Below are 510,674 nucleotides of genomic sequence, written 5' to 3'. Positions count from 1 at the left end.
AGGTTTCCACTCGTCAACATATCGTCATCCCTGTCAGTTTCCTTAAAAAAATTGAAATGGCAATAGTTTGTTATTATTTGAATACTTTTGTTCTACTAATAATCACGGTTTTACGCAGTGTATGAGCATTTTAAATCGAATTCTACCCCTTAGGGTTACGAGACGTAATTGCTGTAAACAACATCTGGATTCCAGTAACGGAATCAAATAAATCTCAGTGTTTTATTGCGCAATGTTTGACGGTCATTCCTTTGCGTTTCGTATAATTTTTGATCCAACAACATTGATAAAAATTAAAACTTGTTTGTCTAATTAGTCAGAATGTATCCCGCATCCACAATGCAACTTTGTTTTCATTAAAATACGCATTCCCCTGTGACTTATCACTCTCTGGTCTCTGTCACGTATAATTGGTATTAAACAGACGCTCGAAAAAAAACGACAATCTATTAATACCACTAATATGTTATCTTATTTCTATATATAAAATATAATAACACACAAAGTACGTTTGAAAAATTCAAATTTAATTACTATATTAATATTACCATTATTGGCGTTACGATTTAGTTATTATAGTTACGTTCAATGGCCCTAACAAGAGTAACAATCGCCATCGTAAATTTGTGTAGCGGGCGTAAAGTATACCAAAAATCTCATACTAATTTTGACATAATTGAAGATGACGATACGTAGGCGATTGTCACAATTATTCATCAGCCTACAGGCCAGTGTCGAATTGCAGTTGTTGAAAAATATATACATAGCTATGCTTAAGTTTCATAACTATAGCTACAGTAAGTTGTTCCAATTATACTGATCGCAGTCCAGCGACTCGCTGACTGTGCACCCCCGCCCCGCCAACACCGTTCCCTTACCCCCTGCCCCTACCGCACTTCAAATATAACGAGGTTATAAATTATTGAAGAGGTGTCGCAACAAATATTATATTACAAGCTAAATATCAATTTCAGTTGCTAGTTGCGTAAGTAATTCTTTAATTTCAATTGTTTTTTTAACTTTAAGAAGTTCTTCATATTACGTGAGCTTGAGTTTGGACATACATACATCTCATATAGTGTAAGGCTGTATTTCTATTCTTTCTCCAATGTCAATATATATTAGAATTATTCTTTTTAGTTATAATCTATCGGCTTATCTGAATCTGGAGCCATTATAGGTCTTTTCAAAAAATAGTGAAAAATTATAACCTAAAATTTAATATTACGAACATCTTGCATTATGTACTAGTAGAATATTGTCCTATACGAAAGTTAACTAGACATGTGTAAGAAAACGCAGTTGACACACAATCGTAAAGTAAACATGGATGTCGGAGACAAGTCACAACAGCATGAATGTTTATTGCGCAGGCGCACTTCACACCAATAGCTTTGTCTTCGCTTCCTTTTGTGCCACGTCCGGGAGGAATTGTTTCTATCCCATTGTTCGCCGGCCACTGATAAACTAACAGGATCAAGTGTCGCTATTTAATATGTTTTAAAAGATTTGCCGCCGCACTCCTCGTTTAGTGGTGTCTAATGGAATGTAAAGTAATACGAAAAATGACCATGTTTGTTAAAATCTGAAACTGTTATAAAGCCTTTACATGAGTAGACATATCACTAAATGTAACCTTGAGTTTTCACTGCTGAAGCACTTATGAAAAACAAATCATCTGCCTTAATCTCTAGAAAAAAAAAAACATATATCAGTTCCTTTATTAATGGCTAAAAAAACTATGAACAAAGTGTATAAAATGCTTCTAGAAAATAATTTTTATTTTGTGCAGTTTCTATTAATGCAGAGGACCAGACGGTGAAAATTGAAATTTTGTCTGTCTTTATGTGCATACGACACGCAAACTCTACATCTCCGACTTGGTAACTAAAACGGAGGTTTGAAGTTTGAGACATTCTTATTAGTTATGACAGTACGAAATTAACCCTTTCGCTATAATGTTCATGAGGTTAATAATCATAGTTGACACACACAAGACCACAAGAGGAACCTAGGTAACTGTATCGTAGAGTAATGGTTGCCTGAGCTGAGGCTTGCATTTAATTGAATTCGAATTGGGGGTCTGTGCGAATATTGATGTACCACTAAACCTCCGACATTACAGACCATAAAAATTAACGATATAGTCACAGGTGGGCACAGTTAATCGAAAAGTTAACTTCGTTAATCGTTAATTCGTTAATTAAAAAATTAACTTCGTTAATCGTTAAAGCGTTAAATTCTCGAAAATTTAACGCAAGTTAAAGTTAATCGTTAACAGTTAATCATACCAAAATTATACATACTAATTTCACACTTATGTGGCGACACTTGTTTAAAATAGTAATTTGACTATACATTTATAGAATGTACACATTAGTATTAGAGACAAATATGAATGCATTATAGTATATTTCATTACGAGTGCGGAAAGCCTGACATTGCAAAGAGCTCCAACAAAAGTCAAAAGTTGACAGTTGGAACAAGTTGTAATGACAGTTTCGCACGTGTACTAAACAACTATTTTTGATACAGTTCCGAAAAAATGAAGCAATTTAATAGAATAATAAAAACATAATAAACTCAACTAACTAAAATGTTTGGAAAATGGCGCCAACCGTAAAAAATACAAACAGAGATTTTTTTGTTTTCTTCACCCATTCTGGGTAGACAATGGGAACTGTCCAAACAACTAAGTCTTCAGTAGATTATTTTTATTGATATGAAATGAAAATGAAATTTAATGAGATGAAATAAAATGAAAACTAACCTAATTCATTGAATCAAATCATTAAATCTGATATTGTAACAAATTAGAAGCTTCTTTTTAGAAATATTTGCATGAATCATAAAAACTTCAATGATTTTTTTTTGTAAAAACTTCGTGGTTGGTTATTCTTTTTAACAGACATTATTTTGACAGTTGAGAAAGACAAGTTTAGAAAAGCTAAAGAAAAAGCACGAGTAAAAAAGTGTTTTAATACAGTTGCTCAAAAAGTGGCGTATTGCAGGGATGAAGAGCGTTCGGAATGTGGGCTATTACATACTCGTGCTTTTATATACTCGTAATGAAATATACTACTTCGAACCTTCTTTTGATTTTGTCCTGTTGGTCACGTCTTTCCCGGACGTTCTGATGCATCATACTTGCACGCGAACTTCACATATATCAACTATCAACTCGTTCGTTCACCATTTGAGTCGCCGACAGTCGCCCAACATAGCTGAACTTACGAGCGTGGCGTGGCACGTAATTTAAACAAAATAACAGCACGTCTCAAAGTTTCTAATTTAACGATTAACGGACTTTTATTAACGGAAGTTGAGTTTAACGGAAGTTAACAAAAGCGTTAACACTTTTTGAAGTTAACTTAAAAGTTAATCCGTTAAGCAAAATGTTTACTTCGTTAATTAACGATTAACGGATTAACGAGTTAATGCCCAGCTCTGGATATAGTATATTATATATATACGCGAAATGTACAGCTACTGAGTTATTTAATGAAATGAAGAGATCAGAATTCAAAAGTAGTCCATCGACTACGGGTAAAAGTTTTGATTGCTTATTGATTGCATTTTACACGCATCATAATAAAAAACTATTTTGCCCTATAGTAACAAAGCGTGTCGATTCGTTATGGACGTCATAGATAATAGTTACAAATCGTCGCTACATAAGTTGGTTCATTGGCAAGCGATGGTCAGCGCGAGCGGTATGGTGCCGTCTAATTGCGGCCTCACGTTAACGAGACGGTGTCCTCAATAACTATGGTCGATGTCCTCGCCACGCACCACCCCTAAGGATGCTCGTTTCCTTATGGCTGATTACGGCTCGCAGAGTAAAAAAGTACAATCATAGTGCTCTCCGGCGCGGAACGCACTGTCCTCATTTGAATACAAACGCAATGCGCTTGCGCACACACCCTTAGCTCAGCACGGAGACGCTAATTACCGATCTAAACACGACCGTATACGTGGACCGTTGAGTACAAATCGGCGTGGAGGCGGCCCCTACGTGCCCTCTTTTCAAAGTCAAAAGAAGAGGGATTCCCGCGCGCTAGAACGGGAGGGCGCTATGCCGGAGGAGGACGGAGGACGTTAAGGGCATTCACCCCGTACCCCGTGGGTTGCGACTAGCGGAGCTACAAATGATGTACAAGCACATAGATGCCTTTCTCTATTTAGGTGCGCACGAGTTTCGAAATAGTGGCCGTGGTACTTTTTGTTGGGAAGTGGATCCTGTTTGGGTTGCGTCAGAGCACGCCGATAAGTTTGGCTCTCGAGCTCGCGCCGAGAATGTCCACCGCAGGTGTGTTACCTCCGGCGCCGCGCCGTACCGAAAACCTTTACCAATTATTACCATTTTGATTTTACAAGAATTGCCATCGAAATAAGGAAGTAATTAGATTCGCATACTGAAATGGGGAAGACTACTTGCTATCGTGTCAGAGCATTACAATTTGAACAACTTCCAATCGGTCAACAATTATATTAACGTCGTGAATCAATTTAAAGGATTGTTTGTTCTTTGCATGCTCTTTTTGACATGTATTTTACTTTTACTACCCAAAAAATGGTTCAATAATCTATTCAACGACCGACGTAGCTTATGAGATTTTTAGGCATTTAGACCGCGCTTCGTAGACCACAAGCTTATCGTATATGAATCTATCCCATATACCTATAAGTACACGTTGAATGAGAAAGTCATTAGTTTCATAATTATATGTAAAAGTTACAAACATCTATAAATTATGGTAGTACATAATTTATAGATATTAAATACATTCAATAACATTAAGTTAGACACATTACTACATATTAAAGTTTAAATTACAACCTTAAGTAACCTAAACACACCTGACGTACTCGGATACTCGAAATAAGCAAGAATAATAATCTTACTCTAATATTAATTAATTAATCTTATTAATATTATAAATGCCAATATTTAGATGGATAGATAAATGGATGGATGGACGGATGGATGGATGTTTGTTTGAAGGTGTCTTCGGGCTCAACGGATCTTGATGAAATTTGGAACAGATATAGAATGTAGTCTGGAAGAACACTTAGGCTACTTATTACGTTTTTTTTTTTATTCCGTGCGGACGGAGTCGCGGGCGACAGCTAGTCTTGTATATAAATTCGGTAAGCTGAAAGTTATATATATCTGCTTAAAATTATTAGTATACCTAAATGAATTCGTATTCGTAGTATCGTATTTAATATGTTTATAGTCAATGAACATGCAACACCTTATTGCTTAGTTTCTTGATTTTGTAATTACTGTATTTTACACTGTTCTGTAGCTTTTAAAGTTTAATTAATATTAAGTTATATGCATTTTAAAATAGCATTCGAAAGCCTAAACCCTCCTTTCGTAATTTACAATAAGATCTCTAAGGTCACAAATATTTTACAAGAATTTTTAAATATATAATAGATGGTGTTGATGATTTCTTCGGCATTGCGCCACTTTTTTTCAACAACAAAGTTTATTGCGTTTAGATATTATGTCTGACGTAGTAACAATAGTAGTATGTTTTACTTATAAAAATGTGTATTAATTATTAGACATATATACTTGTATAAAACTTACTAAATATTGAATAATTGTACTGTAATTGTACTTTGAATTAACTAGCACTCTGAAATTATTACTTCAGATGTTAATGAAAACTAGTGTATTTTATGAAGTGTCGACTAGTTGGCTTTCCGTGGTAGTTTTCCATGAGTAATATCGATCGGCGCAGATAAAGTGGGGGGTTGGGGTGGGGGGCGGCCAGGGGGTGTCTGTCGATATGCCGATAGCGCCCGCATAGTGCAGCGATAGGGGGTAGTGACGCCATATTCCACCCAAATTGTATGCTTAATTTGAACCCGACTATTGTTTACATGTAAAAACTACCTTAGGCATAAACATATTGTACTATTGGCTACAGAAATGGATTTTATAACTGTATTTCTAATAGCCATATGCGTACATTATAGTGTATTTGTTAAAAAAGCTTGCGTACGAATAATAGAAAGGTGTATTTTCACAAAACCCACTCTGTTTACATTCAGAAAACGATGCAAAACATTAAGACATACCTAGACGGCTTCAGATAAAAAAGGAATAAAAAAGAAGATAGACTAGAAGATTATTACCTAAATATATATAAAAAAAAAAAACGGAAACTCAAAGTTGAAATGCATTCGTATCTGTACAATTAATTTTCAAATTGCAGGAAAAGTCTTTCCTCCTTTCTATAATATGAAAATGACAGCTACAGTTTTATTGTAAAACCACTATAATTTAAATACAATTACACTTTACGAGGTTATTAGAAAGAAAATGTATTTTACAATCACAGACCCATTACGATATCCTCTTTTCCAAGGTAACCCATTGCTAACAGACTATTTTCAATTAATAATAAAGCAGACCAACATTAAATTTAAAGTTAAAATAGAGTCACGATGAGACATTTGCAGTTTATTTACCTAATTTATTTCAAAGTCCCAAAAGAAATTGAAATTACTTAAAGCAGAGCTAACCCCTGAAATTATTTTTAATAGTCAATCTGTTTTTGTGTTTTCAGGAAATAACAAACAATAAAATCCTTTCCATTAAAGAACAGGTGTGTTTTAATTTAAAAGTTAAAAAGCATCTATACAAGGACTATATTATGGATCTAGTACAGGAGTTAAATAATTTTAACTTTATAATTATAGTTATAGTGAACATGTAGTGTAGGAATAACACGTGTTTGCTACTCATATTATACCTACTTGTCATTTTTTTCGTAGTGCATAATGATCTTTGTACCCAAAGTATTGCATCGCATGCCATTAGTTCGCCATCCCTGTACTAGTATATGGAAGATTTTCTCAGGAATTGTACATTTGTGTACCTCATAAAGATAACTATACCTAACCGGATGTCATCTTACGTAACGTCTAAGTTACAACTTAACTTCATAACCATAAATTATTATTACCGATTTGCGACGAGCTAAGTTGTAATTACCTATTATGACATTGTTTACTGTACGAGTACAAAAACATAATTGAAGATGCTATTATTGAAAACTTTAATAAAAGTTAACGCTCATAAAAAACATTGTTCAAAATGCATGTATTCAATACTAGTTGTCACCCGCGACTCCGTCCGCGCGGATTTAAAAAAAGCTAAATAAGTAGCCTATGTGTTCTTACAGACTATGTTCTACATACGTGTCTTTCGTCATGATCTGTTAAGCCGTTTCGGAGATACCTTCAAACAAACATCCATCCTTCCATCCATCTAAACATTCGCATTTATAATATTAGTATGATTATTATTTAAAAAAATGGCTTTTAACTTCAAGTAATCCAGTTTTAAATTCATATTTATTACATTTTATTACATTGCGGGTTAAAGGAGGTAAACAAATAAATTAAACCTTGATTACCAATCAATGTACGTTAATTTTAGAAAATTATTCGTTGTCAAATCGTCTTTTATATTGACCATCATTGTTATATCCTACCTGTCGACATTTTTAATTTCAAAGGGTGTATTGTTATAATACAATTAGTATTCACACATTGTACTCACTTCACTTTATCCGATGAGATACGAATGATCGAATCAAAGTACGAAAGCACTCTTTAGTAGTGGTTTTATATTATTTTACTATTCAATCTTTTCCTTGAGGCTTCAAGGTTCCTAACGGCTATAGCTTTAAAACATAGTACTTTTACTTTGGCATGAAATAACCATGTTGTAGTCAATGAAAAACAACTCAGAGAGGATTTTGCTTTGACCACTTTGAGTGTCTAATTTAGAATAGTAAAAATCCATGCCTGCTGGAAAATTTCTTCCCCAGAGCTACGTAATATAAAAGCTTTGAACATGGACATGTAAGCCATGTACACAAGCTTCATAAGAAAGCTGATTATGAAAGTGCATTTGCAATTACGCGAAAGACTAATAAAGTTGCGTTCACTAAGGACCGTCGGCCGACACCAGGCGTCGCCTTATTTGTAGCAGACACCGTTCGACTCCGCGCTACGTATTTGAGGTCTCACATACTTCAAATAGTTATGAAGCAATCAAATATTGGAAGTTTTCTAAGAATCTTTATCAACCGAAATGAATTAATTAGTATGGAAATGTTATTAATGTGACTTCCGTAAGTAAATATATATTAGTCTTCTGATATAATTAACTAACAAACGGTTTAGAATTAGAGTTAGTCAAGTTTACGTTGAAGAGAATCTTTCAAGGTCTTGTCCAAAAACTCCAAAAAGGAGGATGAACAAAAGATGGACAAAAGGTAAAAAAGAGCCACCCGGTCATCCCCCTTTGGACGTCTGAGAAAAGGAACAAAAAGTGCCACCTCCCGCCGTTCCCAGGCATGCGTTTGCGTCCCCTTCCCTCTGAGGGACGAGTCGGTCTCGTGGGAGAGAATACTTGGTGAGTGATTTTATTATATGTATTAAATTAGTTGTGTCCTTTTAGAACATATGCCTACATTCGTCAGGAATTCAAAAAAATATCTTGCTAATGATTTCATATCAAATTCAGAATTTTACTGATCTTGGTAATATGTTTTATCTCGCTAAGCATATAATTTATACGAATTTATACCTTAATCGATTACTAAAAAAAAGCTCGCTTATATTTTTCAACAAATATGAAATTTTCATCTAAGACTCCAAAAGGAGGATGAACAAAAAATACGCAACGCCACTTTATTAGTCTTTCGCGTAATTTAAATTCGAAATAATGGTTATGAATATTTCACCACGCTTAACTAAAATTATCGGAGTCAGCATCGAAGGCTAACTAAAAAACGAATAAGGGTAACAAACCCCTCGGTTTTTATTCAAGTTAAACAAGTTTTCTCGCAGTAAGCACGACGAACATATGTAACTTTGTTACAGGTGTATACACTTAACAAAAATGTAAATATAGAGTGTGAGTACATCCCTCCTCTTATAATATTTTACATATTGATGTCTTTTTTTAATGGCGAGGAAATTAGTAAAAATTAGGCGCTCGCCAATGTTTATATTCTGTCATAAATAGATTATTAAAAAATCATTGATTTGACTGATTGTCCGTTGTTAATCCGTTCCCCGGCGAGACAGTGATGAGTATGCGTGAAATTTAAATAAGGCTACATATTAATTACAACTGTTTAACATTTTAATTTAATAAAGTCGAGGTTAGACAACGCGTTCGTCATTCTCCGCGGGCATTAGACCGCGGCAGAGTTATGAATGAACGCACTCCCCATGTCGACCGCGCGGTCACGTGACATGTCGTGACTGTATGACGTGGCAACCACAGAACCATTAACATTTAGAACGGTGTTAAACGGTTCGTTAACACTGGGCCTATCAATTTTAATTTTAAAAACAAAGTATGAGTGATTCCAAGTCAAATTATCAGTATACGGATTAGATGAGTCGTAAATTTGAAAGAAAGTGTTGTATGTTTTTCCCACCTCTCTTTATATCCGAACTCGATACTAAATAATTGGTACTCGTCAAAACATTTTTTTTCGTAACACATTTTTACCCTTTACTTAACTACAGAGGTACATTTTTAACTAATATCAAGAAACCTTACCAAATATATTTTATATAACATTCAGTTTTAAAATAGTCACGCCCTGAGGGTGCTTTCTAATTATCCATTATCCGTTAAAAGGCGATCAACGGAGTTGAACGACGGTTAACTATAGTTAAAAAATTCTTCCAGGGGTGATAGACCCCAGGGCCGGTGAACCATAGTTGAATACTTTCGGTAAGAAAAAGTTACCCCACTTTGTCACTTCTAGTAACGATAATCGGTGGGCAGTAAGCGTGGAAACCACGAACACTTGTCGTTTGACACCGAGAGATAAGCGGGGGAGTGTGGGGGGCGCTTCAGTTTACAGGTTATTACACCGGGCCCCAAGGGGAGAATTACCACGACGATAAGCCACGGCATATGCCTGGATTTCGGCAGAATAACTTTTAGAGATTACCAGTTGGATATCACTAATATCTAGTTTTGTTTGTTTTTTTTTTCATTATTTATAAAAAGCTTTTTAAATTTATTTTCGCACACTAAAAATTTTAATTGAAAAACATTGTGAATATAGTTATTTCTTTTCGTAAGTTATAAAGAAATGTTATTTGATAATTTCAAGGGGAAATATTCAAGAGAACTAAAAAAAGTAAAAACTAAAGTAAATAAATCAAACATATACTACTCTATGGTAAGTAAATATTTGAAACTATTAAATATCTTATATATCTTACTTATATTATAAAAGCGAAAGTTTAGATGGATGGATGGATGTATGTTTCTTTGAAGGTATCTCCGGAACGGCTGAACAGATCTTGATGAAATTTGGCGCAGATATAGAACATAGTCTGGAAGAACACATATGCTACTTATTAATTTTTATTTAATTCCTTACGAACGGAATTGTGAGCGACTGCTATTTATAATACAAAATACCGCAAAGAAATGTCGCTTATAGCCCCAGGGTTGGTCTGGTCGCACTTTAAATCATCAAAAGCGCGATCTCATTTAAAAATTAATAGACTCTCAAATTGCTTACTTTCACCAAATTAACATTCAAAAGAGCAATAATTAGATAGTTGTTTTTTTTTTCATTGTTGAGATAATGTGATCATTATTCGCTAGTTTTTGTTACAAAAGAGAATAACGGAGTTGAATGATGGGTTGATGGGTATATAATGTTACATTTGGATTCTTTAATACACGAAAAAGATGAAATGATAATCTAATGAAAGTCGGTGGTGACCATGACACTTTTAATATATAGTTCCTATACTCGTACAAGTCAGTAATACGCTTTACGCTGGATATTAGTTGCGATATAAATATTTGCTAAGCAGCATGGCCGACAGACAACTTTATAAGCTCTGATTATTCATGTATATATATATACAACTAATTGAATTTAAATGTCCGTATGTAATATCAGAAAAATGTCATATTTCGTGAACATTATGTATTCGAGTTGCGTATAATGAAAAATCAATTTAAAAATGTTTGTCTGTAAGCAAGTCTGCGTTTGTTCCAGGTTATCTCCGAAAAGCTTCTACCAATTTTGATAGGACTCTAACTGGAAGGTCTCTACCTTAATATATAAAATAAATAAATAAGTTTAGTTTTTTTTTTCTTTTTTTAATACCGAACCGACGAAGTTGCGGTTTACTGCTAGTATTGTATATGAGGCATTGTTGAAATCCATTTATAATTAATCTGGACTTGAGTAAATCGCTCTTTAATGCCACATCAACCTTTTGAATAAGGATTGATGTTTAAAATATGTTACATAACAAACTACATCTAACAATATATAACGCAAATAACAAGAAACACACCTAAAAGCTCGGCGACCTCCCAATCCGGTAATAATAATGAAGTAAAAGCCCGAGCCGAAGCTCCTGAGGAAGCCCTCGAGCCTAGTTACTCTTAAAACGAGGTTTAGGCTAAGCGCCATCTGCGCCCGGCCACCTCAAGCCCGGCGAAACTGTAAACGCCTCTTCAAGACAAACAGTGACTGCTCAGTCACAAAAAAAACACACACGTAAGCACGTGCACATACATTTAACATAACCTAACTTTTTGAGTTTTATAACAGTTATATATATTAGGAATTAAACAAATACAATAATCACAGAACGATACAAGGTGTCGTGTTTGCATGTGTACTAGTCCATAATAAACACATGGAAGATTGAAAGTTAATATTAATTAATAAGAAAGTTCGATTTTAGAACATCGATTTGAAATCGATTGTGGTGGTAAAAGATATTACGTTACTAGTACGTAATTCTACGGTCCGCCTACTCTGCCTCCCTTACTTTTATAGTTTCGTATCAGGCAATATTTTAATGGACAAACGACAATCATAGTCACTTTCTAATTGTCATTTACGCAAACAACTTCTTGACAATGATTGAATTTAAATCACGTAATCTTATTACATTTCCTTCATTTCATTTTTATTGTGGTTTAGAGTTTTTATAGGATAATTATCTAATACTTTTATGAATTAGAAAATTTATAATAAGTCAAAGAATGGCGCATATCAACCGTTACTTTAATTAAAGTCCTGAAATATAATAAATATAAAAAAACTCCAATAGTAAAACACAAACTTGTAGTGTGGGGGTAACTGCTTAAGTCCTCTAAAGTATTGGTAGATTACTTATGTATTACATGTTATCTTAGAATTACCTAAAAGTTTAAAATATTACAGTTTAATTTTTGTAAAATATTAATCAAATCGTTTCACACGAAAGTCACCCGCTTAAAACTTTTAATTAAAACAATTTACATATTCCGATGTTTAACCATCAAACGCTCATATTTGAATAAATTGTCATTAATAAAAACAATCCACCCCCATGTAATTCACCCTTGGATACTATTAAGTGGTTGAAATGCTTTTATACACGTGTGATACATAAAAAAAGCTTTTACTGCTTAGTGATAGAGTTTAAAATCGCTTGTATTGGTTATATTTGTGTGTACGAATGCGATGATTGTTTCGTAATGCATTAAATTCAGTTCAATTTGCTACGGCGCAGCTCCTGCGGTATGCGGGTGGGGTGCAGTTCTTATGTTTTACTGTTCTCGTCTCGCTCCGGCTTGCCCGCCACCCGATCGTTTTAGACGGCGAAGGGTGCATTTTTATTTTTTTAAGAGCATAAGTTATTTTAAGAGCAAGGGCCTTAGTGCTTTTGAGTTTTTAATTTGAATATACAGTATAATGCCTATAATGTTTTGTTACAATTACTACACTGTACTGTTACTGTAGGATCGAGATTCGATTTCAAAATATTTATTAAAATCTCAATCGTATATTATTATATTTTAGAATGTGTAGTCGGCAGCAAATCTACGATTATGAATGTTAGAGTGTCGTAACTATTTTCCAACTTTTCGTGTAGTAATTTTCCTTTCAAAATTTTTTGTTGTATAAATTCTATTTATTGAAATAATGCTTATGCATTATTTAGTATTAATTTTTCCAAATTTTGAAAATGATATAGTTTTAAATAGCTTACGTGTTAAAATGTCAGTCATAGCATACATGTTAACAAAATTATCAGACTCAGCGTTGTTTTGCATACTGTGACGCACAACACAACAATCGCTTCAGTTGTCAGGCCTTAATATTGTACATGTCAGGACACACCAATCTTACTAATATTATAAATGTGAATGTTTGTATGAAGGTATCTCCAGAACAGCTGAACTAATCTTGATGAAATTTGACACAGCCATAGAACATAATTTGGAAGAACACTACTAATAGGCTACTTATTTTTTCTTTTAGTTTCGTGTGGACGGAGTCGTGGGCAAAAGCTAGTGTTGTATAATAATTTAATACTATCTTTTGGGACTCCCTGGTGTATCCTTTTGTTATTTGTTTTAATAATAAAGAAGTAAATTATGTTACTTAATACTAAATAGGTTATAATGAACAGTAATAAGAATGAGAACATTTATATATTTATTTTTAATAATATGGACTCCTAGAAAGAAATCTAAGTCATTCAAATAAAATTTTGTTGGATTCGAATCCCCACTTCACGGACCACACCGCAGTTACGCATTCGCCTCTACTTTAAAACAACATTTACTAAACTAAATCTTAATATGCACATTAAACTATAAATAACGTTAAAAAACAATCAAGCAATGTTTCAGTTAATAATTAGGTTCAAAAGGTGTCAGTTAAAATAACGCAATATTATACATGTAAAAACTAAGAACTTATTCAAAGAAAATTTTATCGCTTCGCATTTCTATTTTCTACGATCCTTGTTAACTTTTTTTTTAATAATGAATATTTAAAAAGTTACGAAGCATATCGTTTAAAAGTCAGGTGAACATCCTGTGTGAGGATGTGATTTGTGTTGCCACCCCATATTTAGATGGTCGGTAGAAACATTTATACCGTTTGTATTCATAATTGGGGTTGAGTATGGGGCAGCGTTACGGCCTGCTGGTGTCATGGCCCACGCTCCGATACACTCCACCGTGTTTTTGGGGGAGACAGAAATTACTTCATAGACTGGGAGGCGTAAATAAAAAAATGTTCCAAAATCACGTTTTACTGTTCGTACAATATAAAATGTAATGTTATTATTTGAAGTGGAAATTAAAGTAAAAATATGACTTATACTAAGGTCTTGTATCAATAATTAGATTGACCCATAATAAGTTTACTTAATAATCGAAAGGGTACAATTTAAGCATTCAACACTTCATTGTTTAAGTTTAACATAATTTACGTGCACTTACATTTGGAGTCGCACGTATAGTGTAACAAAAAAAAAAAACAAAGAACAATAAAACTAATGTCCACTCGAGTACCTGCGCAGCGCCCTCTTAAGTTAGAAGGTATTTCAAAACAAAGAAATACGAATGGAGTCCTTGCCCTCGGAGCCCTCGCCGGTAACACAAAGGGCTGTGATTGCAATTGAGCCGGGGGAGGGGCAGGGTGCGCAGGGGAGAGGCGGGGTGAATGACCCGCGCCGGGGTGGCCGCCCCCTGCGCTCGCGCACGCTTGGCCGCCGCTCTAACCTAAGACGTGTAAGTATTTATAAAACTTCTTACGCCTCGATGCCAAGGGAAATCATACATTTTTTGTTCGCTGAAAAACTCGACCGAGGATACTTGCAGTTTCTTGTAGACTTTTTTAAAGGGCATTGTAATGTCTAGCCGATTATCAAGCCGGAGGAATTGAGTATTTTAAGAAATTATGAAGTACGCGCTATAGACAAGTTTAAAAGAAAGGAATTATCTAAATCGGATCATTATGTTAACTAACCTATTCTTCATTATTAATGTAACATCTAATGTCAATCTCTATTGGAATTGGGACGTAATGATTTTTTAACAAAACACTTATCACATGACCAATTACTCAACAGTACTCGGTTTCTTCTTAAACGATAGCATTAGACTTTCCAGGAAAGTATGTTTCCTTTTTGTCATCGATTCTATAACAATCTCTATACTGTTTATGTACATGTTTAGTGTAAGGGTATGTGCGATAGTAATTGTCATTAGGTTGCAGTGATTTCTTTGGTGGCGCGACCCCCACCTGTTGCGTGCCCCCTCCGGAAGCGAAGAATTTGCATTACAATCAAATAGAGCCCTCGCTAGCGCGCTTCCTGTGGACCCCGCCCGCGCCCCGACGAGTGTCGCACCGACCCCGATTGTGATCTCACTGATAAACGCCAGTATCCGCTCCATTTTCACTTCAATGGGAAATTTACGACTCGTAAAATAATAGTTCTAAGTTTTTTTAGCTTTTCAGCTATTAATATTTGATTGCTGAGAATGAAAAGCTTGAACTTTGTTAAAAACTCTGTCGGTGTTACGTAAACGTGTTCAATGCCACTATGATGGTTAGGTGAGTCCTTTTAAACTTCAAAGTGATTCACACACTTCATTGAACGTGTTAATTTCATGACTGCCATGAGGATGAGGTAAATTTCGAAGAGTGTCATCGTTCGTAGGTCTTAAGGGGAGGGCTGAAGAGGTCTAGATACTCTACAATGTGTTGTTATATAATATATTATTATATATGCGGATTTAAACAAAACGTTATTTTTAATAGTTATGTACTTACGATAGAAACAAAATATGAAATATTGTGATAATTTTTTTAATAATAGTGAAGTCTTAAATAAGATGTCACTTTTGCAGAGGTGCACGTTTCTAAAATAATTGATTGTAGATAAAAGCAAAGGCGATCTAAGAAATAATAGCGGATCGAGATGATCGTCGTGTAGCACCGTGAGCGTCTCGGAGAGGGCTTATCTCGCGACGGAGACCCGCCGTGACCTTCCGATATTGTAGGACGCACCGCCGCCGCCGCCGCCGCCCCTCTAGTCCTGCGCAAGCGCAACACTCGAACGTCACACCGAGTCGGCCATTTTGAAAATGACATTTTCCTTACAATATTGTTGTTTGTTAATTTTATTACGATATACGTAATATGTTAGCTTTGAATATCAATTGCACGAACATTATTTATTAATGTTATTATTTCAATTAAATGAAATTGTAATAGCAACTTAAAAAATTACTCAATGATTCGCTTTTGACAGAACAATTAATAAATAGATTTTTAGAGTAGGAAGATAATGATTTCCCTCGTACCCCAAAAGAAAAAATTATGGATTTATACAATATTTCAACAAATGAACACCACAAAACGTAGAAGAAGTAATAACTCCAATACTTGACTCATTTTATTTTGGTTTCCGATGATCATTTTTAAATATCTGGAGTCAAGGCGAGCGAGGTTTTTTGCTTAACCATAACTTATTTGCAGATAGAGCAACGGTAATAGACTTTATAAGGAAAAATATAATGAAACATTTTTCATAACCGTAGAATTCCACTAAAGTGACACTTTATCAAAGAGTCGAGATAATAAAAGGGATGATAGGATTTAAGAGAAGTGTCACGGCAGTGAAATTCTATGGCAACATTTGACTTTGAACGTAATAACATGAAGAAACTTGTGCTTGTTAACTTATCATTGCCTACACTTTGTAAGTTTTAGTATATATTAGTTTGAAGAGATACTAAACTATTGAACAGTTATTACCTACTTGCCATTTCAAGACAAAGGGCTTCTGAAGTTATTCATTGTAGTACTGTTAACTAACACAGTTAAACAGGAAATGATCTTACAGTCTATGTGAATCTGTACGGTTTTTTTTAAATGAAAACTGTTAACTTAGATTTTGTTACTTTTTTAACGTAAAAGTAGTTACGTTCGTCGCGAACTTACAGGGTAAGCAGAGGTTACGGACTTCAATTTAGCATTGTTCTGTCACACCTTGGGTTAGGGAAAGTTGTCTTTCTTTTGTATGTCTGGTGGACATAGGGATATTTTAGTGCATTAAAATTTTATTTCTACTTATTTTGAGTATAAAATAAATTATTTCAAGTAAGTCAAAGGTTAGATCTATTAAATAAAGGCCACATAATAAAAAACATCTAGTATTCAGACCCTGATTGCATGAAAAATTTATCTAATTTAGGTAGGTTATTTATATTAGGTAATTTATGTATAGTCGTTTAAAATATACAAAAACTAAATGGTCATACACAACACAGACAGTCTTCGAATTATTTAATAACATAGTGAAATAATTGAGAGCATTATTTAAGATGACAAGGACGTGAAGGAAGGTGGCTAGTTACTCAACACGTGACATACTTGTACTAGTGTAAACAAATGTACTATGTCCATGTAGATTTCCCCGTATGTCTCGCTTGGGGCGCGCAGGGTGCGGGGCGTGGGGCGGTGGGGTAGCGGGGAGGTGCAGAGGGCGCGGCGCTCGCCGCTCACCCACCGGGGCCTCTCGATCTACGCCCGCGCCCCGCGCCCGCGCACTCCACTGCCCGCACTAATGACGCTCTCGTCAGGGCAGCTCAGTGGGGGAAGCTCATCTAAGCCAATCATGAAAAAAAAATCGCATAGTTACACCAACAAAGTACCAACGCAGTGTGATACGACCAAAATGAAGCCCTTTCTCTAATTAAACATTCCTAAATTTAATATGAATGACGCTATAACCACTCGTGAAGTAGGAAAGATAACGGTGCAAAGAATGATGAGTGCGCCTTTCGGATGCACACGGCGCGGCGCACGTGTGGGAAGCGTTTGCGCAAGGCTACTCCGGAGACATGGTTGTGGTCGGTCGCGAGTACCTACCGTGGAGAAGAGAAAGGTGAAATATAAGCAAGTCATGCGACAGGGCCCAAAATTTGAAATATTTCCGTTTTACAACAAATTGTTCTCTATGAAAAATGTTTTAAATAACAGCACCGAGAACAATAAATGAAAAATGAAATCATTCCTTTTAATGCGCAATTTCAAGTTTATACGCAATTAATAACCCTCAAATACTAGGTATCGAAGTACCTTATATATAATACCTACCTATCCAGTTACAAGTTTGATTTTAAATTGTATACCATGAATAAATTCAATACGGAATAAAGGTTATGTATAACATGTATTTGTTATGCAAAAATATTAGGGATGATAAAAGTAGTTTTAGAGTGAAGGTCACTATTATCATACAATGGCGCTGTGTGGCGCGGAGCGGTGGCTGCGTGGCGAAGCGCCGGCGACTCGGCGTTGACAAAATTGTTACGTAACATATTGTACAACATCTTATCAACTTAATTCTAACAATAGTATCAGCACGATTTACATTTTAATCGCAATTCTTATTATAGAATACAATTATGGCAAACTTTTTGTAAATACTGTACTAAAATATTTATAGAAATGTTTTTTGAACGTTGTAAAACAATATGCATTATACGAATTGTTTTATTATGTTTTATAAACCACGATGAATATATGATTTCAAGGTTGTGACTGTAATAAATGTGTAAAAGTAATACTAATTTAAATTAATGTTAGGCTCTTCCGCTGTACATGGACGTTTTATCCCAAAATCTAAATTATAAAAATCACTGACACGCGTGTCGCGGCGTGTCGTTGACCTCACGTGGAACCACCCTAATTTCATATTCACTGTCTCGCTTTAACGCCGCAGCGATTACTATTGCTTCACCGCTCGCACTGGCCATTCTCACGTGCGCGGGCGCCGCACTACACCGCGCGCCGCCTATTCAAAACTTCTATCCTTTTCTATGAAAATGAAAAAAGTACATGTTTACTTTTAATATTTTGCACATACTCGAAATTTATTAAAACAGCATTACAAATAATAACGATGACAGTTCAGATTAAAGTGCTGGCAGTTTTAAATTATATTCCTTTTTACGCAAACAATTTTAATTTCATTATCTACGCTGAAATTTTATTTTAATTCTGTTACCAACAAGATTGATAAGCAATTTAATTAATTACCGGGCTGTTTTATTTTTAAAATACTCCTAGAACATTTACGAAATAGGTCAAATACACTTTAATGCATTTTATGCATTATTATATTTAATATACAAATAAATATACGTGGGAAACATGTAACCCTCATTCTTAGATAAAATAATAGGACGATTTTTTTAAGTGTGCTTAGATTTCATCTTAGCGACATCTTTTCACGGTGACAGTTTAATTTTAGGCTTTAAAGTAATTAACGTGATACCGCTACTTTAAGATAAAAATTACTCGCTTAATTTCCTGTTTACGTTAACTTCTAAACGATAGAGAACTATAAAAAATATTATTTAGAGCAATGCTACTTTTTTATTACTGAAATGATCTATTGAAATTCTACTCTCTTAGTTAATAGTTTTAAAGTTTGTTTTATGTTCATAAAATAAGTTTTTATAGATTTGCCCGATTAAAAGAATTGCGACCGCCAATTTATCGGTTAAAACAATGAAGTTGTTCAATGAATGAAGGTTCTAACAAGGATATAGGGTTAAACACTAGTTATTAAAAACATTAGTATTATTAATGTATAAATAAATTACTTTTTACAGTACATATCTGACCTCCATCAAATTTGAATTAGGTACACGTGTACCTACTAGTTTAACTTCGTTAATTTTACATCCACCGTCGTGTTCAAATAAAGCGAGGATTTGCTATGTACAAAGTTAGTTAACATAATGTAGGTAGGCGTCGCTACTCAAGGTCTGCTGATGCCGCAGATTAACTACAGCCGTGTTAGAGACAACTAGAGACGACAATTGTATTATACTCTGTGCTCGACACGTACGTTATGATTTATCCCTTTGATGAACTAGTCGGATCATAAAACAACTATAAAATGATACTAAAACCATATTGGAAACTTTACTTACAGATGCGCGTAGATAAGCGAATCGTAAAATAGTTGAGCTGTGTGTTGCTCGTGTGAAAGTTGGTTATAATTTAGAATCGGATAAAGGAGGCGTTTCGAAAAAGCGCAAAAGAAGGTTATGTTCAAAGTAATTATTATACTTATGCTAGACTTTTTACGTGTGTTTTTATTTCTTCTAATTTTAAAGTCTTTTGTTGTATGGATAAATATTTAAAAAGATGTAGTGTCGATAGTTTCCTTTGATTTGTGTACCTTTATGGTTGGTAAGTGGGAGCCATGTTGGGCTGCGGCGTTGGCCTTGCCGCGTGGGAGCCGCGCTAGAAATCGGCCCCGTGCTTACGCAATCCCAACCACTCGGCCATGCTCCACGGACCTTTGAGATATTTGATTCACAAACAACCTGGAGATATCCTCGCTTGTTCAACAAACAGTCATTATAAATTCTCGTCACTTTTAAAACAATAAATAACTTATACACTCTCGAATAACTAAAACATACGACGTGTTTCATAAAATAAATAAATGAAAACGTAACGTATTGTAACATTTTTCTAAATTAATTAAATAACCAAGCGAGTTAAAGGCTTTTTTTATTTATCATTTCATTGTTTGTTAATTACCAAAATAAAAATATAGATAAGATAAGATAGAAAATTCGAATCTACGACCCTCATAATGTTAATCGAATGAGCCACTAAACCAACATAGATTCATAAATATTACTATATCTGTGAGTAAACCAATCTGTGTATATACAATCATATATTAGATTTAAATATAATTAAGTATACTGTGCGTTTTGTATTTTAATGAGATGCGTAATCTCACTACTCTTACTAATATTATAAATGCGAATGTTTAGATGGATGGATGTTTGTTTGAAGGTATCTCAGGAACGGGTCAACGGATCTTGCTAAAATTTGGCACAGATACAGAACATAGTCTGGAAGAACACATATGCTATCTTTTTTTTTTAATTCCGCGCGGATGGCATCGCGGGCGACAGCTAGTATCGATTTGACTAGACTAAAAATGCCAGATACAAGAGATCTGGTCCTTCGATACTATGGTATTTTATTAATTTGTCTACAATTCAACGTTACGAGTTATTAAAAATTTATTTTATAATTATCATTGATTTGCTTTCTTAAGGATGAATTGACCGCGGAGATGTTTTTATTTGCGTTTATTCGTCACTTTCACTCAAATTGTAGTACACTTAATGCAAAAATAAAGACTTTAGTGAACATAACCTAGATCTTTTGAAGAATGATATCTGCTAAATACTTATCAATGGCTTAAGAAATGGTATTTACATTAAGAATTTCTACAGTATAGCTGTATGATCTGTTCTAACATAATTAGTTTTTTTTGTTTATTTCCGATCAATTTTAAATAAAAATAAATATTAATACACTGATTTCAAAAATTGCTAATACAAAACGATAAAATTAACTAGTCGTTAGTAGTTTTTTAATATTTTTTATTTTTCATTTGATGGCGTCTGGATTTCTAGTATTTCTAGTATAATGGAACGCAGCTTAATGAATATGCATCATTAATTAAATACTGTGAAATTAAAAAAATCTGGAATAATGAGTTGTACCTTTGCTTCATTTCATTGAAAAAAAAAATTCAGTCGAAGCGAACAGGCGATGTTTGAACGTAATTGATTTGCCGCCGTACCTTGGTTTTCGTGAGATAGAATTTGTTATGAGCCGCGCAATAACGGGACGGCGCGCATCTCTAACGGATGCCTCCGCCGCGCTTTGCCGCGCTTTTACCGCGTCCTATTGACAGGTGTCCCTGATTACGATTGCGATCAGATAAACTAACAGACATGACATATCACATGATACTATAAAAAAACATCGACTGATATTGTGCAACATCCTTTGAAGAATATTCAATAAGTATTTAAACATTAAATAATGCACTAATTTAATATATTACGCCATTATAGACGATGCAAATCAAAATGTAATTATGTAAAAAATCATTTAAAATGAATTCTAAACGATTAAGGAGTGAATGTATTTTTTTATTGTAATGATCGTAATTTTAAACGATACAAATGAATGTTATAATAATAAAAGATTAATGATATTGAGAAGGGTCACTTCGCGACTCGACTTTTACCTACGGACTATTCTCGGAACTGGGAGTCGTTTGTGGCAAAAACCCTAACTTCGCACATCCCTCTACGCTATATCAAATCTAATAAAATTTTGTCTCCAAGCGTAAAACTTATAGCATTGTAATTAGCTAAAAGTGCACCTTGAATTGGTTTATTTTTTAAAACAGCAGAAGTCTAGCTGCTTAACTACAGAATAAAATTACATTATGCTATGCAACAAATAATAGAAAAAAATCAATAAAATTTCTCTAGTTTTTCTCCTTTATACACTCCTTTATATACGTATACGATGTACGATTATTAAAGTTTGATAAGATAAAAATATTATGCGATTACGTAATTAACTCCAACGATAAAGTAAATTTTTTGCTATTGTTCAATTTTAAAGTCAAAACTTTCTTTCGTGCAAAATAAAAAAATAGGCTTTGAAACATTATAATAATAAAATATCTATGTGTCTATACATTGAAAGGGAATAAATTGCGATGTGGTACTGAATATAAAAATAGAATTGTGCAGTTCAAAAAGAAGAAGATACATCAGGAAATATGCGACGGAGACAACATAAATCGTAAAAAAACGTTAGAAAGGAGAGAAAGAAGGACGCGCTCTGAGTGCTACTATCGTACCGTCTCGCCTCGGGACACATTTCTCTGATATTGCGGAGACTATTGCGTGGTGTAAGATGTCTAACAGTACACGGCGAAAATTGACCGTCCGAATCGAGTCAATGAACCGAAACCAGAGACCGTTAGTCGCACCGAATCGAATCTAGCAGGACGGGCCCTTCCATCTACACCTACACCCAATGCACCCAACATTTTTTTGACATCGTCTATGTGTGTTGCAGCATCACAAAGTAGGCTAGTCCAAGTGATGTCTATTACAAAAATAGCTCCTATGACCGGCGATTCAAAGCTCATTCAACTCATTCGATTTCATATTGATTTCTAAAATTTTATTGAAAATAAATTAAAGTTGAATAATTTCTTCTATGGTAATTTTACCGACACTAATAATTTTTGCATCATTTAATATAAGCGACGCGTTTATTACATGCACTTTCCTTTTTTAACAAAAATAATATGTTCATACATATTATAAACACTTCGAATTCATAATAATTCCTTCATTTACATAAACAAGCATAGTTTATAAGCTGCATTGTGGAGCGAGGCAAGAAAAAAGAAAAAGTATAGCGAAATACGAGGAAATACTTTCAATGGTATGTCAAAGAGAACGCCGCAGACTGCCAGCTATCCTCCGCGCAAAAGAAAATAATAATCAACGAGTGATGTTTCTCCCATCCCATCTTCATTGAGAACGTTGACGTACACACGGCGATGTTAGAAAGCTGAAGGATTTCTTTTTGTTCGCAGCTTTTACCACTTGTATAGTTTTAACAGTTACCGGCAACCGTTCGTTGGCGCCGTTACCGCGTATCTGCTTATTCATTGGTCTCAAAAACCCGCCAAATTTAGAGTTAATCTTTACTATTTTACTTTTATCTCTGTCCTATAAACTTCGTTCATTTAATTATAAAAGTTAATTTTAACTCATAAACCAATCAGTAGCTCTAGATTTTAAAAAAAAGGAAGTTAAAGTTAAAAATCATCTTTCTACTAGCTCTGTACTTTTATACGATCTATTATGTCCTTTACACCGGAACACAGTGCGCATTTTTACAGCTCGTTTGCAAAAAACATGATATTTTATACCGACGCGACGTCCAACTGTAAAGCTAGGTAAAAAAACATTATGCCAAAAACTAATAATAAAATAAACAAACCACTATTCTTTTATAATTTTCCTGATGAACAAGTGCTTCTGGCAGTAAAGTGGAAAGGTGAGATATTATATTACAAGAGTAGTTGTTAGTTAGGGGTTTCATTTTTGTATATATACGACGTATTTCAAATTACCTACAGAAAAATACCTTTCTCTATGTTCATTTTAAAATATGATAGACATTTTACATCTGTCATAAGTTGTTATAATTTTTTGTTACAATTTTTAAACTGAAAAAAAAAATCAAACTTTACCCTGATGATTTTTAGGCCACGTTTGTTATTAAGGGGAAAGTACGTTGGCAAGCTTTTATGTGCCAACAGCGGCGCGCTGTAAACTAGGTCAGCTCACTGTAAGGACTTCAGCTAACACTGGCACGATGACCTAGGTCAGGTCACTGCTGAATTATACTCCCGACTACTGCCTAGCTGCCTACGGATCGATACTGACACCTTTATTTACGTCGCTCTACCAACATTTATACTGGAATTATAACTATCTTATTTCATTTGTTGATACATTCTACGGTGACTTCTTTTGTTTAACATGCCTTTGGGGTTTGACAGGGTTATGTGAGACTGTAATTCGTAGACGCCGCCCTACGATGCGACAGAGCCCTGGGCGGTTGCCCTACCGCGACTTTCCCTAACGCCGGCATTTGGGCAAACAATATTAGTAATTATGTAAATTAAAGGGAAGAAAACTTCCTATTCTCTAAATAAAATGTACTTATTCAGGTTATTCTATGTTATTATACAGGTTATTCTATGAAAACTGCTGACTACGTATTGACTTAAGTACTTAGTCATTTTTTGTTACAATTATTTTGGTAAGGAATATGAAAACTGCTTAAGTTACAAGTTAAAAGATATAGGTAAAAACCTCTGTATCTTAATTATTGTGTTACTGTTCGGAAGTCAGTTTAACTGATGACATTTAGAAACGATAGTACCTTCCAGCATAAGTACTAGAGATAAAGATCTTTCAAGGTAACGTGCGAACACCGTGCTTGCTTTTTCCAAGATAAAATCCTTGTTACATTAAAATACTTTGATTCTAAAATGCGTTACTTCTATTTTATTTTTTCTGTTTTCACTCTTGTAGCCTTCGTCTTGTAAGAGGAAATGGAAAAGTATTTATACGTAGAGTCATTTTATATATTTTTTCTCATACAGTTTCAATTATTTGGTTTCTTTATTGCTCTGGATATTAATATAGGATTACAAAGATTCTATAATTTTCATGTGATTGGAAAAATCTCTGTTAATCGAAAAAACAGTGTTACTGCGTGGTTTAGTACCTATAAAACTCTTATCAGCGTCGGTAACGTGCCCTTATCAAAGATCCGACGATCCATTCTAAAGATTATATTCGCAAGTTATGGAAAATGGAAAAATTTATGTCTTGGCAGCCATTTTAATATAGCTAGCATGTACTTTTCATAACACATTTTATTTGAAAAAGAATGATGATTTTAAAAAGAATCTTTCGATCAATTCTTCTTCGATTCAAATTGCAATGGGTGGTTTAAAGTCCTTTCTAGTGTACGGTATATAATGTTTGGTAAAATATGTGAGACTAGCTGTCGCCCGCGACTCCGTCCGCGCGCCGCAAAAAAAAACTTAATAGCGGTATGAATTTTTTCTCGCCTTTTAAACCTTCCTTCCTAGACCTCCACGAACATTTCAAGAATAAGATGAGATAAATCCGTTCAGCCGTTCTCGAATTTTAGTGAGACTAACGAACAGCAATTCATTTTTATATATGTATATAGATAAATTTTTGTGCGATAGTGTCTGATAAGCAATAGATGATTTGTCGTCATCTGAAATCTTTCTTCGCGTTAGAGGGTGCGGCATTTTAAAAGTCTGAAGAGATAAGTAAATCTAATACAAAATATTATATATCAATAAAGGTAGATCCACAGTCATTTTTATGAAAAGTATACGCCTTCTAAACAATATGAATACTAAATATACCGATCAAATTGGTGATACTAAGAGCACTTGAAACAAACGAACAAGTATGCGTAGAGGCAAGAGAGATGGGACCTCACCAAATGGAAATCCGTAATCTCTGTCTAACTCTTTGGTATGCGCTGATTTTGAAAAAATAAATAATGATTGTTATAACAGGATCTGAGGACATGTATGCAAAGTCGTATCAGTTCGGATAAACATTACAATTTATGCCACAGGACATTTGCGGGGAAAGGAAGTTGCGCAAAAACCGCGCGGTCTTGGAATGCCATCCATTAAGACTGTGTAGATGGAATTTACGTAGTGCACTGTTTAAACGATTTTCAGAGGTAAATCTGGTTTCAAACATTTTTATTGAAAATAAAGCTAAACATATCTCGGTTTTTTGCTTGTTTTATTTATATCTTAGAAATAAATATTTATGACAAAGTGGGATTACAAGAAGGTACATTTTTTCATTGTAAATAACTATTTCAGAGAATGGGGTACACCTTAGTTACATGTAATTACTAAGGGTTTCCCTACGATAGACTTTGAGTGCGGTAATAAATAAGGATTAGCAAAATTATCTGTTTCTAACTTCATATGTTGCTTGGGGGACTCTTTGTTCTGTTAATTTTATCGTATTTTGCTATAATTCCATAAATAATAGAAAGGAATGCCTTATCAGCACTTCTTCGGTTGCATATGACTAATTTACTTGCTAAATTAGGATAATAAGTTAATTAACCGTTTCTTTAATTTGTAATTATGTAGAGATATTTAGTTAAATTATATTTCTTTTTATGCTATTATCATAATGAATAGAAAATTATGAAATCATTTTTGGAGAACGAAATTAATGAGCGTTTGAATTGAAAAGTTCCTTTTTGTTCACTTCACAGATATTGATGTGATTTACAATTAGAAATTTCGAATCTTGAAGATTCAGACTTGCCCTCGGACAGTGCTACTAAGAATTTTTAAGTCCGTTTGTCAAATGACTTTGATTATGAATCATATCTGTTGATTAACCGAAGTATTTTCAGTGATATATCAACAGAGAAAAATGAGCTAGCTATTCAAGTTAAACGTTTATTTGATATTTATGTGCAAAATGAATATTGACAAAATTTTATTAAAACAAATCTGAAAATGCTCGATAACCATGAAAGCATAGCGCATTGGTCTGGAATTCTTTGTTTTTCACCCTAAGCGTAAAGCATAGGTTATCCCAGGCTAATGGTGCTCGGCGCGTTTTCCATGATTCACTTGTGAAACTTTCTAACCCTGTGCCGGAGTGCGGCGGCAGGGAGGGGCGCGCGGGTGCCAGAGCGAGGGTACCGACCTCATTGCCCATTGCCACTCCTCCCGCCGAGGCGGCAGGCCATTTTTATTAAAAACACTTCCGTGTAACATCGCGCACCGATTTTTTTTCGTCCTTCATTCGCTCCTCAAAACTTTTGGACTTTGAAAGTTTTTTTTTTTTAAAGATATTGGTGAAAAATAAATTTTATTTATCCATTCAAGGCCAGACTTTAGATGTTTTGTTTTTTGTGTGGTTTTTTTAGTGAATAATTTTGATGATTTAGAAAAAAAAGAAATATAAGTGCATCTTGCGGACTATTTTCCTTGCGGAGTCGTGCGCATTCGGCTGCGAAAAGTGGCGGAGTTCGTATATCTCCGGCGAGGCGCGAGAAGCGGGCAGGGCGCAGCCACCCCGAGCGCAACAGAGACGGAGCACATGCTGACATGGCGACAACACCGATGGATTAATGTTTTTCACGTGGAAAACTCAACCCTTCAACGATTATTTAAAAGGTAGGCTTAGGCCAAGGATAAAAACTCTTTTTCACGGATGACTTAACTGAGCTTGTGTTCCTCATTAGACGTGTCGCATAGGGATGCTGCAGCGGAAAAGCATTAGATTGTAAAGACGTGTTCTCAAAGTCATAAATCAAAATCTAAATATTGTTATCGGGTTCTGTAATTATTTTATCATATAGGTACCTACAATTTCTGAAATTACTGGCACCCGTATAGCAAATGCCGCTCGACTCATGAAGTCACATTTATCTCATATCGAATTATGTTTCTCGAACGTATTAGACAGATATAAACACACATAATAATGTGAGTCATTCGGATAATAGTTTACACGGGTGCGATCTAACTATACGTCGACGAATGCGAATCAATATATTTTAATAAATCAATATTGGAACATGCACCCTGCGCTGAATATATCCGCTGCCGCCATTTCGATGATGACGGCGTATTTTTTGTGCGAGATATTCGAGTCTCGGCGAGGTGGCGAGGTGGCGCGGTGGCGCGGTGGAGCGAGGAGCGAGGAGCGAGCGAGGCGCGGGCGCGAGGCGGCGTATGGCGTATGGCGGTGCGGGGTTGCGCCGCGGCCCGCGCCCGTCGCCCGTCAGTCGTCGGGTGAGCGGGGTGCGACGTAAACGCGGACTCGGACTATGGCGGAAGGGCTGTTCCTCGCTCCCATAAAAGGGTCGAGTTGATTGTTGTGCAGTACGTGTGGTACGTTATAATGTTTGTGCAGTGATATAATTATTCTCAAACCGTCGTTATCACCACGTATCGGCCGAATTAATGCGGATAACGTAGGTAATAATGCCATTGTGATGACGTAATGTAACGCGCTCGACTGGGTGCGTAGTAATAATTCGAGCGCTCGTTTATGCCGCGATAACGTTTGTGGTCAGCACCTGTGGATGTGAAGCGAGATTTTAATGTTTTTATATATGATAAATATGTTTCACCGTTCTAATAGGAATCTTATAGGAATTTATATAAGCGATGCTGTGTAATTATATGTAATCAAACGTTTTATTATTAGTACAAAAAAGTGTTGGAGCGCGGAGTGCAGCTCGATATTTGCGCAGGGTTTATTTGCATATAGATACTTTGGCTTACACGTAGAATGTTTTCCTACTGCAGTGCGCTCCGCGATGCACAGACTCGCCACCCGCCGCTAGAGGCGCCCTCGATTTTTTAACCTTGATTGAATCTACTAGGTATCTACGTACCGGATCATTCATAACAAACCAGTTAAAGTCATAATAGTCTTTTACTATACCTTTAAATAAAACAAACAGTTTTTTTGAAATATCATGACAAAAAATTGAAATTATTTTCAACAGACTTGAAGCTTCCGCATATTTTACATAATAATTCCTTAAGGGAATGTCAGACGTTGATGTTTATTCAACAAGATACTGATATTAGTTATGAAGTTAGATTTTTCTTATTTTTTGATATTCCAATTAACTTTTTCACAATTAGATATCAACAATATTAAGTCAAAGCAATATGAAAATAAATGTAATTGCCAATCATATGTACATAATATTATATTTTCAAGGGAACTCACTGATGAAACAAATATTTTTTTATTCAGAGAATATGGCTGAGGCATCCGCGCGTTGATATTTTATTTCATACGTGGTTCGGATTCGTAGATTATTAATATCTGTAAATCAATCGTCATTTGTTATTTAAATATGTATTTTATCCTGTTGCAGGTTCCCCTGCGCCTGTCAAACAAAATGCACTAACACTACGAAACATGCAATTTTAAAAATGGCTTCTAAGTAAACATTATCCATTGTTAAAGTTTTGTTATATTGTTCATGGAACAAGAGAGAATACTTATGTATACATCATTGATATTGTTAAACCATTAGATTTTAAGCCTGAACTGGTGGAAATCATATCTTGGAAAGGATAGTAAAAAACAAAGATGGCTACACAAAGATTCTGCTTGCGATGGAACAACCACCAGTCGAACATGCTGTCGGTGTTCGACCAGTTGCTGCACGCGGAGACCTTCACCGACGTCACGCTGGCGGTCGACGGCCAGCTGCTCAAAGCACACAAGATGGTCCTCTCCGCCTGCAGCCCATACTTCCAAGCTCTCTTCGTAAACCATCAAGAGAAACATCCCATCGTCATATTGAAGGACGTTCCTTACTCGGATATGAAGAGTTTATTAGATTTTATGTACCGCGGAGAGGTTAGCGTCGATCAGGAACGTCTGACGGCCTTTCTGAAGGTGGCCGAAAGCCTGAGGATAAAGGGCCTGACCGAGGTGAACGAAGAGAAGTGCGACATTCCCGCGCTCACCAACTCGCTGATCCAGCAGCAGAGCGGCGGCAACGCGCACACGCCGCCACCGCAGCTACACAGAATACATCCGTACATGCATCAGAAGCGGCCGGCGGCCGGCATGCCCACTGGCGGCGCGCCCCCCAACCTCTTAATGCCTTTATTGGGCAACGCCCTAATGCAACCGAAAAGGAAACGAGGTCGGCCGAGAAAGCTGAGCGGTAGTTCTAGCGATGCGCTGAACACGGCGGCCAGCCCGCCCGGTGAGTTCGTGCCGGAGTCGGCGTCGCACGCGCCCGCGCACCGGGACCGCGCCGGTGACCAGTTGATCAGAGGCTCACCGGAGATGCTCGAGGTCAAGATGTCTATGGAAGGGTTCGGCGCCGAGGAGGGCGCCACGTCGTGCGGTGAGGAGGCGGGCGAGGCACTTATGATCGACGAGGGCGACGACGCCCACTCCAACGAGGCCCCCACCTCCGGCAAGGACTCCGAATCTGCAGGTACGTGTTTTTCACTCATAATCGTACTAGCTCATATCAGGTTTCTGTTATCCTAGTAGTTACATTTTTTTATTTAAAAATGCAAAATTTAAATAAATGATTTTTTTTTAACAAATAGTAAATACAAAGAAAAGAAAAGTAGGAGCCCCGTGAATATTTTAATTTCGCTTGTCTTTTGTAAATACGTTATAATTTTCCTTTCCATTGACCTAACACCGTTTTTTGATTTTGTATAAAACGTTTAAAAACATAAGAGAAAAGCTAATGGGATATAAGCTTTGATGTTAGGATTTATATTAAGTGATAAAGTGAAGTGTATTATTGACTACCTATTTATTTATTTAAAGTTTATTTTGAAGGGGTAAGTGATAATCTATCAAATTATTATTGACGTATTCGTTCTCGATAAATGCTTATTTCTTCTACGAGTCATCAGTTTAACTATTGCTTGCTTTTCTGCTTTCGGGGAGAGCTATTAGAGGAATGGCCAGGGGCGATTTCGGTGTGGTAATGGTTTGGATAACATAATTTCACTCTATTAACTTCTTAAACATATATATAATACACAAGAAACGGGAAAACGAACAAGGCTTATTCCCAATAGCTTTCCTTCATTCAAAGCATAATTGGAAATATTCTAGTTTACGAACATCCTAATTTTATTTTTGTCCGCGCACGTAACCTCACCCACTATTATATTTCCAAAAAATCATTACATTAAATACGATTTACTAGCGATTTCATTGAGGAGATAAGAAATTAAGTTATACCATTTCAGATATTGAGAAAACAAAAGAGGAGTCGTTAAACCACAATCCGACGAACGGACCGACCCTTAAAGTAGAAAATGGATCCATAAAGCAAGAGCCAGTCTCAGAGTCCGCCGACGAATATAACGAGCCCATCGAATACAAATACAATCCGGAAAGAAGCCGCGAAAACTCAAACTCGCAGGAAGGTCCCATAAAAGACATTGAAGACAAAACCAGACAAGGTCGTAATCTAAAGCCAAAGAATAGTAAAAAACTGCTACCCCAAATGTCCAAATTTAGAGCTCGAAACTTATTCAGTCAGCTCTCCGGTCTCTCCAATTTAAATCCGGCACTTAATAGTTTCGATAAATTTCCTCCCGAAACGGTATTGATGCCAGCATTGGCGACACAGTTGTTCGCGGCTGAACTTGAACAGGGCAACCTGAACTTGCCAGCTAACGAAATATCCGATTTGTCGCAAACCAATTGGGAACATCGCATTTTCCCTTCCCCCATTAGGAAAAATAACATAGGTAACGTGGGCAGCTATCACGAGGAGACTAATGAATCCGTAAGGGACTATTGCATTAAAGAAGGTGAAAATGTTTTCCGTTGCAAAATTTGCGCGAGGGTGTACACCCACATCAGTAACTTCTGCCGGCACTACGTCACTTCCCACAAGAAGGACGTCAAAGTGTTTCCTTGCCCTATTTGCTTCAAAGAGTTCACTCGCAAGGACAATATGATCGCGCACCTGAAAATAATACACAAAAATCAACCGAACGCCCACGAACAAATGGCGAAACAGGAGTCTTAATTCCAAACAAACTTATAATCGGCTACTTAAATTCTTTTGGAAGTAAAACAGATCTGATTTACGAAGTAGGATTGTTTTTAAGTAATAGAATTCGATTTAAGTATAGCAGCTATAGTAGATTGCAATTGATTAGGCGTTCGAGCTCTAAATTTCACGAATGTATCAATAAGTTTTGTTGATATTTTATGGATATATCGTTTGTTGTTATATTTATGTATTTATATTTATTTACGTTTGTTCCATTTGTTTCTTTGAGTGCTTGACCTTGGGCGATGTTTACGACGAATTCTATATGATTTACTTGTTATTTTGCACTCACTTGTTACTTAATTTTATTACTTACAAAAATTTCAGGGTACAAATATACTTACTCATGGTGATTTTAAAGAGCGTAGTCTGTTCGGATTACATGCAATTCTCATTGAACTGAATTAGTTAGTATAGGATTAGGTGTTACTTTACGAGTATACCAATGGCGCGGCCTTTTTGTAAAACTTAACTTAATATTATAATAATACGTACTAATTATTTTTTTTAGCACGTTGCAGATATCCTAATGAAGAGGCTAAACAATTTACAAAAAGGTTGTTGTTGGTACAGTATGCCAGCGCCATTACGTAGTGGCGTGGAATGCATTTTCATTTAACTTGCCTTATTCGTGATCTTAGATGTTAATATAATAACTTCTCCGAAGTAAAACTCAACACGGGCTATGATAATTTCTAGGTTTTTTTTTGTTAAGATTAATTTAAAATATTTTATCAATGTTAATATACTTGAATATAGGTAATTACGAAATACAATCGTAAACATATTTATATGGTTACAACAAACTTATATTAATCATTAAAAATCTCAGTAAATATGAAATAGTAGTTTAGAGTCAGTTCCTCATTGTACTTTGACAGTTTTACAGCTCTGAATAAGCTAAAAATATTTAACTAATCCACTACTCATCAGATTGATGGTTAAAACATATATTTATTCATAGAAAATCTATATATTAAATCTGAGTTTCTGTCTAAGACAATATAATAAAGAAAATATATTAGAAAAATTCACAGTATAAGGGACAAAGAGATATAAACTATAAAAGATTCTATTTAATTTTATTTTCTTCTTTTTTAGTAAAAATACATATTTTTCCGGGGATAAAATCGAGAGAGATATAAATGAAATATTGTAAATATATGATAATGGTACCACATTGTGTTGTCATGTGATCGAGGGAGGTGCTTTGAAAATTGTCTTATTACTGGAACCATGAGATGATTTGTAAATTCTATTTTATTAGTAAACAAAACACCTTAATAGTAAGGATATGTACTTATAAATGTTTTATTTATAGCAAATGTAGTCTTCCATTTCTAATATTTATAGTCTCACGTTATCAAATATGAAAAATAATATCAGTTAGATCCTTGTTATGACAAAGTTCTATTTCGATTAGTAAAACATATGTTGATCCAAAATATAAATGTTTCCAACATACATAGGTAGAGTCCAGGGAACGCTTGCCTATTAGTGTGCCTTTACTTGTAATAAAATAAGTTAAATCACTATAACTACTAGTTGACTAAGAAATTCAAAGAATATTATGTATAATTATTTATTTTCATTATTCAGAGTTTACAAATCTACTTTAAGATGCTTCCTTAGGAATATAGTAACCTTTAGACCCGCGTAGTTACATTTAAAAAAAAGGATATACGTAAGAATATCATCTCATGTTTCCCTTTTTCTTGGAAATTCGAGACGAACTTAAAATTAACTACAAAAAAAAATTTATAAGATTTGAAGGCAATCAAGGCCGAATAATCAAAATGAAGACTGTAAAAATCATTATAAAAAAAACGAATTTATTGTACCTACCTTTCATAAACTTTATACGAAATTTATCTGGAAATTCGTTGGGTACTTAAAAATGGAGGGAAAATATATTTAATTTAGAGTTGAGGCTATGAAAGGGAACGAGGATAATAATAGTCAATTTAGCCAGTGCCTAAGCCTACGTTTTAGGTAATTTAACACCTTTTAATGATTCTTTTATTCCGATACAAATTGATGTATCCGTTGTTCCTTTAATTTGTAGATAATGGCTATAACAATTTATTTATAATATTACAGAGTTATATAATAATTTTAATAAAACAAACAACATTATTTATTATTGTTAAAAGCTATATCATCGATTGGTGCTAAATTAAACTTAAGAAAAATGTCACATTTGATGTGACATTAAAAAATATATTGTCCCTAATATATATAACATATATTATATATTGTTTGTTGAATTATTTTAAATAAATATCTAAGTTTCCATTTCTTTAGAGGCAATGTACGAGATGGAAATTTATTTGCAGTTCAAACTTACAAAGCTATAAAACTGGTAAATCCATATGTAAAATACAGATTAAATATATAATATATAGCAGATTCATCATATGTAGAATATATAATATTGTTGGCTCTTCACAGATATTTATTTATTGTTTATAGTTAGTGAATTACACATTTTCAGTGTTACTATTATCAGAACTTCTTAACTATTTAAATAAATAATAAATATATATTTTTTTCTTCAAGATATGTCTATATGACAGTGCTTAGAGAGGTGTTTAATATTAATTTGTGAATCGTTATTCGATTTCTCTACTCTCAATAAGTAATTAGAAATGTAGTGCTAAAAAATTTGACAAAGGGTTTTAGAATTTAAAAAAAGATCTTTAGATGCTCTTAATTGTAGATACAATAGTATATTAATTTGTTAAGCAATTCGAGAACTAAATGGGGCCAATTTTGTGCCCGAGTTGATAAAATTTATTGCATAATTATTGTATTAAAAGAATCGTTTCTATCATCAATGTGTGACCGGAAAATATTTTGATAATAAATAAAAGCAATACCGTGAGGGAAATATTTAAATCTTATATAAAATTTCAAATTGGAAAAATGTATTTAAGTGGACCAATTGCCCTTAAATCAGTTAAAGTGATGCAGAGACATGAAAAAATATTTTTCAAAATATTTTCTGAGCACTAGAATCCAAAACAGTTTGTACTAAAAAGTTATTTAAAATGAACTGCCTTAGCTAATCTGACTTAAATCTTGCCGTTAATTATATCAGAAATCAAATGTAATAAAAGAAAATAAAACGGGCAGTAAATTTTAAATAATTTGTAGGAAAATCGGCTCAGTGCCTCGATGTAGTTTAAATATTATTAATACATTGATATTTTACCTCTCATAAGTGAATCGCAAATGAAATAGTTCTATTAAAATTATTTATCTTCACATAAAAATGGACGATAATATTACATTTATAGTCTTTAGCCAAATGTTGAATCCATATTATATTTATTTGTTGGTTACGCACTTAGCCAATAGAAAACGCAAAAGTAATAACATAGGTAAAACGGAAAATAGTATGGTTACATGACATAGAAATATTTGTTCATGAAAAATTCATTTGTATACAATAAGGTGTTAATTACTATTTTTAGAATCTTTAAAGAGAATAATAAAAGTTAAAACAAAAATAGACAATCTTTTGAATTCATGTTTGTATCATATTATGTTATGTTTCAATTTGTTACTATTTTATTTTTTACCTCTTTTTTTTTGTTTTGTATCTTATAACGTCATGATGCCGTCGTATTTTCGAATGTGAGCCAAAAACAACAATTAATTTTATGACTTAATAGTTTTTGTTTTTTGAAGATATATTTTCAGCATTGTCGTAGCAATAAAATTGTCTATGTCATATTTACGTTCGTCAAAATTTTCGTTTGAAATATGCATTTGAATGCACATTTACCGTGATTCATTCCGTTGACGAAACAGCTGTACAAAACATATTTTAAATAATAAATTTTTGTACTTGTGTTTCGGCAATGTAAACCCAAGGTTGAGATGAGTAACCCAAACCTACTTACATCGAATTGTCACATTTGATTTCAATGTTCAAAGGTGGTTAAATAAATGTCACTGGTGATAAAAGCAACGACGATGCTATTTTGATTTTATAAAAAAAAAATATTATAATATAACATAAATTTTAATTCGTTAAAGTAGCAAAGTAACAACACGGGTTATTAGTAAAGATTAGAATAAGTATTTATAATATAATTTAGACTTAAATTGTGTTGTTAACAATGGAGTGTATTTTCTAAAGTGTAGAAAATGTGTAGTCAGGAAGCGAGGACTGATCAGGTAGGTAAGAGGCTACCCACGTGTCGTAGCGGTGTGGTTAGAGCTAGATTATGTTTAACAATATGCTTTCTATGTTGCTCAAAATGACGCTATGCGAGAACAAAGTATTTTTGGTTCAGTACAAATTATTGCTTTTGTGATTTTTATTTTACTATTAAAGATTTTTTTTCTTTGTTACGATCTGTAGATTATGAGGCTTTATATCTTTTAAATTCTTGTTAATTGTTTTGATTTCTGTTTTTTTCCTCTATATACTTATGATATGTTTACTTTTAAATCTCTTGTTATGTTTTATCTATGATTCGAAATGCAGCTACAATTTTTATATCAATTTTCAACTTAACAACCCACCTTTTGTGATCTTAAGAAGCTAAGAGAGCTGAAGCGTTATTTTTAATCACGTACCTACAACAGGTACTACCGAACTTGCCGAAATAGTTCCAAATGCAATCACTTGAGTCCTATTATTTAACATAGTTAGAAACTTCTTTTTTGTTACATTTTTTTTTAATTTATTATTTAGCATTACGATTATTTTTAAATAGTTTAATTAAGACGTTTGACTTTGCAGCAGTTTGACATATTCTAAATATACATTTGTTTAATGTTCACTGCCTAGATTTGTATAATTTAGATTGCACATCAGAACATGCAATGTTTCTTTATTTCAATTCGATATTTTGTTTCCTTAGTTTTATATATTTTATTTTAGGATTCATTGCATGGATGAATTTGTTTCTCAGCATCAATGAAATTGTTTTTTTTTTCTGTATAAAGTGAATGTTCTTGGTGCTATTTGTCACATACTTTATGTATGTAACTCGTATGTATAAAACGGTTGGTCCATGTCGGCCGGGCGACAGGTTCATCCATGAAGTAGTTCCATCATTATTTCCTTCTTTACAATTGGTGTAGTAAATTTCCTCATTCACTTTGAACAAATAAATATTATTATTATATTTTCGTCTTTTGTTTTTTTTTTACCCACAATTGTCTACTTAGATTAAATTTGATTTAGTTTAAAGTAGATGGCCGAATGTACGTATAACTTAAAAAGCTATTTATGTTAAAGTTACTTAAAAAAGCTAATTAATAAAGCATTTCTTAAATGATTTCAGGACGTGGCACTCCCGATCTCGACAGTAAAGATTTGAAGTACGCACAGTCGCCATTACACGACGGACATGGAAAGATAAGGGTAAATCCAGCAACACAGCACGCATCGACGTCCACAGAATACCAGAACGATTCAATAAACAACAATACGTTACAAACGGGCGGCAGCCAGATGCAACGGCCGGTGGCAAGGAGAAGGTTACGGAGGAGAGCGAATTCAGCTTCCAATGATCCCGCAGAACAGCTCACAGAAATGTCCGTCCGAGGTCTCAATTTGTTTCGATACGCATCAGTAAACGAAGGGGTGTATCAGTGCATTGAATGCGCCAAAGAGAACATCCAGAAGACGTTCAAAAACAAGTATTCATTCCAACGGCACGCGTTTCTTTATCACGAGGGGCAACAGCGGAAAGTTTTCCCATGCCCTGTGTGTTGTAAGGAGTTCTCGAGGCCTGATAAGATGAAAAACCATATGAAGACGACGCACGATTGCTACGTTCCTAAGGATTGTGTGTATCCATCGAACGCATTCTTTATGATGCCAGGGATAGAGGGGCAGTTGCCGCCCGGGATTAAGCTGGAGGCCATCGGATCCGCCTCTCCCCGAGGCTCGACGCCCTCACATTCGTCTCCCGATCCTACGCAAGTTTGAAATTAGCATTTCAAAAATGCCACCTTTCCACGTTCAAATCTGAGAGGTCCTATTTGAAGTGCCTTTATGTCATAAAAAGTTATTTTTATAAAGAGCAGTGACATCTTCGGAAAATATTCTATTGTAATATTTACATGTACAGTGTAGTATGATATATTTACACAAGTATTTAATCTTCTTTCCAAGATGAGTTTTTAGGTGGAGAGGATTACTTCGCAGATGTCAGAGCTCACGATATAAAAATCAGTATATATAGATGTTTTAAAGACTATTTTCCTTCTAATAAGTTTTCTATATAGATTTAAGAAATTCGTGAATTTGATAGACATAATATTTGTTCTATTTTTGGAGTAAAATTTTGTACGTACACATTTAATCGTACGCGACATACTATATTTCCAATGATACTGTTATGCATTTAAAATCTAATATCTGTTACATAGAGTTCATAATGTTAAACTTTTTTTTGAAGAGTATGGTTGTGCAAATATTAGACAATAAATATACGATACAATAATGGAGGCCAGTTATGCAGTTATTGCAACGTTAGAAATTTAATGTTTATATTAAAAGAAAGGGACTTTAGTAATAGGTGTTTTCAATGTTCAAAAGTGCCTTCCATTTATACAATTTTATAAATTAGTTATTTTTGAGTCTCAAGACATTTTATTAATTCAGTAAACTTTTTAATAACGGACCAAAAATTTGCAATAATTTAAAAAACAACGAAATATTTGTTCGATAACATCCCTTTGTGGCTTTTTTTCCATCTCCAATTTTTTCGAGCTATCCGTGAGTAGTTACACCGTAACAGTTTTAAACAAAACATGTTGCCATCTCTCTTATTCTTTTGGAAAATGAAGAGATTATGTTTTTGTATAGATGTCTGTAGTAGAAACCCACGATAATAACACTCCGACCAAAGACTTTAACTCTCGTCTTTGCATTCTAAATCGGGAACTGAAGAACACTACCCTCAATATATAATGGTCGTATGTTTTAAATATTAAGATTGTGTTTGTTGCGATAAAATTTCAATTGCACACCTATAACAAATAAGTATAGTTATAATATGTTAAATTTTAACCGTCTGTTCTAATTAAAGACTTTAACTTAGATTTTTAAATATACGATTTATTAGTGAGTCTGTTAAAATGTGTACCTATATACTTTATATATAAAAAGATGTTATACATTAGATATATCAAAATGGTTACGTAAAATATAATAGTGCCATAGCACATTTATTCGTATAAATGAATGTTTCCAACAATAAATCTACATAATATAGTATAGTTTTAAAAATGTCATAGCGCAAGCTAAGACAGAGAAACGACAATCAGCAGTTCTTCCATTGATAAGGGATATAATGTTTGTTAGTTAGTTAATGTTAACTAAACTCCGTGTTAGTTTTAAGTTATCGTTCGAAGTTAACAAATCTCCATTTAGGAGTAAGTTTGAAACAGTTAAAAAAATTTAATTGGCGAGCAATTTATTTAGTGTTGAAATATAATTATCTACTTAAAAATATAATTGGTTGTATAATTCGAATTAATTTACGTGTTTGAAGTTTAAACGCACAATTTAAGGTCTTCGTTAAGTTTTCTATAAGATCGATAGGTTTGAGTTTTGTACATAATGTAAGGGTGTAATACTTGAATTATTTTAGTTTTAATATCGCCATTAAGGTATTAACAATTGCAGTGTGATTTATTTAGATATATACGGCGCCAGTCTGTCGCACAAATTTTACATTTCGTAAATAAACCTCTTATTGTACACGAAGATACGTTAGTAATTTTTCATTTCGTTTTTTTTATTTTCGGTATTTTTATCTGTATTCAATCGATGAAACAGCTGTGAATTTGTTTATTTTCTCTTCTTTTTTTTTGTAGTATTTTATTTTGTGATATTAGTGCTAACTAAGTTAGCTTTTCATATGTTCATTGTTATATCATTATAATTATTTCTTTTCCTTTCTAACCACACGCTGCAAGGCAGCTTATTTAAAAATTATAGACTTTATATATTTGAAAAGAATTCACATGAGTATTATAGAATACTAGCTGTCGCCCGCGACTCCGTCCGCGCGCAGTTAAAAAAAACTTAATAGGGGTATGAAATATAGATAGTAGCCGATTCTTAGACCTACTGAATACGCATATAAAAATTGGTAAAAATCGGTAAAGCAGTTTCGGAGGAGTACGGTAACTAATATTATATAAAAGATAAAAAAAAATTTCGGCTCTAACTAAACATACAGTTTCTTTATATATGCAACTTTAATATATATTTAGAACACCTTTTTTTATTAGACTTCAAAAACATTTTTTTTTACAATTTTAAAGTATTTTACTGAAATTAACGAGTTAAATATTTCGTATATTCCTCTTTTAAATAAATTTTATCGGTCAATAAGCGTCGCTTTATTTTGATTTAAATTATATAAATTTTATAACATACGTTACAAGATATAGTACATAATATTATTGTGGATGTATATTTTCTATACTAAACATATAATTAAACAGATTTAATTCAATAATCCTTCACAATTAAGCAAGTATGTGCAATGTTTTATTTAACTGTTGTTTATTTTTCTATATTCTATAATAAATATAATAGATAACTAAAAGTAAATACAGATCAAATGATATTTATGCTATAATGCCCTTTTTACATTATTCCAGCCCAGCTATCGAATCCAGCGCTGAATTACAACTGGATAATTGCAAACCCACATGGTGCTTGTCAGTTTGGTTTTGATTTTTTCAATTGTAATCCATCGCTGGATTCGATCTCTGGACTGGAATAATGTAAACTGGGAAAAAAGCTTCACATTTAGTTCGTTTTACCGTCGGTTTCCATTGCCGAAACAAATATAAAAACAAAATTGTTAAATTTGAGACAATGAAACGTTTTTACTTAAATTCTTCGGCAATGGGAATCCACGTTTAGTTTTTTTTTTAATCTTTTTTTTTTTGTTAATGTTTTAAGTAGCTTTTCATTATATTCCCTTATAATTTTTTTTTCAATTTAAAGCATACCTTTACAAACGTTTATCTTCAATGTAATAAAATATGATCAAGTAATATAAAATAATGTGTAAAGAAAAAAATAAATATAGTAATATGTATTTTTTATTTCATTCATGTTTCTTTTTTTTTATTGAGTACATACACATCTATTGAACTTTACATTTTTTTTATTTTCAGAAATTATAAGCTCGTCGAATAAGTAACAATTATTAACAAATTTCTTTCTATCTAGCACGTTTTAATGGTTTATTACTCTTGTAATCTTTTGTTCGTAACAAACAGTAAAAAAAGCTTTAACATTTGATGTAAACTAAACTACGAAAAAGATTATTTTTTATGTAACAAAAAAATTAAGTAGATATATAAGGGAACGAACTTTACCAGCGTATTAAATATTAATAAAGAAACGTGTACACTGCAAATAATAATTCTTATAAAATAAAAAAATTAAACACTAAATTTTTTGTTGTTTATTCACCTGGAATAAAGAAGTTTTTCGCATTTTTTCGGTAACATAAAATGATCTGGAATTAAAGAGGAGTCTGTTCGAACAAGCTGGTCAATGAAAAATGGCGACTTAATTATTTCAACAATTTAACGACAGTTGTAATTACGTTTGTTCTATTTACATTTTTGAAAAAATAAAGAATATTTCGAAACCGAATTTGACATTAGTGACCGTAGCACGAATATTTTTGACAATCATCTTCGTACCTTCAATTATTTCAAAATCAGTATGAGATTATTAGTTTAATTTACGCCCGATAGGGCGATGTATAAATTTTAATACAAATTTTGTCGATTACGATACAACGGAGATTGTCACAAATTTTCGTGCTAGGCCCACGGATATCAAACGCCTCAATCTCCGTGGAGATAAATAAATGTGCAGTAATTTTTTTTTATATTTTAATTTCAATTTTGTAATTATTTACCAAACAATTTTTTTACAAATTAAAAAAAATACTTAAAAAAAGATAGTTTTAAAAAAGCTTTACTAATAAATACTTCTCTGGAATTTTACATACGATAATAAAATCAAACCAAATAAATGTTGACTATTTCAAGGAGACCGAGAGAGGAAAAGGTAAAACGATAGTTCCGTTTTTCACATTCTTTGAATCATAATAGTATTTTAAATTGCAGTATATCACTACACATATGAAGATGATGGTGAAGGTAATAGTGTGCCAGTTATCACTTTGGAGGTCCTTTCTAATTACACACAAACAGATCCTACCCACGAGTATCCCGAACAACATGATCTAATGTTAAACGAAGTACAAACGAACGAATCACAAGACGCTACATGTATGCAATATAATGATAATTCCTGTAGTCAAATGGAGTCAGCTATAATAGACAATGAGAACAAAGACCAAGATCATGGAAACAGTTCTAAAGTGAGGACGGATCTTCTGGAGTACATGACAAGGAATGATGGCAGTGTATTATGCAAGTTGTGTGGGGAAATCTTACAAAGTAGAACGCATTGGTATAGGCATAAATACAAAGCACACGCTATGCCGCCGCTGAATCCAGCACCGCTATTTCAATGTGAACAGTGTCTTGTATTCTTCAAAAGTAGAAAAGGTTTGTAGCTGTTTATATGTTCCGAATATTGCTTTACTATGTCACGTGAGGTTACGAAATGATACGTTAACTATTTTTTTCACCTGAGCTTAGATAAAATCAAAATGGAGTTTAGTAATCATAGCTTGTTATTTCAGGTTACATTGGTCACCTAGCCAGCAGACATAGTGAAGTTCTAGCTGACTCAAGTCCGGTTTTGACTAACTCACAAGCAGAAGCACTCGCGAAACAAGCACAAACCCAGACGGAGATGCGAGACGATACGGATCCAGAACTAGCTATACCCAAGACGAGTGTGCCCAATTATCAGTCCATAGTCAAACAAGCGACAAAAACATTAGAGACAAAACGACATTATAGAAATACTAAAGGTACTTCATTTTTTTTTACTATCAAATCGATTGCTTGTTAAGTGATTATTAGTATACACCAAAATTAAGAAATTCTTGAAAATCGATCCAACGGCGAGACTAATAACATTTCAGTATAATTGTATAGAAAGACTTTAAATTGTGTACAAACACAATCAGGGTAGTCTACAAAGACTACCCTGATTTTTGGCTGCCGAAACACCTGCATAAAAATATCTGTTTCCAAAGATAAGAGGGATGACTAAGACTTAACGTAGATAATTAATGTTATTATAGTCTGTAATGTACTCGTTTTATTATTGACAACTTCAACTTTGACACCTGTCAGGGCAACGTAGTGATGTAAAAAGGCAATTGAAAATTAAAGATTATAATGAAAATATTTAAATTTTAATATTTCAATAGTGTTGTATTGAGGTGTTTTGTATTTGTTTTTTTTAATGATAAATCTCACATATTTCAGATCAGGAAAATCAAGCAGATTGGGAAGAGCGACGTACCCGAGAGGAGAAACTCGTCGCCGATATTATAGATCGTGTGCGGAGGGAGTGCGAGGCGCAGGGCTCCGGGGGGCCGGCGCGGCGCGGCTACACGCGGCGCACCACCGTCATGCACACGTAACGTCCATAAAGCGACATGTCAATATAAAAGTTAACTCAAAAGTTCCTCTAAATTGTCTACACAAAACTTTGAAGCCTTACAAGGCTACTAATGCTCATCGTTCGTGCCAAATCTTTTTGTATATTTACGTGCCATTTCAGTGAAATAAGGTGCCAAGTAATACATTTTTATTATAATCTACGTATTAGTATAAGAAATTGTAAATATTTATATATTACTGTTAATTAGCGGTATTTGACGTTCTCAATACTTTTTTAAAAATGTCGTTTCGTTAGATTGGTGAAAATTTTTGATGATATTTTACGCTCACATTCTTTAAGATGTTGTTGTTTTGTTTATTTATTTTTATATTTAAATTATACAGTAGTTAAATTTAACTATTATTTAATAATATTGTTGTGAAAACAATTTTTTTTCTAAGCTCTTGACACTATTTTATTAAACGTCCCGAGCTAAATAAGTTATATTTAAGTACACAAGAACAACTATTTCAGACACGATGAGTTTTTTTTCATTATTTGTTAGTACCTATATTTTAAGTGCAATATAAACCTTTAATTCTAGTCTATATTATAATGTTGTTAATTTTTTCTTTTTTTTAAAGTACGATTTTTAAAATGTACATTAAGTTCTTCCATAATTAATTAAATCTGTGTGCCAATGACGTATCATGATAGTATCGTGGTAGTGCAATTTTGTGCTTTTATTTAAATAATTTTAAACTAATTATAAAACTAAATCATATATTTTTCGTTTTAGCCGTCTTAACACAATAACATGTTACTCCTTTTATATCTGCAATATCCAGTCACTACTACTAATTTTCTCCAACAATTACCGTTGTTGTAAAATATGTAATGGATTAATGCGAATGCAATTTGCGATAATGATCCACAATAGTCAGTAATTATTTTGTAAACGAATAAATTAAACGTGAATGTGCACAATTAAAAATGTATGGTAAACAAATTAAAATTGTACAATTTTGGTCCTGTTATATTCGAAACAAGCTTTTACATATTCGTGATATATTAATACGAAAATAAAATTTGCTATTATTGAATCAAAGGATAAAAACATCATAAAGAACAAAAATATTTTTTTATTTCCGAGTAAGTTTAATGTTAATAAAAAATAATTGATCGTAAGCGGCTGATCAAAATTATTCTGTCCTACGAAAATCTACATAGATATAAGAATGAATTGTGAGACTGGTATTACATATTCAATATTGTTGAATATGTAATTTAATTTAGGTATATTTATGTTATACATTTTATTATTTTTCGTATGTATGTTTATAAATCTAAGAACGCCCATTTACAATAGTCAGATGTTTTATTTAATTTTAATAGTTAATTGTTCCGCGTAATAAATATTATATGTGTAATATATTATCTGTGTATCAAGAGACGCTGGAAAAAAATAAATAAAAAGATAACGATTTATCATGATTTTTCAATTTATCACAAATTTATTATTTCATTGAGTTTGTTTCTTCGTGAGAGATCTTTGTTTCTTCAGGCTTTCTGTTATTCATATTTTTAGACCAATGTTTACTGTTTTTGGGCTTGTTAACTACAACTGGACCCCATTACATGTAAATTATTTTATTTCGAACGATCATTTAAATTCACAAAAGCTTCGTTTAAAATCTTTCTGAATCTCTATATCTTCTTATGTTAAAAATATGTAAAAGGAAAATATACAGTCATACAGATGAATTAAGATTCTACTCCATTTTGAAGTTGTAAAATAAATAATTTGTACAACACTAGTGTAATTGTCAAGTTCAAATAATAGTCTAATCTAATGTCATTTGTCAAACAAGTAAACAATATTTGTACTTTTGAATATTTAAGTAATTTATCGTCCCGCACTTATTAAATTGTGATGAAAAGGAAGGAAAAGCACTATCAATTCTAGAGTTAAAGATGCCACAATTATTTCAAGTATTAAGATGTTATAAATGTTTAGTTTTTCAAGTGAGTTCACATTCCAAACTGTAACATTTTAACTAGTTTGCTTTATTTAAATAACTTAATTCAATAAAGTAACATTAATTTATTATTTTGGAAGACGAGTCGAGGCCAGTATTAAATGACATTAAATCAAAAAAAGATAAACGGGTTCAGTCATAGAAATGCATCATTCTTCATGCTAGAATGTTGATAAAAAGTGTATTTTTTTAGTCTACCGAATGTTTCAGATACACCAAACAAAGAAGTCAAATAAATGGCAATGCAAAATGTGTGGTGAGAAACAATCAATTAAACGTCACTATGGAATTGGTAACGGAAAAGAATGTAGACTCCATGTACAGAAATTAAACGGTTTAAGAGGAGAAATAGAAGATGAAAAATTAAATAGTCTACATTCAAATGATGATTACTCAAATTCTGAAGAAGAGAATGTCGAAAGTAACTTATTTCAAAATGAATTAAAGACTGAAAGTAAATGGTCTACATACATAGAAAAAGAGGAAGAACATCAGGTAAATGAACCCATGTATCTAGATAACGATGAGCTTTGCTTAGATATTCCTAGTAAAGAAATGAAATCCGTTAAGAGGAAAAAAGTTATTCCTGCAAATAAAGAAAATTTTAAAAAAAGTTTTAAAGCTCCTTACAAAAATGAATCTGAAGAAACACCAATGGCCTTTGCCCAAAAGTTAATTGAACCTATAAAAAATGCTGTAGATAATAAATCAAATATGACAGCTGTAAACAAGTTAAGTAATCCACACAAAGCAGTATCTAGTTTTATACAGCAAAATTTTGAGAAAAATAAAATTCAAATAAATTCCAAATGGGCACAGTTTGTTGAAAAGGAAAATGATTTTGAAGAAAATGAATGTCCACCTCAAAACAGTTCTTTAACAGATACAACTAAACTTTTTCAATTGTGTGATGATACTGATCTTGATGATGTGCTAAATATTTAGCTGTGTAATTGAACATTAGGCATTAAAAATATTAAGAAATAAAGAAATTAAATATCTAACAAATATATCCATGAGACTTCCTATATATTTTTTTTATTTAAAAGACAAATATGCATAATTATTTTTGTTAAAACCAATAAATAATAACCAACAGATAAGTTGCAACAATAAGGAATAAAACTCGGGGTGGGGGGAGAAAAAAATCCACACAAGACAAAATGCTGTGCATTATGTTTTTTGGCCTACATTTGGTGAGATTGCAATACACTTTCCTGTCCATGTGGTTCATTTGTTTAATTTTTTCCTTACAATTAATTCCTGCTGTAGCTGTTTTTTTTTTACAAATGGCAAACAAGCAAGCTTAAGTGGCCGCTGCCCATAGACATCTGAAATTGCAAATGTGTTGTCTACCTTTAATCAATGGTGGAGGGGACACACTGAAAGAGAATTTTATCCTTTCCTATGAGTCCTGTCCTCTGTCAAATCAACTGCCATCCATTCCTTACAAGGGAAGGGAAAGAGGACTAAAATTAGGCCACCAATACCTGTTCAGTTCTACCTGATCCATGTGTCATACCTTTTGTGCACATTTGTACTATTTAATATTTTCCTTAATATTAATAAAACTCGGGTAATTATCACAATGGCAACAGTTTAATATCACTTCTTTATTTCTAATAGACAAAGATAGGTACAGACAGATATTTTATTTTCATTACAATTTTTTAATACATTTTTCTGTTATTAATTTTACCACACTTTATTTGCATCAAAACTTTGATACATTTCCGTTTAAATAAAAATATAATAAATCGGAAACTTATAAAGTATTACTTCGGTATATTTTTACTATAAACATTTAGCAAATCTTTGTGGTTTGTACAGTTCCATATTACTTAAGCATTTAGATAATACTTCAGGCAGTGATTTAACTTCTTACATTTATATAAATCTAAAATTATAGGCCTCTAAATGGTACCCATTTAATAATAACAGTATCTACTTTCAATACAATAAAGTTAGGCACGGGAGAATAAGTAACTATAAAAGTTTAGAGCCTAGTTCTCTATGGAAAAGTCAATACGAACGCTGAAGAATAATTGAAAAACTATTAGAACAGGAAGCCCTACTAGATTCGATGTAAAGTTTTTATAACCTCTACTAAATATTTGTCGTTTTTTTTAAAACATTTTGATGTTTTCACATCAAATACGACAGTGTATAGTTAATAATTAAATTACGATACCGGCTACAGGGTTCGAAACCCTCAGATAATGTAAAATCAATGTGACAATCACATAATTCACTATAAACAGACTAGAACATCATCATATGACGGCGACGATGCAGCTCTCTCGCTCTTGCATATCGACGACCATACCCGCTCCATCGCCAGGCCCTGGTAACATACACATTGGTAAAAATAATTAATTAAAAAAAAATTAAAAACAAAAGTGTTTTCGACTTAAATAAGTAGATAAATATCTCGAAAGACTCAAATTACCTTTTTCGTTACATTAATGTATTTAACCAGTTAACCAAATATTTAGAAGATACAAACAGAATTTCAAAGTAAATTATCAAATATATTGTGAGTGAGTGAAAATTTTACCTTTCATTATATCCTACAGGTTCACCCCTATAGAGATGTTGATCATCGAATCGTCTGTTTATTTCTTCGCTACTTCCTAAAATAAATAATATTTCTATTATATATAAGAAATACGTGTTCGTAGGCACTACATTATACTTAATAGATGTTAGTTGTTTTTCATGATAGCATTATTAATGTTGTAACGGACATGTTAAAGTTACAATTTCAAAACTTCCGTTCTTAGCTACGTGTAATAACAGTATAATAAATGATTACCTAAAGGGTTTGAGTGGGAAAATCTTCTACAAGACGGTCCCCTACAAGTGAGAAGCTGCTGCAACTGATTGTGGAAATAATCCTTTTCAGATTGTGTCAGATATTTCACTCTATTCTGAGTCTCGAAAGGATCTGGAATAAAGAAAAAAAAATTAAATCTTTAATGTTTATAATCATCATATCAAGAATATTGACTCATGTTTTGTGTTTGAAGATTCTCTTACTCCTTTGCCTTAGTATTAACGTAAAATAAATAAACTTACCAATACGTAAGTTGTAGTAAGTAACAAGTCCAGTAACAAATTCGCAGTAGAGAAGATTGTGCGTGGCGTTAATGGTTCTCACGCAGTTATATGTATTGTTTGAAGAGCTCATGCAGAAACAGAACGGTCCCGAGGTCCAAAGCGGTGCAGTCCTCCAATGATCGTTGTCGTGTCTGAAGCAATTCATTCGTTCCGATTCACAGAGCCTCTCCAGTTCCGCCTACAAGTAGTAATAGTGAAACAATCATAAAATAATTAATCACACAAAATTTTGAATTGCATCAGATTAATGCTATAGTATTTTTAAAGCCAAAAAAATGGGACTACAAAATGTAATTGGAAAAGTTTTAACTTAAAGTTGTTAAATTATTTATCTTTACTTGTGACGGGTGGAAATTACCTTCTTCTTAGCTTTCCTTAGTTTCTTACGCAATCTCTGTTCTTTTAACTTCCTTCGTTCCTCTCGTGCTTTTTGAGCTGCTTCCAGATAAGCGTGTCCCGGACCTTTTGGTTTCCTAAATAATATTTTACTTTAATTAAACATTTCCCTAAATATATAGTGAATAGATTGTGATCAAGTAAACATACCGATTCTCTTCACAGTAACAAACATGTTTATCTTCGTTTTCAATAAACAAGGGATGGAGTCTTCTTTGGAATATGTCTGTTGGTTTACTAAAAACGCCCAAATCAGATCCAGCTTGGTTAGGATTCCTTTGCTCGTATTCGGAAGCATCGAATCTCGTCGGTCCTAAACTGGGAGACGAGGTTGCATCATATTTTACTGTAGGTTTGCTTGTAGACGTCGATGGAATAGTTGACATACTGTCAAAACTAAAGAGATTCGTGAATTTTGGGGTTGTTGAAATTTTATCGAGAGTATCATATATATGTGAAGAATCTGGAGTACGGACAGATGAACCAACGTCTATAATATATTCATCTATTTTTTGTTTAGCTGTAGAAGTAAATATTGGTTTAAAATATTCAGTTGTAGTTACTTCGTCTAATATTGTAGGAAGACTATGTAAAGTTGCTTGATCGTCTACTCTATTTTGGTCAAAGTAATTATTTTCTATGATAATTGTTGTGATCTGAGGTTTCGGTAATTCTGTATTATTTGCTTCTGCTCCGTCATCTGACATATTTAATTCATACCGTAAGGTCGTCGCTTCCGTACTGGTTGGTTCATTCTTCTGTTGAGAACTGAATATATTTTGTTTTGTTACAGCATTAACAGTTGACACTATATAGTCATTAGATTGCTTAATTTTTTTGTCTAGTGTGTTATTTCTATGTTTAAATTTCATTCTATGGAGTTTCGTTTTCCTTAATTGATCTTTAGATGTTGTTTCATGCGTAGTGTTTCTACTACGCAAATGATGATTTTGATTAGCATAAGGTGTAACAACTGTTTGCAAGTCAATCATTGGTTTGCTCGTTTTTAAATGTCTTTTTATCTCTTTTAAGTCCTCAAGCTTTGTCCGCAGTTGTCTTATTTGATCTTCAAGGCTAAGCCTGTTCGTATGCCAAGCTTTTAAGTCATTATATATTATTTGTGAGCAATTCACAGTTCCGTCTTTTTCTATTTTACATTCTAAAGATGTTTCATTAGGCTCTAAGACATCGTTCTTTTGTTTATGCTTATTATGATTTAAATGTTGAGCTTTTCGTTTAATTCTCTTATGATCTACATTTTCTTTGGTATGTTCATAAGCTTTAATATAGGCCTCCGTTTGCTTGATTAGTTCATCTACTTTGTCCTTAATGCTTTTATTTTCTACTTCATTAAATGGCTCATTCAGAAACCTCAAATGCCCAATACTGGGATTTTCCTCTAAAATACTTTCAACAGTGTTTGGTTCAAAGACATCATTATCAATTGATCTACGATTGCGCGTTGCATTTTCTTTTTGATTGTCACTCGGTCTTCGTAAGATTGTTCCATCTGTTTCGAGTCTAGTATAAACGAGACCACTTGGAGTAAAACATGCGCATTTCTTTGTGCTCATTTTCGGCTGAGGAGTGTTTATTTCGGACTGGAACATATGATAAGATATATAAGATAACGAAAACATAAAGAGATATTAAAAAATAAACATTATATTGATATGCGTAAAGGACTTACCTCGTATTTACACTTATGCCTTCGCCAGCGTCCATTAACAAGGACACATTTCCACTTACGACCCTCTGAACAAGGCGCGCGAAGCTCGGCTTTGGAACATTCTGCTGCGAGTCGCGCTGCCTTGCCACTCGCTATGCTTGCAGCCGATTCTGTAGTATGAATAAAATTTGGTAACGATAATTTTTGATGTCGCTAAACAATCCAAAAGAATATATTACTAGGTTAGTAGCATGGAAGGCTTCGCAATATAATTGTAACTTACGTTCATAAAGTTTTGATCCTGGTGTCAGAAAATCAAGCTGATTGGAAGCGGTACCTTCTTCTGCGTCGAGTGCTTTCTCCAGATTTGCTTCTAGTATTGGATTGTGACTCTCATTGGTAAGTAATGGTTCTGATAATTTTTTGGTCGCATCACTTGAATCTGTACTCTCCTGAAAAATAACGTTTTCTAAATTAATTATTTTATGTTACAAAGGACAAACCCTTAATAGACCATTGTATATAATACCTATGTGTCCGTCAAAAAAATATTTCAAACAGCAAAAAGTAAAACTTACATTGTCGTCATCATCATCGTCGAGTTCCAAAAAGTCGTCATCATCAGACTCATCATCAAAGTCCCCGCTCTCGGAGGAGACCTCCAACGCTCGAGGTGTAGTTACCTTCTCGTTCAACTCCCGGCTGTACCAGTGAGCGCGTCTCTCCTCCGACAAGTGAGCTTGAGTCTCACGGCGACCCGAACTAAGATAATTGGTAACTATTACTAAGCTGTACAACTGATGATTTCATTTAGTTCAAATTGTCAATCATTCATTGGTGCGTTCCATGTGAAAGCGCGATGAATCGCTTAGTCGCTGTTAACGACTTAGTGGCCTTTATTGTGCTGAATACGACATAATACCGCCCTTTCCCAGTCTAGTTCAGTTCCAAGTATCAAAAATATGTCAGCCAGTCCAATAACTTACATTTATGATAAATCTACTCTAAGCGATTATTTGAGTAACCATGAAAAGTGGAGTGACCTTTCGACAAGGAACGTGTCTGGCCAGTGCGCGGCGGCCTGGCGTCTACGACGCGGCTGTAGCAGCGGCAGCAGCGAGCGGCCGTCCATGTGCGGCGGCGGTGTCACACCCCCCATGTCCAGGAACGTTGGCGCCAAGTCGATGTTTAAAATTATATCGTCCACACTACAAGAAATTGGAAACATGAATGGTGTGTGAGGGAGAAATATATTTGGCATTATAGTATACTCGTATATCGCTAAAAGTTCGTAATAAACGCACGAAAGTGATAGTAGACTAGGTTGAATCTACTCGAATAATAATATTTATGACATCGTCTTACTTTATCTAGGTCTAAATCTAGCTTATTAGATAAACTTATTTTTATTTCACATTTTACAAGCTGAGAGAACATAAAAATAAAACTAATATCGAGCGAATGCGAGAAGCGGAATGTTATTTTAATAACTAGCTGTGTTTATGAAAGTTCCGAGCTAGTGTAACGTTTCTCCGGTAACGTATTTTTAACAGAGTAATGTTACAACTGTGTCTACATATCTCAAAAAAACTATGCGTTTGATGAGTATCACAATAAAAAACTGATTATAATCACTAATTGAAATGCTATTTAATACTTTATTTATTTTTATATAATATAAAGTTGATAACAAATCACCAGAGCTGGGCATTAACTCGTTAATCCGTTAATCGTTAATTAACGAAGTTAACATTTTGCTTAACGGATTAACTTTTAAGTTAACTTCAAAAAGTGTTAACGCTTTTGTTAACTTCCGTTAAACTCAACTTCCGTTAATAAAAGTCCGTTAATCGTTAAATTAGAAACTTGGAGACGTGCTGTCATTTTGTTAAAATTACGCGCCACGCCACACTCGTAAGTTCAACTACGAGTTCAACACGCAGACGTTGGGTGACTGTCGGCGACTCGAATGGTGAACGAACGAGTTGATAATTGATGTATGTGAAGTTCGCGTGCAAGTGTGATGCATCAGAGCGTCCGGGAAAGACGTGACCAACAGGACAAAATAAAAAGAAGGTTCGAAATAGTATATTTCATTACGAGTATATAAAAGCAAGAGTATGTAATAGCCCACATTCTGAACGCTCTTCGTCCCTGCAATACGCCACTTTTGAGCAACTGTTTTAAAACACTTTTTTACTCATGCTTTTTCTTTAGCTTTTTCAAACTCGTGCGTTCTCTTTCACAACTGTCAAAATAATGTATTTTAAAAAGAAAAAACCAACCACGAAGTTTTTACAAAAAAAATAATTGAAGTTTTTATGATTCATGCAAATATTTCTAAAAAGAAGCTCCTAATTTGTTACAATATCAGATTTAATAAATAATTTGATTCAATCAATTAGGTTAGGTTCCATTTTATTTCATCTCATTAAATTTCATTTTCATTTCATATCAATAAAAACAATCTACTAAAGACTTGGCTGTTTGGGCATAGTTCCCTTTGCCTACCCAGAATGAGTGAAGAAAACAAAAAAAATCTCTGTTTATATTCTTTTACGGTTGGCGCCATTTTTCAAACATTTTAGTTAGTTGAGTTTATTGTGTTTTTATTATTCTATTAAATTGCTTCATTTTTTCGCAACTGTATTAAAAATAGTTGTTTAGTACACGTGCGGAACTGTCAGTACAACTTGTTCCAACTGTCAACTGTCGGACCTCTTTGCAATGACAGGCTTTCCGCACTCGTAATGAAATATACTATAATGCATTCATACTTGTCTCTAATACTAATGTGTACATTCTATAAATGTAGAGTCAAATTACTTTTTTAAACAAGTGACGCCACAATAAGTGTGAAATTAGTATGTATAATTTTGGTATGGTTAACTGTTAACGATTAACTTTAACTTGCGTTAAATTTTCGAGAATTTAACGCTTTAACGATTAACGAAGTTAATTTTTTAATTAACGATTAACGAAGTTAACTTTTCGATTAACTGTGCCCACCTGTGCAAATCACTATGAATATCATGAAATGGGTATCTACATTATATTTTAAATAAGGAATTAATAACCAAAACAAGTGAGTCAAGATGTATATAAATAGTTAAATAAGTATACTTACACAGTGCCGGGCTCCACACCAGGTCCTCGTACCAGGAAGGGCACACGGATATCGAACTCGAAGGGAAAGCTCTTGCCTTTAACAAGACCGAATTGACCGAGATGATAGCCGTGGTCAGATGTGTACACCAAATATGTATTGTCCAGTTCACCCAACGCCTTCAACTCTTGATATACTCTCTCGACCGCCTAAAAATATAACTTGTTAATAAATAATTGTGAATAAAATTAGATAAAAACATTTTTAATCTTGGTTAAACATTTCACAAGTTAAGTCAATATTTACTAATGTTTCTTCTTGACATTAAATTCAAGTTTCATTAGGTTAACGATTTTGACAATTCCTAACCATAATTTTTCACGGCCCAAACACTTGTAATTTCTAATTTAACCTACACAACTTAATGTCTCCGTGTGCGGCAGATAATGGTGCAAGTATATATCTTAAATTACCATATCTACGCTCTGAAGAGTCTGCAACCTCTTTGTCATCAGAAGGTCGGTGAACTGTCGATGTATGGGCTTCATCTTTTCTGTGACTCGCAGGATCCATTGCTTGTCCGGATTCGGTGCCATATCATACGTGGGTGTGCTGTAAGAAAATATAAAACAATTAGAATTATATTTTTAAAATAGTTTTGTTTGTGTCTCTCTTACTTAGGATCGGCATACCTAATACAGTAATTATTATGACAAAAAGCACATAAACAGAACTATAAATAATTTGCCTTAAAAATCTATTCCATATGTATAAGTTTAAATACGTAAAAAAACTCTTATCTAAATACGAAATAATTTTTATTTTGTTATCCTAAAAAACTTTCACAAGAGCGTTTATTGCATAGTCGTTTTAAATAACATATTTAAATATACGCATACTATGTTTTTTATATCGCATTACTCGTTTGTCGGCGCAGGACCTCCGGGACAGGTTTCGACCACACAGCGCGGGTTGAATATTTAACGTCCGGTCCAGCGTTCGATGCCAGTCGGCGCCGCTCCGCTGCAAGTCTCAACGAATAAATACATGCAAAATGTTCAAATATAAATATATTTTAAAGACTGAATCGAATAAGATTTAAGCAATGTGGTTTTTTGTGTGGTTTAAAATCTCCATCCATTATTTTGGGATCACCCACAGCTTATAGTAAAAAAATACTAATGAATGGCATATATAAACTCACAAGAATATGTAAAAATTGACGGCTCGTTGTTGCTCGAAATATCGATGGAAGATAAAGAAATGTTCGTTAACAGCAAATGATTTCATTTGTAAAAACGAATTTCGGAAAGTCATTACAACAAACTGGATATCGAATCCCAATCAACAGATTACAAGGCGAACGTGATTTTGACAAGCGTTGTATTAATCGCTTGGAAAGTTGCAACCTTCAAAGGTCGTCGCAAACGAGTCGAGTGAGATGCTCCGCCGGGTTCCCGACATGCCGCCACTAACAAACGCCGCAGGAAAAAGTTAACATTTGCCCAAATGTATATCAATCGACCAACATAATACAGACCTAAAACAGTTACTTTCTTCTGTTATATTGTTCAGATTGCTTATTAGTAATGTTGATTGTATTTATTTTATCTAAATGACAATTATTTGTTTCTTTTTCTTTTACCATCATCATGACTTGAGAATTTTTTGCTAAGAAATGTGTTCTTTTTGCGGAGTCGACCCTATGACTTTATGGTCTGATGTACGTAGGTTATCGGTTCTTCAATCGAAGCACTTAAACGTCGATCCAATTATATATCGATTAAAGAAAACATGATCGAATAAGGCAAACGCAAAGGCGCCGCGTCAACATAGATTCGATCATTAACGCATGTCCAACTCAACGTCTGGTTCATTTGCATCGGCGGAGCTTTTATCCTTCGGCAATTAAGCGGCTCTGTCCGGTTCCACGATTTATGCAGCTCCTCAAGTTGTCGGTAATGCTTGTGGATATACTAGTGACTTGACCAGAATTCTTACATGTAGAAAATATTTTATGGCGTATTTCTTAAATCTCCTTTAATCATTATCATTATATTTGAGAAAATTTAAGCCTCTTCGTTCAGTAGGTATTAAAATCAAGTATGTACAGAGGGCTTGGAGATACCGTTTTCATGTTATGCGCTTATTTGTATAACAACAACCGAGCTCCGTATATGACAAGACAATTCATTTTTTTGCGTTATCTACATTTTATTTTGGCGTTGCTTTTAAGAGCCGCCGCCTTTACATCGGTAAACAGCCTTTTAGGTTGGCTAATGATTATGTAGGTTGTAATTTAAAGTGCTAATTTTATACTAATTGTATTGCAGTGGAGAACACATATGATATACCAAAGACACAGTAAACCAGACAGTTTTTGCACCTGTATTACAAGACTGAGAATTGTCTTAGAAATCAATCTTTAGATCGTTTTCTTGTGAAGCAAATTTTAAACACAAGAAGTCGGTTAAAAGGAATAACTTTAAGATAACCATTATAAAAAACCGCATAAATTTCTATTCGCAATAGGAAAGCTATATTTAGCTGTTTAGTGGAATGATGTAATTATTTAAGCATTCAAAGATAAACCGCATTCGATACTTGATTAAACAAAAACCCGTAGATATTTAATTCTAATCAACATATTTGCTTTTTTATATGCAACATTCCATGTTATGTATCTATTTGATGTTTTTAATAGACACTTCATAAAGATTATCATTTATTTGACAAGTCCATATAAAAATATTGCAAATCAGAAATTATCGTAGTAACTATTAACGTAAATAATAATTCTAAATTCTTCAATTCAATTATTCTTTGGTTAATATGACAAATTCTCTTACTTCATTAATGATAAAAGAATAACATGGTTATTTTTTTATACTAAAACTAGCTGTCGCCCGCGACTCCGTGCCCGCGGATTAAAAGAAAACTTAATTAGTAGCCTATGTGTTCTTCCAGACTATTTTCTACATCTGTGCCAAATTTTATCAATATCCATTTAGCCGTTCCGGAGATACCTTTGCCATCAGAAATCTACTATATAGGCTATATTTTTGACTAGAAATAGTCTTTTATATCCGTGAGGATAAAGTCGCGGGCAAAAGCTGGTTACAAATATAATTAAAATCACTACTTCATTATTTGTAATGGAAACATAGGATGATGGCTTGTGATTGTGTATAATTTTGGACTTTTCGTACAAAAAAAAAATATCGTGTTATACAATATATATGTAACGAGAGTCGCTTTTCAACTGTATTAAATCCCTCTAAATATTCCAACAAAAACTCTAATTGCTGCGGCATTTTTGCGAGTGGTCGGCCATCTTACTTCTCTTTAAATATTTAAGGAGTTGTCCGGGTTTTCGGAGACCGTCAACACACGGGTAAAAACTGACCAATCACTTTGCTAAAAACATGTTTTTGTAATAAAGTACGGGAAAGTGCTCGCAGAAAAACTATACTAACAATAATAAAAATAGTAATTGTTATAACTAACGAAGTTATTATTTATTCTATTATAAATATTCTTGCTACTTGTACGGAACCATTTTACTTGAGTTACCTTTGAAACGACCTTGTTTTTTTCGTTTCGCTACACCGAAAACTCATGTACGCTTACAGTCAACGTTGCCCTGAATTATTTTACCTCAATACCGGCGACCGAGGTTGATTTATGATTCATAAGAATGTTTAGACTCAACCATTCAGTGCTGCTTTAATGGCTATTGTTACTGTTATAGTTACCAGTTATTTTAGAAAATTAATTTCAACTGAATTTGACTGAACTGCGTAATTCTCAGTGAGCAAGTCGTCGAGTAACTAAGACCTTATCAAGAAAAATAATCGATGAAAGCTTTTATGAATTAAATTAAATAATAACAAAGAAAAGAAAGTCAATAGTTTTTATAGAAACAGTTAGTCAAACTTCTAAACCTTTTTAACGGATTTATAACGGATTACATTTTGTAATTTGGTACGAAAAGAAGTACAGAATTTAGAAGCTTTATGTAATCTAGGATATAGAAATTGATCTTAAAGAGTTATATATATAATATAACGATCCCTTATTATATATATAAATATAGTATATGTTTAATCATATTCATAGTGTTCGTGCAGTTCCAAACCGAATTATGGCTGACAGCGTCTGTCGGAGACACCAGTGCGCTTTTACTGTGACATTAGCATAACACGGGATTGCTTCGTGAACGTTCTCGTATTCCTCAAATTGTGAAATTTAATATTCTATTACGTCTACAATAGATGCGCTCCGGAGTGCATTCTGCAATATCAAGCCACAGATGCGAAAAGTACCCAGCTGTCATACATCTTGGTACTTGTAATCGTTGAATTTAGTTTAATGTTTAAAGTTGGCTACACACTCTTAATTTTAACAGCTCAGCTTTAACTGAAGAGTCCGACTGTTCAGTTAAAACTATTATAAGTGAAACGATTTGACTGTTTTTTTTCTTAGATTGCATTAAATACGCGACAAAAGTACTGAACTGATTTGAAAATTCTAGTCATTATTGGGAAGCTACACTTTCCCGAGATGACATAGGTAGGACAATTACATTTATCGGTAGTTTTTTTTTAATTCCGCGCGTAAGAAGTCGCGGGCAACTGCTAGGTCAACTTCAGTTTGTTCGTACACCCCGGCCAATACTCCGAGGACCCCAGCGAATCTACATGCATGATCAGGAATCACAGGACTCTTTCCCAATAGCTTTTTAAATTCCAAATTTAAACGAAATTTTGTTGACATAAACTTCAAGATAAAGTTAACTGAAAGTTTAGTATATTAATCTAGAATTGCTAATTTTAAAGCTTAGAACGGAATGTATATTGTGCAATGTTTAATCAATTTCGTGCACATTTTCTTGCTGGACGCGTGAGCAAAAACTAAATAAGATCTTTTTGAGATAATCTTTGCCTCTTACGGTATATAATTAAATGAACCGTTTTAAATTAGGTACCATATCACATATTCATTTATCATTTGGTATTCATTGTTTATTTTTAATGAAAATAAAAATGTGACCTACGAATTTATAGATTGGTCACATTTATGGAAATATTAGCTTTTGCACGCGACTTCATCCGCGTGAAAGTAAAAAAAGTTACGAAAACTAAAAGAAAGGTTATGTGTTCTTTCAGATAGTGTTTAACATCTATACAAAATTTATTCAAGATTCTTATAGTTCTGGAGAGAAGAAAGATGACATAACATATTAAGAAGGATTAAGGATTAAGGAAGATAGGGATAAGGAGAGGTTTAAATACTTACTGATGGGTTGTCACATTGAAGAAGAGATGCGAGTACTGCGGCGCGGAGTCCTCGGGGCCGTGGGGCGCAGGGAACGACATAACCAGCAACACCGGCTTGCGAGAGAATCGGCGCTTTGACGCCCGCAGGAACGCTATCGAGTCATTTGCTATCAGATCCGGATAGTAATCCTGCAACAAATACCTACAGTTTTAAATAAAATTCATTGTACGAGACAAAACTATACTACAGTAGGTATCTATTTAAAGGATGTTCAATCTCGTAGAATTGATCACCCTCGCCATTTCTGTCAATAAAAAAGAATGTAGTTTTGCGAGGACAACATTTTTCTCCACACCTAAAGCTATCGTTAAAAGTCATATTGAAGAAATATAACTAAAACTATCTGAACAGACGTATATATTTTAAACAATGACATACCCTGTGATAATCGTCTCCATGTTTGATCTTCTTTCCGTTCATGTTGACGCTGTAGTTATAATACTTGGAGTTCATGATGAGGCCGCCCCACTCGCGCCATCCGGGCGGGATGTACGACCCGTTGTACTTGTTCAAGTACTTCCCGAAGTAGCCTGGATAAAGGGAAAAATACATATAATATATAGAAATTAACACCATCTGATATTGTTGATAATTTCACACGGTAAGGTTGAAATACACAATCTATAGACGATGCACGTTTTATCTATCCTTTTGAAATAAGTAAGCCACCTGATGTTGGGTAACTTACTGCCATTCTCAGATTCGTTAAATGGACACTAAGGATATCCCTTAGCTGTCTCAGTATGAGATATCTACACTAAGGGACTGTTAAAGACAATTAAGTTAAGAAGTTATATTTAAAATAATACACTTTCGATTATGACGTAAAGTATAATATAATTTAATCATATTATGTACTTGAATTTTTTTAAATTAATGTGATGAAAAAATTTGCGGCGTCAAAAATGTTACTGAAATATGAGAGACAATAGATCCGAAATTTTTATTTAGGTGTCATTAATGCAAATGCAGGAAGATTTTTAATTTTCGAGAGACATGTCTACGTCAGCCAGATGCCGTGGAGTAGACAAGGAGATTGTCGCAAGGGTTGCCACACATAATTGTCAAAGTAAAAATTTAAATTTGTTTTGATCTTTCTTCCTATGAATATAGTAATAGAAAAACTACAAGGAAGTAAAAAACGAAGTATCACGCATATAATCTTTATATGTTAATATATCAAAGGCATTTATTATGTTTTAGTTCACTGTATCGGTTATAATATTAAGAACAACGGCTGAGATATATACGTACGTGTACGTAATATTACGTATAATTTTCTGCGATCAATGTATCTGTCACGTAAAGTTATCACAGCCCTACGCCAGTCTCCTTGTGGATTCCTCGGGGAGTTTACGAGCACAATCTCAAGCCGGGGACCGAACGAGCGGAGTAAATTTCAGCACACTTCAATTAAAACTGTCACATCAAATGCAGCCCTCGGCAACTTTTACAAAATAAGAATAATAACTTTGGTAACATCAATTCAAACACTTATTTCATTAAATTATACAAGCTCTGGACCATCTTACTAATATTATAAATGAGAATGTTTAGATGGATGGATGTTTGTTTGAAGGTATCTCCGGAACAGCGCAAAGGATGTTGAAGCAATTTGGCACAGATGTACAAACTGTGTAGAACATAGTCTGGAAGAACACATACTTATTACGTTTGTTTTTTTATTTAATCATATATGGAATGTAACGATAATTCGTTAGGTTATGTTTTTTTGAAATACATTTAGGATTCGAATTTTTACGTCATGTTAATGGCACAAGAAGGGCAGAGCAATGGGAAATAATGATAAGTATTTTACGTAAAGAATTTTGATGTTTGCAATTAAAATCTTTTGTTATTTTTAGCCGACTTCAAAAAGAAGGAGGTTATCAATTCGACTGAATTTTTGTTTGCATTGTTGTTTAACTTACTCAGAATACTGAGCTGAAATATGAATACAAACCGCATTTACGTGAACGTAATTTAAACAAAGAAGGTAAAAAGGTAAGCAACTTAGGTTTCCTGGACTTGGACCAAATCCGAGCTTATGACCGCGGCAAGACTAGTTGAAGTGAGTGGGGTTTGAAGTGGCCAGACGTTAAAAACGAGTCTGAAAAGCTGCTAAAAAGAAAGTTTGCACCTTCCAACCAGTTTTTTTTAGATTTTTCACGTACGTAGACGTTTACATTTTATGTTTAACAAATCTTAAAGAAGGTATAAATTATGAATTAACTAAGAATAATCCATACTAATATTAGCAAAAGAAAAAGATTTGATTATTTATTTGTTTGCAGTGAATAAGGCTCCTAAACTAATGAATCGATTTGAAAAATTATTTCAATATTGGAATGCTACACTATTCCCGGGTGACATTTAACGCCAGATGTAACAACTGGCATAGTTGTGTATAACACAGTAATATATAAACAGGATCTTTGCAAATAAATTCGCAATCGATTGCAAACATAATGCATACTGTTACAAGGAACTTGTCATGCATCCGCAAACGATAACATTATCTGAAAACTGCATAGGCGAGTCGTTCTTAGAATAAGCGATAGTACTGTTCTTTAAGTATAACATCTAGTCTTTGTACATTTATTTAGATTATAAAAAAACAGTTTGTCATAAGGAAACGACAAGAAACAATACTCCGCGATATAACGCTGCATTAACTCCTAACTGATCGTCGTTGACGCAACATAGGCTACAGATTAATTTTATATTTGTTTGTTAAATCGTTTGTCGCTTACTTAGAAAAACGTATATAAAATTGATGTAATTCCATTCATTTTCGAAGAGAAAAACGGTAATCGTTCTTTCAAAGTACGCTTTGGTTGCTAGAGGTTCTAATTGCTCATTGGTAGAAAGTCGATAGTCAATATTTCTTTGAACGTGATGGAATGCTAACCTGTCCATATTACTAGCGATGAGACCACACTAATGTTAGATTATAAGTACTCTAGCGAACCCAGCAAAGAATATCAACTATGTTTTATATATAAACTAGCTATGTGTTCCTCTAGACTATGTTCTACATCTGTGCCAAATTTCATCATAAAACTAGATAAATCTCGACACACAAACAAACATACGACACGATATCTTCGTAGATAATCATTATATTGTGTTTATGAGTTTAAACTTTCACGATTTGAACTCATATTTATGACAGACATAATGGTGTTAACCTCAAATAAGGCAAGTACATTCAGATTAAATGTCCGGAATCGCGAGTCGTGATCTCGAGTAAAGTTGGCGCAATGTTGTCTATGTATAGAGAAAATTTATCAACCAAAATTATCATCTAAATTGGTCAAAGTAACCGCGTATTCCGTAACTAATGTGTCAAAACATTGTTGTAATTTCTGTTTTTTTTTCTTAAATATAATGATGACACATGTGTCAAAACATTATTGTAATTTCTGTCTTTTTTTATATAATGATGAAGAGGGGGTAAGGTGCGTTAATATTCTTGTTACATTATAGCTTTAATAATATGAAGGACACTTCAGATAATTTAGTTTCATCACTTTTAGTTCTGTATTTCTCGTCTTCAAAGTATTACGAATTTGGATGCACATTTTGATAGCATTAAGAAAAGGCATTTACGTCATACCAAATTGACACAGAGCAGCTGGGTTAAATCATGTCCTAGATACTGGCCAGTACAATAAACGTGACTGTTTCCGTGAAATTAATTCCAGTATAATCGCAATCAGAGCAACTGTCAGCGATAAGAATTAGCGGAATATGTTAATTTAGTTTGTTGAACGTTTGTGTTGCGAACATGTTCCAAGAAAACGCACTGATAGACATCGGCATCTCGAAAAGGCGTGTAAATCTGTCTATTTCCAGTTAATATATATTTTCTTGACCTTTATCAGCTCCAAACTAACAGTATCGTTACAATTTCAAATACTATAATAATTTTAAGTTGAAGAGTTTTGTTGAATGCAGACAAATATATTTTAAAGAAATATGGATCACTTTTTTAAAGTCACTCACAATCGAATCTTAGCTCTCTACAAGACGAGTAAAAATTTAATGTAATATTTTTTGCCTCACAAATCAAAGCCGATTTTTTAATTACGAGGCCATCAAAGTCAACAAAACGAAAGATTCAAATTAAATAATTTATTAAGAGATAATAATTATCAAAATGAACGATAAAACGGGGATTTAGATGCTATTAATTGTTCGGTATTCAAGTTGTGCCGCTTACAAATCTTAACGGGTCGGTCTTGTTTCATTTCAAGTTTCAACCGTCTCGAGTTTAATGCCTTCGTAAATATAAGCCCGCGAAACGTCCTAACAAAGTTACGTCCGTCTAAATCAATATGATTACACGCCGGAGTAATTATGTTCAAACTTAATCCGTTAATCCGGCCATGTTTTAGACTAGCGCCTGTGGATTTTCAGTTATAATAAATCGTTCTTAAAATTTTACTCTAACACTAACGGTAGCCCGTCGCCTTCGTCGGCGCAGAATAAACAAAAACTAGTCTTTAATATTCCCACATACATCAACTATCTTCCAGTGAAATTCCTCTCAAAATCAGTCCACACGTTACGGAGATAACCCGAAACAAACGTGCATTTCTGGATTTTCCTTATAAACAATGCAAATAGATCATGTACGCGAAATTGATTTTTTTTTTCGATATTACATACAGACACGCCGATTTTATTATTGGCATAATTAGATGCCAAGTTCTGTTCCACAGAATGAAGAAGGAGATATATGTATGAAAATAAGTTGTAAGTAAAGAAAAGGTAAGCAAAAAGTATGTCATTTTGGCTTCACGGTTATGAAAAACTTATTTTATAATTAAATTAACTACGTATTTAATTCCGTAGCATTGCCATGGACATTATTAATATGCATGCTCAACATGCGATGCTTAGTTGACGTTAAGTTAGTTTAGCCGGTGTCAACTATCTAATCTGTAAAATGCTGTCAACAGGCGTTATCAAGTGTCAGACGTGTTTAGCGAGCCCAATATAATGTCTACATGCCGTCGATTACGGACACAATGCCTTAATGAAGTCAACCATCCGATATGACATGGAAATGATTTGACCTAATTCGTGTTAATTCACGTTAGAATTATTACTACAATATTGGTCATAATAAATTGGCATACTCGTAGAAATATATAGAAAGTTTACAAAGCAAAGTTTACAGGTGACTAGATAAAGTGACAGAGATTACTTATGTCTTAGATTTTCCTGGATAACACTACCTGTATTAACCTTATAAATATCTACGTGTTGTCGGTTATGTACGAGTACGTAATGTCGCATTGTAATTTTGACACAAATTAGTTGATAAAGTTTATCTAGAATGTTCCCAATCAACATTTCGCACATTAAAGCTTAACCACTGCTTCCTCTTTGCTTAACAAAGCTTAAGTTAAATTAGAACTGATTAAAAATATATTTTCTAATCTATATATATAAAAGAAAGTTGTGTTAGTTACACCATTTATAACTCAAGAACGGCTGAATCGATTTGACTGAAAATTGGTGGGCAGATAGCTTAGAACCAGGAATAGGACATAGGATAATTTTTACCCCGTTTTCTATTTTTTATTCCGCGCGGACAGAGTCGCGGGTAAAAGCTAGTGTGTTATAAATAACTTTCAGATTTAAACTATAATTATAAAGTTCATATGAACTTGCGTTTATTTTCCGCCAACAATTTCAAATGTGTTCTTCACAGCATTTTAATTTTCATAAGTAAACACTAATCTAATATGTATGCTATCTCATTTTATCTTCCCAAAACACAATATTTATTTAGTCATGGGAAGTGTGGGGCGTAATCATTTATGTAAATTAATAGGTGTTGTCAGAAGTACGGAACCCCACTCGCTCATTCATATAATACGTGTCAAAAGTGATAAATGCGCATAGTTTACCGCGACCCGTGAATATTTATCATTTTATAGAGTTACACGGGAAATGTAATGAATAAGAAACACAACTCTAAACTGAGAAAGTACAAAGACTACTAAAATATATGCTGTGAGGAATGATGAATGAAATATTTCAATTTAAAAGTACAAAAATAAAATAATAAATAATAAAAATAACCAAAAGTGAACAAGAGTACATCTTTAGACCACATCACATTTTAACTTTAGTTGGTCAAGAAATAGTTTTACTATGAGTATTTAGCCACAACGGTGTTCTATCTTATGTTTTTTCTACTAAATCTAAAGCTTGTTTAATTTAGAATCAAATGCATGTTATCGGTGTTTGTTTTTATAAATGTAAACTAGATGGCGGATCTCTAATGTTGTGAGTCCCTATGGTAGTCACACGGGGTCGAGTTCGCTGGAATTTCATTTGGTGACAGCTCGCTTAATCTGACTATAGCTGCTGACAGAGGACGGTTAGTTAGTCGCTCGTGAATTTTGCCTTGATATAATCCGATTTACGAACATTAAGCCCGCATTCGCACGGGCGCTTTTTTATCGAGCGTTAAACAAGCGCTGAAATAGTAATTCCATGTACTTGTTTATACGGCATCACTTTTAAGACGTGACGCTTTTTTATTACACAGTGTTGCATTTTGAGTGCTGGGCGAGTCAAACAAGAGTGATTTTAAAACTTTCTTCACTCGGGAGCCGCCAACGCCGAGTTTTAACGAGACGTTAAAAAAGCGCCCGTGTAAATTAGGGCTTAGTTATAAAATTACCACACGATCTATTGTTTTACGACGTTTTTTGAAATACATATTTAACACTAATAATGTCTTTTATTATTATCTCTTATTCATTTGTCAAAATGGTAATAGTATATCTTTATTGTATTGTAATTCAATTCTTGAAAGAATGATGTCATTGAATAAGTACTAAAACCTTTTAAGCATTAAAAAATCAATCAAGGATGTATTTTTTCGTATAAAATACTTAGAATTAAAATAAATATATTACGATGTTAAATCTTGGAAATTCCTAATGTATTTTATTAAATTATTTCTCGTTTTGTATGTTTTGTACCGCAAACCACAAAGGAAAACTTAATAAATTATATTTTTCGCAAACACGTACCTCAAAGTCCGACAAAGAGTCAATGTGTCTTGTCGTAAGAGGAAATGCTTTGTCGCCTATAATTGGATGTCCAATCCATCAATCATACAAAACATAGCATTGTTGTATTCAGTCACGTTGTACAAGAAAGGGACAAATATTATTTATTATTATTATTATTATAGATTGGAATGGACGGGTCCCTCGCATAATGTTGCTCGTTTTTTGAGCAAAATTGCTTTTTAAGATTTTCAAACTCAGACATCTATATCTTCCTGAAATCTAAATTGAAATAAATATATTCTTTAACTTAACATTAATAATTAGATTCTTTGTAGGTAGCGCTCACATAATTATCTCTTCTGAAAAATTACATTTTTGCCTTACAACTATATAGTTACTACGTAGGTACATACTCGTATAACTATACCGTGACAGAAGGAAAATATGAAAATTTTTAATGTGTGTATTGAAGATGGCGGAATGGCTAGAACACAATAGCCGCTATTAGCATTGCTCGTTGATATATAGGTCGGTGATTAAACATTTGAACGCTTCCATTCGTCGCGCTTGTTGTTTACGAGTATGCGTGGGACAATAATAGATTTAAAATACTTAACCAATACACGACAATTGTATACATATGATAATAATGTATTTTTAATGACGTACTAAACAAATAATAATAGTAATTTAAAAGCAAACAGGACTAAAACGATATTAAATTAATCCAACTTACTTTAATAAGATGAACTTATTTTTTAGGTCTCTAGATAGAATGAATAACAAAATGTATCGAGGATGCGTAGATGCGTTAATAATATTAATTATGCTCATAAATAACAAATGAAAACTATTATAAATGTTGGAATATAAAATAACAAATAATCACAAACAGGCCTATTAAACATAACAAAACGGATTAACAGGTCCGACTTAATGCATATCCAAAACCGGCTTTTCCATGGAAAGTCTAACAATGTTATGAATGGTCGATGTCCATTCACTAAGTAGTATGAATGGCTGAGGCGATGCCACGTGCCTCGCCCACGTTAACACTGCAGAAGTGCCGATTTGTTCTATAGTGCTTCTGCTTATGTCACAAGATGTGAGCGATGCCTCATCATTGACAACTTTTTAAATTATTTACTATCAATTGGATTGAGATGGCAATTACTATTAGGTTTTTCGGGTAACTTATACAAACAGTAATAATTATACTTTAAGCCATTTAGTGTCGAAGAAGCTGTACCAAACCAATTTCTCCTATCATTCTGTTCTTTACAGGTCAGTGGGAATTGACGGTTATGTTTTGTTAGGATGAGTTTTGTTACAAATAACTATTAAGAGAATTTAATGAGAGGTAAGGGACGTACTCTAAGCTTTTCTTCTTTCCCTTGACATAGGACTCTTTAAACGATAATAATAAAGATATATATTTGTTCTTACTAATTTCGGTAGCTTGTTTTATTTTCATCTGATACCCGCTTTAATGATTTAACTTAGAGACAGCTTAATTTGTAATTTAAGGTGTAAGTTGTAAACGCTAGCGGGGCTCGGTGTTGTGTGGGCGACGACGAGGCGGTCTCTCGGCTCTAATGCTCATTTGATTCTATTGAATAATGATTGGGAAATATTTGATGAGACAATCGAAATTTAATAAGTAATAAATCTAGTTTAATAATTAAGATTTTAATTATCGTAATCTGTCATATGTAACCAAGACAGATATTTATTTAATTTATAAGAGGCTGTACCTAATTTATTTATATAATTAATCGTTTATTTATTGTTTATGTTGTTATTTTATTGTTATTAGATGTGATTTATTTGAATTGTGACTTGTATATTCTGACGGTCTCCTTTTGTACGTAAATAACACAACTAAAAAATTCATAAATGTTTTACAATTTTATTTAGAAACACATTCGCTATAACTACATATCGCAATCAAATAACCACCAACACAAATATTTTAATGAATATTTTATTGATTGAAATGTATGTTTGAAACCTACACGATACAGCTACGTAGGCGTAAGGAATCGATTGATACCCAATAGCCCTATAAAAGTAGTTTATAAATTTTCACATTTTGTTCGTATCAAATAACGTAATAAACTGTACAACACTTTTACTTGCATAACAAGTTTTTTTTAGAGAAATTTGAATTTATGAAACAAGAGAAAAAATCTCTTTTTTATCTCGGTGTAGTGAAGCTCGAGAATTGCATTGCACTAAATGTAGATGCCGCTGAAAAGAAAACTTGACCCAAAATTCTAATTTCTTTCTGTCAAAGCTACTACAAAAATTTGACACAGTTGAAGACTCTACTGGCATAATAAAGTGAAGTGTTTTTCGCATGAATTATGTTCGTCAAAAAATACCAACATTTTTACCGAAAATAACAAACTGTTCTAGTTTTTTTTTGTCAGTATACAAATGACTTTTTTTGGGAATACTTATGCAATTATAAGTTAGGATGAATACCATGAAAATGGTCTCAATTTCGTTCAGCAGTTTATTGTATTTAATTCTTAATTTATGCCTTGTACCAAACGTTAGTATAACAGAAACAAAATACTATTGCTTGTGCAATAGTATTGTTACTATAATAAAAAAAGATACTTTTATCAACGTGGTAATTAAAGCGTTAACTAATGAATAAAATTTATGAATAGGATGGTAGTTACCCGCTCCGAGGCCGAAGGAGTTCAAGTGAAGGACGGCACGCCTATTGACAGCTTCATTAGGAATACAAAGGCGCGCACTGGCCATTCATAAAAATGATCCCTCGGAGCGCAAAAATAATTAACTTATAGTTTTAATTTGCGATAAGCATTTTTTTTTTTTATTAATATTATCTGTAGCATTTCGTGATTTGTATTTTTTGCCAGTATTTTTTTAGGTCAAATGAAAACTAAACAAAGATTTTCTTTTGAAAGATACAATTTAGATAAAAATATTTTGATTTTTTTCCGATGTTTTTATAACTAACCGGAATATTTTTGTTATATCAACAAAACATAACTTGCTAATGACATGATGTGTTATTCCGGCCATAATTTACAGAGCACATTTCGGGAACTGCTTTAGCTCTGACTAACCTCTAAGCTATGACTACCAAATGTATTAATATATTATACGGATTCTTTTTAAACTAATTAAAAATTAACTCTTCCCGTCATATAACACATTATTATACTTCAAAAAAAGCATGGTCGACTTTAAGCATAAGCGATTTTTTGGAAAAATTGTACAAAGTAAAAAAATATAAAGTTTTTTACGAAAACACGTATAACGAGAAAGTATTAAGAAAATGAATAAGCTTATTTCTATAACATATTACAGTAGAACTTTCATTTTACAGTCAAAGTTCAATATTTATCTAATAAGAATTACGAATGTCATTATTTAAAAGCTTAACCACTGAGCTTTAACACATACAAATAATATATTACATATTAAACCGTGTTATCTTAATATATGTAAATGAATAGTGCCGACTGTTTCACAAGTTTCATTCATTAAGAACGAATGAATGGGACACACCAGTCCGCCCACTCGCCGAACAACTGGATACTGTCCGATTCTATAGCTAGGCCGACAAAATGTCTGTACATCAATTAATTGTTATCACCATATGGCGGGCTATTGATAAGTATTATAGTATGTTTAAAGATAAAACTGGTTAAGAGTGAAAATAACTCTCATGATTGTTATCATCCTGTATATTTTAGACTATCAATTCTAAATGTGGAGAAATAGAGTGAGTTTGTGGATAATTAACATACATAAGTGCGGATACTTACATTATAAATATTAATAATATTAGATAATTAATTTTATTAAACAATTGTTTTTTCATGTAATACTTAGATCTTCATAGCATCTGGACAAGTAATAAAAAATATAATGCTAAGATAAATACATTATATAATGAGTTTCTCGCTTTTGGAGGTGGTCCGTCGTGGTCGGACAATGACTCTCGCTTATTCACAATCGACTATATATTACTAATCTGGTAATATTTACAATATTTATATACTTCACTGAGCATATTTTAGTAAGTGTATCAATAAATATCCCTTGCATAAATACTTATACTTCTTTATCTACTTATTTATTACGTCTAAATACGTTTGTCATTCCATTTATCGTTTGAGTATCTATAAAATACTCGTAAAGCATGTTCAAAACATTCTTATAAATATCACAAGTGATAAATGAAGATTTAACCGTGTTAAAAGTGTTGGTACTTTCATAGAATAGGAATTAATGAGTTCAATCCGATGTTGAATCATTACGAAAACATGAAATTAAGATATAAAAAATGAATCTATTTTGGTGTTAAAACAATATCTTAAACTTATTAAAAAACTAACTTTTACCCGCAACTCCGTCCGCGCGGAATAAAAAATAGAAAACGGGGTATAAATTATCCTATGTCCGTTTCCTGGTTCTAAGCTACCTGCCCACCAATTTTCAGTAAAATCGATTCAGCCGTTCTTGAGTTATAAATAGTGTAACTAACACGACTTTCTTTTATATATATAGACTAGCTTTTACCCGCGACTCCGTCCGCGCGGAATAAAAAATAGAATACGGGGTAAAAATTATCCTATGTCCGTTTCCTGGTTCTAAGCTACCTGCTCACCAATTTTCCAGTCAAATCGATTCAGCCGTTCTTGAGTTATAAATAGTGTAACTAACACGACTTTCTTTTATATATATAGATACTAGCTTTTACCCTCGACTCCGTCCGCGCGGAGTAAAAAATAGAATACGGGGTAAAAATTATCCTATGTCCGTTTCCTGGTTCTAAGCTACCTGCTCACCAATTTTCCAGTCAAATCGATTCAGCCGTTCTTGAGTTATAAATAGTGTAACTAACACGACTTTCTTTTATATATATAGATACTAGCTTTTACCCTCGACTCCGTCCGCGCGGGATAAAAAATAGAAAACGGGGTAAAAATTATCCTATGTCCGTTTCCTGGTTCTAAGCTACCTGCTCACCAATTTTCCAGTCAAATCGATTCAGCCGTTCTTGAGTTATAAATAGTGTAACTAACACGACTTTCTTTTATATATATAGATACTAGCTTTTACCCTCGACTCCGTCCGCGCGGGATAAAAAATAGAAAACGGGGTAAAAATTATCCTATGTCCGTTTCCTGGTTCTAAGCTATCTGCCCACCAATTTTCAGTCAAATCGATTCAGCCGTTCTTGAGTTATAAATAGTGTAACTAACACGACTTTCTTTTATATATATAGATAGAAGTACTACTATACATACTATGGTAAAACAATACATATTTTAAAGTTACGTTACAAGTTCGACTGCGCAAGTGATTTCAAATATGTATTAAAAATAATGGCATAAGTATAATGAAGTTCGTCCAACTTGTCAACAAACTAGACGAATTTGAAAATTAAATGAGGCATCTAATTAACTACTTCACAAGTCTATAAAAATTAGTGTATATCCGGTTTGTAAGCAGGACATCCACACGGATAAACATTAAAAGCAGTAATTGTTAAAATAAGCGCGACACGAAATAACCCAGAGATAAATCTTTGGATAACGGAATAATTAATTAGGAACTAGATAATAATACTCGATTAGTTCACCAAAATAGTCCGTTTTTTATTTACATTTTTATACTTCGCTAAGTGACGTATGGTAGTTTTCTTTATATATGGCCAGTGTTTTTATTTCTTCTTTAGTAGTCTAATCCATATTAAATTAAAGCATAATGCCGAAGCAGACATTATATTCTAAGTAAATCTCTAACCATGTAGTCTATGAGAACTCATTTGGTACATAGTCTATGCTCACAGTAAAATGTGTCTCATAATAGCCATGATTGTATGTAACAGGCGACTTCTCATTAAGTAGTCGGAAATGTTGTTAAAAGGATGAAAGACATTAATCTTTGACGCGCCCTTCCGCCTCCTTAATTAACCGGCTCGCTACAACAGCACTGGGCCGTAGAAATTACATTCGTCATCTCTAAAATAGAACATTCTCTTCTGCTTTTTGTACGAAATGCAATCTTACTAATATAATGCATATGTTTAGATGTTTGGATGTATGTTTGTTAGAAGGTATGTTCACAAGGGCTCAACGGATCTCGATAAAATTTGACATAAATGTAGAAAATAGTCCAGAAGAACACATAGGCTACTAATGAAGTTTTTTTCCTTCAATTCCGCGCAGATGTAGTCACGCCAGCCGCGACAGCCAGTATTGAGATATTTTGACATTTTAGAAAGTATAGATAACCTTATTTAATAACCATCTAAATAAAATCTTGTTGAATATTTTTGATAAAAAAATATTATATCTATTACATCGAAATAATGACAGTGAGTACATTAAAATGGCACTCTTGACAGATTGCATTTTATTTGTGTTACAACTATTTGCTTAGGAGCCCTCGATTTGACATTACAAAGTAACTTTACACATTAGTAGCAATGCCTACACATCTTCCAAGTCAAACATAATGATAGAATTGTCAACTCTTACTTGTGCGACATGCGCCCACGACCTTTAAGGTAGGGCCGACCTCAAAGTTTACGCTCACTACGCAATGTTCTTACGAAATATCTCGTAAAAGTTCCGTTTAACACTTATAACATAGGACAGGTTCCGTGAAATTCTTTAAAAATTAACATTTAAGATGACACGAGACACGATAAACAGAGAAAGACACTTCTATTCAACACATCCAAATCACCTAAATTCGTCTAACATCGTAAAAGCTAAGAAGTAATCACGACATAATATTCGGTATTCATAAAAATCCTAGCAGTCTCAATAATACTAGGATAAATATTCGTTCCCAAAACACGTTTTTCGATATAAATATGATATCTATGTCCTGAGAAGTTTGACACTGGCTGCATCCAAATTTCGAAGGATGCGATCACATTTCGTATGCATTACTTTGTTTAGAGGGGAATAGCATACTATAGGAATAGTTTTCTTGCATAAGAAATTATCTAGAGCCACTTTTCATATTTACTGCTTTATTAAAATATTTATATGTTGAATTGGAAAGCTTGAACTAGTTTCTTCACGACAGAAAGGCAGGATCATGTCCATTGTATTTTCTACATATGTTTTCTGACGTATGCTTTCTTTTTATTTAAGAAAGCATTTAATTATTCCTAACGACAATGTTTTTTATTCAAAAAGCAACTGATTATAGTAAAGTAAAACATAATTTTATAAATATACATTATATTCTGTTTTCAAATGTGACGTAATGTGGATAAGCTCCTCACAAGATGAAAAATTATTCAAGGTTGCAGGACACTACTAGATAAGAGTCAAGAAGTAGACGTCACAGGAAATCTCTGATATTGAACCTATGATAAGGGAACGTACCCATACTACGTGACCCGTTTAGGGGGGGGGGGGGGCGGAGTCTTTAAAATACTACGGTGGGGTATGGGTATGTTCCCTAAGTTAGAGTATTTTAAATTGTTATTGCGCAATACGTCTGCACTTATACGAGTACAAGTATAGATATAAATAAATTAAATAATGGCTACATTGTCATTCTACAACCACAATGTAATCAACGTCGAGGCGTCGCGTTGTGAAGATGCAAAACGAGTTTAAGGGTCCATTCACACGAACAGATTGCGTTAAATTCTCATTTACAATGGCGACCAGTTATACAGAGAAGCATTAATATAAATTGAAAGTCGCTTAATGGTCATACGGTAAATTTTAATAATTCTGCAAGTTAAACGGTCACTGACAACTGGTTTGTTCGGATTACACTTTATAATGTGAATCGGGAATTAAATAGATAGTACCGATGTATATGACGTATTTGTATGTTACATACTTTCGAATTACGGATAACACGAATAGTGAACTTGTAATAAGATTAACCTTCCGTTTAGAAAGCTCTTTTAAATAAGTTATATTGAAAGCAAAAATCTTTTTTTATAAGCACCTTTGTAGCATTATTAAACTAAAAACGTAAGTCTTTAAAAGATTTTTGAATATTTAGTAGGATCTTATTTCTAAATGTTTATTTTAAAGATTTACCCACGTGTAAATACAAGTCTAGATTGTAAAAGACATTAGACTAGATGTCAGACACCGACAAGGACTAAGGCACTAGACTTTATGTTGGCGCAAGATTGCATTCTCCTTTATTTACTTTTACAGCAGTATTTTAATTTATTCACATATGTCGTAACTTACGTAAGTCCTTTAATAACCCTTGATTATAATTATTATATTAAAAAATATGTTATTATATTTTTGGATTATATTACAAGCATAGACGAAAAGAGTAAAAGGTAATCCAAAACTATATCAATTGTTACTACAAATGTAACATAAAATATGTTAATTTATAGTTCTACAAAGTTGTATTTCATGATTAAATAAATTGATAAGATAATTTAGAATTCACCATGGCAATGAACAATAACAGAGCTATCTGTTTTGTATCAAATAACACAACAGAGAATCATAAAGTAAACATGGAGCGCTAATCTAAAATAAATTTTATTTATAATCTATGTACTTTCGTTGATCGCGCGTCTGCACCGAGCAGACTGCGCGGCGGCGACGCCCACGCGCTTCTGCCTCTATAATATATTTATGATATCCTACTTTATTGTTATGTCCCCTTTGAATGCTGTTTATACGCCATTTAGCCGCTTATTCGATAATAATTTAAAAAAAGAAACAGAATCTGTTGTAGTATGTTACCAAACTTTTTGCTCAACCACTTTTTGTAAAAAAACTTACAGAAACCACAAACATTTTCTGAATATTTTTTTAGATATTAATAGACTTAAAAAAGTTATTTTAAATTTATACCAATTAAATTATCAAGTAAATAAAAAATATTTTTTTTTAAACACCAAAGAAGTAGACAACTTGTTCTTAATATTAATTTTAATACATGTCAATTTGCAACTCTATTTACTAAAATTTTACCCAGATATTATCTATACATCTTTATCTACAGAAAAAAAAACATATTTCGCATTGAGACATACTGAGAGCGAGAGAAACCAATTTTTAAAATTTCTGTATATACGTCGATTACGATTTTGACGGGACTTAGACGGGAAGGTAGCTGATGCACTCGGGGATATTATGGGCTACTGTTTCTTTTTAACTCTGCGCTAACGAACTCGCAAGATATCGTTAGTATTTTAGAAATAAGCGTCGCAGATTTACATACACTGCAATGTTTATTTAACGACTACTATTGTACGAAACGAATGTCCGGAGGCTCTCTGCATGCAGACATTTTTATGCAAGGATTTATGAATGCTGTGCAAAGTTCAACATCATAAAGTACACACTTAATTATGAATGTTTACCAAACTAACAATGCAACGTTCCGTTTTCGTGTCAAGTACTAAAGGAATGACTTGAGGATACTTAACCAGTTATTCTTGGGGTTACTTTTAAAGTTGACTCTTAAATATCCGGAATTAAGTAACGAGTTATTAGTTTTCTAATAATTTGTATGATTTCAATATGTTTGTTAAGTATGCAAACATAAATAAAACACTAATATAGCGTTTAATAAGACAACGAGGAAAACATTTAACAAAAACTATTAAAGAATAAAAAAACCTGTTTGCTGGATTCTTCGACCTACACATTTCCCGTTCGAAGGGAAACTGCAATCAGTATGATGAGTCCGTAAAAGGAATTAACACGATCTATCCCGGACTATCCCGGTCCTGTGGGCGAGCCGCCTACGTGCCACGCGGAAGGGAAAGCGAACGACTAATTTATGATAGCGCGTCCAGAACATAAATTTACAACGCAAATGAACACTTAGTGGGGCGTTGATAAATCGGGGCCGCGTGCTCCGCGCCTCGAAGGGATCGAATAAAATCGAAGGCAGAACTAAAGCTAGTTCAATATAGCTGATAGCGTCTAGGATGTTGTTTTTTTAAGAACAAGAAGTAAGAAACATTATGGATATAGTTATTTCATACCTGCTATTGCCACAAGCTTACATTGTATTGCACACTTGGTATGATAGTAATTAAGAAATCATTCAAAAAACAATTATTTCTTTACCTTTTTACGTTTTTTTAAAGACGGTATCCATTCTGATATTACATACGCAGTGGGTCAATTGACTGACATAAGAGCAAGTGAGGAAACAATTTTTGTACAACGACCTCACTCAATGCGACCGGACAAATCACGACACCGCATTCGCACGTCGCGTCTCCCGGATGGTCACCAGTTACCGACCAATCGTCTCCCCAAATACCCGCAAGGACAGTTCCATCTACACCTCTGAGCTGGGCTGAGACGAAATCACCGTCGTCCGGTAGCCCACGTGCGCCCACTCTTCGCATCACGACGATATTTAGAACAAATCTTGCGCGCCATTTGCACCAATCTACTTCTGTCAACTATGTCATTTTATTGACTTATAGCCGTTTACGTTATGCGGATGGAGGTGACGGGAAGAACTTTATAGGGCTTATTAAATAGATGAAGTTTTATCTCGTCTCGAACGAAGCATAGACAAAGTCAATTTATTTTTAATCATGTCGATGTAGACAATAAAGTTGCAGCGAGAGTTTTTAAACTTTATTAAATTGTACAATAGAGATTAAAAGTTTACCGCTTTGTAAAGGAAGTAAAATATGAACTAATTTGTGATAAGTTTTAATGATGTGCAATCATAGATATTTCAAAGTTTAACTTTTAATTATGGACCAATGAAATAGAAACAAAATTCTAAAACTGCTTTTTGGTATATATACTACGAATATATATCATCATCAGCTACGTCCCCACTGAGGGGCTCGGAGCCTACCCCAAGTTAGGGGTGACTAGGTCATAGTCATCACGAATATATATGTCATATACAAATAGCATACAAGAGCCGAGCTATCATGAGTGAAAGCTGATAGTTCTCTATCAATAAAGCAAGTCTAATAAAGAACTAGGAAATAAAACTGAAGCTGTTATGTAAGTAATTTTATTCTACGTCGAAGTTATATCATATTTATGAACCATCAGAAGCGGTATCCCTTTAGATCAAGACGATGCATTTCATAACCCTCACACAATGCCCGGAGACGGGGTACCGAAGCTGAACGCTAGCCGATTGTGAGTCAGGCGGCATTCCTGACCTTATTGCGTCATTAAACCCGGTATCCGACGGATAAGCGTTCAACGCTCCTCGTCCAAGGTATCTTCCATACATACATACATACATACATGCGGTCGACGCGCGCTATAAAACCAACATGACTAAAATCTTAGAATAGATTATGACAACATTGAATCGGACGAAAAGGAAACGTCAAATGAGTTGTTCTTATTTCAGTCTTTATTATTTTAAAACTGCGCACTTTGGGACTTACCGTGGGTTTCTGAGACCTAAAGTTTTATATATAACATATTGTCATCCCGGTCATTATCTTTGACAAAACAGGAACAACATTATGTTTTAAACGGAGATTTTAGTCTCAGAAACCCACGGTTAGCCATAAATTTCTACTGCCAAATCTATCTATATATATAAAAGAAAGTCGTGTTAGTTACACTATTTATAACTCAAGATCAGTCGAACTGATTTAGCTGAAAATTGATGGGGAGGTAGCTTAGAACTAGGAGACGGACATAGGAACTTTTTTTATCTTGTGTGCATTTTTTTATTCCGCGCGGACAGAGTCGCGGGTAAAAGCTAGTTATAAATAATATTGTTATCACTGTTTTTTCATACATCGCGAGATGGCGATATCATTTTGTAAGACAGTGGAAACTGACTGAAAATTCTTACGAAATTAGAATTATTAGAGAAGCGTACACAACGCCGTTGATAGAATTAACAGTCTATTAAAATGTTTTCCGCGAAATTGATGACACAATGAAGCATGCAGCGAATGCAGAATAAATAATACAGACCTGACATGTTACGGAATACGCACATAAATTTATTATCCTAAGTATTGTTTGTATTTATACTGCCTTCCTATCCTATCCTATTCCTTGATCTATTTTATATTTTTTGATCATGATATCAAAATATATTTGAATCTTTTTTGATACTAATAATATTTAACTTTATTGATTTTATCTAAGTAAAAAATTGGTGGTCATGAAATTTAACAAAACTATTTACATATTTACATTCTATTTATCACAAGTCTTCATAGACAACAGCTAGTGTTGTATACATATATTAATGTCAGTTCTAATTTTTTTCATCGTCTACATTCTCTTAGTGCCATGTCCATTGAAAGAATTATTCAATAACAAGGAGTGTTGTCTGGTAGGTATTCCACGAACGTTACTAAAAGCGGGTATCGTAGTGCATTCTCAGGTGTTAAATATCGCCTTACCGTGCCTTATTGATGCCATGTTTATTAACACTATCACGAAGCTATCACTTCGATGTAGCCATTTAATATGCTATATCAAATTCCATCATCATCTTTTGTTTTGTCTTGAAATTCCTTTTAAATGTACTTAGAGAATATTTGTTATTTGACTTTAAGAGAACCTATAACCCAGCTAAACTAACTTCATATTACATCAATCATATTTAAGTGAATTCTTTGAAAAAAAATCATATCCCTTCAGTAGTTTCGAGACCTATTCAAAGTAACCAAGAAAACAATCAAATCTTAGCTCTTTATAATATTTATATAGATATGACTTCTACAGTTAATAGAATAATAAATAACTACTCGTTTTTCGTTTATTTCAGCTTGTTACTTAGGTGCTGTTGTGAGATACTTTTGCTCATTGACATTGAATAAAATTCTTAAAAAAATATATGAAATTAATTCACGACTAAAAATTAATGTGCATTTATTTATCCAATATTCGTATTCGTCAATCTCACCGATTAGATCTGACACACATTGACAAACTGTCTAGCGGAGAGGAATGTGTAAATAACCAATTGCTTTTTCAAATGTTAATGCTACCGGACCAACTGGACGGGTATTTATATTCTGCGACGTTGCGACCTGCAGTAACTGTCACTTCTAACCGGACCGCTTACGCGAATTAATCTTTCTAATATTATAAAAGCAAATGTTTGGATGTAGGGATGTTTGTTACAAGATATCTCCAGAACGGCTTAACGGATCTCGCTGAAATTTGGCCTAGATGTAGAACATAGTCGGGAAGAACACATCGGTTACTTATTAAGTTTTTTTTTTTAAATTTCGCGCGAAGAGTGTCGTGGACGACAGCTAGTTCATTATAATCGCTAAATAATGAGCGGGGAAATCGATGTTTTCTAATGCCTGTCATCTCTTTATTCCGTTATACAGTTCTAAAGAAATAAAAATGATAACAAATATATAACTTAAAACTTCACAATGAGCTTGTAATAACGTTGATGACGATAATTTATTTTGTGATACATAAATAATGCATTAATTCTATTTAACAAACAAAACATTTCAAAAATGATAATAGTCAAGAAAAAATAATGAACACGATCACAATATCTCACAACCACTTGATAAACCACGTTTGAACCGTCAACAGCCATTCCGTTATTGTTTAAATACTGTAATCAAACTTACCAGTACGGTATCCAGCGTTCGAGAGGTAGGTGGCGAAGGTGTTGGTCTCGTGTGTTGCCTGCCACATCGGCGACGAGCAGTTGTCGTTGTTCGTGTACACGTTGTGGTTGTGAATGTACACGCCCGTCAGTAGAGAACTCCTACGAAAATATTAAGATAACACTTAGTAACTATGCAAACAATCATTAAATTTGGATCCATGAAACAAAACAGACGCAGAGGATCGTTGTCACCAAATATCAGTAAGTTTACTTTTTCACTGATTGATTTACCTTGATGGGCAACACATAGGTGTAGTTGTATAAGCATGTCGAAACTCAGCTCCAGCACTTCTTATAGCTTTCATAGTCCGCGGCATGAAATTTAGACTGCCCAATTCTACATCTTGATCATCGGTTAATATCAAAATGATATTTGGTTTCTTCTCCCTCGGCTGGGGATACGGTATATATCCATTGTTTTGCCATTTATTAGTTATTTTCGCCTTCATCCTTGTTGTATTCTCTTTAACTGGAATAGGATGAGATCTATCCGGTTTACTTTGATTCAGTATTTTTCTTCTTTCGGTTGTGATTCTTTCCATGCTGCTTTTATTCCAATGTTTTTCTGGTCTTCGGGGCTTGTCTACATTCCTCAAGTTGTAAGGGTCTGTTCGGTTGAATACAGAGTATTCTTCAGAAGAATGCGCTTCTGAGCCTTTTCGTCTTTCGCGTCGTATTTCATGCTCCCGTTCCCAAAATCTTCGTCTGTCGCCGCGATATCTAGAGCTATTTCTGTGTCTTAAGTATCGTCTCTCTGGTATATCTGTCAAGGTACCATTAAAGGTAGTTCTATTACGATTGTTATCTTTGTTTCTCAGTTCCTTTGCTCTTATAGAGTCTTCGTCTTCAAACGAATCTCTCTTCGCTGCGGTCAGTAAGATGTTCCACGTAAGAAGGAATGGAATTATCTTTAAATTCATTGTTATGTATTTGTACTGGTACGTCACTTTAGATCTTAGTCAGTTTAAAGTAAGTGTTGAGTTTTACAAACAATATATTTATGTCGTGTCTGTTTGTAGCAGCAGCAGCAGCATCCTGCCGAGTCGAAGCGCCATTTTGTATGTCACCTGTAACAAAATATATATATTTTAAAAACCTTAAACAATCTAATAAAGGTTTTACCAATAATTTTACATTAACAGAAATGTTAATAACAATAAAAAAGAACTTTATACATTTGTTACCTCAATTAATTCTAATAACCATAATAGCATTTGAAATCCCTAAAACTTTCTAAAATTCCAACAATGTAAAATCAACGCCCCCATTTCGTATAACCGCAAACAATTAAACCCTGGGAGCATTTCTGTCGGAAATTTCCCTAATTTTATTTACGACTTTCCTTTAAATTGGTCAAGCGGAAACGCTTTTAAGCATTTAACGTTCCTTAACATGCCTAAAAGCATAAAGTGGTGATGTTTTCAGATTTACTAATACTGTTTTGGTCATAACGAGAAAATATTTATAGTAACTTAAAATAAACCGGATGTTTACCGAAACATAACACGTCAGCAACTTGAATATGCTACTCGGTTAGAACCAATCTAGATTCGTACAATCAGTAATGCACTTCGTACAAAAGGCAACGTCAGATCTTCGAAACCAGGCGAGTTACGTAATACGATGTTATCGAGGTTCGTATACAGCGCGTGTCGCTGACATTTATTTCTGTCATTGCCAAAGACAGTCGCTCCTGTTTGTCAAGATCGTCTTGAGAATAGTCACTGCAGTTTCCAAGATGGCGGAGCAAATCTGACAGTTGACATGTAGTATCTTTGACCTGTAGAAACCGAATAAACGACTCGCGTCGACGTCAACGTTGTGTGCACGGAGCGCGCGCAGCGAGATTTTCGTGACGCAACCATACAATATTAGTATTAACGATGTATATTGCCATGTGTACAAAGGATTTAAGGTTAACTGCTCCCTTATAACCCTCAGCGGAAAAATACTGTTCGAACGACATTTCGCTTTTCAAAATCGGCGCAGCAGAACCAATAAGAAGTCAAAATGTAATGGATAAACATATAAACATATACAACTAAACATATTTAACGCTTAAAATATTACCAACATTAATAATATAAAAACAATAATTATTTAGAATAAAGTAAAAACTGTTCGAATATATATAGTATATATTGAATATACTACTTAATAGACTTTTAATGTCTTATAAAAAGTATATTCAAAACTACCTAACTTAACCAATTTGTAAATAGGTTTGACATATTCTATAAAGTTTAATATGTCCAGAAATTAGAACAATCTTCAAAATTATGTCCGTTTCAAAGAGTGACGGCAGATCAAAGACAACTTAAAATCCTACCGCTATATAGGTGATGACAGTTATTTAAATTTCAGATTCGTTTCAAAACTTATTTCTTCTTTTAACACATTCCTACTGCCTTATGGATATTAAAAAAGATGTTTACTTTATTTAATTTCCATCCTCCAATAAACATTGTTTAGTTTTAGTTTAAAGTCTGCATAAGACTTTAGCAAGAATCGTAAGCTTGTAAGTACTAGAAATATTTTTGTTAACACTATCAAACTAAATAATAGAGAAGCGATTAATATAAATACTATCCTTGAAAAAAATCTATGAAGTAAACTAACTCATTATACTACGAGTATAAAAAATAAAGCATTCGCAGCCGAGCTCGACAATACTAAAATCAATTGGGGTTTAAATTAAGGATCATTGATTTTATGTACGTGCAATATTCTAAAGTGACTGTACTCGTACAATGCGAGTTCCACTGATCTTGATTTATGTACGGACTACATGCGGTCCTGTTATTGATAGGGGTCGAATGACGATCAATAAACCCCGTAGAATTGTGAAACTGACTACTACCCTAAGTACTAATGAACCTAATAACTTATAGACATGTTAAAGAGAAACTTTCCGTATTAAAAGATTAAATGAATCAATTCAGAAAGAAAACTTGAAAACATAAAAAATAATACCGTTTATTTAGTTTGATTTTTTATTATTCAAGCAATAGTAAATAAAACTGTTCACAGAAATAAGTTCCTTAGGTTGAGAATTTTTAATTGTACTCCAACAAACTATTAGTGCATAAAATCGAATGTTGTTTACTTTTCGGTATTAACTTTGTTTTCGCAGAGAAAGCACGCCGGTTTCTATTTACAATAGCTCATTCATAACAACTCCCGAACAATACCACAGTTCTGTTTTTGTTTAAACCAAAACACGTATTGACTTTTAACATTGTTTACAGTAAAAGTATGCCCATAATAAGGAACGTAAATATATTATAAGGGAAGGTAAATATTGATGGTATAGTTTTAGATATTTATTGCAAATAAGGAGTATTTCCCTTTGGGCCAACTGGCCTAATGTGATACATCTCGCTTTGGGCCGATTTGGTCCATAGAATAAAAAAAATCTGTGATTCTATGGATTCAATCGGTCCAATGAGAATATAAAATCCCATTGGTCCTATGTATTCTATGGATTCAACAGTCTCAAAAATCGGGTAAAAAAACTTTAAAATGTCTCTTGAATCCTTTATTTTGCCAATTGATAATTAGAAATAATTAACCGATTTTAGATTAACATTTTAACTACCTAAAGAAAAAAAGGTCTTGTGGCAATTATTTTTAATCCCATAAAATAAGGTAACAATTAAATTATTAGACAGGTCTGTGAGTCAGAGATTTTATTTTCGGTAACGTAAAGGCGTAATAATACTTAAATATTTATATATAACCACCTTGAAGAAACATCGATGTCTGTTAAATGTCTAAGAAAAATGTACAAACTCTCCATCAGCACGGCTAATAAACAAGCTTCAAACTAAAACAAGCTTTGCTTTCTTTTTCACCATCTATCGCTACAATTTTAATGAACCTTTATAAATTAGAAGTTAATCACCCATTTCGCGAAGTTTCACCGACAGCGGGCGGAAGCTTTATGTAAATTTCCTTAATGGTTCCCGGCTACAAAACTTTATTCGCCTTTAAATTACGAATCGGCAAAGGGAAACTGATCGATCGAACTGTGGTACAATTACTTTAAGATTACGCAAACCTTCTCTTAGTTTACATATCTTTTCCTTTATAGTATGTCTCACTCGCGTTACAAAATGTTTGGATGTTTCCCATTGGACCGATTGATCGGTAGGCCGATTGGGTCAACGAGGAACACCCAAATGTTATGGAAAGAAAAAATTTAAGGATAACCCTTTGAAAAATATAAGTCAGGCTGTTCTTACAGTGAATGTTTCATCATATACCCCATTACATAAAGTATATATGTGCGAAGTTTGCAAAACACAGAGTATTTCAACTGGTTCAAACATCTGTAGTATTTGTTTACGTGTCTATCTCGTTAAAACAATGCATTCTGTTCGCGGAAAACGTAGTTTAGCTTTTAACATATATAGCATGTTGCATGGGATGATTTTAATAGTTTATGAGTTTATTATAACTAAAAATAATCAGGTCTTCCCTTTTTATTTCATCAATATAAATAAAATTACAACGTAAATAATATTTTGTACGTGATATAAAAAGTAAGATTAACCTCCGTAGTCTGGGAAAAGTTTGTAAGAAGACGAATTAAAAATATTAAACGAGCGCACGAATTTGTGAGTCACGTACAACTTCTTAAAACTCGTCGTCGAAGTAAATCACATCCTTAATTCCGTCTTCATTTCCTCTTTTAAGTGCACTTGTTAAGCTTGCGTTAAAGATTTTGCAGATAAAAAAAGAGTTTTAAGAAATACTATAAAGTAATAAATTATTCATACTGCGAGTTGATGTGGACCAGTTAATGTTATTTGGTTAGATTTTAGTTTTGATTATTCTAGTTTATTCTCAGAAAATTGGCAAGAATAATAGCAATATGCGCCAATCAGATAAATTTAAAATAGACCTTATGTTATACAGACGGTTTGAAATACGAACATCTTGTAGTATTTATTTTACTTCGAGTTATGTGACGAGATGTATGACGAAGTGGTAGTAGGGACCAAAATATTAGCTTTATTTGGTATAAATCACGATTTACTATTTTTCCTAATAGTCGACTAGTTACATATTTTCCTTAATTATTTTGAAATAATTTAAGTTACTAATAAGTTTAATTACGAATATCTAAGCGAATAATATGCAGTTTAATAAACAAAAATTATTACTTTTTGCTTTATACAATTGAGATCTCTAACGATTTATTAATAAATCCATTTTAAATGTCATTCCCATTTATTAGTAAGTACTATTTGTTCACGAATGCAACTCGAAATGTTCTAAATGATTAAGAACGAGTAGGTAGTTCCTTAGTTTATCGTTGGCCATTCTAACGTCGGTCGGGAGCAATCAATTCGACTTCCGACTGATTGCGACTGATGTCGGAGCGAAGACCGCATTTGTTGGTGTCCCTAGCTCGCACGGGTAACTCGGCAAATTTGAACTGGTCTATAAACTCTACTGCAATTTAAATAAACTTTAGAGCACCTTCAACATGCATTATTTCACTTTAAGGACGCTTTTTACCGGATCCCATAATAAAGGTAAACACAGTAATAGTAGGAAAGAAATTATTTATGTACGACATATTCATACGACTCACTGCGGGCGACAATTTGAAAAATATAGCAGTCCTATAAATTATTTTCCTTTAAAAATGTCTAGAATTTAAATAAAGAATCATTTAAGGATAATACAAACACAACGATTTCGAATGCAAGACATTGTTTCGAAGAAATAAACAGATTCGTTCCCAGTTAAATCACTTTATTACTTAGAAGAGCGATACAAGTTTCCTCGAAAGTAATGAATACATTACTTGCACATTGGATTGCAAAACAACAAAGACGGGGACAGGTTTATTAAGTCGAAGGATTAGCTAAACCAGTGGTAAGTACGCAATAAGCCGTATCGCAGGAATAGGTACGCGACCTTGCGATAATCCCTTAAGCTACACTGGAAATTCCAATGAATTTAAATCGAAACATTCTTGGAATGAACCTAAGAAAGAACATGTTTATCCACAGCCGTTTTAAAAAAAATATTATTAAAATACGAAATTTGTATTGCAAAATAATTATTTTTCTGTCATGAATTTTCAAACAAATCATCGTAAAAAGTTTACGCATAATTAAATAAAACAATTAATGTACTTTAAAACTGTATTCTCCAGCAATAAATATCTTTGTTTTTTTATTTCTTTAGTAAAAATAATAATTAAAGAACTGTGCAACAAAATAGAAAGAAGTTCGTCTGCCAGTCACTTAAGGCCCGTTAACGATTATAGCCGTATCAAGTTACAATTGGTCACATGTCGGAGCTAAATTGTGTCGTTAGCAACTTAGTAACTGTTACTTGAATTGATCAACCACAACTTTAGATTACTTATTTAACTTAGGTTTTTACTTTAGCAGCTAAATATATATTTAGCTGATAATGTGGCTGTCTTTACTAAATAAATATACCCTACGTAATTAGTAATCATTAATTTCTATTTTCCATTCTTTTTGTTATATTTTCATTTTTCCAACAATGCCACATAAAACAAGGCTGCAATTAAAAGATAATTAATTGCATCGAGAGTAGCATCGTGCACAAAACCACAAATCATTGGGTTTAGAGAACAAATTGCGAGCACGCTGCCCGCTCAGCGGCAGGGCTGTACAAACGCGCAGCGTCCACGCGATTCCTTCATTTAACGCGCGTCATCGCGCAAAACGTTATAAAGCGAACCAATCTACTCTTGTTACAATACGCTGCTGCATTCGCGTAAAACGAGATACGTATACATCTTCCTATAATTATAACAAGAGTGATTTTTTGTTTATTAGCAGCATTTTTTATAAATAGGCTGATTCTTAATGATGTGTGAAATTTCGGGAAATTTCATGTTGTTTTTAAGCAAAGAACAAAATATTTTACGTAAACTTGAAACCGAACCTAAGCTCGTATATGTACTTAAATTTCTCCGCCACTTCCCAATACTACTAAATTGATTCTAAAAACATTTCTCAAAGTGAAAAACTAGTGATTCAGAGCAACAAAGCTCTCTAAAATTGAAATCCAATTCGTTGCTAGCGTTCAATGTGGAGCCGCACTAAATGTAGTGAATTGCTTTCATTGCAGTATGCATGTATTGAAGCTGACATAAGCTTTTTGCAGCAAAGTACAGCATTGGCAGTTTGACTAACGATCGAACTTTAAGTTCAAAGTAACGCTAAGTGCTTGAATTTATTTTTACATTAGCATTATGAAATTTTACTTATATTGTAAATGCGAAAGTTTAGATGGATGGATGGATGGATGTTTATTTGAAGGTATCTCCGGAATCGAAAGAACGGATCTTGATGAAATTTGGCACAGATGTAGAAAATAGTCTGGAAGAACACATATTTTACTTATTAAGTTTTTTTTAATTCCGCGCGGACGGAGTCGCGGGCAACAGCTAGTATTTTATATTTGTTTTAACACATTTTGTAATTTTCTTTTAACCACAAAAAATATTTACAGAGATGACCAGAAGTAAAGGGAAATAAAGTGAAATCGCACAAATATGCGAAAATGTTCAGCAAAATAAATAATAACACTGCACATAAAATGTAAACATAAAACAAATTAGACCAGACGTTGAATTTAGAGGCATTAAACTAATGGCATCTATTTGAGGCGTTTCCCACGGAGATCGTGGCCCATGTGGCGCCGAGGACATCTATCGCAATTTATTTTATTTTGCCAACAATAATAAATACACGGCGAATTGATATAAAGGATTCAAACTTTTGAGAAGCTCGTCGTTAGCGCTCGCTGCGCAGTTTGCAAGTACGTGCCTGTTACCACTGCGGGTTTTATTTTTATGACGGAACAAATGCCATAGAGACGTGACACTTAAGACGTAAGAGGAGCAGTCAGACGTGAGACAACCAATATGTAAGGCTCAGGGTAATAGGTGAATTTAAGATGAGGCTATCCTAACTAAAACTTTTTTGTTCCCCCACCGAACTAGTGGAAGAAAACATGATAGGGATATACCCCGCCTCGCAACCCTTTACAAGACCAATACCTAAAGTTGCGCAGCGTCTTGTACGATATACCTAACCGCTATAAAGTTTGCATGAAACTATATCTAGAGGTAACGTCACGCCCAGACTAAACATTCAACTACTGAGAAGCGCTCTTGCGATCCTTTTAGATTCGCAGATACAAACTTTTGTAAACAGCACGTTTCACGATTCGGATTTGTTTTTGTGATAAAATTATAAACAAATGTAAAATATATGTGAGTTAAAAAAACATAATTAAAAACTAACCTCCAAATTATGAAATTTTACGAAAAATATTATTTGAGGCACTACAGCCTCGGTTGGGTCAGTACATTTCTCCACCTCGGTCTATTTTGGGCTTTTTATTTCTAGCTTTAAACGCGATATTTTAATCTAGCAACCGTTAACGGATTTTTTATTCTTTCCGAATTACTTAAGTCAATGTAAAAAATATAAATTGCCCAACATAATTGAAAGAAAGGCATAAAAACAAGTGTAATTACAATTACCTTTCTATAACATTTAATGTCAAATCATTTAAAAAACAAAGCTATATTTATGTGACAAAAAAAATGTTTTATTACAAAATAAAAACAAATAAATTACAAGCAATTTTTAACATGGTTGTATAAATTAATCAATGTCTCGACTTAATTAACTTATGTGGATAGACATCGCTTCGTTACGCATTAGTTCAACTTCTAAGCGTCGTAATTTATTTCTTAGCTATCTCGGTAGAATTACATTTTATTTACAACGATAATATTTAAAATCATTCATCTGGTATTAATCTAAATGTCCGTGTAATTCTACATGTTAATACTTACTTGAATAATCTATTGTTGTAATAAAAAGAATAGATTTATCAATTTCCTTACTTACGTCTTGTCTCATTTAGTTCTTAATGTTATCTAATTAATATTGTTAAAAGAAATAAGAGATGTAACTCTTTTCTTGGCATGTGTTGAAAATGTTTCTGCATAGATTGTACCAAGAACAAAGTAGTATATGTAAGTAAGTATAAATGGTAAAGGCAGGTTAAAAGCCTTACCTATAAAAGTAGTGCATTAGTGTTAAGAGCTACGGTGATTGTTTCTGATAGAGTTATCGGTACTGACTTTCATGGCCCCACTTTAAAATCACTTTACTTAACCTAAAAACTTTGTCAAATAAACATTTCCAAAAGAATTTTTTAAATGACTTAAAATATCTAGTGAAAGATATGAATAATTTGAAAAATAATAGAAGTGAAGTGAAATATTGACTTGTAAGATTATCATAAACGAAAATATTTCCTATCAAATACTAACAACGTTGATTCAAACGCTAGAAATCTTAAACAGAAAAAATAAAGACAACCAATAGATTAACTGTTATTAAAAATTAAAGTGTTGACTGACAATTTATTTTTTTATCGACAAAGTAAACTTTCGTTTAGAAACATCTATCTTTTAATCCAATTCCCTTTTCGTTCGCACACAAACCACAACAATAGTTGGCAATCAGCCGAATCCGGCGACAATCTACCGTTTTCTATTTTAGTACTCTATTGTATTGCAGACATGCACTAATAAACAATCTTGTTCCCATCTGTCTGTCCCATTTGCACTTTACACTTCCCGATTACACCAACATCGGTATAATCTCTCGGAATAGCTACAAAGCAATTAGCAATTTCATGTTTCGCGTATAGTATGTGAAGCATTGTACAGTACAATTATTGCCTATTTAAGTTTAAGCGAATGAAGAGACAGAAACTTGATAGGATGTGAAACTGATTCGTATCATGAGTTTTCACTCAATATCACTTGTATGAAACATAAATGTTTCCTTCTCTATGGTTTTTATAAATTATAATAAAAATGAAAAACAATTAAAGCATTCTAATGACTTTTAATAGAACGTATCAATAAAATTGAATATTTTAATTCATTAATTGAAATAATAATCTCCAGAAAGTATCTCCAGAACGGCTAAAAGGACCTCAATGAAATTTGGCATAGATATAGATCATATCGTCGATCGTCTGGAAGAACACATAGGCTACTTATTAAGTTTTTTTTTTAATATCGCGCGGACAACCCATATCAAGAAATCCATTTATTTTCACCACTGAAATGTCATTTTTTATACTTGACCTTTAAATGAAGACAAAAAACAGCCACAATCGGGGGCAATAATCAGACCCGAGTAACGGTTCTTTTATATTACTTCAAAGTGAAAAAAATAATTGCAATACTCAACAATTTAAAAAGTTAAAGCGTAATGTTACAATATTACAGTAGTACTTAGACAAAATAAACAAAAGTACACTTAGATTTTTTACATTTTAATAACCTTAAACTTATCATCTTATTGTCTTTAAATGCAATATTGTAACTGATTCAATGAAAGTTACAAAATACCCGAGAATGAACAAAAACTGCAACTGCGAAGCTCTTAATTTCCCATGTGGATGATTCGTTAGAAATTAATCCTCGAGAGAAAGAGAATAACGACACAATCAAGAGAAAAGAGTACAGTATTAATAAAGTATATTTGTAAATATAATCGTGAGTGGTAATGGTTTACACAAACCTTCGCTTAGCATTGGTTTATCATACACAATAGTACTTTGTAGATGTTTTAAATATATAATAACTAGCTGTCGCCCGCGACTCCGTCCGCGCGCAGTTAAAAAATGTGGGGGGGGGGGGGTTATGAAAAATAGATGGCCGATTCTGAGACCTACTGAATATGCTCACAAAATTTCATGAGAATCGGTCAAGCCGTTTCGGAGGAGTACGGGAACGAAAACTGTGACACGAGAATTTTATATATTAGATAAGTCACAACACATAAATAGGGAACTAATTCATTTGTAAAACTCTCCGTAGAAAAGGTCACCATCAGATATCTGAAATAATATTTATGTATATAATTTAAAGGCGTATCTTTTCTATTTGTATTCGTATATATTCTACGTATACATCTCTACCAACAACTATATTATTACGAGTATATATATAAATATAGAGTACAATATACAAAGCAACAAACATGAAAGCGACGCAGCGCCTGAGGCGGTGTGCAATATTCAAGCAAATCTCACTGCATCCTCTGCACCTGCATATAATAACTGAGGTAAACGCTTCATTAAATAATCAGGAATAACGTGTAGTCTTACTCCTTCTAATTATTTTAAACGAAAGGAAACGACAGTAATAACTTGTTCAAGTAAAGGAAATGTATAAACAATGATTTTCTACCGTAGCTACTGAAATGGAAGTTAATAGATTCTAGAGTCCATTGATTGAAAATTGTCAGGGTTGTATTAGGGAAATGGCGACTTGGTGAATGGTTCTTCATTAAATCTATCTTATGGCTGCATGGATAAAAAATAAGATATGTTGCATTCTTTAATTAATTTCGAAAGCAAAAAGTTTAAAGTGACCAAAATTAATTTGGTGTTTCTTTGACTAAACCTTCGTGACTGTGCTACGTATCTTTTTAAAGTGACTATTTCTGGCCAACCCCATTTCACGAAACTTAATGAGTAGTAGTTCGCAGTTCTTGGTTCGTACGACCAGGCTACGGTACGTTGTTTCTAATGTACTACGATTAGCTTGTTACTCCGTTCCATGCCGTTGAGTTTTAGTCGTCTTACACGAGTGGCAGCAACATCATCCGTGTAATTCTAACAATTTTATATCGTTCGTGTAATATTGTTTTCACTGACGAGAAGATTTCATTTTAAATGATTTCGTTCAATTTATTCTTACATATTTCATGGTCTGTTTTAATAATGACGTAAAATCAATGTAACCTAATTTTTACACGTATAAAATAAATCAGTATAAGTACTTTTTTCTTGTGAATAACAATGATAAATGAATACGAGTAGAAATTATCACAAATTATGCGCTCAATAACGTATTCAAAATGGCGATGTTAGCACAGCTGTTCTGAGCAACAACTTATTTCCCCGTAATGGCTGATTGAAGACTTCTATATGTAAAAACAATAAAAATATATCAACTGTTAGTATTATATAATTCTATAGAAATGACCGTATCGGTAAGTTACCGAGCGAAAATAAACAGCTATAGTAAATTTTTCCCAGTTAAGAATTTCAATAGAATCTTTAAAAGAATTTAAAGTAGTAGATATGTTACATCTTGCCTTTTGTGTTGTCACTGTGTGCCGTTTTAGGTATTCGCACATAGGTAAAGAACCGCAAACGCGTCTTGTCGTTGCCATTTTAAAACGCTAAATAGAACTTTAAAATAATCTCTCCATCTTGCGCACACCGTATACGTATATCCTATGATTTTTAAATTAGCAACAACAATCCGAATGCGCGAAGAAACATGTAAATTAACTCTGCATGAATTGTTAACACAAATGAATAATTGATAGAAAACTAAGAGCGATCACGATAACTACATATTTCAGTGTTACAAAGAGCGAATACAATTTAAGCCCGAACGAGACTTGCGTCTGACAGCGACGACGATATCCAACGCAATTTGATATTCCTAAAACCAACAGTGCGAACACATTTCGCATGGAAAGGAAAACCGTTGTTTGGAAACCCTTCAAGGTTCCCCAAGGGTAGACGTGCGTTTAATATTTTGTCGACATTGCCAACCAAATATTTAATACTACTTTCTCTTTTTAGTATTTCGAAAATATAGTAGAAAGATATAAAGTAAGTGCATCATCCAATGAACTAAGGCAACTATATCTAATCTATTTAGTGTTTCTATAAAAAAAATACTATCTCGCTTTGTATTTCTCTGAGGCGATTCTATTTAATTGAAATGAGTACTCTATTTATTTCATTATTCATTCGCACTTAAAAAGTGCTCCGTAAGGAAATATATATAAAGTTGCATGATATTCCCACTGAAACAAGAAATTTCAAATGTTAAAATAATTAAAATGGCTTTGAATCCCGTCGTAGGGAATTCTTAGGCGCTTGGCTCCTCGACTATTTTATTACGTCTATAACTTGTGCTTGCGGAATTTACTGGAAATTAATTTAGCTTTAGAAGCAGACGTTTTCAAGCATTACCATTTGTTTTCGTATTATCATATAAAACCTTATGAGTATTTACTAACTTCGTAGGCATATTTAACAGAAGATACCTATTGCAAAAAATAACTATAAAAATCATAACCAGTTTCAAATGTGGTATCTTATACCTTATCTGAAAAAGTCATATTTTATTTGTATGAATAATACCCTCAATATTAATCTCGTTTAGCAAAACATAGAAAATGTAAGGTTATAGTTATGACTGATTCGTTCCATTTTACGTAAAATAGTCAAAGAGATAGGATCAAAGAGAATTAACTTACCTATTAAAGGAGCGTGTTTATAAACTCGACTTATTTGCATAATGGTCCGTAACCCGGAAGCGAGGCGAGTTAATGTATTAACACCATAAAGTTGTAGACCTTTCGGCCACAATGTAGCAAATCCTTAGTTGAAATTTTTTCAAAGTTTTTAAGGCACCTTTAATTCTAAGTGCATAGGAATATCGCCTCTCTATCTTGATTTCCATTTAGAGTAAAATGGAGTAGATGAAAATCTGATAACGATTCCTATCACTATTTACCGTAGTAGAGTTGAGGCAAGTTTTTATGTCGAGTTAGTAGTAAATGCTGACAAAAATCTTTCTCTCTATATATTTACTCTACGAAGCGAAGCGTGTGACGCGTTCGTTCTTTTTCCACAAGCTCGAGCGCGAACGAGAGCTATGAATGGAAAGCTCGGCTCGATTGTAAATACCCTAGCTTTGAATCTCGAACTTTTGAATTTATGAAAAGATTTGCGAATGCATCCACGTTGGAGAGGAACATTAATAAAGCTCGCGTTGGAATGCATCTGGGATGACCTGATGCTAAATTAAATATTTTTGAAGTTATATTTCTTTAGGAGTTCAAGAGAAAAAGATGGGAGTGAAAATTCTGATATAACCGGAACACGCACACTACCAGTCGGAAGATTTACGCTATGAGCATAGTTAATTTAAGTAGTTTAATATTTTATTACATTATACTGAAGTCGGTTAATACATCATTTAGGCAATGAGTTCAACGAGTCTTACTAATATTATAAATGAGAAAGTTTAGATGGATGTTTGTTAGAAGGTATTTTCGGAACGGTTCAACGAATCTTAATGAAATTTGACACAGATGTAGAAAATAGTCTAGAAGTACACATAGGCTACTTGTTAAGTTGTTTTTTAATTCCGCGCGAACAGAGTCGCGGGCGACAGCTAGTTGTTAAGAAAAGTAAATAGAAATAGAATGTAAATGCATTCCATATGTAATTCCTTTTTAACGATTAATATGTATACGTACATAAGTATGTATTATCATTTTCTATGGCTTCTAGTTTTTCTTCTTAGAATTTTTTTGTGTTTACATATAAGTTGTACATATTAGCCATTTACAAAGAAGCAATATAAAGGCTCGACGTTTAATATCGCATATTTGTGAGATTGTATGGCACATAATATTAAATATTGGTCATATTATAAGATATTTGAAACGTACGAAAAATGAGATTCTTTGGAATATCGTAGTCGTGACTGAAAGATAGAATTAGAACTGTGAGGGGAAAAATAGTGATTAATGAAAAGAAAAGAAAACATTTGACGGAGAAGGTATTACTATTTTGTAATATTTCATTTTAGTTACTAGCTGAACCCGGGATTTTTTTGTAATAGCACTCAAAAGATAGTACAAGCAGAAAGTTTCTTAAACTTGTTTTTTTTTTATTTTACTAGCAAAATTATGCTCTGGTGTCCTAAGAACGTCCTGACATAAGTTTAATCAAATTGTCTCCCCCTATAATATTGATTTTATAGGTATATAGCTGATTTATACAATACTGCACGAGTATTGTTTTCATTCTTTCTCTAATATTTAACAAAATATAAACACGACGACGACAGAGAGTGTTCACGAATACGGAGACTTCTATAAAATAACACAATTTAATATTTAAAAACTGACTTTAAATCCAGGCTCCCAAGTCGCATAACGAGCGTACAGAAAAACCTTTTTAGGTCAGTGTTGCAAAAAAAGCTGTAGAGACAAACTCCTATCTGGGATTGTTTTAAAATATAACTGCATTGAATATTAATTAATGGAAGAAATTGATCTCTTTACTTCTAATTCAACTATTTTATAGTGTTAGCAATATTTTTTAAACAAATCTATAGATGAAATCACGTATTTTTATAGAAGTCCCAAGTACATTTTCGTATAGAATTAAATTATTACTTAATAAATAGAACAGACACGGTCACCACAATCAGATTCCTTTAAGGGTTTACCAGCAACCTTAGAGTAAAGTCTCTGAGTGCGATGATATATATATAAATAAATATAAAAATTGAAAGATTTAAGGCGTGTTCACACAGTTGCTCACAACGCGCGGTTTGTTTGTTCACACTTCAGCAGGAGCGAGGATTTATGCCAAGCTGCAGCTTTTGTCCTGAGACACACATTTATATTTGTTAACGTTGAGAATTCACACTAGTTTCAACATATTTGCTTTATTATTCTACCAGATTTTTACATTATGTAAAATATTCTCTTATTAGCCCGTTTTCCTTGTCCAGCGATTCGGTCGAGTTGCTTCAATTTTCAAAACGTAATTTCTAGCTCTGTACAATAATTTATAATCCAAAAACTAAGTATAGACGCTGTATTAGCAATTATTATAAGTCAGAGCGTAAGCATTAACAAAAATGATTGAATTACACGCAAACATTTCCCAGAAATCAAATGCCGTTTAAAACAATAACCTCATCACCAAGCTCGCCAGTAATTCAATTTATCATCTTATACCGTGGGTATGGGACAATTTCTCCTAACATTTTCACTATCAACATATGCAATAAAAAGCCAATAGCATTGTCTTTCTATCTCATCCCATTGTTATCATTTTTCATTATAGAATCTAATTTTAATGAAATCGGATTCAATTGTTTATAGTTCACTTAACCTCATCTTTTAAAGAGTTTATTCTCCACAAAGTTCCAACTTGTATTTAATAAAACATTATATAATCTGTAGCTTACCTTCTTGATTCATTGCAAAAGCTAATATCAAGAGGAAAGACCAGTCTATATGTAATACCAAGTTTTAGCAATCAAGTCCAGAAACTAATAAAAAAATATCTAGTATACAAGCGTGCGGGTGCATAAAAATATTCGATCCTGGAATCCCTTCTTGTTATGTTATGCCACACAAATGTATTTCGCGACAGCAGATGTAATATGAAATGAAAAGAAATTATATCCATCAGAACTGTAGGGTATAAATGACCCCCTTATTAGTAAATGGTACTTTTTCAACAGTATACATAAAAGGTTAAGTTTACTCGCATCTCGTTTAAGAGATGTTGGAGCGAGTACATCGGTTTTCCATTACTCTAGATGGATCTAACGTTCTCCAAGAATTGAGTGCAGACAGGAGAAACGGCTATAACTTTGCAATTAATGACACGTGCGACAATTTTGAACAAAGTAATTTTTGAGAAAAATTTTAGAGATCAGTGAAATTAGTAATTTAAAGAATTAAGGCCATTAATAAATTCTTTTCATAAAACATATCGTTATCCCTCTCATTATCTTTGTCAAAAGAGAGATAACAACATGTTTTAAACGGGTATTTTCGATAGTGTTCTTTACCACTAGGTGGCGCTCAGTGACAACTTTTGTGAAGAAAACTAGTCTATACAAATCAAATCTTTGTTTCGACCTCCTCTGACTGGTATGTGATACGCTGGACAATCTCATTAATAGTACTGATTTATGAATTATGTTTTAAGAATCAGATTAATAATAATAAATGTGTTAATAACGATGTATTAATAGAATAGTATTTAAACACAAAGAAAGGAAGTTGAAAATAGATAACTACTAAATAGTACGGAACCCTAATCTGAAGCGTGTCCGATACGGTCTTGACCACTGTAATGCATGTACGACGGCTCAGCAATTTACGATGTCGGGAAAGGTTTTTTCTAAAAAGATATTCCCCGTGCAGGCGCATGCTAGTCAAGCGTTAAAATTTTACCATACGAGCAGAAAATCGTGTTACATTTTTCAAATTACAACATTATTTAATGTAGTTAGACAAACTTATTGAAATTGTTAATAATAGATATCTACTTAGAACTACTTATCAAGACCTATATGAGCACAAAAAAAAAGTAAATACATGACTGTTGATATAAACATAATTAATTTTTAAGTATTTAATCTGTACTTTGTGGCTTTTTTATTCTCATTTTATATTTAGACTAACTGTCGCCAGCGACTCCGTCCGCATGGATTTAAAAAAAAACATAGTAAGTAGCCTATGTGTTCTTCCAGAATATGATCTACATCTATGCCAAATTTCATCGAGATCCGTTAAGCCATTCTGGAGATACCTCCAAACAAACATCTATCCATCCATCCATCTAAATCTAAACATTCGCATTTATAATATTAGTAAGAAGTAAGATTTTTATTCACATTGTTTACACTGACTTTGGTTTATAACTTTGTTTTTTTAACTTTGTCTTCCTCAACTTAGTTTAGTTATTTGTGACTATGTAAATGGTTTTAAAATAATAAAAAAGGGATCTAATGATAACGACATACGAAGTTATCACAATTGATACTTCGTCAATGTTACAAAACAAAACACCTATATATCTTAAAATTAATCGGCCGTAAACAATCATTTGCTTGATAATAATAAATGTAAAATGAAATAATCATTTACCTGCAAGGGTAAAAAAATATAATTTATTTAAGTTTTTTGCCTTGCTTATTAATTAATACGTTCCAAATCCCATTCCCATCCAACAAATTCCTAATTACAACTTCGAGATACTAATATGCAGAATTTATTTAATGTTACTTATATATACTTCTAGAATTTTCATAAAGATAGTCTGTTTTTATCCCATATCGAGACAATCTTACAAGACTTGATTGCTCTAGATTGCTATGATTACAACAAAAACATATTTGTTGTAACAAGAAAATAAATGTGCGTGATTAAGTCGCTAGATGAGGAATGCAGAACCGACTCGTGTGAGTACGAGCGGTGGTCCAACTATATCAACTTTTATTTTATTCTTTTTATATCTATCGGATTAAAATTTTTAACAAATATCACAAGTTCAACAACTATAAAAGTGGGTGACATAGTCATAAACAACAACTACTTTTAAAAAGCTAATAATATTTTAAAATATAAAAAAGTGTCATAAAATTTTAGTTTAATTCCACTTTTCCACCACACAGATTAAAAAATGTAATGATTTATTAATAAGGTATGAAATAAATTATAATTCCGCAGTGAAAATTATCGACATAAAAAATCTACTAGTCTTCTAGTTATTTAAAAAAAAAAACAAAAAAATGGGACCCACCTGCAAGCACTTCCTTTCGATTAAAATATTTTTCATCAAAATCGGACCACCAGGGGCGGAGTTTCGCGGTAACACACATAAAAAAAAAAAAAAAAAAAAAATACAGTCGAATTGATAACCTCCTTCTTTTTGAAGTCGGCTAAAAAAGTAGAACTAACTTCAACTAGTTGGAGTTTTTAATTATGAAATGTCCTGTTGCCTGTTCATCAGTTTATTATTGTCGTAAACGTTGTTGGACCGTATAACTTGGCCATCATTTTTGTTTCCCTTAAACAGCACGCGTTCATATGGTCACGTCATATTGATTATTCGTTTCATCATAATCGACATCTTATCATTTTATTTATGTTATTAATAACAAATTACATCACCTTCTTAGTATGTGATGTGGCTAAAGTATTCAGAATAGCATTTGCATTAATTACAATATTTGCTATGACTTTTGGTCCTTGCTAATCTTTGTTGAATTTTTATATTTATTTTTGTTTTTTTCTCTGTATTCATTATTAGGTTTATTGTAATAAAATACAAAATTGCATTCATTACATTGCATAATACAAACGGTTTGATAAATGTTTTTGCAGTAATTTTCTTTCACGATTAATTACTATAAGGTAAAAAGGGCGCTTTATAATTTGATTTGGATCAAAGTTTCAAGGGTAATTCGCATTTAATATTACGTCGCGATGTCCTATTACGTAGCTGCTACAAGAACAGCCATCATACCATAAACGCGGTCATTTTTGTTGTAGGGATGTGACTGTAGTTGAAGTATCTTACACTGCCCTATTTGGAGGGTCAAGTCGCCGCTAGCCTTATTCGTATGCAGTCGAATATACACCGACTTTGTTGTTAGATAAAAAAAATGATGATCTCTGACAATATCCCGATCGGTACGTAGAAGTGTAGGTACGTGACAACGCTCCAAGATTATTGGTTTTATACATATAAGTATGGGAGAATGCTAGATAAATATGCAGCACATATTGAACGAATTAAAATATATTTCTCCATATAATTGTCATCCAATAATATCTCATTTCTTGCTTACACTTATTTCTAATCTTTCAAACTTTTCGTAGAAGATCGTGGTAATTTATGGCTAAAAATTTAAAGCAACACAACTATTTAATTGTTATTAAAACGCAAGTAGTAATTCATTCGTATGCTCCAATGAGATACTCGCAATTTATTGATACAGTATGATCGCGTCATCTGTAAATAACTGAAGAATTATTTCGCAGTCACGTTTCGAGGCGGGAGCAATAAATTTCGTTGTTAGCGAACTACGTAGTTCCCTTTACAATGTTGTCTGTATAGCTTATTTTGCTTAAATTTAGTTAACAAAACCGTATTTATTGGGAAAAAATGATGGCTTTAATGGTGTAGTAAATGGTCAAATGTCATTAAAAATATATTTAAATATCATAAGAATGTGTTAAAGTGCCAACTAAGATTAAGTATATTAAGTATTAAGTTACAACAAAGTTTAATTCAATAAAAAGTTTTTTTCTTTCAATCAGTTGGCAACAGATGTTTTAACATTCGTTCAATAAAGTTATCTTCTAAGCAGTAAAAAAGTAGAGAGATTAAAAGTATAACAGTTTTCTTTATACTAATAGAATATTCCTTGCCTTATATAACAGACACTAATGTTTTGTTCCCTTTTTATTTCTCTATACGCCACACAAGTCGCCCTTAACAATTTTTGTTTCTTTTTGACACGCTCGCTGAAGGGTAGGGAGTCATATTCCTTTTTCTAATCCGAGAACTGAGAACTGTATGCATCTTCACTTTTGATCACCTTTTAATATTTTATCTCACCAAGATGACTCATAGTATTCAGCACAAGTTTACATTTTATGTTACAACTCAGCTTTACATAAATTGGAAAAAACATCTTCCGTATGTGCTTTTACATTTGTTGCTTCTCGGTTATTTGTCAATAATTTTCATAAAAAATGTATTTAATTTAGGCTTAAAAACTACATATATAGCTAGAAGTAGTTCATAAATTTTATAAAAAAAATATTAGAGTATAGAAAATTTTGATTAATTATGGTGTTAATTATCTAAGCGGTAAACGAAAAGGTCTTTTTAGGCGAGTCTTTTTATCAACGATCTTGTTAGCAAAGACAGAGAAGACAAAAAAAAAATAGCTATAAAATACTCAGTAATTAAAATTAAACGATCTCTCACGTACGTAATTAAATGATTACAAGTGGTATAGACAAGTTTGCTAGGGATGTGCTCTTTATTTCTGCTGCGAACTGTACATCCCTAACTTACTGGCCTCTTGCTAACCTAGGTATGAAATAATAACTTAATTATTGGTAATTTATGGAGCCAAGAATAATATAAGAAGGTAACAAATAATACAATTAAGTAAAAGCACAAAAATACATATTTATACTATCGCATTAAATAAAAAGATAAAAAAGAAAAAAAATCAATCTATGGCACTCAGACGGCTTGCGCCTCGAGACACAAAAAAACTAACTACTTACTCATCATGGCGCCAAAAGTTCTAGACGGGGCTGTAAAAAGAATCCATTGTTTCCTAACAATCAAAGACGCATTGAAATAATATAATTGTCTGTTGTCGCTTCGATTTATTTAACGTGACACAAGAATGAATGGAAGACAAAGAATGCTGCTCATTCATGAACGCCTTAAGTTCTTCTTTGTGAGATATCGCCGCATTAAAGATGGCCGCCCAAAATTAACACTTTTAAGGTAAGCCCGACCAACAGTATAAGTAAATGCGTGTAATAATATCTCTTGTTAAAAATAAATTAATTTAATTAATAACATTTTAGTGTTGCCTAATATGTATGATTCATATGCCACAGAAAAAATAAATTACAAAATTGACTACTGTAAAATATACTAAAGCCAAACTGTTATGGAAAAATATGAATTTCACACAAAACAATGTTAACAGCTTATGGATTAATATATGTAATTTTATGAAATAAAATTTACAAAGATAAATTTAGCTAAGTTTTGCGATGCCATAACTCGTTTATCATATTCCAACTAATCATATAACGCTAAATGTGTTTAAAAATTCATTATTGACTTAACATGTCTTTTGTCAAAAAAGGACGGTCTAAAATGTCATTGCCTCCAACGCTACAGTTATGATGCTATTCAACAAATATAAACTGTCTGCATTGAAAATGTTATTTTAAGTCCCATCCTAGTTAGCTATTTCGCCTAGCCTAATATTTATTCGCAATGTACGTCCGTTAACTATATTCAGAAAAGTCAAATGTTTAATTTAGAGGGAATTTCAATTATGTTAATTTTAAGTGCTAATAGTTTACACTGACGCACTAATTTAAAGCAAATTAACGTCTGCATTTTAGGTTATAAAGTTACGTAATCACTCTTGCATTTTTAATACGTAATATTTAAATTTATAATATTTTAACACGCATGGAGTTTGCCATTAAGGGTTAAACTTAATAATTTGTTTACAAAGAAGCAAAGACAATAACTGAATATTATTCTGTTCCACATAGCAGAACCCAACTGTACTGAATACTAACTTTTATTTAAACTACATTTACAGGATTATGTCGACCATGATAGGCAATTTAAAGTGGGCCAAAACGAACATAAATTGATACATTTTACTCGTAACGATTTATTTAGTGATAGTCAGCTAAGGTCTATTACATTAGGCCATCTTTAAATGAAGAATTTAGAGCACGTTCCAAAGTTTGATTTTATAAATAGAGACCAAATTACTTTGAACTGTTGTCTAAATTAATATGATTTATATTTACTTGTGTTTAACGAAGATCCTAGTAACTTCTGCTACTTTCCTAAATAATTTATCTCAGTTAATAACAAGCATACGGACGTCATATTTATAATATAACACAGTGAAGCTATTCCCAAAGTGGGTTAATAATATGTTGCACGGTCGAATGCGTCTCACGTGACGATAGCGCTCTTGCTCGCACCACTTAACACATCTGCAATATACGTATATATACAATATTTCAGACATTTTTAAACATTTACAAATACAGCGAAAATATTGAAAATTATAACTAATTTATAGAACCATTAAGCACGACTGTACTCTTAAGAAAGTCCAATGAAGTATACTAATTGAATCTCACCTCATTTCACACTTTAGAACCGACCAAGACAGGCTTTAGACGGTGGTCACAATAGAACAAACATACATATTGTCTACGCATCACTCGTGACTAGCTTCAGGGATCATATACGGACATCCTATTCGCCGGCGCGCAACGATGTTGATGCATTAAGACCACTACGGGGCGCCACTACTTCTATCACTTAACGACTACCATTCTTAACACTTAACGTTGTTTAGTCATTACAAAATTGTTAAAATTTAATTACACGCAAATAAGCTATCCGAAGAAGTTTCATTTCAAATCCAAACATAAATTTGGACCTTCATCGCCGGAGGCATCAAAAGGAATCGTCGCGACCAGCATAAATCGGACGCTCGATACCAGCATCATCATCATCATCACCAGGCCTTGCATCAAACGGTCAGGTCAGTCATTCTTTCTAATCCTTCATATTTCCTAGTATTCAGTGCTTCATTTGTGTTAATAATATGTGTGTGATCATTAAATCGTAAAGCAATTTAGATAATAACAAGTCGCATTATTATCGGTTACCCTCAATATATGTTAAAGTACGTTGTAAGTATTTGCCTCTGTCTTCCATAAACTCATAATGGCTAAGAATAGCGATGATATCGTTAGGGAATTAAACAAAAAAAGGGGAATTGTTCGGGGTAAATTAACACTATTCATAAAATATGTAGATTCTGTAGAAAGGTCGTTCAGTGAATTAGTTGCGATGGAATTAGAAACTCGTTTGCAAAAGGCCGAGTCCTTGTTGCAGCAATATTCAGACATTCAGGATGAAATCGACTTAAAAACTCCAGAAAGTCTGATGGAAAAAGAGTCACTTGAGAGGGAATCTTTTGAAAGCCAGTATTACGCTTACGTTGCTAAATCTAAATGCCTTATAAATTCAAATAGTGTTCAAAATGTGCCCAAAGTTTCTACTAATGTAAAATTACCCATTATCTCATTACCTTCCTTTGACGGGTCATATGATCAGTGGTTGGAGTACCGCGATACTTATCTTTCTCTTATCCACAATTCTACAGAAATAGACAACGTACAAAAATTCCACTATCTACGGTCATCTCTCTCTGGTAGTGCATTATTGGTAATTAAATCATTGGCACTCTCGTCTGAGAACTACAACGTAGCATGGGAGTTATTGGAAAATAGATATAATAACAATCGTTTACTCGTGCAAAACCACGTAAAGGCTTTGTTTTCTATTACGTCACTCAATAAAGAATCATCTGCTCACATTAGAAAATTAATAGATAACGTACTTAAAAATATGCGTTCCCTTAAAAACCTCGGTGAACCAACCGAGTATTGGGACACTTTAATAATTTATTTAATGACATCTAAACTTGATCCATCAACCGAGAGAGAATGGGAGACACATAAAAGTACAATTATTCATAGCCAAACCCCACCTACCAATCGATTATCGCTCGATGATTTAATTACTTTTCTTAAATATAGGGCTGACGTATTAGAAACTATTAATTTAGCACACAGTAAATCGATAAATACATCTGAGGGTAGTGCGAAAAAATCACACAGCTTAGTATCGACACAAGATAAACAACATAATTATAATAATAGTGTTAAGTCTAAACGTTCTCGTAATTGCATTATGTGTCACGCTAATCACCCGTTATATTCTTGTGATTCATTTTTGAATTTATCTATAAAGGATAGAATAAAATTCATTGATGAAAATAAATTGTGTCGTAATTGTTTACGCGCGAACCATTCAATTAATGAATGTTGGTTCGGTCCTTGTAGGTTATGCAATAAGAAACATAACAGTTTAATTCACGACTCTAATGACGGTGCGCAAACATCAGCAACTGTTGTGTATGATTCGCGAGAAACGCCACAGGACGCAACTAGTTATAAATCCAAAAACACAACAACATTACATTCTGCTTCACACACAACGCATCAAAGTACAACTCATTCATTATTAGAGACTGTACTGCTATCCACAGCTTTAGTGGAGGTTGCAGATAAGAATAATCGTTTCCACACTACACGCGCTTTATTAGATAATGGTAGTCAACATTGCTTTATTGCAGAGCCTTTATGTAAAAAACTTAATCTTAATTTAATACAGTCCTCTGTTCAAGTGTCCGGAGTAGGTAACTCTGTCACTAATTCCACACAGTCATGTGAAATCAACTTGAGATCTAAGACTTCCCAATATAATACGCGCCTTAATTGTCTAGTTTTGTCTCAGATCACAGCTAAATTGCCATCTTTAGGTTCAAAATCACTCATAAATATCCCTGACAATATACAGTTAGCGGATCCCGATTTTTATTCGCCGTCAGAAATTGAAATACTAATCGGAGCGGATAAATTCTGGGAATTATTAAACGACGGCTTAATTAGACTAAGTAGTGGTCCATATCTGCAGAACACTAAGTTGGGTTGGCTAATCTCTGGTTCGTTGTTACATGTAAAAACTTCACGCATTAATCGAGTTCAATGTAATTATTCGCAAGGACTAGAAAAACAACTTAGGCAATTCTGGGAATTGGAAGAACTAGTTCCACAACAAAAATACACAAAAGACGAATCCTTATGCGAAACACTGTTTGTGCAAAGTACATATCGCGACAGTACGGGACGGTTTTTTGTGCGCATTCCATTAGCGGAGCCTAGTGACACACTGGGTGATACTTATGCACTCGCATTAAATAGATTTCTCGCATTAGAACGAAAATTAGATAGGTGCTCGCCTGAATACAAAACATTATATTGCGATTTTATGAATGAATATTTAAGTTTAGGACACATGAGTCGAGTCTCTCAGTATTCGTCGCCATATTATTTCCTACCGCATCACGGCGTTTTACGAGAGCAAAGTAGTACCACTAAACTTAGGGTGGTTTTCGATGGAAGCGCAAAATCCACATCGGGAAAATCGCTTAATGATATTCAGTTTATTGGTCCTAGTTTACACAATGACGTTTTCTCAATATTATTACGTTTTCGTCAATTTAGATTTGTTGCATGCGCTGATGTCGAAAAAATGTATCGACAAATTAATATTCAACCCGATCAAAGAAATCTACAATTAATTCTGTGGCGTGAAAATAAATTGGACGATCTCGGTGTATACCAACTTAATACCGTGACGTACGGTACCGCGTCCGCTCCTTATCTAAGCATTCGATGCATCAAACAGCTGGCGTCCGAGTGCAACGATGACGTAATACAGCAGATAATAGACGAAGATTTTTTTGTAGACGATTTGATAACAGGACATGATAACAAACAAGTTTTATTAGACATTTGTACCAAAGTTAGTGACGTTTTAAAATCAGGTTGCTTTCATTTGAGAAAATGGATGTTTAATTCAGAAAATTCAGACACAGCGCAAACAAAAGAACTATTGTTAGGTGAGAATTGTTTAACTAAAACTTTAGGTATTGGTTGGCAAAATAATTTAGATTTATTATATTTCACTACAAAGATCGAAAATAACGTGACTCATGTCACTAAGCGCGTTATTTTATCTGTTATTTCTCAGGTTTACGATCCTTTAGGATTGTTAGCACCTTCAATTATAATCGCAAAAATACTTTTACAAAAATTGTGGCTTTGTAAATTAAGTTGGGATGAGCCGGTACCTAACAATATTCTGTTAATATGGCAACGTTTTATTCATACGCTTCAATATTTACAAAATATAAAAATTCCTCGCCATGTAAGAGGATTAGATGTAACATACACAGATTTACATATATTCACGGATGCGTCACAAGATGCATACGGTGCATGCGCATACATTAGCACGTATAGCGACAATATACCGGTGACAGTAAGACTGCTTTGTGCGAAGAGTAAGGTAGCACCAATTAAACCAGTTACTATCCCGCGACTTGAGTTATGCGGCGCTTTAGTTGGCGCCAAATTATACCAAAAAATAAGCAAGTCATTAAGATTGACATTTGACAATATATACTTTTGGTCTGACTCAACTATTGTCATAAATTGGATTAAAATTTCACCTAATTTATTAAAACCGTTCGTTCAAAACAGAGTAGTACAGATTAATGAGTTGACTGGTGAATTGCCGTGGTTACATGTTGCTGGTAAAGACAACCCGGCTGACCTTTTATCACGTGGAGTCACGCTTGATGTACTCCAACATTCGGATATTTGGTGGCACGGGCCAGCATTTTTAACTGATAATAAATCAAATTTTACTCGCAATAACAACGAAATTATTGATTTACAAAATTTACCAGAAATAAAATCAAACATTAATTCATTATTTACACAATCAAGTGAGACTAGTATTTTTAATTTTGAACGTTTTTCTAATTTTAGTCGAATGAGACGTGCCGCAGCTTATTTGTTACGATTCATTCATAATTCGCGCCTTAGTGATGAGTCACAGCGTAACTTCGGCCCGCTCACGTCTGATGAATTAAATAAAGCAACTTTAGTTTTGGTTCGCATAACACAACAGATGTCGTTTCCGGATATTATCAATGCGTTAGATAAAAACTTAGAAATTAAGTCTATGAGAAACATATCTAGTCTTAATCCATTTCTAGATTCCGATCGCATTATTAGAGTAGGAGGTAGATTAGTGAACTCGGAAACATTTTCTTATAATAAAAAACATCCGGCTCGAAGGACCAAATTTATGTTTGGATTTGAAATGAAACTTCTTCGGATAGCTTATTTGCGTGTAATTAAATTTTTTTTTTTTTTTTTTTTTTTTTTTTTTTTTTTTTTTTTTTGATAGCTTATTTGCGTGTAATTAAATTTTAACAATTTTGTATTGTGTCCGATATTGTTATGTTCTAAACACACATTTACTCGCCTGTTATTTGAATTTGAACATAAACGTCTACTCCATGCTGGTCCTCAGTTGCTTTTGGCTACTGTAAGGGATAATTGGTGGCCACTCAAGGGTCGTGACTTAGCCAAGCAGACAGTGCATAAGTGCGTTACATGTACTCGTCAGAGAGGAAAAGCCTTATCAATAAAAATGGGTAACTTACCAATCGAAAGATTAGAGCCGGGGTATCCATTTATACGTTGCGGTGTGGATTACGCAGGACCTATGGTCATATTGAATCGTAAGGGAAGAGGTTCGAAACTCGAAAAATGCTATATTTGTCTATTTATATGTTTCACAACTCGGGCAGTGCACTTAGAGTTAGTTACGAGTCTTAGCTCTGAGGCGTACTTAATGGCTTTAAAAAGGTTCTTATCTCGTCGTGGTAAACCTGCGCAGATCTTCTCAGATAACGGAAAAACATTTGTAGGCGCATCAAAGGAATTTTCAAATTTTTTAACTTTATGTGAAAAAGATATTTTAAATTTCGCTTCAAATGAAAACATTAAGTTTAGTTTTATTCCTCCCTATTCACCACACTTTGGTGGTTTATGGGAGGCAGGGGTCAAGTCGGTCAAATACCATCTTCGACGTGTAGGGAATGTAAACCTTATTTATGAGGAATTTTCTACATTATTAACACAAATTGAAGCCATCCTAAACTCCAGACCCATGTATCCCATGTCTTCTGACCCAAACGACCTACTTCCTCTCACACCAGCCCATTTCCTGATTGGCCGACCGCTCGTTGCACCTGCAAGCGAAGATCTCACAGCTGCAAACACTTCACGCCTGGTCCGATACGAGCGCATCGAGCAACTACGTCAGAACTTCTGGAAACGCTGGTCGCAGGAGTACATTGCTGAGCTCCAGACTAGGACTAAATGGCAGAACAACACCGACACCATAGTACCCAACACTTTGGTACTCATCAAAGATGAAAATGCGCCACCACTCAAATGGCGCCTTGGACGAGTCATACGCACTTTCCCTGGAAAGGATGGACTGGCACGCATAGCTGACATTCGAACAGCTAACGGAGTGATACAAAGATCGTACCCCAGGATATGTCCACTTTTTAAGGAGGAGTATGAATCATAACTTCTCATTCTTCTTCTTTCATCATCGTTGGAGGCATTTGCTCCAAGGCGGGGGGCATGTCTACGCATCACTCGTGACTAGCTTCAGGGATCATATACGGACATCCTATTCGCCGGCGCGCAACGATGTTGATGCATTAAGACCACTACGGGGCGCCACTACTTCTATCACTTAACGACTACCATTCTTAACACTTAACGTTGTTTAGTCATTACAAAATTGTTAAAATTTAATTACACGCAAATAAGCTATCCGAAGAAGTTTCATTTCAAATCCAAACACATATCTAAATATAAGCTAAAAATAACAAACAGTAATATAGTTACATGTATGTATCTTAAGGGAATATGTTAGGAATATTAGGAAAACTCACCCTAAACTAAACTATGTTGGCGAGCACGACGGAATGTCCACATCGTATGTGAGTATAAATATTTCAAACCGTGAAACATGCATTCTGTACGATATCCATCGTAACGCGAGATCCAAACATTGTCTGATTTAGGATGCTTAAAGGTAAAGTGTAATGAAAAATAAGCTTTGTTCTCTGCGACGTAACGTTTAAAATTAACTTTGTTTATAACAGGTTTAGTGCCGGTTGATGGCAATGGGGAGCGCCGGCAGTGGTCCGTGTCGAAGGCTATTGTCATTCAATCGGACTATTGTGGTCTTTGTTGCACTGGCTGGTCCCGCAGCGGCGGTCATTCTACATGGGGAGAGGGCACTTCAATGTATTACTGTTATGGTATTTATGTTGCCATCGGGAAGGGAATGAAAATTATGTTAAAGTTAATTAACTCTTGTAATAGGTTAGAGTGCGATGATTGTATTTTTCGTAATTACTACGACAGTTATCTATATTAATAAAAATAAAATATTTATGAGTTTGTATGTAACAGGTAAACTTGAAAACTAAACGACCGATTTAAAAAAAATCTTTTACCATTAGAAAGCAACATTATCACTGAGTAACAGAGGTCAGATGTAAACATGATCGATTATCACATTGATCTCGTCTGAAAGAACCACCCATGAGATTTGTTTATCTTTCGCGATTTCATCAGACTTCTAGAACATGTAAGGCATAATAATAAGTATTCATATACACGTGTAAACGAAGCTTAAAACTCATTACATCAGCCAAACACGTTTCTCGAAAACGACGAGGGATTTCATTTAGGAACACATCAGAGAACCCGCCGGCGATGTATCGTGACCACTCCATCTCGCCAAAAGATTTATATGGAGATTGGTTATAGCTCAAAGCGTAATCGACCTATGATTATGTTTCCATCGACCTTAAGATCCCTTTATAAAATGCAATTAACATTTTGATCGCAATAATAAAATAGTAGATACGAAAACACACATTTAAAAAAGGTCTACAAGCGAGAATTATGTGGTTAACTTGATTAAAAATACTTATATAACAGTCTTGAATTAGATGCAAATCCGCTACCAAATTGATCCTATCTAAAAGTAGTTCCTAACTAATACTTAAACTTAACCAAAGTGTGTATGTAGATATAGCTATTAGCTTCTACTGTCGAACCACTTGTATCTTATCTTATATATAAAATTCTCGTGTCTCGGTGTTTGTGGTTAAACTCCTCCGAAACGGCTTGACCGATTCTCATGAAATTTTGTGAGCATATTTAGTAGGTCTGAGAATCGGCCAACATCTATTTTTCATACCCCTATTAAGTTTTTTTTTACTGCGCGCGGACGGAGTCGCGGGCGACAGCTAGTAAGAATATATAATTTTATCTCTCATTCAGTTAGAAAGAACGGAGATAACAAGGTTTACATCAGTAGAATTTCAGGTTAATAGGGAATTACAGGTTAATTCAACAGGAGTAAAATCTTCACTTATATAAAAGTGAGTTGATAAAGACGCATGTATAAACTTTTCTCACACTCAAGCAAAAACTACTGAACAACTCTGTAACTTTGTCTTTGAAACGTTAACTTTATTTGTGGTTTGCATAAATGATTACATAGTAAAGTTACGAAGAAGAGAATGTCTTTAGCGTAGCGCTGTTAAAATCAATGAAACGGTGAGAAATATGCGAAAAGTTTTACACATTATGATTTAATGTTCCCAATTTCACGAGAACCAGCAAGTATTTTAATTATTTTTTTTATAAGAGAAGAGGGCAAACGGACAACGGACTTAATACTTCATTCTTTGTGAATGCTTTAAAAAATCTATGTCAGTTATCCAACAGTGTTCCAATTGCCAAATTTAGACATCTGTAATTTGATACTGAACACATATAGGCCACCTTAGGCTTAAATTTAATAAATACTTCTACGTACATCTTGTTGATTATGTAAAGCTTAAGTGAAGGGACAAGAAGTGCTTGTTACCGTGGGTTTCTGAGAAGAAATCTTCCATTTAAAACATATTTTATCTCTGTATTGTCAAAGATAGTGGACAGGGATGACGACATATTTTATACATGGATTTCGGTCTCAGAAACCCACGGTTATTCGTGTATAAAATGCATGTTTATCAACTATTTCAAGGAAAAGCAATACTGTCAACACTTAAATTCGTGTCAAATATCACATGTGTATGTATGAAACACTCGACCATTCCGTAACTGCATTATTTATGTCATAGTAATCGAAGGACACTAGCAAAATAACTTTACCATTAAAGTCGTATAAACGCTGTTGTTTTATGATGCTATTCTTTTATTCATCAGTTAAAGGAACACAGGGCCAACACTACAATAGAGTATTTAGTCGTTACCTCCCATAATGCGTCTAGTATGCATTAATTCAGTAATTTTATCTACCGTTCCATACTAGGAGCCTTCCATAGTAAAGTTAATTTTATCGTATTTAATTTAACTTCTGCTAACTTGTAGTAAACATAAAATGTTTTAAGGTAAAGCTATATATATATCTTTAATATGTTTAATTTTGGATCGTAAATTCTAAGAAAAATAGAATAACACTTCACAATTCACTGCACAGTTCTGTTGTGGATATCAAATACCAGTTCATATACAACTCTAACGACAACAAGGAATCCTTCCAATACAATTCGTATTAGATCAAGATAATCCAATCTCGGCCTGTTAATCCCCTCCCCTACCCTACCCTGTTTTAATCTTTCCCCTTTAGTTGTCAGTACATCGCATTGCAGTAAACATCAGCATAAAAAATCTACGCTTGTAAATATGTTATTAGTTATGTTTTTTCATTAAAATATTGAATTTTAAATTAGTTAATTAAATTGGCATTGCAAATACGTAATAATCGAGATATTTGAGAGCAAAATTCACTATTAATTGTATGGAAATATAAACGGTGAATATATTACTATGAAGAAATTATAAATAGACATTAGAAATGAAGATATCTGCTTGGCGATTCAATATGAATACTACATACAACACGATCGAAGTGGAACGTAAGAAAAAACCAAATCAATTCCACAGAAGGAAAGTAATTAACAGAGAAATGACTCAAACATGAAACTGTATTAATTAAATCTAGTAAAAGTTTAAGAAAATAAGAATACTCTTACGTTAAAAATAGAAACATTTATTAGGCGTCATATGATGAAATGGCCAATTTTAATATCTGTCCATGACATATACGTTCCGTCTAATGAGCGACTCTTTTTAATACTTTTACACTTATCATTATGCAAGCCTTCATTAAAATCAACATCCAATCAATAACAGTCAGCAATCAACTCCGAACTAACTCTAGAACTTTGACCCGGCCGCTTGCAGTAGGAAAGCTTTTTAGTTGATTGCGCAGGTTAAACGCACACAATTTATAGTCCACTTCATTTTAATGTCAATGTTATAAAACTTTTAGATACGTCAGTCTCGTAAAACACAAATATATAGTTTTAAAAGGGCTCTCCGACGTAGCCGAGTGCAACTCAAATACGGCTGCATCGCCTCACAAACATGGAGTGAGGCAACGTTTATCGACTATCATACAGAAGATATCGAGTTTAAATGTATCGTGAAATATTTGTGTGATTTATACCGATACATCACTAATAGCAGAAAAAGGAAATGTAGTCTTAGTGTATTGAGATATTCATGACATTGCAATACTAACGACACAATATTTTACCGCACAGATTTGATAAATATACTTAATATTATAAAGAGGTAAGATTTTTATTTTTGTTTGTAACACATAAACTCAAAAACTACTGAACCGATTTCAAAAATTCTTTTGTCATTAGAAAGCTACGTTATCACTGAGTAACATAGGCTATATTTATTACTAGATATTATTATTTTTTATTTCCGCGCGGACAGTCACGGGCAAAAACTAGTGTTAAATATTTTAAATTTTTTATGTAAGTCAAAGATTTTATAAGATTGTATATCATCGGACGAATATAGAAACACGAAACAAGTTTTGTAACATCCCTGAAGCATGGTTGAAGACAGGGTTGCGTAAAGTGTGGGTCGATGACCTTAGCAACAAAGGTTGCAGCGTTAGATGTACAATTTTCTCATTCAAATTCTCACCACATCTTAGAAGATTGCAAGTACAAACGCTGAAAGTGTCCACTGAAGCAGAGGTACATTTTAGATGTAAAGTTGGGGTTCCTTCTTGCAGTTGTCTATTTGTGAACACAACTAGCCTTGCCTTTTATGAATTTCTCATTATATCTTTGTTATATTGTTGAGTTTTTTATATACTACAAGCTTCTACCCGCGACTTCGTCCGCGCGGAATGAAAAATAGTAAACGGGGTTAAAATTATCCTATGTCCGTTTCCTGGTTCTAAGCTACCTGCCCACCAATTTTCAGTCAAATCGATTCAGCCGTTCTTGAGTTATAAATAGTGTAACTAACACGACTTTATTTTATATATATAAGATAAGAATTAAGCAGTTCAAGCGAGAGCTAAAAAGAAAGAAATTCTATGATGTTTTATTTGACTATTGAATCTGAAAGTTTCTTAATATTTAAATGTTAAAACTAATTCATCCGAATGTATTCATTCATTACTCCATTGAGATTGAATTACCGATAAGCCATTTAATTCAACACGAACTCGCTTTCACTCCGTGCAGGATTATCAAAATAAATTAAGTTTTCCGAAAAGTAAAAAAAAAATATTATTATAATATTGTCCCTAAACAGCATAAAAAGACGTAAATACGAAATGAAAAATGTGAACTTACTTAAATACAATATTAGAATATTATAAAAAAATCGCAACATAAATGTCGTGACAATTTCTTTTTTAAGTTGTACACTATGTATGTTATTTCACATAGAAAATATAAGTTAAAACGATCAAAGACTTTTATTACTTCAAGGAATTTAAAAATAAATGTTGGAACGCTGCAAATAAGTGAGCAAAGGTCTCATTGAATAAGTTGCAGGTATGTAATTTACTTAATTAAGTAATCCCCGAGTACGGTGTGGTCCACACCGGCAGACTCCGAGGCGACACTTCGTCGTATACGATGTTCAATTATTTATAATAGATAGGTACTTTCAAATTAATTTGTAGACAGTTAATTCAGCATTAAAACTAATCAATTTAAAAATAATTCTATTAAATGTAATTGTTATTAAAAATATCAGCATTATTATTATAATAATAGTAAACTAATCACGGAAATTGAAATTATCTTTTCAAATTACTGAAGAGTGATATAAAAGAATTACGATAAATTGCTTAAACGTAATGGTGATTTCCATTAATAAATTTATTTTTTCATTTCGACCTCATTACAAGAAATAAGCGACCTTTTATAAGCCGTCCTTGAGAAAAATGGCATATTTAATAAAATAGTGCGGGTACTTTAATTAAATAGACCTAAAATTGCAATGTCGCTATTTATTCGTTAACAAATGTTTATTAGATTTAATAACAACAGTACGAATGATAAAATCTGTTTCATTTTTTATTAATTGAATTACACGTTTATTTTGTGACAAGTGTTTAAGTTATAACACAGGTGCGAGTAAATGATTATAGTAAGAAACATAACATTACTTAATTTAGAACGTTCATAGATATATATGAAGTCGTTAAAAATACTCACCGTTAATAAAGGTGCAACAGGATCTTGCATGCACTCAACACAAGCTTTCCTCAAAATCAGTCACAAAATAGAAAAAAAAAACTCATAGGACAATAATAATTAAAAAAGACACTAATTTGTATTGAGAGTTCACCTATAGATAGGTTTTAAACAAAACTAAAACAAAGATTAAAACAATTTAACGTACGCAAAGTTTTTGACGTTTGAACTTTAGCAAAAACGACAGGAACGCACGACGCGTGTAATCCCTGCCAATGACGGCGCGAGACTGTTCGCAAGGCAAGAACTGCCATCTCTTGCCTCTTGGGGAGCTTTCGGAGCTCTCGAGGCGAGGATCCGTCCGTCCCTCTCGCGCAACCGGTCACCTGCCGGATAAAAAAAAATTATAGAAGCCTCACATTTCGCCGAAATATGAACCAAACCAAACAGCACTTTATAAACGGTCAGGTACGCGGCAACTTCGTTTACCTTGCCCATTGACATTCCTGTGGGATAGCGGGGGATTAAGCTACTTTATGGATAGCGAATGTTGTTTCTTGCTTCGGGCGATTATGAATTAACGCTCGCACGCCGCTAGCTGTAATTTGGATACATTACCTATCATTCAGTGTATCGTAAATTACCATAGAATGGTGAGAGCGTGCTGACCTACAACATTGATAGAGTTCGGACGCGTTATATTCTTTAGCGAGGACGCGTTAACTAGATGTATAAACAAGGAGAGGATCTTAGTGGTCACCAGATAACAAAGCCAGCATCTGTGAACGTGCTTGCATCCAATTTATCTAGTTTTTCCTGCGTTTTATCTCCTTTTTGAATATGTAAGACAAATATTTGATGTAACCATAAAAATGTGAGGCAAATCCTTCACAATATCTGTGCGTTTCTTACTGCTGAAAATGTTTTTAGAACATATTTTCATCCTTCTTACTCAATTTGAAGAAGACAAAGAGATAAAAACTAGCGATGATGTACTACCTTCTTACAAGTGCATATTACATTTAAAATGAAATCATTTTTTGCCTTTTATTTTAAAATGTCAACCTATATCAGCTATTACTATGTAAAACCTATTATTATAAATGTAAATTATAATTTCTTGTAAACCTCGACCCAATACTTTGTAGTCTACGGACGTAATGATTGATCGTCATCATAAAGGTGTAAACAAAAACATTTTAAAAGTTATTTCACTCAACTAAGGAAGATAATGTTAATTCAACATTATTTTTGTAAGATAAGAGAGCGACGCACCACCATTTATGACTATTTATCTTAAAAATGTTTTAGAGTTATGTGCTTTAGAGCAAAATATTAAATTCTAAAATTTTCAAACCGTAATTAATGTAAGGGGTTTATTATCAATATTTCTGCTATAATGTATTATTTTACTAACAATCTTTTGTCAATTAGTTTAGTTAAAATGATAATTTATCAATAAATGCTGTATTGTAAGAGATTTCGCAAGGTCGAATCGTCACTAGTAGACACGGCAAAGCACTCAGCAAAACCCGAAGCGAAGCTAAGCTTAAAATAGTTGAAGAGCCCGCACCCGCAAACCGCACCTCTCTTAAATCCTATTAAAGGCAGCGCATCTATTCATAGACATGACAAAAAGTAACCCCAATGTACAAGAAGTTTACATTATAACAGTATTCTCAGTCGACGTCGTAGTCAATATACATACCCACCAAGAGAAGTTATGCCCGTATTCACGGTTGATTAGGACTTAGTTATGATGACTCAGTGAAAAGACAATGAGGACTTCACAAACGTCTTGTATTTATTTGCAGTAAAAACTTCGGATAAATATACATAGGATTTTCGAAAAACATACATTTGGAGATCGAACTCGGACCTGTAGATTGCAAGTGTAGTTCTTAACTACTGAGCCACTGACATGACGTGTCAATATTCTCAGTGCCAATAGTTTATTTTGACAGTTTCGTGCATGATATCATCTTTTACCAGAACTACGATCGGATAAATACACAAAGTATCCAAATTATGACTTGACACTATTTTGTTACGATCACATTTAAAGCACTTAAACTACAATGTATCCAATGAGGTCATGTTAATTGGAACTTTGACAAATCAATCAGGTATAAATATTTGTGTATAGACAATTTACATATTTTTCAGTTAATACTGCTGTAAATTTGAACAAAAATTCTGTACAACCCCAAATTTCTTGCCATCGCAACTTTTGGGAGTCGTAGTTTCACATGTGGTAGAAATCATCTGTCAGAAAAACAGAGTTCACATTTACATCGCAACATATTGTGCGAATAAATGGACAGTGTATACTCAATGTGCCACTGAACTTTACCATAAACAAACAAATAAATTCAATATAATCAAGTCCACACTATGGATAGGGGTCATGGTTTGTTGGCTGCAAGTGAAAGCACAAAGCGCGGTGCGACTGCCGACCACCCAGACCAAACCAGCTCCCGACTTCTCGACCTGTTTGCTCCTTGAAAATCGCACACACATTTTTGGTATTTTCATTTCAATTGAAAAGACCTTCCAATGCTTTTTAATATAATAGATTTTTTTTTAATAATTTAATGTTAAGTTTTTGTAAATACTCGAAATAATCACCTTCCTCGTATTAGCCAAAACATCAGACAATTCCTATGTTTTTTTTTTATCAAGCGGGATATTAAATATAATTTTAAAGCAGAATAAGCGCCACTCAAAAATGTCTACGGACTAATAATCAGTTCTTTTCACTTAACGGCAACTCTTTAACCATTACAAGAAATGACCTCTGACCCCAACGTTGTAACCACTTAACATCTCAGTAACGACAGCTGTCAAGGGTTATTTTTACTCAAGCACGTAAAGGGGGTCACCCGCTAAAGTAAATTAACGTTTAAATAAATCAACGATTTAAGATAAGGCAATACTATCTTACTTCTTACTAATATTATAAATGCGAATGTTTAGATGGATTGAAGTTTGTTTGAAGGTACCTCCGGAACGGCTCAACTGATCTTGATGAAATTTGGCACAGATGCAGAACATAGTCTGGAAGAATCCATTGGCTACTTATTACGTTTTTTTTTAAATTCCGCACGGACGGAGTCGCGGGCGGCAGTTAGTAAAAGTAGTTAAAACGATTGGTATGTAATCAAATTTAATTAAGTAAAACAAAAAAGCATGCTCTAGTGATGTGAGTACGGCCAGTTTCTCAGACAACGAACTCGCCGAGTGGGTCAAGGATTTACGAAGACCATCCCCATTGTTTGCTTGAATACAACGGGTTTTGAGCTATAAATGTAAAGCACTGCTCCGTCTTTACCTGTAAATATTGTCTAAGGTCAAACACGACCACACGACCTGTTTAATGAATGAAAAAAGACGGAATAAAGTATAAAACAAATAAGGTCCCTTACTTCCGGAGGTTTTTTGTTTTATTATTATTTTTATCTGTATGAAAACTTTTTTAAATTCCTTTTAAAAATAAACAAATGTCAAACGCTAATTGTCAAAATATATCTTATCGTTTTTAAAATATTTATCAAATATACTCAAATCAAGGCAAGACGTGAATCAAATGTTAATTTAAATACATCGACGATAAATCAAAGACAATATGACAGGTAATACTTTTAAAATTGTATTTATATCCACCGGTAATTATTTCAAAGCTCAATAGGTTCTCTACAGTTCCCTAATTATGGCAAAGACGATTTTTCTTTCCTCTATCAATCAGCAGCTTATTTAAAATCACCATATGTAGTTTAAGATAACGGATGCCGCGATTTTCCGCATGTCTGTTCACTTTTACATAAAGAGTATCTGTATAAGTTTAAGGGACTCATATAAGTCGCGCCTATGGTTGATTGAAATTTAAATCTATTTTCAAATATTAAACTATCCTTCAACACGCTGGCTAAGCATTGTCGACGCCAGCTCATTATTTAGTCAAAATATTCCATCGATATCGGAATGTGATTTCACCTACTAGTATATAGTTCTAACAAACGAGAGTCAGTAATCGAGTGGCGGTATGAGGGCTCCTAGTTCAAAGATTCAGATGACCTTTCATTGCACGATAACATTCGTTTAATTATTTAACGATAATAGGATGTAATTAATCACTTATTTGACAGCGACAGCCTCGTCAAGTCAAGAGCAAGCTGTCGTGCTCGACATCGGAGCAATGATCGACCTGGCCATCGGCACACCAGAGGTAAACATATTTTATAGTTACACTTGGAAACAGGAAAAATTTTCTATGTGTAGTTTTAGTTTCGAATTTCAAAACAAATTACATGAATATTCTATTTAGTATAATAATTAATTACTAGTTAAAAGTAAACACGCTTAAAAAGTAAAATATTGAAATAGATTGGAATGTTATGAGCTTTTAAGTAGTTATCCAGACAATTTATAAGTCAAAGTAGGAAGCTAAACTACTAAGTAATATAGAAAACAAAACTTCAATACAATATGTGTTTAGAGCAAAGTAATTAGGCCATTAGGTCACTATTGTATTGTTTAATTTAACAATTTAGTACCTTTTTACTAGTTGAGTGAAAAAATTACACTATGTTAATAATTTGAATAACTTTTTATCAATATCATTCCCGGAATTCTTTCAATTATTTAAACTTTTTTAATGAGAGAGAGAGAGAGAGAGAGAGAGAGAGGATACCACTCAACGAGATTCAATGTCAACATGGACCACTTAAAATTATCGTATTGACAATTCGTTGACTTAAGTAAATCGAAGCTCAAAATTATAGACAGTATTTACTTGCTTACTTACTTTCATTTAGTTCTAATTTTAAAGCAAAGTTAATATACAATTGCTACTGCTCGATATAAAGGTGCTTACTGCTAGCCCATTCTACGTAGATCGAAACAAAATTAATATTTAAAAAGAGGTAAGTAGTATTTTCGTAAATAAGAGAAATCTAATTTTAGGTTGGTGTCGTAGACTTCGGTATGCTACAAATAGTGCTACACTGCTTGGCACAACAGATACGTATGCAAGACAAGCACGTCGAACTGCGAGGGGATTCAGATATGCTGCCCGTTGGGAGGGACTATGTACGCACGGTGTCCATCACAGAATATGCCGTGGACACTGAAGGGAACAAGGTACTTCAAGCTAAACTCTTTAATTAATGATGACTGCGACTGACTGACTGACCAGCCTAGTCTAGGCTAGGTCTATGGCGGTAATAGTAATTGGTTTTTTTTCGTTCTTATTCGTTCTTATTATCAGTATTTATTGACTTATCAATGTGGATCTATAGCGTAATAATCTTAGCATATGGAAGTAGTTTGTACATCTATTTTAATATTTTTCTATTCACTAGGGTGGGGGCTGCAGCCACTTCTTTATTCTTCCTTCCGACGCCCATACCTTTACCTAATATTACCTTGGATACCTTTAACCATTGATTTGATAAATTAATTTATTATTTTGTCAATATGCCTAACAACGAACTTGTAAATTTTATTCACTATAAATGTATTTCTCCTAAAAGCTTAATATTTCATTTCAGACACAAGAGATTGATCCGCGTGCAGGTGAGCCCCACAAAAAGCAACATATAAAAACAATATATTTAGGCTTTAGGATACGGAGGGGCCGTATCCTAAAGCCTAAATATATTTTTAACCTATAACCCTATAACCTAAATATATATTTTTCTTCTTTCCTTCATTTGTATTTAGACTTATTATAAAACTTTTATTTTCAGCTCCATCACCTGATATACCAAAAACTGAAAGTATCTTCTTAGGTGTGTAATAATTCTTTAAGCGTTAAATATCTTCCTTTCTTTGGATTTCGGTGCGTTTTCTGAGGACCCAGAATCTGTTGTACTCGATATTGGGTTCTGAGAAGGTTTTAGCCAAATTTCATATAACTGTCTTACGGAGAAGCCAGAGTAAATTTTGAAGATTTCTCATCTCGGTAAAATACCTATAGCATAATAATTTTCTGGAGAAAGTCACCTATTACACATATGTTTAGTAACTAGCGTTTGACTTGTTGCGTCGTACAAAAGATTACTTTGCTACCGGACTTGAGGAACCTTCATTTTATAATTTTTAACTTTTCAGTTACGAAAGTTTTTATCAAATTAACATTTGACTATTAATATTTTTCTTTTCCAGTGGAACGCTTGAAAAAATCCGAAGTCGGTAAGATTTCTTTTCCATAATTAAATAGAAAAAGGTATTAAACGAACAACAAGAATTTAATAGGAAATAAATGTTCTAACTTTTAACTTTTTAACCTTTTTGTTTATTAAGATTAATGTGTACGCATGTGTCGTGTCACTTTAGAGTTGTTAAACAATATGTTTGCAATGGATTGACAACAGTAATAAAATATAATATTATTGATTATTTTATTACATTTCAGCGGATCGATCGAAGAAAGTTGAACAAGCACAGGGTAAACGATTTAATTATTATTTAACTATTAGTTTTTAATTTTTCAATTGCAATCTGGACGCACCACCAATATTAACTCACAACCAAATGTCAAGACAAAACCCTCCTAATAAAGTCAAAACCCATTTTCAGAATAGTATATTATAATCATATAATGTAATGTTACCAGTGGTGGGACCGTCATTATCTCGCAAATTAAAACCCGAGGAGCCACCAGAGCCACCTGTCGAAGAACAAGCGCCGCCAGAGCCAGCCCCGCCGCAGGAACCGCCAGCTCCAGTACGCAGCCAGCCTGCCTCCATAGAGCGCCTATCACTTGTCACTCTCAGCAAGTTCAATGTACTCGAAAATACCGTAGAAGATCTCAAAAATCGAGTCTACGGCAGCATGCCGAAAAACGAAGAAATCTTGGAAGAAGTTCGGTGCGGACACTTTAAACTTAAATGAACATAAATATGTAGATTTAGAAACATATGTGTCATAACTAGCAAAGTAAAACTTGTAAATTTATTAACATCTTCGGATTTTTCACATCCTTTTTACTTAAGTATTAAGTAATAACCAAGTACAAATCTAGCAGACCTATGCTTTTTAATTGATTATGTATGTTCAGTTTTTAAAAACTTAATTATTTAATGTTCTGTGGCACTGTATATTTTTGTTACTTCAAATTCGAATTGGAGCTAAATAACAAGCATTTTCTAGATCTCAAACAAACCTTAAAGCCATAACGGACATGTGGACATCACTTAATGTGTCTTCGCGGCTCGAAGCCGCCGAGGCCGGCATCGCCAAGCTCAGCTCTCTCGTGGAAGATCTCATCGCTGACTCTAACGCCCTACAGGAAGCTTTGAAAGAACGAAAGTATGTGTATTAAGATAGACTATTAAAAAGTTTTATAACTTTCTCAATAGTATTTTCTTGTCAGAATGAATACTAAAAGTCATTCTTTTAATTTAATTTTTAGACTCAGTGCAGAAAGCCCACCACCCCAGCCAAGTCCCCCGGTTGCAGAGCCCCCGCCACCGCCGCCGCCCCCCGCGCCTATTCCCACGCCCGATCCAGCTCCCACTCCTGAACCAGTCTCAGTACCTGAAACTGCAACTAGTGCTCCCGGCTCCGCTGGCGTTTCCACAGCTGGCTCGGCAACCGTAACACCACCTGCTTTCCCTAGGGTGGGCTCTATTTCGCCGCAAATCAACGAATTACGTGCAATGATACAGCAAGTAAAAACTGATCTTGATAATATGGCTAAAGAGTTTGTTGAAGCAATGGCAGATTTGCGTCCGGGTACGAATATATATTTTAGTTAATATCTTGGGCTAATGACCTAATTTCTTTCTAGGTGTGAGAGTCTACTCAAAGTCAAACATTTTTAATTTCAGAGCATCCTGTCACAATGCCGCCGTCGTTGCCTGTACTGCCGCCAGCGCCTATAGAAGTGGCACCACCACCAGGTAATTTATTTTTATATTAAAAATATGTCTATCTCATACTGGATCGAAGGGCAAGCGGTAATACTTTTAAATTATTTACTACAAAACACTTCATTGGTTTCTTAGTCATTAAAGAAGAGATGGGAATTCCGCTTGCTGAACTCTTGGGCAAGATATGTTTAGTGGAGGCTAAATTGAAGGAATGCTGTGAATCAGTCAAGAAACAAGAAGGGATTATTAGTGATCACGTAAATACATATTTAATTTAACTACTTAGAATATACATAACAAATTGTGTTCACTACTCGTAGTTAAAGATGGAAGAAGCAAAACAAACTTGCTCTTAAATATTCATATAGTAGCGTAGTACTATTAAGTAAAACCAAATTATGAGAATACCAAAAAATTGTGAAATTAGTCCCCACTATGTTCTGTAACGAGGTCAGATCAGATAAAAAATATGCTTAACTTGGCTAACGACACACAACAAGAACATCTCTAAAGATTTATTTTGCTGTGAGTATTTTAGATAAATATAGTATGGAATGTAATTGGAGATTGTTGATTCCACAAGGAGGTACGGAATAGGAAATTGCGCGAAAATCTTATAATTGTGGAATGCTAACCAACCGGCGGACCCACCCGGTTAGGCCGACTCGTGTTATGCCTACTTTTTAATTGAAGTATAAATTAATTATTGCTTCTATATATCAGAAATTTATCATGATTATTTATTTAGTTGGATTTTGGTAGCATTTTATGCTTAACCAATTTAGGTTTCGCATGAAACTTAGTGATCGTAGTTAACCGAATAGTACTGGAATTGGATCTTAATGTTTTTCTTTGTTGTTAGATAAATTCATTCCAAGATCAAATAGAGCATCTATCGAGACAAGTAGCAGGGATGCAGGAATCAACAGGAAGTAAGGTGCCATTGGAAAATGCGCCTGACCTGCAAGGTGAATGAATCATCTTAGAAATTTATTATTATTTATATTTAGAAATACTTCCATGTAATACTGAAATTGTAGAAGGAGGCTGGCGCGTAGCGGATCACCAAATGTTAGTTGGTCTGACGCACATAGACTTCTGTCACACCAAACTAACTACAGGGGCAGTTTTTAGTATTTTTTATTTATTTTTAAAGCTACTCGGTAATTGTAATTATCTACCAAAGTTTTATGACATATTTTGTACTTATAGGGTTAATGAAGTTGTACCAGACCGTACAAGACATGAAGGAAGAACTGAAGCTTGTGCACGAAACGGCTCTGCATTTGGCCTCCGAAAAAGAAGACCGGCAGGACCGTATAAACGTATTTTTCTATATTTAATACAATCTCAATTTTTTACTTTCTTAATAACAATTATTGTCCTATGATCAAATTCCCAGTTATTGCTTCTAGTATACTATGTACTTCTTTCGAACTACTTATCTATGTTGCGAATTGTTTTACCTAATTTGGATATGGGTGTGTTTGTAGTGCGTAGTCTTAAAATGTCTTATTTATGAAGTGAGTTTGTCAGCATTTGCTTATTTACCACGAATACTCAAAGAAATAAGAATAAAGGGTACTAGTTAAAATTTATAAAACAAATACAGGCAATAATCGAACAAATAGAAGTACTTAAGACGATAAAGTTAGACCGTGACGACATGACGGAAGCGATGGCGGAGAAGGCGGACCTGCGGCTGCTTGCGCGCAAGGTGTCGCACGACCAATTCGAGCTGGCTTGTGATGACCTGTCCAGAGGTCTGGACCACGCTCTCGGGAAACTTAATATGCAGGTTTGTAGGAAATTCAAATATTTGTAAAGAAAACATCTTTCGTCACAAAGAATTTAAGTACTTCTAACAGAAAGCACAAGCGAGAAAAACTACTCAAATCTGACATTGTATCAAGATTTATATCTGACATTTAAGCCACATATATTTAGATACCAATATTTTCAGGAAGCGCTGTGGCAACAAGCGCTCGACGATATCCAACGCGAAATAGAAATGAAACTGGATAAAATGGAACTGTCACCTGTGAAAGAGTTCTTCAACACAAAGCTGAAGCAGCTACAAGACAATCTGAAGCAGATCGCGTCGTTGCGCCGGTCCGTAGAAGCGGCTGGTGCTAAGAAAAAACTCATGAGGTTAAGCACTTACGTTAGAATTTCCTTAGTAGCTATAATTTCTTACCGATTTTCATGCACAAAACATTTGATTTAGCACTTCGTTTTGCACTTGCTTCCAACGTACCAAATATAATGTAGAATATAATAATTTTCCTTTTTAAGAAAGTAAGTAAAAGTAACACAAGAGAATAAGCAGTAATTAGAGTAATTTTGTATTGTTTTCAGAGATTTGAACTGCATATCGTGTGATGCTAAGGTAGTCATGCCAATGGAGGGTGAATCAAATATACCAATGTCTAGACCTTTACCGGCTAACCTCTCCATGAAGCCTTACCTTAGTTATGAATTAGGTAAACTGTCTAGATTTTATAAAACTGATAAGCATTAGTAATAGCGTACTCGGTGAAATGATAAGTACTGACATTTCCACTCGGTTCAATAAGGCGCGAGTGTGACGACGCAACGAATTCCAACAGACAATATGAAAATCCGTCGCATGCCATTCGTTCAGTGCGAGATATTTAGACAAGCGCAAATATCTTTTCATTTTCTTTACATCTCCATACGAGGTGAAATAAATTGTTTGATTTTAAAAACAATGAGAATGAGTATAAAATCCATAATCGGCGAATTTTGTAAAGAAAAATAGCTACAAAATATACTACAAATATGAAGGATTAAGAGGGACGCAGAACTTCACAGAAAAGTGCGGTTATACCCGTTTATAATATTCTATAAAATTATTTTTCTATTCAAGATGCTATACGAAAGGCTCAGGCTAGCAATCTTCAGCAGCGCAACCTCCACGACTGGGAACAGATTGATAAACAAGCGCATACACCAAAGGCGCCGCAAAAAGTGCGGTTAGTTTCAAAATCAATTATTAACAAAAATCTATAATCGTGCTATGTGAATTGCAAAATTTTTATACATATAAGACCTAGCCCTAGCCTAGAGTTGACAATTCTGCCTTTAAGACTATGAATGAAATGAGTTACGAAATATGTCGGAAAATAATAACATTACCCCTCTTAATCTCAATCTTGAATATATTTGACCCTCCCCATAAATCACCGGCTGGCGACGACCTTATAATCCATCGAATGAGTACTTAATAATCCCCGTCAGAACGAGCCAAAAACAGGACGCCAACTATTTTTTCTTGAAGCTTTCATTACTAATAGGTCCGATGTGGACAAGCACACTTGCAACCGCTACTGCGGCGGCTCGCACACGACGACAACACCGGCGCAGCGCGTGGCGAGAGTCGGCCACTTCGTGAAGCAGTGGGGACCTGATGTTTTGCCCCTGTCCTCCACTGTGGGCCAGGGAGAGGACGGCAGGGTAAAGAACTTAAGTACAATACCTGAGAACTTCTTCCGTTACCTATTATAAAGCTATAGATGGAAAAATCAAAAGCTTTTTTGCAGATATTGTATATTTAGTACGCATCATAAAATAAACTTAAGCAATAAAGTTTAACTTTTTCAGATGTACAAAATGAGCACACCTGAAGGACAATCCAACGTAGGTATGTAAAAAAATTTTCTTAGCAGATGACAAACATTGCTTATTGTAATGGACGGACAGAGGAATATGCAGGAAAGAAATATCCCTTTCCTATTAAATCTCCACCCTAGTTAAAATTACTTTATGGAGAGGATTATTCTTGCTCTATTAATCTCAATTTTGATTTACAAAGATGGTACTGCGGATCCGACTTGTACACCAAAGATGTTAGCGAAGAAAGGCGAACCAAAGATGCCTGAAAAACGACCCATCGTTGTAAGTGCGGTAAGTATAATCTATACCTTACTACTCCAAGGATATATTCAAAAATTATCGCAGTTTTTTCGAGGATAATAAAAGGGATAACAATACATTATTAAATAAATTGTTTGAAACATAGATAAAATATTAGATGCATACTTTAAAACAAGATCTAACGTAAAATGTGACATCGGCGTTACGTAGTGTTAGCTGTTGTGTAATTCTTTTTTTTTTCAGGAGTGTCGATGCCTAGAAGAAGGAGGAGGTACAAGTAAATAGGTAACTATTACTTAAAAGGGTTAATACATTATTAATGTCTAATAAATTAAAAATAACATTTACAATTCACAGATCGCGTGTCGAAGAATTGTAGGTAGTTATATAATTTTTCTGTTTAACTTTGTAACACCATTTTGCTTTATTATATGTTTCTTTAAATAAATTATTGTAGTGTAAATAAAACAATCTTTTATTTTTCCTTTGATTTATTTGGTAAATCAATTACCGTACAGAGTTACCTTAATCATTAAGTATCACTTAGTCGTTTTAAGGCTAAAATAACAAAAATCGTCTTTTACATTCAAGTACACAGATGACAGAAAAAAACAATCATATACTTAAAATAATCGTATTTAATATTTACATAATGTAATCGAATTAAGTAATGATGTTGTCAACTTCGCTTAAAATCTGGTTTTTTTTATTAACTTTAATAATAGTACATAATACATTATTCCCGATAATACGGAATCTACAAGAAAATAGGTAAATTAACGTTTAATTTGAGAATCAAAAACTTTGAAAAGATAAATAAAATTATGCTTTTGAGACTCACAATGAAGTTTATTCATCTTGCAACACTATTTTGACACTATCTCTTGTGACGTCATCAGACGTCTCATGTTATTGTGCATAGTAGTCGAGTTAAACATCAAAATAAGCTCTCACATTTTACCTATTTCATAGAGGTTATGTTAGGGCGAAATATATCATGAAACCGACCAAATTCAAAACTGGTCACTATACACTTAGTGCCCGAATGACTTATGGATAATTTTCACTGTTTTAATGTTTACATAATAAAGTTAACTTCTGATTAATTGCTGACATTATAGCTGCATTTAAAAGAAAATACAGTCAAATTGACAACCTCCTTCATTTTGAAGTCGGCTAAAAATACCGAAAGAAAGATAATTTTTGAAACTGAAAAATGATCGGGTATTAATTATAATATAAATGGAATTAAATGTACAATGTAAGTGTGGCAGTGTTAGCGATGTCTGCCGCGGGCTCCGTAGTGGTTGCCAGGTCCGTCGCGACTGTAGCGGCGCTCCTTGCGGTCGCGACTGCCCCGAGACCGGTCTCGCCGCTCCCTGTCCCGCGACCTCTCTTTATCTCGCGACGAGTCATGGCTTCTGCAAGATAATACTTTGCAAATTTATATAAAAATACATTTCTTACATTTTACGTGATACTTTTTACTTAGTAAACCATTATACGGCCGAACCCAATAAATGATAAGGTGGCAAAAGAGCAAACGGTCACCTGGATTCGTCGAAATAGCGAGGCGACCGTTGCCCATAGACCGCAAATGCAAATACGTTGCCTTGGACATTTCCCCTTCCTATGCGCCCCCTCTTCCTCCAAATCCACTTCCCCATCTCATACTTTCCTAATAAGAAAATATTACTTTCCTTTGTTTGTACTTTACACTCAATAAGGGCGCTGCACAAATTTTAGTACAAATTTTGTCGATAATGATACTATGGCGATTTTAACAAATATTCGTGTTTTCGTACAAAGTAATAAGATTTTTGGATCGCAATTTGTATTTAAGTCGATGATTTATAAAAATATATTGTTGTTGTACCTGGTCTCGCCTGCGGACTTGCTGTCCCTGGACTTGCGGCGTGTGCCGACGGCTGCGGGGCGAGAGCGCGGCGAGCGGGAGCGCGACCTGCGCCGCCGCGGAGAACCCTCGCGCTCACTGTTTAAATTGAAATCATCAAATCTGGAAATTAAACGACAAACTTGTAAATTACTTGATAAAGAGATATTTATCGACAGCAGCTTAGGTTGGGCCTTTTAAAAATATATCATGAACTGCGGTAAATCTTAATAATATTAGGTCCTTACATATGAAATTGGCGTTTTGTATGGGAGGAACAAAAAGTCGAATATTTTTTAATATAATATATTTAATTAATCAAAGTATGAACCATTGTTTTCTATGCACTTTTGCCATCTCATAGGTAGTTCATTGATCCCTTTACTAAAAAAACCAGTCGGACGGGAATCAATAAAATCTTTGAAGGCGATTTGGACTGCCCCATCGGAGTTGAATTTTTTCCCTTGCAAGAAGTTATCCAAATTTCGAAAAAAATGGTAATCTGTTGGAGCAAGGTCCGGGGAGTACGGAGGATGTCTTAGACTTTCCAATTGAAGCTCTTCTAATTTAGAAGCCGTCTGTTGCGCAGTGAGTGGTCTAGCGTTGTCGTGAAGCAGCAGTGGCGTGGAGCGATTGACCAGCCTAGGTTGTTTAGCCGCTAGCTTTTCCATCATGGTTTGCAATTGCTGACAATAGACATCAGCCGTAATAGTCTGGCCAGATTGGAGAGAACTGTAATGAACAATACCGGCACTAGTCCACCAAACGCTTACAAGTAACTTTTTTGGGGTTAATTTTCGCTTGGGGCAGGATTTGGCTGGCTGGCCAGGATCCAACCATTGCGCTGAGCGCTTCCGATTATCGTAAAGAACCCATTTTTCATCACAGGTAATGATTCGGTTTGAAATACCTTCATTATTGTGCCGGTTTACTAATGTAACGCAACAGTCGACGCGCGTTTGCCGGTTTGCTTCAGTCAATTCGTGAGGTACCCACCTTTCAAGCTTTTTAATCTTCCCAATTTGCTTCAAGTGAATTAAAACAGTTTTATCACTAACATCGCAGCCTGCAGCTAACTCGGACGTGGTTTGCGATGGATCCGCTTCCACAATAGCCTTCAACTCTTCATTATCAACTTGAGTCTCAGGCCGTCCACGGGGCTTGTTCTGCAGATCGAAATTTCCAGAACGAAAACGTTGGAACCAAAAACGAACTGTGTTTTCTTTTGCAACACGACCGCCATACACATCATTCACCCTTCGAGTCGTTTCCGCAGCACTAGTGCCACGGCGGAACTCGTACTCGTAAATATTGCGATATTTTAAGTTTTCCATTTTGTAAAATGAGTGACGCAAACAGAAAAAAACAGAAGAAAAAAAACAAATGAATGACGGTCATCGAACCACAAATACATGAGTCTATAGCTGTACAAATTTGAATTTGGAATTCCTTACCAAAGAGGAGAAATTCGTGATTAAAGTGGCCAGTACGAAAAACGCCAATTTCATATGTAAGGACCTAATATTATAAATGAGAATGTTTAGATGGATGGATGTTTGTTTGAAGATATCTCTACAACGGCTCAAAGGATCTTGATGAAATTTGGCATAAATGTAGATCATAGTCTGGAAGAACACATAGGCTACTTATTAAGTTTTTTTTTTTAATTCCACGCGAACGAAATCGTGGGCGACATCTAGTGTCAAATAAAATTAACAGCTTTGTAAAAAAACTATCAGTACTTTTTTATTAAAAAAAACATACTTATTTTTAGGCGTTGTGGAACTATGACTAGAACTGGAACTCGAAGTTGAGCTCGTTGATGAGGAGGAACTGCGAGATCTATAAGTATAACAAAACTTAATATAATAACAAAATATTAAATTAAGTAATACTGCTATTGAAAATATATACCTTCTCTTGCTACTACTACTTTTAACATCGGGTGTACTACATTTGCCGTTTTTTTCTACCTGCTCTGAACTCTCCTTCGAGTTATCATCTTCTTTGGCTTTTTCTGAATTTTCTGAAAAGGAAAATATTCCAAATTAATTAAATATTTCAGCATAATTATTAAATTAAAAATATACAATATAAATTTAATTGTTGTCAAACTAAACGCAATGCTAACCCAGGTTAGTGGAGTTGCCCTGTTCCCCATCACTGCCCCAAAGATCATACTTAGAAAGATCGGCTTCGTCTCCCGATTCCTCTTCGTCGTCCTGCTCCGCCTCGCCTTGTGACGAGCTCGCCTTACCCTGAAGCAATACATATAAATAAACAACAACAATATTTCACAATTACTAAATCAAAAAGCTGCTATACAAACCTTCTTCCGTCTTTTTTTCTTTCCCTCAGTAGATTTTTTAATATAACTCTCGGAGGGTTTAACTGCCAATTTTAACCTATTCAACAATATCGGTTTGGGAAGTGCAAAACTTTTAAAATTCCCTATCACAGGTGTGTCTTCATTAGCAAGAGGCGTTTGTTCCTGAGATTTATCATCATCAAGTAAGTTTAAATTTATATTCAGCTTTTTAGGTACAGTTGGAGGTAAGATTGGTCCGGGATCAAAAATATCACTTAAAAAAGGCGTGTCTCCTGTACTACCATCTAATTTTTCCAACTGTCTCTCTATACTACCATCCCTATTTGATTCCTTCTCCCATTCCTCATCATTGGTCAAGTTAATAGTTTCTACATGCTGCACATCAACTAAGTTGCTTTGCTCTGAGCCTGTTTCATTTTGTTTGTTAGTGTTACCAGAAGATTGTAAATTTTGCAAATTTTGTAACGCCATAAGCAATGTATTAGTATTTATGTTTGACAAAATGTTAGTAAAGTCTACTAGACCAATTTTTGGCTCGATCGGCAAACAAGTCTGTGGTTCATTGGTAACTATAGATTGTACACTAGATTCTTGTGTTTGAGATTTCTCAGATTTATCATGAAAAGTATTGTCGTGATTAGAACTATTTATATCAGGATTACAAATATTGATACTGGTAGGAACATTTTGTTGAGTATTTGGCTGTATAGTTATTGATTCTAACACTTTCACACGTTTTGATGGACTTATTGTTTTAGTTGAATCTTGTTGTGGAGCTTTAATAACTTCAGCAGGTATTTTTATTACTTCATTTCCTAATATCACTGGTTTAGGATCTATCTTCAAGGCTTTCGTATGATTTGATCTTACAACTTGTGATTGCTGGCTAAAACTAGTATTACAATCCTTATTTTTATCATGTTCTTTTAATAGAGTTTGCTTTTGTATGTTATTTATATCTACTACATGTTCCTTGCCTTTCTGAATATCTTTGAATAGATCCAATAAGATGTCACGCTTGTCTGTGATAAAATCTACATTTGCTTTGTTTAAAGTCCCACTTGTCTGAACTTCTACAGGTTGATCTACATCTGATGTGTACAACATTCTAGACATGGGACTGTGAACTGCTATAGAACCAATATTTGGTGGTGAAGGTATCCGTGCTATGGTTGAATGTGCATTAACAGAGTCAGTATTTTTGTAGAGAGCATCATCATCTTCATCCCACTCAGTCTCATACATTTTATGAACATTAGCATATTTCTCTAAATCATTATCTCTTTCAGGACTATTTGTTTGATCACCTGTATTGAAAATATCCATTATGCTTCGATTTTTTGTTGCAGAATTAGATTGTACAAGATCAAAAATTCGCGCAGTATTCTCAGGTGGTATATCCAATTTAGGCACAGAATTTATTGGCTTATCAAACGGTGTGTAGTGATCTGTTGAGGAAAAATTATCAAATTCATCTTTTGTAAAATCCTCTACTCGAGTATTTCTCGGAGTTGTAACATAATTGACAGATTCTGTGTAAAATTTCTCTTCTATAGGTTTTTGTATGTGTCTTGGTGTTGAAACAGCAACGGAAGTTATTGTTGAGGTTTTATTATTTGCAAGAGATGCACAATTTCCTTTGGCCCAGTACCCTTTCTTTTTAACATTGTCTTTGAATTCTTGATAGTTACGTTTAGCTGTAGAGCCTAACCTAGTGGGCACATATTCACTTGAGCACCCATCGGTATCTAATACAATGCTATCTTGTGTTTTAGCATTCATATTATGCAAAATGGGTGTGTAAATATTTCCAGTGACTAATGGAGATTGTTCTGTTGGCTTCACTGTACTGTATCCTGAAAAGACTCTGTTGATTTCATTTGGTACATAATCATTGACTTTTGTAATAGGTGTAGAGCCCCTCTTGACTTTGTGTCTGATTTTTCGGCCATCTTCATATACTCTAGACAAAAAATCACCATCATCGCTGTTATATGAAATCGAGTCTGAATCAGATTCATGAATGGATGATTTTACTTGTTTCATTTTACGAGGTCTGCTTTTTGCACTTTTAGAGCCCATATTTTCAGAATCTGTGTCAGGATAATTTGAGTCTTGGCTGTCACAAGAACTAGAACGATTTCTTCGATGCGTGGAAGCTGAATGACTCCTTGCTTGAGATTCTCTTTCTTCTGTACTTATAGATCCACCTGTTCTTGCATTATCCACTCCACTAAGAATCACAGTTTCAACACTTAAACTTCTTGCCCGCAAAGGTTTACTGATAGTTTCCATAATTTTCACACCTTCATCATCACTGTCACTTCCAATGAGAATCTCATCGGGGTTGGGTAGGATCTGAACATTTTTCTTTTTAGTTAAAAGGTCATTTGTTACAATTGCATTTTTAGTTATAATTTTTTCACTTGTTTCATTCTTAGGCATCTCCAAATGAGAATCCACTAAACAACCTGTTAATAAAAGTCTCTGTCGCCATGCAAAAATTGTTTTGAAATCAGGTGCAGGTTTGTCATACAAAGATTCAAATTTAGTTGTACTTATTTTGCAATTGTTATACACAATAGCAAATGCTGCAGCTCTGACTCTTTCCTCAACTGTATAAGTCACCTGAAAATCTTCAGCCGGGGTTGACCCGGTGAATTTATAAACAAAGTCATTGTTTGTTGATGACACTCTGTTTTCCATGACTGGATTGTATGGCTTAATAATTGGGGATTCATTATTTTTCTTTGATCCTGTCTCATAACCCGATGATCCCGTGTAATCTCTATCACCAATACTTGACATTCTCTTTCGTGGACTATTCGCATTAGCCTTAAAACTGGGCATTGTATGCTCCTGTCTGTGATAACCTGTTTGATTTGGCAGTTGATTTCTACGAAATGCAACTTTGCTAAGAGGAGGCAGATCACATACTGAGCTATCACTTAGACTACCATTGACTTTTTCTCTTCCTCTATTTTGGTGGAATATATTATTTGATGCTGGCACTTGCAATACATGATCCATCTTAATTTCCTTCTGCAGCACAGTGGGTGGCAACTTTTTGTTTACCGGTCCTTCAGTGATGCCAACCTGAAGGCAGGAAAAATTATCTCCACTTTAATAACTATGTGCTTCAAAAATTATTTCACTTATAACAAAAACATCATTCTTCTTAGCTTCAAAATCCACAATTTGCTTCATTATGTAAATGTTAATCAAAATAACTCCTGCAAATCTAGATCTGTGCTTCCAGACCAAATGCCGAGAATAAAAACAATTGAAGCACTGCATCGTTTTTTCATACTCTACAATCATGTGTTAAGTTGTTTACATGTAATTAAAAAGTTACTAAAGAAGTAAACATACCTTATCATGTGTATCCGATTTGCGCTTGCGTTTCTTTCTTCCAAACTCATCATATTCGTCGTCAGAGGAGGACTCTCGTCGCCGGTACTCAACAACGCCGCGCTCATTGTAACCTCCGCCGTAGCCGGTGCGTGCTTCTACCTGAAATTAAAACGCTCCTGTTGAATCGAAATTCTAAAATATTTTTTTCAAAGTTGAATAAATATATCAAACAACTTACTTCACCAAATTTCGGCGCATTACAAACATTACAAGTTTGTCGCCGGGCCCAATTAACATTCGCGCATTTATTACATTGCCAATCATCGGCATTAAATAAACCTCTTGATTTTTCTGCAGCAGATTTTCCTATCTCGGTACCGAGCTTCTTTTTACAAGGTTTCCCTCCATCTGGTCTTTCCTTGTTGCAACGATAGCATGATACTCGGCGGGCGAAATTGATATTTCCGCAATTTGGATCGCTACAAATCCAGTCTCCGTCGTTCATTATGAAACTTTACCTCTTTTCTACACATTAATCATAATTTATAGACAAAATGTCACATTACTTTGTAAATACCGCAAATCACACCGCTCGAAAATGTAAATAAAAGTCAAAAGTGAAGGATTGATACTTGCAAAGAAAATTAAACTCTCTTTTGCAAGAAAAGTAATCAAGATCAAGCCCCTTGCCAGCCATGACATGACGCAGTAGAGACATAGCCATAGCTTATCCGGTTTTGGTTTGTACATTCATAGACAAGCTATAAATAGCGTCCGGTTCAAAAGTTTTCAAAATTTGTTTGGTGTTTTATACTTTTTAGGAAGTATTTAACACCTAGGTAATTAAAAATAGTATTCAATTGCTAATTCTTTCAGCGATTGATATCATTACAGTGCAGAAGTACCGAAGAGATATAAGAGAGGCAATGGCAGGACCAAACTTAATAGAAAAGCATAATATATCCCTGTCACTCTAAGTAGCGGGCGTGAGTGTCTTGAAATAAATAAAAGAAGATTTACACGATAAATAATAAAGAGGAATTGTTATTGTATTTCTCAAAAGAGGTTTTTTAGGCAAAACAATGTAATCGATACATCCCGTTATGTTTTTTGTTTGGGGGTCGTAATTTATTTCGTAGAAATAAAATTGTTTCATACTTTTTCATAGTAACAGGTATGTTCACATTCACGATTTTTATAATAATCACATTAAAAAAATGGTAAGATTTACATTACACACAACACAGAATACAAATTTTCGTATTCTAGACCTAGACATTTAAAATTTTCAAACCTTAAGCTAACCTATCCGGTGTTTTTTTCTTTTATGATGTTTCAAACCTAACCGAACCTAAGCAGTTTTTTACGGTGTTTTATCAATTCGCTTTTGTAAAGTAATACCCTAGGACCGAGTATATAACTATTCTTTATCTGAGGTATTACCCAATTACTGTAAGAGCCAAAACCATCAAATTTCTTTCTTTTTATTTTTTGTCTGTTAAAACCTTGGATTTTAATTTAAAGTTTGACTTCTATAATTGGTTTTGAATAATTAAATAAAAATAAAAAGAAACAATTTTATTTGTGTCATAATTCAAAAGTAATAATCATGAAATTTTAAATTCTAAGTCCTATTCGAAGAACCTTCAAAAATCGAAAAGATTCATAACCGATTTTAGTTGACCCATCCCTAATGAATTGTCAAACTAATCATCGTAAAATCAAACAGACAACCACAAACGCCACAAACTTAGGACAAACTATAAACAAAAACCAAAACCAAAAAAGTCAAAATTGTAAATATTTTGTTCAATCGTTTTGACACGTAGCTTGTTTCCAAGTTTGCAATGTTTGAAGTTAAAAATAGAGTGAAATAGTTCCTCTTGCAATTTGTTTATAATCGTAATTTCGTCGTGTTAACGTAACTAAAAATATGGCTGAGAACGTTAATATAGATCTTTCGGGAGAAATTAATGCCACTACTGAAAAGAAAGGTTTACAAAAGTATGTGAATGAAGTAGAATTGTAAGTTGTACTAACAATATTAATTATTTTCGAAGCATGTAATGTATTTAGAGTTAATGTATGTCGGTCTAGAATAGTGTAATAGTTCATATAACTATTCCAAAGAACGATTTATATTTTTTAAAATTCACATCTTATCCTACTAATATTATAAATGCGAATGTTTAGATGGATGGATGAAAGAATGTTTGTCAGAATGTATCTCCAGAAAGGCTGCATGGCTGGATGGATCTCTCTTATATTTAGCATAGATGTAGAAAACACTTCTTCTATCCGAGTATATCTTATTACTACAGACTACTGCAACATGTCCGAAGTGGTGCTGCTCCGGCCCTGGTGCTAGGTCTTCTGTCTAGTAGACGACCATGGACACAATTTATTGCCACTGAAAATTTTAAGGTAAACAATGTATAAAAATTATTATTTTTTTATGTTTTATCAAAATATTAACAATTTTTCTTTATGTCTATTGTTACTTAAAAATAGTGTGTGATTAGTTAATATTTATAGTAATATGTCCATATTTGCAAAGTTGCTTGTAATTTATTTACCCCATAATAAGCAATATGACTTTTAAAGAGTTCTTTTTTCAGACTCCTGCTTCAATCCCTCGGCTTACAAGACGTTTTTACAGAAATATTGAATATTTCCAAGCCAATTATTTGGTGGTATTCCTCGGACTATTTGCATATTGCCTGTTAGTATATTATAGAGAGTATATTTATATGTTAAGGTTTTTTTTTATAGATTTGTTTTAATTATTATCAATAAATTATAGGATTACTTCACCACTGCTTCTGATTGCAATGGTTGCCAGCTTTTTTGGATATAGAAAATTAACATCTGGCCCAAACACATGGAAGGTATGTTGTATAATTTAAAATTTTAGTTGCTTGTTACATTGTAAAGTCAATAAAATTACATCTTTTTGATTGGAACATATTGAACATACAGATTGGAAATTGGGAATTAACGAAAACTCAGCAATATGCTGTGTACGCTGCTGCATCAATGGCCTTGTGTTGGCTCGCCGGGGCTGGAGCTGTTCTGTTTTGGGTCTTAGGTGAGTTTTAATATAACAATCTACAACTGAAGTATGGAGTATATTTATTAGGCTAGTACATTCGATTCAGATACAGTAGGATAATCATGGAATAGAGAATACGGAAGTTTCCAGTAGTTTGTGACGCCTTTCTTCTACAAGGACCAATAACTTCTAATTGCGAAAATGTTTAAAAATAAATTTCCAGGAGCTACAGTCACCGTAGTGGCTCTACACGCAAGTTTCTTCGATGCGGAGAGCCTTCCCCCTACAGATGAGCAGTTCCCGATGATTGAGCAAGTTTGACAGGACCACTTGCCACTGTTTTTGCCACCACCTGGTCGCATAATACCACTCAATCAACCATTGTTGAGTTGAATCTATTAGTGCAATTTTTTATTAATTTATTTTATGTCATATATGCACAAGCTTTGTAAACAGCTTGTAGTTATAAATATGAGAAAATCTTTTTTTTTTTTTAAATTAACTAGTTTTGGAACAGTCCTGCCTTAGAGGTTTTGGATTAAAAAGGAAACTGCTCCACCAAGGTCAATAAATAAACTTTACTTGTAAGTATAATAGAATTGTAGTTATTATGAAAATAAGTAAATTATTGAATTATATAATGCTATATGTTATATAATTTTAGAATAGAGTAATTATTATCCATGAATATATGTCTAATATTTGATTATACATAGCTTCCTAGGTTTTATCGTTATATATATTTCTCTTATATATATATATATATATTTACCATATATGTATTTATATATACATATATATATATATATAATATAATACTTAAAAGTTAACATGTGTTTAAAAAAAATGAAAAGCATGCAAAACTACAGGTAAAACTAAAGCCATAAATATATTCTGGTAAATTTAAGTTTACTTGTTATGTAGTATTTGAAACTATTTGTAGTCAATATGGATAAATGTTTTAATAATTTTATATTGTAAAAAATTATTGAATAAAATCTAATTCAATTATACCTGTTTTTGTTGATTTCCAAAACTTCTGATTAGAATTCAAGTAGGATGTTTAACAGATTAGTTTTATAATTTTTTGATCTGCCACCACAGGTTTCTAAATTTTAGACATAATCAAAACAATAACATTAAATATTAATGTATTTATTTAAGTGTAACTTATATAAAATAGAAAATATTATTCAACTTTACATAATATTCTTTATAAATTTACGTACAAAAAGGACATAAATTGCATTCATCTCCGGCACTTTAAATAAAAAATATATAATATATTTCATAGAATTAATACATAGTCCAAGGTTAAATTGTCAAAACATTCGTATTTTTTAAAATACTTTAAAAAAAACTTGGTTTACTAATCAGTCCCAGTGTCATATTTGTAATTTTTTTGTCGTGAAATTGTTCTAATTTTTATAAATCTTTTATTTCTAAAATTCAGTCTAAGAACAAACCAAAGCAATTTTTTTTTAATAAATTTGATTTAACTGTCATGCTGCAAAATATTAACCAAATTTTAAATATTAAGTAAATATCTATACAATAGTATTTCAATCATAAATAATGATGTATTTCCATAATATTTAATATTAAAAATATAATGCTATGTCTGGGACTCACATAAAATATTCTGTTTTAAATTAAAATCTTAATATTTTCAACAGTTATAAAGCAATATGATGCTTTAAAATAATTTTTTTATATTTTTACAGCACATCCCTGGAAGACTAAACATGTATACAATTATTTGTTATTTAAACTGAGACACAGCTTTACATATCTGGATGGTTACCTTCTTATTGATGGTTTCTGAGACCAAAATGACTGTATAAAACAAACAGCACAATATGTTTTATACACGGATTATAGTCTCAGAAACCAATAATTAGTGGTTTATCATTGTTTTAAAATACACAGATTATGTCATTAAATTGAGATAAAAATGTTGCTACTTTATAGAATTAAAAAAATTAATCACTTTAGAACATTAGTATCCGAAAATAGCCGTTTTTGATTGGAATTTCTAGGTATGTGATATTCTTAACTAACCCTGAGTCTGCCTAAAATTAATTTTCAGTCACGTTCACTGTCAACATTCAGTGAATATTCTTAACATATGCTGGCAAAATAAGGCACAGCAAGATAACATATATAAAGGCACATGTTTCAATATTGAAGAACACCATTTGTAAGGAACTAAAGTAATGAAAAAGTCAATATCTTCTGTCAACAGGAATCCTTACATATGTTGGATCTAAAGCACAAAGATACATTGTCTCAGCATATATCAATTTTAGTATCTTTACATATATCATCTCAATTACCATACAATATTTACTATGGCCATTTTAAAATAAAATTTACGTAAGATTAGTATAAAGCATAAAATCACAACTAAACTCCTTTATTAATTCTACTCAACTCCATATCAGCTACAAGTAAGATCTCATCCCACTTGTGTGATGGTGTATGTGGAGGTGTGGTTACACCCAGTTTGCTTTCACTACTTGGAGTGGTGAATTCCAACTTTCGTTTCGACCTTCCCGCATACACATGGCAAGGAGTTAATTTCTGATGTGTATCTAGAGCTGTGAGGGGTGTTATTGGTGATGGTGTTTTGATTGTATCATCAAGTCTATTAACCTTATACCTTCCAACATATTTGAATACTGGCTTCTTTAGTATTAAATTACCGGAAACTTTTTCAATGAGACCAATTGATATAAATACATTAGCAATATCGTAGAGCCTTCGCACTTTAGACTTGTGTTGACGGTCCAGCTGCTCTGGCGAGAGATCAGATTTATTTTTATTTGAAGTATCTATTAGTACCTTCACAGCCATCTCTAAATTTATTAGAGTATTCTGTAAAGAAAATATATTATTTGTTAATTATACTAATTCTTACTAAAATTAGGTGAATAAAATAATGAAGCTCTTTAAAAATATTCACACTTACTGGTGGTTCTACTAAAAATAACATTAAGAATCTTTTGGCCAGTATTCCCAGTGTTTTGTGTTTAGGTGGTGGAGGCTTGGGAGCTCTTCCTCTCAAAGCCTCAGATAAGCGTAAATTTTCCCCTTGTTTCTTAAGAATTTTTAAAAAGGAACTAAGTCCAGACTCCCCATGCCACAAATATGTATTTTTCTTCTCATGGACTGCATACTTCATTGCCTCTAAAATATTTATTATGTCATACATTCTGCGTTTTTCAACTCCTAACCTGGCCGCAGTGCTGTCTAATTGAATTTTCATTGTTCCATTACATTGAAGAGGGAATAGGTTAAGAAATCTACAAAGATAAGAGATACAATTAGAAATTAATAATAAGGGCAGTTACAATGGAATTAAGTAATTCTAAAACGATTTTTTTCAGCTCATGATATGTAATCTTACTTGTCGCATAATATTTGCAAGGATTTTTCTTTTCGTTGTACTGCACTGGGTGGCGGCGTGGGGTACTGTAGTGCAACGTTGGTTAACAATTTGAGGTTAGCAGTAGGAGACACATAACTGGCGTTCGTAACTTCTGTAAGTGCGCATCGCTTCGGAGTTAAAGTTATGTATTCATTTTCATACATTCTGCAGACATTATGCAAAAATCTAGTGACTTAAATATTCGCGTACTTTTTGACAGATCCAACACAAATCTCGTAGGTTAACATTTAAAATAATAATAAGGGACGTAAAATGTCAAATTACTATTTCAATTACTTTAAACATGTTGATTTAACTATAATAATCAATAATAAAGATTAACTTAACAACTTAACATCGATAAACAACTTTGACAACAAGAAAACGCGCGCGAACCGGCACGAGTAAACTTTAGTCTATGATTGTAGAATAGGCTGTCCGCCGGACAGTGTCCGTGTCCGGTACGGTACTGGAACAATGTACTAGCATAAAATACCAGGCCATAAAATCTCCAAAAAAATATAACTTAGCATTTTGTTTAACTTAACCCATTTATCAGGCAAAAGAACTTTTGACTGATTTATATAAGAGGTACGCATGTTTATTACATTTTCACCATCACTAATTCAGCTGACATTAAGGTGCAATTAATTTGTCTATGGATTAGAAAGAAAAAGTCAAAAGATTTCGCGTTGGGAGTGGGAAATTGAGATAAAACTAAATATATTTACGTTAACATATTATACCTAGTTATATTGTAATGATTTTCATTTTGTTTGTTCTTGGAAGTTTATACTTTCCCTGTGTTACAAGATCAGAATACTCTAATCATACATTTAAAAGTAAGTAAGGTAAAACTTTACAATAGCGAATCATGAATATGTGTTTCTGATTTCATTTAGAAACTTGAACGAAATATTTCTTTAATTGTCATAACATTATATTTTTTACAGATACAATTGTTTGTCGTTCTTGTGGTAATAATATTACTAGTACCGAAGCAATAACATCTAAGCGTAGTTCAGAATCTAGTCATTCATTTGAGGATTCTGTTTTTAATAGAGATAATGTTTTAATTCAGCTATTGTCAAAAGATAACTTTGAATTCCACGTCATAACCACTTTAAAAGCTACGTGTGAAGATTTCGGAGAGGTAAATATAAAAATGTTTTTTCTTCCACCTTATCTTTTGCTCCACTTAGGAAATTTAATAATCCTTTCCTGAAACATATATATATTTTATTTCATAAAGTTATTAATAAATTAAAATGTTAATATAAATGATATGAAATAAATGAAATGTAAAAATAAATAATTAATGAATATTCAAATAAACTAAAGCTGCTTAGTTATTGGTATATATTTAATGATGTAACTTTAGGGTTGTAGTGGTTGAGATTTGAAAGTAGGATAAGTTAATCAATATCACCATCCAATTTAATTTTAGTGGCAAGAAGAGGAGTTGTGGTATCCTGGATATCAGTGGAAGCCTTGTATTTGCCCCGAGTGTGGTACATTTGTTGGTTGGGTCTTTAAGAGCTCTGATATAGTATTATTCAAACCGAGAACATTCTATGTTCTTATTATGTCCAGCCTAATAAGTGATACTTGTAAATATTGATAATTTTCTTATTAGGGTGTTGGATGCTGTCATGAACCAATTGTGTTGTTTTTGGGAAAATATCAATTTATTGTTAACATCAGCTAAGCTTATTTGTGTTTGTCTTGAGCAGTGATTATTAAACTTATTTCTTTTACCGCCCCCTTTGAAAATCAATTATTTTTCAGCGCCCCCCATTTGTTATTCACTCCTAAAACTTAAAAATCACAATTTCATTAATTAATTTCAATGCCTCCCATTTTTTTTTGGCCCCTTAACGCCCCTCTCTAGGTTTCAAACGCCCCCAAGGGCGTTACCGCCCACTTTCAAAAAAACTGGTCTTGAGTATAATTTAAGGAGCATTTCATCATTATATTTGACAATGCTTAAATACTTGTGAATTATTTAGGTTTTTAAATATTTGTGTACAGCTGTGTTTTTAAGTCTTTATGTATTTTAGGATGTTTGTATTGTTCTCTGTAGGGGAATATGAACATTTAATTCAACATGTCTAATATTCTACATTTTTTTTTCAGTTATTGATTCTTTAATAGTCTACCCCAAAATATAGTCATGGCTAATGATCTTTCTGTTGAAGACAAAGATTTTTTAGCACAATGCGAAGAGGAATTTAAAGACCGTTTTACAGAGTTAGATGAAGATTATATGAAAGTATTTAATGCGGAACAGTCAAAACCTCCAATAATGGAGAATTGGAGACCAGCACAAAACCGACGATTTAATAATAGACGATTTCATCCATATGACAGTTCTAATAGGAATAGAAACAATCATGATCGTGGTTACCAGGACAGAGGTAGGAATGATTATTCTAGAGGGTATCAAGATAGAAGCTATGAGGACAGGGGTTATGAAGATAGAAGATATGGACGAGGATACTCCAATTCTGATAATAGGAATAGAGATCATTATCAACCGAGAAGAGGCAGGTTTTAAGTAGCCTCGTACTTATTAAGTTATATGAATGAATTTCAACCATTCAACCAACCAACCAACTGAATGTAAATTTGAAATCTTTGCACGGGTATTACAACAGTGAAAACACACCATTAAATGACGACTGCTGCATTTATTGTTTGTTTTTTAATAAGTAACGGGACTGATGTTAAATAATAAAACATTTTCTCAAAAGAATATATTCTCAGTTATTATGGCTTGATTTATATTTTAACAACTTATAAGTTACACAATAGAATCACCAGTAAATTAATACAGCTACAGAATCTTAAATCAAAATTTTAACAGAATAAATAATTATATATATCTTTCATTGCTACTCAACAATATTTTTTTTAACAATAATTATGCCGATATTTTTTTTTATATATCGTAAACCTAATTTTTGATACTAATACATTTTTAATGAAACAACAACATTTATAAGTAATAATTTGCATGGACTGAAGTTCGCGTTTAATACGGTTAATGAAATTTATATAGTAACAGCATAGTTAATTGCACAGTTCATTTTTACTACCATCAACTTTGAAAACTAAATATGTAGCAACATTCCACAATCACATAGATTTAAAAGCAACCGTGAAGATGAATTTTGTATCTCAGAGCATTGACAAATCACGGCTGTTAAATTAAAATTGAGTGTTGCACAGCGCAATATGAATCTACATATATTTAAACACACAAGTAATACCTTCAAGTTCTACTTCGAACCGTTGCTTAAATTCATTGTATATTCGATGATCATTCTACATCCTCCAGCACCAAGCTACAAGCGGCCGCTGAACTGCGGCCATCTTACACAGCTAAATAAATAATTTCGACCAGAAAGTCTGAGTAAAATGCTAAGTGATACAACTAAGCACAATGGCGGTTACATTCATTAAGCTCTAACACTATGTATAATCATTTACTATAATTATATCGGCTACTATTTCTGTACGAAGAAACGTTACATCAAAATATTTATATAAATTTATTCTCCTCACGATGTAAAATCAAAATTACTCCGGTAACTAATGTTAAATCGTTATAACGCTTTCTATATAGCAAAATGCAACCATATTGTAATCAAATCACAGTGAAAATAACATAAATTATGCTCACACTAACATAACACAAGAAACTCACAACGACAACTAAATATAATTATATATTTCTTGTTATAGCGTCATCGGTTACGACATATTTAATATGTAAATTGAATCTACGTCTCTAGAAATTCATAGTCCGCCATTCCTCAGACAGGACGTGGCAATGCAATCTATGCTTTCTAAAAACGATCGATCTCTTAGTAAATCTCTACACTACATTATACAATGATATCAATTGTTACAAATATGTTCTTAGTATTCTTAACAACGCACAATATAAATCGTATGAATTGACACATAGTTAGTTGGGAACGTCGCGTGCATGCGGCGTGTGGGCACGTGGGCGCGTGGGCGCGTGGGCGCTGGGCGCTCGGGGGCGTGGCCGAGGGCGTGGCCTGCGCCCACAACTAACATACGAACGACAATTGACTAGGAATAATGCACTTGCTCCGGGTCGCGCCCGCTCCGAACGCGCCTACATTCGGAGAGAATCAAAACATTGGTCGAGTTTCAGTACGTTTGACTAGAAAAGCGCGTGGTCTCGATGTCGCGTCGCCGACGAGATGCCGATACTGTATTGTAGGACTCGTCGGTGCTAAAGTTCGATATGATCGACTTGTAAAAGTGTCGAGTCTCGGTAGCAAATGTTCATAAGATAGTGTAAAGCTAGTATCTCGAAGCGAGCGCGGGCGGGGGGAGACGCGGCGCTCAGATGAAGGTCCAGCACTCCATGATCTTGACGATGAAGTCCTCGCGCGTGGTGAGCGGCTCGTTGCCGTATGTGGTGCAGCGCTGGGTGCGGCCCAGGTACAGGTCGCCGTCCAGCCAGATGCCGAACTTGCCGCTGCACAACACAACACATATTAGCTATAACTTACTATTCATACTACACTACATTGTACTGGCTTTGAAAGAAAGATAAATAGGCGAAAGAGAGAAAAAGTCCATTACAATTTTTTTTAATTAATTCACTTAACATTTATGACTTGTTCAAACATACGAATATTAATTATAATAATTATTAATAGGACAACTACAATTTAAAGCGAAAGTTGAACAAAAAGTTAACATTTTATAACCGTGTTAAGCTATTTGATATGAAAATTTTCATTGATTCTTGGTATTATGTGAATATATTTTACATAAAAGAACCAGTTTTATAAGTCGCCTTGAATCAGGATGTCACCAGGTAAAAGGCTCATTACTATTGATGACTTAACTGACAAATACTATATCTATGAACAACTTTTGCAACCTGAGTATATAAGAAAATAAATAAAAAATCTTAAGCACTCTTTCGTTACAATAAACATTTTAGCTTTGCTATGTTTGTCATCAAAGTTGGAAAGGTGTAATGCAGGGTAGGATACTCACTCTCCTGCCCCGATGGAGATGTTGTCGTTGCTGCCGCGGATGAAGTACATGTTGTCTCCCGTCCAGCCCCAGTACTTGAACTTGGTCTTCGCGGGAGCCACTTGATCTGCAACAAATATTCAAAAAAAACATTGTCAAATAAAATTAGAAATTTGAAATGGTTATTGTTTGCACCGCACAAAAAACTGTTATACTAATTTGGTTGAACTTTGGGATAGACATAGTTTGACAAATGGTAAAAAAGGACGGTTTATTGAGCAATCAATTAATAAGAAAGGGTAAAATATATATATGTCATTTAACTTTTCAATACAAATCTCTTAAAGATCCGTTGAGCCTGTCCGGTAATACCTTCAAACAAACATCCATCCATCCATCTAAACATTCTCATTTATAATATTAGTAAGATAGATAAAAGAATCCTTGAATAATTCAATACTACTTGAAGTAATTCTACACAACCGAAGAACGGGAACTAGATATTTAATATTATTAGAGCCGAGGTAATTGTGTGGTTGAGTACATGCCTCAAGTTTCACATAGTTCTCATAGGGCATTGTAGTTATATTTAACTTTGAAGATATAGAGTATAATTTGTACACATTGTTTGAGAAAATGTCAACCTACATTTATTGAGGAACTTTTAACATTTGGAGCAAGTATATTCTTTTATATAGGACAGAATATTTACGTCCTGATTTTTACTCCTTTCTCTTTTTAACTTACCTTCCTTCTCATCCTTTTTAACTTCATCCTTTGGATCCTTGTCCTTGACTTCTTCAGGTGCGGGATGCGAGTGCCGCCTTGTCTCCTCGCGCACGCGCTGGAACGAGAACAGCAGAGACTCGCCCGTGCCGTAGAAATGCTCGGAGGGCCGCAGAGCACATGACGTTAGCGCACCGAATACCTAAAATAAAATAACGATTTTCAGAAAACCACACTTTACATCAGATGGGATCGTGGTTAAGCTCTACTTTATTGTAAAAAAAAATTAGAGACCTTATTTTTCGCTAGCGTTCTACAATGGGTACATGCAACAATATTTATAACCACGTAATAGCCCTTATCGCGTATGAGACTGTAGTTTGGTTAATCTTATAAAGGTCGGCGAGGCACCAAGTAGTTAAAGTAACTGTCTACCTATTTTTAGCAACTCGTATTTAAGGTAAGGCATGATGTACCAGGATAAAATTGTCATAACTTTAAAGTCGATTAACAAATAAGATGTCAATACGAATATTTTAAAAGACTATTGTGAAACTGAAAAACGAGTTGTATAACCTACTTGTTGATAATGAAGCCATAAAATGATTTATGTACAACAACTCGCCGATAAACAACTATCGCGTTTAACATCGTATTTTCTCTTCGACGCCTTTCAAAAATCCTTGACTGTCGATGTGCTCAAAATACTAAAGTCGAATGTTTCTTGAATATTAAATAATTTAATTATGTATATAGAAAACAACTGTGTTCTACAAAAAAAAAAAAAAAAAACGAAAACGTAGCAAATTCCAATACATGTCATCAACAGTTTTTACTACATCATGTTGAATTATTTATTGTAGAGTCGAGTTTCATTAAAAACAATTACGAGTCTAGGCGCCTAAGTATTTTATTTATTTGTTTTGTAAGTCGCTTATGATTTATTACGTATAGTGTATTATTTATAAGCTGGAATAATTACCTACAGGTTATTGCAAAGAAAACTTTATAAATATTAGCTATAGCTTCGAAAATTTTAATATCTATACCACTTTTTATACAATAATCATTGAGTTAAAAAAAATGTTATGAGATGCTGCAAAACAAATCTTCAAAAAGAGATCTTTGTTATATGGTTTTATTAACGTTCGTTCAATTCATTGAATCATCTATCTAGATAAAGACAAAGAAAATATTTTGTTTTTAAGTGGAATAAAAAGTTCAAGACCTGTTAAAATACAAACTTATTCTATTTACTGTATCATTAAAAATGTATAAAGACTTCGATTCAGTTATAAACCAAATGACATTTAATAAAACCCGATATGTTTTATTTGTTTATACTTTATCGTTATTAAATACTTGGTTATTGAAGTGTTTATTTATTGATATCAACTATAATAGAATATTAATATTGGACTCAAAACAAATTTATATATAGTTTAACACCTTCAAGAGAAACAGTAAACAATTGTGACTGTAATTGTGAAAATTTGATATTTTACGGAACGAAAGTGTTTAACCCACCGGGAGGGATGTTACCCGATGGGGTAAAATAAAATTGAAAGTACACAAGTTCAAGAACTAATTCAAGAACAATAACTAAAACAGTATACTCACGTTATTGTCTGTGTCCTGAATGACGAGCAGCACGGGGCTATCGACGCGCTGCATCTTGCGGTACATGGAAGCAAGCGAGAAGCCGTGCTGGCTGGTGCTGAACGCCAGCGACCACATGTATCCCTGTGCGCGCGCCGGCAGCACACTGCACAACTTCTCCCTACACAAATCACATTAATCGTAAACAAATTCTGCTCACAATTGTACTTAAGTTAACTCCACATTTGTACAAACTCTTATATTACAAGTTAGTACCCTTATTTTTCCCACATTTTTTAAAAAGGAAAGGATGAGTAGGGGAAATGGATTTGACAGAGGACGGGGACGTACAGAAAAAATATCCACTTTCGGTTCGTCTTCCTCCGTGGATTGAAGGTATATAGGTCGTTTTGCTATTTTCACGAATTTAGGTGGCAGCTTGTTCGTTTGCCACCTTATGGTATAAAAAATAAAATAAGTCCTCTTTAGTGAATGGATTTAGGTTCTATTTTGTGGTTAACACTTAACTCTGATTGCTGAAACTTGTCAAATGTCCTGATTTTTAAAACAACTAAACATAAAAATTAAATAGACAACAAAAAGTCTAATGTTTTATTAATCTATGCTAATGTAATATAATTTGTAAATTTCCATATTCAGAGCTGCGTGTCTTTACGTACCTACTGTTCTTTTCATAATATAATACTTAGACAAAGGTTATAAGCGTAAAATAACATGTTTATGTTATTTAGTGAGTAGTGCGTACATTCCAACCATTCATTATATACATCATTCACACATTAAAAAACTAAATAAATAAAGGCACAGTGCAATTCTGCCAGTATTCATAGTATTCAAATTACCTAATTTATAGCGATTTTTTATTATATAACTTATAAATCAATGTAAATTAAAAGATTAATTTATAAATAATAGATTACTAATCTGTGTCAGGGACATAACAAAACTGGTTGTGTTGTTTATAGAATGGAGTAAACCCCACCGTAAGTTCATTCGGATTTATATCAATTTAATCTTAGGGTTAAATATTTTTTAAACAAAATTTTTGATACAGTTTGAAATCGTCCTTAGAACTTATTTTTGCTATGATAAATAAAATTACCGACAACGTATTTTTATGGGACTTAATTTTCCAGTAAATCAATAAAAAAAATTGAAACATGTCAAAAATGACAGATCTAATCAAAAGAAACATATATAAATTCAGTAGTTTTACAAATAAATTATTGTTGTATTTACCTGTGCTCCATGGTAAATATCTCTGAGACTCCGATGAGATCTGGTGGCGAGAACTCCATGTCGACGGAGGCGCCCGACGAGTACAGCGCGCGGCGCAGTTCATCGCTCATCGACAACACCTACGCAGACATATAACATTTTTTTTCTTTTCTAACGCAAAACAACGAGAAAACGGCCAGCACTAACATAAATTAACATGTTTTTAGCGATTCTGTTAAAGGAAAAAGCTTCAACAAATTGAGCTGACGCATGAGTGACGACGGGAATTTAAATATTTTTTATTGTTAGTAACTGTTGAGTTTTCATCACTGAAACGTCTGTACAATCTATATTGTTATATTTGTTATATCCAAATAAAAGAAAGGGATGGTAATATATTTTTGTACAAGCGTTTTTGCTTCAGAAACCCTCACCAAAATGACAGTATTTAACTTTTCACAGCTAGACGAAATTTGATTTTTCTAAGAAATTCTTAAGAATGACTATAATGTTACAAGATAGAAATGAAAGCGTCTGATAAATCATGTAGATAATTTCAAGTTTCCAAACATATCTAGCGTTAAAAGTATTACAAGTTCATGAAGAATTTGTTAAACTTAATCTTACTTGTTAATGCAATATCATGCTTAGACAAAACTTAATGAATATGAGGTCGAATTTGAATCATGAAAAGCATCACTATACTTAATGGTGAGTTTAAAGGACATGGTTTTGAGAGCTTAGCGCGATTTTGTGACAAGCGCCATCGTATCGTCATCGACAAAATTTGTATTAAATTTAGGGCGCTGTACATCAACAAAACCTCATACAGTTTGATATAATTAACGATGATGATACGAAGACGATTGTCACAAATATTCGTGATAGGTCCACAGAACTATGTGATGAAATATGGAATCGAAAAGATGCAACGAGATGATTGCATTCCCGGACACTACAGTTCACATTTAACATCCGCTGCTATGCGTGCTGTGTGCACTAAAACTAATAACCATTGTGAAACTATTATTAGCATACACTTACAGGAAGAATAAAATGAGTTTAATTTGACCCTTAATCATAGTTTTAAGATTATTGAATGTGTTTATGAATTCCTGGTAGTTCACATAGAAACATAGACATAAATATCTTAAAATATAATTTGTTTAAGTCTGCTAACGGAAAGTAATGGCTAACAGTGGCCACTTAACTAACATATAGCAATTGCTCATTACACAGACAATACTGTTAGTGTTCCCACTGCAATGACGTTAACAGGCCAGAAGTCATTCCATCGTTAAAATCAAGTAAATTAGGAAACGTTTCCATCAATTGGTGGCTCATTAATTCTTAAATTATTATCCCTCACCTCGTGTATAGAATGTATGGTTGCTCTCCTACAAATAGAATGTATGGTTCCGCGTCTTCGCACCACTGCTGCGTTGAATATAAACATTTCTGCCTTTCGTATTTTCACCATGATTCGCGCTGCCAGTTTGCGGATGTAGCGCAACATTTTGTTTCAATAAGTCTCACTACACGTTTCTCGATGTTACGATAGTTTTCGTTTAGATTTCGAGCAGTTTATTATCAAACTAATAAATGCAGTGACAGCCTAAGGCTGAATTCCGATAAGGGCCATTTCTACAAAGTTTTTATGTGGAACTATTTCCAGAAAATTTTGTGTCCGAACTGACAGAGTGCGTCATTTGTCATGGAATCCACGAAGTTGACTGATTCTTGTTCGGTCAGTTGGTTTTATGTGAACTTGCCATTATCTCGGTATCGCTTATCGTAATGCAATTACCAACATATAGAGCCATTCCAGGATTAAGGTGAGGATTATTTAAAATTTATGAGCCAAGTGGGTAATAAATATCTTGATAATATAAAAACTTACGAACGCGACGTAGAACTATGTAAAGTGGAAAAGTCTCATTTTTATGTACACTTATAATAAAAGAGATTTTTTGCATCACCAAGTTTTTATAGCTAGTTTCCTAATATCGAGTGGAAATCTTGCGGTGGCAGTATTAACCCTTTACTACAACGCCAAAGGAAATTGTAGACGACAACGCAATTCTGTTCTACACAGATCCATGACACTATCAAACTAAAATTAATAGGTTTCTATTATTACTCCTAATAAAGGAATACCTGAAGTTATAGAAAGTAAATAATAAGCACGCAAAAGAAACATTTGTTGCTGTATAATGGGACATAAAACGATTAGTTCTTTTGTTTAACCGTGCACTGATAACACCCACGTTCCCAGCCCCAACGACAATAACCAGCACGTATTAACAAAGCATCGATAGCTTATCTAACTTATCTACAAGTTTTTAATCAACACTCCTTACCGATGAATCCCTTTCATTTGTTCAGTGAACTTTATCTCAATTGTTTTGTCCACCAGAAAACAATTACGTACAATAATACTGAGACCCAGTGGGAAAAAGTGAAACTGCAGTAGCCGTATTATAATGTATGATTATTTTATATGCCAAGTATATTTTCAGACAGTATTAAACGCCACAACAACCCAATCTCGTTTTTTTATTAGTTAAATACAATATAAAAAAGTTTGATTTTTTACTTAATATTATGGTAAGTTTTTTTAAGAAACACATCGTATTTATGAAAAAGGTAGTTAAAGTTGTAAGTAAAGTGTGTTAATCAATAAATGGTAAAATGGTACATCAATCAAATGCTTAAATGATTAAGATTTAAGGAAAGATTCAGAAATAAAAATTTCCATCACCTTAACTAATAAATTTGATTTATGCAATATTTAATTAAACAACATAACATATAGCATACCCACACACTGCTTAACATAAACGTGATTGGATTAAATAGATGTTTAAGCATAATCAGCCACGTGGCGTGGACGTAATGCAAATGTGCAGAATTTCAATTCCAAATTTATAATCAACGAAATAATTCTCATACAATTGTTTTCATAAAAAATAATAGAATTAAAGACTTTACTGATAAAGTATTAAAAATTGACAAAAATATCCTGGCTTCTTCAAATAATGATTCATTAATTTTTGTCCTTGAATTGTATTCTGTCAATTTTAAAACGTGATTTAACTTGTAGAAATAAGTATAAAATTACAATGAGAAAGTCGAATATCCGACCACCGGTTGCACGGTTCGAATTGTATACGTAACTGTTAATAAACATGATTGGAAGCTATTAAAACATTGTAGGCAAGTTTTTAAACAAAGCACGGTTGAAAAAAAAAACGAAGAAAAACTGTTTCCATGAAATGAAATATTTCAAATCAAATCCATATGTGTGAGATCACATCATACAAGAATATTTTATCAATTTCCTGAACCGTCTGATGTATTTATTGAATTGACAGCATTATGAGTGCAGCCGGCACCCTAATTACAATAATTACAGGGTTACACTTCAGAAAAATATCGAGGGTCAATCGCCTTACTATTTATAGACTGTGTTCCGTGGTCCACTTTCATGCGTACTTTGTCGCGCTGTCTATTGAACGGATGGATGATCAAGACATTTTTTTTAAATATTTGAATTTAACTATTCTTTTCGATCGTTAATTTAAAAATATAATCGACTTAAGAACGATAATATTTGTGTTACGGTAGAGCGGACTTCTGCTACACAATTCATTATAGCAATGAACTTTGTTATAAAAACTCTTGCTTTATTAAATTATAATAAAAACACATGTATTCACACGATGTCTCTGGAACAGATATAATAAGATAACCCTTTAAATATTTAGATATGTAAATATCATTGGAAATAACAAACAGATAACGACAATGCGCAGGATCTTGCATTTCAAATTTGAACGCAGCGTTGTTGTTGCTAATCTTTTGATGGAGTTTGCTATAATTAGTACTCTTCAAGGCCATACATTGTATGTGTGATATATTGCATATCAGTATCAAGTCCAATAATTCAAGTTATTATTACTGGGCTTAACAGACATTTATCACGGCCACGTGGACTAAAAAAAAATTGGGAGCAGCAATTAAAACGTATAAATTACCGTTCATTGAGCGATGACGTCACGATTAAAACATTAAAAAGCAGCACCGTGACTACAGAAAGCGACCTCACCTTATCATTGTCGAAAGTTGAAGACCTCTCGGGGGAGGGAGGGCTGAGTCGCACCATTTCTATCCATTTCATAGTCTGCATTTGTACGACAGGTTTTGGCACATTTAACGATACAAACACGTGCGCGAGATAACGCCGCTCATAGAAATCACACACGCGAGACCGTTCGCGTTTGCCAATATATAGTTTTTTTTCTTAATTATTAATAGACGCTTATGCTGTTACGTGTATCCGACACGGCTTAGCAGCGAAGACTGCGACGAGCGTTTGCTTATAAACAAGAGTCGTTTGTATACGTAGGCGACGGCGAGCTGCAGTCCGGTTTATTAATACAGCCGAAATGCATTAATCGCGGAAACGTGCGTCGTGATCCGGCGGCTGAGCACTCTATTGTAGGTTTTTGGAAAAAAGCAATGCGCAGACGCTAGTACACCTCGCCAACGTTGCTACGCTACTGGAGGTGAAAGAAACGTACGAAGGAATGCTTCAGCCCCACCACATCACACCAGTCATTCTTGCGACAAAAACTCCCAACTTGTTATTATAGATCACTTTGTATATTCACCATTATACCTGACCATGCGGATTATGAATTTATTAAAATTATTGTAAAAAAACCGTTTTTTTGTAGCAATACATACCTATAATATTATTAATAATTTTTTAAGTATAGTTAGTGTATCTGGCTAAATGATTTTTAAAATGATTGAAAAAAAAAGAGTCGACGGCATTGAAATTAAGCAGCTACGTGCAAGCACGCACGAAGGCGACGTTACGTATCCGGTATAGAGGTGCACATTAGTAACGAAACTACAAAAAACATTGTAATATTTTCAAAAAAGTGTATATCAAATCAGTCTATTATGACGTAACTCTATTGAGATAGTTTTACAATTGAAATTCCCTATGCCGTCAACAAGCTTACTTCTTTTCCACCGTCGTCCCAAGCACATCTTTAACCACATAGTTCATCTTGTAGGAAGAGATATGGAGAGCACATTCCACATAGAGTCCAGAAGATACGGAAAAAACTATAGATCAAGAAAATTGACATAAAAATTTCCGTATATTATGAAATCGATAGATTATTTCATTCAATATGAATTACGTGAAACTTTAATGACAACTATTATGAAGTAATGATTTCAACACGTATTACGTCACTGCATGATAAATCTGTAGTAATTATTAAGTAATTATTACCAGAAAAAAAATAAACTATCTCAGGTTATAAGGACCATTAATAACCTGAGATTGGAATATGTTAGTATCAACAACCACCATTCAGAAAAAGGTACAAGAAATGCCGTCAAAAAGAAAACTGCTTAAAAACCTGATAAATACAAAAAAGAAAAAAGACAACAAAGAGCATACCTGTTAAAAAAGATCGAACGTAAAATGAGTTTACTTTATTCCGATGTTACGTTTGTGGACAGGCGATCTGTGGCATCAGAAGCAAGTGTGATACTGGTGCACATATACGTCGACATAGGTATGTATCTGGTGTTAAAAGCAATTAGGAATATTACCATGCGGCTAAACGAGATGATTACGAAGCGTTGCCGTTATATTTTAATTGAAATGCCTCACTGACGAACACACGACGGTTGTTTGGAGGTCCAAATTACTAAGTCATATATGAAAAGTACAAATATTAAATTTTAGCATTGAAATTTATTATTTACTCAGATGTCGAAACAATTCTGGTAAACAAAAAGTAATGTGATTGAATGTGAATGGTTATAAAGGTAGAGGAAGACCAAAGAAAGTATGAATGGATTGTATAAAAGAAGGGGATGAATTCAGATACATGACTGCTGATAAAGATGTATGTAGGAGCAGTATATACTGTGCCGACCCTCCATAGGGATAAGGACAGGTTAATGATGAGATGTCGATTCTCAAACCTAATGCACTCTATATACTGAATAGTCGAAATATATCACTATTTAAATTCATTATTCATAACATAAGAAAAAATATATTTTCAAGCTAAGTAACTTGAACAATAATTAAATATAACCTTTTTTATTTAATTGTCACTTATAAGTGGCAATTATGTTCCCTATGTTATAACATAATGTTTGTTTTAAAAGCCTACTTTATTAAAAACACTAGCTTTTTCCCGCGACTCCGTCCGCGCAGAATAAAAAAAAAAAAGAAAACGGGGTAAAAATTATCCTATGTCCTATTCCTGGTTCTAAGCTACCTGCCCACCAATTTTCAGTCAAATCGATTCAGCCGTTCTTGAGTTATAAATGGTGTAACTAACACAACTTTCTTTTATATATATAGATATAAAGATATAGATTACTTAAGAAACCAACAGAAAAAAAACAAAATTTATGACATTCAAAATACTGGATCAAAACAAGTTCAGTCTCCATAAAATGTAAAAGTATTTAAGAGACCAAAAAGCCCGTTACCCGATCACACTAGTTTCAATAAGATTAATTCAGTACGAGATGTATTCACTTGTAACCGGATCCTGTTTAATTAATCTATGCATTTGAATAAAGCAATATAAGCACTTGAAACGCGACGTTGCGTCGAGGTAATGTCTAGAGTTACCACTAGGTCACAGGTCATTGCAGCTAAACATCTATCTTCATATAATGCGGAGGAGTTTGTTTATCACGTTAATCTCAGGTGCTAGCAAACCGATCTAGAATTTTCGTTTTAATAACCTACCCAATTATTACGGAAGGTTAAGTTTATTAAATAAATCTTCGGAGCCGAGCAGAATGATAACGACATCGAGTAAGCGTGTGGCTTTGATGGTAAGGAATAAACTAAAAAAATATCTTACTAATATTATAAATGCGAATGTTTAGATGGATGTATGTTTGTTACTAGTTATCTCTAGAACGGCTGCATTGATCTCGATGAAATTTGGTATATACGTAGAACACAGTCTGGAGGAACACATATGCTACTAATTAAGTTTTTTTTAAGTTAAGTTAAGGACGTAGTCGCAGCCGACGTCTAGTTTGAAATAAATAAAACAACTTGGTTTCTAAAATTAAACATCACAATTGAAATCAATTCACAAATGAATTATTCTAGAACAATGTAAATACAAAATCACAAAAACAAATATGGTAGTTCTCGCGATTCTAGTAAAATCTAAAACAAGGTTGTTGTACCCATGAATCTAGACGGTAATTGCAGACAATAATATTATGCCGTTTCACATTAATTGCAGAAGCATTATGCTTTTTTTAGATGTTGTTAAAAATACGAGTGTTTTTACATAGAATCTTTATTTTTATCCTCGATTATTTACGTTAACGATTTACATTGTGTAGAGATAAAAGCTTTTATCAATGTATTTTGGCAATATCATCTAATTTGACTTACAGTTCCAGGTCTGTTTTAAAAATACCCATCACTGATTTCATTAATAACCATTTCAGAAAACTATCATTATCAGTTGCATCGACATCCCCGTTATAAATTTATAAGATACTAGCTGTCGCCCGTGACTCCATCCACGAGGAATTAAAAAAAAAACATAATAAGTAGCCTATGTGTTCTTCCAGACTATGATCTACATATATGCCAAATTTCATCAAGATCCATTGAGCCGTTCTGGGGATACCTTCAAACAAACATCCATCCATCCATCTAAACATTCGCATTTATAATATTAGTAAGATAAAATTAAGAAGAGAAAAACAACGCTTCAATTTCAGTGTCAAGAACAACAACAAGTAGAGTGGTAATAATTAATTGTGTACAATTGCATTTATCTAAGAGGTCAAGTCGTGCTGGAATTGATGTTTTGAATGAAGTGATGTCACATATGTACATTCATACACCTCTGCGTTAATATATGCGCATCATTAGTTTATTAGTTTAAAGTCAGTTCTAAAACATTTTACCTAGTAGTTTTTCATCATTGCAACTTGACGGAATTGAACCTAGCTACAATACTTAGGATACTTGCAACGGCAAATATTCACTTCGATTTCTTTTACAAGCTTTTGTAGATATTTCAAACTGATCTTGTCTTAGAATTTACTACTCGTACAGAAAGAATTTATGGTTCTGCTTATCTCACTAGAATAGTTCTGACTTAGCAAAATGCCATCCCATATGTAAAGATCATCGAAGATTCTATATTTTGGGATCGTAGATGGCACGGTATAAAATGTATCATACAAATTGCATGTCATATGTGGGGAGAATACAGGATATTATGAAAAAGCGATGAGTCTTATCCACAAAGAGCTGACGTTAATAAGTCCTGATTAGGTAATTGCAGGCATCTATTTGCTCCATTCTGTTAGTGCATTGCACAATAGCTCACACAACTGTATCACTGGGAAGGCATCAGTTAACTTCAAGTAAAATGCAAACTGAATTCTGACAAGTAGATTATACACTAATTATGTATAATGTTTCAACAAAATGTATGTTATTTGTCTTCTATTTCGGAACTTGGCACATTATATTATTTTGTTTTGCCAAATTATGATGTAATACTTCAATCCTACGATATAATTTAGGTGATCTTCCGTTGATCAAAAAATAAATAAGTGTATTAAACCGGTTTCGGCTTTAAACGTCGTTATGTTACAAGGCGAATAGATGGAGTAACGACTGTGGATTTTTTCCTATTAGAAACCAATAAAACCTCTGTAGTTTATTTAATATGTCATAAATCTGCTTTCGAGTATAATTTGCCAATGCTGTAATATGAGACATTACTAATTAAATTGCGCAGCAAAGCAAAAATTTATATTCAGGTAACATGTTTCTGTAATATTTAACCAAGTTAAAATTTCCTCTTTAATATGAAAGCATTATTCACAAACAAATAATTTAATCGTGGTAATCTTCTATTGGATATAAGATCGGAGTCTCAAGTATTAATTAGTTAAATTTTCATACATCTAACTAATATAAATGCGAATGTTTAGATAGATGGATGTTTGTTTGAAGGTATCTCCATAACGGCTCAACGGATTTTGATGAAATTTGGAGCACATGTAGAACATAGTCTGGAAGAACACATATGCTTCTTTTAAAGTTTTATTTAGAGCGATATTAAGAGTAAATATCAGTGAGCAGATAGTGGATTCAATGCAGCGTGAATGTGACTAAAATAAAAAAGGCTACTTGTATGAAGGTTGCAAGATATTTGTTTGTTTACCCGCAGTCGAGTACTAAACCTGTTTTATTTATACGTCATTTGATTATGAACACTGCACAAAAATGTTTAAAGTCATTCACATCGAGTTTAACGTTTTTCCTTATTTACAATTTGTTGTAATAGTATTAGTATAACAATCAATGTATATAAAAATGCTAAATAATTTAGAGTTTGAATGTAATATAAAATTGTCTAGAGATCATGTCTACATATATATTGTCCATTTACCTACTGTTATTTATAAACATTTTGATAGTCCTTGATAAACATAGTTATTTTCTTTGTATATACATAATAATAAAATTGATGTCTGTTTGTGTCGAAAAAAAACCACATTTCTTACACATGATGTATTTACGTAGCTGATAATGCAAAACCAATTTTTAAAATATTTTGTCTGTGTTTGCAGCATTTGTTCTGGGTAATCTCCGGTTATGTCGGAAAGGTAACTAATGCACGCGGGCATATTATAGGTAACTTTTTTCTGTGTCCATGAATTCGCGGACGATCGCTTGTTTGAAATCAAAATGTCATACATAGGTAAAACTTGGGGGCATCCTTAGTGCCATGCTAACGACTTTCAAAACAAATTCATTAATACATACGTCATACTTGATGTCCTTTTAGAATCTAATGAACTGACCAATATGTTTGTATTATAAATTAAATATTAGCCTGTTTATATTCTGATGTAAACGTGTCAATACCATAAGAGATATGGTTAGGAACGGACTACCTAATTAGGTGTTGCAAACATAATAAACGCGAGTTGACATAGACAACGATTTATAATCGTGATTTCTTTGGTTAGTAGGAAAACATGCTACCCGAGTACCTTACGGTACATTTAAAATCAAGGATTAACAACTTTATCAATTTCATCAGGTAAATGTAGTGAAAATTGTAGTAATTTACACACAATCGATTATTCCACGGCCAGGTCGTAAGACGCTTCATAGGAAAAACTTGGTGATAATTCAGTTTTTATGTAAACAAATTATTGTCAATCATCTCTTATATTATTATTTTATATTTTAGATACTTTTAAAGTCGTTATGATCACTATATTGTATTCATTTGTCACTTAACTCTACCTATCTATTTCAAGTTAACAGATGCCTCTTTATTAGAGATATCAAAATTGTTTTACTACCGTATAATGTTCCGGTTGGGTTGTTCTTAACAAGCATATAAGGTAGTTATTGTGAAACATTCTAACAGGAGATGCGACAAGGTAACTGCAGTGTTCCGACAAACACTATTGTTCCTCATCCATTGTGTACTCGACCTCATTTAACACCGTAACATAGATTTAACACAAAGCATTCACGCCTAATCAAATACTTTTATTTAAAACCTTTTTAAGAGTCAATTATTTAAAATGTTATCATTTTTTTAACCATTATGAAGATCAAAAAGTGGTTAGCAACTTGGTATATTAATTATTCAAGCCACTAATAATGAATCATAAAAAAAACAATCATGACAATATAAGTGTTTTTTAAATATTACGATAAGGAAAATGTATTTAGTCATAAGGGTAGCATAACACATTTAAAACACAAAAGATGGTAGAGGTATCTGAGGAGCATAACTATCCTGATATGTCACAGAATCCATATAAATATTAGCAGATGAACTAGGTTACTCAATCATTGTAAAAAAATAATCATCGTATAAGTCTCTCCTCTACATAAAAGTTCAAAAGCCTCCGTAGGCCTTTCATGTGGTAAATTTCCTCAGTGTTGTCTACACTACTATTTTTACAAAAAAAATAATAATTGGATTTCAATTTGTTTAAGATAAATATAATAGTAAAATATGTTTATTTTACTTTCAATTTTTATACACGACATTTTCCTGACTTTAGGATTTTACATAATACTGGTAAACATTTACGTCAAGCACAATGATGACATTTTAAAATTCATCTTAGGATTAAACGGCAAAATTTTATGAAAAGGTCAATCTAGAGGTAACATGTCTATGGTGAATAGTATTATTTTTTATTTATGTATTATCTTTTTATAGAGCAATATTTTAAAAACCAATCTACGGTATCAGGGTATCTTATCGTGCATTTAATTTACATAACTATTTAGCGTTCAATAAAACGCCTCTACCAAGATCCGATGCTGCATTTTACATAAGGATAAACATTGACAATGACACTACAAAATATTGAGCGACTAATAGAAAACATTCAATAGGATATGAAATGAAAAAAACAGTGCACATTTCATTTCACTAGAGTGCGGTACGCGCTAAATTGAACGATCAAACGGCAAACAGATTCGGATAAAATTATACTTCAATATATATTATATTTATTAAATAAGTAATAAAATACATAAGTTATTGTTTTTAGATGTATCCGAATCATATTTGTCGTAAGTACGTACGCGTGCACGCAAATGCGTGACGCACAGTACCTCCGGGCGCGGCTCCTCGCCGAGCGAGTCACCCAACGCCTCCGCCTGGCTCTTCATTATCGAATATATTTTCACGTAGGGCGCCTTCAGCAGCTATGCGCAATCCCATCATCAATTAGTATATCAAAGTTCATACTATATAGTGTCGATTGTAGAGTATAAAATGTTTATTTTCAATATCAACGTAAAAAAAAACATGAGCGATAAAATGTTTGTTTGCTATCAACGTAATAAAACTTTATAAGTAATTATTGTTGGTTTAATTTGTTTGTAACGAAAACGTTGTATGTTACAAATATAAAAAGAAATATCGTGCTTTTCTTTGTCCAACTAAAATGTCAAAAAATATAAAATATGGTAACATTGATGTATCTGTCAAAGAGTGAAAGAAATAGTAAACTGTGACGTAGTATGACGTTTCATGTGTACTGTAATGTGGTACATTCAAGATGCGCTGTCGACACGGTGTTAGATAAAGCATTATTAATTAGAAAAACTGTGTTTAAAGTTATATGAAGAAACGACTCACCTCCCACGATTCCCTAGTAATGTCCGACACATCACCGGAGCTGCCGGTACGTTCTCCCTGCGGGTAAAAATAACTACTTGAAAACGCAGTACTGTTTAAATTAAAACATAATTTAAAATATCTCAGTACCGTAGATTTATCTTGAGTGATGGTGACGTGATAATTATCTTTGAAGAGACAGCGACCGTCAACAATGGGCTCGCGTTGATTTGTAAACAATTACATAACTACCAACTAATTGAGACATTTTTCATTTTATTATTAATTTTAATCTTTTGAACTTAACTTGTTTATTTTTATAGTTCCTTTGTCTATTTCAAATCAGTGGAAATATTTTTTATATTCTTAATATTTACTTAGTTTTACCGACATTCTTCCCTTTACCAATAATTAGTCAATGGCGCTCAAAAGGGACAGAATTATTAATATACACAAAAAGTATTAATAATCATATCAATATTATAAATGCGAATGTTTAGATGGATGGATGGATGGATAGATGAATGTTTGTTTGGAGGTATCTCCAGGACGACTGTAAGGATCTCGAAGAAATTTAGCATAGAGTGAGAGCGTAATCTAGAAGAATACATAGGCTACTCATTTTACGCGACTATACGCGATTTATACGCGGGCGAGAGCTAGTCTAGATACAATTGAAGAAGTATGAAGCGTACCTTAACTCCAGGCTTGGTATCCTCGTCATCCCACTCGGTATCGCTGTCGATGAGCTCGTAGCCCTGCGCAGTGACGTCACCCAGCGGCCCGTAGCGGCTCGGCACCCAGTGTGTCAGGAACTTGTACAGATCGTCCACCCTGATTTGTAACATGCATCTTTATTATATACGTACAGAGAAACAGAGAGAGAGAGAGAGAAACATCTCACTTGTATTCAGTAAAACCCTTATCCTACTAAACGACTAACTAGCTACAGGTTAATTTAGGGTCCTCTCTATTTCCTTACTAAGTTCCACACGCAGAGACTTTTAATGATCACTTAAACAATGTCTTTGTATAGATTTAAAAAATGATTGTATGACAGTAAGAGTAATTGATATTGACCTGTTCCTGGGGATGCCGAACCAGTATTCGGGCTTCATGCGCTTGCGGCCATATGACATGAGCTGTGTGGAGCGCGGCAGCGGGCGGCCCGCGGGCTTGCCCATGCGCAGCCGCAGGTACAGCGGGGGGTCGTCGCTGGCGCGCGCCGGTCGCGGAATCAATTCTGCAAGGAAACCATACATCTGTACTAAGATGTAAGAATTGTACCTAGAATTTACGGTCTTCTATCTCCGATGTCTATCTTTTACGATTCTCTTTCTCTACCTTCTTTACCTTTACTCTTCAATTAATTTGTCGAGAAGAATTAGTACTTTTTCCGATAGTAAATGACACAAAGTTAAAAATCTGAAAACGCAATAATTCAATAAATTAGGCACTATAACAACAAAAAATTAAAAATACTAACTGTCAAATGAAGCGAAGAGATCAGGCATGTCGTCCACAGACACCATGCTGCGATAATCGAGTCTCGGCTGAGTGGAGCCGCTGGACGACGTCGATTTGGTGTGAGAACGGCCAAAGCCTCCCAGTGAACTACGTCTGAATAAATATCACATACATATTAACATATATATAGACAATAACTGCATTAAATATATAAAAATTATCAAAACAAATATAGAATTTCTAAATATTAGAAACATTAAGAATCCAGTTTGCTGTACCTGTGAAAAAATTAGACAACTTATTAAGCCTGCAACGTGTTATAAAAGATTCACTCAGTGACAAAAGGAGAACATCAACGACATGCTATATGCCGCTAAACAACGGCTTACATTAACAAGGTGCCAATAAGATGATAATGATGGGTGAATGATAGGACAAAGGAAGCGTCCAGTATTCCTAAAGTGTTTAGAAGTGAAATGAACTAGCGCCTCGCTATAACGACTACAACCTTATGAAGTAACAAAACTAACTTTTCAATATCGAGAAGAAATATAACGTAACAAAAATATGCTAGAAAAGTATAGAATATTCTGGAAGTAATTGCACGTATCAACATACTTTAATCATATTGCGAGGGTGTGTTGTAATAAAGAGTATTAAATAAATGACATTACAGAATAATAGATAAGATATTTTTAGATCGATATCATCTAAATTGATACATTTGTTTAAATGAACACGAATTTATTGATAAAATTAATATTCATTCGATAAATTATTGGCAATGAATAATCCGCGTTATCTGAGAAAAGAAAAAATAGTGTTTAGAGCCAAGTCTTACTTCGTTACAATAATACATTTTATTTTAAAGTTTTCAAGCAAGGCGTGTCGTATAGCGGTGCGCTAGAGGGCGAGAGCGTAGACAATGACTATAACACAAACATCAGACTAAATCCTCATCCTAACACAATACAACATGCAAACTGTTATAATTATTCACAAAAATAAGCTCAACAGTTAAATTCTGGATGTAAATCTAAAATTGAAACGCTTCAGAAACAGTACAATAACAGACACGATTAGTGGAAAGAATTAAATACAGAAAGTGGTAACGGAATAGGCAAATATATTGGACCGCAACGCTATTTTACATCATCTACTAAATTGATTAAGTAAAAATAATATTAATTTAATGTAGAATTAAATTAATTCCACATTGATTTGTAAATTTTCAAAAAGTTTATACTTAACCAAATTAGAATAAATGATGATTATAATAAAATCTAGCTGAAAAACAGATTTTGTATCTAAAATAAACTAGACTAGATTTTAACGCGCCGAATTTGTACAAGGAAAAATTTTGAAATAGCATAGCTGTGAGGAAAAGCTTTACAAGATTCAGCGCGGAAATAGACTCTTACGATACAAAGTTACATCAAGAGATGTAATTTTCGTCGAATGAGTCAATATATAAGTTACGGTCCAATTTAGGGGTCGTTAGGCAACAATACAGGTATCGCACATCGAGTTGTCAGCGGAGCTCTCACGTACCCCGGGGCGTCGTGCGGGGCCTCCTCCGACGGGGTCTTACTCAGGAACAAACCAGTACCGAACTCAACCAGGTTCATTGGAGAACTAACAATGAACGCAGTGGAGTTTCATTATTACGTCCATTCCGGTTAGCATCCACGGTAGCAAGGGAACAAATTTAGGAATTTTTTAATAATTAATTTTTGATACATCCAGGGTGCTTGCAAATCCAATTTTATACAAATATTAGTATAAGTAGTTCAATTAATAAATATTAATAAAATTATCATGCTACGGTGAATACTGGTTTAGGTTAACCATGCAACAAGAGTTAGTGTTGCCATTAATTAAATTGGTGTTTTGTAAAACTAAATGTTGACATATAAAAAAATACATAAATTACAAATTTTATTTGAAATATTTATAGAACATAGATAACAAAATATTGATACTGACAAAGTTGCTAAGTTTATATAAATATTTATGTTGTGTATTTACATAAAGTTCACAGTTTGTTTATGATAACTGAATGTTAGTGACACGAATATTGTGTTGACCGAGATCATGAGAATTGCCACCTAATAAAATACAATTTTTATTAATATATTAAGATTTAAAAATTTAATAAACATTGTTAAATCTTAACCTTGTTGTCAACGAGACAATATATTACAATAAATGTTATCTTAATTGTGTATTAAACTGACGAATTACTGTAACAAACAATGTAATCTCTATTATTTCAAAGAAAATAAGAAGGATTACAATATATTTTTGTAAAAGTGTTTTAGTAGTGGAAATTGACTTTAATATGAGTAATTTTGACGTTTTAGAGTGGCATACTTATGACTCTCCTATTCTTGTTATTATGTTATTCTATACACATATAACACGGCTCAGAGTAACTAACCGTGGATTTCTGAGACCAAAATCTTTGTATAAACATATGTCATTATTATAGATAACAATAAGTTTTAACTCACAGTTAATATAGCTAAGATCGCAAGTTAATATTGTAAAATATTGCCAGGTCAGAATTGATAATGTTAAATGTACCTATAAAGTTTGTCTAGAATGCGATTAGGTTATGATAAGAGTTGTCGATCGTAAAGTTGTTTGTGTACAAATGACACTTTAGATCTAGTCCGAGAGTTCAAGAACTGATACGATAATCCGTCTTAATGAGGTAAACACTTCTGCTACTTCCTAATTGCAATATTAATTATAGATTTGTGGAAAATTTTATTTAATGATAATTACATCTATTGAACATTATTGTTGACTTTTAAGTTAAGTATAACTGATAGTGAACACGTGATGTTAGGTCACGTGATATTAAACCACATTTCTTCCTGTTAAACGACATATGAAAAATACTAGTCAGAAATATTAAAATGAGTCAAGTCTTTTACAAAACATAACTCATGAAACTATAATCCGGGTATAGTCGGTTTAAAATTACTGGTCTTGTATCTATTACTTTTTTTAAAAGATAAATTTTTCTTAAATGTAAAAAGGCAAAGGTAAACATACCTGTTAAAGACTTTAGAGAAGACGCTAGTGTTGTGACTGTCGGCGGAGGTGGGCAGCGAGTCGGCGTGCGAGCCCGGCGCCGCGCCCCCCGCACCCCCCGCACCCGTCGCGCCCGTCGGGCCCTCGCCCGTCAGACCCTCCACCCATGACAAGGGATACGAGAGCCTCTTCAACATCTAACACAAATTACTTGATTAAACAATTAAGATAAAAAATGCTTTCTCAGCACATTACATTTCGTCTAAGAATGTAATTTATTAAATAAAAAATCATTGTAGAACAAACAGGAACTAACACGCTCAGTTATTAATTTAAAACTTACTCGAGAAACCCTTTGGTATATTCCATACAAATATACTAAGTGTGACAGTAATCTAAGATTGGGGGAAGATGATGTATATATGCGAAGTATACCCTAGTTATTTATAAATTTCCACGTACTTTATTCTTCTTATCGGGTTTTCCAATATCCTCCTTCTGGTTGCCATCGAGGGAGAAAGAGACGGCGGCGGGTTTTCGCGGCGCGCGCTCGTTCTCTCCGAGTGGAGGTGCGGAGAGCGGGGGCTCGGCGCGCGGCAAGCACACCGGCGGCACCCACTCCGCAGACAGCACTATGTCCGCGTCACTGTACACCTGTACCATACAAATATTTTATTATTCAATTCATATAATAACATATTAAAATAAGACCTCCTCAGTAATAGTAATAACAATTAAAAAAAAGTATCACCATTTTCCATGAAACATAAAATAAATATTAAAAACAAATATAAAAAAAAATATGCTAAACATATAGAAAAAAACACGGAACAAAAGTAACAAAATAGACGAATTTTCGAAGTGTTGAAAGACCAGATAGATACGCAAGAAACATTTTAGACGATGTTATAAAACCTTTTTACTAGAAAACCAACATAAAACTGCAAGACTAGAGCTTCCGACTTCACCATTAAAAGGCCATGTATAACCTCCTTCAACCACCTCCTCACCTCTTCATGAGAGGTGCACGAATGCACCTCGACATCGTAATCTGTATAGAAATGTTCCAGAAACTTCTTCTCCTGTTTGTGGTCGAACATCGTCATATCGGACTCTGCGATCTCCATGATAGTGTCAATGGCATGGTGGTAGTGATCGTGATGGTCTACGTGATAGCAGTCCTCATAGTCTGACAGTGATGATACCGAATGGCTATCCTAAAATGTATTCATGAGATTTTTGCTTCAAATATTCTGTTCTTTATAGCAATATACGAAGAAATTAATTACTTATTTCAGCTTCTAAATCTATCACAACCCTTAACACTTCTGTCCGTTTCCCTACACGTTTTAAATTCACGCTCTTTAATTGAGATATTTTAATGTTATTTATCTTACTAATATTATAAATGCGAACATTTAGATCAGTGATTGTCAAACTTATTTCTTTCACCGCCCCCTTTGAAAATCGATTATATTTCAGAGCGCCCCTAATTTTTATTCAGCCCTAAAACTTAAAAACCACAATTTCATTACTTTAATTAATTCAATGCCCCCATTTTTTGGGCCTCTTATCGCCCCCTCCTAGGTTTCAAACGCCTCCAAGGGGGCGTTATCGCCCACTTTGGGAAACACTGATTTAGATTGATGGATGGATGGATAGATGGATATTTGTCAGAAGATATCTCCAGAAAAACTACAGGGATCTCGACGAAATTTGGCATAGACGTAGAACATAGTCTAGAACATATAGGTTACTCTTTAAGTTTGTTTTTAATTCCAGGCGGTCGGAGTCGCGGGCAACAGCTAGTGTTAAATAACGACTAATTTGACGTGTATGGTTGATTATTGGTCGTTTAACATGAGGCGAGCCGCTCGCTCGTTTGAATCTTTTGTCATACCTTCTTAGAGTTGACAGGAGTGACGTGCAGCAGCGGGTCGCGGATGTCGATGCCGGAGTCGTGGTAGGACAGCTTGACAAGGTGGCGAGCGGCGTCACGCGGAGCCTCCTCTTCTCCTCCCTCTCCGCCCTCACCCACCTCCCCCACCTCCCCTGCCACACTCCCCGCGCGCTCCACCCCCGCGGCCACATCCAAGCTCTCTTCCTTCACCTGCTCCGCGTTAGATGACACCTTCACAAAAATTCAATATAAATTTTATAAACTGCAAACAAATAAAAATCTATACCTTACTAATATCATAAATTCGAAAGTGTGTGATGTTCGAAGTGGATGGATGGATGGATAGATTTGTTAGAAGGTGTCTTCGGTACGGCTCGACGGATCTTGATGAAATTTGGCACATATGTACTTTTTAAGGTCTTTCTTTAGTCAATAAAAAAAAACTTACTTCACTTCCTTGATCAATCGACATTCGGTCTTTGGTCGGAATAGCCCAGTGATGGTCCAACAAGGATTTCCGCCTCTCTTCAGTCGTTTGTTGCTAAAAAGAAAACAATCACAGAATGTATAATCAATTTTCAACAACAACAAAGAGGGTTGTCATCATGGCGACCGTTTTCATAGCATAATAAAACAATTCAGTGAGTTCTGGATAAAAACCTGAAGTGCGGTTGGAGTGACGAGGTCCCTCTCGAAGGCCTTGGGGAATGCAGCGCCCCCGCGGTCCTCGACTGAGCCGGGCCGCTCCTCCCCCTCGCCCGTCTCACCACCCTCACCCCCCGCAGCCTGCAGCTCCGGGAAAGTCTCGTCCTGTGTAACATATTGTGTTAATATCTCGCATTCTTTTTTTTTGCTACAGAAGTCTTAGGTACATTAAATCATACTCACTTTGACTAGAAGTGAGTCTTTGCCGGGTGAATGTTCCGATTTATTCATGTAGTAAATTTCAGCTTGCTCCGCTCTGTCAAATAAACAAATAGTTAAATTCAGGTAGCATAGAAAAATAGAGGTAGTAAATTAGTTACTGTAATCTTATTCCATTGAGTAAAGATATCAGTTAAGTAAAGTATAGTTTAAAATGTATTTCAACGTTAGCTTTTGCCCGAAACTTAATAAGTAGCATATGTGTTCTTCCAGACTATGTTCTACATCAGTGCCAATTTTCATCAAGATCCGTTCAGCTGTTCCGGAGATACCTTCAAACAATCATCCATCCATCCATCTAAACTTTCGCATTTAAGTAAGATTAAAATGAAGTCGCAATAGAAAATGCTATTGGTTAATTAAGATTCTTATAATTACCTTTATCGTAGCCATGAAAATTAAATTCGTTAAGGTATTTTTTACTGGCTATTTAAGTTAACTTAAAATATATGAAATTACACAGTTAGATATTTACTTGTTATTAACTTACAAAATCTTACCAATATAAATGCGAATGTTTAAATGGATGGATGGATGGATGTTTGTTTGTATGTATCTCCGGAACGACTGCATGAACCTAAATTAAATTTGGCATAGACGTTGATCATTGTCTGGAGGAACACATAGACTACTTATTAAGTTTCTTTTTAATTCCGAGCAAACGGAGTTGCGGGCGACAGCTAGTGGTATTATAAATTAGTAATGTGTGAATAAAAATATTTATATTTGTAGCCATCAAATCAAAATAATATTGTGTTGTTCGAGCAGTTACAAAACACGATAACCACACAATAAAAACAAGTCACCATTCAACGAAGCAAACAAACATACTCATAATGAATGGCTTACACAAGCGTATGGGAATTTTATGGTTTTACAATTCAATAGCCGACTCACGGCTTATTTATGTAACTTTTATGAATAATACCAACATGAACAACTTCAAATATTTTGAAAGAAAGCGTTGATTTTTTTAATTTCATGTGCATAGTTGTTACTAACTGCATTTGCTTGATCTAGTTAAGTAATCGTAAAAACGAAGATTTTAGATAATTTACAAGTGAATACATAAAATATACTAGAACTTTTGAACTCAGAGTTATTAATCGGTCAATAATAAGGAAAGAAGAAGTCACTAAAACAGAACTCTGAGAATCATCTTAGACAAGAACATAGAAAATAAACTAATATTATAAATATGAATGTTTGGATGGATGGATCTTTGTTAGAAGATATCTCCAGAACGGCTGTATATATATCGCTGGAATTTGGCATAGATGTGGAACATGGTCTGGAAGAAGACAATGAGTTTTTTTAAGTTCCCCACAGACGGATCCTTAGTTAGTTTTAAATAATTTAATAAATAAAATAATATTTAATACAAACGGTAGATACTTGTGCGCGTTGTGGTCAGGTCCGTGAGTGCGCATGTGCGCGATGTCATAGAAGATGGCGGCGTTGACGACGTACTCCATGGGCGCGATGACACCGTACGACTCCGGCCCGTGCTCCATCACCAGCGTGTCCGACACGTTCGGGTCGAACATCACCGCGTTAGGAGTCACTAACAGTACTCCCGACACCACGCCCTGGATAGATATTATTGCACATATGTAAAAGATAGAAAAAATGACTATATCAGGGGTATTAACGTGCCATTTCCCTAAAAAAAATAATTTGGATGTGTAAATACAATTCAATTGCTGGTTAATGGCTTTCCTTTTGTGTATTGGGTCAGTGCTGTGTATTGGATGTGGTATATTTTACGTATTTTACCTGTCCATCCGTAATGTGACGGACATTGATCTTGAGGAAGCGCTGCGGGGCGTTGCTGCTTGCAGGAGCCTCAGGCGACCCCGGCCGCAGGCTGTCTAGGATCTCTGGAACATTATCAAAATTGCATTACTGTCAATATCAATGAATCATAAATCTATCAAAGAGAAGTGAAAAAACTAGGCTATCTGCCTTTCAGAAACGTACACCCGCATATAAACATTCCATTATCTTTTCATTTTAAGGGAAAAATCTATTGTATCTCGACTTTTCTACACCTAAAACTAATAGAAATACAGAAAATGGTATTAAACATCAGGTGATTTTTTTCAGCATAAAATTTATGTCGCAAAATTGTATGTTTCTTATTTTATTTTCTATGACGTATATGAATGCGCGTGCTTCAGTTATTGTACTGACGTAAAATTCACAGCTGATTTGAAGTAATGTAAACTAAAAATAATAACAGTCATGTAGAAAATAGATTAATACAAAAACTATGAAATTATTAAATTAGATTACAGAGCTGCATAATTCCTATGTGCAGGTTGAAGTAAAGGTAAATACCATGAACAGCTGCACGACTCGGTGATAACGAGGTTTCCATTACCACGGTGCGATAACGTGCCGGTAATAAAAATGCGAAAACTTTACACCACCATTAAGGCGAGTTACGCACACTGAACCACATTTTACATGTAATGAACCAATTTAAACGCCGGCGAAGATCGTAAACCACTTCTTGACACTAAAATGGTACATTAAAGAGCATTTAAAAAGGCAACTCATCACTTAGCCTTGTAAAGGTCGAACCAGTTTAAAAAGTTGTGAATAAAGAGTTAAAAATCACCTTTTTCCTGTGCTGGTTCGCTGGGAGCGCCCTGCGTGGACTCGGACGTGGTATCCCCGCTCTCCGACGGCCCGTCCGACTCCTTGTCGCCATCTGAACATACAAACACGACATTGTCACATTTCTCACCCACATATTATACTTAATACAAAAGATATATATCGAGAGATTCGCAACAAACCGTGATACCAACGCTTGAGGAATTCAAAACTAAACATTGTCGACCAGCTGAGTGCGAGTGGCTCGCGCCGCACACTTATCTCTGCTGATAAACCATATCCATGTCTGTTATGATGCTCGCGCCGCTGTAGAAATTATTCCTATTCAGTCGCAGCACTGAATGTAGGACAATTTGGACGGCAATTTAAAATAGAAACTCGGCGCAATGCACGGCTATGGGCGGCGCGACCGCATTTACCCGCTGCCCGTCTCGACTGCTTTTGTAACTTTTGTTTGCCGAGCAAACAGTAGAAAAAAAATAATTTCAAGACTACGTCACACGTTAACAACATCAAGGCTGAATGTTATTGTTTTGTTTCACGAGCGGACAATTGTGAATAGATCGAATCTGCTGTTATCAATATTCGATTATAGGATTTTTTTGTCGTAATTAAATCGAGTTGAACAAGTTGAATGGATTAGAATGGTGGACTTATTGATCATTAAATAATTAAATTTTCTCGAATCACTGTTCACTACAACTATTTTCCCACTAGAAGGAAAAAAAACTGTAATTCAATTGCGTCTTTACAAACACTTTATCATACTAACTTTGTTTGATAACAATAACGTATTATCAAAAAAAAACATACGAGATATTTCGAGTTGATTCTCTTTATTTCTGTGAACTAATCTGATAAAAAATATTTAATAATGTCCTAATATCTCGCTACTGATCTAGTTAAAGTAAAAAATATGTCCACACACACACAGTCCACAATCACACAATGTCATCTACGTAATCATTATCAAGCTAGTAAGCAGATCTTTTAAACGCAAATGAAATCAAGCATCAGAATTCTACTGTTTTTCGAATACGATAAAACGTAATAACAATCTTTTGTCTTTATTAAAGTGTCTTTAACGTATGGGAAGTAATGCACCTGACACTAACCAATGTGGAGACCGCATTAATAGAATAAATATAATATCGATCGTTCTAAAAGGAACACTTGTTTGAAGTGCTGTTACAACGTTTAGAACGAAGGTCGTCTTTCGCAACCAATTTCTTATTCAATTCCTCTCAAATACTAAACAGTTAGAGTGTCTCAACTTATTACGATACAGTACAAAGACTAAGATACTGACCAACTTTTTTACTATACCAAAGAGATTTGAATAATAAAAAAGCGTAGACCTACTTTTTATACCAACAACTTGGGATGGAAGGACATTAAAAGAGTTTTAAAATAAGATTCTTCTTGCCCAGGCAAAGCTTGTTTCAGAGAAACATGCAAATGAACTAAAAAACAAACAATGAAACTTTGTACAATAAACCCGACAAGTTGTACAAGAATGGGGACGACCGTCCTCCGGTTTGAGAAATGTTTCGTATTTATCAAATTTACAATTAATATTCTAATTATTTGAATAGCACTGGCTTTAAATTAAGGATTCTGGACTGGTGCGAGTTGTGGAAGCGAATATATGTGATAGTATTTATAACCTTCAAGCTGTCGCTCGCGACTCCGTTTGCGAGTCGTTAAAAAAACCGTATTAAGTATATGTGTCTTTCAGACCATGTTCTATATGTGTGCCAAATTTCATCAATATCAGTTTAGCCGTTCTTGAGATATCTTCAAACAAACATCCCTGTAGCATTTAACTAACTGTGGATATCTGAGATGAAAAACTCTGTATGAAACATATCGTCATCCCTGTACCTTTGACAAAACAGAGATAATATGTTTTAAACGAAGATTTTGATCTCAGAAGCCTGCAGTAAATCTCCGTCACCTTTACGATTACGTTTAACTTCACATAAAGAAAAAAAGACTCCATTAAGTCAATCCTAAAGTAATAAATTATCTTCGTTACCCCACACAGTTATACCTCCTTTGTCCACTATAAGCATTAGTTTCTACTGATCAAAAATTTGTACAAAATTTTTTTTCATCTCCTTATCATCATCACCCTGGTCTTATCCCACTCATGCTGTGTCGACGTCTTTTCTCATTTTCTTCAAAAAAATAACGTGGTTAACAATATATTTTTGTAGCTGTGATTTCGCAGAAATAACTAATGGTGAACGAAACAAATGTAAACTTCAAATTTCAGAATTTTTGGCATTATCAAGACGAATCCTTGATGTTAATGTTATTGCTATTTACGAGAGAAAAATATTTATTTGTTTATATACCTAGTCCATCACATAATTAAAATTATTATGGTATAATTAGGCGTGAACTATTTTGAATGGAAATCATTTATATGTAGGTACTCCATTTATTAGCAAGCTTCGCATACAAAATTCTCGTGTTCGTAATTCATGATTTCAATGTCAATTCGCTCTGGCTGCAAATCGTTGAGCCGTTACGGAAATACCTTCAAAAAAAACATCCATCCATCCATTAAAATTTTCGCTTTTATAATGTTAGTAAGATGAAAATCGGGTCAGTACACCATTAGAAAGAGAGTAGCCGTTGGCTAGAGTATGGCGTTTCACTTATATCTTTATTCAAATTCCCCACCCCATACAAAAAAGACCCACAGGTACATACAGTATGTGTTCTGATTATTATTGGTTTTGAGATCCCCAAATATCAGAGGCTAATATGTTGGAGAGTTTTAGGCTTTCTTTTTGCAAATATGTCGTCGTCTATCATGTCATAGGTCACGTGTAAGTATCGTAGTACTGACCTTTCCTCTTGTCGGGCACGAGCAGTGTCTGCCCGGGGAAGATGAACTGCGTGGCGAGCCGGTTCAGCTTAGTTAGCTCCGACGGCGTCGTATCGAACCGCGCCGCCAGCGACGTCAGCGTGTCACGGTCGCGAACCTACATACAAATACAAAACATTAAGTTCTATAAATTAATCATATGTTTCTATCTGCTTCTTACCGTGGGTTTCTGAGACAAAAATCGCCGTTTAAAACACATACTTGTCTTTGTTTTGTATATGATAATGACAGAGATTATGGCCTACGAAACCAACTGTCAGTGCCATAAAATGTAGCTGGATTTAACATCTACCTAATTAACCCATGTATTTTTTTGCCAAAGTTCTTTTCTATACATAAAAATCTTGTAATGTCGCATCAGCAAATGCAGTGGATAGTTAACTTGCAGTACTGCCTATTTTCCTCAGCCTATCCTAGAGGGCGCTCTAAGTTACCATCAAACAACTCTATGGATGGCAGTTATTGATCAAATTAACTCTTTTCACTTTAACAATCAGAAGTAAAATACTTATTATAAATAAATGTTGTATTTTCTTTCAAGAAACTAGTAAAAATATGTATTTTGCCAGATATAAAATACTATATTATGCATAAAAGGCTTCATTTCTCAACACTTTGTTTATATTATATTAACTTTGTCTTTGTTCCAAACAAGTGACGTTATATTTTCCTTTGGTATTTATGCAACGTCACGGCTCTCACGATCACGTAGCGATACAAAACACGCGATGTCAAAATCCTTATGAAGATAAATAGCAAAGGTGAGGTTAAATATATTATGCAGATATATGTCTTCAATTATCTTTTTTATTCGTATTTTTTAACATAACTTGGTCATTAGATATTATGTAATAGATATACTTATGAAGAAGATATTTTTACACAAAAACTATGTTCTGCTGAAACTGTTTTAGTTTTTGTATAAGAAAGAAAAGCTTCCCGGTCTTTGGAAGTGTAATCTCACAGTGGCGTGAATTACTCCTGTATATTATACTATAAATGGGCGACTACTAGATGGTAGGGATGAGTTAAAAACTAATAATAGTAATCATTATCATTATTGTATCAGTCCACTGCTGAATATAGTGCTTCTTTAATCGATATTCAGTTTTAACTGAACAGTCAAACTGGGTGTGTAAATAAAATTTCAATTGTCAGTTGAAATGTAAAATATGTTTTGTCTACACACGCTACAGTTTTAGCTAAAAAGTTCGCCTGTTCAGTTCAAACTGAACATCTATAAAGGGCTTTAGGTACATAGATAGCACTTGAACAAAAAAAACCTTGTGATATTTTCCTAGCCAGTTAACTAGTGCGTTTGTATGGGTGCGTGTGAAATCTTATAATCGCAGTCTGTTGTCAGCGTTTTGCTCTCACTACTTTTACAATTTAATCAAATTACATGCATATGCAATCGACATCTATGTTATGACGATATCATTTTGTTATATACTTTAACTTTTTGATCAATTGTGTAATTAGAATTTATTGTGGCCAGTGTTAAAGACGTTCAAATGAGGCTGTAGGATATAATTATGTACCAATAATTTTAACTGAGGGTATGTGAGCTCTGACGTTTTAATTGACTTCGAAAATGGAGGTTACGGCCCTAGGGTGTTTATAAAATTACTTTGACGCGATAATTTTTATATCGTCGGTTTTGTTTTTTCTTAATACAAGGTCACGACTACGAAACATCCCTATAAATAGGTTCATTAGGAAACAAGCCAAGTTTGATGTAAGGAACTGCGTATTACGAAAAAATTGTGGCATAATAAACTAAAATAAATTGTTTTTTATATCCTTAGATTAAAAGATCAGGTGCAAATTTTGAAAGAATAGTGTTGATGATTATCCCCACCTAATAAAGATTCCTATCAAGGCACGATGTTATAGTAAAAAATAAATGTACAAATAGTAGTAATTATTAATTACCGTGTAAGTCATAGTCTTGATAGGGGGTGGAGGGGGAAGCCTCTTGGTTTGCTCGTCCTCGTCTGAAACAATAAAAAAAAAAACAAATAATAAATATATCACAGGTTAACATATAAGAGCAAGAATACGTTTAACAAAATCAAGGCAATGCATAAAAACTTATCAATAATGACATTTCTTTGTAGACGCATTCTTTGAATACGTGATGGGATCGAACAATATAAAATGCAGAAATAAATAAAACTTAAAAAATGCTCAAATTGCAAATAAGCTTGCATAATTTTATAAAATTTTGCCGATATAATCGTTTTCAAAATATCTCGCAATGTTGTGACCTTAATAAATAACAAGATTGCCACTAGTGACAAAATGTGCTAAAACGTTGCCTGCAACTTGTGTGCGGTTTTTATTAACGGCTTCTTTCTAGATATATCTAGTACACAGATTATAATATTACTTATATATTAGACTGTTAATGTACTGTATCACATGGTACTGCATTTTTGGTAAACTCTCTCTCTATCTCTGACTAGCTCGTATCCCAATGTGGTGGTGGGGTCGACTTTCGTAATCAGTTTCTTCCACTTCGCTCTGTCCTCGACATCTTCGTATGAGACTTGGCACTCATTCATGTCTTCTAGCACTACATTTTTCCATCTAGTTTTGGGATTTTTTAAACAATTCGAATGTTATTGGAAAAATAAATATCCAGAAAAAAATATGTTCAAACTGTCATAGTAAAGTACGACGCACAATAAGACAAACACAATTTATTCCAAGTTCCCTGCAAACGAAGTCTTTTGCATACATTTTAATTCTCTTTCATTCCGCAAGTGGAAAAGTTCAAGGTGAAAAGCTCATCTCGAAAAATAAAGTTATTAGGTCACAGCCTCGGGTTGGCGGAGACAGACTTTTTAATGACATAATACACAAATTATTGCCGCCATACACGAACTGCTTAAACCTTCTTCGAAGTGATATCATGGTCGGGTGTTCGTAAGTTAATATTTGTGATAGAAGTACTGCAATTTGCGGTCAAAGCTAAAACTTAAAGGCAATAAATACTCTTACCGATTGAATTAACAGTACCTACTGATTGTAACTGTCCGTGTATTTTATGCTTTACTGATTAAATCCGGAAACATTCAGAAGTGTGTTGTCATGTCAGGAGTCCAGACGTTGTATTTCCCACTCGATCGTAAACGGAACCATGAAACTATCGCTAGAGAGAGAGCTCGTAAATGACGGCATTATTGTTTATATTTATTACCTTACCACTATATTGTTATTAAACCTATAATCATAAACATTATGAGCGACATTAAACTTTCTAAATATAATAATAGCCAAGTAGAGCACACTTGCAGAATATTGCTACGTTTCTTTATTGAACAACATTGAAAATTGAAATGAGAAATTTCAAAACTCTAACTAATAAAGCTAATTACATATAGTTATATTTTCACATATTGTAAAAATATCTACGCTTTGTTTAATAAGAATAATTTGTATAGGACGCTGTTATAACCAACTGGTTGCTGTAGCCATTAAGTTAAAAAAAAATTAGAACAAAATAAATAAAATTTACTAGCGGACATTAAATTCATGTAACGTTCAAAAACTAAATAATATTTCTTGGAAGCTTCCCTATACTGGTTAACATAAATTTTGTACCTCAAAAACTTTTAGCATATTATTACAATTTAATTCAAAGCAAATATTGATGTTATGATTTTCATACATCCAATAACATTATTTACGACATGACGTTTGAGTCAATATTTTCGTTTTACATTCGCGACACCAAGGACGGACGATGGCGATCATGAATAGCAAATAGCATGACTCGGAAACCTTTCATTAATTTATTCAGAAACTCGTTCTAATACGATTATCATTTTTCATAACCAAATAATAATTGAACAGTCATAAACAGCTGAGAAATTCAACCACTATAAACTGATCGCTCGTGATCTTATTAAATAATTGATTTACCTGATAGCCTACCATATTTTTTAAATCATGTCCAAAGTACTAAACGATGAGATTACAGTTTCCATCATAAAAATGTAAAATGATAATATTGATGACAGTCACTTGTTTTTCTTAGGCTAATTATTATTACTTACAGATTTATTTACGCAAAGTGTTATTATAGAAAAGATGACAACGCTATCAATTCAGTATAGGCTCTTTCTAATTTCTTTACGAATAACAGTACTAAAGGACTTCTTATTTAAGCGTTTAACTCTTAATTAAGAGTGCGAGATAAGAATTTTATGAAGACATTTATAATGTTTCTGATATACTTATTTATAATTTAAACAAACAGTACAGACCATCATTCATCGTTATTTTGATTCCGAAGCAATTTATTGGTTGTCGACGAGCGTAATAAATCATAGTAGGTCGGTATGAAAATAATTAAAAGGCAAGTCCGCGGGACCGCTCTCTGGAGACAGCGTAAACAAACACTGTAGTTTTATAGCTGTAGTATTAATTATAGCTCGCGTTACAGCCGGATACTGCTTTATAACTGGCATGTTTATTTGGCATTTGGCAGCCAGCCCTCGGGACCCGGGGCCGATTTGCTGCTAACGCGACGATAACGACACGGAAGCGATGCCTCTACGACATTTATAAATATCGATTTACTATAACTCGGTGTATGTGTTTCGATAACACACCGTTTTATTATCTACTATTTCAGGCACCCGGTATAAATTAAAATATTGCCGTAGTCAAAAAATCACTAACTGATTGTAACCTACATTAATAAAAGTAGAAAGATGTGACAGAACTCTTTATTTACTTGTAATGTTATGTACTTTGTAAATGCAACGCTACTGACCTCTATGAACAGCGTCGAACCTGCCCTCCACCTTGGAGCGGAGCGCTTCCAAGTCAAAAGGGGCCGCAAACCCATGGTCCACGGAGCGACTCTTCGACCTGTAATGTATATAGGTCATTGATTAGCATTACAAAATATAAATAAATAACGGTTAGGTATAAGTACACGTAGAAACAAAGGGAGCAGACTTAAAATATTATCAAAAACTATATTTTTACTAATATTTGTTCAAAGAGCATCAGTAGGCATAGGTCCAACTAGAGAGTGTTTAACATGTTGGGATACAAACACATAAGGTTACGATGCACTTGGGATTCGAACCCCGACTATTAGATTAATTTTGTGCGTTTATGTTTTATCAAAATAAATTATCTCTACCCGATTTTTTATAATTTAAATGAAAACAATTCATCGCTATGTTTTTTTTCCATACAAATAAGCTTATCGATAGGATCTTTATGTTGAAATACAGTAAATGGACAAAGTTCTAGTAAATTCCTGCTGCTCTGAATTACATTTGCGAAGTTTTATAGAAAAATTGAAAGAAAGAAAAAAGAGAAATTGCTGATTCTATATCCCTTTTGAATATTCAGCTATCTTTTTAAAAGATAGCAGTTCAGATAAAGTAAACAAATCGACTTTCCTTATTATTTACCTTTTTGCGATTGAGAATAATTATTTGTGAATGCGTCTGTTTGTTTTTAAACTGATTTAGTTTGAAATAACCTCAGCCATACTTTTTGGTATAGTGGCATTTCATAGGTAATAAATTAACGCTGAAATAAGCTGTCAACAAGTGTGTAAAGAGAAAACAGTCGGCGATCGTATCTCGATCACAGATGACGTTAGGCGGGGTATTTCAGTGTCACTGTACTGATAATTGCCTGTCCACTAAAAACAAATTCCCTAAATAAAATACAGATGGAATCGCCCAGATGAAATTCGATCAGGAAAATATCAAGATGTCACAAGAAATTATGGATGCATAAAGTTCTTAAATAGAACGTGTAGAATAAACTTTATTACAGTAAATACTGATTTGCGTTAAATATTTTCCAGGAAGTAAATGGAAAATCAATTTTCCTTTGTGGTTTCTTGGGAAAACTCATAAAATATATAAAATCAGAAGTGTTGCTTGTTTTATATAATTAATAGTTAAAAAGGTATGGTATGTAGTAAATAAGCTAGGTCTCTACGCAATCTAACCACACGAAAAACAAACATAAATTAAGTACATAATAAATCAAAGGACTAGCAATGAGAATATGTTTAAAGTGATGATGGGTGACTTTGGGTTGCTAATTGTAGCAGATAATTGAATGAGATTTGTGTGAAATACCTCTTATAGCTTTGGTCGATGCTCTCGGCGCTCCTGGACAGCTGCTGCGAAGCGCGTCTAGACCTGCATGCAACAGACAACGAGCTAGATACAGGCAATGCATGCAAACAACTAAACTATGTACTTACTCAGACTTTCGTTGCACGCTAATTAAAAGCGCTAAAACATTAAATCAAAAACAAAGTAATGAATGATTTGTTTACTACTTCAAGCTATCAACAAATGTCTGAATAAGCTGGAATATGTGAGTTTTCGCATCGGTTACTTAAAACATAAATTAACTAGTTTTTTTTAAATAGATAAATGCGAAAACTCTCATAAATAATATAGCCGTTAAAACATACAGCTACGTGCAAATAATAATATCAAAATTAATATTAAATGTCATCGGTTCGTGCGATGGGTCAATACAAGGGTTGACTACAGGCGCGGGACGAACGAGATATAAAGATAGAGTGAACGTTCATACCCAGAAAAACTTTCACGCGGAGGATTGTGCTTCGTTCTTCTTGTGAATAATGATGTTAATTTGAATACTACGTTTCCAAGAAGTGAAACACGACCTCCGCAATAAACACGCGTACCGTAACACTGAATAATGGCACATAACTTTAAGTGCACGCTTTACTAATTACTCGAGCAGGCGAGCCCATTGAAATTTCTCTGAGTGTTGGCTTTTTCTCTTTCTATTGAATTTTATTTATTTCAATCTTAACATTAAATGTCATATAGATTTACTACGACTAATGAAAAATATGTGTGCGTAAATAAAATAGATCCTTTTATAATTTGAAAGCAAAATAAATCAACAGTCTTGGGGAGATAACGCATAGCAACAAAAGGCTGTTTTGAAATTAACCTGAGTGTGTGAGAATTAACAAAAGAAAAGAATGGTCGTTATAGTTTCTCACTGATAGCTGAGTACAATTAGACCAAATAAACGAAAACAAATACAATAAGAATCGCGAAAGAATTGTAATTATATTAACTAAAAAATGGGATATCTATATCAAGAAAAATCAAACGTCTATAAAGTCCTTGAATAACGTAGAAATAATAACCCAGGTGCCAATGTATACTGTACTTTAACGACGACAATAATGTGTCATCACAGAACTTTACAATTACACAGTCAATCATTAAGTTTATACATAAGTCCACAATGAAAGAAATTTTCTATAGAAACTTAGTATCCCTACTTTTGATTTTAATTTTCATTGTAAGAAAAATAACTATAGAATGTTTCATAAACTTATAAAATTATCTATCAAGTTGTAGCGAAGCTAAAGAACTCATTTATCATTTTGTAACGTTGGCGGAGAAAAACAAATGTGTTTGCACAATAACTGTCACATCTTGGAGCGATCTAATTTACGTGGACCGCGCCATTGTCTAGCAGTTATTTGCACTGGATAAAATTAACGTCACAGAGTGATGGATTGGATCTACATGGCTCTTAGAATCAACGAAGTTTCGTCCTAAAAATGTCGGTCAAATGTCTTCAGAATTAAGGAATCGTATTGTTATATTCACTGAGATTACAATTTATCTTTTATCGTAAAATCCTTTTTTTTTCTAATACGTAGGTACTAAATAAATAGCAATCAAAAACTTGAAATGAACACATAACCAAATAAAACCAAATTGATCGAATAATGTTCAAGTTCAAACGATTGGGGTTAAGTTCGTATGTCACGCAGACAGGTCCCCTCGGGAACAGGATTTGATTAAACCAGTATAATTTGATCTCCGGCGCAGCTCTACCGCTTACATTCATGAGGAGCTTTATGAATGTGTAAGTTAAGTGAAGCCGGTTAGGCTTATCACTGAGGACGGGAACGTCCTTGACACTTGCCGGCAACTCGACACAATTGTGTTTTAGCATTCACTAACATGTCTCCATTATGAACGTTATTATACTCGATTATACTTAAAAGCCTAACGTTAAAATTACAAAATAAATTAACTGCTGTACTCAGATAGTAAATTCTTCATACTAAATCTACACTAAGTTCCGTAGTTGTGACGATAATTGACCAAGTCTTTGAATTATTTCATTTTTATTAGGCACGTGTCGTAAGGATAATTCGCCTCTGAACACAAAAATATATTTAAAAGATTAGTCACCAGGAGGAGTACACGGACAATACATTAAATGTCGTACTGATGGTTACTGAACATAGGTACGTTGTAATTAACTACTACTTATAAGGAACATAAATAATGACATTACATTAGCACTTTATAGTTTTTAATTTAACATCAACACACAATATTGGACGTATTGACTAGTCACTAACCTACGTCAACACATTATCTATAGAATAAATAAATAGAAGAGGCGCGTCGTATAATTAATAGACAATTGCCAACATGTTTGTTTAAGTCAAGTTGGCATTCATACAAATGTCGGGCCATAAAAATATTAAATTAACAAATGATGGCTTAACTTTAAAGTAGGTACTCTAATAAACCATGTTACTAATATTATAAATGTGAAAGTTTAGAATTTAGATGGATGTATGGATATTTGTTAGAAGGTATCTCCAGAACGGTTTAACGGATTTCGGTGAAATTTGGTATAGATGTAGAGCACAGTCTGGAAGAACACAAAGGCTACCAATTAAGTTTTTTTTTATTCAGCGCAGACAGAGTCGCAGATGACAGCTAGTAATCTTACAAAAATTTGATACCCTAACATATCTTGTCACATGACACTAGTGGGAATTAATACCATGGAACTAACGAATAAGTCGTCAGTAAAGCCAAACACATTCCTAACTATTTTACAATTTCGACCACCCAAGTAGTAAACAAACGTATAATATTTCAGTCAACGACATCATTAGCTTATATTGTTGACAGGATATCAAATACTGAAACCTCTAAAGTATCTCCTACCTAAGCAGTTGTTGATAGTAAACTTGTATGCTTTTGCGTCACATTTTAACTGCTTCCTTATGTTTCAGCTGTCAATATGACTCTTATATACAACTAGCTGTCGCCCGCGACTCCGTCCGCACGCAGTTAAAAAATGGGGTTATGAAAAATAGATGTTGGCCGATTCTCAGACCTACTGAATATGCTTACAAAATTTCATGAGAATCGGTCGAGCCGTTTCGGAGGAGTATGGCAACGAAAACTGTGACACGAGAATTTTATATATTAGATTCCTTAATTGATTATTACATCCTATCGATAGTGTTACATCGCCTGAGTTCATAACAGTGACCACTAAATCCTAGTCCATACCTATAGTAGAAAAGTGCACTAAATTACTGAAGGACTACCATCACCTTAGAGATATATGATTTCTACACAAGTTTATTGTTCACAGTTAATGCATAACAATTAAATAAACGATCTATAATCGTTGCATTAGATTCGTATTAGTTACACGCAATATTGTGTAATGTAAACAATTAACTCATTATTGCCTCTACGATTACTTAAATAATGAACGCTATTCGGAATCATCCCGCGTGGGACCAGTTAAAAACATGCAAAATTACTATTAGGTTTCGAGTAAAGAGGCCACGGTCACATCAAACTATACTTATCTAATTCATAATAAGAAAACAAACGAAAATAGTAAATAAGATAAATAAATATTGTCATATATTTTGAGGTAAATTTCTAGTAATTTTAAAGTGAATTAGAAAGAAATTCTATCTAAAAATGTACAATTACACAAACAACTGTTAACTAATTCCATTAAGGCTTTGAACCCAAATAGTTTCAGTTTTATGATTGCACAAACTAAATCAATCGAATATAAAATGCATTGAGCCACCATAGTTGCGATGTATTAGAGCAATTCAAATTGCATTAGGACAAAAGAGGCCAGTACACAATAGTATAAGTCTATCCAACAACAAAAAGACAATACAACCACTTTTAAATAGCACATTATTTTCTTTAAAGTGTCGTACTGGCTTTTATATTGTAGGGATCTCGCAGACCTAATGGACAATCATCGTTTGTCTACATTTCAAATTACAAACATTGATATTGATAAACACCGAAATAATTAATTCATTGATAATGGAGCGGACACTATTCAGAGATAAGATGGGAGGAAGTATACGAATATGGTATTATTCAACTCGAGGTCATCGGACCGCGTTTATTGCGAACACGTAGGTAGTCACGCAGGCAGCGAGCACGCACGTAGGACGCGGCTAGCGTTGCGCCATTACTCAGCTGATAAATCAACCTGAAGGGCTAGCCGTGCAATGTGTCGCTGTAAACTAGGCTACTGACGTCACCCTTAGACACCTTAGCCTTTGTCTAAATGTAGATTTTTTTGTTTACTACATAATCGTAAATAAAATATTATATTATTTTTATCTACAATTAAAATAAGTCATATGTTCACAAGTATTTATATGAAAACATGATAAATACTTTTATTAAAAAAAAAAACAAAATTGTAATATCGATTGTTAAATTTGTGATCGCAGACAGCGACACTTGTAGCCGATTTGTAAGAAGGAATAAAACAGACCTCGATTTAGAAGTGAGCTCTGAACGAGTAAAAGTGACCGTGTAGCTGTACCGGTGTTGTAAATCATTGTAAACCGTGTTGATAATCATTGGCGTAACGTGCACTCGGTGCCGCAATATTGAATTACTCACATGTTATGACACAGATTTACTGCCACTATAAATTCTCAAAAAGAATCTTATCTTTGTAGCGATCATTAAATGACAGCTTTTTGATAGTATTGAGACAATGTACTGCGGCCAGTAGGACAGTCAGCTGACAGATAAATATGAAGGCCGAAAAAAAAGAACAAATTAGATACACTTGGTGTTTTCTATTCCTTTGAAGTGACTACACATTATTGCTACAAATACAAGTCTGGTCTATCTTTTGATCTAGAAACGATTCCGATAGTATTCGCCGCGAAAGTTAATAATAAACAAAAATAGTTTGCTATTTCTTTTAAAGGTGTAGTCTTATACAAAAAATGCGTTACATTTTTTTATAATCTTAAAAACAAGTTCACGCACTAAATAAATTAATTGCGTCATGTTATCGTAATAACAGACAGTAAATCACAGACGTTGTCTGTTATACAGAGCATATCCGCGACGTCTTTTTTTACTGTATATAATCACGCACACAGACCGCTGATCTAAAGTTTTTTTAAACAGTGCTATTTTGTATAATTTTTGTGTTATTTGCCGTGTTTCGTTTATATTTGCATTCATAAATCGGTTTTATTATTTCAACAAACGAAATAAATCAAAGGAGCAATTCTTTTATCATTACTAGGATATACTTAGCTTATTATGAAATAATGATTAAAAACAAAAATTGTACTATTTTTATCCGCGATAGACACAAGTCATTGTTAATGTTACAGTTATTAATCAACCAATCAGTCAATTAGGCATTTAACTACTTTTTATAATGTTACTATTCTGTTATTTAAACTGTACCACTAAGACGAAAAAGTCCTGGCTCCTATAATGCGGGTCTAGAACCTAGTTTAGGAACCAGGCGTACTATTACTATGTAATTTAACCATACTTTTGATGCCTACTAAACGATTTTTAATTTATTTATTGTTACAATTATAGTTCTTTGCATACTAAAATTGCACTTGCACTACTATTTCGGCATAAACACAATGTATAATTTTTCAACGCGGGCGACGCTACCAGTGTTAAATGCTAGTTAACCCTAATGACCATACTGGCCTTCTACCCGCGGAGGAGCACGCAGACAAAGAAACGAACGATCCAGGGTCCATAATAAGGTGTTAGCACATAAAGGTGCTATTTATATGACTCCATTGTGTTCGAGTTTTACTGCCGCTAACTGTACATTAAAATTACTGCCGTATGTCATTTACATGTATGTAAACATAAACATATAACGTAGCATAAAAATTATTATCATACCTTTTAGAGTAAATTCTTGAAAAAAAAAAAGTATAATATTTCAGCTGTGGAGGCTCACGGTTAGAATCTGCTTTATTTTAACGTTAGGAACCGGTTGTATATTTACTTTTACTATATTGTAGTAATATTAAATCAGTAATATTTTAACCTTTGCAAATGTATTAAAAGATTTCACATGTTGACGTCACATGTGTTTACATCTGAGAAATTTCTCACATGATAATTATAAACAACTCTTTGATAATGAATTAAATACGAGTAGCAACTAAATTAAACAAACATATTTAAAACCTTAAACAACACTACACACATATAAATTATAAGTACTTATAACTTTATCTTTAACTATCTAATGATCACATACGCAACGTAACTGGTAAATTATAACTTGCCAGATTTCAAGTACCTAACGATTCTGTTTCCTAGTAGTTAACACCCTAGTTTAAAACACCGCAGTTCCAGGCTTCGATTTTCAAAAAGGCGTATTTAGTTTATTTATTTGTTATGCTTTGTAATCGAATCTACTTTGGTATAAGGTTATTTAAATTAAAACACATCTGGTCAAAATATTTGCTTTACAAATTGTTGGCTACTTCTTGAAAGGAATCAGTTGCCAAATGTAGTACGGAAGTATACCGGTAAGCGATTATCGATCGATGCCGAAACAACGTTGACTTTAATTATTTGATGCATTATTTATAACTCCCACTATCGTCCTCAAGGTTTTTGGTACAGCGTCTGTGAAAATAAATGCGTAATTTTGTTACGTGGCTCTCATTTTATAAACTTAAAAAAACATTGTATCAAAATTATTCTTTTTAGCTTAATACAACACAGTTGTTATCGACTCTAAGTTTAACAGCAGTTACCCACTAACTTATGGTCAAAATTAATATGTTTCGATAAATATTATTATTGATCTGCCTTGTACGTGTATAATTGTGCGCGGTTAATTGCTGCCTCAGCAATTAATTTAGCGTCGGCCGTAAACGAGCACAATTGATGCCGCATGGAGGAAATGAACGTCTATCCCATCATAACCTAACAACCTAACATTCGTGTAGAAAGGACACTCAAGATCAAATAAGTACTCACTTCTTTGACCTTCAATGTCCGTATTAATTTTGAACTTATTAGCCGACTTCAAAAAGAAGGAGGTTATCAATTCGACTGTATTTTTTTTATGTGTGTTACCGCGAAACTCCGCCCCTGGTGGTCCGATTTTGATAAAAAATATTTTAATCGAAAGGAAGTGCTTGCAGATGGGTCCCATTTTTTTTAAATAACTAGAAGACTAGTAGGTTTTGAATTTAGCTTCAAAATTTGTTGCGATAATTAGGGACAATTTTTTTAAATTCTAAATTATCCCAAGTAAATACGGATGAGTTGAATACAATGCGAAGTTTGAAGCACTGCCTTTATCATATTAGCCTGTTTGAGGAACAGTTGAACTTTGCTATTAAAATTTGTTACACTGATGCATGACTATAAAATACATCTGTCTAACTTCGATTACTCGTACCCACCTATTTACAATTCAAATATAAAACATATAGTGCATATTTAAATTTTAAATGGCACTAGCAAGGACACATGAATAAGAACACGGCTGGATGCATTTATTAAATAAAACTGTTGAATCATTTAATAAGAGTTCAATACTCTCAATGACATTCAAATAAAAAAAAAGTTCCAAATGGTCCAAGAATCTTCCTATACGAAACTATTACCAAACAGAAATAACTATCTAAATAATTAAATGAGCATTTATAGATCAACATAAGATTCAACAAAATAGTAATAAATATATAAGTTTATGCCATGAGTACGCAATTAGAATGTTGATATACTGTGCACGCCCTTAAAGGATATTGCAACACTCGTTTAAAAAAATGAAACGCAAGAGTTAATCACTAATGTTAAATAGCTCGCCACAGATAACATACTAAATATGGTGTGTTCTTGCGAGCTCTAACGCGTTATAAAAATAATTACAACAAAAAAGGCAGAGTGGCGCAAAGGCATTAGTTTAAAAAAAAGATAAAACATGTCTGACTGTTGCTATGACCACATGCTATCATTTAACAACTAAAACAATACCGAATAAACTCAAAAGCGATGTATCAAAAACAATTAAAACAATATTATGAATAAAAACCGTATATAACAACACGTTGCCGTATTGGAATATCACAATACCGATTAAGACTTATATTATTTTTGTACAGCCAAAGATAGGCCAGGTAACGTCTGGACAAGAGTTATAAATAAAGCCAGCTCGCAGGGCATCTTAAAAGACTAACTGTTAAGAATGAAAAATCATTTTCTTGAGATCGCCAACTACATAAGAGATACAAATTATTATTTCGAAAGACCGTCCTCATCCTATACAGTCGAGAAGTATGTAATATTTAAACACGAAGAAGAGAAAATATTAATCTAAAAACTGCATTGTGGCAAAAATTGAGGCAGATAAGGTATTAGTATCTGCCACTAAAGCAAATCAGTGTCAGTTCAAATCAATATCTTGTCAAATAAGAAAATTTAGGTCAAGGATGGTAATTTTATTGGTAATAGAATAAAAAATTATTCATACATTTCACTAGTCTAAGCACCCCTGGCTTACAAAAAGAAGTACGGTCGGAGGCGTACGAGCTTAATAAAAAGTGGCTTGGGTTGTGCGTGCACCTCGCGACTTACGGCCCGCAAGCAGTGCGTGAATGTCGGCGACCTTGCGCGCTCCACTCCACGCCGCGCGCGACACATTTGGGTCACTGTACACCTATTAATCGGAAGGATACTTCCTAATAAACAAGTGCAACCATTTCCTATTATAAGCTTATCTCTTTAACGACCACCGCTATTTGTAAATACAATTAAATTAATTGAATTCATATGAAACCGGTTTTTCGTGTCTTGTATTTTAACAGTAACATAACTCAGTCGGTTATTTTAATACTCATTCATTTATTTATATGAAGGACTGTTAATATATTTTTTTTATATAGTAATGCGACAATTTGCACACGTATTGAATAGAAAAGTGAAAGGAGATAGAGAAGAACACGATGTATGCTCTTAAGATATGATGACATGTGGATAGACTTGAAATCCAGATTGTTTGATATTCCCTCGACGTCTAGTATATAATGTCATTCATGTAGGCATTGAATGACTTTTCTCAAAACATATAATTTCCTTGTTTAATAGCCACTGCAACGATCACTCTTGTATCCTACACACGTTATAAGAACAGAACACTACTGGCATATTGTTATTAATTATAGAATCTTTGATAATGCTGTGAAGAATTACTAACACTTCGTACATACATACATGACGTACATTACATTTGGTACTAACAACCACCACTTTCGATAGTTGCTACCTAAGAGGTGAGTTTTCTATCCTTTGCGATGGAAAAATCTTCCATTTTTAGGGACAGCGGTTTCCTGATTTGTTAAGATTACGACAGAAGTTTGAAAAAATCCCTGGTGGTACATACGGATATACGTAATACGGATGCACTCGCTTTGATCTTTTTGGCCGGTGTTTATATAACACACGTTATATACATATTACTCGAAAATCGTTCTATTTTTATTTTTAAAACACACTCAGTTGTTGTTACACAATACTAATCTGCCTAATTATAATCATTGCTAACTAAACAATTATAAACTAAAATGATAAAACAAATGCACTAGCAGTTAATTTACTCTGCAAGGAAAATTATGATGAAAATTTCATTAAAATCTGTTTAGTTATTTGCGGGTCTTTGTGCGGCGGAGCAGAGGATGGTTTATGAAAAGTTAGACAACGTCTTCCGCCGCCATTGCTAAATTAATTGTTTATACTCGAGTTTCTATTCACGTTTGAAATTGCTTCCAAAAAAGAATAATTATCACACATTTCAATCATAGCAAGATTAATTGACTGCGAAATATGAAAAATGGATATGCTAAATTAAATGAGCAAATGCAGTTTGCAACTACGCTGTAAGCAGGAGAACCTGAGCGGAATCTGTATATTTTCTCGTGAAATCCACATGGGGTCATCAAACTAGTTAGTCGTCTTAAATCAGACATTAAATATAAAGAACCGTGTTGAAAACATTCATGAGAAATAATGATCGTGAATATAACATTAACTATAGTAAATAAACCAGACGCTAAAGAGAATACATGATATAAACAAATATTAAACGTGTCTATTTTATTTTATTGTTAACGTAATTACGCCTGCTTTTCATAAACAACGAACAAAGATATCATGAAATAAATTTCTGTTCGTTCAATATGCGAGGCAATAATATTATATGATTATTTTATATGCGTAAGTAAACTACAAAGAAATATAATTTTTGAATGAGACCAGCTGTCAAATTTCACTATGTATAGGTATAACATGATAAATTTTATATTTCACTAGCGATCGCCCGTGACTTTGTCAGCGCGAGATATAAAAAGTAGCATATAACATGCCTGTGAAAATCGTTTCGGAGAATACTCGGAACAAACGCGGCTGCGGACAGACAAACAGGCAAAAATTTTATAAAGGCATATTTCAAGTACATGATGAAATACTAAATATTTCATCGTGTACTTGAAATATGCCTTTTTTCCATATAACATACAGAAACTCCAATTTTATTAACTGGAACATTATGTGAAATACAAATAACTCTTACTTTCAAGCACAACATTCTTACACTTTTATGACATTTTCCATGGAAAATTGAAATTTTCTATAGGAAACGAACCATGATTTCCTCAATCTTGTGTCTTTTCAACCTTATTAAATTTTCAATACGTGGAAAATGGAAAATCTCCAAAGTATTAGCAAACGCCAGCGAAGGGGGTGCCTCTATTACGGAACAATAGAGGCTTCGGGCTAAGCGGCATTTACAACAGATTTATAACATCGATTTTTTCCCTTTAACGGCGGCCATTTTGCCTGCATATTTATCGAGCACACACCTTCGTACTTGCATAACTTGAAGCATAAGCGGCTCCATAATCGCCTACTTTTTAACAAATTTACAGGAAATACTTTGATGTAAATATCCGGTATTAAGTAAATACTTAGAACTCTTAGATTAGGTAAGTAATATTGGTCAAATATGGCCAAAAACATTTCCTATAACGTATATAGTCTTTAAACGGAATTATATACGTCACTGGTCCTTTCAGACCTATAAGCCCATATGCTCAGGCATTTTTTTAACGCGCGCTAAAAAAGCGCTCCCATAGAATAAATGCATTTTCATGAATCTGTTCATACGGCAGCGCTATAAAAAAACGACACTGCATTACGCATATTAGTGTATTATTTTGATCACTAAACAAAGGAAACAAGAGTTATTTTAAAACGTTCATCGCTCGAGAACCGCCAACGCCGAGTTTTAACGGAGCGTTAAAAAAGCGCCCGTGCTAGTGCGCTGAAAGAAAAATTTAACTAGCGGTCGCCCGCGACTTCGTCATCGCAGAAATAATAAAAATGTGTAACTTAAAAACAAATTTAAGGAGAACATGGTATAAAAATGTCATTTTACAAAGATTTTCATGGTTCCTTATTGATAATGTATTCTTTTAAATGCTACTTATAAGAATTTTGAATAAACAACTAGGTACGTAATTACATCGTTAATTAACTTAAGCTTTGATTGTCTCTTCTATTCATTTGGACATAAGAACAATCACAAAATATAACATACTAGGACACACGATTTATTTTTAAAATAGCAAATAGTGCGCGCGAAATATAATATTCCATCTTACGTTCAAAATACTAACTAACAAGACATGTGTGAGATGCAAACGTTGTTTACACACAACATTTTGCGATAGCTGACGATGATTTGCACCAGACATAACACGTACTGACTGGCCTGTAGCCAAATCTAAACACAAAAATGTTTTTATTGACATAAACAAAAGTAATATTTGGCACACCCCTGAGACATACATAACTTTCACGTCTTCATCTATTAATCAAAAATTCGTCGAAATGTATGAATTAAAATTTTAATAATTAAAACAAATTTATAAATTTTATGTTCATGTCAAAATTTTTATATATGCAATAAATATATTTAGTGTTAATAATGACTAGAGTGCTACAGAATTCTAAACATTATTTTATAACACCCTGTAAACATTCTAATACACGATTTTTAATAGTTATCGATTATCCTCAAAGGCGCGGCACTATTTTTGTAACAGGTCACGTGAAACAAAGCACTTTAATAGGAAAACAAACTTGTAGTGTTTCGAATCAAAGGAAATCGTGAATAAATAATTGGAGTACATTTTGTTAATCAAAAAAATGTAGATAGCGTTGATTTAAAATTTCATGTGCTCCAATCATTCGATAAAGACAAGAAATACAAGATAAAAATTATAAGCTCTAAATACAACTATTAAAAACAATGTTTTGTTTCCGTTTAAGCAAAGTTGTAACTTTCCAAAATGTCAAAGTCGTACACCAGCAATAAAAATAAACATTTCTGAATTAAAAACAACAAAGTCATTGGATTTAATTATACTACATATATAAACGAAACATTGTTTGTAACCAGGTTTAGTTTTATACTTAAATTCGGACATGTTACAGAGGAAAAGAGGTGGGTACTATGGCAGTGACGTGAAGCCTCAATCAATATCCCCACTTCATTTACCAAAAATTTAAAAGAATTAGCTGTCGCCTGCGACTCAGTCCGCGCGGAATTAAAAGAAAACTTAATAAGTAGCCTATGTGTTTTTCCAGACTATATTCTACATCAGTGCCAAATTTCATCAAGATCCGTTGAGCTATTCCAGAGATACCTTCAAACAATCATCCATCCATCTAAACATTCGCATTTATAATATTTGTAAGATAAAGAAAGGTCGAAATTCACCATCTTTATAATAAAGACGATTTCGTATACAAAAACTCAGCTCAGACTTTTTGCTGTTTACTGACAAAAATGTGAACATTGACACTAGCGAAACAACATGACTTCATATGCTGTCGGAATATAAACAATATGTGTCGATATCGGCCAGACGGCTGTGCGTGGGAGAGCGGTCTTGCAGCTACATTGTGTACAAAATATTTTCTACAGCCAACAATCACTATTAAAATAAGATTTACTATTAACCATTTGAATAATGATGTAACTATAAACTTTATAATTTATGGTCTATTAATCTGATACTGGCACAAGTCCTAACATATTCTAGCTTTAGCTATGATAGTTTAATTATGATAATTTAATATTTTAGTGGTAACAAATCTAATGGAAAAAGAAACAAACAAAAAACTATCAGATAAAGTTTCTCGTAAGAAGATACAAGTCCAAACGAACAGTAGGTCTTTTAATAGATTACTGACATCTACTGTATCTATATGTAAATCTTATTAATATTAAAAATGTGAAAGTTTAAATGGATGGATGTTTCTTTGAAGGTATCTCTGGAACAGTTGAAAGGATCCATGGAATTTGGCACAGATTTAGAAGATAGTCTGGAAGAACACATAGGCTACTTATTAAGTTTCTTCTTAATTTCGCGCGATAATTCATTAAATTATATGCAAGCATAGCATTTAACAATCTTGATTGACGTTTGTCAATGAAAATAAATAAATAGAAGAGGAAGAATTTGCTTGTGTCTAAGCAGACAATTAGATTGTAATACTAAACTTATCCAGTGTAGTTGGTTTTCTACCGCTTGTTGTAAAACTTTACGGATATCATTTAGATTCATTGTAAGACCTGACCTTGGTCAAAATGTCACCATTGAGGTGCGCCTTTTATTTTATGTAAGTTTGTTAAAAAGAAAACTGCACTATTTTATATTTAGTTCTTAAAAATTATAACATACTTGAAGTTTGAATTAAATGTAACTAATCACTGGCATTATATTTTCCCAGCTGACACCATTACAGCCGAGCCTTGTGTTGAAAACACAATAACGGTAAGAAAATGTTCATTAAAATTTTAATCACTTAAAAGAGCTTTAAATGAGATTCGTGGATATCATTATAAATATAATTCCAAAGCAGAGCATAAGGTAAGTGGTCTGTGGCACAAAGAAACAAAGGTGAACGTACGATTGCGGAAACTGACGCAAAGGCCAAGCGAGATGATGAAACCACCTGCGCTTGCGCCCCGTGACGCGCCGCCTTTCTGATACCTACAGGATGTCACAATGTAATAGATCTGTGTATACAGTTGTCAGTACGACTAAATTAGAAACATAAAACGATAACCGGATTATCCAGTTAATGTTACAAATCATTTTCATGGCTTTGTTACTGATTAATATACCAACTTGTTTTAAAATGTCGAATAATTTCTATGTTAATACGAGCCTATTGTTTTTAGAAGTCTTAATTGAAATATGTACTTAAGTTTACAAATAGGTAAGTAAGACACCTAACAGACTAAAAGCTTATTGACTTATTATAATCACCTTCTTGAATCGGAAGACAATTTACATATAACATAGTAAACGTTTGTATGTATTTATATATTTTAGCGGAACTGGCTACGAGTGGGCAGAAGGTCTATGCTAATAAAGCTGCGTGTCTTGATATAATAATGCACGAATGTGTTTCCTACTTTATGTAAACATTTCGTAATTTAAATATACAACGAACTGTGATTCATTCGGCATTTTATTGCGAATCTAAAAAAATGCTTTAAAATAACCTTACAAAATGTCTATATACTTATATAAGAAATACTATGTATTGTAAATATAACGCGATAAAAAGGAAACATTACTTTATCTTTACATTATATATTTTAAACATTTTTTTCTGGAATATGACACGATATATTTGACTAAAATTTACATGTAATGCACTGAATTGATTGTAATCAATTTGGTAGCAATCAGATATTATATATTAGATATATTATTGCCACGATATTTGATAGTTAAGTAAAAAATATACAGCAGAAATAACAAAAGAAAAAAAAATCGTAATTTCTTGTGAAGACACGATTACTCATCTCAGTAATCCTGTAAAAAGAGATATCAAACCGATCAAGGTGAAAATGTTTTGTTCACATAAAACAAATAAAAAAGACGTTAAAATGCTGTACACGGTCGATCAGCGATGATCCAAAGAAATCGTGAACCGCTAAAACTTCTATTGAAAGTACAAATAATAAATGATTAGCAGTAATATACAGAGTTAAGTATTCGCGGTACCAAACACTTTGGTATCAAATATAACAGATTTTTTTTTAATGTGGAAAGTTTTATACAAAAAATACGTTATATTTTACCATGACTTATGATTTTAGAACATTTTTATATAATTTTGCAATTATAGTGGGCTTAGCACAAATATTTGAGACAATCGCCTTCGTATCATTAGTGTCAATGATGTCAAAGTTAGTATGAGTTTTTTGGGGGAACTTTACACCCGATAGGGCGCTGCAAATTTAATACGAATTTTGTCGATAACGATACAATGGCGATTGAAACAAATATTCATGCTAGTCCCACTGAAGTATGAACATTCTGTGTTTAAAGTTTTAAAGGTAACACCGCAAAGGACGACGTCTTTATTGTTTTGCTGAGTAAGCAACAACATCCTGGTATGATTAACTTGAACCTGAATCATTATATTTACTGATAAATAAACATTTTAATTATAACACTAAGGAATACAAAGTATGCTCTTCTCATTTGTAGAGTTTAGGGCGAATTTTACAAAAATAAGGAAACGTTTTTACTATAACGCGCTTTGCAAAATTATGGTTATAAAGGGTATAGATTGAAACTGTAGTAAAATAATTCCATAGGATAACCAAACCCGGACATGATTTAAAAGGTATACCTTTTATCTCATCGAAAGGATTACACGAATACAAAAGGAATATGCTCGTAAATCCATCAATAATATGCCTCCGATTTTTCTCTCGAATTCGATGGTTCTTTACGAAGATGATCTTGCCCAATCATAATGAGCAATTACCATGACGTAAGTACCATTACCAGAGCGTCGGTGGCTCAGGGGTTAAGCACTTGACTTGCAATCTGCAGGTCCAGGGTTCGAATCCCGCCATGTACCAATGTGTTTTTCGATTTTCGATTTACATATGTACATTTATCCGACGTTCTTACGGTGAAGGAAAACATCGTGATGCAACCTGCACATATCTGAGAAGAAATTCAATGATATGTGTGAAGTCAACTAACCCGCACTTGGCCAGCGTGGTTGACTATGGCCTAGTCACCCCTAACTTGGGGTAGGCTCCGAGCCCCTCAGTGGGGACGTATAGTGAGCTGATGATGATGATGAAGTACCATTCGTTGGTAGATAAGTTATCGTTTTGGTCGAGATACGTTCACTTCTTGTTCTTGTATAAAAAGCGAGTCACATCTAATATACTTCATATTGATTAGAGTAATAAGTTCATTGACAATTAACAAATATGAAATGCAGTTGAAAATAAAAGCCGAACTTGTGCAATCTGCGTAATTTTTTCTTTAATCAAACACCCATTCTTGTACTGTGGACGACTTTATGGACGGTTAACAAATCAAATATGAAAAATTACTATAGATTTTTTGTTTTATTAACAAGGGCGGTTACGGTAATACCCAATATTTGGAAAGTACACACAGTGAGAATAATAATGATTAAATGCCTTTCTCTGTCAAATTGTGCGAAGAAAATAAGTGATAACTTACAAGACGCATGTTGGTGAACGAATAGAAAAAAATTATACTGTTAAAAAAAATTGACAACTCTACTGAAAATTTAAAATTAATAAAACATTTTTAAAGTAAGACTTTGTTTATCCACACGAATACAGAATACTTATTATCATGAACATTGTAGAAGTGACCGGAAGATATAAAACATAACCTTAACATATCCTGGATAAGGATACCAGTGTCCGTATTGCAATAATTGTAAAGTTTACTCGTAATTTAAAAACAAAAATAACTCAGATAAGGAACGATTCCGCGCATAAATCTTGATAGCATCTGTGACAGATTACTCTTAAAAAGTCATAAATATATCCGTCCAGTATAAATTATTTACAATGGGTTGAACAAACTGACAGAGGACCTCGGCACATGGAATTTTTCGCCACTCCACTTTTATATATAACTCTAAAGTAAGTATTCTATAAACATTGTGATAAGGATCGCAATACAAACTACACTCGAGTGTTTTATGTGAATATGAATTTATAATCCAATATAACAGCAAGAGATACAAAGTACATAATATAATGCTCATATATAAAATTAAAAACACTTTTACATAATCATTTGTAATATATATATAACTAGAGGCTGTATATACGATCATTACGATGATTAAACTTATTTTTGAGACGGACTTAATTCCCTAAATTAGAAAGCAATCTATTGATCGTCGAGTCATATTCACATAGCAACCTACATAATATGGAGAAAGTTAAGTTTATATTAAGACATTTATAGTCAATTGTTATTTCATAACATAGCACAGATAATTAAATCTATTACTGAAACATTATAAAAATGTCAACAAACATGAGTTTATAAACGAGAGCAAATCGTTACGAATGCTACCAACCCTGACAAAGTACGCACAGTTAACTATTAACAATCGCACTTGGGCCACTGGGTCAAGGAGGTCATGTCATGGTGCTCTGTACATACATTTTCATTGCAATCCCATACGCGCACGCCGATAGGTATTCGAACGATTCCTTACGAGATGTATCTAATGTAGCGAAGTAGTTTTTTATTCATGAATTACGTTCTGCTTGTATTATGTACGCAAGTAATAACGCGCAGCTTGATTAATATGTGACGACTGTTTTTTTCTGTTTTAAGATAAGAACATTGAGAATTTAGTTATAAAACAACACAACGACCTTTTTTAACACATCAATGTGTTAGTATAGAAAACAAGTAATATAAGGTTATAATATTTTTATACCTTTGTTTTAGCATGTTATCGGGCACGAAGACATTCCACCAGGAGGGTCTCTTCTGTCGCATGTAAACAGGTGGGTCGATCTCGTCATCGGTATCGTTGCCGCCCGATTTCCGTCGCTTTTTACGTTCGAGCTGTAGCTTTGCGGCCCACGAGCGCCGTCTGCCTTTGTCACTGTGTCCGAAGCCGTCGCCGACGGGCACGGCCAGGGACGCTCGCCGTGGTACCTCGGGCGGCGGCCCGTCGAACTCGTTGAATTTCCTGTATCGCTCGGCAAACGTAGCCTCGGAAGCCCGCCGGCCATTGGACGCGGGCTTCGATGGTTTGCTTTGGATAGGATCGTAGAAGGCTTCATCGTCGTCGGTGTCCGGAGTATAGGCCTCGTCGCTGTAACGGCGTGGCGTCTCATCGGCAGCCTCCTGCAGGCTGGCGAGTGCGAGGCTTTGCCGGCGCGGGTGGGGTCGCGCGTTGCGGGGCACGCGGCCCACGCGCGCCTGCAACCGTGCCAGCGCCAGAGGCACCGGCGGCTCCGTCAGCGTCGGCTCTCCACCACTCATCGTTTAACTAATCGGCACTTGCACTTTCGACACTAACACTGCACTCACGGGGAGCGCCTATTAAAGTCACCACAACTATTTCCAAACATTTTTCGAAAGTGTACAAATATATTTTGATTGTTCTTCAGATTGACCTTCACTTTCCTTAAAACATTTTATACGAATTCAATAATAGAAAAAGCTATCGCGTAAAGCATTTGTGTAGCAAACCCGATAAGTCTGTTGGTTTACATTAGCATAAGTAGTCATCGTAATGATAACGAATAGCAGTTCATTATATACTTCAACAGTATATGGGTAAAGAAGATGGATTGAACACATTTGTCACAAATGTGTAAGAGATATGACAGTATCACAATAAACCTCCCGCCGGCAAACCTCAACGTTTGCTACTGAAAAGAATATATTACATAAGTATTAATCTAAGCTAATCCATCATTGTACTGCGAAGCTGTCATAACATAAAGTATATATAGAATTAGATTATCTGGTTGACATTTATTATTATCGCAGCATAATCGCATTTTAGCCCAGCTCATAAAATGCAAGTGACTCAGACTGACTCAAATTTTGTAAGTTAAGGTCAGTTTAGTTATTTTGTCACAGAAGTTATTACAAAATGATATTTTACTCAACCAAAATAGTTTTGTTACTCACAATATTAACCCTAATACGGCAAAAAACTAAAATAAATTTTATACTTAGGCTGCTATTTTGATATATCATAATAAGCTGACGAATCACGAGACAATATGTAATATTGGATAAGAAAGAAAGATTACTTAATACTTATAATACATACTAGCTTTTGGCCGAGACTCCGTTCGCGCGGAATTAAAAAAAACTTAATAAGTAGCCTATGTGTTCTGCCAGACTATCTTCTACATCTATGCCAAATTTTATAAAGATCTGGGCAGCCGTTCCGAAGATACCTTCAAACAAACATCCATCCATCCAAACATTCGCATTTATAATATTAGTAAGATAATTTCGTATATTAAGTATCGTGAATATGTTTTAATTAAATATTACACAAAACAAAAGAGTTACATTTGTAAAAGCTTAATATAACTTAGCGATAGAAGAGGTAATCACTATGGGAAATCCAATGAATCTACGAAGAAACGAGAAAGTTCAAAATTAATCTCATATTCTTAGCAATCCTACGATATGTAATTTATAATCTCAGTCTACTTAAAACTGGTTTGGATACATTTCAGTATTCACGCATTTATGGAAATCATTTTCTTATACCACTGAATTCGATATTTAACGAGTCATAAAAAACTTGTGATTACTTAAATTATTCAGAATACACATGTACTTGGTTAAAACAAATCTCACAAATTTTCTAGAAAATTTGCTCACGAAAATGCGATTAATAGCTTTAATTTTACTCGTGTTTTTTATTTCTTTAAAACAACTTGCATAATTAAGTCTGAAATAGCCTTAAGGTAATAAAACGCATTAATCTGATATAAGTTCATTTAAGAAACCTTTTAAATATTTCCACGTCATAAATAAACGGAAGCACTTACGCAAGTACGTTATTACTATTCACAACATGTTTAAACTTTACAACTTCATATATACGAATTAATTAACATGGGATAGTAGCTAGTGATTGCGCAAGCATAAGTATTTTAAAATTTCTAACAAATGTATGGACCATTAAGAAGATAATTTATGAAACAAAAATGTAAGAAATAAGAACAAGTCTTAGTGTACCCTTGATTTTGGTAGTTGTTGGTGCCTACGTTGTGTGAATCAACTCTCTGAATTAATACTTCCAGCTCTGACCCACAAGGTTCCTTAGCAAGATTAAAAATGTAATCATATATTCACAATGTCACAAGTAATATTAATTTAGTATGGTCAGACATCCGTCTTAAATTTAATAGTGTACAACTTCCGTTTGGTCGCCGCTGTTGATATTAAAAATGTTAAATGGTTATAGAGGAAGCTTGCACATGTTAAAGTAAACGGTAATATTTGATTCTCTCGCCGCGTGACTAGAGTACGTGTGAATAAATCATACTTCCTTGTTATCGTAGACATAAAATATATATTTTTTAAATACAATTCTCACTTTGGTGCCTGTTTATGTACAATCTAACAAGATTAGTACAAGAATACCGGTAGGAGAAATAAACTGTGATATAACTGAATGGACTGAAAATCTTAATCTTTAGTTACAAATGAAAAAAAAACTTTAACTTCGTATTTGATGCAACTTTATTATCTATAGTCAATAGTATTAAATTTAGAACATAAAAGTCTAGAAATGAAGGTTTTTTACGACTATGAAGTGTAATTAAGTTCATAATTTGAATGTGCAATTTCAAAAAACCTTTACATCAGATTCTAATAGGAGGATCAATATCGTTTAAGTGAGCTACTTGCTTTAGGACCACATTCCTGAATACTGTCATGAGCGAGGTCACAAGCTCTAGATCGTGAGTTGGACGTCATAGCCCCTAGGCGATCGACTATACAAACAAATTTAAAGTTGTCTAATTTATTAACATCAAAATCAAAACCGTTATTATTAACAATTCAGATGACCTGTCATTAGATCTGATATCACAATACTTGTTAGAAATAAGGTTAACATGTCTAGACGTATCATTGAAGGGATGCAACAATGTGAAAATCACGTATAAAAAAATCACAGCATCAAGTGCTTACGCCATATAAGGTTCAGCTTTCGTAACTGCATAGTCGTCACCGCATAGTGGTGCGGCGTGGCGCGCGTCGCGTCGTGGGGAAAGTTGCCGTACAATTTTATAAATAAGCGGCCAACTCGAGTTGTTAAGTTCGATTTCATTATCGATTTAACGACTCGAATCGCCGATAAAATCGTTGTACTGTGAACGATTGCGTATTCAGAATCGATTAAAATTTTTACTATATTTTCACCAATCGAATGCGGTAACATGAGTAGGCACATGTGAGCATTTTATTTAACACCGGCGTTGTCATCGATGTGCATATGCAATGAAATAGCTCGAGAATAACAATCAGTAGCGTCCGACACGCCGCCAAGGTCACCTTACAATTGTGTTTATTAATTGACATTCATTGAGCGCGTACTGTTTATTATTAAAAATAGCAAGAACATTAATTCCAAAGTCGATAAACTGCCCTAACTAGAAACATGAACAGATTTCTTATAAATATTATACCTGATTCACAAATTTGACAAAATACAAAATATTATCATGAACATTATTTTCAATTAATACGTTAACGATGTTCAAATAAGCTTTACTTTACATTAATGTTTATTATATGTGGAGCAATGATAACAAATTGTTCACAAGTAAGACTACAAAAAAGAAATCTTACAGGTGATACGGTGAAATAAGGAGAGACATCTAACCCTAAACAACATCAGAAATAAACTTATATATCTTTTAGAAAAAGATTATTTACACGTGAAATTATAATTCTACAAAGGACTTTAATATACGATACGCGCAGTATATCTCATTATTTTAGTTTAATCACTTTCGGACTGTAATGCTAGTTATTAGAATGAACATGTTGGCAATATGTGATTCTTGCAAACATTTTCTACTCACAACTAGTGATGCATAATTACTAATCGGTAGTAAAAATAAGCATAGTAAACAGACGCATAGGTGCGTGTTTACTACACTGATTCTACGTACTCGTATTATCAGCATGTATTCGAAGTTGTATTTTTAATTTACAATAAAAATTTTAAACAAATTTCACTTTAAGAACAAAATGTTAGCCATAATGAATCATTTAAAAGGTTTGTTAGACAAACAGAACGCGTGACGGGGAAACAAAGCGGCAGCTAAAACGTGTCGCTTGAGCGTTCGTAGAAAAGCATCGTAATCAAAAGCTTTTTGATGTTTCATCTTGTTTATGTTCCCAAAGGTTTTACTGTGGAAATTTTTATTCACGGGATTAATGATTATTGAATAAGCGAAACGTGAGTTTAATGTAACTTCATCCTAAGAGAAATAAATAAATAAAATCATATAAAGCCGGCTACTCACGCTTGGCAAATAACGGCGAGCAACGAATACCAAATAACAAACATGAACGTGTGGATAGGTGTTTGCCTGTTTTTGTTTGGTGTTCGGTGTTTGTGTCAGTGATCTGCGTCGGTGTCGGTTTTTCTACACAAATCAAAGTATATTGAGTTATGATCTTGCCAATCTGGAATAAACTAGCAAGTTCGCCAAGTGGTAATGCCTATTTGTGTTGAGCGTTTGTGATCGGTGTTTGGCACATGTTTGGTAATTGTGGCTGTTTGTAGCAAACACCAAGGCTTTAAAGTACACTTAAAGTGATTAACGCTTGACAATGGATGCGAAAACAATAAAGACTGGAGACTTATATTTATTTTGTTTAGATATAATACGTGTAATACCTTTACGATTAAAACGAATAACATCTTTAAGGTTTTTATTTTATTCCGTTTTGTAAATCGCTAAAATGTACAGGAAAAAAGTAAAGACGCTTGTGATCTCATTTATATTCACCAATCTGATGAATTAGTTGGAACCTGGGAATACCCAGCAGACGTAACATTTTGTAAAATGTTTTCCAATTTTAATTTCTTTATTGCCGGATTTACCTCGCATGCTCATCTGCACAGCATTAGTTAATAAGAGTTATTTAATGAAAGACAATAATATTTAAATTCAAACAATCTGCATACTTAAAATGTCACAGTAGCCTAAAATAAAGGAAAGCTTTAAATAAATAAAAATGTGATATTATTTTATCATACCCCTTTTTATTATCTTTAAGCAAATTTAGACGAACTCTTTAAATCTAGTGCATTAAGATACAGGTAACCGGGATTGTAATATGTGGAGCAACATTTATTGACAAACATGTTGTACAACAACCTCTAGAAATGCTCACTTCACGGCAATTACGCCTTGAGTGTGATAGGGCACGGTTACTTGCCTGTAAATGTGAACCCACCTTAATATGCTAATGGCTTAGTACCTGCACCACGCTATGAGCAAACACATTTAATTAATTTATTTAACCACCATAACATAATGTTGATTAACATGAGATTTATTCACTATAATTTTTCCGAAAGGAAATCTTTCCTTATTTAAACTAACTAGTATTGAAGAAACAGATTTTAATCCCTCAATATTTTCTGTCAACGTAAATATTAACTATCATTAAATTCACTGATTTAGAAACATCATTGTTTTCTCCGATTTTTTTCATAGACAACGTGGAGGAAGTATATTGTTAATATCGACGCTGGAAAGCGTAAACGCTGTAACCCCGAAAGTATGAACTTTACAGGAGAGCCAAAAAATGATAACTCGTGAGCTGATACGCCTACAAGCATGCGGTATTTGGCAATGTTGTGTAGTTTGTGCTAACCTATAATAAAATCATTATCGTTTGATAATGGTTGAAATTATTAACGTGTGTAAAACATATTCGCGATTTCAAGGGTTACAGCGTTTGTGCTTTCCAGCTTCGATATGCACGTGTTAAAACAGTGAAAACTCACTGTAATACATCACGAAACATTAAATACCACTCGAATTTTAAAAGTAACAATTCAGAAAAATATTAATCAAACGACAACGAAATACAAAATGAATTATAAAGGAAGCAGTTGACAAGTATTAAAATGCTTAAGTTCACCACATCAAAGAAATGTACGCTCGCAGTTAATAACACGTATAATAATTTTCATGGTAAAGGCGATATTCGTAAAACTCCTAATAAATATTAAATATAACGAGAAATTGTCATAATGGCACTGTGAAAGTTACTTCTGCTGATTCTTTGATCTATAATATAAATAATAGTCATACAAGTAAATAAAAAATATTATTGACATTAAGAGGAAATAATAAGAGAAAATTGATAAAAATAATAACTAACGAGATTTTAACAACACGTTAATTAAACACAATTTATTTGTTTATTTTCCAATTAATCTTGAATGTTTTGAAAGATTTCCACAATTAAAGAATTATTACGAGATAATGAGTGTGCGTAACATTTCATTGAAAAGGTTAAAAGTGGTACAGTTTGTTGCAACAGTAATTCATGGTTAACCCTTGCACTGCCGCAGTATGAGTTTATTATGATTACGTCATTAGATGTAGAAAACATATTGCGTCGTAAGAAAATATAAACATACATCAACAAATCGTATACAATAACGGAAACAAAATGAGACACATTAACATTTAGAGACAAAGGCTGTAGACGAACAGAAACGCATATTTAATGAGACGGTATAACAGAAGCCTTCGCCCTGCATACAGATTAATTGTTTATTCGTAAATAAAAGACGGACAAAGAAAACATCAGACTAATTGAATTGTACTCGACATAAGCTATTGGGTTAATAACAATTAAAGGTAGAATTAAGAAGACGTAAGCAATAGCACTAAAATTTTAGCACGGAAATTGAATTTCAACGACCTTCGGTATTTAATGTGTGCGCAATATCAATTATAACAAAGTGAAATAACATCTTTAAATGATTGACTTCAATCAACAATAATTGTTGTTAAAAGGCTTCCTAAATGGAGAGTAGAAAGCATAACATAAACCTCATCAAGGAGACTGACGTTGAGGACGGGTAGAGTTGTGGTCTATCAAAATACGTATAACAGAAACAATTCCTATAAGATCAATAAGTTTATGTTTAGAAAACACGTAGTAATACAAGCCAGTAGATAAAACATTAAAGGTTTTATTAAAATTCATTTGAATAACGGCGGGCGTTTACAGTGATGTACGCTGTCGACTTGATTCGATCGATTCATCAATGTACTTTCAGACAAAACTAACGGTGTGAATAATATAGATCAAACCAACATTGTGTTCCGTACTTGTTGATGACGTCATTATAACGGCAATCTTGATGACGAAATGGTAATACATTGTGATAGTTTGCCGCTAACTATTGTTTGATGATTTTTTACTTGCACCAGACGTCAATGCTATTTTACAACATGCCTACACAATGTAATGTTATTGAAATAAAAATTGTTTAAGAAATTTTCATATTTCTTAAAGATAATTCGCGAAGATTGTGCAATAATCTTTTGTATCAATGGTAATGATACAAATCAATGGCTCCGCTATAAGGAAAAGGTATACCTACGTGCATACGTGGCCGGGTAATCGTGGAAAGCTATTTGGGAATATTCCCAAATTTGCAATATCCGTTTATAAATATTTGATGAGAGACCGCGCTCTCGCCGCGACGACCTAATTTCGTATGATTCTTGAATATTGCGTCGTCACACTTCACTTATTTTTATCTTTGGAGCTATTAAAAAAATTTATCGCTCCAACCAGTAACTAGTATTTGAAAAATTATGAATCAATCCTAAAACACATTTCGAGAATACAATATTTACACTTATCACGTGCAAATTTTATTTTATTACGTTACGCATAATTGAACGTGATTATTGTTGGAAAAAAAAAGGTATATTCGAGCGTGAAAAAAAAGTTGGAAATTAATTTAAGAGTGACAGTTGAATACTGCTCATAGTAACCCATGTGAAAATTTTTCCTTCGTATCATTGGTTTCTGAGATCAGAATCCTCGACTTCATATCATATCTTCATCCTTCTCAGTATCTTTGACAAAATAGAGATAACAATAAAAGACGGCAACGCATCTGCACTTCCTCTGGTGTTGCGAATGTCTATAAGTGCCGTTGATCACCTCAGTGTTCCTGTCGCTCGTTTGTCCCTTCTCTTATATAAAAATATTTTATATACAGAGATTTTGGTCTTTAAAACCATAGATTAGTCTCTTAAAAAAAGATATATTTATGGACAGGTATTTTGGCAGTGAAAACTGACGGTAACAAGGAGCGTCTGTTTTAAATTCCCGTGACACTGTTGGCCAGAGGTCGACAGGAGATCGACCTCTGCCGGAATATTTACAATTATACAGCAATTATCTAACAAAACAACACGCTGTTAATTTAACAAAGTAAATTAAAAAGAAAAGCAAAATATTAAAAAGTAACTGTTATGTTATTAATTATGTGCTATTTTACAGCCTTGGATAATTATGTATTTTATGCAACTGCATTTTTCCTCAGAATTGTCTTAAAACTAATCTTACTAATATTATAAATGCGAAAGTTTAGATAGATGGATAGATGTTTGTTCGAAAGTATCTCCAAAACGGCTCAACGGATGTCGCGGAATTTTGGCATAGATGTAGGACAAACATAGTTTAGAAAAGCACGTAGGCTACTAATTAAGCTTTTTTTTAATTCCGCACGAACGGAGTTGCGGGCGACAGCTAGTTCTAAGTCCAGACAGAGGACATCTATAAAGAAAATTAAAGCGCAACAATACCTACGACGTAATAACACAAACTAAATATAACATGGCACCGCAAATTGAAACAAGAAAGCTGCTCTAATACTATAAGCTACAGACAATATTGTGATTTCAAACATAACCTTGTAGATATACTTCTGGTTGCGACTCAATCAGCCTTGCTACATGAACTAACGCTTGTTAGACACATTGTAACTACGACATTAAGCTATATAAAAAATCTTGACAGACGTAACAGTAAGATTTAGATTAATATAACAAAAGAAATCATCGTCATTAATTTCAAATGCATCGCTAATATCTAAAGCTATAAATTCTATTAGAGGTTGATGACATACATTGATCTTTGACTAAGTTATTTGACGTGAATGTCATTTGTTTACCGCATACATGTAAGCATTCTCGTATGCAGGTAACTTATTCTTTTAAAAAACATAATAAAAAAAAGTAAATGTATAAAAAATCATTGAGCTAACACCGTGAAATATAACCCGATGGACTTGAGTAGGAATAGACAGTATGGTGTTTATGTTAGGCTCGTATTCTAGGAATGTGGGTCGTATCCGATGTCGAAGTGCCGCGGCTTGCGCCGACTTGCATAAGACCGACAGCAATCGAAACACTTTCAATGACACCGGATTCGCAACGAAGCTACCGCAATGAATTGATCATTTCATTTCAATTCTTAATCAGATTTCGTCTTTATCTTAACAATTTATTACACATACAAACTTTCGTTACATTTTCATTTCACGAATTTAATTACTAATCTTACCTACTTCTTACCACCTTATTAATATTATAAATGCGAAAGTTTGGATGGATGGATATTTGTTATTCAGTAACTCCAAAACGATTAAAAGGATTTCGATGAAATTTGGCACAGATGTAGAACATAGTCTGGAAAAACGTTTAGGCTACTAAGTTTTTTTTTATTCCGCGTGGACGAAATCGCAGGCTAAAACTAGTCTTTGATAATATTTGATTTTTAATGAACATACCTACATTAATATAACCAATTAATGTTATTTTTTATAAAAATCTTAAGCTTAATTCTGTTCACGAGAATAGTTTATGATCAAAAGACTTATATCTGTCTCAGGAATTAAAATGGATTCTAATCTAAGACAAAAAATTCTCACTTCCAACAAATTCGATCTTGTTTTTTTTAATCGTTTTACCAAAACGTTGAACTTTTTCAAACCCTCAACAAAAAATCTGTTGCAATAATAGTATACTGTTTTTATTTTTCAAATTTGGTAAAAAAAAATGTTAAATACAACCAAAATCATTGATTACTATTAAAAGAAACATTATTTTTACAATACAAATAATCTAAATGTGCATTAAATAATTATATAATTCTTAAAATGTTATTTTTACGTATTAGATTACTTGCTCAAATGAGTCAAATGAATTAATTACTGTAATAAAACAGTGTGAAGTTAATAAAAGAAAAAGTTTAGATTTACTATCGGAACATGAATGTTTAAAAGAGAAACTTTGCGTCTTTTGACATTCGTCGCGAGAATAAATTTTGTGTAACTTATGCGTTTTTTTTTTAAATTGCTACCGTTTGATTACTTTAGTAGGCTATTTTGTGTATTTTGTCGATTCATTTGAAAACCACAGATAATATATTCATCAAAAAATACGAAAAACAGGTATAAACAATATTTAGAGAAAAGATTATTCGTTGATTATTTCAAGTTTCCTAATAATTATTTTATTATGATTACTGTTAATTATAATACTGCTTACTAATATTAAAATTGCGAATCTTACAAATATTATAAATGCGAATGTATAGATGGATGGATCTGACTGATAGTCTGGAAGAACACATAGGCTACTTTTTAAGGTTTTTTTGGTTTCGCGCGGACGGAGTCGCGGGCGACTGTTAATCTAAATGTAAGACCTATAAATAAATCATTTCTAAAAGGGAAGAAACCCTACAAATAATTTAACAAATACGTAAAATTTTACTAAACTAATAGGCAATCACATAGTAACTGAAAATGGCCTCGTCTTCGCAAATTCAATATAAAGAGCATTCGTAATACGCTTCAAAGTGGGAATACATTCACAAAATTACGACACCTACAAAGGCTTGGATAACTAAATAGAATTAACCATGGAAAAGATCATTACCGTATTGAGAAAGTAGTAGTGGTAGTACTACATATTTTTGATCGTATCAGAAAGCAAAAATTATGAGTTCTCTTTACCACTGACTATAAAATGGCAATTTAATACTGTCAGTTAAGAAACGTATTTAATTTTAAAGTTTTAAAATGTTATGCAGGAATTTACTAAGTAGTTTAACTTAGTTATGCATTTTATTAAATAATTGCATATTGATTTGTAAACGTACGAGTAATCTAATAATGCTGCGTAAGTGCTATAACGTTACTCAACTTTTAGTCGCATTTTATAACCTATTTTTATTTCGAAAAAATAGTCTTTCATTTGTAATTTCATTTAAAATATATCATATGTTATTTTTTATAATTCAATAGACTTGCATTGTCTCTATGGAGACATCTGTAGCAGCTTAAACACTTTCAATGATCAATTAGTTCGGATGATTAATGCAGATCAAACAAACGCAATTAAAAATGAAGGTAGATTAGAAAATAACAAAACTGTAAAACAATAACATAAACAATAGTGGAATTGAATCATATACTATCGGCTTCATTATACATGTAAAAGCTACATTACAACCACTGAGAAGAACCTCTTTGGTCGTTTCCTACGTGCTGCACAGACGTAAAGGGTATTGCCACACAAATGCTGGATTCTTTTTTGTCGTTAACACAAAGCACAGCGTTCTTACGGGCTGCGGCCGCGCAACAACCGTCGACGACCTCCTTTCCCCGACAAGTTGCACTGGCGCAACTTAACAAACAAAATAACTAGACGAAGAAGAACTCGCGGATCGAAATACGCGTAGTGTGCGCGTGCGACTTTCACTGAGGTGCGCGTGCGCGTTACGTGCGGGCGTGGCTCGCGCCGCGTTGCTGGCTACTGACTGAGCGCGTTCGCCGTCGCAGCCGCCGCCGTGGTGGGGCTGAGTGGATGCGCCACTTACCTAATATCACTATCTGAAACTCACCCCTTCATTACCCACATAAATCATCTCTTACCCTGCGTTTTTCACGCGCTCTTTATTTGACTTAAAAACACAGGAGTTCAAATATTGCAATTCATAAATGACAATTGTGTAACTATATTGATATGAATATCTGGTCTTAATTTGACAATTATTTAAATAAGACACAACCTTTTTTATAGTTCCTTTTAAACTCTCGCTAAGGACATAATAATTAATAACGTGGAATGATTTCTAAATACCAACATTTAAATGTCTTCCTGACACCCTGTCACAGCCTTCCAGCAAAGAATGCCAGTTGAAAATAAATTAAAATTTAATGAAATAATAATTAGTAAAAATTTATATCAAAAGCATTCAGTTAACAAAGACTGACGGAAACAAACTCGGTAACTTTGTTAAAACGCCTACGCACGTTGGTATTGTGTTCAAACGTCAGCCTCCATTAATGTAGGTGGCACAAATAAAACGCTGGTGAGAGCTAAACTCAGACCGTCGAGTATATAATGCCTACTCATTATTAATATTTGCATTATTTCATAACAATACCTACGTAAAAGAATACAAGAAAACGTAGACATAACAAAACTATTGTATGAGGTATAGTGTATAGTAAATCACAATAATATGAAGCTATCGATAAGTTATGATTTTCTTTTACGTTTTGTTTTACGTAGTACATGTAATCGTCTTAGCTACTTTTTTGATGAGAATCGATTCGAATCGATTAAATGATTAACTTGTGCAAGTATACGGAGGAATTCAATTTCTACAAGGTCCATCTCAAATTAAGCAGAACAATGTACATAAAATGTTAGGTTAGAGTAGTTATGAAAATCACGTAAGTAAGAAATTTCTATAGTGAATTTACGAGTATAACAATAGGGCGCAGGAAACACGCCACATTATACTTATTAACTAATCTATGTTCCACATTTGCTTTACATTTTATTTCCTGTAATACTATTACTAATATTTTCTTTAACAGCATTTTATTTTATACTAGCTGACGCCCGCGACTCCGTCCTCACGCAGTTAAAAAAAACGCGGAATTACTTCCACTTCACGCCTGTCTTGCGTGTGGTCGTGGCATCGAGCGAGCCGACCAATTTCTGCAACTGATGTTGTTACTGACGTCTACCACTGTTAACATGTATAGTTCAAGGAATAAAAAAGTCGAAATGTGTGTTGCTACAAATACAATTTAATTCTAGAATTACTTATATATGCAATTGTTGTCTACATTATCCCTAACTACCGTACAAACCAGTATACCGATGAAAATATCCAAAACAACTGCGCTGTTATACTACAGGTACAACGAGACGATCACATTGCAATAGTTAAAATGAAAGCAATAAATTTTGTTTTATTTAAATTGGCTTTTTTATTCTAGACACGAGTAACGATTGGTAACGAGCTATCGATTCAAGAATGAGATTGTCTATGAATTATAGATAAAGAACAACGGCCATGAGAATAAGTAGGTGCTCTTGATTATCACACAAATAATTCTGACACACGAAGTAGGACAAATAAATCAACTACCTGAGAATAGAATAATATAAAACTTATCGAATTCAAATAGTCGTTTAAATTTGAGCTATAATACGCAACATACAAATCTGGTTATAAAAATATAACAAATGCGTTAACTCTAATAACAAGAATTTTCAACAGTCGTGATTCTCAAACTGATGGACTATAAATTATGCGAAGAAATTTCCATTGAGATTTTCCTTATGAATTTTCGCCGCTTATAAATAAAGAGGTAACGTAAAGAAATTCCCAGTAAGTTTTCCTCATCAATATTAGCTCTCAAGAAATTAAAAGGTACTTTACATTTTATATAATATTTTTTATTCTACGGGTTATTTAATACGGAAATTCAAATTTTTGAAATCATCGACGTGGACGTAATGCATATGGTTATTCTAATAAATGACAAATTGGCCAAGAACTCTAATCCTAATGTACCGCTTCTATTATCAATTATCGAATAGCATTTATCAATTAATGTCAATGTAATCGCTTTAGTGCAATTGTACGCATCATTGGATATGAATAATGGATTCCGTCGAGACACTCATACATACGCCAATATAAATACTGAGGCAAGGACATAATGCTTCTATATTAGTTACCTTTAAGTCGAATTACATTCGTGCGCAAAGCCTTAAATATATCGTATTATGTTAAGTGTTCAAAGACGATCATGAACATCCACACCAAAGATATTAAGTGTGTTGATGGCTATCTTTTGGAGTTTGTGAAGACTTAAGTTTTTTATTCATAGAATAAACATTGGTTCCTTCACTAATTAATTGAAAGGAACTTCGTTCCATCCGGGTGTCCCTTGACACCTCTCAAGTTTTTATTATCTCTTTTTTGTTAAAGATAATGACAGGGATGACGATATGTTTATACAGAGATTTTGGTGTCAGAAACCCACGGTTAATCTATTTTACAAAAAAACAGAAATACAGCTATGTGGAACAAAAGATCATTTAAATTTATGTTATGAGAAAGATGGGACAATGAAATATTAATTAAATATTAAACGATGTACCCATAAACCGCGAAGGCATTTATTATGTCGTGTTGCCGCAGGTTTATCGTCGCTGTGATCCGTCGATGTTACCACCAAGATTATTATTATTAAACGTTGCCATTCCATATTCGTCTCGCTTTATTAAACTTAAGCATCTTATACACGAGGGCAGCATACTGACGCAGTACAAGTAGTAGAGTACAGTATTGCCATTGCTTGAAAGTACAACGCTGAGACAGAACAGTTTGTGACAGTAGCTGTGCTTTTACACCTCCCTATAGCCCTCGTGTAACAAAGCAATACGGTGTGCTGGTTGCGCCCGTATATTGTGAGCTTCAACTGTAACCAGTCAATTGCATTACACAACGCACGCCCTTTTTGCATGATCTTGACATTTCTCCTGAACATTGTGATGTAAGTTCGTTTAATTCATTCATGTATTCAGACATTTATTGGCGTCACTGAATCGAAACGACGTTTTAAACTCGTCACGCCTGCCTTTTTGCTTCGTTTTCTTCCCTTGTTAAGTTTATCGTGAGGAAATAACTCGTGTGTTTAAAACCGCTATTACAAAATCGTTATTACAAAATCAAGACTATTTGAGATTAAAATTATAAGGGAGTTATCTTAATATAAATTATATCTAGACCTTAACGCTGTGAACGCCAAACGCGAGGTTTTAGTGGGTGCAAGCACAATATAACTTAACTTCACCGCTAAAGAAAAATACGCGTAAGGGATGTGAAAAATACGTTTAATTGAAAAACAAAATAACGTAGATATGTACAGATAACACTTACAATACACAAAGGAAATTCCTTTGTCTTTGTAAGCGTATCTAATGATTGCAGTCTTAACAGTATCACCATTAAAACGGTATTCCCGTAAGTCTCTCCTTACAATGAATCATCTATTTAAAAAATCTTATTTCCTTGAAACAGCCTGAATCAAAGTGCGGGGTATTTCCTCGTCTAGAGTAACGTAAGACATTGAAACGTGCAGACGTCACGTCACTGACAAAAGTTCACGCCCGTCACGGAATGAATAACGGTATATCGGTACTTACCATAGAATGAAAGTGTTCGCAACGGTACCGAGATCGTAACTAAAATATCGAATTTATGAGGTCACTACACTGCAGCGTGAATTAAATAGAACTTACTGCTTCTAACGTGTATACAAGATAAAGAAATTTTGTAAAATTTGATCCTCAGACATAAAAGGCATGACACGTTTTGATGCATAACGTTTTCTAGTTCCGTAAATTTATATGTTGTTTAAAAGTCAAATTAATTACTTGTCATTAAATGTAGGTTCACGTGATTATTGCTTTTAATACATTTTCATATTATTCGATAGTGTATAACCTTAAAAATAACTCGCAAACAAATGTGAGAAAAATAAATCGGTTTTCGTGTTAAACACATGACGATGTGACAATTGGTTGCTATTATGAGACGTTTTATAGGACAAAAACAAACGTTCGTTATACGTATAAGTTGCGGAGATTTTTGGTACGGAGCCATAGAATAGTGGAGCGCGGATTTATCGTGGATTACGTTCTGCCCGTTCCCTAATTAGTGCGAAGTGTCAACGCCGCTCATCACCACTGGAAGCATTTTGGCCGAATCTCAAAAATGTCAATGGTTGTTTTTATAATTACTAATATTGACATATTCTACGTCTATTACAAAACCATTGTAAAATGTAGTACAAATAAACAGTTGATTGGTTTTGCTTATTATAAAAAGATTACTATTTTTAATAAAGATGCAAACGTACGTTTCGTGCCAAATGAACAATATTATTAAGAAAAATATAGAGCATCATAAATAAATTGTAATAAAGTCATATGTATGCAGAGTGGTATGGAAATAGTAGGCAATCTTAGTAGAGGAAGTCAAGCATGAAGTTAAACCTATCGACCTGATATGTGACGTATAAAAGAAAGGCAATATCAAAAGTTCCCGCAACCGATGACCATATACGCACATGTACTTGACCTTTTGTATATTGACAACTTTAAGACAGCGTGCAATAGGCAAGCATTCGTTGATTAATGATTATAAAAAGGTGTGGCGAAGGTATCGTGTAAGTAAATGTTTTGAAACAATAATTGTAATCGAGCAGTACTAATTCTGTAAACATTTTACGATTGTTCAAATGTGTTAAACGAAACCAACGAAATAAAAAAGGGGGAAAAGTTATATCTTACTAATATTATAATTTCGAAAGTTAAGATGGATGGATGGATGTGTGTTTCTTTGAAGGTATCTCCAGAACGGCTCAACGGATCTTGATGTAATTTAGTACAGATGTAGACCATAGCCTGGAAGAACACATAGGCTACTTATTAAGTTTTTATTTATTCCGCGCGGACGGAGTCGCGAGCAAAAGCTAGTATTTTACAAAGCTCTGCAAACAAGATAGGACCAATTCCAAAATGTATGTCAATCATATCTCTATTTTTACATGAACATTAATTTATTTCAAAACACGACTTCCTTTTTTTGAAACTTACAGAATATTAACTACCGAAAATTGCAATCATCGTAAAGGTACGTCAAAGGCATTCCACCAATAACGACTTCAAAATGATGCATTCAATTTGAATTTCATTTATAATTAGAAACACGAAACATGCGAGATATTACTGGAAGATGATAAAACACGTGACTTAAAGGACAGATGCATACATGTTAATAAACATACTGAAATACAGAAATACTACACAAGCAAATATGCATTACTTTATATGTGTACATTAACAATGATAAATAATTTAAACAAACCTTACATATGTACTTTTAGTTGTGAGTAAATTCAAATTCTAAAATTCTACAATTGAAAATACATAACCAATATTTTGATCTAAATTGAATTGAATTGAAAAAAAATGTAGTTGTTTTATTCTAGTTGTTTTTTTTTTTTGAGATCAAAATTAGATTTTGTTTTTTTATTTGGACAAAAACAAATGAACAGCTGTCTTCTAAAAATGTTTAAAATTGCTCTTTAATAAAGAACCTTAAAGTACAAGTACATATTTATTAGATTAAGAACAAGATCTGCATAATTAACTTACAAACATGTCACTGGTAATGACAGTTACAAAGTCGATAACGGGATTTAGTTCCAAACCTTGAATACATATTTAGGTTAACTAATTCTTTGAGATTTTCTTTACACGAAACAATAATATTAAGAGCAACCAGTTACCATTGATATTTAGGTTGAATATTGTTCTTTGTACTCCAGTAAGTGTTACGCGAACCATGAATGTTATTTTTCACTAAATAAACTAGAACTTTACACAATGTTAAGTTTCTTATATTTTATTAACATTATTTTATGTATCCACTACCAGCGAGCGACATAAGGAAGTTAGTAAATGCCCGGTAGGAGAAAATAATCTTTGTACATAATAATAATGTAAAAGATAAAGTTATGGAATTTGTATCATTGTTTAGTTAATAAAACATGTACATAAATATTTTATACACATTTCGCTGTTTATTTGCACGGATCATTTATTTATTAGATGAACATTTTAAATAAATAGGTAGCATTTACGATGCATGTTTTATTACAAACGTAAAGCACAACTCAAATATTATTGTAGCTATAAAGATTTAACCGGCAAGGAAGATCGCGTGTTTTATACAGTGACCTTTAAACAAAGTGCAATCATTTCGGACCTCAGGATCGCTGAGGCAATAAAAAGGTATTGCTTTAGTCAAAACGTATTTATCAATGTGTCAAAACGTCAGAATATTGCTGTATCGGCATCTTGGTAGCCGTCAAGTATATCGCTTGTGGGCCATGTAACATTTTTACGTCATTTTGTTTTAACAAGACAACAAAAAGAAACAAAATGCAAAGCTAACTAAAACAGATAGAATAATTATTCCATCAAGGACATTTATTACTCTGCCAACTCAAGTGGGAAGTCACTTAAGGGGGAATACTACACTAAGAGGATATTTAAGTAAACATATAACGACTCATAATATCGCATAAGGGCACGGGCACAAGGGGACCTATTGGAAATCATCCTTCATTAGCTAGTGATTAAGGATAAAGAGTTAAAAAGCAACAATCTGTTAGAGTGTCAATGTTATTTAACAATCACATAACAATCAACATACGCCAAGGTGGAGAAGCGTCGCTGCCAGGCCGGCGAGGGCTGGGGGGTGATGGGCGGTGTCATCAGTTCTACGTCACTGCAAAGTTCATTTACCTATTTTACTAATGTTCCTTAGAACCAAAGATCACTCGTTCGCATTGTACTGACACATCAATACTTCAATGGTTCGCACTTCTATCCATTCTTGTTACATTAAATTTAAATAAGTAAGGAAAGGGTTATTCTGTCTTCGATAGGAATTACATTAACAAGCTTGTATTTTATAGAACTTTTATTTTCTATTGTTAGTATACTCTATAGAATGCCAAAAATTTAGAACGTAAAAATTTTTTAACATGTAACATCAGGTCGGCGATATCTTCAGATCATAACAAGAATAACAAACATAAGCGTATCTAGTCCTCGAGCGACGAAAGGCCGCCTCGTATAAAACAATCACTGTTATCTTGATAGGTTTGCCTCCTTGTGATGGTAAACATGGCTTCCGAGAAACGTGATAAATGTTATATTAATACGACACACACTATCAGTGTGTTGTTTTTGTACTGAAGCTATATTCACACGAGGGAAGGAACAATGAGACAGAGCAGAAGACACTGCGGTACTGCTATTAGTACTGTTTTTGAAAGTTACTGTGCTCTGACCTCGTGTGAAACAATCATGATACAAGTGGTAAACGGAGAGTCGCGCGACGCGCCGGTCGATACAAGGGGCAGTGGAAGGTCGGCGAGCGTTTTGAAATCTATAAACTGCAAGCCTGCTTCCAGTTAAATCTCGTCGAAATAGATACTGAATGGAACATTGCATAAATGAAATTGTACGAATATTGATCAAGCTTACTGAAATTATAGTAAATGCAATTTAAAAAAAAAATTAAAGTAATTTATGTATCAAATTAAAGACTGTAGTTTTTCGTGAGTAGGTACTTTTATAATACAACCAACATCGTTTAAAGTTGTCTAGCTGATCGAAATGAAAACTAACTCATATAGATGAATTAAATTAGATTACTTAAATGTGAACGTTGATTAACACTGTAAAATTAATTAAATGATAAAGCCTTAGCATACAATCTAACCACAAATCGATTCATTGCAATAATCGTTGATAAACTAATAAGTGATTGGCATCAATTTAGACTGATGTTAGTTATGTAGGTATATATTTTTATAAAAGAGTCCTTAAAGCCTAATAGGTAAAGGATATTATTGATTAAATATCATTGCGAACGAGTGATCCGATAACATAAACTATAACAAACATTCGAATACATTTAAATCGAGTACTCACTCGATTTGTGTACTCCAAATATCGTCTTCATCGTCATCCACCTCAAGTTGCATCTCATCACATGCGCATTAACTTGTCCCCAGGTTATTTACGACTTGCACGGAGCTATAAAAAAACATGTACGTTACCCGTACCATATTTAAAACTGCCTTCATTTACATACCACCTCAAAATCTTACGTCATAATATGATAAACTGTGATAAATTTATCACTATTTCAATGGACTATAACAGATTGCAAGCGTCTTAAAAAATTGTCAGACATTTATCAGTTTAGTCATCTTTGAAAGCGTAATTTTATAAATCACACCTTTTCATGAAAATTTAAACCGTGAAAATACGTCTTAATTTAAACATTTTAAAATAGACACTTACCAGAACAATAAAAAGAAGCTCATTGATTTAGTAGTGAAATCCACACAATTTTAAAATATTACATAGTTGTTATTGAACACAAAATTTCACAAACACAAAAAGCAAACGTTTTATCGGCGTAAAAACTTAGACTGCTGAAAAATTTACTTATCAATAGATAATGCGTACTATCAGAATTCTCATCAAACATTTTAATCGACAAATTGATAATCAGTAATGAAGTTTTACTTCAGCATATTTTAAAATTAAAAAAATTATGATTTATATCGTACATTAATATCTCTCGCCAGAACACTTTATTCTGTTAGTAACGCGAACTGCAAAATATTATTTATTTATTTTCAATTTTTATAATCCATAATGACGGCAATAAAATGAACTTGTATTTCAATATGTTTGTCTAATAACATCAAACATTGGTCTAAAATCAACAAAATGTTTTCGGATATTTTGACACAGGATAAATAATTACGATAGCCGCCAATGTCGAGTACATATTAGTAGACTGCATGCGGGGTTAAAATACATACAAAGGACAATTTACTAACAAACTCATTAAACCAAAGATGATGTTAAATGTAAAAATTGCATAAAGGGACCTACATAAACCTTATTACTCGCAAGTATTTCAACCATACGATAACAACACAAACGTTCATAAGAGGTAAATAGGCGTACATTAAACAACAGACAGTTTAAGAAGTTTTCCATCGTTAATAGCGTTGCATACTCGAGTGTGACGCAAGCGAAGTTAGTTAATGAGAGCGGTACGGGATGCACTGGAGCCCGTCAAACGTCTAAACACTGTAGAGACGGACGCGAGCCTGCGCAGCATCACTTCGAGAGGTGTCCAGCTGGCGCCGCCGCCAATCATTCAATTACACCACTCCTGTACACGGGTATCTTCAATTGCCCAAACGCAACGCTCGAGGGCAACGGATGCTTGTTAAAGTGCATCTCGGAGGCCCGCAAGTGTACCGCTTTAACTATTGACATACTCATGATAAATTCAATCCATCATATTCTGTATTGTATTTAAGACAAATATTATGTCGTGAAAATTTATAATAAGTGTGAAGATGATCACACGGGGCATTGCCCTTAACGGAGTGTCAACAAAGGAAGAATCCTCCGATAGCATATTAAGCACACCAAGTGTCTGATCACTGCTGATAATTTTATGGTTATTGACCTTAAGTCATGTCCTCGTTGATCTGAATAATATTGCAACTATGGTGAAATTACTGATAAATTATGAAAATACGGAGAAAATATTTCTCATTTTACTTTTGCTCAAGAATCTTCGCTTCGCAGCAAACCCTCTAAATTTCATACCACTAATAGGCTTTATAACTTTGATATAATTTATGGAGGTCACTGTTTACATGTAAATAAAGGGCTGAGTTTCAAACGCTTAATGGAATTATGGATCAAGTTCGTAATAACTATAGAATATAAACACATCGAAACTGATAACAGACTAATACCCACTTGGAAACCTCTTCACTAAGTGTATTATATTAAGATTAATTAAACTGATAATTGAACCTAATTCCTACTCTGACATACATTTATTATGGTTCATAACTATTTATATATGTAGACATTAATTAAAACATCCAATCACCTCAAATAAATTCGAAGTTTGCTTAAGTGAAAGATTCAAGAGGCGACTGTGTATAAAAGTTAAAAATAACAAATGACAGAATTTATCAAAATATTTGCACAAGAAGTATTTCGTCTTGAAACAGGTGATGGAATGTTTTGAATATCTTTAGAAGCGAGATATCTTATCCGTGTTTCTTTACATATTAAACGGAAAGACAGGTGATGGCGCAGGCAAACGGCCGGAGGCTCGCCTCTTACTAGATCACTTTAACGGCTCTTATCTCTAAAAAGACAAGTGCGCAGTTTCTGCCACATTTGAGAAATTCAAAACAAAGGCTTCCGTAATAAGTAGAAAGTTATCATATTTCAAACACTTTAAAAAGTGCGTACCAAAACATTCAATGTTATTGAGATTTGCTTTTTAAAATTTAGTTATAATAATAAATGTTATTTCATAATGTTGAATTCAAACCTCGATATGTCAAGATATGTATATAGTGTGTATCTACAAAGAGCTTCTCCGTAATGATAAATTCATCACAGATAAATCTAGAGGAAAATATCATAACAAACAAACTGCGTAATCACAATTGATTTACTGATTTCCTCATACTTTCCACAATAGTCTGACTCAAGCTTTCTCTTTAGTCTTAATATGTGAAAAGAAAATACGGGTACTTATGATAGGTACGATAGTTAAAATAATTAAAGAGGTTTGAGAAGCGCTGCTTTCACTGTTCAAATAAGACATCGATTGACATGGTAATATGGAAAAGGGAAAATAGATACTGTAGCAACAATGGTGAGTGTGTGAAATCGATTCGAACGAGATGGTGCGGGCACAATGCGGGCTATTGAGCCGTGAACGTGACAGCACGATTCGCTCAATGGCATCGTGCACGCCGCGCACGCTCGCTCTCGAACCCTAGACAAACACCACACGCTTTGTTTCTCTCACATCTTATACACATGTATTATAGCAACAATTTAATGTCATCAAAAATACGCAATGAACTAGCTTCTAAAGTTAGATAAAGTTTGTTGCACAAAAAATCAACGAAATAAATAGTGAAATATTAATAAAACAGAGTAAGAAACTCCACAAATTTATCTCCTTAATAATAATTATTATTTACATAAAATATATGAAATCAATTGTATTGTTAAAACATGGATTGGAATATGTAAACAAATATATTTTTTACGATATTTCCTTACACAAATAAGAGCATAAATTGTCTACACAAAGAATAACAAACTATATCATACGCTGTTGGAATATAACACCGCAATTTATTTGCAAATTGTGCTCAATCGATGTTCCGTCTACATTATTCTTATTATTACTTTACCCGTGAGAGATGTTTTCATGGGTCTTCGAACAGTCGCAAAAGAAATACAATAACAGTAATCAATTTCGTAACAATAGAAGAAGTGTTAGTGTTCAATTGCTAAACAAACGTGAGATACGCGATAATATTTTAATAAAGAAAAGGCAACTGTATGTAGAATATCTACAAAAAAATAGATAGCTAGTCAAACAAAAAGGTGATAGTGGTATAGTCTTAGAAACAAGAATGTCAAAGGAGGTTTGTGCTTCATTTAAAATTGACAGTTTGACCTGAGAATTAAACGCGGAAGCAGTTTCCCAGCCCAGATAAACTTGTCGCCCCATAAAATCAATAATATTATAAATAAAATTCTCGTGTCACAATGTTAGTTACCTTACTACTCCGAATTTAATGAAATTTTATATGCATCTTCAGTAGGTCTGAGAATCGGCTACTATCTATTTTTCATACCCCTATTATTATTTTTTTAACCGCACGCGGACATAGTAGCGGGCGATAGCTAGTATTAACATATTTGTGCCACCGAAATTTGTAACTCACTGGGCCAATCTAAACTCATTAGCAGGGACAATGACTTTGTCACCTGATGAATGTATTACCTTGACGCATGTGTGAGGGCAACGAGACTCACCGTTATCATAATTAAGTACAAAACTTTAGCGACACATTAAATATTTTACTGTCATATCAAAAGTGCCTGATAGCTGATAATCTAAGAAACACAAAACATCACCATAAAGAAAATAAGATAAAAATGTTCATTAGAGTGTTCATTAAATTAAGAAACATAGTCTGGAAAGAGAATAAATTGAAGAATAGAAAAGATCTAGTTTACAAACTTCTGTAGCTCAGGGCGGACATATATTTATGCGAGCTTGCAATGAAAAAAATGGTCTTAATGTAGAGGGAAACAAAGAAAAAGGGGAAGATTAAGTACTCAAAGAGATAAATAAAAAAAAATCGCTGTGTGACAACTTGAGACCATCACTTTGGTTTCTTATTTTGGCATTACTTAGCAGTCTGATTCCTCATTTATCCTTTATACGAGTAAATTAATCAAGTACATCATGTACCGTTGTTCATCAAAATACTGGCATGCAACAAAGTAAGCACACTTCATTTTACTCTGGATATATGAAAACGTGGGGCGTTTTAATATAGCGAAGACTAGTTTCATAAATGCAATACATTCGCTCTATTACTGCGGTCGTTATTTGTACGCAAATATTCCTATTCGCTTTGTTATATTAATACATACAATATAAAATCTAAACTTTCTACGCGGTTTCCATACTCATCGTAGTCCAGCCGAAGTTTGTATGAGGAAAATGTCAATAATGTTGTTGCTACAAAATCATAACTACCTTATCACCAAATGATGACGTCATCAAGAGGAAGAAAGATGATATTTTGTAGACTCTTTAAGAAATTTGCCAACATTGAGTAAAAAGTATGTAACATCAGTCTAAAGTTTTCCGGGAAACTTGTACACTTTTCCAGTGCCATTACTTGGGCGACCGACTTTCCTTATCGTCCTTACTCTGTAAAGTTAAGATAATAACCAAATGGAGTATAATGGAAGTCACGAACTCCAATTGTTTAACTTAAAGCAAGTTTAAGTGTGTTACTTGAAGCCAAGTCGCTTAGAGGTTTTAATTTAGCATTAAATTTATGAATATACTAATTTAATTTAAAGTAAATAAATTAAACGCTATCAATTCTCTCAAATGTTTTTCGTCAGAACTCTGAAAATGTACATAAGAGAATCAACTTAAATTGTACTAAATTTGAGCAAAATTGTATTCTTAATCTCTGTCTATCTCATTTACGTAAGATGGTAAATGCTTCTGTTTAAATACCGGTCTTTCTCAATCAGAATATATGACATAAAATATCAGTAAAAAATGTTAAAGAATTTCTCAATCATTTGTCAAAATCCGTCCGTCGACATTTTATCAAGTTGGGATACCATTCTTATAAAGGCCTCGGTAAGTATTCATCATGCGAACGCAGCGTGATTATGGTACATGTATAACGAGTATACGGGACACAATGACAAAGGGAACAATAGGGGCCGATCCACCCTCCTCCCTAGGCACACAGATCTCAGCCGTTGTCTCCTAAACATTTTATATCGGCCAAGGGCGGCCTACAGTCAGCTTGCATAACACAAGCGGCGAAGGCACCGGAGCATGAGGTGCAGCGGATTAATGCCACCCATCGTATACATATTGCTGTGTACGCAATTATGTAACGATACCGCTGAAAGCGACCTCTCTCGTCAAATTAAAACGGCAAAATGTTGTCTGTTTCTCTTTTTAAACAGTAGACAATCGTTTGTCTTAGATGCATGTTAACAATAGCACGATTATCAATTAAAATATAAAAACCCACAGCCGTAATATAACCACTAGCTAAATGTACTTCTATCTTTACCTAACCTATGCCCTTGCATTTTGTATTACGTAATTACAAAATTTAAAAACTGCAATATTGAAATAAAAAAGTTGAAGACAAAGTTTTAATTAAATTATTTACATTAAATATAACATTGAACGCTGCACAGAAGATAAGGAAGTAGGTAAATTTTACTCTGTTCAGATAGGAAACATACTGCGTAAATATTTGCATGCCACTTACTAGTTCTTAAGAAATGTTCCGCATAAGACAAGATAGTGACAATCTTTGAGAAAATCTATCAGTAACGATTGTTACCTTTCGATGTGGATTTACAAGATTATGTCAAGGAAACTGCGACATCAATACTAAATTTTGATGTATTTGATACATTAGTTTGCAGAAATATGTCGAGGCGAGGATATTACGAGCACGTGTATCACATCTACATCCATAGCAATTTAAGCAGTTAACACATTCAGTGCCATCGACTCCTGACCAGTTCATTTTCATACGTTGTCCAAAAAAATCGTAGCGGCATGAAACGTGTTAAGTAGACAGACAATAGACAATAATTGTAGATTTGAAGAGCGTTATACGTGTACAAATTACTTGGTTAAAGCTACACAACAACTATGTGTCAAGGTGACATAGACGAGATGCATACGATTTAAAAATATGAACTTTATTATTATATTTTACAATACAAATACTATAAGGTACTACTTTTTTTCAAGTACAGCTAAAGCTTAAAGCCAGTTAGGCACTGTATAATTAAACACGCGATTTAACCTTTTGACCGCCGGCGATGTTATGGATATCAACGTGGTTATAAAATATATTTTACCCTTAAATATATATCATCAAAATTACATATGGTGTAAGCACTGATATATTTACTAGCGACCCGCCCCGGCTTTGCCCGGGTGGCAAAAGATACACATCTAATCTTTTTTCTGTCATATCAGTAGCCCTTCCCGATAACGTCCTGTCCCGTATAAATGATTTTTCAGATCGCATTTCGGAAGCCAATCATAATTTCTGGTAATGTCCAAATTAGACTGTAATAAGTGTAATTAAAACACTATCAAAGTATTTTTATGTATAGGCTACTAAGCTTAAATAACATTTTTATAGCGGTTTTTCATTTCAGTGGTTATGGTTACAAAATACACTATAATATCATATATTTTGACATGTTTATTGATAAATAGATTTTCAGAAATTTTAATGAATGATTATAATAATTAAATATATTTACTATTTAATAAAATGAAAACCCATTTAGATTTAAGCTTTTAAATATTTCTATTCTACAAAAGTAATTAGTACCTCTCAAAGCCAACATCTCGTAGAGCAGAAACCGTCACGTCAAAGGCGTGAAATAAATCTTTGAAGTGGAAACATCGACATGATTTATTTTGCAGATTTATACAAAACGCGCACAAACTTATTTTTCTTATACAATGTAGGAAAATATACCAATAAGTTTTTGCTAATGAACACATGCCATTCAAAACGAAACCTTTGCTATTTAACATTTAAATTGGCAACTAAGTCATGAGTAATAAATGTGTGTAGAATTTTTTTGGATACAAATATCAACTATGTACTAGCCTCGAATTAATCCGCGTGTAATTAAAAAGAAATCTACTTAAAAGCCTTTTTCACCTAGAAATAGCGTGGCGCCCTAAGAGTGAATTCACAAGGGTAGGGCAATGAATTTTAATCACAGCCTAACAAGGCGCTAATTTAAGTTGCATTCGTACAAATTGCGCGTCGGCTCTGGACGTAAATTGAATTCCCGCCGGGCTGGAGCGACGTTCTCGACCCGCGTAGCCCCGCTCTACGTCGCCGCCAATTCTATCCACTATCAGATTATATTGAAACATCCTTACGAAACTATGCAAACTAAAATTCGAGATATTTACGTGTGTCTGTGCAATTATCTAAAATACTCTTTTATAAAATATAACTCCTTATAGAACGCAGCAAAAATTCGATTTTTTTTCTGCGTAATCGCAGATTGCCGCCCAACGACCTGACCATTACCAATTTAGAAAATAGAAACTGGACAAGTCAATTCCAATGCAAAACTATATGTGCAGCGCCTGAAATAAAATTGAAAACAATTTGTCTCGTCTATTCAAAAAGTATCGATATAAGTACGATGTTTAACGACGAACGAGCGCGTAAACAACGATATTTGTAGCTATGTATCCGAAGACAATTATACGATCCGCTTGCCAGCTTCATTGCCGTCATGTTTGTCAAATAAGACACGGCAATTAAAATCGAATGCCCAGCATGTGGACAATAGCATTGGTAATTAAAGTGTGGAAATAAATGCGCACACAAAGCTTATATAACATAACGCATAGTCACTCCGTAATCTGGTACAGGTTCAATACAAAACCAAAATCACCTCGTCACATAAGAGCGGCTTTGAATGTTACTAGCAGAATAGTAAATCTAAAGAATAGTGAAAGCATTAATTTTGCAGAAAAGCGACTATCAGATCATGCAATTAAGAGACTATAGGATACGTAGACGATGCCATCATCGAGACCTGGAAATGAATATATTAGAGATAACTAAAACACTCACTGCCAATGGAAGGGTCCGGTGATTCCTTCTCTGAGACGGTCCTTGAGCGAACGCTGGCGCGAGGGTCCCGGACCGGGGGGCAGAGCGCCCGCGCCGGCCGGCACCGCGGACGCGCGAGCCGGCGACGACATGATGCACCCGACGCACTAGCGACGCACCCACACTAACATCACACCGCACTGCAGGTCACCACTGTAAACGTGCGCTGCAACACAACAAAGCAACCAAAGCCGCGTAAATAAACAGTAAGCGTTGCCGTTGCTACCACACAACTAACCGTTATCATGCCAGCCGAGAACTGATATATACAAGCGACACCAAATCTGTTGCAAATTAGTAATGCGAAGTGCACATGCAGCAAATGTGAATACCATAAACCGTGAGCATGGAAAAATATAAAAGTTAACAAATAGATGAGATGCAATGTTATAAAATAAAAAGACACATACGCCTGGCGTTTCGCAATATGAAAAGTTTGCTTGACTATTTACACAGGCGCATGCATCAAACGAATTGAAATATTCATGTTACGACTCACAGATTTATTATTACTACTAGTTTAGCCCGTGACTTTATCTCCGCGGATTAAAAAAAACTTTTCCAATAATATAGCCAAAAGAATTGTTGTAATCGGTTCAGTAGTTTTTGAATTTATTCCTTACATTCAAAAATACAATTTTTTTAGAGTGGATATGTTAATCATGAAGGCGATGAGTGTTAGAACATCTAAGATAAAGAGCATTCTTATCTGCATCATGATTTGCTTGTATGTATGCTATCATGATTTCTATGTAAAAACTTTCATTGAATCGAGTTATCAAAGAAATGGAACAGTCAACACAATTTATCGCATCGTACGTTGACCAATACTGTGCTTATCGAAACAAATGCCAAGTTGAGGAGCAATATTTATTATTTTCATATTTATTGTAATCGTATGTTAAAACAATGAATACTAAAAAATACATATTTTAGATTTACCACTGGCCCAAGCCCATTGAAACAATTTTCTCTTTTAATCATTTGACAATAAAATATTCTTTAAATGTATTAATGGGGAAAAATTTAATCACTCAAAGATGTAGCCTTCGGGGCTTAGACGGAGATTACAAATTTCCCTTTGGCAGAATTCTATCACACCATTTTAGCTTCATATTCCTTCCATTTCATACTACACACACATTTGGGAGTTACGAATATTGGTTTCCTAAAAGAATAGATTAAACAATTAAAAAAATAGAGAACAGTAATAACCTTATTAATAAAGTTTTACGACCATGACAAAAAAAGATTTATTAACGTTCTTAGTCAGCAACAGATATTTGAAAAACCATATAAATCAAAATTAAATAGTATAGGAAATCTAAATGATATGTTTATAGACTTCTAAACCGGGGCTATACTGCCAGAATATATCTCTAATTTTTCAAAAAAAGTAACAGGGATATATAGAGATATAACACGACCATATTGCTTCTGAACAAGTGTTCTACTGAAAAGTTACGGTTAAATTAAAGTTAAACTTGACAGAATATTACCATATATTAATTATACATACAATATTAAGTACATAAGTATAGAGAAACTAGATACGTGCCTTTGCTGTGGTTATCATGCTCGATATAGCGACCGCAACCACATGTTCCACTGTTGCATTGCTAAATCAACATGTATACGTGATTTGGAATCTATTAATAAGTACAACTAGTTCAGATTACCACTTCAATAACACACATAAATAAATTACAAACATAATAGAAAAAACATGTATTATATGAGTTTTATAATAATTATCATTTAAACCTGACCACATTAAAAAGACCTATTATTTTCTGTACTTTCTACAATATTTAACTAAAGATTGCCGAATATTATCCTAAATATAAGTTACAAGGTAAATAATTTCACATTTCGTCGTCTTTTTTATAACCTGATTCAAAAACTTATGAAAAGGCAAACTTATTAATGACATATCGTGAATCCAAATTAAATTTTGCCACACGAAAATTACTTTATCTTTGACTGTCTACGTGCGACAGACACGAAGAAATTAAAAGAAAAAGATCAACACTTTAATAAAGATATCAAGTGATAGATAAAAGCATATGATGAAGTAGTTTTTCAATAAGTTGTGCTCAAAATAATTACATTAAAATAATTGCACTGTTTATCTGTAATGTATATGCCAATTATGAATGACATAGATTTTAATTATGTTATATTTATATAAAAAAATAAATGTCACAAAACATACCGCAGTAAAAAGCTAGATGTAGTATGTAACAACACTGTTTCCCAGTAATTTATCTAATTATTTGTACCCACCATAATAATAATACGAGGCAAACAATTAGCAAAACTGGTTTTCCAACTTGATGTCTTGTACAAAGCCTTTCAATTACACACACATTGCGACTATATTGTAACTACAGCTAAATCTACCAGAAACCGTAAAATAAATCTATATTTTAAAAAGTTCGTATGCAACTGTGTGTTTAAAACAATATTCCAGATAATCATAACTATCAGCTGTTTCAGCGTAATCAAATACGTAATATTGATATGACATAAAAAGTCTGATTGTATATGAAAAAGATTTACAAAAGTCTATATTTATACCTAGTTGTTTTTAATCATTTAAATATGAACTCATGACAACAGTTACAAGAAGACAATTTGTAGATGCCCTAGTTACTTTGTTAATTATACTTTTATCACAACATATAGAATAATAATACCTTTTTTATTTCTATTATTCAATAAAACTTAAACAATACAAATATTATTTAAAATTTCAGATCAGCCTAATAGTAGCAAAAGGTTCGCATCTTTTAGATACGGCAAACACCAAGGACCGACCGCTCTTTGCGAATATTTAACTAATCTAAATGTCCAACAGTAGTCGTCTTCTAACAAAAGCCAAAATCTCAGTAGTCGTGTTCTAATAAAAGCCAAAAGTTCGTCAATTGTTTAAAAAAGAAAATATAAACATTTATTAAATATTGGCGTTGCCGTCTAATACGAATACATACGGGCTCATCACAGGTTAGGATGTGGTACGGAATTAATTTAGAGTGAAAAATAAATTTTGACTTTTATAGCACCGGGGTTGGTGTCGTGTCTGTCATGGCTGAACGCGGAGCACGCATACATAATGAACGACACGCCCCCGACCGTTACATTTAAATTATACCTTATTCTGACGCCTCATAAGTAGCCTAAAATTCAAAGGGACCTTCCAAATCAACGCCCGTCTTTCAAATTCAATGCTTAATGAATTCATCTTATAATCGTTTAGACTGAAAAGTATTTTAAAAAGAAACTAAACTGGAATATTTCTGTATTTTTTTGTGCTTTTTTTCATTTAAAAAGAAGTAAACGTTAACTCCTTACATTAATTAATAGGAAGAGAACGGAAGAGACACTTCTGCATTCTGCACTTAACCTAAGTAACTTAAGTTAAAAATCACCTGACACAACCGGGTTTAAAACTCTCGGGTTTCTCTCACAGTTTTTTATCCTAAAACGAACAAAAGATGCTAAAATGCTCACAAAGATTTATTTTGAAGAGGAGAGGTTTCCATACTTTAAAGATACTTTACATTCGTACTCCTGTATTTGATTAAATTTTTACCTCATCCATACACAAACATGATCTGCGTTGAACTAAAATAAACTCTGTAATAAAATCATACATTGTATATTATAACAAAAAATAAGCTTTTAGTTACGTTGAATTGTTTCATTCGTACTTTTCCTAACTAACCTGTCCCGAGGAAAAGTTTGGAAAACAAGTTATTTTTAATTGGCGTGTTTTGCCATTTTAATTATAACTTACATACACTATAACATTTAGATATGCGTTTAAAAGAAGTAGTCGTCTAAAATGAGTGATGTTGCCTTTCATAGTCTCTATGTTGTCCCTATTCGACGGAGTACACAATAAGACCCTCACGTCGAAAATGGATCGTCTCGTTATCCGTAATTGAATGTCCGGTTGGTATGAGTCAAACGACAGAAGTATTATATTGCCTACTTTAATACGGTATCCTGTTAGAGAGCGGAGCGCACGTACCCATGAACATGTTACGTAACGTATACCAAACAAATTGAATCACGAAATCAACTAATCATAGTGTAACCCATTTGACGAAAATATTTAGTTACGAGTACATCCTTATGAAATATATGTACTCTTTTCTTCGTAATCGTGTTGTAGACAGATAAAACTGTGACTAATGTTCCATTCTTAATTATTATTTATTTTCAAGTAGTTCTCAAATATTATCTGGTAATTAATACCATTTCGCGAAGACGTCGTGACTCAACTATTTATAACTCAAATTAAAAAGTTATAACCTAAAAAGGTCGACTCCTATCTACTTAGACGAGAGCTTTATTATTGCTTTTTGCAATAATAAAGCTTTGCAATAATAAATAATAATTACAGTTTAATCCACAAAATATTTTCAACTTGACCGTTGATAATGTTCAAATGTCACTTTTATCACACCCTTGAGTCAATCTGTAAGCCAATGTGATAATAATCCCTGAGTGGGCTTTATTTGCTAACAAAACAATTACTTGCTAAACAAAAGAACAAAGGTCTGGACTAAAACAATCCACAATTCACTGGACTTGGAATATTAATCAGAGGTGGCGGTATTCCACACGTTTTGAGCCGCAAGTTACCACGACAAAATACACTTGACTTTATGACTTAGACGAGGGTCTAAAAATACAAGACTGTATATGCCATGTCTGATAGTACTGAAAAGAGAGCAAACAGAATACATAGAAAAAATAAGGACGGAAAGATGATGATCTGACCGAGACACTGAAAGACAAAGATTATAATTTTTAACGATTTTAATGTTATTATTTAATATTTAATAACTTCATTATCGATAATAGTTTATGTCATTACACATTTCATACAATGGTAACTCAACGACGGGGTATTTATTATTAATGCGACCCATAAACTTGAATATTGCACGCCCTAATTTATAAAAAAGGAATTGCGCAAGAGCCTAACTGACTGGAAGAATTCTCGTTCAAAATAAACATATTCGAAATAATAAATTATAATTCAGAACCAAAAATAAATCAATAGTTAAAAGTTCACAAGAAAACTACAACAGTCAACAGAAACGGAGTATTTTATTCCATTTTTTACTATAACAACTGTCGACTGTGAACCGCCCATACCGTGTTAGTACATTTCATCCTCACATAAATGTAAAACATTTTTAGAACAAAGCTTAAAGACAAAACATGTTTGCTTTGCAACATTTTATTTTAAATTCTAGCTGAAGACGGAGCCAGTAAAAAATAAAAATATTTGTCAAAAAGGAACGTAGTACTATCTGAATTAAAAAACAAGCCATTTAAGTTATTTTTACTTACTAGGGCTTATTAAAGCTAATGTTAATTTACAACAATATTTACAATAAACACAAGATGTTATAGACATAGAAAGCAAAATAGCAAATGTTGCTATTGCCTATATTCGTAACTACAACATTTCATACCTAATGGTCTCGATCTACCCAAAGTTGGTCGGAGCGTGTGAAGTGCATCAGAAACATCTCAGTAGTCGATAGCAGTTCATTTGTTACGTGATTAAATATAGCTGTAATTATATAACACTGATATTTATTAATTTTATAAAGCTTTTGCCCGCAACTTACGTCTGCGCAGAACAGAAAAAAGGTGAAAATATCTCGTATTAGTCGAGACAATGTTATATATTTGTGGAAAATTTCAATAACATGTGTTAAACTGTTGCGGAGTTATCGAGTATAAATGAAATATATCCCACTGGACCGCTATGATCCCGGATACCTATATACAATACTAACAAACATCCATCCATCCATCCATCCATCCAAACATTCATATTTATTATATAAGACTGAGATAAAAATATGACAATTGTATAGAATTCAGTTTCCATTTTTAGGCGCTTTGATTAAAAATTAACAATTATTACTTTACACGCATGAATTGTAGGCCACATATAAGAAAACGATAATATATTCCTAACAATAAGTAGACACATCAAAGTTAAATAACTTAGACGTTGAGAAAAGGAAATAAAAAAATCGGTTAGAAAACATCGAGTCGGTATCGGCGACAGGCAGCGGGCAACAGCTATCGATCTGCCCTCGTCCCCGCCTCGACCCGCGCATCTCCCGCAAGCCGCCTGCGGCCCCGCCGCGGCCCACCCTCGACCGAGCACCCCGAGCCTTACGTAAGGCCAGCTGATCACACCCACCCGGTAACCTTGACAACGAGCCCTGTGCACGCTCCTAGACGGCTTCGAAAAACATTGGATAAACAAAGCAATACCTCCTCCTCATCCCTACAACTAACCGCCAGTCTCCTTGTAATACACGCACTGTTGAATAATTATCTTAAACAGTAAAATTAAATCCGTTGCTAGGCAGTTTTTTTGTAAGTAGAGTTTTCGTTTGGAATAACAAATAAACTATATGAAAATGAGTCTGATCAAAACGACCACTGAAAATTTGTAGGTAATAGATTTGTTAATTGTATATTTTTATTAAAACCTGTTAATATCTAGTATCTACGTCGATATCAAAATATACCATTTTGTGTATTTTCAGAAAAAGTCAAGAAGACCAGCAAAACAACATATTTGAGTAAAACTTCAATACCTTCGGAGGTTATTTTCAAAGATAAAGGGATTGAGCAAAGTTCCTACAACTGAGATATCAAACCTCTTTACCGAGATTCAATATTAATTAAAAATAATAAGAAAAACGTAGAAATTTCATCTTCATTCAGACAAGAAAGTTTATATTGTAACCATAGAAAATGTTATCAGTAGGTCACATGGCGGTTAGTCTAAAAAATGATGCCATTAAGTTGAAATATTACAAACTGATGGGCGCTCTGCCCTACCCTCATTTATTATCTGTGATTTTAATTAAATTACTTGGAAGGCAAACTGTCATGATAAAACTCAACATCTAATATAAGTAATTAACGTTTATTGCCTTCTGGCATCAATAGATAAAATTCAAAACATTTCGTAATTGAAAAGTCTCTTCCTCTAGTTTTAAATTACTAAAGATCATAGACAATAAGAGTTATGGATATTTTGGCAACTTTTCGGCTCCAAAAAATTTCAACAGAATATTTCAGCGTAAAACTAACCCGTCAAAATCATTATTTTGTTAATAAAAAAGCTGTGCTATTATGGACTATATATATGGACAGGCTATAAGACGTAGCTTTTTGTAGCTATTTGATGGTGGTGTCGAGCCGTATTAATAATATAGAAATAATTATCTGTCATGTAACATCAAAAGACGAGAGATTTCCAAGGAATCGTCTGCACCTGCTATGAGGATACTACAACATAAAATGTATTTTATTCCACGTAATAGCCCGAGCTCCCAACTTACTTCGCTGTATTCACGACCTGCAGTCAGTTAATTTCCTGAAATAAATCAATGACGGACCGGACGGATGTAACGTACGGTCACACGACTTAACCATCAAGGTACGTTCGAAACAACACAATTTATCTTTTGACATAGTTGGACAGTACGTTTGAGCTAGACAAGCTATACAACCTAACGAGGTACGCCACGCTATGATGTATCGAATATAATAGAATATGTATTCCTTCGATATTATAAATAATATCTGTCCATTTCTACACAAAGAACGTGACTGGGATGACAATATATTTTGCGCCTGTGCTTTTAAACTGGAAAACGACGGTTTGAATATACGCCTATAAATTTTATTTTTTGTTCGTATAAAAATATATGAACGTATTTGTATAATATATATTATGCCTTTACGTATTATCATAACTAACCATGACAAAATAACTTCAAAGTGAACATAACCGTGTATGTTCGAATAAATTACGCTCACGTAGCTCTCCCTAGCGGCATGCATAAACCAGTTTATGCAAAAGCACATAGCAACGGTATGATGTTAACCTGTATAGTGTATTGAATAAAGAAACATTAATATTCCCCAGCTACATATGTGCGCGTTAGAAGAGAGCGTAGAAGGTGCATGAAGCCCGAGCGAGGTTCAGAAATTACAAACAAAAGGTCTAAGGCCCTCGCAACAAAATACGTAACAATGCTCATTTTGTAGTACTAACACAAGTAAAATTCGAACATTAAATTAATATACTTAACAAGAAAATATACAAAGGAAGACTGCATCACGTCTTGCGCGAATACGTTCAATAATAATTATTATACTAGCTTTTGCCTGCGACTTCGTCCGCGCGGAATTAAACAATACTTAATTAGTAGCCTATGTGTTTTTTCAGATTATGTTCTAAATCTATGCCAAATTTCATCGAGATCAACAAGCCGTTCTGGAAATACCGCCTTACAAATATCCATCTAATCCATCCGTAAGTAATTAATGTTTATATAAGATATATAGATAAGATAGATATAAGAAATCGATGGTTTGCCCGTTATTTTCCCCCGAGTATGGGTCAAATTGTTCGTATTCCACAATGATTCTAGGTCTACAAAAAATTATTCAGTTATGGTATACCGCTGCTGATCTAGTTATCCACTTTGATAATACTCATAATAATGTCAAAAAGAGAGATTACATAGATATCTCCGTTCATTGAATAGTTGTTTATTTAATACATCATGATTTCAACAATTGAATAAAAAACTATAAATTACAATACTAGTAAGAATGAAGAAAAGTGCTTTTTATAAAATCGACAGAAGAATAACTGCTGGGATATCAAAATTCAAACTATCAGACAGACAAAACAGCTCGGTATTGAGCCATAAACATTTGAGAATCGAGAGCAATAGTCCGCCACGAAATCCCTGACAATATAATCCCACATAAGTCCACAATAACAACCCTCTCAACACAAGGAGGTCACGGCCATACACATAAACATGTATATATCACTTTGCGCTCGTCTTAACACGTATTAAGATCACATTTATCAAGATTCAGATTAAGAAAAAGCTTATATCTGTTACTCAAAGTAAATCATAAGTATACATATCAACACAGAGTAATAACTAATGTGTTAAGTGATATTTGAAGCAAAGACGTAGGAGTATAAATAAAACCAGCATATCTAGGATGTAAAATGATCTATCACTGACCATACCACCAATATGACAATTACCGACGGAAACGTTTCTACATTTATACACAAGGAATATATAAGTTTGTTTATTTTAACCCTACATTAATTTACATTAACTCTTTTATAGTAACTAGAGATAGTTTGACAATAAAACATTTAAATGTAATTAGATGACTTGAATAACAACTATCATATCCAACTGATCATAATTGGAAAAAAAAAGGTATTTCGAAATTAACCTGAGGTGTCTAATATTTCTATTCTTATACAGCATAACTAATTCGCAAAACGTGTAAAATCAACCGATCGTGTAAAAAAATTTAACCGTCAGAGAACATTCTAGGCATTTACAAGTTAACTCATCGCACAACGTAAATCAGCTGTTTCAAATAGTAAAACTGTACCGTTTGTTATATCTGCCGTACCACATTCAATTGTATATAAATTTAATTGTATATAATTAAACATGCGTACATATCTATTTCTCCTACACATCACACACTGGCTTTTCTAAAAAAAAAGACGGCTATTTTTAATTAATTAATCGATTAAAACGAACTAGAAATCATCTCTTTAAATGCTACTTATTGATAAAGAAAAAAACCTCCTAGCTAGCAGATAGCTATGATGTGATCAGATGATAAAGTAATTGAGTGAATCGAGCGACACAAAATTTCCTAATGATTTCACTACCAATGGATGAAGCTGCGACTTCTATATGAAAAATGTATTCATGAAGATTGCTAAGTTGTCGTGACAATGATAGATGATGTGCAGAGAAGCATCTAAGTGGTTCATGCATCGATGCAACGAACCGAAGGTGTACGGTATTCGCATGGAGGAGCGCTGGCGGAGGTAAAACGGCATAACGCGCACAACTTCGATGGCTGGAAGCGTGCAACTGTTCTGGCCGGAGGTAAGGCGCGGGGCGCGGGGCGCGGGGCGGGGGCGCGTGGGCGGGCACCGCGATGGCGCCCGCCTCACCCCTCAGGCTACCTCATCTCACCCTACCGCCCCCGCCCCGTAATCACAGAACGGTTTATCGACACCTATGCGATCAAAGTATACACGTGAACATTACAAACCAAGCGTAAAAAAACATGGCTGTGAATGAGACCAACGTAGTGAAAAGTCATTGGCTTTGATTATAATTGCCACCAACGATATTTTCATTGACAGTAGACTGAAGAAAAAGATAATACACAATGTACTCGGCACTGGCTACAGTCGTATCCAGCGAGATATCTGTGTAAGCAAATTGCATGAACAGCCAGCTACAATAGCTCAACTAGAAAAAGTAATGTGCTTTGTATAGGATATGGAGGTTAACAGATAATAGTCTAGGTAGGTAATGAAATGATCAATAGTACCTCTGGATGATTTTATTAAGAGATATTCTGTTTGGAAAATAATCAAAGAGAAACTTTCGTTTATGATGATTGCAGTTGAGGGAGACATGCAGTTACTCGAAGATCTATAATTACAGAATAACTCATCGTGGAGTGCAATAACGTCTCTTACCTAAACTACAATACTATTCAAACTACTCCGACAGCTCTCAATGATGTAGTTGAAACGCGGCAATATACAAAGGAGCTCAATGTATCCTTACAAGTTCCAGATAACAAGCAAATTAGTCTCCGATAGCTGATGATTCGAATCGAGTTATTCGGTAAAAATCGTCGCTGTTATCTGATTTATCATTGAAATAAGTGGGTGCCACGGCAATTAGCTCGGCTATTAATTATTTATATTTCTTCTAAACTACACACATCAAAAGTTTTTAGGGATGAAGTACCTACATATTTTTGGATCGTTTTTGATTCTTTTTACTGATTTTAAATTGATAATTAACTGTTACTAAGAATTTCTAGAAAAGTGTGTAACGGATTTTTTTATGAAATCATTGCAATTTCTGCAGCGGAACTAAAAAAAATTGCATTACTATGGGACGACATCATATTACAGTGGCTATCCCTCTCGGCACTACAGAGAGCATCATATGCCTTCTCTGTATCACGGGCAGTGTAGAAGACGAACTCATATCTCACTCACAGACCATTTTACCTAAATACTGTTCGAAGGACTTAGCACTGATATTTGCTACTAGGCTTTACAGCTCTTCAGGCTTGCTGATAAACAGCCAATAGAAGTTCTTTACGAGAAGTGGGTTTTTTTTCCCGAAGTCCAACTATAGGATCCTAGAATCTTACAACCGATGGGCTCGCGGAAACGCAAAATGGAAGTCAGAAGACTGTGATAGCGTTGTTTCGAATTTCCAATAAAGCTCGTCTCGATATAAGACCGGATACAAGAAGTACTCGAGTTTGGAGGACCTTTGGACGACCCAATCCTGTTTGGATTTGGTCTTATTTTTTTTCTTTTGCTTGTCGACTTTAACTTCGGTTTTTTAATAACATTTTTTATACTTTGCAAAATTCGTAGTATTTTCTTAATTTTCACAAAATGTAGAAATAAATGTAACTTAAACATAGGAATGGAAGTACGAAGCCAGTCGGAAATACTAGAAAAAAATGTACTTGATGCCTAAAACAATTTTTATGTGAGTAATTCAGCTGTTGCTTACTTTTCATACAAGAACGCTGACGTTCTAAGTACAGCTTTGCTTTGGCCTTTTCAAGTTTCGCAACACGAAAGTAATACATGTGCGCACTACGAACCGACGTCAAGTTTTAACTACGTCACTGCTTTAATATGGACCTCCTTTGCATTGTGTGAATTATAATCGCAAATACTTAAGTAGTTACATTACTTATTAGTATATAGTAAAATAAAGTTAGATATACTATAGCTAATGTTATGCAGTTCTGCCTAGTGATGCAACGGAAGTGTCTTACCGGAACCAGAAACGGAAACAGATGTCAAAAATAAATTTTAGCAGAAACGGAAACGGAAACGGATGCGGAAACAGAAGTGTAAATAATAATAAAAAACATATTTACAAAAAATTTTTTTCGGTAAAAACAGTTAGCCTGCAATGTATGTATTTTTACTGCGCTGCAATAAGTTAAAATACGCGGTTTTTTTTTAATTTATTTTCAGGAAACAAAATTACACTATTTACAAATTAAAGTTCGCCAAACCACTCGTATTGACAAACGACAAATATATTTCTAACTATATAATGATGATTATATATTACATGGTTATCACTTATTCGAAAGTACATTTAAAAACTCGTAAGTATGAAATAGTCACATTTTGCCAGTTGTCAAATTTTATATGGACAACAACTAGACAGTTAACTCCAGCAAGAGAAACTGATTGTTTCAAACAGCAGCAGAAAATATTACGCGCTTAAATTCACAAAATAGTACGTAAACAAACAAATGCGACAAGTGCCGAAAGGCCGCGCACGGACTGTGCGTCTCGCGCCGCGCATTTGGATCTCTCAGCCGTCGTAAAGTTCCGTTTTATCTCCGTTATAAAAGTTGCGGAAACAGAAGCAGAAACGGATGTTGAAAAGCACGCGGAACTTCCGCACTTGCGGAAACGGAAACAGACATCCGTTGCATCACTAGTTCTGCCGACGTAAAAGATCACATTGTTTTTAATGTATAAATTGTATGGAAACTTAAATAAGTAGCTAAAAAGTCCGCTGTTTACTGAGCAGAAAAGACTGAAATTTATCTGTCATCACTGCTATTCGTTGATTCATATCAGCTTTGAAAAAAACAAAAGAACTTTCTCTTTTTCCTAAGTCAAAGTTTTCTACTCTGACCAAATTTTAGGGATTATCAAAAAATTTTAGGTGCGTATTACGAAACCAAAGAACGATGCGCTAGTAAACTTTAAAGTCCCAACGAAGGGAAATAACTGAAGCATAATTTGAGGCTTGCCGAAATTCGTGTTTATACCTAGTTATTGTTGAAGTAGTCTATGCATTGTAGCAGTGGTGAACTGAGTACGAGCACGTAAGCACCATCGCTATCCTGCAGTAATAAATATAGATTTATATTTTACAAATATTCGCCGAAATGCAATATTATCCAATACGATAAGATACAAGTCTAACGATCTTAATCTCAATGGCAACTAACTCTGACGTCAGTCAGTATATATGATCTGATATAAAAATCAAAGTCAATTCGTAAAACAGAAGAAATGTTTTATTTTTGTAACTCTTAATTATTATTATTTTTTTTTTTTTGTGGAAAAAAAGCTGATGCAACTATAACAATGTCATCCACAAGTTACAAGAATTTTCATAAAAAGTCAAGAATTTTAATATATTTAGAAAATGTGAAAAAATATATATATTGCATACTATAATTTGTATATAACCAAAAACAAATCCAATAATAACCTTGACATATGCCCCATAATGTGACCTTGAATGTAAAATGCAGACATAGACATAACACGAAATAGAATGTGCATTGATCATTTGTTTTTTTTTCATATCATACCAACTATGTTTAACCTCTTTGAATATATCATCATCAGCTCACTATACATCCCCAATGAGGGGCTCGGGGCCTACCCCAAGTTAGGGGGTGAATATATAGTTAAAATTTATTTGACTGAAGATTTTGCTGCTCATTATCTTGAGTGCAGAGTCAAAAACTGAAAAAATAGGTCCGAAATACTAGAATAAAGTAAAATATTCTTATTTACTCTAATTTTACTATAATATATAGGTTTTTTTTATTTTTATTAAATTGAAATACATAAATAACAAAGAAATGTGTTGAAGAAACAACAGAGATTCCCCTATCTTCTTAGTAAAGACTACCTACCTACATGGGAAATGGGGAGATTAGATTGAACAAGTAACTCAACATCTTCACAGACTAACCGAAACATGTTAAACTTGAAAAGAAACTATTATTATAAATCTTTATTTTAAGATGAAAGTAACATAAATAACAAAGAAATGTATTCCATCTTAACAAAAGGAAAAACATCTCACTATTAAAACTGACTTGAGTGATAACCTTACAGATAAACTATTAACCAACTTGTAAACATTATTTTTCCAATCAACATTTTATTTTACATATTAAACACTATATGTAAAAATAATCAAAATAATAATTTATTATTTGAAATTATTCTTAACTGAAAGGAATAGAAATTGTTAAAATATGGATCGCCTTATTAAATGAATTATTTCTGGTGTAAGTATTAAAAATTCATGTCAAACATTAATTTTTATCACATTTCAGTGTAACAACATCAGGGTTAATTATTTGTTTATTTATATATTAATTAAAACATACATGATAGAGTAAGACATCATACCACAAAACTACAAACAGTTTTACTGCGTGTGTGTTTTTTATTCTATAATTTTTAAACCAATTAGACAAAGGTATTGTTAAGTAGATAACAACTATAAATGTTAAAATACGAAAAATGGTTAGTAGTTATTCATGCTCCATTAAATACCTGTAAAATTATTAAATTTAAGAAACTTACATTGTAAAGTTGTTGCCTTTATTGCAATGATCTTCTTCAACACTCGAGATGCACTGTTAATTGTTAGTAAAGCCGGATTACCCACTTAATAAATAATATTATTAAAACTACAGAAAAAGTTAATTATTTCCATGAACATAATAAATGTAACTATATTTTGCGTCTTTTGTAGCATACGAAATTCATGTGTTAGAAACAAATTCACAATTTATGCACAATCAATATAAATTACGATTCAATGAAGCAAAACAATGTTTTTAAATATCTTCAAACAAGAAAAACCATCACAGCATCGGAATGTAAACCAACTAAGCGGTTAAATGCCAAACGTTCAATTAATTTTATAACATCTGTAAATGTTATTTTCCTCGAAATTCAAAGAAAATGTAACAATAATCTTAAATATCACACTTTGCGCATCTGTCAACTTTACACACCGCTTCAAAACAACGACATCAACGACATCTAGGAATAATAACAGCAAGTATAATTGAAGTACAATTTTACGTTTATAAACGAGTTTTAGAACACCATGAGTATAGGTATGGACGGTAATTTTAAGATATCATTAAGATTTTAAGTAAAATATGGGAAAAATATCATGTGGTAAAGGAAAAAGTCAAATATCAAGAGTTGATGAATGATTGAAGTATTGCGTTTAATTTTAATTCCCTGATGGCATATAGTAATATGCCGCACTCACAGTCAGTTGCTAAGGAATACCCCTACTAGTGTAGATTTTTTTTACAGAAATATGTACGAAAGAGGTGCTTAAGTCACTACTAAAATGTTTCGAGTAGCAGTTGCCTTCATTGATTCTGGCAAATCCTTTAAGAGATTTTCATGCTCTTAGCAGATCAACGATTAATTATGATTAATCCGTAATGTTGGTGATAGATCGCCTGTGCCAGCTTTTACTGGTCTATTTGAAAGTAGTATTTTTTTTTTACCTGTTTTAATCTATTTTTCTGTAGTAGGATTAACATCATAAACTTAATTCGTGGTTTAATGCAACAACACTATTCATATTACCTTTTTCTGTTGTTTAATTAAGATTACCATACTGTATTCACTATTTCTAAAAAAATACCACATACTTACTATGTATGTTTGCTAATTTACTTTAGAAAAAACTTAAAGAAGCGTAGCGCGGACAGTTTTCGTAATAGTCAGCAATTCCTACGTGCCTAAATGTCGTATAATATTTTCTACTTACAAATAAAAATATTTCAGTAATGTTTATTACTCAATATTGTGTTGAAAATTGCACAGAAATATATGTATAAAACTTGAAAAAGTCAGTAATGTCTGCCACACGCTACGAAAAATGTCGTCCAAATTTTTATTAATTTGTTTTGTTTTTGTCTTCGTTTTAAATGTGAGCGTAAAAACAATAACTTGGTTTAAATATTTTAGGAGTAAGAGATAATTTACATTGATTTGTTTAATTTTAGATTTACACAGTATCATGTCAGTACTCGTGCTGTGGCGCGGCACCACCCTGTCCGTACGCGCAGCCACCTCCGATCATCATTAAAGAGAAAGAAAGCCGAGATATTTTGTACCCACTACTGCTACTTATGCTTTTGGGTGATGGAATTTAAATAATGTCCTATTTGCTGCCTATAGAAAAATATTTCCTTATCAGGTGAGTAAATTCATAATTTTGGCAACATTTTGAACACCACTAATACCTAATTTAATTCACCTTAGTAACTTTAAAAAATGCAAATGTAACGATCACAACTGTAACGATTTTCTAATGACCGTCGTCGCTATTTATATCAGCGACCACAACATTTTAGATAATCACGATAACTTCTATTTTTCGTAATCAAGTTTAACAAACTTATTGGATTTTGCGAATCCATCTCTCCTCTTTTTCCAACTTTTCTTCTTTTTGCGTTTATGTATTTTTAAAATAATGTTTTCTTCATTAATGTTCTCTAAATCCCTCGTATTCTCGTGTAATTTCATAAAAATAATTTTTAACTTATTAACGTTTTTCCGCATCAAGCCAAAACGATAAAATGTTATCTTCTCTATAACTCCTGTCAATAAGCACGCACATAGTGTACTTATCTGAACCATTAATAATCCCGTAGGGCATCACAACCATCAGTTATATTGTTATAATTACGATTTTTGCTTCCCAAGATACACCCAGTCTTCCCAAGCGACAGCTATGCCTGTTTTCTGCCCGGCATTTTCAAAGCAATCGTCTTCTTCATCACATTCGCTTACGCCTCTTTAACTAATCTACTGAATAACAAAATTTCCATAGCGATTCGAACAAGCTTTGAAGCAATATATGCTTCTCCGACTTCTCGAAGTTGTGCAGGAGCCATTATCCTTTCTTCTTTTTCCTCCTTCTTCCGATCCATTCCCATTCTCTCGGCTCAACTAAAATTCCGGAGGTACATATATCTCACGAGTACTTCAGCTAACATCTGACATAATCTCGTTTAGTATCATAAAAGCAGCAATATATTTTGTATGCAGCTGTTGTGGTGAGATGTGTGAACCGAAGAGCATGCTTGCCCAGATAGCGTGCTTGCACTTATTTATTGTAATCTTAATTTTATTTATCATTTTAAATCATAATAAATGTATCATTTAAAATGATCACCTTTCCTGTGGGCTTTGCCTAGACTAATTGAAAAAAGACAGCGTACTTAATTTGTCCATATCATACAGTGCAATTAATGTGAAATAATTTAATTACTTATCATTTATTAATATTTTATACATAAGAATAAGAAACGAGAATTGTGTTAGATCTGTTTATCTGTACAAAACAACATAAAATGAAAATTAAAAGATCGCCGTGTGTCACTGGCCTGATAACATTGACAGCTGCCGTCAGTGTGTCACTGTCATTCAATTAGCTGCAACTGTTCGATGTAAATTAGTGCAATAAACCAATTAAATTATTAAATATTAAAATGAAGATTATATTTTAGTGCCAGCGAGTTGTATACATATCACAGTTTTTGTGTTAGGCAGAGAAACATGAAATATTATGATAGTTTCTTGAATCGAATTGGACACTAACCGAAATCATGTGTACGATATTGGTAATTTCTCTGAAACTAATCTTATCTCTTTGATTAGATATTTATTCATTTTTACTGAAGATTTTTTTGTAATTAGTGACTAATGTAAGTAATGAATTGACACAATAGGCACGCACGCAATGTCTAATTCCGTCTGTAAAAAAGAGGAAGAAACGTTCCCTTTACACGAATGTGTTTTCGTTGGAGACGTACGTAAACTATCTTCATTACTAAGATTCAATGACATCACTTGCAAAGATAAACATGGCAATACTGCTCTGCACTTGGCAGTTATGCTGGGGCGCAAGGAATGTGTACAACTTCTTCTGGCTCATGGTGCACCAGTCAAAGTCAAAAACCTTGCTGGCTGGTCGCCTCTCGCAGAGGCTATCAGTTATGGTGACAGACAGACAATATCCTCACTTGTTCGCAAATTAAAGCAACAAGCCAGAGAGCAAATGGACCGAAGAAGGCCTGACCTAATTAGAGCCCTTGCTCAAATACAAGATTTCTACATGGAACTCAAGTGGGATTTTCATTCATGGGTTCCATTAGTTTCCAGAATATTGCCTTCTGATGTCTGTAAAATCTATAAATCGGGCTCTGGCATCAGGCTGGATACTACATTGGTGGACTTTTCTGATATGAAATGGGAGAGAGGTGATATTTCATTTATATTTCAAGGCGAAAAGCCACAGGGTGAGGCTTTAACCGTTTTAGACAATAAAGCTAAGGTATATCAAAGAGTTCGATATGAAGAAACAGAAAATGAAATTGAAGATGAGGTGGATATATTAATGTCAAGTGATATTCTAGCTGCACAGATGTCTACCAAAGGTATATTATTTTCTAGGGCTCAGTCTGGTTGGATATTTCGTGAAGATCGCAAAGAAACCGTTGCCGGTCTATACAAAAGTGATATCTACACAATCACAGGGCTAGTACTGGAATCTCGAAAACGTAGAGAGCATTTATCAACTGATGATTTACAGAAAAATAAAGCAATCATTGAAAGTCTTACAAAAGGTAACACACAAAATTTGGACACTAATGGTGAGCCAACTCGGCGTGCATCTTTAAATCCTCCTCCAGAAAGTGGAGTGAACTGGCAGACTTATATTGCATCTCCTCCAGGACAGTATCCCAGTTTAGGAAGGGAGCTAGTTTACAAAGAGTCCTCAAGGAACTTCCGGGCGACTATTGCAATGAGTGATGAGTTCCCACTAAGTGTGGACATGTTATTAAATGTTTTGGAAGTAATAGCCCCTTTCAAACATTTCGCTAAGTTACGACAATTTGTAGCCATGAAGTTACCCAAGGGTTTCCCAGTCAAAATTGATATACCAATTCTACCAACAGTTACTGCAAAAATTACTTTTCAAAAATTTGATTTCCGTGATAATATACCTGCTGATTTATTTGTTATACCTGAAGATTATGTAGAAGATCCTCTGCGTTTCCCTGACTTATGACGTTTTGATATTCTAACACTGTTTGAAATAAGTGAAAGGCCAATATGGCGACGTGAAGTGAAGCGTGGTCGAGCACATCATGCGACAAAGCGGAGTCTCTGCAGGTCAACTCATGGCTTGCTCACTATTGAAATCCCAATGTTATTTGGTTTTGGCAGTTCTTATTCCAGCCACTATGTCCTATTTGTGGAGTAGCTAATTTTCTATGTTTTGGAATGTAAATTACACAGTGAAACTATCTTATGAAGTAGATTGTATAAACAGTGTTAGAATCACTATAGTATTATAAATTGCCACAATTATGTGTTAGATAAAAATTAGATAAATTGAAAACTGATTTATTGTAAAATTACGACAGGCATTTGCTTACATTTACTTTGTTATGTAAATTCCATGACAACATTTGGTGTTCATTTCAAATTTTGTAATGGAATGCATGTGGTGTCATATTTATAACTATTAATTTTACTATTCATCAATGGGGCCCAGAGCATACTTAGTATTGTGATGTATTATTTTATCTACTTTTTAAGCTCGTTGAAGTATTTACATTGGAATTTATTTACATATTACTATTTTCAAAAAAATTGACAAAAAAAACTAGAAGAGATGCACTTAAATAAGATCTTTTTACATTTTATATGGCCTATTTTCTTATCAATAACTAGACAAAGTTCTGATTATAGTTCCTGATTTGTATAAATAATGCATAATTATTTTAACTTTATCTTATTAATTCATGACAAATTAATGAAATAAGTATATGTTTTGATTTACTTTTAAATTATTGTCAAAATCTGTTTTTAGAGTGTGATGTAGTAGAAATATTTTCTAGTGTTTGTGAAATGAAATGTTCCGGGTACATGAAAATGTACCTTAACTAGAGCTTACTTAACACAATACTTTCTTTAGCACGTAATTAAAGTAGACAGCTTGTATAGTTAACATTTGCATGAAAGAAAAGTTACGAATTATATTTCATTATAGATTGTTCCGAATCCCACCTGATCCATTGTGTTTAAAATTATATATCTTGCCAGATTCAGACATTGTTTACATGTTTATTTTAAAAGACAGTATTGTGATGTATATTTCAAAATTAGAATGATGATGTTAATAAAAATGAATTATTATAACAATGCGTATTATTCATACAGAAACCATTACTTTAAAAAAAACTTTCAAAAATAAATTGTGATGTTTCACCAAGGAAGGAAATTCGTGAAGTTATTAGAAAAATTATATTTTAAAATTGAATATAAGTAATAACGATGTTTATAAAGTTAATAATTTGGGGGGGCGTGAAAACGCTATCAATAATTAATCACTCCTATCATTTTATATACTCAGGTTACTTTACGCACGATATTGCGTTTGTTTGTTTACGTGGTATTTTGCAATTTTTATTGTATTCTAAACCTGTGTTATAACCAGGTTTATTACAGGGAAAAGAAATTTTCATCTAACGGATGGTTTCCGACATCAAAATCTGCATAAAACAGAGATAACAATGTGTTTTAAATGTAGATTTTGGTCTCAGCAACCCACAATAAGTCAGAAGGATAAACAATCAAATAAAACAATCTCTAAATATCGAATGTAAATTTTATAAAGCAAAATGACACAAAATAACATTGCAAAAAGCACACAAATATAAGTTGATTAAAATAAATCGATGTTTCGATAGTCAATGGAATGCTCTGGACCTGGTGGTGCAGATGTCAGAAGACTCAGTCAGTTGGGGCTCCCTGATGCCCAGATTTATGACGCGCAGAGAAACCGTCGATCTTCGAGCTTCGATAAAAAATAAGTCATATTAAAATACCATACAGGATGTTATAAAAAAACTTCTTAGTAATAGGTAACATAAAATTAATTAATTAAATAATTATTTTATAAAATTTTGTGGGACATAGTTCTATTTTAGGTTATTATTGTATTGTAAATAAATAAATAAATAAAAATGCGAATCTTTATATGGATGGATGGATGGATGTTTGTCTCTCCGTAAAAGTTCAACAGATCTTGATGAAATTTGGCATAGATGTAGATCATAGTCTGGAACAACACAAAGGCTGAATTAAGTTTTTTTTTAATTCCGCGCGAACGGAGTCGCGGGCGACATCTAGTTTATAAATATTCACCTTGATCAGGAATATCATCAGCTATCTGTAAAATGTAAAATCATATTAAAACACTCGTTGTTATGATTATCAAAATCTTAGTATGCCAATGTTTGGATGTATGAATGGATGGATGGATGTTTATTACAAGATATGCATGGATCTTGATGAAATTTGGCATAGATGTAGAACATAGTGTGGAAGAACATATACGCTAACTATGATCTCGGAAATGTATACGATTCCTTTAGTATATGTTTAATTTAGTTATTTACTCGTAAACTCCGCAACGGTTCAACATATATCATTAAAATTTGGCACAGGAGTTACTTTTCTCCCTTTTTTTAAATTCTGCACAGACAAAGTCGCGGACAAAAGATAGTACAAATTTTTAAAATTGGAAATTTATGTTTTGTATGTATGTAAATGAAGTAAAAAACTACAAGAACATGTCGTATTTAGAAGAGTGTGTACTAACACTCTGCTCGCCGACTTTGGGCGCGAGAGTTCTGCGGAAGGCTGAGAGCCGCTTGGTGTATCCGCTCGCCATACTCACACCGCTGCGGGACGACTTCAGCGACTCAGAGAATACAGATTCTGAACAAAACACATCAACAAAATGTTAATATTAATTCTATGGACAAACAAATTTAAATATAATTTAGTAAAATAAAAAAAAACTCGTCGAACTCTTTATTCAAAAAGGAAAACTTATACCAGTAAGTATAGTACAAGAGAGAGAGAGAGAGAGAGAGAGGGAGAAGATTCAACCAGAATTAATCATTATTAGGTTCTTTATTTACGATGTTATAAAGTTATAATTGACCAGATTTACTTATATTTATTGTATTCATTTAATAATAGTAGTTATTCTTTAGTACAAAAGAGATCACGGCATATTAAAATACATAACAAAATTATTTTATGTAGCAATTTTATAATTTCCTTAATACATGGTTTTATAAGTTTTTATGTTCCATGTGTCTTATAAAAAAATAATATGCTTTTATTAATGAAAATGTTAACCTTCAAGCGCTGGTGATGTTACTAATGAGGCAGCAGACTCGCTCGCGATGATCCTACAAAGTCAAAAGTTGCCTTTATTTTTTTAAACACATATTAAAAAGTTAATATAGCTTGTTATACGTAAGACCTATTCATATTTCATAGTATATAGGTTATTTCATACTACAATCTCTGGTGGTTTCATCTAATAATCAGATCCGTTGGTCGAAATTCGACTATAATTCATGAAATATTATAAATGCGAACGTTTAGATAAATAAATGGATGGATGGATGTATCTCCAAAACGGATAAACTGATCTTGATGAAATTTGGCATAAATTTAGAACATAGTCTGGACGAACACACAATTACTTTTCAAGTTTTTTTTTTGTACGGACGAAGTCGGGTGTAAAAGCTAATAATAGTTGAATACCCATTAACTTTATCAGTGTAAAATTTGATGTTCATCGCGCTATTTCCTTAAATAGGGGTTTATTAAAAAAAAATCTGAACCGCTGAGAGGCGCTGCTGTCGCGGTAGGTTTTAGGTAAGTAGACATAGGAAAATAACAAAGAAATGACTGTAGGTGACAGTACAAACAGAATCTAGTATTTTTTTGACGATGACAGGAGGGCGCTAGTGTGCTATCATAAATTAGTTTGACTTATAATGAACCGGTTCAGATAGCCTTTTAGCTATAAACAAAATTATCTTTAGACGTAATATCTAGACATTGTATGTGGTGACCTGTCTACATATGAGTGCAGACGCATGTTGTGTCGCGGCAGGTTGCGGCGCACGTCCTCGCCGCACAGCAGCACGGCGAGCTGCGCACGCGCACCACGCACGCCCGCGCACGCCTCGTGCACGCTCTGCAGCGCCGTGTGCGCAGCCTCCGCGTAATTGCGGTTATACATCGACAACTATCGCCCATAGATAACCCATTTTAAAAACAACCTCATAGATTATAACAAGTAGTGCTTCAATAAGAATGCAATTTAACATTATGTAATTGTTAAGGTTCATTTTCTTAATGTCTTTTACTTAATTTCAATTTACTGTTAAAAATACACAAATTAAATTATTCACAATCAGTAAGTACATAGTATCTATATATATAAAAGAAAGTCGTGTTAGTTACACTATTTATAACTCAAGATGGGTTGAACTGATTTAGCTGAAAATTGATGGATGCTGAACTAGGAGACGGACATAGGAACTTTTTTATCTTGTGTGAATTTTTTTTTTCCGCGCGGATGGAGTCGCTGGTAAAAGCTAGTTTAATATAAATTAAAATGTGTTAACAAAATGTAGTCTATGGTAAAGAAAAGTTTACCTTAAATATGCGCCATTCGTCGACATCGTCAAACAATTTCTTTGCCCGTTTCAAGTTAAGACCGATGACGTCATGTGCGTTCTGTAAACGGTTCTCCTGACGCTGTGCGTGTTCTTTTAAACTCTCCAATTGATTCTCCGCCTCAGATCTAGCACAAATTTTATTACAGAACGTCTAAAATAATCAGACAGATCACATTCATGTTAGGTAAAACGGTCAAAATGGTTTAATTGACTGTGACCATAGAGTAAAGCATAGAGTAGACGTATAGGACTCACTGTCTAGCTGTGAGCTGCTTGTACTTGTCGGCGAGTGTGGTGAGATGTGCGCCTGCGTCTGTCACCTGCTCCTCCAGACGCGCCACCTGCGCCTGCACCTGCTTCAGCGTGTCGCGTCTCTCGTAGTACTGCTTCGTCAGATCGTTCAGTTCTGTTATTTCTGGACCTGACACACATCAACTAATATGTTTTTACATACATATAATAATTTGATTAAAGGAAGGATAAAATTTAAACAAATATTTTGATAGTAACATTCATTCTGTTTCCTTCCTTATTTTCGTTATCTTCTATTCTCCTCTTACAAAAGAGTTAACAGTCACTTTTCTGCGTGTTTGTGTGACCTCAGACCCCCATGTCCCAATTACCTACTTTTAAGATCAACCCCCTTATTCCTGATGGTCCACTAACTTAAAACAGCTGTTACAGAGTGTTATTTTTCATTCTGACTTAGGTCAATAGAAGATAGAGTGAGAATTAGTAATGCTTTAAGTTAGCAGACTGCAGCACTTTGGGTATCCCTTGTTAAGAATGTAGTCAATATGTGTGTGTTCCCCCACCGTCCTGGTCCAGCGGCGCGTTCTGTCTCATGAAGTGCGCGTGCGCAGCGTGCACCACGCGCATGGTGGCCTCCAGCGCGGACACGTCGCGCTCGCGCTTCACGATCTCCGCGTCCAGCTGAGCGCCGCGCTCGCGCAGCTCCGCGCGCTCCGCCGCAAACTTATACCATACATTACATAGCGAGTCTATACTTAGTGACTTATTGACGCACAGTAAGAGAATATTTCCCCTTCCTATCCATTCCCTACTTCAAATCCACTTCCCTTTCCATCTTTATAAGAAAATAGTAGGAAGAGAAAATTGAATAAAACTAGACCTTCGGCATCACACTCATCATACAAAACTCGGAATTACTTCCGCGTCACTAATGTCTATATTCTCTATGTTTATAAAAAAACACATTTTGATACATAAATTCTGTGACATAAATTTTCCTTTAGAGTTTATTATAACTATTAAACATTAAGAATAAGCTGTACGTGTTGATAAACAATATGAAGTGTGTATTGTTACCTTTATCTTGAAGAACGTGACGCTCAACTGCTGACCAGACTCGTCCTTGCCAAGTGACGCAATGAATATGTCATGTCTGACAACAATTTATAACTCTTTAATATTGCTACATTTATAATTCAGATAAGAAAAACACAAAATAAAATGCCTTATATCCAACTAATAACATTTGAGAACGATATGAATGGTTTACATTATGCCAGTACAGTGGCGCTGGCCTAGCATGGACTTTATAAGCTCACTGGCATCAGTACAAATGTGAATGAATGAATGAGTGAATGTTATGAGTGTACCGCTTAATGAGCTGGTGTACTCGTTGCTCTCGCTCGCGTATCTCTCCGCGCAGTTTGCCGCACTCCTCCACTAACGCGCGTTTCTGTACACCGAACATGTCGCGACGCGCGCTTATCTCCACCAGCCGCTCTTTCATAGCCTGACAACATATACAATATTGAACTAGTACAGTTATTTGAAACAAATTTTATATACATCGAATAATATTTATATCCAACTAGCGGTCGCCCCTACTCTGTCCGCGAGAATTTAAAAAAATACAAACTTAATTGGTAGCCTATGTGTTCTCCTAGACCAAGGATCCCCAAACTATTTTGGACAAGTGACACCTTTTCCGAAATGAACTGTTACCTCAGACCCCCTATAGCCAAATTACCTACTTTAAAGAACAATTATTATTATTCATTCTGACTTAAGTCAATAAAAGAAGGCAGAGTGTGAATTAAATATGCTTTAAGTTCAATATCGACCCCTTTGGGAAACCCTGTCCTAGACAATGTTCTACATCTATGTCTTAATTCAGCGTGATACTTTGAGCTGTTAGAGATTCCTGGTAAACATCCATCCATCCAAACAATCGTCTCTATAATATTACAGAGTGTAGAGCGAGTACTAACAGCGTCTAGCTGCAGACGGCGCTCGTCCAGCGTGTAGTGCGTGCGGTCGAGTCCGGCGAGAGCGCGCGTCGCGTGCGCCACACGCAGTCGCGTCAGCGCCTCCTCCACGCGCAGACGTCGCCACTCCTCGCGAGACGCCGACACCTCCTTCTCACCTCCGGACACGTTCAGCATAGACGTTTTTAGACGACTTTGCTGCAAAATCAAATATAAATTACAGTAACTCTAGTTATAACTGTAAAATTATTATATTAATTATGTGGCGCGCTAACTTTCTTATTAACAGTTATTCTAAAAGTTCTAATTTAAATATCTTTAATTCCACAACTAATTCTGTAAAACAGGCATTCTATCGAAGCTTTTTCATTAAGAACAAACTGTAAACTATAATAATTAAACTAGATCAAGATTTTCTTTTTAGTAATTTGTGTAATTTCTTGTGCTTTTCGACTTTTTGTTTGTTTTTTTTTTATATTTTTGTTCGCGCAAAAAATATTTGTGTAAATACTGCTATTTGTGAGGTAGGTCCTCGTAGGTATTGGCTATGTTTGTATTAATTATTGTTACTTAATTTGTAAAAATGGCCGTTAGTCTTCCTAGAAATAAATAAATAAAAATAAAGTTATGGGCAAACCTACATAGTGCGGGTTTCTGGACGAGTATATTCTAAAAGTTACGAATATACTTGCCAAGTTAACAAAGTCCGCGTTCTTAGTCTCCAGATCGCGAGCGAGCCGACGCATGTCGTCGTGCAGACGCGCTCCGTGCCGCTCCAGTAGCGCCACACGAGCCGCGTGACGACCACACACATCTTTCAACCTACGAATGAAAATAATAGTCACTTATGGTTATAAAATACTAAGAATAGAAGAATAGATTAAATAGGCATTCACTAAACTAGAGAATACCATCTTTCGACTACATCACCAGTTACATCTAATGGGACAATCAATCGGTAGCTTTGATATAACACGGTATAATACAAAGAGTGACCTATTTTCCTGTTCAGCGAGTTCAGCGGAACATTCCCGCTCTGCCTGCGCTCCCTCCATGTGAGCCACACGAGCACCCGTTGTTTCCAGCTGGTAACACTGCACAAAACAATTTCAAACTAACCATAGATATTTAATTTATCTCTTTCAATGAAATTTCTTTCGTTTCTTTTATAATTACGTACAATAGCGTAGAGAGATTCCTTCAGTCCTTGCAGAGTACGTTCAATGTTGCGTTGCTTCGTGTCCAATTTACTCATCACAGCTTTTGACGCTGTGAAAAAAAAATTAAACTATAATAACCAAGTTTTTATACAATTTTTTTTTTTTCTGTAAACGGTACCTTTCAACTGCATGCTAAACAATTTCTCCTCATTCTTAAGTTCGAGAAGCTTCTGATTCTCCATAAAGGAGCAATGCATAGCTCGCTGTTGGTTTAAATTCATTTGACTCGCGTAACGCTCCTCTTCCTGTCATACAAATCAAATTGTTATTAATTTCAATGGAACTAGTTTAAATACATACTCGTAAAACATTAATCTCTAAAGTCTAGCAAAAAATATCAGTCACTACCTATTATAAATTTAATTCGTTGTACTGGCGGTATTCCACCTTAAAAGCGACTGTCGTTTGAACTTTGTAAGCATTGACAAGATGACGTAATAAAAATTAGTAATAGGACGCAGTTTTTAAATGTTTCTGTACGAAAAAAGTTATCATTCGTGGTAAATTATTTAGTCGCTGTTACCTAATTGATTATTTTATAAGATGGAGTGGATTTTGTCTTGTTGCAAGGAATAAGGCAATTTTTCTGTACGTGGAACACCGCGAATTGCCCTGACTGTACTTTTGAAAAGTTGGAAGTATCAAAACCCTAGTTTATGTACTCGGATCAACATTAATTTAACATACTGTATTAATTTCATGCTTTGTAAATATATAAACTTACATTTAACATTTCTTCCAGCTGCTTGGCTCGTTTCTCAGAACTTTTCGATTTGTCCGTTGATTCCAGCAATTTTTCTTTAAGTTCCTTAATCTAGAAGTAATAATTGTATTCATAGTGCGAGTTTTAAAAATGATAAATTATATTGTTTGTCAAATAACAATGTTAAGAAGTACCTTGTCGATGATATTTTTGAGTGCGACATCTTTCTGGCGCTGTTCCTCCAAAATACTTTTGTTCTCTAGACGGAGTTTTTCAAGGAAGTTACGCATGTTGCTGAGCTCTCGTTGCATGGCTTTTAACTGCAACAATATTCATTTTTTTTTTTCATTTTGATGTGATTACTCTAACAATTTATTATCTTTTAGTAAGTACAGCTTAGAATATAAAAACCCGCGACATATTGTGAGAAAACATGAAATTTCTTTGGAAATAAAGAAGGCGATTAAAGCGCTCCCAGGCTATAGTTTTTATATACAGAACATGAGTTGTTCCACCTATAAAATTGATTGCATCAAAACCTTTGATTTGGCTACAGTGCTCCCCACATTGGTGTCACTAAAGTACCTCGCTGTCCAGTGTGAGGTTCTCCTCCAAAGTCTGCTGATGCTGGAAGCGCGTGAGGCTGAGCTGCTGCGCCAGGGTGATGTTCTCCCTGGTGGCCTCCGCGTTGTCTGCACGCTGCTGGTCGCAGAACGCCTGCTGCTCGCGGCATTGTTCCGTCACTTTGTTCGCCGCATCTTCTAGCACTGCATAGTCCTACAGAAAAAAATCTAATAGTGAATAACTAAAAAATAGTACCTACGATGCTTTTTTATATTATAGAGAGGCAAACGAGCAAGCGGCCACCTGAATTAGCCCAAATGGCGAAGCGGACGCTGCCCATAGACGTCCACAATTGTTGATGCGTTGTCTAACTTAAATCGATGGAGGAGACGCACCGAAAAAGAATATTTCCCCTTTCTATGAATCCCCTCACCAAATCCACTACCCCTTTCAATTCTTTCCTTACAAGAAAAGGGTGGAAATTGGACTAAAACTACTCATCAGACGAAACGCGGAATAACATCTACTTCAACCCTGTCCTCTGTGCTGCTACAATAAACATTTAATAGGTACTTAATTTTACAAATATATATATGTACATCTATAATTTTTATTTATCTGAGATAGCAATCTTAGCATTTACCTCTTTAATATGTCTGATGTCGATGTCGCGCTGGCGCAGATTCTCCACCGCGCTGGTCCACATTGACATCATTTGTTTCCTCTGCTCCATGCCCTCCATTACCTGTACGTATATTAACTTACAGCAATAAACGTGGACTCAAACAAATAATTACATAATCCTAAAATACAATTAAATAAATATTGATAGTTTTATTATATCTTATGAAATGAAATTGTATACTTAAAAAAAAACGTAAAAACTAGAGAGTTAGTCAACATCTTGGTGTTAAATTCCCTCTCATTCTTAGATTGTTTCATAACTGTATAAATTGATAACATCAGCATGGCAACCAATAATGCTTTATTACAATTCCATTTAATTAATATATACTACATTTCATTGTTAACTATTGCATTTCCCGCGGGATTCTTTATTTTTTGTATATCTTTTTCTTAATCTAAAAAGGCAAAGGTATCAGTGGCCAGAATGCCAGCTCTTTGAGAGAATGTTTAATTCTGCACTCAAAAATAACATCTGGTGACTCCTAGAGTCACTTGCTTCTTTCCAGTTTAATAATACAAAGATACTTCGTACTAATATTATAAATGCGAATGTTTAGATGGATGGATGGATGGATGTTTGTTGTTGTTTGTTTGAAGGCATCTCCATAACGGCTCAACAGACAAAGAAAAAATAGAGACAAATCTAGACAAAGAATATAGTCTAGAAGAACACATTGGCTAATTATTAAGTTTTTAGTTAATTCAGCGCGGACGGAGTCGCAAGCGACAGCTAGTATGAAAAAAAATTATAAGTGTTACCTGAACAGAGATCCTCTCGCAGGCGCGTTCCTCCGCACTCAAATTGCTCACAAGCTGGTTGAGGCGGTCTCGCAGGCGATCATGCTCCTGCTTCAGCTGCATTCTCTTGGTCTCCAGACCCTATCAATTGCATTTTGGCAATTTACCAACTACATTTCAGATTAAGTTCAAACAACTCATATCACTTATATCAGATATGTTTTTTTGTTAGTATGTTACTTCTTTTATTCGGTTAACTAAATTATATCACATACAAAGTAAATTTCTGAGACTTATTTAATAATTCACACACATTTCATAGAAGTCATACTTAAAGAGAAAAATAATAGAATTACACCACATTACTTTGGCTTTAGACAAGTCCTGTTTAGTGAACTGTTCAATGGCTGTAATGTCACTGGCACTTCTCTCCAAGGCGGCGCGCCACTCCTGCAGTGCACCCCGTTCCCCACACACTTCACTCTTCAATGTATCCGCCTTTTTCAAAAGACGCGCAATACTACCTGTGATAATTTTAATATGGGGCCATAAATAATTAAAAAAAAATCACATACCCTACAATCAGAAGGTTGTTGAACTACTATGGGCTGTTAATTTGTCTACACAAATATAAATATATGTATTTAAAATAAGCACAAATATATTGACACAAGCTATAAAACTGCTAATTTATACTGTCACAAGTTCTGATATGTGCAAGCATCTAGTGTAAAGACATGGTGATGAATATTTTTCATTTGTGCATTTTTAATTATTGCCAGATATATATTTATTTTTTATAAAGACACATTTACTATAAATACTTACAAATTTGTTTTCTTAGTAATATATATTGATACAAGGCAAAAAGCCAGTATTTAAGATTATACTAAAGACTATTTTTAACTAATAATACAGACCTGTGCTAGTGAAGTTGATTGTGCTAGTATATAAAATACATAAACATCATCTGAATGTTAAATAACTTTACATTGAAGCCTATCAATCCTAGTTGCGGCAGCACTACTTTCTTTGTTAGACTCAACCACATCTTTTTCAAGTCGTTCAGCTTCATTCTTCGACAGCTGATGTACCTTTATTTCCTGCTCTAATTGTTGTTTCTGAGCAAATAGTAGACGCTAGAATTAATACGAAAACTATGAATAACATATTACAATGTACATTAAATTTAGGATTCTGTTGATATAATGACTTACAGTATTTTCTTGATATTCAGTATGTACAAAGTCCTTGTATTTATTAAGATCACTACGTTTTTGTAGTTGCAACGATAGCGCTTCTTTTAAGGTCTGGATTTCATTTTGCCTAAAAAGGAAACATTTTTAATAAACCAAAATACCTAGTATATTGCATACTACATTTTTCTTAAAGCTTACCTCGAAATTAATATTGTTTCTAAATTACTGTTACTAGGGTCAGCTAATGGTATTCTTGTTCCTTGATTCCATCCCAATTCCTCAAGTAATTGAGCCATATAACCCGGTAACTTCTCAGGCGCACTCATTGTCAGTTAGAAGTTAGAATAAAATTAAAAGTGTACCAAATTATAGTGTGATGAATTTTATTACATATACGAAACACAATTATACTTTAATCGAACCAACAAATTAGACGTCATATTTGCAACCTAGAAACTTGTAAACAAACAATCGATTATCGATACTTGAATGAAAACTCAAAAAGTAAACAAACGTCATGCCGTATTTTGTTTTTGTTTTTGACATTTATAACTCACAAAAGTTGACAATACCATAGAGAATATAAATGTTTTCACCAGATTGTCTTGCCACATGTATTAAAATTGTATTTTAAAATAATTTAGTTCCCTATTTAATGTTTCAACTTTGATCATATTTCGAGGTTTAGAGTCTATAGAACATCGAACTAAGTATGGAGACATATAAAAGATGGGAGTGAATTTGGATATGACATGCAACTTTCAACGACTTCTATTTATACCTATTGATTCGAATGTATATCCACCGCTCGTTTGCCCACTTCTCTAATAAAACATATTTATGTAAACATACAAAAATGTACTTATTGGTACTTAATTAATAGTAAAATGGAAAGTGGCAGCCATTGCTGTAAATATATCGGGGCGCATAGAAGAATCATGATCTAAAATTACACAATAGAAGTAGAAGTTTCGTCGAATCTCTACTTTTATTATTACTTTCTCAATTAACAATTTCGTTGCGATCCCATCCGAGCATCAATTTCATTATGTTTCTATTACATAATCCAATGGAAAAAAAAGAAATTAAATGGTTGCTGATTACGAATGTAACTAGGTCGTAGTAGCCTTTTCTTAAGAAAATGTTAGCACGGTTATTACATTATGTCAAATGAAACAAAATGTTAACGGTTACTGTTAATTATGGAGCATTGCTTAAGAGTCCATTTCGTATAGGTAGTAAAATTTCTTGAAATGCCGCCAAAAGAGTTCACGCGGCGCTCTAAAAATAACGTGCAGATGGTTCAGTTTCGTGCCATCGCAGCTACACATAGTTCACAAAACTAACATCTTTTTTTATTTCAAATTTTAAATAAATGAGTGCTGACGCAGCGTCTTTACCGTGTCCAATATGTTTACATACCGGTGTTTTCAACTCTGCTCAAGCGTTAAAAGATAGATTGATTTACGTCTCCACCAACAATATAATGTGTCCAATATGTCAGGAGTCGTTGTCGGGACTGGATAAGTTAACTATACATCTCTTCAGTCACGTTTCATTTTTATCATCACAAGGATCGTTGGAAAATGGTGAAAAGACGGAAACAAAATCTGAAGCAAAACAGGGAAATCAAATACCTCCTACCTCGCTAAAGAAAACAAGAACGGCGCCGTCTAAAAATAAAGCACTGGCATCTCCGGCGCCAGTAAAGTTTGTTAAAATATATCCAAAATTACCAGTGATTGCTTTGAATACCGTTCCTCTTATAGATATACAGAGTGGTGTGGATGGATGTATTCAGAATAATAACCCGATGTACATACCACCTGTGAAAGCTGAAACAGCTACTGTGAAAACCGATCATAAATGTAATGTATGTGGCTTACGGTTTATTGATTCCAACATTTTAAAAATGCACAAATGCTTATTGCACAATTTGGATGACAAATCTGATAACACCTTCTCAAGCTATAATTGTCATTTATGTCCAAAAACTTTTAAAATGAGAGGTTCACTTATGGTACACTTAAGAGTAGCCCACTACGGATTTCCTTCCCAATCAGCTACAACAAAAAAATTAAAAGAAAAAATTGGAAAAGGTGAAATAGAATGTAAACCTACTACACTAGATAGGAGTGATGGGAAACAATGGCAGTGCGATGTTTGCCGTAAAAGCTTTACGACAAAATACTTTTTAAAGAAGCACAAACGACTTCATACAGGTTAAACATATTGGTGTTCATTTGAGGTAATACTACTAACAAATTTTCATATTCGTCATTATGTACCAACTGTGTCAAAAATAATTTTATAATAACTAGGCATTGCACAAACACCATGAGATCGCATTTAACTTTAACAAGAGCCATTAATCATTACGCTTTATGGCTTCGTTTACTTCGGAAATCCATCAACAATTTAAAACAAAAGAAAGGCATTAATTTACTGTGTAGGGCTTGCTGATGAATTAAATTACCATCAATTAACATTTCAACTTGTTACATGTACTTATTATGTTATTTTTATTAATTGTACATTGCATATTATTTCAGGAGAAACGCCGTACGCGTGTACACAATGCAACAAAACTTTTACCTTTCAACAATCTTACCACAAACATCTCCTTTATCACAATGATGAAAAACCTCATGTATGTAATTACTGCAATCGAGCTTTCAAAGAATTATCAACTCTACATAATCATCAACGTATACATACGGGAGAAAAGCCGTTTTCCTGTGAAACATGTGGTAAGTTTGTTTTGTTTTGTTTTGTTTACAACATTAGGAAACTTTTCTTCTATGGCTTTCGGCCCTAAGCTCAGAAGGTATTTACAAAATTCTATTACAAGAAAAGCTTAATTTTAAATACATTTGTTACAGGGAAATGCTTTCGACAACGTGTTTCTTATTTAGTGCATCGCAGAATACACACAGGTGCCATGCCTTATAAATGTACAGCTTGCAAAAAAAGTTTTAGATACAAAGTAAGCTTTTGTTTTTTATTGTCTATAAGCACTTTTATATTTTTCGTTTACAAATACTATAAAATATTACAATCAATAAAACAATTAAATCAGTGCAATCTTAACTAGGTCTCTTTTTGCAGGTCTCCCAAAGAACACATAAGTGTCAAGCACAACCGCCTGGTACTGTCGTTCGACAGTCTGGTGATCTAGTAGAAAAACTTAAAAAGAAGTACGTAAACGACCCAGTGTCTAAGACGTCCAATGAAGGGAATTGCAATAACTTAAATTACATTGAAATATCTGAAGCTAACGCGGAATTAGTTCGTACTGGAGCAAAACTATCTTTAGAAGACATTGAATCCGATGGTTTTTCAATAATAGCAGAAGCTTTTACTGAAACTAACCGAGGCTGTGACGTAATGTCAGATCCTGATTACTCTACACGTCGTAATGATAGTAACGCTACGGAATACAATAACTACGAAATGTTCGGTGATGATCTTGAAGATTTGATTGATTCTGTACCAATTAATGATAAAAATATTCCATCACCATCAGATATTTTAAAAAACTTGTGTTTGACTAATGACGATGACTATATACAATGAAAATTAAAACGTTTTGCGTCATAAATCATATAACCAATCCCAGAAAATATCATAATTTTTTCAAGCGGTTTAGTAGATTTCACATACCTTGACGGCACTTAACTTCGCGCGAGTCGCAGTGCAGAACACAATTTTAGGTGTAGCAAGATGGGAGTGGGAGGCACTGTGCAGCGCGCCAGTGATTTTGAGCCGCCAAGATATGTGAATAGAACTATAGAGGCTCAAAGCGACAGCATTTTTGTAAGTTGGCTAAAAATTGCTATGTATGTATTCATCATAATTTTTTTGTTATGATTAATTTTTACCGTCTTTCAAGTTTTATAAATATAAAATTACGTATTTTCGTGACGACTTTTTATGTGTTGATGCCAACACTTCTTTATTTTAATTGTTTAAGAAATATAGTTATAAAAATTAAATAAAACAAAATTAATTTTAATTGAAAGAATACCATTTTTTTTTCTTTTTCATGTTCACATTTCATTGCTTATGTTTCCAAGATAAAATTAAAAATAGAAAGAGGAAGTTATTTGATGTTACTTTAAATTAAAACAATCTCGTAGCCTACTAGTCCTACCTTTAAACAACGATTACACATAAAATGAAACTATCGGATCAACTTCTATTTTATTTTGGGAACATTAAGCTTTTCTAAGCACAAATTAGCACGAGTTAGTTGAATTCAAACAGGACACGCAAAAAGGCAAACTGAAAAATCATTTGCCTTCAAGACTTTTTACACATATTTGGTTTTGGTAGTTCTTGTTTTGTGACTAAAGGCTTCTGTATACAACAATATTAATATGTACATATATTTGAGTTTCATGAAATTCCATCCCTTTCTTAGGCTTTTAAGACCCAGTACCTGTCAGGCGCGCACAATCCCTTCTGTCAAATAAAAGGACAATAAGTTCTACCCTTTTTCTCGTTTTGTGTTTGTAAATCTTTGAGTCAGATACGTTCATAAAGACATTTCAATTTTAATAAGGTATTGAGATGATACTATACACATGTGTGATTGTCATCTTTACCTTACCGTCCGCGAAAAGTGTCAGCAAAACGGGCCTCCATTTGCCTAATCCTTTTTTCTAATATTCAAAGGTGTTTTTTAAAGTTTATGGAAAACCGGAAAACCATAATGTAGAACCACGATTCATATGACATGACAACACCATCGTAATACTGAGAATTCATTTGTCTGTGGTAGTCAGTATGAGAAAAAAAACACGCTTTGGTTTGGTATCAGCCAGCTGTTTTTATTCCGAGAGTTTGAAAATCAGTGAAAATTTTAATGGGTCAAAATTGAACAGTGTCATTTCATTTTCAAACAGTGACATTTTGTGAACTTGAAGTGAAAATATTATGCTTTGAAAATTCTTACTGAGTAAAATATTAATCGATTTATGTTTTTGTCGCTCATTACGACAAATGCTTTTTAGTTTTATTACGTCGTATTTCTGAAACGCGATGTGTTTAATAAAGTAAGGTGACTTGTTCCATTACGTGTTTCACACTTTAGAAGCCTTTTGTCTGTAGGTAAGTGATCCTTATAATGAGGCACTATGTTTATTTTGATTTATAATTATTAATCATTTTTTCAATGTATAATCGTCAAGTTTTCATGATAATAATGGCGTGCTGCTTTAACTTGATACTATTTTTAATTTTCTTTGCCATGGCTATTTTAAAAGTCAAATAACGAAGAACAAAGAAAACGAAAAGGAAGTAAATTAATAATTGAAAACATAATCATTTTATTTGTAAAAAAAACACTGTATTTGAATTCGTATTTTTTTAATTTACGGAATTCTATAGAAATTCAACATTTCCCTTAATTATTTTTTCTAATTAATAATTATTTTGATTTATTTTTCCTTGGGAAACGTGAAAAAAAGATAGTATGAAGCAATATAATAATAAAGATGCATTGTTGAGAACACTCTTGTAAGGTTTTACAATGAAATTTTAAAATTATGCCTATGCCAAAATAAAAAGTGTTAATATATACATTTGTCACACTTTGTATAAACATAGAAAATTACTTCATATACATTGACCTCAATACTAAAATATCTTAGTTTAGGTTAACTTACATTTGAACTTTTTCACCTAGCCTATTTACTATTCTGTTGCACTCTGGCCTTTGCAGTTTTCACATCATATCTTTTTCTGGTGATTTATTTTTTAAATATGGTAGGGGAAAAAGATGTATTAATTTAGGTAGACAACTGTAGTGATTGATATCTCATAAAGAATTGATCCATACAATTTTACATTTATGGTTATTATGAAGGTTCTTTCCCAAACTGTGATAGACACAAAAAATTTGTCAATTTCAACTATCCATATTTGTACCCGTCCCCAAGATTTGCAGATTAGCACTATTAAGCTGAAACAAATGAAAATGTACTTTAAAATTAGTCATAGTGGCAATTGAGAGTACTAAATTACTTTTCGCTACTTTTTCATAAGAAGTTCATTCAAGTTGCATCTTCTGTTGCATGTTATTTTTTGTTAAAAAATATGACTAATTCAACCAAGATACCAGTCTAAAATTATAACCAAATAGGAGTACAAATATGTTTTTTGATCTGAAATTAAAATTTATTTGACATTCTTATGATGAAGACCCTACACATTTCAAACAAATTGCCACTGGATCAGCAAGTTTGACTATGGCAGAGTTACATCTCACTTAGGGTAGGCTCTAGATTCTTGGTAGGGAAGTGTAGTGTAGGTGTAGGTATAGCTGGCAAGCATAGCCATATATCCATTTACGTGTATGCATGGATTGTAGATGTGAGGGAAATGGAAGTTGAGTGGTATTGTGTCACTTTTCATGTCATGCACATGAGTCATTTTATCTAGCAGAGTGAGATATAAATGAAAAATGTTTCCTACTCTCGTAGATTATGAAAAGATACATGGTATGTTAAACAATGTCATTGTCAAAGTGATAATGCATCTTCTATACTGGTTGTTTTGCTTAGACTGCAATTGTTGCCTGATAATATAATTGATTGGTTTATTTAATTACTCTTAGGCGTACGTTGGTATCGAGCGCAGTGTTATTAGCGACACGGAGGGAGATGAGGACACTTTCCCCTATGCTTATTGTTGCGAAACTCAATACTCGCATCTGTCTTCGTTGTTTTGATTTCACAATAATTTGTATTGTTAAATCAAAATACGATCACGATGACTTGTTTAAGCATCAAGTAGCAATTATCCGTCATGTTTTACACTTGTTTCGTATACTTGAGTTGCCGCATGATCGTCGCGTTTTTCCTTCCTTTTGTAGTTTATTTTTTCCCTTTTGTCGTATGTTAACGCATCTATAAATTCTGAGCTGGTCTTCCACCTCCTTATCGCCTCACTACAAGTACATGTACACTCAATATTTTGGTAGAAAAAGCTGTCAATGTTATTTAGCATAGGTCATAGCGACCGCGTTTCATGCATGACTTTATTATGTTGACGTTTTAGACATCAATTTAGAATTACTTGAAACTTAAAGAGAATAGAAGAAATTATAATCCAAAGATATGAATAATGTTTTTTTACGTCCGATTCATCGCAATCGACTATTTTTGTAACAAATTAACAACAATTACAAAAATATCGCTATGTTCACGAATTTCATTTCGCGAATCCAATTAACTATTTCACAAGCATTATTATAATCTTATATAGGTAATATACTAGCTTTTGCCCTTTCTAGATTTTGTCATTCGCATTTATAATATGACTGAGTGGTAAGATATACATAAAAAGTTATTGCAAATATCACAAAGCAAGTGTAATAAATGGCATTTTTAAAATGCCAACTCAAATATAAAATTCATTTTCCTATTTACATATGTGCCTAACTCAGTCATATGATTTGCTCTTTGTTAAATTTTTTCTTTAAAGAAAAAATTGATAAACGAAATTTAAAAAAATAAAATAAAAATTATTCTTTAAAGTTTGGAATTCAATACTTTCTAAGTGTCTTTCATTTGTATTGTGGAACTTGGTATAGATTTTTAGTGCGCGAGGCAATATTTGTAGCGGTGGATTGGCACGGGGACAAGGTGAGGTGAGCTAGGGCGAGGCGGCAGGCGCTGGGCCGCTGGGCCGCCGCGGTATCGATCCGCCGAGCGCTGCCTCCGCCGCCAGCCGGCACCGCACCCGCCGATACCCTCTCCTCTCCTTTCCTCTCCCTACAATGTTCCTATACATTATTAAAACTACAACATCTCTGAAATGAACCCTTCTCCGAATATATTAATTATCATTTGTCTAGAAAAGCGATTGTAAAGCGGAGGGTCATGTCGTATATCATGAAATGAGTCTTGTATTGTTTTCTAGCAATACTGTGACCTTGGATTCTAAATTAAACCTCTTACGATTATGTTTACTTCACAAACTTCATAGCTTCCATATCCTTATTTCGAAAGGCAAACTAATAGTCCTTGAGAGTTGTTCTCATGAAATTTTCAGCTGCTAAAACATAGCTATTATGAAACAAACAATGAGAGAAAAATGTCGTACATATATCTGAAGGGATTAAAAATGTTTAATTTAATTGTAATGTGGGACATGGATGTACGTGTAAAGTGCATAAAACACAAAGCCGAGTGTGTGAACTTACACACCTGTCTGTGAACCATGAATAAGAAGAGATCGCATTCGTTTTTGCTGAGAGAACTAGCGCGACCCCTACTACATATTGTTCGATTACTTTGTAAGATTTAGAAAAAAAAATATGAGCTACACGTAACTTGTGTTACCAGCAATCATATAACGCAGGTGGCTGGATCCTTTGTAATGCAGCCTTTATTACCGAATTCTGTTGAGTATAAGTTTGTTTTGGTATCTTATTTACATTAGTACCGTAGGTATTTATATTCATTTTGCAGTCTTTTTTGTCTAATAAATACAGACTAAGTTCTACATATATACCGTGTAGCCGTTCTAGAGATATCTTCTAATAAACATACATGCATCCATTTATCTAAACTTTCGCATTTATAAAATTAGTATGATTTACAAGAAAGTAATTTCAGGCAACACAGGCTTATGTGTTATATTAAGACAAGTTAAATGGAAAAGTGAAATCTCCTTTGACCAAACAGCGTCAAAAACGAGTACCTTTTTTGGTAGTGAAATTATTTCAGATATCAAAAATAATTGATAAGCGTACCCCGAATAACTACATTTACTGTCCATGGACTGCATTATAAAGCATAAAATCCGAGCACAGTATTTAAGACTACCTAGAAAGGTAAAGGTAAAAAAAGTCAAATTAATTCCCCCGTAAATTTTCTTTAAGAAACTTGATATACTTTGTGCTGTAAGAATTGTATTTGATTCATACAAACTTCGAGATAACATATCAGTGGTCGCAGCGCGGCGTTGCAACCCGCACTATAATTAGTTTATTATCTTTTGTGGTTTCTAATCGCACCTCACAATGAACGCCGCTTCGTTTGCCAGTCTCGACTGTGATTGACTTCATTGCATACTTGGTATGAAAGCTGGAAACTGCGTATAAATTATTTTTGTTATTTTCTTGCGACAAAATATAGATTAGTCCTTGAGACGTTTGAGAGTGTGTTCGGAAGAAGTATTTGCGATAAACAACTTAATTTTTTTCGGTTTTATAGAGAAAACGAAAACATAATGTGCTATTTTAATGCTAGCTCTACGTTACGTTTTACGTAGGTATAACACTCAATATTACGTGCATTTGTGATCGATGATCTGATCAACGTTGTGGAACAGTGGAACAGATGAGAACAGTGTGGATCCAAATTTACAATTATAAAAGAACTAGCTGTTGCCCGTGACTCCCTCCGCGCGGATCCGCCCTCGACTCCGACTTCAATATTAGCCTATATGTTCTTCCGGAATATGCTCTACCTCTATGGCAAATTCGTCGATGGATCTTGCCGTTCTGGAGATACCTTCAAACAAACATCCATCCATCCACCAAATAAGTATAAAAAATTATGAACCGTTTATGTGATAAACCTTCATTAAAATAAAATTTGTGTAAAGCAAAGTAACAAGTAACCTACAAGTAAAGGTTGCTAAGTGTATAATTCGGTGTCAAGATTTGAATAATGTGCAAAATTATTAACTTAACATAGAACCTCGAACTATCGTGTGGTAGGAGAAAACTGACCGTCCTTGTGTTACAAATCCAGCTGCAAGGTTCTTACAAATAAAATATGGATAAAACGAAAAGCCACAGTTTTTTTAATGCAATTTCGTTGATTAAATCCAAGTTAATTAACTTCGAAAATAAATTATTTTAATAAGAAAAAAAATTGTGTTGTATGCGTAGTTATTCTCGAACGAGACCAAAATCTGCATAAAACATATCGTCAACCTTTATGTTTGACAAAATAGAGAGTATTTCACTAGAACCTTAAACTATACTAGATTTAAAATGCATATTGGCTTTAATTAAACATATTTAGTGTTGGAACGTGTTCTAACACAGCTCAGTTATGTAATCCGACTCTAATACAAAAATAGTCTCCGTCACCTGTTTCTCAACAACAGGGCCATGGATTTTTCATTTCTACATGTAGGTAGAGTATTAAAGTTACAACTAACTCGGGGGCTCACTTATTACAAGTTAGAGCATCTTACAAACCATTCTAAGTAAATTTATTTAGTAAAAAAGTTTGCAACAAAAAATAGGTTAGCGTAATGTTCAATGCAATATTTTTCGAAGCTTGTCTTCAATGTTAATATTTCCTACAAGTAAAGTGGCATAAAATTGAGATTGGCTATAAAATATTTTATCAGAAACCTTATGTTACCCCCGCACACAGTGATTTATTTGTATTTACTTGAATAGTCAGTCTATAACTTTGATATTTATAATTTAAAATCAAAATAATAAAAGCATAGATAAATCTTACTTCTTACTAATAGGATTAATGCGAAGCAATGGATGGATGGATGTTTGTTAGAAGGTATCTCCAGAATGACTGCATGGATGTCGCTGAAATTGGCATGTAAAACATAGTCTGGAAGAACATATAGGCTACTAATTAAGTTTTTCTAATTCCTCGCGGACTAGCTATAAATCTACAAGTTACGATAAATCAAAGAAAATTGTATAAATACAAAACAGCTTGTGATATTTTAGGAAATTAGGGTAATAAATGAGGACACTACAATGTTTATCTATTGATTGCTGCGGTTCAAAATACATATAACATACTACATACTATGTGTATCATAGAATTTTATCGTGGTTATACGTTCTAGATTAGTAAACAAGATATATTGGTGTTGTTACCCTAAGGATTGTAATAGTAATTGAGTCTCCGGTTGCCTTTGCTAACCGCATAGTTATCACATTTTTCTGTCATTGCGTTTGTTTAGTTTTATTTCAGATATTTTACCTTCAAAGTGTTTTTCCACTTCCCACCATATACGTAAATGGGCCTATAGAATTAAACCTTTGACTACCTTGAATTTACTAATGTTTTATATTATAAAAGAGCACGTATAGTTATGAATTTATTAAATATCTAACAGCTTATAATGTGACATTATTAAATTTTCAACTGTAAATTCATACACGACAGCAAACGTAAACAAAGGTTTAGTTTACACACAACTGTTGAAACAGGTTTTTGAAAGTGTGAATATACCAAGTATATACGATTCTACAGTACTCTAATACTAGATCTATGATTGGTGTAACATTATTTAATATAAAAACGTATCTCGTGAGTGGAGGCGCTAGCGCGAGCTCGTCAAATGAGATACAATGTTGTCCTACTTGCGCAAATTGCGTAACGACCCTACACTTGAACTGAATCTATCATCCGATGGCCCACTTTAGACGCATTTAGTTTTTATTGGTGTTAAAATATACCATCAATATAGCTGGCTAAAATGTTTCTACAACGTTTCACAAGAGACCGTTACAGCTAACTGTAAACCATGGCGAGTTGTGTTAGTTTGTATGCAACGTTAATCCGAGGAGAAGTTGGCTGTCGATTGCTTGGTGTCGCAGCGGTCGCGCGCGTTATGCAAGAGGCTCGGCTGTCACGAAACCTTTCGGCTCCATGGCGGCGGTGGTGGTAGTGTTACGCCATATCGGCTTTCTCTGCTCACAGAACGCTGAAAGCAATTTTGATTTTTGTGTTAGCGTTCATATCCGTTCATTTCATGAATTTGTTTTGCTTTACAAGCTCCTGTGTTAATGCACACGAGTACAAGACACAATAGGTTACATCATAAAAAGTGTTACGCATTCTTTACTGCCTACTTAAGTGTATTATAATTAAATCGTTTCCATCAAGCAGAGCTTCGTTTAAGGCGACATTAAAAGACGTGTCTTTGTTCTTTGTTGTATACTCCATTGCCACTCTAAGGCCCTTCGCGTCCTTTGTTCTCCCGGCGAATATTCTCGCCACATATCCGGGTAACCTTAATATGATAATTCCGCACTCTCGAGTATCATTAAATTTTAAACTGCGCCACGTACGGTAGATTATCTTTTGTGAACTAATAAAGGAACTTGTTTAATGATCTATGAATTTTAACTAGATAAATAAGTTACACTAACACAATTTATATTGTCATTATATTGTAGTACAAGATGTTTCGTTAGTATTCCGTGTGATACATGCTAGTCTTTCTGAAATCTAACACCGTTATTTAACAATACTATTGGAACAACGCAATTCAACTATTTGATAACTTTCTAACTATTAAACTTAGATAACATGACGGATAAAAACAATATCACTTACTGTTACATAATCGAGTCTGTTTTACTTTTTATTAACATTGGTCACTGAGATTGTTTATCTTTTTTTTGTTCAACTAAGAGGTGAGAATTGTAAAACATTAATCTAAAGTAAATTATATTTGGTTCTGTAGCTCGTACAAGCCAACGGCGCCCTTCAAATGAGATCGAAGTAACGTTTGCTCAACGGTAGAACACGCTTTACCAATCTTACCGGTTTGAGAGGTGGACGAGCTCTTGGCGACTAAGAACCATTAGTGCTAACGGACATCGAAACTATGAAGAGTGTGCCTGAATGTCACTAATAATTTAATTTTATCTAAAGGTAACAATGATGATCTAACATTGGTTGTATTTACCATCGTTCTAGTGTCACTATGTAACTTTTATTTCGATGACCAGTTAGAAAAAGTTTACAACAGTGCGTTCCGAAATGAAACACTTATCTCTACTGCTTCACACTTACCTCAAGGTGATGAAAGATATTATGGCGCATTAATTGTTATACCAAAACCCTGGAATATATCGTTATATACCCCGTACAGGGGTCGATACCCCTCCGACGTAACTACATCTTACACGGGATCTCAATAAAATATGTAACTTTATTCCTCGATATGTGTAAAACTTACATCTGTTGAATAGTCTAATATTTGCCTTTGCCTTGTTAACTGTGTACACAATTTCGCAGTCCACATTTATTTAATTCTTATTTGCAAGAAAACATTTCTATATGAATAAAACGGTTTTCTTTAAATATCAAATGTGGTAGACACTAAACACTAACAGCATAGTTATATTACTTAAAAATACATTTAAGGTCGTTTGGTGATATTGTGAACCTATAATAAAACATTGTGGTCATATTTACCGCAAGTAAATAAGAAGTGCTGTACGACATGCGACCTGTTTCATATCGGTTTAGTTGGCAGCACTAGTAATTTGAATTTATATTTTATTTATTTTATTAAAATAATTGAATGCAAAATAATAAGAGTAATAAATTTCAGATTTCTAATCTATAGATACATACATGTTGACATCCACAAACATAAAATAGTAATTATCTAGTGTAGCATAGCTTCAAAATAATTGCCCCGTAAAATTTTAACAATTCTGATTAATGGGCTATGCAGTCATCAGACTGCATTATGTTAACACTATTTATACGCGGCGATAGCCTTGAGGCTTATATTTACGGTCCAACACCTCATGGATCAAATTTTATCACGCTTGTCTAAATTATATCATATCACATATGAATGTATATCACACGATAAAATTGTAAATACAACGCTTTCGCTATGTTTAGAATCTAAAAATATATAAATTTTACATAGCCTATAAGATTAATATCAGGATGTTAACGTGAGAATAGTTCTTCTAAATATAAACAGTGTTCCGACATAATGTAACGTATGCAAGCCAACTCAAAGCAGTTGTTGTAAACATAGGTACGGTAAAAATTAGCATGGGGGCGTAGCCGAGGTCAGCGGTGGTCAGCTGCATAATCCGCAATGTTTCATTATACATATATTCGTTCTCACTATGTTCCGACCGTCAAAATTATTTATTCTCAAACTTCATGTGCATATATTAGGTCCTTACATATGAAATTGGCGTTTTTCGTACTGGCCACTTTAATCACGAATTTCTCCTCTTTGGTAAGGAATTCCAAATTCAAATTTGTACAGCTATAGACACATTTATTTGTGGTTCGATGACCGTCATTCATTTGTTTTTTTTCTTCTGTTTTTTTCTGTTTTCGTCACTCATTTTACAAAATGGAAAACTTAAAATATCGCATTATTTACGAGTACGAGTTCCGCCGTGGCACTAGTGCTGTGGAAACGACTCGAAGGGTGAATGATGTGTATGGCGGTCGTGTTGCAAAAGAAAACACAGTTCGTTTTTGGTTCCAACGTTTTCGTTCTGGAAATTTCGATCTGTAGAACAAGCCCCGTGGACGGCCTGAGACTCAAGTTGATAATGAAGAGTTGAAGGCTATTGTGGAAGCGGATCCATCGCAAACCACGTCCGAGTTAGCTGCAGGCTGCGATGTTAGTGATAAAACTGTTTTAATTCACTTGAAGCAAATTGGGAAGATTAAAAAGCTTGAAAGGTGGGTACCTCACGAATTGACTGAAGCAAACCGGCAAACGTGCGTCGACTGTTGCGTTACATTACTAAACCGGCACAATAATGAAGGTATTTTAAACCGAATCATTACCTGTGATGAAAAATGGGTTCTTTACGATAATCGGAGGCGCTCAGCGCAATGGTTGGATCCTGGCCAGCCAGCCAAATCCTGCCCCAAGCGAAAATTAACCCCAAAAAAGTTACTTGTAAGCGTTTGGTGGACTAGTGCCGGTATTGTTCATTACAGTTTTCTCAAATCTGGCCAGACTATTACGGCTGATGTCTATTGTCAGCAATTGCAAACCATGATGGAAAAGCTAGCGGCTAAACAACCTAGGCTGGTCAATCGCTCCACGCCACTGCTGCTTCACGACAACGCTAGACCACACACTGCGTAATAGACGGCTACTAAATTAGAAGAGCTTCAATTGGAAAGTCTAAGACATCCTCCGTACTCACCGGACCTTGCTCCAACAGATTACCATTTTTTTCGAAATTTGGATAACTTCTTGCAAGGGAAAAAATTCAACTCCGATGGGGCAGTCCAAATCGCCTTCAAAGATTTTATTGATTCCCGTCCGACTGTTTTTTTTAGTAAAGGGATCAATGAACTACCCATGAGATGGCAAAAGTGCATAGAAAATAATGGTTCATACTTTGATTAATTAAATGTATTATATTAAAAAATATTCGACTTTTTGTTCCTCCCATACAAAACGCCAATTTCATATGTAAGGACCTAATATATGGTAACGAGTTTATTATCGCATTTAGGGTTGTCAATTACCTGGATAATTCAATAATTTTAGTCGTAAAGAACACGGTTGTGAGACAGTAGTTGTACCAGGTTAACATTACTTATTGTGATTTAATTTTACTTGACTATTAATTTAGCCTTTATTTATATTGTTATCATGACCAATAGTCGGAGGTTTAAACGGGCAACCCTATCCATAAATCGATTTCATTTAGCGCGCAGCGCACCTATTTCAGTCGCTAGCTACCCCGCGACGCCGATGACTGCATGCACACACATGAACACATTTTATATTAGCCAACTATACATCGTTGTTGTTCGGTATAATCTCGACGCTGTCGCACCAACATCTGCAGTATTGTATGTCGCACATTACGATTTGACCTTGTATTTATACAAACATGAAACAGGTTTATGGAGCACTCGGCGACGGCCGGTACTGTTTTATTTCTCGCATAACGTGTCCCTGACGCGAGTATACAAATATACAATGTTTCTCGCTAGATTTGTTACTGCAGCTATTAATTATTTTGCTTGTCTCGCCTTCTTGTTACTATGCGAAGTGCGTCTCGCATTTTTGTTACTATGCAAAGATCGACTGAAACTGTGCGCAGCATTCGCTTTTATTGGATGTCTCAATGTCAGCCGATTGTTTTATATGTCAACGGGCAAAACAAGTAATTGCCGATAAGATTCAATATGTCTTGCAAATATTCGGTTTTGCATTTGTACGTACACGTACGTATGCAAAATACCTGCCTCGTGAATCTTTGGCGGAGTTTTTGCCCCCAAATATATCTGTTAAACAACATTGTCGTGTTGACTGTTGATACTTATTGTTAGTTAAATTGATTTCAGATGTAACAATCGCGACAGATTTATATTAACTACTTATTGATTTTTTGTAGGCTGCACAAAAATGAGAGGTGAAATATTAGTCCAGTAATGATTGTGCTTTCGATATAATGGCATGACATAAATTTTATTAAAACCAGTTCACTCCACCAGAAACTTACAGTTACCTTATAAATAAAAGAAAAATTTTTATAGTGCCGTAAATAAAAGTCCTTTCATTTATACAACTTTTTTTAGCGAATGTAAATCCAAAAAAGTAAATAAGTACATTTATATCTTGAAAAGATAGTCTACATATAAAACCATATTGCATATCTGGATGTTCTGAAAGATATCAGATCTTGATACAGCTTGGAAAATGGTCGTACATGTGATATATTTTTTAATGAACTTTAGGATACAAGAGGTTAGTGAATGTGAAAAATAGGATGTAAACAAAAGGGCAACCCTTATAGTGATTATTGAGATATGATCTTTGTTCGAGTAGTACAGAGGGTTAGTACGGAGGGTTCGGGGCGGTCGTTGAACCGGCAGGCGGCCTAAGCGGTCGCGCGGCCGTGCGTTTGGCCGGCGGGGGCGCGCTGCACCGCACTACGCTGCAACGCGGTCGTTGACTCCCCCATGCTGCAGCGGCTGATGTACGAATTGATTTTAGTTTCACCCCCGCTGACACCCGACAGCGTACATATCGTTACGCGTATAATAATGCTCACTTCAAACTTTGCCCGACACGACAACTAATGCAGTACCTAAAAATCATGTTTCGTTACCTTACGAATTATTGACACTTCGTAAACAATCTATTAATAAAACTAAATATACATATTGGAAATTATTAATCATACTTATTAGAAAATAGGCGATACGATAAAATTACTATAGTCACATGACATGATTCGAAGTCTACGTTGTATTTGTAGATAGACGAACGTAGCCTCGTCCATGATAGTACTCGTATAATCTAGTGCCGTATAAACTCAATAAAGTAGATCATAATGAAGGTATACCATCAGACGACAGTCGGTGCGATGCACTAGACCTGAAAATTGCATACAAAGGCTTGCCTCCGCCTCGCTGGAATTATCAAAGGTTTAGTGTAGACTAAAATACATTGCATTACATTTTTTTTCTGTTTGCTTTCCCGAGTTACCCTTAGATATACATACATGAAGAATTATACTTACATTCTTTGCGTATAACCAAAGAGATCATTATAAAAAAACTAAAGCCGTTTTATAGCTTAAAAATGCTGAAATTCAACGCTCGAAGTCAGACTTGAAGTGTGTATGTGTCACGTATGTAATTAATTGTACGTTTTTGTCAATGTTCATATTTACTTTTTATTTCGTTATTGAATAAAAGCATTTCCACGTATAGAGATGTTTGGACTAAAATTTATATAAGTCAGTGTATTACCGCCCAGTCTATTTCTGTAACGAAGCAGTAGTGTGTGCTAACTTTATTGCGTTCCGGTTTGATTGGTGTCGTTTGCAACCAAGTCTAGAGGAACATATTTAATGTCCTAGATGAATACAAACACTACGCTGCATTACAACATTAGTGCAAATATTCTCTTTAAAAATATTTTATTTTTGAAATTTTCAGCATACAACCCTTCTCTGATGTTTCCGGAACAGTTTCATCACAATCCGTCCAAAGGTACACATAGAAGAAAATATTGATTTTTCTAAATCGAAAAACTTTAATCGCATTGCATGGTGTTCCCATTGTGCACGTCTTGTGCCAAAGTAAATTACAAAAATATTCGTTGGTCCAATAAAAAATAATGTTACAATATTCAGTTTGTAAACAATATGCAAGAATAAACGTACTCGAAGTAATTTGAAACAATGGATGTGCGTATCGGTGTAGTGACGACAGGATAAACGTCCGGAGTCAAGGAAGGTCATGTTGGAATAACAAATCGGTAGCAAGTCGATGTCGTCGTCTCGTCGGCGAATTCACGTTTTTGCTCGCGTTGCACCGCCCCCATCTCCTCGCCCCTACCTCGCCCCTACCTCGCCCCGCGCACGTCCTGCGATACAGAATTGAATCAAATATCTGACGAACACCCTTCGGAGATTTTCATTCTGCTAAGTACGTTTACCTGGCCGACAGGTAAGTATAAATTGTGTCTACCTGCCTGTCCCACCTGAACGATTATTCATTCGAATGTTTATTTGTTGCCGTTGCACACATGAGCGACGCGACTCGAGAAGCGCTATCGAATCGAAACCGGACGGGCTTATTTTAAACGGGACGTTGTTGTTGCCCGGTTTAGGCTAAAGGTATCTACCGTTAGAACTGATAATAGCTATACAGCCGACATTTACACCAGCTTATTTTTTTATTCTGAAGACATAAAGCTACTGCGAATACGCTTTCTTTGAGGATTTAATCTCGCTTGATAGCGACAAAATTCCAATTTGGTTTTCTGTGTATCAATGTATTGTCTGTAGTTTGTAAGAAACTGAAAGAGTGCATACAATACGATGCGATTCTGATGATTAATAAACTTACATGTCAATTGTATTATTGTAAAGTAACATTGTTAACTTACGTGTCACGTTTTGATTATGTAGGTGTGTGGACTACATATATTTTCCGTTTCAATTTTATGTGAATAAGATCTTATTAGATTCTTGTAAGAGTAAATAATTCATTACGAAGTATTGATAACATTTTTTAATAATGATTTCAATTTGTTTAGATTCAGCCAGTGATGTATAGTGCTAAGCTATTACATTTATTGCAATATTAATAAAATAATACCACGTTATTGTGGTCACTTTTAGATTTAAGTTATTTATCTCAATGGATTAGAGATGTTTGCCATGCGTTATATAACGCAAAATTAATCTTGTTTTTCTCCTTACCTTGAAATGTATGTTTCATTCGTACCGTAACTACGTCATTTGCCCACGTTATCTTTTAAATAATGCAGAAATGTTTGCACAATATTGCTTGGTGGCAGAATTAAGAACCATTGTCTTACTTTCACAGGCAAACTCGTGCAAAGAAAATCTGCTATGTAAGTTTTTATGATTTAAAGAAATTATAAACGTGCTAAAAGTAACTGAAAATTACATAGATTTACCGCACTTGTAATATTTGTTTTTTCTTGATCTGAAAGATAAGCATAAAATTTACAACTTTAAAGCCAGCTATGGCCGCCTAATCAATAAGAGACATTTCAAAACTGTGTAGCGCCATCTTGCCAGGATACATTCATTTAATCACATTATGGAAAAAGTTGCCATCTCTTATTAATGGTGCATAGTATATTTATAATTGCAATGGATGACATCACATTAAAAACACACGATGAAAGACATAGGTGCACTCCCAACAGTAAAGGTTAAAAAATCAAATTCGTCTAAGAAAATTATTTAAATTCAGGTAAATTACATTTTCCATATTAGCAGTACTATTATGAGCAAAAAAAAACAAACGGATCCGGATGAACCGGACACCCCAAGAACAAGCGCGGTCGTTCACCAGCGTTACAGGCCCTTCGCCCCGCCTACAAAACCAAGAGACAACGTTACTTGCACATACACAATATGTACATATTCGTGCCGTATAAATATAGATAAATTATAACTAACTTATTATCCGTGGGATTCTGAGACAAAAACCTCTATATAGAACATATCCACATCGCTGTCATTATTTTTAACAAAACAGCAACAATATGTTTTAAACAGAGATTTTGGTCTCAGTAAACCACACAGTCTTCTAATCGAATGTTAATTCTGATCTCGGTTGACGTCGTATGCGAACAAAAAATATGCCCTTTATTTAATTAAAATAATTTATCCAGATGACAATGGCTAATTCCTATTGTATATATTTTTAAATCTCTAAGTTGGTTAAGAAAAAAAAATGTTTTTTATGATAAAATTAAACATAATCGCACCTCATATGAGGATTATAATCATTATAAATGTTTTAAAATGCATCAATTTACAAAATAAACCAACACAATTTAAAAGTAAATATTTAATATTTTTACATGTCCTTACAAACACCTACAGCAGCAGTGGTAGAGTTTATGATTTTGAATGCGCGAATAATTAAAATTTTTATTACATACTTTTGTAGTCCGAATTGCCTTCCTTTATTTTATGGCTAACTTGAATGTCTCATCACCTTTCATTAGAATGAATAGTATATGTGTTATTTGTTTATACTATAATATTATTTAATAATTGTATGTAATGTGTGCTCACTCATCATACTGTTTTCGATTTCGTCGTGCTCAGCTTGTGTTGCTACATGACAAAATCCACTAATTTAGTAGTAATTCTGGTAAAGTTAAACTGTTCACTTAGAATTACTAATTTCTATCCTCTATATCTAAAACAAAAATAGATTTTGTTTTTGACTTCATGTACCTTGCACCTTTAAATTGAAATTCTTCAAGAAAAAAAACCTACTTTTACCATCTGTGACAAGCTCACTAGTGTAGACCGAGATTCGACCAATTTTAGTAAAAATTACTATCATAAACGTTTTTGCGTCAGGTCATACGATTTTTACTAATTTTCTCATATGAATATTGATTATTCAAATTTTTACATAACATGCTTTTATTAAAATATAAAAAACATCAAGTAAAAATGTAATTTTCTGCAAGATTAAAATAGTGCCTCTTAAAATTAAAAATACGTGTACTTTGGTAGTAATTGTAGTCGAATGTACATGGCAACATTTTGTTTGACAGCCAGCTGTGTGAAGATTGAAAAATATGTCGAAAAGCGTATCTGTAGCTGTCCTTGATGTGTCATCTACTGCGATAATTTCATCAAAACGTGGTGTTTAAATAGTGAATTTGGACTTATTATTGCCTTTAATAGTGTTTTTATAAATATCGTAATTAATTTTATAAACGTTTTCTTTGCATCGGTGGCAGGTAGTTTGTACTTATTATTTGTTAAAATGTTTATGTAACGCAGCATTGTTCACATTGCTGACTGTATATTTCATCTTTGTTCCAGATAGCTGCGCAGTGAATATCAGTAGGTGCGGTGCGTTGCTGTAAAACGAACGCAAATATTGCGTGCAGCGAGTGTGACGTTAATCGATTAGGTGCGTTTTGTGGTGATGTGTTAGTGAGAAGGAGAAATTTACGTGGTGCGGTGGATGCAGAGGCAGCGGTGTAGTGGACGCCCGGGCATGGTGCCGGACAGGTAGCGGGCGCGGGCGGCCTGCGCAGGCCCCACACAAGCAGCCGCGTGTTTCCCAGCGTCGTCTATGGCCGAGCAACACATTACACCGTCGTCGCACTCTGCACTCACGAGAGAGTCCAACGGGTAAGTTTAATCTGTCTAGAATAGTCCTACTCTACTGCTAAGTCACCATTGGCAAAACAACTAACGGTGAATTGATCACTTATGCTTATGAACTTACCGCGGCTAAATCTATTATTATAACTCTATGTCTCTCTCTGCCTAGCTTATACCATAAAAGGTGGTTGGGTCGCCTTTCCTAATCAGTTTCTTCCACTTTGCTCTGTACTCAACATCTTCATCTGAGACTTGATACTCACTGATGTCTTTTAGCTTTAGTTTTTTGTCTATTATTATTTCAACTGTGATTTGTAAATTATAGGTACCTTTATTGCAGAGTTGTGTGTTAACATATTACTTGATTAACTGTTTGCTCTTTCATCAAGGCTAGTGCGTTGCTTATCGGAACAACGGTTTGGATTAAATTTGTTGAAAAATTATTAGATTTTCAGCATTTACTGGCATTAGATACTTGTACTTTTTAAAGTATTGGTCAAAGTAATTATACTATAGGTTAAGTAAGTACTTTAGCATTTCTTAGTTGATTGTGTATTGCTTGAATATAGATCTTTTGTAGCAAATTATATAAAATTGCATGTGTAAAAACCATATTTTGTATTCTTAACCTAATGTGCATTCAAATTATTACTTCATAATATTAAATATAATAAGAAAAAGAAATTAAAATAAATCTGGACCATCTAAATGTAAATTAAGTAATGTTTTGAAAGAAATAAGGTGTATGTAAAATACAGTACAGATTGAAAATTCTTTCACATTCTAACATTTTATGAATTGTACATTGATTAAAATGAGTCTAGAATATTACTTATACAGTCAAAATCTGTTATAACGACATCGAAGGGACTACTCATATTGAGTCGTAAAAACCGATAGTTGTAACAACCGGTGACAGGTATTAATAGGAAAGATATGTAATAACATTCAGCCAGGACCTTTGATTTTGGTCAATTTAACCGGTATGTTGTTCTAAACGATGTCGCTATAAACGGTTTTGACTGTATTATTTTTTTATGATCAGGCAAAATTATTGAAACAGTGTGTCACTACAGTAAGTGCTCATTTTTTGCTTGTCATTGAATATAGTCATAATACATGCTGCATTAATTAAAATAAAAGTCCTTAGAATTCTTGGAAATATAGAAACAAATCTTACTAATGTTATAAATGATGGATGGATGGATGTTTGTTTGAAGTTATCTTCGGAACAGCTCAACAGATCTTAATGAAATTTGAAACAGATATAGGACATAGTCTTGAAGAACATATAGGCTATATAGTATGTTTTTTTTTAATTTGTCATGGGCGACAGCTAGTACAAATTATATATTTTTAACCAAGAATATATAATGTCCTTAATATTGTTTCATGATTATAGCAATTGCAAACAAATATTTCTACATTACCAGACTATGTTCTACATCCGTGCCAAATTTTATTGAGATCTGTTGAGCCGTTTTGGAGATATCTACAAACAAACATCTATCCATCCGTTCATCTAAACATTCGCATTTATAATATTAGTAAGATTATATTAATATTAAAAAGATTTTGATTGATTGAATTGCCAATCTGATATATACTAAACTGTTATAAATGTATGGGACACATTACTTTTCGAAAATTTTTATTTAGTGAAATGTATGTTTACTGACAGCCTGTACTAAAAAAATATGTAAATATAGCTTAATTTAATTACTTTAATTTAATTTAAGTTAATTTAATGTTTGCCAAGAAAAAGTTAATTACACAAACAAAATAATTATTATTAGACAATATTAGTTGCAACTAATGATTATGTTTGGAACATAACTACACAATTTGGAATTGAAAACAAATTAAGATTAAATTGTTTTAACTGTTATAAGACATTATTATATAAAAAAATAAGGTTGTATTAATTTTTTTAGCCTATTAAATAAAATGCAAGATTTTTTTTTAATAAAACCGTTGTGTAATTCATGTGGCTAAAGCTATTACACCAACTTGGATATACAACTGCTATGAGATTATTCATAAAATACTTTATGTATATGTTGTGTTCATCTATTTGTGAAATTACATGTTGCCTGAAACCTGTAGTAATAGTGCCTAAAACTGATATAACATATGTATGTACTTTTGTTGAAGCACCAGTAAAAAAATTAATAAAAATGAAATTAAATCATATTTTATCAGATGCAAGTATATGTTTTTGTATTTGTTTTGTAAACAAAGTATTTTTTTTAATAATGAATACTTCTGTAATAGATTTTTCACATGTCAAACATTAACAAACAACTTTTTAAATAATTAGTGACCAATATGAATGTTTAAATCCATTTATCCATAAATAGGCATTGTTCTTGTTAACTTAGTATTTGACAAAAGCCAACCTGATTTATTTATGTTGTCAATATGTCATTAATCATGGATTTCTGAGACCAAAATCTCTATTTAAAACAAGGAACAATGACAGGGATGACAGTGTGCTTTATATAGAGGTTTTGGTCTCAGAAACCAATGGTAAGTAATGTAAAATTAGTTTGCTGTTACTGTTTACTTTACATGCCATTTTATTATAAATACTCCAAATAACTTAAAAGTATGTAATCCTTTATGTTAGTGCTACATTTATAATTTGGTAAACATGCAAATCGTCTTTGATAGTATGATAGTCCAATACTGCATAACTAACATAATCAAATACTGCCTATATACAAAATTGTAATTTTGCATGTGTAAGTGATTGGTTCAACAAGTCTAAATTTTTTTGAATCAAGCAGTCAGAAGACGAGCAATTGAGTAAAATTGACATGTTGCATAATAAATTATTGAAGTAATGTTTTGATTGGTATTTTTAGTTCTAATAAATAGATGGATGATTGCGATTAAAGAAAAGATTGAAGCATTACCTTAAATTGTACTGAACCAATAGGTCGTACCTAAGTGCTTTTCTAAAAAAAAAAACTAATTATAATAATGAATTATAAAATAAAAATTAGTGCTTTAATAAATGTCAACAAAATATTACTTAACCCGAATTATAAACGAACTAGGGTTTACCTAATTCGGATTACCAGTTTCTAAGAAAATAAGATTTTTTTGTTGTCTTGTAAAATTTTCTAAAACGTAAACATGCGGTACAAATTTGACAATGTTAGTTGAATGGTATTGGACTATCAACGAGGAAATGTTAAATGATTGATGGTAGTGATAGTTATTACCAAAGACGCTTCAACGTAAATGATGTATTTAACATTGTTTATGATATTATAATAATTTAATGATGTTAAGAGGCAGGAGAAACGTAAAGCTAAATATAATAGTTCAAGTGTATTAAACTAGCTGTGGACCCATACAAGAACTGATAAGACTATCTACTTTCAATGGCCTAACAAAAACTTATTATGCCGTTGTTCTGTTCAATAGATATCTATTGTACTCAATTATGTCAACATTGGTCATTTTATCAACATTTGTAAATCTAGTTATGACTTTTTGGTGAACAGGTCTTCTCCTAGCAGGGTGGTGGGCGGTCGGTGGTTGCGTCAGGTGCGTCAAGCGAACCGCAGCCGCCGCAACCGACGCAACGTGACGTCGCCCCTGCCGCGCCACACTAATAGGCACACGAGCCGCACCGCCGCCGCTGACGCAGACGCCGAGCCGCGCAGGCACGTTGAGCTCAGGCGAAGCTCGCGCTTAGTCAACGCACTGCCCAGATCCGACTACTCCATATCCGAGCGCTGGTCCTACGGAGCCGACTTCTACGAGACGCGCTACGACACCGACTACAGGAGCGGAGATTCCTGGAAGTACACGAGTGGCACTAACGCGAAGCGCGGCCGGAACTCGTCATCGCATGACCGAAAGAAAAATAAACACCGTCCAGTTACGACAAGCAGTGCCGCCGCAGAGGATTGCGTCGCGTACTGCACACGCTCGCGAACTGCTCTCAAATTGAACGAGAGTGCTTGTGAGCCATCACCGAACACTTTAAAACCACAGACGTTACCACGATTAGCAGTAAATCATAACGCTACAGCGACATCAGCACAGGAGTGTCCATTGAATTCGTCCGAAGGTGGTCTTCTCCCATTGGACGAAAGAGATTACGCATATTCTCCGTTCAGTTCGTCGACTATAACAGAACTCCTCGATTCCGATTATTCCGTGTACAGTCCCACAGCGCACCGCAGGAAGGGCAAAAAGAGGAAGCGGTCTACGCATCGCTCTCTGTCGACGAGGAAGAGTAGTTGTCTAGTAGATATCGAAGATTGCAAAAAGAAGTTTAAGATAGATCCATACAAGGAGGTGGAGGAAGCCAGCGAGGACGCTATATCTGATTGCCGGCAGGAGTACGATTCGGAGAGACCGGAGTCTGCGGCCGCATCGCATTCCTCGTGCACGTATCTGCTGCGCAACAGGCATCGCGACCTCGGCCCGCCCACCGCCACAGTTATAAGCGAAAATTCAGGTAATCTTCCAATAACAATGATAATTACTATCGTAAACGTGTATGTAGCCAATGTTATAAATCAGTTCTCTATATGTTATGTTACGTTGAAATTAACTGGTTTGTCAAAAATGTTGTGTCGTTTTGAGGTTTTTCAATGGATATACTTTTTTTTTACTAATTATAAATGATGTTATACAAAACATCAGTCCCGCCGCGGAGCTTATCAAAATCTTTATCGCGTCTATCAAGCGCGTGCATTCATAACTGATAATTTGTGTTTATTAAAACCGTATTTAGTGTAACACATATACTTTTACAGCGAGCACTTCCACAAACGAGTCGGTTCACAATCAAACTGTAATCGAACGGAAGAACACAGAATTTCGTGGTAGAACAGTTACTCCACCGCCTTATAAGGATTTACAAGGTAAATAATTAGTTAATGAACACATTGAAATTATTTGCTAGTCATTAACTTAAGTGATTGTTAATTTACTAATTAATTAATATGCGTTGCAGAGGCCAGTTCATCAAAAACGCCTGCAAGTGAGAGTAAGCTACTTATCGTCCCGCGTGACCTCCCGTACTTACGTCAAACTAACGCTCGTAGGGTGAGTATAATTATAACATTTCTTTGATAACTTCTGTAGCTTTGTGTGTCTAAGATACAATAATTGTGCTGCAGAGTATCGCTGCTGCGACGGGTGCGACCCTGGGTGCTTGCTTGACGAGGGGGGCTGGCAATTCGCAGCGGCAGAGGCAGGAAGCTGCTTCTAAAAGACAGGTACACATTTTATAATCGAAATATGTGGTATATTTTTTTAAATAAACCGATATTTATGGTACGTATAGTTAAATTTATGTATATGTCATAGTTACACGTCGTTTTAAATAGTTCTCAAAATTCTACATTTGTGTAAGTTGTTTTAAGAATAGTGTTTTTAAGTATTTGTAGGACCCCTTGAATGACGTTAGCATGACTCGGAGCCTTCGATATAATATAAAATTGGTATTTGTAATACAAAGTAAATATATGTTGCTATACTAGCTTTTTCCCGCGACTCTATCGGCGCAGAATTAAAAAAAATAAGTAGCCTATGTGTTCTGCCAGACTATTATCTACATCTGTAACAAATTTCATCAAGATCTATTGAGCCTTTCTGGAGATACCTTCAAACAAACATCCATCCATCCATATAAACATTTGCATTTATAATATTAGTAAGATAAGATGTGTGGCCTTCAGGTGTCGGGCGCTGAGGAGGCGGGCAGCAGTGCGGCGGGCGGGCGGCGGGCACGGGCTCGCGACATGCCGCAGCCGCAGCCGGCATCCACGCGACGAGACAAACGAGGTAAGAAAAACAATAAAAAAAGTTAGGTTTTATGAAGTCACACGAATACTGTAATAGCAATTAAATGTTGCTCTCAATACCTGTATTGTGATAATGTTCATGTCTACATGTGATATACAATAAAACTGTTTACCTCACTTCCAGGCAAAACCAGTCTGGGTTCGTGTGCTAGCACAGGAGGTGCGTCCAGCCGGTCTCACCCCCAGCCATTAACCACGGTATATATTTGTTTTTTTACTAAAATCTGACGTGACTAATCAATCAAAGTAAGTTAAGTTAATAAAAATAAAACATTGTTTTTGTCCAGGGTGCCGTGGCGTCTACTTCTTCTTCACCGCCGGTGTCCACTTCGGCCGTTGCGATGCCTGACAACGCATCTAACGATGCTAAGCAAAAGGGTAAACACTTTTTATTACTACTCATACTAATTATAATTATTCCTCAAATTGTTTTTGCCAAAAGATTTCAAATATTGTTGAGAACTATTAACAATAAATAAAAAATTGTTAAACCAGATATTGACGTTTGAATTGTTTTTTGACGTTGTGTAGCGGCGTCGTCATCAGGCGAGGAGTGCAACAGCGGCGGTGCGGGCGGCGTCGGGAGCGCTGGCGCGGGCGGCGCTGCGGCCTCTGGCGGCGGCGAGGAGTCCTCCTCTGAGGAGGGGGAGGTTGGGCGGCTGCAGGCGCTGCTGGAGGCGCGCGGTCTGCCCCCCCACCTGCTCGGCGCGCTCGGTCCGCGCATGCAGCATCTGCTGCACCGCACAGTCACCGCCAACTCAGGTCTGATATAAATAATCAGCAACTGATATATTTGTAATGTATGCATGTTTGCTTGTTAGATACTTAGTTGTAGCTTAAACTTAACATGGCCTTTGTTATTTGTAGCTGCATCGAAAGCGGCGCAGCTTTTGGCGGGGCTGCAGGCGACCGGTGATGAAGGCCAGCAGCTGCAGGCCGTCATAGAGATGTGCCAGCTGCTCGTCATGGGTAACGAGGACACGCTCGCCGGCTTCCCCGTGCGGCAGGTCGTGCCCGCGCTCGTTAATCTACTCGCCGCTGAACACAACTTTGATATGGTAACATCTTGTTCTTTATCATGTTAATTAAATCTGTTTTTTGTTAATTCACTTATTTGTTGTTAATTTATCCTGTACTAATGTGTCAGATGAACCACGCATGTCGCGCGCTGACGTACATGCTGGAGGCGCTGCCACGCAGCAGTGTGGCGGTGGCGCTGGCCGTGCCCGCCTTCCTCGACAAGCTGCAAGCCATCACATGTATGGACGTCGCCGAGCAGAGTCTCACCGCGCTCGACATGCTCTCCAGGAGGCACTCTAAAGCCATCTTACAGGCAGTAAGTTATTACCCTTGTACTTGTTTCTGTTTCCCCTGATGTAACCAGTAGTAGTTTCCAAATAGAATGACAGGTGTGACGCTACCGGTTTATGCAAGTATTGTAGCAGTAGAAAATACCAAAAAAAAGTCTATAGAAAATTTTGTTAAGTTTGAAATATGTTGGCACAAGGTTTATGCCGTCACATGGGTTTTATAAGCAATATATTTTTCTATTTCTTAAATTGTATTTTTAATTGTTTATGATGTTTGTTTGCAGCGCGGAGTATCGGCGTGTCTCACCTATCTTGACTTCTTCTCTATCAATGCGCAACGTGCGGCGCTCTCCATCACAGCCAACTGCTGTCAGAATCTAACCCCGGACGAATTCCATCTCGTTAGGGATTCTCTACAGCTACTAGCCAACAGGTATAGTAATTTGGCACAAAGTTAATTAGAGTAGTTATATATGTGACATGCCAATACAAACTCTATCCATCAACAAAGTTAAAAGATAACAAATTGAGTATTTTCGTTTATTTCTCTTTTTCTGAAACATATTAAATGATTGTAATTTCAGGTTGACACAACAAGACAAGAAATCAGTAGAGTGCGTCTGCATGGCGTTCTCTCGACTTGTGGACAGCTTCCAAAACGATCCGGCCAGACTTCAAGAGATCGCCACTCCTGAACTGCTTACGAACTTGCAGCAACTTGTAAGTTAATTCATCTCTAATTCATTTCTAGTAATAGATTTCATTAGTTATATTTATCATTGTAGTTATTATTTACATTCATATCGACAGTATCAATGTAATGTGTGGTTGTTGCAGCTTGTGGTGCAGCCGGCGCTGATCTCGGGCAGCACTTTCATCACGGTGCTGCGACTGCTGTGGGTGATGTGCGCCGCGTGCCCGCAGCTCGCGCTCGCTCTGCACCAGCGGTCCATCGCAGACACCCTGCTCTGTCTGCTCACCGGCTCCGCGGCGCATCACGAGGTACAACATTATTATTATTTTAACATCTTATATTAAAACTCATGGCTAAAAAAGACACTGCCGAGTATGTTATGTTTGCTTCTCGTGTCATGTCATCTTGTCATTGTATTGCCAGCAAGTGGAGCTGGTGCCGCGGCTGCCGCAGGAGCTGTACGAGATCACGTGTCTGATCGGCGAGCTGATGCCGCGCCTACCCACCGACGGCATCTTCGCCGTAGACGCGCACCTCGACCGCCCCTGGTCCGGCGGCGCAGACCGCACCGCGCACTGGCAGTGGCGCGATGATAGAGGTAACCATAATGTACCACAAATATTGTGTCTGCATCGAGCTGGTTTGGGTTACGTATTCCAACAAATGAGAAAATATAAAATATAATTAGATTATTACCGAAATTGGCGATTGATCAGGCGTTTGGCGGTCGTACTCGTGGGCAGAGAGCCGAGCGCTGGAGGCGGGCGTGTCGGGCGGCGAGGAGGAGGTGTGTCTCACCACGCTCGGTCGCTCCTACACCGTCGACCTCACCGCCATGCAGCAGCTCAACGACCACACCGGCACCGCGCGCCCCGTGCAGCGCGTCGCACCAGCACCGCCTGCAACAGACGCCGCCGCCGCCGCAGCCGCCCCAGGTTCACACACATACACATACACCGTTCCCATCGAAAACATTAGATTAAGTAAAATGACTACACTCAGTCTTTAATTGGTGACCAAGTAGTCACTAGACATCATCATCAACCAGCCTTTGTCCCTATGGAGGGTCGGCACAGTATGTACTACTCTTCCATACATCTTTATTAGCCGTCATATTTGAATTTACCTCCTTCTTACGCATATCTTTCACACAATCCATCCATACTTTCTTTGGTCTTCACTAATACTTCAGTAGTCACTAGAAATCGTTAGTACAAATTTAATAATGAGAAAACTACACTAAGTGCCTGCTTAACTAACTGTAGATATACCTGTAGATATACCTGTAGTCGCAATGTATGTGATGTCGTTCCGTCAGATCCGCGCATAGCGATGGTGCGCTGCAACCCCTCGCTTGTGCGCGCACTGCTGGCAGTACTGCATGAGGTGTACTGGAGCTCTGCGGGGCCCGCTGTGCGCTCTCAAGCACTTAAGGCCATCCTGCGCTGCGTCTACTACGCCGACGCACCGCTACTGCGACAAGTGCTCAAGATGCAGGTCACTAATTTGTAAAATAGCTCATTTGATAGAAACAGATTAATATTTACAAAAAGGAGAACAAAAAAAAACGAGAGAGTACACACTAGCAGGCGCTATATAATATATAGAAATGATTATTTACCTGAACTAGTTGAATTATTCACGTTATAAAGTTTGTGAATTATAGGTGATATCGTCTCATATCGCCGGAATGATGGCGTCGAGCGATCTACGCATAGTGGTGGGCTCGCTGCAGCTAGGCGAGATCTTGATGCAGCGGCTGCCGGAAGAGATGGGCGTACAGTTCCGCCGCGAGGGTGTGCTGCACCAGGTGACGCAGCTCGCACATCCAGCACAGCCCGCGCAACCTGCGCCACAAGCGCACACGCCGAGGCATCACAAGCTAAAGGTTACCCACATATTACCTGTTAGATAATTTATCAGCTATACAAATTTTTGAACTTGTTCTTTCAAATCTTTGCATATTGGTGCTATTTATATGGAAGAATAACAGCTTAGTGTATAATTAGCTATAATATTGTTATTGCGTGTAGTCTCCGAGCGGTACGAGCGCGCGGTCCGGCGGAGGCGCTTCGCCCCCAGCCTCCACCTCGCTCACCGCCATCGAACACAACTTGTCCCTGGCCTTTTCCGCCTCGGGATCTTTCGTTGCCAGTTCCTTGCGTGAGTTTCATACATTTTATTACTGTTTGCATAATTATGATGTCCGTTTCAATGTATTAATTAAATGTAAAAAATTTTTTGGTTTTCCAGCTACAGGCAATGAGAGCTCGGAACCTGGACCTACTACGTCAGCGTCTACATATCCACATACTTCACCCACAGTACATAGGTAAATATAGTTATGATTACTTAGTTTAAAATAAGGCTTTATAACATCTTTTATTTGTATTATATGGGTACTCATATCTTTCATTATCATCGGATTTACAATTTTCCAACAGATGGCGTTACATACAATAAAAATATTTATTTAGTATTTATATAAACTAGACTTTTTACGATAAATAACACATTTAGAAATAAATTTAAATTACTGTACCAAAGCCTAAATCTGAAAGAGTAAGTTTCTTAGTAAAGTGTACAAGTAAACTGTAAACATTGTAGAATAGTAAGTACTAGGCTCTCATCGCTCGCTTTGATTAACAAGTCCCTTTCTCAACTTATATGTAGTCGATTAAGTAGCTTGTTTACTGCTTTTCGCTGGTTAATATCATTTTTTTTTTCAATAACGCAGGTCTGGCAGTCCGCTGCAGTTGGCAGAAATGTTAAGACGGAAGCGCGCAGTGCGGCGGTCGGGAGGAGCGCCGGCTCGTGGCCCGCGACGTCGTGAAGATCTCACGCCGCCGCACCAGCCGCCCGCTGCCCCCGCCGCACCCGCCGCACCCGCTGCCCCGGCGCCGCCACATGCGCACGCGCATCAACCACACCAAGCGCATGGTCAGTAAAATATTAAATAGTCTATTTAAAAAAATTGCAGTTTACATTCATTTATTTATTTGTCAACTCAAGGAAATCAGTTTGGGAACAAAAGGAGTAAATAACCTTTTTAATACGACAGGGCTGGGGTTCCAATAGGAAATAAATACACACACTTTACAAAACAGCGTCTGTTGTATTAAAAGAAAAAACAATACAATCATATAATTAACTATACGCAAGGAAACAAAAGTACACAACATGGATAACACGTAATTCGAAAGAATAAGTTCGTTAGAGTGAGCGAAGGAAGGAAGAAGGGCGGCGTGTGTGCGCAGGAGCGATTGCGGCGCGACTGCCTGGACTGCCCGGGACTGCCCCGCCGCGGGCGGGGCGTCTTATATCGACCTTGAAGTGTAACGGCTCGCTATTTAACCCATCACGCGCCGTTGCTAGGCGAATCTAACCTTGCGCGTGCGATCGTTTCTGCGCGGCGCGTTACACCCTCCCCCTCTAACCCGAACGAACGCCCCCGCGATCGGGTTAGTTCTTGCGTGGCCTACCACGTTTTCGCTTCTCTTGCATAGGAGCTTGGATGGGGCCAACGAATGGTGTTAATTGCGAAGTATGATAACGTCCTAGCGTTACGCCGTCACTTATCCGCTCTAACATGTAAGTCGTGTTACCAACCGCCCCCTGAATCCGGTAAGGTCCATCTCTACGAGGGATAAACTTCGGTGTTTGCCCTTTACTCGCATCATTAGAGCCCTGAGTTTTTAGCAACACTAAATCCCCTACTTTGTAACCCGGAGCAGGGCGACGATTCCCGTCGGCGTATTTCTTCTGGACTTCTTGGGCCTTCTCGTGTACGTCACGAGCGTCGTGTAGGACGGAAGCCAGTTTCTTCAGGAACGGAGTAATGGGCAGAGTGACATTGTCGTTGTTGATTATCGCTCGCATGTCGGAAGACACGTCGGCGGGAGCGCGTATTTTGCGACCGAAACTAAGGTAAGCGGGCGAATGGCCAGTACCCGCGGTAGTTGCAGAGTTCATCGCGAATCTAATGGCAGAAAGGTGGACGTCCCAGGAGTCATGTTGCCTACCTACGAGAATCGCGAGTTGAGGTTTGAGGTCGCGATTTTTACGCTCTACAGGATTGGACTCGGGGTGGTAAAACGAAGTTAATGATTGAGTGATTCCCATCACATGGCAGGTTTGCTGCATTATTTCGCTCACGAACTGCACACCGTTGTCGCTAATTATTCTCCTGGGTGCCCCGTAACGCAGAAAGACCTCGTTCACCAGCATCTTGGCGCACTCTTCGCTGGTAGCGGAGGACAGTGCGAATAATTCGACCCACCTGGTACAAGTATCCTCCACGATGAGGATCCATTTGTTGCCGCTGGGGGTCTCCGGCAAGGGCCCGAATAGGTCCACTGCGAGCACCTCGAAACGGCGGGCCATGGCTGGAACCTGTAGCAGACCGGCGGGTTTCCGGGTGTCTACTTTGTAGCGTTGACACGTCGCGCAGTCCTTGATATAGGCGGTCACGTATGCTCTCATACCAGGCCAGTAATACTTACCGGCGAGTCGTTGTAACGTCCGCTCCACGCCGAAATGGCCAGCGGTGGGGGCGTCGTGATATTCGGCCAGCACGTTCTTACGTTCGTGGTCTGGGACCACTAAACAAGCGTCATCGTCGTCTTCATTATCGGGACCATACCTGTATAATACGCCGTTCACGATGACGTAGCCTTTATCGGACCATGACCTCCCCCTAAAGGGATCGTCGGATTCTAACCCTTCGACGATTTTGCTAACCTCGGGATCTTTCAGCTGGTTGTCTCGGACTTCCTTGGGGTTGCGCGAAGGCAGGTCTACTACGGCAAGACACAGGTCACAGTCAGCCTCAGTGACGCATGCAGGGCGTGATAACGCGTCAGCGATCACATTTGCCTTACCTGGGGTATATTCTATCTTTAAATTGTATTCTTGGAGGCTGAGTGCCCACCTGGCTAGGCGCCCACTCGGCGACTTGAGGCTCATTAGCCACCGGAGCGGTTGGTGGTCGGACTTCACCACCACTTCGGCGCCATCGATGTATCCTCGGAACTTTGACACGGTCCACACGACGGCCAGTGCCTCGCGTTCCGTAGTATTGTAGTTCTTCTCAGCGGCCGTGAGAAGGCGGCTGGCGTACTCGACTGGTCTCTCATCGACTCCCTCCCCCTGGAGGAGAGCCGCCCCGAGTGCGTACCCGCTACTGTCAGTCCTGAGTACGAACGGTAGAGATGGGTCGGCCTGGCGTAGGATCGGCGCCGATACGAGCAGCTGCTTGATTCGATCAAAAGCAGCCTGCTGCTCCGGGCCCCATCGCCAAACACTCACCTTTTTCAGCAACGATGACAGTGGACGGGCAACCTCTGCGTAGTTCGGAATGAACCGCCTAAACCAACTGGCGGTCTGCAGGAAACATTTCAGATGTCTAACGTCGCGAGGTGTCGGCATGTCTGAAATGGCCGCCGTTTTATCAGGGTCTACATGTATGCCACCTGGCAGTATCACGTGGCCCAGAAACTTTACTGACTCTCTTGCAAAGTGACTCTTATCGCGATTGACTCGCAAGTTGAACATGGCGAGTCGATCGAAGACAGCGTTGAGGTCACCGAGATGCTTTTCGAAAGATTGATCGGACAGGACGATCAGGTCGTCGAGATAGGCTAACAATGTCACGCCTGGCAAATTAGACCTAAATCTGTCTATCAGCCTTTGAAACGTGGCTCCTGAATTACGAAGGCCCATCGGCATGCGTTTGAACCTGTGCGTACCGAGCGGTGTAGTGAATGCTGTCTTATCCCTGTCACTGGGATCCACACTCACCTGGAAGTAGCCTGCTCGGAGGTCAAGAGTAGTCATATACTTAGCTGTTTTGGCAGCATGCAGAATATCCTCGATCCTCGGTAAAGGGTACCGATCGGGCTCGGTGACCGCGTTCAACTTACGGTAGTCTATGCACAGCCTATAGCTGTCGTCCTTCTTTTTGACAAGGACCACGTTCGAGGCCCAGGGGGACTCGCACTCCTCTATAACATCAGCGTCGATGAGCCTATGCAGCTCCTTCTCGAGCGCCTCCTTCTTGGGTGGAGACAGCCGGTAGGGAGGTGAGGCTAGAGGTTCCTGTGTATCACTCACCTTGATTTTGTGCACTGCAAAATCCGTAGGTGGTCCATCTGCAGCGAATTGATTGGCCCTCTCACGCAGGAGGTCGCTGAGCGCAGCCCTCTCCTCGGGTGACAAGGTTGTACCCTCATCAGGACGTAACATTACGTCGCAGTCTTCGTTCACGGTGTGCGCTGCATCTACCTTTAATACGTAAGAATACTCGAAAAGGAATTTCTCTTCCGGATAGTCCGCGAAATGCCATGACTCCTGAGCTATATCTACAACTATGCCGGCGTTTTTAATGAAATCGCGACCTAATAGCGTCCTGGTGTTGTCACCTGGAAACACCATGAACTCCGTGTCAAAATTCCGTCCGCCTAACGAGACAGCCACGGTACCGATTTTAACCGACTTAACATGTCGCGATCCGTCAGCGAGGCCGATAACGCGTTCTACATCGTGGAAACGTATGCCATTGTCCACGAGTAACGAATATAATAATGGGCTGGCCACACTATGTGTAGCCCCGATATCAACTATCGCTACCCCTTGTTTGCCGGCTACTCCTATACTTATCAACGGATGAGGCGATGCGGCGAAAAAGTCACCTTTCACAACGTTGAAATTGGCTGACTGCGCGGGCGCCGACTTATTCGTATTCGCGCATACATCACACTTTGAGCGAACCACCCCTGGTTGGCCGCAACCGTAGCAACGAATCGGGTGAGTACTCTTACTATCGTTAGAAATTTTATTATACGTTTTCCGACAGTCATTTGACACGTGTCCAAACGCTTTACAAAACAAACAGCGAGTGCGAACGCGTTTCGAGTTTTCGTTCGAGTTAGAGGTGAGTTTGGGACAAGTAGTAGCGCTCGAGCTCATAGTAACGCCGCCGCCGGTGTCGGGCGAGGCGCGCGCGCGCGCCGTCGTCGGTACGGCGGTTTTGGCGGGAACGGTCGACGCGTTATTTACTTCCACTATATAATCTTCGACGAGTCTCGCTCTCTCTAACAAATCATCTAAGTTTACACAACTATCCCGAGATAAACGTTTCTTTATTCTACGATGTAGTAACCCGAAAATAATATCAACTTGCATTACATTTGGTACAACATAAGGTAATTTTATCAATAACGATCGTACTTTACAAATAAAAACTTCTGCCCTTTCATTGTCTTTTTGCTCCGAAGCGAACACTTCGCGTAATACTTGATACGCCGGCTTCTGGACGCCGTAGGTGGCGCGCAATCGCGCCAGCGCGTCTCACCACGTCGCGACGCCGGTGCGTGCGCCGCGCCACCACACGGCCGCGTCGCCGGTCAGCAACATCGGCAGGCCGCGCAGCGCGTGCTCGTCGCTCACGGCAGCGCACTCTTTGTAGACCTCCACCGCGTCGATAAATGCTTCTAGTACTTCGGCGTCGCGCGACTCCCCGTCGTATCTTGCGGTACATTTTGAAAAATTCCCGCCGTACGTTGTCGAAGCGTTGGCCGCTGTCGAAAGCGCGGGAGAGCGCGACGGAGAGTGCCTTTGGTCGTGGCGATGCGTGGTTCGTAGGGCTTCCATTAAAGTACGATTAGTTTCCGCCTGGGTTCGGGCGAAGGTTTCCATCATCGTGGAAAACAATCTTTCAGCGTTGAACGCCGCGGGCGCGCCGGCATGGCCCTCGCCGGGCGCGGGGTTGCACGCGGCGCCGGCTAGGACGCTCGGCTCATCGACGTTGAAGACCACAGGTGCGTCGACAGGAGCCTCGTCGGTCGCGTGCATGTGAGCGGCGCCCCAATGGGCGTGCGGCTCACCGGCGTTGAAGGTCGCGGGCGTGTCGACAGGGGACCCGTTGAGCGCGTGGGTGCAAGCGTCGCCCCTCTGGGCGCGCGGCTCGCTGGCGCTGAAGGTCGCGGACGTGTCGACAGGGGACCCGTTGAGCGCGTGAGTGCGAGCGGCGCCCCCCTGGGCGCGCGGCTCGCTGGCGCTGAAGGTCGCAGGCGCGCTGACGGAAGACCCGTCGAGCACGTGATTTTTGCGAACGGCGCCCCTCTGGGCGCGCAGATCGCTGGAGTCGCAGGTCGCAGGCACGCCGCCGACGACAGGAACCCCGTTGAGCGCGTGATTGCGAGTGGCACCCCTCTGGGTGCGCGCCTCGCAGGTCGCGTCGGGTTCGGACGTGATGCGTGCATGTAACGACATGACGCGCTCGTCGGCGCAGGACTCGGCGTCGCTGTCAAGGTCGTCGTTTCGCGAACCGTCTGCCGCGTGTTCCTTCGCTTTACACTCTATCGCCCGGGTTGCGCGTGTTCTTGACTGTCGTGTCGACATTATACGGATATTAAAACACTTTACTGTTCATAGGGTTCGTTTTCAATCTGCTATATTAGCCCCACGTTGGGCGCCACTTTAATACGACAGGGCTGGGGTTCCAATAGGAAATAAATACACACACTTTACAAAACAGCGTCTGTTGTATTAAAAGAAAAAACAATACAATCATATAATTAACTATACGCAAGGAAACAAAAGTACACAACATGGATAACACGTAATTCGAAAGAATAAGTTCGTTAGAGTGAGCGAAGGAAGGAAGAAGGGCGGCGTGTGTGCGCAGGAGCGATTGCGGCGCGACTGCCTGGACTGCCCGGGACTGCCCCGCCGCGGGCGGGGCGTCTTATATCGACCTTGAAGTGTAACGGCTCGCTATTTAACCCATCACGCGCCGTTGCTAGGCGAATCTAACCTTGCGCGTGCGATCGTTTCTGCGCGGCGCGTTACACCTTTTAATTAAAATTAGATAAAAGGAAGTGATAAAAACTGTTTTATATTATTTTACGAAGTTTTGACAGCATTAGTAATTATTTTTTTTATCTTATTATTATTTAGCAGCATCTGCGATACCGTCGGCGTCGCGGTCGACGTCGCGTGTGGGTGGAGCTTCGCGCACCTCTTCGTTCCTGTCCTCTCTGAACCCGTCGCGCTGGGGCCGCACGCCGCACGCGCACCGCGACACCGCCCTGCTCGCCTCGCCGCACGCCTCCACAAACCTCACCGTACAAAACAAGTACGATAAGTCTAACATACAAAGTTCGAGTTACCATTATCAAAAACGTCCAATAACCGCCCGATTACTTCTGTTTCAATTTAAAATGAATATTTAAATGTGGTAGAGTAATAAAAATATATTTTTGTTTCAGAGAGAAGGTCCGCGAATGGATAGTATGGAAAGCAGGTCGTCTGCAACGCGAGTGGGGCGCGCTGGGCGGCGGCGCTGGCGCACTGGAGCAGCTTGCCGCGTTGGCCGGCGCGTTGCCACACGCGCACCAGCGCCGCGCCGCGCTCCACCAGCTGCGGGACACGCTGCTGCATCACGACGTCTCGCCATTCGAGGTACATAACACGCTATGTTGCAATACAACAAATTATTAACATCACCCTTGTTGCTGTGACACACATACAAAAACATATCCACCCCTTTTATTCTTCTGAAAAAGCTGATATGACAATGTGTGAACTTCTGATGAGACTAGCTTTTGCCCGCGACTCCGTCCGCGCGGAATAAAAAAAATCTTGCCTATGTGTTCTCAGACTATTTTTTACATCTGTGCCAAATTTCATCAAGAACCGTTCAGCTTTCCGGAGATACCTTCAAACAAACATCTATCCATACATCTATCCATCCATATAAAATTTCGCATTTATAATATTACATATCGCGACTCGTTCCTGAATATTCTACATGTTATTGAGTTCACACTGGTTACATTACGCTGCAATATATACACGTTTTAGTTTCAAAGTACATAATGCATGTAGCAAAAGTAACGCAAACGATTAAATGAAATGTATTTGTGCAGGTGAACCATTCGGGAGTGCTGGGCGCTCTGCTGCAGTACCTGACAGGCGGCGAGGGCGAGGGACAGGCGGAGGGAGGAGAGCGTGACGTGGAAAACGAGACGCGTGACGTTGCGCAGGAGATAGCCGACTGCGAGGACCGCCTCCGACTCTTCCTGCACGTCTTCGCCGACATGCCGCTCGTGCCCGAGTAAGTTACGTTATAAATATACAGTCCAACAAACTTATTGAATTATTGCAATCGCTCGTTAGGGCTCCCTGTGTCACTTGAATGTTTTTGTAAATGCGTGGTTTTGCAGCGACCGGGATTGGATGGAGCAGGTGTCGGAGGTGGGCGTGTCCAGCGCTGGGGGCGGAGCGAGCGCGCTGGCGGCGCTGGTGGGCAAAGTGAACGCTTGCGTATCGCACCTGGAGCAGTTCCCGGTGCGAGTGCACGACCTGCCCGCGCGCCCAGCCACCTCCGCGCTCCGGTTCTTCAACACCCATCAACTCATGGTCAGTACATGCACAACTACAACATGTGCATTATTATACATCACTGAACAACCTCTTTGACATAAAAATGTAACCATAGATCACATATTTAACTTTTCTGATATTCAAAATTAAACTGCCTATTTTTTTATTAACATGATGTGTTTTGTTCCAGTGTGATCTCAAACGTCATCCAAATTGCACCAACCTGAAACAATGGAAGGGTGGTGTGGTACGGATAGACCCGTTAGCTTTAGTACAAGCCATTGAGCGGTGAGTGTTCCTCTTTCATTTAAAACTTTCCATATTTCTCTATAGAAGCTCTTTTCTCTCTGTCCATGATGTCAAAAGTTAACATAAACGAATACAAGTAATTTTACGTGTTATAAATTATACAAGGTACAAAGTGTAGAGTACAGTTAGTTTATAAAATGAGGCATGTGTCGCAGATACCTGGCGCAGCGCGGGTACGCGAGCACACGCGCACGCGACGGCTCCGCTGCGGCCGCGCACTCTGATGACGAGGCCGCCTCCGACGACGACGTCGAGGACTCGCTCGGCACACCGCCTCACCACCAGCCCACTGAGTACGACTTTCACAACATTTTTACAACTAAAAATATAACACAAATACATAGTAACAAACATCTATCCATTTAAACATTCGCAATTTTAATTGTCATACTTACCTATATTACCACTACAAGAGACATCTTGATTTTGCAGGATTTTCGTTGAAAATTATACGTGAGAATTGTTTTTATATTCACATGTTTTATTTGCAGTTCTGAACACAAATTGGAATTCCTTATCGGCGACACGGTGCTGCCATACAACATGACAGTGTACCAGGCTGTGCGACAGTTCGGCGACCACACAGACGCAGACACCGACACTGAAACACCTATAGGTATGCACTTCTAATACTGCCATTTTATTTACGTGATTTTGAGATTAATTGGGCACCTTTTGAAATATATATGTTACTTACAGCAAACGCTGGCATCTGGGTGCAAACACATACGATATACTACCGCGCGGTGGACGCGGGCGAGGCGCCGCGTGCTGACGCCGCCGCTTCACGCAAAGGCAAGGGACACACCACCAAGATCTCATCACGACGCAAGCCCGACCTGCTCTGGAACGGTAATATTTAATGACTTTAACATTAACTGACGTATTACCCCACTAAAAACTGAAAGTATTAATGTCTCGTTGTATCAGAGGGCCTAGTGCCTACACGTGAGTCGCCGCTGTTTGTGATTCTGCGGTCACCGCTGGTGAGCGGGGGCGAGGTGAAGGACGCCTCGCTGCCGGCGCTGGGCCTGCTGCGCGCGCTGCACGCCCTGGCGCGCCACTGGCACACGCTCTACCGCGCCGCCTGCCTGCCCGACCACCGCCCACTAGTGCCCAACTCGGACTTCATAAATCCCAAAGTATGTCACATATCAAGAAAAAAAATTTTTTTTTAAATGTTAATAACTCAAACTCATTTAAGTGATTTAGTAACTTATTTACGTTTTAATAATATGTTATTTAGCTGGTCCAAGTGTTGATCACTTTAGTTAAGGTGTTTGAATTCAACACCGTAACTTCGATGTTACATTAATAATCTGAAAGCTTCAGTCAGTCGTATGCGTATGCGGATACTCTTACATAATGTTAGAATTCTACATCTGCAGTTTTATTTAATCCGACTTTTCCTTTCAGCTTGCTGCAAAAGCAAATCGACAGCTTCAAGATCCATTAGTAATTATGACCGGAAATTTGCCACCATGGTTAAAGAAAATTGCTTATGCTTGGTAAGTCTAAATTGGTTAATTGATAACACAAAGTATTTTAGACTTTTATTTAGTGCATCTTTGCCATTTTCTTTAATAAAAACAATATTGTGAATGTTTTCCAGTCCTTTCGTGCTGCCGTTCGAGTGTCGGCACTTGCTGTTCTACGTGGTGTCATTCGATCGCGACCGCGCGCTGCAGCGGCTGCTGGAGGCGGGCGGCGAGCGCGGCGCTGCGGCGGCGGACGAGCGCGTAGCGCCGCGTCTCGACCGGCGCAAGCGCACCGTGCAGCGACACAGCGTGCTGCGCCAGGCAGAGCACGTGATGCACGAGTTCGCGCACACCAAGGCCCTACTCGAGATACAGTATGAGAACGAGGTCGGCACCGGACTCGGGCCCACACTCGAGTTCTACGCACTCGTCTCACAGGTTATATACGATTTCATTCTCTTCTGCCGATAAAATCTTTTAAAAATTAAAAACAAAAACATTTTTTTAATAGGTCTTATACGGTTACTTTTATTATTGTTAAAAATTGTAGGAATTGCAACGCGCCGATCTCGACTTGTGGCACGGAAGTGAGAACTTTAAACAGAAGCCGACATCGTTCGGTGGTGAAATAGTGAAGAGCCAGCCGCCCGTGGTGACGGATCGATCGTCGGACGCGGCGACCCGGCTCGCCTCCTCCGTGCGCGACGCGCTCAGCTTAGACGAGGAGCGCTCGCCGCAGCCATCAGACCTCGAGAAGGAGACCTCCATCCCTTCGCCTGCGCCCGACGCCACCTACGTCACCTGGCCCTGTGGACTCTTCCCGCAGGCTATCGGCCGCAACGCCAGGGCCTCGCATCTCTCTCGGGTCAAGGCCAAATTCCGCTTCCTAGGAAAGTTCATGGCCAAAGCTGTTATGGATTCTAGAATGGTGAGTTCGGAATACTTGCAGGTTTAGAAATGTCTAAAGAATCTTCAAAACAATGCAGCAAAAATTTTCTAGGTGCCACTGGCAATATGTATTAGTTTACATATTTTAGCAAATCTGTGATAAGACTATAGTTAATTTTATGGATTATCTTGTAGGTGGACATCCCGCTGTCAGTGTCTATGTACCGGTGGCTGGTGAGCGAGCAGCGATGGCTGGGACTCAGTGACGTGCGGCACGTTGCGCCCGAGCTGTGGCGCTCGCTGTGCAGGCTGCGGCGCGTCGCCGAGCGCGCACAGGCCATCGCCGCCGACCCCCGGCACACGCCAGACCAGCGCGCACATCTCGTGAGACATACACATAAATAAGGCAAACGAACGAGTGGTTCATCTGATATCAAGTGACTACCACTGCCCAAGAGCAAAGCATGTCAAAAGAAGAGCTAGATCAAACAAGTCGAATCTGATATTTTGTACCTTGCCTGTGGTATGTTTAATGTTATTTCATACTTGTCAGATAAATGCTCTGGAGTTGGACGGTTGTCCGATCGAAGAACTGGGCCTGGACTTCATTTTGCCGGGTGACGGGTGCACAGAGCTGCGGCGCGGAGGACGCGACCTGCCCGTCACCGCGCACAACCTGCACAACTACATCGCCCTTGTCACGCATTGGCTGCTCTACGAAGGTCCGTCTTCACCATTTCCACCAAATATAGATCATAGCCACAGTCGTAATAAACAATATTATGACAAACTCATGTATTTGGTGATTTAATGAAAATGTTTGATTTTAGGAGTGGCGAAACAGATGGAGGCGTTTAAAGAAGGATTTGAATCAGTATTCCCATTAGCAAATCTCAAGATATTCTACCCTGAAGAGTTGGAACAAGTGTTTTGTGGAAGTCCATCAGGTATGAACCTTCTGTGTCTTAATAAAGTTTTCACCATTAGTATATTTTAGAATTTAAATGTTGTGTTTAATTAGTTTATCATAAAAGCGTATATTTTTTATTGTATAAAAAGGCGGCCGTGAGCAGCGGTGGGAGGCTCGCATGCTGGCGGAGTGCATCCGGCCCGACCACGGCTACACGGCGGAATCGCGCGCCATCCGCATGTTGGTCGACATCCTCGCCTCGTACTCGCGCGACGAGCAGCGCCTCTTCCTACAGTTCGTTACTGGCAGCCCCCGCTTGCCCACTGGAGGTAATGCTCGATAACTGTCCACATACTCCCACCATCACTACCTGATTTGATTGGTACAACTCTACAATCATTATTTTGTTCACTATATTGTGTCTACTGCGGTAATGTTGCAATAATCAATTATTTAATAGATTTTCATAATGAATTAATGTTATCAGGATTCAAAGCGCTGAACCCCCCTTTGACGGTGGTTCGCAAGTCACTGGAGTCATCGCTGGACCCGGACGAGTACCTGCCGTCGGTGATGACGTGCGTCAACTACCTCAAGCTGCCAGATTACAGCAGCGCGGAGGTGATGCGCGCCAAGCTGCGCCTCGCCGCCTCCGAGGGCCAGCACTCCTTCCACCTCTCGTGAACACTCTCTCTGCGTACGGTACTAGTGTGTGTAAATGCGGTTAGTGATATTGATAGTTGTTGTAATGCTGGAGCCACATCCCCGGACATCTACCTTCTTATGTGCAATCAGAGTGATTTATTTCCCCGCTGTGAGACAGACACCTTAAAGTGCTGTGTTATTTACGTTTTGTTCCCTTTTCGTTTTACTTTTAGATTACATAAATATGTTTATAACTATATTTTGTGTTAATTTAATGTGATAGTTTTGTATATTTCTTTATGAATATGTTAGATTGGTTCTGAATTTGTAAGAATAGGGTGTGCGTTGCGCGGCGTCGGCGATGGCGTACGCGTAACGCTTGTAATCGTCACCATGTTATATAAAATATCTTACTACATAAGTCACGTTTTATGGACCATTAAAAATCTTCTTTGAGAGTCCCTTCGAGTTACGATATAGCATTTAATGTCAAACGGTATATGTTTTGATTAAACTCTAAGAATGATAATTAACATTAAAGTGCAAAATTTAATATGTAACATTTCAATAAAACCTATAAACTATAACTGATCAATTATGTGTTTTCTTCAACACCCTACTTCCAAAATGTGTTACCATCATCTGCATAAAAACATGAAAGTTTTTTTGATATGAAAATAAATCGTGAGGCAAGCACCACCATACTGAATGTTTTAGTAGCTTTTTTTAAACTGAATGTTATCTCTTACCAAAATTAACAAACTGTTCACAACGTGAAAAAAATCTTGGAGGTTAGTTTCCAATTCATTTTCACCCATCTGTAAAGATGAGAGGCAATGCTGCGAAACCATAACATGTTAAATTACTATTTGGTTTTCATATTTTCCATCAATTTGTCACACCTGCCTTAGTGACGACACCAATTCATAGTTCCACAGGAATATTCAGTAGTTGAAAATATGTGAACTAATAGTCATCTTGACCAATGAGGTTGTGGCAGCTGCATGGTGTAATGTTGCTATTTTCATATTTTGAAAAGGGTGGGAAGGAAATGTGGACTACAATTATAAATATGACGAAGTTAGAAAATTTTGCTCACTGATAACCCTTAAAACTTATAAAGGCTAATATTCTCAAAGCAATCTTTGAATAACAGATTTGCATGCCACTACAATTTTTTCAATTTCACTAAGTTTTCATTGAATCTAAACAAGTCAGTGGCACTGAACATATTCAGATTAGTTAAATACAAGCAGTTTATAAAATTATTTAAGTGAAAAGCAATAAAACACAGGTATAAATATTTACAGGACCATTTAATATTTCGGTGTAAAATGAAATGCCTTAAATACTAATTAGTTGAAATAATTACAATCGCTGGAATAATCACTACTTACAATCTCTAAACCATAAACCATAGTACACCAATAATGAAATATTTATTCAAAGAGGGATTCATATGACCATTGCCAACCAACCTAAGATGAGACAAGAACCTCCAATTGGAGTGAGTTTTCTGAACTTGGGGTTACCAGTGAAGCAATGGTAGTAACATGTGCCACAGAACAACGTCATTCCTGCTATGAAAAATCCACCAGCCTGAAAATGTTTAAATACATTAAAACTAGCATTATTTATTTTAATTATCATAACTTAATTACTTTTATTTTATATTAATTTAAATTTAAATTTTTGATCCCACAGTCAAATTATTTTATCTATCTTCTATATATATAAAAGAAAGTCGTGTTAGTTACACTATTTATAACTGAAGAACAACTGGATCGATTTGACTGAAAATTGGTAGGCAGGTAGCTTAGAACCAGGAAACGGACATAGGATAATTTTTACCGCGTTTTCTATTTTTATTCCGCGCGGACGGAGTCGCGGGTAAAAGCTAGTTTTATATAATTTTGTGGGACATAGTTGTATTTTAGGTTATCATTGTATTATAAATAAATAATAATAATAATAGCATTGAGTATCACTGCTTCAGACATCTTAGTTGTATGGTTAGCAGTGAATTTTTACAGATTCTTAATGAACTCTTTTAAGTCATTGGTTATATGAAGAGTACTGCCATAACATGGATTGATTGCATAAATTATTATAGTATTTCATCATGATTTTTTTGACACAAATTAGTAGCCATGTCAAACTTCTTAGTAAACTATGAGAAATGTTATCAATCTTTTGTATGATTTGGCTAAAGCATTCAAACTATCTGTGATAAATGTTTAAACTTCATTTTATGTGGTATTACTTACAATATATGGTTTTCGGCATAGTGGCACAGTCATCAAAGCTAAAGTATGGAGAAAGTGGAATCTATTAGCCGTCTCAAAGATCTTTCGTAAATCTTCTTTGCCTTCGGTTGTAGGAAATGTGCGATGTGCGCCCATAGCGCCGAGCACCACAGCCATGGCACCGCTCAGCCCTGCGAGCCTGACAAATGGCCCTGCCGCTTGAGCTAACTCCCAGAGAGGCATTTTTATAATAATTGGTGCTGGTTGCAATGTCTCTGTCTTCGATTTAAAAACACCCTGAAAATACGTATTAACACAGGATCGCAATAGTCTCTACTGACAAAAGATATCGTTTTTATCGCTATTTACGATGACATGATATTTTTTTTTTGTTAATTCATGCTACATCTACATATTACATATTTAAATTTGTGACTTACTATTTGGCGTAAAACATTCATAGCTCCTTCCGTTACCGTATTAATCATAAAAGCATCAGCTAAATTAACCATACCTTTCAGGATTTTGCAGCAACCACTTTAAAATAACAAAAAAGTGTTAAAAGGTAGTCTCTGTTTTTTCTTTATTGATAAATTGATTTTATATTTTGACTTTGACATTTAGTACTAGGGTTGTACTCTTTCGTTGTTCGTCAAAGAGTATGTAACTACTTCGTAGTTTTAGAGATGAGTTCGGTATTTTATACATGCATCTTAAAAATCGATTTAATCTGTTTTTTTTATGAGGCAGGCATACCTAGCAGGACCCAGCTAGGTATTAACTTAATCAAAGTGAAAATACTTAAAAGTGAACAGCAAGGTGGGGCAGTAGAGGTAATGTTATAGTTTCATTGTAGCTGTTAAAGGAAAATAAAACATTTTTAAAAACTTAAAAAAACATGTTTAATTTATTGTGATAATTAATCTTGTTGAATTTTTCTTAAACTGGCTGCTTACTTGGTTGTTTTCCTACCTACATAATTTTAACAACTTATGAATGTATTTAATTTTTCGGCTCGTAAAGCTTTTTAAGTGCTTGTACAATATAATATCAGACTGTGTACACAATACACATACAGTAATCAGCGGATCTAGGTGTTTAGGACAGAGGAGGGATAGAGGACTCAAGCCTTTTCTAAATATAACAAATTTAAAAAGCTAAAGCCAATCCTTAGAAGGATAAAATATTCTCCTCCCCGATATTAAACATGGTAAGAAGCCTTTATACAATATAACACAATGATATTTCCATTAATACTAATATTGAAGGCAGGTTGCTTTACTGTGTCTCTTTCACTTCGCTCGTCGGACAACAAACACCAGCATACCTGCAAATTAAATATAATATGCAATGGTAATGGTAATTGGTGTTATTCTTGAATTGTATTTGTATTATAAATATCAATTTAAAGAGTCATCAAGTAATGGGTTCATTTAGCTTACCCATCACCGACGACGCAGTAGATGCGGGTGTAAAGGTGCAGGCTGATAGCGCGTGCTGTCGGGCACCGCGTCAGGTATACACATCGGCCCGCGGACGCGTCCGTCGCGTTCGAGCACTCAGTGTCACCTGACGTCACTTTAGGTGCCTGTCACAAATTCAAGAATATAAACACAACTATTCACTAAGATAACCATTGTATGACAACAGTTTGCTGATGATCTTTGATTTAAAATGATTTATGATTATGTACATATTTATATATTTTCCAATTATTTAACTATTACTAAACCATATCGGCAACATTTGAACGATTTAGAATTAAACGTATATATATATATATAAACCTTTCTGTACATCATACTGTACATAAATTACAATATCATAGTTAATGATAGTTAAAAAAAAGATCGGATTTGCACTTACGTTATAATCTTTTGTTAGCTTCAAAACTACTTGCGTTTCGTTCGCATACATAGTGATGGTATCTGTGCTGGTGTTTAATAGAGGTGCGAGCCAGGCGTAGTCTTCCAAGTGATACGACTCCAACGGACTTGATGTTGTGGTCGAGGGCGCTGGCGCAGGCGTCGGTGCGACGTCTGCGACACATTAAAATCAATAAGACAAGTTGGACAATACTAAAGCAACAAGTATTTAATATTAAAAAATACATAATACAATATCATTGGCGAAAGCATTTAATTTTATTGAAATATGTAAGTGTAAGAAACATACAACTACATACGGTACATTCTGGCAATTTTGTGTTTTTTTTCTGTTTTTCGCGACCATTCATGATTTATCTTTGTAAAATATGAGCGTTTTATTATCGCGTCTAAAATACGGTACTAACTTCACTATTACATATTTTGTCGTATTAATTTTAAGTTATAAGTTACTGAAAGGGAACCGCTTAGTAGATTTCATCATCATCTCACTATACGTCCCCACTGAGAAGGCACGGACCCTACCACAGGTAAGAGGTGACTAGGCCATAGTCAACCACGCTGGTCAAGTGCGGGTTGACTTCACACATATCATTGAATTTCTTCTCAGATATGTGCTGGTTGCATCACGATGTTTTTCCTTTACCGTAAGAAAGTCGGATAAATGTACATATGTAAATCGAAAATCGAAAAACACATTGGTACATAGCGTGATTCGAACCCACAACCTGCAGATTGCAAGTCAACTGCTTAGCTCCTGAGCAACCGACGATCTAGTAGATTTAATATAAGAAAAAATTTGGTAATATCTGAGTATGGTTGTAAGAATAATACACTATTAATGTGTCTTACAGGCCTTAATCCGTGGCGAAATCCTCTTGACATGAATACCTGCGTAAAGAAAACAACGATAGCAATCAGTCGATGTAGTACTTTGAAACTTTTATAATTTGAGGTGAAATCACGTATTATGTGAATACGTATGTATTTCTCTTACCCGAAGTTATTCTTCGTCTCGTTGGGTAGAAGTCTGTGAAAATATATTTCATGTAAAAGTTATTCGAGTTTAATAAAAACAAATAGCCCGGTCGAAACTTATGTATGGGACGTAATATGAATTAAAATTTAAGTATTATTATAAAATATAAATAAATTGGAATAATTTAATAACAATATATAGAGTTTTAACTGACCGAACAGTCGGACTGTACAGTTAAAACTTACGTGTATAGATAAAATTTTGATTGTCAGTTAATCTGTACAGTTCTCAGTTTTGCATACTACACGCGTAAGTTTTAACTGCACATTTCGACTGTTCAGTTAAAACTGAAGGTGTGTAACAGGCCTTAATTAAAACTAACCCATGGCAGCAATTGAGAACGCAGACCTATGGAATGGCTCTATAGGCGAATTATCTCCACTGATAGCACCTAAAATAATATAATTCTAGTTTTAGGCCTTAGGGTTAGGTTAGATATTCGGTAGATCGTTTTTATTCTTTCATTCATTCTTCATATTAGATTCATAATCTGTATTACTTTGTGAAATTTTAAGTTTCGTTTAGTTATTATTTTGACTATACTAATTATTCAATAATAAATTCATATTTTAGTTAATAATTAACGATTGCATTGTGATGACACTGATTTAAGCAAATTTAAACCCAATTTGGTGTATGCGTCAGATCAGAACTGCATGCAGCTGGCGGGATAGCCGTAGCAATAACCCTTAGTGATGACTGTGTGTGTGTCCTTAAAATCTTTCATTATCTAGTACCACAAGCGGCAGAGTAAATATGGTAAAAAGTCACCGTTTAAAATGTTATGTATATTATAAAAGAAACTTAATTACCCGTGGCTTCCTTTCTTTTAATGCTAGCTTGTTTCTGCATCCTGCATTTCGTGCAATGGTTTCACAAAAAATAAAAACATTATTAAACATGCTGTCGCCAACGATATCTTTTAAAAATAGTTTAGATTTTTTTTAAATAAATTGCAGATTATTCAGCAAGCTCACCGTAATCGTCAATGGCTAATAAGTCGGTCTCTTCATAAGCATGCATGTCGAGCATCGGCGCGGCCATGCCACTCAGCGCGATCGGATATGAGTCTACTAACATACATAAAATAAACGTTACTTTCACGTTCACGTTACGTTAATTTCATTAATTTCCCAGGCCTTTTCCCACTCACGTGGGATCGGCACACATGGTTTTATAAACCTTAAAGTTTTGACTTAAGTTTTTACGACCGGCTGCTTGCCTGTCGCCAACCCTACTTACCCAACATTCCTCATTTATTAAAATTACTTCTAATAAATAATTTTAATTTAAAAAATAATTACCATGTTGACTGAAGTTACTCTCGTGTTTAACTATTAAATATCAAATAACTTGTTAATTAATATATTCATATAAATACGTTTTATTAGGCATTTAAATAAAAGTATTAGATTGTTTTTAATAGTAATAGAACTGAATAAGCGAAATTGTAAAAACTCCTCTCATCGAACTCCATGCATATCCCGTGAGAAGCAAATAAATGTTTTCGATCCCATCCAGTGTAAAATATACTTAGTCGTAGAGAATCAGCACAGATAATTAATTTAGTTATTGGGCTATTTATGTAACAACCCAACAATTTGAATTTAGTAGCAAACTACTAATAACAAAATGATATATTTAGCTACAATATGAGATATAATAGCAAATTATTCAATTCAAATTATTATCACTAACAATATTAAAGAAGTCTTTACAAAATTATGAATTTTTGCTTGTGATCTAAGTAGTCACAAAATCACTTTCATTTAATTTCTTAACCTATGAAAAAATGAAAAATAACTTACTGTAAGCGTAACTAGGCCGAGCTGAAAACAAAAAAAAAATAAAAAAACTATAGATCATACTTTTCAAATCAAAGTAAGCAATACATTTTCTACATATATTAGATACTTTTAAAGCAAAGACTTCGCCAGATACTTTGACGAAATCACTGCTGCCAGAAATTTGTTGATTGTTCTAGTTATATTTATAAAATCAGAAACTTACCGGCCATCAAGGAATGCGAAAAGGAAGAAGGTCCGCTCGGTGGCGCCGAATTGTAAAAATCTGCCAAATATAAAAATAACCATATTTTATCAAAACCAAAATTTTATCAATCGATAAAACATAAAAAATAAAATTCTGTTTCATCTATTATTTATCGTCATTTGTTCTATCCATAAATATTTCTATATTAAAAAAAAAATCTTATTCGGCAAAAACGTTTTTTTTGTGGGGATATAACCTACTGAGATCGAATAATTTTTTTATTGTTACTAGTATAAAATTGTTTTAAAATAAATTATGAACTGACTTTAAGTGTCTTTCGTATCTTTTCGTTAGTCTTTTCTGTGAAAAAGTATATTTTTGTATTGTATAACCACTATCTGTCTCACCTGTAGGGAACGGCGACGAAGCTGAAATAACAAAAAAATATTATTTGTATTTTTTGTTGATTTATTTCTCGTACGTAATGATATACAATTTTCGAAGAATTTGTTGTTTCTAAATTCTTGATTTCTGAATTTGTGATTATAGTGTTATAGTATACAAATAAGATTATGTTTATTAATTATTAATTTGCCTATTAATATTTTTAAATGCCTAGTTAATGATGCAAAGGCCATGAAAATTATGACAAATTTACCTTTATCCGCAGATTCAGCATCGACAGCACTTGTCGCGTTTGGTTTGACCACGACCAGCGATGTCAGGCTTGTCACGAACTCGTACTGTAACAATGACAAGTTGTTACAACCGGACTAGTGGGAGCAGAAGCAACGAACATTTATTTTTTATAAGTAACCAAGTCGAATTATAAAGCGAGCAAGCGATTCGTTTGCTGCAGCGATGTCCGCTGTCTAATAATGTTTGTTTTTGAAAGAAGAAAGGGCGCGTAAAGCGACTCAAGTTTGTTTGTTGCAAGTCCTTGCGTGATTACCCATAACTTTCTTCAGAATTTTCTCTAATTTCTAATTTCTAAAGAATTAAGACATATAAGTACAATGTACCTTAAGTGCGAGCTTAAGCGCCTTCTTGGCGGGGCTGTTCTCGTCATCGTCCTTGAGTTCGGTGACCTGGCGCTCGTCGAGCAGCTGCTGGATGGTGAGGTAGGCCCACAGCCGCTCCAACGGCAGGTACGATTCCGTCTTGTTGGCCACCGACACCGACGTCGTTACGTCGTAACGTTTCTACAACACAAGCCAAGAATAACAAATGGTAGGTAAAAAAGCATGACTTCTGCTAGAAATAAACAAGTACAATTCAACATTAATTTGATAAATAAAGACTGACCCTGGAGACATCATCGAGGCCGACGCCGCAGACGCCGTAGACGTGAGGGGCGAGCTCCGCGGCGCCCTCGTGCACGCGGCCCGCCACCACGGCCTCGGAGCCCGCGTAGAATCGCCTGAACTTGTGCTTCGTTATCGACCCTTCCTTCACCTGGCGGGTAACAACGAGTGCACATGTTAACCACTGCACTAAGCAAATCCTTTCTTACATTTCGGTAATGGACCTTCAACGCGTTTGTAATTTATTTTTTCGTTGAAGATGCCTATGAGCAACGGTCGCGTAATATTAGGTGACCCGTTTTATCGTTTATGTTATCACTTTTATTGAAAAACATATATAATATTGAAAAAAGCATGTGACCTGGTCGGGCGGGTAGACGAACTTGACGTTGGCGACGAGGGGGGAGGAGATCTGGCGGTAGAAGTCGTGCAGCTGCAGCGCCGCGTCCGACGCCTCGTAGATGTGCCGGCTGAAGCCCACGTTCTTCAGCGACAGCTTTCGGAGGAACGATTTGTCGGCGTCCTCGCCTATTGCAACCAAATCATAGTTAACAACACACACAGACATTCGAAAAACATCTCCTTTTTCTACTTAATTTTAAAAACGAAAAATAATAAGTGACAATAATAAATAGTAATATTGCAAGTTTACCAAAGGCTAGGGAATAAATAGACGCTTTGTGGTCTCCGTAGTTCTTCTCTGCCACGACGCTGATAATCTTGGAGGGATTTCGCTCGCCTTCCGTCGGCTCGCCGTCCGTTAGGAAAATTATAATTGGTTCCTTTTCATCTGAAAACAGTTTTGGAACTTTTGTTATGAAGTTCGATTGCAAATATCAATTCAAGTAAATATGTTGTTCGTAAAGTTTTCAATTTACCATTTTTAATTTCACTATTTTTATTTTCAACTGCAGCTATATCTTGTTTCTTCTCAGGTTCTGGTAGTGACGCAACCGTTGCAGTTTCACTGGTTTCAGATTGCTGTGCGACAGGTGTGGTGGTGGCAGCAGTAGAGGCATTGTGAGTGGCGGCACCGTATCTTTGTATGAGTGCAATCGCCGTGTCAAGAGCAGTACCTATATTTGTTCCTAAAAACAAAAAGACATATATATTAACTAGCTTTTACCCGCGACTTCATCCGCGCGGAATAAAAAAAAATAGAAAACGGGGTAAAATTTATCCTATGTCCTTTTCCTGGTTCTAAGCTACCTGCCCACCAATTTTCAGTCAAATCGATTCAGCCATTCTCGAGTTATAAATGGTGTAACTAACACGACTTTCTTTTATATATATAGATGTGAGAAAAAGGAAAAGGCGTCACGTAGTGTAGAATTTTCAGTAGCTAATAGTATGAAGTACTAACCACCGCCAGCACGAAGCCTGGATATAAGCAACTTGGCCTTGGCGATGTTGTCAGACGTAGCGGGCACGGGCGGCAGCAGCGGTGGAATGTCGTAGGAAGCGGGCCGGTAATAGAAATTGTTTTGATACGTCGCCGGCCTCTCGTAAGCCGATGCTATATCTAGAATCTAAAAAAATATTGATTTAAAGTCAAAGTTCAAAATGGCTAGAAAATCTATTCACATTTCAAAGTGTTTATTAAGTATACAGAGGCACGCAAAAATCAACCAAGTGCAATGCTTACCTGAACCGAAGACTCAAACTGGACGATATTGAAGACGTCTCCCTTGTTGAGTTCGCCGAGGATGGTCTGCATGGCCTCGATGAGCTGCTCGATCTTGCGGCCGCTCATGGAGCCGGAGATGTCAAGTACGAACACCACGTGCTTGCTCAGCGGAGACAGCTCGCTCGGCGCGAAGAAGTGCACGAAGTAGCCATTGTTCACCTGCAATGAAACTCATCTAAGTATATCCGTCCTAAATGCAACATACGCGCTAATCGAGACCCTATAGTAGTGTAACTCGTAATTATAAAATACCTTACTACTGTTAGTGTAGAATATTTGAAGAGCGTCTCATGGGTTTCAACTGAAGATAGATCGTGTAATAAACGTACCACGTATCACTTGTAAAAATGACAAATTATAATTGACAATAAAACAATACTCACCAATACTTCGTTGGTCTTGGAGCGGTCAACATCATACTGCACGACAAACTGGCCGAGCGTGCCCTCCTGCGGCACTTCCTCGTGCCTCTGGAACCCGTACCTGTCCACATTGCGACTGCCACTTTTGTCCTGGAACAAACGAAATGTATTTATTGTCCTTGACAAATACTTAAAAATATTAATTAGTCTATCATGAATTTAAAACTTTTTATACACAGTGTCAAAATATAATATGAGAATAAATAAAATTAGCTAAAATCAAATGCTGTTAATAAACATAGCTTTGATTAACAGCAAATTAAATTGCCATCATATGTATTATTTTATTTGTGACGTTACGTGAATATAATGAATGGATCTACTTTCAAAATGTTTAATAAAAATATGAATAATAATAAAATACCTTATATATTTGAATCAATACTTTCTGTTCTTCGAGGTCTGGCGTGAAAGTGATTGTTGCCTCACGATTTTTATTACTTCGCTTAATCACGGCATTTTTGTTCTCTGCAAAACAATGTGAACTTAGAAATTAACACACTACTATGGGTATAATTAAAATAAATTGCTTTCCCTATCTTTAACAAAACAGAGATAACCGTATGTTTTAAACAGGTATTTCGATGTCAGAAATCCACGGTCAGACAGTTGCTTCTCATAATAAAGTTCAAGAGTGAGTAACTGATAAACACCCAAGTATACCACTAACCTTATAAGTGTTTTAAGTGCTTTTAGCAGATATTTGAAATAATCTAACCTAACATTTTATTAACCCCTGCAATATTAACGAAAGATTATGTTAGGAAATGGCTCATGACACCAATTTTAAACTTAGGTCTTATTTGTGATTCGTAGTCCCCATCCAATAGCCATTGGGTTATTGTGGCCATTGACTTGTAAAATATAGTTAGATATGTATAATATGAATTCAATGACCCAGTGGATGTTAGCGGCCGATACGACCGCTCACACTATTAACTTGTCAAACTGGTTAATAGCTGAGGCGCTGGTTTGTTTCTTCGTTGTCCTTTTTTATGGCCAATGTTTGTCTGGTTTTCCCCAACTGTTATATTGGAAACGTTTAACATCACTATAAATTGAAGTAAAAAAACTATGTTTATAACGGTTGCCTAACGTTATTTAACTTTGTAAACTTTGACTCTGAAAATTGCCTCCGGACTACGATAACTCGAAATTTTTTAATTCGTCACAAAAAGTCAATTAAATATTTTACGCTGTGTATGCTCTCAAGGTTGCTCTGTTTAAGGAAACTGATGATGATAACGCAATGAGGTCATAGGTTAATTGATAAAATCTCGTAGTACGTCAATGCAGGGCTGAAAAGTCATAAAGTAGACCGATATGAGAAAATTTGCTGGACCAGGTCCAGGCTGACCAGCGTCTGTAGTGCATCTGATGATGATGTCAAAGTAAACATACGTGCGTCTTCGTTGGTGGCGTCAACTTCGTTGCCGGTGCGTATCTCGGGCACGCGCAGCACGGCGATGCCCTGAGTCTCACGGATGTGCACTGTGACGGTGAGGCGCGGCACCAGCGCGCCAGGGTGCAAGTTCACCGCGTGGTTGTAGACGCCGTTGCGTCGCGACAACAGCTCCTCGTAAGTCAGGTTGAAGACCGCGCGGGACTTCGGTTCCACGTTCACGGATACGGTGAACACGTTGGAATCGCGAGCTCTAAAGGTTGAAGACAAAATTATTACCTAAAATAAGATCGGCAGCGTAGCAACTTGTACCTTGCGGCTATGAAGTCGTAATTTTATTTTGCTTAAGCAAATATATAAGTAACGTACTTGGCAGCAACGTGAGCGGCGCCGATGCCCTGTGCCACAGCTTGGTTGTAAATGTTCTTAGCCTCTTCCTTCTCCTTTACGTAAGCTTTGTAGGGTTTCCCTTCTAAAGTCCTGAAAATGTACAATATCTCTGTCTATGATTTTCATATTTATTCACAAAAACATTCATTCATTCACATTCAACATCACAATCTATGAATTTCGTTAAGGTCTTTCATTCGATCTCTCTGATTATTTATGTGCTATTGACCAATTGTATCAAAGTATAGTTTGTGACTTACATGACAAATCCGCTTATGAAAGCGGTCTCCGGCAGCAGCACCCTAAAGGTGTACTCCTGTGCGCGAGGTGCGGGATTGTGCACATGGGCCACCACCGCGGTGCTGGCGTAGCGCAGGCTGATCTCCGACTGCACCGCCATCTCGGTAAGCGCGATCGGTGCGTTGGGCTCCTCCGATGTAACCTCAGCTGCCGCGCTCGGTGTTACATCCGACGATGATGTCTGTATGGAGATAAATACACGATAGAATATCCAAATTACAACTTGTAATTTTTTTATAAGAAATAACGGACCCATGGTTCCGTTTGAAACACAGTAACCTCCAAGTTTAGAGTTTATAAGTAATATTTAATATAAATTTTGAATAAATATTGACATTTCGATTTTGCGCCAGTACGGTCTTGCATATCTTACTAATATTATAAATACGAAAGTTTAGAATTTAGATGGATGGATGGTTTGTTTGAAGGCATCTTCGGAACGGCTCAACGGATCTTGGTGAAATTTAGCACATATATAGAACAAAGTCTGGAAAAACATATAGACTACTTTACTTATAAAGTTTTTTTTATTTCCGCGCGGACGGATTCGCGTGCAACAACTAGTTATTTAAAAACACGAAAGATGTACTATAGGTACGAAAGTACCATGAGGAATCGATATCGATAAGAAAGTCATATTTACGTACACTTACGTCATCGCCGGAGCCCGTCGTCACCACCAGAGTTTCTTCGGTCGGCAGCGCGTGAGGAAATGCAACCGTCACCAGTACGGACAGACATATTAGGACACGCAGCCCTCTTGACGTCATTGTGCTATAAAACAAAATAATAAATCAATTACCTTTAAAATCCACATGTTAGTATGATAAGCGAAAACTTTTAGAATCTTTTATAAATACAGATATTGCGAAGGTTAGTTGTCGAAAGGTATTTGACAGAAAGGTTTCATAAAACATTAATTGTTGGAGTAATATATAAAAGAAAGTAGAGCAAAGCTTATAAATGATATGTATTTAATAAATAACGACCGTAATTCGACAACATGGCGGTTATTAGTATTCGGCAGACGCTATTTTCATTTTTTATCTAAATTACGATTACGAACGAAAGCAAAAGCTACTGAAAATGTACATATTGCAATTAGGTGACATGCTTGCACGTTTGCTACATTATTAAAAAAAATACAGAATGTTAAGAACGTACGAGCTTGTTGTAATGCATTTATAAGTGTTAATTTTTATAGATAACTCTCACCGACTTATTATCTACAATAACAACAACATAACTCGCCTGTGACCTAGAGGGGGGCAAAGATAAGTCTTCTGTTTGGTGCGCTCCTGACATATGTACCTACCTCTCTCGCCTCTTCCACATTAATATATCTACGCATCCATGCTGTTATTATTTTTATATTCCTTATTATAATAATGGTGTTAATCTATATATATAAAAGAAAGTCGTGTTAGTTACACTATTTATAACTCAAGAACGGCTGAATCGATTTGACTGAAAATTGGTGGGCAGGTAGCTTAGAACCAGGAAACGGACATAGGATAATTTTTACCCCGTTTTCTATTTGTTATTCCGCGCGGACGGAGTCGCGGGTAAAAGCTAGTGTAAATATATAAAAGAAAGTCGTGTTAGTTACACCATTTATAACTCAAGAACGGCTGAATGGATTTGACTGAAAACTGGTAGGCAGGTAGCTTAGAACCAGGAAACGGACATAGGATAATTTTTACCCCGTTTTCTATTTTTTATTCCGCGCGGATGGAGTCGCGGGTAAAAGCTATTTATTAATATTTCTTTATAACACGCTTATATAAAAATTGAAATCGGAAACAGAGAATCATAAAAAAACTTTTAAATCACTTTTTCAAGTCAGCAGTGTTGTCTACAAATTTAGCAAACATATTAACTTTTTATAACATAAGTAATTCATGATTCGAGTTCATTTCACGTGACAAGTGCTGTACATCATAGACTTTTACAGTAGTTCATATTTATTTTCGAGTGTTCTTATATAAACAAAAAATGCACTCAAAAGTAACCTAAAAAAAACAAATTTCAAACAAAATGCACTCAAAAGTAACCTAAAAAAAACCAATTTCAAACAAAATGCACTCAAAAGTAACATAAAAAAAATTTCAAACAAAATGCACTAAAAAGAAACAAAATAATGTCATGAAAACTCTCTAAACTCTAGTAGTTAGTAGTAGGGGCTCAGTTTTCCGCAACTCCACGACAAGCGCGTATTTTGCGTGTCTCTAAACTCTAAAGAAAGTTCTCTTCTTTCTTGTAACATGTCTATATTGTATAATTATTGTTATTTCGCAGTCGGTGTCGGCCGAAGTAAATAGGTGACATTTTATATTTGAGATGTATTAGACATACTTACGTTTATGTCCCTACTTAGGCCGAAACCGACTCCAAAATAACAATAATTATACAATATAGACATGTTACAAGAAAGAAGAGAACTTTCTTTAGAGTTTAGAGACACGCAAAATACGCGCTTGTCGTGGAGTTGCGGAAAACTGAGCCCCTACTACTAACTACTAGAGTTTAGAGAGTTTTCATGACATTATTTTGTTTCTTTTTAGTGCATTTTGTTTGAAATTTTTTTTATGTTACTTTTGAGTGCATTTTGTTTGAAATTGGTTTTTTTTAGGTTACTTTTGAGTGCATTTTGTTTGAAATTTGTTTTTTTTAGGTTACTTTTGAGTGCATTTTGTTTGCGATTGTTTTTTTTGGAGTCGGCTATTTTTTTTTCTTAAAATTTTTGTTTTATTTCACAATTTTTAGTGAATTTGAAGTTCAATTACAAATTTCCTTAATATATATAAAGACATAAATAAGACAAATAAAGAAAAGGACTTTCCTATTTGATATGTGTGTACTTCAATTCAAAAACTAATTTAGAATGCAGCAGATAACCACTTATCCTTTAAACAATGAAATAATTATCAAAATCGGTATACAAATTGAAAATTACCGAACTAATACATCGTAGCGTGCCTTTAATTTTGTCCAGCCGCGCGCCGCACTAGCATTTTTCGAATGCGCGTAGTTTTTAATTATTTAATATCTCCCAAACTATTGATCAGAATTACATAGTTTAAAGGCTAATGTAATCTGCATTTAATACTCTAGCCATAAAACATATTTATTTGGATAAGGATTCATATCGAATATAATATAATAGCGCCGTAAGCTTACGACGCTGTTTTTCGTGTGCATTTTAATCGAAGTTTGTTCACAATAACATGGTTTTTGTGAGACATCCATAGCTGATAGATATATGCCACCGAAGACTTTTATTTAGCAAATTTAAGGATCTATAATTACTCCATACATCATTTTTATGTAAGTCATATAGTGTGACCTACGTAAGCCCAGAAAGCAAAATTGTGCTTTTCGTGTAGCATTTTTCGTTTCCGCGTAATTTTATTCTTACGATATCTCCTAAACTATTAGACAGAATGATATAGTTTCAATTGCAAATATAATCTACATTAAATTCTCTTGATAATGAACATGTTTATTTACATAAGGGTTAATACTGAACTCGAATAATAGCGTCGGAAATAGGGCCTGAATTTAATTGATGTTTCTGAAGAAAAAAATGGTTATTGTGAGAAAACTATAAAAGATAGATATATGCTATCGCGGACTTTAATTTAGCACATTTAAAGAGCTACAATTCGCCATACATCATTTTTATGTAGGTCCTATAGTTTAGCCTACGTAAGCGCTGAAAGCAAAAATGTCCCTAATGTTCGCAACAAATTTTGAAGCTATATTCAAAATCTACTAGTCTTCTAGTTATTTTAAAAAAAAAACAAAAAAATGGGACCCACCTGCAAGCACTTCCTTTCGATTAAAATATTTTTCATCAAAATCGGACCACCAGGGGCGGAGTTTCGCGGTAACACACATAAAAAAAAAAAAAAAAAAAAAAAATACAGTCGAATTGATAACCTCCTTCTTTTTGAAGTCGGCTAAAAATATCACTAAACTAAAAGTTATGAAATAATTTAGGAATACGCCGCAGGATATCTCAATTGAATTAAGTTTAACCCACGACAGAGTGCATAATGTTCAATGTATTCAAGGTTGCTATTCAGAATTATTCATATGTACGCATAATGCAATACAAACTAGAACACAAATATTTTGATTGTAAAGCTTTCACCATTTTAATATGAATACATTAATAGTTTTTTTTTTATTTATTTTACAGAACTGCATTCAAAAAAATAAATTAAAAAAACAGATATAATTTGTAATTTCATGTTAGCCTAGTACTTATTAGGTTTAGTATTAACTATTTAGGTAACTAACCTAACAGTTACAACAGTGAACTGGTCACCTACATTTTAGTCATAACATGGTACATACAATAATATATATGTACATTTTTCGACTGTATAGCAAAGCGACATATTTAATTTAATATAACAAAAACTTAATATCATTGTATCGGATATATTTTAATCATATCAACATATTATATGTAAATTAACCTTTAATTATGATGATGCAATAAATTTAGCAAAATAAGGGACTTAAATTTCTAAAAAAGATTCCACGGTCACATTGACCTAAAAACGTAAAACTTAGACGTATTTCATTGATTTTATTTATTTGTTGATAATAAAGAAATAAATTAATTCATAGCTGAGTTTAAATGTTATTTATAACAAACACGTTAAATTTTCTATTTTGTTTATTAAGTTGCGGTATTTCCCCGGTATAATGGACCTATTTATGGAATTATATTCACTGATAACCTCAGCCAACAATACAATTACTCCATGTATAATATATAAATTCGAAGATTACGGGATAGTCAAACTTTGTAGAAAAACAAGTTCTGACAACACATGTTACTGATCAGAAGTAGAGGCCAGTTCTTCGAAGCTACTTTTCGCCAAAGCCTACGTGATTTGACTACCGAATAAAACTTATACTCCAGATTAGATAGAATAGAAATCACTTTCTTAATTCGTCCTTTTTTATTACAAAAAGGACGATGAATTAACCACAGAAATATTAAAAATTTTGTTTACAACAATTGCGTTCATTCGTATGTATAATGTCGTCTGGAAGCAAGTCCATCGGGGTCTACTCTTGAAGATCATAGGCGTTTATCAATCTTACAGCGGATTTCCATTATTGAAAAACATTTACAAATTCGTTTGACAGCGGTTCATTATATATAAAAGAAATAACAACACACATGTTTTTATATTAATGGTAAAAAATATTCTTGTCAAGGTAGGAGTTACGTACTCTCAAATATATATGATGCTCTAAATCTTTCCAAAATCAGAAATACCCGAATAACGGTTGTACATACACATTTCATTCATCTTGTCACATTGAAACCATATTTTATTCATATTGCAAATATGGCACAAGCACTCATTGTATGAGAGCAAGTATATATTGATTAGTCACTGGTTTTGATTAAGAAATAAGAAAAAAAGAAAATTGTAATTGACCGGCCGGCGCAGGAGGCCGATGTTACATAAAGAATTCATACTCACTCGTTTGTTTACGCTCAACAAGATGATTGCATCAATTGCCGCTCGACAGCGGCACGTTCCGATTTCGATGCCCACAGGCCGAAGGTAAATACTAGTATCGGGCGATGGTCGACGTCGACGTGTGCCCCAGTCGGTGCCCGCCGTGAAACTCGTCACAAGTCCGGCCGCGGCCACTTTATGTATGCATGTTGTATATTTACCTCTGTGTGATCGCATCGTGGGCTTCCCGACAATACGTACATAGAAACACTTCATCGACACTGACTCTCAAACTATTCATCTAAATTCTTAATTATAATTAGTATTATTGGCCACCATAACTACGCTACTACTATGTAGATACTATAAGTGTTGTATACGCCACTGCTACCTCGACTAAAGTGTAAAGATGCAATATATTTTTCTCATATTCATCCTTATAATTTTTGACATGAATCTGAAGTCAGACAATAGAATAATCTGCTTAGTATTTTCGAACAGCATTTTGTTATTACCGAGCGGCTCGAAGGTCAAAGCGCTATTGCTTTTTCTTTATCAACGTTTGAGAAACGTATCGGTTCACAGAAGCAAAAGTCGTAAGATCAATACAAACAATTATTAATATCAGAACGACTAACAAAATAAACTATTTATTTATCTGTAACAGTGAACTACGAATTCAATGATTTATGCAATGATCTACAATGAAAATCATGTTTTTAAAGACAAAGACTTTAGGATATTCCGCCTCATGCCAAATGTTTTTATCATTTATATCGGATATCAAATACTATAACCTATACAGGTAACTATACTGCAGGTAAAAACTTAAACATAGTTAAAAAAATTGTTAAAAACCACATAATCTTGTCGAACTCTCGGATATTTCATGCTAAAGCTATGTTTGTACCGGAGGCCAAATTTTAGTCGCGTAACCCTTTACTTTTTTTATCACGTAAGAATAGGAAATATCTTCTTTCTGGACGTCTCCTCCTCTGTACAGTAAAAGTAGGCAACGCTTCTTAAATGCGTAGCTATTGGTAGCAGTAATTTTGATATTTTGGCGAATTCAGGTGGCTGCTGCTTGAGTGCTACCTTATAATATGCAAAAAATTAATGTGGTTTAAGATCTTTATTTCTCTAAGAATTTACAAAATTCACTGTACGAGAAAACAAAATTATAACTTACAAATCAAATTACACCAGTAGTCTAATTTGGCATATTAAGTTTTATACACATTTTATATTAAATTTACATTTTACTAACAATTTTTTTTAGTTTGTTTTTAAATGATGACATTGTTTTTATATCACGGATATTTCTAGGCAAATTATTATATAACTGCACTCCCTCAAATGTTACACTTTTGTGACCAAAATTTGTTCTAGGTTTTGGTAATTTTAATTTGTCTTTGCTTCTGGTTTGATATCTATGAGTCCTCTTTTTAAATATTATTTGCGAATTTGTCTCATGTGTTAAGATTTTCCTAATGAGAATACACGTATTATATATGTAAAGTTGTTTTATATTAAATTTATTTGTTTTTATATAAATTTCAGAAGTCGGTGAAAGGTAATGGAATCTAAACAATGTTTTAATAAGTTTATTTTGTGTCCTTTGTAAAGCATCTAGGGTCGTCTTTGAAGCAGAACCCCATACCTCTACTAAATATTCTAGATGTGGTTTAACTAATGAATTATAGACAATGTGTTGTATTCGCGGTGGAATACAGTTATTTACTCTTCGTAAGACTCCAATCAGGCTACAAAGTTTTGTGCGTATGTGGTTAATATGTGTTTTCCAAGTTAATTTGCTATCTAAATGAAGGCCGAGATATTTTTCAGTACTAGATTGATTTATAGTTTTATTATTTATTACTAGAGGTGCATGGTTTGGTATTTTTTTATTTTTTGCTGCAAATATCATGTAAGAAGTTTTAGAAACATTTATTGTTAGTAAATTATACTTTAGCCATTCTTGTAATATATTTAAATCGCTTTGGGCCTGCGCAACAATATCATGAATAGAATGTGCAAAGTAAAAAAGACAAGTATCATCTGCATAAAGTGTGATTTGACCTTTTAGTCCCAACTTGCTTATGTCATTTATGTAGATTAAAAATAAGAGGGGACCAATTATTGAGCCCTGCGGAATTCCACAGGTAATTTCACATGGTTTACTTTGATATTCATTTATTTTAACTATTTGTTTGCGGTTTGTAAGATAAGATTGTAAAGTTTGATATGCTGTGTCAGTGATTCCTAAAGCATTAAGCTTTTGTAAGAGGACACTATGACTCACAGTATCAAAAGCCTTTTTTAGGTCAATAAATATTCCAAGTGAAATATGTTTCTTATCTATATTTGTTTTAATTTTAGTTATAAGATCGATCGTTGCAGTTAGTGTATTTGATTTGGGTCGGAAGCCGTACTGATCTTGAGTAAAGAAATTAAATGATGTTAAGTATTCGTTAAGTCGTGAATATATCACCTTTTCAAAGATTTTAGAAACTATTGGTAGCACTGAAATGGGTCGGTAATTACTTGGATCAGTTTTAGATCCTGATTTATATATTGGCGACACCTTAGCTACCTTTAAACTATCGGGGAAGCTGCCTTTAGAGAATGATTCATTTATACATTGTGTTAAACATTGAATTATACAATCCTTAATGCATTTTATACTTTTTGTATTTATGTTGTCGATTCCAGAACTTGAATTTATATGTAAATTATCAATTATTTTACTAACTTCTTGAAGTGTGCATGGTCTAAATTGTGAGAGTGTTTGTTTTCCTGATTGTAAATAATAGGTTGTATATGTATTTATTGGATAATGATGGTACTTTTTACATATTTCATTAGCTAAACAAGTACCAATACTAGAGAAAAAATTATTAAACGACTCACAGATATCTGTACCATCAACAATATCAACTGAATCTATAATTAACTTATGGGGAATGCAGTTATCTTCGCTTTTGTTTATGGCTAACTTGTTAATAACTTTCCACATTTTTTTAGGATTCTTCTTGTTTTCTTTAAATAGATTTGTATAGTAATTACACTTTGAATTTTTAATAGTATTATGCACATAATTCTTTTGTTTTTGGTAAAGATTTTTCAAATAGGTATTTGAAGGATTAGCTTTTAACTTTTTCCACAGCTTGTTGCGTAGGTTTATGCCTTCGATAATAGTACGATTTATCCAGTCCTTTTGTGGTAAATTTAGTATTTTAACTTTTTTCATGGTATTTTTACTTATATTAAGTTTAATTATATCTTCGAGACTTGAATAATCCAGGTTAGATAGTTTTTTGACATCATTCATACTATTATACAGTCCAGTATAATTAATTGCTCTGTACGATTTTTTTCTTTTCTTAGGTGATTTTTGATTGAACATTTCAAGGCATATCTGCTTATGATCCGACATAGGTGAATCGATAATAGATATCTGAAAACTGTGATTATTGTAAATGTTGGTTAATACGTGATCGATTATTGTTTTAGTTGTTTCTGTCTCTCGTGTGCAGTAGACTTTAGTAACTTTATTCAAAATTTCGTAACCGGCTTCTTCTAGCATACTTGTGTAACAGTTCGTATTTCTTTCATTTTTTAATAAATCTAAGTTAAAATCTCCAAATACAATTGTTCTTTTTCTTTTTTCTAGTTGTACTGAAAATGTGTCAAGAAATGTTTTTAAATTGGTGTCACCAGGTTTATACACGAGGCCGACATTCAGTGAATAGTTTTCTATATATATCCACAAAAAATTGTTTCCATATACATATTGTTGTTCTGTAACATAGTGTTTTAAGTTATTATGGATGAATATCGACACTCCGCCTCCGGTTTTGTCCGTTCTGTAATGTTGTGCGCTACAGAAAGACTTAACACATATAGTAAATTAGGCCACAATCAGTATTAAGTTCTTAGAATAGGAATATTGTGTTTAATAATTTGTATTTGAACGTATTTAAAAAACTAAAATTCTAATATTATTTTTCATTTAGAATATTTATTATTAGAGTAGAAAGTGTCATTTCTATTTAAGCAAGCAATTTGACGGTTAACCTTTCAATTGACTACCTATTTTGACATATGTCGTGCACAAAACTAATTAAACGGAATAATTTATTAATTGCTTAAATTGTATTTTTACCCGCTCATTGTTATTACCTTGTACTTGTGTAGTTTCATATTCTCCATTAATAGGAATAGGTGAAAAACAATCTTACACCTCTTTAACTTGTTTAAAAGCGAAAATTAATTGCTAACTAAAATCAGACAAAAATGGAAGACGTTAAATATTTATATCGTGACCAATATTAAATTTTTTGTTTACATAGCTTTTGTCCGTGTCTTCGTCTGCCTGGAATTAAACAAATAAAAAACAAGATGAATGTCTTATACTGCTTTTTGAACTTTTGTCGAATTTGAACTCGAAAATTTGTCGACCCGTTGCAGTTATTAAGTAAAATTATGTTAATCAAGCGTATCCCACCGGAAGCGTACGTATTTCTAGGTTCATAACCTTTATGTTCTTCCAGACTGTGTGTCTACATCTACACCAAATTTCATTAAGTTCATTTTCCCCATTCTGGAGATACCTAGTAACAAACATACATCCACACAACTCTCAACACTCACCGTTTTAGTTATTATTATGAGAAAATTAAAAGTGTTTAACTACAGTTATTTTTTGTTTTTGTTGCCATATATGCCATTTAAACTATACTGAGAAGAAGTCTGCTTCATCTGGGGAAGTACGTTTGCTAATTGAATAATAACCGTTAAGATTGTGCGGCGTAGACTTTTGCAAGATTGTTTATTTTATTTACATCACGATTTCTTATCGAAAATGTTTGATGTTTGGTAAACGAAAAAAAAAGGTGGCCCTAATATTGTATACTACAATAACACATCAAAATAAGTTGTCATTCTGAAATTAGTCTTACAAACCTTACTATATATCTTTCATAAATTATACATACGAGTTTAAATAAATGATGGGTGGATGTTTGTTTGTTTGAAGGTATAACCGAAATGGCTAAAACTTAAAGAACACATAGGCTACTTATTAAGTTTTTTTAATGCCGCGAAGATAAAGTCGCGTGCGACAGCTAGTCTTATTAATATTATAATAATAATGTTAGATCGATGGTTGGATGTTTGTTGGAAGATATGTCCAGAATGGCTGCATAGATCTCGATGAGATTTGGTATAGATATAGAGGAACACATAAACTGCCAAAAATTCCAGAAATGTGAACGGTTCCCGTGGGATACGTTTGATTCACATATTGACTTCATAACTCTACAACGGTTCCACATATCTTATTAAAAATTTGCACGTATATAGAACTAACTGAGCAGTAACACATGATATAATTTTATTCCCTTTTGTTTAATTCTGCGCAGACGAAGTCGCAGCCTAAAGTTATTTTATGACAGCAAATACACGCGCACAAAATAAGCCTATATCACTTTATGGAGAAACTTACGGGAATTCCCCAGGGAAACTCGAGACGATACTGTATTTATTTTATGAACATAAATTATATTTTTTGTAGAAATGTGCAAAATTTTACTTTATACAGAAATTTATATATATATATATATATATATATATATATATATTATTGCAGCATTATTAATTTTCATTGCAGCGTTAACAATACATAGAAACAAACATTATGTGATTGTGAACTAATCATTCAGGTTTGGTACCTTGACCCGCAGAGACGGTCCCGAGATCCATGATGCTCGTGTTTGGTTCTTTATTTCCTCAAGCGCACAATGTTAAAGCTGAGATATCTCAATTGTTATAGCTAGTGTAACTACTTCTGCATTTAAATTATATTTTTAATATTTAAATCTTCCACTAATGCATTTGGCAACTTAATCTCAACGGATTTCCATTGACGAAACACTTATAAAAACATATTTCAGTATCAATGTAGGAACTAGACAACAATACAATGTTTTCGCAGTTAGAAGCTCATGTTTACGTGGAATCTTGATGAAATTTGGCATAGATATAGGAATAGTAGGAATCTAAGTTTTTCGAAGTAGTTTGTCTTTTTTATTTTTATTCGAATTTCAATGTAGTTGCGGTTTATAATCATGTCAGTTATAAGCATATTCAGTCTGTTTGCCCTCGTTCATGTTCCCAAATAATAAGGTATTGTTTATTCTATGTCATTTTATTGAAAAAATGAAAATAATTGAAATAAATAACATATTATATTTTTAAAGAAATATTAATTTGTACATTGATTTATTTAATTTGAAAGAATATCTCTTATAAATTAATTCTCAGTAGAAATAGGACAACAATGTATTTAGAATATAATTTAAAGATTTATTTTTTAAGGAATTTCATTCAAGTACCATTTCAATGTTTATATAATAAAAAATCGAAATATTTAATATTTAATGTTGAAATAGTCATACAATATGTTTGCTTACTTCGTATATATGCACAATTGACTGTTTCATTATATACTACATAAGACTACGTAAAATATGATTTGAGTTTATAAAGAGAATCACAGCTTAAGTAATGGTGTCGGCGGAGGCCGTCGTTGTATGCGAGCCTGGTGAGGCCCACTGAGGCCCTGTGCGGCTCTAGTAGACCCAATGAGGCCCAGTGGAGCCCTCATTAGGCTCAAAGAGGCCCTGTACAGCTCAGTGAGGGCCGCACCGTCGTAAACATTCACAATATTTCTTCACATTTGCAAAAACAAATAATTACTTTAATAATATCAATTTTAAGTACATTTAAATTATAAACATGTCGATAGTAACAATAAAAATTGGAATCTGAAAAATATTTTTGTATCTTTTAAACATTGCCAAATATTTCGATTACAAGAGATTTAACATTTAAAATGGTTAGTTTTTGTGCATTCGCTACAATAACTAGGAAGTCATGTGAGAATATTATCTTACAAATATCATACAATTATATTCGTTTTATTGACTATAAATAGCAATGAAATAGAAAAAAAAAACAAACAATTTGTCGAACTTGTTGCGAATTTGCCTATCAACCAGTCAAAAACTATTTACATCATGGCATTCTTTCTTACAAATAACATACACAAAATAAAATATACAATATTCTAACACTTTCTACTTCGTATAGATTCAACATTGGACAGTGATACCGATCACAAAAATATATATAACTCTTTAGTATAGAATATAGCTTCATAAGATTATTGCGCTACAGGAATGAGAGTCCATTCACTCGACGACGGTCGCACAACACAACGCTTGGCACCTTTTGAGTATTAACACTATACAATAGACAAAGTTCATTCAGCACCACTACGAACTAGGGAGGCACATGCTTCAGGTCGACGAAAAGGAGTTCGAAAAATATAGAAATAAATACAATAATGCTAGTCTAATTAATTTACAATCGCACCATAATCGCCGGCATCGGATGCAGTCGTATAAATACTGCACCGTCAGCGCACACGCATACTGCCACGCACGAAAACACTGTTCCTAAGGGCTTCACCGTGCCGCGAGGACAACTTGCGCTGACGTGCACATTACAGCAACAATATACAACACTTGAGCTTCGCTCCAAAACTTCAATCGCTACAGTCTGATATCATTTGTGGCGGCAGCCAGCAGCGGGCCGTGCGTACGTCGCCATGAAGCACCGTTTAAGGCATCCTCTTCACTAACTATATACTCCATCTCGCCGCCCTCCCTGGACGTCTCTCGCTCCACAACTCCCGTCGAGGCTTCAGTTTTCGGCATAAGATGTTCGCCGTCCTCGTTGCGGACGAACGTACGACACTGGACGTCCTCCTGCGGCCCGTATCTGTGCAAGCTGAGGAATTTGAAGTTTGCCACTATTGAAGAGTTGATCGGTCTCGTTTGTATATTGACCGTAGTGGCGGAGCGCTCTATCCGCTTGTTACGGGTCTCGGGGGGCGCTAGTTCCAGCGACTGGCCTCGCCCGTAGAGCCGGGACTGGCCGAACCGAGGCGTAAGTCTCCCTATGAGGTTGTCCTCTTTGCGTACACTTTTGGCCGCCTGCGAGTCGTCAGGTGGTTTCGGTTTTTTCTTTAGGAAAAACGGCGTCAATCTTTCGGTGAAGGGTCGCGACGTGTTGGTACCCGCGTCGTGCACGTTCGACGTCGAACTCGAAGTTTTCAAGGGCTTTATGGAGGCCGGCTGCGTTTTTATAGGATTCGACTTCCTCTGTATACTTATTCTCGAAAACATTCCAAAGTCTTCTTTGTCCTTGCGATCTATAGAGCCCTCGGATTCCAATTCGCTCGCCTCGCGCTCCTGTCCCTCGTCCTCGCACACTTTCAGTACGCAGTAGGTGTCACGCTGGAGTTCGGCGAGGAGGCTATCGTCGTTGGACACGGTGTCGATTTTGCTGAGCGGCCTGGTCGCCTCCGCGGGGCTCTCCCGTCCGTCCCGGGCGCCATCACCTGATAAACTGGTACAGGAACCGCCGGTGACGGGCACGAGAGTGGATCGTTCTCGGGACCGTCTGAGTTCGACGTCGGGTTTGGGCTGCAGTCGGTTCCTCGCGGCAGTGTTGCCTCGCGGGGGAACCGCGGGCGGAGCGTCCTCCTCCGAGGGCTGCGCGTGGCTCATAAAGTTCGCCATCAACTCGTACTCCTTACACCTATTTGAGACTTCGAGTTCGGGCCGCTTGGGCGCGAGCTCCGGTTTGGGGCCGCGCCGCGGGGGTTTGAGCTCGACGTCGACGTACTCGCAGAGGGCGGGCGGGGACGTGAAGGTGGTCCGGGAGGGGGAGAGACGCGCCGGTTTGGGCGGCCGCGCCGGCTTGTCGGTGGACGCGTCGCTATCTTCGGAGGGTTCATGTTTGAGACAGGACATGGTGAGGTAGCCGCTGCCCGTCGACTTGTTGGACTTGCCGGAGGAGCGCTCGTCGGCGAGTCGAGCCAGCTTGAGGGACTCCGTGCTGGAGCCGATGTCGATGGATGTCTGTTGCAGCGGCAGCGTCTTGCCGTCGAGGTCGATTGTGGGCGACATCTCGCACCTCCACGTCCGCCAGAAGAAGGACCCTCCCTCCGCGCTCGCCGCCGCCGCGCCCGCCAGGTGCAGATAGTTATCGTCTCCTATCGGCGCTTGCCTACAACAAAAGTAAAACTATAAGTCTTATTTTGTACTTAATATTAATATTAATAATTGAATGTGATAAAGTGTATCTCACTTGCTGCCATATTTGGTCTCTCTCGCAAGAGATCGCCGGTAAATGCGATGCTGGTGCTCCAGGTCGAATATTGTTTTCTGTAATTCACACAACGTTGACGCCTCCGCCTCGCGTTCTTCTAGTGTTGTGCCATCTGGAGAAAAAATCTAATTTACTTAAACCTATTACTTTCATATTTTTGATTAAATATTTCAAATTTGTTTTCCTTTCAATACTGCTCCGAGGTCCAAAGCCACGATGACGGCTTGTCGTATATCAAAGCATTGTATTGTGGGTGGTATGTAGTGCATGTAGTTACCGTGCGGGCGATGGCGGCGCTCATCGAGACGCTGCGCGTGCGCAACCAACAATGCGTGCAGACGCTGTAGGTCTCGAGCGGGGTCTAGCCGCAGCGCGAGCGCCGCCGCCGCGCCCCGCCCCCGCTCCTCCGCCCCGCCCTCGCCCCCGGCCCCGCCCACACCGCCGCAACCCTCCGCCTCCGCCTCCGCACGACCACAACTGATGAAACAATAATACGAGAATCGTTAAAAGATCTTCCTTAGTGTAGATTTAGTATTTGTAATCTATCTTAGTTGCTCATAATATGAAAATTAAAAAAAAATAACTTTTGTACATCTAACTACAGAGTGGATAAGTATCATAATATTTATGTGAGTAGCAGTACTAACCATGTTCAGTGAAACACAACACTTTACTTTGATAAAAGAAACTGTTAATTTTTTTATACATAACAATGTACTACGAAACGTAAAAACTTTTGTACAAAATAAACTTGCTAAAACATGAAGAAAAAACACACACGAAGGAATAATTAATAAAAAAAAAGACAATTATTCGCTATATTTTTTCATAAAATGTCACGGCGCCAATATGTGCCAGCAGTTCTATGTATTATCTGTATTGTTGTTAAACAAACCATGTCCACTTGTCGTCAGTGTAGTACCCGGTGTGTGGCGGGGCGGCGGCGGCGCGGCGACACAGCGCGGCCAGCAGGCGCACCCACTCGGCGCGCTCCACACAGTTGTTGGCCTGCAGCAGCAGCACGCGCTCGCGGTGCACTGCACATTATATTACCCCTTACTAAAACCCCTTACTAATATTGATTTATTTCAAATTGAATTCATTTAAAACAAAAAAAAAATAGATACGCATATTTAAACTATTAAATACAAATATAATTACCAATTTGGAAAATATTGTTGGCGCCTAGTGGAGCGCCGGCGGGCGGGCAGTCGAGGGCGGCGACCGCCAGCACGCCCGATAGCGGCAGCCGGTGCGCCGGAGCCTTCGCCCCGCTGCGCGACCACGTCAGCTCCCCACTGTTATAACACAATATTAGTACCACATTATTATTAAAAACACAACAACTAAAAATCACTATTAATTTAGAATATTTACTGTCGATGTATATAATGTAATATTCAAACACATATTATGTATAGGTACATAATATATGAACTCGCCTGGTAAGTCTAAAATGTCTCCGTTTGGAGTGCGCGTGCGCAGCGCGCGTCCAGCGTCTGCGCGGAGAACCAGAGCCCGCGCGCGCGCTCTCTGACCGCTTTATCATCGTCCTGTTGTAAACGTACATATATAAACATACACTTTATGTTAAAATAGATTACTTTATTTGTCTCGTAAAACTCAAATATCATCACATTGACCTAAACAACACTTTTCATGCTGCTTATACTTTTTCGCATGAAAGTCGTCATGAGATACGTTAGCACTGCACGTGTTGAAACATGACCAAAATATTTGTTTTATATACCTTTTTAGTATTTAAATTATGGAGCTTCTAGTAGAGTTTAAAAATTAAAAAAGAAATAGTCCTCAATTTTGTACATCTCCAACCAGCAGAGGGACAAATATTATTTGTTTCACATCTGTATTGTTTATGACGTTCAAATCAAATTATCACATCACTCAACATTAAAACAATGACGATGTAGACAAAAATGAAATCAAATACACATCGTAAAGAAAAAAAGCATAATTGATATTAAAAAAAAGCCTTTATAACAGTTCCTAAATGATTCAGTAACAGTTATAACTCAAATACGAAAGAACAAGCAAAATAATACAAAACCAATCGCTTTATAACATATAAAGTAAACATATACTAACAATGAAACACACATAAACAACATAAAAAAACAAATAAAACGTACCCATATCTAGTCCAAGAGATGCAAGAATGAAAATCAACTATTATATCTCCTTTCAATACTTCACTTATTAATCTATATCAATATAAAACTTACCCTTCTTTGAGGAGGACAGGTGACTCTTGGATATTGTTGTTCTGTGTGTCTGAACTTGTGGATATTATTTCGAGAAACTGCTTGATTGCCTGCACCTGGAAATATTTAATATAATATTTATGTATTTGTTAATAAAGAAAACAAACGGACAAACAACTATTATGATTTTCAAATATCTCGATGGCCCGAGGTCCTTCCCCTGCATCCCGTCCCCTGCGTCCCATACACCTCACATTGTGAGCCGCCAATTTATGTGATAACTATAATGATAACCTGATTTTGTTTGAAGTTACCACTAGCTATAGAAATCTCCAAGAAGTTAAACGGTAGCAGATAGAAGCAGCAGGTAGAAGTACCTTTTTTATATCAAAAAGTGGCAAACGGATTCGCCGAAATAGCGAAGCGACCGTTTAGTCATAGACATCCGCTAATGCAGATGTGTTGCCTACCTTTAATCAACGGAGAAGGGGAGGCACAGAAAGAAGATATTACCCCTTCATATGCGTCCCTTCTTCCGCCAAATCCATTTTCCCTTTCTCAATCTTTCCTAATAAGAAAAGGGTGAGAAGGGAAAGATGACTAAACTTAGGCCTACCTTTTATGGACAGGGTCGTACAAGTTATATTTCCTTTGTCCCCCCCCCTCCGCTAAATGCCCTATCCATATAAGAGGGTAGGGAAATATAAGTATATTGTATACTAACATGTCTGGGTGTGCAAAAGCTGCGATATAGTTCTGCCATATACTCCTCCTTGCAGACCTGCTGCGCCGACCTGCTGCTCACCAGGTTGCCCAGCGACTGGATCGTCTTCGAGATCAGCGTCAGCGTGCGGTTCGTTTGCGGGTCCTGGATACATTATTTCATAATATACTTGATTTACATTATAGCGTTTAAAATCAACGCTGGCATAGTGTAAACTAACTGGCGCCAGCCAAACCAGCGCTACTGTCATACTGTACTGCCATAATATAAACCAGGCATTATGCTATCATCATAGCTTATTGCAGACTATTACAGGCTGATATATGAAAAAGTATAAAGTTAGTCACTTTTTATTTTATGAAAAAAAAAAACATCAAAAAACATATTTCCATAAAGTATAGTTTTAACAACATAGATTATAAAGTGTTAACATAATTTATAATAACTTACAATTTGTTCCGTAGTAAGATCGAACAGTTTCGGTCCTAGTATTGCGGGCGCGAAGAACCTGAGGAAGATGAACCCGGAGACGACGGAGTAGCGCACTTCAGCATTGGCGGGGAAGTGTCGCGCGGCGCATTGCCGCAGTGCGTCAAACAGCCGGCACATCGCCGCCGGACATGTGCCGTACGACGAAGTTATAGCCCCGAACACCTGCACAAACCAACAATACACATATAACAATGAGTAAAAATACAGATTGTACTATATTCAGATTGTTTAATGCATATTGATGTTTATCGAACCTCCTTGGTACACGGCAGAGGTTAAACGCTGCCAAAGATGTCGTACTGGCCGGTAACGCGAAGCCGTGCGTAATAGAAGAAATAAAAGTTGTAAAAAATGTTGTAAAAAGAGATAAATAGTTTTAGTTTTTAGTTATATTATATTGTTTGTGACATTAACAATTTATTTAGTATAGATGAGTAAATTAAACCCATTTTAAAGTTGATGTAAAGAAGTTGAATAAATTATCATAGTGGAGAGTTGTAAGAAAAATACCTACACAAATTCAAAATATACATTTATGTGACCGACTTAACTGACTCAATTTGACAGTATCGGCAATGGAAGCCCACGATTAATATTTATTTGCAATTTAAAGACAAATAGAATACTATATATTGATATGTAACCTACAGAGGATATAGATAGTCAAATGTAGTCCTGGTTCATTCTTTTGGAACCCGAGACTCTCACCAGTTGCACTAGAGTATGACCACCGAAGGCAGACTTCCCTAGATGGCAGGGTATTATTTAAAGACAATCCCCTCCCCTACCCCCGATACAAAAAAAAGTAATATTAACGTACCCGTTCGACGTAGTCCTTGAGGTTGGCGAGGTTGGTAGCGATGGCGGCGGTGGGTTTGACGCGGGCGGGGTCTATCTCGCAGGGTCGGCGCTCCGCCAGCACTGCGGCCAGCGTGGGCCTCAATACTGAGCGCAGGTACGAAGCCCCGCTCAGTCGCATCGCTTCGTCCATCATCTTAGATACTAATGTATTGCCGCGGAATATCGTCGTCGCATCCCTACAATTATAACATTAAATGATTTTTTTACACGCAATTATTCTTTTAACATTGTTACCAGTTACTCGTAAGGAGTTGCTATAATTTACTTAAAAAAATAACTCTCAATAGAAGTCCACAATAATTCAACAAATTAAATATATAATTTATTTAAATAAGTGAAAAAAGGCGAAGGAAAGCTGGTTAGAGAAAAAGTATTAATTTGTCCTTCTTATCTTATAAAAAATAGTTGCTTATTCATTATGCCGCTCTGACAACATCCATCTGAAACATCCATCCATCCAAACTATCGCATTTATAATATTAGTAAAATTGTATACTCACGTTAGTACAGAAATCTCAGCATCTGCGAGCTCTTTAACGATGGGTACAATGAGATCGTGGTGGACGAACAGCCTCACCAGCGGCTGCGCGGCGTCAGTCTTACTGGATACAATCTCGCCTAAGATGTACACCGCGGACGCTGTTATAGGCTGGAAAATGTCAATCATTGAGATATTTTACTTAACGTTATTTAATGATTTGGTTCTCAAACCAGGGTTTTACCAGCAACTGTTAACCATTATGAGATTCAGAAAAAAAAAATACTGGTATGAATACAAGATTAGTAAAATGTGAGTCAGATGACAAATGTATGTAACATTGACCACACTTTAGAGGTAACATTGGCAATGTCATAGAGTCAAAGCTTACCTTCTGGTGTACACTCCTAAGGAAGAGTTCCTCCAGTTGGCGATAGTGATGTATAGGGAAGACGTGGTCAACTGTGTACTGCAGAAGCAGCCGCAAGGAGCCGAGTGTGGCGCTGCCCGCAGCAGACAGCCGCGTGCCGGGGGGCGTGGCTCCCCGTGACAACGCCCCGCCCGCACGGGACGTTAGAAAGAACCTGCAAATTACAACAATTGGACTTAAAAAACGTAACTATATTGACGCTTGAATTTTTTGTAGAATAAGATAAAAGGATAGGTTTAGCTTAGCTGGAATGAGAGCGCCATCTAGTGATTCTTAAATGAATAGTTTACAAAAGAAGTAATCAGATTCGAAGTACCTAGTGTTATCTGAATCAATTAAGGACGAAATTAGACTATTTTTAAACGTAGTTTAAACATTTCCAAGCAACTTCTAAGGTAAAATACGCACGCTAGTTACAATAAGATACTTACGAGGGCCTCATGATTCATGTCATTATCTTAGTAAATGCAATAATTAAGACGCCTAAGAAAGTAGAGCGCAGTACAGTAACGCGTACACATTACGAACACGAATTTAATTTATTATCAGTTTAAAGTAGACGTAAACTTGCTTGTTAGATTATATTTTTAGTGGTAGTAAGTATTATACATATAAAAAAGATGTGTATATGTACCAGGCGCACATAGGCGAGGGCTCGGGTTGGCGCAGCTGCAGACGCACCTCGCCGAGGAACACGGGCGTGGCCCCGTCGTGCCACACGGACACGCGCGCCTCGCACGCCACGCCTGCCTGCACGCAAACATCACACATTTTCATACATGCCTGGTATGCAAACAAAATAAGTATGGGACATAGCGTTCATTTGAGAAGCTGAGTTGCCATGTTCTATGTGTTTAATATAGGAAAGGCATTTTTATTCTCTGCTAGCAAATACGTTAATAATTATCCTCTTCTATGATAGAACGTTTTTAAAAGGGTAATAAACCATCTAGACAAAATTGACTAAATTTTATATGAATAATATTAGATGGAATGAAATGGAAGAAACATCGTTTTCATAATCTCTCGGTATACAATAGTTTAGTTGAACATACCGATTGAGATCCATCCCTGTCCTTGGGATCAGCCTCCATAACGAGATCAAAACTGAAAATTTCGTCAAACTGCGGATTGACGGTTTTCTTTCTGGGCTTGGTGCGCTTCTCGACTCTCCGTCCGTTGGAGTAGAGTAGTGTGACGAGAGCGAAGGGGTCGCACTGGCCATTCTTGGTGGTGAGCTCGGAGCACTCGAGCACGCGCAGACGCAGCGTGTCGGGGCCGGCTCGCGCGGCGCAGTGCCGCTCGGGGTCCGACCAGTAGTCGGCGGCGGTGGGCGTGGGCGAGGCGTCAGGCTCGGACATGGTATGCATGGGCGGTTTGGGGCGGATCGCCCACTGCGCGCGGTCCTTCAGGCTCTCAGAGCGGGAGAGCGCGAGCGTGGGCTCCGTGGCGGCGGCGCTCAGCAACTTCTTGCTGGTGGAGCTCGAGCAGGAGCCGAATCGCATGCTCTCCTTACAGTACTCCGACAGTCGGATGAGATTGTTGCCCTTTGTTTTGGAGTTGTCCGCCGCCGGGTCCGGGTCGGGCGGCTTCGGGTCCATCCGTAGCCGTTTTCTCGAGTCCTCGAGAGTGAGCTCGATGTACGCCTTGCCCTGCACCTCCGAGTCCGCGTCGACGGGACGCAGCGCGAACCAGTGGTCTTTATTGTTGTACCGCTGCAAGTCTTCCCTCTTGATCGCCACCTTTCCCAGCACCTTGTCTTGTTTGAGATGCTTGTCGCGGTCGAACACATATATGGAAAGGTATCGAAATCTTCGAGGCACCTCGAACTGGAACTCTTCGCCGAAAAAAGGACTGAAAAGCAAAGATCTGAATGTTATAAACATGTTCAGTCTCTACGTTTTACCTGTTATTCATTATTTCGATATAAAATTATCAATAGTAGAAGAGTAGGTGGACACTACTAATTTAGATATCAGCAGAGATGCTGTCAAAAGTGAAAGATACCTATAGGCAGCAAAAGAGTTGGTCGGTATTGAATTAGCTAACGCACAATAGATGTTATTAGAATAACAGTTTTATACAAAGCGCAATAATGAGGGTCGGTTTGTTTACATTTAGCATACCGGGCTTTATGACATGGCTTCTTTCTCCATTCTTGGAAATTATGTTATGAATGTGTTGGAGCGCGCGGCTGCCGGGTATTGTCCTTAGAGCACCAGTATGAGGTTAAAGAATCATTAATACAGCTCACCGCATATGGAATACTGTTGCTAAAGCAGTTAAAAGTTGTAAACATGACAAGCGAACACTTTTCAATGACAATAGTTTAAATTTAGAATATTTATACCAACCACTTGCCGTGAGACCAAAATCTCCTTTTACAACATATTGTTATCTCCGTTTTAGCCATGATAATGACAAGTATGACGATATTTTTTATACAGAGATTTTGTTCTCAGAAACCAACGATCTTAACTATTCTAAGCAAGTAGTTTAATATTTCCATGTACCGAAATTAACCTGTACATTTAGTTTTATTTATCTAGATAACACAACCAGAAAAACGAACAACTAACCCATGAACAAATAATACTCTCAAATAGTGACTTAACCGCGTTCGAAAACAATGATAAAGCATTAAGTAAGTAAAGCATGAAAATAGGTTCATTTTATCTCTTACATTTACGTCAATATTTACAACAAAAAAAAAGTTTATTTATAATTCATCGCGTCATAATGCAAAGGATGTTTTAACATAATACAACGACATTGTCTTTATAATATGAACACGCGGCCGGTTCCTGTAACGCCATCATCAATCAACTTTGTTTATTTGATATGCTAACACGACGCGTTGATAAAAAAATCTCCTTCCGTTCGATTACACTGCTGCTGTCGACCGAAAAATAATTAATGCATGATGGTGCATTTCACATCATGTAATATACACATATGTATTGTTATTTTACTTAGCATTCAACAGCGGAAGAAAAGATATAAATAGATAAAATTATAAACAATAGACATATACTGTCAAAAGTGATAATTGAATGACACCATATACATTTTAATAAAAGACGTAAGTGATGTACCTACGTTTTTTTGCTAATTATGCGAAAACATTACGAAAATATAATTACGTAGTGGGATATATTCTATGCGCAAGCCGTAAAAGAACAGGCAGAGGTTTACTACTCTTCCATCTAAATATGTTTAAGTGATTGCATAGCATGTCAACGTCAGCGACAGACAAACAGCGTCAGGTACAAGCTGCTGACTACATCCGGCGTCAACTTGGTATTTATAAAACGGGGGCGGAGTTTCCATTGCGGTGTTGCGGGGGCGGCTCTGTGCTAATAGAACGCCTTCACATTACATATTAATTATTATTATATTATTGTACTACAACTTGATTACTTATGAATATTAACTTATAAAATACACAATTTTCCTTTAATTTTATTTAAAATGTTATACGGCAACAAAAAAACCGCCTTTTAAATTTCAATTGAAGGACAGTACACTAATAAAAGTATTACAAAACGAGTGGACGTGTTCAACTATAAACTACAGGACAAAATCAGTTTCAAGTGGTGTGAGCCGAATGAATCACCGGGTCGCTCTTGACGGACATTTTTAAATAGCCCATTGGGATAATTGGAGCGGCCACACCTACACTGTGCGTAGGCACTATTCGTCGTCGTAATAGTCGGTCGCGTGTAACTAGCTGGTCCTAGCTATAGACACAGACGTGTTACATACACAGTACACAGCAGCACCGCACTTACAACTCGCCGGCCGCGGCCGCCGCTCCGTGCCCTATTTCAAGTCGGGCGATGATCATTTTACGCGCCACTACGATGTTCCGCCGACAATTTATCACTTGAAAGCTTCCGCCCGGCGGCGCCGCGCCCGCTCCGCGCCGCCGCGAGATTTACGAACTATTCACACCTGAAGAATAGAGCATCTGAACGGAAGCACTTTTTATGCTTTTCATTCCAAATACTTCATAATTTGTTAGCAGAAAAGACTTATTTCTGACTTGTTTAGGTCTTCGACGGTGACGTCACGCGGCGCTGTACGGGGTTAAACTCATTTGTTTTTTCTTATTACTGTTTTATCAGCCTATAAAACATTAATGTTAGCATATTAACGCGTCAATAATGTAATTATTTTTACTTCTCTCTGATTACTATTTAATGACGTAATAACGGCTCCTTTGTAGAGAATAAATATGTACACAAACATGGTGTGGTGGTGTGAACGGATGCGCGTGTGCGTACAGACTATCTGCCCTAAGTACACAGATAGTTTGGAGCAGACACGCGGCGATAAGGTATCGTGAAACAAAGAACCCATTAAGTGGTCCGGCGCGCGAGTGACGAGACATTTCCTTCGATATCCGCCATCGCGTCCTGCTCACCTCTGGGGTCACTAAAATCATTATCGCGCTTCCGTTCCAATCGTTCGACAAACAAATAATAACCCTTCCCTTCCCTGTGCGATAGTGTCAAAGATGTCATGAAGATGATGTCGAAGCACATTTTATTTAAATGGATGACGATAGGTGATACGATAATCACAGGACGTTATATATGATGTTATATTTACTAAGAGTCTGTCCTGCTCTGATGGTCGGCTATGTTCAGTATTCATGTGTGCAAAGCAATGATAATAAATTAAGCTTTGACTAATCAGGACCGACGAGCATATGGCCGTTTTATTGTTGGTTTAAAAGACATCTCTATAAATTCCTTATTTCTCAAAAGAAGAAGTGAATGTTAGTTTGAAACAGTTGCGGTATTGAATACCTCTGGTGCAAGTACGGAGGGTTGGGGCGGAAGGGCCGTTCCGCGTCGGCGGCGGCGGACGGTGGGCGGCGGGGGGCGGCAGCAAAGTGCGCGCACCGGAAATGCATCCGGGACGCGGCACGCCGCAGCGCTCGCTCGCACAATGAAACCTCCCCTTTCCTAATTCCGAAACAGCCGACTCCCACGTTACTTTGTCGACTACAACCAATTAATGCTGTGGTACTTAACGCTTTTAATTGTGTGCAATGATGTGAAAAACGTAAGAGCGGACAGAACGAGTACAGTCACAGAGAGGAGTAAACCATGAACGTAGCCTGTCATGGCAGGGGTTAACAAATTGCTCTAAAAATTTGCTTTAACACTATTTATTAAGGTGATGAATTGTCATTGATGGTAGATAGCCTGTGCAAGATATTTCCCATGGGCCTGCGAAGAGTTTCACTTATAAACCCCTCGGCATGCTGATTTGTATAACAAAAGGACGGCATATTATCCTGTTTACAAAACGCGCACTAAGCACGTTAGATATTTATAAACAAGCATGATGCGGCGAGCGCTCGCATATCCTAAATGAGCGGTTCCTAGAATGTGACACACCTATATCCGACAGTGTTTTCAGGAACCTTGTGCGCGTGTCTAATTATAAAATAAATATATATTTATTCATATTCTACTAACCATAAACGCGGTGGACAATATAATTTAAGAGCCAGACATATAAGGGTGGATCTTGAACAAATGAAACTCGTGTTACGCAGTCCCGTACAGAATCTAAATCAAACTAGTTAGTCTAGATCATGATATTATAAATGCAAGGTAACAAAGTATGTATTTATATACAGTTAACAAATTTACTGTCGAGATATATAAAACATAATTAGCACGTTACAAACGTGATATAGACATGTCAGAAATATGAAGTCTCAATAACAGACTTTAAAACAACAAAAACAAGGAGAGAGACGGAAATATAAACATTCAATTTTTTTGCAACGGCCAACCTATCAATGGAACAGTAGTGCATAATATCATTTATGAATAAACACGAAGCCGATAATGCAACTAGCCGCGACACCTAATAAAGCATTCATCACGCTATCGAAAGCAAAACGAACCTATAATTGACACTGAGTCTTTCGTAATTGTAGGTAAAACGAATGACACACGTTTAGGTATCGTATACAAGTTGTGCAAGAAAGAAACAAAAACAAATCCAGTACGCGTTTGTTATGTAGTACGGTAGTACTCTTGGTAATTGCTCTTAATACCAACTAACAAACGTTAATTTTTAGTCATTCATAAACGTTCTATCCTTGACCCAGTAAATTTGTTTGCTCCCTCAATACGACGGCGATCGCTCCCGCCTGATAGATAATGCCGGAAGCCGGTCCGGATATTCGACAAAGGGACCGTTATTCCGGTCATACGGTAACACTATTTTTGTACGGACTATTAGAAAAAGTTTCTCATTACTTTTATGAATCACGTATATATCTAAACGAAGCTGTGTTACACATCCTTTAAACAGTAGACAATAAAATACGAACAAAAAACTTGAAAATTCGTAAAACCATTAACCAATATTAAGGTTGTATTTTAATATTATTTAATCAATTCTTAATTTCAAACAATCTGCACGTGTTACATTAAGCATAAAATGTAATTTTATATGACAAGTAGCTGAAGCTCCAGTTACACTAGATGATTTGATAATTACAAGAAGTCATAGACAAGCGTAGGCGCTGTCCTTCATCCATCATCGAACAAAACGAACGCGACTTATTGCCAGACGATTCCTGTTTCCGCCTATTTTTGTTTGTGACAAATACCTTCCCTATTACATCATTTGGATGGTTAAGGTACGAACAAATTGTTTAACTTTTACTCACTGTCATTAGACCAGAGAGAAGGTTAACCTTTTTCCTAAATATGGCCAATTAATTACGGACTTACATACACGGACTACAAGAGGTCGGCATACACCCAGCACCGTCGGCAGTCCGTGTATGACGTCTTCACATTGCAACTATAAGAGCTCCGATTATTATACACTTACTTAAGTGTTCTCTCCATGGTGGACGTGCGAAATATTTCTTCTTGATCGAGTGACAGCACACAGTATATGTCTCGATGGCAGGCCGCGCCATTGTTGCGAGCTGGCAAGTTCTTGGCTTCACCTGAAACAAACAACGTTGAAACTATTAAAAATTTGTAAATATATCACAGGTATATATCAAGAAAAAAACATATTGTCGATATACCATTCGTATAAAAATAATTCAAATAACATTTTACTTGCTAACCAATTCAACAGTTCTTTATTACTCGACTGACAGAATAATATTGTTGTCAGCATGTATGCATTTGACCTACAAAAGGCTAGACTTAGTGATTTTCGATTTAACTAAATATCATTAAAAAATATATCATAAATAACAAAAAACTTCATAAATCAAATGTTTGGCAAATAATTGAGATCCTCTAAACAAAGTCGTGAATAACAGCTATAGTCTAAAAAAACAAAGAAAACTAATAATAATTAACAACGTGAAGGCTCATGTTATAGTGGAAATATTACATGATGCCAGGTATAGCGGGGAGTCCGATAACAACATCCGTTGCTTTCGCACTAAATTCCACGATTATAAATGCTCGTATTACAGCCCACCTCGCACTAAATGTTCCATTAGTGTGATACATTATATGATATAGATGTACTCGTATATCAAATTACAAGGTATGGTGACACTCGAGAGTTTTTAAAAATCACTATTTTATAATAATAAAATAATGAAACAAGTTGTTTGTGCCCAATGTCTATCGTGCATAAGCTTATTTATCTCAATCAAAGCTTATTTATCGTCGGATGAAGTACTGTAAACAATATTACTAGCTGTAATATGTAATAAATTGAAAAAAAAATTTTTTTCGTACTTTAGACAATATAAATATAGTTGGATTGCGGTATCGTTTTTGTTATGGCTACATCCTTTCCATATGGCAACATAAAACTTCGCCTTTTTGGTGCGCGGCGTTGTCAAGTCATTTGCGTAAGCGCACCATACTTTACTATAATAGAACTCCAGTGCCCTACAGCCCTACGAACTGTATTGTTGTGTTATCACGTCCCTATCCGGACAATAAATTCAGTATATTGAAATTATTGTTGATTTTTTTTTCAAGGTTAAAGTGATATATATCAAAGATAGAAAAGGTTACATAACTTTATGTGAGAATTTTTTAATATTTTTTCCGTGAAGTTAATTTGGGAACACTTTGCATGTCGTTCATTTATTCGTCGCGGTATATAAATGAATAAAGATGAGTTGCATTTTAATCCCATCCTTATTCTTAGGTATTTGGGACTATTTTTTTATCTGTCGTTGAACTCGGTTTTGTCCAATACCTAGACATTTCGTAAAGTTCTATTGTCTAGTGTAAAAATACAGTGTACCTACCATTAAATAATAAAATCCCATTGTGAAAAATTAAATTAAAAAGTTAATCGCGCAACAAATTCAACATATTTAATTCCCAGGCGCTTTTCTTTTAAAATATGCTATTGTTTGAGTAACGTACGATAGCATCACAATTTCACTATCTAACTACGCTGGTGTATTACAAAACATGACCTCCGCGTGGTTTAACTCCGATGCTTTCACGTACCTACATTTAGCATACGGCTGAGGTGGTAACAGGTACCCCTCCCCGCACCCCGCACATCACTTACTTAACATGCACAACAACGATGAACATAATTAGAAGAGAGAATAAAAACGCCTCATTAACTTTTTAATGTTATTTTTATACTTTTAATGTCTTGCGTTATCGAGTATGGCGAAAAGATGGCCACACCGTATGTATTACAAGGTAAAAATTAAAATTATATTGAAATTTTTATACAACAATAAAAACACAACTGAGTTTGATATCCAGTAATACATGTACGCATCTCATCAAGAAAAATATTTATAATAATATTTACTCTTGCAATATTCTGTAAAATAATTACTAAGCAATGGCATCAAAATTATGTCCTTTGACCGAATTCAAAGTTTAGACATTTAAAGTACAAAATATTAAAAAAATTAAACAAAAGTAAGTTACTATACCTACTTACGGTCGGTTTCAGAAACCAAAATACCCGTTTAAAACATATTTATTATTATCTCTATTTTGTCAAAGATAATGACAGGGATGACGATATGTTTGACAACGAGATTTCGGTCTTAGCAAGGTAGGTAATTATTATAAAAGAAAATAAATACACGCAGTGTTTAGAGGAAGAACAAAATGATGATACAAAACATGACTCGAACATAGGTTGGGTAACACGACGACCTCGTCAGATATAACTTTATACGGCGAGCCAAGGCAAGGTGACCAGCGACCCATAAACTACTGTCAACGGAGCCCTAATGAACTAATGGTAATGGATTAACTATATACGTTTTTCAAGTAAAGTATGCTCTACATAAGCAAATATATTTTATAAAAATAATGAATTGCTATTGACCATGATAACAATAGAATATGTATAAGAACTAAAAAGGGAGAGATAATATAAGTTACAGAAGTGAATCTATACATCTATATATATAAAAGAAAGTCGTGTTAGTTACACTATTTATAACTCAAGAACGGCTGAATCGATTTGACTGAAAATTGGTGGGCAGGTAGCTTACAACCAGAAAACGGACATAGGATAATTTTTACCCCGTTTTCTATTTCTTATTCCGCGCGGACGGAGTCGCGGGTAAAAGCTAGTATATAAATAAAAGAAAGTCGTGTTAGTTACACTATTTATAATTCAAGATCGGTCGAACTGATTTAGCTGAAAATTTATGGGGTACCTCCCCATAAATTTTAGAAGCTTAGAACTAGAAGACGGACATAGGAACTTTTTTATCTTGTGTGCATTTTTTTTTAACTTCCGCGCAGACGGAGTCGCGGGTAAAAGCTAGTTTATTATATTCAAAGTTCTATGCAGTAATATCTCACGCACCGATTTGCCATGAGTTGCGATTGCAAAAGTCTTGATAAGAAACATTTTCGCACACTTTTTTTAATTGACGTCGTATCCGTCAAACACAAAGGGTTTCCTTGCGCATGGCGAAACCTCACTCGTATAAAATGGGGGAGATTATTATAATGTTTTGTAAACTATATAGCAATTTGGAGTTAAAAATATAATTGTTACAAACAATAGCCGCTTAAAAACATTGCATGAAATGGTGCAATTGTAAAATGTGAAATACATATTTAAATACATAGCTTCACTACTTACATAGATATTTTGCGTAACATTCATGCTAATTTAAGCAACACAGGTAGGTATATACTTTTTTTATCAAGTAATCATCAAGAACCAACAAAGGTGCAACAAATTACAACAAAACAAATTATATATTGTTTTTAATTGAAATGATTTGATTGAAACAATCGAGGCCATTTAGTTCACTTAGCGATTGATTCAGATGTAAGATAGTGTTGGTCCTTCTTTAGACACGAACAGCAGGTGAATGGGAGCATAAATCCTACAAGATATTATTAGTTCCAACGAAATCGATGTAACAACTGATAATTGAATCACTAATTACAAACTAAATCAAATTAACGTAAGTTTTTTTTATTGGAATAACTTTACTAAACGTCTAAAGACTCACCTTATCACACAATCACGTCACAGACAAATCGTTAAATGTTTCTAACAGTAATAGATTTTTTATATTAGACTAAAAACGCCGCTAAGCGCCTCTCAAATTGGACGAATATTACGTTATCTTTGTAAAAAATTGTGTTTGGTGCTACTTTTAAAATTGATAAATAATAGTTTAATAATTAAATGAACAAAAAAATTTAATTTGATATAATCTGTTGTATGAATACTTCAATGAGTAATCGTCAATGACTCGTTACGAGTCATTGGACTGTTAAAAAAAACAAATCAGTCTAGATAAAAATATCAAATAAATGAAAATTTACGTCTATCTATTCCTAGAGATGTCTTAATATAAATCTCGGTTTGTCCATCATTAAATGCTTACATTAATATGAAATTGAGCAAATAAATCACAACCTAGTGTTATATTGATACGACTCCGCCCGTGCGGAATTAAAAGAAACCTTAATAGCCTATGTATTCTTCCAGACTATTTTCTACATCTCTGCCAAATTTCATCAAGATCCGTTGAGCCATTCCGGAGATACCTTCAAACAAACATTCATCCATCGATCCATCCATCCATCTATCTAAAAATTCGCATTTATAATATTAGAAAGAAGTAAGATTGACCAGGAATCAAATGAAATTTACTTGTTTGCATTCTTTTCTTAACATTAGCTAAACTGTATGTGAATAAAGTTGGAATGATGCATAAGAATTAAGTTAAAATTATATTCAGCAAATGCTTATACCATCAAGAGACATTTAAAACTCTCATTAGGAATAGAAAACGATAATTTCACCGTAATGTCATAACAGAACTAACCGAGTGACTATTACGCGTAATTACACTACGAAGAGATTATAGTTAGAGATTGTTAGGGCGAGCAAACAAAGGAGGCTGTCAGAGGTCGCGGTCTCACAAATTCGTCGTAATTGGCCCGCAGAGAGAAACCAACTACCGGCGTAATTGCTGATGCAAAAACATGCGGTACATCAATGCGACAGTAACACACGCCATGGAACTAGATCGTGGGAGTGAAACGGGAACCTTTGAATGGCACCATCCACTACCGAGAAGCCTATGGTACTATTTAGACACGATATACTAGCGCTCGTTAAGTAGTTACCACACTAGTGTGTGTGTTCCTTTCGAAATCGAGAGTGGTTTCTAAAACTTTACGACCATGGGAACGTTTTTGGATCCAGGTACTTAGAGTAAAGGAGATGTTGTGTAATTTTGTTTAATTATTATAATGTACTTGCAAATACATAAGTACTTAAAATGTGATGTTACGAAAAAGAGCACAAGGTTAAATTATTGAGAAAAAAGATAATGTTTTTGTCATAATTATGCTTTAAATAATACAATTTATATGTCGTAATATATTAAACTTATACACAACTAAATAATTAAATTTTAGTCCCACCAATTAGGACTTTACATGAGTAAAGGTTTAAGTTGTTCATAGTAAGAGGTTACCGCATTTGGTTTATGCGTCACAATGACCAATATATCTCATATGCACAAAGAAAGACGTTGCAGTTCATTCACTGAAGTCGAGAAATTGAAGACAATTAGTGGTCCAGATAATCACTTCCGTTCTTCCTGGGATGTTGTAATCTTATTCGAGCAGAGAGTGTACAATTTATGAATACATTAAATATTAAAAGCTTCATTGTATCTTTGTGCAAATTAGCTCGTGCTGAAAGAACACAACAACCTTTTATCCCGTTGCAAAAAATACCGTAACTTTGGATTCAAAGAAATAAGAATAAGACCATATATCTGGCACACATACTGTGCATTAAAGTACAGTTTGCTGCCTTGTACATCGCTGTCTTCTTCCTTTCGCATACTGTTCACTTTCACACTTCTTTAGTCAGAATCTTTTGTTCGCTTACAAACTTTAAAGAATAATGAGATTGTAATTTGCGCAAATGCTCGTTGCAATATGACCAAAAAAATAAGTGAAGCAGTATGTATATTACCTACTGTTTAAAATCTAGATATGATACATCTATCATCTATATTTTTAAAAGAGAGAGATAGTCAGTTTATGGTTCAGTTCTAATTCGTATTTACTGTCTAGAAAAAAACCATTGAAAATTAAAATTCAAGACGAAATACGATTCTTTGCAGCGGAAGTGACAAATTTTAATTTTAGCACATGCAATCATAGCGCGAACCTCGAGGCAGGGCACACGCAAACTAAATATGTAGCGAAATTAGCGCTTTATAGCCATTCGCGGAATTGATTCAAGTCGAGAGGAAATGACAAGTTAGCGCTGCAACGATAATTTACAATTTCCATCTCATGTACAACACAAAGTTGGAATATATTTATGAAATAGGTATTCCTTTGTTGCCAACATCAAAAAGTCAAATTATGAGATGAAAATGAAATAGCAATTGCAATGATTACAATCAGCTGCATTAAGATGTTTACAAAGTTTCAAACATGGATACGCCTTCGGTACCAAATATTTGTATGCAGTTATCCGTCTGTATTCTTCCGAGCAGTAATACATGTTAATGAATTCGTCATTACATATACTTTTTTTTTAAGCCGAAAGCAATTATTGTAAACTAGCTGTTACCAGCGACTCCGTCCGCGCGGAATAAAAAAATAGAAAACGGGGTAAAAATTATCCTATGTCCGTTTCCTGGTTCTAAGCTACCTGCCCACCAATTTTCAGTCAAATCGATTCAGCCGTTTTTGAGTTATAAATAGTGTAACTAACACGACTTTCTTTTATATATATAGAAGATGTATACATTGTAAATGTATACATATTTATGCAGCTGACTATACAAATTTAATAATCTTATAATTTCAATGTATTGACAGTATCTAGACATGAAATCTTTTCATACCTATATTAATCGATACATAAATTATAAGAACTGTTCGGTACCCTTGTTTGAAAGATTTAACCTTCTCTTCCATTCTTCGAGCATAAAATACTGTCGAACTTTACTAAAGCCATACATTATCTAGCGAACTCAAATACAATTATATTTCATTATTATTCAACAAATTGTCTAGGTACAGTGGGCACTGACACGACCTACGCAGGCATAGACATTCGCATCGAGGACCTCACCCACATAGGACAAGCTTAGGCCACCACCACACAGGTGGATTGCGAAAACCACTAGAGTCGGGTATTTTTGCAAAAAGACGGTAAATGTTTCGCAAAACTAGCGTCGGATAGACTTGTTATTTGCAACTAAGTCGTTTCGTTTGCTTGATTGTTATGTAAACGAGATTTTTCGTCCAACACGTTTGCAATTGATAAATTATTAGCAAGGCCTTATGTTTTGTCGCTAACGAAACATTCCAAAAGATTCCTAGAACACTATTATTTGAAATCTCTAGGCGAATAAAGCTATTGAAAGCAGTATGTCGAATTCATGTCTTGTTAGCAAAAAAAAAAAAAAACTAGTACCATATGTCAAATAATCACCTATAATATTATGGTGGAACATCAACTATAATATTAAAATATAATTATTTTTTTATATTAAACGTATCATGTTACATTTTGCAGAAATTATAATTTACATACAAAACTCTTTACAGCAGAAGGTCACTGTGTTAATATATTCAGGCGCCTAAGCTTCACAACGCCATATAAACATTCAACTACATCTCATCCATTATTGGAGATTGTAACACCGAGGTCATTACACGTAATGCACATTAATTACAACAATAGCCGGCGAATAATTCATCGATAAATAAGAATCGCTTATGAAACATTATTTGTTCACGCCACAATTACTATTCGGTGAGCAGATACGACGCAATAATATACCTTATCTCATGATATCTTATCGTCGATTGTCGATGACGGCCGGATTAGGATGTTCTCAATGGAATTATGCATACGTAACACACGTGACGGCCGAGACGGACTGACATCGTGCCGATAACATTCACGATAAATGAACGTCTTTTTCATTAACGGCACACCGAGTTTCCATGAATGGGTGCGCGCTGAATGGAAAACACCCGTCCGGCCCATTCACGGAGGTCGACCGCGGCCACCGCGCATCGTCGTGCGCACCCACCCGACTGCTAGGCGAGCCTGTGTCACCCCCTTAGCAGTCGCTTTACTCAACAACATAAAATATTACTCGTCTGAAAGACAATGTTCATTTTGAACAAAATACAAGATAAATTCAATGAATGTAAAAAAATATATACATGAAAATTCGCAATACCATATTTTAGACAAACCTGCCAAGTATAAATAACGCAGAGAAATACGAACGATCACAAGGCCTCTACATAATTTATAGCACTTCGTTACTCGAAGATATCCACAAAATTCTTTGACCGAATGCGCTAAATGTAAAGAAAACTGTCATCAACTTGGAAACGATCCATTTCCATTCATTATGTTAAAATATTCGTCAATTCAATTCTCAATTCAAGAATTACACGTTAACGTAATCGTTAGAAACAAAAATATATACGAATGAGTCACATATTTGTTAATTCTAAACCAAGTCAATATATTCATATATGCGACATAAAGAATTCACTTTGTTCAAAACAAAAGGACAAATGACAGGTATTATGCTTTGAATGATAACTTTAATGTTTACAATTGCATTCTTTTAGATAATAATCATCACGTTTATAGATAATTTAATTATCATTAAATAATATGCAATAATCTGTAGTTTAAAACTTAACGAAACAAAACAAGTAACAATTTATAGAATTTAAATGAGTACTATTCATTCTTTCCCTTCCATTATATAGACGAGATAATAAACAATACACTAACTACGGTAAAATATATCCATGGATGAAAGGAGCAAATATTTATGTGAACATTCATACAATGACTGCTGTGTACGCAAAAACCGAACTTCAGCTTGACTAGTAAGAAAATAATGTACCTATAGATATAGGTGTCCTTTCGACGTATATAGTAATATAGTCGTAAAAAAACTATGCATAACTAGCTAAAACCTACATTACAAGGCGAGGCAAGGCGAGAGGAAAGCAGAACGTTACAAGATATCAATTCATACGAACGTAGCTGTGACCGGGCGCACCGGATAGTGTCAATGCCACGCTCAGCTCGGCGCTGCAGCTCATTGACTTTACACCACCGCACCGCACCGCACCGCGACACTACACACTGCTAATATCACATACCGTATTTCCTGTGCTACACGCTACTTCTAATCAATTTCTAGTTTCTACTAACATAGTATTTGTACACTGTAGCACTTTCTTTTTTTTATATTATAAGGTGACAAACGAAACACCGGCCACCTGAATTCGCCGAAATAGCGAAGCGACCGCTACTCATAGACATCCGCAATTGCAGATGCTCTACCTACCTTTTATCTATGGAGGAGGAGACGCACAGAAAGAGAATATTTAGAGTTCCTATGCGTCCCCTCCTCCTTCAAATCCACTTCTCTTATCCCTTTTCTTACATGTAATGAAGAAGGGAAAGAGGATTAATATTAGGTCTCCGCCACTCTTGTAGTAAGGGACTACCTCAGCGATTTTTCGCCTCTAAATACATTGTATAATCCAAGGTTTTACTACTTACGATCCTTCTTCAAAGGTATCATTAGGATTCAAAGGAACTATCACTGAAGATTAAAATAATTCTTTTGTAACACAACATTTAAATACTGCTGAGAATCGAACAAGAACCTTAAAAAGAAGTAGGTAATTTAGATAATATTTCACATTACATTTACATATAACCACAGACGTAAAACAGCAGCGGTATAATTCAAAAGCTCATTTAATGTGCAGTGGAAAAAGCGGTGAAAAGTAGAAATACCACAACATAATCTATACATAGACAATTTTTTTATTTTTAAATTGCATCAAAAAATGTCAAAACGAAATGGTAAGTGATACAAGTAACGAGCGGGTTGGCGCGGCACGTCGAACTTTATCGGTGGAGTATCACTCGAGCTTATCGTATTTATAAACAAATTACTTAATACCTAAATGTATGGCATACCGTTTTTACACGTTGCTTTGAGTGCTACGTAAATTTAACTCAATTCGAGTGCATTTATATTAATATACATATTCATTTATTTGCTAATATAAGATCATTTTATGAACCGTTACTTTAACTAGTTAAAAATTAAATTAAAAAAAAATAGTTTTTAGTTTCTTTAAATCTTTGTTTGCTACACTGATGCTTCTGGCCATGATAACACCATAAATTAATGAAAATATTTTATTGAAACAAGTCCTAGTCTGAGTAGAATTCATTTCATGTCGTCCTTGTAATAGAAAAATTTATCAAACTTGACGAAAGAAATTAATGCATTTGTAAAAATCTTTGCACATATTAGTTAAAAACATTAACAATAACTATTTAGATTAGACTGTTACTAAAATAGTATGTTGCAAGAAATTTTATTTTTATTACTTTTAAGATACTTTTAACTTTGTTGTGATACAACTACAAGCTTGTAGTTTGAAGCAATACAGTACAAAATAGTAATTCAAGGAAAAGAAAAAGGATGCATACACATATATTGTGCATATCTGTCCAAATACATACAATTATCAAAATGACCACCGTTACTTAAATAACAAACAGTACAAGGAGAATCAAAAACAAATAAAACTGAGCACTACTAATAACTATCCACTTCTGAAAACTTGTATATGACAGATGTGATACACAAAAAAAAACATTTTTTTTAAGAGACTAAGAAGGTTGATAATTAGTTTTATACAAGTGCTTCAACGGTGGAAACACGAAGTAACAATATGCAACTAACAACAGCGTGTTTGGATGAGTTGACTAATTGGTGGTAAGAACAAAGGTGTGGTGTAGATAAGGCGCGGGCACGGCGGAAGTTACCATATTCTTTGCCTTCATTTATCGGTAACGACGTCGCTTAGCCTAATATGCAATGGACAATACAATTTAGTTCCACTGTAGTATATATAGTATTCATACACTGTAGTAATTTGTCATTTCAAAATTAAACTTTATTTAAAAAATGTAAATAAATTAGAAAACACAATAATTTTACGTTAATACAAAGATTAAAAAAATTAAAGCTCTAGCTTATAAGACAACTAAAAGACAAAAACTGTGAATTCATCAAATGTTAAATTGATTGATGGCATATAATCTTATTAACATTATAAACTAGCTTTTACCCGCGACTCCGTCCGCGCGTAATAAAAAATAGTAAACGGGGTAAAAATTATGTCCTATGTCTGTTTCCTGGTTCTAAGCTACCTGCCCACCAATTTTCAGTCAAATCGATTCAGCCGTTCTTGAGTTATAAATGGTGTAACTAACACGACTTTCTTTTATATATACTAGCTTTTTCCCGCGACTCCGTCCGCGCAGAATAAAAAAAAAAAGAAAACGGGGTAAAAATTATCCTATGTCCTATTCCTGGTTCTAAGCTACCTGCCCACCAATTTTCAGTCAAATCGATTCAGCCGTTCTTGAGTTATAAATGGTGTAACTAACACGACTTTCTTTTATATATATAGATATAGATATAGATGTTTAGATAGATGGATGAGTGATTGTTTGAAGGTATCTCCAGAACAGCTCAACGGATCTCTATTAAATTTGGCACAGTTTTAGAACATAGTCTGTAAGAATACATAGGCTACTTATAAAGTTTTATTAATGCCGCGCGGACAGAGTTGCGGGCGATTGCTAGTATTTGTAATAAAGCCTTTTTAATTGACTATTTAAACATAAATATTTTTATAAGTTAACCCCTCAAATATTTTTGAAATCACAAATATTATTTTTACTAATTCTAAATCACATTAGTTTTTGTTCATCATGCATTCATCAAATGGTTGTATTAGCTATATTATTGAGAAGTATAGTTACATAGACCCAACATCTAAATTAGGGTTTGTATAGGGTCAACTACAACTGGGTTCATTGTATGTGATAGCGGAGTTGGCAGAGAACATCAGGTCACAGATCATGCCCCGGAAGGCGTACTGCATTCTTATCTTAGCAGACACACTTCTCTTTATCATAGATTTATGCACTCGCTCTGACACCCACACAAATCAATCATCAATGTATGTACCTATCTCTCTAAATTACAACTACTTGTGACTAATATGGCATTCTATACAAATTGTAAATAATTCAATTTAATACTTGAAGATAAAAAAATTCCGTCTAATCCAACCATAAACCTATTTCTTTTTTATTAATACAGTATTTTCACAGTTATTAATATAAAATAAGACTTCTTTCCATCAGGTCACAAATAAAATTGAGCTAAATACCAACTCAAACTTTGTAAATACTGTAATCAAATTTATTGCAGTAGAGCTTGTGTGAAAAAAAAAATAACAGTAATTTATAACACTAGGCTAGATGAAAAACTAAAACAAGATATTACTACTTAAACTACATAATAATATATATATTTAATCTACTTTAAGGTATAAAAGACTTTATAGGATTATTTCTACAGTAAATTCTACGCAAAGCCTTTTAACCTAGTCCATGCTGCTACGAACTTCTAGAAAGAAAGTGAACTCGCCTCAAAAGACAATTAATGTGTAAGTTTTAATACAAATCATATCCTGTGATGTGTACAAGATTGTTTCATTAGTCAACATTTCATACAAAGAAGTCTCATAATATTAAAAATAAAAAAATATATATATTTGTATTTGATTACTTCCTGTATTTTTTGTATTTTATGATTATTTACCAAAAAAAAATCCTTTTTTGGATTTCATTCTTTTTTACTATTTATCTTACACATATTTTAGTCAATCAGAGACTAAAAGTCAATATTATACACACATTATATTAAAATATGTATCATTAGAACAAAAAATTAAAAAGCCCAAAAATAAGCTTTCATAGCACGTTTAGCAATGAGTGTAAATTGAGAGATACGACTTTATAGTCATATAAGAGTAATTGTTGTAATAATGAAAACATGATTTGTTAGCCTAAATTATGTATTAATTATATACACAAATTAAAGAAATTTGTTAAATTAAAGATCTTATGATAGGCAATCTTATTTAGTTTGTATAAGAAAATGCTAGTATGATGATATCCGTATAGTAATTATACAACAGTGTACATGCAACAAATATCTAATCTAATATGATCTAAACACGGGTTCATTGTGTTCACGGCTATTCATTCATAAAGTGTGAGCGAACTGTCAAACCACCTCACGGCAAAAACAAAAGGACTAGGCCCCCCTAAATTATGGTACCGAAGAGTTTTTTATAAGGACACTTAACGCAAACTTATTGTTTGCTAATTATATGTAGATAATATTGCGAGTATTTAAATAAAACTTAGAAACCTACACTATTTGGACACCACCTGTTCACAACTATGACAACAACAGTCAGCGATGAGTGCTAAACTCAAACACATATTAACTTATTACTCTGTGAAAACAATGTTTCTAAAATTCATTCACAAAATAGAAAATAATCGTGAAAATTACTTACCGATCTTTATTTTTAATCTTTCTTCAACTCGCACTTTACGCGTTTCGTCCGCCATGTTAAATCCATAACTGTTTATCTCTTTCATCCGCTGTTATCTCTTTCGGAACGAGCCCCTCGGCCGGCTTGTCCCGCCACTTCCGGAGTGTCGTAATGTTCTACTTGAGCCTGTTTTCAACAAGTTAGAGTTAACTGGATAGTTAAAACCCGAACATGTGAAAACGTTCGTTTTGATTTAGAACTCCAAAAATATAAGACGGTTTCCAGTGCAATTGAAATTTAAAGTATTCATCCTTGCATTGCGCATGTGCTCGATACATGCACTTAATTCATCAATGAATGCACTTTTTGATAATTCAATACACAAATTTCACTTCACTGCTATGAATTGAATCAGTAAAAACACAAGTTAGTAAAGTTTAATGTCTCGTATAGTATCTTGATTATCACAACACTTCGTCAATAAGATATTTTGTCTAAATGAATGAACAAAAAGTATGAATGGACAATTACGTCACGTCACGACATTGCGCTTGCGCGGCCGCACATTCGCGCACAGACAACTGTCATAAACCTACTTCGGCTGAAAGAGCCTATTTCATCTTTGTTGGGTGACATCACATGAGATCAGTAGTTTATAGTACCAGCAATAGATGGCAGGAGCAATTATTACCCATTAGTAATTATTTTGTTTTTGATTCAGAAGAAGAACGCAGTAAATTTTATAATAACAATATTTATATATATATATATTTATTACAAATTTCGTTTCGTTGAGCTTGAAAATTGAAATTTATGATCTTTTTATAATGGAGTTTCATAAAGAACATTATGCTTTCCCCTTTCCTCACTGACCTTTATAGATATGGATAGGTCGCTACTTGGAAATGACAGCTTTTGCTTTATTTTGACTAAAATCGCCTGCTAATGTTACTGGAAAATAATTATAAAGTTTAATTTATACATAATCCGAAATCGTAAGAATAATGCTTGGCAGTCGCTTCAGAGTGAAACTAACTTGTGGGAAATACATGAATTTGTCTTTCATTGGAGTGACTATCGAGCTTTGTTCGTACGATTCCGGCTTATGACTAAATAGAGATACTGTTATAATTTCCTATACTCACCATTATCACCAACCGCTACCATTAGAAAAAAAAGGTGAAAATCAAATAGGCACAAAACACCGTGGTCTATAGCCTATGCATAAGTAGAGGCAATACCATTAATTCAAGCGTAAAATAGAAAGGGAAGCTCTATGGAAATCATACCCTCAGCTCCACTTTCCGTCATTGATATTTGACAGTGACATTGACATTTCATTCTCAAGTTTTGAAAACATGGAGATGGAAAGATGGAATAATATGTCTATAAGTTTATATTTTTGCTTAATTTATCACTTAGTTGCAAAATTTTAATAAAATATCTCCAAAACTAAACATTTAAGTACCTCCCGCTCTAAGGCCAATATTGTTTATAGACACACAAAAATAAGATGAACGATAAATATGATCACACTGGACCTGACCTAATATATGTAGTTGAAAACATACCAGGACCAGCAGAGGACAATGAAGAATATGAAGAACTGTTAAACAACTACAATTCACAACTTTCATATAAGTGTGAATGTACAGGAAGTTGCTTAAATGAAAGTTGCTTGTGCATTTACAATTCTAGGGGAAAGAATTACACCTTTTCAGATATTAATAACTTGAAATCTTACAAAATTATTGATTACAAGAAGAGTGATAAATCAATATTTGAGTGTAATGATTTATGTTCATGTATCAGATATTGTGGAAATAAGTTAGTGCCAGAAGGTCCTCTAGAAGGCTTATTTGTTAAACCCTGTGATGTTAAAGAAAAAGGTATTGGGTTGTTCACAAAACACCATATAAATAAAGGTTCATACATATGTGAGTATGCAGGAGAAATTATAACAAAATCACAAGCCCTTAAGAGGCACCAAATAAATGTAAATAACATGAAAATGAACTTTATATTTTGTTTGAATGAACATTCCAATGGGAAAGTTACACAGACTTTTGTTGATCCGTCCAGTTTTGGTAATATTGGCAGATATATTAATCATAGCTGTGAACCAAATTGTTTCATTCTACCTGTCAGAGTCAATACTCCATTACCAAAACTTGCTATCTTTAGTCTTACCGAAATTCCTGTTGAACATGAAATAACAATAGACTATGGATCAAAAACTTACAATGGTCCAAATACAAATGATAATGAAGTTAAAATTGAATATGGCAGAAAACTGTGTTTGTGTAATAGTAACAATTGTAAGGGTAGTTTACCATATGATTTGTATTAACATAAAAATAATATAAATCAGTAGTATTTTTTTTCTTTTTTCCTATCACTAACACATTCTTAATTGGAATCTGTTTTTCTCTTTTTTACCACCCCTTTCTAAAGATTAGGATAGGAAGGGGAAAAGTATTTAATGGGAGAAAAGGATTGGATTGAAAAGGAAAATATCCTTTACCCTGTTCATAGACAACACCTGCAATTAATTAGTTGCAGATTTCTGTAGGTAGTGGTCATTTATATCAAGTCTTGAGTAAAATGCCAAGTAAAGAGGAATTTTTGTTTCTGTACGTTTTGAGTTGACCTACCCTAGCCCTTAATATGTCCCTCAGTGAACAAGCTCGAAACTCGATTGCGTAAATATAAAAAAAAATAGGGGAGCCCATACAGATACGGCCAAAAATACAAATTATCAATAGTTGTAATGGGAGAATATTGTACGAGTTTTCCTTATTAATTTAATCATTAAAAGTGATTGAAAAATAATTTACGTAGAAGAACGTACAAAAATATTAAATTGTGTAAAAAATTTAATATTTTTGTGTATAATATGTAAAAACTCTTGAAATGGCGGATGTGGATGATGGGATCACTCTCAAACCAAATAAACACTTATAGACTGATTCGGAAAATATTTATTCTTACTCAAACATATTAGATATAATTTAGTTGATACAAGATTATTATTAAATATGTATATAAAAGTTAAACAGTTATTTTAGATCACTAGACATCTTACTTATTTGAGAATATAAACGGAATTAATTTATTATAACATACGTCAATCTTAAGAAAATAATACTGACATTCCTTATTTAAAATAATTAAAACATACTACATAAAAAGCCAAGTAGGTCAGAATTATCAAAGGAGTATGTATAGGTATATTCTGAGATTACCAAATCAACACACCCCCTTAATCTCAGAATATACATCATAACAACAGACAAATACAGAAAACCCAAATATTTAAAGTTATCAACGAAACACCAACAATAAAAAACAATAATACATTCTCTCAACAAAACCACAAACTCTTAAACTCTAAAACCACAAGAAAAACACAATAAACTATAAAGGATGGAAATATTAAAAATTCTGTAAAAGTTTCTCTTAAAAATTTCATTTGAATTCCGTTAAAATAAACAGTAGACTGTAAAATATTTGACCTTGTATTAAAAGTCAAACCACAAGTCCAAAACTGAGCAATAGATAAATGAAAAATTCAGAATAGAAATTTCCTCCACTAACATAAATTTAATCAATTCATACCCACGCTTCCACTGCCCAAATCTATTAACTCCACCAAATTATCAACATCAACAACCCTTACACTAACACTTTCTGCAACAACAACAACATCAACAACTTTCTGCAACAACAACAACATCAACAACTTTCTGCAACAACAACAACATCAACACAACAACAACAACAACTCCAACAACAACAACAACAACAACAACAACAACTCCAACAACAACAAATCCAACAACAATAACAACTCCAACAACAACAACAACAACTCCAACAACATCAACAACAACAACAACAACTCAACAGCAACAACAACTCCAACAACAACAACAGCCCCAACAACAACAACAACAGCCCCAACAACAACAACAACAGCCCCAACAACAACAACAACAACTCCAACAACAACAACAACAACTCCAACAACAACAACTCCAACTCAACAACAACTACAACTCAACAACAACTACAACTCAACAACAACTACAACTCAACAACAACTACAACTCAACAACAACTACAACTCAACAACAACTACAACTCAACAACAACTACAACTCAACAACAACTACAACTCAACAACAACTACAACATCAACAACAACTACAACATCAACAACTCAACAACACCAACAACTCATCAACACCAACAACTCAACAACACCAACTCAACAACACCAACTCATCAACACCAACTCAACAACACCAACTCATCAACACCAACTCATCAACACCAACTCATCAACACCAACTCATCAACACCAACTCATCAACACCAACTCATCAACACCAACTCATCAACACCAACTCATCAACACCAACTCATCAACACCAACTCATCAACACCAACTCATCAACACCAACTCATCAACACCAACTCATCAACACCAACTCATCAACACCAACTCATCAACACCAACTCATCAACACCAACTCAACAACACCAACTCAACAACACCAACTCAACAACACCAACTCAACAACACCAACTCAACAACACCAACTCAACAACACCAACTCAACAACACCAACTCAACAACACCAACAGCAACCCTCTCTATTCTATCTTCATTTCTTCAACCATTTTTTCACAATACACGTCATCCGCCGCTGCACTCATCTTTTTCAACACCGTCGATGGTCACCTCTTCTTCACTTCTTGAACCGTTTCTTTAAAAATCACTTCATCCGCTTCTGCATTCATCATTTTCAACACCGTCAATAAATGGTAGATGGATCTTTGACAAATTTGTTTGCAACTGTCACTCTTCCTCCATCTTGAAAAATTTGTTTGCAGCTGTAATTCTTGCTCTCCAAACAGGAAAAATACTCCAAAAAAATATAAATATCAGCATTGCTGGGCCCATAACCTCTTGAAATGGCGGATGTGGATGATGGGATCACTCTCAAACCAAATAAACACTTATAGACTGATTCGGAAAATATTTATTCTTACTCAAACATATTAGATATAATTTAGTTGATACAAGATTATTATTAAATATGTATATAAAAGTTAAACAGTTATTTTAGATCACTCTCCAAACAGGAAAAATACTCCAAAAAAATATAAATATCAGCATTGCTGGGCCCATAACCTCTTGAAATGGCGGATGTTGATGATGGGATCACTCTCAAACCAAATATACACTTAGACTGATTCGGAAAATATTTATTCTTACTCGAAACATATTGGATATAATTTAGTTGATACAGGATCATTATTAAATATGTATATAAAAGTTAAACAGTTATTTTTGATTACTAGACATCTTACTTATTTGATAATTTAAACGGAATTAATTTATTATAACATACGTCAATCTTAAGAAAATAATACTGACATTCCTTATTTAAAATAATTAAAACATACTACATAAAAAGCCAAGTAGGTCAGAATTATCAAAGGAGTATGTATAGGTATATTCTGAGATTACCAAATCAACAAAAACAACTAGCCAACAGCTGATTTTTACAAAAAAAAAATTATACCCATTACGCTGTATTTAAAAAACGCTCAGCTTTTCTTTTTTTAAGTATTTTTTCAATGAAGAATTTATTTTTTCTCTTTATTTTTACTTACACAGAAAAACATTCACATCTGGCAACTTTTGTATATGTGCTCTTTGGAAATTACCTCCAATCAATCAATGTTTATAGAAGCTAGAAGCACATTTATTTTACGTATTTTCGCTATTTTTGTAAGTTTGTGATAAAACTTGATCCTTGCATTAATTTTATGCTTGCCCTTCAGTACAACACCAACTAAATAGACACGAAGTGAATAATTTTGGTGTGGGTAAAAATAATTGTGACACGATGACTGATTCGGTAAATATGTCATTGGGTACGTAAATTTAATACAAATATTTTACTATATGTTTCTAATAAATGTTGTTTTGACAGCAAGTATCATAATTAGTATTCACATTTTTATTAAAGATACACAATTGTTTTAGATGACATAATAAAACAAAACCGTACAAATAAGTCCCGAGGAAGAGGCGGCGGAACCATACGTGGTCGAGGTGGCGGTGCTCGCAGAGGTCGTGGTGGCGGACCGGCGCGGCCGGGTACTCCTGGAGCACGCCAAGGCCGCAGCGGTGGCCGGTCACAGTCGCGCGGTCGTTCAAAATCCCGTGGCCGTTCTCAATCTCGCGGTCGTTCGCAGTCAAGGAATCGCTCTCGGTCGCGTCAACAGCGACGTTCTTCTTCACGGGCAAGGTCAGCGTCGAGATCGAGATCTGCTATAAGAGGTTTAACTCCCAAAGGAAGAGCTGGCCTTGAAGAACAACATGATGATATGCCTCAGCTAGTGAGACGAAATAGTTTTCGAGGCAGAGGTAGAGGTATGGTAGAATTTTATATACTACTAGCGAAGTATGTTTTGAATCAAAAGAAAGTAAAAAATGTAAAGCTCCATTTTTCACATTGTCATTTAATTGTGGGTCAACTTTTTTTAAATGAAATTAAATGTTGACTTATGTTTTTGTCCAAAAAGTTCCATTACATAATCTAGATCATCCAGATAAATATCAAAATAACATAAAGACAACAAATAAATACCACAACAATTATATTTTATGAATTTGTTCCAGGTGGTATACAAACCAGACTACTTCGCAGCAATTCAAATGCTCGAACACAAAATGGAGTTCATAGTCGTCTTGGTATTACAACTCGCCGGGGCGGTTCTAATAACACTTATCGGCCTCTTGCTGTCGCCAAAAGGGGTATTGCAAAGCGGGGTCTAGGATACGCTACAAGAAATAAATATAGCAATGTAGGACTACGTTCTGACCAGATTATTAAAGAGCAAAGACAAAATCTTATGTTGAATAACTCAATTATAAAATCACAGACATTTACAAGGTCTAGACGTAACTCCTTCAATTCACCTTCACAGCTCACAGTTAGTGTAGCTAATGATTTTGCAAAAAGACGCAGAAATAGTGTAGGTAATGGTAATTATTTGAACTCACGAAGCCTAGCTCAACTTAATAATCAGTTTGGTGGGTATAGAACACGACGGGGGCCAGGTAGTGTTAAATCAATGGGTTCAAATAGATCTAACAGATCTAGTCGATCTAACCAATCCAATACAAGTAACAGGTCACGCGGCCGAGGCCGTGGACGTGGAAGGGGCAGAGGGATTAACCGTGGGGTTGGTCGCAAATTTGTGAATAAGCAGATTCTCAATCCTAAATTACAAAAAGAGATTGCTGCTATACAGGGTAAGAGTTTGGCAACCAATTCAAGTGAAAGTGAGGTCCCAATTGGGGTTAATTTCACCCCCACACCAGCAGCTACTGCTCAAACCTTGCATCAGAGATTTGCTAGCGCCTAATTTAATTAGTTTGACTATACTAAAAAGTTAATTTGTTATAAATTGCAGTAACAGTATTTAATAATAGAACAGAAGCAAATAACAAAATAGAAAAGATTTGACGTAATATAATCTCTTGTTTTGTGTGTGTTTGAAGATTAACTCGTAACTAGTATGTAATTAGTATTTAGGATATCCACTTTTACATTGGTCCCCATTTGTAGCAAAATGTGTTAAAATTAGGTAAATGATTAGTAAAACAAACTTATATGTCCACTTAATTTAAAACTTGCAAGGTGGTAAAGAACTGATCATAAATATTACTTTTAAATTCAATATTACATAAGTAACAAATAAAGAATATAATGAGAAGGCAGCATTGGATTTTAGTTTAGAGTTCTGTAACATTTTATTTCTTCATCATCTTCAAAAATTGGTCATGTTTCTTCAATAAAAGTAATATTATACACATTTTTTAGCTATTGACTAAACATAATTTAGTTAACTTGTTGACAATTTATATTTAGATGTAAGGTGATTAAGGATAATTTACTCATTGTAAAATAAATAGTTATCCATAAAAATAAAAACATTTTTTATTTATCATTACTATGTATAAAATATATTCAATCTTTTATCTTATTGCTTAGCATGTCTTTGTAAAAGTTTTTGAATTACGAAAATAACTGGAAAAAGATGTCTACATCCTGTACATTTTTGGCATCATGATGAGTGAATCTGTAACTATAAAAACATATTATTAAATTAAAATGAAAATAACAAGAAATTTTAATTTACAAAACTTGCTTTGTTGTAAAACACTTGAATAAACAAAGTCCGATTGGACAAAAACATAGTAAATATTTTTATTAAACAATGCATTGAGATGTAATATTTGCGTAAGAACTTACAATTTTCTCCCAATATATTGCTTAAAATTATTCCATGAAAATAAGCTATGTCGTCCGGTGGACTGTCTTTATCATTTCTTTCAAATGTCCAGCCTAAGTGGTGACCACAGTGTGGGCATGTACAAATTCTCCATGTATATCCTGGAAACCAAGAATCTGCACCTTGATTCTACAACAAAATTGTCTTTTTATATTAGATTTTTTAAACCATCAAAAACAAATGTTGGAAAATATTGGTAAGGATCAGATGCCGTAGAAAATTTGTAGAGTTCCAAATAACTTTAGTAATAATTACATTGCAGAAACAGTTTGCCGGCATCAGTTTTTCCGTCCAAGTATGATGTGAGGGCCTTCAAGAATAGAGTGAATAGGCATTTACAAAGCTAGCACATACCATCTTTAGACCTCATCATCACTTCATTGGGTGGGATCGTGGTAAAGCACTAGCTTTTTCAATATATAAAAAAAAATTAGTCAAACCTGGACAAACAAAAGTTCAAGGGACTGCAAAATTTTTTCATGCTTATAGAGGTTTCTGGTATTTTCAGTTCTTGCTTATTCTGGTTTAGCTGTATAACTTAAACATGTGCTAATAAGAGTATTTGTGAACTTTATCATAATAACTGAAACATAATAACTTACTGGGCCTATATTTTGACATCTTGCTTTTTCCATTGTTATGATTTCAAATTTGACTCCAAATGGGTTTACTAATGTTTGCACAGTTATATTGTGTTTTCCAAATAAGTTTTGCTTTTCAGTATTACGAGACCCAGGACTAATTTTAGTGAAAATGTAATGTGAGTCTGCAACGTCAGCACCACATTTTCGACAAAGTAGTAACTCTAAAACATTTCATATTTTTTTATTAGGAAAGGAGTGTTACAAATGCCAGGTTATTATTTTTGAAGGAATTACTAAATTGAGGAAATTCACAAAGATTGATAGAGAGAGCAATTGTTATCAAACAGATAAATACATTACAATGAATTGTTTAACACTGATGTAAATGATTTCCATTTGTACTCAGGTTGTATCTTCTCTGAAATATTATTATGATGTACATAATTTAATTCAAAATTTACCTTCACCGTGCCTTTCAACTTTATTATAGTTATCAATCGAAGTTGAAATTTGGGATGCACATGATAAAAAAATTAAAAAATAAATTATTAACATTTCGTTGTCAATAAGTGGAATCTTTGCAAACTGATGTGGATTTCATCCACTCATAGTTCATAACTTGTTAGCAATAATGTCCAAAAACAAAATGTTAACTAAAACAGGCGAATAAAATATAAATAAATACGGCAGACTATATCGTAAACGTAAGTACTTATTGCAGTTGACAGCAGTCACCGGCATTTTTTTTATTTGACAACTATAAAATATTGACACACCAACCAAAAAACGGACTAGGCTGAAAGAATTTGTTGCGCCACATAAATTCTACTACTTTTCGTGGGGACAGGTAAAGATTACAAACAAATTGCACATATCATGTTGGCACGATGTATTAAATTCAAGCTTCTACATAAATGCATACTGACTCAAAAAGTTAGCACAAAAGGAGCAAGCAAGTTCAAGACAAAAGAAAATGCGCGCGCTTGACTGGTCCTTTTTATTTAAAAGTCAAAACCAATAAAGTTTTAAATAAATAAATTGTAAAAATATACCCTTCTTATATTCTTCACCTTAAGTTCTTTGATAAAAAGACATATTTAAATACTTATTTTTTTATTACCATTCTAGAAATATATGTGGAGATTTCTACCATTTTGTGGCTTTATACTCTTTGAATAAAAATGCGAATGCAGTTGGCAGCATTTGTGACATTTGTTATTGTGATTGTGTTGGGAGGCAATAATGTACAGCCACGATAATGCACGACCTGATAATGTACGGCCCAATAATTCATGTACAAACAATGGTTTGTTTGTACATGAATTATCAGGCCGTGCATTATCAGGGCGTACATTATTGGGGCGAGCATTATCGGCACGGGCCGATATTGTACAGCCAAATAATGTACGACCTGATAATTCGTGTCCCATAGAAAGTAGGTGTACACGAATTATTGGGTCGTACATTATTTGGCCGTACAATATCTTGCACGGACTGATAATGCACAGCCCAATAATGTACGGCCTGATAATTGGAAGCCAACATGGCGGCCACTCAGCTGTCAGAATCCTACTAGCCAATCAGGAGCGTTTAATTCTCTATGATTATGCTTCGTTTAGACTACTTTACTAGTTTAGTTGATGTTTTTGTATTGCGAAAAATTTCAAATCTCGCGCCCTTTTCGACGGTGAAAATTTAAAATAAATTAAATTAATTTAGTACATCATCCATAGGTTTTAAAAATTACTGGACAATAAATGTCCACATGATATTTGCATACTATTTTATTTTATTTAGTATTATTAATTTAGAAGCAATAACGGTGTATTTTTGAATGAATGAATTTTACAGTATGACATCCATAGTACTTCCTATTTTCTAAATTGATGATATGATTATGTATTTTGTATTCCCTTGTCTTTTTAATATGTTTCTAAAATCATATGTTTCTTGAAATAGGGTTCTCACTTTGGATATGCTCGAGTTTTTATGATTTTATTCAGCGATAATATGGAATTTTAATAGTGAGAGAAATTTCAAATTAGTCCAGTAGTTTTGTAGTCCTTATAAAGCAACCAAACAATTAATCAAATTTTTCTTATTTATAATATTGGTTACCAGTTAATTTTATAATACATTATTTTATTCTATATTTTGTAATATAGCGATTTTACATAACATTCAACTTATTAAAATGTTTTGATAAAGCAATTCAAATCAAGATAAGATTTAGATGATGATATTAATTTATTTTAGTTTCTATTGAGTGTATATTTATATTACAACTCCAGGAAAATCAATTACAATCAAAACAATACAATCTACATATTTCGTTTTCCCTAAATTGCAGGCGGCCGACGGTAAAAAGTTTCAGTCAAAATTTTAAGTAGAGAGAAGCCCGAAGAGGAGTTATTTTTTTATTTTGTTTGCGATGTTAATTTACCAATATTTAACTATATTTCTTGGTTATATAGAGGGGTGGGTTATATATCCTTGGGGACATTTTGGTAGAAACATAATTCAACACATCTACAGTTAATTCAAAAATTGACTGTCAACAAATTCCAGTTCAGTTCAATTTCAAATTTTTGTTGGATGCACACTTCCTATGAGAGCCCATTAAGATGAGTCATATAAAAAGGTGTTAAAATGGGCTAACTCTACTCAGCTAAGCTTTTTGTAAAATCAATAACTTTAGCCTCCAAAAAAATTAACCAGTTTATATTCATACAATGGGTAAGGATTTATCTTAACATTTGTAAACGCGTGAGCATTCGTGGTAGGACGCGTTACGTTCAATTGTATGTTTGCCTTAATTTTTGGAAAAAATAATTTGAAATGCGTTTTCAGATATGTACTAACATTTTTTCAAGCCCCCATACCCATTATAGCAAATAACCCCACAGAGCAATTTACTAAATTATCAATTCACCGGTTGGCTCTAGCCATCGCGTAAAATGATATGATGGGAGGACTTTGTAACAGGATGGCCAAGAGTAACAGCTTTCTGTGACAGTTATTTTGTCGTTACTAAGCTTTCTAAAGGCAGGGGCATGTGGGGTTCGACCCACTAAAACCCCCTCGGTGGCCAGACTCGAGTGCAAAACAAGAAGGTTCCGGGATCTCCAAGAAACGCACCGGAACGTTGTAAGACTTGTAATGAGTAATAAAAAGCGAGGTTATTTTCAATCTTTTATTGCTTTATTCAATAAATAACATTTTACAGAACGGGATTCCATATGTAGATCCTGGGAAACAAAGTAAAAAATTAACCCATACTTTAAATTTTTTAATAAAGTATTGTGATTTATACAATACAACCTAATAGAGAAAACTTTACAAATCAAAGGTTTATATATAAAACATATGTATGATAACAAAAAACTATATCAAAGAAACATTTACATAGTGATAATGAAAACAATTATCTCCTTACTACATTAACAGTTTATTCATATGCAGTTATAGAATATGATTTTATTTTTTTTGAATATTTTTTTATTGGGAAAGTTGTTAGTTATTGGTACTTGTACTAACTTTGACGTCAAAAACTAATTACATGTTTTCCAATTTTTTTTATTTTTTTTATGAGAATATTTTAAACATACTATGTGCCTCGGGGGAAACAGTTATGTGGGAGTCTCTCCTGGAAGGGAAGCATACCCACTAAACCACCTCTAGTTCCTCCTACGCATGGTAGTGGAGATACCCTGATGTATCACCACTATGAAGCTGGATCAACTACCTTAGGAAAGGCACATCGGAACTATAGTGCACTTTCATCCCGGCCCTTAGTGGGAGCTGGCGGGTCCCCCATACCCGCCACCTCAAGGCTATTGTAACTATCCTTTTTAAAATATATACAAACTCTCGGTTTATACAAAATTTTGAAGTAGACTAGGACATCAAAATTTGTATATCTTTCCAAAGGTAGAATTTGTTATTTGTGCAAAAGATATTTTATATATGTGATCGTCTAATTTAGGACTTTGTTCTACATTGTGTTTTTATAGTAACTGATTCTTTTAGGTTATATTAGGAGTAATGACTATTCACTTTCATTCTCCAATCCGAGTTTAGTATCTCTTAATAATTAATTTAAATTAAATGAAAATAAAATTTATCTCTAACATACTTGTAAAAGGTTTACAAGCTATATTTACAATACCCATTACAAGTATCTAGTCGCTCCCCTCATTTCTTAAAAAAAATTCGATTCGAAAATTGAACATTAGAGCGACAGACTGGGCAAATTACATAATTTAATTCAAACAAACGGTCCATACAAGTTTGGCATTGCGTGTGACCGCATGGGATCAACACCACCTCGAGTGGGTTAGTCGCACAGATGTTGCAACGAAGGGGTTGAGGTTCGCGATCAAAATCGTGGCGGGGGGGAGACGCGGGCAGGACATCGGCGGGTTCCAGAATAGGAGCCTGGACCACCTCCAGTGCTACCTGCTCAATGTTGTCTGCAATGACAACTTCTTGAGCGAATTCTGGGACGTTATCTACAACAGCCTCAACGCCTACGTCCAACAATCTGCTCGTTTGCACTCTCTAATCTGTTATAATTTGTTGTGGTCTTGGATTGCCAGCTGCTTGCCAAATTCTAAGGAAAACTGCCTCATACAGAGGACGGTTCTGCATCAGGACTACAGCAGGATGAAAATTGTGTCCAGCAATTATACTGTGTACCGTTAAAATTTGGCAAATTGACAATCCAGCTGGGACAGTCAGGAATGTTCCATCGATGACTAGCACTTCACTGTCAGCGATGCAACGTTCGAAACCGCGCATGACTAATATGACAGCTTTTCCTTCCGCCACCGACACAGTGGCGAGAACAGGACTTAACAAGCCTTATTAGGCCACCGCATATTCCTCCAAGGTGAGTGGCTGAGCCGACTGTGAGTTTCTCCTCCACTTCCGCATCGATGGCAGCACACTCTCGTAGAGCAGGTGAGATGCAGCATCCGGATATCTGTAAAAAAACATTCCAAAATATTTATTTCAAACTATATTACAAAACACATCATCTTGCTATTTTTTTTTTTGCATTGAATAAACTACTGCACTGTTTGAATATTCTTTGACTTAATAATAATAATAAAAAATGTTTATTTAGGTTACACACAAATGTAGATACATAAAATAAACAAGGTACAAATTAGTTGGAAGGTGGTAACACTAAAAGGCCTGGGCTCGGCGAATAGCTTGCCCGGAACGACAACACCGATTTTCAGCCCTCGCCTTATGGAGAATAAACCAAAAAGGAAAAATGAAGTTTTTAACTGTTGGTAAATTGATTAATCAACGAATATTCCTATAGGGATGTTTCAAATTAAAATTATATAATTAATATAATAAACTGTTAACTATGTAAATAATATATAATAATGTGAATAATAGAAAAACATAATGTGTCAAGAAAAATATCAAATCGCTCAAACTGTTATCAGGTACAGGTGTTATACCACCAAGTATTCCTAGTTTTTGGCTAGAGCAGACTTGATTGACTTCTATTATCCTATGTTACTCCTAAATAACAAAGGACACTTTTTACATAATATTTACTGTATTATTTCAAAACACAAATGACTGCACTGAAGTAACTTACATAATCTCAACAACCATTGGTAGTGTTTCTATTTACACAACCACCAGTGTATATAGATTGCACTGAAGATTTATATTTAATATTTGCATCACCTTACCTACTAGTTAATAATGCTATCATAGTTTTTCATTGTAAATCATCAATCAAAAGAAAAAATATACACACATCACTTTGGTATTCTGAACTAATTGAATGTCCAAATAAAGGGTCCATAAATAAGGTGGTATAAACAACACAATTCTTAAGAAATAGTTATCACTTACCTGGCAGCTTCTTCCTCATATATGGCATTCAGAGGAATACTCTCCTCTGAAGCCCTCCTCTTTAGTTCCTGGAACATTGTATTGCTGAAAAAAGAGAGGGTTATTTAATAACCTTGAGTAATTACTTTTAAGCCGGGAAAATCCATTCCCACAGAAAAGGACCAAAAAATATAACATGGGCAGGGCTGTCTCAGAACAAAATATCCAAAATATTTTATTACATATACTGTCAAGCAAAAGTGCATATACAAACTTTGCACATAAGCATGAAATTTACAACAAAACAAGTGACTTTTAGTTGTAGTTGGCTTTTTACAATATTACTTACAGTATTCTTTATGAACAATAAAACAAGCCTGCAACTCAGCCTAAAGGTCATACACTAATAAAAACAAAGAAGGTATTTTTGTTATCTCACCAATTAAGCACCCAGGGAGTAGGGGAATGATTGTGCTGCCCAATCGTCGGTCCAGCTTTAAACGTTGAGTGTCGAAATCGCAGTTTTTGAATTACTTAGAGTAATAAATCCCATCCCGCAGTATCCAGTGCGCTGGACACCGGTCGCTGGCGCACCTCATGATTGTCGAGGCCCCCCTCGAGCGACTGACCACATAAAAGTTATCATCCCGAGAAAACCACCTCGAGTTCCCTTTGTAGGGAAACTACAAGAGGAGCTCCAGGTGGCCTGGGAGCCTCAGGGTGACGGGGATCGGGGACAGCTTGCTGCTCAGCCATTACTAAAAAAAATCCAAAATTTATAGTATTTAGGTGAATATAAAAAACGTTCTTGAATTTTAAATTTGAATAAAAAGCACGAGTGTGGATAATCCAGCCAAGCACTTTAGAAACGAAATGACAGACCGCGGTTAGATTGGCGGTTCGGTTGGGTTTGAAAATAGTGTTGCCACACAAACAGTATAAAGTTTTTAAAAATTCCATCAGAACAAAAAAGAAATATTTGATTATCGTATTAAGTGAATCTAAAAGCCTCCGCAGACAAGAGACTTATTCGCACAATAGTCTAATCGGCACATAATGTGAATAAGCATGTATTAAATAAAATAAATAAATAAAAATCATTTAATTCAGACCATAATAAGACCATACATTGTTAGTAAAATAATACTTATAACTATGTTAGTAAAGTTAAGATTACAAATTAAATTAAATATTGAAGTAAGCACACTACAGCGACTGACTATCGGTCGACCAAAAAATTGAATTGTGCTTAACTTTTAATTTTAAACCATATAAACATTAAACTATCGAGACTTCTTCATGTGCATAGCTGCAATTGGCGCATATACACTGCCGATTGTTTAGTTTACTCGTCGATTAATTCCTTTGCTGCATTTCCCCTGACGGTATTCACATAAGATGTGTACTAAAATTCTAATGCTAAATACGGCGAAAAATTCGAGTTGCTGTTGCCGCGATAAAGCATCGTCATCACTCAAAGACGGACTGCTTGGGCACACTATAATCTTCGATAATGCAAACGAAAACTTTATTTTAAACTTTTACAACATGTTCCTTTTAACAATAATCAAAATAAACAACCAAGTCGTCATAGTAATTTTATTTAATTATTTCAATATGATTTTCTTCCTTTCTTTTGTCATTGTCATTCATTGTCTCACGTCTCTCGCCAGTAACATCAACGTCCTCCCTCGACGTGAAGACCGATAAGGTCGTACAATTTTCTCAAACTCTCAGATGTCTTTCAACTGGAGTTCAGTGGTTACTTCTCTACATTAACCTCACCATATATTAGAAACTGTCGTCTAAAGAAGTGTCGAATCCTTGTGTGTTTGGTTCGTCTGTGGAATCGTGACGTAGGTCATTGGGAGGATGTTTTACCAGCAGTTCCATCAGATCATTATTATGCACCATCATTAATGCTTCCGCATGAAAGATTCTTTAAACATCCTCGTAGAACAGTAGACGGAGCACTCTTCTCGGGAAAATTTAGAACCTGCAGGAGGTAATGAAGTTGTGTGAAACGATGAAGCTACTTCTCTTCGGCGATCCTAAAGGTGGTGATGTGGTGTTATTTCAACCTTTGCATTTTTCATAATTTTTATATTTAGAAATTGTTACGTTGACATTGTCACTGTAATTTTTAATGAAATAAAATCAATATATTTGGTGTGCCGTTTATTTATTACATCGATATGTCTGTTAAAAGATTGGTATTCTTGCTTCAGAAATTTAGTGCAGTCTTAAATTGAGGTGGAGTGTTGTGAATGGGATCTTCTTGAGGATCGAAAGAGGTTGTTGCACTATTAGGTTGATTCTATAAGGAAGATATATTTAAAACAGTAGAGAAAATATGTGCACGAGATAGAATTTTAATTTTATTATTTTACGTTGTTGTTCAATCAATTTATTAGTTTCATAATAAACATTATTTAAGTAATTTACAGTGTGTAATTCCTAACCAAATTCTATCAAACTGCGTTAAATCAAATTTATTATTTTTTAAGTATTTGTTATAATTTGTGTTACATTTTTTGTTATAGTGGCAACAAAATTTCTTTTCTTCATCTCAATCTAAACGAGGCACAAACCATAAATGACAGAATAATCTGTTGACCAATAAGAGACCAGGTGAGCTGACCAATCAGGGAAGTGGTCATGAATTATCGGGCCGTGCAATATCACCCCCGTACCGTTAATGTACAGCCAAATAATTCGTGTATAAGTAAAGCACGGCCTAATATTCCGTGACCAGTGGTCGCCAATTATCAGGTCGTACATTATCGTGGCTGTACAATATCGGTACGGTCTGGATAATGCACAGCCACGATAATGCACGACCTGATAATGTACGGCCCAATAATTCATGTACAAACAAAGGTTTGTTTGTACATGAATTATTGGGCCGTGCATTATCGGGTCGTACAATATACGGACTCATTGTGTTTACCATTTGCATTTCGCAAATTGTTTTGTTTTGAATAAAATTAAATGCGTGATGTGGTTTTTATTGCGAATGTAGTGATAAACAAAAATACAGGTTATTGTTTCCAGTAATGTAACTTGTTAATAAATAAGGAAAATGTCTTTTTTCAAGAGTGTAGCATCTAGTTTTAACAAACACAGTCGTGATTCTATTCTCAAGGAATCACTAGTAAACAATTTGTCAGACTGTGTCAAAGATATACAATACAATAGCCAATTTGATGATAACTTTCATAGTGTTCTTGGATCATCGGACTCGACAAATACGCTATGTATGGCCTTGGAAGCTGTATTCCTTCACGGTTTGAAAGACACATTTTTAAGAAAAGCCAAAAATGTGATATCCAGTGATCCGGACTATCGCCCGCAATCTAGTTTCTGGCCGCTCGTACTTATCTTATCACATCGCCAGAATATTGATCAAATATCTTCACTTCCACAAATAAACACAGAAATAGGGCAGTGTAGAGCGTGGCTACGAATTGCCCTTAATGAGTGTTTGTTATCGTCTTACATGGCTACTCTTCTGAAGAATATTTCGGCTGTCAAACCATTTTATAACCGATCAGCATTTGTGTGTGATGCAGAGATATTAGAGGTGGCTCAGAAACTTGTTCAAGGCCTGGAGTCATGCGTACAATTTAATTTGCCTACAAATTCAAGTTTATTAAACCAATGGCCTGAACAGGTTTTGATGCAAGCTGGAATATGGGTACCTACAATGAGAGCTGCCCCAATTAGTGCTGGGCTTGATGTGGCTAGTACTCTTTCTGATGAAACTAAAACAAAATTATCATCAACTCCAACACACAGTCCTCACCTCACAGAGTTTGGTAAGATGTGGGCATTGAATGAAGATGAAGCCTTAAATTTTATCCTATCCAAGGACTCTCTTGATGTTACTAGTCAAACTGAGAAATCAGAAGACATAAAACAGAATGTGGATAAAGAAAAAGAGGATTCACCAAAAGAACATGCTGCATCACACTCCGTAGACATTGAAATACCAACCACTAGTCAAGAACAAGAATTTCCGTCATCTGTTGAGTCAGCAGATTTTGTAAACACCTTGGATGTTCTTGTTACTGGTAATTCTCTCTGTGGTAAGGGATGGTCAGCAGACAGCAAAGATGAATTAAACACATCTGTTAATTCTAACTCATCACATGGCAGTAGTCTTATTAAAACTCCAGAATTAAAGAGTCTGTCATCACTGGTCGACCAATCTAGTAATTTTGGAGATACACAAGTCAATACACCAAACTTGAGAGACATTATGAAAGACATTCATAAAGAATTAAAATTAACAAGCGAGGACAGTGATATTTGTGATCTTACAGTTGAAACTGCTCCGCCTGAAGATCTTGCCATGCATGGCTTAGATTTTGAAATTGTACCAAACACTTCAACTGGTTCTTTCACAGTGCAAGAACTGCACAAATTAGTACAACAACTTGGATCACTTTCTAGGGAGAAAGGTCTTGACCATCAAAATTATCAGTGTAAAGGCTGTCAAGATTTGTTAGGCAGTATAGTTTCTAAAGCAAAAGTTTGTGCTTACACTGGTGAATATTACTGCTCCAATTGTATGGATCCAAATGTTTTTATAATTCCGGCAAGAGTTATTCACAATTGGGACTTTAAGAGATATCCAGTATCAAAAAGGTCAGCTCTGTTCTTATTGGAATTTCAACATAACCCATGGATCAACATGAAGAAATTAAATCCAAAAATATACTCAGGTGTATCAGATATGGCACATCTTCATGATTTGAGAATACAACTAAATTTTTTGAGAAGTTATATATTCACCTGCCGTGAACCTGTAATTGAGGAGCTACAAAAGAAAGTCTGGCCGAGGGAATATTTGTATGATCATGTGCATTTGTACACAATATCTGATCTTGCTCAGATACCAAATGGTTCCTTAGTGTTGCAGCTTGAAAAAGTTGTTAGTTTTGCCAGATCACATGTACTAGACTGTTGGCTCTGCAGCCAGAAAGGTTTCATATGTGAGGTGTGCCGAGATCCAAAAATATTGTACCCATTTGAAACAAGCACAACATATAGATGTGATGAATGTTCTAGTGTATTTCATGCCAAATGTCTGAATGCAAGCACACCTTGCCCCAAGTGCAAGAGGAAGCAGGAGCGTACAAATGAAGCTTTGGTAGATCCTGTTCACTTTATTAAATAGTTTGCTACATACTGTAGTTGACATTAATATATCGTGTTTAACATAACAATGTGCTTTATCTAAAATTGTTATTCAAATAATATCAACAGCATATGTAAATGTTTATAACATTATATATAATGAAAAATGTATATAAAATCAGTTATATATTTATTTTTTGAGCATTGCTTATGGTTAAAAAAGATAACTGAATAATTGCAATATAATTTATTTTAAAATTATTTATGACTAAATCTGTTTATAATGGTTTGTACATATGTATATGTATTTCAAATGTATCACACAACATAATGACTGGGGTTTAATGTTTAATTAAAAACAATATTCACTTTGTGAAATATCAAACAACATATATATCATTGTTTTATTTTTACAAAATGTATTAAGATAGAATTTAAAAATATTTTTCAATTAATTTAGCAAACATGAATTAATACTAAAAGGCAAAATAAGATCACCATAAAAATGTAGGTCTACATTCTTGGTGAATTTATTAAACCTAATTATCAAAATAGAATTTCCTAATGTAATTATGAGGTTTACAGTTTTTATTAATTATTATGTACAAATATACATAATAGTTTATTTAAATCCATTCACCTAGTTCTGTTTGAATTCAAAATATCACTTAGATATGAAGTGGCATTTTCATTTTTATTTCTTGATTTGGCACTTTGCATGTTTCTCTTTATGGTAGGGTCACTAGCGTTTTGATCATCGATTGAATACTCTTCGAAACATTGATCCAGTAATTTATCAGGGTCGTCCGATTTCGTTTTCTTTTTCTTCGATTGATAACTAAGAGAATCCTTCTCAAAGTCTAAAGGAACAATTCCTAAGTCTCCGCTGTACCGATTCTTAGCAACTTGTAAATATTTTTTTCCACGTACAGCAGTTAAACGCTTGTCCTGTTAGAAAAGTATTCATAATTTATTATTAAGCAAAAAGGAAATAAACATTATTTATTTGTCAATTTACCTGAATTATGAGAACATTATCTGCCTCTTGCGATGCTTTAGCGCTGCCGAATATTGAACTTGTCGAAAGATCTTCTGATTCTCGTTCCTTAGAAAAAATAAAAAAAAATACTTTATTTAATTTGAGTTAGTATGGGATAGGTTCTCTAAGTTTTTCAGAAGTATAAAAAGAACACAATAGGATATGTGGCAAATTGGTCATAAGTACACTGTTAACTTATTCAGTGCTACTAACTTGTCTGACAAGTTTACTTGCATATGAAAGAATCCCAGTGACCTTGAACGTGCATTGCTAAAGTAGCATGTAATGTCATAATGCAGGTGTACCTTCCTGGGGTGCATGACAAGAGTGACATGGCAGTGTCGCGCGGTGGCGAAGGTGCGGAAGGCAGCGACTACGGCGTCTTGACGCAGGTAGCGGTCGCCGTCGCGCTCCTCGCCCACACCCAGCATGAACTGCACGTTGTCCACCACCACGTGCGCGATGTCGTGCATGTACCTCGCGTGCTCCACCGCCTGTGTTTATATCATTTATACGTAAACGTATTGAAACAACACATGAAATAGTATTTTAATATGGAAATTAGAAGGATATATGTTACCTCCATAACAACTTTAATCGGTTGTTGTCCGTGGAATGCTAGATAGTAAATGGGAAGCTTCTGGAAGTCGTCAGCGTATTTGTGGAAGTCGTGCAAGTTGTGCTCAAGAGGCACGCCTGCGAACTGCTGCAGCATCGTGCGCGCCAGCCGAGAGTTGCGGATCTCAAAACTGCCCCATAGTGTGTTAACCTGTAATATATTAATATTTCTATTCAGTTCAAAATTAACAACGTCGGTCCATACTGTTTTTTAGTGATGCAACGGAAGTGTCTTACCGGAACCAGAAACGGAAACAGATGTCAAAAATAAATTTTAGCAGAAACGGAAACGGAAACGGATGCGGAAACAGAAGTGTAAATAATAATAAAAAACATATTTACAAAAATATTTTTTTCGGTAAAAACAGTTTGTATTCGTTTTTAATTTATTAAGGCATTGGTGTCCTTTAGCCTTCAATGTATGTATTTTTACTGCGCTGCAATAAGTTAAAATACGCGTTTTTTTTTATTTATTTTCAGGAAACAAAATTACACTCTTTACAAATTAAAGTTCGCCAAACCACTCGTGTTGACAAACGACAAATATATTTCTAACTATATAATGATGATGATATATTACATGGTTATCACCTATCCAAAAGTACATTTAATAACTCGTAAGTATGAAATAGTCACATTTTGCCAGTTGTCAAATTTTATATGGACAACAACTAGACAGTTTACTCCAGCAAGAGAAACTGATTGTTTCAAACAGCAGCAGAAAATATTACGCGCTTAAATTCACAAAATAGTACGTAAACAAACAAATGCGACAAGTGCCGAAAGGCCGCGCACGGACTGCGCGTCTCGCGCCGCGCATTTGGATCTCTCAGCCGTCGTAAAGTTCCGTTTTATCTCCGTTATAAAAGTTGCGGAAACAGAAACAGAAACGGATGTTGAAAAGCACGCGGAACTTCCGCACTTGCGGAAACGGAAACAGACATCCGTTGCATCACTACTGTTTTTGTATTCTGCTCACCCCTTGTTGTGCCAAATCGAGGGACATCTCCGCGCAGAGTGTGGTCTTGCCGCAGCCGGTGGGGCCCGTCAGCACCGTCAGCTCGCCGCGCCGGTGTCCGCCCAGCAGTCGAGTGAGGGCGGGGAAGCGACGCCATTTCACACCTCGCACCTGTTCTTACACAGAGTATATCGAATGTTTTATTTTTAGTAAGGAAGAAGGAAGACATTGAGTTAATAGTAATAAAGGTTAGTACACCAGTGACGGTAGGTGAAAGATATATAATGCTTCCTACGAAACTCAGAAATATCAACCACTACATAGTAAAAACCAAGATCTCTTGCTTAGATATCATTTCAAAATAGTTGATGTTGTTTGTTTTAAAACTGTTAAGTATTTTTTACAGTATGCTGCCTCAACTAACCTTATCAATGTTCGTAAGTTCTGCATAAACATCATCTCTTAGTGCAGAAAATGTTGTTATGGATCTATGAGCGGCTGGTTTTGCTTCGGACACTAGAGCCTTTAGTGATATATTAGCCGCAGCTGTTTCTGAAGCGGTCACCAAACCATCTGTTGGTCTAACATAAAAGTTATTTAATGAAATGATATGATCAGTACAAAATGTTAAATATAGTATTACCTCACAAATCGACATCTCTCTTCACCAAGTTTTTCGGCTACCGCACGCATGTTATCCCAATCGCCCCACAGACATAGTTTTTGATATCCTTCAAGAGTTGGTAGAACAACGGGTGGTAAACTGCAATTATTCAGCCATACAAGGGAACCTAAAATTTCAAACACCACACAATAGCAGTAATGTTTTTATATAATGTGGCAAATAAACAAGCAAATAACAAAACATAAAAAGGCAAAAACAAATAAACATGATATTAAAATAGTATAATGAGCCTATGAACATTATAAATACTAAAATTATTTTCTTCTTTTCTTCCCCATCCCCATCCTTTTTAAAAATAGAATGTAGGAGTAATAGAACTAGCATATGAAAATATGTGTATTTGGAAAAAGAAATAGATAATACAAACCAGGTATTTTATGTGCAGCTAAATGCAAAACATCATGTACACTGGGAACTAAAACAGCTTGTGCATTATGCCCCACTTTGTGAGCTTTACACCAGAACAAACCGGCTGTGTGGTGTCCATGACTTTCAGCTTCCTCCTCTTTGCCTGCCTCTATTTTACGATACCCTATAACTTTATCACTGGCATTCTTTAAAGGGAAATACAATATGTTGTGTTCTGTAGAAATTCTTACATCTGATAATACTTTGCAAGCTTCCGGATGGTACTGAAAGTATAATTTTGTTTTACTTAATACAACAGTAATACATTTATGTTCAAATATAATATAATTATATGACTTATATAAATCCTTACATAAGATAGAATTTAAATATTGCAGACCATTTTTGTTATTTATTAATTACTTTATATACTCACAGGAAATTCGAATAGCCTAAATATTTCTAAAGCTTCCTTTTCAGTTGTTTTTGATAATGAAGTAGTTTTATCCAGAATATCTTGCCAGTCTTTTTCAAATTGCTGATTATCTTGTTGTAATTTTTGTATATAATCTTTTATAGATGCTTCCATTTTGACTTTTTTTATAATTCTTTCTAAGATATTCCAGTCTCCATGAATATTGCACTTTGGGCATGTAAAGTATCCTAAACAATGATAATGACGAAAAAATTATTACCGCAAATAGATAATATATTTTACGTGTTAAAATATATTCAATACTAGGGTATCATATTCAAATGCCTACATTTATAGGTTATGTTTACATAAACTACGTACCGGTTGTTTTATTGATATACACTTTATTTTCACTGCTTTTTTCATTTGTCGAACATATTGCACACTTCGTAGTAAAAGATGTGTACCCATCTTGTACAGCGAACCCTTTCTGTCGTATTATTTTTTTAATATCAGTTCCAGTTACTTTGGGAATGTCATTTAAACCTACATTATGTATTGCTTGTTTAATAATTTTAAAATCGCATGGTCTCAAAAATATCTTCAAAGCACGGTATTGTAATGTATTGACAGAGTGTAACATTTTTCCTTATTATATTAAAATATAAAAAAAAAGTAACAAGTTCGTAACAATAATAAAAACATAACCTAAAAATTCTTCATAACTAATTAGTGATCACTATGCTGTGACAGTGACATGAGCATGAGAGTGAGAGAAATGTTTATGATAGCACAGATAAAGTATTTTGGTTTGCATATTGATTTGGAAAATTTAACCGCTTGTAATCCAAAAAATGTACATTTTATAATACTTTGTCTCACATGACATAAGATACTTTACCTCATTATTCCCCTATAAAACCATTTCTAGCGATTAAAATGGTGAACTCTATTTCGCCAACCAATAAGACGCAGTAAATCTAGGGATGGCGATTCTTTCCAAAAAAGATCGATTTTTAAATCGATTCGAATCGTAACCTGATAAATCGATTCATAAAAAAATCGAGGTCAAAAGAATCGATTTTTTTTTCAAATTTGTATTTACAATGTAAATATAAATCCATTTTATGAAAAACAAGAATGGTACCATAATAAATAATCTCTGGGATCTCTTATCAGTAAAATCAGGAATTTTTTAGTTCAGGGAATTCGATAATTACAATTATTTTTATTACCATATCAAAATATCAGATCACATATAAAAGAAGATATTTATTTTCTAAATGCATTTGTTAGATTAAAAATTTAAGAGAGTAGATAACATAGCTTATAGTTCCCAATGCTTCATATCTAAGCTTTTTAAAAACAACAATTTGTCAAGTCTACTGGGATCCAAGCGGTTCCGCTCATCACTTGCGATTGCCGGCAATCGAAAAAAGGCGCTCACAGGGAACACTTCTATTACGTCAAATTCTTCACTATTATTTTGTGGAAGTTGTTGCTGTGATTGAATATCTAAAATTGAAGTATTTATTCTATTTATTGCTCGAGAACAGGCTACATGGTCAGAAAAATGAATATATTTTATTCATTTTTCTGACCATGTCTTTCTTATGTTGAATATGTATTATATGGTCAGTATATTACAACAATCAACCAATCAAAGCATATATATATAAACAAATGAATAAATAATAACAAGACAAAACAATGACGCAATATCAATCAACCAAGTCAAAGATTACCAACGTAACTTTTTTTTTACTAAAGAGAAGCAACGAAAACTAAGCACACCGCCATCTCGCGAATTTTAAAGTAATTAAACCTTTAACTGGCAATGCCGTAATACATTCATATATTCATTACATTCAATACACACATTCAATACATTCAGCTAATTCTAAATATATTTTTTTTTACCATAAGAGAAAAAATCGAAAGTCGATTTTCAAGGGTAAAATATCGATTCACTGAATCGATTCAGTACGACATATCGATTTAAAAAATCGATTTATTTGGTCCGAGAAATCGATTCTTCGATTAATCGATTTGAGATCGCCATCCCTAAGTAAATCCTGTTTCATCAAGATAACGCCCGTGTTCACACGTCAGTACAGTCAATGGCTGAAATTCACAACTGTGGCTTTGAACTGTTACCGCATCCGCCATATTCACCTGATCTGGCACCATCAGACTTCTTTCTGTTCCCTAACCTAAAAAAGCACTTGGGAGGTCAAAGATTTTCGACAAAAGACGAGGTCAAAGCAGCTGTAGACGCATATTTTGACTCTAAGGAAGAATCATTTTTTTTCAACGGTCTAAATGCTTGGAAGGGGAGGTGGTAAAGTGTATTGAACTTGATGGTGATTATGTAGAAAAATAAAAATTTAACTGATTTAGTATGTGTTTATTTTCTTGGTTAGGCCGAGTTCTTTTCAATCCACCCTCGTATAATATTAGTTTGAAGTAAGATATAAAATAAAACCAAGTTATATCTACAAGTTCATGTATTAAAAAACACATAAAATTAACATGAAATTATATATAAGAGATTGTACGACATTTTAAATTAATTTTGCCCACGTATATGCTCTATTTCAAAATTTAATAAATATGTAACTGTAACTTGTATAAAGTTACTTTATACTTAGTATTACTTATAACTTATATCCGAATTTAAAATAACAAATAAATTAAATTAAAAACGATTGAAAAGCACATTTCATATTTCTTTCAAAAATCTAAACAATAATAGTCAAAGATGATGTATATATAAAAATTGATTAATGATTTCATTTATATCATAGTTTTTTTCTTATATCTATTAGAAAATAATATATACAAAATGTGTATAATTCCTATAAAATATTACATACGTCACTATTAATACATTTACGGGACAGTGCATTTTTAAGAAAGTTATCACGCCAAATATTTTTATTATCCTTGGACCACGACTTGGGGCTGCGACTGCCTTACGAGAAAATGAATAAAAAAAAATTATATTTGGGTTTTAATATTACTCGTAGACTATTTACTAGATTTAGTGCTTATGTTAAGGGCGGTCTTAGATTTTTACTCTAACAATAAGAACTAACTAAAAATTAGTATGGAATAATAGTTTTTATATTCGAAACTTGGTACTACTGGTCTATACGTTTTAACTACGTTACCATACTGTTGGCACTGTCGTGGATCTGACGAACGCCCAAGTCGACTGCGTATGCGCAATTCATAACTTCTAGTAACAATTATACTTTGTTTCAAATCAAGATCTATATCTTAAACACCTCACCATGCTTATATTTGTAAATACCAACATATCTGTTGAAATTTACTATTTCTAAATTCACTTCATTTTATATCAGAATTTATAGAAAAATTACATCTATAATGCAAAAATATAAACTATAATGGCTAGGCTCTACTATTAAGTGATGTTTATTTGTTTACAAAGTGTAGATTTTGATTTAAAACAATACATGTGTCTGTAGTTCAGTAGGGAGGCTGGTACTGCTGCCGCTGCAGGTGCTGCACAAGCGGACCCTGCTGCTGCTGTTGCTGCATGGCGAGCACCTGCTGGCGCATGCGCAGCTGTGGTGTCAGCTGCTGGCCATACTGCGCACTTTGCTGCGGCTGCATGTTGCGTGGGTACGGCGGCGCTGGACCGCTCATGCCACCCATAGTAACGTTCGGCGCCTTGACACAACAGTTATGAGTGTTTGGCAATAATTTCTTGCTTAATATCGTTGTTCATGCACATTTTATTGTTATTCGATATCAGAAATATGTATATATATAAAAGAAAGTCGTGTTAGTTACACTATTTATAACTCAAGAACGGCTGAATCGATTTGACTGAAAATTGGTGGGAAGGTAGCATAGAACCAGGAAACGGACATAGGATAATTTTTACCCCGTTTTCTTTTTTTTATTCCGCGCGGACGGAGTCGGGGGTAAAAGTTAGTTTATAATAAATACAACTATGATCAAATAATGTTTTTATAAATGGACAAGAGTAAAGTTGAGGAAAAAGTTCTGATTTAACTTACTTGCATATACTGAGGGCGAGCATTTTGCCTCTGTTGCGCAAGGAATGCTTCTTGACTTGCTCTCCCACTCATCATGTTCTAAAGTAAAAATTATTGTTTGAAAAATTGTCTTTTAACATGTCAATTATTAGTATTTCAACAATATTAATAAACCGAATTTATATACCTGTTGGTGTTGGAATGATTGTTGTCCGAGGAATCCACCCATGGCATTGCCTCCTTGCGGTCCCATCGATGAGGCTTGACTGTTCATCTGTCCCATACCACCTCCTTGTCCCATTTGACCCATCTGACTTATGGCCTGACTCATCTGTCCCATACTTTGCCCCATTTGTCCCATGCCCTGCGGCATCTGTCCTCCCTGTCCAACACCTTGGCTCATTTGACCAACATTTTGTCCAATCGAGTTAACACCCTGACCCATTTGATTTACTTGCTGACTCATTTGATTGACACTTTGACCCATGGCCTGTTAAATAGAAAATTAGGGAAGATTTAAAATTATTTACATTAATTGATAAATCAGATAATTTAAATACTGAAATATTTACCTGGTTCATCATTTGCTGTTGGCCACCTTGCATCATTTGCTGACCGTAGCCACCATATCCTTGTTGCATACCACCATATTGGCCACCAAACATCTGTCCGGCCATGCCCGGCATCTGGCCGCTGCCCATCTGCCCACCGCCCATCTGACTCTGGCCCATTTGTCCGCTTCCCATCTGTCCGGCGCCCATTTGTCCAGGGCCCATTTGGACCCCAGCCATTTGCCCCATAGGACCCATGTTGCCCATAGCGCTCATGGGATTCATTTGACTGTGAATATTTATACTGTTTAATTTATCTTTTAGTTACTGAGATCTTCATTATAATTTGTTTTACTTGCACCAGTATATAAATTTTTTGGAATTAATTTTAAGAATAATTTAAATTAAAAAAATAACAATTTTAATTACAGTCTATGACAATATAACTGGACCAGTTAAACCGCTGCCTACTAGTTAAATATTAGTTGAAAACTTTTTTTTTTTTTAGGTTATGTGTTTACTTACTTGGGTTGCATCTGTGACATCTGATTTGGCTGCATCTGACGCATGCCCTGCCGGGGGAAGGGAGCGCGCGGGTGAGGTGCACCCGGGTACCCAGTATTCTGCTGTTGTTTACAAAAATTATATTAAATAACATTTAATTTCTCACATACTATGCCCTAGGAATACCTTTATTTAAGCCACTATTACTATGAAAGTGAACAGAAACCGAAGAGATCTCTATATATAAAAACCTGACATTGACTAAATTTAACTAGTAGCTTATTCCACGTGCCATTTTGGATTTATTATCAAATCTTTCGTTTTATTCTCTTCAGTTTCGTTAATTTTTAGGTTTTGTGCTATAGATGTAAAGTAGTTTGCCGCCATCGTTAACAGTTATCATCAGACCCTTCAATAATTAAATTTTGACCTTTACTAATAATAAATTAAATGACATTGATTAATTTAAATGATTATGAAATCTTATAATTATGTATTCACTATTTTTTCTGTACCTAGTATTAATATAAACTAGCTTTTACCCGCGACTCCGTCCGCGCGGAATGAAAAATAGAAAACGGGGTAAAAACTATCCTATGTCCGTTTCCTGGTTCTAAGCTACCTGCCCACCAATTTTCAGTCAAATCGATTCAGCCGTTCTTGAGTTACAAATAGTGTAACTAACGCAACTTTCTTTTAAATATAGATAAATGAATTTTGAATTTTTGACCTGCATCTGTGTCATCTGGTTGAAGGGTACACGTTGTCGCAGCATGTTGCTGAGTGCCTGCTTGCATTGCGTCGTTGAGGCTTGTGTTACCGAGCGAGGACTCACACCCGCCGCTGATAAATACCAAATATATTACATAGTTAACTTTACGTAATAATATTTTTTTTCCTTTATTTGCTAGAACGTGAAAGTATGTAGTCATTAAATTTGAATTTAACCAATACAGTTCATTTCAAAAAAAAAAAAAAAACAAAGCGTTATTTTCTATCTCATTATAAGTTAAACCTAGTGATATTTAGACAGGAAAAATAATTTATCTAGTTAAATATATAATGCAAGAGATACTGACCAGGTGGGTTATAATACGTGGCTCCAGGCGGTGGGAACCATTGCTGCTGTGACTGTATGAACTGCGGCTGTTGCGCCGGCGCAGCCAGACCCACACCACCACCCACTCCCACGTTGCCGCCCACGTTCGTCTAACAAATAATCAAATAAATTACAAAGTATTCAAAAGATTTACAATAAGAGGTTAGACTGCGTCAAATAGAAGTCATTTACAGCGATGTAGTTAAAATGAACAAAAAATATTTGAAAAAAAAAAAAATTATGTCTGTGAATTTAAATAAAAAAAAATGATTTCGTGTATTTTGTGTGAATAATTAAATAATACATACAGGAGTAGCCACTTTGGGTTTCTTTGCTTTATTATTTTTGCAAGGCATTTTGCGACCTTTACCAGCTCCAGTCGGACTCGAGTCTAGACTTCCGTTGTCCTGTAAATTAATTATATGAATTTCTAGACACAAAACATTATATGTAAACTAATATTTCGAACAAGAATTACAACAACTACCTGTTTAATGTCGTTAGTTTCCAAATCTTCAGGCGGCAATGGAATAGACTCTAAGTAATAGCTCTGTGGTTGAACGAGACTGTGTGTGTGATACTTTAATAACCTGTAAAGAACGAATAATTTTATCAATCAAAAACATCAATAAGCACAAAAAAATAAAATAAACACTAAGACACTCACCAAAATTATTATTATTAAAAAAAAATATTATCTTAATATATATAAATCTGGTGTCACAGTGTTTGTCCTCGATGGACTCCTAAACCACTTAACCGATTATAATAAAATTCGCACACCATGTGCAGTTCGATCCAACTTGAGAGATAGGATAGTTTAAATCTCAAATTATAGTCGCAATTTAATTTATTGCTAATTATTTGTCTATTATTATTTGACAGTCACAATTATCTGTTAACTCCAAATGATTTTAACAGATGTCGATACCTTTCGACTGGGTTGAGTAAGTAATCAATAGATGGCGCTGCTATGGTAAATCTACGAACGTGTCATATAAGCTTATTAACTGCGCGCGGACGGAGTCGCGGGCGACAGCTAGTTATTATGTAAATTTTGATGGGTCCTATGTAACAAGAATATTTTTACTTTTTGGGTTAAAAGCTACCTCTTAGTTTAGTTTACAAATACACTAAACAAAAAACACAAATCAAGGTGTAAATGTTATTTTTTTTGCTGAAGTAAAAGGGCGTATGTGGTCTATTTTCATATATGGTTGAAACTTTGAGAGTCTATCCTGAAAAGTAATTAATTTTCACATTGGCCCTTATTCGTAGGAGCCATAGATTTAATAATGTCATACATTCACTGCTATTGAATCGTCCAGTTCACTTTATAAGTGAAAACTGACCTGTGAGCATTTTCATAAGTGAGAGGTTTCCTTTCAATCTTGGTGGCGGCGAACCAGGCCCATGAGAGCGGTGCGGGGTTCCTACCACCCTCCACCAACTCCCAACTGGACACCCGCTGCTTGTCTGTTAGCCGAAGACCCTACAAATAAATATAACAAACGATAAATAACATACAATTTTAGCTATATCAGTACTTTCCCCGTTACTTTTTCTCAAAATTTTCCGGATTACGATAGCAAATTTGCCAAATTTTATTTAAATATGCAAGTTTTTAAATGTACCTGTTTCTTATCACTGTCGAAGCCTGATATTTTGTTTCCCTTTTGATCCACCAAACAACCCAATGGTTCACAGGCGATCACCTGAAACAAAGAGTTTTCTGAATATAATCGCCATAAACTGTGAAAGTAAACGGGTTCAATGCGGAAGACACAGTTATATTGGAATTAGCAAATTTAATTTCAGTGCAGGATTTCAAAAAAGCCTACAACATGTCCGCCTCCATCAGCTGCCTTCCTATCTAAGTCCCGTTGAAATCGGTCCAGTCGTTACCGAGATTACCCAGAACAAACTTCCCCTTGCGGACAAACAAATACAGAGAAATTTTAAATATGTTTTTCGTTATCAGCTAGGGTACATCATGTGAACAAATATGTTTTCTTCGATATTAAATACAGACATTCAAATTTTATTAATATGTATATATAGATTATGTACTTAACAAATACCTCGATGATAGTATTCTTTGAGAGTGGGAGAAGTTGCCGCACGCTCTGTACGGAGGGTCCATGTCGGTCGCCGATCTCCTTCTTGAGCTTCTTCATGAGGTTCTGGTAGTGCTTCCTGTTGTTGTCGTCGCCGCCCTCCGCCAATGTGGAGTGGATCAGCGTCGCCAACATATCGATCAATGTCGTGAACAGATTGCTGCGGCAAAGCCTGCGAGTTTGTATATTATTAAAAGAAGCAAAGCAAAGTGATAATCAAATCAATTTGAAGATTTTTTTTCAATATTCATTTTCTAAAAGTTGATGGGTATAGTCCGGTCGCGGAGCAGGAAGAATTTCGTACAATGACCTCTTTACCTACTGACAGAGGTTACAAACTATTTTGTATTTAGTGCGGTTTACATGAATTATTTGAAGGAGAAAGAAAAATTACCAACTTATAAAATATAGTTATTATTATTATATAAATCATTTATTTAGATTTAATAATACAAGTAATAAAAATCTAGACAAGTATCTAATAATAAAAAATCTAAAATCAGAATCCGATTCCTCTGTTTCGGAGTAACTGTTACTTTGCTCTATTGTTCAATTTCGAGAAGTGAAGAATTCATTTGCATAATATTTTAAAACCAAAAAGTAATTATCGGAAAGCCGGCAATAAAATAGATGATGTTTCTGCACTTTCGTCTTTCAAATATTCGTTTCGATTATTCATTTCGAACTATCCAATAATTAACCTTTTTGGTAATCCTTCTAACGGAGCCCATAAAATTTTTATTATGCAAACAAACAAACTAAAAGTTTAGAATCCCTGAGGACGGCGGCCTTTCTTTCTGTGCGAGCGAGACTAATTGTATTTACGCGGAAGTGACAGAGACAGGTAATGCGAGTTCAATGTACGAAATTCTTCGTGCTCCGCGACCGGACTATAGATGCAATAAATATTATAAAGTTGTCTATACATCTGGCTAATATTATAAACTAGCTTTAACCCGCGACTTCGTCCGCGCGGAATAAAAAAAATGCACACAAGATAAAAAAGTTCCTATGTCCGTCTCGTAGTTCTAAGCTACCTCCCCATCAATTTTCAGCTAAATCAGTTCGACCGATCTTGAGTTATAAATAGTGTAACTAACACAACTTTCTTTTATATATATATAGATTCGAAAGTTTAGATGGATGGATGTTTGTTTAAAGGTATCTCCGGAACAGCTGAACAGATCTTGATGAAATTTAGCACTGATATAGATCATAGTCTAGAACACTTAGGCTAGTCATAAAGTTTCTTTAAATTCCGCGTGGACGGAGCCGCGGATAAAAGCTAGTTAATGATAATAGAAATTTCAAAAAAACTAGATGGATTATAATGTTAAGTAGTAATTACGTGTTATTGTATGCATCGAGGACTTGGTGCGCGAGGAGCTGAGTGAGGAGCACCGCCCAGTCGGAGGTGAGCTGGTAGGAGCGGCGGATGGCGTCGAACATGCCGCCGGCGAGCGAGAAGCGCAGCAGCAGCGCGTCAGCGGGCACCTCGTCGTGCGCGTCCCCGCACGCCGCGCGCTCCTGCTCGCGCGCACGGCTCAAGTAGTGCGCCAGCTGCGCGTGGATAGAGCTCAGCAGGCTCTCCTAAAACACACAACATACATACTCAACACATACTATGTAAAACTAATTGCCTCACTCGGAGAAGTCTTTTTTTTTTCGTGGGAAAATGCCTAACGCATACTTATCTGTCTGTGGAAGACAGACAAGTTATGTCGGACACGTCTAATGGTTACGAAAGCAGTGTAGATTTCTCATACTAAATCTATAAATTTCGCGTCGGTGGCTCAAGGGTTAAGCACTTGACTTGCAATCTGCAGGTCCTGGGTTCGAATTCCGCCACGTACCAATGTGTTTTTCGATATTCGATTTACATATGTACATTTGTCTGATGTTCTTACGGTGAAGGAAAACATCGTGATGCTGCACATATCTGAGAAGAAATTCAATGATATGTGTGAAGTCAACCCGCACTTGGCCAGCGTGGTTGACTCTGGCCTAGTCACCTAACTTCTCAGTGGGGACATATAGTGAGCTGATGATGATAAATCTACACTCATAAATTCTTGTTGTATCCCTTTAAGTTTTTAAAGTTTTAGTTAAATATTGCAATATTTAGTACACATTAGTTTTTTATTTCTTTGTATTTTTATTTATTTGGTTCACCTTTTGATCGTCCTGATGTCTGAGGCAGGTGAGGACTAGCGAGAGCAGCGGCTCGTTGGCGAGGCGCACAGCAGCCGCGCCGCCGCAAGCGCATCCCGACCCTGACATGCCGCTCACACCGCGCTTCCCGCCACCACCACCACCTGCAGAACTACCACACAAAACACACATTTAACACTGACACTACATACTACAGTTAGGTAAAAGTAAAAAAATAACTAACCCTTTATAGCTAGGACTCTGATGGCTCTTGCAATCCCGGTGCGAGCCACCGCCCCCGCCACCTGCACATCCGCCACTACATCCCGCACCCCACCCACTCTCCAATATCTGATCAAAAAACAACACAAATAAATGTAATACGAACTTTAAATAAAAATTAAGTTAATTTTGAGGACAAAAGTTATTAAGTTACCTGTCCAGCTTGCTTCAGTACTCTTCCTTGTACAGCGGCAGGTAATTTAGCTACAAGTGGCGCCACCAACCATACAGATTCCGACCACTTGCTCGTACTGACCACGCCCCTGTCAGTGCCAGTTCTGAAACGAACACAATTTGTAACTGAAAAAACTGCATTTAAAGTTGATGGCTAATTAGCCAGAATGTATTTGCACCTATGTCTGGTATACCTGTCCTTATCTGGTGGTGGCGGCGCCGGCTGCTGGAAGACGTTGATGACAGCGCGGGCTACTGTGTCCAGCCACGCGCTCAGCTCCGGAGAGCCAGGCGGGAATTGGTTGAACATCAACTGCAGGTCCAGCCAAGACATACGCAGCGACCACTGCTCCAGGTTCTATATATATTGAATTTAATTACCCATATATCTTACTAATATTATAAATGCAAACGGATGAATTGATGTTTGAAGGTATCTCCGGAACTACTGAACGGATCTTGATGAAATTTGGCACAGATATAGAACATAGTTTAGAAGAACACATAGACTACTTATGTTTTTTTTAATCCTGCGCAGACGGAGTCGCAGGGACAGGTAGTACTATATAAATTTGACAAAATAAGCTGTAATTGACTGGTTTTAAATAAATACTAACTTCTAACAATCTCGTGATCATAGTCTTCTGATCTAGATCTGGATGCGTATGACTAGCCGTATCTGGATAACATATCATATGCAGCAATCTGAAACGTTCAAAACAATACTTGTGCAATTCAATTTTGTAATAATTTTCGAGTGTGAAAACTCACATTTATTAGAGCTGTACCTTTGTGCCTGTCTCGGTGTGAGCATTGAATCCAGCAGCATATCAGGCAGGTACAGTTCATCAGGGTTCTGCAGACACTTCTGCAGCACCCATTCCTCGCAGCAGATCTCGGCGAGCATGCGTCGTGCGAGAGAAGAGAGTGACTGCGAAGAGTCGAGTAGCGTAGACCCAACGCCCCCACTGCCCCTGAACCAACACTCACTTTCATATTACTAACGCACGAGATTTTATTTTTGCTTTATATTTTTTCTGTTAATTGCCTAAATGAAACATTTGAAGTTTATTTACATAGATTTAAATTACATTTGGCGAAATTACATTGATTTTCTATAACTATTTTTTGAGGGACGAAATATTTCTTTTTTTTTAAGAAAAGATAATTTATAATGAAGACTGTTTTGTAAAAGTATTAAATTAAAAATATATTTGTTTACGGAGACCATTATTAGAAATAAATGTACAAAAAAATAACAAGAAGACATTAAAAGACATCACGAACAAGACACCCAGTGAACGTAAATAGTTAAAATGTAAGATAAATTATTACAATGTGTTTTGTTAAACGTAATTCCTCCACACGCTATACAATGGTGAGTCACATCCATACGTAAATGTACAATGGTATACGAAACGATTAATGGAACACAAGTTAGGAATTTACGTTCAAAGATTCCATGACAGTTCACCAAGCTGAAAGGAAAGCCACTACACAACAGCGTTGCCAGATTTTTGCGTAAAACGTAGAATTTTATACTCATGTACGTCCGTATTGAGTAGCAGAAAATTAGATGTTTCGCGGAAAAAGAATAAAATAAATAATTTGTTCACGTAAGCTTTAAACTTTTTTTAGTTTTTTTTCTTTCTGTCCCGTGTTACATCGTTGAGTAAAAATCGGGATATTTGTTTTATATACGCAATGTTTTTGTCCTATTTAAGGTTAGATAGTTCTGGCAACGCTGGTAGACAGACATTCATAGACAAATCCCATCATCAACACGTCCATAGATTGTAGATGAGAGTGGAGACAGTGAACATCGTACGGACAGAAGCAAAGCGGGTGAGTCGTGAGAGGAGAGCTCGTGTATTATGTTTGCGAGGGTCGGCGCGGAATGTGCGACATTACAACTCGGAATTAAAATTAAAACAAACCTAGGAGTTCTATGGCCCCCACTCATCTCTGATTCTACCATCCTATGAATGAAAAAAAAATATATATCGCGTCAATATTTTCCTCCAATCTGAATCATAAATGGTATGACATCCAAGTTATTGAGTGATCACTTTTATTCATAAACACTGTAAAAAAAACTTTACAACTCCTAATAGACAGTTTGTCTTTCTAGTATTTTTTTCTTCCTTTCAAATAAAACAAAAAATAAATAATTATGATTGCAACAAAAAATATAAAAATGCTTACGACATTAGATCAAGCTGAGCGTCCGTGGGCACGGTGTCGCTGGTGCCCAGGATGTGCGAGAGTTCGCTGGACTTCTTGCCACTCGGCTTACCACCATCGCGTGCAGACAAATCGCTTACCACTGCAATTTATAAAAACATGTACAACCAGCCTTTTAGTATACTAACTGGAAAGATATTGTTAATACTGACTGAGTATGGCCTTGAGCGTGGCGAGCACGGGTCCAACGCCGATGTTCTTGTGGGCGGCGGCCAACAAGTGGCGGTCGCAGGACAGTCGCACGCCCGCCGCCCCGCCCCCCGGACCCGGCGACGTCGACACGCTGTACAGACCTGTAGATATATGTAGATAAAGTTTAAGGTGGCCTATAAGTCGCGGTTACACCAGAGAGAATAAAACATGCGAGATGCGCACCGGGTTGTGGTGTGTCGACGGTTTTAAAGAGTCTGAGTAAGAGATGGCAGGTGAGGCGCGCGCTGGTCTCGGGCGAGGGGGCGTTGGGCGGGTTGTTGGCCCCGCCCCCGCCGCACGCCTTCACCAGCGAAGGCAGCGCCGCGTGGCGCACGAAGTCCTCCAGCGAGAAGCAGTGACGGGCTGAACATTTAAAGAATCAAATACAATCCAGTCAAGTCAGTTATTATTTCGCACCGACGTTGTTTATTTAGCGGGTTCCAAGATAAAGTAATAAAATAGACTAAAGTAGTTAGTTCTGTGCGCGATGCTGTAGCGACATACCGACGAGTATACAGGTGAAGACGGCGAGCGCGTCGTGTGCGGCGGCGTCGTGCAGGTCGCGGTGACACAGCAGGTCGGGGTAGAGAGGCGGCGGCGGCGGCGGCGAGCACGGCCTGTTGGGCTGCGGCGAGGGACACTGCGGTGCTTGCGGCTTGGGGGCGGGGTAGTGCTGAGCACCGCACAGTGCCACCAGCGCGCCCAGCCACTCCGGCGCCAGCGCACTGCACCACGCCGTCATCTCCGCGCACACCACGCCCAGCTCGTTCACACTGACATACACGAGCAAAGGATTTCAAAAACCGAACTTCAGCCTATATAGTTTCGATGTATCTTAACATCTGTATTGATACGTATGATGGAATTACCGATCGTTGTCCACTTCCCGGCAGACGGCCAACATCGCCGAACACACGAAGTTGTATCTGTTAGCCGGGGACTCGGCTACTTGACGCGCCCACGCGATTTCTATTTTACCTGTGTAAATGTTTTTATTTAAATATTAAAAAATAAACAAATAGAATTTCTCTATTGCTGCAGTTTACATTGAGCATGCTTAACTAGTAATACTTACCTTTCCTAGGATTCATAAAAAACTCGCTTAAGAATTCCGGATCGTATTTATATTTGGCGGGTATGGGTTGCACCGGAGAGTAAAGTGCTTGCCTGAAAATAAACAATTTTACAAACATCTTTAGGTTCGTTTTTACGACTATGTTAAATTTTTAATGAACGTTATGATTAGACGTACTTGATTTTAGGGTAAGCATTAGCGAAGGTATCAGCGTAGGGGGCGTGGCAGAGGTGGGCGGCGGCCTTGTAGAGGTCGTGCAGCTGAGCTAGCACACAGCGCTCTGCTGAGCCGCAGTCTCCGGGATTGACAACGCACTTTACAAGCCGGCACAGTTGCTCGAACACCGCTGACGTCTGTTCCACGCACACTACACAATACAATACCCTTTAACACGTTTCGTTTTAAATAAGTTGCCGGCATTTGCTGGTTGAATCCTAATATACTTACGTAGTAAACAGGAGTGGTACCGCCTGAGCGCACCGACTGTGCAGAGCGCCAGCGCGGAGGTGTACGCCCGCGGCGCCGCCAGCCCACTGCTGGGCGCGCCTCGTGTTATCAAAGCACCTTCCACTTCCGACAGTTCCTTTAGCACCTGTAATTCATTTTGTAACAATAGTTCGTCTCTAAACAATAAAAAGGAACGTATAACATTTTTTTTAACAGATAATATCTGTAATGATTACGAACGGATCAAGGCGAAGTTGAAGCTGAAAATTCGAAGTACCTGTATACATGTTTCGATGAGTCCGTGCACGTTGAGCGCGATCTCCATGAGGTCGAGGGCGAAGGCGACGTGCTCGGGCTGCGGCAGGTAGGTGGTGGCACCCGCAGCGTACGCGGCCAGCGCCTCGCACACCGCCCCGCCCACCGCCCACGACACCGCCCCTTGCTCGTACATTGACATCGCCTGATACACACACACGTACATACAATACCTGGATACTTTTTACACAACACAACACAAACAAACCCGACTTTAATTTTATACCCGTCAGATTATAATCTCGCTTACCTGAAACTTCTGAGTGACAGCTTCAAAGTTAAATTCACTTCTCGAATGCTTCTTTATCTTGCCACCTTCAGCCACGTCAATTGAGAATTTCTTTGAAAATAACTTGCAGATTTCTAGAAGAAAATGACTATTTAAGTATCACAAATCCATTAAACATAAATAGCCAAAAAAAATTATGGCAAGATCCAAACTTTATGGCGACAGGTTTTTACATGCGAACGTATATATACGCAAGTAGAAGAAAGTGTACGTAGGCGTTGGCCACGCCCCCACAACTTTTATCATTACAAAAAATTGAGTTCTGTATATTATTCCGAGCTGCAACAAAGTTAATATAGCAGTGTACCTTTGGTCATCTTCTTGACGGCATGTTTGGCGTCATCTCGCTGGCGGCCGACTCCATAGAGCAGGATGTGGCGCTGGTTGGCGTCGTGCGGCGTGTGCTCGGGCTCGGCGGGCGGCAGAGGGAAGTGCATCGTGTAGTGGTAGTGCCGAGATACAGGCGCGCTGCTGGCGCCCCCCGACTGTACCCCGCCCACTCCCCCCACTCCACCGCATGCGCTACTGCTGCGTATACCTGCATATGTTGGGAAATGTGTCAATTATATGTTATATTAGGTCCTTACATATGAAATTGGCGTTTTGTATGGGAGGAACAAAAAGTCGAATATTTTTTAATATAATATATTTAATTAATCAAAGTATGAACCATTATTTTCTATGCACTTTTGCCATCTCATAGGTAGTTCATTGATCCCTTTACTAAAAAAACCAGTCGGACGGGAATCAATAAAATCTTTGAAGGCGATTTGGACTGCCCCATCGGAGTTGAATTTTTTCCCTTGCAAGAAGTTATCCAAATTTCGAAAAAAATGGTAATCTGTTGGAGCAAGGTCCGGGGAGTACGGAGGATGTCTTAGACTTTCCTATTGAAGCTCTTCTAATTTAGTAGCCGTCTGTTGCGCTGTGTGTGGTCTAGCGTTGTCGTGAAGCAGCAGTGGCGTGGAGCAATTGACCAGCCTAGGTTGTTTAGCCGCTAGCTTTTCCATCATGGTTTGCAATTGCTGACAATAGACATCAGCCGTAATAGTCTGGCCAGATTTGAGAAAACTGTAATGAACAATACCGGCACTAGTCCACCAAACGCTTACAAGTAACTTTTTTGGGGTTAATTTTCGCTTGGGGCAGGATTCGGCTGGCTGGCCAGGATCCAACCATTGCGCTGAGTGCTTCCGATTATCGTAAAGAACCCATTTTTCATCACAGGTAATGATTCGGTTTAAAATACCTTCATTATTGTGCCGGTTTAGTAATGTAACGCAACAGTCGACGCGCGTTTGCCGGATTGCTTCAGTCAATTCGTGAGGTACCCACCTTTCAAGCTTTTTAATCTTCCCAATTTGCTTCAAGTGAATTAAAACAGTTTTATCACTAACATCGCAGCCTGCAGCTAACTCGGACGTGGTTTGCGATGGATCCGCTTCCACAATAGCCTTCAACTCTTCATTATCAACTTGAGTCTCAGGCCGTCCACGGGGCTTGTTCTGCAGATCGAAATTTCCAGAACGAAAACGTTGGAACCAAAAACGAACTGTGTTTTCTTTTGCAACACGTCCGCCATACACATCATTCACCCTTCGAGTCGTTTCCGCAGCACTAGTGCCACGGCGGAACTCGTACTCGTAAATAATGCGATATTTTAAGTTTTCCATTTTGTAAAATGAGTGACGCAAACAGAAAAAAACAGAAGAAAAAAACAAATGAATGACGGTCATCGAACCACAAATACATGAGTCTATAGCTGTACAAATTTGAATTTGGAATTCCTTACCAAAGAGGAGAAATTCGTGATTAAAGTGGCCAGTACGAAAAACGCCAATTTCATATGTAAGGACCTAATATACTTGCATATATACAGTTTTACTTATGTAGCCTATATATAACGACACTATTTAGCTTACTTTTATTTAGTAAAGTTTATATTTTTCTATTGTAGAGACTTGTGGCCGAAATCAAATATTTGCATAAATATCTCACGTGATATTAAAAAAAATGAATCTTAACTGTATAAAATTAGATAATTAAATATATACCTGGTACAGACATTGGTCCCATTCCTATACTCTGCATGTTGGCAATACTCATGCCACTCGGACCCATCATTGGGGAATTTAAACTGCGAAATAGAAAAATTACAGACATTAGCAAAGTGTAAAAAAAATATTAATATTGTTTAAAATAAATAAACATACCTATGTACAGGTTCACCGGGATCTTTAGGGCTGTCAGGAGCGTCCATTGAATTCTGCTGGTCCTCTTTTATATGTTGTAATAATTTATCAAGATCATCATCGATTTTGGAATCGTCCAACTCCATTCGGACATTTTCCTGAAAATATAATTTTCATCAGTAAAGGTAGTTGACACTTACATTTATTTCGTGATAAGTGAAATTAGTGAATTTACCTCCATTTTGGGTTTAAGATCTATACCCGCAAATATATCGTCGTCCATGTTGTGATTGGTGCCGGTGCTGTTGACAGGTGGTGCCACCGTGTGACCGCTAGTGCCTCCAGTTGACGTCGGCTCCGTAGGTGATATTAGATCTCCTAAACAAAAGTCCATAAACATTATAAATTTACATTAAACATGTATATTTTTTGCATTTCAACATACAAAGATATATGTAAATACCTCTTGAAATTAGTGTGCACATGTACGCGTCATGTGAGAAAACATCTCTGCGTATAAGTTCACCAAATAGATGCACCAGGTTTGCGAACTGCTGACGGTTGCCTGGTGGAGCATTAGGACTCTCGTCTGAAAAAATAAATTAACCTCATAACCTCTCGTAGTAGAAATAATTCTAAGCAAAAAAAAGGCAGTAAAATATAAACCATACCTAACACCGGTGCATCATTGTCCAGAAATCTTAGGAGAAGATTCTGAAAGATTGGTGGTCCATTGTACAGACCCGTACCAGAGCTTATAGATTCTTTATCATCTGATCCTGAAATAATGAAGATATCATGTCAAAAAATCATAAAGTCCAAGATCTTTAGAGCATTAGTTTTAAAAGTTTACGGTAACTTGAGCATGAGTTCCCACTGCCAAAACACTCTTCCATAAAAAAACATATATTTTTATAGAGGGTTTCAGTGGTTAGGTAGTGGTTATGTTTGTGTAGTGTGGTGTGGTGGAAGAAGAAGCAGCAGTGCACCTGTGGCATGGTGGTCGTGGTGCAGATGCAGCAGCTGCTGGCGGCGGTCGAGCAGTGCGGCGGCGGCCATGGCGCGGTGCTCGCCCCAGCGCGCGCCGCACACCGCCCACTCGCACAGCACACGCACTACTGCGTACGAACACGCCCACTCCTACGTACAAGTATGTCTACGTAAACAAACTTTATTGCAATTTTAGCAAACACGATTTAGAAATCTTTAGCTGGACCTGAGATTTTTGTTACTTTGAGATGACTTTTAATACATTTTTAATGGTAAATCATTTCATTTTCTGTGATATTTGGATTAAATAAACAATCTTATTAATATTATAAATACGGATTTTTAGATGGGTCGGTGGGTTCAGGGATGGATGGATGAATAATTGGATGTTTGCTTGAAAGTATCTCCGGAACAGCTCAATGGATCTTGATGAAATTTGGCACAGATGTAGAACATAGTATGGAAGAACATATACTACTTATTACGTTTTTTTTTAATTCCGCGCGGACGTAATCGCTGGCGACAGCTAATACATTATAATATCTATTGGGCTGTTTAAACTTATAAAATTATCACACTTATTAAACAAATAAAAAGATAAATTACTTACAGGATCTTTGGTATCAGTGGAGGAATCTTTACTAGATGGAGGTGTGCAGTTTGCAAATACTTCTTTGTACAATGTATCAAGATTGTTATTGGGGTCCACCCGGTCGAAGCAATGTCGGTCTAATGCTTCCAAAACCGCTAAAACGCGTGCTACAAGTAAAAAAAATACACACTTCAATAATGTCTTATTTAACCAATTTTATTGTCAAATTAATTATATGAAATTAACTTTCAGAATTATAAATAAAGATGATTATTACCTTGTGAACTTGTTTGCCATTTATCAGTGCACCATTTGCTTTCAGCTTTTTTACTCCTCGCAGCTATTTCTTGTTCGGCTTCATAAACCTAAAGATATTCAAATGTGTTAACACATTCCATGCCACTATGAAACAGTAAACTCATAAAAGGGGAGTTGTGGCATTGTATGTGTTAAATCTACCCATCTTACCAATTTCCTATGATGTTCAGTGACATCGGAATCCATATGTGGCATGGGTAATGCTGATGGTGGTAGAGGAAGGAGGTCGAGGGGGGAGCCCTGCATTGAAGACCCGCAGCCCGACCACACCATAGCTGTTGGACATTCTATACAGATTATCTGAAACAAAAAACATTTTATGATAACTTTATATTAATTTATAAATGGTTAACTTCTATATATTGAGTGTAAAAAAAATAATTATTCAATTAATTGTTTTTCCAAAAATTATTATGGTGGGTTTCCACTGTACTAAATCATTTTATCATTTGTGTTACATAAATTAGAATTAATGGGGTTATAAAATGTTTTTTTTACAGATCACTCGTATCAATGAAAACTTAAGTTTAACGTGTTTAGTCTATACCAGAATTACTAGATATATTAGTTTAATACAATAAAATAAGATATTTTAATTTCATACCTGTAATACTGTAGCTAACTGTATAATTATATCTCTATGATATGCGCAGTTTAATATTTCACTGAATCCCATTTGTACGGGATTTAGAGCTGCAGTTATGACGGTGTTTAGTGTAGTCTTTACATCTCTGGGTGGTGATCCTCTCTCTTCTTTTACTTGTACATCCATAGATTGTGCTGGATTTGGTGTTCCTATTGGTACAGGTGTACCGATGGAATGGTTGGGGTTCGGCGTCCCTAGAGAATGGTTGGGGTTCGGAGTGCCTTGACTCTCAGCGGGAGTTGCTGAACGCTTTATTTGATTGATATTAGGCTTTACATCACCATTTGTGTTTTCCGGTGCTGGTGACATTGGTATACCGTTCACTTCTGTAAAAAAATAAAGCATCTTAGTCCTCTTTTCCACTACCAAAATTTACGGCACTACTGCTATTTCTATGGCCAATGCAGTCAGGCCAGTGGAAATGGTGCAAACATTGCTCATAGAATAAGAAGTAGCAAAATGCCAAAGTTAGAGTCGTACAGCTAGTGGAAAAAACTGTTTCAAGATGAGTAAATATAAGTTTTAATAGTATTTTTAACATACTATCGCTTGCATCAGCAGTCTTAGTGAACACAGCAGGTTGGTTAAGAGCTCGTAATGTGGTATCAGACAGTACAGAGCAAATGGCCGCTGCCTTCTTAGCACAGGTGGTGGCCAGCCGGCGAGAGAGACCCTCGCAACAGACGAACTCGCTCATATGTTGCAATGCTAACGGTAGAAACAACCTGCATAAAAAATAAACTATTTACACAAAGATCAGTCGCTTATAAAAACCTATATTCATTGTAGTGAAAAAAGGTATTTATAATCTCTAATCTAAAAGGAAATTAACATGTTTTTTTTAACAAAAGCATATTTATAAGACAATAAGAGAATAATTTTATAGATATGTTCATAATATAAATAAAAAAGCTATTCTTTCAATTTAAGATATGTTTGATTTAACCAGAATAGAATTATGGCGTTTGAATATAAAAGTATAAAAAATATATAATTATCAGAGTAACCTCAACAAGCCATCTTCAGGTCCTCTTTTATCGAGCAGTTCTATGATCCATGTGAGGAAGTCGTGGCGGTCCAGGAGACCCTCGTCCAGCATGTACCTCGCGAGGCGACAGCAGTAGTTCCATAATTTTAGCGCCTGTCGCCAATCCGTACTTTCTCCCATACCTAAAGCTTATCACATACATTGCACAATTACAAATCTTACTAATATTATAAATGCGAATGTTTAGATGGATGGAGGAATGTTTGTTTGAAGGTATCTCCGGCTGGTACTGGCGTACATACTGGCGGTATTTTTGGTTGTTTTCCTTTATCAAATTTTAAAAAATCTTAATGTGAAGTTTTTAACTGGCATAAAACAGTATAAATGTTACATACTACTGGAGTTACCCGGTGAATGCATTGAGTTTGGTATAGTTGAGTTGGGCGTAGTGCCACCCGACTGATTACCAGATGAATTGTGACTAGGTGTTCCTTGACCTGCATATAAAAATACATTTTTTGTTTTACTCAACGAAATTTTAGTAACATTACAAATGCCAATGTATAGATGGATAGATGTTTGTTACAAGGCATCTCCAAAACGGCTCAACAAATCTCAATGACATTTGTCTAGAAGAACACATAGGCTAATTACGTTTTTTTAAATTCCGCATGGACGGAATCACCAGCGAATGTTAGTATCATAAAAATATAATAGTTCCAATCAGTTGTTAATGATGTAAATGATTCAAGAGTTGTATTTTTTTGCTTTTTTTTAATTCTAAATGTCACAATTACTGAAGATTAGTATTTTGAACATACCTGACTGTGATGGCGGAGTCTTTTCCAGTGGGTTGGTGGGCACTGCACTTTGATAGTGCTCTGCCAGCTTTGGTATTTGGTCTTTTAAAAACTTTATAAGTGTAGTTGTCCATTCTGGAAGTTTAAAAAAACACATAACTTTTTTATTTGATGAAAAATTTAAGCTATACTTATTATCTACTATGCATTTACAAGTTATTTTCCAGTTAAAAGAGGTTCTCCTTTATTGTACCATTGTAAAATTTAAATTGAATTGAACTTTTGTGAGATACTTTATATTTTTAGCGGAATTAGCCTTTTACAAATTTCACTCAGTCTCTTAAAGTTTTTGAACAACTTGGGTTAAAACACTTCAACATTATGTAGTTATTTTACTTATAAATCTTGTTGTTTTTAAATTAATGTCTAACCTGTTGTAGGATCAGGTAACTGTCTCTTTTTTATCTTAGCCTCTGAGACTGCCACTGTGTATGCTGAACTGAGCTTTATGAACCACGCTGCTCTTGGCATAGCCACTTGATATTCTGTTAGTGTCATAAATATTTCTTCTTTCTTGTTAAAATTTGGTGCCTTTTTTGCCAATATTGATAATGGTTTGCTACCTAAAATTTTAGAAAATATTTTATTTCAATAAATAAAAAAAAAATTGAGGTTAAAATCAATTACGTGTGGATGATCCTAAAATCAATAATAAACATACAATTCAATGAAGAAATTATGCTGTTTTGTATAGAATTCAATGTTGCTCTGTTTTTAAAATCACCCATATTTTTATTATAAGTAACAAAAGTATACCAGCTAAGTCTTTAAACCATGCTTCTATCTGTGCTTTGGTCCTAGCAGTGGCTGGCCAAAAGTTATCTTTGGGATTCACTTGCTGTCTCTTCCGGCCACAGTCAGGAAGAGTGTTCAGTTCTTCTTTCTTTGACAATATGCTTGAGAAGAATTGTCCTATCTGCAATACGGCCCAATTTGTTAAGCTTTCAATGAAGGTAAAGATATATTGGCTTATTCTTTTTATTTATTTAGATACATGAAGAAAATAACTCAAATATAAAAAGGTTTTTTAAGTATGTTTCTAGAAAATTGTACCCGACTATGACCTCTTTAATTAATGAGTGCACATACCTTCGAGGCAGAATAATTAAAATTCCTTGCGGTACCAAATTCATCACTAGATTGCGGTGTTGTGGCAAAACCATGTTTAACGTTTGTTGATGTAAGCTCGTCCTCTTTTTGACGTGGTTCCTGTGGGTACACATCAGGGGGACCCAGACGAGGCCTTTTTAAAGGCCGTTTTTCATACATTATCCCCATTTTGTAAAGAGTTACTACTCCCCTGTAAAGTTATTATCAAATATTGTTAAGTTATTGACACAGGAGTCACGTCACGATTACAAAGATCAATATATGACTTACTTACCCTAATTTCTAAAAAACATGATTTTGCTTACATAAATATAACAAATGCTCGTTACAATCACATTACTTAGAACTAAAGCAAGAATTTTGCTGCATTTAATACATTTTTGAATTCTAAACAATAAGATACTTTTTGTTTTTTGACATATGAAGGATTTATAGGCAACCACAGACCCTGTATTGCTTTTGTAATGTAGATTACTAAAATGTCATTTTTTATAGATTTTTGCTCGACTCAAAAAACACGGTAAAAGGCAAATAAAATGAAACGATGTTCCATTATTTTATGGCAATGAGGTAAAATACAGAAATTAGACATTCATTGCCTGTCTGATTGTCTCCAGTTTTCGTAATCTGCATTATTTATCATCTGTTGCATGTCAGTTGCTGTCAGCAGATGTCGATGATAATATTTTGAAATGTTATCAAACTTTTGATCTGTTAAATGTTAGATTTTTCTAAATAAACTGATTAAGATTTTATTTGATTCAATCCAAAATGCCCCCTAAAAAGCAACCGGAAAAACAAGCTAAGGGCGGAGGTAAATCCAGTGGTGGGAAATCCGGCGGTGATGCAAAAGGTTAGGTTAGAATTCAACATGAAATTAAGTAAATACCAATTTTACCAACTAATACTCTATAATAGTCATACAAACAATTGAAGAATATGATTTTTAATTTTAGAATCTGCTGCAAAAGAAAAAAAAGGTGGGACAGCTGTCAAAGTACGTCATATTTTATGTGAAAAACAATCCAAATGTTTGGAGGCACTGGAAAAATTGAAAGCTGGACAAAAGTTTCCCGATGTAGCTGCAGCATATAGCGAAGACAAAGCAAGACAAGGCGGAGATTTGGGTTGGATGACCCGAGGGTCTATGGTTGGCCCTTTCCAGGATGCAGCATTTGCTCTTCCTATATCATCAGTCACCAACCCTATTTACACGGATCCACCCGTTAAAACGAAGTTCGGCTATCATATTATTATGGTTGAAGGGAAAAAATGACAGACATGGTGTTTGAGTTTGAATATTTCTGGGCTATTCTCTTATTATTTGTCATGGAAAGAATTTGTTGCCTCCAAGAACAATTTGATAAAGATTACATGTTATTACCTGATCCGCCCAGTTCTAGCATGTCTATAATATCTGATATTGACGGTTTTGCAAACCGAGAGTGAGTATACTTCACACTTGTAAATATTTTATTTTCCAACTATTGGATTAGACATAAGTTACTTCAGAGATAATATCTAATTACTGCATTTAATTGTTACAGTTTAAGTCTGAAGTTAAGTTTTCTTCGATTGTGCCGTATGATGCATGTAACAATTATATTAACTGTTATTTTCTTCTGCAACATGTGTCTATGGTTTATAATGACTAAGAAAATTGGGCCCAGATCTTTTGAATATCGGTTTAGATTTACCTTACCAGCTTAGTGTATTTACACTTATATATAAATTATTATCCATAAATAAAACAACAGTTTGTAAACAATTTTTTTTCTAGTTCCAGCATAAGCATCCTGCTCTACCCTTGCACTTGTTTAAATAAAAATGACCAAATTCCTCTAAAGGATGCTAAAGATGTTCTGTTCAGTAAAAATTTGTAGGCAAGGCATTAATTGTACATTTCAACTGACTTAAAATATGCCTACATATTTATTGTTTTAGCCCAAAAGTTTTACATTTCAGTTAAAACTAAAGGTGTGTAGCGGACTTGATATGAATAATTTTCTGATAAGAATAATTAATTACAAATTAATAAAAAAAATAGGACCCATCTGCAAGCACTACTTTATGAATAATTTCAAAATTGGTACACCAGGAGTGGAGTTACTTTGTAACTCACAAAAAAAAGGATACAGGCTAATTAATAACCTTCTTCTTTTTGAAGTTGGCTAAAAATATGAATGTTGGATTGGATGTATTATGGATGTAATAGAAAAAGAAAAAGCAATACAATTTTAGCAGTCTTTATTAAAAGATTATAAATACTTAAAGTAACAACACTGTAGTTGTAATTATAGACTGCATTTGAAGTTTCAAAATTTTACAATTACTGTAATAAATATAATGAGGTAAAACTTAACACTAAACATGAAAGTGTAGAAAAATGTTTTTCTAACAAAGAGACAGTGTTTAAAAATTTGGCAGTGTTTGTAGCTAATTTGCATATGTCTAATTTGTTTCTCTGCCGTAAAATGTTTTGGTTTAAACTGAATACAAAACATGTACTACTTTGGGAATTGATTTTATGTACTTATCAATATATATTTTTTAAATTAAACTCGTAAATTGGGGTTCGTGTATCTGACGTATTTGAGGAGAGCGTCGTTTTCCTCGCAGACGAAAGGTTTGCGATGATGGCAAGCTACGTCGTGCCAATGCACTCCGTCGTTGTAGAAGTTGTTCAGGATAGCCACACAGTGCTCCGCAGCGCCGCCTTGGTGAAGTTCCTATTGTAAAAGAAAATATGTATAGGTTTTTTTACTGTCATGAAAATAATTATATAAAGACGAAACCTTTTTAAGCTATAGTCATTGATCGGTACCCACAGAATGCCTCCGTAAGCGAGAAATTCAGGTTAAACAGAAACTTTTATAAGCGAAAAAAATATCGCATATGCTAGTTCGACTGTATTATTTTTAAATGTGTATTATTAAATATGGGTAAATAAGTACATCAATTGATTCAAATTAATAAACATTGGTGAATCAAACCTCTTCATTTTATTCAATTGTGTATTAACCATTAACTGAATTAAAATGGGTACAACATTATTTAGAAAAAATAAGAGAAAATTAACACCAAACAAACAGTATGGTTAACATAAACATATGTGTTAGAAATGTTTTGTAGGTTTATGTTTATTTAGAATGTAGTTCGCACATTAAAAAGTAATTTCACATTATTGTGTTTAGTGTCGTCATTGCGTAAGTAATTACACAATGTGTCAAACATTGATGACTATTGAGTGGCTACAGGCGGATGTATGAAATACGTCGTGAATTACGTATGTGGGCGAAAGTGAGGCTCAAACAGTATTCAACGTCTCGCTGACTGCATACCGATAAGCTTTTGCCGCACGATAGAAAGTGTATGTACCATACGGGCATGCCCTTCGGCGAATATTTCGCAGCCCCATAAATATTTACACAGCTTTCATTTTCATTGCGCGACATCCGCCGCGATGCTGGTGTAGTACCGGTGCGGTGGGCGTTTTACAATAAGTATTACTTAACGGTTCTCGGAATTGAGTCATACGTTGACGCGGATGAAGGGTTGCGTAAAGTTATGACTGCGCTATCGCATTCCCGTTACGTCGTTACTTTCTTTATATTCTTTGAATAAGCTAAGTGCTAGGGGACAGGTAGGTATTTATTTACAAATTTAACGGTCCATGTATAATTCAAATAAATGATGTAACGACCTTTAATAAAGTAATTTAAAGGAGGCTGTTAAGGATTAGAATAAAGAAGTATATACTTAGAACAAGAGTAGGAATATTATCAAGAATAGTAATTTTATTTGCATAAAACGAAAGTTCGCGACATATTATGTCCGTTTGAATATAATATGTTGAACTCCGGAAATGTTCAATATTCAAGATTCGTCTATTCGGTCTTTTTATTTACACATTTGTAGCTAAATCGAAAAAATAATGAATAGTAATTTATTCGCATTAATAATGTGTAATATTGCGGACATGTTTCCTTACCCGATTGTCAGGTTGCGGTTTGCCGATACCGCCGCCTTCGGACCAGTCGTTCTGTTGTCTGTTGGTAGTGGGCGGCAACTTCTGTAGCTCTGCGGTCCAGAACCAGCCGTTGATCTCATTGGGCAGCAAGTCGGGCCGGTTGCAGCCCTTAAAGTCGCACAGGCGGCCCGAAGTCCAGATGTATTTCACCTGCAAAATATAATGTACACTTGTTAAATTTACCAGGAAAACTGCAACTTCAGGTAAATAGTAAAAAAAATTAACTAAGGGCTATTCTCAATGTAGATTTCATACTAAATAAATAAATAAAATAGTTATTAGACTATTAAATAAATCTATTATGGCAATAAGACGTATCTGTTTAAATGACATGTCTATTAAAATGCTCCTCAAAATTAATTTACCAAAAGTGCGAACTTTTAATAACGTTATTTTTACCTTATAAAGCTTGTTTGATCTCAACAAACTTGTTTTATAATTTTTGAACATGATGAAGTGAGCTTTATTTTATCATGAGCAAAAACTGGTTGCGCTGCAGGTATGTGTATCTAAATGGCATAACGAACATGGAAACAAGATGCAACAATTTCTGTTATATAATTAACTAGTGCCATAATCTAGTTCCTTAATCAGCAAAAAAATTAAACGATTCTGTTATATGTTATATAACATTTTTATAAAGAATTGTTATTTTATTGTATACTAGCTGTCACCGCGACTCCGTCCGCGCGCAGTTAAAAAAAAAAATGAAAAATAGATGGCCGATTCTCAGACCTACTGAATATGCTCACAAAATTTCATGAGAATCGGTCAAGCCGTTTCGGAGGAGTACGGGAACGAAAACTGTGACACGAGAATTTTATATATTAGACTAGCTTTTACCCGCGACTCCGTCCGCGCGGAATAAAAAATAGAAAACGGGGTAAAAATTATCCTATGTCCGTTTCCTGGTTCCAAGCTACCTCCCCACCAATTTTCAGTCAACTCGATTCAACCGTTTTTGAGTTATAAATAGTGTAACTAACACGACTTTCTTTTATATATATAGATTATATACTTTCCTCACTTTTCATAAGTTTGAAGAAAAATCGCAATTTTGTTGTTTGTATTTGAAATCAAACTTAGACTCTTGGGTACACTAATCCCAATGCTACATGGTAGATTAATATCGTAAATCGACATGACATTAACAAAGATGAAACACTTGATGAGAAAAAGTGTTTCCCACGTAACAAGAGGCCATTCTGTCGATAACAAACAGTGAAATCTGAAAAGGGAAAATATTTTAAAACCGTCTTGTGTCACCGGAGCCGTGCGATATTATTACAATCGAGAGTTCTCTTCGTTTTCAAATCAGCTAAAGTGCTATTGATATATCCAAAACAAAGATGTATCAATTCGTTACAGGTTACGGGACGATGGTAAGAAATTTTGTACACTTTCTATTGCTTGTTTGTTTTCTATTGCTTTGGAAATATTACGTTTTCAAGTCACGGTCAGTATGTGCGACGGTGAGTGGTGTAGGTGACCGAACTCGTGACACGAGCACACGTGAGTATTTTTCTAATTTTTGACGCATTGTAGTCATGCGGGTCAAGGCTGGAGATTCATTGTCGTTAATGCCAAGCGTTTTTCTTCTCGATTATCCCTAAATACATATAAATGGATGGAACAATCGTGGAAACTGTGATGTAAATCGATTAAGCCTTGGACGACAGACGTGTGTTCCACATAAACTGCGCTTTATTTTACTTCTTGAAAAATGAAGGAAAAGCACACAAACGTACACATTCACCATGGAAGCCAACATTTTTTTTACTTGAATAACATTATTAGTTTTCTGAAAAAAAATTTAAAGGACCTCTAATATTCTTTACGTAAAATATTACAATAGTGTTAATAAAAATTACATACTTCAAATCTTAGTAACACTGTGTCTAACGGAAGGTTGGGACCTTGTCCTCAAGATTGACAGAATAATTGTTTGATTAAAAATGGAGCAGATTTGAAGCCTACCTTATCTTGAATGATGCGCGCTTTCACCCACTCATTTTCATCGCTGGTCTCCAAGGAGACGAGGTCCATGCAACGTTGCCGGCAGTAGTTCCTTGCGCTCAGCCAGTCCTCTTCTACACCACGCAGCGCGGGGTCGCGCCACGAGAAGAAATATCCCTTATCTACACAAACAAAACGACTCAAATATGAATTATTTGTCCCTCTTGGTTGGTTATTGACAGAGTTAAAACAAAAAACAATAATTTTATAAGGTTACTTTAATCAAAATGGGTTTTATGTTGAAAGTAATTACACTAAAATACGCTTCATCGTAATGGACTATTCTATCCAAAACATAAAATCTATTGAGATATTTGTAAGAGTTTCAATATTTTATTTATAAGATAATTATAAACTCTATCTTATCACATAAAGTGTGCAAGGGTTGTATCAACTTTTTTGAATTTGTACTGAAGTTTAAATCAAGAAAAAGAGTCGCCCGAACAGGGACTTGAACCCTGGACCCTTGGATTAAAAGTCCAATGCTCTACCGACTGAGCTATCCGGGCTGTACATGACAGACTAAATATTCTCATCAAATAGTTAACCGTGAAACGGCATTTTAAAAGGTCATATCCTTCGTAGTATTAAAAATATAGTAAGTAACAATAAGAATATTATGCGAGCAAATGTTTTTATTATATTTTTTGTTCACTATCATATAAATTTTATTGATCCTATAAAATTTGATTTTATAATTTCGCAACACAACGTATTAATTAAGTTGTATTGTTATTATGTAAAGTTACTAGCTATTGCCCGCGACTCTGTCCGCGAGGAATTTAAAAAAAATATATTAGTAGCCTATGTGTTCTTCCAGACTATGTTCTACATCAGTGATTCCCAAAGGGGTCTATATATAGGGTCAGAGAAATCGAGACGATATGTTCAAGCTGAAAGCGAAATAATTTGCAATCTTACGTAGGTCTAAGTATGATAGGTGCCTTTTTCTTATGACAAATAGTTATATAGTTATTTGACAACATTTATAGTACAATGTTATCACGTTGTAGAATTACTCATATTCCATGTCAGAAACAGGTTGCGTTATCTGACATCCGGTATAGATATCGTGATAACTTGGAGCACGTCTTTTTATCGCCACGAAAGCTTAAGTTGCAAGTTTAAATACTTTTTTTCCTTATAACTTGAGAAGTATGATAAACAGTTTGGAATGTCTGGAAAGCTTTGACAATAATAATTAGTCACATGTTGTTTTGTTTTTAGCAGTAGACATTTAAAATATTGAACAATTTATGCTCAATTCAATTTTTTTTCAGTAGGAATACGCAAATAGATTGAACTTGAACCCACTGTTTCACACTTGCTGTCTAATTTTTAAAACATATTATGCGTTTGTGTCTTTTAATTCAGATATACAGACATTGTAAAAACAAGATGGCTGGTACGTTTTTAAAAACAAATACATCAACTAAGTATAAAAAAATCAAAAATATACCTAATTGATGTATTTATATTAATCGTTTCTCCGGGTTAGGTTAGGGTCTAGGTTACAACTTACAATGTCGTATTTATCAATCAGTATTAACTTTCCAACAATAGTAGGCATTATCAGTTAAGACGTTTTTTTTAAATTTCTATAGTCGTCTCAACTTTCTCAACGCCGGTCAATCCGGTTCTAAGAGACAATGTTTCGGGATTAATTTTTAACTCCGATTAATATGAATTAGTTTTTTTTTTTTTTTATCACGTATTTAATTATAATTTCTTCCAATACAATGCCTCAATATTTTAACCATAAAATGTTATCACGAAATAACTGAAGAAAAAAAATGAAATTTGGTCCAGTCCGGACGTGTATGTGCTAACGACGATGGTACTTACTGTCGGCATATCTCTCGTGTATGACTCTGTTGACGCAATGTGAGGGTATGGGCGGCTCGAGGATGCGGCCGTTGGGGAATTGTGCGTGCGCTGCCGCCAACACCGCCAGCAATAAGATCCATCTTGCCGTCATCGTCTGTCAAGGGAGAAACATTGGGAAGATAAATGATAAAATAAAGATTCTTGTGCGACTGTCTATCGGACTTTAAGGTTATTTTTTTTAAGTAAAAAGTAATAAAATGATTCAAGTAAAAAATATTGGAGTTTACAAAATATAATTATATATTAGTTCATATCTGCCATTGCACATTATGTTTTCTAATTTTATTTTTCTTTATTTTATTCGTCTTAAAACAAGTTTGATAATCTAAAAAAAAAAAAAAACTTATCGTTGTTTTCATCGAAATTTCGCAACAAAGCTGCGTTGATATTCATAAATACCATAGAACCGGATAGTTTCTTGAATTTATGATTACACGAATAACAACAGTTAGGGTCGAAGAACTGAATATTATTCTTTATATATTTTACTGAAACCTTTATGCAACATGTTACCATTTATAGCAAATTTAAAATAACTAAATAATATCTCTTTCAAAAGGCCATATTAAATAATAAATTTACTTATTAATTTTCCTGTATGCATCACACTTCCGCATTTCAGAAGCTACAAAATAATAATTGATTGTTTATAAAAGGTCAAAGAATAAACTCGTCTTATAAATATTAAAGTCTAGATTTTTGATAATATTAAATAACCTAGACTTAGGAATAGATATTATTAGAATATAATGTCACACATGTGTACAATTATTGTGGCTCTATAGCAAAGTTGTTGTTTACAAACAAACTTTCTTTAACTGCACCACATGCATTGCGCAAGCCCATTCGAAGGTACCGGGATTATAAGACCGGTCCTGGATTGAGTAGAAAGTGACCTTGGCCCTTTGATTAAGTGGTTCATTCCACCCATGACTGTGGTCCTTAATAAACCCATATAAATTTAATTTCTTTACACTAATAAAAACAAAACTACACAAGTTACGAAGTTAACTGACAAAACATTCTTTTAAAAAAAATTTTTACTACAATACTGGCTGGTTATAAAAATGTGACAGAGGAGGTTTTACTTACATATGCGTCTGTCTTCCGAATCGGTCACAAACTGATGCGCCGTCGCCGCGCATTCGTTTTATATAGAGGAAGCACGCACGCACCATTCAACCCTCGCGGTCGCAGGGTTGTTCTATCCGATGCTTGAGTACGAAATTGTGCTGACTAATACCTGCCTGTTATTGTACGTGTTTCGCTTTATTTTTCTTTAATGGATGTAAACATGGATAATTTAGAAATGTAGCCAACTACTAAAACAAGTTAACAAAAACATCTTTATAAAGATTGATAATATGCTTTTGAAATAGTGTTTCGGCAATGGTTAATAGACTTGTCAATATCTTAGACGGCTTCAATTTCTTGCCTTAGTAAATCATGTGATTCTTATAAACGACCTTACGAATCGTATTTTAAATTTTGGATAAAATCTAGGTGACGAATCGGACCCATTGTACCTATACAAAGTTGATACCCGTTGCTCTTCCTAATCTCAATACATATTGTCAAAAAGGCGGAGCATCTTTACTTATTATACTCGTGTATTCTTTACTTATTATATTTTAGTAAGAAATGTTGTTAGATCCATGATATATGAATAATTCCCTATTAGAATTCTAGAACATTCTGTTGGCAGAGCGTTGACAGTATACGTGTTGGCATTGCTAATCGCGGCTTTCTTTGGTGTGTTTGCGTACGTCGCGTTGCCTGGGTCTCGGCAAGTCGGCCTGAAAGTAGTAAATGGTTATTTTATACGATACATTTGCTTTAAAAACGGGAAAAACCTAAAAAGTTCGGTGCTCTTTGTAGGATCCATCTGGTTATTATCTTAAGAGTTAATCGCTAATTAGATCCGATATTGCTCCAATTTTACTCATTGACCACAAAATATTCGAGATAATTTTATATCTTATTCTTTTTTTAATTTTCATTGTTTGTGCAATGTGCATAATTACACTTTGAAGTCTGGACATTTAGGTAGTTTATTAAAGGTAATAAAAATGTACGACAAACTTTCACAGTATAAATTATCTCTATTTATTCATTGTTTTCTATTTGTCAGGTTTATATTTTCGAGTGAATTTTTACTAATCGACAAGTGAAGTAATTCATTAAATTACCAACATTAAAAAAGAAGCAACATTTAGCACACATTATCCTTGGACGTAAGGCATCAGATCTTAGTTCAAAAAAATAATTTAGAAAGAAATTTTAGCGATGAGATACCTCATCTCTAAGCTATAACGAAATATCCGTTATTAAGTATCTTTTCATAACTGAATTATTATAATATGTAACTTTCTGACCTAACATAGCCTAACCTTGACAAAATGTATTAAGTTTTTTTTCTTAACGTTATGGAAAATTAAATTCGATAATCTTCGCCTCATTCTTTATCGAAGAAAAGAATAAATGATTTATGGCCTCATTATTAAATTACCACCGGACAGTTGTAAGCATTTATCACCTTCCTGTATATTTCGGTGAAATTATGTTCGTGCCTAAATGAATCCACATAATGGACAATTTGTACCTTGTACGTATTCATGCGTACCCTACAACGACTTTCTCTAATTCCCCATGTTGGCAATAAAAAACCACGTTGGCAAGTATCAGCAGTATTGTCTACAAATAAGCCCTAGATACACAGGTGCTCGTTGAATATGAGACTAATTTTAGCCATTCAATCCACAACCTTCTCCGAAGAGTGGTAGAAGTAAGTATAGCCAGTAGAGCCGGTGCATCCATTTCCTTGTTTAGTCCATTCATGTAACAGCTGTCACTGCTCTGTGGCTCCATGTGTTAATTTTTATTTCCGAAACACCTTGTTGCAAAGAGTTTCAGTATGATTGTATCTGTCGTGAAAACTCACGATATTCTTGTTGAATTTGTTGGACTAATAGTCTGTTTGAAGATGACTTAAATTGGAAAAATTGTGTTGACTGATCGATTAATTTATAAACTTCTAGGCTAATTATCCTGTTTCTTTAACCTTGATTCATTTACTTTTCAAATTAAATGAGATGGTTAATCGACATATTATGTAATATACTTAGTATATTGACTTAGGTGTGTGATGTTTTGGTTGTTTAGGTTTGTTTTTCTCGTCTCGACATAACGCGTTCCTAGCATTCGTATGTTTACGCTTAATAAATAAATTGTTAGCAGAATACAAAACGCATACTGGTGGATAAGATTAATAAGCTTAATATTAATATATTATTGCTTAATATTTTTAATGTGTTTTTTATGGTTAAAAGAAACTTATTTTTTTAGTGTTGCGAAAGATCATGGTCTGTAATGATAGCTAAAGTTGAAAGGCTGCAGATGTGTTACCTTCACAGGTGGGCACAGTTAATCGAAAAGTTAACTTCGTTAATCGTTAATTCGTTAATTAAAAAATTAACTTCGTTAATCGTTAAAGCGTTAAATTCTCGAAAATTTAACGCAAGTTAATCGTTAACAGTTAACCATACCAAAATTATACATACTAATTTCACACTTATTGTGGCGACACTTGTTTAAAATAGTAATTTGGCTATACATTCTATAACACATTAGTATTAGAGACAAGTATGAATGCATTATAGTATATTTCATTACGAGTGCGGAAAGCCTGTCATTGCAAAGAATTCCGACAAATGTCTACCCGAGCCGAAGCGCGAAGGTGAGGGTTGACAGTGGGAACAAGTTGTAATGACGGTTCCGCACGTGTACTAAACAACTATTTTAAATACAGTTGCGAAAAAATGAATCAATTTAATAGAATAATAAAAACACAATAAACTCAACTAACTAAAATGTTTGGAAAATGATTTTTTTTGTTTTCTTCACCCATTCTGGGTCGGCAAAGGGAACTATGCTCAAACAGCCAAGTCTTCGGGAGATTATTTTTATTGATATGAAATGAAAATGAAATTTAATGATATGAAATAAAATGAAACCTAACCTAATTCATTAAATCAAATCATTAAATCTGATATTGTAAAAAATTAGGATCTTCTTTTTAGAAATATGTGCATGAATCATGATTTTATTTTGTTATAACTTAGTTGGTTTTTTCTTTTTAATAGACATTATTTTGACAGTTGGGAAAGAGAATGCACGAGTTTGGAAAAACTAAAGAAAAAGCACGAGAAAAAAAGTGTTTTAATACAGTTGCTCAAAAAGTGGCGTATTGCAGGGACGAAGAGCGTTCGGGATATGGGCTATTAAATACTCGTAATAAAATATACTATTTCGAGCCTTCTTTTTATTTTGTCCTGTTGGTCACGTCTTTCCCGGACGCTCTGATGAGTCACACTTGCACGTCGACAGTCGCCCAACATAGTTGAACTTACGAGCGTGGCGTGGCACGTAATTTAAACAAAATGACAGCACGTCTCCAAGTTTCTAATTTAACGATTAACGGACTTTTATTAACGGAAGTTGAGTTTAACGGAAGTTAACAAAAGCGTTAACACTTTTTGAAGTTAACTTAAAAGTTAATCCGTTAAGCAAAATGTTAACTTCGTTAATTAACGATTAACGGATTAACGAGTTAATGCCCAGCTCTGGTTACCTTTAATAGAGAGGACATACAAAAAAGAGACATTTTTTGTCCAATACATCGCGTCCCGCGCCAAAAGCACCAATTAAAAAGAGAACATAATTTAAGAGTCCAGTCAAGCAAAAATAATCTATCTAATTAATATTTACTTCTTCTTTTAAAGAAGTTGTATTTAAATTTTTGCCACTATCATTGGAATCTCTGATGTAACTTAGTGATTCGGCATCTGTGGGCGTGAGATATGCCAGTTTTTAGAAACAGTAAAATTAAGTACCGTTAGGCACAACAGGATGTAAACTTTAGCCTAAAGTTGTAATTGCTAGTCACACTTTGAAAGATACATGTATTATATATAATTATATATTTTGTAACTATTTTAAAATTAAGTTAAGTTATTTAACTAGATTTGATAAACCGAAGCTTAGTAAAAGTATAAAGCATTAAGCTGGAAAATATTTCTTGTAATATAAAAATACAAATGCATTGAAGCCGAATCATAATACTTCGCTAGGATTACCGGCTAACTACTATGCTGTTTGTACCAGGTGCAGACCTAGGAATCTCAAAAGGATAGTGGGTACCCGCTTGTTCGGTGGAAAACAAAAACAATACTAGCGTATCAATGAAGGAAGCAAAGTTACTTGTAAAACCTAAACGCGTTATCAGTGGCATCGAAACATTTAACCTTTAGTTAATTAAAAATATAGTTGTCAATCAGCGTTAGCAACTTGAAGTGGACTGACTATCGTACCAGGGGCGTAAAATTATCCTACATGGATCGAAATTATCGTACAATCACTCCGAGTGTATGATCAAAATTTTGCTGCTCTAGAAAATTACTTCTTTCTTCACTTAATTTGAATAATTCCGTTTGTCAGAGCGAATACGGACATATAATCATAATAATATAACGAAATAACTGCCAACTTTTCTACACAAAATATACGATACATATGAAGTGTGAACATAATCGAAATATCGAAATATCGAACTTATATTCTCTTGTTCGCATTGGTAGATGCTATACTAACCAATAAGAAAGCGTGTACAGCAGGCGCTGGATAAAGTTACAGTATTGGCAGTGGTGAAACTTAGTAGAGCGGATCGTAAGGACCAATAGGAATAAAGAACTTGTATTTCCCGGTATTTTCTCAAGATTTTATTGGACAAAATAAAATCATGCTACTGCGGTTTAGACTATCAACGCATGAGTGAAATAATATAAATTCTCAAATTTTGCATCATGATAGAAATTATCGTACAATCTGCGTACGATAATAATATGCTATCGTACATCGTATGTAGGCACAAAATTATCGTATGTGTACGATAATTATCGTACGGTTCCGAACGCTGTTGTCAATGTCACTTTTACTTGTCATTGTCACATCATCACATCAGTTCAATTTGACAGTTGAGAAATGGTCGAGAATGGAGATGAATGAATGAGAGTAAATATATACTTTGTTAGTGAGAAAAAAATATTTTCAGGGAATCAGATTGTATTGATTTTCGTTTAAAACAGTTCAGTGCAATGATAAACATGTTTTGCTGTCTCAAAGGTTGTATAAACGGGTTCACTTTGACTCCAAGTGTTCCAGTACGGATAAAGGAGAATCCAATACAACTGGATTCTCTACATATGGGTATTTCATTTATTTCTTATAATGCGACGAGTATTCCTTAAATTGTGGTTTTCACTGCATAACTCTGTTAGTCAGGATGTGACAACTAAAAATACATTACTGCTTTCCCTTATTAACAAAATTATTAAACAGTACAGTAACACATGTCTATTTGTTGAGTTAAATATAGTTTGAGTTCAAACTATTTATAATTTCAAGTGTAAGGGTTAATAAATAACCTATAGATAACATGTAATTGGGTAACTCTAACCATCTCTTTGTATTTTATTTCAGGCCATGAAGTTGTTTTAGTAAAGAGTGGACAGCGAGCCTGTGGATCAGGTTGCACTCTTGGCAATGCACCTCTAGTTCAAAACAAAGCCTACTTTGAAGTAAAACTGCAACAAGGAGGTGTATGGGCAGTGGGACTTGCTACTAGGGACACAGATCTTAATAGAGTGCATGGTAAATCTAATATTGTTTAATGACAACAACTACTACTAAGTAAATTTACATTCAAGTATGTTTAACATTATCTCATACTCATAAGTATCTGCCATAAGCTTTAAAGTACCGCTTTAATGGACAGAATAAAAGATTTTCTGGATGTATTTTTGCTATCTTTATTATCTCTAATGTCTAGTAAAAGTCTTAAATGAAATCATTCAACTGTAATATTTGTGTGTCTTATTGACATTCAAGCAGTGCCTTCACTTTAGGCCAATGTCACACATATAAAGGTCATGTGACACTAAACCAAATATGATCTAGAGTGGTGTAACTATATTTTATTGTTTAATATCATTGTTCTAGTCAGGATCATGTGACCTTGTCCGCAGCATTTTTAATAATGGTTTGCATGAATTTATAATGAAATATGTTATGTAAAATTTATTTAATTGAGTTGAATATGTAGCATTGGTGGCTCAGATGTTAAGCTCTTGACTTGCAATCTGCATGTTCCAGGGTTCGAATCCCGAATTATATACATTTATTTATTGATTTAGTGAAGGAAAACATCATGATGCAACCTGCACATATCTGTGATGAAATTCAAAGATATGTGTGAAGTCAACCAACTAGCACTTGGCCAGCATGGTTGACTATGGCCTAATCACCCCTAACTTAGGGTAGGCTCTGAGCCCATCTTTGGTGACATATAGTGAGCTGATGATGATGTAGGACAAACTCTGTTAAATAATCTTCAAAAAAATATTTCTATAATTGTAATGAGCATAAATATACTATTTAGTTGTAACTCCCTTCCTGATCTTGCCATTCTATAGTATGTTACTGTAATTTAATAGTATTTAATTTTTACGTGTTTGAATTCCAGGTGGTTTTGATAAGGAGTCATGGTGCTTGAACAGTGATGGTACGGTGCGGCACGATAATATTGAACTGTATCACTTAAGGCCTGCGTCTCGCGACTCACCTACTGAGCTGTTAGTGTCAACTGAGTCACCGGATCATGTTGAAGATAAAGCTGAGAGTGACAACCCTGATAGTACAGTAGCGGAGATGCCAGTTGAAGGTGATGTGATTGGTATTGCATATGATCATGTTGAGATGAACTTTTTCTTAAATGGAAAGAATATGGAGATCCCGGTAAGGAATATTAAAGGAACTGTGTATCCTGCTCTTTACGGTAAGTTAACTTTTAGAAAAACTTAATTTGTCTGATTAAAAAGTTAATAAATTATTAGCATTTTATTAATTAACTTCTATTTTTTAATTATGCTCTGCTTAAAAAAGAAATCTTTTTTTCCTGATAATGAACAATTAAATATGTCTTTTTTCAGTCGACGACGGCGCTATCTTGGATATAATCTTAGATAACTTTCGGTATCCTCCTCCGTCAGGTTACGAGAAGATAATGGTTGAGCAGTCCCTTCTCTAAGTAAATTAGAAGTTCTTGTGTATGTGTACACTATCTTGTGTTACTAGTGACCTTTATCAGGTGTCACAGGGTATGAGACTGGAATATTTGTGTGCTTCTTTTTTTAAATTTTCATCTAGTTGGTGAATACGTATAAGTGTTTTGTGCCTATGAATATAGTTTAGACAGTGAAGATGTTATCTCTATCTTCTAGCTGTTGTATATAGCCGTCATGCTCTTTGCTTGTTTTACAAAATAATGAACAGTTAAGTAAATTTTACCGGCGATTCAAACAGTCATATGCAAGACAATATTCTAAGTAGTTTTGTTGGTTCATTACAATTACAACTATTAAAAATAGATATCTGTCAAGTTTAACATATTTTCTTTTCTTATAATTTAACTAAAAGTATTAACTAAAAGTTTATCCATAATGATATAATGAAAATCACATCAAATTTTGTTTCAAAAACCATAGAATATTTATCATAAATATAGATTGAATATTCTTGATACTATTATAAGTACAAGTTTTCTACTAGCGTATTATATTTTAAGTTGTCTAATGTATCTCAGTTATTTAAGTGCCAGTGTTTAATGATTTGTAAGTTTTTTACTTGTTGGAAAAAGCTTTTGGGAATTTTGAAAATAGAATTCCATTGCTGTGACTGTTGTATTTATTTGCATAGAATTAATCGTACCAATAGTTTTTTTTTTAATTCAAAGGATTCAATCGCTTTAATAACGATCAATCCGCCCAATGGGATATTTTGAATCTTAGATTCAATTGGATAATTTTTGATGTGAAACATCTATAGGATCACTTGTAAACCGAAACGTTTGCGTGGCGAAGCTTGCCGTGGCGACGGGTCGCTGGTTCACGGTTTAATAATATTGAATTTAATATTACTATTATTATTATTATTCCACATGTTTATTAATTTTCTGATTCAAACATTTTCCTTAATATTATTATTATAATTATTATCATTACTATCATTATCATTGCCATTGCCATTGCCATTGTCATTGCCATTGTCATTGTCATTGCCATTTCCATTGTCATTATCATTATTTTTATTATTTATTTAATTATAATATTTAATATTTTATGCATATTACTTGTACACACACGATGTTTCACATCTGCCAGGCGTCCCATGACGGCTCACAAGTTTTTTTTCCCATCAGTAGGCTCAGCCAATGGGCAAACTATTTGATAAAACAGAGAGAACAAATATTAATACAAGTGTCACAGCAGACGAATTCTAAGTTTGTATGTAAATTAATTGATGAATGAACGAAAAAAAAAATTTACATGCGGTATTAAGACGAGGAAATTAATTTACTGGTTGTTTTTAAATTTATTTGAAGATTTTCATTTACGTAATTTTTCATATAGATACTAATTGAATAAAAATTATACATTTAATAGTTTAGGTATGTTATTTGTCTCTGATTTAAAGTTGTCAATGCTTCTGTAACCTTTTATCATATTACAGATGTATATTGACAGTGTTATTTTACCGAATTTAGGTAGACTTTCGCCCATTTGCCAATTTATAGTATTTTCTAAAAAATTGCAGAAATATAGTGAAGTTAACAAACTTGTCCTAACTCGACCAATACTTGAATATTCTTAAATATTAAATTATTAGATAAAATGATAGAAATTTAATTATCTCTGTCCAATGTAGCTAGTTATTATAATTACAATATTCTATTATAGTGTACATAACGGTCTCAAATTTAATGAATTTGTATTGAATCTAAAATATTTTGTACATAACTAGGTAAATAACTAGTTATGTATCTAGAATTTTAATAAGCAAATTTTAATTTAAGGAAATTTACAGTCATATATTATTTTATGATCTCAAATTATGTTTCATTACTTCATTACATCATTTACAGTTATTTTTTTTCGACTTTCATTTATATAAATTATTTAAAATTAAATGAACAATAGTCTAATACAATGGTAATAACAAAATAATATTCAACCTGTATAAACAATTTTACTTTTATCAACACAACAATAACATTATAACACGCAACACAACAAATACAATCACTATTAGAAACAGACATATTTGTATCATCAATTACCCTAAAACATTCCATTAAAAATATTAATAACCATTGACAATAATCATAGGTTTCTAAACCAAAATCACTCTATGAAACTTATCGTCATCCCTAAAGTTGTCTTTGACACAACAGAGATAATAATAAACGGAAATTTTGGTCTTAGAAATCCACGGTATATTTCCAGCAAGTGGTAATATATTTTCTGATTTGATTAGAATTCAAATACAATTTCAAAAACTAAGTTAGGAAATAGCTTTTTTATTTATAAAGCGTGGTTTTCATTTCTGAAACAGGTACAAAAAAAATTGCTATCTCAGTAAACATTTGCTATTTGTCTTTCAATAATGCGCTTTGTCTTAAAAAGTTTAAGTCGTATACGTAATTTTTGTTTAATTAGTTTATTTAGATAATTTTACTTGTATACATGGACCAATAAATATTATGAATATATCACTTTCCAAAAAGTCAGTTAGTTGTTCTGATTGTTACGATCTATTATATGTAAAATGATATAAAACGATGCGTTTACGGCTCTTGTACATTAAATTGTGAATCACTAGATGTCGACTTTATTCAAGTGTCTCCATTTCTCTTAAAATGGAAACATTTTTTTTATTTCATTTATTAAAATGTACTCGATATTTTCCTTTGAGCTTACATTAATATATCGACGCTGGAAAGCGTAAACGCTGTAACCCCGAAAGTATGAACTTTACAGGAGAGCCAAAAAATGATAACTCGTGAGCTGATACGCCTACAAGCATGTGGTATTTAGCAATGTTGTGTAGTTTGTGCTAACCTATAATAAAATCATTATCGTTTGATAATGGTTGAAATTATTAACATGTGAAAAACATATTCGCGATTTCAAGGGTTACAGCGTTTATGCTTTCCAGCGTCGATATACAAAGATTATAAAATGCTAATTAATCATTGCTATGTGTACTTTTAGTGATATATATGTGTTATCAAAGTTATGAGCTATCTAAAAAATGTTTGTATGTAATAAATTTAGATATAAATACATAATTATCGATATTTATATGATTATAACAACTTGTTTAGGTTTATATGTAATCCATTGAAAACCTAAAAATTAAGGAATTACAAAACTTACAGATTTTTTTTGTGATTCAACATACTATGTTTTTTTATATTTAATTATTTCGAATACATTACTATATATAAAACTATCAATAAAATATAAGCTACTATAAAATTGTATTTTTTCTGCTCTGCAGACCCTTTGGGCTTCATCTGGTTAAGAATTTTTTTTCGGGTCGGTCTATGCCTGGTAAATGCCGTCAAAGTTTCTTGGCGTCTCTTTTACATCTTCCAACAAATTGATCTACCTCGAGATTGTTAATAATAGTAGATAAGTTATAGAATAAATATGACACTTAAAATGTAAGTAATTTGAAATGAAAATGAAACTTTTACTTTACTCCCGCTACCAAGAACCCCAGAATGACAGATGTTTTTTTAATCTTTTTTTGGTGATTGCTGAAGTTGGTCAATTTTTTTTTAGTTTTAATTAATGCATGACCTAAAGTTTTTATTCAGTTACTAAATTAATATAACATAATGGAGTCGCGAGCAATTTGCTGAAAAAAATAATAGATACCTACAGTTACAATGAACCTCGACATGCGAGAAAAATATAGCGGTTCTTCGCACTGTCGCTTGTCCAGGTTTGACTGTTTATGTGTAATCTATATATAGATACAGTTGATATCAACGATTAAACAATTTGTAAGATAATATTAGTTGTAATTGTTTTTGAATGTTGTTATCTAGTATTCCTTATCATGAGTTGACATGAGAAAATACCCACGTAGTATAAAGAATTTAGCAACATCAGAATTAAAAAAAAAACGCAAGTAATATTTATATTTTTGATTTAATCTAGCTATTTGCATTTTATTGCCTGCGTTCTGTCTGGGTCTGGAAATATGTATGTATCACACTTTAAATTGCAACAGTACGCAGTGAACAAAAAATTATATAAATAATTGTAATATTTGATAATATTGTAATTAGTCTGAATGTTGTAATTATATGCAGGAAATACAATAAAAATAAAACACGAAATAGAAACAACATTTTGAGATAAAATTAAATATATACGAGAATTTATATCGTAGTCAATTCAACTACAGCAATATTTATTTAGCATAAACACCTTTTGAACAGCATTGATATTAAGGTCTTTGCTAGTTGCGTTTGTCCCTCAATATGTTGGGAATCCTCATATTGTTTCTGTTAATAATGACAGGCTAACTGAAGAAACATTACTTACATGGTGAATACAACACAAGGGCCCGTTGTCGGATATAAGGAAACTGATGATGTGTTTAAATTTTAAGGGATCCCTTACGCAACGGCCCCTACAGGTGAAAAAATATGTATAATTTTTTCTCGCTTTCTTAACTGTCAACCAAGTGGTCTGACAAGATTTATGGAAGCAAAAATTCTATTACACATCAATAGTTTTATGGCCTTATTAGTCTAACGAAAAAACGAATTAATTTATTACAGCCACCTCTCCCTGCGCCTAAGTGGTCCAAACCCTTGCATTCTATCAATAACAGTATTAGTTGCCTGCAAATGAAAAATTATCTTATAAAAATTTCTAATGATGAACATACAGAGGACTGCTTAGTTGCGAATGTATACGTGCCCGTTACAAAAGAAGGGAATTTACCAGTTTTAGTTCAAATTCATGGAGGAGCATACATTTTTGGTAAGGGCGATTTTCTAAAAGGAAAAAATCTTATGAGACATAGAGCTGTGATCTTTGTCAATTTAAGTATACAATCGAATCGTATTCCAAGTCGATACTTGGACCTCATGGTTTCTTGTGCTCAAGTACACCAGACGTGCCAGGTTACGCTGGTGTGAAAGACCAGGTGGCTTTGCTTCGTTGGGTTCAGAAAAATAAAGCCAGTTTTGGTGGAAATCCTGACGATATGACTATAAGTGCATGCAGCACATGCGTACGAGGCGCAGAACACTGTGAAGACACTATGAATGTTATAAGCCCAACTTGACATATTAACAGGTTATAATATTACTCAAACTTGTGTTTATCAGAATAATTCGGTTTTCAATATACGTAAGTCAATGTACCTAGCAGTACTCATCATCATCATGGTGAGATCAGCAATAAGCTGGTTTACAATGATACAGGTTTTTTCCGCGTCATCATATTCACGTAATCATTCAAAGATAACTATACTATATATAAAACAAAATTGTTGAATGTTAATATATCATTAATAGTCAGGATTTCAAACAATATGTTTGTGTTTGCTAAAATGATAAAATGGATAATATTTTTGGCGTTAATTTTGGTGGCAACAGGAGAGAGCAAAGAAGTGAGACAGTTGAATATAGCCCAGGGACCAGTCCGCGGATATAAAGAAGCCGGTGATGATATATTTGTCTTTCACGGGATCCCATACGCAACAGCTCCAACTGGGCCCAACAAATACAAGGTATGGTCGCCTTTATAGTTACATTATAATCGCTTAGATAGCGTAGAAAAAAAAACGAAATCGAGCAGTAGATTTCGAATAATTTACTGATGTTATAAATTTACTGTTTTCGTTGTAGGCACCTCTTCCACCGCCCACTTGGACGGTACCATTCGAAGCGATCAATAAAAACATAATTTGCCCGCAAATGGAAAGCCGTTATGTAACAAATCCAAATTTAACACGATCGGAAGATTGTTTAATTGCAAACATATACGTACCTGATACAAAAACTAATATGTTACCGGTTGTAGTCTACGTTCATGGAGGTGCGTACCAAATTGGATACGGTGATTTAACTACATCAAAGAACTTGATTAGAGAAAAAGAAATGATCATTGTCAATTTTAATTATCGTCTTGGACCTCATGGTTTCTTGTGCTTAGGCACACCAGATGTGCCTGGTAACGCTGGAATGAAAGATCAAGTGGCCTTACTTCGCTGGGTTAAGAAAAATATCGCCAGTTTCGGTGGTAATCCTGATGATGTTACAATAATAGGATATAGTGCTGGATCTTCTGCAGTAGACCTGCTTATGCTTTCGCCGATGACGAAAAGTTTATTCAGTAAAGTTATACCAGAGAGTGGGTCAAATATGGCACTTTTTAGTGTTCAGGGAAATCCAGTAGAAATCGCTAAAGCTTACGCTAAGTTAATAAACTTTACTGGCAATGAAGATGACGTTTATGCTCTTGAAGAGTTTTACAAAACAGTTCCAAAAGAAGTTTTGCATTCTTTTGATTTATTTCATCAAAAAGATTCCACATTCTTTTTTTCGCCTTGTGTGGAACGCGATGTAGGACAAGAAATGTTTTTTGATGACGCGCCTGTAAATATTTTGAAGGCAGGTAAACAACATAAGTTGCCTATGCTTTATGGATTTGATGAAATGGAAGGACTGTTTAGAATACCATGGTTTGATCATTGGAAAGATAGCATGAATACAAAGTTCTCCGACTTCTTACCGGGTGATCTTCACTTTGACAGCGAATCAGAAAAAGAAGACGTGGCAGAGAGAATAAAGAGATTCTATTTTGGCAATCGACCAATTAGCGAAGAAACAATATTTAGATATATAGATTATTTCACAGATGTAATGTTTGCTTATTCAACTTTACGATCCGTGAGGTTGCAAGTGGAGTCTGGAAACAACAACATTTATCTGTATCGATTTGACTTCGTGGACGACAGCGCGCCGCTCATACCTAACACTGAGATCCGCGGCGCCGATCATAATGCGCAGACGTATGCGGTCATTGATGGGGTGTGGCCAAACTTAAATGAAGATGAACTCTCTATAGACATGAAGAAAATGAAAAAAATAATGCGTAAAATATGGGCTACTTTCATCACCACAGGGTATGCTATATTACAATCGTAACTTATCCAAAAATTACATATTTTAAGCTGTTTCTCAATTACTCCCTCTGTTTTTCAGAAAACCTGTGTCCGAGAATTCGGATCTTCCTCAGTGGCCTCCTACTAGAGCTAATGGCGGTCCTCATATGTGTATAGACAAATCGCTGAAGCTGCGGGGTCCACTGATACAGCAACGCGTTCTCTTTTGGGACGAGATTTATGATAAATATTATAAAATTCCAACACCGCCACCTTCACCACCGCCGAGGCATAAAGAAGAGTTGTAGTAATATTTTCTTTTTGAATAATTGTAAACTAGTACCATTGATAAATACTTTTTTATTTCTTTGTTGACAAATAAACTATTTATAATTATTATCAAAATTGCATTACCACAATAAAACGTGGTTACATTATTGCTTTCACGTCCCTCATTCATTTACTGGCGTTGTTCACTTTTTTCTTTATATTTGTCTACTGCATCTCGGTGGCCAGTACGGGATTGACTATTTATCTATATTATTATCGCAACTTCAATAATTATTATTTCACAGTTCTTCTTTCAGTGCAGTCTTGTAACTTATCCATCGAGTCACGCTCAGGGGTTTATAAAGTCAGCTAAAATTGCTACGTTTGACCCCAAATCACCAACTCGTTGCCTTCTAGTAACGTAGATATAAAGTCTATTCAACTGCCACTTAACATTCAGTTAGCCGATCCGTCGTTTTACATATTCTGGGACGTCATTATGTGGCAATTTCATAAATTTAGGAGAACAATGTCCTAAGTTACAAGAAACCCAATTCGGTTCGTTGGTTTCAGGCACAGAACATAAAACAATTGGCAACATAAAATTTGATCAATCATCATGCCTTTTTTCTGAAATTAACGACCTCTCACTAACACGATTATGGGATTTGGAATCAGTACCCTCGAATACATTATCACTAGAAGAGCAAGCTTGCGAAAAACACTCGGTGCGAAGTTGATGGTCGCTTTACAGTTACGATATCATAAAAGGAGTTTCCGGAAGTTCTAGGGGATTCGTATCAAATAGCAAAAGGCCGTTTGTTATCATTGGAACGAAGACTTCTTCGCGATTCAGTATTAAAGGATAGTTATTTAGGCTGAAATTTATAGCCGGTACTTGGACTTTTCTTAGACTTATCTTAAGAGTTAGAAATTTATAGTCATATGCTAAGCTTAAGCTAGACATTTGCTAAGCAAATGCCTAGCAAATGCTAAGTCACCAAAATCGATGACTTAGCGAAATCTTACATGTTTCTCGACTACTTTTTTATACGATAAGGTGGCAAATGAGCAGGTGACCATTTAAATTCGTTGAAATAGCGAAGCGACCGTCGCTTATAGACATCCGTAATTGCAGATACGTTGCATACATATAATCGATGAAGGGACAGAAAGGGTATGTTTCCCCTTCCTAGGCGTCCACTCCTCCGCTTCCCCTTCCCATCATTTCCTTATAAGAAAAGTGTGGAATAACGAAGAGGGCTAAACTTAAGCCATTCACACGAGACAGGCCCATTCATCAGACGAAAGGAGGAATTACTTCCATTTCCGCCTGTCTTCTATGTGGTCGTGGTATTTCCCCGGGCGAGCCGACCCATTCGTGCGACAGATGTTGTTGTTGCTGGTGCTTACCACTGTTCTACGATTTCGAAGGAGTTTACTAATATGAATTTAGCATTATATCAATATGGATTTGTCATTATTATTATGGTTATTTCGGAGTATGTGTGTTCTTTGAATCTGTTTTATATATTTTGGATTCACCTGATGACCACTCCGTTTCCAAGGATTTTATACCTGCCTACTCATACAAATACTTATTTCTCGCTTCAAAGGATTCCAATTTCGCTTACGACATGGATTGCTACTATAAAATAAATAAATAAAACCATATTCTGAACATTTAAAAATAAATATATTAATTAATATACATATATATTAATTAAGAAGAATTTTGATCAGGCCGTGCAGGTTGTTACTGCCACCCAATTCTCCGAATTCTGTATGTAGGTGGATAGGGAAACGTATAAATTGCGGTAGAAGTTGACTCAATTTTCTTGAAACTTTATTTATGATGTACGGTGTAGGTTGGCTTAAACCTAATAAATCGCCACAAACAGTCTACAACAGAAAGGAGAGAATTAATACAGAGTTAATAAACATACATACGTATTTTATACAGGGCTCTCTTGTAATCACGTTTAGCTAACATACTCGTAGGTTATCGTTATTTGATCTATGGTGTAAATGTAACAAATGGCGCTAAGGCGTATAAAACTAATAAATATGAAAGAATCGTAACCAATTTGTTATGTAAATAATGGATGCAGTTACCTCTTTTAAAATACATCTGTTTACAATAATTATAGCATATTCAGGTCTCTTAAGCTACTTATCGAAAATCGGAACGAACTTATCGGAAAACCTACCAAATAAAATTTAAGTGTCGGTTTGTAATACCAAAGAGAAAGCTTTCTTCAAAAGTATACATGGTTATTTTTATTAACAGAAAAATAAATATAGCATTACTTATTGCCGGAACCGATCATATTTACCTGTTTAGGCGATGTTCCAATCTTGTCAATATTATCTATTCAAGAAAATATCCAATTTGTCCATTCAATGTAATCCATTCCACAATCCTTGTTAGGTCGTTAGCAAATTCCAAATGAAAGACCAAGTATTGAAAGTCCGTAAAAATATGGGTCATCCAGAAGAAATGCATAATATAATAGAAAAACGTAATGGAATGCAAGATTCAACAAAAATTAAGATAGTAACGGCTCTCTAGTAACCTCAAAAATAACAAAATTAAATAGGTTATTTGTTTGACGTTGTTTTTATCTTCGTCAATTTTGGAACGAAGTTCCTTATCGCGCGTTGTGAAGACGGTAAAAATTCTTACGAAAAGTTGTCACGACACTTTTTGCTATAGTAAGCTTGTTAACGACGAATGAGCGCTACTTCACCATGGCAACGACGTGACTATATGTAACGAAAATTCATAGAAATAAAATGTACTTCTTGTAAAGACTTAAGTTTTTTATTCATAGAATAAACATTGGTTCCTTCACTAATTAATTGAAAGGAACTTCGTTCCATCCGGGTGTCCCTTGACACCTCTCAAGTTTTTTTTCCCGCCCATGGCGCAGGCTATAGTCTTTCGACCATACTTCCTAGTCTTTCGTAGAATTTTTTCCTTTAATTATATATTAAGTTCGTTTATGTCTTTCGTAAAAATTATCTTTGTCAAGTCAAATAATCTCGTTCCGTTCTACCGTTTACCTACACATATTTTTAAAAAGTGTTAATTTTGTCGTTTTGCTTATAATTTCGATAGCAAATTATAAAATAAATACAACTATTCGATTAAATTACTAAGTTAAAGAATATAGGGATCATATATTTTAAATATATGTTTTCTAAATACGAATAAGAAGATTTTGTGCGAATAGAAAATTTGTAAAAGTCTCTTGCTTAGCAAAATAACTATTGCCACCTCGGCTACTTCAAAATGTGCTTAAAGACCTGTTATAATATGCCTAAATGTACTATTTTTTTAAAGTGCTCCAAGTATTAAATATGGCCTATTAAAGTGGATCTGCTATACTCGTTGTTATTAATGCCGAACTAAATTATATTAAAAAATATATACATCAAAAAAGTCTAAGCAACACATACGAATTTCAATTTTACAATGTATTTTCGCATTAAATCCTTAGTATTTTCTTATTTATATTATTTTTAATGCTTTTTTGATATTAAAAAAACAATTTTTTTAATAGTCTTACTTAACAAAAATTACGAGTAAGCACTGTATGTACGTAGTACAAAGTAAAGTGCCTAATCAAATAAACTTAAACTAAAATTTAATGGTAAACAAAAATTGCATAATCAATACAAAGTGTGGCCGCCTCTGTTATGGAGAACTTGCTGGCACCGAATATTTATAGAATCGATGAGACTGTTAATGTTATCCTGTGGCAATTGCTCCCAATGAAATTTTAGTATAGTCCGTACATGTTAAGAAAACAGTGAGTCATCAGTGCAACTGCAGGGTAAAGGTGTATTCACAGTGAAGTGAAAATTCTTTTTTTTTCCAACATTTAATTAAGTTTAATGGAAACAAATTTTCTTAAAATTACTTAACTCACTAATCAGTATCGCTAGATTCTGCAGTTACATTAATTATGAATGAATTTTGTTCTGCAAGTTCCATGATGTCATCCAAATTCCACATGGTATTTTCTTCGCGTAATTTATAAACAGTATTTTCGGACACACCACATGCACTTGCCCTTTTTTATTACTGTGCTCTCTACAGTCGCATTTAAATCACATAGCTTAAAGTACATACTTATAAACATTGTAAATTACGCGTCTCTCTCCGCTATGGATTATTGATCCACTTTTATTTTTTCGAATAGGTGAGGTATTAATTTTTGTTGGATAAGGCAACACTCAATTCTTTAAAAAAAACCATTTTGTTAATCTATGGTTCCTTCTTGTGTGAGTGTCGAGATAAGTACACGGTTTATAAAATGTAAAAGTTTTGTTAAATTAAAATAAAAGTTCTTTTCAAATTATACAAGTGTTTCTATGGCAATCCACTTCCACTGTTCAAAGAAACATACTCTGCGAACAGGTTATGGGCCCAGAATACTGGATTGCAATAGATACAATAGCGCGGCAAAGCGTAGTCAAAAGAACGAGCCGGGTAAACGGTATATAAAATGGAAGTTACTTCAGAAAACCAAAACTTATTACTATTGGAAGGATTATCAAATTGGATGTCTTGGAAGTTTCAAATTCGTGTTATATTAAAAGCACAAGGAATATTTGGAGCTGTAAACGGATCAGATTTAAATGACGGAAAAGATGAAAAATGGCCGACACGAGACGCTAAGGCACAATCTATAATTGTAACAAGACTGAGCAATAAAAATATTTTACAAGTGTAAAACTGTGAAACTGCTCAACAAATATGGGAAAAGTTGTGTTCAATATATGAATCAAAATCAGAGACGTCATTACATATTTTGCAACAAACATTTTTTGAAACTCAATATATTAAAAATGAAGAAACATCATTATATATAGCAAAGTTAGAATAATTGGCAAATAGAATAAATCAAGCAGGTGGGAATATACCTGAATCTATGATCATCATTAAAATTATTAGTTCTTTGCCAGAAAATTTTAGACAAAAATAAGTGTTTCCAGAGAAAAATAAGTGATTCCAGAATGAATGCAAGACAACGCATCAGATATAACACAAAATACTTAAAGACGTAGTCATTGCTTCTACCAAAACTTTCTTGATTATGTATTATTTCCGCATTTTAAATACAAAAAGTCATATCTTTTAAATGTATATAATAAAAACAAGTTAACTTTTTAAATACTGACAAACATATTTTAGTATGCGTTCAAACTAACCGAAAATATACATAACTTCCAATATAACCCTTTTGGTCAGTACGGATGTCAACTGACATATTAGCAGGTTGTAATATTACTCAATCTTGTTTGTCAGAATATTTTGGTTTTCGATATACGTAAGCCAATATACCTAGCAGTACTCATCATCATTCTCATGGTGAGATGATAACAAGCAATAAGCTGATTAACAATGATACAGGTTTTTTCCGCGTCGTCACGTAATCGTCATATTCACGTAATCTGTCAAAGATAACTATACTCTATAAAAACAAAATTGTTGAATGTTAATCATTAATAGTCAGGATTTCGAACAATACGTTTGTGTTTGCTAAAATGATAAAATGGATAATATTTTTGGCGTTAATTTTGGTAGCGAAAGGAGAGAGCAAAGAAATGAGACAGTTGAATATAGCCCAGGGACCAGTCCGCGGATATAAAGAAGCGGGTGATGATATATTTGTCTTTCACGGGATCCCATACGCAACAGCTCCAACTGGGCCCAACAAATACAAGGTATGGTTGCCTTTATATTTACATTATAATCGCTTAGATAGCGTAGAAAAAAAAACCGAAATAGACTAGTAGATTTCGACTAATTTACTGATGTTATAAATTTACTGTTTTCGTTATAGGCACCTCTTCCACCGCCCACTTGGACGGTACCATTCGAAGCGACCAATAAAAACATAATTTGCCCGCAAATGGAAAGCCGTTATGTAACAGATCCAAATTTAACACGATCGGAAGATTGTTTAATTGCAAACATATACGTACCTGATACAAAAACTAATAAGTTACCGGTTTTAGTCTACGTTCATGGAGGTGCGTACCAAATAGGATTCGGTGATTTAACTACATCAAAGAACTTGATTAGAGAAAAAGAAATGATCATTGTCAATTTTAATTATCGTCTTGGACCTCATGGTTTCTTGTGCTTAGGCACACCAGATGTGCCTGGTAACGCTGGAATGAAAGACCAAGTGGCCTTACTTCGCTGGGTTAAGAAAAATATTGCCAGTTTCGGTGGTAATCCTGATGATGTTACAATAATAGGATATAGTGCTGGATCTTCTGCGGTAGACTTGCTTATGCTTTCGCCGATGACGAAAGGTTTATTCAGTAAAGTTATACCAGAGAGTGGGTCAAATATGGCACTTTTCAGTGCTCAAGGAAATCCAGTAGAAATCGCTAAATCTTACGCTAAGTTAATAAACTTTACTGGCAATGAAGATGACGTTTATGCTCTCGAAGAGTTTTACAAAACAGTTCCAAAAGAAGTTTTGCATTCTTTTGATGCATTTAATCAAAAAGATTCCACATTCTTTTTTTCGCCTTGTGTGGAACGCGATGTAGGACAAGAAATGTTTCTTGATGACGCGCCTGTAAATATTTTGAAGGCAGGTAAACAACAGAAGTTGCCTATGCTTTATGGATTTGATGAAATGGAGGGACTGTTTAGAGTACCATGGTTTGATCATTGGAAAGATAGCATGAATACAAAGTTCTCCGACTTCTTACCGGGTGATCTTCACTTTGACAGCGAATCGGAAAAAGAAGAGGTGGCAGAGAGAATAAAGAGATTCTATTTTGGCAATCTACCAATTAGCGAAGAAACAATATTTAGATATATAGATTATTTCACAGATGTTATGTTTGCTTATTCCACTTTACGATCCGTGAGGTTGCAAGTGGAGTCTGGAAACAACAACATTTATCTGTATCGATTTGACTTCGTGGACGACAGCGAGTCGCTCATACCTTACACTGAGATCCGCGGCGCCGATCATGTTGCGCAGACTTTTGGGGTCATTGATGGGTCGTGGTCAAGCTCAACTGAAGATGAACTCTCTATAGATACAAAGAAAATGAAAAAAATAATGCGTAAAATATGGTCTACTTTCATTACCACAGGGTATGCTATATTATGATCGTAACTTATCTAAAAATTACATATTTTAAGCTGTTTCTCAATTACTCCCTCTCTTTTTCAGAAAACCTGTGTCCGAGAATTCGGATCTTCCTCAGTGGCCTCCTACTAGAGCTAATGGCGGTCCTCATATGTGTATAGACAAATCGCTGAAGCTGCGGGGACCACTGATACAGCAACGCGTTCTCTTTTGGGACGAGATTTATGATAAATATTATAAAATCCCAACACCGCCACCTTCACCACCGCCGAGGCAAAAAGTAGAGTTGTAATCACGTTTTCTTTTATTTTTCTATATGAATAAATGTAAACTAGTACCATTGAGGAATACTTCTTTATTTCGTTGTTGACAAACTGTTTATAATTATTAACAAAATTGCATTACCACAATAAAACGTGGTTACATTATTGCTTTTACATCCCTCATTCTTTTTACTGACGTTGTTCACTTTTTCTTTATATTTATCTACTGCATTCTCGGTGGCCAGTACGGGGTTGACTATTCTGTCTATATTATTATCGCAACTTAAATAATTGTTATTTACCTATTTTCTATCTTATTAAATACATTACTTTTTAATATAATTGTGCTTTTACGTTTTTAATTAATATAAATACGATATAATAGATACATTGCAATATCGATCAGCGCCATCTAGTATTCGGTATGTACTAACCACTATTAACAGATAACTCGGTAATGTTAAATCTGAAACTTGTTTGTATTTTGCCTGACCATAATAATTTAATATCTAAAGTATGGGTTCTACATACATATACATACAAAACTATGGTAAATGTTGCTTTGTGGTAAATATAAATAATTTTGAAATACTTTTACACATACGTAAATGCACAGGTGGGCACAGTTAATCGAAAAGTTAACTTCGTTAATCGTTAATTAAAAAATTAACTTCGTTAATCGTTAAAGCGTTGAATTCTCGAAAATTTAACGCAAGTTAAAGTTAATCGTTAACAGTTAACCATACCAAAATTATACATACTAATTTCACACTTATTGTGGTGACACTTGTTTAAAATAGTAATTTGACTATACATTCTATAACACATTAGTATTAGAGACAAGTATGAATGCATTATAGTATACTAGCTGTGCCCGCGACTTGCTCTGCGTGAAATTCTGTCTTCGGATAGAATTTTTTAAGGATGTAGAAGAACATAGAGAGAGGTGTGCCAGGACCGCGCCAAATGTCTAAAATATTCCCAAACAAAATTTCATCCCCTATTTTTTATTTAGCACCCTTGAGGGTAAAATTTTTTCACACGTTTAATTTCATATTTTTTATATCAAATTAGCAGCCACAAAAATAAGTTTTAAACTTGTAACTGTAAAAATGACGATACTTCCATACAAATTTCCACCCCCACTTTCAACCCCTTACAAACCCTTTTTCGCGTTAAAATGTGCCCTATGTCCTTTTTCAGTCTCCAGACTAAATATTGGTCAGGGTAAAGCAAAACATATTAAACAAAACATTCACCAAAACCTCACATATTGCCAAACAAAATTTCATCCCCTATTGTTATTTAATACCCTTAGAGTTAAATTTTTTACAAATAAATAATTTCATAATTATTTATATCAAATTAGCAGCCTTAAAAATAAGATTCAAGCTTCTTACTGTAAAAATGACGATAATTCCATACAAATTTCCACCCCCACTTTCATCCCCGTACAACCCCTTTTACGCGTTCAAATGTAGCGTATATCCTTCCTCAGGCTCTAGACTAAATATTGGTAAGGGTAACAGCAAAACATATTAAACAAAACATTCACAAAAACCTCACATATTGCCAAACAAAATTTCATCGCCTATTGTTATTTAGCACCCTTGGGGGTAAAATTTTTACAAAAAAATCATTTCATATTTTTTTATATCAAATTAGCTTAAAATGTTTGGAAAATGTTTTTTTTTGTTTTCTTCACCCATTCTGGGTAGGCAAAGGGCCATACCCAAACAGCCAAGTCTTCAGTAGTAGATTATTTTTATTGATATGATGAATAAATGAAAATGAAATTTAATGATATGAAATAAAATGAAACCTAATCTAATTCATTAAATTAAATCATTAAATCTGATATTGTAAAAAAATAAGGAGCTTCTTATTAGAAATATTTGCATGAATCATAAAAACTTCAATGTTTTTTTTGTAAAAACTTCGTGGTTGGTTTTTTCTTTTTAATAGACATTATTTTGACAGTTGGGAAAGAGAACGCACTAGTTTGGAAAAGCTAAAGAAAAAGCACGAGTAAAAAGTGTTTTAATATAGTTACTCAAAAAGTGGCGTATTGCAGGGACGAAGAGCGTTGGGGATTTGGACTTTTAAATACTCGTGATTTAATCTTTACTCGTAATGAAATATACTATTTCGAACCTTCTTTCTATTTTGTCCTGTTGGTCACGTTTTTCCCGGACGCTCTGATGCATCACACTTGCACGCGAACTTCACATATATCAATTATCAACTCCTTCGTTCACCATTCGAGTCGTCGACAGTCGCCCAACATAGTTAAACTTACGAGCGTGGCGTGGCGCGTAATTTAAACAAAATGACAGCACGTCTCCAAGTTTCTAATTTAACGATTAACGGACTTTTATTAACGGAAGTTAACAAAAGCGTTAACACTTTTTGAAGTTAACTTAAAAGTTAATCCGTTAAGCAAAATGTTAACTTCGTTAATTAACGGATTAACGAGTTAATGCCCAGCTCTGCGTAAATGTCACTGACTGTTTGTTGTTCATATATTGGTTTTAGAGCCTGCAAATCAATATCTACTCTAATCGGCCCGTTCGACAGGTTCAATGCCACGAACACACAGAAGAGCGGTATGAAGTGGAATGATTCTCGCTTTTCGCCTCTCAAATGTAGACCGGAGGCCAAATTCTAGTCCTCATTCACTTCATACAATTTTATAATAAGAAAATAATGTGACGGGGAAGTGGATTTGAGAGGGTGTGTAGGAATAGTTTTTGGATATATCCATGAAAAAAAAGGTTTGTTAGGTTAGATGTCTTTGATTTAGTAAAGTCGGTGTCGGCCGAAGTAAATAGATGACATTTTATATTTGAGATGTATTAGACATACTTACGTTTATGTCCCTACTTAGGCCGAAACCGACTCCAAAATAACAATAATTATACAATATAGACATGTTACAAGAAAGAAGAGAACTTTCTTAAGAGTTTAGAGACACGCAAAATACGCGCTTGTCGTGGAGTTGCGGAAAACTGAGCCCCTACTACTAACTACTAGAGTTTAGAGAGTTTTCATGACATTATTTTGTTTCTTTTTAGTGAATTTTCTTTGAAATTGTTTTTTTATGTTACTTTTGAGTGCATTTTGTTTGAAATTGGTTTTTTTAGGTTACTTTTGAGTGCATTTTGTTTGAAATTGTTTTTTTATGTTACTATTGAGTGCATTTTGTTTGAAATTGGTTTTTTTAGGTTACTTTTGAGTGCATTTTGTTTGAGATTGTTTTTTTTTTTAAGTCGGCTATTTTTTTTCTTAAAATTTTTGTTTTATTTCACAATTTTTAGTGAAATTGAAGTTCAATTACAAATTTCGTTAATACGTATAAAGACATAAATAAGACAAATAAAGAAAAGGACTTTCCTATTTGATATGTGTGTACTTCAATTCAAAAACTAATTTAGAATGCAGCAGATAACCACTTATCCTTTAAACAATGAAATAATTATCAAAATCGGTATACAAATTGAAAATTACCGAACTAATACATCGTAGCGTGCCTTTAATTTTGTCCAGCCGCGCGTCGCACTAGCATTTTTCGAATGCGCTTAGTTTTTAATTATTTAATATCTCCCAAACTATTGATCAGAATTACATAGTTTAAAGGCTAATGTAATCTGCATTTAATACTCTAGCCATCAAACATATTTATTTGGATAAGGATTCATATCGAATATAATATAATAGCGCCGTAAGCTTACGACGCTGTTTTTCGTGTGCATTTTAATCGAAGTTTGTTCACAATAACATGGTTTTTGTGAGACATCCATAGATGATAGATATTTGCCACCGAAGACTTTTATTTAGCAAATTTAAGGATCTATAATTACTCCATACATCATTTTTATGTAAGTCATATAGTTTGACCTACGTAAGCCCAGAAAGCAAAATTGTGCTTTTCGTGTAGCATTTTTCGTTTCCGCGTAATTTTATTCTTACGATATCTCCTAAACTATTAGACAGAATGATATAGTTTCAGTTACAAATATAATCTACATTAAATTCTCTTGATAATGAACATATTTATTTACATAAGGGTTAATACTGAACTCGAATAATAGCGTCGGAAATAGGGCATGAATTTAATTGATGTTTCTGAAGAAAAAAATGGTTATTGTGAGAAAATTATAAAAGATAGATATATGCTATCGCGGACTTTTATTTAGCACATTTAAAGAGCTACAATTCGCTATACATCATTTTTATGTAGGTCCTATAGTTTAGCCTACGTAAGCGCTGAAAGCAAAAATGTCCCTAATTTTCGCAACAAATTTTGAAGCTATATTCAAAATCTACTAGTCTTCTAGTTATTTAAAAAAAAAAACAAAAAAATGGGACCCACCTGCAAGCACTTCCTTTCGATTAAAATATTTTTCATCAAAATCGGACCACCAGGGGCGCAGTTTCGCGGTAACACACATAAAAAAAAAAAAAAACAGTCGAATTGATAACCTCCTTCTTTTTGAAGTCGGCTAAAAACAGGTTATTCCAACGACTATTCATGATTCACGACGAAGCAGGAGAATAATGTCATCAAAAAAAGGAAGGTAAGGTTGATCATTTGTTTTTTCTGTGATAAAGGTCATAGCACACTTGAGTGCAACAAGGCAGATAAACTGTCGCTCGACGAAAAGAAGAATGAAATAAAGAAAAAGGGTGGATTGGGTGAAGGTTACATATCGAGGGGTGAAAGGCTATTTGTTTTAAGCGACATTTTTTGCGATATTGACTTATTTATATATTCAGAATCATATAATTTTTTCTGATTTTTCTGAACCTTGGTCTACAGGCAAAAGGTACCAAGAACCTCAAGTCACTCAGTATTTAGTGGTGTGAAGAAACCAGAGAAGAAACATAGAGTCTTCAAGCTTAAAGTTAGTAGAGTTTAGATGATAAGTTTCATACTAATATGACAGCGTTGGAACAAGATGTGCTTTGTGGAAGTTTGCCCAAAGTGCAAAACCCAAAGCTGATAAATAACTTGAAAAGGCAACAGATCTGGTTAACTTGTACCGTCCCGCAAGGCTTAAAAGGGTGTCCTTGCGCCCTGGGTCCCTAACTCCCTAATGAGGTGAGAAAAGAAACTCAGGTGGTAACAAAAGATATATATAATATTACCAAGCACTCAGCGGTAGGCACATAAAATTTATAAGGTCGTGGGGTAACGTGCTATCAGTCTCTGCTTCCGCGGCGTTTATTACTCCCCTGCTTTGGCTGAACTACGGTGGCGTCGCCCAGCGACAGATGAGCGGCGACAGATGAGCGGCGGCAGGCCAAGGAACGGCAGGACAGGAGGTGCACGTCGACCGCAGCTGGGTGCTCCCTAGGCAGCTAAGCGGCGGCCGCAGGAATTCGGTAGACGTCGGTGCTGAGGTCGCAACGGCAGGTCAGCTACCGATGTATGAAGCTGGCAAGCGACAGCTTGCTCGGAGATTGCTAGCTTGATTGTAGCTTGCAGTAAAATTCGTACAGTGCTCCCTAAAACGGGAACAAGTACTTAAATTGTATTAGTATTAATGTAGAAAAAAATAACTTTAGAACGCCAACGTTAGCCGGAAACGATCACACCAAGACTAAGACGCCGGTGACCGCTCTTCTCAGGAGATTGCAGGCAAGTGACCCGGCACGTATGCAGCGACCCCGCCGAGCCCGGGTCGCCCCTCTAACCCGCGCAGTCCCCGCGGCGCGTGCGCCGCAGTGCACAGACTATGTGACGTTTTAAATACGTTACAGTACCCCCTCTCCGCCCTAAGGATTTTGATTTAATATCAAAATCCTTGAGGTGTGTAGTTTCTCAGAATTAGAAAGCTACACGATCTTTAAATCTTTAATATGCCAGGCACCTAGATTTTTTTCCCGACATGTCTCCTAATTTTAGCACAATTGCAGGGCCGCTTAATAAGCTAACTTCAAACAAAAAAAATGCTCCTCCTTTCCAGTGGACTGAGGAAGCCGATGCGGCATTTAAAAAGCTCAAGGAATGCCTTGTTTCCGCCCCAGTGCTTTCATGTCCCGATTTTGACCAGCCATTTCAGGTTCACACCGATGCGAGCAACTTTGGCATTGGAGCGATGCTAACTCAGGCTACCAACGGAATAGAAAGACCAGTAGCGTATATGAGCAGATCGCTAACAGCTGCCGAAAAGAATTACAGAATTACGGCGCGTGCGCCGCAGTGCACAGACTATGTGACGTTTTAAATACGTTACAAACTGACGCAGAAGATGATATTAAAGATATTAGTATATTAATTGGATCAGATCAATTGGGTTTAATTATTAAAGAAAACGTATTAAACGTTTAAATGAAAATCTTGTTGCAATACCTACTAAGCTTGGCTGGACATTGCTAGAACCCATTCAAGGTGATTTTAGCACATCGGTGAGGGACAAGATGGTCTTCTAACATCAAAAGGAGGTTTTTAGCACCAGCTGCTCCCTGGTGGGGAGGGTGGTGAGAGCAAGGGTCAATAAAAGACACGTTTCGAAGAATATTAGGCAGAACATCAGGGGTAAGGAATGGCAATCCTATAGGCATCACAACCAGGTCGGAAAACACGATAATTTTTAAATTAACACATGTTGTTTAAGCTCTGACCCTCGCTGTTGTTTTGGTTGCTTTTATACGCTATGTTTAATTGTGGGTAGTTGATTCTTTGTGCTTTATAGTGATATGTTATTTACTTTAATTTTTTGTATAATGTTACGGATAATTTTATAATTTTGGTACTTTTTATGCCTACCTCGGGAGTGTGTTGTGGATTAAAACTTACGTAGATCTTAAGTCAGACAAAAACAAGAAATATGAATATGAAACTAAAAATATAGACAGATGTCACTGTAAAAATGTCAGTCTACAGATAGGGAGATAGAAAAGATCCCTAACAGTAATTTTAAGTGTATTTTGACCAATGAGTGAGCGGCAGCTATAAAGAAGCTAAAAATATCTAATATGATAATAAAACATGTAGTTTTTTTGCTAATATTAGGACCATGGGTTTGATGACAGTAACTTGCGAGTACTCATTGTTGCTAAGTGTTCTTAGATAATCCTGAAGCTGTATTAACTTAAATAGTAAGCAATGACTATAGGCACTCTGATTATTACTTGAAAATCATTTGCTAACAGATTTTTGTATTGGAACTTTTTGCTTACTGGTAACCCCTAAAAATTTATAGGAGGCTGCTTGTTATATGCCCAACTTGACATATTAGCAAGTTGTTTTATTACTTAATTTTATATTTGTCAGAATAATCCGGTTTTCAATATACATATGCAAATATCCGCACCCAGCAATTAGCTGATTAATCAACAAAACAATGTTACAGGTTTTTTCCGCGGTGTCACATTCTCGTAATCTGTCAAAGATAACTATACTCTATATAAAACAAAATGTTGAATGTAAATATATCATTAATAGTCAGGATTTCGAACAATACGTTTGTGTTTGACAAAATGATAAAATGGATAATATTTTTGGCGTTAATTTTGGTGGCAACAGGAGAGAGCAAAGAAGTGAGACAGTTGAATATAGCCCAGGGACCAGTCCGCGGATATAAAGAAGCCGGTGATGATGTGTTTGTTTTTTACGGGATCCCATATGCGACAGCTCCAACTGGGCCCAACAAATACAAGGTATGGTCGCCTTATTATTTACATTAAAAACTATAAGAAAAACACCAAAACCGAGTAGTAGATTTTGAATAATTTACTGATGTTATAAATTTACTCTTTTCGTTATAGGCACCTCTTCCTCCGCCCACTTGGACGGTACCATTTGAAGCGACCAATAAAAACATAATTTGCCTGCAAATGACAAACCTTTTAATGACATATCCAAATTTAACCGAATCGGAAGACTGTTTAATTGCAAACATATACGTACCTGATACAAAAACTAATAAGTTACCTGTTTTAGTCTACGTTCATGGAGGTGCGTACCAAATTGGATATGGTGAATTTGCTACAGCAAAAAACTTGATTAGAGAAAAAGAAATAATCATTGTCAATTTTAATTATCGTCTTGGCCCTCATGGTTTCTTGTGCTTAGGCACACCAGATGTGCCTGGTAACGCTGGAATGAAAGATCAAGTGGCTTTACTTCACTGGGTTAAGAAAAATATCGCCAGTTTCGGTGGTAATCCTGACGATGTTACAATAATAGGACCTAGTGCTGGATCTTCTGCGGTAGACCTGCTTATGCTTTCGCCGATGACGAAAGGTTTATTCAGTAAAGTTATACCAGAGAGTGGGTCAAACATGGCAGCTTTTAGTGTTCAAGGAAATCCAGTAGAAATCGCTAAATCTTACGCTAAGTTAATAAACTTTACTGGCAATGAAGATGACATTTATGCTCTTGAAGAGTTTTACAAAACAGTTCCAGAAGAAGTTTTGCATTCTTTTGATGTTTTTAATCAAAAAGATTCCACATTCTTTTTTTCGCCTTGTGTGGAACGCGATGTAGGACAAGAAATATTTCTTGATGACGCGCCTGTAAATATTTTGAAGGCAGGTAAACAACAGAAGTTGCCTATGCTTTATGGATTTGCTGAGATGGAGGGACTGTTTAGAGTACCATGGTTTGATCATTGGAAAGATAGCATGAATACAAAGTTCTCCGACTTCTTACCGGGTGATCTTCACTTTGACAGCGAATCGGAAAAAGAAGAGGTGGCAGAGAGAATAAAGAGATTCTATTTTGGCAATCGACCAATTAGCGAAGAAACAATATTTAGATATATAGATTATTTCACAGATGTTTTGTTTGCTTATTCCACTTTACGATCCGTGAGGTTGCAAGTGGAGTCTGGAAACAACAACATTTATCTGTATCAATTTGACTTCGTGGACGACAGCGCGCCGCTCATACCTTACACTGAGATCCGCGGCGCCAATCATTGTGCGCAGACTTTTATGGTCATTGATGGGTTGTGGCCAAACTTAACTGAAGATGAAGTCTCTAAAGACACGAAGAAAGTGAAACAAATAATGCGTAAAATGTGGTCTACTTTCATCACCACAGGGTATGCTATATTATGATCGTAACTTATCTAAAAATTACATATTTTAAGCTGTTTCTCAATTACTCCCTGTGTTTTTCAGAAAACCTGTGTCCGAGAATTCGGATCTTCCTCAGTGGCCTCCTACTAGAGCTAATGGCGGTCCTCATATGTGTATAGACAAATCACTGAAGCTGCGGGGTCCACTGATACAGCAACGCGTTCTCTTTTGGGACGAGATTTATGATAAATATTATAAAATCCCAACACCGCCACCTTCACCACCGCCGAGGCAAAAAGTAGAGTTGTAATCACGTTTTCTTTTATTTTTCTATATTAATAAATGTAAACTAGTAGTACCATTGATGAATACTTCTTTATTTCGTTGTTGACAAACTGTTTATAATTATTAACAAAATTGCATTACCACAATAAAACGTGGTTACATTATTGCTTTCACATCCCTCATTCTTTTTACTGACGTTGTTCACTTTTTCTTTATATTAGGTCCTTACATATGAAATTGGCGTTTTGTATGGGAGGAACAAAAAGTCGAATATTTTTTAATATAATATATTTAATTAATCAAAGTATGAACCATTATTTTCTATGCACTTTTGCCATCTCATAGGTAGTTCATTGATCCCTTTACTAAAAAACCCAGTCGGACGGGAATCAATAAAATCTTTGAAGGCGATTTGGACTGCCCCATCAGAGTTGAATTTTTTCCCTTGCAAGAAGTTATCCAAATTTCGAAAAAAATGGTAATCTGTTGGAGCAAGGTCCGGGGAGAACGGAGGATGTCTTAGACTTTCAAATTGAAGCTCTTCTAATTTAGTAGCCGTCTGTTGCGCAGTGTGTGGTCTAGCGTTGTCGTGAAGCAGCAGTGGCGTGGAGCGATTGACCAGCCTAGGTTGTTTAGCCGCTAGCTTTTCCATCATGGTTTGCAATTGCTGACAATAGACATCAGCCGTAATAGTCTGGCCAGATTTGAGAAAACTGTAATGAACAATACCGGCACTAGTCCACCAAACGCTTACAAGTAACTTTTTTGGGGTTAATTTTCGCTTGGGGCAGGATTTGGCTGGCTCGCCTGTACACAGGCGTGGTGCGGTCGATGGCGCTTTACGGCGCACCCATCTGGGCGGATACTCTGACCGCCCGGACTCGGGCCCTGCTGCGAAAGCCGCAGAGGGTCATGGCGGTCAGAGTAACTCGTGGCTATCGCACCGTGTCGTGCGACGCGGCCTGTGTGCTGGCGGGGACGCCGCCATGGGACTTAGACGCGGAGGTGCTCTCCGGCGCCTACTGGCGGAGAGTGGATGCCCGATCCCGGGGGGAGAACCCTCCCCCGGATCAGGAGAGTGCGTGGCGGCGGGCGGCGGAGGCGCAGCTCGTCACCGAATGGCGGGAGCGGCTGCTTACGGCGTCCGCCGGCCAACGCACCATTGAGGCGATCCGGCCCGTCCTCGAGCTCTGGACGGGTCGGAAGCACGGGGCTCTCTCGTTCCGTCTGGTGCAGGTACTCTCGGGACACGGTTGTTTCGGGGCGTATCTGTGCCGGATTGCGCGGCGAGAGCCCAGTGCGAGGTGCCATGAGTGCGGCCACGCTGAGGACTCGGCGCAGCACACCCTGGAGTCGTGTGTGCACTGGTCGGCCCAGCGCGCCGCACTCGTGGCAGAAATCGGGATGGACCTCTCGCTGCCCGCTGTCGTCAACGCGATGGTGGGTAGCGAGAGCTCCTGGAACGCTGTCGCCTCCTTCTGCGAAGAGGTGATAGCGCTGAAGGAGGCGGCGGAACGCCGGCGGGAGGAGGACGCAGCCGCGGACCCTCTCCGCCGTCGTCGCGACGGGCGCAGGCAGCAGGCGCACACCCGCCGTCTGCCTCCGTAATGGCAGAGCTCCGGGCGATGGACGGCCTATTGGCCCATCGCCCGCCAAACCTTCGGGTGCTAGGCGCGCCTGGTATCGGGTGCGCCTTAAGACGTGTGTTGTGGGGACTCCCTACATCTTTGTCCCCACAAGAGGAGAGTCCGAATGGACAACGCCGGCTGGGTCGCGGAAGATTGCGCAAGTGTTCCCGTGACCCAGCCACAAGGCGGAATGGAGGGCCCGAGGGGTTTTAGTGGGTATGGCCGAACGACTTTAGGCGAGTCCCACACTCCCTGCGCCACTGCACATACAGGCCCGGCGCAGGGGTGCGTAACTGCATTTCCCCTCGTACAAAAAAAAAAAAAAAAAAAAAAGGATTTGGCTGGCTGGCCAGGATCCAACCATTGCGCTGAGCGCTTCCGATTATCGTAAAGAACCCATTTTTCATCACAGGTAATGATTCGGTTTAAAATAACTTCATTATTGTGTCGGTTTAGTAATGTAACGCAACAGTCGACGCGCGTTTGCCGGTTTGCTTCAGTCAATTCGTGAGGTACCCACCTTTCAAGCTTTTTAATCTTCCCAATTTGCTTCAAGTGAATTAAAACAGTTTTATCACTAACATCGCAGCCTGCAGCTAACTCGGACGTGGTTTGCGATGGATCCGCTTCCACAATAGCCTTCAACTCTTAATTATCAACTTGAGTCTCAGGCCGTCCACGGGGCTTGTTCTGCAGATCGAAATTTCCAGAACGAAAACGTTGGAACCAAAAACGATCTGTGTTTTCTTTTGCAACACGACCGCCATACACATCATTCACCCTTCGAGTCGTTTCCGCAGCACTAGTGCCACGGCGGAACTCGTACTCGTAAATAATGCGATATTTTAAGTTTTCCATTTTGTAAAATGAGTGACCCAAACAGAAAAAAACAGAAGAAAAAAAACAAATGAATGACGGTCATCGAACCACAAATACATGAGTCTATAGCTGTACAAATTTGAATTTGTAATTCCTTACCAAAGAGGAGAAATTCGTGATTAAAGTGGCCAGTACGAAAAACGCCAATTTCATATGTAAGGACCTAATATTTGTCTACTGCATCTCAGTACTGGCCAGTACGGGATTGATTATTCATCTATATTATTATCGCAACTTAATTAATTATTATTTAATAGTTTTCTATATTATTAAATACATTACTTTTTAACATTATTGTGCTTTTACGTTTTTAATAATATAAATATATTGAAATATCGATTAGCGCCATCTAGTATTCGATATGTACTAACCACTGTTAACAGATAACTCGGTAATGTTATATCTGAAACATGTTTGTATTTTGCCTGACCATAATGATTTAATATCTGAAGTATGGGTTCTACATACATATACGTGGGACACTTAGAAAGTATTGCGACGTAAAATGTTCTATAGGTAAAAATATATTTTAATACATCTTTTCAAAGTATTCTCCACTAGCCTCTTTACAAAGTTTCATGCGTCTGAACCAGTTTTCGAAACACTTTTTCCAGTCCGCCGCAGACACCTCGTTTACAGCCTGCTCGAACGCAGAGAGCGCATCGCGCGAAAATTTAATCCCTTTGAGTTGATTTTTTATTTTTGGGAATAAGACGAAGTCAAACAGTGCGAGTTTAGGGCTGTAAGGAGGGTGACCCAGGAGTTTGACCGGTGTGCTGTCTAGGAAGTCCCTCATTTTGATTGCGGTGTGGGCGGGCGCATTATCGCGGTGGAGCAGTAGCCCGCGGAGACCTGTGTTTGGTCGCTTGTTGCTCACAGCATAAAAAACTTCTGCCAAGCATTTGGTAGTATACCATTCGGCGTAAATGGTTCTTTGGTTTCGTAAAGGAATTGACACCAAGTAGCCAGTTAAATTGAAAAAGTTCGCGATCAAAATCTTCTTCCCGCTTCTAGGTCGCTTAATTTTGATAGGCGTTGATTCGTTTTGAAACAAACAAACCGTGGACTGGCGTTTTTTTTCTGAATCGAATTGATAAATCCAGGATTCATAATCTTAAATGAGGTCGTAAACACGCCGAGACTAGCCTGCTTCAAATTGTCTATCATATCATGGCACCAATCCACCCTTATCTGCTTCTGAACATCTGAAGTATATGCTGAATCTTTCCGCTTCTTATGCTTAAGGTTACGTCATAATGACAGCTAGAGAAAATTCGCAATGAAGGTTGTTATTTAAGTAAATATATAGTACGTTATTTTATTTTGAATATAAATCAGAACTGTATCGTTTTAAATCAGGGAGGTGGTGGTTACGAATAGTTATGTGGCTGATTTTGAAAAAATATAAGAGCAATATAAGAGCTGTCAGGCGGCGTGTCGGTATACAAGGCGAGAGAGTATTTGTGACGTGCGTGACATTTTAAATGTTGCCAAATTTTTCAGTGCTAGCACGTCTCCTTCCGTAACAGCCGTCATAGGGCGACCACTTCTTTCTTCATCCCCCAAAGTTAGTCGACGTCGCTTAAATTCATTATACCAACGATACACGGTTGCCTTAGAAGGGCCTTCATCCAATAATGCCATTTGAAGTCTATCGTACGATTCGTCCGGTTTCAGGCGACATTTAAAATCGTAAAAAATCATAGCGTAGCGCGAAAATGTTCTCGACGCAAATCCATTTTTCAATGAGACACGGTAATTTTAATAAGCTCGCAGAAAATGTGTAGGGTAGTTTTGAATTTAGAACGATCGTATTTTTACTTATAAGTAATCATATACTTTTTCTTTTTCATTTACTTATAAAACTTTTTCTCACAATACTTTCTGAGTACATACAAAAACTATGGTAAATGTGGCTTTGTGGTAAAAATAAATAATTATGAAATACTTTTACACTTACGTAAATGTCACTGACTTTTTGTTGTTAGTATATTGGTTTTAGAGCCCACAAATCAATATCTACTAGGGATGTTAAAAAAATAATCGATTTAGAAAAACAAACGATTATTATGAAAAAAAATATCAGTTTTTATGGAACGATTTTAATAATTTATTCGATTATTCAAACAGCACTATCGATGAGATGTTTCACGCCCTGCAACATATAACACGTTAAACAAGTTCATGAAAATTGTTGTAAATGAACGAGTCCCTTTATATTCTAATCAAAAAATAAACAGCCCAACTTAATTGGGGATTATTTTGTTATTGATCTTCTCAGCAAGCAATGTTAGTTTTCTTACTAAGAGATGGCGCCAATAAATTTAGGAAATGATTATTCTTTTGGTGTTCACAAATTTAACGCCATCTATGTCTTTGTACATCGAAACTAAATGCTAATGACGTTAAAAAAGGGACAAGGAATATTGTGGTTCCTTAATTTTTAAAGATGTCAAATACTACCCAATAATTTTTGCGATAAAGTTCAATTTTATATAACGCTTTGATAATAAAATTAAAAACCTTAAAAAATGTAAAAATAAATAAAGTTTGGGATTCGATTCGTCAAAACTGCGTATTACAGCGAACAGTTAAACCGTAAGGCCAAACTGGCATATATAGTGACAAACTAAAATTTGGTATTGGTTATCTACATATATAGTATCTGTCATGCGGGACCTAAGCTTGTCGTAAATAGCAGAAAAATGTTTATATTAGGTCCTTACATATGAAATTGGCGTTTTGTATGGGAGGAATAAAAAGTCGAATATTTTTTAATATAATATATTTAATTAATCAAAGTATGAACCATTATTTTCTATGCACTTTTGCCATCTCATAGGTAGTTCATTGATCCCTTTACTAAAAAAACCAGTCGGACGGGAATCAATAAAATCTTTGAAGGCGATTTGGACTGCCCCATCGGAGTTGAATTTTTTCCCTTGCAAGAAGTTATCCAAATTTCGAAAAAAATGGTAATCTGTTGGAGCAAGGTCCGGGGAGTACGGAGGATGTCTTAGACTTTCCAATTGAAGCTCTTCTAATTTAGTAGCCGTCTGTTGCGCAGTGTGTGGTCTAGCGTTGTCGTGAAGCAGCAGTGGCGTGGAGCGATTGACCAGCCTAGGTTGTTTAGCCGCTAGCTTTTCCATCATGGTTTGCAATTGCTGACAATAGACATCAGCCGTAATAGTCTGGCCAGATTTGAGAAAACTGTAATGAACAATACCGGCACTAATACACCAAACGCTTACAAGTAACTTTTTTGGGGTTAATTTTCGCTTGGGGCAGGATTTGGCTGGCTGGCCAGGATCCAACCATTGCGCTGAGCGCTTCCGATTATCGTAAAGAACCCATTTTTCACCACAGATAATGATTCGGTTTAAAATACCTTCATTATTGTGCCGGTTCAGTAATGTAACGCAACAGTCGACGCGCGTTTGCCGGTTTGCTTCAGTCAATTCGTGAGGTACCCACCTTTCAAGCTTTTTAATCTTCCCAATTTGCTTCAAGTGAATTAAAACAGTTTTATCACTAACATCGCAGCCTGCAGCTAACTCGGACGTGGTTTGCGATGGATCCGCTTCCACAATAGCCTTCAACTCTTCATTATCAACTTGAGTCTTAGGCCGTCCACGGGGCTTGTTCTGCAGATCGAAATTTCCAGAACGAAAACGTTGGAACCAAAAACGAACTGTGTTTTCTTTTGCAACACGACCGCCATACACATCATTCACCCTTCGAGTCGTTTCCGCAGCACTAGTACCACGGCGGAACTCGTACTCGTAAATAATGCGATATTTTAAGTTTTCCATTTTGTAAAATGAGTGACGCAAACAGAAAAAAACAGAAGAAAAAAAACAAATGAATGACGGTCATCGAACCACAAATACATGAGTCTATAGCTGTACAAATTTGAATTTGGAATTCCTTACCAAAGAGGAGAAATTCGTGATTAAAGTGGCCAGTACGAAAAACGCCAATTTCATATGTAAGGACCTAATATAAAATGTCAAATTAATTTACCAGAAGCTAACAAATACAGGGGTCTAGGCTCCGAATATGAATTTGTCCCATTCAGTGTCGAGACCCTTGGTCCGTGGGGTCCTAGCGCTCGAAGGCTTTTTAAGGAAACAGCTAAAAGGTTAGTCTACATCAGAAGAGCTGGCAACTACCTGGGACAAAGAATTAGTCTAGCCATTCAAAGTGGGAACGCCGCCAGTATCTTCGGAACCTTGCTTAAAGGGACACCTTTTAATGACATATATTAGTTTTTATGTATTATATTTATATATGGATATATAGACGCTGATCATGCTGGAGATATCAGTGACAGAAAATCGTTTTCTGGTTATGTATTTGTTTTAGGAGGAGCTCCTATATCTTGGGAGAGCAAGAAGCAGAATGTTACGAATTGCTTCGATAATCTTTGACACTTTTTATGCTCTTTGTTATGCTGTTGTAACAGAATGCTTGTATGCTGTTACAACAGTAAAAAACGTGGTAACAAATAAAGTGATTACGAGATCCAGACTTTTATTCAAAAATCTAATGTTAATACATAACATTTTTGTGGTCCTTCGAGCCGGATCTGAACCAGCGACCTATGGATTTACAGTCCATAGGTCGTCATTAATATCAGACTTTTATTCAAAAATATAATGTTAATACATAACATAGCGCACAGTAGCTTTGTGAAGCGCTGAAGCTGAATATGTGGCCATATCAAAGGCATGCAGAGAATCAACATTCCTAAAAAATCTAATTGAAGAATTGACCACAAAACAATGTCATGCGATAACCTTATATAGTGACAGTCAGTCAGTAATACAAATAGCGAAGAATCCTGCACATCACCAACGGACGAAACATAATATATATGTACGATGCCATTACATCAGAGAAGCTGTTAGTAACAACGTTGTAAAGGTGATGTACCTGCAGTCTGAGGAGATGACTGCGGACATTTTAACGAAGGCTTTTCTGCGGGTTAAGAATGATTTTGTGTGAGAGAATTGAATATGTCAGTTAAAAGAGAGGTGTTCTTGTTTGAAAAGGTAAGAGCAGTCTTACATTGAGGAGGAGTGTTGTGAATAGGATCTTCTTTAAGATCCAAAATGATCGTATCCATTGTAAGACTGGCTGTATAAGCAAGACATTTTTAAATGTGACATGATTTTATATTCGAATATGTCCTTGAGTTAGAATTTTTATTGAAGTAATTTTGTACGCTGTTATAACATGAATTTGTATTAGTTTAATAATAAACATTATTTAACTAATTTTAAAGAGTGTTATTCGCTGCGCTGACCAAATTCTAACAGGAATTCACCGATTTTCCAGACCGACATAATACTGATAAAATTTGCGTGGTATCCGAATATTCTCGTCGCCAATTGAAAAAGATGTTACGGAAGAAAAACTACAATTACGACTGGCGTTGTTTATTGACATAATTGATATATATATACAATTTTACAATTCTAAACTTAAAAATAACATTATCTTAAAAATCTAACGGCTATAATATACATTACAGTTTGTTAAGTCTTTCTTATCTTCTTGCTACCGCAGTTTTATCAGCAACATATCATTTAGCAACGAGTCGACAACATTCATTTATGTAAGTCACTTATTGTATGATGATACACAAAATGTGCCGATTGTAACTAACATGATATTTTTACTAACAATGACGAGTCAATTTATCTATCTATCTTTATCATACTCGTAATCGTTGCAATTTACTTTGACTTTTAAGTGCCAGGATCTGTCAAGCACGCATTACCGTCTGTCAAAATAAAATGAAAATTATTTTCTTATAGTTCAACAAGGCTCTTATGACCGTCGGAAAGTATGTAAAAAAACAATGTAATTTTGACTGCGAGATATTTTGACCAATGAGTGAGCGACAGCTATCTTCTAAATTCCAGAAAAATATCTCATGTGATACATGTAGTCTTTTTTTGCAATCATTAGTACCATTGCTTTGATGACAACTTAACTTGCGAGTACTTATTGTTGCTAATCATAATAAATAAATCATTAAATTATAAGATATAAAGTTTACCTTGTGTTCTTGGATAATCCTGTAGCTGTATTAATTTAAATAGTAAGTAATGGCTATAGGCACTTCGATTATAACTTGAAAATCATTTGCTAACAGATTTTTGTTATGGATATGTCATGCAGTTTGGAACTTTTTGCTTACTAGTAACCCCCAAAAAACTCGTAGGAGGCTCCTTGTTATATGCCCAACTTGACATACTAGCCGGTTGTTATATTACTTAATATTATGTTTGTCAGAATAATCCGGTTTTCAATATACATAAGCAAATATCCGCACCTAGCAATATGCTTGTTAACCAACAAAACAATGACACAGATTTTTTTCGCGTCGTAATATTCACGTAATCTGTCAAAGATAACTATACTCTATAAAAACAAAATTGTTGAATGTTGATATATCATTAATAGTCAATATTTCGAACAATACGTTTGTGTTTGCTAAAATGATAAAATGGATAATATTTTTGGCGTTAATTTTGGTGGCAACAGGAGAGAGCAAAGAAGTGAGACAGTTGAATATAGCCCAGGGACCAGTCCGCGGATATAAAGAAGTCGGTGATGATGTGTTTGTCTTTTACGGGATCCCATACGCAACAGCTCCAACTGGGCCCAACAAATACAAGGTATGGTCGCCTTAATATTTAAATTATAATCTCTTAGGTATCGAAGAAGAACACCGAAATTGAGTAGTAGATTTCGAATAATTTACAGATGTTATAAATTTACTCTTTTCGTTATAGGAACCTCTTCCACCACCCACTTGGACGGTACCATTCGAAGCGACCAATAAAAACATAATTTGCCCGCAAATGAAATACCGTTTTATGACAAATCCAAATTTAACCGAATCGGAAGACTGTTTAATTGCAAACATATACGTACCTGATACAAAAACTAAAAAGTTACCTGTTTTAGTCTACGTTCATGGAGGTGCGTACCAAATTGGGCACGGTGAATTTGGTGTAGCAAAGAACTTGATTAGAGAAAAAGAAATGATCATTGTCAATTTTAATTATCGTCTTGGACCTCATGGTTTCTTGTGCTTAGGCACACCAGATGTGCCTGGTAACGCTGGAATGAAAGATCAAGTGGCCTTACTTCGCTGGGTTAAGAAAAATATCGCCAGTTTCGGTGGTAATCCTGACGATGTTACAATAATGGGATCTAGCGCTGGATCTTCTGCGGTAGACCTGCTTATGCTTTCGCCGATGACGAAAGGTTTATTCAGTAAAGTTATACCAGAGAGTGGGTCAAATATGGCACTTTTCAGTGCTCAAAAAAATCCAGTAGAAATCGCTAAATCTTACGCTAAGTTAATAAACTTTACTGGCAATGAAGATGACGTTTATGCTCTTGAAGAGTTTTACAAAACAGTTCCAAAAGAAGTTTTGCATTCTTTTGATGTTTTTAATCAAAAAGATTCCACATTCTTTTTTTCGCCTTGTGTGGAACGCGATGTAGGACAAGAAATATTTCTTGATGACGCGCCTGTAAATATTTTGAAGGCAGGTAAACAACATAAGTTGCCTATGCTTTATGGATTTGCTGAGATGGAGGGACTGTTTAGAGTACCATGGTTTGATCATTGGAAAGATAGCATGAATACAAAGTTCTCCGACTTCTTACCGGGTGATCTTCACTTTGACAGCGAATCAGAAAAAGAAGAGGTGGCAGAGAGAATAAAGAGATTCTATTTTGGCAATCGACCAATTAGCGAAGAAACAATATTTAGATATATAGATTATTTCACAGATGTAATGTTTGCTTATTCCACTTTACGATCCGTGAGGTTGCAAGTGGAGTCTGGAAACAACAACATTTATCTCTATCAATATGACTTCGTGGACGATAGCGCGCCGCTCATACCTTACACTGAGATCCGCGGCGCCAATCATTGTGCGCAGACTTTTATGGTCATTGATGGGTTGTGGCCAAAATTAACTGAAGATGAAGTCTCTAAAGACACGAAGAAAATGAAACAAATTATGCGTAAAATATGGTCTGCTTTCATCACCACAGGGTATGCTATGTTATGATCGTAACTTATCCAAAAATTACATATTTTAAGTTGTTTCTCAATTACTCCCTGTGTTTTTCAGAAAACCTGTGTCCGAGAATTCGGATCTTCCTCAGTGGCCTCCTACTAGAGCTAATGGCGGTCCTCATATGTGTATAGACAAATCGCTGAAGCTGCGGGGTCCTCTGATACAGCAACGTGTGCTCTTTTGGGACGAGATTTATGATAAATATTATAAAATTCCAACACCGCCACCTTCACCACCGCCGAGGCAAAAAGAAGAGTTGTAATAACATTTTCTTTTATTTTTCTATTTGAATAAATGTAAACTAGTACCATTGATAAATACTTTTTTATTTCTTTGTTGTGTCACATCTTGCACTCTTTTTACTGGTGTTGTTCACTTTTTCTTTATATTAGGTCCTTACATATGAAATTGGCGTTTTTCGTACTGGCCACTTTAATCACGAATTTCTCCTCTTTGGTAAGGAATTCCAAATTCAAATTTGTACAGCTATAGACTCATGTATTTGTGGTTCGATGACCGTCATTCATTTGTTTTTTTTCTTCTGTTTTTTTCTGTTTGCGTCACTCATTTTACAAAATGGAAAACTTAAAATATCGCATTATTTACGAGTACGAGTTCCGCCGTGGCACTAGTGCTGCGGAAACGACTCGAAGGGTGAATGATGTGTATGGCGGTCGTGTTGCAAAAGAAAACACAGTTCGTTTTTGGTTCCAACGTTTTCGTTCTGGAAATTTCGATCTGCAGAACAAGCCCCGTGGACGGCCTGAGACTCAAGTTGATAATGAAGAGTTGAAGACTATTGTGGAAGCGGATCCATCGCAAACCACGTCCGAGTTAGCTGCAGGCTGCGATGTTAGTGATAAAACTGTTTTAATTCACTTGAAGCAAATTGGGAAGATTAAAAAGCTTGAAAGGTGGGTACCTCACGAATTGACTGAAGCAAACCGGCAAACGCGCGTCGACTGTTGCGTTACATTACTAAACCGGCACAATAATGAAGGTATTTTAAACCGAATCATTACCTGTGATGAAAAATGGGTTCTTTACGATAATCGGAAGCGCTCAGCGCAATGGTTGGATCCTGGCCAGCCAGCCAAATCCTTTTTTTTTTTTTTTTTTTTTTTTTTTTGTACGAGGGGAAATGCAGTTACGCACCCCTGCGCCGGGCCTGTGTGTGCAGTGGCGCAGGGAGTGTGGGACTCGCCTAAAGTCGTTCGGCCATACCCACTAAAACCCCTCGGGCCCTCCATTCCGCCTTGTGGCTGGGTCACGGGAACACTTGCGCAATCTTCCGCGACCCAGCCGGCGTTGTCCACTCGGACTCTCCTCTTGTGGGGACAGAGATGTAGGGAGTCCCCACAACACACGTCTTAAAGGCGCACCCAATGCTAGTGAGCGCCTTACACCCGAAGGTTTGGCGGGCGATAGGGCAATAGGCCGTCCATCGCCCGGAGCTCTTCCATTAGGGAGGCAGACGGCGGGTGTGCGCCTGCCGCCTGCGCCCGTCGCGACGACGACGAAGAGGGTCCGCGGCTGCGTCCTCCTCCCGCCGACGTTCCGCCGCCTCCTTCAGCGCCATCACCTCTTCGCAGAAGGAGGCGACAGCGTTCCAGGAGCTCTCGCTACCCACCATCGCGTTGACGACAGCGGGCAGCGAGAGGTCCATCCCAATTTCTGCCACGAGTGCGGCGCGCTGGGCCGACCAGTGCACACACGACTCCAGGGTGTGCTGGGCCGAGTCCTCAGCGTGGCCGCACTCATGGCACCTCGCACTGGGCTCTCGCCGCGCAATCCGGCACAGATACGCCCCGAAACAACCATGTCCCGAGAGTACCTGCACCAGACGGAACGAGAGAGCCCCGTGCTTCCGACCCGTCCAGAGCTCGAGGACGGGCCGGATCGCCTCAATGGTGCGTTGGCCGGCGGACGCCGTAAGCAGCCGCTCCCGCCACTCGGTGACGAGCTGCGCCTCCGCCGCCCGCCGCCACGCACTCTCCTGATCCGGGGGAGGGATCTCCCCCCGGGATCGGGCATCCACTCTCCGCCAGTAGGCGCCGGAGAGCACCTCCGCGTCCAAGTCCCATGGCGGCGTCCCCGCCAGCACACAGGCCGCGTCGCACGACACGGTGCGATAGCCACGACTTACTCTGACCGCCATGACCCTCTGCGGCTTTCGCAGCAGGGCTCGAGTCCGGGCGGTCAGAGTATCCGCCCAGATAGGTGCGCCGTAAAGCGCCATCGACCGCACCACGCCTGTGTACAGGCGGCGACACCGCGAGCCCGGGCCGCCCACGTTTGGCAGGAGCCGGCTAAGGGCCCCAGCCGCCCCCATGAGCTTCGGGACGAGACGCCGGAAGTGCTCTTCGAATTTCCATCGGCTATCGAGGACGAGTCCGAGGTATTTCATAGTACCCCCGACGCCGATGGAAATTCCGCCCACCATGACCGCGGACTGGGTTGGAGGTGCTCGTCGAGGCCCGTAGAAATACATGGCCTCAGACTTGTGCAATGCAACCTCCAAACCCAGGCGACGAATTCTGGCCACCGTTGTGGCCAAGCCAGCTGTGGCCCTGCATCGGGCCTCCCTGTGGGTGCTGCCCCGCGCCGTCACCAAGGTGTCGTCGGCATAGCAGACGACTTCGACACCGCTCGGGAGGGGCAGGCGCAGCGCCCAGTCATACCCGATATTCCACAGGAGCGGCCCGAGAACCGACCCCTGCGGAACACCGCACGAGGTTGCCTTCTGCAACCAGCCGACGCTGGTTGGGTACGCGACCGATCGCTCGGAGAGGTAGGCCGCGACGATCCTCCTGAGGTACGGCGGGAAGCCGTGGTATCCCAGCGCCTCCCTGATGGTTTCCCAGGGCAGGGTGTTGAAGGCGTTGGAAATGTCTAAAGACACGGCCAACAACACCTCACCCTGGGACTCGGCATCCTCCGCAAGGGTCCTCACCCGCGCAATGGCGTCAAGGGTGGACCTGCCAGTGCGGAAGCCGAATTGGTTGGCGCTGAGATTCGGCCCCACCCTCTCCAGATGCTGGACGAGACGAGCGGCAACGACACGCTCAAAGAGCTTGCTGATCTCGTCCAGCAGAACGATCGGCCGGTACGCCGACGGCTCGTGGGCCGGACGTCCATCCTTTTTGAGCAGGACCAGTTTCCCCTTCTTCCACTCACTCGGGAACTGGCCCCGCTCCAAGCAGGCTTGGAAAAGTGCCCGAATCCACGGTTCGAGCGGCTCCAGCACTAGAACCCAGGCGCAACCGGGTACACCGTCGGGGCCGGGGGCAGTGTTTTTAGCGCGCATGCGCAACACCGCCGCCCTCAGCTCTTCCTCCGTTACCGGCGGTGCACCTGAATCCGCTCCTCCCTCTACAGTGGGGTCAGCCATTTCCGGCGCCACGAAACCGGCAGCTGCTGGCGGGAACAGGCCAGCGACCACCGTGTTGACTTCATGAGGCTGAAGACTCTGGGTGATGGGGGGACCCCTAGACCGGAGCTTTCGCCGCACGGCCTTGTAGGGCCTCCCGAATGGATCGATATCCAGAGTCTTCAGCATTTCGTCATTCGCCTTGTCCTTCGCCGCGCCGATCGCCGCCCGCAGGGCCTGAATCTCACTTCTGTAGAGGGAGTAGAGCCGCTCTTCTTCCGTCGGGTCCCGACGCCTCCGCCGACGGTAGCGGGTGTACCGGCGTCTCGCCGCCACGCAAGAACCGCGCAGCAGCGTGAGCTCGGCGGTCCACCAGTACACCGGCTTTTTGGAGGGGACGGAACGGACCCTCGGCATGGCCCCGTCGCAAATACGCGACATGGCCGCACCCAACCGCGCCGCCTCCTGACCGACCTCGACCACAGACTCTCGGGGCGCGGAGAACCACGCCTCCACGAGAGCGACCTCGACCAGGAAATCCCGGTCCATCTGCGACAGCGACCAGCGTGGGCCCTCCCCGCTCGGGGGCCGGCCTGGGACTGGGCTCGGGTTGGACGGGGACGCGGAGATGTCGAACCTCACGTACCGGTGGTCCGATAGCGTCTCCACGTCCTCGGCCACCCGCCAGCCACGAACACGGCGTGCCAGGACGGCATCGGCGAAGGTGACGTCAACAATGGAGCCGCCCTGACGCCGCACGCACGTGTTGACCGACCCCTGGTTAAGGACCACGAGTCCGGTCTCCACCGCCCAGTCTTCTAACTCTCGGCCTCGCGGATCTGTCGCCGGGCACCCCCAAGCCGAGGATTTGGCGTTGAGGTCCCCCGCGACGAGCACCCGGGCGGAGCGACTTCCGCCTATCAGGACGCCGACCTCAGAAAGAAAAGACTCGAAGTCGGCGAGACTCCGATTCGGCGAGAAGTACACTCCGACCACCATGATGTCGCCGACGAGGGCCGAAACGTATCCCCGGCCTCGGACCACGTCCACGAAGGCCGGAGAGCCTGCGATGGACCGGGATGTTATGGCCACCAGCCCGTCTGCGTCTCCCACCCAATCGTCCCCAGCTGGGACCCGGTATGGCTCGGCCACCACCGCCACGTGGATGTTCCACTCCGCCATGCTCTGGAACAGAAGGTCCTGAGCTCTGGCGGAGTGATTGATGTTGGCTTGGAGGAGGTTGAGGGCCATTATTCCACGACCATAGCAACCTCCTCGGCCTGCGGCGGTGCCGCCTGTAGGGGTGAGGCAGTGGGCTGTCCGACCGTCGGGTTCTGACCGTCCCCACCTCCCTTCTTACTTCTCTTCCCCTTGGGTGGGGAGACGCAGGCTTTATTGCCGACTCGGTGCTCCGCCGGCATGCCGGCCGCAGCGCAGACCACGCAGTGAGGCGCAGCGGTGCATCCGCGGGCCTTGTGCCCTGGTTGGCCGCACCGGAAACAGAGTCCGGAGCGGTCCACCCCCTGGCACTGGCCGGATAGGTGCCCGGGAGCCAGGCACCTGAAGCATCTGATTGGCCGGGCATCCAGCACCCTAGCCTGGGCGGACACCCAGCCCACCAGCAGACGACCAGCGGTCGCGATCTTTTTCGCAGCCGCGACGGGACACTGGACAACCACTGATCCCAGTCCGTCGCGGCCGGTGGACATCACGCCGGCCCGCAGCTGCTCGGCGGGGCACCCTCCCGCTGCAGCGATCGCGGCGACCACCTCGGCATCGGTGGTAGAATCGTCTAGGCCTGACACCCGTAGGGCCACCGACTTAGTAGGCCGGGAGACGCGGACGACTTCACCATCTAGGACCTCCCGCAACCTTTGGGCCAGGGAGTCCGCCTTCTCGCCACTGGAGGCGCCTGGGAACTCAAAAATACGACCCCCGTTGGCAGCCTTCCGGAGGCGAACGCCCTGGGCTCCAAACTCGGCCGGGTTAATCCTCTCCTTTGCCGAGGCGATGACGCTTGCATAGGTGGCACCTCTCTCCGACGCACCCGGCTGCAGCGTGATGACCACCGCAGACGACCGGGGCGCGTGGAGTTTGGTGGCACCAGCCTTCTCCTTTTGTCGCCTTTTGGGCCCCACCTTTATCCACTCACCAACCGCGGGCTGCGACTGCTGCTGCCCGGGTGGTGAGCTCTTTTTCTTGTTCTTCCTCCTCTTTCTCCTTCTCTTACTCTTCCCCTTTTCCGCAGTAGCGGGTGAGGGGGCGCTCGTGCCCTGTGTCTCGGGCCGGCTCTGGGCGGGGCCCGGCGGGCGCTGCGATGGCGCAGCGGGAGCCTTCCGTTGGGTGCCGCTGGTGCCTGGCTGGGCTGGCACTTTCTGCGCCGCCTGCCTGGCCGCTCCCTGGTCTTTCCCTTTAGCGGGCACCGTCGGCTGCCCCGCAAGCTTGGCAGCGTACGTACTCCCGTCCCTCTTCTTATCGGCCGCGAGAGGCGGCCGCAGGTTCCTCTCCGGGAGAAGTCTGTCCTCAAACGAGGCCAGGCGGGCGTTCATCATGCCTCCGACCTGAACCATCACTGCACGACAGATCTCCTCCACGGAGGACGTCTCGTTCGGTATTTGTGGGGACCGTGGTGCGGGGACGGCCTTCACTGTCGCATCCGGGTGGGAGGAGACTGCGGAACCCCGTTTCCGCAGATCCTCCTTTATGTCTGCTAACTCCTTATGGAGTGCGTCCATCTCGGCCCGCAGGCGAGCATTGTCTGCCTGGAGCTGGCATGTCTCCTCCGATAGTGTGCGGGCCCCGAGGACTTCCACGGCTTCCTTAATTGATACCGCAGCGTCCTTCAGGGCTCGCACAAAGTTGCCCTTCAAATTGGAGGACTTGGTCGCCACCCTCTCAATGATGGCCAAGTCCTCCTGCACCTGCTCTTGGAGCTGAGCGGCACACCTCTCTCCCGTTCTCTCGTGAGGTCGGGGAAACAACGCAGACCGTGTCTCGCGCCGGAAGCGAGCGAGCTCAGCTTCTTTCTCCAGATCTTCCTCCTTTTGTTTGGCTCGAGCTTTGGCCGCGGCCCTCTTCTCTTGTTGGCGCCATCTTGCCGTCACTGGGGACGCCATCCGTTCCTCGTCCGTGGACCCCTCACTGAGGCGGGGCCGTTTCGCGCCGAACTCTGAGATCGGTCCCCTTTCGGCATCGACAGTGAGGCTGCAATCCGAATCAGACGCTGCTCCACCGTCACACTCCATCTTGTCGCGCTGTCGCGCGGCGTTAGGCGCCGCGATCGGAATGCGCTCCAGTACTACTCTCGCTTCTTTAAGGTCGACGCCGTCCAATGATGGGCGCCTCGTCACCTCCGAATCCAAGTCGCGTGCAATCGTCTCCATTATTCTTGCCTGAGTCGTCGTATAGGAAAAGCAGTCCTTGCCCCCCCCAGAATACGCGGGGCAGCCCGCGGCCGAGGCCGCGGGGAGGGATTCTCCTCCAGCGATGCTGTCGGTACCCTCCTGGGGTAATTTGTTTTGTAGGCTTGCCATCTCATACTTTGTCCAGTGTTGTCGGACACCGGAAACCGCCTTTGGTAGCAGGGTGAGGTCCCCCTTCCATCAACGCACGACCTATAAGGCCGCCATCCACCGACCAAAGTCCTCTGCAGTTTAGAGTGCTGCCACACAACGTCGTTTTGCCCAATAGGGAGGCCGGGTTGACCAACCCTATCGCGCCGAGGGCCTTGAAGACCCACCATCCTCCGACCCCTCAGGGTCCACCGGTGTTCCTCGCGGGCCTGTCCGGTATGGGAGGCCCTGTCCGGCATAGCCCCGCGGGAAAAACACCCCTCCACTCCGCACGACGGCACCTCGGTGCACGCCGCGCCCAGCACCGCCCAATGGGCGTGTACTCCTCCTCCGGGTAATTTTTTAGAGAGGTTTTCTTCCTCGCGACCCCACGCTCAGTGCGTAGGGCCCCCGGTCCGCTCAGTGCGGATTACGGTTTGCTTGGCGTCCACCGATCATAAAGACCAGTGGACGGCCAAGTGTGGTGTTGCCACCGGGTAATTTTTTAGAGAGGTTTTCTTCCTCGCGGCCCCACGCTCAGTGCGCAGGGCCCCCGGTCCGCTCAGTGCGGATTACGGTTTGCTTGGCGTCCACCGATCAAAATGACCAGTGGACGGCCAAGTGTGGTGTTGCCACCGGGTGATTTTTTAGAGAGGTTTTCTTCCTCGCAACCCCGCGCTCAGTGCGCTGGGCCCCCGGTCCGCTCAGTGCGGATTACGGGTTATCCGACGGTGGCCGAAGCCCTCGCCCACCGGTCAAAGACCGGCGGACCCGCCATCGGGATAGCGCATCGCTGCGCTCCACCCGTCTAGTGTTTGGTTCGCGGGGCGAAAAAAGCCCTACCCCAGCAATATGCCGGGGCGTTCCCCTATCCACCACCCGGGGACGCGCCACGTCGGAGTTCACCTCTCCGCCCACTCGGACAACCGAGCAGGTCCGTGGGCCAGCCAAATCCTGCCCCAAGCGAAAATTAACCCCAAAAAAGTTACTTGTAAGCGTTTGGTGGACTAGTGCCGGTATTGTTCATTACAGTTTTCTCAAATCTGGCCAGACTATTACGGCTGATGTCTATTGTCAGCAATTGCAAACCATGATGGAAAAGCTAGCGGCTAAACAACCTAGGCTGGTCAATCGCTCCACGCCACTGCTGCTTCACGACAACGCTAGACCACACACTGCGCAACAGACGGCTACTAAATTAGAAGAGCTTCAATTGGAAAGTCTAAGACATCCTCCGTACTCCCCGGACCTTGCTCCAACAGATTACCATTTTTTTCGAAATTTGGATAACTTCTTGCAAGGGAAAAAATTCAACTCCGATGGGGCAGTCCAAATCCCCTTCAAAGATTTTATTGATTCCCGTCCGACTGGTTTTTTTAGTAAAGGGATCAATGAACTACCTATGAGATGGCAAAAGTGCATAGAAAATAATGGTTCATACTTTGATTAATTAAATATATTATATTAAAAAATATTCGACTTTTTGTTCCTCCCATACAAAACGCCAATTTCATATGTAAGGACCTAATATTTGTCTACTGCATCTCGGTGGCCAGTACGGGATTGATTATTCATCTATATTATTATCGCAACTTAATTAATTATTATTTAATAGTTTTCTATATTATTAAATACATTACTTTTTAACATTATTGTGCTTTTACGTTATTAATTAATATAAAATATCGATTAGCGCCATCTAGTATTCGATATGTACTAACCACTGTTAACACATAACTCGGTAATGTTATATCTGAAACATGTTTGTATTTTGCCTGACCATAATGATTTAATATCTGAAGTATGTGTTCTACATACATATATGTTATACATATATGTTATACATACATACGTGGGACACTCAGAAAGTATTACGACACTAAAAAACTTGAGAGGTGTCAAGGGACACCCGGATGGAACGAAGTTCCTTTCGATTAATTAGTGACGGAACCAATGTTTATTCTATGAATAAAAAACTTAAGTCTTCACAAGAAGTACATTTTATTTCTATGAATTTTAGTTATATATTGTCACGTCGTTGCCATGGTGAAGTAGCGCTCATTCGTCGTTAACATACTTACTATAGCAAAAAGTGTCGTGACAACTTTTCGTAAGAATTTTTTCCGTCTAGCCCCCTTTCACAACGCGCGATAAGGAACTTCGTTCCAAAAAATGTTCTATAGGTAATATATTTTTAATACATCTTTTCAAAGTATTCTCCACTAGCCTCTTTACAAAGTTTCATGCGTCTGAACCAGTTTTCGAAACACTTTTTCCAGTCCGCCGCAGACACCTCGTTTACAGCCTGCTCGAACGCTGAGAGGGCATCGCGCGAAAATTTAATCCCTTTGAGTTTATTTTTTATTTTTGGGAATAAGAAGAAGTCACACGGTGCAAGGTTAGTGCTGTAAGGAGGGTGACCCAGGAGTTTGACCGGTGTGCTGTCTAGGAAGTCCCTCATTTTGATTGCGGTGTGGGCGGGCTCATTATCGCGGTGGAGCAGTAGCCCGCGGAGACCTGTGTCTGGTCGCTTGTTGCTCACAGCATAGAAAATTTCGCTTTATTTTGATAGGCGTTGATTCGTTTTGAAACACCCAAACCATCGACTGGCGTTTTGGTTCTGGATCAAATTTAGTTAGAAGCTTGAAACTTATTTTCAGGCTGTTAATTTCATGTAAATAAATATGACATTTAAAAATTGTGAAAGTTTCATCCTCAAGGGAGCAAAATAACAATAGGGAATAGGAGATGAAAGTTTGTATAAAAACATGTAAGGTTTATGAGAATATTGTAAGGTTAATTTGTTTCAATGTAATTTTTATAATTTAAGTGAAATTCATTCATCATCAGCTCACTATACGTCCCCACCGAGGGGCTCGGAGCCTACACCAAGTTAGAGGTGACTAGGCCATAGTCAACCACCCTGGCCCAGTGCGGGTTGACTTCACACATATCATTGATTTCTTCTCAGATATGTGCAGGTTGCATCACGATGTTTTCCTTCACTGTAAGAACGTCGGATAAATGTACATATGTAAATCGAAAATCAAAAACACATTGGTACATTGCGGGATTCGAACCCTGGACCTACACATTGCAAGTCAAGTGCTTAACACCTGAGCCACCGACGCTCCTATAAGTGAAATATTTAAGCTCCATTTAAGTGAAATAATTGGGAGTGTGAAAAAAAATTAATATTTATTTTTTATATATATATAATATAATTATTAATTTTATCGATATGTAACGTGAAAAACGAAAAATAATTTTTTTTCAATTAATTACAAGCGATTTAAAATTAAAATATAGTCACGTGAATGTGAACGATAGCCAAAATACTTGTGACGTCATAATGTTTAGCAAATTCATAATGGGTATGTTCCGATATGCACTGCGACCACTGTATAGTGTGACGTCAATTCAGTATACTGGCAGTCCACAACGGAACGAATTTTTCTACAGTGATAGCACTGTGCAGTGCTCGCAGTGCATATCGGAACATACCCAAATGCATCGTTTACAGCTATTATACGTCACCTGTCAAGTTGACAAAAGCATTGTAAATGAAATAAAACAAAGCTCAAAGCACTGTACTTATCATCTCTGTATACTAATACGAGTAAAAACTAACAGTATGACGTCACACGCGCTCAGATTTGTTCGGGAGTTCTCGGCGCGTCTTCGGTACTGGATTCAAAAATTAATTTTGATTTTGATATAACTTATTAATTATTGCGAAAAATAAAAAAATAAAAATTGTTTTGCATTAAAACTTATAGATGATCTTTCCATTTTTCAAAGAAAAAAAAATTTTTCACACACTCAATTAGACTAAATAATTAAAATGCTACCGGAAAACAGTGTTGCACGCGGACGAAGGCACGAGCACAGCTAGTTTATGTTATTTGCGAATATAAATATTGTTTTTAGTATTTAAAACAATTTTTAAAAAATGATTTGTTTTACATTTTCATATCCAAGACCATAAAATGTTTTATGGCAATTTGTGTTTAGGAAAAATCTATTGTATTTCTATGATTTCCCTGAAATTTTAAGATGTTTTTGAAAAATCGATGATTTTTTCTTTAAAAATCGATTTTTATCACGAACTTTAAAAATCGATTTTTGAATAATCGATTTTTCCACTCAATGTTAACATCCCTAATATCTACTCTAATCGGCTCGTTCGACCAGTGCAATGCCACGAACACACACGAAGAGCGGTGTAAAGTGGAATGATTCCCTCTTTTCGCCTCTCAAATATAGACCGGAGGCCAAATTCTAGTCCTCATTCACTTCATACAATTTTATAATAAGGAAATAATGTGACGGGGAAGTGGATTTGAGAGGGTGTGTAGGAATAGTTTTTGGATCTATCCATGAAAAAAAGGTTGGTTAGATTAGATGTCTTTGATTTAGTAAATTACGTAGGTACTTTTATGTCTTTTTCATTTTCTTTAGGTACCATGATTCTACAACTTGACAACAGGAATCATTGAATGTTTGTATGTGTGTAACGTCTATGACTGATTTTCTAATTTTAATTAGTAACTATTATTGTACAATAAAAATGCAAGCTTAAACATATTAATAAACATTTATATTAAGATATAACAAAAAAAATTACATCTATCCAATTCAATTTTATAAGGCAAGTGTAGCAATAACAAAAAATAAATACAAATAGCTCTTAAGCTAAGTTGCCATTTCAATATTTAAATGTTTAATATTTATTGAACATAGTTGGGCCCGGCAACAAATTCAACAATAATGAATATTATAAGACAAAATCCTTTTCTTTAATTTTAGAAATAAAATTAAATTACCTTAACATAGATTTAACTTAATATTAACAAACAAAAGAAAAATATTTACTTTTATTTTATCGGCAAAGGACATAACTTCCTGTAAGATTTTTATATGTTTTGTTTCCAATTTCTACTTCGGCCACTCTCACCCTACCATCAATATCAGCAATAGTTTTCACTATTCAGGCCATTGGCCATTGAAATGTAAAAGTATTCTCTGAGCGGACAATGACTAAATCTCCCACCGTCAAATTGGGATGCTCATTATGCCATTTAGGCCTGTTCTGCAGCTGGGCAAGATAATCTTTTGAGCAAGATTTCCAGAAGTCTAGTTTAATTTTTGTTAATACGAGTATATTCCAAAATTTTAATCTATCGACTCTTTTTTCAGAAAGTTTTATTTCTGAAAAACTTGTCAACGCAGTTCCAATTAAGAAATAGCCAGGTGTCAGATAATTTGTGTCCGATATTTCGGAAGACATAGGAAGCAGCGGCCTTGAGTTTAATACTGCCTCTACTTCTGTGGTCACTGTGTAGAGTCACTCAAACGTCAGACTTAAGTCTCCTACAACCCTTTTAAGATGTTTTAAACTTTTGACACCTGATTCCCATAGTCCGCCGAATTCAGGAGAATATGCCGGTATAAACCTGAATTTTATCATTTTATTTTGACAAAATGAAATTACATCATCTTTATGAGATTCTGAATTAAACAATTCATGCAATTCTTTAAGGGTGTTACAAGCACCTTTAAAGGTTTGAGCATTGTCACTGTGGGTAAACCACACCTAGCTGTAAATCTTTTCAGACCTGCCAAGAAAGACTCTTTTGTCAAATCGGTGACTACTTCAGCATGTATAGCCTTGGTCATAAAACACACAAAAAGTGCTATATAAGCTTTTGATTGCAATGGCATCCGGATTCTCGCGACCTTTATGTTAAATGGGTCACAAAAGTCAACACCCACTGTCTGAAACGGTGTTTGAGGAGTGATGCGTTGCGTGATGCTCTTGGTAGAGAGCCCATTAGCTGCTTGGCAGCTACAGCTTTTAGACGAAATCATTAATACACTCGTGGACAACTTTGTTTACCTCACGAATACCACTCACTAAATAAAATCTTTGGGATAGAGAACTGAGAACTAATTTAGCTCCAGCATGAAGCAGACGGAGATGCTCTCGCTCTATAATCAACCTAGAAAGGTGAGTCGACTTAGGAATTATAGCAGGATGTATTTTTTCATAAGGCAGGTGTTGCAATAACAAAAAATATAAACAAAATAAAAAACTTGATAGGTGTCAAGGGACACCCGGATGGAACGAAGTTCCTTTCAATTAATTAGTGAAGGAACCAATGTTTATTCTATGCATAAAACTTAAGTCTTCACAAGAAGTACATTTTATTTCTATGAATTTTCGTTATATATTGTCACGTCGTTGCCATGGTGATATAGCAAAAAATGTCGTGACAACTTTTCGTAAGAATTTTTTCCGTCTAGCCCCCTTTCACAACGCGCGATAAGGAACTTCGTTCCAAAAATAGCTCCTAGATAATTTGCCATTTCAATATTTAAATGTTGAATATTTATTAAACAATTAAAGTTACTAAAAAGAGATAAGTTCAAAGGAAATAATTTTTTTATTGCTATCATTAAAGCTAATCGAATGTTTTTGAAAATAAATACTTGTCAAATCTTCGTATCGTTAGTTAAATAAATCTTTCTTGTTAGTTAAGTCTTTGTTCTCTTTCTTGCTACCGAAGTTTTATCAGCAACATATCCTTTAGCAACGAGTCGAAAACATTCATTTATGTAAGTCATATATTGTATGATGATACGCAAAATGTGCTGATTGTAACTATCTTAATGTTTTTACTAACAATGACGAGTCAATTTATCTATCTATCTTTATCATACTCATAATCATTGCAATTTACATTGACTTTTAAGTGCCAGGATCTGTCAAGCGCTCTTTACCGTCTGTCAAAAAGAAACCAAAAAATAAGTTCATATAGTTCAACAAGGCTCTTATGGCAGTCAGAAAGTATGTGAAATAACAATGTAATTTTAACTGCGTCCTATTTTGACAAATGTGTGAGCGGCAGCTATATAGGTTAATATTCAAAATTCCAGAAAAATATCTTATTTGATGATAAAACATGTAGTTTTCTTGCTAAATATTAGGACCATGGGTTTGATGACAGTAACTTGGGAGTAGGTACTCATTGTTGCAAATCATAATAAGTAAATAATTAAATTATAAAATATAAAGTTTACCTTGTGTTCTTGGATAATGACTATAGGCACTCCGATTATAACTTGAAAATCATTTACTAACAGATTTTTGTTATGGATATGTTATGCAGTTAGGAACTTTTTGCTTACTGGTGACCCCTGAAAACTCGTAAGAGGCTCCTTGTTACATGCCCAACTTGACATATTAACAAGTTGTTATATTACTCAATCTTATGTTTGTCAGAATAATCCGGTTTTCAATATACATAAGCAAATATACGCATCTAGCAAAAAGCTGGTTGACGATGATATAGATTTTTTCCGCGTAGTCATAACCTCGTAATCTGTCAAAGATAACTATACTCTATATAAAACAAAGTGTTGAATGTTAATATATCATTAATAGTCAGAATTTCAAACAATAAGTTTGTGTTTGATAAAATGATAAAATGCATAATATTATTGGCGTTAATTTTGGTGGCAACCGGAGAGAGCAAAGAAATGAGACAGTTGAATATAGCCCAGGGACCAGTCCGCGGATATAAAGAAGTCGGTGATGATGTGTTTGTCTTTTACGGGATCCCATACGCAACAGCTCCAACTGGGCCCAACAAATACAAGGTATGGTCGCCTTTATATTTACATTAAAAACTATTAGATAGCGTAGAAAAACACCGAAATCGAGCAGTAGATTTCGAATAATTTACTGATGTTATAAATTTACTCTTTTCGTTATAGGCACCTCTTCCTCCGCCCACTTGGACGGTACCATTCGAAGCGATCGATAAAAACATAACTTGCCCGCAAATGGAAAGTCGTTATATGGCACATCCAAATTCAACCCAATCGGAAGATTGTTTAATTGCAAACATATACGTACCTGATTCAAAAACTAATAAGTTACCTGTTTTAGTCTACGTTCATGGAGGTGCGTACCAAATTGGATATGGTGATTTTACTGTTGCAAAGAACTTGATTAGAGAAAAAGAAATGATCATTATCAACTTTAATTATCGTCTTGGACCTCATGGTTTCTTGTGCTTAGGCACACCAGATGTGCCTGGTAACGCTGGAATGAAAGATCAAGTGGCCTTACTTCGCTGGGTTAAGAAAAATATCGCCAGTTTCGGTGGTAATCCTGATGATGTTACAATAACAGGATGTAGTGCTGGATCTTCTGCGGTAGACCTGCTTATGCTTTCGCCGATGACGAAAGGTTTATTCAGTAAAGTTATACCAGAGAGTGGGTCAAATATGGCAACTTTTAGTGCTCAAGGAAATCCAGTAGAAAACGCTAAAGCTTACGCTAAGTTAATAAACTTTACTGGCAATGAAGATGACGTTTATGCTCTTGAAGAGTTTTACAAAACAGTTCCAAAAGAAGTTTTGCTTTCTGTCGATGTAATTGATCAAAAAGATTCCACATTCTTTTTTACGCCTTGTGTGGAACGCGATGTAGGACAAGAAATGTTTCTTGATGACGCGCCTGTAAATATTTTGAAGGCAGGTAAACAACATAAGTTGCCTATGCTTTATGGATTTACTGAGATGGAGGGACTGTTTAGAATACCATGGTTTGATTTTTGGAAAGATAGCATGAATGCGCAGTTCTCCGACTTCTTACCGACTGATCTACATTTTGACAGTGAATCGGAAAAAGAAGAGGTGGCAGAGAGAATAAAGAGATTCTATTTTGGCAATCGACCAATTAGCGAAGAAACAATATTTAGATATATAGATTATTTCACAGATGTAATGTTTGCTTATTCCACTTTACGATCCGTGAGGTTGCAAGTGGAGTCTGGAAACAACAACATTTATCTCTATCAATATGACTTCGTGGACGACAGCGCGCCGCTCATACCTTACACTGAGATCCGCGGCGCCGATCATTGTGCGCAGACTTTTGGGGTCATTGATGGGGTGTGGCCATACTTTACTGAAGATCAAGTCTCTAAAGACACGAAGAAAATGAAAAAGATAATGCGTAAAATATGGGCTAATTTCATCACCACAGGGTATGCTATATTATAATCGTTACATATCTAAAAATTACATATTTTAAGTTGTTTCTCAATTACTCCCTCTGTTTTTCAGAAAACCTGTGTCCGAGAATTCGGATCTTCCTCAATGGCCTCCAACTAGGGCTAATGGCGGTCCTCATATGTGTATAGACAAATCGCTGAAGCTGCGGGGTCCACTGATACAGCAACGCGTTCTCTTTTGGGACGAGATTTATGATAAATATTATAAAATCCCAACACCGCCACCTTCACCACCGCAGAGGCAAAAAGAAGAGTTGTAATAACATTTCGTTTTATTTTTCTATTAAACGATAACTCGGTTATTTTATATCTGAAACTTGTTGATTTTTCCTGACCATAATGTTTCAAGATCTGAAGTTTGGGTTTTACATACATATACAAAAACTATGATAATTGTGGCTTTACGGTAAAAATAAATAATTATGCAATACTATTACACTTACGTAAATGTCACTGACTGGTTGTTGTTTGTATATCGGTGGTAGAGCCCGAAAATCAATATCTACTCTAATTGGCCGGTTCGAGCGGTTCAATGCCACGATCACACAGAAGAGCGGTGTGAAGTGGAATGATTCCCGCTTTTCGCCTGTCAAATGTACACCAAATTCCAAAGGCCAAATTCTAGTCCTCATTCACTTCCTACAATTTTCTAATAAGGAAAGTATGTGACGGGGAAGTGGATTTGAGTGGTAGTGTAGGAGTAGTTTTTGGATCTATCCATGAAAAAAAGGTTTGTTAGTTTGAATGTCTTTGATTTAGTATATAAAATAAAAATAAGTGTTTCCAGAGGAAGATAACAGTTGATTAAGAATGAGTACAAGACAACGCATCGGATATAACACAAAATACTTGAAGATGTTGTCAATGCTTCTACAAAAACTTTCTTCATTATGTATAATTTCAGCAGTTTAAATATACAAAGTTATATCTTTTAAATGTATATAATAAAAACAAGGTTTTAAATACTGACAAACATATTTTAGTATGCGTTCAATTCAAACTAACCGAAAATATACATATCTTCAAATATAACCCTTTGGGCCGCTATGGATGTTATATGAGCAACTGGCATATCAGCAGGTTGTATTAATACTCAATCTTATGTTTGTCAGAATAATCCGGTTTTCAATATACATAAGCAAATATCCGCACCTAGCAAAAAGCTTGTTAACCAAAAAACAATGTTAACAAAAAACAACAAGATTGTTTAATTGCAAACATATACGTACCTTATACGAAAACTAACAAGTTACCTGTTTTAGTCTACGTTCATGGAGGTGCGTACCAAATAGGATACGGTGAATTTGCTGTAGCAAAGAACTTGATTAGAGAAAAAGAAATGATCATTGTCAATTTTAATTATCGTCTTGGACCTCATGGTTTCTTGTGCTTAGGCACACCAGATGTGCCTGGTAACGCTGGAATGAAAGACCAAGTGGCCTTACTTCGCTGGGTTAAGAAAAATATTGCCAGTTTCGGTGGTAATCCTTATGATGTTACAATAATAGGATGTAGTGCTGGATCTTCTGCGGTAGACCTGCTTATGCTTTCGCCGATGACGAAAGGTTTATTCAGTAAAGTTGTACCAGAGAGTGGGTCAAATATGGCAGTTTTTAGTGTTCAAGGAAATCCGGTAGAAATCGCTAAAGCTTACGCTAAGTTAATAAACTTTACTGGCAATGAAGATGACGTTTATGCTCTCGAAGAGTTTTACAAAACAGTTCCAAAAGAAGTTTTGCATTCTGTTGATGTATTTGGTCAAAAAGATTCCACATTCTTTTTTTCGCCTTGTGTGGAACGCGATGTAGGACAAGAAATGTTTCTTGATGACGCGCCTGTAAATATTTTGAAGGCAGGTAAACAACATAAGTTGCCTATGCTTTATGGATTTGCTGAGATGGAAGGACTGTTTAGAGTACCATGGTTTGATCATTGGAAAGATAGCATGAATACAAAGTTCTCCGACTTCTTACCGGGTGATCTTAACTTTGACAGCGAATCAGAAAAAGAAGAGGTGGCAGAGAGAATAAAGAGATTCTATTTTGGCAATCGACCAATTAGCGAAGAAACAATATTTAGATATATAGATTATTTCACAGATGTAATGTTTGCTTATTCCACTTTACGATCCGTGAGGTTGCAAGTGGAGTCTGGAAACAACAACATTTATCTGTATCAATATGACTTCGTGGACGAAAGCGCGCCGCTCATACCTTACACTGAGATCCGCGGCGCCAATCATTGTGCGCAGACTTTTGGGGTCATTGATGGGGTGTGGCCAAACTTGACTGAAGATGAACTCTTTAAAGAGACGAAGAAAATGAAAAAAATAATGCGTCAAATATGGGCTACTTTCATTACCACAGGGTATGCTATATTACAATCGTAACTTATCTAAAAATTACACATTTTAAGCTGTTTCTCAATTACTCCCTTTGTTTTTCAGAAAACCTGTGTCCGAGAATTTGGATCTGCCTCAGTGGCCTCCTACTAGAGCTAATGGTGGTCCTCATATGTGTATAGACAAATCGCTGAAGCTGCGGGGTCCGCTGATACAGCAACGCGTTCTCTTTTGGGACGAGATCTATGATAAATATTATAAAATTCCAACACCGCCACCTTCAACACCGCCGAGGCAAAAAGAAGAGTTGTAATAACATTTTGTTTTATTTTTCTATTAAAAGATGACTCGAATTTTATATCTGAAACTTGTTTGTGTTTTGCCTGACCATAATGTTTTGAGATCTGAAGTTTGGGTTCTACATACATATACAAAAACTATAGTAAATGTGGCTTTACGGTAAAAATAAATTATTATGAAATAATTAATATTACACTTAAGTACATGTCACTGACTGGTTGTTGTTTGTATATTGGTGGTAGAGCCCGCAATTCAATATCTAATCTAATAGGCCGGTTCGACCGGTTCCATACCACGAACACACAGAAGAGCAATGTGAATTGGAATGATTCTCGCTTTTCGCCTCTCAAATATAGACCGGAGGCCAAATTCTAGCCCTCATTCACTTCATACAATTTAAGAGGGTGTGTAGGAATAGTTTTTGGATCTATCCATGAAAAAAAAAGGTTTGTTAGGTTAGATGTCTTTGATTTAGTAAAAAAAGTAGGTACTTTTATGTCTTTTTTATTTTCTTTAGGTAAGTAATTAAATCTAGTGCAGTAAGAATAACTGTATATCATAATTCTACAACTTGACAACAGGAGTCATTGAAAGTTTGTTTGTGTGTAACGTCTATGACTGATTTTTTTAATTTTGTAGACGAATGAAGTCACATTTTTAGAGTTGCTATTTTTCATTAATGAATGAAAACTTTAACGAATTATTTGCTTATTACGGTAGAATACTACTGCAATATAATCTTTTATCATTCAATTATCTTTTGGACTTTAACGTATTGATAACAAATGCGGAATGACATTTAGTTTTCCGCATTTCAAATTCACATTACAAATTCTATTAAATTTTGATACTTAAAAATATTCTAAACGCAATCAAAATATGTAAATAATAATCTAAATCAGAAAAATAATTCTATAGCTACTTTTAATTAGTAACTAATAGAAATACTCGAAAGAGATATGTTCAAAGATAATAATTTTTTAATTGAAGCTAATCGACTGTTCTTGAAAATAAATACTTGTTCGTTTAATAACTCTTTCTTGTTCGTTAAGTCTTTGTTCTCTTTCTTGCTACCGAAATTTTATCGCAACATATCCTTTAGCAACGAGTCGAAAACATTATCTTATGTTAGTCACATATTGTATGATGATGATACGCAAAATGTTCTGATTGGAAATACCTTGATGTTTTTACTAATAATAACGAGTCAATTTATCTATCTATCTTTATCATACTCATAATCATTGCAATTTACTTTGACTTTTAAATGCCTGGATCTGTCAAGCGCTCATAACCCTCTGTCAAAAAAAAACGAAAATTAAGTTCTTTTAGTTCATGGCTCTTATGACAGTCGGAAAGTATGTGAAATAACAATGTAATTTTAAGTTCGTCATATTTTGACCAATGAGTGAGCGGCAGCTATATAGGTTAATATTCAAAATTCCAGAAAAATATCTTATTTGATGATAAAACATGTAGTTTTCTTGCTAAATATTAGGACCATGGGTTTGATAACAGTAACTTGTGAGTACTCATTGTTGCTAATCATAATAAGTAAATAATTAAATTATAAAATATAAAGTTTACCTTGTGTTCTTGGATAATGACTATAGGCACTCCGATTATAACTTGAAAATCATTTGCTAACAGATTTTTGTTATGGATATGTTATGCAGTTAGGAACTTTTTGCTTACTGGTAACTCGTAGGAGGCTTCTTATTATATGCCCGACTTGACATATTAGCAGGTTGTTACTACTACTCAATATTGTGTTTGTCAGAATATCCGGTTTTCTAAATTATATGCAAATATCCGCACCTAGCAAAAAGCTTGTTAACCAACAAAACAATGACACAGATTTTTTTCGCGTCGTAATATTCACGTAATCTGTCAAAGATAACTATACTCTATAAAAACAAAATTGTTGAATGTTGATATATCATTAATAGTCAGAATTTCAAACAATACGTTTGTGTTTGATAAAATGATAAAATGGATAATATTTTTGGCGTTAATTTTGGTGACCACAGGAGAGAGCAAAGAAATGAGACAGTTGAATATAGCCCAGGGACCAGTCCGCGGATATAAAGAAGTCGGTGATGATGTGTTTGTCTTTTACGGGATCCCATACGCAACAGCTCCAACTGGGCCCAACAAATACAAGGTATGGTCGCCTTTATATTTACATTAAAAACTATAAGATAACTTAGAAAAACACCGAAATCGAGTAGTAGATTTCGAATAATTTACTGATGTTATAAATTTACTCTTTTCGTTATAGGCACCTCTTCCTCCGCCCACTTGGACGGTACCATTCGAAGCGACCAATAAAAAAATAATTTGCCCGCAAACGGAAGACCTCTTTATGCCATATCCAAATTCAACCCAATCGGAAGACTGTTTGATTGCAAACATATACGTACCTTATACGAAAACTAACAAGTTACCTGTTTTAGTCTACGTTCATGGAGGTGCGTACCAAATAGGATACGGTGAATTTGCTGTAGCAAAGAACTTGATTAGAGAAAAAGAAATGATCATTGTCAATTTTAATTATCGCCTTGGACCTCGTGGTTTCTTGTGCTTAGGCACACCAGATGTGCCTGGTAACGCTGGAATGAAAGACCAAGTGGCCTTACTTCGCTGGGTTAAGAAAAATATTGCCAGTTTCGGTGGTAATCCTGATGATGTTACAATAATAGGATGTAGTGCTGGATCTTCTGCGGTAGACCTGCTTATGCTTTCGCCGATGACGAAAGGTTTATTCAGTAAAGTTGTACCAGAGAGTGGGTCAAATATGGCAGTTTTTAGTGTTCAAGGAAATCCGGTAGAAATCGCTAAAGCTTACGCTAAGTTAATAAACTTTACTGGCAATGAAGATGACGTTTATGCTCTCGAAGAGTTTTACAAAACAGTTCCAAAAGAAGTTTTGCATTCTGTTGATGTATTTGGTCAAAAAGATTCCACATTCTTTTTTTCGCCTTGTGTGGAACGCGATGTAGGACAAGAAATGTTTCTTGATGACGCGCCTGTAAATATTTTGAAGGCAGGTAAACAACATAAGTTGCCTATGCTTTATGGATTTGCTGAGATGGAAGGACTGTTTAGAGTACCATGGTTTGATCATTGGAAAGATAGCATGAATACAAAGTTCTCCGACTTCTTACCGGGTGATCTTAACTTTGACAGCGAATCAGAAAAAGAAGAGGTGGCAGAGAGAATAAAGAGATTCTATTTTGGCAATCGACCAATTAGCGAAGAAACAATATTTAGATATATAGATTATTTCACAGATGTAATGTTTGCTTATTCCACTTTACGATCCGTGAGGTTGCAAGTGGAGTCTGGAAACAACAACATTTATCTGTATCAATATGACTTCGTGGACGAAAGCGCGCCGCTCATACCTTACACTGAGATCCGCGGCGCCAATCATTGTGCGCAGACTTTTGGGGTCATTGATGGGGTGTGGCCAAACTTGACTGAAGATGAACTCTTTAAAGAGACGAAGAAAATGAAACAAGTAATGCGTCAAATATGGTCTACTTTCATTACCACAGGGTATGCTATATTATTATCGTTACTTATCTAAAAATTACACATTTTAAGCTGTTTCTCAATTACTCCCTTTGTTTTTCAGAAAACCTGTGTCCGAGAATTTGGATCTGCCTCAGTGGCCTCCTACTAGAGCTAATGGTGGTCCTCATATGTGTATAGACAAATCGCTGAAGCTGCGGGGTCCGCTGATACAGCAACGCGTTCTCTTTTGGGACGAGATCTATGATAAATATTATAAAATTCCAACACCGCCACCTTCACCACCGCCGAGGCAAAAAGAAGAGTTGTAATAACATTTTGTTTTATTATTCTAATTTAATATATGTTAACTAGTATCATTGATAAATACGTCTTTATTTCTTTATTGTCAAATAAACTATTTATAATTACTAACAAAATTGCATTACCACTATAAAACGTTGTTACATTATTGCTTTCACATCTTGCACTTTTTTCACCGGCGTTGTTAACTTTTTTATTTATATTTGTCCACTACATTCTCAGTGGCCAGTACGGGGTTGACTATTCGTCTATATTAGTTTTCACCTGGCACCTTTACAAAAAATATTAATAATAATAAAAAAAGAATGGAATTAGATTAACAACAAATAATGATTCATAATAAGAGCCAACAACGAGCCAAGCCAACTTAATGTATTTAAAATTAAAAGTTAGACAACTAAGTGCTAGATTTTTGTATATAAAGTAACCATGATCATTATTAAAATTTAAAAGAAATGTAGGAGATAGAGTTTCTGATAAGAGGTGGGAGATCGTTCCAGCACTGAGTTGCAGCAAAACGGAAGCTACCACGAAAAACACTCGTATGGCATTTAGGGAAATTGAGACGTGGTTCCGTCCTAGCGAACCGCTGTGAAAACGTTATTTTTTCATATAAATAAGATGGTTCGCCTGATTTTATTACTCTAAAAAGCCATGTTCATCATATTGTGACAGTTTAAAAATGTGGTGATATGAAATCGCCTGGATTGGAAAGCAGAAACGTACGCAGGCGATTTGAATTCTCTGAATTATTTTTTTAGTCCTAGCATATATGCACCCGCTAAATACGGAATCAGCATATGACAATTTGGATAAAACTAACGTTTCACACAATTTTACGCTTATGTCTACCAATAAATATTCACGATTACCATACAAGACTTTAAGCCTATAAAAGCAATTGCGCATTATATCTAGTGTGTGTTCCTCAAAATGTAACTTACTGTCCATTTGTAGTCCTAAATTACGGGCTAAAAGTACTCGCTCTAAAGAACAGCCATCAATAGAAATTTTCTCTGAAAGAATGCTATCTATCTGCTCACAAGTTCCGAAAAGCAAGTATTTTGATTTTGAAGGGTTGAGTTTTAGTAGACTATTGAGTTTAAACCATTTTGCTATAACCTCTAGATCTGTATTTATTTGATTTGCGGCTAACTTGTTTTCGTGTAGTTTAAAAGAAAAGTATAATATAATATAAAACTGCTGAACACTATTTATTGCAACTGCAAAAAGGGATGCAGTACTAAATGTGGTTGCAAAAAAGTCGGACTGTTTTGTTGCCACACTTGAACTTGGTAATAGAACTCGAAAAAGATGTTGGTGAGCAGCAACTGAGGTTGGAGGAATTATGACGATAACAACTTTTATAACTTTTTGAATCGTTATATCTCAGAAACGGTGGCTCATAAGAAAAAAAGTATTGATACATTTTTTACAGATAATTTTATGATCTACAATTTATGTCTGACGTACTTTTATGATAAAAATTTTTGACCTTTAACAAAAAAAAATCCTTCATTCCCGTGTATGGAATTTTGTCGTGTATGAAATTTCTAATTTTGTCTGTGATGTCTTGACATCACAGACAAAATTCAGCTTGTTGGGACTTTATGTAACTTCACTCTCATTTTTTGGTCTAAATTGACCGGACTACATCAATTTATGTGATTGATTCATAGATGATAGATATATGCCACCAATGACTTTTATTTAGAAAATTTAAGGATCTACATATAATTACTCCATACATCATTTTTATGTAGGTAGTTTGACCTACGAAATCCCAGAAAGCAAAATTGTGCTTTTCATTGTGACACGATTTAGCATTTTTCGTTTCCGCGTAATTTTATTCTTTCGATATCTCCTAAACTATTGGACAGAATGATATAGTTTCAAGAGCAAATATAGGGTCAGATAGCAGAGCTATCGGCCCAGAGCCCATCGTTCCCCTACCAGAAAGTTATCTAAGATCGCAGGTCGCAACAAGGAGTCACGCGCAACACTGCACCTCCTGAGACAAAATCGATACATGCAGGCAGTCAAAAGAAGCCCTGCCAAGGATTAACAGGAGGGTAACTAGGAGGTTGCTTCAGTTAAACAAGGCACAACTACGGACAGTCGTGGCTGCCATCACTGGACATGGCAATTTTAATAAACATTTGTTTAATATAGGTATTACGGACAGCCCCTATGCAGAGCGTGCATGGGTGACGAAGAAACAGCATCCCATGTAATACTGCACTGCCCAGCAGTGCAAAAGTACAGGGTAAAACATTCTGATCGCCGAGAACACTCCCAGAGATCACCGACAACATCAAAGGGTTGCTGGGATTCTTCGGAGAGTTGGGTTGGCTGGAGTGAATCCAGGTCCTGCTCACACGCAAAATACGCGCTAGCCGTGGAGTTGCGGAAAACGAGCCCTTACAACTAACTAACTAACTAAAGGGCAAATATAATCTACATTAAAATTTCTTGATAATGAACATATTTATTTGCATAAGGGTTAATACTGAACTCGACTAATAGCGTCGGAAATAGGGCATGAATTTTATTGATGTTTCTAAAGAAAAAGATACATATATGCTATCGCTGTCTTTTATTTAGCACATTTAAAGAGCTACAATTCTTCCATATATCATTTTTTGTAGGTCCTATAGTTTAACCTACGTAAGCGCCGAAAGCAAAAATGTCCCTAATTTTCGCAACACATTTTGAAGCTAAATTCAAAATCTACTAGTCTTCTAGACCCATCTGCAAGCACTTCCTTTTGATTAAAATATTTTTTATCAAAATCGGAGCACCAGGGGCGGAACATCGCGGTAACACACAGATAAAAAAAACAGTCGAATTGATAACCTCCTTCTTTTTCATGTCGGCTTAAAATGTCGCCAAACTGCATAGCAATTTGATGGCGACAGACACTTATTATCTTTACTTAACCTACTTTGATTTTTATATTTTCAACTGAGCAGTCCAAATACTAACAATCAATGAGACGCTTTCTTGTAAACATTTTAACGCATAGTATAATTAATTTTCTAAAAATTACTTTTTTAACTTATTTTTAACATTTCTCGATGTTATCAGATGATGTGGGTCATTTCTAAGCCATTCTATAGCATTTTACAATTTCGGAGAAAGTTATTTAGTTGTTTTCTCACCGTAGTAGTTACTTGCCCTAATTGTAACATATTGGCCCTCTCTCACCCGTTTGGTTTTGTATATATTGTTTGCTTTATTTTATGTTCTTCTCCGAAATAGTTATCTAATATTATCCTTAACTTAACTTTCTTTTCTGTAGGTAAAATTTTATATATTGTAAACAATTGATTGTAATCTTTTTTACATGATTCTAACGTATTTTTGTTCACTATATTTTTTTTCAAATCTCATTTGCAAGTTTTCTATATCTAATAAATATGTCTTTAATGTCCTACCATAAACAGCAATACCATAGTTTATGAGAGGATCTACAAGTGCATAATAAATCATATGTAAAGTTTTTATATCCACAATTTGCTTCAGGTAAAAAAACTTTCCTAAGAGTATTGATAGCTTCCTACCAACCTCATCTATGTGACACTTCCAATTGAAGTGTTCATCTATTATTAGACCGAGATATCTGTAATTTTTAACATATTCCAATTGCGGACACGTACAAGCTGGTTTAGACATATGGAGGCACTGATACGAATGCCCTGTAATACTTATGTCACTGTTACTAATACTTTTTGCACCTCTATTATAAGGAGAATATATGCGCATGCACTTAGTTTTACTTATGTTAATAATGATACTGTTATCGTGCGCCCATTTTGTTATACTGTCAAAATCAGCCTGTATGTTTTTTTGTATTTGTGTCACATTTTTATCGCTATATACTAAACACATGTCGTCAGCGTACATGTACAGACAGGAGTGCTTAATTGTTTTGGCAACACTATTAACATACAAATTAAAACCAAACATTTGTAAGGGTGTGTAGGAGTTGTTTTTGGATCTATCCATGAAAAAAAGGTTTGTTAGGTTAGATATCTTTGTTTTAGTAAATTAAGTAGGTACTTTTATGTCTTTTTCATTTTCTGTAGGTATGTAATTAAATCTAGTGCAGTAAGAATATACCATAATTACAACTCGACAACAGGAGTCTTGAAAGTTTGTATGTGTTTAACGTCTATGATTGATTTTTAGCCGACTTCAAAAAGAAGAAGGTTATCAATTCGACTGTTAATTTTATGTGTGTTACCGCGAAGCTCCTCCCCTGGTGCTCAGATTTTGAATAAAAATATTTTAATCAAAAGGTAGTTTCCAAGTGGGTCCCATTTTTTTCGATCAACCCCTTCGATCGCAAGCAAGAAATAATGTTTTCAATGTTAATCAAAGAATACTTGATGAACAAGGTGCAGAACAAACATAATCATCGATATTATTATTCCATGTGCAAGCGTTGACTGGTTAGTAGGAATGACACGTCTTGATACTTTGTTTTATTGCATTTTTTGTGTGTACTCGTATTAATGTGTGTTTCAATAGACCTACAAGTGATGTATATCTTTAACAGAACAAGCTTTCTGTCAAATAGGGATCGATGAATGGCGAAAATCTTATGAAAATGTGATAAAAATTGAAAATCAGTTCATAGAACAATATCGATTAGTTGAGATGCAGGAGGAAAGGTTTATCATAAATACTGCGTATTTCTCGTCTTCCTCTTCTGATGAAAATTTTTTAATGGATGTGCAGTTTTTGGAACCATTTTCAAGTTCTGATAGTCTATAATTAATTAATAAACTCATGAACAGAGTAATTGGAGTTTTCATCTAAATTTCGAAATCCACATTTGCCACAGTATGATTTTCAAAAATTATCCTTGATCATTGGATAATTTTTATATTTGCATGTATCACACACAAAATCAGCCGATATAAGGAAAAAAAGTATCAAAACGTTTTACTCCAATTTCCCCAGTATTGCTAGCGTCAATTTCTTTTTTCCCTTTTTGCCATCAGTTCCTGGTAGACCTATAATAGAGTTACTCGATAGAGATATGTTCAAAAGTAAATCATTCTTTTTAACATGCTATGATTAAAGCTAATCTAATGTTATCGAAAATAAATACTTGTTTAATAAATCTTTTTTGTTTCTTAAGTTTTTGTTTTCTTTCTTGCTACCGAAGTTCTATGAACAACATATCCTCTAGCAACGAGTCGAAAACATTCACTTATGTAAGTCATATATTGTATGATGATACGCAAAATGTGCTGATTGTAACTATCTTAATGATTTAAATAACAATGACGAGTCAATTTATCTATCTATCTTTATCATACTCGTAATCATTGCAATTCATTGACTTTTAAGTGCCAGGATCTGTAAAGCGCGCATTACCCTCTGTCAAAGAGAAACGAAAGATTCACCAAGGCTCTGATGGCAGTCGGAAGGTATGTTAAATGACAATGTAATTTTGACTGCGTCAAATTATGATTAATGAGTGAGCGGCAGCTATGTAGGTTAATCTTCGAAATTCCAGAAAAATATCTTATGTGATGATAAAACATGTAGTTTTTTTGCTAGTATTAGGACCATGGGTTTGATGACAGTAACTTGCGAGTACTTATTGTTGCTAATCATAAGCAATGACTATAGGCACTCCGATTATAACTTTAAAATCATTTGCTAACAGGTTTTGGTTATGGATATGTTATGAAGTTAGGATCTTTTTGCTTACTGGTAACCCCTATAAACTCGTAGGAGGCTCCTGTCAAAAAACTGCCATAAGATCCTTGTCGGACTATATTTTCCTTGGTCATGTTTTCGATTTTTGTAAATTTTCTAGTCAGTATGCGTTGATAAAGACGTGAAAGCATTATACATATTTAATATAACGCGGGTTTTTGCCCAGTCCGTTTCTCTATAGTCAAAATTTCTAGCGATAAACAAATTATCATGATAAATTGTTCTCTTTATCGTATTTATAGAAGTTTATTAGCCAAATGGAAATACATGAAATCAAGAAACGTATCACAGTCGTGTATGGAACTATCGTATCACACAATATTTATTTATTTATTTTGTTAGTAGCGTTTATAATAGTGGGAAGAGGAAATGCTAAGGAGGGATGGCTGGTGAACACAGATCAGTAAGATTTTTCGTAAGACAGGTTTTCTGTAAACCCGTCCAAGCAGATTCAAGTCTGCCTAAATGGCCCCCTACTCAAGCTAATGGAGGTCCTCACATGCGTTTGGACAAATCTCACAAACTACAAGGTTCACTCATACAACAACGTGCTCTCTTTTGGGACTATATTTATGACAAATATTATAGTTATGCTTCTCCACCGTCAAGCACAAAATAACCAAAGAAATAAATCCGTAAAAGAAACATCTGATTCCTAAGTAAGAAAGTTTAGATTTTAGAATTACAGTTTTCAGATATCTTGACTGCTTTTGATTTCGTGCGAGTCGCGACAACATAAACAAAAAAAAAAGTGTTTCCAGAGGAAGATAACAGTTGAGTAAGAATGAGTACAAGACAACGCATCGGATATAACACAAAATACTTGAAGATGTTGTCAATGCTTCTACAAAAACTTTCTTCATTATGTATAATTTCTGCATTTGAAATAGACAAAGTCATATCTTTTAAATGTATATAATAAAAACAAGGTTTTAAATACTGACAAACATATTTTAGTATGCGTTCAAACTAACCGAAAATATACATAACTTCCAATATAAACCTTTTGGCCAGTGTGGATGTTATATGAGCAACTTGACATATTACCAGGTTGATGTATTACTCAATCTTATGTTTGTCAGAATAATCTTGTTTTCAATATATATATATATATGCAAATATCCGCACCTAGCAAAAAGCTTGTTAACCAACAAAACAATGATTTAGGATTTTTTCCGCGTCGTCATATTCTCGTAATCTGTCTAAGATAACTATACTCTATATAAAACAAAGTGTTAAATGTTAATTTATCATTAATAGTCAGGATTTCAAACAATACGTTTGTGTTTGATAAAATGATAAAATGGATAATATTTTTTACGTTAATTTTGGTGGCAACAGGAGAGAGCAAAGAAATGAGACAGTTGAATATAGCCCAGGGACCAGTCCGCGGATATAAAGAAGCCAATGATGATGTGTTCGTCTTTTACGGGATCCCATACGCAACAGCTCCAACTGGGCCGAACAAATACAAGGTATGGTCGCCTTTATATTTACATTATAATCGCTTAGCGTAGAAAAAAAATAGTAGATTTCGAATAATTTACTGATGTTATAAATTTACTGTTCTCGTTATAGCCACCTCTTCCACCGCCTACTTGGACGGTACCATTCGAAGCGATCGATAAAAACATAATTTGCCCGCAAATGAAATACCATTTTATGACAAAACCAAATTCAACCCAATCGGAAGACTGTTTAATTGTAAACATATACGTACCTGATACAAAAACGAATAAGTTACCTGTTTTAGTCTACGTTCATGGAGGTGCGTACCAAATTGGACACGGTGAATTTGGTGTAGCAAAGAACTTGATTAGAGAAAAGGAAATGATCATTGTCAATTTTAATTATCGTGTTGGACCTCATGGTTTCTTGTGCTTAGGCACACCAGATGTGCCTGGTAACGCTGGAATGAAAGATCAAGTGGCCTTACTTCGCTGGGTTAAGAAAAATATCGCCAGTTTCGGTGGTAATCCTGACGATGTGTCAATAATAGGATATAGTGCTGGATCTTCTGCGGTAGACCTGCTTATGCTTTCGCCAATGACGAAAGGTTTATTCAGTAAAGTTATACCAGAGAGTGGGTCAAATATGGCAGTTTTTAGTGTTCAAGGAAATCCGGTAGAATCCGCTAAAGCTTACGCTAAGTTAATAAACTTTACTGGCAATGAAGATGACGTTTATTCTCTTGAAGAGTTTTACAAAACAGTTCCAAAAGAAGTTTTGCATTCTGTTGATGTATTTGGTGAAAAAGATTCCACATTCTTTTTTACGCCTTGTGTGGAACGCGATGTAGGACAAGAAATGTTTCTTGATGACGCGCCTGTAAATATTTTGAAGGCAGGCAAACAACATAAGTTGCCTTTGCTTTATGGATTTGCTGAGATGGAGGGACTGTTTAGAGTACCATGGTTTGATCATTGGAAAGATAGCATGAATGCGAAGTTCTCCGACTTCTTACCAGCTGATCTTCACTTTGACAGCGAATCAGAAAAAGAAAAGGTGGCAGAGAGTGTAAAGAGATTCTATTTTGGAAATAGACCAATTAGCGAAGAAACAATATTTAGATATATAGATTATTTCACAGATGTTATGTTTGCTTATTCCACTTTACGATCCGTGAGGTTGCAAGTGGAGTCTGGAAACAACAACATTTATCTGTATCAATATGACTACGCGGACGAAAGCGCGCCGCTCATACCTTACACTGAGATCCACGGCGCCAATCATTGTGCGCAGACTTATGGGGTCATTGATGGACTGTGGCCAAACTTAACTGAAGATGAAGTCTCTAAAGACACGAAGAAAATGAAACAAGTAATGCGTAATATATGGGCTACTTTCATCACCACAGGGTATGCTATATTATGATCGTTATTTATCTAAAAATTACATATTTTAAGTTGTTTCTCAATTACTCCCTTTGTTTTTCAGAAAACCTGTTTCTGAGAATTCAGATCTACCTCAGTGGCCTCCAACTGGAGCTAATGGCGGTCCTCATATGTGTATAGACAAATCGCTGAAGTTGCGGGGTCCACTGATACAGCAACGCGTTCTCTTTTGGGACGAGATTTATGATAAATATTATAAAATTCCAACACCGCCACCTTCACCACCGCCGAGGCAAAAAGAAGACTTGTAGTAACATCTTTTTTTATTTTTCTATTAAAAGATAACTCGGTAATTGTTGATAAATCTGAAACTTGTTTGTATTTTGCCTGACCATAATGTTTTACGATCTGAAGTTTGGGTTCTACATACATATACATACAAAAACTATGATAAATGTGGCTTTACGATAAGAATAAATAATTATGAAATAATATTACGCTTAAGTAAAAGTCACTGACTGGTTGTTGTTTGTACGTTAGTGGTAGAGCCTGCAAAACAATATCTACTCTAATCGGCCGGTTTGACCGATTCAATGCAACGAATACACAGAAGAGCGGTGTGAAATGGAATGATTCCCGCTTTTCGCCAGTCAAATGTAGACCGGAGGCTAAATTCTAGTCCTCATTCACTTCCTACAATTTTCTAATAAGGAAAGATTGTAACGGGGAAGTGGATTTGAGAGGTAGTGTAGGAGTAGTTTTTGGATCTATCCATGAAAAAAACGTTTGTTAGTTTGTATGTGTTTAATTTAGTAAATTACGTAGGTACTTTTATATCTTTTTCATTTTCTTTAGATATGTAATAAAATCTAGTGCAGTAAGAATAACCGTATACCATAACTCTACAACTTGACAACAGGAGTCATTGAAAGTTTGTATGTGTGTAACGTGTATGACTTATTTTGTAGACGAATGAAGTCGTATTTTTAGAGTTGCTATTTTTCATTAATGAACGAACACTTTAACGAATTATTTGCTTACTACGGTAGAATACTAATGCAATATAATCTTTTATCATTAAATTATCTTTTGGAATTTAGCGTATTGATAACAAATGCGGAATCACATTTAGTTTTCCGCATTTCAAATACACACTATAAATGCTATATTTTGATACTTAAAAAGTTCTTAACGTAATTAAAATATGTAGATAATAATCTTAATTAGAAAAATGGTAAATAAGATTAATTCTACAGCTACTTTTAATTCGTAACTAACACAGTTATTTGAAAGAGATATGTTCGAAAGTAAATCATTTTTTTAACGAGCCTAATCTAATGTTATCGAAAATAAATACTTGTTAAATCTTCGTATCGTTCGTTTAATTAATCTTTCTTGTTCGTTAAGTTTTTGTTTTCTTTCTTGCTACCGAAGTTTTATCAGCAACATATCCTTTAGCAACGAGTCCAAAACATTCACTTACGTAAGTCACATATTGTAAGATGATACACAAAATGTGCTGATTGTAACTATCTTGATGATTTAAATAACAATGACGGGTCAATTTATCTATCTATTTCTATCATACTCGTAATCATTGCAATATAATTTGATTTTTAAGTGCCAGGATCTGTCAAGCGCGCAATACAGAGGGCTGTCAAAAAGAAACGAAAAATAAGTTCGTATAGTTCAACAATTTCTTATGACAGTCGGAAAGTATGTGAAATAACAATGTCATGTTGACTGCGTCATATTTTGGCTAATGAGTGAGCGGCAGCTATATAGGTTCATCTTCGAAATTCCAAAAATATCTTATGTGATAAAAAAACATGCAGTTATTTTTGCTAATATTAGGACCATGGGTTTAGTGACAGTAACTCATTGTTGCTGTATTAATTTAGATACTAAGAAATGACTATAAGCACTCCGACTGTAACTTGAAAATCAGTTGCTAACAGATTTTTGTTATGGATATTGTAGGACCCTTCGGTCCTTCAAGATGATTTAGGACAGACACTGGCTCACTACTACCACACTGGAGCGCAGGCGCACGTTCGCTTCGTACCACGCTCGTCACTCATCTACTCTCGTATATTGACATTGACAGTTGTCCCTTCCAGTGTGGTACGTGAGACAGTGTAATGTATCTATTGCATAGATACAAACACTACAGATATGTTATGCAAATAGGAACTTTTTGCTTACTGGTAACCCCTAAAAACTCTTAGGAGGCTCCTTGTTATATACCCAACTTGACATATTGGCAGGCCATTATTACATTACTCAATCTTATATTTGTCAGAATAATCCGGTTTTCAATATACATAAGCAAATATCCGCACCTAGCAATAAGCTGGTTAACCAACAAAACAATGATTCAGGTCTTTTTCCGCGTAGTCATAACCTCGTAATCTGTCAAAGATAACTATACTCTATATAAAACAAAGTGTTGAATGTTCATATATCATTAATAGTCAGGATTTCGAACAATAAGTTTGTTTTTGATAAAATGATAAAATGCATCATATTTTTGGCGTTAATTTTGGTAGCGATAGGAGAGAGCAAAGAAATGAGACGGTTGAACATAGCCCAGGGACCAGTCCGCGGATATAAAGAAGTCGGTGATGATGTGTTTGTCTTTTACGGCATCCCATACGCAACAGCTCCAACTGGGCCCAACAAATACAAGGTATATTCGCGTATGCATATATTTACATTAAAATCTCTTAGATAGCGTAGAAAAACATCGTAGTCGAGTAGAAAATTTCGAATAATTTACTGATGTCATTAATTTACTCTTTTCGTTATAGGCACCTCTTCCACCGCCCACTTGGACGGTACCATTCGAAGCGATCAATAAAAACATAATTTGCCCGCAAATGAAATACCATTTTATGACAAAACCAAATTCAACCCAATCGGAAGACTGTTTAATTGCAAACATATACGTACCTGAAACAAAAACTAATAAGTTACCTGTTTTAGTCTACGTTCATGGAGGTGCGTACCAAGTTGGATACGGTGATTTTGCTGTAGCAAAGAACTTGATTAGAGAAAAACAAATGATCATTGTCAATTTTAATTATCGTGTTGGACCTCATGGTTTCTTGTGCTTAGGCACACCAGATGTGCCTGGTAACGCTGGAATGAAAGACCAAGTGGCCTTACTTCGCTGGGTTAAGAAAAATATCGCCAGTTTCGGTGGTAATCCAGACGATGTTACAATAATAGGATATAGTGCTGGATCTTCTGCGGTAGACCTGCTTATGCTTTCGCCGATGACAAAAGGTTTATTCAGTAAATTTATACCAGAGAGTGGGTCAAATATGGCAGTTTTTAGTGTTCAAGGAAGTCCAGTAGAAATCGCTAAAGCTTACGCTAAGTTAATAAATTTTACTGGCAATGGAGATGACGTTTATGAACTCGAAGAGTTTTACAAAACAGTTCCAAAAGAAGTTTTGCATTCTGTCGATGTAAGTGGTCAAAAAGATTCCACATTCTTTTTTTCGCCTTGTGTGGAACGCGATGTAGGACAAGAAATATTTCTTGATGACGCGCCTGTAAATATTTTGAAGGCAGGTAAACAACATAAGTTGCCTATGCTTTATGGATTTGCTGAGATGGAGGGACTGTTTAGAATACCATGGTTTGATTTTTGAAAGATAGCATGAATGTGAAGTTCTCCGACTTCTTACCGGGTGATCTTCACTTTGACAGCGAATCAGAAAAAGAAAAGGTGGCAGAGAGTGTAAAGAGATTCTATTTTGGCAATCGACCAATTAGCGAAGAAACAATATTTAGATATATAGATTATTTCACAGACGTTATTTTTGCTTATTCCACTTTACGATCCGTGAGGTTGCAAGTGGAGTCTGGAAACAACAACATTTATCTGTATCAATATGACTTCGTGGACGACAGCGCGCCGCTCATTACCTTACACTGAGATCCGCGGCGCCGATCATTGTGCGCAGACTTTTGGTGTCGTTGATGGGGTGTGGCCAAACTTAACTGAAGTTGAAGTCTCTAAAGGCACGAAGAAAATGAAACAAGTAATGCGTAATATATGGGCTACTTTCATCACCACAGGGTATGCTATATTATAATCGTTACTTATATATAAATTTACATATTTTAAGTTGTTTCTCAATTTCTCACTTTGTTTTTCAGAAAACCTGTGTCTGAGAATTCGGATCTTCCTCAGTGGCCTCCTACTAGAGCTAATGGCGGCCCTCATATGTGTATAGACAAATCGCTGAAGCTGCGGGGTCCACTGATACAGCAACGCGTTCTCTTTTGGGACGAGATTTATGATAAATATTATAAAATTCCAACAGTGCCACCTTCACCACCGCCGAGGCAAAAAGAAGACTTGTAGTAACGTTTTGTTTTATTTTTCTATTAAAAGATAACTCTGTAATTGTTGATAAATATGAAACTTGTTTGTATTTTGCCTGACCATAATGTTTTAAGATCTGAAGTTTGGGTTCTACATACATGTACATACAAAAACTATGATAAATGTGGCTTTACGGTAAAAATAAATAATTATGAAATAATATTACACTTAAGTAAATGTCACTGACTGGTTGTTGTTTGTATGTTAGTGGTAGAGTCTGCAAATCATTTTCTACTCTAATCGGCCGGTTCAATACCACGAACACACAGAAGAGCGGTGTGAAGTGGAATAATTCCCGCTTTTCGCCTGTCAAATGTAGACCGGAGGCCAAATTCTAGTCCTCATTCACTTTCTACAATTTTTTAATAAGGAAAGAATGTGACGCGGAAGTGGATTTGAGAGGTAGTGTAGGAGAAGTTTTTGGATCTATCCAAGAAAAAAAAACGGTTGATAGGTTAGATGTCTTTGATTTAGTAAATTTCGTATGTACTTTAATGTTTTTTCATTTTCACATAGAAGACAGACATGAAGTGGAAGGAATTCCGCGTTTCGTCTGATGAGTGTGGTGCCGGAGGCCTAATGCCCCCCCCCTTCATTCAGCATGACAGTCGGATTGGAAGAGTATATACCCCAGGGGGGTTCGATACCACTGGTATTGGAGAATCCCCCTCCGCGCGTTTACGCCTGAACTCCCGCTTGGAGTTTGGGCGTAAGCGCGCGGGCCGCCCTGCGTATTCTGGGTTGTGGGGCACCATTGCACTCGTGGCTGGAGCTCGGGGCAAAAGCAAGAAACGCCTAGTGGTTTCCCCTAAAACGCTCGCCGTGGACGTCAATAACATAAGGGGACTCCACTCTAACTTGGAGGCCGTCCATTGCCACCTACGGACGGCTAAACCGGCCTTCTCCGGCGGACGCATCATATCTATCCTGCCCGGGATACAAATTGCAACATTCCTTTTTTCCTCGGGCATTGTGGTCCAGTTTATCCATATTTTCCCTTCTGCAGAGGAAACTGGCCGGCTCTACCCCTGCGAGCCAGTCCTCGCACTGTGCCTTCTTGTGATCTATTCCCCCACAGTGGCTACATATTTCATATACACAACTTTTTCGGGTGGCCATATTCTAGGCAGGTTGAGCATTGCACGAGAGGCGATTGGTCCTCGACCCGCATTGTCTGCAAGTAAACCTGCATCTTTCCTAAATCTGTCATTTTCCTCCACAGTTGTGGGGAAACTCTCAAAACGATGTGCCTCGTGTGGGGGTTTCTGGCCCTCTTCTTATAGGCTATTTCAATTCTATTTTCGTCTTCGTCATTAAAAACATTTTTGTTTTGGCTTTTCAGTGCTGTTATTACTTCGTCGTCACTATTATAGTTAAAAACGTCTTTTATGATGACTAAAGGGTCCTTATTTCGAATGTCTTTTACGTTCAAATGTTTTTCTGCTCTCTTCAATCTTTCCTTTAATGCATTTCTTTCCTCTTCCGTTTTACACCCGATGATCACTTTCCTTTCTTATTTTTCTGACGGATATACCACCGTCCTTCGCATTCACGGCTACTCTAATTTTGTTAAGGACCTCTTCCCCTGTATCTACTTCGTTTCTAGCTGTTACCGCCACTGAGTGTAGTGTTGGCCGTTTTGTTAATTTTGTTCCCTGTGTAACAGCACCAGTATAAGTATAATTTTGTTTATGGGCTTCTGTTTGTTTCTGTAATGTGTTTTGTAGTTCATAAATTTTTTCGTTACTTTGTTGTATTCGTTCTGCTTGCTCTTCCATTTTTTGAATTAGAATTTTTCCAATTAGTTCTATTTCCTGGTCTTTTTGGTTCCTTCCCATTCCACTCCTTCTTTTCCCTTCCCTCTTTGTTTTATTCCTTATCCTTTTTTCCTTCTAATTCTAATTCTTTAATTATTTAGTGTAATTTATCTATTGCAAATGTAACTTCATTCCTTATTTCAGTTTTTATGTTCCTCGATTGTCCCAAGTGTATTTTCGCTTTTGTTACCCATGATTTAGATTCTGTAGCCCTATTCCGATATTTCGGTGAGCTATCAGCAGTTTCTCTACTTATGTTCAAATTTTTATGTGCCTCTTTAATTAATGTTCCTTTTGTCTTTTCAGGAGGAGTTGTCTTTTCCACGTCTTCCTATACTGAGTGGAGCTGCCTGGTCGGCCTTCTTGTCGGGTGTTCGGAACCCAAACATGGTCAGGGGATCGTGTCAATTTATAAAAATATCAGAACTATAATATAGTAATTAAAATATCAAGTCGGTAAAAATCTTACAAAAACTAATAGGCAAAAGACCCTATCAACAGACTTAGACTAATATTGCGGGCAATAACCCTAACAATATATCTAAAACTGCACTTACGAGGGCTGATTGATAAGTATCCGGAATGAAGAGGAGAAAAAAGAGATATTTGAATAAATTTAATTTATTTTTCTACATATGTTCCTTCTAGCTCAATACACTTAGACCAACGCTTCTCCAGGGCCATTATTCCATTTTTATAAAAAAAACTGTCAAGTCCTTCAAAATAGCCATTAACGGCGTCAATCACTTCAGTGTTGGACGAAAATTTCTGCCCTCCTAGCCATTTTTTCAAATTTGGGAACAGATGGAAGTCGCAGGGGGCCAAATCTGGCGAATATGGCGGGTGGGGCAGTAATTCGAGGCGTAACTCTTTAATTTTTGCCATCGCAACTTTTGCAGTGTGGACCGGTGCATTATCGTGGTGGAACAATATTTTTTTCCTATTCAAGTGGGGTCTTTCTTGTTTCACTGCGTCACTCAACTTTTGCAACAAGTTTGCATAGTATGGGCCATTTATTGTTTTCCCCTTTTCAAGGTAATCCACATAGATGACACCTCTAGCATCCCAAAATACGGTTGCCATAACCTTGCCTGCCGATAATGTCGTCTTCGCCTTCTTTGGTGCGGGTTCGCCGCTTTTAGTCCACTGTTTAGACTGCTCTTTGGTCTCCGGCGTGTAGTGGTGGATCCAGGTCTCATCAACTGTTATAAATCGACGAAGAAATTCATTGGGATTCCGTCTAAAAAGTTCCAAACACTCCTTTGAAACATTCACTCTTTGTTTCTTTTGCTCGTCGTTCAAAAGCCGCGGCACCCATCTGGCACAAAGCTTTTTCATAGATGTCATATGTAATATGTTCATGTAATATGTTCAAAACGCGTTCAGATGAGATGTTCACAATTTGGGCTATCTCCCTGAGTTTTAATCGACGGTCTTCTAATACGATATTTTTTATTTTACTGACCATTTCTGGGGTAGTTACCTCATTTGGTCTTCCGCTACGGGGAGCGTCATTGCAGCTCGTTCGTCCTCGTTTGAATTCTGCCACCCAAGAGTGGATAGTGCTAAATGAAGGTGAAGAATCCCCTAACACACTATTCAACTTAGTTTGAATCTGGGTCGCCGATTTCCCTTTTAAAACATAGAACTTTATGACGGCACGAACATCCGTTTTCTCCATTTTCATGAAAATGAAAACTGTCTCACTATAAAGATGAAAATTTTTTAAACAAATAATTATTATTTCCTAAAATTACATGTATTGAGATCGTAAAAGACTGCAAATTACGTTTCTAGTAAAATTTTGTTTTATTTCTTTTTTTTTATTGTCGTTTCGGATTCTTTTCAACCAGCCCTAGTATATCTAATAAAATACTTTGGGCAAAAGCGCCTGTCAGAAAATAATAGTTAAAACTTATATCTAATATTGATGGCTAGAGCCGAAGTCAATATGTGGACTTAGACAATTTGGAATGACCTGTTGAATGTAAATAAAATAAATTCAAGTTCAAATAAATTAAATTATATAACAAATAAAACTGTAATAAAAGTTTTTTTAAATGTTTAAATACAAATAATTAAATAAATTGTAGATATTAACAAATGCGGATAAAAATCCTTGTAAAGGGAAATTAAAAATTAAGTTTAAATATTAAAAATAAATAAAATAAATGAAAACAAAGTAAGTGAAGTAATAAATTTAAGTTTATAGTTATTTAAAATCCCTATAGTATAGGGCCTATACTAAGGTTACAAGTAAAAATTTAAAAATAATATAATGTAATATAAATAGGATTGAAATAAAATACTTTAAAGTTTTACTAACTTAAACTTAACTCAAACTTAATACAATCACACAATAACACTATTTATTAATAATTGTTAAAATTTAAAATATAGATGTAAATATAATGTGACTAGTTGTTCAGGTCGTTTCCTTTACTGTTCAAACTCCGAACCCCACATTTGCCACAGTATGATTTTCAAAAATTATCATTGGATAATTTTTATATTTGCATGTATCACAAACAAAATCAGCCGCTATAAGGAAAAAAAATATATCAAAACGTCTTACTCCAATTTCCCCAGTATTGCTAGCGTCAATTTCTTTTTTCCCTTTTTGCCATCAGATCCTGGTAGACCTATAGTAGAGTTACTCGAAAGAGATATGTTCAAAAGTACCTAAATCATTTTTTACTTGCTATGATTAAAGCTAATCTAATGTTCTTGAAAGTAAATACTTGTTACTTATCTTTCTTGTTCGTTAAGTTTTTGTTTTCTTTCTTGCTACCGAAGTTTTATGAACAACATATCCTCTAGCAACGAGTCCAAAACATTCACTTATGTGAGTCACATATTGTATGATATTACGCAAAATGTTCTGATTGGAAATACCTTGATGTTTTTACTAAAAAATGGTGAGTCAATTTATCTATCTGTCTTTATCATAATCATAATCGTAATCATTGCAATTTACTTTGACATTTAAGGCCAGGATCTGTCAAGCACACATTGCTCTCTGTTAAAAAGAAACGAAAAATAAGTTCTTATAGTTCAACAACGGTCTTATGACAGTCGGAAAGTATGTGAAATAATAATGTAATTTTAAGTGCGTAATATTTTGACAAATGTGTGAGCGGCAGCTATATAGGCTAATCTTCGAAATTCCAGAAAAATATCTTATGAGATGATAAAACATGTAGTTTTATTTTGCTAATAATGACCATGGTTAATTTTGACCATGGGTTTGATGACAGTAACTTGCGAGTACTCATTGTTGTTAATCATAATAAGAAAATCATTAAAATATAAAATATAAAGTTGAGTTCTTGGATAATCCTGAAACTGTATAATTTAAAAAAACTTGAAAGGTGTCAAGGGACACCCGGATGGAACGAAGTTCCTTTCAATTAATTAGTGAAGGAACTAATGTTTATTCTATGCATAAAAAACTTAAGTCTTCATAAGAAGTACATTTTATTTCTATGAATTTTATATATTGTCACGTCGTTGCCATGGTGATATAGCAAAAAGTGTCGTGACAACTTTTCGTGAGAATTTTTTCCGTCTAGCCCCCTTTCACAACTTAAAAATTATTGGCTAACGGGTAGTTAAGGATATAGTATGAAGTTAGGAACTTTTTTCCTACTGGTGACCCCTAAAAACTCGTAAGAGACTCCTTGTTACATGCCCAACTTGACATATTAACAAGTTGTTATATTACTCAATCTTATGTTTGTCAGAATAATCCGGTCTTCAATATAAATAAGCAAATATACGCATCTAGCAAAAAGCTGGTTAACGATGATATAGATTTTTTCCGCGGTATCATGTTCTCGTAATCTGTCAAAGATAAGTATACTCTATATAAAACAAAGTGTTGAATGTTCATATATCATTAATAGTCAGGATTTCGAACAATAAGTTTGTTTTTGATAAAATGATAAAATGGATAATATTTTTGGCGTTCATTTTGGTAGCGATAGGAGAGAGCAAAGAAGTGAGACAGTTAAATATAGCCCAGGGACCAGTCCGCGGATATAAAGAAGCCGATGATGATGTGTTTGTCTTTTACGGCATCCCATACGCAACAGCTCCAACTGGGCCCGACATGTACAAGGTATGATCGTCTTTTATATTTACATTAAAAACTATTAGATAGCGTAGAAAAACACCGAAATCGAGTAGTAGATTTCGAATACTGATGTCATAAATTTACTCTTTTCGTTATAGGCACCTCTTCCACCGCCCACTTGGACGGTACCATTCGAAGCGATCGATAGAAACATAACTTGCCCGCAAATGGAAAGTCGTTATATGGCACATCCAAATTCAACCCAATCGGAAGACTGTTTAATTGCAAATATTTACGTACCTGATACAAAAACTAATAAGTTACCTGTTTTAGTCTACGTTCATGGAGGTGCGTACCAAATTGGATATGGTGATTTTACTGTTGCAAAGAACTTGATTAGAGAAAAAGAAATGATCATTATCAATTTTAATTATCGTCTTGGACCTTATGGTTTCTTGTGCTTAGGCACACCAGATGTGCCTGGTAACGCTGGAATGAAAGACCAAGTGGCCTTACTTCGTTGGGTTAAGAAAAATATCGCCAGTTTCGGTGGTAATCCTGACGATGTTACAATAATAGGATGTAGTGCTGGATCTTCTGCGGTAGACCTGCTTATGCTTTCGCCGATGACGAAAGGTTTATTCAGTAAAGTTATACCAGAGAGTGGGTCAAATATGGCAACTTTTAGTGCTCAAGGAAATCCGGTAGAAAACGCTAAAGCTTACGCTAAGTTAATAAACTTTACTGGCAATGAAGATGACGTTTATGCTCTTGAAGAGTTTTACAAAACAGTTCCAAAAGAAGTTTTGCTTTCTGTCGATGTAATTGATCAAAAAGATTCCACATTCTTTTTTACACCTTGTGTGGAACGCGATGTAGGACAAGAAATGTTTCTTGATGACGCGCCTGTAAATATTTTGAAGGCAGGTAAACAACAGAAGTTGCCTATGCTTTATGGATTTGCTGAGATGGAGGGACTGTTTAGAGTACCATGGTTTGATTTTTGGAAAGATAGCATGAATGCGAAGTTCTCCGACTTCTTACCAGCTGATCTACATTTTGACAGTGAATCGGAAAAAGAAGAGGTGGCAGAGAGAATAAAGAGATTCTATTTTGGCAATCGACCAATTAGCGAAGAAACAATATTTAGATATATAGATTATTTCACAGATGTAATGTTTGCTTATTCCACTTTACGATCAGTGAGGTTGCAAGTGGAGTCTGGAAACAACAACATTTATCTCTATCAATATGACTTCGTGGACGACAGCGCGCCGCTCATACCTTACACTGAGATCCGCGGAGCCGATCATTGTGCGCAGACTTTTGGGGTCATTGATGGGGTGTGGCCATACTTTACTGAAGATGAAGTCTCTAAAGACACGAAGAAAATGAAACAAGTAATGCGTAAAATATGGTCTACTTTCATTACCACAGGGTATGCTATATTATAATCGTTACTTATATAAAAATGACATATTTTAAATTATTAATTACTCCCTTTGTTTTTCAGAAAACCTGTGTCCGAGAATTCGGATCTTCCTCAGTGGCCTCCTACTAGAGCTAATGGCGGTCCTCATATGTGTATAGACAAATCGCTGAAGCTGCGGGGTCCACTGATACAGCAACGCGTTCTCTTTTGGGACGAGATTTATGATAAATATTATAAAATTCCAACACCGCCACCTTCACCACCGCCGAGGCAAAAAGAAGACTTGTAGTAACATCTTTTTTTATTTTTCTATTAAAAGATAATGTTGCGGCCTCGGGGTTGCATACAGCCTTTTTGGACATTTTTATAAAATATTTTTCTTTTATTTTACATATTTTCGTTTTGACGTTTTGTTTTTACTTCTTGTTCGCATTTTTTGTTCCTGTTTTTTATATTAAATTCACTGTGCATAATTATTCAGTCTCCGCAACATTCAACAGCCCGTTCTATCGTCTAGTCAATGGCACGAACACACAGAAGAGCGGTGTGAAGTGGAATGATTCCCTCTTTTCCCCAGTCAAATGTAGACCGGAGGCTAAATTCTAGTCCTTATTCACTTCCTACAATTTTCTAATAAGGAAAGAATATGACGGGGAAGTGGATTTGAGACGTAGTGTTGGAGAAGTTTTTGGATCTATCCATGAAAAAAAGGTTGGTTAGGTTAGATGTCTTTGATTTAGTAAATTACGTAGGTACTTTTATATCTTTCTCATTTTCTCTAGGTATTTAATTAAATCTAGTGCAGTAAGAATAACCGTATACCATAACTCTACAACTTGATAACAGGAGTCATTGAAAGTTTGTATGTGTGTAACGTCTATGAACGCTTTTTCAGCCGACTTAAAAAAAAGGCGGTTATCGATTGACTGTATATTTTTATCTGTGTTACCGCGAAGCTCCTTTATTAAAATCGCTTTTTATTAATTTTTGAAATAACTAGAAGACAAATGCTTTGCGAAAATCAATGACATTTTTTTGCTTTCATCGCTTACGTAGGCTTAACTATAGGACGTATATAAAAATGATGTATCGAAGAATTGTAGCTCTTTAAACGTGGTAAATAAAAGTCTGAGATGGTTTATATCTATCTTTTACAGTTTTCTCACAATAACTATTTTTTCCGACGCTATTATTCGATTTCATTATTAATCCTTATGTAAACAAATATGTTCGTTATCAAGAGAACTTAATGTAGATTATATTTGCCCTTGGAACTCTATCATTCTGTGTAATAGTTTAGGAAATATCGAAAGAATAAAATTACGCGCAAACGAAAATAGCTACATCGCGTTGCAATGAAAAGCACAATTTTGCTTTCTTGGCTTACGTTGGTCAAACTATATGCCCTACATAAAAATGATGTATGGAATAATTATACATCCTTAAATTTTCTAAATAAAAGTCTTTGGTGGCATATATCTATCGTCTATGGATGATTCACAGTAACCATGTTATTCTGAAGATACGTCAATTAAAAGCATACGAATAACAGCGTCGTAAGCATTCGACGCTATTATATTATTTTCGGTAATAATCCTTCTCCAAATAAATGTGTTTGAATGCTAGAATATTAAGTGTAGATTATATTAGCCTTTTAAACTGTATGATTTTGTCTAATAGTTTGGAAAATATCAAAAGAATAAAAAAAAACGCGCATAAGAAAAATGTGCGGCTGCATAGAATCAAAGGCTCGAAACGAAGTATTAGTTCGTTACTTTTTAATTGGTATACCGATTTTGATATTATTTCTTTGTTTGAAAGATGAGAGGTTATCTGCTGCATTCTAAATTATTTTTTTGAATTGAAGTAATATATACATATTACATAGGAAAGTTTTTCCTTTATGTCCGTTCTCATACGTATTAAGAAAATTAGTAATTGAACTTCACATTCACAAAAAATTAAGACATAAAGAAAGTTAAAAAAATATATCAAAAAATTAATAAAATAATGTCATGAAAACACTGCAAAGTAAGAAACATTTCTTCTTTCTTGTAACATGTCTATATTGTATAATTATTGTTATTTCACAGTCGGTGTCGGCCTAAGTAGAAACATAAACGTAACTATGTCTAAGACATCTCAGATATAAAATGTCACTTATTTACTTCGGCGTTCGGCTTCTTTACTTTCCAGGATTTTCATGACATTATTTTGTTACTTTTTAGTGCATTTTATTGTACACGAATGATGTCAGAGTTGCTATTTTTTATTCATGAACGAATACTTTAACAAATCATTTGCTTAATACCTTTTTATCATTTCATTTTTATCATTAAATAATCTTTTTTACATTAGCGTATTGATAACAAATGCGGAATGACATTTAATTTTCCACATTTCAAACTATTAAATTTTGCTACTTAAAAATATTCCAAACGCAATCAAAATATTATGTAAACCTAATATATAAAATTCTCGTGTCACAGTTGTCGTTGCCATACTCCTCCGAAACGGCTTGACCGATTCTCATGAAATTTTGTGAGCATATTCAGTAGGTCTGAGAATCGGCCAACATCTATTTTTCATAACACCCCCCCCCCCCCATTTTTTAACAGCGCGCGGACGGAGTCGCGGGCGACAGCTAGTAATAATCTAAATTAGAAAAATGGTAAATATGATTAATTCTACAGCTATTTTTAATTAGTAACTAAAAGAGTTACTCGAAAGAGATATGTTCAAAAGTAAATCATTTGTTAAGGCCCTCCTTACTTGAACTTTCGTGTTTTTAGGGGGATGAAGGAGGTTCAAATAAAAGCAAGCGCGCATTGCTCGCTTCCTTATATTTGAACGCACCCATTGATGTTAATACTATATATATTATAATTGTGACTGTCAAATAATAACAGACAAATAATTAGCAATAAATTAAAATTGCGACTATAATTTGAGATTTAAACTATCCTATCTCTCAAGTTGGATCGAACTGCACATGGTGTGCGAATTTTATTATAATCGGTTAAGTGGTTTAGGAGTCCATTGAGGACAAACATTGTGACACGAGATTTATATATATTAAGACTAGCTGTCGCCCGCGACTCCGTCCGCGCGCAGTTAAAAAAACTTAATTGGGGTATGAAAAATAGATAAAAATAAATGTAGCTTATATGACACGTTCGTAGATTTACCATAGCAGCGCCATCTATTGATTACTTACTCAACCCAGTCGAAAGGTATCGACATCTGTTAGAATCATTTGGAGTTAACAGATAATTGTGACTGTCAAATAATAACAGACAAATAATTAGCAATAAATTAAAATTGCGACTATAATTTGAGATTTAAACTATCCTATCTCTCAAGTTGGATCGAACTGCACATGGTGTGCGAATTTTATTATAATCGGTTAAGTGGTTTAGGAGTCCATTGAGGACAAACATTGTGACACGAGATTTATATATATTAAGATTAGTTGATGTTAATAATATACATATTAATAATTTTTAATAATATTATTCATCTTATGTATTATTTTTCCACCTAAAAAATAAAATCTTATTTATTATATAAAAATATGAAAGTAAGTACATACTTCTCAAATAATATATTTTTCAGATTTTCTCTTCGTTGCTGTAATTTTGTTTTTCCCCTTTCACTAGGGATTGAATTGACACATTGAGTGGAAAATAGATTTTTACATTTTTTGATAAAAATTGGTAGGTCAAAATCGTTTTTAAAGAAAAAAATATTAGATTTTAGTTGATTTTTCTAAAAATTCTCTAGAATTTTAGGCAAAACTAGGAAATACAATTGATTTATCCTAAACACTAATTGCCATAAAATATTTTATAGAATAAAATAAATGTATTAAAACAAAGCGACAATCTTATGGTCTTAAAAACGAAAATATAAAAGAAATCATTTTTAAATATTAATTTAAACACCAAACTCCACAATCTTTCCATTCAAAGAATTTGAAGAATTTGAATTTGAAGAATACTAAACAAATCAATACTTCCATAAGTTTAAGTTAAGTTCTTATGTAGGTTGTACAGAAAATGATGTCGTTTCTTGTCGTATGTACTTGCTACAAATAATTATTTGACTTTGGCTACTTTTGTGTTTTTTACAGTTATCAAGATCAGCATTAAATTTTGATTATTATCACTTAGACATCATAGACATATGTTTTTTCAAACAAACTATTCAGTTTTATTTATTTTATAAAGATATTAGGTAGAAAGATCACGATAGTTATAACTAGGATAAAAGATAGGTAGAATTATATCGTTAACTTTTAGTCCAGTTTTTGTTTGAAGGAATTGAAAATCAATTGGTAAAGATGTAAAGCTAAAGCTGAACTTTTCATAACCTTTATATTGATTGTTTGAAGATACCAAGCGAAATAAATGCAAACTTTGGAAATAATAAAATAGTATGAAACTCGCGTTGAAGCTTTAGTTAATAGCGCAATAAAGGAAGGGTAACAAGAAAACTTTGAAGTCTTATCTTCGAGTTTGAATTCGAGTTCGTTTCGAAACCGCCCCCAGACTTTGAGTTTGGTTTTATCTTCGATTTATCACATTCGTAACGCGTATAATGTCCCTACTCGCTACTTCATTTTAGGATTAAACAAAGTTTTTAATAAAACATACTTAAGTAACGTTGAATAATATGTAAAACTGTTATCGACTTTACCATAACGACATGTGAAGCGGTTTTGGATTTTATTTTATTTGTAAACATATTAACTAGCTGTCGTCCGCGACTTCGTGCGCGGTTTTAAAAAAAACTTCGTAAATAGTTCGTATTCTTCCATACTATGTTCTACATCTATGCCTTTCATCAAGATCCATTGAACAGTTCTGGAGATACCTTCTAACAAACATCCATCCATACATCCAAACTATAAGTTCGTCTTAGTAGTATGTCGTGATAGTTAAAAGACATTTTGCTTCAATGGGAAGTCGAAGTTTGGATATTCTGAGTTTAGTAAGTCAAGTATGTAAGTTAACATCAAAATTTTATTGATCGCATTGGTTAAGTCGACGCTGTCTTTTTGATATGGGTAAGCGATCTCTTGGGAAGCGGCTGTACGAAAAAATACTTATTTGTGTGTCAAGGACGAATGGCTAGGATAAAATACCTATTGCCAGTGTGTTCAAGCGGACGTACTTAAATTGTAAAGGGATTCTTGTATACTTTAAAATAATTGCTACAATGTCAAAGTCCTAAGGGCATGTTCCACTACTTGCTAATAAATTGTCTGATGTCTATCACACGGGTAAAACACCTGAATAAATCTGTCTGAGATTTAATTTTTATTTAATGAAAAACCAAATTTTTAAATTATGTCTCGGTATGTATTATGTATCTGTCTGGTTGTCCGCACGGCCGTATTTGTTCCCGGTGATCTCCAAAACGGTTGGACCGATTTCGACGAGAATTTTACTGGTAGGGTTTTTTATACTTATGTTCGCGAAATGTGATTTATTTTTTAATACTACTTATAGACACTACAATTATCTGCTTGATTATTTTACCAGGAACTTGTGGAACTGAAATTTGAAACTATCTGACGAAAAAGTCTATCTGGAACATTATCAGCAAGTGAAGACATACCCTAATTCTTTTCGAATAGATGATAAGATTTTATATGGTTGGTCTTTTGTTAATATTTTTACATGAATTAACATGAGCAAAATGAAATAGTGCTCTAATGTTGTAGTTCATAAAGTTAAAAGTTGTTTACGTACTGTATAATTCAAACAGGGAATATTATAGGAGGCAATTTAGAGTACATGGTTCCTACTCCCGAGCTACAACCAGTAATTTACGATCGGAAATTCACAAGCGCCATGTTTACGATATGTCGGTAATAAAAATACCCTAATTGTTACCAAATATTTATGTTCCTTTTTGCACGACGGAATCAGGAGAGTAATGTGTTTTGCGGAAATATGTATTCACATTTTGAAACGAGTGTCATTAGTTTTTCATTGTTGGCATAAACTGGCTACGACGTGATTTGAAGTTACTGTATAGTTACGTATTTGTGTTGCCATTATAATGTACTAGCAGTTGCCAGCGACTTCATCCGCGTGGAATAAAAAAAAAGCGAGTAATTAAACACATTTTTGCTTACGTCACTGGGGGATAGTGTTGCTTCATAACAGTGAAAAAAATTTCGAATCGGCTCAGTTTGTTTCGGAGCCTATTCAATGATAATAAATAAATAAACAATCAAATCTTTTCTGTTTAAACTGAATGGATTTTTATGTAATAAAAATATACATGTTCTTTTTTAAATAATAATATTTCATTATAGCCTCTAATTACGGACGTTAAACACAGTTCAGGTATAACGGCACCTCGTCACGCACCCCTGGATAGTATCAGGGCTTGCGGAGTATAGCGGGGAGGGGTACTTTGTGTTAAACTTTATCAGCAATTTCGCGCATAATTACAGCTTACTGTATGTACAGTCCTAGATTTAATACATATTTTATTATACCATCAATAATATATTATCTTACTATATCTTTCAATAGTTATCAGTAGATAGTGATAGCAATCATTATCCGTGTAATCTGGATATAATCAGGACCGAGACGTGACAGATATAGTCCCTGTAGAAAAAGGAATAGCAAATAATTTTATTAGAACTTAATTAAAATATTAAAAAGTTATCTTTAAATTTATAATTTATATGATCATATAATGTGTATGAAAGTTGAATTTATTGGAACAGAACAAATCGATAAAAGACAAGATTTTAATAGTGGTAGATCCCGCAACAACAATATTTGTTGGGTGCACGGATTGGTTGGGTCGACCGGTGCAATACCACGATCACACAGAAGACAGGCGTGAAGTGGAAGCAATTCCGCGTTTCGTCTGATGAGTGTGGTCTCGGAGGCCTAATCTTAGTCCTCTTCCCCTTCCCACCCTTTTCCTATTAGGAAAGAATGAGAAGGGGAAGTGGATTTGGCGGAAGAGGGGACGCATAGGAAGGGGAGAATTCCTCTTTCTGGACGTCTCCTTCTCCGTTGATTAAAGGTAGGCAACGCATCTGCATCTGCGGATGTCTATGGGCAACGGTCGCCTCGCTATTTCGGCGTATTTAGGTGGCCGTTTGCTCGTTTGCCACCCTTTGATATAAAAAAAAACCTTATGCCAACTAAAGATTAAGAAAATCAATTTAATTAAAAATATAAACTATCTTTTACAAAGATATAGAACGTGTTAATTGTTGAAAGATGTAAGCTGCAGTAGTTGCTATCGTAAGTTGAATTGAGAGTTATAGAGACTCATTTAAACTGCACCAGAATACGTCCGCACTAAGAGCTAACACCAACTTAAAATTGGTCCGGGTTTGCTATTGGAGAATTTAATCGATCGAATCTACAAATATATATATATAATTACATAGTAGTAGTACATTTTATTTATTTATTTAAGTATGAAAAAGGTTTTGAATTAGTGTATGAATATTTTATTTTTATTCTATTTAACGTAGCTCACGATTCTGTTCAGAACGTTCCGAATTATTCTTTGAAATGATACCATGTATCAAATAAATAACAACAGATAGTTGCAATTTAAAATATAGCTGAGGGTGGTTTTTAGTTTATGGCTTAAATTAACATAAAAATACCGTTAAAGGAACAGAAAATTTACATTGTAAGCGAATGAATTTATTCCAAATAGTTGACTAGTTCTTTCCATTATAGTAGTTACTATCATTGTTGTTATTTACTCGATTTAGGAGTAAATAAATATTTGTTACGTCAACGTTTTTTTATAATTAATTCATAAAATAAGTCATTATTCATAATAGCTGTTTGTATAAATTTTACTTGACAGATCGCTATCGCTTTGTAAATTTTAATTTTTCACCGAGTGATAATAAAGTTGCTTAGAGAAAAATAAATTTGTGTATATTATAGCCAAGTTATATGTTTGGATTTCAATCTTACTAATATTATAAATGCGAAAGTTTAGATGGATGGATGTTTGTTTGAAGATATCTCCAGAACGGTTCAACGAATCTTAATGAAATTTGGCACAGATGTAGAACATAGTCTGGAAGAACACATAGGCTACTCTTTAAATAATGTTTAATTCCACGAGGACGGAGTCACGGGCGACTGCTAACTTATCATAAATATTGGGATTCGTCTTTTGTCACAAATAAAGAATATTATTTTTCCAACAGTCTACGTCCCGCGAGATTGCTTACCCATATCAAAAAGACGGCGTTGACTTGATAAATGTGATCAATCTTGTAAATTTTAATCAAAATTTCTTTTCAAATAACTATGTACATTATATTTATGATTCGGATTAAAACCTGTATTTAATATGTAGATGAAAATCTTCATAAAAATTTAATAAACCAGGTTTTAGTGAAACTCGAAAAAAACAATGTTATATCAATATCGCCAGGCGTTAACATGACGGATTTGCGTAAAAACACTTTAGTAAACAATGGCGCCGTCCAGTTTATTCCGAAACATGTCAGTTCGCTTTTGATAGCTTAATAAATATACGTTTGCAAGTTTGCAAATTGTATCTATTTAATTAACTGTTAAGACTCTAGACACATTGATAAATTAAGTTAGGTTAGGTAAGAAATTAACTCTTAAGTCCAACAATATGATTTCTTTTGTTGCCATATTTATTAAAAGTACGTCTGTCAATACGTTCTGTTACACTTTCATGTATGATGGAGTATTTGTAACTTATTAGTCAATTAATTTCCTTTCAGTAACGTGGCATCTCAGCTGTTCGCAGCAGTGATGTGACTGACTGGAAGAAAGTTAATTAAGGCGTGGACTTGATTGATGAAGGCATCTGTGTAAACATTTATTGTTCTTTTCAAAACATGGTTAATAATGTTTATTTTATATTTATGTATGTTGTAAATGTGAAAAAGTTGAAAAGGTAAGTAACTGTACAAGTTAACAATATAAATAATGATTTTTATACATGTTTTTTTGAATGTTTGAAACTTCTTACGTTGATATATTTGTTTGCGATAACTTTACTATACATTCTTTTCTGTTTTTCTAAGTCGTTTATAAACTTTTCACTTCGTGACTTCGTCTATCCAATTGTTATAAGATGCCCTTTGGGAAATTTAAAATTTTGTTTCATCTTGACCGAGCGACATAATTTAAAAAATAAAATTACAGTAGCCATTTGAGTTGTACAATGAAAATTATTCTCTTAACGGAAAAATTGGGAGATTAGCATAAAATTTTAATATTCCGGCTTTGATGATTGAGGTGTTTTTTTGTTAAAGTGTTTTCTATAAAACAAATAAGCAAACATGTTTTGTGTGTCAACGATTTTCTGTGCTAAATGTCGTGTGAAACATTTGAACATTCGACATAGTGCTTCCAAAAACATTTTATCACTTTCCGCGTCATTTCACACAAGTCACATTCAGCCACAACGACAGCGCCATCTCTATGTGGGAATAAAGATCTATTTTGTAGACATCTTGAATTTATTTTTCGGAATAAAGAATGTAGCCACTATTTCATGGTTAATTCGAGAAGGATCTTCTAAATTGAAAAAAAAAATGCATTTTTATAAGTAAGGCTTACCCTTGCTTTTGCGGATTATTTTATTCTATAAAATCGTACTAACGTGTAAATTACGGCAGTTTTTTTAACCAGACCAACTTGAAATGAAAACGTTTAGTTTAACATCAACAAGAGGTCAATGTGACCTCATTCCGAGTGACCTCCTCCGGCAGGTTGTTGCAAGCATTCCTCGAGGGTGCTCATTCTGCGACCCCCGCACCTCCGCCCCGTACTGCCATGTACGCTCGACATCGTTTCGCTTCGCTGCAGGCCCTGCTTCACGGTTTTATTAATTTAAAAACGCTGTTTTTAAATATCTAAATAATAAATAAAATTATAGACCTATTTTAGAAATAGTTCTGACAGACGTTATAGCGTTTCCACATAGCAAATTTACTGGCAACGGTTTATGGAATTAAAAAATAAATTAGGTTAGGTTAGACTACATTATTTTTTACATAAAATGGATTGTTGGATTGGTATATCGCTAAGTGCATGCAGAAGTGTTTTAGATTTTTCTAGAAATAGAGTCGATTAAAAACTTACTGAATAGATTTATAAAGTTAAAGCCCGGCGCCGGAGAAAGCTTCGTTTAAAGCTCCTAAGCGCGTGTGGAGCGGGACTGGGGGATTAGAGGCCTGGGGAAAGAGGAAAAGGGCGATTTCCCAACAGAAAATTATATAATGACAAGGTAGATATAGGTACATATAACTCGCTACTTATAAAAGTAACTAGCTGTCGCCCGTAACTCCGTCCGCGCGGAATTAAAAATAAACTTAAATAATTTTTATAGCTGCATAGATAAGATAAATCAATGAGTTTGTATCGATTTATTTTTGTTTTTTCATATATTTTGATTTATAAATGAACAAGCTATGGAGTTTGACCATTAAAATATGTAATTACTGCAACTTTAAAATTTAATTTATATAAGAGATTCAAAATAAATGTCACCATAAACTTGTTATGACTTTCATGATTAGGAACAAAAAATGATTAACATAATGTATTCAGTATACGAAATTATGTATGTCGCGTTGCGAATGTGCGCGCGTAGAAATATTAATTTATTGGATAATAATCAAGAGTTGGCAGTTACCTAACGCCTGCGCCACACTGCCTGCATTATAACAAACTAGACTACAGTGACTGAATAAATTCATAATAATCATTTATGTTGTGGTGCAATTATTTTATCACGTTACAAAGTACCTGAAGTATTAGAATATCACAGTACTTTAAAATATAGATCATAATTAAAATGACAATTGAAATTGAAAATTGGGTTGTAAAATAAAATGTTTTTAGATTAATTTTGTAGATTTCTTTTATATCATTTTAAGTTAATGAAACAAATGTATTTATTATATTGGAAGTTACAAAAAAAAACATTACAAAAGTTTAAAAACAAAAATATCTTTAACCACATCGAATTTAATCTCAAAATTTAAAAATAATTCCTAATAACGCTATTGATAGAATGGATGAGCTAAGAGATTGAACTGTCGTGACCGAAGATGCTTTCAACACGGAGTCACAGAGCGAAAACCAAGATCCCAACGACAGATTGTAATCGAGTGTGGCCAACAACCGCAAGGAGCGCCACTGGCGACGGCTTACGTTACGACGAGGAATCGCAAGGCTCACTCTAGGCAATTAATTTATACCACAGTAAAACGTAGGTGTATCTTTATTCTAAGACGGTTTTATATTGAAAATATTACTGCCATATGGGTAAAACAGTAACGATAATTATGATGGTATAAATTTATAATCAAAAACGATACTCGTAAAAGCGCGTTGAGAAACACAAGAGTTATGAATTTTTATTGCTTTAAAATAAGAAAAAAAAGTAAAATGATACAAAAAAAATATTTAAAGAATATAAAATGATTTTCTCGTCTAATTTCAGTGACGAACTAAAAAGTAATTAAAAACAAGTGAAATCGCTGAACGCACTTTCATTACACAGACTTAATTTGCACTAGTAATTATCATTCAGTGTTGCCTTTGTGTGTACAATCTCTAATCAACTGACGCTGATTGTGATTGTAATTTTATACGACGACGGAGGCAGCCGCAGACGGTAGCCGATAACAGCTCGGTGTGGTAATTCCATCCAATTCTCTTGCCTATTCACGCGCCATAACATCAAGTTTACACACAGAACAGTGATGAAGAGCAGAAGACAATGCAGTATCACTATTTTCGTAACATATAATACCGAAACTTAACAGTAGTATTTTCACAGTAAATATGAACTCAAACAGTAGCAGTACTTCAGTGTCTACTGCTCTGCCCCACTGTGTTTACCCTCGTGTGAACTGGCTTAATGTACCCACAGTCTCTCCCTCACACTTTACACTTTAATACTCCAAAGAATAAAATTATGTCGCGCGAGAAAACGTTTGCATTTCTATTTGTAAAATTTCATTTTATATTATTACATAATGTTTTTGTTTCGGGGTAAAGTTTTTATAAGGGACCTTAATAATGCTTATTAAAATAATAACTTGACAAAATACGCAATTTCATTTGTTGAAATGTCCGCGTTTCAAATATTTTATGTTCAAATATTGTATTTTACGATGAAATTGTTTCTTTATGAAAATTTAAATTATTATTTGATTACAAAGTCAATTTAAATTCATGTTTGTAAAAACAACCAAATTATATACACTTTGAAATATCAGCATGTACATACAAACTATAGAATAAACAATTAAGGTATAGGAAAGTTCATCTTTAAAGTTCGAAAGTATTCAGTACTTCATTACTACAGAGTATAAACATTATTCATTGTAACATGATTTTTTTCCCCTACCGCTGCAGAAATTAGTTATTCCAAGTATACCGGGTGAATTGCTTATTTAAATTGGATTTCACAAGGCAACCTCACTAACGGTATATTTCATTAAGTTCTAACTCGGATTCTACGTAATTCTTATACTATTTTTCTATCAAACAAATTGGTTTTCTTTCATTGGATCTTTTCACATAATTTTACACAAGTTACAAGTTAATAAAAAAATCCGTTCTACCCTTATTGAAAACAAGTCGTTTTAAGGTTATTTATTAGTGTATTAAATAAGGCCTTTTTAAAATTAACGAGAAGGTCTTCACTGACTGTAGTTCAGTTACTCATGGGGACTTTTAGTAGCTTAAACAAGGTTCCGTTATCAACATTTGCCCAAAATTAATCAAACGGACTTCGGAATTGTAGGAGTACCGTTGGGAACAGACCTCAGTCGATGCTAACTTTTGTAATTTTGCTTGAAAAAGTTGACTCAGATGTATGTTGTTTCATTTTTTTTGCATGTAACTATTATTAAATAAATAAATATTACTCACATAATATTTCAATTTTTGTAAGTTATTAAATTACGTTTTAAGTTATTAAAATTAAAAGCTATAAGATAGTTTAATAAAAGAAAATATAATTCATAGATAATACAAGTTCGAAATTTTAGAAATCCCGCCAAAAATTCTACTTAGTTTTAAGGAATGAAGGAAATACAATAGATGAAGTAATCTTATAAGAAACTCCTTTTAAAGCTTTGTAGTTAAAGCTGGCAAGTTTTACTCGGCTCAGAGCGAGGCTGTAAATAGTAAAGTATCGCGAAACAATGCCACAGAAACTATTCCTACCGAAATACAAAATCTTACGAATCATAGTTTAACAAATACGAAATGTTCCAACAAAACGATGTATTATGAATGAGTTTTTAATAAAGCTTTTCAACACATAAAGATTTACATACATTGTCATTTAAAATAAAGTTGGAATGAAAAGTTTTACAATGTCTGTCACACACCAATTAGTGTTGTGTTCGAAGACTTCAATGATAGATAAATTACCTCGTATGTTAAGATTACTTCCATAAATTAAACCTAAATAACCTGTCACTAATGTGTGTTTCAATGATTAAGTATTTTATATGAGATTTTTTTTTAATTGAAAAATTACTAGACTAACTAATCGTGTTCGATTGTTGTATTTCATCAGTTTAAAATATCAATAAATTCAAAATTTAACTCACTTTTATATTAATAACAAATACCAATTAAATAAGATTGATTTTTTATGATTTTTATTTTCAATAAAAGCTAACGAACATCGATTGCCTCTTGACGACTGCCGGCCGAGCTGAAGTACCTATTGGTGCGCGCGTTTGTTTCATCATACTTGTACATTCACGTGACGCTCTCTTAAATATTCGTTTCATTCTTGATTTTAAAATTATTTTCTGGTTTAAATAAAAAATGAAATAAAGCGAAAGTAAAAGAAATTCTTAAATAATGATGTTACAAATATACAGTAAAAGCTTTACGTTAGTCTAAGAAGATTTTTATTACCAACTAGCTTTTACCCGCGACTCCGTCCGCGCGGAATAAAAAAAATAGAAAACGGGGTAAAAATTATCCTATGTCCTATTCCTGGTTCTAAGCTACCTTCCCACCAATTTTCAGTCAAATCGGTTCAGCCGTTCTTGAGTAATAAATAGTGTAACTAACACGACTTTCTTTTATATATATATAGATTATGGAAAATTCAAAATACCATAAATTTATCATAATGTTTTTTCTCTTTGGTATTTAGTATTTCTAATGTAAACAATCATATTTTATTATTGAAATTCATACTATTCACAGAATTTGACCCGTAACCAATGAAGGATAATTGCGATACTCGAACTCAAGGGAAATATTTCACAATGAAATCGAATATTATCTGACAACAAAAAACACCATGCTATTAGAAATGTTTTGCACTAAATTACAGACTAAGGTTATACATATTTTAAATATATTAAAAAAACTTATAGGAACAGAAATTTTGGTTTCGAATATTCAGCCAAGCCATCTTCAAATGTGATTTAGGTGGCGGGAGGAAAGCGAGGAACTATTTGTTGGTGCTGAAGTTGTTAATGCATGCCTAAGTTTTGTTAATATCCGAATATTACATGTTACAATCTCATAGATGTATTTGTTTAGAAGAAAGTAGAAAGAAAATTTTATAAACATCCATTTTTCAACATATTGAAGATATCAAGGCTTTCATCGATCATATCAAATCAAATATGATTTTTTTTTTGCTAATAAAAATTAATAGGCGCTATAAAATACATAAATAGCACGTATACAGGAGTATAAACATTCTACTGTATTTCAAATATTGTTCTGCATAAAATAGAATGCAAACAACCGTATCTGAATACAGTGTTCTTGATCACAAAGTAATTTTCATTATCATCACATCAAATTACTTATCCAGAACAATAGGGTTTATCGACACTCGATTATCCCGCCAAAACAATAAATTTAAGCTAAAGGAGTATACCGAAAGGAACTTTAACGATTTAAGACAAGATTATACAGCTTTATCAAAGGAAAGCCTTTACTCATTCTATGCCGAGTACTAGTTAATATCTTTTTAATACTATTATAAATTAATCTGTACGATTTAACTCAATGCTAGAGAAATTCAGATATTTCTTGGTTTTGAAAAATGTTATAATAGGTTTTTAAACCTAATAAAAAAAAGGTAAGCAAATTAAGGAAATGCATGAAATGAAACACATAGTTTTCGAATATATAAGTATTTTGTATTGTAATACATTTACATATGAATTTTTGTATATATATAAATCACATGTTAACCTAAAATTGTTGTTACTTCGGTGATTTTGACATAATTGTTGAAATTTCGTATATACTTGTAGCACCTTCTTGAACTTGATTTACAACCTAGTGTAAGTAAATGTGTCCCTTTGAGAGCAATATTGTGATATATCGTAAATCCTTTGTAAAAGCTGGCAACCTGCGGCATGCCGTAAACATTCCATTAACATTTCTCCGGGGTTCGAAACATTTTCCCTGACAAATACACACAGATATAGTCTTAAATTATATAACCTCAAATACTTACGAACACACTCATAACACAAGACCGGGAATTTCCATTGCTGAAATGTAATTTACTTAACTAAATCATGTGGATGTTTTTTTACAGTAGTTGAATGAAAAAAATAAACTGTTATAAAATATTCGCCAACAATTTTCAAAACGTAGAATAGCGAAGTAATCCGACAGTTTTGCGGCTGCAGTTGCCACCAACAGCTTCGTATACTCCACTTTTTAAAATACGTTTTCATTTTTAAGAACAATGCAAACAAGATCTATTCACTAACTTTTTATAGACGCGAATGTCGCTATACGTACTCGTATTTACAATAAACACGATATTGTGATGATTTTGCATAGATTTTATTATCATCGACGCTTAAGTCTTACTTCCATACTCAGGGTTATTAACTGTAAGCTAATCCCTAGTGTCAATTTCGGATCCTAAATTGACACTAAGGGGCTCTCTAGTTGATTGGGGTAAATTAACTCAGTGTTGTCATTTAAAAAATAAAATGTCATTTCGAAAATCGAATCTCGCTTTTATGCTATACTTGTATAAAACACTCAATTACTACTACAATCCGTACGTGCGCAGTTAAAAAAAACTGAATAGGGGTATGAAAAGTAGATAGTAGCTGATTCTCAGACCTACTTATGCATATAAAATTTCATAAAAGTCGTTCTAGCCGTTTCGGATGAAAATGGTAACTAACATTGTGACTTGAGAATTTTTATATAAGATGATGTATCTATAATAATAACTTAAAGTTTATAACAAATACATATTTAAATTAAAAGAAGTTAATTATGCTTTAAATAGAATCATAATCAATTCAAAAGAATCAAACGAGTTCACGACCGTAACAAAGTTTCAGTTCAATAGAAAATCGCAAAACTTTTACGGACTTGTCGTAAATTTTTTAATGGCTAGTTTCGCATAATGTCCATGGCAACATTGTAAAATTAATGTAGTCACCATTACAACGAACATGTTGCATTTTAATTAAAAATACTTTTATAAATGGGTTAGAAATTGAAAAAAAATAAGAAAAAAAC

The 510,674-nt window shown here is 35.3% G+C and overlaps 35 protein-coding genes, 2 long non-coding RNA genes, 1 other non-coding gene and 2 pseudogenes across 70 annotated transcripts; 25 read left to right on the top strand and 15 right to left on the bottom strand.

The window, feature by feature from the left end:
- Window positions 1-27,263: 27,263 nt before the first annotated feature.
- On the top strand, window positions 27,264-43,639 carry LOC106712406 (protein tramtrack, alpha isoform). 6 transcript variants are annotated; one of them, XM_045686633.1, is made up of 5 exons: window positions 27,264-27,534; window positions 29,259-30,341; window positions 42,075-42,521; window positions 42,659-42,892; window positions 43,356-43,639. In XM_045686633.1, exons 2-5 carry the CDS (start codon window positions 29,477-29,479, stop codon window positions 43,511-43,513), a joined length of 1,704 nt encoding a protein of 567 aa, XP_045542589.1. In that variant the 5' UTR covers window positions 27,264-27,534; window positions 29,259-29,476; the 3' UTR covers window positions 43,514-43,639. The 6 variants fall into 6 exon arrangements, with proteins under 6 accessions (XP_045542589.1, XP_045542588.1, XP_045542587.1 ...); XM_045686632.1 differs by lacking the exon at window positions 27,264-27,534 and adding an exon at window positions 28,083-28,254; XM_045686631.1 differs by lacking the exon at window positions 27,264-27,534 and adding an exon at window positions 28,083-28,337.
- Window positions 43,640-45,328: 1,689 nt separating this feature from the next.
- On the top strand, window positions 45,329-46,529 carry LOC106712379 (MRN complex-interacting protein). Its single transcript, XM_014504903.2, has 2 exons — window positions 45,329-45,498; window positions 45,723-46,529. The coding sequence occupies exons 1-2, from the start codon at window positions 45,448-45,450 to the stop codon at window positions 46,455-46,457; spliced, it is 786 nt and encodes a 261-aa protein (XP_014360389.2). The 5' UTR covers window positions 45,329-45,447; the 3' UTR covers window positions 46,458-46,529.
- Window positions 46,530-47,276: 747 nt separating this feature from the next.
- LOC106712424 (extracellular sulfatase SULF-1 homolog) lies at window positions 47,277-114,662 on the bottom strand. Its single transcript, XM_045686682.1, has 17 exons — window positions 114,413-114,662; window positions 80,032-80,867; window positions 79,760-79,899; window positions 59,522-59,673; window positions 59,102-59,271; window positions 54,277-54,415; window positions 53,825-54,012; window positions 51,741-51,905; window positions 51,276-51,459; window positions 50,981-51,149; window positions 50,719-50,867; window positions 49,179-50,629; window positions 48,991-49,105; window positions 48,591-48,810; window positions 48,328-48,459; window positions 48,070-48,145; window positions 47,277-47,856 (listed from the first exon to the last, which is right to left on the bottom strand). Exons 2-17 carry the CDS (start codon window positions 80,718-80,720, stop codon window positions 47,775-47,777), a joined length of 4,221 nt encoding a protein of 1,406 aa, XP_045542638.1. The 5' UTR covers window positions 80,721-80,867; window positions 114,413-114,662; the 3' UTR covers window positions 47,277-47,774.
- A 3,261-nt stretch (window positions 114,663-117,923) lies between these two features.
- On the top strand, window positions 117,924-126,447 carry LOC106712258. The gene is made up of 22 exons (XM_014504753.2): window positions 117,924-118,023; window positions 118,537-118,616; window positions 119,354-119,530; window positions 119,941-119,965; window positions 120,139-120,180; window positions 120,557-120,583; window positions 120,807-120,839; window positions 121,008-121,260; window positions 121,544-121,702; window positions 121,806-122,128; window positions 122,224-122,295; window positions 122,401-122,522; window positions 123,128-123,233; window positions 123,478-123,590; window positions 123,878-124,063; window positions 124,229-124,416; window positions 124,624-124,748; window positions 125,156-125,261; window positions 125,583-125,742; window positions 125,890-125,929; window positions 126,101-126,192; window positions 126,406-126,447. The coding sequence occupies exons 1-22, from the start codon at window positions 118,017-118,019 to the stop codon at window positions 126,445-126,447; spliced, it is 2,478 nt and encodes an 825-aa protein (XP_014360239.2). The 5' UTR covers window positions 117,924-118,016.
- Window positions 126,448-127,357: 910 nt separating this feature from the next.
- Window positions 127,358-134,448, bottom strand: LOC106712434. 2 transcript variants are annotated; one of them, XM_014505005.2, is made up of 8 exons: window positions 133,978-134,448; window positions 133,758-133,898; window positions 130,386-133,481; window positions 130,188-130,314; window positions 129,971-130,082; window positions 129,821-129,898; window positions 128,039-128,179; window positions 127,358-127,583 (listed from the first exon to the last, which is right to left on the bottom strand). In XM_014505005.2, exons 1-8 carry the CDS (start codon window positions 134,242-134,244, stop codon window positions 127,439-127,441), a joined length of 4,107 nt encoding a protein of 1,368 aa, XP_014360491.2. In that variant the 5' UTR covers window positions 134,245-134,448; the 3' UTR covers window positions 127,358-127,438. The 2 variants fall into 2 exon arrangements, with proteins under 2 accessions (XP_014360491.2, XP_014360492.2); XM_014505006.2 differs by having other exon boundaries at window positions 127,500-127,596.
- A 1,040-nt stretch (window positions 134,449-135,488) lies between these two features.
- On the top strand, window positions 135,489-137,500 carry LOC106712363 (prenylated Rab acceptor protein 1). Of its 2 annotated transcripts, none has more exons than XM_014504883.2 (6): window positions 135,489-135,743; window positions 136,061-136,163; window positions 136,358-136,461; window positions 136,543-136,627; window positions 136,719-136,827; window positions 137,015-137,500. In XM_014504883.2, the coding sequence occupies exons 1-6, from the start codon at window positions 135,673-135,675 to the stop codon at window positions 137,110-137,112; spliced, it is 570 nt and encodes a 189-aa protein (XP_014360369.2). In that variant the 5' UTR covers window positions 135,489-135,672; the 3' UTR covers window positions 137,113-137,500. The 2 variants fall into 2 exon arrangements, with proteins under 2 accessions (XP_014360369.2, XP_014360368.2); XM_014504882.2 differs by having other exon boundaries at window positions 135,489-135,764; window positions 137,015-137,498.
- Window positions 137,501-138,684: 1,184 nt separating this feature from the next.
- LOC106712331 (transcription factor E2F7) lies at window positions 138,685-140,658 on the bottom strand. The gene is made up of 3 exons (XM_014504845.2): window positions 140,201-140,658; window positions 139,763-140,096; window positions 138,685-139,668 (listed from the first exon to the last, which is right to left on the bottom strand). The coding sequence occupies exons 1-3, from the start codon at window positions 140,383-140,385 to the stop codon at window positions 139,198-139,200; spliced, it is 990 nt and encodes a 329-aa protein (XP_014360331.1). The 5' UTR covers window positions 140,386-140,658; the 3' UTR covers window positions 138,685-139,197.
- A 239-nt stretch (window positions 140,659-140,897) lies between these two features.
- LOC106712351 lies at window positions 140,898-141,828 on the top strand. The gene is made up of 3 exons (XR_001357071.2): window positions 140,898-141,063; window positions 141,175-141,374; window positions 141,669-141,828. It is a non-coding gene; the product is annotated as an uncharacterized LOC106712351 (long non-coding RNA).
- A 566-nt stretch (window positions 141,829-142,394) lies between these two features.
- On the top strand, window positions 142,395-142,778 carry LOC123723546 (RNA guanine-N7 methyltransferase activating subunit). Its single transcript, XM_045686589.1, has one exon. The coding sequence runs from the start codon at window positions 142,395-142,397 to the stop codon at window positions 142,776-142,778; it is 384 nt and encodes a 127-aa protein (XP_045542545.1).
- A 436-nt stretch (window positions 142,779-143,214) lies between these two features.
- LOC106712390 (TLD domain-containing protein 2) lies at window positions 143,215-226,374 on the bottom strand. Of its 15 annotated transcripts, XM_045686413.1 has the most exons (27): window positions 218,232-218,334; window positions 217,857-217,961; window positions 216,568-216,642; window positions 179,996-180,058; window positions 178,657-178,754; window positions 175,806-175,867; window positions 173,832-173,967; window positions 170,973-171,065; window positions 170,126-170,229; window positions 169,736-169,938; window positions 168,314-168,386; window positions 168,086-168,235; window positions 167,874-167,966; window positions 167,426-167,656; window positions 166,536-166,742; window positions 165,988-166,179; window positions 165,547-165,722; window positions 162,503-162,636; window positions 162,097-162,259; window positions 161,712-161,850; window positions 161,038-161,094; window positions 160,509-160,601; window positions 148,832-148,950; window positions 147,593-147,752; window positions 145,994-146,174; window positions 145,268-145,373; window positions 143,215-144,737 (listed from the first exon to the last, which is right to left on the bottom strand). In XM_045686413.1, the coding sequence occupies exons 2-27, from the start codon at window positions 217,907-217,909 to the stop codon at window positions 144,602-144,604; spliced, it is 3,297 nt and encodes a 1,098-aa protein (XP_045542369.1). In that variant the 5' UTR covers window positions 217,910-217,961; window positions 218,232-218,334; the 3' UTR covers window positions 143,215-144,601. The 15 variants fall into 15 exon arrangements, with proteins under 15 accessions (XP_045542369.1, XP_045542373.1, XP_045542366.1 ...); XM_045686417.1 differs by lacking the exons at window positions 216,568-216,642; window positions 217,857-217,961; window positions 218,232-218,334 and adding exons at window positions 164,035-164,118; window positions 197,855-198,556 and having other exon boundaries at window positions 169,745-169,938; XM_045686410.1 differs by lacking the exons at window positions 216,568-216,642; window positions 217,857-217,961; window positions 218,232-218,334 and adding an exon at window positions 197,855-198,555 and having other exon boundaries at window positions 169,745-169,938.
- Window positions 226,375-243,716: 17,342 nt separating this feature from the next.
- On the top strand, window positions 243,717-245,887 carry LOC106712308 (ankyrin repeat domain-containing protein 13C). The gene has a single exon (XM_014504819.2). It carries the CDS (start codon window positions 243,967-243,969, stop codon window positions 245,296-245,298), a length of 1,332 nt encoding a protein of 443 aa, XP_014360305.1. The 5' UTR covers window positions 243,717-243,966; the 3' UTR covers window positions 245,299-245,887.
- A 974-nt stretch (window positions 245,888-246,861) lies between these two features.
- On the bottom strand, window positions 246,862-257,644 carry LOC106712259 (coiled-coil domain-containing protein 39). The gene is made up of 24 exons (XM_045686304.1): window positions 257,334-257,644; window positions 257,154-257,262; window positions 256,928-257,075; window positions 256,303-256,460; window positions 255,958-256,077; window positions 255,155-255,256; window positions 254,533-254,724; window positions 254,142-254,267; window positions 253,969-254,058; window positions 253,363-253,489; window positions 253,205-253,293; window positions 253,021-253,118; window positions 252,717-252,846; window positions 252,028-252,222; window positions 251,410-251,549; window positions 251,117-251,192; window positions 250,603-250,762; window positions 250,043-250,208; window positions 249,765-249,912; window positions 249,176-249,351; window positions 248,448-248,500; window positions 247,900-248,018; window positions 247,443-247,467; window positions 246,862-247,092 (listed from the first exon to the last, which is right to left on the bottom strand). The coding sequence occupies exons 1-24, from the start codon at window positions 257,459-257,461 to the stop codon at window positions 246,986-246,988; spliced, it is 2,982 nt and encodes a 993-aa protein (XP_045542260.1). The 5' UTR covers window positions 257,462-257,644; the 3' UTR covers window positions 246,862-246,985.
- A 591-nt stretch (window positions 257,645-258,235) lies between these two features.
- Window positions 258,236-260,990, top strand: LOC106712450 (zinc finger protein 271). Its single transcript, XM_014505023.2, has 4 exons — window positions 258,236-259,357; window positions 259,688-259,885; window positions 260,018-260,121; window positions 260,244-260,990. The coding sequence occupies exons 1-4, from the start codon at window positions 258,511-258,513 to the stop codon at window positions 260,709-260,711; spliced, it is 1,617 nt and encodes a 538-aa protein (XP_014360509.2). The 5' UTR covers window positions 258,236-258,510; the 3' UTR covers window positions 260,712-260,990.
- A 1,044-nt stretch (window positions 260,991-262,034) lies between these two features.
- Window positions 262,035-301,554, top strand: LOC106712395 (E3 ubiquitin-protein ligase TRIP12). 4 transcript variants are annotated; one of them, XM_014504944.2, is made up of 39 exons: window positions 262,035-262,247; window positions 278,227-278,541; window positions 282,030-282,994; window positions 283,296-283,403; window positions 283,496-283,587; window positions 283,662-283,760; window positions 284,223-284,328; window positions 284,473-284,546; window positions 284,636-284,726; window positions 284,880-285,110; window positions 285,216-285,406; window positions 285,496-285,684; window positions 285,943-286,091; window positions 286,243-286,378; window positions 286,496-286,660; window positions 286,776-286,950; window positions 287,096-287,287; window positions 287,671-287,849; window positions 288,019-288,240; window positions 288,386-288,515; window positions 288,606-288,684; window positions 289,090-289,292; window positions 295,311-295,488; window positions 295,622-295,814; window positions 296,282-296,469; window positions 296,579-296,774; window positions 296,929-297,026; window positions 297,203-297,340; window positions 297,539-297,663; window positions 297,747-297,899; window positions 297,978-298,189; window positions 298,464-298,555; window positions 298,660-298,963; window positions 299,076-299,453; window positions 299,609-299,797; window positions 299,967-300,135; window positions 300,244-300,360; window positions 300,473-300,652; window positions 300,811-301,554. In XM_014504944.2, the coding sequence occupies exons 2-39, from the start codon at window positions 278,483-278,485 to the stop codon at window positions 301,005-301,007; spliced, it is 6,942 nt and encodes a 2,313-aa protein (XP_014360430.2). In that variant the 5' UTR covers window positions 262,035-262,247; window positions 278,227-278,482; the 3' UTR covers window positions 301,008-301,554. The 4 variants fall into 4 exon arrangements, with proteins under 4 accessions (XP_014360430.2, XP_014360429.2, XP_014360426.2 ...); XM_014504943.2 differs by having other exon boundaries at window positions 287,069-287,287; window positions 295,314-295,488; XM_014504940.2 differs by having other exon boundaries at window positions 262,036-262,247; window positions 287,069-287,287.
- A 727-nt stretch (window positions 301,555-302,281) lies between these two features.
- LOC106712364 (transmembrane protein 256 homolog) lies at window positions 302,282-303,833 on the bottom strand. Of its 2 annotated transcripts, none has more exons than XM_014504884.2 (3): window positions 303,655-303,833; window positions 303,236-303,511; window positions 302,282-302,567 (listed from the first exon to the last, which is right to left on the bottom strand). In XM_014504884.2, exons 1-3 carry the CDS (start codon window positions 303,724-303,726, stop codon window positions 302,424-302,426), a joined length of 492 nt encoding a protein of 163 aa, XP_014360370.1. In that variant the 5' UTR covers window positions 303,727-303,833; the 3' UTR covers window positions 302,282-302,423. The 2 variants fall into 2 exon arrangements, with proteins under 2 accessions (XP_014360370.1, XP_014360372.1); XM_014504886.2 differs by having other exon boundaries at window positions 303,729-303,827.
- Window positions 303,834-304,376: 543 nt separating this feature from the next.
- LOC106712260 (inter-alpha-trypsin inhibitor heavy chain H4) lies at window positions 304,377-319,331 on the bottom strand. 7 transcript variants are annotated; one of them, XM_045686392.1, is made up of 25 exons: window positions 319,150-319,331; window positions 314,284-314,410; window positions 313,597-313,817; window positions 313,316-313,426; window positions 312,946-313,199; window positions 311,909-312,012; window positions 311,506-311,634; window positions 311,081-311,281; window positions 310,799-310,964; window positions 310,314-310,523; window positions 310,088-310,225; window positions 309,797-309,963; window positions 309,437-309,586; window positions 309,154-309,333; window positions 308,790-308,874; window positions 308,539-308,559; window positions 308,150-308,209; window positions 307,948-307,968; window positions 307,117-307,212; window positions 306,462-306,530; window positions 306,098-306,130; window positions 305,953-305,991; window positions 305,081-305,253; window positions 304,657-304,802; window positions 304,377-304,541 (listed from the first exon to the last, which is right to left on the bottom strand). In XM_045686392.1, the coding sequence occupies exons 2-25, from the start codon at window positions 314,404-314,406 to the stop codon at window positions 304,493-304,495; spliced, it is 2,946 nt and encodes a 981-aa protein (XP_045542348.1). In that variant the 5' UTR covers window positions 314,407-314,410; window positions 319,150-319,331; the 3' UTR covers window positions 304,377-304,492. The 7 variants fall into 7 exon arrangements, with proteins under 7 accessions (XP_045542348.1, XP_045542349.1, XP_045542350.1 ...); XM_045686393.1 differs by having other exon boundaries at window positions 307,117-307,209; XM_045686394.1 differs by having other exon boundaries at window positions 314,290-314,410.
- Window positions 319,332-325,576: 6,245 nt separating this feature from the next.
- Window positions 325,577-354,071, bottom strand: LOC106712422 (GTPase-activating protein). Its single transcript, XM_045686399.1, has 16 exons — window positions 353,546-354,071; window positions 340,446-340,566; window positions 334,631-335,429; window positions 334,210-334,325; window positions 333,537-333,729; window positions 333,168-333,316; window positions 332,627-332,843; window positions 331,765-331,968; window positions 331,315-331,458; window positions 330,612-330,706; window positions 329,811-329,921; window positions 329,530-329,666; window positions 329,264-329,405; window positions 328,646-328,845; window positions 328,348-328,480; window positions 325,577-328,266 (listed from the first exon to the last, which is right to left on the bottom strand). Exons 1-16 carry the CDS (start codon window positions 353,628-353,630, stop codon window positions 326,745-326,747), a joined length of 4,368 nt encoding a protein of 1,455 aa, XP_045542355.1. The 5' UTR covers window positions 353,631-354,071; the 3' UTR covers window positions 325,577-326,744.
- Window positions 354,072-354,877: 806 nt separating this feature from the next.
- On the top strand, window positions 354,878-355,874 carry LOC106712261 (histone-lysine N-methyltransferase SETMAR-like). The gene has a single exon (XM_014504756.2). It carries the CDS (start codon window positions 355,038-355,040, stop codon window positions 355,872-355,874), a length of 837 nt encoding a protein of 278 aa, XP_014360242.2. The 5' UTR covers window positions 354,878-355,037.
- Window positions 355,875-359,242: 3,368 nt separating this feature from the next.
- Window positions 359,243-361,282, top strand: LOC106712317 (serine/arginine repetitive matrix protein 2). Its single transcript, XM_014504830.2, has 3 exons — window positions 359,243-359,473; window positions 359,586-359,975; window positions 360,225-361,282. Exons 1-3 carry the CDS (start codon window positions 359,446-359,448, stop codon window positions 360,971-360,973), a joined length of 1,167 nt encoding a protein of 388 aa, XP_014360316.2. The 5' UTR covers window positions 359,243-359,445; the 3' UTR covers window positions 360,974-361,282.
- A 317-nt stretch (window positions 361,283-361,599) lies between these two features.
- LOC106712431 (protein cereblon) lies at window positions 361,600-363,427 on the bottom strand. 2 transcript variants are annotated; one of them, XM_014505000.2, is made up of 4 exons: window positions 363,268-363,427; window positions 362,506-362,708; window positions 361,864-362,032; window positions 361,600-361,696 (listed from the first exon to the last, which is right to left on the bottom strand). In XM_014505000.2, exons 1-4 carry the CDS (start codon window positions 363,305-363,307, stop codon window positions 361,653-361,655), a joined length of 456 nt encoding a protein of 151 aa, XP_014360486.1. In that variant the 5' UTR covers window positions 363,308-363,427; the 3' UTR covers window positions 361,600-361,652. The 2 variants fall into 2 exon arrangements, with proteins under 2 accessions (XP_014360486.1, XP_014360482.1); XM_014504996.2 differs by lacking the exon at window positions 363,268-363,427 and adding an exon at window positions 362,949-363,193.
- A 3,344-nt stretch (window positions 363,428-366,771) lies between these two features.
- Window positions 366,772-369,382, bottom strand: LOC123723521. Its single transcript, XR_006756778.1, has 3 exons — window positions 368,789-369,382; window positions 368,371-368,454; window positions 366,772-367,471 (listed from the first exon to the last, which is right to left on the bottom strand). It is a non-coding gene; the product is annotated as an uncharacterized LOC123723521 (long non-coding RNA).
- Window positions 369,383-371,325: 1,943 nt separating this feature from the next.
- Window positions 371,326-373,615, top strand: LOC106712428. The gene has a single exon (XM_014504994.2). It carries the CDS (start codon window positions 371,432-371,434, stop codon window positions 373,529-373,531), a length of 2,100 nt encoding a protein of 699 aa, XP_014360480.2. The 5' UTR covers window positions 371,326-371,431; the 3' UTR covers window positions 373,532-373,615.
- A 502-nt stretch (window positions 373,616-374,117) lies between these two features.
- LOC106712430 (mitochondrial DNA helicase) lies at window positions 374,118-378,264 on the bottom strand. The gene is made up of 10 exons (XM_014504995.2): window positions 377,936-378,264; window positions 377,576-377,802; window positions 377,159-377,423; window positions 376,750-376,897; window positions 376,531-376,687; window positions 376,128-376,277; window positions 375,111-375,299; window positions 374,836-375,024; window positions 374,510-374,596; window positions 374,118-374,439 (listed from the first exon to the last, which is right to left on the bottom strand). Exons 1-10 carry the CDS (start codon window positions 378,195-378,197, stop codon window positions 374,128-374,130), a joined length of 1,986 nt encoding a protein of 661 aa, XP_014360481.2. The 5' UTR covers window positions 378,198-378,264; the 3' UTR covers window positions 374,118-374,127.
- Window positions 378,265-380,975: 2,711 nt separating this feature from the next.
- LOC106712262 (mediator of RNA polymerase II transcription subunit 12) lies at window positions 380,976-401,147 on the bottom strand. Its single transcript, XM_045686681.1, has 49 exons — window positions 400,996-401,147; window positions 400,701-400,911; window positions 400,368-400,527; window positions 399,983-400,174; window positions 399,573-399,686; window positions 399,147-399,248; window positions 398,771-398,939; window positions 398,307-398,488; window positions 397,722-398,089; window positions 397,268-397,417; window positions 397,077-397,164; window positions 396,818-396,966; window positions 396,207-396,357; window positions 395,889-395,996; window positions 395,681-395,806; window positions 395,453-395,595; window positions 395,239-395,375; window positions 395,080-395,162; window positions 393,333-393,563; window positions 392,987-393,099; window positions 392,699-392,881; window positions 392,422-392,566; window positions 392,152-392,341; window positions 391,975-392,066; window positions 391,769-391,877; window positions 391,404-391,672; window positions 391,083-391,262; window positions 390,860-391,000; window positions 390,669-390,789; window positions 390,401-390,442; window positions 389,252-389,437; window positions 389,081-389,168; window positions 388,658-388,821; window positions 388,444-388,567; window positions 388,252-388,358; window positions 388,029-388,179; window positions 387,205-387,446; window positions 385,821-386,028; window positions 385,374-385,454; window positions 385,092-385,231; window positions 384,227-384,329; window positions 384,048-384,146; window positions 383,720-383,849; window positions 383,371-383,483; window positions 382,662-382,762; window positions 382,158-382,425; window positions 381,773-382,075; window positions 381,607-381,684; window positions 380,976-381,253 (listed from the first exon to the last, which is right to left on the bottom strand). The coding sequence occupies exons 2-49, from the start codon at window positions 400,887-400,889 to the stop codon at window positions 381,050-381,052; spliced, it is 7,317 nt and encodes a 2,438-aa protein (XP_045542637.1). The 5' UTR covers window positions 400,890-400,911; window positions 400,996-401,147; the 3' UTR covers window positions 380,976-381,049.
- A 232-nt stretch (window positions 401,148-401,379) lies between these two features.
- LOC106712348 (peptidyl-prolyl cis-trans isomerase NIMA-interacting 4) lies at window positions 401,380-402,693 on the top strand. The gene is made up of 3 exons (XM_014504864.2): window positions 401,380-401,574; window positions 401,678-402,166; window positions 402,269-402,693. The coding sequence occupies exons 1-2, from the start codon at window positions 401,493-401,495 to the stop codon at window positions 401,995-401,997; spliced, it is 402 nt and encodes a 133-aa protein (XP_014360350.1). The 5' UTR covers window positions 401,380-401,492; the 3' UTR covers window positions 401,998-402,166; window positions 402,269-402,693.
- Window positions 402,694-403,275: 582 nt separating this feature from the next.
- On the bottom strand, window positions 403,276-409,842 carry LOC106712473. Its single transcript, XM_014505060.2, has 5 exons — window positions 409,747-409,842; window positions 408,613-408,748; window positions 406,729-406,889; window positions 404,713-404,901; window positions 403,276-403,450 (listed from the first exon to the last, which is right to left on the bottom strand). Exons 2-5 carry the CDS (start codon window positions 408,743-408,745, stop codon window positions 403,277-403,279), a joined length of 657 nt encoding a protein of 218 aa, XP_014360546.1. The 5' UTR covers window positions 408,746-408,748; window positions 409,747-409,842; the 3' UTR covers window position 403,276.
- Window positions 407,204-407,276, bottom strand: Trnak-uuu. Its single transcript has one exon. It is a non-coding gene; the product is annotated as a tRNA-Lys (tRNA).
- Window positions 409,843-414,696: 4,854 nt separating the features above from the next.
- LOC106712365 (SPRY domain-containing protein 7) lies at window positions 414,697-416,820 on the top strand. The gene is made up of 4 exons (XM_014504887.2): window positions 414,697-414,918; window positions 415,192-415,362; window positions 416,234-416,545; window positions 416,700-416,820. Exons 1-4 carry the CDS (start codon window positions 414,807-414,809, stop codon window positions 416,795-416,797), a joined length of 693 nt encoding a protein of 230 aa, XP_014360373.2. The 5' UTR covers window positions 414,697-414,806; the 3' UTR covers window positions 416,798-416,820.
- A 4,346-nt stretch (window positions 416,821-421,166) lies between these two features.
- Window positions 421,167-421,768, top strand: LOC123723545 (annotated as a pseudogene).
- A 368-nt stretch (window positions 421,769-422,136) lies between these two features.
- Window positions 422,137-424,064, top strand: LOC106712264 (esterase E4). The gene is made up of 3 exons (XM_045686356.1): window positions 422,137-422,364; window positions 422,483-423,762; window positions 423,842-424,064. The coding sequence occupies exons 1-3, from the start codon at window positions 422,167-422,169 to the stop codon at window positions 424,047-424,049; spliced, it is 1,686 nt and encodes a 561-aa protein (XP_045542312.1). The 5' UTR covers window positions 422,137-422,166; the 3' UTR covers window positions 424,050-424,064.
- Window positions 424,065-429,514: 5,450 nt separating this feature from the next.
- On the top strand, window positions 429,515-431,531 carry LOC106707470 (para-nitrobenzyl esterase). The gene is made up of 3 exons (XM_045686361.1): window positions 429,515-429,747; window positions 429,867-431,146; window positions 431,226-431,531. The coding sequence occupies exons 1-3, from the start codon at window positions 429,568-429,570 to the stop codon at window positions 431,431-431,433; spliced, it is 1,668 nt and encodes a 555-aa protein (XP_045542317.1). The 5' UTR covers window positions 429,515-429,567; the 3' UTR covers window positions 431,434-431,531.
- Window positions 431,532-438,776: 7,245 nt separating this feature from the next.
- Window positions 438,777-440,756, top strand: LOC123723512 (para-nitrobenzyl esterase-like). The gene is made up of 3 exons (XM_045686341.1): window positions 438,777-439,069; window positions 439,178-440,457; window positions 440,537-440,756. The coding sequence occupies exons 1-3, from the start codon at window positions 438,827-438,829 to the stop codon at window positions 440,742-440,744; spliced, it is 1,731 nt and encodes a 576-aa protein (XP_045542297.1). The 5' UTR covers window positions 438,777-438,826; the 3' UTR covers window positions 440,745-440,756.
- Window positions 440,757-449,677: 8,921 nt separating this feature from the next.
- LOC106716345 (esterase FE4-like) lies at window positions 449,678-451,647 on the top strand. The gene is made up of 3 exons (XM_045686330.1): window positions 449,678-449,915; window positions 450,033-451,312; window positions 451,392-451,647. Exons 1-3 carry the CDS (start codon window positions 449,736-449,738, stop codon window positions 451,597-451,599), a joined length of 1,668 nt encoding a protein of 555 aa, XP_045542286.1. The 5' UTR covers window positions 449,678-449,735; the 3' UTR covers window positions 451,600-451,647.
- A 4,310-nt stretch (window positions 451,648-455,957) lies between these two features.
- On the bottom strand, window positions 455,958-458,090 carry LOC123723544. Its single transcript, XM_045686587.1, has one exon. It carries the CDS (start codon window positions 458,088-458,090, stop codon window positions 455,958-455,960), a length of 2,133 nt encoding a protein of 710 aa, XP_045542543.1.
- Window positions 458,091-465,772: 7,682 nt separating this feature from the next.
- LOC123723517 (esterase FE4-like) lies at window positions 465,773-467,604 on the top strand. Its single transcript, XM_045686436.1, has 3 exons — window positions 465,773-465,920; window positions 466,038-467,317; window positions 467,397-467,604. The coding sequence occupies exons 1-3, from the start codon at window positions 465,801-465,803 to the stop codon at window positions 467,602-467,604; spliced, it is 1,608 nt and encodes a 535-aa protein (XP_045542392.1). The 5' UTR covers window positions 465,773-465,800.
- Window positions 467,605-468,564: 960 nt separating this feature from the next.
- LOC123723527 (esterase FE4-like) lies at window positions 468,565-470,024 on the top strand. The gene is made up of 2 exons (XM_045686498.1): window positions 468,565-469,711; window positions 469,791-470,024. The coding sequence occupies exons 1-2, from the start codon at window positions 468,684-468,686 to the stop codon at window positions 469,996-469,998; spliced, it is 1,236 nt and encodes a 411-aa protein (XP_045542454.1). The 5' UTR covers window positions 468,565-468,683; the 3' UTR covers window positions 469,999-470,024.
- Window positions 470,025-471,921: 1,897 nt separating this feature from the next.
- LOC106712441 (para-nitrobenzyl esterase) lies at window positions 471,922-473,833 on the top strand. Its single transcript, XM_045686497.1, has 3 exons — window positions 471,922-472,149; window positions 472,267-473,546; window positions 473,626-473,833. Exons 1-3 carry the CDS (start codon window positions 471,970-471,972, stop codon window positions 473,831-473,833), a joined length of 1,668 nt encoding a protein of 555 aa, XP_045542453.1. The 5' UTR covers window positions 471,922-471,969.
- A 7,083-nt stretch (window positions 473,834-480,916) lies between these two features.
- LOC123723543 (para-nitrobenzyl esterase-like) lies at window positions 480,917-482,706 on the top strand. The gene is made up of 3 exons (XM_045686586.1): window positions 480,917-481,036; window positions 481,140-482,419; window positions 482,499-482,706. The coding sequence occupies exons 1-3, from the start codon at window positions 480,917-480,919 to the stop codon at window positions 482,704-482,706; spliced, it is 1,608 nt and encodes a 535-aa protein (XP_045542542.1).
- Window positions 482,707-484,797: 2,091 nt separating this feature from the next.
- Window positions 484,798-486,804, top strand: LOC106709332 (annotated as a pseudogene).
- A 5,692-nt stretch (window positions 486,805-492,496) lies between these two features.
- On the top strand, window positions 492,497-494,443 carry LOC106712266 (cholinesterase 1). The gene is made up of 3 exons (XM_045686496.1): window positions 492,497-492,731; window positions 492,845-494,124; window positions 494,200-494,443. The coding sequence occupies exons 1-3, from the start codon at window positions 492,552-492,554 to the stop codon at window positions 494,405-494,407; spliced, it is 1,668 nt and encodes a 555-aa protein (XP_045542452.1). The 5' UTR covers window positions 492,497-492,551; the 3' UTR covers window positions 494,408-494,443.
- The last annotated feature ends 16,231 nt before the right edge of the window (window positions 494,444-510,674 follow it).

Source organism: Papilio machaon, chromosome 3, assembly GCF_912999745.1.
Source record: "Papilio machaon chromosome 3, ilPapMach1.1, whole genome shotgun sequence".
In the NCBI taxonomy this organism is placed as follows: domain Eukaryota; kingdom Metazoa; phylum Arthropoda; class Insecta; order Lepidoptera; family Papilionidae; genus Papilio; species Papilio machaon.
This window is presented reverse-complemented; position numbering and strand designations above follow the sequence as displayed.

Bases quoted from the DNA above. Each gene is read 5' to 3' on its own strand.
- LOC106712406 (XM_045686633.1), top strand. From the start codon at position 29,477: ATGGCTACACAAAGATTCTGCTTGCGATGGAACAACCACCAGTCGAAC. The intron at 42,522-42,658 runs GTTTGTAGCTGT...TTGTTATTTCAG, and splicing joins ATTCTTCAAAAGTAGAAAAG to GTTACATTGGTCACCTAGCC. The intron at 42,893-43,355 runs GTACTTCATTTT...CACATATTTCAG, and splicing joins ACATTATAGAAATACTAAAG to ATCAGGAAAATCAAGCAGAT.
- LOC106712379 (XM_014504903.2), top strand. From the start codon at position 45,448: ATGCCACAATTATTTCAAGTATTAAGATGTTATAAATGTTTAGTTTTT. The intron at 45,499-45,722 runs GTGAGTTCACAT...CGAATGTTTCAG, and splicing joins ATAAATGTTTAGTTTTTCAA to ATACACCAAACAAAGAAGTC.
- LOC106712424 (XM_045686682.1), bottom strand. From the start codon at position 80,720: ATGAATTTAAAGATAATTCCATTCCTTCTTACGTGGAACATCTTACTG. The intron at 51,150-51,275 runs GTAAGTTTTACT...GTTATTTTTCAG, and splicing joins ACGATGATGATGACGACAAT to GAGAGTACAGATTCAAGTGA. The intron at 48,460-48,590 runs GTAAGTTTATTT...TCTTTATTCCAG, and splicing joins TTACTACAACTTACGTATTG to ATCCTTTCGAGACTCAGAAT.
- LOC106712258 (XM_014504753.2), top strand. The intron at 119,966-120,138 runs GTGAGCCCCACA...TTTTATTTTCAG, and splicing joins AGAGATTGATCCGCGTGCAG to CTCCATCACCTGATATACCA. The intron at 121,261-121,543 runs GTGCGGACACTT...AGCATTTTCTAG, and splicing joins GAAATCTTGGAAGAAGTTCG to ATCTCAAACAAACCTTAAAG.
- LOC106712434 (XM_014505005.2), bottom strand. From the start codon at position 134,244: ATGAACGACGGAGACTGGATTTGTAGCGATCCAAATTGCGGAAATATC. The intron at 129,899-129,970 runs GTATATATTTTC...TTATACTTATAG, and splicing joins AGTAGTAGTAGCAAGAGAAG to ATCTCGCAGTTCCTCCTCAT. The intron at 128,180-129,820 runs GTATGTTTTTTT...TTTAATTTCCAG, and splicing joins TCCACAACGCCTAAAAATAA to ATTTGATGATTTCAATTTAA.
- LOC106712363 (XM_014504882.2), top strand. From the start codon at position 135,673: ATGGCTGAGAACGTTAATATAGATCTTTCGGGAGAAATTAATGCCACT. The intron at 135,765-136,060 runs GTAAGTTGTACT...TTATTACTACAG, and splicing joins TATGTGAATGAAGTAGAATT to ACTACTGCAACATGTCCGAA. The intron at 136,828-137,014 runs GTGAGTTTTAAT...ATAAATTTCCAG, and splicing joins TGTTCTGTTTTGGGTCTTAG to GAGCTACAGTCACCGTAGTG.
- LOC106712331 (XM_014504845.2), bottom strand. From the start codon at position 140,385: ATGTATGAAAATGAATACATAACTTTAACTCCGAAGCGATGCGCACTT. The intron at 140,097-140,200 runs GTAAGATTACAT...TTATCTTTGTAG, and splicing joins TTGCAAATATTATGCGACAA to ATTTCTTAACCTATTCCCTC. The intron at 139,669-139,762 runs GTAAGTGTGAAT...TTTTCTTTACAG, and splicing joins TATTTTTAGTAGAACCACCA to AATACTCTAATAAATTTAGA.
- LOC123723546 (XM_045686589.1), top strand. From the start codon at position 142,395: ATGGCTAATGATCTTTCTGTTGAAGACAAAGATTTTTTAGCACAATGC.
- LOC106712390 (XM_045686417.1), bottom strand. From the start codon at position 198,408: ATGAGTGGTGGAGAGCCGACGCTGACGGAGCCGCCGGTGCCTCTGGCG. The intron at 170,230-170,972 runs GTGATTTTTAAC...ATAATGTTCCAG, and splicing joins CGAACCAGCACAGGAAAAAG to AGATCCTAGACAGCCTGCGG. The intron at 166,180-166,535 runs GTGAGGAGGTGG...TGTATGGTACAG, and splicing joins CGTGCACCTCTCATGAAGAG to GTGTACAGTGACGCGGACAT.
- LOC106712308 (XM_014504819.2), top strand. From the start codon at position 243,967: ATGTCTAATTCCGTCTGTAAAAAAGAGGAAGAAACGTTCCCTTTACAC.
- LOC106712259 (XM_045686304.1), bottom strand. From the start codon at position 257,461: ATGAGTGCGCCTGAGAAGTTACCGGGTTATATGGCTCAATTACTTGAG. The intron at 252,223-252,716 runs GCAAGTATATTC...TTGATTTTGCAG, and splicing joins ACGCGGACTTTGTTAACTTG to CAAAGTCGTCTAAAAACGTC. The intron at 247,468-247,899 runs GTTAGTACACAC...TACATTTTACAG, and splicing joins CCAAAGTCGGCGAGCAGAGT to ATAGCTGATGATATTCCTGA.
- LOC106712450 (XM_014505023.2), top strand. From the start codon at position 258,511: ATGAGTGCTGACGCAGCGTCTTTACCGTGTCCAATATGTTTACATACC. The intron at 259,886-260,017 runs GTAAGTTTGTTT...CATTTGTTACAG, and splicing joins GTTTTCCTGTGAAACATGTG to GGAAATGCTTTCGACAACGT. The intron at 260,122-260,243 runs GTAAGCTTTTGT...CTCTTTTTGCAG, and splicing joins AAAAAAGTTTTAGATACAAA to GTCTCCCAAAGAACACATAA.
- LOC106712395 (XM_014504940.2), top strand. From the start codon at position 278,483: ATGGCCGAGCAACACATTACACCGTCGTCGCACTCTGCACTCACGAGA. The intron at 296,470-296,578 runs GTAAGTTACGTT...GTGGTTTTGCAG, and splicing joins GACATGCCGCTCGTGCCCGA to CGACCGGGATTGGATGGAGC. The intron at 297,341-297,538 runs GTACGACTTTCA...TTTTATTTGCAG, and splicing joins CCTCACCACCAGCCCACTGA to TTCTGAACACAAATTGGAAT.
- LOC106712364 (XM_014504884.2), bottom strand. From the start codon at position 303,726: ATGGTTAATTTAGCTGATGCTTTTATGATTAATACGGTAACGGAAGGA. The intron at 303,512-303,654 runs GTAAGTCACAAA...ACGTATTTTCAG, and splicing joins TGAATGTTTTACGCCAAATA to GGTGTTTTTAAATCGAAGAC. The intron at 302,568-303,235 runs GTAAGTAATACC...AAACATTTTCAG, and splicing joins TATGCCGAAAACCATATATT to GCTGGTGGATTTTTCATAGC.
- LOC106712260 (XM_045686392.1), bottom strand. From the start codon at position 314,406: ATGACGTCAAGAGGGCTGCGTGTCCTAATATGTCTGTCCGTACTGGTG. The intron at 310,965-311,080 runs GTAAGCATTGCA...ATATTTTTTTAG, and splicing joins AGTTTGAGTCTTCGGTTCAG to ATTCTAGATATAGCATCGGC. The intron at 308,875-309,153 runs GTACATTGTACT...TCATTGTTACAG, and splicing joins CGCTTAAGCTCGCACTTAAG to TACGAGTTCGTGACAAGCCT.
- LOC106712422 (XM_045686399.1), bottom strand. From the start codon at position 353,630: ATGAAAGAGATAAACAGTTATGGATTTAACATGGCGGACGAAACGCGT. The intron at 329,406-329,529 runs GTAATTATATTT...TATAATGTGCAG, and splicing joins CAACAATATTTTCCAAATTG to TGCACCGCGAGCGCGTGCTG. The intron at 328,481-328,645 runs GTAACTACATGC...TTTTTTCTCCAG, and splicing joins GCGCCGCCATCGCCCGCACG to ATGGCACAACACTAGAAGAA.
- LOC106712261 (XM_014504756.2), top strand. From the start codon at position 355,038: ATGAACGATAAATATGATCACACTGGACCTGACCTAATATATGTAGTT.
- LOC106712317 (XM_014504830.2), top strand. From the start codon at position 359,446: ATGACTGATTCGGTAAATATGTCATTGG. The intron at 359,474-359,585 runs GTACGTAAATTT...CAATTGTTTTAG, and splicing joins TTCGGTAAATATGTCATTGG to ATGACATAATAAAACAAAAC. The intron at 359,976-360,224 runs GTATGGTAGAAT...AATTTGTTCCAG, and splicing joins TTTTCGAGGCAGAGGTAGAG to GTGGTATACAAACCAGACTA.
- LOC106712431 (XM_014504996.2), bottom strand. From the start codon at position 363,042: ATGTTAATAATTTATTTTTTAATTTTTTTATCATGTGCATCCCAAATT. The intron at 362,033-362,505 runs GTAAGTTATTAT...ATTTTGTTGTAG, and splicing joins GATGTCAAAATATAGGCCCA to AATCAAGGTGCAGATTCTTG. The intron at 361,697-361,863 runs GTAAGTTCTTAC...ATGTTTTTATAG, and splicing joins CAATATATTGGGAGAAAATT to TTACAGATTCACTCATCATG.
- LOC106712428 (XM_014504994.2), top strand. From the start codon at position 371,432: ATGTCTTTTTTCAAGAGTGTAGCATCTAGTTTTAACAAACACAGTCGT.
- LOC106712430 (XM_014504995.2), bottom strand. From the start codon at position 378,197: ATGTTACACTCTGTCAATACATTACAATACCGTGCTTTGAAGATATTT. The intron at 376,688-376,749 runs GTAATACTATAT...CTTTTATGTTAG, and splicing joins GAGAGATGTCGATTTGTGAG to ACCAACAGATGGTTTGGTGA. The intron at 374,597-374,835 runs GTACACCTGCAT...ATTTTTTCTAAG, and splicing joins TTGTCATGCACCCCAGGAAG to GAACGAGAATCAGAAGATCT.
- LOC106712262 (XM_045686681.1), bottom strand. From the start codon at position 400,889: ATGGGGATAATGTATGAAAAACGGCCTTTAAAAAGGCCTCGTCTGGGT. The intron at 391,878-391,974 runs GTAAGTATTACT...ACATTTACACAG, and splicing joins TTTTATGAATCCTAGGAAAG to GTAAAATAGAAATCGCGTGG. The intron at 389,438-390,400 runs GTTTGTTTTAAT...GTGTTGGTTCAG, and splicing joins GGGGGCCATAGAACTCCTAG to GGGCAGTGGGGGCGTTGGGT.
- LOC106712348 (XM_014504864.2), top strand. From the start codon at position 401,493: ATGCCCCCTAAAAAGCAACCGGAAAAACAAGCTAAGGGCGGAGGTAAA. The intron at 401,575-401,677 runs GTTAGGTTAGAA...TTTTAATTTTAG, and splicing joins ATCCGGCGGTGATGCAAAAG to AATCTGCTGCAAAAGAAAAA.
- LOC106712473 (XM_014505060.2), bottom strand. From the start codon at position 408,745: ATGACGGCAAGATGGATCTTATTGCTGGCGGTGTTGGCGGCAGCGCAC. The intron at 404,902-406,728 runs GTAGGCTTCAAA...TATATTTTGCAG, and splicing joins CGCGCATCATTCAAGATAAG to GTGAAATACATCTGGACTTC. The intron at 403,451-404,712 runs GTAAGGAAACAT...CTTTTACAATAG, and splicing joins AACCGCAACCTGACAATCGG to GAACTTCACCAAGGCGGCGC.
- LOC106712365 (XM_014504887.2), top strand. From the start codon at position 414,807: ATGATAAACATGTTTTGCTGTCTCAAAGGTTGTATAAACGGGTTCACT. The intron at 414,919-415,191 runs GTATTTCATTTA...ATTTTATTTCAG, and splicing joins ACTGGATTCTCTACATATGG to GCCATGAAGTTGTTTTAGTA. The intron at 416,546-416,699 runs GTAAGTTAACTT...GTCTTTTTTCAG, and splicing joins TGTGTATCCTGCTCTTTACG to TCGACGACGGCGCTATCTTG.
- LOC106712264 (XM_045686356.1), top strand. From the start codon at position 422,167: ATGTTTGTGTTTGCTAAAATGATAAAATGGATAATATTTTTGGCGTTA. The intron at 422,365-422,482 runs GTATGGTCGCCT...TTTTCGTTGTAG, and splicing joins CTGGGCCCAACAAATACAAG to GCACCTCTTCCACCGCCCAC. The intron at 423,763-423,841 runs GTATGCTATATT...TCTGTTTTTCAG, and splicing joins GCTACTTTCATCACCACAGG to AAAACCTGTGTCCGAGAATT.
- LOC106707470 (XM_045686361.1), top strand. From the start codon at position 429,568: ATGATAAAATGGATAATATTTTTGGCGTTAATTTTGGTAGCGAAAGGA. The intron at 429,748-429,866 runs GTATGGTTGCCT...TTTTCGTTATAG, and splicing joins CTGGGCCCAACAAATACAAG to GCACCTCTTCCACCGCCCAC. The intron at 431,147-431,225 runs GTATGCTATATT...TCTCTTTTTCAG, and splicing joins TCTACTTTCATTACCACAGG to AAAACCTGTGTCCGAGAATT.
- LOC123723512 (XM_045686341.1), top strand. From the start codon at position 438,827: ATGTTGAATGTAAATATATCATTAATAGTCAGGATTTCGAACAATACG. The intron at 439,070-439,177 runs GTATGGTCGCCT...TTTTCGTTATAG, and splicing joins CTGGGCCCAACAAATACAAG to GCACCTCTTCCTCCGCCCAC. The intron at 440,458-440,536 runs GTATGCTATATT...TGTGTTTTTCAG, and splicing joins TCTACTTTCATCACCACAGG to AAAACCTGTGTCCGAGAATT.
- LOC106716345 (XM_045686330.1), top strand. From the start codon at position 449,736: ATGATAAAATGGATAATATTTTTGGCGTTAATTTTGGTGGCAACAGGA. The intron at 449,916-450,032 runs GTATGGTCGCCT...TTTTCGTTATAG, and splicing joins CTGGGCCCAACAAATACAAG to GAACCTCTTCCACCACCCAC. The intron at 451,313-451,391 runs GTATGCTATGTT...TGTGTTTTTCAG, and splicing joins TCTGCTTTCATCACCACAGG to AAAACCTGTGTCCGAGAATT.
- LOC123723544 (XM_045686587.1), bottom strand. From the start codon at position 458,090: ATGGAGACGATTGCACGCGACTTGGATTCGGAGGTGACGAGGCGCCCA.
- LOC123723517 (XM_045686436.1), top strand. From the start codon at position 465,801: ATGAGACAGTTGAATATAGCCCAGGGACCAGTCCGCGGATATAAAGAA. The intron at 465,921-466,037 runs GTATGGTCGCCT...TTTTCGTTATAG, and splicing joins CTGGGCCCAACAAATACAAG to GCACCTCTTCCTCCGCCCAC. The intron at 467,318-467,396 runs GTATGCTATATT...TCTGTTTTTCAG, and splicing joins GCTAATTTCATCACCACAGG to AAAACCTGTGTCCGAGAATT.
- LOC123723527 (XM_045686498.1), top strand. From the start codon at position 468,684: ATGATCATTGTCAATTTTAATTATCGTCTTGGACCTCATGGTTTCTTG. The intron at 469,712-469,790 runs GTATGCTATATT...TTTGTTTTTCAG, and splicing joins GCTACTTTCATTACCACAGG to AAAACCTGTGTCCGAGAATT.
- LOC106712441 (XM_045686497.1), top strand. From the start codon at position 471,970: ATGATAAAATGGATAATATTTTTGGCGTTAATTTTGGTGACCACAGGA. The intron at 472,150-472,266 runs GTATGGTCGCCT...TTTTCGTTATAG, and splicing joins CTGGGCCCAACAAATACAAG to GCACCTCTTCCTCCGCCCAC. The intron at 473,547-473,625 runs GTATGCTATATT...TTTGTTTTTCAG, and splicing joins TCTACTTTCATTACCACAGG to AAAACCTGTGTCCGAGAATT.
- LOC123723543 (XM_045686586.1), top strand. From the start codon at position 480,917: ATGAGACAGTTGAATATAGCCCAGGGACCAGTCCGCGGATATAAAGAA. The intron at 481,037-481,139 runs GTATGGTCGCCT...TTCTCGTTATAG, and splicing joins CTGGGCCGAACAAATACAAG to CCACCTCTTCCACCGCCTAC. The intron at 482,420-482,498 runs GTATGCTATATT...TTTGTTTTTCAG, and splicing joins GCTACTTTCATCACCACAGG to AAAACCTGTTTCTGAGAATT.
- LOC106712266 (XM_045686496.1), top strand. From the start codon at position 492,552: ATGATAAAATGGATAATATTTTTGGCGTTCATTTTGGTAGCGATAGGA. The intron at 492,732-492,844 runs GTATGATCGTCT...TTTTCGTTATAG, and splicing joins CTGGGCCCGACATGTACAAG to GCACCTCTTCCACCGCCCAC. The intron at 494,125-494,199 runs GTATGCTATATT...TTTGTTTTTCAG, and splicing joins TCTACTTTCATTACCACAGG to AAAACCTGTGTCCGAGAATT.